General features: G+C 39.5%; 1 protein-coding gene and 1 pseudogene across 4 annotated transcripts; one reads left to right on the top strand and one right to left on the bottom strand.

Annotated features, from left to right (window-relative positions):
• Nucleotides 1-142,886: 142,886 nt before the first annotated feature.
• On the bottom strand, nt 142,887-418,944 carry LOC149256028 (uncharacterized). 4 transcript variants are annotated; one of them, XM_089457363.1, is made up of 7 exons: nt 418,650-418,944; nt 375,668-375,716; nt 334,952-335,022; nt 298,072-298,151; nt 143,627-143,694; nt 143,395-143,505; nt 142,887-143,307 (listed from the first exon to the last, which is right to left on the bottom strand). In XM_089457363.1, exons 1-7 carry the CDS (start codon nt 418,885-418,887, stop codon nt 143,160-143,162), a joined length of 765 nt encoding a protein of 254 aa, XP_089313489.1. In that variant the 5' UTR covers nt 418,888-418,944; the 3' UTR covers nt 142,887-143,159. The 4 variants fall into 4 exon arrangements, with proteins under 4 accessions (XP_089313489.1, XP_089313488.1, XP_089313490.1 ...); XM_089457362.1 differs by having other exon boundaries at nt 298,057-298,151; nt 418,650-418,942; XM_089457364.1 differs by lacking the exon at nt 334,952-335,022 and having other exon boundaries at nt 298,057-298,151; nt 418,650-418,679.
• On the top strand, nt 404,258-408,168 carry LOC149256029 (phospholipid-transporting ATPase 1 pseudogene; annotated as a pseudogene).
• Nucleotides 418,945-576,716: the final 157,772 nt, after the last annotated feature.

The raw sequence follows: 576,716 nt of genomic DNA, 5'->3' as shown, positions 1-576,716 counted from the left end.
CAAAAGAAAGGTATAGACTTTGATGAAATTTTTTCTCATGTTTTTAAAATGACTTCAATCAAAACTATTTTAAGTCTAGTGGCAGCAGAAGTTTTTCATCTTGAGCAGTTAGATGTAAAGATAGACTTTCTCCATGGGGATTTGGAAGAAGAAATATATATGTAGAAACCACACAGGTATGAGGTCAAAGGTAAGGAGAAATTAGTGTGCAAATTGAAGAAGAGTTTGTATGGCTTAAAATAAGATCCATGGCAATAGTATTTAAAATTTGATAGGTTTATGTATGAACAAGGTTATACTAGATGTCACTATAACCATTGTGTTTATCTTAAAAATAAAAATGATGGCAACTATATTATATGTAGATGACATGTTTGTTGTAGGGTCTAACATGTAGGAAATAAATGTGCTCAAAGAAAAATTAGAAAATTCATTTACAATGAAGGATTTGGTTGTTGCAAAACCTTTGGTATGCGAATAACTAGAGACAAGGAAAATCACAAATTAACATTGTCTCAAAGAGAATACATAGAAAAGGTGTTTGAAAGATTTAATATGTAGAATGAAAAACTAGTTAGTACACCTTTGGCTAGCCATTTCAAACTAAGGAAGGAGATGTGTCCCAAGACTCAAGAAGAGATAGATTATATGTGTAAAGATCCATATGCATCAGCAATTGGAAGATTAATGTATGCAATGGTATGGACAAGGCCTAATATTACACATGTTGTGGGAGTTGTAAGTAGGTATATAAAAAATCCAGGAAAAGAGCATTAGATGGTAGTGAAGTGGATTCTCAAGTATTTGAGAGGTACCACAAATCAAGCATTATGATTTGGTGGTTAAAACATTTCTCTACATGGATATGTTGTACAAATATGGCTAGTGATAGTAGATAACAGGAGGAGCACCATAAGGTATGTGTTTACTATAGGTGGAAAAACTGTCAGTTGGGTTTCAAAATTGCAAAACATTGTTGCACTTTCAACAACAAAAACAAAGCATGTTGCTACTAGAGAGGCTAGTAAATAAATGATTTGGTTACAAATATTTATGGATGAATTGAGCAAGAAGTAGGAGATGGGAAAGTTATATAGTGACAACTAGAGTGTCATTCATATTGCAAAGAACTCAGTATTTAATTCCAAGACTAAACATATAAAGCTAAATACCATTTCATATGGTCAGTGTAGAAAGATGGACAGTTGAAGTTGGAAACAATACACACTAGCCAGAATCCTGCAAATATGTTAACAAAAGTTGTAATCAGGGAAAAACTTATACCCTACTCAGTTTCAATTAGTCTTCAAGTATGATGGTGAAGATGAGAAACAACCAGGTCCAAGTGGAGTCATTTTCCAGAAAGTGAAGAAACGATGGAGTTTATATAATCAGTCTCCAAGTAAGAGATTGTTGGGTGTGGAGCATGATTATCTTCTTAATTGTTCAGAGGTTTTTTTGTTTCAGCTATGTTCGATCCATGTTCCTAACGAGGCAACAACGTGGATTATCTGATGGTGTAAGTTATGTTAATTTAGGGTTTTTTCCCTAGAAGACAATCCTCAATTTATATGAGGGAATTGTATTGCGACTGTGTATTATTATCTTGAGTGAGAAAGAGAGAGGAGGTTGTGTCAGAGTGAAAAGGAAATTACAACGGATATGGTGTAGGTTGTATCTCTTCATTTTGCTGGATAATATAAAGGGAATGACTGGTTGTTTCTCCGTGGACGTAGCACAAATTAGGTGAACCACATGGATTTGTCTCTCTCTTTTTTTACGTGTTTTTGTATTTGTGTTTCCACAATATTTTGTGTGTTTAATTGCTTCGTTAATTAATTTATAACATCTTTGTGAACATAGCAAAAATTGGGTGAACCACATATATATGTGTCTCTCTTATTTTATGTGTTTTTGTATTTTTGTTTCCGCAATATTTTGTGTTTCATTTCTCCATTAATTAATTTCTAACATTCATATCGTATCAAATTCTTAAACCATGAACACCATATTGCTTATTGGAGGTTTATAACACAACTTGATGCCATATTTACAACACACTGCTTATTAGAGATTTATAACACAACTCATTGTAGCGTATACAATACACATATGAATAAACATAAACCAAAACACATAAATCGAACTCATCTTCTCAACCAACAAATAAAAAATGAGACATAAACTACTTCTGATCATTCATCACGCAAGTATCTTCATCGGGATCAAAGTGCTTCCACTAGACTTTAACTTGCTTGATTGCTCTATCCAGGAGCAAGAGTTGTTTCCGCTGCAAAATGCATTGAGGTTCTAGCTAGAATTCTCCCTCTGGATCCAGCTACAATAAAAACCAATCAATCACATGATTTTTTCAGTCGACCACATATGTTTACAGTCGACAGTAGCCTTCTGAATCAAGGTTTTGGTTATTAGTATTGATGGGTTCATCTCTTGGATGTTGTTTAGTTGATTTTGCTAGATAATTTTGTGGTTGAGGATATGGATCATTGTACTCTCTATTTGCTAAACATTTTATGACAATATAATAAGAAGAAGAATTTGAAAGGTTTTCCCCCCTTGTGGGGTTTTTCCTTGGTTTCCGACCAATCTTGGTGTCTTTATGTATGAATGTTTTTCTTTTATTGTTGCTTTATGTTTCGTTGCAATGATGATGATGTTTTTCTTTATACATAATTGCATATGTTATTGAATAATGTTATAATGTTGTGGGGTGAATTCAATGTGTAAATTATGAAATGCAATTATCTAAAGCAAAGAACAATATAGCCCTAAGAAAAATTAACAGTAAGATCTTATTGGAAAAAAATCATGTATTTCATGACAAGTCCAAGCACATTGAGATTAGGTACCACTACATTCGAGATATGGTATAGAGAGGAGTCGTAAGACTCCATCATATATCGACAAATGAGAAGATAGCAGATATTGTCACCAAGGCTTTACCGAAAGAGAAGTTCTTGGTCTTCTAAGAGAAACTTGGATTGATGGATGTGACCCTCTCGGGTAAGGGTCCCAACTGATCAAGAACACTGAGCATAGCTCTTCCACCTTTTTTGATCTCCCAAGGAGGCAGATGAGAATTGAGGGCTCGTAGGGTTGAGGTATCTCTAGACAATAGGATTGGTGTGACCCTTATCCTCTATGCTAAGTGGATCTCACACATTGTCACCATAGGATGTGTGTGATCCTTGTCATTTATGACAAGTTGTGTACTCCCCCTATCATGATTGACAGAGTATACCTCAATATGAATCCTACCCACAACGGGGATGGTTGGGATTGCCTCACCATCTAACCAATCGATTGAGAAGACTTGAGTAGGTGTAATCTCTGCATAGTAAGTGGATCTCCCTCAAGTATAAAGGATGCAGGTGTTATACCACTTGACTCCTCGGGGTCAACTTCGGAAGATCAACAGACATTGGGATTGGTGTGCTCTCTACCCTCATTGGTAGGTTTATCTCATCCAATTGTCACTAGACATTGGGATTGGTGTGATCCATACCCTTGTTGGTAGATGAATCTCACCCTATTGTCACCAGACATTGGGATTGGTGTCATCTCTATCCTTGATGGTAGGTGGATCTCGCCAAATTGTCATTGCAAGAAAGGATTGCTGTGATATCTACCCTTCTCACTAGAAGATGGATCCTGCATATTGTCACTGGATAGAGGGTTTCATCTTAAGCTCCCCTATGATGTCAAGTTCTTCTTCTTTTAGATTCAAGAGTGTTCAATAGATGAAGTACAAATAATCAGAGATGACATTTGATTTAATGATGATGGGATATTCTTTACAGTCATAAATTTCTCCCTATTTGAGAGGGAGTGTTAATTTCGCAACTCAAGGACAAATTCCCTCCATTGGACATTATTCCTCTTTCAGAGAGACCCAAAATTGACCTTGGAAGCATTGAATTTGGATCCACATATACACAAATTGTTAAGGTCATCTTAAGGACAAATTGCCCCTCCAAAGTTGCATATAAATACAAGAGACCTCAAGCTCATTTGGACATCACAACACAAAATTTCTTCTTATCTCTCACATTTTATTAGTTCATATAGGTCTGAGGAAATCTCATTTTCACACGTGCGAAGGTCCTTTGAAATATTTTCTATGTTGATGTTTTTGTTGGAGGATTTGATATTAGTTTGACCTAGTTTGACTTCATCATTTTACTTACTTTAACTAGGATTTTTTTTATTTCATGAGGGCGAGTTGATTGGCACAAAAACCAACATGAAATGGGCTATTTGACTAGTGTTGAATTTAGGGTTGACCACAGGATTTAGCTGTAGAATTTCTCTTTTGACTAGGATTTCTTGGACTATCTTGCACTGACTTTGACTAGTATTTGAGGCTGAATTTGTGGACTGATGACTGATCTATTGGAACATTTATTTGACCATTGACTTTGACTGGTTAGGGCACAATTTGACTATTATTCACTTGGAAAAAAATTGCAGACTTTGATAGTTGACCAGAATTGACTTTGGAGGCTCATCATTGGTATTTTTGGTTTGTCTATTTTGCATAGTCAAAGGTTGAATTTGACTCATTTTTGAAATTGGATTAGTGTACTCTCTATTGAACATTTTATGAAAATGTAATAAGAATAAAAATTTGAAATGGTTTTCCCGCCTGTGGGGTTTTTTTCCCTGGTCTTTGACCAATCTTGGTGTCTCTTGTCATTGCTTTTGATTGTCTCCTATTGTTCATTGTCATTTACTGTTCTAACTACAATTATTATTGTTTATTGAAAGATTGAATTGATTTCTAATTGAAGAAGAATAACTAGGCTAAAGTAATTGTAACAACATAGAGAAGTGGAAAATTTATAGGTTTCTCCCAAAAAGAGGGAGAAGACTATGATACAAATATATTTTATATAAAAATAACATGAATATAAATAAATAAATAGTAATCATAGCTATAGTTAATTAAAGATTAGTTAATGAAGAGGAATGTCTTAATGGACATGCCCAGTCATGAAAGGGCACATGCCTAGGTATATAAGCATACCCTAATTGTAACATTCAATGTTCCTTGTACATTTATATATATTATTTAAAATACCATTGTGTATTTTATATTAAAGAACAAAAACTCTTAAGTTTTGTCGCTTCAATGGTACTAGAGCCATGCAAGTCTTTGAACATTATCCACCGCATAATATGTCATCAACTTGTCGCCTTGAATTCATTGAGCAATTTAGTAAAATTCAAGAAGCATTTCAAAAATTAGAAAAATAATGTTACATCATGTCAAAAGAAAAGTTATGGAGAAATCTGTAATAAGGAAGATGATAGCGATGGTGAAGAAATGAAACAGGGTGAAGCAAGAGAAGAAGATTTGGATCAGAATGATGATAATGAAAACGAAGAGGTATTAGATAATAATGATTATGAAAATGATATTGGCCAAGATGAGGATCTAGTAATTTCTAATGCAGAAGCAGAGTGAAGCAGATTTCAGACTCTACAATACACAATGGGCAAGCAAGGATAGTCAATGTTCTTGATGAGAAGACTATAATAGAAATGTAGATGGCTACTACAGTTGTTGTTGGAGCCACTAACACAAGTGTAAATTAGATTTTGACTTAGATGAAGGTTTTCTATGGGCGACACAAATCCTGAGAGCACCTATCAAGAAATGGAAGATAGAGGTAAAATATTGGCATCATTTTTCCTCCTACTGTGCTCCAGAAACAAAAGACTTTCTACAATCTTCGTATTCCTCCAGATAATTGGCATTGCAACTATTGGTACATATGAACAGCGGGTGGACTTTGAATGTGACCAACCCTGAAAGAGAACATATTGAAGTTTTCATTGATTGTCTCTCTAATGACCTAGTAGAATATGAGATAATGAATATGGTTGCCATATATTGGCCAAATTTGTGTCCATGTATAGTGGTGAGTTGTGTCGAGTCAAATAGATATGGGTGGGGAATTAACGCAATTCAAGTGCTTGAAATTATTGAGATTTACATGTTCGATATTGTTCTATGTAGGGTCCCAATAGGAATATTGGTTTACGAGAGATTTTTCAGCGTAAATCACAAGATCTATCATTTGTTGACACATTTCGAACCAACTAGTGTGGTTCATCGTTAGGACAAGTTGAAGAATCAGAACCAGCTTTGCATGTCAAAAAGCTTGAGCAGAGCCTCCAATGGCTAAATAGATCAACGGCTAAATTTGACTAGAGACCAGGGTCAAAAAATCAGTTATTAATAATTAAAAGGAAGATAATTAAAATAAGGGACCTTACCTCTAAATAAATAAATTATATATATAAATTAATTAAATTCAATTGGATGTTAATTTAATAGTTAGTAAAAAGGATATTAAATATCAATACATAGAAAATATAAATATAATAATAAGGCATACAACTAACTATATATAGAGTTATAACTAACTAATGAAATTATATGTATATATAAAGAATTATAAAATAGGATGTTAAGCTTAAAAAAATGAAAAAATTAAATTAAATTAAAGAATATATATATATATATATATATATATATATATATATATATATATATATATATATATATATATATATATATATCTATCTATATATATATATATATAATTAAATTAAAGCAAAAAAAAAAATATTAGAAAAAATACTATTGAGTTAAAAAAAATAATAAATAAAAATAAATAAATAAATAAATTTTAATTATCCAGATTGTGTAAATGAATATACCCGCCTTATGAAAATAAATAAATAAAATTATTATTTAAGGTAGATATAAGGGCATTATTAAAAAAAAAAATTGGGGGCAACAGAAATATTTTTAACTAATTATTATAATCATTTAATAGATTAAAAAAAAGGGAGGGGGAGGGGCGGAACGGAAGAAAGCGACTAGGAAGAGAGAGCTGGGACCCAACACCTACTGATTTTCCAGCCATCCTCTCTATTGAGATTGCTTGGCCTCTTTTCAATCTCAAGAGCTTCCCTAAATTTCCAATGATGGAACTGCGAAACTCTAGCAATGACACTAGCCTCCTCAATACAAACATGATGATTGGTTTTCTCCGCATGCTCAGCTAAAGAAGAAGACTTTGATCTCCTATGCTTAAGGTCAGTTGCGCGTTCACTAATCCTTTGATTGATGGAGTGACCCGTCCACCAATATATGGGGTCCCACAGGAACAAGGGATAATATATACCCCTTTCATATCTTTAGGGTCCATAGGATCCTTTGCTAATCTGAGGGACATACGAATGGTGTTAAGGGGCCTAAAGGTTACAGGGACACTATGCATCTTGAGAATTCTTGCAATCTTATTAGTGGTCCCTTGAACAAAAGGAAGATGGACACCTGGAATATGCTCCTTCAATTCCCTTTTAGCAAGAGAATTCTTGGTGGCTTTTAAGAAAGCCTTCTGTCCCATGTATCTACTATAACCATTCTCAACAAAGACATCAGGGAGATGGGATTTTTCTTTCTCAAAACTCTTTTTATCCGAGATCCTTAGGGCTCGAGTAGAAAGGGTATTAGTTTCCCGACTCAGAAGATGGGGGTTCTCAATAACCCTTGCTACTCAAGCCCTAAGGATCTCAGCTAAAAAGAGTTTTGAGAAAGAAAAATCCCATCTCCTTGATGTATTTGTTGAGAATGGTTATAGTAGATACATGGGACAGAAGGCTTTCCTAAAAGCCACCAAGAATTCTCTTGCTAAAAGGGAACCGAAGGAGCGTATTCCAAGTGTCCATCTTCCTTTTGTTCAAGGGACCACTGATAAGATTGCAAGAATTCTCAAGATGCGTAGTGTCCCTGTAACCTTTAGGCCCCTTAACACCATTTGTATGTCCCTCAGATCATCAAAGGATCCTATTGACCCTAAAGATATGAAAGGGGTATATATTATCCCTTGTTCTTGTGGGACCCCATATATTGGTGAGACGGGTCGCTCCATCAATCAAAGGATTAGTGAACACGCGGCTGACCTTAAGCATAGGAGATCAAAGTCTTCTTCTTTAGCTGAGCATGTGGAAAAACCAATCATCATGTTTGTATTGAGGAGGCTAGTGCCATTGCTAGAGTTTCGCAGTTCCATCATCAGAAATTTAGGGAAGCTCTTGAGATTGAAAAGAGGCCGAGCAATCTCAATAGAGAGGATGGCTGGAAAATCAGTAGGTGTTGGGTCCCAACACTCTCTTCCTAGTCGCTTTCTTCCATTCCACCCCTCCCCCTCCCTCCCTCGTTTTTAATATGTTAAATGATTATAATATTTAGTTAAAAATATTTCTGTTCCCCCCAATTTTTTTTTTTATTTTTTTTTGAATGCCCTTATATCTACCTTAAATAAAAAATTTATTTATTTATTATTATTATTATTATTATTATTATTATTATTATTATTATTATTATTATTATTTTAACTCAATAGTATTTTTTCTAATATTTATTTATTTATTTATTATTTATTTATTTTTTCTTTAATTGAATTGAATTTATATATATATATATATATATATATATATATATATATATATATATATATATATATATATATATATGCTTTAATTTAATTTAATTTAATTTAATTTTTAATTTTATTTTATTTTTAATTTTATTTTATTTTTTTAAGCTTAACATCCTATTTTATAATTCTTTATATATACATATAATTTTATTAGTTAGTTAACACTCTATATATAGTTAGTTGTATGCCTTATTATTATATTTATATTTTCTATGTATTGATATTTAATATCCTTTAACTAACTATTAAATTAACATCCAATTAAATTTAATTAATTTATACATATAATTTATTTATTTAGAGGTAAGGTCCCTTATTTTAATTATCTTCCTTTTAATTATTAATAACTGATTTTTTGACCCTGATCTCTATTCAGATTCAGCTGTTGATCTATTTAGCCGTCGGAGGCTCTGCTTAAGCTTTTTAACATGCAAATCTGGTTCTGATTCTTCAACTTGTCCTGACGATGAACCACACTAGTTGGTTCGAAACGCATCGACAAATGATAGATCTTGTGATTTACGTCGAAAAATCTCTCAGAAACCTGCTATGGATCACAAAAGCCTCAATTCAGGAATATTGGTGTTGGACTACAGTGAGATATTCTTTCGCAAACTTCGTGATGGAGTGCCATGGAACGCATTCCAGAGAATTCGTTCTCATTTCAACTGCACGGATTCTTCCAACCACCTAACTCTCACGCCATCATTGTCCTCAACCTGCACATCCCTCATTTAGAACTCTCATCGTGCCACACGCCCCAGTTTCCGCTGTAAACGTCGACTACTCCCAACAAGGATCCCTATCGTCGTTGAGTTTACCATTGTCCTATTGCTTGTTGTCAGACACCTCTTCGCCCATCGTTCTAGTGACCGTGGGTCAACAATCATATTCACAATTAAATGGTGTGACTGTTGTATCAAATTGTTCGAACTCTTTTGGAATAATAAATTTATATATATTAAAGTTACAAACTATGTACTTAATTTTATTAATTAATTTAAAATAAAAATAAAATAAAATAAAAAACTGAAGGAGAAATTGAAAAACCTTGATTCCAAAACAATATTACCAATTATTTATACATACCGAAATGAAGTGGACGAATGAAGAAATTAATAGCGAATTAAGCTTTAAGGACAAAGCTTATTGAAGAGAGAGGCAATGTTATGAATATATTTTATATAAAAGTAAAATGAATATAAATAAATAAATAGTAATCATAGTTATAGTTAAATTAAATATTAGTTAATGAAGAGGCATGTCTTAATGGACATGCCCAGTCCTGAAAGGGAACCTGCCTAGGTATATAAGCAAGCGCTCATTGTAACATTCAATCATCCTTGTACATTGATATATCATCCAATCATCCAATCTTGGTGTATCTAAGATATATTGTAAGATATGTATGATTTCATGGTGACACTGATGTTGATTGGGCTGGAAATGTTATTGAAAGGAAAAACAAATCAGGGTGATGCTTTAGTTTGGGGTTTGCGATGATATCTTGGATGAGAAGGAAAAAAAATTTGTGGCTTTAAGCATAGCCGAGGCATAGTGTATTGCTATTAGCATGGCTAGCTATGAGGTAATTTGGTTGAGAAATCTCTTTGGAGAGTCATTTGAGCAAGTTTTGAATACAACAATCATATACTGCGACAACAAAAGTGGGATCTAATTGGTATAGAATCTTGTATTTCATGACAAATCCAAGCATATTGAGATTAGGTATCACTACATTCGAGTCATGGTGCAGAGAGGAGCTATGAGACTCCATCACATTTTGACCAATGAGCAGATAACAGATATTCTTATAAAGGATTTTCCAAAAGGGAAGTTCTTAGTCTTCAAAGAGTAGCTTGTATTGATGGATGTGACCCTCCTGAGAAAGGGTCCTGGCTTATCAAGAACATTGAGTTATTCTCTTCCCCCAATTTTGAGATCCCAGGGTGAGGAATTGAGCCTTAGAGCTCTTGGGGTTGAGGGAACTCTAGATAGTATTGACAGAGTATACTCCAGTTGGTATCTAGTTTTCAACCCATCTGACCAATGGGTGTTGGTTTCTTGAGTTAAGGGTGATCTTTACCATTTATGGTAAGTCTCGTTGAAGCTAGAGATGCAAGTGTTCCAACACTGACTCTTGAGGGTCAATTTGGGAAGACCAACAAAAAATATGATATGTGTAATACATACCATTTATGGTAAATGGTATCCCTCCTATCAGCACCAAACAGTGGGATAGGCGTGAGCCTCCTATTATTTGTGGATTCTGGGTGGTAGAAGAGGCTCCCCAATTATGATGATTCTAGGTGGTAGTAGAGGCTCCCCAATTATGATGATTCTGGGTGGTAGCAAAGGCTCCCTGATGGATAGAAGGTGGTAGCTTGAGCTCCCCTATGATGTCAAATTCTTCTTTTTTAGATTCGAGAGTGTTCAGTAGAGATAAGAAAATATGAGCATAGAATAGAGATGAGTAGTGACGACATTTGATCTCATGATGACGAGATATTTGAGATGGGTCATATGTTTCGGTACATAAGTTATCCCTAACTAAGAGGGAGTGTTAATTTGGTAGCGCAGGGATGAATTCCCTCCTTTGGACAGTCTTTCTCATTAAGAAATGACCCTCCTATCCTTTGGAAGAATTTATTTTGGTTAAGTAAAAAGGTAATTTTAAGGAGGAAACCCACATGTCCACAAAAGTATAGGTCGACTTTAAGAGAAATTGGACACCTTTGGAAGAATTAAATACAAGATAAGTGAACCTAATTTGGACATCATCATCAAGAATCTTCTTCTCTATCTTCTTTGGATTGGTTCATACAAGGCTAAAATTGGTTCTTACAAGTCCGAAATTGCAAGGTTCGAGTTCACACATGCAAAGAAGATATTGTTCTAGAGTCGTAGGGTTGGTTCATGGAAATATCGGTTGCGTCTGCTCACTTGATACAATATTCCTTACCATTGAAGAGCTTCAACCATACTCATTTTCACTGGGTCTGTGCGGTTATGATGTTGACCTAAATTATGTTGACAATTGACCACAGAGTTCAAAGATTTTGAATTTGATCAGATTTGTCTACAGGGCTCATATATTGGATATTGTTTGGTTGGCTTTTGGATTGACTCTAACTCTTGATTGGTGAATTGAAACATTGTACTCTCTTTGTTGAACATTTTTTTATAATCTAATAAGAAGAAGAATTTGAAAGGATTTCCCCCGTTATGGGTTTTTCCCTAGTCTTTGACCCAATACTTATGTCTCTTATTGCTTTTGATTGTCATCTATTGTCTATTTCTTTTACTGTTGGGCGCGAGATCCCCCAAGGGAAGTTTTGGGGCTTAGAGCCCAGATTTTGGTCAAAGATTGTAATTCTGATGTAAAGACTCTGCATTTTATGGGCTCAAAACACGTAGTTTGTAAAAGAGTCATAGGGTTGTCCACCCTTAGTTTTTTTATTGTAATGTTAGCTATAGAGATCTACCCATGGTCCGCGAACCATGGGATTGTATAAATAGAGCGAGGCTCTAAGTAGTTAAGAGATCAATGGATAAGAAAACATGAACATATGATGTATGCGAGACAGATTTGGGGAGAAAAATATAGTTTTGGGTCATAGAGTAGGAGAAGGCTCCACATCTGAGTGCGCAGAGGCCTAGTAGTCTGCAACTAAGTGTGCAGACCCCTGCAGCTGAGTGTGCAGGGCAAGTCAAGTTTGTAACAATTGGAAGCATTAATAAAGAGAAGTTTCCTATCATTTCTGTGTAGTTATTTCCTGTTTTATGCATCTGTTATCTTGGGTATGAAATTCACTTCTAATACTTATATGATCTGCGAATGTGTATAATTGTATTGATTAAGTGAATGTAAGATAGAATATATGTTTACGTGAAGTTAACTAAGATCCGTTAAGAAGATAAATAAGATACACGGTGTAGTTTGTAGAAATAGTGCAGTTCACTGCCCTAACAGCACGAAAGCATCTTAGCCCCTGGGGACGGCTGCGTGAAAGACGATTATAACAGATTTTGAAGGTATTGAAGGTTGGAACAATGCGCTCAACAACTTGTTCGAAGACAAATCTAGTTGGACTAAATCGACATCTCAGACATCTCAAGGGTGTGGAAACTTGGTTCCAGCATCCCCCCATACTGCTTCGGGTGAGACTTCAGTCCGCACTCCACGGGTCGATGCTGAAAGGGTCAGTAGTGTAGGGATTTGTTTGGCTAAATTACTTTGAACCTGGGTCAAGCCCCCATAAGCCAACATTTACTGTTGTATCTACAATTTTTATTGATCATTGGAAGATTAAATTGTGTTGAAATATTTCCAATTAAATAAAAGAATTGGGCTAAAGTGATTGTAACAACGTAGAAAAGTGGAAAATTAACACAAAGGACTCTTGATGATTTCACCACTAGATCCAACATGCCCATAGGCTGGCCTTAAAACAACCTGATGGGTAAGCCATGATTCAAAGCCCAAATGAGGATGGTCTTCTTGAGAGGACTAGGGAGGGATTGTTACACTTAATGGAGCCCTAACGTTGGAGGAAGAAGGCATTGTGTTAACCATTGGAAAACCATGGTGATGATGTGGGAACACCCTATCTTGATTTGGGACCCTTTGAGTTGCTTTGAAGTTGGATTTGAGGACAACTCCTTAATTGATGAATAATCATGAAGCTTGCAGGCACCTTTAGCCTTCTCTTCACCATCACTTAGCATTTGGAGCCAAAAAAGGGAATGATGTCATCATATTATGGCATTATGGCTCACAGGTGTGGGTTTATTTTGGCATTATTTTGTGTTGAGTAGTGGGTTTGTTAGTTTTTAATTGATTTTGTAGCATTGGACAAGTGTTCTAGTCCCACTTTGTGTCGATGAGGGTAAGGAACATGGGATCTCCGAAACCTAGAAAAGGTTTCGCAAGATAAGCTTGTGAAACACCTTAATTAAATTAATTATCCACCATTTAAATATTTCCTAAGTCTAACTTAGGAAAAGTGATTAATTAAAGTGAATTGTTATGAAACCAGCTCACAAAAAGATAGAAAAGATAGATCAATGCCTTATAATTCAGCCTCTTCGAGGGCGCAACCTCCTTTACATTACACAAATGAATAATTCTTGGATGATACAAATGACAAATCCTCCTTTCTATATATAGGAGTCTAAGGGGTCACAGTATAACTAGGCCAGCCTAGCAATAATAATATAAAGGCACAAAAATAACAATAGAGGGATACTATGGGGCACAATAATAACAATATGGGGACAATAGAGGCACAACAATATTAATAAGGGATACAACAACAATAGTAATGGGGGAATCACTAGTATTATAGGGACCTAACATGCCCCTCTCCTTCAAAAAAGTGTAGTCCTCAATGCTTGAGTAGTTTTGGATGCTTCTATATAAAATTCTCATCCTCCCATGTGGAATCTTCAACAAATAAGTTCTTCCACTTGATGAGATACTCCAAAATTGTTTGATTTCATAGCTATCGAGTTCTTGTTTCTGTGATCGCTTCTGGTTCCAATATAATTTTTCCTTCTTCGTCAAGTTCTGACAATATTGTTTGAACTGGGAGATTTTCGCATATAACCTTATTTAAACATGAAACATGGAACACTAGGTGCACTCGAGAAGCTACAGGAAGCTCCAATTGTATGCCATAGTACCAATACTTTGCAACACCTTGTACAGAACATAATACTTTGGTGATAATTTATTATCCTTCTTAGCTTGCTTGAGGGACATTTGTTTATATGGTTGTAACCGTAGGAATACCCAGTCACCTACATCAAAACTTCCTTCGTTGCGATGTTGATTTTCCTGTTGTTTCATTCTATTCTGTGCCAACGTGAGGTTATCCTTTAAGAGTTGGAGAACTTGTTGTTGATGCTTGATGTGATGTTCCACTGCTTGAACCATAGAATTTTCTCTTAAATATGATGTGATGGATGGTGGTTGATATCCATAAAGTGCCATAAATGGGATCATTTTTGCTGCAGTATGGAAGGAAGTGTTATACCACCATTCAACCAGAGGCAACCATTTTACCCATTGTGTCTGTTTATCAGATACAAAGCAATGAAGATATCCTTCCAAACATTTGTTTACTATCTCAGTTTTCCCATCAGATTGAGGATGATAAGATGAGCTATGAGCTAACTAAGTACCAAGACAAGAAAATAATTATGTCCAAAAATTTCCAGTGAAAATGGGATCTCTGTCACTTACAATAATCTTTGGGTTTCCATGTAGCTTTTGAATTGTTTCCATAAATTCAGTAGAAACTGTACTAGCTTTAAATGGATGTGATAATGCACAAAAGTGTGCATACTTGGTAAATCTGTCAACTACCACCATGATGACACTCTTTCCTTCAGACTTGGGTAAACCTGTGATAAAATCCATTGAAACCTCCTCCTAATGTTGGCTTGGAATGGATAAAGGTTGTAATAGACCTGGGGTTTTAATTGTTTCAGCTTTATTTTGTTGGCAAACCAAACATTCTGCCACAAACTTTTGAATATCCGATTTAAGGCCATCCCAAAAAAATTTCTTCTTAACCCTGTGGTAAGCTTTTAAAAATCCTGAGTGCCCTCCTAAGTTATAAATGTTGTTTTCAGAATTTCTTTAGTCTTCATTCTGATTTGATGATATCCTGAATGAAGATTCAACTTGGTGAAATGAATTGATGCATGAAATTCATCCAATAATTCGTCAATGACAGGAATGGGAAATCTATCTTTAATAGTCAGCTTGTTGAGCTCCATATAACCTAGACACATGCGCTAAGATCCATCCTTCTTGTGCACCAATACTACTGGAGCAGAGAAAAAACTTTGACTAGGTTGAATTATACTAGCCTCTAGCATTTCTGCAACCATACATTCAATTTCACTCCTTTGGGCATAGGGATATCTGTATGGCCTGATGTTTGGAGAAACATTTCCTAGAATCAAATGAATAGCATGATCATGATCACGAATAGGTGGAAAACCTTTGGGAGTCTCAAATACCTTGGAATGATTGTCCAAGAATTTTTGGAGTTCTGGAGAAATAGATGATTTAGATGTGGAAACATCTAGTGAACATAATTGTGCAATTACGCCTCGTTGTTCCTTATTTAGAAGCTTTTTCATACCATTAGAGCTGATTATATTTCTTGGTTTCCCTGCAGTACCCCTTAATTCAACTTCCTTTCCTTCCGCAGAAAAATTCATGAAAAGTTCTTGAAAATTAAAAGCTATTGTACCTAAAGATTGTAGCCATTGGACTCCTAGTACAACATCAACACTACCCATTGGAATGGAAAGCATTGGGCTATTCAATACATATTCTCCCATGGATAGCTTGATATTATGGCACTTTCTAGAGAAATTTATGGTTCCTCCACTTGTAACCATCACTTGACACTGTGGTGCTGGATATAAGAAGCAATTCAATTCTTTTGCTACCTTTCAATGAATAAAATTGTGGGTACTTCCTGAATCAATCAACACTATTACCTTTTTCTTCTTGATATGTCCTTCTATATTGATAGTTTGAGGAGTGGTAACTCTAGCCAATGCATTACAAGATATAGTTGGATTCATTTCTTCTTTATCTAGGATTTGTTCCTAGAATATATCCTCTTCTTTTGAAATTTCTTGTTCCTTTTCTTCCTCCTCTTCACAATCCATGTAGAATAATTTCTTTTCAGCACACTTATGACCTTTAGTGTATTTGCTATCACAACTGTAACAAAGCCCTTTTTCTCTTTTTTCTTCCAATTTTTGTGGTGTCAACCTTTTAGGTTATGGAAGGCTAGGGGTAACAACACTTCCATCTTTATAGTTGTGAGTGGTAGGCTTCCTAGTTTCCATAATTTTGCTTTCCATTTTTATTGCTAACCTGAATGCCTTCTCCAATGAATCAGGTTACCAAAGGCAAACCTCATGTTGGATATTCGCCTTTAAAGTCCCTATGAATACATCAATCCTATGCCCCTCTGGAATATCTTTTACCCTTATGCTCATTTTTTGCAAGTCCTCAATGTGCTCCATAATTTAACCCTTTTGTTTGAGATTTATCAATTGGCTAAAAAATGTGTTGCTTTTTGTATCCTCATAATGTGTTGTCATTTCTTCCATAAAAATTGCCCAAGTGACAATTTGTTTACGAGAGCAAAGCCATCGATACCATATAAGCTGATTTGGCTCCAAATATAAAGTTGAAATACATACCTTTTGTGTGTTTTGCACATTATGGAGATCGAAAAATTGCTCCATCTGTAGTATCCATGTTCTAGGATCCTTACCATCAAAATTCCTCATATTGATATTTGGAACATGGTGGTTCTTCGATCCAACGTTAAAGTCTATGAAATCATGATTAGCATTTATTTTGTTTTCATCATGAGTTTCCTTTAATACCCTTTCGTCATTGGTAATCATTTCTTGTAGAAACTTTGTCAAATATGTCTTCAAACCTTCCATGTCTGTCTTCAAATCTATCTTCAAATCGTCCATCTTAGCTTCCACATCATTCATCTTAGCTTCTACACCTTTCTTTAAACCATCCATCTTAGCTTCCAAGCTTTTCTGTAAAACATTCATCTTAGCTTCCACGCCATACATCTTAGCTTCTACATCTTTCTTTAAGCCATCCATCTTAGATTCTATTACTTTTTGTGCGAGTTGTTGCACTTGGTCTCATAATTTTGATATATCATGTTGCATTTCTTCCTCTTCTTCATGAGTCATGCTGATCTTTCAGGTTGCTTACTACATGTTTCCATTTTATTTCTTCGGGGCATCAATTACTGATAATAATGCTTCATTGTGCCCTTTGAATTCGTTCAAACTAATATTTCAAACCAAGCTTATGCAAAAATTTAAAAAATCTACACACCTTTTTTCACTTTGTATGAGCTCGATATTTCATCTGATGTATCTCTATAATTTCGGATCTTTTAGTTCTAAAATTGCGACCTGCAGTAGCCCTCTGTGTCCTGTTTCCAATGCCACCAGTCTAATCAAATTTAGACTCTCCAAGAAAGCACACACAATCTCCCAAGATGACTTGGTTATATACCTTTTCAGAAGATCAAACTTGTATGAATTGCCATGTGTCACTGTTTTGACCTTAGGATCTGAAACATATACACAGGAAACTATAGTATGTCCTATTTTTGTAACTTCTTACGAAATTTCAATCTGATGCTCAAAACAAAATTTATGACTATTTTCTGCAGGTCACCTGTTTGGAATGTAATTCGGGAGTCTCCAAAAATGCCAACTTCCTCAGATCATATCTCTACAAATATAGCGTGAAAAGCTCTGAAATTAGGTCCCGAGGTTCAGAACAATTTCAACCCAAATGGGTGTTTTTTTAGTGTCTGAAACGTCACAGAAAAAAAAAAGGTATAGCGCAAATGCCATGATGGCCTGTTTGGAGCAGCTAAACCCTAGAATCCAAAGCTCTGATACTAAATGTTATGAAACCAGCTCACAAAAAGATAGAAAAGATAGATCAACGCCTTATAATTTAGCCTCTTTTAGGGGCAACCTCCTTTACATTACACAAATGAAGAATTATTGGATGATACAAATGACGAAACCTCCTTTCTATATATAGGAGTCTAAGGGGTCACAATATAACCAGGCCGACATAACAATAATAATATAAAGGCACAAAAATAACAATAGAGGGATTCTATGGGGCACAATAACAACAATATGAGGACAATAAAGGCACAACAATATTAATAAGGGATACAACGATAATAGTAATGGGGGAATCACTAGTATTATAGGGACCTAACATGAATTTATTAAGGAGATTGACTTATGCTCTAGAGGCTTCCAGAAAATTACTTGGATCAAGTTTGAGATAAACTTAGCCATCAATAAGGATCTAATCATGGTCGCTGAAGATCAAGCAAGAGATTATAAGAGAAAGTTGATGGGATGGAGAAAGAAAACAAGAGGTGAGCGAGTTACCTTGCAAATCAAGCTATCAAGTTGCAGTGATTCAGCAAGGAAGAGAGTTTGAGCCAGAGAAGGAGAGCATCAAGGATTTAGGGAGTAGTAGAAGAGAATTTTGGAGACTTTCTAGGCATTTTTCTAGTGGCAAAGAGGCGGGAAAATGGAACAAGAAATTATTCTATAGAGGGCATGTTACTGATCAAAATAGTATAGAGAAATAGCCCATTGTCACCTTAGCTAAATCTCCTTGACCTTTATGGACTTTCACTGATGGGAGGAGACCCAGTATGAGGGGAATAAATAGATGAGTGGATCAGTAAGATGATGAAGGGTGATTCCCAAGGCCTATTCACAAGAGACAATCAATTACATGGCTTTATTGCTTAACAAGAAAGGTGATATTATCTATAGGAAGGGACAAGAGGATTCTTAAGACTAGGGTTTTGGAATATATCTTGTTAAGAGGGTTCCTATACCGGAGAATCCTTATGGAGAATTGGCCTTTATGTGATCTTTTTGAAATTAGTGTTGTAGAGTTACAGGACCACATAGGACTAAGTGGACCCAAAATTAGGTCAAGGGTATTGAGTTGATCAATCAAGGGGCTTGATCTAATTATGGAAGAGAAGAGGATCAAAGGGAAATTTCTTTTTTTTTTAAGATTCAATGCAATGATCCAAATGAAGACACTAGCCAAGGGAATCCTAGGGCAAGATATGGTCCTTGAGCTACAGCTTGTTATATCTGGGGATTCCCACCATCAGAATTGCTTCAAATTTTGAGGGCCTCTATAGGAAACCCTAGTGCAATTATATACCAAAAATCGAGGTGTTTTAATGGCTATAATGAGATTCACTTGATACCCTAAGTGATCTATGGTGGCTAGGCCTAGAAAGAGAAAGAGGAGGCAAGAAAAATAAGTGTTTATGTGACCACAAGTTGATGGATTAGTGCCTTTCCTTTGGGTGAGATGGATTCAAGAAGAAATTGTGATTTGGAGGGAATATACCCAATCAAGAAGTCCTCTAGACAACTTTTCATGGAAATCAGGGCATGAGAGTAGTTGCTAGAAGATTTTATAAATCAATATGAAAAATTTGATGACTTGTGAAGGTGTTTTCAAAAACGATAACCTCTAAGAACATTTGTCATTCATACATAACACATGTAATGTATGCAACGCTTTAAAAGACCAAAATTTCCACCATTTCACATAAATTACAAGTAAATTTCAGACCTATATAGCGAAAATACCAACGACATTCATGTGAAATAGTAAATAATAAGAATAAGCATGAAAAATATCACTTACATGTAAAATGAGTATATCCAATCATCAAATTATGCCAATAATGAAGCTCCAAGACCAAGCAGATCGAATCCAAACATCATAATTCTTCCATGAAACCAAACTCGTCTTCCAAAAGGGAATGTGAAATTCTCCAAGTAGCTACTAATTCCAAATCCAAGTGAGAAATGAATCACCTCTCATCTATTTATACCATCTCTAATGAGTTTGATTTTCCTAATTGGCCTAATTAAGCCCCAAATAATAAAATAATGTGCAATAATAACATCCATTGGTGACAAGCCTACCAAGATAGCTCAATAACATAAAAATAAGCCTCTCAAGAGGGCAGAATGATTAATAAAATGAGTCGTTGGGCCTTTGAGGAAGCCTAATGAAGTCTGAAGTGTGCCATGGTGGTAAAATGGACTCCAAACATAGTGGACAAGGGGTTGGACCCTTGTTTTCCAAGCAAGTCATTGTGGTGCTCCCAAGTGGGTGTGGGGGCATGATGATATCCTCATGGGTATCCGAGTGGATCAATAATGTCTATAAACCATATGTAAGGGCTAGGATGATGACAAAAGCCATCCATTTGTCTCATGCAATGATACACAACCTCATCTTGAACCTGGAACATCTACCAAGAGTATGGTGCAAGTGTGGAGTCGACTTGGCATGGTGAACCAGGTGCATCATCCTCATCCAAAAGGTGGAACATGGGCAATCAATGAGCAGTGTTAGGGATCAATGATGTAAACTTTACTATGGTGGAGTCCCATGGCTCTCAACACTCACCCTATAAGTGTCAATGTGACCCTCTAGAGGCATAGGACCTCGTATAGGGATACCAATTCCAAACTGGAGACCCACCTACAATCCTACATAAGATCCAATGTATCCCCTTGCCCTCCAATACAACAAATCATTAGAATAATCAAGTAAAATAGCTTACAAGTCATGGAATCAATGGGGCACTCCATGGTGGCATGCCCTTCCATAGTGGGCTTTGACATGTACAAGCTTAATAAGAGGGTTAAACAAGGACCCTATTAGGTGGTTTCAACCTTTAAAGGGGGTGAAATATCCATGGTACATCCATCAGGTGGCAGGTGGAAAATGATATAGTGATGGAACGAGGTGGGGGTCAGGGGAATACTCCAAGCCACATGCCATGGTACAAGGATAGATATAATAAGGGAAGCCCACACCTGGGTATATGAGTATAGAAGGGAGAAAATTGTCGTACATGAGTTACCCCAACCCTTTTTTTTCCACCTTTTCATATGCCATTTTCCTCTGATTGATTTTTCTTCATAACTGCTCGGGGCTTTAGGGGATAAGAGCATGATGTGTAGGATGAAACAATAGGTACCCATTTTTGAGGTGGGGAATTTCATTTCCCACCAGGGGTTGGGACAACTATGGGTTCCTTAATGATGGAGGGGGCTCATCTAGGTCCCCATAGGAACTAGGGTGATGACCATAGTTAAGGGGTAAATCTCATGTTTGGCTTTTGCCCACATACTAAATTTGTATGTCCCAACCATCTTTTGCATTTTTTGGTACATTTCCTATTGAGAGTGGCCAAATTATTCTTTTTCTTTTCTTTTTAGTTGCATCAACCATTGGGGCATCATTCCAAGCTCGAACCAAGGTGTGGACAGGGGAAGGGGATGTTAACTCTATGTGGACCTAATGGACACATATGGATCCTTATGGGAAAAATGATGAATGGGTCAAAATTAGTGGAGGAGAGTGATGTTTATGGTGTCGGGAAGCAGGACCATACAACCAAAATCAAGATTTCCCATGTAGTGCCAACCCTAAATCCAATGGTTAGTAAAGGAGATCCTACAGGACTAGGATACAAGGCTAATCACCAAATTGGGCATACGATACAAGTTTAAGTACCTAGCCCACTCTTTCTGTCAAATCACCCCACCAATCCATGCCCAGAATTCTCCACGAAAAGTAAGGAAAACCACTCAACTATACCAATGAAAAGCCATACCTTTGGGGTCATGAGGCCCACCTTCAAACATGTGATCATAATAGATGGGCGAGAGACCACATGGCTGGATTAGATGGTGGAGATAATGGCACATCAAGCTATCTGGTGGCTGCAAGGGGTTGTTGACTACCGACTCAGGAGCACCTAGGAGAAAAAAGTTCTCCTATGCATATTATCCACATGTGATGGGTAAAAAGGCCAAGTAGCCATTGTGAGTAACTACAAACCTTTGTGTGAGTGCTAGAAAGAGGGTAGTTTCAATTGTTGAGGGTTAGGATATCACCTGGAACACAAAGAGAGTCATTTCCAGTGGCAAGGGTGTTGAAGGAAGTGTAACTATGTTCGGTCTTCATAAATGTACTTTTGATATTTGTACTTATTCAAGAAAATAAATATTATTTTCATAATATATGTCAATGAATTTCTTACTCATTGAAGTACATCTAGCACAAGACAAAGCGTTATAGGTGAGTCAAATAGTCAAGAGAAAATATTGAAGGCATTAAGGGCATGTTACACCATGGATAAATATATATTAAAGTCAATGGGAAAACCTCCAAGAAAATTCAAGTCTACTCCTATGCAATTACACCTTCAAGCATGCTACACCACCATGGAAATTATCCAAAAAATCAGCCTCCAATCTTCCCTCAAAGTCGGCCTACAAACAGTTGATTATTCAGCCTTATGGTCAGCCTAAATGGAGGGACAATCCTCTATTTATAGAGGCTTCCCACTCCAAATACAACACATCAAATCATATCTAAAATCCGCAGATGAAAGGAAGTGAAGAGGAACAAAGGAAGCTGATGTAAAGGGACTACTAGAGCAACAAAGAAAGGAGGAAGAACAACGAAGTTTGAAGGACTATTTCTAGGGGAAAATGCAGTCACACGTGTGAGAAAAGGAGGGTTTTCTATGGACAGATCAGCAACAATATAACAGTGCCATACATCTCCTTCTTTGGGCTAGTAACTAAGCCTACAAGGCCTCCTACTCCAACATGGAAGAAGGACACTCAAGCGAATTTAAAAGGGTTGTTCTAATGCCAATTACAGTCACACATGCGAGGGAAGAGGAGGTTGCCTCTCCTGTCATAACAACCCTCCCATTACAGTCATCCAATTTAGTTGATTGGTGAAAAGAAGAAAGGAACCATCATACGAAAAGGGTCTCATCAAAGGTCTCTTCTCTATAGAAAGTGCAACAAGGTTTACTAACAAGTTGAAAGAAGAATGAAGTTCCGGAAGAAGGAGAACGAAGTGCCAAGAAATGAAGTGCCGGGAGAAGTGTCGGAGTATAAGGTACAAAAAAGGAGGGAAGACTTGACTTGTGCTTGGAGGATCCTCTTGTCAGGGTTTTAGGGTTTGGCATTAATCAATAGAAGCTTCAATAAGAGAAGTTTTGGCCCTGGCAAGGAGCCAACATCTGGTCTTCTTGTTTTTATGTTTTGACAACAGTTTGATGAAGTACACACATATGCACTAAGAAGAAGAAGAAGAAGAATAATAAGCTAATAATAAAAGTAAAAATACTCCACAATGTTTTATCAAGTAACGAAGAATCACACTACACTACTTTTCCCTAGATTCTTCAAAAAGAGGGACGTTAGACAACTCAATTAGAGCTAAGTGGTAGGTTGTGTGAATTTCCTTGGCAAAGAAGTGTGAATTCTAAGCAGAGAAAGTTGCCATTGAGAGGGATCAAGCATGCCAAAGGGAGGTCGAATTGATTATAGAATGGAGAAAATTTCTCCAATTGATTTTTCCAAATTATTTCCAAAGTATTTTCATTTGGGAATCCAGTTGTATTTATTTCCAATTTGTTGCATAATAAACACATGGTTGGCTTAGGTGGTGGAGATAATGGCACATCGAGCTATCTGGTGGCTACAAGGGGTTGTTGGCTACTGACTAAGGACCATCTAGGAGAAAAAAATTCTCCTATGCATACTATCCATAGGTGATGGGTAACAAGGTCAAGTAGCCACTGTGAGCAACTAGAAACCCTGGTTTGAGTGCCAGAAAGAGGGTTGTTTCAATTGTTGAGGACTGGGAGATCACATGGAATGCAAAGAGAGTCATTTCCAAAGGCAAAGGGACGTTGGACAACTCAGTTAGAGCTAAGTAGTAGGCCGTACGAATTTCCCTTTCCAAGCAATGCGAATTCTAAGGAGAGCGAGTTGTCAATGAGAGGGATCGAGCATGCCAAAGGGAGGTCAAATTGATTATAGAATGGAGAAAATTTCTCCAATTGATTTTTCCAAATTATTTCGAGAGTATTTTCAATTAGGAATCCGGTTGCATTGATTTCAAATTTGTTGCATAATAAAATAAACTCTCATCTGTTGCACTGGCTTTCCCTTCATGGCTTTTCTAGGGAATTTAAGTCCAAAATTTATGGTGTCGATTTTTATGTGTGTGCATCTATTTATCAGTTCATGGTTTTTATTTTCTACAACTTATTTGTATGGCCAAGATTGCAATTATGAATTATTCATTAATTTTTTTAAAGGATTAAACTGCTAATAGTTAGGAGAATAATATCCAATAATTGCAATCGTGGATTTTTTACGTGGTATTAGAGCGTAGTTGATTAGATTTGAGGCTCAAAGGTGGAAGCAATTGAGATCGTGCAATTTCAAAGGGAGATATGAAGCACAATATCTAGATATGTGCATACCAAGCCAAGGGTGTGATTTGCACTGGAGCAAAAAATCAATTTCCAAATCTAGTAGGAAAAGCTTGATTTTGCTCTAGATCTGTAACAGTAGGCAGTGGTATTTTCGGGTAGTGATTCCGGTCAACAAATCAATCAGTTCGCAAAGTAGATTTAGGCGTAGAAGATTTGTAGCAAGGGTTCCAATTGCAGATCTGCACAGGGAACGAAAAAAATCACACAAGGAATTTCCAGAAATTCCTAGAGAGGGTCTCCAAATTTCCAAATCCAGGAAAGGACATTGAAATTTCTAGTAATAGAAGGTTGTATAGACTAACCAGTGTAACTAGTGCAAGTTCTAGGGTTAGAAGGGTGAGCTGCCCATAGGGAAAACATGAAGTGTGAGTTCTAGGAAGGACATCAGAGGCTAGTGCAGGATCATATTTGCTAGTGTGGGAACATATCTGTGCATTCCATGAGGAGTGTGAGTAATAGAGAAGGCCAGATTCAGTTACCAGAAAGGATATTTCCATCATATATTTCTCTAGTATTCTTAGAGACAGTCGATCTATCTGCAAAAAGAAGTCCAAAATAAGCAAATTAAATAGCCATATTAACCATTTTGCATATCTGAAGTAGTAATTTGATTTCCAGTTGTCAGATCTATTTGTCGGAAGAAGTGTGAATAGCTTCAAAGATAGTGGGAGGCAACAGATTCACTGAATCTAATTTCCATGAGCATTTTTCAGTGACCAAAGTGAATGGCAGGATCTAGTGCAGGTGCAGGATCAAGTGTGAGTTATAGGAAGATGGTGTGAGCTTGCAAAAGAAGTCGAGTTGGTTTTGTAGAGGAAACAATGAGTTTCTAGATTCATTTTCCAGTTCGAGGAGTGAAATAAAATTTCTCTTGTATTTTAGTTTCACAATTTTTTGTAATTTTTCAGAGATGTTCATATGAAATTTCCAAGAGAGGTCGTGTGAGTTAGCCAAAATGCAGATCTAGATAGAAGATGACTTCCAGTTGCTAGAGACAAGTCTTGGAGGAAGTGTGAGTTTTCTAGTGCAAGTTGCAAAGTGAAGAAGGGTCCCAACCAAGGACTAGGCTTAAAAGGAGATAGTGGGACACCAGATCCAAGAGGAAGTGGAGTATGAGACTTTTGTATGCCGGGATGGGCAGGGTCTAGTGAAAAAGCAATAAGGAGATCAATTTGTTGATACTTGTAGCTTGGTAGGTACTCCAAACCTTAGGGTTCAAGGTTGTGAAGGAATTGGCACCACAAAAATGCTTTGTGGGCTAAGAACCCAAGGTGTGGGCTTTACACCCAAAGTTGTGGGTTGAATCCACAAGGTGTTTTGATGACTTGGCACATGGAGATGAAATATTGCCCTTAAAGGAGAAAGGGGATGATTCAAGCACCATGAAAACCCTTGTTAAAGTGGAGATATTAATTTTTAAATGTTTTATGTGGGTTTGCAAATGTGTTTCATGTAGGCTCAACATGAAGCAAGCGCCCAAGGGCTAATTGTTGCACACCCTAGAAAAACATATAAATAGAAGTTCAATGGAGGCTCAAAGACATCCTCCAACGAGAAAAAATTCACATGATACATATCTAAAGTGGCCGTAGATCTAAGGAGACCTTAGCGAAGGAGAAAAGATCTTATTTTAGTGTCTTTCCATGACTGTTTGAGGATCGAGTAGACCAAGAGTGTAGGTTGAGGCTATAAAGGTAGATCTCGATTGATTTGTGTGTGGGTTTTTAGCATAAATATCTCTGATTTGTGGGCTGTAGGGTTTTTATTGGGATTGCAGGTAGGTCAAACTTCAATTGGGTTGATTCAAGAGGACTGGAAGCCCTATTTTGGTGAGTAGGAAGTTCAAATCCATAAAGTAGATAAGGCCGCAGTTGTAGGATAACTTTAGGAGAATTTGGAGAGGGCTAACTAGGCAGAAAATGCTACAACAGTGTACACCAACCCAGCTGTGTATAAGTTTTCTTATTTCTAGTGGATAGAAGGTCCAAGTTGGACAGATTATTGTTGGGCATCTTAATTTTGTTGGATTGAAACAAGTAGGTTCTCAAAGTAGCCCTAGATCAGTTGGCAAGGAGGACATTGACAATTGTAAGGAGGGTGAAGTTTCGAGAGCTCAAGTATTGACACCTTAAATGACAAAGAATAGATAAGTGAGCAAAGTGGATCAACCCAAGTTCATTGTTGGAGAAGGACATCTTCCAGTGATAGGTGGAAACCCTCGTTTACAAATTTTATCTTCATTGGAGTAGCGAATGAAGGAAATAGAGGGAATAAGTCCCAAGGATTTGAAGAGAAGCAATGGGAATTCTAGAGTTGTGAACAACTCAACAGAATTCCATGTGTGTTGATCCATTGATGGACGAATGATAAACAAGAGGGAAGACTAGAGAGCTATGTTTAGTGACCTAAAGGACCAGGACCCATTGATAGATTTAGTTTCCTTGATTGCAAGAAGAAGGACCAACATGTGTGTTCAGGGTATGATCAAGGCAGCTATGATTGTCGACTGCATAAGCTAGACAATCACTTTATCTTGGAAGTTTAGTTGTCATAGTTATTGACAATAAGCCCTAGTTTGTATTGATGTATTAGTGGATGTATGAGGGGCATTATCCATAGTACAATAGCCCTAGATAGTTGTATTACATTTTGTTAATATAACAAAGTTGGGTTATTGAAAACTATAAAAGTTGTCTATTTTGTGCACTATTTGATTTACTATTGTTTATACTTCGTTGTGCAATGTAGTTTGTTGTGGAGTTGGATTTGTAGTGTCATGGATTCTAAGATCCTAACCTAAATTCCAATGTCATGGAAAATAACATGGTATTAAAGCTACTTTGAAGGGCTAGTGAATCAAAGTGTGCACAACGAGTATAGATCAAGAGGTAGTTGGTCACATTGTTATTGAAGGACTAATAGCAATGTCGAAGATGTCGGTGGGTCTGCAGTTTGAGGAAAAGTTAGAAGGTTTTTCCAACTACAGTCCTTGGAAGGAAAGGATCAAGTTGTTTCTAATGGTGAACAAGATCTGGCACTTTACCGAGAAAGAGATCAAGAAGCTGACTAACCCTAAGGAGATGGAAGTGTATGAGGAGATAGGATACGAGGGCCAAGTTGATGATCCTAGATAGGGTCAAAGATCCTTTGATACCTCATATGTTCAGGAAGAACATTTCCCATGCGATGTGGAAATCTCTTTGGGATTTGTTCTAGAATAAGAACTAGAACGGGCAACAGGTATTAGAGGATAAGTTGAAGGCCACCAAGATGACATAGGGTGAAGGGGTGACTTTGTATCTGACGATTTTATCTCAGGTTTGAGATGATATTGCTACCATCAGGGTAACTATTACAGACTATGAGATGGTGAGGATCAATTTGAATGGGTTCACCCCAGAAGGGATCGTTCATCAAAGGGATCATTTCCAAACTGGAATAGGATGTGGGATGACATCATTCAAGAAGAGTTACGAGAAGAGGATCTTCATCCAAAGAAGAAGACTTTTTATGATAACGTGTCATTTGCAACAAGGATCAAGGGAAAGAAAAAGAAGGGCTTGAGAAAGATGAAATGTTTCATCTGTGGAAAATATGATCATTATTCTACAAAGTGTCTGAAGAAGACGCAGGGAGGTGATGAGTGCAAGGGGAAGGAGGTTGTAGATGTAACCACTTCTACCAAGATAGATGACCTCTCCAGGAGACCAAAGAGTGAGGATTTTGCTTAGATCTCTCATTTCTCTCAGGGTACCATCGATGAGGTTGAATGATACGTGGACAGTGGTTCATTGAAACACATAACAGATTCGTAGGATGTGTTCGAGACTCTAGTTGAGTTGGGCTCGAAGTCGCATATGGTGATCGATGACAAGAGTCAAAAGGAGATCAGAGGATTAAGTGTCATAACATTCAAGATGGAGTCAGGTCATTGGATGCGAGTTTAGGTCCCATGATGTACTGTTTGTACCAGAACTCATATATAACATTTTGTATGTCTCAGTGATCTAGTAAAGTGGGTTTAAGGTGTTGTTCCAGGGTGGAAAGGTGAGACTCAGGGCCAGACACTCCAAATCCATAGGTGTGGTGATTGGAGTTAGAGAGCATGGTATAAATAGTTTGATGAGAAAGCCTATAGATCATGAGAAGAAGAAGGAAGAGAAGATCCAAATTCCAAAGGTTCAGAGGGAGCCGAGTTCAAACAAAGGTTTGCAAGTTCAGAGGGAGAATGCGCAACCCAAGAAGCGCACGTGGTAAATAGAGAGAAAGGGAGCTTCTACAGCTGGAAAGAATGAATCATGGAATAACCTAAAATCATTTCAGTATAAGAAGAAGCACAAGGCTTCCAGTGGCAATGACACTTCCGAGAATGATACAGTTCATGCTTAAGGGTTTGCTAGAGTTGTGGGCACCAGGAGTTGGGCTAGTGTCACGAACAGTGATAGTGATGATGAGTTATTTCCTAGTCTTAGAAGTAGCTCCCTCGGTAAGAGGGAGTGTTGAGATCTATAGCTTCAAAGGTACTCCAAACCCTTGGATTTAGGGTTGTGGAGGAATTGAAACCACAAAAGAGTTTTGTGGGCTAAGAACCCAAGGTGTGGAATTTGCACCCAAAGTTGTGGGTGTGAATCCACAAGGAGTTTTGATGACTTTCCACATGGAGATTAAAGAGCACCATTCAAGGAGGAAGGGGCAACTTCAAGCACCATGAGAACCCTTGTCAAAGTGGAGATATTAATTTTTATATGTTTTATTTGGGTTTGAAAATGTGTTTTATGTACGGTCAACATGAAGTAAGCCCCCAAGGGCTAGTTGTCGCACACCCTAGCCAAACATATAAATAGAAGGTGGCTCAAAAGACATCATCCAAATAGAAACAATTCATGTGATACACATCTGAAGTGGTCACAGATCTAAGGAGACCTTAGTGAAGGACAATAGATTTTGTTTTAATGTCTCTTCATGATTGTTTGAGGACCAAGTAGATCAGGAGTATAGGCCAAGGCTACAAAGGTAGATCTGGGTTGATCTGGGTGTGGGCTTGTGTCATAAATATCTCTGAATTTTGGGCCGAGGTTGAGTTGGGCTAATTCAAGAGGATCGAGAGCCCTGTTTTGGTGAGCAAGAAGTTCAGATCCATAAAGGATATAAGGCTGCAACTGTAGGAGGAATTTGGGAGCATTTAGAGAGGGCTAACCAAGCAGAAGAAGCTACAATCGCATAAACTAGCCCAGATGTAAGGAAATGTATTTTTTTGATGTGTATAAGTTGTCTTGTTGTTGTTGGATAGAAGGTCCAGGTTCGACATATTGTTTTTGGGAATCTTAAGGTTGTTGGAGAAAAACAAGTAGGTGCTAAAAGTAGCTCTAGATAAATTAGAAATTGACACCTTGAAGGAAAAATGGAAACTAAGTATATTGGATCAACCCAAGTTCATTGTTGGAGAAGGACATCTTGCAGTGATAGGTGGTAGCCCTCCAACCCAACGTTTGTCTTCATCGGAGCAACACAAGAAGGAAATAAACGGAAGAAGTCCCAAAGGAGCTGAGGAGAAACCATGGGCAGTCTAGAGTTGTTCACAAATGGAATTGTGAAAAACTCAATGTGATTCCCTATGTGTTGAGACATTGATGGATGAATGATCAGCTAAATGGTAGATTGGAGAGTCGTGCTCAATGACCTAAACAACTAGGATCCATTAATAGAGGCATTGTTGCATATTGGGAGCATAAGGACCAGCAAGTGTGTTCAAGGTACAATCAAGGAAGTTGTGATTGTCGACTACAACAGCTAGATGGTTAGTGTATCTTGTTCAAGGAAGTTTGGTTGTCATAGTTGTTGAAAATAAGACCTAGCTTTTATTCTTGTATCAGTGGATGTATGAGGGATATTATCCCTAGTAAGGGAGCCTTAGATAGTTATTTGTTAATATAATGAAGTTAGGGTATTGAAAATTGTAAAAAGTTGTATATTTTGTGCACTAGTTGATTTATTGTTGTTTATATTTTGTTGTGCAAATTAGTTTGTTTTGGCATTTTGATTGGTAGAGTCAGATATTCTAAGATCGTAACCTATATTAAAATGTCGTAGAAAAATAAATCGTTTAAGATAAATTCCAGTTGTTGTAGCAAATCCATCACCTTTTCTACAGGGGGCCACAGTGTCAAAGTATCAAGGGATCAATGTTTGCTAGTTGCAGTCAGATATTTGAGGAACAATGCAAAGAAATTAGGCATGATCATATGCTCGATAGACAATGAAAAGCTAGTTGTAGTTAGTTACTTTGACAAAAATTATAGAACTTGGAACAGTTATATGCTTGAAAGGAATTTATTCATAGTCACTTACTCAGGAGGCAGTTGTATATCTCAGTGAAGTGAAAGGTCCGAGAGACAATTACAGTGGCATAGTAGATCAATCGAGATCGAGTTTCTAATTGTAGTCGCAGGCAATTCGTGTATTTGGTGGTAGAGCAAATTGGCTACTATTAGGAATTAGGGACAATTCCATCCAGAGAGAGACTCCATGAGAGAGTTTCCAACCAATGGTGGTAGTGTGAATTTCCAAGTTGCAATGCGCATGTGAAGTTCTAGAAAACACAATTCTCAGTGAAAAAATACATAGTCCAATTTCCAATGACGAAGGATAGTTTGAGTTTCCAGAAGGGAGCAGAGAGATTTCCTAGTGGGAGATCAAGACTCAAAGGGAGTCTAGCTTCAGAGGGAGCAACCCTATGGAAGATTAGTGCTTCAGGATTTGAGAAGATCATCACACAACTGTAATGGTTACAACAGCTTAGTTTAAATGCACTAGCATCAACAGTGTCAGATGAGGTCAGTAGATCAGTACACGATTGCAATGATAGTAGCAGCGCAAATGCAATACAGTGTAGTGGCAGCACAACAACAACAATGCAAAGCCTTCAACAGTGTGAGATCAGAAATTGGTTTAGCTACAGATTAGTTGAAGATGAATTAGAGTATGCGTAGTAGCATGGTAGACAATGAGAGCTAGTTGTATCACATATGTTAGACAACAGCAGCGTGGTCATTCTAGCTATAGAGAAAGATGTTGGGAAGAGAACACCTTCCTCATTGAGGGAGTGTTAGTTTTTTATTGATTTGGTAGCATCAAAAAAGTGTTCGAGTCTCAATTTGTATCTAAGAAGCTAAGGAACATGAGATCTCAAAAACCCATAAAAGTTTTTGCAAGATAATCTTGAAAAATGCATTAAATAAATTAATCGGCCATCATTTAAATATTTCCCAAGTCTAAATTAGGGAAAGTGGTTAATTAAAATGAATTAATTAAGCATATTGAATTATGCTCTAAAGACTTCCTGAACATGACTTGGATCAAGTCCGATAGGATCTTAGTCATCGACAAGGATCTAATCGTGGTCGTTGAAGCTCCAACGAGAGATTATAAGAGCAAGTCAATGGGATGGAGAAAGACAACAAAAGGGGAGAGATTTACCTTGGGAAATCAAGCTATCCAGTTGAAGTGATTGAACAAGGAGGAGAATTTGAGCCAGAGAAGGAGAGCATCAATGATTGAGGTAGAAACAGAGGAGAATTCTGGAGACTTTCCCAACATATTTCCAGTGGAAAAGAGGTAGAAAAAGGGTGGTCAAAATTATTCTGCAAAGGGGCTAAGTAGCCAATGCGAGCAGTCAAAAACCCCAGTGCAAGTGTTGAAAATAGGGTCATTTCAATTGCTAAGGATCCAGAGATCACCCGAAAGGAAAATCAAGTCATTTCCAAAGGTAGAGGCTATTAGATGACTCAGTTAGATTTGAGTAGTAGGCCATACAAATTTCCCAGGCTATGCAGTTCAAAATTCCCGGCAGAGCGAGTTTCTAATGGGAGGGTCTGAGCAGGCCAGAGGGAGGCCGAATTGATCATAGAAGGGAGAAAATTTCCCCAGTTGATTTTTCCAAATAACTTCCGAAGTATTTCCAGCTAGGCATCTAGTTGTATTAATTTCCAATTTGTTTCAAATAAAATAAACCCTCATCTATGACACCAGTTTTCCCTTCATGGTTTTTCTGGGGAATTTTAAGTCCAAAAATATTGGTGTCGATTTTTATGTGCGTGCATATATTTCTTGATTCCTGGTTTTTATTTTCTGTAGCATATTTTTATGTTGAAATTTTCAATTGTGAATTATTTGTTAATTATCATAAACAATTAAACTGCTAACAGCTAAGAGAATAATATCTAGTAATTGTAACCAAGGAATTTTCAGAGGGTTGGTTTTAAGTAAAATTTACTTGCGTTTACTCATTATCAAATTTAGTTTAGGGGATTCTTAGCTAAAATTAGGTGAGGTATGTTGACCATTAGAGTGGAACTTGAATATTTTTTCGAATATTCCATGCCCAAGGATGTACCAAAGGTTGTTTGCACCATCATATATCATCATATTACAAGAGTTTTTCAACTCTACTTCTTCTTATAATCATTTCCTGTTGCACTCAAATTCCAAAATCCCTGGAGGGAAAATGTAAAAGTGATGCTAGTATGAGGATTACAGTCATGTAATAGGCTTAGGTATATTTGGACCTTGTCTTCAAGTGATTATTACTCTGGGAGGTTTTTTCACTTGGTTAATTATCATATCCTTACGGGGACTTAATAATTAATTGAGTTTTTTCCTCCAAACATACCCCCAAAGCCAGAATACGACTTGATGATGAGGCCTTGGGTGAGCCCTAGTGTCTAAGTTCATTTATATTACCATACTATATCACACAAAAAAAAATTTGGAATTTGATTAGATCTGGGGGGTCATTTTTTAATTTTTAAAATTACTCGCAGGGCGGAAATTAGAATAAAATTTGTATATGAAATGTAATAAGTGATGTCCAAAGAAGTTGTATTGGGTATGAGTAATAAAAATTACACATCTCACCCTCAACTTTCTACTATGACACACTTTGAGGGGTTAAAAATGTGTTCTAGACCCTCAAAACCCATTCTTTCTAAGTTTAGTGGGAAATTTGGTAATAAATTAAACCATAAATAAATTAAATGGAGAGAAATAAGTTGTTCCGTGTGAAGCAATGGCATGGAAATGACTTGGAATTATCTCAATTCAAAGGAATGAGTCAAAATACAAGTTGGAGGATGATTTGGCACCCTACATCATAAAGACAAGGCCCACTCAAGGAAATCGAATTTATTAACATAAATATAGCAACTAGTGACTTGGAATATCGAGTTTCTTGGGAGTTAATGCACATGGGAGATATTGGAAATATATTGGTTGAGATATTCTTGGGAGTTGTCTCCACTTATGTTCCCTCTACTTCACACTTGGAATTCATCATGGCACTTAGAAATCTCCTGAAGGAGGGACCACGCAATTCTCCAAGGGATCTACGTTGAGCTCATTCGAAGCATCTACAAGAGGTGGCATCACATGGTTTGTTCTTGGAGTTTGACTTGAGTTATCTCCTTGATTAATTCACACTTGGATTTTCTCATGGAGCCACATATGGAATTCGATTTGCCTTGGTGTCTCTTCACTCCTCTACTTGGAATTTAATTTCCTCCCTTGGGATCTTCTCCATGGCCATTTGTCACTTGGTTTCTACATTAGGATTTTCTCCCATCCCTATATATAATAGATCCTTGAGCTCCCATAGTGTACTATTTTGTTACTATCTATTATGCTTTCGGAAGTGTTGCTACTTTGTATACTTTTCAAGAGTTCTAATAAAAAAAAATTGGGAGTCCATTCATGGGTGTCCTTCCTTTGGAGCATGGTGAATTATGAGTTATTAGTATAATCTTTTCTATGATTTGAATCATTTTATTTCCATATATTCTTGTAAAATTTCTAGTGCAAATATATCTTGTGTTAGCATTTGATTTGAGAGTAGGCTCTATATATTGAGAGTTCTAGTTTATTTTCAAATATATTTCTAGAAGTTTCAATTCACTATTTTCTTATCTAAATCTATATGGACTAATGTGTGATTTGAGTATCATAGAGGAATTTTTGTTGGATCAAGCATGAGGGAAAGTATTTGGTTAATTTTTCTAAGGGTTATATTGTTCTTTGCTTAGATAATTGTGTCTATTGATCAACACATTAAGTTCATCCCATATCATCATTACATTATTCAAATTTACATCACTATTCATCAGCATATGCAACTATGTATAAATAACATCATTATCATCAATGCAACGGAACATAAAGGAATAGAAGAAAAGCATGCACATGTAGAGACACCAGGATTTGTCTGAGACTAGGGAAAAACCCACTATGGGGAAAACCCTTGCAAATTATTCTTCTTCTTACATCGTCATCAAATGATTCAGCAAAAGAAAGTATAATGATCGATATTTTTGTCTATGCAATTAACCAGTAAAACAACTATGCATCCATGAAATGAACCTAATTATGCTTATACTCAAACCTTGATTCTGAGGATTGTCCTGCACTATCACAGACTGTAGTCAACTGCTGAAAATTGTTGTCACTAAGCAAAGTCTTCCTAAAATTTCATCTTTTAGTCTCGGACACATGGAGGAGTTGTGCAAAAGACCATGGCAGTCTTGGGCACTTCCTACTAAATTGTGTGCATGCGTCTAGGGACAAATACACTCAAATCTGCCTCAAACCCCCAGATGCACCCTTCTGGATATTGTGTGAGCGTTTAGGACTTCCCAAACGCACCCTTGACCACTCTCTGTGTGTGTTTGGGGACCAAAATGCCTGATCTGCTTCAGAAACCCTAGACGCTCCATTCATGCTTATGTGCGAGCGTTTGAGACATCCCAAATGTACCCTTGACTACTCTGTGTGTGCATCTGGGGCCAAAAATGCTTAGTTACGAGCCAACGACCGAGAAAGAGAAACCCTAGAGTCATGTGAGCTTCAACCCTATAGTTTCAGATCCTTGATCGAACTTCCTCCATTATACTTGTGCGGACCAAGACAATAAAAGAAAAGAGAAGATGGCTTGATCAATGTTTCCAAACGAGCTTGAGGTATCTTCTATTTACAGGCTTTCATGAGCGTCCACTTGATGTTGAGGTTGACCTATCCAATTGTACATATGCATAGGGTTGACCTGATCCAATATACACACTAGGAACATAAATTCAAAAACCAACTTCTACTTGTCCAAATGAGGTGACCTTTAGGTTGATTTTGGTCCTCTTGAAAAGAGGAATCTATTGCAATTATTATCTTAATCATATGAGTTGTGAAAAGTGGAATTTGACCGCAGATGCATAATTTTAACTCTCCCTCTCAAGTAGGGATAATTCCACCAATCGATATATGTCCATTGATCAATATGACATTCAAGTGTCATCACGTATTGTCACTGATTATCCCTATCATGTATTTTTCATGCCATGACCATCTCAAGTATCTCATCATCACAAATCATCAATTTACAACTTGCTCTATCCCTTGCTTATTCTTGCTTATCTCTTGATTGTTCCTTCTCATATGCTGAACATTCTCGAATATAAAAGAAGAAGAATTTGACATCGGAGGGAAGCTCAATTTAGCACCCTCTATCCATCAGGATATTAACCGAAAACTTTACCAGTGGGCTACTACTGGGGATATCGGTGGGGAGCTAAATCTGTGGTATGTATCATCATCAGAGAGCATACTATCAAGGGAGCATATGTCAAACTAGAACCACATTGGGGAGCTCAATATCAACACGGAATCTCATGCAGGATATGTACATCTACAACCCCATCTCGAGAAATAAGATATCCAAACACACAAGGGAGGACATATCGACCCTCGGATCACATTAACGAGCTTAATCTCAACTCGGAACTGCATAGGATTATCTCAACCAATATTATTTCCTATTGATCTTCCCATTGATGGCCTTGAATAGTCATGTGGTAGAACACCTGCATCATAATCAACTTGGGTTGTACACCCGAAGTACACTCTCAACTTATTGGCCAAACAAGGAGTGGTATTCTTGACAATACATGCTTGTGAGTATGATCCTAACTGGGGTATACTCTACAAAGACCAAATAGGGGAGCATCATTCTATGTCCCTATGAAGATAGGGGAGCAGCATATCCAACCCTATGAGTAACAGATAGGGGTCATACCCTATTATCCAGAGTTCCCTCCACCACAGGAGCCCTCTATCTCAATTCCTCACCCTGGGAGCTCATACAGGGAGGAAGAGCTAACTCAATGTCCTCGATCAGTGTTGCTCTCATCATACTCAAATATGGTATCTAATTGTCTCAATAGCAATTGTTTCCTATTCATATAGAACATCAAATCAAATATCATGTCAGATCATAAATAATCACACAAATAAAAAAATGATACCATACTGATCCTACCTCTCAAGGAGGTACCAACCATAAGCCTAAGCTTGTCTCGTATGACTGCATTGTCTCAATATATGAGAGTATCTCGATCCCAACTATATATATTGGATTTTCTGCCAATATGATCCCACTCTTTGTCATCACAATGTATCCATGTCATATCCATATCATGCTTAGACAACTCTCTAAGGAGCTTCTTCATCCTGCCTCATAGCTAGCCACGCTAGCAACATCATATTCAACCTTGATCATGCTATGGACCTCTCATCTAAGATATCATGGTAGATCTCATAGTAAAGAAGCATCCAAATGTGTTCATCAACAATAATATCAAATATCAACAATACATCCATGCAGTCACATATCATATAAAGAATATACTAGATCAAGAATTGATCATCTTATGCAGATATCTCAAAGGATGCTCAGTGGAAACTCAATGTGAATGAAGCAACTCAATCATGAACTCATTCAGGTTCTATGCACATCAAGTATATATATATATATATATATATATATATATATATATATATATATATATATATATATATATATATATATATATATATATATATATATATATATATATATATATATATATATATATATATATATATGGATGGATGTTCAAAGCAGAACATCAATGCTTCAATCAACTGTTGGATGCCATGTCAAGTTCAACAACATCTTGAAATTCAAATCGGAGTGTCCAAGGATTTGCATTTCCACTTTCCAATACTTCTTCAATAGCTTCGCAATATGGATTTTCTTTTCCCAATTTCAGAAATCGATTCATCATGCCTTGATCCATTATTTCGAGCTTCATAAGCCATCTCCCTCTTACTTTGATCATCATAGGCTCATTTTCTGTCAAGAGTAGATCATTAGTATATAGAACCAAAACCAAAATCAAAATCATACCTTGAAACACTTCTGAAGTAGAGGTTTGGATCAACACAACATTCTGGCTTCACCAAATAACTATCAATGCGTACATATATGGATCGTGGAGCTTGCTTCATGCAATTCTCACTGTAACCATAACATTTTACTAAACTAAGATGCTCAACCTTTCATAAATCAATATTGTGCCATCAACTAATTCAACTCATCGAAGTTTAAAAGCTAAATCAAAACTATTATCAAAGTCATCAATATCATAGTATCAATTCATTCAACCAACTGACAAGTAGAACTCATATCAAGTTTTGAATTAATTTATTATCATGCCAACAAGTTGTCATCAACCATGCAATATCAATCCAAAACTTCATCAAGTCATTCTTATGATCATAATACAAGTAATTTCTGTCACTAGATGCAAATACATACACCAAGGATAAGTCATGCAGGTTCCATTTTCATACTAAATCACAACTATAAATACTTCAACCATTGTGCTATGAACAAGAAGGCCAATACAAAACCATTTTTCCGAATGCACATATAAGTCATTGGAAGTCATTATGCTCATATATCAATATCATCAAGGAGAATCATCAGTCTTCAAATCGAATCACTAATCATCAAATCAAAACCAGATTTGTAATCCAAAACATATCTTAATCATCAAATCCAAGTTCTAAGTCATTTTCAAGCATCACGTCATAACTCCAAACATTGCTCATATATATCAGTCTAGAAAATCTAGTCAAACTCTTGTAACACAAACCATAAACATAATGACATATCTATATGTATGTCCCGATCACCTGCAAACACAAGTTCATACTTCATGTTCATATTATGGCAAAAATTCAATATTATCCTGCTTTTATATCTTTTTGTTATCTACAACACATCTGTAGTATTGACATCCTCCAGGTGAACATATGATTTCATGCACAAGACTCCATTTCTTTGTGATTTACAAGAATAGATGCACCCATAGGCCTTCCTCAGCATGACCAGTAGATTATAGTCGCACTCTTCAATATGTTATGCAAGTGATTGTGGCTTCCCAACTACCAAACCCTAGCTTAGAACTAAATCAACACCTTGGTCGCACCCATGATCTTGCATCCGTGTGGCTACAATAGCACATGTCACCTACTTCCATGCAACTAGGGCTTAAAGCAAGGGAAAACTCTATTTCCATGGATCAAAAATTTGTTTTTAAGTATGGGGGATTTTCGCAGTGCATTATATTAGATATCATTTTTGGGATTCAACTGCATTAAGTAAGTCATTCAAAGTATGACCATATCCATGAGAGGTAGTCGTAAAGTAACTAATTTCTCATGATTTTTGAATATTTCACTTAGCACCCATTGCATCGGGTGATGCTCACAGGGGTGAAGAAGTGGGATTGAAACTAGTGAAATGTGGAGAACGAATCACATAGCATCAATCATCACTTCCGGGGCTTGCACCCGGTAACCAGGACTTCCCAGGAGGTCACCCATACCAGAACTCCTCTGGCTCAAGCGCGCTTAACTGTGTAGTTTTTCCCCACAATCAAGCCCACTTAGCTTGCTACCCCATTTGCAAAACCTTAGCAAGTATTGTGCCTCATGAACCATTCAGGTAGAGATCCCTTGACTCTGTTTGAATTTAAGTATGGGGGATTTTCGCAGTGCATTATATTAGATATCATTTTTGGGATTCAACTGCGTTAAGTAAGTCATTCAAAGTATGACCATATCCATGAGAGGTAGTCGTAAAGTGACTAATTTCTCATGATTTTTGAATAGTTCACTTAGCACTCATTGCATCGGGTGATGCTCACAGGGGTGAAGAAGTGGGATTGAAACTAGTGAAATGTGGAGAACGAATCACATAGCATCAATCATCACTTCCGGGGCTTGCACCCGGTAACCAGGACTTCCCAGGAGGTCACCCATCCCAGAACTCCTCTGGCTCAAGCGCGCTTAACTATGGAGTTTTTCCCCCACAATCAAGCCCACTTAGCTTGCTACCCTATTTGCAAAACCTTAGCAAGTATTGTGCCTCATGAACCATTCAGGTAGAGATCCCTTGACTCTGTTTGAATTTAAGTATGGGGGATTTTCGCAGTGCATTATATTAGATATCATTTTTGGGATTCAACTGCGTTAAGTAAGTCATTCAAAGTATGACCATATCCATGAGAGGTAGTCGTAAAGTGACTAATTTCTCATGATTTTTGAATAGTTCAATTAGCACTCATTGCATCGGGTGATGCTCACAGGGGTGAAGAAGTGGGATTGAAACTAGTGAAATGTGGAGAATGAATCACATAGCATCAATCATCACTTCCGGGGCTTGCACCCGGTAACCAGGACTTCCCAGGAGGTCACCCATCCCAGAACTCCTCTAGCTCAAGCGCACTTAACTGTGGAGTTTTTCCCCACAATCAAGCCCACTTAGCTTGCTATCCCATTTGCAAAACCTTAGCAAGTATTGTGCCTCATGAACCATTCAGGTAGAGATCCCTTGACTCTGTTTGAATTTAAGTATGGGGGATTTTCGCAGTGCATTATATTAGATATCATTTTTGGGATTCAACTGCGTTAAGTAAGTCATTCAAAGTATGACCATATCCATGAGAGGTAGTCGTAAAGTGACTAATTTCTCATGATTTTTGAATAGTTCACTTAGCACTCATTGCATCGGGTGATGCTCACAGGGGTGAAGAAGTGGGATTGAAACTAGTGAAATGTGGAGAACGAATCATACTTCATTCAATGCCTTTCAGTCAAGTGATGAGCCAATCTATTCTTCCGCTATATGATCGGAAAAAATTTGGATCGATCAAATTTAAATATCTGTCGAAGGAACAACAGAAAAACGGATAATATTAAGTACTAAATATTTGCTCATTTATCTGATGGAAGATTATGCGAAGCTTTTGTAAAAACCCAAACTATACTATGAGAATCTAAATGTGCATATAGAATATTTTCTTCTATTTTTTTGGCTTACAAAATAAAAGAGGAGGAAAAACACCTTTTCTTCATTTTCTCTCATTAGGAACAAACCCTATCAAAAGTTTTATAGGTTTTTTTTTATGAGTGATATTGCCCCTTACTTGTCTGCTCTCCCTTCTTTAGAAATTTTCAGTATAACGTACAAAATAATCTTCAAATTACGAAGGAATTGACGAATAGGACAAGATCGGAAACCCAATTAGTTCTTCGAATAATGAAATAGGAAAATGGGATCAGAGAAAATAGGAATCTTCTCCAAGATTGCTTAGTTATTCTCCTCATCTCTCCTCCCTACGATCTATCTCTATTTTCCGGATCGTTTGGACAAGGAAAGGAGGGAATGGCATGTATATAGTACACGATATAGCATATCGGGGATCGTTCAACAAGTTGATCTGTTCCAGTGCTTATGGAGTCACTCCCTATTTCAATTTTATTCCAATTTAGATCTAAATGAACATTTTATCAAGAATATATAAGGGAGAAGAAGGATAAAAGGCTCCGAAGGGGTATTAATTTTTGAATCAATAAGTAAACTTCATGTTCAAAAATCTATGGACCTAAAGATTCATCTCGGCCAATTGAACTTTCTCAAATTGTTTCTTCTTAAGGACCAAAAATATCTGTGCCAGAATGACAGATGCTAAGAATAATAAAAGACCTTTAACACGTAATGGATCTTGAAGTACTATCTCTGCATCTCCTTGACCAAATCCACCCAAATTAGGGTTATTCGTTAATGGCTGATCGACCTTGATCAATTCGCCTTCTGAAATAAGAAGCTCTGGTCCTGGAGGTACAATGTCAACCACTTGCCCACCGTCTGATTTATTATCGATAGGTATCTCATATCCACCCTTTTCTTTACGTAAAATTTTGCTCACTCTCCCTGTTGCTGAAGCACTATAGACCGTATTGTTGCTCTTACTCCCGTCGGGATGAATTTATCCTCTTCCTCTATTACCACCCACATATATGGGATATTTCAGGAAGTGAGCTTCTTTATCAGTAGAAGGATCTGGTGAAAGGATGGGGAACACAAGTTCACTATATTTTTGACCGGGAACAGGACCTATTACAATAATGTTTTTTTTATTGGGACGATAGTTCTGAAAATAAAGATTACCCGTCTTTTGTCTAATCTCAGGGGAAATACGATCCGGAGGGGCTAATTCAAAGCCCTCGGGTAAAATTAGAACAGCTCCTACATTTAAAGCCCCTTTCTTGCCATTAGCAAGAACTTCTTTCATCTGCATATTATAGGGGATCTTAACAACTGCTTCAAATACGGTATTGGGAAGCACGGATTGTGGAACCTCAATATCCACAGGTTTTTTTGCCAAGTGACAATTGGCACATACAATACGTCCAGTGGCTTCTCGGGGATTTTCATAACCCTGCTGTGCAAAAATGGGATATGCATTCGAAATGGATGTCCGAGTTATGATATCTAATATAATGCACTGCGAAAATCCCCCATACTTAAATTCAAACAGAGTCAAGGGATCTCTACCTGGATGGTTCATGAGGCACAATACTTGCTAAGGTTTTGCAAATGGGGTAGCAAGCTAAGTGGGCTTGATTGTGGGAAAAACTCCACAGTTAAGCGCGCTTGAGCCAGAGGAGTTCTGGGATGGGTGACCTCCTAGGAAGTCCTGGTTACCGGGTGCAAGCCCCGGAAGTGATGATTGATGCTATGTGATTCGTTCTCCACATTTCACTAGTTTCAATCCCACTTCTTCACCCCTGTGAGCATCACCCGATGCAATGAGTGCTAAGTGAACTATTCAAAAATCATGAGAAATTAGTCACTTTACGACTACCTCTCATGGATATGGTCATACTTTGAATGACTTACTTAACGCAGTTGAATCCCAAAAATGATATCTAACAAAAATTTGTTGCAGATCATCAATTTCAAATATATGTCCATTCATGCCCATAAACCATATTTCAACAATACAAAATATACATATAATGCAAATGACAGTAGGAGAAGGGATATGAATTGGAATCCACTTCAATCATCTTCACTCATGCCATCAACCTGTCTAAAATGCATTACAAAGCCATTAGATCATAAATTCAAACATATACTCATCATGGTCATAACATGCTCACATCAGCTACTACATCATCACATCATGACAACAATATTTCATCAAGGGTTAGAGTCACATGATAGGGGAAATTGACAAGTGTGACATCAAACTTCAAAGATCATGAACACAATATCACTTCTATCAAGTCAATCCATCAAGTTAGGGCATTTACATTTACCATATTCCATAGTTACTAATCAAAACATAACCACGGTTAATGAAGGATCTAGAATGTCAATCTCATAGTTATACTTCTATCATCATGGTTACCATTCTTGTCATGATCAATAGGATCAATATAGTTTATTCAATAAAAATTTACCAAAACATCAAGAGTGTCGACCCTTTTTCCATACTTTCATCATGCTCATCACAAACATTACCAATACCATTGTATATAGAAATCCATGAGGTAATATTCTATTTCAGATCCATCATGTATTATGCATGTCAAGTGTCAAGAGTATCATTTATTAGAGTAAAGGTTCTAACCTTCTTTATAGGATCAAGATTTCCAATCAATGTATCAAATACCAATATTGAGTGGCTCCATAGAATGAAGAGGTTCATCATGTTTAAAATACTTGGTTCAAAATCAAGTGAACCATTTCATTATAAGAAATATGAATTTAAATCACTTTCATATGCATGGACCATTTGAAAAGGATACATTCTCATCATACCTTAGGGGCTTAATAGCTTAAACATAACATTGAAATAATACCTTGTGGTGTTCAAATAATTGTGCACCTTTTCACTAGACATAGGCATGTTGATATAGTGCCTCTTTACTTTTTCAGTTCTAGTCATCTTCCCTGCCTTTAAAATTATCCTAAAGAAGGATCCACTCATCACATATCATCAAGGAGGTTAGAAACATCCATATACTCAAATACATATGTAGGAATTATAAACAATAAAAATAATAATCAGATCCATAAGTCTAAACAAAAGTAAGAGGAATCATAAGTCAAGAAATACTTATCTTCAATGAGAGGTGATCCTCTCCCTCTTGAACCAACCTTCAAGAGCCATAAATGTCCATTGTCCACATACCAATATTGCCTTCAATTAACCAACTAGGCCTACTAGGGACTATCCCATCTAGGGCTTCATAAAATCTTTCACAAGTGCTTGAGCATCTTCACATTGACCATACTAGGTTTCATATCTCATATTTTTCCATAATCCAGGGTTTATCTCAAACCCTATCCTCATAATATCCATCAAACCCTAATACACAAATTGTCTAAGGTTTTCTTCAAACCCTAGAATTATTTTAGGTCTCCACCATCCTCTCTTGTTTCCATCAATGGTGTCATCATTGGGGTGATCTCCATGGCTTTTCTTCAGCCCACCTATGATACCTGTTAATTTTTCTAAGAGCTATATTGTTATTTGCTTAGATAATTGCATTTCTTCATTAACACATTAAGTTCACCCCATATCATCATTACATTATTCATATTTACATCATTATTCATCATCATATGCAACTATGTAGAAAGAACAACATCATTATCATCAATGCAACGGAACATAAAGTGTTGGACACCTAATCCTAAAGGGTTAGTGTGGAAGCCGAAAAGACTAAGTAGTCCAAGAGACCTTGGGATCTGAAACCCAAGAGTCACAACATTGTATTATAAATGTACATCTATTGTTAATAAAAAAATGCACTCACTGATTTATCTTTCCTATTGTCTTCTGTCCATGTGTGTTTAACATGGTATCAGAGCAGGCGTATTCCTGCCCTGCATAATTAGTTTAAGCCACTTGTTTTTTCTGTGGCCTTTTTTATGTGCATGTCAGTGCTGCTTCTCCATATAATTAGCTGCTACACTGCATGCGCTCTGTCCTTTGAATTATGCCTGCGCTCTTTACTGTTTATAAACGTTCTGTAAAAGAAGCGCTGCCCTGACATATTCTATTCCTGCTACCCGTCAGAACTGTTTTCTCTGTTTAATCCACTGAAATTCTTCTCTAAAAGGAATTCCTCTTGAAGAGCGATTTATCTAACGATTTGTGTGTTGGTCTTAGAAAACGCTTCTGCGCCACTGTGTAGTAACGCTTCTGCGCCACTGTGTATTCTCTTCGTTTTTTTTTATAACGCTCAGAAAACGCTTCTGCCATGTGCTGTGCTGCATCTGCCCTGCAATCACTGCACCCAATCCATACCACGAAATCGCCCCATCATTTTTATTCTGTTTCTCGTCTGAATAATTAGGCTGTAAGCTAGCAGTCTCTGGCTCTCTTCCCTTCACTATTTGAAGAATCTTCAAACTTATTCAGCGGCTTTTCTTTGGGTTGTTGCTCCTTCTTGACCCAAGCTTTTTTGTTCCTTTCCGGGCCTGGTTCTTGTTCTTGGCTTCACTATTTGAAGAATCTTGAAAATTCTTGTTCTTGTTCTTGCCTTCACTATTTGAAGAATCTTGAAACTTATTCAGTGGCTCTTTTTCGGGGGAAGGACTGGAATTCTTATCGAGCCATTGGTCGAGCTCTCTGCGAGCCTCTAGAAGGTAATCATAGAAATTGTCGGCATCAAAATCCCAAGGGTTTAACGCCGTGCATTATTAAATCCTCAAACTTACTGACCGGGGCTTCTCTGGGGCGCTCCTTCTTGACCCTATTTCTCGTTCGTCTGGAACCCTCGTTCTTGGCAGCATTACTTAAAGAAAAGTCACCCTCGAACTTCGTCATGTTATCATCGTTACTCTTCGCCCTTGAAGACATTGAGAGTCCCTCGCACAAGATCGATCCCTGAACCTCTAAACGTGCAGCAAGCGACACCTGATTCAATACATTTTTTGGTGTCTCGTATTCTGCTGCTACAAAGATAAAGACCTGTTTTGTGTTCCATGTAAACAATGACTGCAAATCAGCTGAGATATTCATTGTCAAACTAAAGACAGACAGCCGGAGCGGTTCCCTTTGTGTGTTGAAGACTCTGTTCGGTCGCATAAGAGGATTGAGGCATATCAGCGCATTATTTCTTGAAGACCGAGCGTCATTCGGAGGTGGAAAATTCATTAATAGAACCGACATGGAACTGGCGAGGGCCTATTAAAGTTATCAGAGACAGAGACCATTAGGCACATGATGGCCATCTCTGCAAATTCCATTGTGTCATTATGTCATTGTGTCATTTCCGGCTTTCAATGAGGCTAACGCCTACTTCAAATTCAGGCAGAGAATCATGCTCAGATTCATATTTCTTGTGCAGAAGCCTGCTTTCTTGAACTCCATTGAAGATTTAGATACTATTTTGGATTTAAATGTCGTTTCAATTTCTTTGGCCCGCAAATGTGTTGGTGCGACCTCTCCGTCATCTTGATTCTATCATTCTTACTCGATGATATGATCATATCAAAAACACTTGAATTTCCAATTGATATTTATAGTGGATAATCATTGTATTTTTTATCCAAGTCAGAGAGTTGAACAGGATGTTTTAACATACTCCGCTTGCTCCATTAGCAGCATTATGTAGTTGTTTGTCTTTTTTTATCCCGTCGTTTGAAGCGGGTCTCATCGCTCTTGGGAAGAGACGTGGGTGAAGAGCTGAACTTGAACCTGCTGGCGCCGTTATGCCATGAGGCTGAGAATAGCAGCGTAGATACTACAAGACACTAGTCAAGTTTCCAGCAGACATATGTCCACGGACATGTGACAAATTAAGGGCCCGGAACATCACAGAATAAGGGTTGGATCTTTGGTTTAGAAACGTCTCTCCTTGCAGGAACGTACAGTGGCAGACGTAGCTCAGATTTGAGATCATTACAGCCTCGGTGGAACCTAGAATTGTGCGAGCCCATAATTGTGGGTATTGTAAACTTTGGTGAAGAAGTCAGACCTTGGCCATATTGCAGAAAAATAATACCAGAAGTTTTTTGTGGCACTTCTGGTGTTCATACAACTTTTTGTCTTTTTTACCTATAGAAATCAAGAAAGGTCATCTCGTTGAACAAAACTTCATCAACTACCTCGAACTGTAGCAACTTTGTATTCGGTCTACTCGGTACAGTGTTTTGCTGGGACTGTTGTGTACTCAATTATATTTACTCATGCCCCTTTGGTGAACTTCTTGTGCATAGTATCTCCTTTGAAACACATCTAGAAGATAAGCTTGTGTGAATACTAGTGCGATAAAAATTCCGGAAGATTGCCTTGCATCCAGTAACAGAAATTAAAGGTGTAATTGATTGACAAACACCGCAGAAATTGCAGAAGTATCCATCCAAAGCGAAAGAATTCATTTTATTGAAATACTGATCAGGGAGTTGCTTATGTTGTGAATATTGTTTATTTTTACACAGCCAGTGGAGAGTGTTGTGGGAATTTCTGAAGGAAGTCCTTGGGAAGGTTCTGGTGCCCTTTTGCCTGTGTAATCAGATTGAAGAAGTTGTTTCCTCTGATCATCTTCTTTATTTCAAGCGCTGCATAAGAGTTTGGTGGGTTGTATTAAGGCAGTAATTGTTCTGGCAATTAAAAGTAGCCTTTTGTGGAGGAAAGTTTAGTCATTTGTATTGTCATAACATGTTGCATTCTATATGCTGGTCATGAGCTCGATGCTGATCATGAGTGAACTGCTGATATTGAAGTTTTGATAACCATCATTTCTGAAGGAGTACTTGAAGGTTCCAAGCAAGTTTGCAATTGCTGTTGCCCCAGTTGTTGTATTTAAAACTCATTATAGTGCATTGATTCCTTGATTCCACTGCTGCATAAAGATTTTGGTGAGCTGATTGTAATCCTTTATATTGCACACTGATCATTCGCTGACATTTATAAAGGATATTGCTGTGTACTGTGAGTAGATATTACTTTTCTGCATTGAGTAGTAGTTGTGATCAGTTTTTTAAGGTGTAAATCAGACATTGAAAGAAAAATGGCCAGAACCAGTGAAGTATTACAGTTCCTTAAAACTTTAATATTATCTACTGTTGATGACACATTACAAATCAGCAAAGGATCTCTCTCAGAAATTCAGACATGTTTACAAAATGCACAAGAAAAGATCGATTTTTTGCAGCTTGAATCACAGCTACAGCAAGAAGAGCTACATCAAAATAGACACCATTCTGAACCTGTTTTTGTTCAGAACATTGAGACAACCACCCATCAGCAGCATGTTAATAATGTTACAGATAAAGCAGCAGTTGTACATGCAGATGCAGAAACTCAATCTGCACTTCCCAAGCCCATCATCAGACCTTGGGAACAACTTGTCCACAACAAGCACAGAACTGGTCTTGGATATGACAAGGACTTGTCCTTTCATATTCCAGACTACTCAAAGCCCATTCAGTTTCAGAGTGCTGGATTCATTGATGATAGTTCACCTGCTTCTCATGACAGTTCAGCTTCAGCTGTTTCAGACTCTGCCCCTCTTCTACAGCAACAACAAAAGATCGTGAAATGCCAACACTGTGACCGAGTTGGCCATCTGAAAGATCATTGTTTTGATCTTCATCCATGTATGCACTGTCATAAAACCAGCCATTCTTCAAACAGATGCTTCAGAAACAAACGTCCTGCAAGAACAAAGATTCATCTTGGATGGATCGCTTCTTGGCAATGGGCATCAACAGCCAAGAAGATATTCCAAACACATGTCAGAACTTGTTCCAGAGTATTAAACAGTTTTGCAGTTGAGTCTTCTCCATCTTCTCACCTTGTACCTGACAGGGGGGGAAATGATGGTCATCTACAAGCTTCAAAGTCACATCAAGCGAGCCTGACCCACAACCTGCCACACCAGTTTCAGAGTTGTAGCCAGAGACAAGATGCCTGAACATGCCTTCAGTTGGCAATCTGGGACTTCCTCTAGCAGAAGACTCCAGCTTCTTGCCAGTTTTGGAAGAGTTCCAGCAGATTTGTTGGTCATCCTTAAACCATCACAGATTAAGGACACTTCCTCTAGCAGAAGACACCAGCTTCTTGCCAGTTTTGGAAGAGTTCCAGGAATTGCATTAAGCATTCCAGAGTTGTTGGTCATCCTTAAACCATCACAGATTGAGAACACTTCCTCTAGCAGAAAACTTCAGTTTCTTGCCAGTTTTGGAAGAGTTCCGGGAACTGCACTAAGCGTTCCAGTGTTGTTGGTCATCCTTAAACCACCGCCCTTTTTTACCAACATTTCATAGAGCACATTCAGCCTAGTGCTGCCATGCATTTTTGCACATTTTGGACTCATACATAACCCTTCGGATTAAGGGGGGGAATGTTGGACACCTAATCCTAAAGGGTTAGTGTGGAAGCCGAAAAGACTAAGCAGTCTAAGAGACCTTGGGATCTGAAACCCAAGAGTCACAACATTGTATTATAAATGTACATCTATTGTTAATAAAAAAAAGCACTCACTGATTTATCTTTCCTATTGTCTTCTGTCCATGTGTGTTTAACATAAAGAAATAATAGAAGAAAAGCATGCACACATAGAGACACTAGGATTGGTTTGAGACCAGGGAAAAACCCACTATGGGGAAAATCCTTGCAAATTCTTCTTCTTCCTATATCGTCATCAAATGATTTAGAAAAATAGAGTACAATGATCCATATCTTCGTCTATGCAACTAACCTGTAAAACAACTATGACATCCATGAAATGAACCTAATTATGTTTATACTCAAAACCTTGATTTTGATGACTGTAATGTATTCTCACAATTTGTAGTCAACTGCTGAACACTATTGTCACTGAGCAAAGTCTTTAGAATACTGAAATTTCATCTTTTAGTCCTGGACTCATGGAGGAGGATATGTGTGAGCAACTATGGCGGTCTTGGACGCTCCCTAATGAATTGTATGTGTGCGTCTGGGGAAGAACACACTCAGATCTGCCTCAACCCCCCAGATGTACCCTTATGGCTATTGTATGAGTGCGTAAGATGTCCTAGACATAGCCTTGGCCACTCTATGCATGTGTTTGGGGACCAAACTTCCCAATCTGCATTAGAAACCCTAGACGCTCCCTTCAGGCTTATCCATGAGCGTATGAGACATCCCAGACGCACCCTTTACCACTATGTGTGTGCGTCCAGGACCGATAACACTTAGTTACGAGCCTGCGACCAACAAACAGAAACCCTAGATTCATGTGAGCTTCAACCATGTAGTTTCAAAACCTTGAGAGAACTTCCTCCGTCAAACCTGTGTGAACCAAGACAATAGAAGAGAAGAGAAGATGGTTTGGTTAATGTGTCCAAATGAGCTTGAGGTCCCTTCTATTTATAGGCTTCCATGAGGGTCCACTTGATGTTGAGGCGAACCTGTCTAATTGTACATATGCATAGGGCTGACCTGATCCAATATACATGAGTAGGAACATAGATTCAAAAACCAACTTTTTCTTATCCAAATGAGATGATCTTCAGGTTGATTTTGGTCATCTCGAAAAGAGGAACCTGTTTCAATTATTATCTTCATCATATGAGATTTCCAAACTGGAATTTGATCAGTTGCATAAGTTTAACATCTTTGGGAAACCAACCCACTCTTGGAGCACCTTCAAAGGAAATCTCATTTTTTATTTGGATTCACTCATTTTATCTCATGAAAAGTGTCTTACAGAAATTCATTTAGGCATATCTTGTATCAAACAATCATTTTAAAATTTAAATCTTTTGAAATAGTGCTTCATTGATTTAAATTTAGCTACTTGAGAGCTTTTTTTTCTAAATTAAACCAAGTGATGGGGTTCACTCCCATCACTTGATTTGGTTTCTTATATATTATTTGTATTTTATTTAGATGTATGCATATTCTCTCTACACTAATTTGTTTCTTGATCGTGCATCCCATAGATAGTGTGTTGGTGATAAGAGCATCAAGAAAGGATCACACAAACTCTAACACTTTTCCTTATTGTGGACCAGGAGGGCTGATATTTGGAAATATCGTGGGATTTTGAGGAGGATTAGCTCCTTGTTTTATGCAACATTTCATTCACCATTGGAGGAAAGACTTTGATACATCAAGAGACACTTAACATCTTCAATCTTGAGAGATTTCTCATTGTACTTCATTCTCTGAATTTGACTTTCAAGAAGGAGATATAGAGCTTGAGAAACCTCATCATTTGGAAAGAATCATTTTTGAAGTTTTACTTGAGACCTCTTGAAGGTTCCTCATCTTGTAACATCTCAAAAAATCTTAGTTTTTCTTATGGGAGCTTGGGTTTTTACCCAAGGCATCTTTTCTCCATTTTTCAAAAGAAGGAACATGTGGGTGGTTTGATCTTGATCTTGTTTTCTTAGTTTTTCATCTTGCATGCCTTAAAATGAACAAAACCTCACTTTCACAATCTAATTTTCTGAATTTTTTTTTGCTACTTATTTTCATGCTTTGCCATTCCAAGTTTATCTTTCATGTACAACTTTAAATTATACTTTTGGAAAAAAAATATTTTATGCAAGGCATCTCAATTACATTAACAAATTTGATATATTTACTTTAACCATTTGCTTCATGTTGGCCTCACACTAGGCTCATTATTTACATGCTCATTTGTTTTAAGTTATTTGCTCATTTTTCAAGCATATAAACTTCAAGCTTCATTGCTTTAATCGGTTACTAATTTGTAAAAGCAATTATTTTGAGTAACTTACAATCTTATATGTTCATGAAGCTTATATATCTTGCATTATCTTGAGAACTATCCAAGTTATTTTTCTGAGCACATTTTCATTTACTTGAAGCAAATTATTTAGTAATCTTACTAAATTCATGTGCAAGCTAATTTCCTTTCCAATTGAATTTACATTTTGCAATTTACTTTGACCATTATTTCCATTTATTGAAAGCATTGCAAATCTCTATTTGAGAAACTTACTTTCATACCATATTAGGCATTTTAGTATAATTGCATCTTAACTTAATTTACCTCTGATCATAAGATTAGTTGAAAGATATTTCCTAAGAACCACTTTCTTTCATCAACTTGAGGGACATAGACCCTCTTATGTGGCTAACATGATGACCTTACAGTCGTTAGAGCCACAGTCTCTATAGCACCGGACGCATTGGTTTTGTTGGGTAATCCAAGGAAGGTATCATAAATATAGTCATGGTTGTATTTCTCTTGGACCCCTTCCACAACTCACATAAGACACTTGTTTCAAAACAGTTGGAAGAAAGGTCACATCTAGACTATGCATTTAAATTAAAAATAACTAATATAATTGCATCAAACTTTAGTTTAGTTGCATTTCATGCTAATACATTTTACTATTTCACTTGAAAATTATCTATGTACTTGTCATTGATGAATATGTTTTGAATTGAATACTTTATTTAGGAAAGCATCATCTCATTTATTTTTTGCAAGTAGAATTCTAATTTGTTTCCTTTGCAAGTCATTTCCATATTGCTTCCTTGCATGCTTTGAATTTATGAATGATCATATATTTTAAAAGCATCTCTTGAGAGCATATTTTATATATTGCATTAATATCATATATTGCTAACATATTTTGTTTGATTAACATAATTGCTTGTGTTTCAATTTGAAACACTTCATTTTATTTTTAGCAAGTATTATTTATTCTTAAAGCAATATTTGAAACCACTAGTTTTATATATGCGTACCATTATCTCATGTGTTTATGCTTGTTAAATTTTATTTCAATTTATATAGTTCATTTTATTTGCTCACAATATTAAGTAATACTAATTGAACATTTCCTAGAAACCTTCTAGCTTAGTTTTCCTTTTAGGGACCACCCCCCTTAGCTAACTTAAGATATAGCTTAAACGGAAAGAGTTGGGAATAGGTGACAACCCCATCCCTTTAATTTTCCACTAAAAGCACCTTGTGAGGTTAAGGGCTTTTCTCACTAACTTAAGTGTGTGAGACAGGTAGAAACATTCTTTTGGCATCGTTTTCAAAGGCAAGTCAATCAATTAACTTTTCATTTTGGCATTTTAGACTTTTAGGATTAGATTCTTGCTCAAGTGGAAACTCCACTTAATTGAAATCTTACAAAATTTTATACTATAAGGCATCTAAGTAGTCTAGTTATCCCCACTCTAGAGCCTGAAAGGGTTTTCAGAGAGAGGTTAAAGAGGCTCTCTCATAGTAGACTTCTTGCTAATCTTGGGCAAGAAGCTATTTCTGATATCCATTTGATTTTTCAAGAACAAGTAGAGCCAAGAATCATGAATGGTTTGTTTGTTCCTTGTAATTTTACTAACATAAATGGTTATCCTCACAATTTCCCTAACAAGGCTATTGAAAAGTTGTCTTCCTTTCAAGGTAACAATGCCATTAGTGCTGCATTACATGTCAAGAATTTCAATGTTTGCATTTCAAGTGGTGTAACACTGCTAACTATGAGGATGTGAAGATGAGACTTTTTTTTCTCTTTAGAAGAGAATGCTCTTGATTGGTTCATTGAGCAACCTACTAACACTTATGACTCCTTAGAAGTAATCATCAATTCTTTCATAAAAATTTGGAGAGAAGAAAGAGAATAGGTGCTTGATCAATGTTATTAGCTTTATGGCACTTGATCAATGCTATTAGCTTTATGAAGAAGAATGAAAATGAAACCATGGAGGAATTTAATAAAATATTTAATGATTTGGTGAAAAGCATGTCGACTATTTTTAAACCTCCTGACAAGTTTCTTTTGTGCTCATATTTAGATGCTTTTGGTGTTGATATTGCCTATGAGTTAAGAAGGAAATAGCCTACGAATTTTGGAGTAGCTCAATCTGAAGCCTTAAGGATGGAAAGGGATAGAAGAGAATCGAGGAAGTTTGAAACTCCCAGTTTTAATAGAGGGCCATCAAAATCTCATGATCCTAAGGGGAAAGCAAAGGAAGAAAGTGCACATAATACTATTAACAAGTTAACCCAACTCATTAAGACAATGGAATAAAATCACACTACTCAAATGAATGCCATCCAAAACAAGTTGGTGGCCATGAAGAGAAATCATGCTCGGAGATTCCAAAATCGAGGTAATGTTAGAGGGAAAATGAAATGACCTCAAAATGAGCATAAGCCACCAAATCCACTTGATTCTACTAATTTAGTTGATGATTCAATCCCATGTTGTAGACCTTGTGATGAAATGCATGATGAAACCACTTGTCCTTATGCTATAAGTATATTAGAAAGAAGAATGGTTAGAACAAGCGATCAAATTAATGTGGTTGGAAAAGAGCATCATTTGTCCATAGAAAATTGGATGGGAGTTATGGAGAATAGCCAAAAGATAAATAATAAGTCTCCATAGGGTGAAGAATTTCGAAGAAGTGGATAGGATCACTGAATTGTATGGAGAAAAGCCTTCACCAAAGTAGATGTTAGAAATGGACAAAGATAGAGAAAAGGAAGGAAATCAAAATTCCCATGAAACTTTCACTCCACCTACATCTGGTTTAAATATTGACTTGGGAGGATGGATAAACAATGCAAAGATTTTAGTACCTGTGATTGAAATCATAAATATTCCCTCCTAAAATTTTAAGTTGTTAAAAACCATTGATGCACTTCATGTGAAAGAAATGCCGAATTTTTCTAAGGATAGATATGAGGATGCCCCTATTACTTTGCAAAGTAGTGATACGTGTAGAGATAACAAAGACCATCAACCCTTTTTCATCACTATGTTCGTCAATGGTTTTCTTTTGCACAATTGTATGTTTTATTACGGGGAATCATCTTGTGTCATGATCAAGAAGGTCATGAATCAATTGAACTTGAGGATTTCTAGACCTTATCACAACATTTGTTCTATGGATTCAAAAATTATTAGAGTTTTTGGTTTGATAAAGGATCTTCAAGTCCACTTGGAAGTACATCCTAATACTATGATCACCACGGATACTGTGGTGATTGATGTGCTTGATGCTTGGGGGATGTTATTGTCTAGAAAGCGGGGAACTGATATAGGGGGTAGTTTGCAAATGGATCTAAGTTATGATACCATCCCTAATAGTGAGGGAATCATGGTTAGGTTGGATAGGGACTTGGAGAGAACATATCATGTGGAGAGCCCCAAGAAGTATTATAATGAAATTGTATGTAAATTTGACGTCTCGGTAAATTATGCTATCTTGTCTAACTCTATTGCTCCTTTGGAGAAGTGGAAGTAAGAAGGATTGGATTTTGAATATGAATTTTGATGGTTCTCATTCAAGGTTTGGTAAGGGTGTTGTAATTATCCTTACCTCCCCCCTTGGTCATATATTCAAGTTTTCCTATAGATTGGAATTTGATGCAACTAACAATGTAGAAGAATATGAAGCTTTATTATTAGGTCTGGAGTTGACAAAGGACTTGAAAATTAAAATGCTTAGTATCAAGGGGGGTTATGTTTAATCATTCTTTAAATAAAAATTCAATTTTCATGCAAGAATGATAGATTGAAGAAGTAACGTAATTTTGCTTGGGATAATATGGAGTATTTTGATGCATTGGATCTTCAAACAATTCCAAGAGAAGGAAATAAACAAGTTGATGTGTTGGTTGTTGTTGCATCTAACTTACATCTTGGACATAACTTTATGGATGATAAGATTCAGATGGAAATTATTTTATACCATTAATTCCTAATAATATTGAGCATTGGCAAGCCTTTAATGATGAAAGCCAAGTGATTTGATTTTTAAATAATATGGAGGAATTTTCTGATTTTAAAGTTGGATACAAAGAATAAGGTTGCAAGTATGAGGAGTGTAATGTTGTGTCAAATCCAACTCCTAGGAGATCGTGTGGCCATGGAGGAAATGTTTGATAGACATGATGTTGTGAAGAGAAACGAGGATAGGAAAATTGACCCAAGGGAATTCATTGAATTAAACATTGGCACCCCTCATGATCCAAATATTATTAAAATAGGGAAGGGTACCAATGAGAAAGAAAGGAAAAAGTTAGTAAATTTACTTCAAGAATATATGGATGTTTTGTTCTTTTCATATGAGGAGTTAAAAGGGTATAGGGAGTGTTAGAGTCGGTCTAGTAGCCCTCCATCAGCGATCAAAGCTCTTTGAATTTGCATAAGCAGGTGTCCCATCAGTGTCATCTCATTGCATTCCATTAGGCATGCCATAACCCTGATGGAGGAGCTGGTGTCTTTATTCCCCTCTTGGCACTGCTGGATCAAGTTGTTTCAGTCAATAAACTCTTTCAAGGTCTCTTGTCTTGTCTTGAGGTCAAAAGTCCTAGGTATAGGGTTTAGGTCCAATTTGTCTTTGAGGTCATGTCTTTAAAAGTCAATAAATGCCCAGCAGGCAAGAGGGAGGACTATCAAAGTTTTTCTTCAAAAGATTTCATCTTGTACAGCTAATTTTTACCTTGGATTTAAAAACCCTGTTTTTAAAGACAAGGTCATTTTTTCTCATTTTTGTAAAAAGTTGTAAAAATTCAAAATTATTTTAAAGTCAACATGCAGCCCTGGTCCCCTTTGCTAAGATTCCTCAAAAGCTATCCCTGCAAAAAATTTCAAGAAAAAGCATCAGTTCAACCAATTTCAGGACAAAAGGAAACCATAAAGTCAGCAGCATTTAAATTTTGAAAAAGTGTCAAGTTAAAAACATTAGAAAGAGGGTTTGAGGGGAAATTAATTTAAATCAAGCCTATAAAGCCCCTCTCTCCCTCCATTTGATCATCATTTGCCTCTAAGCGATAGTGAAGAGCGATTTGGAGAGAAATTGAGTGAAATTGTAGACAGAGCCCGCGCGCGACCTGTCAAGACCTGCGCGCGACGTGTTGGGCCGGCGCGACGTGTCAGGGGGGTCTTACCAGTTGAGAAAATACACTGGCGCGACGTGTTGGGTGCGCGCGACCTGTCAAGACCTGCGCGCGACCTGTTGGGAATTCATCCACAAAAAATCGCCTGTAAACTCCCAAACGACCCCAAAATTCTTCAAGATTGCAGGTAGGCCTCTGATCATCAAAGTATTTTGCTTGATAAAGAAAAATGAGCATGGGAAATGTGTTTTAATGCCATCAAGTTGAAATGAGAGGTTCATGTATATTTGCTTTAAAAATGTCAAAATGCAAGTAGAGATAGGGTTTTGTTTTGCTGCTCTCAAGGTCATCCCTTTCACTCCCATTTTTTCCCCCACATCCCAACCATCTCCCTTATCATTTTTACCTAATCTCCCTACCAAAAAATATCAAAGGCCCAACACCCTACCCATATCCCTAAAATCCAATAATATAACCTTAAACCCTACTTCCCATAAAATCTTTGCAAATGATAATGGTATGATGTTGTATATGTCATGATTCCTTCCCTTAATTCCCTTTTTCATGTATTTTCCCTAATTCCCCTTAGAAGTCTCCCTTCCCTAACATCTCCCTTGTGTTATTTGTCCCCTTGAAGCAACATTTCAAACAGGGAAAAACAGCAGGTCATTTGAGCAGAAGCAGCAATACATTTCAGCCACTTTGCTCTTGAAACCATGTCAGAAACCGAAACCGACTATGAGCAAAGTGATGACCGTGAGTCAACACCAGAGGTTGAGATACAAAGGAGGCCTCACAGGGGTGGTAAGAGTGGTCACCATGTGAGAGAGGAGCCCACCTCTTTGACCTATTTGCAGGCTTGTCCACTTGCAGTCACATGTTTCCGCTACCTCTCATGTTATGAATTTTGCGAGAGGATTTCTCAAATTCAGCACCATAGGGAATTGGTCCGCTTGTTTGTTTTGCATCTGCATGATGGGCATGTAAATCTTGTAGGGGTGGATTTTATACTGTCATCTGAAATTATTGCTCAAGCAACAGGGATACCCAATGTTGGAGAAGAGTGGAACAAGCGCAAACTGTTGGACAGATTTCAGTATGAGCCCTACATTAAACCTACCTACATGAGGTACATGACTGGTATGTTTCCCTTCAGATTTTTGAGGGATGAGTATGCTCCCTTGATGAGGCTCATCATGCGCTATTCCACCTGTGAGGGCAGATTTTCATGTTTGTATTCGTACCATATTCGCTTGTTGATGCATTTCACACGGGTACGGATGATGAACATACCATTTTTCATGTGCCGGAATATTGAGAAGATGGTGCCCTTGATGCAGAGAAAGAGCCCAGCACAACAACACAGGAGCATCTATCATTATGGTTTGATCCAGCTTGTGGTCATACATCAGTTGGCTCAGCAGGGTATCCCATGGGAGGATTTTATCTCTCGAGATTTTTTCACAGCATCAGCATCATCACCCCCTGAGGTTGTTCATGAGGAGGGAGGGCCTTCACAGCAGCATGATATTCTTGAGACCAGACATGTCAGCTCCCCTCCATTGGTCACATATCAGAGAGGCCACAGGGCCTTATTTGCATCAGCTAGGCGAGTATTATCTCCACACCAGGTGGAAGGGGTCTTGCCTTCTTCATCAGCACCACGAGTGTTATCTCCACACCAGGTGGAAGGGGCCTCGTCTCCGACAGCAGCACAGGTACCAGAGAGAGGCAAGAAGCCCAAGATTGATGAGGGGCCATCAGGTGTTCCAGGAATAGAGGTTGTTGACCTTGATATCAGTTCTCCTAGCCTAGAGTCAAAGGAGATCATTCAACACCTAAGGGCTGAAAATGATTCATTGCAGCAAAGATTGGAAATGGAAAATTGGACAATCACCTACTTGGAGCAGCGCAACAAGAAACTTGAAGAGGAGCACACTCTTTATGAGTTGCGGAGGATCCATGAAGATCGCAACTTGGCGCGCAAGAGACCCGGTGACTTGGTACCCGTTGAGCGAGAGGCTATGCTTCTCCGGGTCAATGCTCATTTGGAGAGGTTGCTGGCCAAGGTTAACAAAGATAAGGACCTACTCCCGAACATGAAAAACCACTATTGGGCCCGAACGCATGTATGCAAGGCAAAAATGAAGGTGATCCAAGGGCGGTTGGCCAAAGCACTAAAACGAAGGAAAAGGCTCGATCCCCTCCACATCTTGGCTGAGGCTTCTTTGAAGGAGCATGATACTAAATGAATTAACTCCAGCACAAATTTCAAAAAAATTTGAGCATTTTTGGTCACTTGTGAATTTTTGGGCCAAAAACAGGTTTTCTCCACCAATACGTCGCGCGCTGCGCGCGACCTTTTCGATGGGCAACTCCATTTCGGGAAAACTCAGCATTTTTGGATTTTTTATGCAAATAAACACCTTCTCAGCAATTACCAAGAGATTTCACCAAGTCTTGAGCCTCCAGAAGGTCAAAAAACATGCAAAAAATGACTTTCTGCCACCTTTTTGACACACAGGAAACAGTCTTGGGAGATTTCAATTTTGGAGGGGCAAATGGCCACCAAATTCAGAAATTCCACTTGGGTTGGAAAGTAGACATCTAGAAATTTCCAACAAGCCCACTTTTGCCTCATTTGGACACTTGTAAGTGCCTCAAAAGCAGCTCCAAAGGCGCACGACATGTTCAGGATCAGGGCGCGACGTGTTGGGCAGTTTTCACAGAAATTCACCTACAGCTCAGCAAAACGCAGTTTTGACTGGATTTGACTTTTTGGAGTAGATTTTGATCCTCCTTGTTGTAAATGATGTAATTTTATGATATTTTTACACTTATTTATCTCTTCTAGAAGATTCATTCATGAGATAGGAAAAAATTTAATGAATGAATTGGTTTCCTAGCTTATAGAGGCAAGTTTTTTTGGCTGCCTAGTTTTTAGTGCTCAGTTTAGAATTGGTTGAAACAGATCCTAGGACAGTGATGTCGACCCCTAGAGGCAAGGAAATATGTTAGATTGCCTATATTATGTACTTTCTTGGTCATTTTCATGGTTGGACTCTTGAGGGAGAAGCTTCTATTGTATTACTCATTGTATCTCTGCAATTTTGGCAAAGGAAGAAAGACCAGGGTTTTGCAGTCCTTTTTGGGATTCCTGTGGTTACATGTATTGATGGTGTGTTTCTCTTTGTACTTGTAAGTTTTTTATGTGAATCATCTCCTTACTTTTCCTTCTGCAAATTAGGCAAATGAAGTGTTAAAGTAGAATTCATGACTGCCATGCTCTACTTTTAAGTTTGCTTAATATTTATGTTTTCATCTGTCTAAAGAGAACTCTTGAAGGTTTTTTGATCTCTTTAGCTCCTCACCGGTCATTCCTATCCATTCACTTAATTCAAAGGCATCAATACAGTCTCCTACCTTGCCCCAAAGAACCCCCTGCAAAAACTGTGTCCAATCCCCGCACCCAGAATTGCCTTTCCCCAATTTTCCACCAAAACCCTAAAAATCCCAAATTAAACCTTTTTATCAGTTTACTAGCCTAAAATCAGTGTTTCCTCATTAGCTATCTCGCCCGTTGAAGATCTTTACCGAGATAGACCAGAGAGAGCCCTCTCCTGCCCCGTAGGGATAGCTACGAGGCTAAGTGGTTTGATGTTGCCTTGGAGTTTACCTTTTTCAGCCTGAGGTGAAATTTCAAGCGCTAACAGGGAGGATGTTATGGAACATGCTATCCCTCTTAAGGATGATAATGCCAAACCCTTTAGGAAAATAAATCCTAAGGTAGGTGCTTTGTGCAAAAGGAATTGCAAAAGATGCTCCAATATGGAATCATAGCTCACACTAAGCATTCCACATGGTGTTCAAACTTGGTTATTGTGAGAAAGAAAAATAGATCAATCAGGCTATGTGTATTTTAGAATATTAATTTAGCTTTTAAAAAGGATAATTACCCTTTACCTAACATGGAGACTTTATTATTGTTGAAAAATGTAACTAGGTTCGGTCTTCATAAATGTATTTGAGTCACAATGAAATGTATTTATCAAAAAAATGAAGAATATATTATTATGACTTATTAAAGCATGGGTTTCATGCTTAGGTCACCATGTTTTAGGTCAAATTCCCCATTGAGGACTTCTAGGATTTATTCTAAGTTATTAGAGTCATTGTCAATTTAAAGATACCCTTCTCGAGCTTTTGAATTATGTAAAAAGAATGAATATTGAGTCAAATAATCTTGATGTCACCTCCACACCAAGTTGGCCTCAAGAAGATCAAGTTAGCCTCAAACTAGGTCATTTGATCTCACCAGAACCTTATATATTGAAGCAATTTGATTTCATTTGGAGCATTCTCTCTTTCACACAGAAGTTTGATATCCAGAAGAAAGAGTTGGAAAAGTGTGAAGGAAGAAACGAAGGAAAAAGAAGTGTGAAGTTGGAGAATGTTAGAAAATTATATATTTCAGAGAAATGGAACACATAAAATATTGTAGAAATATAAACATAGAAAATGCATAAAACAAGAGAGACACAGATATACGTGGTTCACCCATTTTGGGCTACATCCACGAAGAAACAACCAGTCCTTCCTTTTAATTATCTAGCAAACTGAAAAGATACAACCTACAACAGATCTGCTATAATTCCCTTTTCGCTCTCAATCTCCTCACTCTTACTCACTTAGAATACAAATATACATAGATGCAATACAATTGTCTCATATATAGCGAGGGGTTTCCTTCTAAGGAAAAAAAACCTAAATTAAATATAACTTCTACCATCAGATCTGTGCCTAATGAATGGCCCAGATTGACTACAAAATTACAACATTTTACAAGGTAATTTTACATCTATTTTTAGCTTCGGGGGCACTGCCCCCGATCCCCTGCTGGGGGGGGGATCCCTAAAGTCACAGCCACCCCCCACCCCCCTGCCTATGTAGCGTATATTCTACAGGCAGCATTGCCGCCCCATTACGAACTAGAGTCTAATGCAATGATACCTTTGAATATAAAAGATAATCAAGCCCCACACCCAACAATATCCCACTTGGAGACTGATTATAGCAACTCCATCGCTACTTCATTTGTTGGACAATGACTCCACTTTGGACCTGGTTGTTTCTCATCTTCTTCATCATACTTGAATACCAATTGAAACTGAGCAGACTTTCAGTTTCTCCTTGGTTACAACTTTTGTTAATATATTTGCAGGATTCTGGCTAGTGTGTATCTTTTCCATCTTCAACTGTCCATCTTCCAATGCTGGACATATGAAATGGTACTTGAGCTATATATGTTTAGTATTGGAATGAAATGCAGAGTTCTTTGCAAGATGTATGGCACTCTGGCTGCCACTGTATAACCTACCCAACCCCTTCTTCTTACCTAATTCATCCAGAAGAATTTGTAACCAAATCATTTCTTTACTAGCCTCTGTAGCAGCAACATACTCTTCTTATGTTGTTGAGAGTGCAACAACACTTTGCAGTTTTGAGACCCAACTGACAATTGTTCCACCTACAATAAACACATACCCTGTGGTGCTCCTCATGTTATCTATCACACGCCATATTTGCATCAACATATCCCTGTAGGGTAATGTTTGAACAACCAAAGCATAATGCTTGATTTGTGGTACCTCTCAAATACATGAGAATCCACTTTATTTCCATCCAATGTTCTTTTCCTGGATCGTTCATGTACCTACTTACAGCTCCCACTGCATGTGCAATATCATGCCTTGTGCAGACCATTGCATACATTAAGCTTCCAACTGCTGATGCATATGGAATTTTAGACATATCAGCCATTTCTTCCTGACTCTTTGGACACAATTCCTTACTTAGTTTGAAATGGCTAGCCAAAGGTATACTAATTGGTTTTGCATTATGCATATTAAACCTTTTCAACACCTTTTGTATGTACTCACTCTGAGACAATGTTAATTTGTGATTCTTCTTGTCTCTAGTTATTCTCATACCAAGGATTTGTTTTGCAGCACCCAAATCCTTCATTGCAAACGAGTTTGCCAATTTTCTTTTGAGCACATTTATTTCCTGCATGTTAGAACCTGCAACAAGCATGTCATCTACATACAATAACAATATAATATAGATGACACCATTTTGTCTTTTGAGATAAACACAATGATCAGAGTGACATCTAGTATAACCTTGTTCAGACATAAACCTGTCAAATTTTAAATACCACTACCTTGGAACCTGTTTTAAGCCATACAAGCTCTTCTCCAACCTACACACTAGTTTATGCTTCCCCTTTACCTCATATCCTTGTGGCTGCTACATACATATCTCTTCCTCCAAATCCCCATGGAGAAAAGTTGTCTTTGCATCTAACTGCTCAAGATGCAAATCTTCAACTGCTACTAGACTTAAAATAGTTCTGATTTAAGTCATTTTAACAACAGGAGAAAATATCTCATCAAAGTCTATACCTTTTTACTATGCAAACCCCTTCACCACAAGTCTAGATTTATACCTTTGTGTACCTCCATCTTCTTCCTGCAACCTGTATACCCATTTATTCTGAAATGTTGTTTTACCTGCAGGCAACCTGACTAAGTCCCAAGTTTGGTTATGTGCTAAGGAGTCCATCTCTTCTTTCATGGCTTTCTCCCACTTCTTCCTAGTTTCTACCTACACTGCTTCTTCATAACATTCTGGTTCACCAGAATCAGTCAACAATACATAATATAATGAAGGAGGTATCTTTCAGGGGGTCTACTTATCCTCGTAGATCTTCTAACACCACTTTTAGGGGTTTGAGGTGCTTGTTGCTATTGTGGTTGTTGTTCTAGCTGTTGTTCATTATGATTTTCAGACACCATCATTTTTTCTGTGATCTCTTCAAGCACTGTGTATTCTCTATTTTCTTTTTCTTGTTTCTTTTCCTGTAGCTGATCCTTATACAAAACCTTTTCATTGAATATGACATTTCTTCTCCTAATGATTTTGTGTTTTTCATAATCATAAAAGCGATAACCAAAATCATTAACACCATATCCAATAAAGGTTCATTTACTTGATTTTGCCTTAAGTTTTGTTCTATTTTCTTTATTAATGTGGACAAAGGCTTCGCGGCCAAAAGTCTTTAAAAAAGAGTAGTTTACTTTTTTACCTATCAATGCCTCCTCTGGAATACCACCATCCAAGGAACTTGAAGGCCCTTTGTTTATTAGATAAACAATAGTATCTACAACGTCTACCCAAAATTGTAAAGGAAATCCTGCATGCAATCTCATGCACCTTGCACACTCCATGATTTTCCCATTCATCCTTTTTGACACACCATTTTGTTTTGGTGTTCCTGGAACTGTCTTCTCTCTACTAATTCCATTTTTTTAGCAGTACCTATCAAACTCTTTGCTGCAATATTCACATCCATTGTATGATCTGAGACACTTCAACCTTTTTCCTGCCTCATTTTCAACCAAAGCTTTCCATTTCTTGAAAGTATAAAATACATTAGATTTATTTAGAATACAATAAATATAGGTTTTTCTGGTTGCATCATCAATAAAAGTAACATAATAACGAGAGCCACTGGGAGATGATATCTGAGCAAGTCCCCATACATATGTATGCACAAGCTCTAATTTTTCATGCTTCTTTTCTTTCCCAACTTTGAGAAATCTAACGCTTTTCTATTTTCCATAAACACAATTTTAACAAAATTCCAAATCAACATGCTTCAAACTTGGCAACGAATTTCTTGAGTGAAGGATTTGCATCCCCTTCTCACTCATGTTCCCAATCCTATGATGCCATAATGCCATATCTTCTCCTGTAGAGATTAAAGCATTAACATAATTAGAAATACCATTGCATAAATACAATGTACCAACCTTTTCTCATTTTGTTATTAGCAGGGCTCCTTTAGTGACCTTCCAGGTTTTATTTGTGAAAGTAGTTACACAGCCTTCACCTCCCAATTTCTCTGTTGAAATCAAAATTTTCCTCAGTATGGAACATGCCTTACCTTTTTCAATAGCCATTGATTTCCATTTTTTTGTTTTATGAAAACCTTACCCATTCCAATGACTTTACACGAGTTATCATCACCCAATCGAACCTGTCCAAAATATCCTTGAACATAATGATGAAAATGTTTCCTATCAGGTGTGGCATGGAATGAGGCCCCTAAATCTACTACCCAGGCATCAATAATATTTTCTAATGAAATAATCAAAGCATCTTGCAACACATCACCTGTCACATTCACTTCATGATTGTTTTCTTGTTGCGCGTCTCCTTCTTTTCCCTTCCAAGACTTGCAATCTTTCTTCAGGTGTCCTTTCTTCCTGCATTTCTAGCACACTATCCCCGATCTGGACTTGGATCTGTCTTTTCTTGACTTACTGCAATATCCAAGGCCCTTTCCTCTTTCCATTTTTTTTTCCCACTACAGTCAAAGCCTTACCTGATGTCTCACCGGAGCTTTTCCATCGCTTTTCCTCACTAAGGATTGCACCGACAACATCATCAAACTTTAAAGTACTAGATATAGAGACAGAGTTACTAATGGCCATAACCAAACCATTCCAACTTTTCTGGAAATGAGCATAGAAATAATAGAGCCCTAACTTCATCATCAAAAGTTACCCGTACAGAACTTAACTTACTGGTAACTATATTAAATTAATTTAAATGATCAGTAACAAATCCACCTTCTGACATCTTCATATTAAATAAATGCTTCATAAGAAATACCTTATTTGAGGTCGAGGGTTTTTCATATAGTTTAGCCAATGTCTACATTAAACCCTTTGTTGTCATTTCCTTCAGAATATTAAATGCTACCGACGCCGGCAGGCACAGCCATATTGTTCCAAGTGCTTTTTTGTTGAGAATATCCCATTTTGTGTCTATCATACTTGTCAGCTTCTTTTCCTTTCCGCTCAATGGTTGGTATAGATCTCTTTGGTACAAATAATCTTCCATCTTCATCTTCCACAGCTGGTAGTTTTGGCCGTTAAATTTTTCGACCCTAAACTTACCATCTTCTTCCATTTCTCCCACTCGAACTAGGAACCCTTCTCTCCTATGAGTTTATCATCCAAATAGACCTTTGGCTCTAATACCAGTTGTTATAAAATTATATATTACAGAGCAATGGAACACATAAAATGTTTCATAAATATAAACACAAAAAACACATAAAACAAGAGATACACAGATATGCGTGGTTCACCCATTTTGGGCTACATCCATGAAGAAGCAGCCAGTCCTTCCTTTTATATTATCCAGCAAACTAAAGAGATACAACCTATAATAGATCCGATGTAATTCCCTTTTCTCTCTCAATCTCCTCACTCTTCCCCACTCAAATTACAGATATACATAGACGCAATACAATTCCCTCATATATAGCGAGGGGTTTCCTTCTAGGGAAAGAAACCCTAAATAAAACATAACTTCTACCATCATATCTTCGCCTAATGAATGGACCAAATTGACTACGAAATTACAACATTTTACAAGGAAATGTTACATCTATTTTTAGCTTCAGGGGCGTTGCCCCCGATCCCCTGCTAGGGGGGCTCCCAAAGGTCTCAGCCGACCCCCCCTACAACGTATATTTTACGAGCAGCTTTGGTGCCCCATTACAAACTGGGGTCCAATGCGGTGATACCTTTGAATACAAAAGATAATCAGGCTCCACATTTGGGATCTCTCTCTCTCTCTCTCTCTCTCTCTCTCTCTCTCTCTCTCGTGGATTCCTCTAGGAGATCTAAGTCTTTCTTGTTTTTTGCTGCTACTAGTTGTTTGGTCAAAGTTGCTACTGCGAGTTGTTGTTGCTAGGTCAAAGTTGCTGGTGGAGGATTTTCATCTGCAAAATGAAGGAAGGGTTGACTTGGTGTGGAGGAAGTATCTGTCTAGGTCAAGAGTCTTGGATTATCTTGTGAAACTATTGAAGGAAGAATTGTTGACTAGGTTTTCCCCTTGATATGGGTTTTGCCTTGGTTGTCCGCCTATATCTAGTGTCTATGATCTTTGTGCTATTGTTTTGGTAATTTTTGGATGAACTAACAGATATAAGAATAACATAATGTTAATTTTTGGTATGTTCTATGCGTACAATAGTTTACTTCATTTTTTATTATTAGCCACTATTTAGCAATCACATAAACATAAATTAAAGTGCAGATATAACATCAATAGATCAACAAAAAACAAGCCAATACAAGGGACACCAGATGTGGCAGCTAGCCATGGACAAACCCCAATGCGGGGAAACCCTTTGATCAATTCTTCTTTAATCTTCAATAGTTCATCAGAGAGAGAAATAGTACAATAGTATAGATCTGTAATTTTTATGACAGCGGCAAAAGATGCCCTAACCAACACTTGCAAAGTGGATCAAATGATTCAAAAATAGCCTAGATTCAACCTTAGTTAACTCAACCTTCAACAGAAATGAAGGACAACATGAAACAACCCAAAAAATATGGTCAAAACTGGTCAATGTCTAGGCAGCCCTGCGATCAACCCTAACTAGTCAACGTTGATAACTTTGTGGGTCAAATCAGCTCCACAAACAGCAAATCAAATTGCGTCTTGCTTGAGGGAGACTCCCCACACTAGGCCACAATCAAAGAGGCTCCTTCACTGGTCAATGCAATCCTCCTTAGCTTGTTGCACCCTAGGTCAACGCAGAATAGACCTGCATCCTCCTCCTTGTTGCATCCTTCTCCTTGTTGCATCCTCCTCCTTGCCTTCTAGCTATGTCCTTATTCTCCCACGTTAACTACTCCTTTGTTAACTAAAACAAGAAAGGAGAGTGAGATAGAAGAAGACAAGACAAGATGAGATGCTATAATGACTCAACCTCTCTTATATTTATATGAAACACTAGGCATGTGCGCCACACACTTAGTTGTTGGCCAACCTTGACAATTTGTCAAGTAATTAGAAATAAATTCATATCTCCATAAATACTTGTCGGAATCGAATGATCTTTAGATAAATCCTACGCCTCTCGACAAGTGTAATCAAAGTAAAATATCAACTGCCATAAATAAGATGATCCACATGGAGTTTGGCTCTAGTTACCAATTTTAACACTTCCTCTCAACTAGGGAGAACTCCATCTGCTAATCCATCTGACCGTCGATACTATCTCTGCCATCAAATGCACTGCCCTGCATTACTCGAGTCTGCTTTGCTCTGCCAAACTATAAAGAAGAAGAAATGATCGAGGATGTATCATACCATCCTCCACTAACCTGAAGTCAATCTCAGAGTGTGTCATACCACTCTCACTGATCCCAAATCAGTATCATTGATCCCAAATCAATGGAGGTCATCTTAGCATAGGGATTATGGTAGATACAATGATGTGTCCATCGATAGTACTACTAATGGTCCCTAACCCCATTTTCCTACTCATTGATCAAATGAGAGGTACTTCCCATGAGTCCTAGATTGCATGGGTATGATGCATCGACAAGAGGCCATACTCATAGCAATGTACTCTACCTATGTGGTGCTCAAATCCAGACCACCTCACAAGAGGTCATACTCGCAACAATGTACTCTACTTCAGTGGTGCTCAAAGCCATCGAATTCTGCTTCCTACTCATCCAGGATATCGAGGCAGATCCCAAAGAGAAACAGCACCCAGAAGTGTTCTTTCAGTCCACCACACTGCCTAGCCAATCAACATTGGTATATCCATGTACTCTCACATCTCTAGCAGTGTATCTCAATCCATGAGTAATTGTGCCATGAAGGTATCTCAACAGATTCTTGGCACCAATCCAATGTGTGTGGTGAGGCTAAACCATATGTTGATTCAATGTGTTGACTTCAAAACATATATCTAGACAAGAGTGTGATGCAGGAAAGTTTTCCCTCTGCGGACAGAGGCAACCCCTCTATCCCTAGAGTGGGTATAGTCACAAACAAGGACAAATCAGCAACAATTTTCCTTAAATAGTTCAAGTTAGAGGCCTACCTCAACCGGTGGTCAATCAAGTTCCGTTGCACTGCTCTAGCTTCTGCTTCCTTCTCTTAATGAGTGATCAACCTGAAACAAAGCAAAGGAAATACAACAAAGCACGTAACCGGATACAACAAAGAACTATTTACTCATAAAGTCAAGAAGTCATGAGCTATCTAGTACATTGTATACAAGACATAGGAAAACATCATTGATTGCATTAAATATGAAATAGAGTAAGCTTATAACCCAGGTCTTGACGTCACAAGCTTTCTCAGGAGGGTCCAGCTAGTATATTCCTCAAGCATTCACTCTTAGAGATGGATCTCCCAAATTACAAGTCTCTCTCACACACAAGTTTCATACAAGATCAAAGGCACTTCGAAACCTTCCTCAAGCTCTTAAACAATCCCACACTTGTCACACACACACCAGCTATCTAACAAGCTCACAATACTATTAGCAACACTCCAAAGACTAAGAATTCCAAACTAGCAGCCCATAGAAATGGTGAGAGCTTAAATAGGAGAAGGAGTCCCCATGAATGGTGGGAGGATGAGCTTATCTCCAAGGAAGGTAGCACAAATGACGAAACAGCCACGCTAGAGAAAGGAGGGTGACATAAACAAGGCCAACAACCAGGTCTAGAGTCATCTGGAAGGCCGACTATTGGAACAAACTCGCCCAAACTGAATCATCGCGGGCACATAACTGGTCTGCCGCTCTGACATCGCTATTTCATAACGGAGATAGTCATGTCATTGCGGGAAAATACAAGCAACAGTTGCGCTGGCGCATGAAATTCGACCATCGCGGGAATCACGTGTACTTCCGCGCTGGCAGCGCTTCTGGACTGTTTTGGAGCGCCCTTCAGCGCGTTTATTTGGCAAACAGATGCGATGAGGCAGAAACATTTGGAAAAGTGGGTCATTTGGCAACATCAGAGAGCATGAGCACGAATGATTTTGGACTCATGACACAGTAGGAATACTGAGAGGAAAGTAGTGACAAATTACTGTGTAACAGATGCCCCCTAAAGTATGAAGCCCGAGAGAGAGGGAGGAGTGAAATGCTTTATGAAACTGACTGAACTGGAACACCATCTGGAAGAACCTACACACAAGTACAACTGATATCTCTGATAATGAAGTACATGTAGTCTAGGCATGGGCGCAACCATCCAAAAGACATACGAAATAGGTCTGTGGTATGGACGCAACCACCCAGCTAATGAGACCATGATGATAATAAAGGTATGGTCGCAGCCATCCATGAAGACTCAGGTATGGTCGCAGTCATCCATCAATGAGTCATGTAATCATAAAACCAATCCACATAGCCCAAACATGTGTGATCTGAGTTCGGGTTCTTAAACTCGTCCAATCATAGTACAAATCCTAACATGCGAATAGATGTGCTGAGGTTGAGCATGATAAGACATCACTTAATTATCGGTCAATGATGAAAACCATTAACAAGCACGAGAGAAACCACCAATAATGCCAATGGCTCTCAAGGTACTGTCTAGCACAATCCACGAAGTGTGAAAAAGGATCTAAATTCGAACAGTCGTGGAATCACCCAATCGACGACCAATGATGAAATTCGACCGTCAGGTGCGAAGAACTTGCCATTGAGGCATGCAAGCTCTAAGGTACCAAAGGGGATCTCTAGGTCAATCTCCTGAATAATGAGCTGAAGCCGACCGGAGACGACCCGTCGTAGGAGGGCCATAATGTTTCCCCCATCAACGACACGAGACAAGGAACAAGTGGTAGATGGTGAAACAGAGTACCAGAGGAGAAGGCCAGGGTGTAAACTGTAGAAGGATTATACTCTTGAACACGTCGGCGACACAACTCCAGAGGGGGTGTGGCATCATTCAGGCATCAATAGATCAGAGGCTCGAAGGAGATGGCATGAATCGAATGGAATGAGGCTAGAATGACAACCCAAACCCACGAAAGGCCAAATGACGATGTATGGATGTCCCAACCTGACAAGAAGCAAAAGTGTCGATGTTCAAGAGTGACTAGCTGCCATAGACAATCAATGATAAACATGTTGTTGAATCCAACCTAGTAATAGTTTAACGAGCCCTAGGAAGGAGAAGATCGAGTCTTGCCATGGTGACAATTCCAATGTCGTCAGGGTTTAACCAGTCCGACATAGGTGAAACTTGGAGTCTTTTTCATGTTTAGAGAGTTTGAAAAAGACACAGAAAAGAAAACTCCAAGGGGGTCCTTTTTCATAGAGTTGTGTCTCTCGAGCTCGAAAAAGTATAAAACGATACTCGAGAGAACCACCCGACCATTATGATCGAGGAGTACTTTTCGTACGTAGTAAATTCAACCCAAAAAAGTAAAAAAGCGGTCAGAAGCACGTCATTTCGTAAACAATAACAAGCCTGAAACGACAAAAGCCTGGCGATATTTTTTATGTTTAAACGGTCGAAAAGAGAGCTTAAAGGCGATCACCTTTCGTTTCTTTTAACGATTCAAGAGGGAAACTCGACCATATTTTCATGTTTCAAGTCGGAAAAGAAATTAAAGACGACGTTTCGGGATCAAGTGTCTTACCGCTGTCATCCCAATGCTCTCCAGCAGGCAGCTGCATGTCAGGATCTCCGTGGAAGTCCATGCCGACATATGGTCAATCCTCCACGAAGATCATCCGTCACTTCAGCCACTCTCGAAGAATGTCCCCCACGCCACTGGTCGTCCACCACCTCCTCGTGGCATGACGTGAGCCCATCCCGTGGCCCTCGTTTCACGTGGCCTGGGTAAGTCCAAATCCATGTCTTGCAACTGCAGCGCTGGCACCCGCTCCAGCATAAGCGGAACTAGGATGGATCCATAACCAAACTGCTTCATCTCTCCTCGACGACAGTTGGTGAGTTGCCTCTTCATGTTTGCCACTACTGCCTCTGCCCAGTTAAACATGGTAGGATTGAGACACTCAATGACTAGCCGGAGATGGGTCTTCGAAGCCTCATGTTGGGCTTGGGAGCCCACTACCCATGTCACCATGAAAAGCATAGAATGAAGGATTACGTCCTCCACTATTGGGATTTCCACCTTCCCACTCTTTGACTTGCGTGCCTATGGGCACACTTGAGCCATCAACATATCTAAGGTATCACCCCCGGGTCGTTGCCCCTCCAGAATGGGCCTCTCACCTCGATGGGACAACCCAGTCAAAAAATATATGTGTGTAGAGTCAAACTCGATATCTCGGCCTCGAATGATAAATTTCCCATCTGTGGGATTCCAGGCCTTGATCAGTAGCTCCAGCAAGTCAGGTTGTGCCCACAGGTGTGGAGTTAGGAAGAATTTGAGCAATCCGCATGCCCGTAATGCATTTCGGCATCCCGCATTGGCGAAAGCTTCTATATCATTGTTATCGTGTGCGCGTTCTTGCCAGACGAATGCCATTATAACCCTACATGACGAAAAATTCCATTAGCGCCTTGGTTGCAAAAATTTAAACGTAAATTTTATTAAAAAATGGTCGCGCAACATTGGTCGCCAATTTGTGATGCAGGAAAGTGTTCCCTCTGTGGACAGAGGCAACCCCTCTAGCCCTAGAGTGGGTCTAGTCACAAACAAGGACAAATCGACAACAATTTTCCTTAAATAGTTCAAGTTAGAGGCCTGCCTCAACCGGTGGTTGATGGAGTTCCGTTGCGCTGCTCCAGCTTCCGCTTCCTTCTCCTAATGAGTGATCAACCTGAAACAAAGCAAAGGAAATACAACAAAGTACGTAACCGGATACAACAAAGAACTATTTACTCATAAAGTCAAGAAGTCATGAGCTATCTAGTACATTGTATACAAGACATAGGAAAACATCATTGATTGCATTAAATATGAAATAGAGTAAGCTTATAACCTAGGTCTTGACGTCACAAGCCTTCTCAGGAGGGTCTAGCCAGCATGTTCCTCAAGCATTCACTCTTAGAGATGGATCTCCCAAATTACAAGTCTCTCTCACACACAAGTTTCACACAAGATCAAAGGCACTTCACAACCTTCCTCAAGCTCTTAAACAATCCCACACTTGTCACACTCACACCCGCTATCTAACAAGCTCACAATACTATCAGCAACACTCCAAAGACTAAGAATTCCAAACTAGCAGCCCATAGCAATGGTGAGAGCTTAAATAGGAGAAGGCATCCCCATGAATGGTGGGAGGATGAGCTTATCTCCAAGGAAGGTAGCACAAATTACGGAACAGCCACGCCAAAGAAAGGAGGGCGACATAAACAAGGCCAACAACCAGGTCTAGAGTCATCTGGAAGGCCAATTGTTGGAACAAACTCGTCCAAACTAGATCATCGCGGGCACATAACTGGTCTGCCACGTTGACATCACTATTTCATAACGGAGCTAGTCATGTCATCGCGGGAAAATACAAGCAAGCGCATGAAATTCGACCATCGTGGAAATCACGTGTACTTCCGCACTGGTAGCACTTATGGGCTATTTTGGAGCGCCCTTCAGTGCGTTTATTTGGAAAATAGATGCGATGAGGCAGAAACCTTCAGAAACGTGGGTCATTTGGCAACATCAGAGAGAATGAGCACGAATGATTTTGGACTCATGACACAGTAGGAAGACTAGGAGGAAGGCAGTGACAAATTACCGTGTAACAGGGAGTTCACCAAGAACATCAATGCTCCAATGAGTTGACAATACTCGGTAGCATTTTGTAAAGTAGGTATGGAAGCACTACCACTTAACTTCTTAAATTCAAGCTCCATCGAAGTAGTCACAGGCTTGCAGTGCACCATACCAAATCTCTCCAATATCTTCACCACATATTTTCCTTGAGATAGGAAAAATCTCCCCTAGCTTCTGCCAGACTTCCAGTCCTAGGAAATAGTGCATCAGTCCCAGGTCCTTCATCTCAAACTCAAAAGCCAACTCCATCTTACATTTGTGAATGAGAGGGTCTGCAATTGTCAGAATGAGGTTGTCAATGTACAACACCAGTATGAGAGGTTTTTCATCTTCAACCTTAAAGTAAAGGTTAGGGTCAGCTTCACTCCTAGTGAATCCCAACTTCATCAAGTAGCTATCGATCCTCTCATACCACGCTCAAGGTGCTTGCTTCAGCCCATAGAGATATTTCTTCAACCTGCACAGTGATATTCCCGATCATGAATCTCAAACCCTTGAGGTTGTTCCACATAGACTTCCTCTTTGATCGAACCATGCAAGAATGTGGTCTTGACATCCATTTGATGTAGGTTCCATCCTTGCGAAGCAGGAAGGGCTATGATCGAGTGGATGGTGGTGTATTGGGCAACAGGTGCAAATATCTCATCATAGTCTATGCCTTCCTTCTAAGAGAAGCCATGAGCGACAAAACGAGCCTTATACTTTTCAACACTTCCATCAGCTCCCTGCTTTATCTTGTAAAGCCATTTTGAATTGACAACTACTTTGTCCTAGGGTCTGGGGATCACATCCCAAACATCGTTGTTCATGATGGACTCATATTCCTCAGTCATAGCATCCTTCCATACTTGATGCTTGATAGCTTCTACGAACAACGAAGGCTCATTTTAAATTATCGTTCTCGTGATGGTCAAGTATCCCTAACACCTGGCCAACTTCTTACTTTCTCGGAAAGCCCCTCTAGTTGCAATGTGTCCTTCGGCATCATCAAGTGTCCCCCTAAGCCATGAAGGTGTCTTCCTAGAAGAGGATGGCTCTTGAGGAGGGGGATCCATAGGATCCATAGGTTCTTCCACATCGGGCATCGTCTCATCTTCCTTTTCCTCTGGTTTCCTAGTGTCGGCTTCTTTAGATTCCCTTAGAGTAGGAAGATTGTCAACTTTGCTAAGAGCCATATCTTCGTCAAAGCTGACATCATGGCTAATCTCGACTTCCCTTTGACCAACCACATATATTCTATAGCCCTTAGTATTTTCGCTATAGCCCATGAATATTCCCTTCTTTCTAGACGCGCCCAATTTATTCCTTTTCTCTTTCACCACATGAAAATATACAGGACTTCCAAAAATTCTGAAATGAGATACATCAGGTTTCTCACCAGTGAACATCTCTTCGATGTCTTGGAACCCAATGCTTGATGAGGGCATCGGTTTTGAACATATATGGCAGTATTCGCAGCTTCGGCCCATAGAAACTTCAGAAGACTTTGATCATGGAGCATAGCACGGAAAACTTCCACAATTGTATGATTCTTCCTTTTTGCCACACCATTCTGCTTAGGAGTATATGGTGTTGTAATCTCCCCCTTAATGCCAACCTCTTTGAAAAAGTCATGGAACTCATTGGATTCATACTCAATCCCATTATTAGTCCTTAAGATCTTGATCTTCCTTTCGATTTGATTCTCGATCAAGGCTTTGAAGTGACAAAACCAGGAGAACACTTCATCCTTCTTTTTCAAGAAGTATATCCAAGTCTTGCCAAAATAATCATCAGTAAAAGTGAGGTAATATAAATATCCTCCCAAGGAGTTCATAGGCATCATACCATATATGTCTGAGTGAGCTAACTACAATATATAAGAGGTCTTGTTATGGCTTGAGGGTAATGGTCCCCTTTTGAGCTTTCCTTCGGCACATCCCAAACATAAACCTTCTTGGTCTACTTTGAACTCAGGCATCCTTGTCACCATTGTCTCACTTCAGGTAGAGCTTTATAATGAAGGTGAGAAAACCTCCGATGCCATAGTTCGGACTGAACAGATGTGTTATAAGACATGACACCCAACAAACTTCCTTTGACCTGATATAATGAATCAACTCGAAACCCAAGAGTGAAAGCATCTTTAAAATTCTTTTTCCATACACATACCTTGCCATCAATGAATGCCACTTTGTAGACTTTGTCTTCCATTTCCGAAATGGACACTAGGTTCTTTTTTAGATTAGGTACATATAGGACTTCTTGCAAATGAATTGTATTACCCTGATTCAATTGAAGAGTGACATTCCCTACACCTTCATGGGATATTTGGAGTTGTCCCCAATAACAATTTCTAGGTTGGTCTCCTTCTCTATTAGATTAGAGAGAGCTTCTTTGTAACCAATGAAGTTCTTTGAGGCACCACTATCAATAAGCCAATTTCCCAGTGAGTCCGAGGGAGCAGTAGTAGAGAGGGCCACTGGTAGATAATATTCATCTTGCTTATTGTTAACAATGTTAGATTCATACCTGGAATTTCTTTCCTTTTTGAAGGGTTGACATCTTCCTTGATTTCCGTCATTTCCTTTTCCATTGAACCTACCATTCCTTTGATTTCCATGAGAGTGATTTTGATCATCATCATGTTGTGAGTCCCTTTTATTAGGGCACTCCCTCACATAGTGGCCCATTTTGTTGCAATTGTAACATTGTCCTTTTCTTCCACACTTCGGTCTGGCCTTTCCTTTGGATTTAGCCCTGAAATAGTTTCTCCTTTTAGATTGAGAGGGGAAAGTAGAGGGATTGCCTCTAACTGCAGGCATTTCCTGCTCTTCCATCCTTATTTCTTCTTGAATGCATCTCACCATCAATTCTTCAAATCCAGGAATAACATTATTGTTGAGAAGAGTGGTTCTGAATATATACCATTCAGATGGGAGCCCTCTGAGAGTCGTGATAGTCATTTCCCTATCAGGAACTACTTCCCCAATTGATAGGAGGTCATTCTGGATCTTGGTGATCCTTAATAAATATGCTTGCATACTCTCATCTTTTCCCTTCTTAATTTCCTTCAGCTTATTTCTAAGGGAAAAAACTTGATTCACATCATTATCTTTAAATAAACTCACCAGTTTGTCGTAGATTTCCTTGGAGTATGTTAGCTCGGAAACATAGGCCACCAGACACTTGTCGATAGAGTCCCGGATGATCTTCTTTGCTTTGACTTCTCCCCTGGTCCACTTGTTCCTTGCATCAGTGGATGCATTTGATGGAGGCTCAACAATTCTACCTCTCACATAGTCCAACACTTCCTGCTCTTCTAATGTCAGATCGAGAGACATCTTCCATCTGTGATAGTCAGACTTCTCACGGAGCTTGTCTTCAACTGGGAAGTGTGATGAGGACCCCATGAAGTCTTTGAGATTGGTTCAACAGCCTTCAGTGATTTCTCTTGCTCTTGCTCTTGCTCTTGCTTGAGCTTTTTCTTCACCTCAGCTCTGATACCATGTTAATTTATGGAATTTTCTATGCTTAGAGAAGTTTACTTCAATTTTTCTTATTAGCCACTATTTAGAAATCAAATAAGCATAAAGTAAAGTGCAAATAGAACATTAATAGATTGATAGAAAACAAGCCAAGACAAGAGACACCAGATGTGGCGGCTAGCTAGGGACAAACCCCAATGCGGGGAAACCCTTTGATCAATTCCTCTTTAATCTTCAATAGTTCAATAGAGAGAGAAATAGTATAATAGTATAGATCTGTAATTTTTATGACAACAATAAAATATGCCCTAACCAGCACTTGCAAAGTGGATCAAATGATTCAAAAATATCCTAGAGTCCACCTTAGTCAACTCAACATTCAACAACAATGAAGGACATCTTGAAACAACCCAAAGAATATGGTCAAAATTGGTTAACATCTAGGCAGCCCTGTGGTCAGCCCTAACTAGTTAGCGCTGGTCACTTCATGGGTCAAATTAGCTCCACAAACATCAGATCAGATTTCGGCTTGCTTGAGGGAGACTCCCCATACTAATCCGCAGTCAAATAGGCTCCTTCACTAGTCAACCAATCCTCCTTATCTTGTTGCACCCTAGGTCAACGCAGAACAGACCTGCGTCCTCCTCCTTGTTGCGTCCTCCTCCTTGCCTTCTAACTACATCCTTCTTCTGCCACGTCAACAGCTCCTTTGTTAACCCAAACAAGAAAGGAGAGTGAGAGAGAAGAAGAGAATATGAGATGAGATGATATAATGACTAAAACTCTCTTCTATTTATATGAAACGTTGGGCATATGTGCCACACACTTCGCTGATGGCCGACCTTGACAATTTGTCAAGTAATTAGAAATAAATTCATATCTCCATAAATACTTGTTAGAATCGGATGATCTTTAGATCAATCCTACATCTCTCGACGAGAGGAATCAAGGAAAAATATCAGTTGCCATAAATAATATGACCCACATGGAGTTTGGCTCTACTTTCCAATTTCAACACATTAAGATAAGAAAGTCACAAGAAATTATCTATGTAAAGAAAATATTTATGTCTTTCTAATTTTCTAACAATTACAAAGGGTAATGAGATCTGGAATGATGTCTTTATTAGATGAATTTTCAAGTTATAACCATGTCATGATGAATAAGGAAGAAAGATACAAGACAATATTCGCCGCAACATGGGGTACTTTTGAATATTTGAGGATGCCTTTTGTACTAACAAATTTTGGAGCAACTTTTCAAAGGGCTATGGACTATGCTTTCAAGGGTCTTATTGGGAAATTCATTGAGATTCATCAAGATGACTTAACTGTCTTTTCTAAAGATGGAATTTCTCATGTAGGCCATCTAAGGAAAAAATTTTATAGGTGTAGAGAATATGGGATATCCTTAAATCCTACTAAGTCTATTTTTGGAGTGACTGAAGGGAAGTTTTTGGGTCACATCATTTCAAAGGAACAGATCAAGATTGACCCTGAGAGAGTTGAGGAAATTCAAAATATTCCTTTGCCTCACAGTGTTAAGTCCCTTCAATCCTTCCTAGGAAAGATCAACTTCCTTAGAAGGTTCATTCCAAATTATGTTGAAATTTTTAAACCCATTCAAACCCTTTTAAAAAAGATGTTAAGTTTGTTTGGGGAAATGAGGGAAGAAAAGGTTTTCAAGAAATTGAGGATTCTATTGTTAAAGCACCTGTTCTTGTGAGCCCTAATTATTCAGATTTTTTGATTTTCTCTTTTGCATTTGAAGATACTATTGTTGGAGTGTTGCTTCAAAGGAACAATGAAGGGCATGAGAAACCTATTTCCTTTATGAGTAGGTCCATTCAAGGGTCTAGTGGAAGTATTAGCACCATAGAAAAGCAGGTTTATGCTTTAGTCAAGTATTTTATGTAATTTAGAGTTTAGTTGGAATATTCTAGAATAATTGCATTTGTTCCCCACTCCATTGTGAAAGATATTTTAACTGAAACTAATTTCTTAGGAACCAGGGCTAGATTGGTCTCAAATATTCAAGAATATGATTTAGATATTTTACCTACCAACTTGGTAAAGGGCCAAGGGTTGTCCAAAATATTGACCGAGGGGAATGAGAGGGCATTCAGAATGATTTGTCAAAATGATTTGGAATCAACTTCATCAGAACTTCAAAGATTAAGCCAACTTGAATCGTATAAAGAAATTATTTATTACTTGCAAAAATTTTCATGTCCTAACCATTTAGTTGGCCATAAAAGAAGAGCATTAAGGCTTAGAGAAACTAAGTATTGTATTATGAAGGATGGTCTTGTTGAAGAATGTAACTAGGTTTAGTCTTTATAAATGTATTTAAGTCACAATAAAATGTATTTGTCAAAATAAAGAAAATGAAATTTTATTATTATTAAAATTGACTTATTAAAGAATGGGTTTCATGCTTGGGTCAATTATTTTTAGGTCAAAGCCTCTATTGCAAGCTTTATTGGTTTGTTTCAAGTGTCCTTATCAATGTCATAATGTAAACAACCCTTCTTGGGAATTATTTGTTAAGAAAGAAATTTATTTTATATTTAAATTAGTCTTCTAGGCCTTCTCCACCAAGTCGGCCTCAAAAATGGATAAGTCGGCCTAAAACTGGGTAGCATAATCACTATATAAAGGCAACAACTTGACCTCATTTATCAGTCATTCACAACATATTCGATCTACGGTTTCCGGGCTGAGAAAAAGTACAAATTTCAAGGAAGAAGGATAAGAAGGACAATGAAGAAGAAGAAGGTATCTCTCAAGCATAAAAGGTTGAAATTTTCTCTTTCTTTCCCACGTGTGAAGTTGTGCAACTACTGGAAGGGGGATTAAATTCTGCATTAACTGGGAGGTCAAAATTCTATTGTTGGGGGACGAAATTATGCAACATGAAGTAAAATAACTGGATTGAAGCTACTAGATAAGAAGAAACTAATATGTCATCTTAGAAGGTTGACTTGGTGGAGGAGGAAGTTCTATTGTTCTAGGGCCTTGGTCCATCTCAATTCAAATTTCTAAAGGAAGAGTTCTTGATTGATTTTTCCCCTATATAGGGGTTTTAGCCCTGGCTGAGTGCCTATATCTGGTGTCCCTGATCTTTGTGTTTTTGTTTTGGTAATTGCTTGATGAGCTAAAATAAAAAGGAACATAAGAAAAATAAGAAGAATTCAAAGACATCACAAGTAACTATCACCTACATAAAATCTTTCTGCCTTTCTAATTTTCTAACATGGAGTCAAAGCTAAGGTGAAGAAGGAAGAAAAAGGCATAATAAAGGATTTATTGAGGAAAAATGATCAAGAAAAGGCACATTAAAAGGGGGATCACATAAGAAGAGAAGCATACTATTTACAAGAACAATGACAAACTCAATGAAGGGAGAAAACAAATTAGAAGGGGCCTCCAACTACAAGGCCTGGAAAAAGAGAATATATCTCATTCCCGAAAAGAACAAAGTTTTAAATCTTGTTCAAGGAAAAATCAAGAAGCCTACTGATGAATCAAGTAATCTACAGAAAGTGAAGTTTAGAGAACTTGAAATCATGACTATGAATATAATAGTGGATGGATTTAAGGATAACTTAATTCCATACATATCTAACATAAATTCTGCTCAGGAAATCTATCGGTCTCTCTCCAAGTTATTCACAATCAAGAACATTGGTCAAATAGCAAGCCTTCTGAATGAACTAAGAACTATTAAGATGACAAATGATGATATTGTTTCATCATACTTTATAAGGATATCTAGAATTAGATATGAACTCCAAGCAATAGATGAATTTTTCCTAGTAAAGAAGCTCATAATCATTGCCCTTCTAGGACTACCTAAATTTTGGAATTCTTTTGCATCAGGACTTAATAGTTGGAATGATACTCCAACATTTGAACAAATGTGGAATGCATGTAGTTAAGAAGAAGCCAAAATATCGATGCTAAACAAAAAGAAGGAGAATGAAGAAGAAAACACTTTGAATCCTTATTTTGCTCATCACAAGAAGAAGGTAACCTTCAAGAAGTTCAAGGGGCCAAAGAAGAAAATGGACCTATCCAAGGTTGGATGTTACGATTGCCACAAGATGGGAAATTACAAAATTCATTTTCCTAAGAATCCAAGAAATAAGAAGAGAAATATGGATCAAGAAAATGTCATTAATGAAGCTCCATCTAAGAAAAACAAGGCTAAATAAGAATCGGAAGTCAAGGATTTATACTACTAATTCCTCCCTTTCACATATCCTCCCTTGGTCTTCTATTCAAATTTTTGAATTTCCTTTATAAAAGTTGTAGGTCTAACATATCGTGTTAAGACATTTTTAAATTATTTGTATAAGTTGTAGGTATCCCTCAAAGATTGGATTAAGAGGGAGCCTCCATCATTTACCGAAAGATAAGTATTTTATTCCTTGTCTCCTCTTTTGTGCTTTTGTAAAAGTATGGTTGTATTGTATGATAGTAACATTTCTCTTTATATTTTTCTTGGTTAGGAAAGCTTGTTGTTTTCCCAAGGATTATGGAGGAGAATTCAAAGGGTAGACTTGAAGCATGAAATAATTTTTATTTAAGCTCGTCAAGATTTGATGTCCTGCAAGGTTTGTTAAGGAAGAACTCAAAGGTATGCCTTAGACTATAAACTTTGTTATAAATTTCTCTTCATAAGAGGTAAATTCATTCTATTTCCAATTTGCTTACATTATTGACATCGTTATGTCTAGAATTTTGAATCACAAAGACTCTTGTTAGGTTGATTAAGCATTAGATTGAATCTACCTTCATTATATTATCATTCTTGTGGAACCCTAAAAAGGTTCACTATAAAACCCTAACCTAAGGGTATGTCGATGCTAATATTGAAACCCTAGTCTACTTGGGGTTGTTGATCAAATCTAGAATTTCTATTCTTTTGATGTTTTGGCATTGTTCTGATAAAATCCTAGCCCTTTAGGGTTTGCTGTTAATGTCTATACTATGTATTGAAACCTTAGATATTTATGGTTTGGTGAATTAGGGTTTGTGAACAAATTCCTTGTAAGTAATATTCTAAGAATGAAACCATATGTGTATATTAGTCTAATCGAAACCCTAGTCTTAATGAAATTGTTGTATACCTAATTTTGATGTATTGATGTTTGTGTCTTGGGTTTACCTAGTAGATATTGTTGTGATATGCTAGTACATGATTATGAAATCCTAGATATGTATATGTGAGTATGCTAACCGAATTATTGATGCTCATAGTTTGTGAATTCTAGGATTTGTAACAAAATTTTAGTAGAAGATTGATATTCTAGGATATAATTATATTGTTTCCAATATGATTAGTTTTCTTTGATAAAATTTAGGGTTTTCAACAAACCCTAGTAGAGTCTAACATATAAATTCTAAAAATTGTTGATCCCTTAAATGCATTGTAGAACTGATATCTAAGGCTTTATGTCTCGAAGATGGATTCTAGGGTTTGCAATATATCATAAAAGAGGTTGTCATATATCTCTGAAAGTAATATTGAGGCCCTAGATATAATGAGACTGATATCTTGATTAAGTTGCTCGAAGATGAAGTCTAGGGTTTATGACAAAACCCTAGCAAGAAGTTGATGTCTAGCATATGTGTCTCGTAACTAGGTTCCAGTATTTGATGTCAAAAGTTTGAATGTTTTGATGCTTCCATTATATTGACATAATTAACTTCATGCTTCTATATATTTGTATTTGGTTGTACTTGCTATTAAAGTTTTGCAGGTACATAATCTTCAAGATGATGAAGATGCTCGGATGATATTAATAAGCATGATGAAGGAAGTTATATAAATCTTGATGTTGTAAGAAGCGATGGAGCCATGAAAGGTTCTTTGATGTTATAGATGAAGGAAGCAATTAATCTCCCTATGTTGAGAGGGAGCCAGGATAGAAGAAAAGGTATATCTCCCTAGTTAAGAGGGAGGGCATATTATGATTGAATACCTTGAAGTAAGAAAAGTACTAATGGTGAACATGAAGACTTGAGAAGATCTGAGGATGTATTTGGTGTTGCTGAAGAAATGAAAGAAGAAGAAAGCTTTCGAAGGTTTGTATATTTATTTGAATTTTTATTGCTAATTGGGGTTTGTACAAGGAAATATCTCCATGAAGAAGGATGAACACTTAGGAAGCATGCTTGGAAAAATGGATTTATCTAGTTTATTAGGGAGAGTTGAAGCATTTAATGGCGGATGCTTAGGATAACATTTGGTCGACCTATGCGTTGATGTCTAGATCCCAAAGAGGGAGAGTGGCATTGGTCTTGGAGCTCTGACTTAGGATACGTACCTAGATCCCTAGGTTGATGGCTAGTTAGTAAGTGTGATGGTACCTAGATTGGCTGAAAGATTTAGTCCATCTTAGTCCCACCCGAATAGATAACCCTCATTAGGTATCTTGTCCATGGCACTGAGTGTGCCGGAAATCTTCATAGTTCATCTTGAAGATCTTCCATGTACCTATATATAGTTGTAATTATGAATACCTCCCTAATTGAGAGGGAGTGTTGAAGAATGTAACTGGGTTCGACATTCATAAATGTATTTAAGTCACAATATAATGTATTTGTCAAAAAGAAAATGAAATTTTATTATTATTAAAATTGACTTATTAAAGCATGGGTTTCATGCTTGGGTTAATTATTTTTAGGTCAAAGCCTCCACTAAAGTCTTCTAGGGTTTGTATCAAGTGTCCTTGTCCATGTCATAATGTAAAGAACCCTTCTTGGGAATTATTTGTCAAGAAAGAAATTTATTTTATATTAAAATTAGTCTTCGAGGCCTCCTCCACCAAGTCATCCTCAAAACTGGACAAGTCGGCCTAAAAATGGGTAGAAAAATCACTATATAAAGGCAGCAACTCGACCTCATTTGTCACTCACAACAAGTTCGATCTGCAGTTTTTGGGCTGAGAAAAAGTGTGAATTTCAAGGAAGAAGGAGAAGAAGGATAACAAAGAAGAAGAAGGTATCTCTCAAGCATAAAAGGTTAAAATTTTCTCTCTTTCCCACGTGTGTGAAGTTATGCAACTACTGGAAGGGGGCCAAAATTCTACAATAACTAGGCGGTTGAAATTCTCCTACTGGAGGTCAAAATTCTGCAACTAGAAGTTGAATTAATGGATTGAATTTGTTGGATAAGAAGAAACTACTATATCATCTTAGAAGGTTGACTTGGTGGAGGAGGAAGGTCTATTGGTCTAGGGTCTTGGTCCATCTCAATTTGAATTACTAAAGGAAGAGTTATTGACTGGGTTTTCCCCTATATAGGGGTTTTAGCCCTAGTTAAGTGCCTATATATGGTGTCCCTGATCTTTGTGTTTTGGTTTTGGTAATTTCTTGATGAAATACGATAAAAAGGAACATAAGAAAAATATTAAGAATTCAAAGATATCACAAGTGACTATCAACTAGAGAAAATATTTCTGCCTTTCTTATTTTCTAATAGGTTTGGGCTGGAGGAATCTAGAGGGGGTGATACTTATATGTGTTGATGAAGTTGAAACCAAGAAGCTTATCACTGAGTTTCATTCAGGATTTTGTGGAGGGAATTGTTACCCACCATTTTGTGGCTGATATCCCTAGGGGAATTTCTTTTCTCCATGATGGTCCTCAGTCAGCAACCCCTTACAGTCACCAACTAGCTCGTTGTGCCATTTCTCCACCACCTAAGCCAACCATATGGTCCCTCATCCATTTTTCATGATCATATAAGTATGCCTTGTCATTTGGTAATTGAGTATTTTAATTTACTTATCATGGAAACTCTCGGGCATGGGTTAATGGGGGGATTCGGTGGAAATAATGGGATAGGTTTGTGCTCTTGTCCCCTAGACCTCTTTTTCAATGTTAACCTTCGATTCTAGTCTAGTGGGATCTCTTTTACTGACCATTTGGATTTATGGATGGTAGTTCATGGGAAACTCTGCTTTTGGTTGCGTGGTATCTCTCCCTCATCCACATATATTTCCCCCTCTCCACTCGTTATAACCCCATTCATCATTTCTCCCACCTGGGTTCACATTCCTCCATTGGGTCCACATAGGGTTATCTTTCCTCTTCCCCTTGCCCACACATTAAGTCAGGCCTGGAATTATGCCCAGAGGTTGATGCAGCTAAAAAGAAAAGAAAAAGCATAATTAGCCACATTCAACAAGAAAATGAACCAAAAAATGAAAAAGATGGTTGGGACAAACACATTTGCAACGTGGGCAAAATCCAATACATGAGATCTACCTCATCATCATGGCCATCACCCTGGTTCATACAGGCCCTAGATGAGCCTCCTATATTGTTTAGGAATTCATGATTGTCCCAACCCCTGGTGGGAAATGAACCAATCTACCTTAAAAGGGGTATCCACTGCTACATCTCACACATCATGCTCTTACCCCTTGATCCTCGAGCAGTTAATTAAAGAAAAATCATAAAAGAAAAAGGTATATAAATAAGGGTGGAAAAATCAAGGTTGGGGCACCTCATGTACCATGATGGCTCCCTCCTATACATTATATACCCAAGTGTGTGCTTCCCTTTTACTAGCTACCCTTGTACACCAACGTGTGGCCCAGGGATGCCCCTTTTCACTCCCTACTCCATTCATTTTTTTTATCACATTCCACCACCTTTTAAAGGATGTACCTTGGACATATTATCCCCTTTAGAAGTAAAAAACATTTGATGTGATACTTGGTTAACCCCATTTGGAGCTTGGAGACATTAGCAGATGTTAAAGCCCATTATGGAAGGGCATGCCATTATGAATTCCCCACATGTTGTTCATAGTTTGTAAGTTATTTTACTCTATTTCTTTGATGACTTGTATTTGAAGGCTAGGGGACGCATTGGATCTTATGCAGGATTACAGGTGGTCTCCATATTGGGTTTGGTCTCCCTATACGAGGTCCTAACCCTCCAAATGGATACATTAGAACATGTAGGGTGTGTGTTGAGAGCCATGGGCCTCCACAATAGTAGAAAACACTCCATGGATCCATATAGATGTTCAGAGATTGCTCAAGATTCACCTATTGGACGAGAAAGATGCACTTGGTTCACCTTTGCCTAGCCAACCCCACAGTTGTACCATGCACTTGGTAGATGACCCAGGACTTGTATGTTGATGTGGCATCACTTACACCATCATCTGAGCCCTTACAAATGGTCTACAGGCATCTTTGACTTACTTGGAGACCCATGACGTCACTTGTGTGCCCTCACAACCATTGGGAGCACCACAGGTTTATTATGTGGAGAACAAGGGGCCAACCCCTTTTCCATTTCTTTTGGAAGTCTAATTCATCATTTTGGCACTTATGGACTTCATCAGGCCTCTTAGAGAGCCCAATGACATGCATTATTTATTATTCAACCTCTTGGGAAGCTTATTATGTTGTTCATGAGGGCTTGTCACCAAAAGATAGTTATGTGCACATTATTTTAGTTGATGGGCTAATGTAGGCTCAAATTAGGTAATTTGAACTCCTAATGAGTGTATAAATAAGAGAGACATGAATTCATTTTGTATCATCACTTGGATTGGATCATATATTCTTTTGATATTTTCACTATCTTTGAAGGATGAGACTTTTTAGATGAATGGATGAATTTCGATATTTGGTTATTCTTATTTATCTTGGAGCTTCTATGATTGGCATATATTGTTGATTGGATATACTCTTCTTACATTTAAGTATTATTTTAATGCTAGTTTGATTCTTTATTTTTCGGCATTCATGACATTGGTATTTTCGCTATTCTAGGGTTAACTGTTTGCTTTTCTTGGAACAAAATTGTGTAAATTAAATCTCTAAATAGTGTTGTATCATGATTGGGCCATGTTTGCATGAATGAATGTTCCTATAGATATCCTTGTCTTGAAAATTCACTAAATATTGTTGAACGAAGTATAAATGACCTTGAAGCTACTTCCATTAAGCCCTAATGCCAACGAAGTTGTCTTTTAGGACTCCTTGACAAGTGGAAATCAATTCAAACTCTAAATTGTCCATGACTCCATCTATCCCAAAGGAAAAAGCATCAATCCTCCTCCGTTGATCACTTTAAATCTTATTTCTTTCACCTTCCCATCTTTTTCTAGGCGTAGTGTACATAGGTCACCTAGGGCGTCAATTATCTCACAATCTAGCCATCCAAATACTTCATTTTTTGGTCCAAAACTGCGTTGGTGTGTCCTCAAGAATCCCTCCAAATTTCATGAGATTCTGATGGTGGGATCTTGAGATATCGCAAGCCCTAGCTCGAAGACCAATTCTTTCCCTTGGTTTCCCTTAGGCTACAAACCTCACTGCGATCCTTGCATTTTTTTAATTGACAATCCATTCCTTAATCCCTTCCCCCTCCTTAATTAGGTCAAGTATATCATTGGTTTCTAAATTCTATCCTCTTGACCTAACCTCGAGTCCACTTGGTCCTATGTGGTCCCATGCATTATCAAGGTTAATTCTTCAAAGATCATCTAGAACCAAAGTTTCCACAATAATTCTAGGGATTGTAAATCTTCTTTATAAGACACATACTCAAAACATAACCCTTTAAATTCTCCGAAAGCCCTTCCTAGAGAGTCTTCCATCTTGTCTTCCAAGACAAGCAAGCCACAATATTGAGCCTCTCTTGTGAATAGGATTCTAGGATCACCCCTCATTCTATCTTTGGTCTATTCATCTTTGTGATCCTTATCATACCGAGTCTCCTCCCATCGGCGAAAGTTCGTAAAGAGTAGGGAGCTTTAGCTGAGATCACAGTGGATTATTGCTCCATTGTTGTCATTGACCTAACAATTTTCCCTTTAGGATTCCCTCCTAGGACCCCTGCTAGTTTGAGAGGTAACATCATGGAAACTTTTAGGGGCGAATTTTTGCCCTTGGCTAAATTAAGGGGTTTTATATTTTTATTGGGCGAATATTTTGTATCATAGTACATTGTTACAAATCACCTAAAATTTATTTTATAAAAAAATTAGGTGTGGAGATTAGCCCACCTTATTTTAAGGGAGAGGGCAAAAAAAATAAATTTAGCCCTTGAAATTAGGAGTTACAATCTTCCATTCGCCCTCATTTTCAAGAAAATGTATTTATGATAATTATAAATATAAATATAAAGACAATGGAGGTATGGTAAATAAATAAAACATTTTTTTGTATTTACTCCATATGTCACCTTATATTTATGAACACTCAAGTGTGTAAATAAATAAAAATAAAAATAAAGTGGAGGTATGGTAAATAAATAAAACCTCTTTTTATACTTCAAAGATATGGTAAATAAATAAAAATATAAATAAACTATAGATATGGTAAATAAATAAAACCTCTTTCTATATTTAGTCCATAACCCTATTTCTATCTAAGAAGGCTCAAAAAAGAAGTTTTATTCAATTGAATCTTATGGGTCAAATACCATATTTATAAAAAAATGTATGGTAAATTAATAAAACTATAAATGAACGAGCGATATGGTAAATAAATAAAGCATTTTTTATATTTACTCCATAATCCACCTTATATTTACGAACACTCAAAAAATATGTTATATTTAGGTGAAGCCTATGGGCCAAATTATTATTAATACCATGCAAAAAAAATTATTAACCCTAATATGAGTATTAATAAAAATAAAGATGGCACATGGTATTTACCCATGGTATTCACATGGAATACAACCTATTTAAAGGGGGAAATTAAACTAACATAGATCCATCTTTACTCTAGATCAAATATTGTGATATGCAAACTAACATAGAGTGAAAAAATATTTGATCCCTCTCGGGGCTTGGTAGATCAAGAGTAAAAATGGATCCTGTAATTTAATGTCACTTAAACATTTTAACTTGGTTAAAATAAATAAATAAATATATATATATATATATATATATATATATATATTTTATTAATTTTTATAAATTACTAATAGTAGTTCTTAAGCTCCAAGTTTATGATAACCCATGGTATTGACCCATGGTAATACAATGGTATTCATGTGAGCATAGACTATTTAAAGGGGAAATTCTATCAGCTTAGATCCATCTTAATTTTGGGTCTACCAAGTGCTGGGAGGGATAAATAGATTTCATCCATCTAAGAGTGGTAGATGTGGTGTTAAGATGGATATAGGTTGGTTTTTATGATAATGAAGATATTAAATAGACTTAGAAAATTATATTGTAAAAAAAATCTTAACAAAAATACCGATATCTCTATTAATATTGGTTTTTTTTATTTAACAAAAAAAATTCAAAACAATGAAATCTTAACTCTTTCCGCATCACCCTTACAAAAGAGAGATAGTCACTGCCCAGATTTCCCACCATGTTTCAAACATTCTCAATATGATATCTTCATGAAAAAGTTAAGGCATTGATCTTGGATTAGTTGTTTGAAAAATATGTTGGGTTGTACAATCTTTCATCTTCTCTGCTATTCTTAGTTTGTCGTATTGATCTGTAGGGGTTGGCTGCACCATATTGTCCTAAAAGGCGGAGATTGTGCACCAAAAAGGAAATTAATCCACATGTTACAACACTGTTAGCAATGGTATGAAGGTAGTGAATTATGCTAATAAGAAATTTAGATTGGGAGAGACGTAATTAAATTTTATTATATAATTGAAGATTTCCAATTAAAATAATAATAAATCTACATTTATATATTTATATATTGATTGGAAGGCTTATGACAACGATCACTTCTTTCTATTAGATCCCCTTCAGGTCTTTGGGATACCTACTACTTCATTATATTATATAGTTGGGACTTGTTACTTGTTGGCGTGTTGGGGTAAACAAACTTGATGTGTTTTTTTTATCTCGCAGTTGGAGTCTATGGAATAAGAAAGAAATTTGATAGCTTGGAAAAATTGGTAGCTTGATAAAAGTGGTAGAGAAAACATTAATCTCTCCTACCATGACAAACATGGCCACTAAAACTTGCAACACTGTTTGTAGGAGGTGAAAATTATGGTTCTTTTTTCCAAACATGTATGTTAGTATATTACAGTTTAATGAATATGTTTTATTATTCAGTGAAAGATTTTCCAAGATCTTACAAGATTTTATAATTCATGAAATATTCGCCATGACTTTACGAGATAATATAATCTGGTGAGAGATTCATTGAATATATATATATATATATATATATATATATATAGTGATAAAATCGCCTCCCATTTTTGCTATGTATCATGGGGATTCGCCCACTTATTATACATATAAATTTAGGGTGGTTCTTAAAATTTTCCCTGGGTAACATACATTATGTTGCTAAGACTACTACCCACAAAATCTTGAGAGATGGTTATTTTTTCCTTCCATTTTTGCTGATGTGCACAAGTATGTTAGAGGTTTCCAAGCTTGTCAACTTTTCACTCAAAAGCAAAAGTTAGCTTCTTTGCCTCTTTAGCCTGTGGTCGTGGAAGCTCTCTTTCAAGATTGGGGGCTTGATTTTATAGGCAAACAATTAAGGCTACTCATGGATTTTGAACACTACTGATTATTTTACTAAATGGATAGAATCCATCCCTACAAGACACGCCACCGACAAAATAGTGATGGATTTTCTTGAAGATATGATTATCACTCGTTTTGGTGTCCCTGCCAAGATCACAACTGGTAATGCCAAGGCTTTTGGCTCCACCAAATTTTCATCATTTTTCTTTAAGTATGGTATTGTCTTATCCCATTCTTCAAACTATTATCCTCAGAGTAATGGCCTAACTGAGTCTAACAACAAAACTTTGATCACCATCATCAAGAATATGGTAGGGGATAACAAAAGGGCATGGGATAGAAAAATTAAATATGTTTTGTGGGTTGATTGGATTACAAATAAGAGTTTAACAAGATTCCCTTTGAGTTTTTTTTTTTCTGGTTTGGATGTCACCCTACTCGTGCACTCGAGACTACCAGCTTACCAACCTCTACAAATATTTACATCTTAAAAAGATGTGCAAAATAGAATTGACCAAATTGTAGAGTTAGATGAAACCATGAGAAAAGCCTTTGAAATTTGTTGTATAAATCAATCCAAGGTAAAAATAAATTTTGACAAAACATTGAGGAATAGAAATTTCTCTAATAGTGATATGGTTTTGTTATGGGATTGTTTGGTCTAAAATGCGGATGCAAATTAGAGTTTCATTACTATCAATCCGGGTAAGTAACCTTCAAGGATCATCCAATATATATGGACTTAGAGATAAACTAAACTAACCTAGGTGAAGAAATGCCAAAGCTCCCTTACAGGAGGTCTTTCATTAGAATCTCCAACACCTATTTAGTCATTTAATAAAATGAAATCTAAAGACATTGTGACAAGTGTAAGAAATATTAAATCTCCCTTACAGGAGACTGTTCATTAATATTTCTAATCATCTTAATCAACAAACTATTTAAACTAATGAAATTAAAACACTTAAATCTAATTCTGATTGATTGCATGAAATATTAAAGCTCTCTTACAAGAGACTATTCATTTATATCTCAAGCATATGAATCAGTAATTTAATCTAATTAAATTCACAAACAAACATAAAATTAAAGTTTACCAAAACAAAACGAGCATGCAAGTGAGGCAACGGGGGCCCTCCATAGCTCCACAAGCACACCTAGAAAGAAGTCAAATGTAGAAGAAAATCCAATCCACTTTATTTATCATCAATTGCAAATTGCAATTACAAGCTCCAAGTTCTACATTCCAAAAGGTTCTAAATCTCCATTACAATGATCCTAAAATATAAAATTACAAATGCAGGACTAAGTTTCTAAATTCTAAAAATTAAGATTACAAATGAAGGAGATAACACTCTTATTTATACAACAAGATGGGATAAAAAACTCATAATGATGATCCACTATTCCCTCTTCAAATCCACATATCTCTCAACCAATGGTGACACATAACCCTATCCTCCATGATCTTCTCCATGAGGTCCATGATATTATCCATGAAGTCCATGATCTCCTCAAATTCGAATTTGAACATAGAGTGCCACATAAATATGCCTTGGAATCTTCCTTTGTATCTACACATGTCAACAAACTCATTCTAATTATCAGGTATAAGTATAAGAATATTATTTTCTAAAGTTTAACCATAAATCCACTTAAAAATGTTAAGAATTAATAAACTTTGGAAAAGCATAGTTATAACCCAATGATGAGGTAAATGTAATGATGTGGAGGTGGAATGGAAGTGACATGAAGGTAATATGGAAGTAATGTGAAGGTAATGGTGAATAATGGAGTGAGAATAGGGACTATTTTGAGGCCCAACAGGGATCACACGAATGAAAATACAAGTAATCATGTAAGTTTGACAGTTTGTGGCTTGGACCATACATTATCATAGAAGCAGTTGGACAAAATTCCTACCATTTGAGCACCTTGGACTGAGAGTCACATGAGCTACTTGTTAATGACCAACTACCCAAATTGTTCTACAAAGAGAATATCTTATGTCATGGGGCATCTTCTGTATATTGCATTTCTAACCTTATCCCTTCTCATTTTCGGTTAAGTAGTTTCATTTCATGAATAAAATTTTCATTTATGTTTTTAGAATAAATTTTCATTTCTTCACTTTTGTACTTGATTTCATATGATGATATTTTGAATGGATACTGCTGATATATGTCTTTTGTTGGTGGACACAGATTTCAAGTTCTTGCATACTATCATTTCCTATCTAGCATGCATCCCCAGGTGGAGCCAAATGTTGACCACCAAGTGGCACTTGAATATTTTTTTGAAGACTCTATGCCCAAGGATGTACCAAAGGCTGATTGTACCATCAGAGATCAACATATTACCATATTTTTTCAACTCTACTTCTTCTTCTTATCATTTTCGGTTGTACTCAAATTCCACAATCCCTGTGGGGACAATGTAAAAGTGATGCTAGTATGAGGAGTCGAGTCATGTAATAGACCTGGGTAGCCTGGGACCTTGTCATCAAGTGAGTATTACTCTGGGATGTTTTTTTTCACTTAGTTTATTATCATATCCTGATGACGACTTAATAATTAATTCAGCTTTTTCCTCCGAGCATACCCCCAAAGTCGGAGTACGACTTGATGGTGAGACCTTGGGTGATTCCTAGTGTCTAGGGTCATGGTATATTACCATACTAGATCACACAAAAATATTTGTGGAATTTGATTAGGTCTAGGGGGTCATTTTTTATTTTTAAAATTTCCCGCATGGTGTAAATTAGAATAAAATTTGTATATGAAATGTAATAAGCGATGTCTAGAAAAGTTTATGGGGTATGAGTAATAAAAAATACACCTCCCACCCTCAAATTTCTACTATGACACACTTTGAGGGAGTTAAAAATGTGTTCTAGACTCTTAAAACCCACTTTTTCTAAGTTTAGTGGGAAATCTAGTAATAAATTAAACCATAAGTCAATTAAATTGAGAGAAATAATTTGTTCCATGTGACAAAATGACTTGGAAATTATCTCAATTCAAAGGAATGATGCAAAGGATAGGTTCGATGATGATTTGGCACCTTGAATCATAAATACATGGCTCACTCAAGGAAATCAAATTTCTTGACATTAATGCAGTGGCTGGTGACTTGGAAAATTGAGTTTTTTGGGAGTTAATACACATGAGAGATATTGGAAAGATATTGTTTGATATATTCTTGGGAGTTTGTCTCCACTTATGTTTCCTCTACTCCACACTTGGCATTCATCATGGCACATCGAAATCTCCTCAAAGAGGGACCACACGATTCTCCAAGGGATCTACGATCAGCTCATTGGAAGCATCTAAAAGAGGTGGAATCACATGGCTTTCTCTTGGAGTTTGACTTGAGTTAGCTCCTTGATTACTTCGCACTTGAATTTGCTCATGGCACATCGACATATCCTCAAAGAGGGACCACACAATTCTCCAAGGGATCTACGATCAGCTCATTGGAAGCATCTACGAGAGGTGGAATCACATGGTTTTCTCTTGGAGTTTGACTTGAGTTAGCTCCTTGATTACTTCACACTTGGATTTGCTCATGGATCCACATATGGAATTTGATTTGCACTGGCGTCTCTTCACTCCTCCACTTGGAATTCGATTTCCTCCCTTGGGAACTTTTCCATGGCCATTTATCACTTGCTTGCTACATTTGGATTTGCTCCCACCTCTCTATATAATAGAGCCTTGAGCTCTCATATTGTAATCTTTTGTTACTAGCTATTGTGTTTGCGGAAGTGTTGTTATTTTGTATATTTTTCAAGATCTTTAATAAAAAATACTTTGAGGGTCCATTCATGGGTGTTATTCCTTTGGAGCACGGTGCATTATGAGCTATTGGTATAATTTTTTCTATGCTTTGAATTATTTTATTTCCACATATTCTTGTAAACTTGTTGTGCAAAGCTATCTCGAGTTAGCATTTAATTTTAAAGTAGACTCTAGATATTGAAAGTTCTAATTTATTTTCAAATAAATTTCTAGAAGTTTCAATTCATTGTTAGCTTATCTAAATTTATATGGACTAATGTGTGATTTGAGTATTGTAGAAGAATTTTTTTGTATCAAATGTGAGAAATTCTTTGGGACACCAACCCACTCTTAGAGCACCTTCAAAGGAACTTTTATTTGTTATTTGGATTCACGTAGTTTATCGTATGAAAAATTTCTTGTAAGGATTGTTTTAAGCATAGCTTGTATCAAACAATTATTTTAAAATTTAAATCTCTTGAAATAGTGCTTCATTGATTTAAATGTAACTGCTTGAGAGATTTTTTCTAAACTAAACCAAATGATAGGGTTCACTATCGTTATTTGATTTGGTTTCTTAAATATTATTTGTATTTTATTTAAATATTTTCATGTTCTCGCTACACTAATTTGTTTCTTGATCTTGCAATCCATAGGTAGAGTGTTGATGATAAGAAAATCAAGGAAGGATCACACAAACTCTAACATTTTTCCTTGTAGGACCTCTCAACCCTTTAAAAGGTAACCTTTTAAAGAGGTCATGGACCAAGAGGAGGGTTGTTATGTTGGAAAATAAAAAAGGCATAAATATTTTCTTTATTTGATAATTACTTGTGATATATTTGATTTTTTTGTATCTTTCTTATGTTCTTCTTTTATCTTAGTTCATTAAGCAATTATCAAAAAAAAAATATGAAGATCAGGGACACAAGATGTAGGCAGAAAACCAGCGCTAAAACCCCTATATAGGGGAAAACCCAGTCAAGAACTCTTCTTTCAGTTATTCAATTTGAGATGGATTAAGACCCTAGACCAACAAAATTTTATCCTCCACCAAGTTAGCCTTCCAAGATGATATAGTATTATCTCCTTATGCAACAACTCCAGCCTAACACAAATCCATAAATTTGACTTCTCAGTTGCAAAGTTTCGACCCCCAGCAGCAGAATTTCATCCTCCCAGTTACTACAAACTTTCGTCCCCCTTCCAACAGCTGCACAACTTCAAAGGTATGGGAAAGAGAGAAAATTTTGATTTTTTATGCTTGAAAGAGTCTTCCTTCTTGGTTATCCTTCTTGTCCTTCTTCCTTGAATTTTGTACTTTTCCTTGACCTAGTTACTACAGATCAAACTTGATTTGAGTGAGTGACAAATGAGATCGAGTCGTTGTCCTTATATAGTGATTCTACTGTCCAGTTTTAGGCTGACTTGTCCAATTTTGAGGCCAACTTGGTGGAGGAGGCTTAGAAGACTAATTTTCATATAAAATAAATTTCTTTCTTGACAAATAATTCCCAATAAGGGTTCTTTACATTATGAAATGGACAATGACACTTGACACAAACCCTAGAAGCTTACAATGGAGGCTTTGACCCAAAAATAATTAATCCAAGCATGAAACTCATGATTTTTTAATATGTCAATTTTATCAATAATAAAAAATAATTTTCCTTCTTTTGACAAATACATTATATTGTGACTTAAACACATTTATGAAGATCGAACCTAGTTACATTCTTCAACATGTTATTTTGGAAAGGTTTTTGACTTTTGAGGATTAAATTCTTGTTTTGTGCAAAATTTCATTCACCATTGGAGGCAAGGCTTTGATACATCAAGAGACACTTAACTTCTTCAATCTTGAGAGATTTCTCATTGTACTTGCTTCATTTTCTAAATTTGATTTTCGAAAAAGAGATCTAAAGCTTGAGAAGCCTCATCAATTGTAAAGATTTATCTTGAAGTTTTACTTGAGACCTCTTGAAGGTTATGCATAATAAACGCTTAGTTTTTTTTTGTGGGAGTTTGGATTTTCACCCAAGACATCATTTTCTCCTTTTTTCAAAAGGACGAATATGTGGTTGGTTTGTTCTTAAGCTTGTTTTCCTAATTTTTCATCTTGCATGCCTTAAAATTAATACAACTTCACCTTCACAATCTAATTTTCTGAATTTGCTTTTGTTACTGATTTTCATGCTTTGCCACTTCAAGTTTAGCTTTCAAGTACAACTTTAAATTTTACTTGTGAAAGCAATTTATTTATGCAAGGCATCTCATTTCAAGCAGCAAAGCTGATTTAGCTATTTTAGCCATTTGCTTCATGTTGGGCTCACAATAAGCTCATTGTTTACATGTTCATTTATTTTAAGTTATTTGCTCATTTTTCAAGAATATAAATTTCAAGCTCCATTGCTTTAATTGGTTATTGATTTGTCAAAACAATTATTTTGAGTAACTTAGAATCCTATACATTCATGAAGCTTTTGTATATTGCATTATCTTAAGCAACTATCCAAGTTATCTTTTTTAGCACATTTCCATTTCTTTGAAGCAAAGTATTTAGTAATATTACTTAATTCATGTGCAAACTAATTTCCTTTCCAATTGAGTTTGCATTTTGCAATTTACTTTAAACATTATTTCCATTATATTAATAGAATTGTAAATCTCTATTTAGGAAAATTATTTGCATACCTGTTGATACCTCGACAATCATTGCATCAACATCGGGGAAAACCACCCAATCCAGACCTTAAAGGCAGTTCCTTTTCCATTTGGTGTGGTGGCTCCCACTGGATATAATGGAACCAGATTCTCAATGATTTATAAATGGGATGGATAAGTAATTGATTTTCTAATATCTAATGGTAATGATGGATGATTTATTCTAAAATGCAACAATATGAATAACTAATCTATCCCGAGAAGTCTTTCTCTTTAATGTAATTCTTGATGATTCTTATTGACAAGTAGGCATATAGATGACTCTACTTATAAACAAAAACATTTATTCATATGATAATTACTTTGTTCAAGTAGTTGAGCAAAGTAATAATTAAAACATTATTATACTATTTTGTATATATCATTGACGTAAATATGAATGAAAAATAACAACTCTTAAACATTCAATAGTGATAAGCCAAATAATTGTTGTGAAAGCACATACATATATCAATAATAGCAAAATAAATGAATGTTGATCCACATAAAAGCATGAAGCAAAAACATAGATAGTAGTATCATATGTGTTTGAGTCCTCTCCAATATAAATCGCATTTAGATCCCGCCTTTCAACTTGGAAATAATTTTACAAGAAGCAATAGTGCATATCACATAAAAGTACTCTTCATTAAAACTCAGAATTTAAGTCCAGTTTTTATATAACAAATATATATCGGAAGCACAGTAGTGCAACTTCCGATCTAAGTCTTAATACAAAATTTGAGGACCCTTTTTAAAAACATGAAAGGGTCTATAAATACTATCTAGACTAACTAAGTATGAAATAAAAATGTTGTGTGCTGGTATAACCAAATCACAAATATATGAAAATCTTCCCAAAATAGGCATGCTTGTAGTCAGTCAAAATGGTTCATTGTTTCGGTTGACTATCTTGTGGCTTGAACTAGCAAATGGTGAGCATCAGTTGCATTTCTGGAGGATGACTCATGCGCAAATGTAACTGGGTAGTATATGTGGCATCAGTAATTTCGGAAATCATGTAACCAATTGCATCGGTGAGACATTTTATCTTTGTTCGCTAACTATATGGTTGAAAAAGAAAGAACCAAAAGGTTTCCCATGTTAAAGTTTGAATGACTGTGATTAATCTTTCCCTCTTCTCCAGCTCTTGTTTCCATGTCTGTTCTAATGCTTTCACCAATGGCAGTTTCCCTAGAGAACATTCGGAGATTAAATTTGATAAATAAAGAGTATCATTAATTAACTCAATCAGATTACTAGTCATCGGTCTGCATCTTGATGTTGCCCTTTACGCCTTCATCAGTTGAATTTTTCATTCAAGGAACAGGATTTCCGTATGTGATTCCAGAATTTGGGGTAGATTTGCAGCTTTTTCTTCCTTGGTTTCTTGCCAAGAGAGAAACTCTGTTAATTTCTCATCTTCTTGCTCCAATTTTTGTCTCGCATCAACTGACTTATCAATCATAAATGATGAAATTTCACATAGGGGAAGAGCGAGAAAGATATTATGAAATAATAAGCTCAATTGATTAGATAGTGCTTTAGTAATTTGGAGAGCCTCTGATTTGAATTCTCCCACATGGGGATATCCTTTGAATCTTTCTATTTGTAGTGACAGTTGAGCGATCTATTGTTCTTTTGATTTGCTCAACTGTTTATTTAATAATCGTAGCTTGCTCAATGATTGAGATAGTTCCTGTTGCTTCTGAATTGCATGTTGATCAATCCTCTATTTTTCTTTGAGCAATTGCTCGTCTAATTGATCATTTGACTGCTTTTGGGCTGGTAACTGTTGTTCTAACTGCTCTATCCTCTGTTGCTTCTCTTGTACCTGTGCCTCTAACAAGATAATTTCTTGATCCTTTTCTTTGAGCAAATTGCTGACTTTTGATGCCTTGTCCATAGTAGCTGTTGTGTATGCTCTAGCATACTGAGAGAGTTTAGTAAGATCTTCGGAAGGATTGACTTCTTCTCTCCATACCACATTAGTTATCTCCATTTGTGACGGTAAAAGAGAAGATTGATCAAGTTTTCTATTTTTCCTTTGTCTCTTTATTACAGGCCTATGCTTAGGGTTGTAGAAGACATCCAAGGGTGGTATTTCTTCTACATGCAGAACAATTTCATCGGATAGATTCTCTGGAATTATTTCTATATCCTTTTGATTCATGGGTGGGTTGCTAGTTCCTTTAGTCGGAATTGTATTAGTTGCTATCTTTTGACTAGTTGTCACCTCAAGTGTGTTAAATCTTGTAGACTCTCAGTATTACTGATAATTGAGTCAAATTGTTGCCATTCTTTGAGCAGTTTGGGATCAATATGAATGTTTGAATCAATAAATTCACTGGTCTTTCCTCGTTCCTGCTCTTGCTTTGGCAATTTTTCTTTCTCAAGAACTTTTTCCACTGCAAGAATTTTGTTGGCAGTTTCCTGTTCAGTTTCACTTGGCTAGACTGTCGGGGTTGTGGCTAATAGGTCCAAAGGCAAAGTTTGCAACCTCTGGTCTTTGAATCTATTGAATGTTTCTAACCCTTCATCTTCATACTTGATCCTGGACAATCCTTTAACCTGAAATAATGATTCAGATGAAGCAAATAAATCATCGAAGTCATCTGCTTCATGATCGAATTTGACAAGTTTGGCTTGAGATGTGACGTTATAAGCAACTTTTCTTGGATCATATTGCCTGTTCGAAATTGTGGAAAGATTCAGCATTTGAATATTTTTTACCTCTTTCTCTACATGCTTGTAGTCATGTAAAGTGAAAATTCCACATTGTAAGGGAAATATAGGCCACATGTGTTTCTTTGAATCCCAAGGGTTCTGGATGTTCCTTCCACTGTTATCTGATAAGCCAATTCCCGAGCTAACAATTTATCAGAAACATACAAGGGGAGAACATGGGATTTAATAAGGCTACCAAAAAGCCTTACATAGGTAAATTTTTCCTCCTCGCACCAATTACCTATTGCTGTTAAGTTAGTCTCTGCTTCTTGGGATATCTTGGGAGCAGGCTTATTGAAAATAGAATAATATACAAGTAAAATAAAACCATTGCAAATTCTATATGTAGTGTGCTTTCCACAACTGCTTATGATAAATATGAATTGGGTTTGGAACTTGTGCAGCCCACTTCCATCCGAGTACCGGATATTCATAATTAAAGCAAATAGTATCCATAATATATGCACTGTAGTAGAAAGGGGGAATGGTCTAAGAAGTTTTATATGCATTTGTTCTATACTCTAATATCGTTGTGGCTAATCTATCAGACAAAATATTTGCCCAATCCATAACATAACCATTGATTACAGTGTCCATTAGGGGGACCATCTCTATAGTGAATTTGGCAGAATGATGCTATCCCCACAATCTACACATCATAGCTCCAGCATAGCAATAAGGGGAAGCTAATGACTCAGCAGGGTACTTACCCGATGAATCATGCTTGTGTTTCTCTGAGAAATGCCTCCATTGCTTTATCGGGGCTGACTTCGAGTCGTTTTCCTTTGCAAATGCTTCTAGGAATGCCTTGTCGTATTGCTTCTCGGGTGGCGGCAGATGATACATTTGCGTGAGATCTTCAAGCTTGAATGAGCCGAATATCCTTCCATCTACCGTTGAAAATGTTTTACCTGACACTGGAATTTTATCTACTACCCATCTTACCACATCAGTATATGGCAGGATTTTAGCTCGCACTGATATCCTATGCAGATAAGAACAAGCCAATTCTTTAAGAGTTCCCTCTGATTTGTTGATTGAATCAGCTGTGGCTTTCTCTGATAATTCTTCGGGCTCCTCTACTTCTATCAGATTATAAATGCTTTCCTAGCCAGTATTTTCCAGACCAAGACATGTTATAACTTAGATTAATCCTTTCTTGCTTGGTTCTAGTTCTTTGGCTGCAGAAGTTTTTGTAGACTTCTTTGATTTCTTCCCCATTTTCTCTGGATTTATAAGTTTGAAGGGATTCTGCACAAATAGTTGCAAATCATAATACATAGATAGTGATGTTGCAAGCCAATATGACAATGAATAGAATTACGTTGATTGGCATATGATAAATGAAATATAGTTAAGGATTACCTCGGATAAAATATTTTAAAGGATCTATCCTTAACTGTAATATTAAATAGCCATCCGAACTACCAATCGTGGTAAATAATTCTATAAATGCCCATCTCTTCGATCGTATACCGAATGATTATTTCAAGCGTGCTTTAGATTTCATTGATCGACGATCGGCGATAAATCGCAAATCGGCAATCGGAAGTGTCAAAGGGAAGGGCTTTAGCAATTGCAATGAATATCTCTGTTTTCTGAATGGTAATATTATAATATATTGGAGCGGGGTATTATGCTTGCAAACCGTTTTTCCACGTATGTTTACCTTTTGAGATGTGTGTCCAATTAATTGATCACAGTCGGGATTTGGCTCATGCTTTATCCCTTTGTCATATGACTCCGCCAATTACCGATTGCGATTTCCTTTATCGCATCAGGAGACTTGATTATGCCTTTATGTATGTCCCTGTATCATTAACATGGCCGATTGCCAATTGCGATTACTTTAATCGGATCAGAGGAGTTGAGGAGGCTTTGTTTCGTGTACCTTTGGCATTTGATTTCCCCGATTGCCGATTGTGATTTTTTTTTATTTTTTTTCAGATCGGGGAATTAAGTGAGGTCTTGTTTTTATGTGTGTCCCCTTTATTATTGCGATATGCGATCTCCAATTGCTTTATCGCAAATATGGAAGTATTTACAATATTTCTTTTTTAAAAGGAACACTTTGTTTTCTATCAAAAGGCTTTATAAAATGATTTATTCACTCAGAGATTTTAATAAAGATTTTTCTTGTGATGAGGTAAATACCATTTTATTTACACATCTAATTAAGTTTATTTAAAAGGGACCCATTTCATATTAAGATTTTGTATAAAAATTTTATAGAAATGAGGGGTTGTTGTACAACACAACAATTGGCGATTTAATGGGAGAAACAATTATCTCTGAGAAAGTAATATAATATTTTAACTTTCTTAATCTGAAAACCTTAATTGATAGAGAAAATCTAATATAACTAGTTAATCATAAATTCTGAATATAGTGAAAACTATTTTTGCTATCTCCTTCTCATTTCAAAATTAAATACATTCTAAGTTTTAAGTAAACCTTAATTGGCTAATAATGATAAAACAAGAGACCTCTCCAACTTAGATTGAATAATGACTCCTTTGTCACAGGTAGAGCCACCGTTGCCAACAAACGTCCATAGTCTCTGCAGGGTTACCTTTTAACCATTAACCATTCATTGTTCCATCCATTTCAAAGTACAACTTAAAAGAATGAATTCAAAAGATATGTTTCCACATTTTTTGTATTGCATTTTCTTTTTTCCTTATTTCTTTATTTTGTAAGATAAAAAGCCATTGTCCTGGTTTGGTGGTTAGTTATTGACAATGTCATTCATTGGTTGTAATTTAACTGAACAAGCTGGCTCGTGATGAGACCCCTTGTCTTATAATTATAAGCCATTACCCTATTTTGGTATGCAGTGTTGGTAATGTCAGTTGAACTAGTCCCCTATGAACATGGTAAGCAGGCTTATGATAAGACCTCTTATCTTTTATATCAAATATATTTTAGAATTACACTCTGAAAAATCATAAACTTTGATGGATGGGGTGAATAATTTTCTCTTTAAGAAAACATGGATGACAATTTTGAGAGTTGAAGATGCTAAGATTGAATGAGTCTCTGCTTTGTATTGATAACCTTTTTAGGGCTTCTAAAACTTTGAATGATTTACATTATTTTCAAGTTTTGAGAAGATTTCACAGAAATGAAAAGGGTTTTCAAAATTTAATTATACCTAATTTCCTAGAGTTTTCATTTTCCTTCAAGGCTTCCATCTATCAAAAGTAAATATTAAGACTATTTTCTTTTGAGTGAATTTTTCAATATAGTAAAGACCAATAGAAGGCTATTTACAACTTTATTTCTTAAGACTGAAAATAACTAATTATCCACACAAATATAGTTGAAAATTGAATATTTACAAAGTGAGAAGGGGTTACCTCCTCGATTGATTTTTTTTTTAAAATAAGCCCATTGACAGAAGAGAATCTCTTTCCTAATAGATCTTGTAATATGAATATAGATGGGCCTATCTTCTCACTGATTTGGAATGGTCCAAGCCACATTTTCTGAAACTTAGTGTGTTTTCCTTTATCCTCATGGGCTTTGTCCCATTTCAAAACTAGATCACCAGCTTGTAAATGTTTTGAGCCGGTTGAAGTTGTATCAAAAGAAGATTTAATAATGTTTTGATGCTTTGCATGTGTAATTCGGGCTTTCTCCCTTTCTTCTTCTAGTTTCAGGATCTGATCATGTCTTAATTGAATAGAAGATAAGGGATTTTCTTCAATAAACTGCACTAAGGCTAGTGATGGAAGTACTAAGTTTGATGGTATGATAGCCTCCTTTCCATGCACTATATTAAATGGAGAAATCCCTATTGAGGCCTTCTGTGTTATACGGTCTGACCATAGTGCAAATATCAAAGACTTATGCCAGTTCTTATGATTCTAATCAATAGTTCTCTTAATGATTTTGATAAGATTTTTATTGGTGGATTATGCTAAACCATTACCCTGAGGGTAGTAGTTTGCGAAATATTTCACTTTGAATCCTCTTTTGATAGAAAATTCAAGTATGGAATTACCATAGAAATAAGATGCATTATCAAAAATAAGAGCGTTTGGGACACCAAACCTGATAATGATGAACTGATTTATGAATTCAATGATTTCCTCAGAGTTTGTTGTCTTTAAATGAATTGCTTCCACTCACTTAGTAAAGTAATCGGTAGTTGTAAGGATATACTTATGCTGTTTGGATGAATGTGGAATAATTTCTCCAATGATATCCAATCCCCATTGTTCAAATGGCTATTCAATGTTAACTGGTTGCAAAGGAAAACTGGCTTCTTTTGTCTTCCACTCGTAGTTTGACATGTTTGGCATTTCCTTACATATTCATGAGTATATTTAAATCAGGTGGGCCAGTAATACCCAACATGAATAATTTTGTGGGCTATTGTACCAGCTCCAAAATGTCCTCCTGCCGGACCATCATGTAGTTCCTGCAAGACCTTTTGCGTTTCAAGTTTTTTTAAGCATTTTAACAAAATTAAATCATAATTCCACCTAAACAACACATTATCAACAATCATGAAGTTTTTTGCCTTCATTCTTATGGCACGTTTATTTTATAGGAAAAATTAGAATGAGCATATCCATTTTTCAAATAGAATATCAAATCTTCATATTGGGATTCAGGATTAATGGTACTTATCTTGTTGATTTCTTCAATATTGTTTGTACCTTCATGTTTCTGAATATTAGAAGCTCCTGCTAACTGTCTTATTGCTGAAAAAGGAACTATAACTTTTGTGTGAGCCTTTAAGAGAAAGGGTCTAAAGTGTTTAATGGCTTTATATACAACAAAGGCTTGCTTTTCAACTTCGGAGTAATTAAGTTTAGCACCTTGAAGGTTTTAACTATAAAATGAAATTGGTGCTTCCAAGTTTTGATCATTGATTTGTGTTAGCACTACTGCGTAAAATGAATCAAATGCAAGAGTATATAAAATGAAAAGATTCAAAAAATCAGGAGTGTTTAATGCAGGAGTGTTTATGATTTCTTGCTTGATTGAATCAAAAGCTTCCTTTTCTATATGCCCCCATTTAAACACTGGGTTTTTCTTGATCATGGTTTGTAATGGTAAAAAAAATTGTGAAAAATCTGGAAGAAATCTTTTTACAAAATTAATTTGACCTAAAAATGATTGCATTGTTTTTTTATTATGTAGAAATGGAATATCAGAAATCTCTTTGATTCGATCTGGATCAATATAAATATCATCCTTTGAAACAATGAAACCCAAGAGCTTACCTTAGTCAAGAGCAAAAAAGGACTTCTTAGGATTGAGTGAAATGCCATACCTTTTGAAGCGTTCAAAGATTTGTTTCAAGTCATGTAAATGATTTGATCTTTTATTAGAGAAAACAATAATGTCATCCAAATAAACAATTATTGATTTATTGATTAGACCCTTGAATGCAATGTCCATTGCTATTTGAAATGTGGCTCCAACATTGATTAATCCGAAAGGCATTTTTTTGGGTCCCTATAATACTAGTGATTACCCCATTACTATTGTAATTGTACCCCTTATTAATATTGTTGTGTCCCCATTATCCCCATATTATTATTATTGTGCCCCATAGAATCCCTATATTGTTATTTTTGTGGCTTTATATTACTATTGCTAGGTCGGTTGGGTTATATTGTGACTCCTTAGACTCCTATATATAGAAAGGAGGTTTTGTCATTTGTATCATCCAAGAATTGTTCATTTATGTAATGTAAAGGAGATTGCCCCCTCGAAGAGGCTGAATTTTAAGCGTTGATCTATCTTTTCTATCTTTTTCTTGAGCTGGTTTCATAACATTTGGTATCAGAGGTATAAGTGATCTTTGTACCATAACAAATCATTTTGCCAGCTAAATGTATCAGACATACTAGAATCTTGTTGTAACTTTCGAATAAGTGCCCACACTTTTTCGTCATTCTTCCATTCCTCCCTTGCTTCATCTCTCAAGCAAGTTAAGAAGGATAATAAATTATCACCAAAGTATTATGGTCCATACAAGGTGTTGCAAAATATTGGTACCATGGCATACAAATTGGAGCTTCATGCAGCTTCTCGATTGCACCCAGTTTTCCATGTTTCATGTTTAAAGAAGGTTATAGGCGACAAGCTCCCAGTTCAAACAATATTGCCAGAACTTGACGAGGAAGGAAAAATTATACTGGAACCGGAAGCAGTCACAGAAACAAGAACTCGACAGCTACGAAATTGATCAATTTCGGAGTATCTTATCAAGAGGAAGAACTTATCCGCTGAAGATTTCACATGGGAGGATGAGAATTTTATACAAAAGTATTCAGAACTACTCAAGCGTTGAGGACAACACTTTTTTGAAAGAGAGGGGCATGTTGGGTCCCTATAATACTAGTGATTACCCCATTACTATTGTAATTGTACCCCTTATTAATATTGTTGTGCCCCCATTATCCCCATATTATTATTACTGTGCCCCATAGAATCCCTCTATTGTTATTTTTGTGGTTTTATATTACTATTGTTAGGTCGGCTGGGTTATATTGTGACTCCTTAGACTCCTATATATAGAAAGGAGGTTTTGTCATTTGTATCATCCAAGAATTGTTCATTTATGTAATGTAAAGGAGGTTGCCCCCTCGAAGAGGTTGAATTTTAAGGCGTTGATCTATCTTTTCTATCTTTTTCTTGAGTTGGTTTCATAACACATTTTTTGATAGGCATAAGTTCCCCATTTGATTCTGAAAGTAGTCATAAGTCTGTCATTGGGGTGCACCAAAATTTGGTTATACCTTGAAAAACCATCTAATAAGGACATTAATTCAGATCCAACTACTGAATGGAGAGTCTGCTCCATGGTTGGTAAAGGGAAGTTATCCTTTTGACTCGCTTTATTAAGATTTCAGAAATCAATACAAATCCTAATATCACCATTTTTCTTCCTTACTGGCACCATGTTGAACACCCAATTTGAATGTCTAACAGGAAAAATTATCTTAGCTTTCAAGAGTTTATCTAGTTCAACTTTTATTTGATTCTAGGTTAGGATAAATCTTCCTTAATTTCTGTTGTATTGGTTTTTCTTCAGATAGCATTGGAATTATATGTTGTATGATAGATGTATCATACGTTTTCAAATCGTCATATTTCCAAGCGAAGATATTTTTATATCTATGCAATAGTCTGATAAATGAAATTTTTTCTTCTAAAGTAAGTCCTAATCCCAAATTGATGTTTTGTGGATTGTCCTCAGTACCAAGGTTTATTAATTCAAATCTTAGAGTAGAACTTTGAAGCTTTGAATTGGTAGCATGTTTAAACTTATCTTTGATGTCATAAAGGTCTTCAAGTTTGACCACTGGTTTGGGTATTGAGTTTTCTTCAAGTTCTTCTTTCATTTGAAGATCATGCTCACTTTCAACAACAATTTGATCATCATAGAACTTATCAGAAGTTAAGAAATTTAAAATGTTATCATCATGATTGAATACTCGCCAGTTAGTGACATTATCGGGAATGGATGGTCTGAAAATTAATTCTATTGAAAATCTATCGAGATTGTAATCTTCAGATGGAAGGAGCTTAGAAGCAACATTGGCCAGTAGATCCACTGTTGCATTCTGAGACCTAGGAATGGGAGAAATATTAAATGCTAGGAAATGAGATACAAGGTCTTGTACCAAGGATTGATAATATTTAAGGTGACTAGAAAGGCAATGTATAGTATTTCTGACTTGTCTTATAACAATTTCAGAGTCACCAAACACTTTCAAATATTGTACCTTAAGACTGATTTCTTTGTAAATTCCTTGAATCAAGGCTTCATATTCAGCAGTATTGTTTGTGCACTCAAATTCTAATCTGCATGATAACATGGTCGTTTCTCCCTCAGTACTAACTAAAATACATCCTGCTCCTGCACCTTCATTAGCTTTAGACACATCAAAATATAATGACCAAAACAAAGGTTTATCTACAGTTTTATTTATAGTTTCTTCAGCAATTTTAACACACCTTGATATATCTGTTTGGGAAAAAATTTCAATTTGAGATGTGAATTATTAACTGAGAAAGGTGATGATTGAGCAGTAAAATTGCCAAAGAATGATTCGGATGAGTAGTTACCCAGAATGTTGTTGTTGAATGCTATTAGCTGATTTTCTTGTTCAAACTCTATTACAGTATGAGTCATATGCTTCTCCAATCAGTCTTTATCTGATTTGGCTTTCCTTTATAGGGCAACCACATATGAGACCAATCGGTGGAAATGTAACCATGAAGTTTCTCAGACCAGCCTCTACTTAAAATCAAACCATAGAACTCAGGAATATCAGCGATTAAAATTTCAATTCTCTGTACCACTCTTGGATCAGCTGATAACCGAATGGTAATTGAGTTGATTTCTCCTAATACCTGGACTTTAGTTCTATCCAACTAGACAATATGGATTGCAAACTTTTGGGGTTCAATATTCAGTTTAGAACAAACTGAAGCTGACATTATATTCGAAGAAGCCCCTGAGTCTATCAAGCAATTGTGTAGATTTATATTATAAATCTCGTAGGTCAAGAGAAAAGGAGGAGTGTGGGAATTTGATCTATCTCCGATTAGAACATCATCAGTAGCTTCTACTCTACCAGGAGGTTGTTTACCTATCTCATTAGCAGCTTTGGATAATACAGCATTTGGAAAAGGAGAAGAAGGTACTACATCTAACTCCTTAAGTAGCAATTTTTCTTGATGTTTGAGTTTACTAAGTTCAAACATAATAATAGATGTTGGAGGTGGATTTGAAGCTGATGGCTGATTTTGAGAAGGTGTGGCTGTAGACTTCTTTGTGGGAGTTTTTCTTTAGTAGTGGTACTTATGTTCTTTTTCTTCTGAGTTATTTGAACAGGTTTTGGAGTGCCTTTACTCCTTGTACTTATTGAGAAAGCTTCCTGTTCATTTTATGTATCAGAATTGGGCAAAATGAAATCCCACATCCCATGACATCCTACAGTTACCTCTTCTTCAGTTTCTTCAGATGATAAGACTATATCTTCTTCTTCATCCTCCTCAAGGTCAGACTCTGCATTAGATATAGCATTAAGAGGTTTTGATTCTAGTTTCTTAAAGTTTCTAAATGGCTTTTTGGTTGAAGTTTCAGCGACTTGTTTTTTTATTTCTATCATTTCATTTGACATAGTCTTGAGAACTTTTTGAAGACCTTCCATATCATATGGATCTTTAGCCATTTTCTTTTTCGAATCATCTTTGAAGGAGACCTTTTTAGATTTTCTATCTTTAAGAACAACTTTCTTTTCTAAAGTGATGATATGTTTTTCCACAGCAATTGCCTCTTTCATATTTTCAGCTAGAGTAGTTTTTGCGGCTCTATCTACAAAGATAGCTATGCTTGAAGGTAAAGCTATTATATACCATTCACTTATAACTTGTTCACTAGGTTTAGAAACAGTCAGAATCTTATGTAAGAGTTTATTAAATCGTGAATTGAACTCTTTTATAGGTTCTTTAGATTCTGTTCTAAGATTTGAAAGATCATTGATTAATGTTGCTACAGATCTGTCATCACCGTATTTAGTCAAGAACTGTTCTTGAAAAATATTCCAACTAGTAATGGATCCTGATGGTAAGGAAAAGTACCAAGACTTAGCTGATCCTTATAGGGTATAAGGCAAAAGTCTGACAACCAAATCTTTCTTAGTAACTCCTTTTAAGTTGACTGACCACATAAAGTTGTTAATGTGTTCATCTGCATGTATGCCTGCATCTGGATTGAATTTTGGCAACCATTTTTCAAGATGAGCTGGCAATGGGTTCAAAGGTGCAAGCATTGTGACCGCACCGGGATTATTCCATGGATTTTGTGCCATTGTTGAGCTACTAATGGATGATAACGCCGATGAAGTTCCAGATGGTTAGTAAGGAGAAAATATTAAGGTTTGAGAAGGTTGAGAATCGGATATTGAAGTTCTAGTTCCCTGTTGAATGAAAATCTGGAGTGGAGGAGTCGATGGTTGACTTTGCAATGGAGAAGATGAAATGGATGATGATGATGATGAGAAGGTTTCACTATCAGATCCTTCAGTTGTCTTCCTTGCCTTTTTCTTTTTAGACAAAGATAACTCAATAGGTTCAATACCAAGCTTTTCACTCTGAAGTCTAGTGAGGGGGTGAGAAGGAATGAATTGCGAAGTCACACTGCCTTGAGATAGCTCAGATTTCTGTGGTGATATTGAAAATTCTTGAAGTTTGTGGATGAGAGACTGTACTTTAGGAGATTCTGGAGTTAATTTATCTGAGATATTTTGGGGTTGAGCAGTGGTAGTTGTCTCCTCTACCTCTCACTTGAAAACTGGAGTTCCAACATGCGAGGGAGAAATCGGAGGTGAGGTGGAGGGAGATTTACTCTCAGAATGGACTGTAGATTTGGGTTTGCTCTCCATTCATAGTTCATGCCCTCCTTCTAGCGCCAAAAATGTTGATGCCTCGAAAATTGTTACATCAACATCGAGGAGAACCACCCGGTCCGGACCTTAAAGGTAGCTCTTTTTCCGTTTGGTATGGTGGCTCCGACTAGATATAATGGGGCCGGTTTCCCAATGATTATAAATGGGATGGATAAGTAATTGATTTTCTAATATCTAATGGTAATTATGGATGATTTATTCTAAAATGCAACAATATAAATAACTAATCTATCTCGGGAAGTATTTCTCTTTAGTGTAATTCTTGATGATTCTTATTGACATGTAGGCATATAGATGACTCTACTTATAAACAAAAACATTTATTCATATGATAATTACTTTGTTCAAGTAGTTGAACAAAGTAATAATTAAAAAATTATTACACTATTCTTTATATATCATTGACATAAATATGAATGAAAAATAATAACTCTTAAACATTCAGTAGTGATAAACCAAAGAATTGCTATGAAAGCACATACATATATCATTAATAGCAAAATAAATGAATGTTGATCCATATAAAAGCATGAAGCAAAAACATAGATAGTATTACCATATGTGTTTAAGTCTTCTCCAATATAAATCACATTTAAATCTCGCCTTTCAACTTGGAAATACTTTTACAATAAGCAATAGTGCATATCACATAAAAGTACTCTTCATTAAAACTCAGAATTCAGGTCCAGTTTTTATAAAAAAAATATATATCGGAAGCACAATAGTGCAACTTCCGATCCAAGTCTTAATACAAAATTTTAGGACCCTTTCTAAAAACATGAAAGGGTCTATAAATACTATCTAGACTAACTAACTATGAAATAAAAATGTTGTGTGCTGGTATAGCCAAATCACAAATATATGAAAATCTTCCTGAAATAGGCATGCTTGCAGTTGGTCAGAATGGTTCATTGTTTCGACTAACTATCTTGTGGCTTGATCTAGCAAATGGCGAGCATCGGTTACAGTTCTGGAGGATGACTTATGTGTGAATGTAACTGGGCAGTATTTCGGGAATCATACAACTGATTGCATCGGTGAGGCATGTTATCGTTGTTCGCTGATTATATGGTTTAACAAGAAAGAACCAAAAAGTTTCCCATGTTAAAGTTTGAATGCCTGCGATTAATCTTTCCCTCTTCTCCAGCTCCTGTTTCCATGTCTGTTCTAATGCTTTCACCGATGGCAGTTTCCCTGGAGAACATTCTGAAATTAAATTTGACAAATAAAGAGTATCATTAATTAACTCAATCAGATTACTAGTCGCCGATCTGCATCTTGATGTTGCCCTTTCTTCCTTCATCAGTTGAGTTTGCCATTCAAGGAACATGATTTCCTTATGCGATTCCAGAATTTGGGGTAGATTTGCAGCTTGTCCTTCCTTGGTTTCTTGCCAAGAGAGAAACTCTGTTAATTTCTCATCTGCTTGCTCCAATTTCTGTCTCGCATCAACTGATTTATCAATCATAGATGATGAAATTTCACATAGGGGAAGAGCGAGAGAGATATTATGACATAATAAGCTCAACTGATTAGATAGTGCTTTAGTAATTTGGAGAGCCTCTGATTTGAATTCTCCCACTTGAGGATATCCTTTGAATCTTTCTATTTGCAGTGACAGTTGAGCAATTTGTTCTTCTTTTGATTTGCTCAACTGTTCATTTAATAATCGCAACTTGCTCAATGATTGAGATAGTTCTTGTTGCTTATGAATTGCATGTTGATCAATCCTCTATTTTTCTTTGAGAAATTGCTCGTTTAATTGATCATTTCACTGTTTTTGGGCTGGTAACTGTTGTTCTAACTGCTCTATCCTCTGCTGCTTCTCTTGTACCTATGCCTCTAACAAGATAATTTCTTGATCCTTTTCTTTGAGAAAATTGCTGACTTCCGATGCCTTGTCCATAGTAGTTGTTGTGTATGCTCCAGCATACTGAGAGAGTTTAGTAAGATCTTCGAAAGGATTGACTTCTTCTCTCCATACCACATTAGTTATCTCCATTTGTGAAGGTAAAAGAGAAGATTGATCAAGTTTTCTATTTTTCCTTTGTCTCTTTATTACAGCCCTATGCTTAGGGTTGTAGAAGACATCCAAGGGTGGTATTTCTTCTACATGCAGAACAATTTCATCGGATGGATTCTCTGGAATTATTTCTACATCCTTTTGATTCATGGGTGGGCCACTAGTTCCTTCAGTTAGAACTATATTAGTTGTTATCTTATGACTAATTGTCAACTCAGGTGCGTTAAATCCTTGTAGACTCTCAGTATTACTGATGATTGAGTCAAATTGTTGCCATTCTTTGAGTAGTTTGGGATCAATATGAATGTCTGAATCAATGAGTTCATTGTTTTTTCCTCGTTCCTACTCCTGCTCTGGCAATTTTTATTTCTCAGGAACATTTTCCACTGCAGGAGTTTTATCGGCAGTTTCCTATTCAGTTTCACTTGGCTGGACTGTCGGGGTTGTAGCTAATAGGTCCAAAGGCAGAGTTTACAACCTCTAGTCTCTAAGTCTATTGAATGTTTCTAACCTTTCATCTTCATACTTGATCCTGGCTAATCCTTTAACCTAAAATAATGATTCAGCTGAAGCAAATAAATCATCAAAGTCATCCGCTTCATGATCGAATTTGGCAAGTTTGGCTTGAGATGTGATGTTATAAGCAACTTCTCTTGGATCATATTGCCTGTTCAGAATCGTGGCAAGATTCAACATTTGAATCTTTTCTGCCTTTTTCTTTGCATGCTTGTAGCCATGTAAAGTGAAAATGCAACATCGTAACGGAAATATAGGCCACATGTGTTCTTTGAATCCTTAAGGGTTCTGGATGTTCCTTCCACTGTTATCTGATAAGCCAATTCCCGAGCTAACAATTTATCAGAAACATACAGGGGGAGAACATGGGGTTTAGTGAGGCTACCAAAAAGCCTTACATAGATAAATCGTTCCTCCCCGAACCAATTACCTACTATTGTTAAGTCAGTCTCTGCTTCCTGGGATATCGTGGGAGCAGGCTTATTGAAAATAAAATGATATACATATAAAATAAAACCATTGCAAATTCTATATAGGTGATTTTTGTAGTGTGCCTTCCACAACTGCTTATGATAAATATGAATTGGGTTCAGATCTTGTGCAGTCCACTTCCATCCGAGTACCAAATATTCAGAATTAAAGAAAATATTATCCATAATATATGCATTGTAGTAGAAAGGGGGAATGGTCCGAGAAGTTTTATATGCATTTGTTCTATACTCTAATATCGATGTGGCTAGTCTATCAGACAAATTATTTGCCCAATCCATAACATAACCATTGATTGCAGCTTCCATTAGGGGGACCATCTCTAGAGTGAATTTGGAAGAATCATGTTGTCCCCACAATCTACACATCATAGCTCCAGCATAGCAATAAGGGGAAGCTAATGAGTCAACAAAGTACTTACTCGATGACTCGTGCTTGTGTTTCTCCGGGAAATGCCTCCATTGCTTTATCGGGGCTGACTCCGAGTCGTTTTCCTTTGCAAACACTTCTAGGAATGCCTTGTTGTATTGCTTCTCGGGTGGCGGCAGATGATACATTTGCGTGAGATCTTCAGGCTTGAATGAGCCGAATATCCTTCCATCTATAGTTGAAAATTTTCTATCTGACACTAGAATTTTCTCTACTATCCATCTTACGACATCAGTATATGGCAGGATTTTAGCTCGCGCTGCTATCCTATGAAGATAAGAACAAGCCAATTCTTTAAGAGTTCCCTCTGATTTGTTGGTTGAATCGGCTGTGGCTTCCTCTGATAATTATTTGGGTTCCTCTGCTTCTATCAGATTATAAATTCTTTCCCAGCTAGTATTTCCCAGACCAAGACACGTTGTATCTAAGATTAATCATTTCTTGCTTGGTTCTGTGATCCGGATTTAAACGGGAACGCAATAAAATACAGAGATAACCATAAATATAGATATGCAGCGGAAATAATACTTCATTTCATTACTGTGAAATACTGAAATATGCTTACAAACAGAAAATTGAAATAAACCAGCTAGGGCGATGGTAGCTTATCTCTGAGAAGAGATGTGGCGGCTACATGACTTTGAACTGTTCTAAAACTGTGTTACAATGAGGCTCGAAATCCTTTTTATTGTTGAGAAACAATGGAAAATCTTGCACATTCCAAAACCTAACCCTAGAAGATGAAACACCAAATTGTGGGCCCCGTTTTTGGTAAGTTGGTACATCAACTTCCCGGGGTCGCAAATTGGTCGTATTATCTCCGTTTGACGCGCATGATAACCCGTTGGAAAGATCTCTCCAAGGAATACGACGAAAAAGACAATTTTTTGGAAAAAAAATCTTTGGCGGGTAGATTTCCCAAAAAACGTCGTTTAGGGCCTCAAAACGGCTTCGGAAGTTTAGGACCCGAAAAACTGCTAAAAATAGTAAACTGCGCTATAATTAAGGAAACTGAAAAACGGAAAGGGACAGTTATGGGGGTCCAGATGGGATAGGTGGGTGGCCACCAACATCCACCTCGATCATTCCTCCCCCCTTAGGAAGCAATGGTCCCCATTGCTTGAGTTCCTCCCTGAGATGAGGAAGCTTCTGCTGAGCTGGGTCTCTGGTGAGCTGTTCTGCAATCTTTGATGTGTCCAGAAATGGTGGGAAGCATGGTCGACGACGGTCCACATTGAACACTCGGTGCAAGCGAAGGAATGGAGGAATGTTGTGCTTCCAAGCATTGTTTCCCATAGCCTTGGTACTAGTGTAAGAACCATGTCGAAGTGGTCTGAGTTTCTGATGGGTTCTGGTAAGGCATTCTTTCTGCAGATGTAACCAAACTTTGTTGCCCACCTGAAACTTGTGTGGTACCCCTGTGGGTGAGGAGAAGTTGTTCCTGTGTTCTGTCATGACCGTATCCCTTTGCTGCTGCTGCTGTGTGGAGGAATCCTTTGCGGGGGTCATGGATGTAGCAACGATCTTCCCCTTACTTTGGGAGCAAACCAGACAGAAAATAAATTTCCTAGTATGTGAGATGAACTTGCTACCTTTCTTAGCAGTGATCAAAAAGGTGGCGGTAGGTGGGGCTACCTTCGGTATCCTGTATAATGAATTATCCAAAGAAATAATGACAGTGCGAGGCCTTGACTCATACACAGCATGTCGCCTCCACAAGTATGGCTGGCCTAATAGTACATCGCAAACATCCATAGGTGTAACATCACACAATACCTCGTCTGTGAAGGGCTTGATGCTTTAGGGAAGGCGGCACTGTTCGCGAACTTTGAGATCTCGTCCTTCATGAAGCCACCTGACACTGTACGACTGTGGGTGTGGTGTAGTCGGTAGGCCCAACCGCTTTACGACCTCTGCTGAAATAAGGTTCTTTTGGTTGCCACTGTCGACAATGAATTGCAGTGGCGAACCCTTCACCCACATTTGTGAGTGGAAAAGGCGCTCCCCCTCCTCTGGGTCTTCTGGCTCATTCTTCTGGATCTTGGTGGTGGCAACAGTGGCGCTGGGCTCTGCATTAATGATCTGCTTCCCTTTTCCATTCCCCTTGTCGGGTTCTGGCTCTGGGACGTAATATGCATCTGATTCGGAATCCTTCAACTCGGCCACCAGCAACTGCTTGGTCCGACACTCACTTGTGTTATGAGTGGGACTCTTGTGGAACTCACACCACTTTCCTGTGTCCTTCTTTGGCTTTGTGGTGTTTTTCTTTTCTTGCGGCTTCGACGGGTTGTCTTGGGTCACCCTGCCTTGGCTTTGTCCTTTGAGCTTCGGATTTACAAATCCAAAGTCTCGCTTCTTCTGTTTGAACTTTTGCTCGATTTTGACAGCATATCGGTATCCTGTGCCGAGTGAGGAGATGTTCAAGAACTCCATCTCTTCTTGGATGTATCTGTGTAGGCAGCCGCGGTATTTGAGTACCAGATGCAGCTCAGAATCTTTGATACCCAACTGTGTGCGAAGGGTATGGAAAATGTTTCTGAACTCTAGCACATCTTGGTCTCGTCCCTGCCGTAGTGTGTTCCATTTGATGTATTTGTCCTCATAGCTTTTGACAGGGTAGTACTGCTCCTTGATGGCATCCCGAAAGTCATTCCAGGTGGGTGCGGCTGAAAATAGTGAGCCTGTACTTTCATCCTTCTGCTCGCAGTAGGTTTCCCCCCAGTCCTTGACATGGGGGGCTGCTTTGAGAAGAGCGAAAACAATCTTTTCCCGACTTGAAAATTCATGAACAGAAAAATACACATCTAGCAGATTTAACCATTTATCTACGACATCTACATCTATTTGACCCTCGAAGATGGGGATTTCAAAATTAACTTGTACCTTAAAGGGTGTGGCATTTCCATAGTAGTTGTTGGAAGCCGATGCGTCGCCTCTGGGTAGCCGCTGAAGGATCTGGGCAAATTTGTCCATCATCGCATTCCTTTGTCGCTCGAGGGCTTCTTCGAGCAAGATTTTGATAGGATCTCCTTCCCCCTCGTTTTTCTTCTCATACACCATGGGAGGTCGTCAAGATTTGCGAGGCTGGTCTTGCAAAGGTTCGACCAGTTCAAGCCCTAACTCCTTATATCCCGACCTCGTTGTAGACATGCAAAGAAAAACACAGAAAAAGCAGACCGCTCTGATACCACTGATCCAGATTTAAACAAGAACGCAATAAAATACATAGATAACCATAAAGATAGATATGCAGCGGAAATAATACTTCATTTCATTACTATGAAATACTGAAATATGCTTACAAATAGAAAATTGAAATAGACCAGCTAGGGCGATGGTAGCTTATCTCTGAGAAGAGATGTGGCGGCTACATGCCTCTGAACTGTTCTAAAACTGTGTTTCAATGAGGCTCGAAGGCCTTTTTATTGTTGAGAAACAAAGAAAAACCCTTCACATTCCAAAACCTAACCCGAGAAGATGAAACGCCAAATTGTGGGCCTCGTTTTTGGGTAAGTTGGTATATCAACTTCCCGAGGTTGCGAATTGGTCGTATTATCTCCGTTTGACGCGCATGATAGCCCGTTGAAAAGATCTCTCCGAGGAATACGACGGAAAAGACAATTTTTTAACAAAAAAATTGCTAGCTGTAGATTTCAGATTTCCCAAAAAACGTCATTTAGGGCCTCAAAACGGCTCCGGAAGTTTACAACCCGAAAAACTGCTAAAAATAGTAAATTGCGTTATAATTAAGGAAACTGAAAAACAGAAAGGGACAGTTGTGGGGGTCCAGATGGGATAGGTGGGTGGCCACCAACATCCACCTGGATCATTCTGGTTCTTTGGCTGCAGGAGTTGTTGTAGATTTATTTGATTTCTTCCCCATTTTCTCTGAATTTCTCGGTTTAGAGGGATTCTGCACAAACAGTTGCAAATCGTAATACAGAGATAGTGTTGCTGCAAGCCAATATGACAATGAATAGAATTACGTTGATTGGCATATGATAAATGAAATACAGTTAAGGATTACCACAGATAAAATCTTTTAAAGGATCTATCCTTAACTGTAATATTAAATAGCTGTCTGAACTACCAATCGTGGTAAATAATACCATAAATGCCCATCTCGTCGATCATATACCGAATTATTATTTCAAGTGTGCTTTAGATTTCATTGATCAACGATCGGCGATAAATCGCAAATCGGTAATCGAGAGTGTCAAATGGAAGGGCTTTAGCAATTGTAATAAATAACTATGTTTGTCGAATGGTAATATTATAATATAATGGAGCGGGGTATTATGCATGCAAACAATTTTTCCACATATATTTACCTTTTGAGATGCGCGCCCAATTAATTGATCGCAGTCGAAATTTGGCTCATGCTTTATCCCTTTGTCATATGACTCCGCTAATTGTTGATTGTGATTTCCTTTATCGCATCGGGAGATTTGATTAGGCCTTTATGTATGTCCCTATATCATCGACATGGCCGATTGCTGATTGCGATTACTTTAATCAGATCAGAGGAGTTGAGGAGGCGTTTTTTCGTGTACCTTTGGCATTTGATTTCCCCGATTGCCAATTGCAGTTTTCTTTTCAGATCAGAGAATTAAGTGAGGTCTTGTTTTTATGTGTGTCCCCTTTGTTATTGCAATATGCGATCTCCAATCACTTTATCGCAAATATGGAATTATTTACAATATTTCCTTTTTAAAAAGAACACTTTGTTTTCTATCAAAAGGCTTTATAAAATGATTTATTCACATCGGGCCTTTTAATAAGGATTTTTCTTGTGACGAGGTAAATACCATTTTATTCACACATCTAACTAAGTTTATTTAAAAGGGACCTATTTCATATTAATATTTTGTATAATTTTTTTATAGAAATTGGGGGTTGTTGTACAACACAACAATACCATATTAGGCATTTTAGTATAGTTGCATCTTTCATCACCATGAGGGACATAAACCTCTTATGTGATTAATATGGTGACCTTGCAGTCATTAGAGCCACAGTCTCTGCAGCACTGAAGGCATAGGTGTGTTGTCTAATCCAATGAAGGTATCGTTAATATAGTTGTAGTTGTCTTTCTCTTAGACTCATTCCAAACCTCACATAAGAGAATTGTTTAAAAACAGTTGGAAAAAAGGTCACATCTAGACTCGGGATTTAGATTAAAAGTATAACCAAGATAATCGCATCAAACTTCAGTTTAGTTGCATTTCATACTAATACATTTTACTATTTGACTTGCAAATTATCTGTGTACTTGTCATTGATGAATATGTTTTGAATTGAATACTTTATTTAGGCAAGTATCATCTCATTTATTTTTTGCAAGTACAGTTCTAACTTGTTTCCTTTGCAAGTCATTTGCATACTACTTCCTTGCATGCTTTGAATTTGTGAATGATCATATATTTTAAAAGAGTTTCTTGAAAGCATATTTTATATCTTGCATTAATATCATATTTTTCTAACATTTTTTGTTTGATTGACAAGATTGTTTGTGTTTCAATTTGAAACACTTCATTTTATTTTGAGTAGGTATTATTTATTATTAAAGCAATATGTGAAAACATTGATTTTACATATGCTTATCATTATCTCATGTATTGATGGTTATTAAAGTCTATTTCATTTATACTACTCTTCTTATTTGCTCACAACCTCAAATAATCATAATTGAACATCTCCTAGAAACCTTCTAACTTAGTTTTCCTTTTAGGGACCACCCCCCTTAGCTAACCTAGGAGATAGCTTAAACGAAGAGAATTGGGACTAGGTGACAGCCCCATCTCTTTAATTTTCCACCAACCCCACCTTGTGGGGTTAAGGGATTTTTCACTAACTTAGGTGTGTGTGTGATAAGCGGCAACAAGGTAGAACTTGTTAGCGCTTGAAATTTCACCTCAGGCTGAAAAAGGTAAACTCCAAGGAAAAATCAAACCACTTAGCCTCGTAGCTAGCCCTACGGGGCAGGAGAGGGCTCTCTCTGGTCTATCTCGGTAAAGATCTTCAACGGGCGAGATAGCCAATGAGGAAACACTGATTTTAGGCTAGTAAACTGATAAAAAGGTTTAATTTGGGATTTTTAGGGTTTTGGTGGAAAATTGGGGAAAGACAATTCTGGGTGCGGGGATTGGACACAGTTTTTGCAGGGGGTTCTTTGGGGCAAGGTAGGAGATTGTACTGATGCCTTTGAATTAAGTGAATGGATAGGAATGACCGGTGAGGAGCTAAAGAGAGCAAGAAACCTTCAAGGGTTCTCTTTAGACAGATGAAAACATAAATATTAAGCAAACTTAAAAGCAGAGCATGGCAGTCATGAATTCTACTTTAACACTTCATTTGCCTAATTTGCAGAAGGAAAAGTAAGGAGATGATTTACATAACAAACTTACAAGTACAAAGAGAAACACACCATCAATACATGTAACCACAGCAATCCCAAAAAGGACTGCAAAACCCTGGTCTTTCTTCCTTTGCCAAAATTGCAGAGATACAATGAGTAATACAATAGAAGCTTCTCCCTCAAGAGTCCAACCATGAAAATGACCAAGAAAGTACATAATATAGGAAATCTAACATCTTTCCTTGCCTCTAGGGGTCGAGCTCACTATCCTAGGAGCTGTTTCAACCAATTCTAAACTGAGCACTAAAAATTAGGCAGTCAAAACAACTTGCCTCTATAAGCTAGGAAACCAATTCATTCATTAAATTTTTGCCTATCTCATGAATGAATCTTCTAGAAGAGATAAATAAGTGTCAAAATATCATAAAATTAAATCATTTACAACAAGGAGGATCAAAATCTACTCCAAAAAGTCAAATCCAGTCAAAACTGCGCTTTGCTGAGCTGTAGGTGAATTTCTGTGAAAACTACCCAACACGTCGCGCCCTGGTCCTGAACACGTCGCGCGCCTTTGGAGCTGCTTTTGAGGCACTTCCAGGTGTCCAAATGAGGCCAAAGTGGGCTTGTTGGAAAGGTCTGGATGTCTACTTTCCAACCCAAGTGGAATTTCTGAATTTGGTGTCCATTTTCCCCTCCAAAATTGCAATCTCCCAAGACTGCTTCCTGTGTGTCAAAAAGGTGGCGAAAGTCATTTTTTGCATGTTTTTTTACCTTCTGGAGGCTCAAAACTTGGTGAAATCTCTTGGTAATTGCTGAGAGGGTGTATCTTTGCATAAAAAATCCAAAAATGCTGAGTTTTCCCGAAATGGAGTTGCCCATCGAAAAGGTCGCGCGCGGCGCGCGACGTGTTGGTTGAGAAAACCTGTTTTTTGCCCAAAAATTCACAAGTGACCAAAAATGCTCAATTTTTTTTGAAATTTGTGCTGGAGTTAAGTCATTTAGTATCATGCTCCTTCAAAGAAGCCTCAGCCAAGATGTGGAGGGGATCGGGCCTTTTCCTTCGTTTTAGTGCTTTGGCCAACCGCCCTTGGATCACCTTCATTTTTGCCTTGCATACGTGCATTCGGGCCCAATAGTGGTTTTTCATGTTCTGGAGCAGGTCCTTATCTTTGTTAGCCTTGGCCAGCAACCTCTCCAAATGAGCATTGACCTGGAGAAGAATAGCCTCTCGCTCAACGGGTACCAAGTCACCGGGTCTCTTGCGCGCCAAGTTACGATCTTCATGGATCCTCCGCAACTCATCAAGAGTGTGCTCCTCTTCAAGTTGCTTGTTGTGCTGCTCCAAGTAGGTGATTGTCCAATTTGCCATTTCCAATCTTTGCTGCAATGAATCATTTTCAGCCCTTAGGTGCTGAATGATCTCCTTTGACTCTAGGCTAGGAGAACTGATATCAAGGTCAACAACCTCTATGCCTGGAACACCTGATGGCCCCTCATCAATCTTGGGCTGCTTGCCTCTCTCTGGTACCTGTGCTGCTGTCGGAGACGAGGCCCCTTCCACCTGGTGTGGAGATAACACTCGTGGTGCTGATGAAGAAGGCGAGACCCCTTCCACCTGGTGTGGAGATAATACTTGCCTAGCTGATGCAAATAAGGCCCTGTGGCCTCTCTGATATGTGACCAATGGAGGGGAGCTGACATGTCTGGTCTCAGGAATATCATGCTGCTGTGAAGGCCCTCCCTCCTCATGAACAACCTCAGGGGGTGATGATGCTGATGCTGTGAAAAAATCTCGAGAGATAAAATCCTCCCATGGGATACCCTGCTGAGCCAACTGATGTATGACCACAAGATGGATCAAACCATAATGATAGATGCTCCTGTGTTGTTGTGTTGGGCTCTTTCTCTGCATCAAGGGCACCATCTTCTCAATATTCCGGCACATGAAAAATGGTATGTTCATCATCCGTACCCGTGTGAAATGCATCAACAAGCGAATATGGTACGAATACAAACATGAAAATCTGCCCTCACAGGTGAAATAGCGCATGATGAGCCTCATCAAGGGAGCATACTCATCCCTCAAAAATCTGAAGGGAAACATACCAGTCATGTACCTCATGTAGGCAGGTTTAATGTAGGGCTCATACTGAAATCTGTCCAACAGTTTGCGCTTGTTCCACTCTTCTCCCACATTGGGTATCCCTGTTGCTTGAGCAATAATTTCAGATGACAGTTTAAAATCCACCCCTGCAAGATTTACATGCCCATCATGCAGATGCAAAAAAAACAAGCGGACCAATTCCCTATGGTGCTGAATTTGAGAAATCCTCTCGCAAAATTCATAACATGAGAGGTAGCGGAAACATGTGACTGCAAGTGGACAAGCCTGCAAATAGGTCAAAGAGGTGGGCTCCTCTCTCACATAGTGACCACTCTTACCACCCCTGTGAGGCCTCCTTTGTATCTCAACCTCTGGCGTTGACTCACGGTCATCACTTTGCTCATAGTCGGTTTCTGTTTCTGACATGGTTTCAAGAGCAAAGTGGCTGAAATGTACTGCTGCTTCTGCTCAAATGACCTGCTGTTTTTCCCTATTTGAAATGCTGCTTCAAGGGGACAAATAACACAAGGGAGATGTTAGGGAAGGGAGACTTCTAAGGGGAATTAGGGAAAATACATGAAAAAGGGAATTAAGGGAAGGAATCATGACATATACAACATCATACCATATCATTTGCAAAGATTTTATGGGAAATAGGGTTTAAGGTTATATTATTGGATTTTAGGGATATGGGTATGGTGTTGGGCCTTTGATAATTTTTGGTAGGGAGATTAGGTAACAATGATTAGGGAAATGGTTAGGATGTGGGGGAAAAATGGGAGTGAAAGGGATAACCTTGAGAGCAGCAAAACAAAACCCTATCTCTACTTGCATTTTGACATTTTTAAAGCAAATATACATGAACCTCTCATTTCAACTGATGGCATTAAAACACATTCCCCATGCTCATTTTTCTTTATCAAGCAAAATACTTTGATGATTAGAGGCCTACCTGCAATCTTGAATAATTTTGGGGTCGTTTGGGAGTTTACAGGCGATTTTTTGTGGATGAATTCCCAACAAGTCGCGCGCAGGTCTTGACAGGTCGCGCGCACCCAACACGTCGCGCCAGTGTATTTTCTCAACTGGTAAGACCCCCCTGACACGTCGTGTCGGCCCAACACATCGCGCGCAGGTCTTGACAGGTCGCGCGTGGGCTCTGTCTACAATTTCACTCAATTTCTCTCCAAATCGCTCTTCACTATCACTTAGAGGTAAATGATGATCAAATGGAGGGAGAGAGGGGCTTTATAGGCTTGATTTAAATTAATTTCCCCTCAAACCCTCTTTCTAATGTTTTTAACTTGACACTTTTTCAAAATTTAAATGCTGCTGACTTTATGGTTTCCTTTTGTCCTGAAATTGGTTGAACTGATGCTTTTTCTTGAAAATTTTTGCAGGGATAGCTTCTGAGGAATCTTAGCAAAGGGGACCAGGGCTGCATGCTGACTTTCAAAGAATTTTGAATTTTTACAACTTTTTACAAAAATGAGAAAAAATGACCTTGTCTTTAAAAACAGGGTTTTTAAATCCAAGGTAAAAATTAGCTGTACAAGATGAAATCTTTTGAAGAAAAACTTTGATAGTCCTCCCTCTGGCCTGCTGGGCATTTATTGACTTTTAAAGACATGACCTCAAAGACAAATTGGACCTAAACCCTAGACCTAGGACTTTTGACCTCAAGACAAGACAAGAGACCTTGAAAGAGTTTATTGACTGAAACAACTTGATCCAACAGTGCCAAGAGGGGAATAAAGACACCAGCTCCTCCATCAGGGTTATGGCATGCCTAATGGAATGCAATGAGATGACACTGATGAGACACCTACTTATGCAAATGCAAAGAGCTTTGATTGTTGATGGAGGGCTACTAGACCAACTCTAACAAAACTCATATAAATAAAAGGTCACCTCACTCTTCTTTGCATCATCACTTGTAGACTATTTCGACCACTTAGCAGATTTTAGCTTAGCTCTTGTAACTTGCTACTCTTGTGGATATGTGATATTTATGGATATTTTTGTTGTTGGAGACTAGTCCTTGTTGTGGAGACATCATTTTGGGATAATGAAAGATTGTTCATTAATATCTTGTGAGTATTTTTATTGTTGAATATCTTTTACAGTATTGTATGCAATGTATTTTGTTAGAATTTTTATATTCCATGTCTAAATGCATATCTTTATATGAAACTTTTGGTGAAATGTTCCATGCTTTAATTAAGAATCTTGAACACCCCTTGAAAACCTCCTAGGGAACTTTTCTCTTGCTTTTATCCCTACAAGAAAGATGCAAAAATGCTCAGGATGGGGGTTAGCACTTTGATCCCTACCCTCTCCATTCTAGTTGTCTCCCTACATGAAGTTATGGAGAGTAGTCCATATGAAATGTGAAGATGGGAGATTTATTACTAACCAACAAATTCGGGAGACAACTAAATGGCCTAGCAACTTGGTTGAACTAGCAAGTTAAATAATTTGATTAGATTATTGTGGGAGACTAGTGCCTTAAATGGAGTTAATTACTTGCTAAAGACAAATTATTTACCAAGTTACCATATGAACATTTGTTGCTTAAGGATGCTTCATTATCTTAAATGAGATGCAAATCCTACAATCTGTGAAAATTCCTTAACCGAAATTCGTACTGCAGCAACCGATTATATTACTCCTATTTGTTAAATTCCTTTACACAAATTACTTATTGTTTCCTACAACAAATATCGTAATACATACACTACAGCCTTCACTTAATTAAATATAATGTGGAAACAAGAGATTGAGCAAGAAAGAAAATACAACACAATAGACACTATTATTTTTGGACAAATGTCCTCAGAAAAACCCAATGTGGGAAAACCGGTGCAGCAGATCTGAGGTTTTATTAATATTAAGTAGTAGAAAATTCTAAATACATCTTTGAATACCTCTCTAGTTGTTCAGTTATAGAGAGAAATACTCGCAGAAAGATTTGTGAGATTACCTCACATAATCACTGAGAAAAATCTCTACTGATTCAGACACTGGATGGAGTGCCTCTAGCAGACCTTATGTTGCCTATGTGCAGTCCTACGCAGTCAACCTCTCTAGGCACTGCATCACCCAATTTGCTAATTGATTTATTGCCCAGAGTCTTTGCTCTCGGCCTCTTGATCTCACACCCCAGATCCTGGCTTCCGAAACTAACTCTCCCTAGCAAAATCTTGAACTCTCTCTCACCCTCTGTGTTGCCTCTGCATGGCCCTTCATGGCCCTATATCAGCCTCTGTGTCTGCGCTACTAGATCACTCTCTGCCTCTCTCTGCTAATGATTCTCCGACTAAGAAAATCTCTCTCCATATGTTATCGCTGCCCAGGAACTGTAGGACATCTCCTCGATTAGAACTTCCTCCTGAGAACTTCTCACTTCAGAAATTCAATCTCTTGATCTCTTGGTGTGTTTTCCAAATGACCTTCAAGCTCCCTTAAATAATCTTCTCATTAATATTCAACGACCTAGATTAAAAGCTAATCAATGGCTAAGATCATTTTAGCTTGATCCTCGTCTTCTTTTAGAATTTACACCCACAATTAGATTAATACCCATTGATATTTTTAGTTTCCTAAGTTTAGACTTAAGGTCCCATTAAAAAATATTAATTATTTTAATAAAATTGTCTCTGGGTGGAATTTCCCAAAATGCTTTATGGGTTCTTTGGAATACATGTGTCCAAGACTCTCTGCAAAATTTGAGGCCTAAAGCACATCTAATGCTACCCCAAATCAATACTCCCTCTTAGCTAGGAATGTGCTCTACCAATATACATTGTTGCATACTGCTCTGACTCTGAAGCATCATCTTCTATGTTGTTGATGTCTGACATGTTGTCCACCAACTACTGTGTTGCTACTGTAACTGTACCACTGTTGACACTGCCACTGTCAACATTGCATCCGTACTACAACTCCCTCTCAAGTGTTGCATCTGTGTTGTTGCTAGCACTGCCACTGCAAATTGTTGTTGCTGACAACGGAAAAACATCCAAAATTACTGAACTAACTATGTTTAATATGATACCACACGAATGATAAAGTCTGACTATTGCTATTCTCTACACTGACCCTCTAAATCTACTTTGTTGTTGTTGATCTATAATATGTACCATTTTCACTGCGGTCAACTCTGCTCTATGTTGTTCAGTCTCTAGCACTTCTAGCAACTGTAATTGTCCTCCCGGCACTCCTTGGCACCATCCGACACTAGTCCATCCTGCTACTACTAATCTGGGCTCTCGTAGCAAGGTATTGATCCAAGAGGTGGACTCCTCAAGGATCCTGCCCATTTGTAGCTCTTTCGAACTATAGCTCCAAATCAGCCCACCTCGCTCCTGGAGGCATCTCGGCTGTCATGGCGAAATCCTCTTCGATATTTGCAAGCATAACCTTTGGATCATGTTTCTCATTCTTTTCCTTCTTCTTGAGAGGACATTAAGTAGCGTAGTGACCCATCTCACCACAACTGAAACACTTGATCTTCGAGACGTCTTTCTTACGTCTTCGATGCTACTATTGTCCCTTCGATGCAAGGGTTGCATTATCCTCCTCCTCCTTGGGCTTCTACCCATTGCTACTACTGCTTCCGTCAAGTTTGGCCTTGACTAATTCTCTCCTCAGCTCCTCTTGTTTTAGAGCTGCCTACATCTCATCCCAATTCAGCGATGCTGCTCTTCCTAAGATACTCTGGACAAAGACTTGCCACTCATCTAAGACAGAATTGAGGGTTAGTCTAACCAACTTTGCATCCTCGGATGTATGCCCCGCAACAAAAAACTCATCACTGGTTTCCTTCAACTTCATGAGGAATGGATGCACACGCTCTCCCTTCTGCATCTGAGCAGATCTCAACTTCTACTCCAAGTACATCTTTTCGCTGCTTGAAAAATCTATGATATAACATGGCCAAGGCATCCCGCATCTCCTTAGTAGTCCCTTTGTTAGCAACATGACAAGCCATGATCCTTGACTACATCTAGAATCATCCTCTTGGCTTTCACCATCTCTTCCTTGTACTTCTTTAGCGCATTTGAATCTGCTGGTTCATCCACCACGATATCGACGTGTGTCTTGAGGACATGCCCATGTAGAAGGAATGGCATTCTAGCCTTCCAAATGACATAGTTGGATGCTCCGTCCAACCTGTCATGATCCCTCAAGCCACTGGTTGCCATATCTGCCAAAAATAGAAAGTCAAATGACCTCCTCTCTCCTTTGTGTTGTTGTTGGGCTAGCCTACACACTCCTTGCAGGAGCTAGTAAAATCATTGCCCCTTATTGTTGTTAAGCTCTAGAGAATTTGAATTCCTTAGGCTAGGAATTCTATAAGGAAGAAATTCCCTCAACCATGCATCTCCTCTTTCTTCTGACAATTTTTTGCCCAACAAAATTCCTGCTGAAAAATCTGCATCTCACCGGCTCTCCTCACGCCAAGGCTTCAGCGTTGCTCCCTCTGCCCTGGCAAAAATTCGAACTGGAAGTCATTCTCTTCGTCGACTCACTCGGAGAGAGACTACCTCGAAATTTTAGCCTTGCGGCCAAGAATTGGGCAAACCCTCTGGGGTTTCAAACTGTTGCCTCCCACAACGTTTCGATCTCCCTTTTCTGCTCAGCATTGGGATCTCTGGCACTGCTCTTCTTGCTTCACCTACAGATCTGATACCATGTGAAAATTCCTCAACCAGAATCCCTACTGTAACAACTGATGATATTATTCCTATTTGTTAAATTCCTTTACACAAATTACTTGTTTCCTACGAAAAATATCATAATACATACACTACAGACTTCACTTAATTAAATATAATGCAGAAACAAAAGACTGAGCAAGAAAAAAAATATAACACAATAGACACCGTTATTTTTAGACAAATGTCCCTGGAAAAACCCAATGGGGGAAAACCAGTGCAACAAACCTGAGAGTTTATTATTATCAAGCAATAGCAAATTCTGAATACATCTCTGGTTATTCAGTTACAGAGAGAAATACTAGAAAAAATATTTGTAAGATTACATCACACAATCACTAAGAAAATCTCAGCTAATCCGGACACTGGATGGAGTGCCTCTAGTAGGCCCTATGTTGCCTCTACATAGTCCTCACGCAGTCCCTATGTTAACCTCTCTAGGCACCGCATCACCCAGTTTGTTGATCGATTTGTTACCCGGAGTCTCTGCTCTCAGCCTCCCGGTCTCACACCCTGGCTCCCGGCTTCTGAAACTGACTCTCCCCAGCAAAATCTCAGACTCTCTCTCACCCTCTATGCTGCCTCTGCGTGACCCTCTGTCAGCCTCTATGTCTAGGCTATTGGATCACTCTCTACCTCTCTTTGTTGATGATTCTCCGGCTGAGAAAAACTCTCTCTAGATGCTATCACCACCCCTCAACTACAAGAAATCTCCTTGATCAAAACTTCCTCTTGAAAACTTTTCATTTCAAAAATTTGATGTCTTGATCTCTCGGTGTGTTTTCCAAATGACCCTCAAACTCCCTTAAATAATCTTCTTGTTGACATTCAACGACTCATATTAAAAGTTAATCAATGGCTAAGATCATTTTAGCTTGATCCTCATCTTCTTCTAGAAGTTACATCCACAATTAGATTAATGCCCATTCATATTTTTAATTTTTTAACTCTAGACTTAGAGTCCCATTAAAAAATATTAATTATTTTAATAAAATTGTCTCTAGGTAGAATTTCCCAAAACACTTTTTGGTTTCTTTGAAATACATGTGCCCAAGCCTCCCTGCAAAATTTGAGGCCTAGAGGACATTCAATGCTAACCAAATCAACATAATCTACTTGATATGCAAAATCCTAGTTTATTTTAAGTTATATGTCAATCTAAGTGTATCTTTCCTCTTAACTATTTTGAAACTAGTCTCTAGAGTGGATTGTGCGAGAGAAGCCAAGGGGAAGCAAGCTAGAGCTTGATTAACAATCCCTCCCTTTGGTTTCTAACCACCTGATCCCTATGGTGCAACAGAGATTGTGGCTCTAACAACTACAAAGTCACCGTGTTAACCACTAAAGAGTTTCTAAACTCATCAAACTAGATGAAGAAGGTGAGCCTATCTCTCTATCGACCAAGCTTACGCTTGGAAGTTAATTAATTAATACAAGAGACTAGCCCTAAGATGCAAATGGACAATGTGAGTGATTACTCTTAAGGTGAGATTATTAAGTTTCTTAAGTACTTAATTACAATGATATTAAATTAGGAACAATAAACCACTTAAACAATAAATGAATGATAATCTTCACCACAAGAGAAAGTGCACAAATCAAACATGCCAAAAAATGTTGACGATAATACCAATAGACAATTGTTCAAGAGATAAACAAGACAAGATCAATGCTCCTTAACACAATTAGCAGTCTTTAAGATTATAACAATATGTCAATTAGATACACAAAAGAGTATTAGACTTCTTATGGATGCACAACTATGATTGAACTTGATTATGTGCTTTAAGAGTGAACATAGATTCACAAAGTCCACAAGAGATAATGAGCAATGTATCGAATTATCCAACAATAGCAATGAGAAACAAGAGCATCAATCATAATGTTACTTGGAGCAATCAATCAATTTCATTAAACACTTATCAAATCAATTAGAGCACTTATGTATGTTAATGCAAGAGTGCAAATAGATATCAATGATGCAGAAATGCAAAATGGATCATCCATAAACATATGATTGTAGCAATAAGAAAATCATGCAATTACTTAGTTAAACACTTATCCAGGACCCACAAGATGTAAGAAACAAGAAAGCAGTGAGATTGGATGGCCTTCAACACTTCTTTTACCACTAATTTTTATATCAGATCTTATGCAATAATTTTCAAACCTTAGATTATTATTACAACGTTTAAAAATGATCAATTATGCCAAGAAAGATAAGTCCAATATGTGCAAGTGACAATATAATGATGAAATATGATTACCAATGAGTTATTATGCCACTGCTATGAAATTTAATCACTGTTGTAATTGTTTTTATGTGGTTGTAGGAAACATATCATATCTGAAATAAACCAAACAATCCACAAGAAGCTCACTTATATGCACTTAAAATGACTTAGGCTTACTTCTCAATGCAATAGGTGAAATATTAGTGAATTTAGGCTTTATTAAAAATGTGTTGGGCCATTGAATATGTTGTCATAAAATACTTCAGAATCTAAATTTAGGACAGTGATGGAATTAGACGGTTAGAGGGCAAACCAAGAGACCCTGTGGCCTTGTAGATGGCTAGTAAGGCCTCCAATGGGCTTGATAACCTGCAACCACCCAGTTAGCTCAAAAAAAATGTTGCAAAACCAAATGTTAGAGAAAAAAATCAAATTAATGATTGAATAATGGTTGAATGAGGGGCTAGGGTTTAGGGAAAAACCCAAAACCAGGGCTAGAGGAGGAAAACAAGTGCATAAAAGAGGGAGAAGAGGCCCAAGAAGGCCACGACAAGGAAGAGGAATCCCCTTAGGGCTGACGTCAAACCCCAAGAGGTTGACAATGAGGTAGAGGAGGCCTTAAAAGGGTTGACGACAAGGGAAAAAACCCTTTTAGGGTTGCGACCAAGGGAACAAGGGGGGTCAAGGACCTGGGAGGCTCCTAGGCCTCACTACAAGGCCAAGCAAGGGAGGTTAAGGCCTTTTTAGGCCTGCAGCTAGCCAAGCCAAGGGGCCCAAGGGGAAAAAGGGAGCCTAGAAGGGCTAACGATTAGGGAAAAGAACCACCAAGGGCCATGACCAACACTTAAGGGCTTGCGCCTAAGGAAAAAGGAGGGTTGGGAGATCTAGGAGGCCCCTAAGCCTCATGACTAGGGTAGAAAAGGAGGACAGCTAGGCCTTAGGCCCCTAAAAAACTTTAAAACCCTACAAACACAAAATTCCTCCACAAAATCACTACAAGACAACTTCCCTTCTTAGGCTGGACATTGAGCTTGGACGATTATTTGGAAGCTAGATCTTGCCTTCCTAGGCCTAGATCTACCTCAAAACCCCAACAGAATTTTCTTGAGCAAATTTGAAATCCACCTGCACAAATGAATTAAAAAATATCAAACCTCATATATATATATATATCGAACTGCTACAACACAAATGGGTTAGAAATAATTTACAAATTATTTGCAAATGTACAATATTTACAAAAAATAAAATAAAAAAAATGAGAAATATTATGAATAAATAACAATGGATGAATTAATTTTGAAAAATAGATATTTATTGTTTGCCAAACCCATCGATTACCAAAATGAAATCAAGAGCCCAAACATAGTCAGTTCTTCCTCACTGTCTGTGAACTTGGAGCCCAAGGGCTAACGTACCTGTAAATCTCTTTAATATTCTCAAGTAAAATTGTTAGATCATATGGTGAATCAGTTCACCTAAGATAGCATATACCAATAGAATGTTCTTATCATCAACAAATGAAATAACAATTATTGAGCAATATTAAACACAATATAGAATCACACATAAATAACTCATACCATAGAAAGAAGAACACCATGAACTAAACCCAAGTCTTTATATTATGATAAACAATGTTCACAGCAGCTCAACACTAATGTTTAAGAATTATATCATCCAAAGATACGAACTAGAAGCACAATAGATTTTTTATATAGAGAAACCCCTACAAGTGGAAAATAACTGCTAGTTGGTTTGATCCTAGTCAAAATAATCTCAACCGTTGAAAATAATTTGATCACTTTTTAATTTTCACCATCAAATTTTTATTTTTGAGAAAAAATTCGAATTTTTCTTAAAACTCGTTTTTAATTAATTCAAAAATTTATATTTTATATTAATTTCCTCAAAAATTTGACTTTGACTTAACCACCAAGATCCAAGGGTTCAAATTTTTTTAACATATCCAATTTTCCCTTAGTGGGGGACCTCCAAAAATTGACTTCTTTTTTACCAATGAATTTTAGATTATTTTCCACTTGGAGAGAAATGAATTTCTCTATAATTATTTTGACTCAAAATCATTATATTATGATAAACAATGTTCACAACAACTCAACACTAACATTTAAGAATTATATTATCCAAAGATACGAAATGGAAGTGCAATAGCTTTTTTATATAGAGAAACCCCTCCAAGTGGAAAATAACTGCTAGTTGGTTTGATCCTCGTCAAAATAATCTCAATTGTCGAAAATTATTTGATCACTTTTTAATTTTCAACGTCGAATTTTTATTTTTGAGAAGAAATTCAAATTTTTCTTAAAACTCATTTTTAATTAATCCAAAAATTAATATTTTTGATTAATTTCCTCAAAAATTTGACTTTGACTTAACCACCAAGGTCAAAGTGTTCAAATTTTCTTAACATATCCATTTTTCCCTTGGTGGGGGACCTCCAAAAATTGACTTCTTTTTTGCCCATGAATTTTAGATTATTTTCCACTTGAAGAGATTAATTTCTTTGTAATTATTTTGACTCAAAATTATTTTCTTTGGCTTAAGATTTTTATTTAATTTTGTCAGAAAAACTAATTAATTGACACAAAGAGATTCAATAATTTTTTTACCCTTAAATATTTTAGCCATGGTGTCTAACTATGAGTAATCATGCACTAAATATTTTTTACATCAAATTATTACAATAACCCTTAAAAGAGGAAAACACCTTTAGACTCATACCCTCAACAATTTACCTAATTTTGTGACACAATATGATCTATGGTGTCTAGGTATGAGTAATCATGCACTAAAATATTTTTTACATCAAATTATTACAATAACAACCCTTAAAAGAGGAAAACAATCCTCAACAATTTACCTAATTTTATGACACAATACGATCTAGTATAAACCAAGTGCGTTTGTAATAAAATAATTTAGTGAAATGTGTTTAAATTATTCTCAAACACACTTTTACAAAGACTTGATATAACACGAACTCACCTAAAACCTTGTCAACGAATTTCACCCTAGCTTTGAGGTTTAAGCAGGAAGAAAAACTTTGTCGATTATCCATGTTTAGAAACACACATAATTCGGCGAGGTTAAAAAACTTCTTAAGATGAAATCCTTTGCCAAAATCAAAGGTTTGATTTGGGGTAGCATCGGATGTGCTCTAGCTACGAAAATTTGTGGAAAGTCTAAAGCACATGAGATCTCCAATACCCAGAAATGGTTTGGGCAGATTCTAAACAGTTTGGGAGATATTAAAATAAATAATATTTTAATGGAGTCCAAGTCTAAACTTAGGGAAAATAAAATATTAATGTGAATTAATATAAAACTGTGTTAGAATAATCCAAAAGTCATGGATCGAGCCAGATCTAATCTTAGCCGTTGATTAGGGACTTAATCTCGACCGTTGATTTGTTAATGAGAAAAGTATAAGAAGAGGCATGAGAGTCACTTGGAGAACACACCAAGTTGATCAAAATTTTGATTTTCTAGGGCAGGGTTTGCTGAGGAAGTCAAAAGGGTGATCTGAATTGCAGCTGAGGCGCAGTGAATATAGAAGCAAAGAGGCAAAGATAGTACCAGGAGGATTAGCGAAGAATTCGGGAGAGAGGGACACAGAGCCAGCCAAGGCTCACAGAGAGGCAGCTAGGAGTTGCGCAGTGCCTTAGAGAGCCAACGTGGGTGACGCAGAGGCTTTAAGGGTTAACGCAGTGCCTCCAGAGGCTGACATAGGGCGAGTTAGGGTGACGTTGGGCAGACTCTGGTCTAGAAAGGGCTGATGCAGTCCCTAGAGGTTGACGTTGGGGTTTTCGTGGGGCAGATTGGAGCTAGGAGCTGTCGGAGTGTTTATCCGGGGTTTCAGCTGGAATATCTGCTTCCAAGTAGAGAGGTACTATTACCGAGATTATTCTCTGTTGGGTGAGTCGGTTTTGGCACCCAAATTGTATTCAGAAACTACATAATAATAAAACCCTCAGATAGTTGCATCAGTTTTCCCGCATTGGGTTTTTTCGAGGACATTGGTCCAAAAACAAGGGTCACCTGTGTGTCTGTTTTGGTTCCTTTAGTTGATGATCTATAATGTGTTGAGCATGTACTTGTATTTATTTTCATTATTTACATGGTAAATAATTTGTTAATTAATCAGAACAAGTAGGCATAATTAAATTAAAAAGTACATGAAAGGTTTCTAACGGGTTAGACTTAAAAATTCCAACAATTAAATGGTCATACTAGCATCATTTACAATACAACATGCAGAAATTGGGTTTACAATGATCAAATTGTGTTGGCTGATGACTTTGGACTTTGAAAAAAAATATCATATCTTTGCATTCTGCTTCCTTGGACTTTTGACAGAGTGGTCAATAATCCCCATATTGAATTATTAAAAGAGGAAACTTAGGCTTTCCTCCTTTATGCATATCAAGGGTTTGATATCTCCTTAGTAATTTTCCCTTAGACTCCATCACCCAAGTAATGTGATATTCCCAATTTTTGTGCATGCAAAAAAAATCGCTTAAGGGTTTGCAAAATTTTGGAAAGTATTAAAAAGGGGAAATATTGTTTTGCGAGAGAAGGTAGAAATTATTATTTTAATGGGATGGCGGCAAAAGAATATTTTATTGGAGGAGAAAAGAAAATTATTATGTTATTGGAGATTGGTAGCAAAATAATGTTTTATTGATAAAAGAGGCAAAGTATTATTTTATTCAAAATGGCAACAAAAGTCTCCTAGTAGAAAATGGGCTCCACCAATAAAATAGTAGGGAAAAAGGAGAATCTAGACGCTAGAAGGAGGCTCAAGGGAAAATTATAAATGGAGGATGAACTAATTTGAGAATCATTCTATCTTACCATTTCTATTTGACATTTGAGAAGAAGCTTAAGCGAGTTTCAAAGAGTTTCAAGCGAAATTCAAAGTTAGCTCTTTGGGAAGTTTGTGTTAGTTTTTGGTAACATCAGATATGCTCTAGCAATGAAAATTGGTGGAGAGCCTAAGACACATGAGTTCTAAAGAACCCAAAAACTGTTTGGTGAAATTCCACCCGGCTTGTATTTTATTAAAATAATAAATATTTTTAATGAGGTTCCTAAATCTAAACTTACGAGAATTAAAGTGTTAATGGGTATTAATTAAAATATGGGTGAGAATGTTCCAGAAAGCGGATCAAGTCAAGATATAACCTTAGCCATTGATTAGAGACTTAATCTAAGTCATTGAAGTCTCAACGAGAAAAAGTATAAGAGGCCTGGGGTTCATTTGATACACGCAGAGAGTTGATCAGTCAGTGCGATTTTCCTAGGGCGGGGTTTGCTAAGGAATTTGAACAGTGATCAAGCAGTGAGAATCAGAAGAAGTACTGGAAGGAAGTAATTTCCAGTTCTAGTGAATATACGTCAGAGAAGACAATGAAGGATAATAGAGTCCATGTTGTGCCAAGGAGGGACAACGCAACAACTAGGGGAGATTGACGCAAAGGGACAACGTATAAACTGGAGGAGGTTAATGCAGAAGCGTTGGGGGATAACAGAGATCAATGATAGGAATGCCCGTGGGTGATTGGCAATAGAAATCTTGATTTCTCAGCAGCAACAGACAAGGTTGACGCAGTCAGAGGGAGTCTCCATGCAGAAGTAACCCAGTCGCTGCGTAGGCTCGAGCAAAGACCACGTAGTGGGTCATCCAGGAGTTGGGGACGAGATAAAATCTCCAGAATCCGTGTGAACGAAATCTCAATTATCTTCTCTGAGTGGATTGCCATTTTCTCTGGGGCATCCAGATTATATTCAGAAATTTACTGCCAATAATAGAAACCTCAAATCTGTTGCACCAGTTTTCCCACATTGGGCTTTTTCGGGGACAATTGTCCAAAAACAAGTGTCAATGTGATTGTTCAGATGCTGATGTTTCTCTTTCCTTTTAATTTTCAGTTCTTAACTTGTGAAGTCTGCAACTGGCTTTATTTTGATATTTACTGAAGCATTGGTGAATAACTTATTGTAAATAAGTAGGAGAAATAAATCAATTATTGTAGCAAAATTCTCACATGGTATCAGAGCAAGGTCCAAGTAAGATGGAAGCAAAGAAAAAGAGCATGGAGAATAATAGGGATCAGAAAATTTCCAAATTAGCTTCCAGGCTGAAAGAGGAATTCGCTAGATTATCAAGTTCCGCATCAGCCAAGGATTGGTACAATGATAGCATGGATTCAGTGCATATGACTGGAGAACAAGAATATGTCTCGAGCTATCAGGAGGAACAGATGAAATTCCAAATCACAATGGTTAACAAGACGAAATGCACCCCAGTAGGAAAGGGAAATGTTATATTCCAGGCAGCAGCAGGAGATAGGCTTCGGGCCACGAACGTACTACATGTGCCAGGTATGGGAATGAATTTGATTTATGTATCTCAATTACAAGATAAGGGATATTATGTGTACTTCATCGGTAATAGAGTATATGTCAAGCATCCTAAGTGGAAAAAGAGGGCCCAGATTGGAACTCGAAGCAACAGGTTATACAAGTTGCAACTCGAGTCTCCAATGGCACTGATAAGCAATAATTTCAATGGAGAAAAAGACTTAAATGAACTCTGGCATAGAAGAATGGGACACTTACATCATGGGGTATTAAGGATGCTCAAGGAAACTGTTATGGGGGTTCCAATGCTTACTACTAAGCATGATGATACATGCAAAGGCTGTGTACTAGGCAAGTACAACAAAGCAGCTTATTCCAAAAGCAACAATAGAGCTAAGAGTGTGTTAGGTTTAATACACTCAAATATCTGTCGTCCAATGTCCTATTAGTGGTGCTAAGTATTTTGTCACCTTCATATATGACCAGTCCAAGAAAACTTGGATTTTTTTTTAAGAACCAGGGATGAGGTCTTTGATCAGTTTAAGGAGTTTAAGGCTCTAGTGGAAAACCTGATAGGAAGGAAGATCATATATTGCGCTCAGACAATGGCAGATAATACACAGATAAGGACTTCACAGATTTCTACGCAAGAGAAGGGATCCAAAGAGAATGGACAACACCATGTCTACAAGAGCTATTAGTGGTATTGAGTATTTTGTCACCTTCATAGATGACCATTCCAGGAAAACTTGGATTTACTTTTTAAGAACCAAGGATGAGGTCTTTGATCGGAGTAAGGAGTTTAAGGCTCTAGTGGAAAACCTGACAAGAAGGAAGATCAAATATTGCGCCCAGACAATGGCAGAGAATACATGAATAAGGACATCACAGATTTCTGCGCAAGAGAAGGGATCCGAAGAGAATGGACAACACCTTATAATCCAGAGCAGAATGGAGTCGTAGAAAGGAAGAACATAACTATTGTTGGAGCAACAAAAGTGATGTTATATGATCAGAAACTCCCCAATTTTTTATGGGCAGAAGCATGCATCATGGTTGTATAGATTCAAAACAAGACTCCTCACAGGGATTTAGGAAAGAACACACCAGAGGGTGTTTCCACGGAAAAGAAACTAGAAGTAAGTCACCTCAGGATATTTGAAAGTGTGGCTTATTGCCATATTCCAGAAGAGAAGCAGAGAAAGTTAGAGTAGACTATTGAAGCTGGGTATCTCGTGGGTTATAGTGAGACTTAAAGGCCTACCAAATCTACATTCCGAGTAGTAGGAAGATTGTAGTAAGGCAGGATGCAAAGTTCATGGAAGATAGAGCTTTCAGAAAATCTCAAGAGATGTCATTTGAAGAATAGGTTGAGGATGCTCCTCTAGTCCAGCAATAGGGCTTAGATCTGGCAAGAAGACAGGTATCTGGTTCGAGCACTGTAACCAGTATTAGCATCTCCTCAAGAGAAGAGGAGCCAGGAGTGTCACAACAGGTACAACAACAGGAAGAGGAACAGAGGGAACCTCCCACCATTAGTGGAAGGACTAGCCGAGAAGTACAATAGACTCTGAGGGACGTAGAGGAATTCGTTGGAGCTCTTAGAGCCGAGAAAAGGCAGTGTAGACAACCTGATAGGTACCAAGAATTGATAGCTCAGGACGAAGAACCTTCTAGTTTTTGAGAAGTCGTACAACACTAGATATGGGTGGATGCCATGGTAGAAGAGTACAGTTCCATCATGACAAATGATGTCTGGGAAATTGTACCAAGATCAAAGAACAGATCAGTTGTGGGTTCGAGATGGACCTACAAGATCAAGTATGTTGCAGATGGCAGCATGGACAAATACAAGGCTAGGTTCATCGCAAAAGATATGCTTAAAAGGAAGGAATAGACTATGAGGAAACCTTTGCCCCAGTAGCTTAGTATACCTCTATCAGATCCATTATATCCCTTGCAGCACATATGAGATGGGAGATTCACCAAATGGATGTCAAGACAATGTTCTTGAATGGGGTGATAAAAAATACGTATATTGAACAACCAGAAGGTTTCGAAACACATGAAAAGAAAACCCATGTGTAGGTTGAAGAGAACCTTGTATGGGATGAAACAAGCACCCAGAGCTTGGTATGGTCGAATTGGCAGCTACTTACAACAGTTGGGATTCATCGAGAGTGATGTTGATCCCAATCTTTATTATCTGTTGGTAGAAGGTGAGTCGTTAATTCTGGTATTGCATGTGGATGATCTATTTTCGACAGGATCATCCAGAATCATAGAGGATTGCAAGAAGAACCTGGAAACAAAATTTGACATGAAGGATTTGGGGCTAATGCACTACTTTCCGGGATTCGAAGTTTGGCAGCAGGATGATGATATCTTCCTTCGCCAAGGTAGATATGCATCAAAATTTTTGAAAAGACTCAGAATGCAGGATTATCAACCTATGGTTGCGCCTATGATTACCAATTGGAAGAAAATAGATGCTTTTGGAGACTAGTGGACCCCACATTATACAGACAACTCATTGGGTCGCTTATGTATCCGGTTAACAATAGGCTAGACATATGTTATGTTGTCAACACCCTTAGTCAGTTCATGGTGGAACCAAAAAGGGTGCACTAGGCAACAACAGAACACATTCTCAGGTATGTGCGAGGAACAATCAATTTTGGATTAAGATACACCAAGGGCGATGATATCGAATTGAGTGGATTCACTGATGTAGATTGGGCAGGAAGTTTAGTAGACAGAAAAAGTACCACTGGGTATTTCTTCAGTATTGGATCTAGGATGACCTCCTAGTGCAGTAAGAATCAAAAGTCTGTACCACTAAGCTCTGTTGAAGTTGCGTATATGGTAGCTAGCAAAGCAACATGTGAAGCTATATGGCTCAATAAACTGCTTGTAAATCTATTCAGGAAAAGGATGGAAGCGACAAAAATCTTCTATGATAATTAGATTTGTATCAAGCTCTCTTAAAATCTAGTGTTTCATGATCGCTCCAAACACATTGAGATTCGGTGGCACTTATCAGGGACAATGTTTAGCGTGGGGCAGTACAGTTGGCGTATACTCCCAGAGGAAATCAAGTAGGAGATGTACTCACCAAGGCTCTAGGAAGAACAAAGTTTGTTCAATTTCGGGAACAGATGGGTATGTTGGAAAATCCCTTTCAATAGCATGATGTAGCATTTGAGTGGGAGTTTTAGTACAGATGCAGCAGCCACAATGGCAGTGTCATGGGCAGTAGTACAGTAACAGCAGCATCACAGTGTTGGTGGAAGCAACAGTGCGGAAAGGGAATGCTTCAAAGACAAAGAAGCATGCAGTTAGACATTGTTGCTAGAGCACTTTCCTCGCTAAGAGGGAATGTTAGTTTTTGGTAGCATCAGATGTGCTCTAGCCATGAAAATTGGTGGAGAGGCTAAGGCATCTGAGTTCTAAAGAACCCAGAAACCATTTGATGAAATTCCACCCGGATTGTATTTTATTAAAATAATTGATATTTTTAATGGGGTTCCTAAGTCTAAACTTAGGAAAATTAATGTATTAATGGGTATTAATTAAAATATGGGTAAGAATGTTCTAGAAAGTGGATCAAGTCAAGATTTAATCTTAGCCATTGATTAGAGACTTAATCTCGGTCGTTGAAGTCTCAACAAGAAAAGTATGGGGTTCATTTGATACACACACAATTGATCAGTCAATTCGATTTTCCAAGGGCAAGGTTTGCTAAGGAATTTGAACCAGTAATCAAGCAATGAGAATCAGAGGCAGTACTAGAAGGAAGTAATTTTCAGTTCCAGTGAATATACGTCAGAAAAGACAATGAAGGACAATAGAGCTAGCGTTGTGCCAAGGAGGGACAATGCAAAAACTGGAGGAGATTGACGTAGAGGGACAACACAGAAACTGGAGGAGGTTGACGCAGAAGTGTTGGGGGGTAGCAGAGATCAGTGCCAAGAATCACTGTGGGTGATTGGCAGGAGAAATATCGATTTCTCGGCAGCAGCCAAGGTTGACGCATTCAGATGGAGGCTCCACGCAGAAGTCACACAGTGGTTGTGTAGGCTCACGCAAAGACTGCTTAGTGGGTCATCTAGGGGTTGGGGACATGATAAAATCTCCAGAATCAGTGTGAGAGAATTCTCAATTATCTTCTCTGAGTGGATTGTCATTTTCTCTGGGGCATCCAGATTGTATTCAGAAATTTACTGCCAATAATAGAAACCCTCAGCTCTGCTGCACCAGTTTTCCCACATTGGGTTTCTCCGAGGACGATTGTCCAAAAACAAGTGTGTCAATGTGATTGTTCATATGCTGATGTTTTTGTTGCCTTTTAATTTTCAGTTCTTAATTTATGAAGTCTGCAGCTGAATTTATTTTGATATTTACTGAAGCATTGGTGAATAACTTATTGTAAATAAGTAGGAGAAATAAATCAATTACTGCAGCAAAATTTTCACAGATTATTCCAAATCTTCCATTGTTTTTATGGCATAAATCAAAATGTCAGTGTTTGCAAGAAGCCCAGTATTGTGGTTATAATTTGGTTGCAGGATTATTTGATCTCCAAGGATCTAACTCTTCTCCTACCAAGGGTTTGAATTTTGAAGCATCCACCAAGGCCGAGTTGCTCAAATCAATAGAGGAGATCTTGTTGCCAATTTCCATATCTAATCACACCAAGAGATCAGAAGGTGCCTAGAAAGAACTCACACTTCTCTTATGACCAGTACCATAGATTGAATGCATCAAGTTTATAGAAGGACCGAAATTGTGTCTATGTGAAGGCCGAAGTGTTCAGCTAATTCCCATCCATCATTTCGGATCCGAGTCTGAAGCAGAGATAAATAGAAAATTTCCAGATTGCCTTTTGCAGGGTTTAATGATAAGCAATAGAGGCTGAATTTTATTCTCAAGGAAGGGCGTGATATTTCTCTGCCTGCTGGTCGCATTGCACCAAAATATCATCATCATTTGAGGCCAAATTGAGGGTCTTGTTGCTAGCCACCTTTCCCACAGAACTGAGTCCAAGCCATAGTCTTGTTTGCTGAACATGTTGATCAATTACAGAGATAGAAGATAAAGGTTCCAAGGAGAAGGGAGAAATATCAGATTTCTGTGTATACATTTCAGCCTCCAGGAAAGTTCTGGAGCTTATTCTGGCTGTAACAAAGGGTCAAAACAAATTTAGAGGAGGGATAAAGTTGAACTATTATCTCTGCTGATATACGTATTTCCAAGACTGAATTCTGAACTGAAGTTTTTATCCAATATTTAACATCAGGTTCCTCTATTAAACTCATTTCATATGCACCAGATTTGAAGTATTTTGCTCTATTCCTATAGCAAACTGCCTATCCCATGGTTGGATCATTATTTTTGTAGCACATACAATCACCTCATTCCACTTCTCAACAGAAGGAGCTCATTCCAGGTGTTTTATTTCCTATGGCACTGTAATTTCATACATCTGCTCTCAAATAAAATAAAATAAAATTAAGTTTTGCCTCAGAAATTTCTTTTCCAGTTTGTATACAAATTGTTAAGATCCCTGTGTTATCTATTGAATGAATTTCTAAGTTGCATTAGAAATTGTTTGAAAGAGGGTGTCAAGGGAATCTGGTATAAATTTTGGGTATAAATTCTGAGTTTTAATTAAAGAATATGTGCTGGACTGGGTGTACTTGCATGAGCTCAAATTGATGGGATGTTGTGCAATCAAATCAAATTTAAGAAGAACACCTACAACGATTTACTTATAAACCATTGGACAAATTAGCTCATTGTAAACCCTCATTCAACTTAGAAAAGTAACGGTGACTGAGGCCATTCTCCAAAAAGGAATATTACAAGTTAGTAGGCACCGGCATCCACGTAGATGGTCAAAACCATAGAATTTTCATTTTTCTCTTTCCTATCACCCAAGTTGGTCCTTCAAGGGAAGCCACTATGGCTAGGGCATAGAACTGAATTCAACTAGGGTTGAAGGTTGGCTTGTTTTGAGGTTGTTCTTGTTGATTGGACCTTATCATATCTAAATCTTCCATTTTGCATGGTTGGAATAGCCTCTATAGGGCTGACATCATAAACCCAAGCCAATTCTAGACTAGGAAACCCTAAACTAACATTAAGGCTTCAACTTAGGGCTTGTTGAAGGCTTGTTGCTCCTCCTTGTTGATCATATCTTTCTTGCAAGCCTTTTCTTGGTCTTATGTGCCTAAGTGTGCCATTTGTGTAGCATATTATCCAAACCCTAGGCTATAAACCCTCCTTGTAGGTTCTTTAAAGGGTACGCTATTCCTTATCTCATTGGATTGAGCCTTGTTCTTAGTCTAAGTTCCCCATCTAAGCCTATTAAAATTGTCACCTTTGAGCTATTGACATAAAATATATGTTAGGTGACTATACCAAGAAATCTTCCTTGTGGTGAAATTCCACTAAAGATCAAGAGGTGGAGTGTTGAGGTGACAGTGGCCTCCACCCCACTGTTGTATCTTGGTCTAGCCCTTGTCTTGCAAGACCTCTCACAAGACCTGCTAGATTTTGAGGCAATAGGGGTTTCCCCGGAGTGTATATATATATATATATATATATATATGACTCTCGTCTTAATTTTTGGAAATGGCATCCAATGATAGACATAAAGATGTAATAAAAGAAAGAGAAGTCCAATGGCCATAGATGCACCCTCAAGGTCCTTGGTCACAGGCTGTTTTCAGTAACTGCAATCAAACTCTAAATAGCAGATGACTAGTAGAATTTAAAAATAACGCAATTCCTGTAAGTTTTCTTTTGAAGAACTTCATTAGGAATTACAGCTGCAATGGAGTTAAGTTCAAAAAGAACATGATCATTGTGTTCCTAATGGATGCAACTTGAATTTAAAAAATTAAAATCTACAAAACCCTGATATTATAGACCACTTAAATGATAAAAATGAAAAGCACTATGATTGTCCAATCCTTCTTACGATGTAAAAGGAAATGAAAGTAACAGATATTAATACAAAATCTCTGAAACAAAAATTTGGTTTCAGAAGATCTTTTCTAGGAGCTTAATATCAGAATTTGAGTCTTTACTGCCACCCTCTTCTGGCATGGCGAGTTCAGTTGATTCCCTGTACGCATCAGCAATGACCTTCCCCTTGTCCAACACTGGGGATGGCACAGTTTGCAAAAGCCTACACCAAAGCAATCACTCCGTTCAGTGACAAGCAGCTTTTAATTAGAAATCACATATCAGGGTTCTGTATTTTATTTTTTCACACCTATCTAATGCAGCAACTGCCATCTGGACCTTGCTTTTCATGGTCACGATTGAGGCTTTTGAGTCATTTCTGGATGCACGGAATAGCAAAGAGTCCAATTCTTCCAAGGCACTGATTATCACCAAGAAGAAAATTTACCAACGCAATAAGCTTACCCAGATGCCTCTTATGGAACTTGTAGACATCACAAGACAACTAGAGCAACTGCAACCAAATCTCAAGAGCAAAATACCTTACGCATTGATCAACTGCATCTGAGGCTACTTTTCCATTCCCTGCTTCTGATGCATATTGTGCGATCTGCAACCAGCCAAATAATCAGCTAGGCATGCCAATGCAAAGCAAAGTCAAACAACCCTAGCATTTCCAAGTTATATTTTTTTTCCATGCTTATGCATTCACTCGTTACTGCTTTCATAAACGTACAAGCGTCCTGAGAAAGAATTATGAGCCTTCTAAAGCAGTATGTAAAAAGTTAAAACGAGTATATCTAAATCCTGGAACGATCCCACTGCCCCTGGTTTTACATGATATTATTGACCAGCTGAATGACAATCTATTTTCTCAATAATTTTGATGTATGTACCAATAGCTAGAGTATAAATTTTGTAATTATTTGGGCTACGGTAAATAACAAATTTTAATACCTCCCGTAGCAAAATGTTTACACTGCAAAGGGTGGTTAGAATTTTGCATTATTTTAATATATTTGGGATGGCCTGAAGCGGCCAAATTCCTGTATCTAAAGGACCCTCAAGTTTCCTGTTGAGGCAGGAAGGTAATGCAAGCAATCTCTTCCTGATATTTGTCTTGCTCTCCTTTCAGCATTCATATTCATCATTATTTTAATCCAAATCTAATTTCAGTCAATCTGCAGCAACATATGCTTCTACACGAGATTTTTTCATCGATGTGGAATGCATAGGAATCTTCTGCTACGCTTCCCATTGAAACATCTCGAGCTTCCTTTCTAGAATCACTTGTGTATTATGTTAAGGGTGTTATAATAAGTATGGATACCAAATCACATTTATATTATTTTAATCTCCAGACAATAACTTGATTGTCAAGACAGTAATAAACAAACGTGGAGAAACAGGAATAATGAAAAAGCAATGGAAGAAAATCAAGCCAAGAGCAGACAGCTAAGACATGAAAATCAATATAAGATATCAAATAAGAACTAGATAATTAAAAGAGACATAAAAGTCACTGCAAGCAAACAATTCAAAAGACCGATTTTATATAATGCATGGTATCACATAAAAGAATACCATCAAGATTATATATGTTAATCATGTCAATAGCAGACCAGTGTAAAACGAACAAAGTTTGTACATACACAAGTTAAATACTCCAAAACACTTGGAATATGAAGACATCTATTGAGGATACAAATAAAAATAAGTATATATAAAATGTATGAATGAAGAATATGATTTGGTTACAACTTAAGGTCCCATATATATACCTAGGTGGATACCCCTTCATGAAGAGTCACGTATTTTGAGACATGCCTCGACAGTACAGTAATCATTATTAACTATTAATTATTAATTATTTATATTCATAACATTGCCTTCCCTTTTAGAAAAACTTTGTCCTCAAAGCTTATTGATGGGAATGCTTGATATCCTTTTATGTTTCATCATGTCTTCTCATCTTCTCAATTCTCATAACTGACATCTTTGACGATACAAGACGATATGAGCTTTTGAGTGTGGTACAAAATTCTCATACTGTAATATGATTTAACCATCCCATATTAATCTTTTGTGAAATCTTGTGATTACTAGAAACTAGGAATGAATTGCAATCATAAGACTGAATTGCGCTGACATCAGTAGTCTTTGGAACATAAGTCAGTTGTTTCTGCCCTGAGTGGCATGGGTACATTGACTGGTTAATGTACCTGCTCTTGTGATTAGGATGTCGATAAGGTGTCTTCGTAGTGCTTCATTGATTTGCTTCCCGAGTTTTATTTTCTTTATGCATTAATGTTGCATTATTAATTGTTAAACTTTTGTTAATAAGTACACTTGAAATTTCTGTCATTTGTACTCCAATAACAGAAATATTGAGTCGATCGGTATTCATTCCTTCTGCCCTGAGTGACATGGGTACATTGACTGGTTAATGCACCTGCCCTTGTCATTAGGATGTCGATAAGGTGTCTTCATAGTGTTTCATTGATTTGCCTCCAGAGTTTTATTTTCTTTATGCATTAATGTTGCATTATTTATTGCTAAATTTTTGTTAATGAGTATGCTCGAAAATTTTGTCATTTGTACTCCAACAACAGAAATATTGACTCGATCGGTATTCATTCATTTTTCCTCAACTTGCATTTTTACATCTAAAGATTTTGATGCTTCCCTCTCAATATGTTGTTCACTTTGGTTTCCAACGACTTCTTATCCTTCTTAAGCTTCTTAATCTGTGTGAGTAATTTTTCACTATGATCCTTAAGTCAAGAAATTTCTTCATTTTTGTCAGTGATAATTTTGTAAATTTCCTTTTTCGTATTTTGCACCGACTTTTGACTTTCTTGAAAAATTACTTCTGAGATATCTTGTATGTTCCTGCATTCAAGCTTCTGTGATCCATAATGAATTAAACAAAATCTTTTGGTAGAAATCACATGAGAGAGTTTTTTGGCCGACGCGTTTCGAACCAACAAGTGTGGTTCATCATCAGGACCAGATGAAGAGGCAAACCATAGCAAAGGCTTAAATAGGGAGCAAGGTAGAGACATAATTTCAAGTAACGGTTATATTTGAACAATAGTGTTTAAATTATAATATTAATTTATTAATATACTAAAAGCAAATATTATTAAGTAACAGCTATATTAAATGGCTAGCTTTTGAAAAAAATATATTTAAATAATGATATTATTTCATTAATTTATTAAAAATATTAATTTAAATTAATGAAATAATATCATTATTTAAATATTTTTTTCAAAAACTAGCCGTTTAATATAGCCGTTACTTAATAATATTTGCTTTTAGTATATTAATAAATTAATATTATAATTTAAACACTATTGTTCAAATATAACCGTTACTTGAAATTATGTCTCTACATTGCTCCCTATTTAAGCCTTTGTGATGGTCTGCCTCTTCATCTGGTCCTGATGATGAACCACACTTGTTGATTCGAAACGCGTAAGCCAAAAAATTCTCTCATGTGATTTCTACCGAAAGACTTTATTTAATATCTTGTATGTCTTATGGCGTTACTGAATCTAACTTCAATGTAAGGTCCTATATTGTTATTTTTTCTTCTAGTAAAAAAACGTTAAAAACATCTTTTTATTTAGGATGAAGGACCCTAGTGTTTCCATCCAGGGAGTGTTGATTTTTCAAGGACTTCTAAACTGATAATTACTTCTAAAGATTCCTTAATTAAATTCTCTTTTTATTCACATTCATCATTAAGCAATTACATAGAAGATCTCCATAGTAGAACAAATAATGACAGTAGGATCATAAAGAGACAGCCAAACAAGAGACACAAATATTTACCCTGGGAAAACCCTCTTATAGGGAAAAACCCAACAACCTTTTCTTAGAGAAATTAATTCATTTCAACAAGAGATACAATCTGATATCCAATTAGAAACAAGGTCGAACTTACCATAATTAAACTCGGGTCAAACCTAGTTAAACATAGATAAGTAGCCAAAATTTCGGTCACTATGCCACAGATAATTCCGTCCTTCAAAGATATCAATCTGCCTCAAAAGAACTTGGTCTGCCCAGAAGATTTTGATTTTCCCATAAAACTCGATCTGCTATCACTCCTTCGAAATGAATAGAAGATATCTTGTGTTTGTGTGATCCAAATTGGTGGTTGGATGAGAAAGTCAATATTCCTTTATATAGTGAATTGATAAGTCTGAATGCGTGTGACAAGAGGGCAGGTCGACTTGATCTTTTGGTACCAAAATTTTTAATTTGGAAAATTTGAATTTCCCTCTTTTGAAGTCGACTTGATTATATTTAACATTTCAAATATATTTGGAGGGCTAAAATAAAAAAAATTATGAAGATCGACCATAACTACAAAATTCAACAAGGAGAACTTGCCATAATCTCACCTTGATCGCTCCATAGGGATCGAACTAAGAATTGCGATATAAACATAAAATCCCAAATGTTTAATTGTAAATTGGTTATGTCATATTGTTTTTTATCAAAACAATCTAATTTTTTTATTATATTTGACTCAGCAATCATAAATTGGTTTGTGATCTTAGGTTTTCTATAATTTTTATCTTTGGAAGGCGAGATAGAAATAGTAACATCCTTTCTTGCAAGAGTTCCCTTATTTGTAAATAGCACTGAAGCATAGTTATATGAAGTTTCTGAAAATCTTCCTTTCTCTTCAGTTATAGACTCCATTCGCTTCTCGTTAGTTCCTTCCATCGAAGTTACCATAATATCTTACTTAAAAACTTCAAATTTTTTATTCGCTTTTCCATCATAACTTGGTACTTATAACTTAATACTTTAATGACAAAAAATTTAATAATAATCACTTAGCCTCTTCTTCTAGTTTGAATTGAAACTCAAGCAACCTTGAATGACTTAAACATTTTTTTTAAATATCCCTTTTCATTTTAATATTTTTAATAATCCCCCCATTTTTTGTGGATATTATGGTGTAGTGGTCCATTCCTAGTGGGTTTAAGCAACACCACTGCATGTAGCCTATGCTAGCACCCCCTTATTGAATATCAAGCTAATACTAGTGACCTCCATTGGCAGATTCTTTAGTAGTCCAATACAATCTTGTTCTTCACTGAGGAAATGCAAAAAAAATCAAGTTCAAGTCAATCCACAAGAGGATGAGGTTGAAGCCTTAGGCCGTCAGCTGGTTGAGCTTCAACGTAAGAGGAACAATGATGATCAGGGCAGCACAGAGGACAATTCTCTTGGAGGCCAGAGTGACAACAAGTCTATTGATGCCCCCCTAACTTATGTTCTTATTTTCTAAAGTTGTATTTTGTCTGGGCAATTTTCTTGAGTTTATAATTGTCGCATAGTTGGTAAATTGTATGTCATCAGTCGCCTACTAGATGATAATTTTGGCTTTCGTTTTTTGTTTTCACTCGAAGAACTGACAACTTGGATTACAATGTAACTTTTCCCGAGTTTTTTGTTGCATTTGGGCGCATATTTAATAGCAAATTTCTTCTTTATTGTCAATAATAATAATAATAATAACAATACTTTCAAAACTTTAATAGTGATTCTTTTTAAAACTCGTAATAATTAATTAATGGTCGCAACAACCACAAAAGAGTCGTGACATTTAGATTGCTTCAATGTTTAGTGTGTTTAGTTGATTATCCTGTCGCGAAACAATTCAGTGTTCAGTCGAACAGATAAGCGACGAACAGTCGAACGGAGTGGCTTCGTGGCTGTGATGGCAGGGTAGATGGTAGTCGGTTGTGGTTGGTCGAGGCAATCAAAAAGGCGAAAAGACACTAGACAATAGTGGCTCTATTTGGCTGCATGTCTCTTGGTGGCGGAAACAACAACAAGAAACGATACTGGCGGTGGTGTGTTGGGGACCAATGTGTTGAAGTTTCTATGTCTAACAGTTAGAAACCCTCCATGCACTTTACTGATTTATTCCTACCTACTTGTTCTATTAATTAACAAGTTATTTACCATGTAAATATTGAAAATAAATACAAGTGCATGCTCAACACATTACAGATCATCAACTGAAGGAAATAGAAACAAGCACACAAATGACATCGTTATTTTTGGACTAATGTCCCCAGAAAAACCCAATGTGAGAAAACCGGTGCAGCTATCTGAGGGATTTATTATTAAGCAATTCTTTTCTAAGTACACTTGGTGCCAAACTGGCTAACCCAACAGAGATAAAAAATTTGGCAACAATACCTCTCTTCGGAAACAGGTATTCGGAAATCCTGCTCAACAAAATCCCTCTCCAGCACAATCTAAAGCTCAGCGTCACCCCTGCTAGCCTCTGCATCAGCCTGAAACCCTCTGTGTCAGCCTACTGAGGCTCTGCATAGCCTCTCTGGCTCTCTGCATCACTCCTGCAACCTCTACATGGATGACGCAGGCCCTTCTGGCTCTGCATAGTCTTTGTTGCCTCTATGTGCCTCCCTCTGGCTCTGCGTCTTCCTCTCTCTGCTTCTGCATCGGTCTCTCGGCACTATCCCTGCCTCTCTACCTCGTACTCACTGCCCCTCACTGCAACTGAGTACTGATTCTATCTCTCTTAGCAAACCCTGCTCTAGAGAATAGAATCACTGATCACTCTAGTGTATTCTCCAAGTGACTCTCAAGCCTCCTCTTATACTTTTCTCGTTGACAAATCAACGGCCGAGATTAAGTCCCTAATCAACGGCTAAGATTAGATCTAGCTTGATCCATGTCTTTTGGACCATTCTAACATAGTTTTATATTAATTCACATTAATATTTTAATTTCCCTAAGTCTATGGTCCAACAAAGTTTTATATTAATTCACATTAATATTTTAATTTCCCTAAGTTTAGACTTAGGGACACCATTAAAAATATTAATAATTTTAATATCTCCCAAACTGTTTAGAATCTACTCAAACCCTTTCTGGGTATTGGAGAGCTCATGTGCCCTAACCTCTCCACCAAATTTCGTGGCTAAAGCACATCCGATGCTACCCCAAATCAACACTCCCTCTTAGCAAGGATTGTGAAAATTCTATCACTGCAGCGAATGATTTACTTTTCCTACTTATTTCATCATAAGTTATTCATGAAATTACTTCAATAAACACTACAATAAATATTGTTGCAGATATCACACTTTAATACAGAAACAAACATATGCACACATTAACACAGTTATTTTGGACTAATGTCCACAGAAAAACCCAATGTGGGAAAACCGGTGCAGTAAGGGAGGATTTTATTATTTAGCAATTTTCTAGTACAACAGGGTGCCAAACTGGCTTACACACACATAGACAAATTTCTAGCACTTCTTCTAAACCCAGCGTAGGCCCTACTGACCTCTACGTCAGCCCAAAACCCTCTGCGTCACCCTGAAAACCCTCTGCATCAGCCTACTGAGGCTCTACGCAACCTCTCTGGCCTTCTGTGTCACTCCTGCAACCTTTGTGTGGATGACGTAGGCCTTGTTGGCTCTGCGCAGTCTCTGTTGCCTCTGCATGGCTTCCTCTAGCCCTGTGTCTGCCTCTTCTGCCTCTACATTGATCTCTTGTCTCTCTGTTACGTACTTGCTACCTCTTGACTGCTCTCCAGACCACTAGTTCAATTTCTCAACAAACCTCGCTACAAAAATTGAACTGACTAGTCTCCCTCAGTGTGTTCTCCAAGTGACCCTCAAGTCCCTAATCAATGGCTAAGATTAGATCTGGCTTGATCCATGTCTTTTGGACCATTCTAACACAATTTCATATTAATACACATTAATAGTTTATTTTCCCTAAGTTTAGACTTAGGGACGCCATTAAAAATATTAATTATTTTAATATCTCCTGAACTATTTAGAATCTGCCCAAACCATTTCTGGGTATTGGAGATCTCATGTGCCCCAACCTCTCCACCAAATTTCGTGGTTAGTGCACATTTGATGCTACCCCAAATCAACACTCCCTCTTAGCGAGGACTATGCTCTAGTAATACTCCTCGTTGAGTATCACTCTGATCATCTGGCATCGGCCCCTGTGCTGATGCTAAACCTCCTTGCTCAACATCCTTTGCACTGTTGCATCCTGTACTGCTACCAATGACTCTGCTACTACAACTGTTGCTTTTGAACAATAGCTCCCCTGCATCCATGTTGTTGCTGGTCCTTCTCCCAAGACTGCATCTATGCTATTATTGGTCCTTTCTCCCAACACTACATCTGCACTGCAACTCCCTCTTCATTCGTGCTGCTAACACACTACTTCTAAAAGTGGTTCTTTACCATCCCCATATTTTCCCTGAAGTAGTCAAATTTTGACTTTCCAAGGGTGATGATATCTGCCACTTGTTCTTCAATCTGCATACATGAGACTTCTTCTCATGAGTTTCAAAGCCCTCTAGTTGTTCAATGTATACCTCTTCTTCTATTACCCCGTTTAGAAATGTCGTCCTGACATCCATCTGATGGATCTCCCATCCCATTTGAGCTGCAAGAGATATCACGGTCCTAATAGATGTATACCTAGCTACCAGGGTGAAGGTTTCCTCATAGTCAATCCCTTCCTTTTGAGCATACCCCTTAGCCACAAACCTGGCCTTGTATTTTTCAACACTACCGTCCGCAGCATATTTGATCTTGTTGATCCATCTTGAACATACCACCAATCTGTCTTGAGGCATTGACACCACCTCCCAGACATCGTTCACCATTATGGAGTTTACTCCACCATCGCATCTAGCCAAACCTGATGCTGAGCTGCCTCCTTGAAACTAGCAGGCTCCCCATCTTGAGCTACTAACACCTAATACCTGTCTGGTTGTTTTCACTCCCTCTTACTGTTCCTTGGCTCTCCGATGAAGTTCTCTGCATCACGTAGAATCTGACGAAGTTCCCTACAGGTTCTTCCTCTGCCAGCAGGTGCTTCTGTTCGCTCCTCCTCCTCATCCTGAGAATCTTCCTGACCTGAGGAAGAATTCTTCACTTCTGTTGGTTGAAGAGGCATGACCAATGGATCCTCTTTCGACTGCTCCTCGGAAGGCATTTCACGAGATCTTCTGAAAGCTCTGTCCTCCATGAACTTTACATCTCGTCGTACTACTACCTTCCTGCTCCCTGGAAGATAGATTTTGTATGCCTTAGTGTTCTCGCTATATCCCACCAGATACCCCTTTTCTGCAGTCTGATCCAACTTCTTCCTCTTTTCTTTGGGTATGCGGCAATATGCTAAACTCCCAAAAATCCTGAAATCACTGACTTCAGGCATCTTCCCAGTGTAAGACTTTCTCTAGAGTAATCTTGCACAATGCCCGATGAGGAGTCTTGTTCTAAACGTAGACAGTTGTGTTGCATGCTTCTGCCCACAAGAATTTTGGCATGTCCTGATCATACAGCATGGCCCTTGCTGCTTCTACAATAGTCCCATTTTTCCTTTCTGCCACCCCATTCTGCTCCAGATTGTAGGGAATTCTCCACTCTCTTCTGATGCCCTCCTTAGTGCAATAATCAGTGAAGTCCTTATCGACATACTCTCCACCATTATCTAAGCGCAAGACTTTTATTGTCTTACCAGTCAGATTCTCCATTAGAGCCTTGAACTCCTTGAATCGACAAAAAACCTCATCCTTGGTTTTCGGAAAATAAATCCAAGTTTTGCTGGAGTGGTCATCAATGAAGGTAAGGAAATACTCGGCACCGTTGAGAGCTTTGATGAACATAGGTCCACAGATATTTGAGTGTATCAATCCTGGTACACTCTTGGCCCTGTGTTTGCTCCTAAGAAATGCCTCCTTGGCATACTTTCTTAGAGCGCATCCCTTGCATACATCATCTCGTACTGTACTCAGATCCGGAACTCCTATTACAGTGCTCCTGAGAATTCTCAAAGCTCCATGGTGCAAGTGACCCATCCTTCTGTGCCATAGTTCGTTCAAGTCCTTATCCCCATGACTACCTATTAGTGCCATTGGAGATTCTAGTTGTAATCTATACAACCGATTACTTTTGATCCTGATCTGAACTTTCTTTTTCCAGCTCGAGTGTTTGACGTATACCTTTTCCTTGATGAAGTAGACGTCATAACCCTTACCTTGTAGTTGTGACACAGAAAGTAAGTTCATCCCCAATCCTGGTACATGCAGCACATTTGTGGCACAAAACCGCTCTCCTGATTCTGTTTGAAAAACTATGGTACCCTTTCCTACTGGAGTACACTTTACCTTGTTCCCCATGGTGATCTGAAAGTTCATCTCCTCCTCTCGATATTCTGAGAAACACGCCCTGATTCCCGTCATATGCCACGAGGCTCCACTATCTATATACCATACGTATGATGATGCAACACTAGTCATGCACACCACTTCTTCTTCCAAGCTGGAAGCCAACATAGAGAAATCAAAATCTCTCTTTTGTGCAATCTTCTGAAAATCTACATGAGTCCCCTGAGGTGGATGCTTCTGCATTGTGGTCTCGACCCATAACTGATTTTCCTTTTCTGTCTCTAATTACTTCCTCTGATACCATGTGAAAATTCTATCACTGCAGCAACTGATTTACTTTTCCTACTTATTTCATCATAAGTTATTCATGAAATTACTTCAATAAACATTAAAATAAATACTGTTGCAGATATCACACGGTAATATAGAAACAAACATATGCACACATTGACAGTTATTTTGGACTAATGTCCCCGAAAAACCCAATGTGGGAAAACTGGTGCAGCAAGGGAGGATTTATTCAGCAATTTTCTAGTACAACAGGGTGCCAAACTGGCCTACCCACAGATAGACAAATTTCTAATACTTCTTCTCAACCCAACATAGGCCCTACTAACCTTTGCGTCAACCTGAAAACCCTCTGCGTCAGCTTATTGAGGCTTTGTGCAGCCTCTCTGGCCTTCTGCGTCACTCCTGCAACCTCTGTGTGGATGACGCAGGCCTTGCTGGCTCTGCGCAGTCTCTGTTACCTCTGCGTGGCTTCCTCTAGCCCTGCGTCTGCCTCTTCTGCCTCTGCGCTGATCTCCTGTCTCTCTGTTCCATACTTGTTGCCTCCTGACTGCTCTCCAGACCACCGATTCAAATTCTCAGCAAACCCCACTCCAAAAATTGAACTGACTGGTTTCCCTTAGTGTGTTCTCCAAGTGACCCTTAAGACTCCTCTTATACTTTTCTCGTTGACAAATCAACGACCGAGATTAAGTTCCTAATCAATGGCTAAGATTAGATCTAGCTTGATCCAGGTCTTTTGGACCATTCTAACATGGTTTCATATTAATACACATTAATATTTTATTTTCCCTAAGTTTAGACATAGGGACTCCATTAAAAATATTAATTATTTTAATATCTCCTAAACTATTCAGAATCTGCCCAAACCCTTTCTGGGTATTGGAGATCTCATGTACCCCAACCTCTCCACCAAATTTCGTGGTTAGAGCACATCCGATGCTACCCCAAATCAACAAGGATTGTGCTCTAGTAATACTCCTCTCTAGGTATCACCCTGATCATTTGGCATCGGTCCCTGTGCTAATGCTAGGCCTGCTGCCCATCATCCTTTGCATTGCTACATCCTATACTGCTGCCCATAGCTCTGCCACTGCCATTGTTGCATCTGTACGACAGCCCCCTCAGCATCCGTTCTGCTGCGCATGGCCCTGCCACCGCCACTGCTACGTTTGCACTACATCTCCTTTCATCATGTTGCATCGTGTTTCCCATAGCACTACCACTGCTAACTGCTGCATTGCAACTCTGTTACTGAGAAGTAAATAACTGATCTCCCAACTCTGACCTCTCTGTCAGGCTAGAGTACCCCTGATGCTAAAGCTCCCTCTGTTGCTGACAAGTGCTCTCTCTCAGACCTCTATGTTGTTGCAACAACTCCCTGCATCTTGCACCATTGCACACCTCTCTGTGCCATCCTGCACTGGTGCAACACTCCCGTGCCTCTTGCACTGTTGCAGCCTGCTAGCCTTGCGCTGTCGTGGGAATTCTGCATTGTAGCTCTCTCTACCACTTCATCCGCATCCTTCTCTACCCACATTTGCCAGTCTTGCTACTCCTCTTCAGGGCTCCTGTAGCATGGTCTAATCCAAGAGGTCGGGTACTTCGAGGATCCTACCCCTCATTGCCTATAGTCCGTCTAACTATAGCTCGATGTCTCCCACTTCCTCTCAAGTGGTGTGTGTGCACTCATGGTATAATCATCGTCTGTCTCCACTTCCTTCTCTGCCCTCATTGGGGCTGCCTTGGTCTCGGAGGCCTCTCCCTTACTCTTTTTCCTTGGACACTGGGTTGCATAATGACCCAGCTCCCCACAACGGAAGCATTTGACCTTGGTGAGGTCCTTCTTCTTCCGTTTCTCTTGCTTTCCCTCGGATGCTAGGGCAACATCCTCCTCCTCCTTTTTGACTCTGATCCCCTTGCCGCTGCTTCCCGCGTTGCTTAGCCTTCTGATCTCTTCTTGGTGAAGAGCCACCCACATTTCCTCCCAATGTGGAAGGGTCGCTCTGCCCAGTATTCTCAGGACAAATACCTCCCAGTCTTCTGAGACTGCGTTCAGGGTTGTTCTCACCATCAATTCCTAATCTAGCGTGGCCCCTTGGAAGTCAACTGATCGCGGATCTCATTCAGTCGACCGAGGAAGGTGTCGATCCGTCCTCCCTTCTTCATCTAGTATGACCGCAACTGATTTTCTAGTAACATCCTTCTTTGCACAGAAGTATGCTGGTACAATTTCTTTAGGGCCTCCCACATCTTATTTGATGTTTCCTTCTCAACAATGTGTGGTACTACATGGTCCTTGACCCTGTCAAGGATGATGCTCCTGGTCCTTGCCATTGCCTCCTCGTACTTGTCGTTATCAGTTGGGTCAACTGGGATTGCTATCGTCCTCAAGGCGAAGTGCTTGACACGATTTCTATCAAGTACGGATAAGATTTTGGCCTTCCAGACTGCGAAGTTTGACCCTTCGTCCAGTCTGTCTGGTCTCTTACTCCATGTAGTGCCATGCCGCTCTTCTACTTCCCTCCTGGAAGTTCTCGATGTGACTCCCTCTGAGCCTTGATTTCCCTACTGGAAACCCTTCTGCCAATGTCGAGATGCCCCCTACTCTGATCGTCTGTGCAACTTCACCACTAATCCAAATTTCTCGGCTAGAAACCCTCGGTAGCAACTCCCTCCTCCTTGGCCTTGCCTTGTTAAGTATTGTTCTGACTATAGTACCCCACCAGCTCCACTTTGCAACTTACCCACAACCTCCTAAACCCCAGCAACCTGAAGGTGAGAACTCCTAGGCTCTGTGCAGTCCTGACACCAGCAAACTGGCTCCCTTAGCCAACTGCGTCAGCCTTGCTGGCCTTTGTGAGAGCCTATCTTTGCCCCCTTCAACCTATGCACAACCTCTTCTTGGCTTGAACTTGATGACGCAGGCACTGCGTTACCCCTTCCTTGCTGCTTTGTTGCTAGGAATAGCTTCTGTCACTCGGGACAACTGTTTTCTTCTGTTGTTGCTGCTCTGCTCTATTGATGCTGTCAGTTCTCCTGTGATCTGCAACCACGCTCTGATACCATGTTGAAGTTTCTACGTCTAACAGTAAGAAAACCTCCATGCACTTTACTGATTTACTCCTACCTACTTGTTCTGTTAATTAACAAGTTATTTACCATGTAAATATTGAAAATAAATACAAGTGCATGCTCAACACATTACAGGTCATCAAGTGAAGGAAACAGAAACAAGCACACAAATGAAACCATTATTTTTGGACTAATGTCCCTGGAAAAACCTAATGTGGGAAAACCGGTGCAGCTATCTGAGGGTTTTATTATTAAGCAGTTCTTTTCTGAGTACACTGGGTGCCAAACTGGCTAACTCGACAGAGATAAAAAATCTGGCAGCAATACCTCTCTTCGGAAATAGGTATTCGGAAAGCCTGCTCCACGAAATCCCTCTCCAACACAATCTGAAGCTCCGCACCAGCCCTACTGGCCTCTGCGTCAGCTGAAACCCTCTGTGTCAGCCTACTGAGGCTCTGCATAGCCTCTCTGGCTCTCTACGTCACTCCTGTAGCCTCTGCGTGGATGATGCGGGCCCTTCTGGCTCTGTACGATCTCTGCTGCCTCTGCGTGGCTCCCTCTGGCTCTGTGTCTGCCTCTCTCTGCTTCTGCGCTGGTCTCTCGGCACTGTCCCTGCCTCTCTACCTCGTACTCACTGCCCCTCACTGCAACTGATCACTGATTCTATCTCTCTTAGCAAACCCCGCTCTAGAGAATAGAATGACTAATCACTCTGGTGTATTCTCCAAGTGACCCTCAAGCCTCCTCTTATACTTTTCTCGTTGACAAATCAACGGTCGAGATTAAGTCCCTAATCGACGGCTAAGATTAGATCTGGCTTGATCCATGTCTTTTGGACCATTCTAACACAATTTTATATTAATTCACATTAATATTTTAATTTCCCTAAGTTTAGACTTAGGGACTCCATTAAAAATATTAATTATTTGAATAACTCCGAAACTGTTTAGAATCTGTCCAAACCCTTTCTGGGTATTGGAGATCTCATGTGCCCTAACCTCTCCACAAAATTTCGTGGCTAGAGAACATCCGATGCTACCCCAAATCAACACAATGACAAATGACGGTGGCTACAATGTAGCAGGGTGGTCGACAAGATGGAGGAGGCAGCGACCGCTACAGCATACAGTGATGTGACTAATTTTGTTATCTTGTTTTTTTTTTATTTTTGCTTTTAATATAACTTTTTTTCTTTGACTTTATTTTTTTATATTTTATTTTTTTCTTTTTTTTTTATATTTTGAAAAAAAGGTCAAAATATTAAAAAAGGAAGAAAAAAATTAAATCTAAAAAAATAATGTCAAAGAAAAAATTTAAAAAAAATTATATATATATATATATATAGATTCCACACAGACATTTTTTTTTTCTTTATTTTTTTTAAATGGCCAAAGGCCTAACAACAAAATGGAGAACCTCCGAAAGCTTCTTGTGGCTAAAAGCCTCAATCGTAACGACAACGAACTTGATGAAAAGTTGATGGGAAAAGGTCGAATCAAACTGGTTCTATGCAACAGTTGAGCAGCTAGAGGTGTTAGTTTTTGTTGGATATGATAGCCTTGGACAAGTATTTTAGTCTCTATGGTGTTAGAGAGGCTAAGGAACACGAAATATCCAAAACCCATAAAAAGTTTCGAGCTATGAAACCCAATTCGTCCAAAACAGGGCACGTGTCTGAATCCCACGAATTTGACACAATTCGATGCGAATTCAAATCCAAAAATGGGACACCACGTGTCCTAACGGGACACCATCGAATCCCGATCGTGTCCTGTTAGGACACATCGTGTCCCGATTTTGGGATTTGAATCCCAAAAAAGTGAGGGTTTATGAGGTTGGTTTTATGAGGTTTATGAGGGAGAGTTTATGAGGTTTGTGAGGGTTTATGAGGTTTGGTAGGGTTTATGAGGTTTAGGAGTGTTTATGAGGTTTGTGAGGGTTTATGCAGATATTTAAATTTTGTATGTACTATGCATGCTATAATGTTACTTACTTACTTTGTAAATAGTAAAACTAACATTTAGATGAAGATCTATGTTTGAATCAATGAATTTGTATCATTAATGAGAATTTGTGTAAGAAATATCTATTTTTAATATATATATATAAAAATAATATATAACGAATCCTACGTGTCATGTTCCGGGGGGTCAACGTGTCTGAATCCGACACTCGAATCCCTGTATCCTACAAATCTTGAATCCCCGTGTCAGGTGACTTAGGTTTCGAGAGAAAACACTTAGAAACCTCTCAATTAAATTAATTGATTAATAATTAAAAAAATTCTAACTTAAGAAAAGCGATTAATTTATGGGTATTAATTGAGAAAATCAGTTTTGCTCTAGAGACTTCCAAAACAATAATTTAACGAAGTCTAAGATGATCTGAGCCATCAATCATGATCAGATCTTGGTCATTGATGCTCCAGCAAGAGATTATAAGAGTGGGTCAAAGGGATTGGAGAAGAAATACATAGAGTTTACTTCTTGTGAGCAAGGCAGTTCAAATTCTCCAGTTCGCAGTTTTCTGTGAGGGTACAGTTCGAGTTAGGGAAGAGCATCAGAGAGAGGGAGCAACAGAGATTTGGGAGCAAATAGTCGGAGGTGATCTTTTCCTCAGCTTTCCAGTGTCTAGGAGGTATGAAAGGAGGACGCCAAATTGTCTGCAGAGGAGGCCGATTTGTGCAGCGTGCATTAGCCAAAACCCCACTGCGAGTTGTCAGTAGAGGTTTGTTTCAGTTGTCGAAGGCCAGATCAGTGTTCTGAAGGAAGAGCAATTCATTTCCAAAGGTAGAGGGAGACAATATGAGTCACTTGGAAGGGTTCCAAGGGTTGTGTGAGTTATCTAGAACCACCAATGCATATTCTGTGCAAAGGTGCAAATAGCCTGTAGGAGGTGCGAGTAGTTAGAGAGAGGCCAGCGTGATTGCAGAGAGAGACAAAGTGTCTCCAACACATTTTGCCAGTATATTGTCAGAGATTTTCCAGTTGGGCAACCAATTGTAATTATTTTCTCAAATTGTTGCATAATAAATAAAACCCTCGATGCATTGGTTTTTGTTAAGTTTAGGTAACAATGGTATGTTCTATGCTTAAGAGTAATTTTACTTCAATTTCTTTATTAGCCCAATATCAATATCTAGTTTAGAAATCACATCAACATGATAGTAAAATGCATATAGAACATAAACATAAACAGTAGAAGACAAGCCAAGACAAGAGGACACAAGATGTGGCACCAGCCAAGGACAAACCCCAATGTGGGGAAACCCTTGATCAATTTTTCTTATATCCTTCAATAGTTTAGCAAAGAGAGAGATAGTACAAGTTACAAATCTGATAATTTATGACTACAGCAGACAGAAAAGTCAGCGTTGGTCAAACGGGGCAGAATTCTTCCTCTAATCAACTCAGTCAAACCCAGTCAGCTTCGGCCTTCAACAGCAAGCTCAATCAGCCCAAAACTAGTCCGAAAAAGTCCAGTCAAAAACTCGTTAACGAAAGTCAAACTGCGGCCAGCCATAGGGTAGTCAACGCTGGTCAAATGAGAGGTCAGATTGTCTCGATTTCAATGCCCAAATCTGTGGCCTTCTAAGACAGAGACACCTCACCCAAACCGCAGTCAAAACAAGTCAGCGCTAGAGGTCAATGCAGTCAAACAACAATCCTACAGCTCGGTCAACGTCGGTCAACACAGTCAAAAAAATCCATCCTTCCTTCGCACGCATGAGAGACAACTGCGATATGTGTAACTAATCAGATGAGGAGAAAGAGATGTGTGAAGATGAGATGATGATAAAATGACTTGAGGTCTCCTTTTTATATGCAACGTTGAGGATGAGTTAGGGGTTTGAATACTTGTTTGCTTGCTGGCCGACCTTGACAATTTGTCCATAATATAAATAAATTCATATCTTCATTTGTACATGTCGGAATCGGATAATCTTTAGATCAATAATACACCTCTCGGAGAGAGGAATCCAAGAAAAATATCAGTTGTCATAAATAAGATGATCCATGTAGAGTTTGGCCCCAGTTTCCAATTTTAACACTCCCCTCAACTAGGGAGAACTCCATCGGCTAATCCATCTGCCAATCTGTACTATCTCTGCCATCAATGCACTGCTCTGCTCTGCTGAACTATGAAGAAGAAAAAGTGATCGAGAATGTATCATACCATTCTCTACTGACCCGAAGTCAATCCTAGATAAAAGAGAGTATCTCATACCACTCTTACTGACCCGAAGTCAGTTCCAATCAAGAGAGAGTGTCTCATACCACTCTGACTGACCCAAAGTCAGTTCCAATTGATCCCATCAATATCGGTCATCCTAGCATAGGGAGTACCGTAGTACACAAAGCGTCCATCGGTAGTACTATGGTCCCTATCCTCATTTCCCTACTCATTGGCCAGATGAGAGGTACTTCCCATGAGTCCCAGACTGCATGGGTAGGATGTCTCAACAACAGAAGGATGAACCACTCATCCTGCCTACATGTCATCAAGGGGTATCACAGGGGAAGGCTGAACCACTCACCCTGTACACAACAAACCACTAGGGGAAGGTTGAACCACTCACCCTATGGTTGCTCATCGCTCCAAGAAGTACCCCAAGCCCCCCGGAGCTCCCAAAGCTCAATGTCCATATCATACAAGACCCTCATAAGAGGGTCTCTCCACGACTCCAAGTTGTTTTCGGAAGGCCAAGAACTTGACCTTCCCCAGGGGCTTTGTCAGAATATCGGCGGCTTGCTTATCAGTCCCAATGTGATGGAGCCTTATTGCTCCTCGTTGTACCATATCCCGGATAAAGTGGTACCTGATATCTATATGCTTGGAGCAATCATGAAACACGAGATTCTCTGATAATTAGATCCCACTCTGGTTGTCGCAGAGGATCATGGTGGTATCTAGCACATGTCCAAAAAACTCACTAAGGAGCTTCCTCAACTAGACAGCTTCACAGGAGGCCATACTAGCAGCTATGTATTTAGCCTCAACGGTTCTCAAGGCAACCGATTTTTGCTTCCTTCTAATCCAAGATATCGAAGCAAAACCCAAAGAAAAACAACACCCAGAAGTGCTCCTGTGATCCACCACACTGTTGACCCAATCAGCATCAGAATAACCATGCAGCCTCACATCTCCGGCAGTGTATCTCAGTCCATGATTGATTGTACCCCGAAGATATCTCAGAAGATTCTTGGCACCAATCCAATGTATATGATGAGGCTCAACCATACATTGGCTCAACGTGTTAAATGCAAAGCATATGTCCGGACAAGAGTTCACCAAGAACATCAGTGTTCCAGTGAGTTGACAATACTCAGAAGCATTTCCCAATTCAGGTCCGGCAACACTACCACATAACTTCTTAAAGTTAAGTTCCATCGGGGTAGTCACAGGCTTGCAGTCCACCATCCCAAATCTTTCCAATATCTTCACAACATATTTTCCTTAAGATAGGAAAATTTCTCCTGGCTTTTGCTAGATGTCCAACCCTAGGAAGTAGTGCATCAGTCCTAGGTCCTTCATCTCAAATTCAGAAGCTAACTCCCTCTTACATTTGTGAATGAGAGGGTCTGCACCTATCAGAAAGAGGTCGTCCACATAAAGTATCAGTATGAAAGATTTATCATCTTCAACCTTAAAGTAAAGGCTCGGATCAGCTTCACTTCTAGTGAATCTCAGCTTCATCAGATAGCTATCAATCCTCTCATACCAAGCCCGAGGTGCTTGCTTTAAGCCATAGAGAGCTTTCTTCAACCTGCACACATGAGATTCCTGGTCATGAACCTCAAACCCCTTGGGTTGTTCCACAGAGACTTCCTCTTTCATCGAACCATGCAAGAAAGCGGTCTTGACATCCATCTGATGTAGGTTCCATCCTTGCGAGGAAGCAAGGTCTATGATCGAGTGGATGGTGGTGTATCGGGCAACAGGTGCAAACATCTCATCGTACTCTACACCTTCCTTTTGAGAGAAGCCTCGAGCAACAAAGCGAGCCTTGTACTTTTCTACACTTCCATCAGCACCATGCTTGATTTTGTAGAGCCACTTAGAGGTGACAACCGATTTGTCTTGGGCTCTAAGAACCACATCCCATACATCGTTCTTCATAATTGACTCGTATTCTTCATTCTTAGCATCCTTCCCTACTTGTTGCTTCACGACTTCTTCAAATTATGAAGGCTCATTTTGAATGATAGTGCTCATGACGGTCAAGTATCCTTGATACTTGTTTGGCTTCTTGCTTTCACGGAAAGTCCCCCTTGGTACAATATGTCTCTCGACATCTTCGAGAGTCTCCCTAAGCCATGAGGGTCTCCTCTTGGAGGAGGAAGGCTCATGAGGAGGAGGATCTATAAGATCCATAGGTTCATCAACATCAGGCATTGTTTTGTCCTCTTTTTTTCACTCTGTTTTCCAGTGTCAACTTCTTTGTCCCTCCTTGGGATAGGAAGGTTGTTGATCTTGCTGAGAGCCATATCTTCGTCAAAGGTGACATCATAATTTATCTCAACTTCCCTTTGACTAGCCACATAAATTCTATAACCCTTAGAATTTATACTATAGCCCACAAAGATTCCTTTCTTCCCTGATGCACCCAATTTGCTACTTTTCTCTTTCAGCACATGAAAATATTCGGGACTTCCAAAAATTCTAAAATGAGAGACATCGGGTTTCTTACCAGTGAACATTTCTTCAGGATTCTTGGAGTCCAATTCTTGATGGGGGCATCGATTTTGAACGTACATGGCGGTATTTGCAGCTTCAGCCCATAGGAACTTCGGAAGCCCTTGATCATGAAGCATGGCACGAATAGCTTTTACAATAGTACAATTCTTCCTTCCAACCACACCATTCTACTCAGGAGTGTATGGTGTTGTAGTCTCCCTCTTAATGCCAACTTCTCTGCAATAATCATGGAATTCATTTGATTCGTACCCAGTCCCATTATCAGTCCTCAATATCTTGATTCTCTTCTCGGGTTGATTTTCTATCATGGCTTTGAAATGACAGAACTAGGTGAACATTTCATCTTTCTTTTACAAGAAATAGATCCAGGTCTTGCAAGAATAGTCATCCGTAAAGGTGAGATAATATAAGTATCCTCCCAAAGAGTTTACAGGCATCGTACCAGATATGTCGGAGTGGATCAATTGCAATATATCTGTGGTCTTGCTATTACTTGAGGGGAATGGTCCCCTTGTAAGATTTCCTTCGGTACATCCTGGACATACACCTTCATGCTCTACTTTGAACTCGGGCATACCTGTCACCATCTATCTCACATCGGGTAGAGCCTTATAATGAAGATGGGAAAACCTTCGGTGCCATAGTTGAGATTGTAGAGATGTGTCGCAAGACATGGCTCCAAACGGACTTCCTCCAACTTTATACAAAGCAGTGTTGATAATATCGGTATCGGGAAAATATCGGCGAGGGTCCAGAAAATATCTTATCGGCAATATTGGCGAAAATATCGACAAATATTGGCAAGCATAAAAAATGCATAATATATTCATTTTTTTTCAGATTTTTAAACATATAAAGCAATAACAACATGAAATAAACACATTGGCACATAAATATGAAGAAAACACTGATATCATGTCAAATAGAAATGATACATCAAAGGCAATACCAAATCCTGCTGATCCCTGATAATTGTCCATTCAAGGACTCAAATGTGGAGAACCAATACAAAATAACATCACATATATAAAAGTATCTCATCATCATGAGTTATATGTAGCACAACAAATAAAACTAGCAGCTATCTATCTGAAATCACTGTCGTCTCCCCCTTTTACGGGAAAACATGATGGGCTGTTTGCCAGGCCTGCCCCTAGTAGTAGGAGGCCCTGACCCTGCCTCTGCACCTAATGTCAAATAATGAGTGCTAGGTATGGGGCTATGTTCTCCTATATCTATAGCAGATGGTGTTGATCCTGATGCTCCCGCAGTGTCCTCCTCCTCCTCCTCCTGCTCCTCCTCTGAGTGTTGCTGCTCCTCTGACTCCGAGTCCTCCTCTTGCTGCCCCTGCTCTAATGGATCATCTGCCACTGGCTCTAACCATGAAGGTGACTCCTCCAAGAGGGGCTCCTCAGACTCCACCCTCCACGGAGATAATACATCAATATTGTTTAAGCTAAGTCACATGACACGAGGACACGAGACATGGAGGACACGTAAATACGAGTATTCAATACGAAACACAACGACCTGGAAACAAGACACGGGGGACACGTTTTATATATATATATATATATATATATATATATATATATACCAAAATATAGTTTTTTATCCATATTAAATTGCACGTTGCAACTTATCTAATCAAATTAAAATATAATTACTTCTCAAAGTTCATAGTTCACTTTAAAAAAATAAATAGAATCAAAATTTACTATTTAGAAATTAGAATGTGATATGCTTGGTCTTCATTCTTGAATATTCAATGTTCATTGTTCATGTACAACTTACAAGCACATAAGAAAATAACTAAAGTCTAATCCTATTGATTTCCTCTGCCCCTCTTGCGAGAAAATGCCACAGCTTTCCCTTCCCCTCTAGATGTAGATGTTGGTGCTGGTGGAGTTGGCAGTGGAGTTTGCTATGCTCTAGAAGCTAAAGAACTAGAAGTAGGAACTACAGGAGGTAGACCACGTCCTCTACTGGTGGCACGGGTAGCCCGGGCAGGTGGTGTCACCTGGAAACATTACAATCTCCCAATCCTGAAATCCTAAAAAACTGATAAGTCTGCTGCATTTTGAATGAAATCTAAAATTCTACTTTCTCCATATGAAATGCAATGAGGCCGGAACCACTCTCAAACATCCTGAGTCATTTCATGGTAATGTTAAAAATTTAAGTAAAAGGATGAAAATGAAGATTAAGGAGAATGTCACTTTTACTTTAAGAATTTAACATTACCATGAATAGCATATCAATACTAGGGCCTAGAACGCTCAAACCCTCCTTGGCAGCAACCACATAGCTCTCCCCTTCCTTCTCCAGCAATCAGAAATGAAAATGATATGAAAAAAACCAAAATCGGATTTTTATAGACCGTGTAGAAATTTTTTAGTCACCGGGCGATATTTTCGATTGTCGCGCGATATTTTCCAAAATATCGGCGATATTTCGAAAATCGCGCGATATTTTCAAAAGCTGAAAATATCGCGATACTTTGTCGGCGATATATCGGCTCGCCGAAAATATCGCGATATTTCTGAATATCGTCGATATCTCAGCGATATTATCAACACTGATACAAAGTGTCAACCCTGAAACCAAGAGTAAAAGCATCTTTAAAATTCATTTTCCAAACACGTACCTTTCCATCGATGAATGCCACCTTGTATCCTTTGTCTTCCATTGTCGAAATGGACACCAGGTTCTTCTTAAGATCAGGTACATATAGAACTTCTTGTAAATGAATCGTGTTACCTTAATTCAATTGAAGGGTAACATTCCCTACTCCCTTCACGGGATAGGTGGCATCATCTCCAAGGATAATCTCCAAGTTTGTCTCCTTCTCTATCAGATTAGAGAGAGCTTCCTTGTATCTGGTGAAGTGCCTTGAGGCACCACTATCAATTAGCCAATTCCCCAAAGTGTCTGGTGGAGAGGTAGTGGAGAGGGCCGATATAAGATAGTACTCCTTTTGCTTATTGTTAACAACATTTGATTCTTCATACCTGGAGTTCCTTGCTTTCTTGGAGGGTTGACCATTTCCTTGATGTCCCGCATTCCTTTTTCCTTTGCCATTGTACCTGCCATTCCTTTGATTGTTGTGGTTGAAGTTGCCCCTAGAATGATTGTGATCATCATCATGTGATGTGTCCCTTCTATTTGGACACTCCCTTGCATAGTGGCCAAAATTATTGCAAACAAAGCACATGCCCTTCCTTCCTCCCTTAGATCTAAGATTTCCATTGAAATGACCTTTAGACCCTACATTATTTCTCCTTTTGGAATGAGCAGAGAAAGAAATGGGGTTGCTTCTATTAGAAGGCATTTCTTGCTCCACCATTCTTGTTTCTTCTTGAATGGATCTCGACATCAATTCTTCAAACCCTGGAATTCGATCATTATTGAGAATAGTGGTTCTGAATATATACCATTCGAGTAGGAGTCCTCCAAGGGTAGTGAAAGTAAGTTCCCTGTCAGGAATGACCTCTCCAATCGAAAGTAGATCATTCTTGATCTCAGTGATCCTTAAGAAGTAGGATTGAATATCCTCATCCTTACCTTCTTAATATCCTTCAACTTATTTTTGAGAAATAAAATTTGATTAGCATCACTAACCTTGAACATGCTAACCAATTTGTCGTAGATCTCCTTGGAGGTGTTCAAATCGGAGATGTAGGGCACCAGACACTTGTCAATGGAATCTCTGATAATATTCTTCGATTTGACTTCAGCCCTATTGTACTTGGTCTTCGCAACAGCGGGTGCATTAGAAGGAGGCTAAGAGATTTTACCCTTCACATAATCCAACACTTCTTGTTCTTCCAAGGTCAAATCAAGAGACATCTTCCATCCATGATAGTCAAATTTTTCATGGAGCTTGTCTTCAGCCGAGAAGTGGGATGAGGAACCCATTGAGCCTTTTGTCCTTGTCCAACTATCTTTGGTGATTGTTCTTTCACTCTCGCTTGGGCTTTGTCTTCACCTTAGCTTTGATACCATGCTAATTTTAGGTAACAATAATATGTTCTATTCTTAAGAGCAATTTTACTTCAATTTCTTTGCTAGCCCAATATCAATATTCAGTTTAGCAATCACATCAGCATGATAGTAAAATGTAGATAGAACATAAACATAAACAATAGAAGACAAGCAAAGACAAGAGGACACAAGATGTGGCACCAGCCAGGGAGAAACCCCAATGTGGGGAAACCCTTGATCAATTCTTCTTATATTCTTCAATAGTTCAACACAGAGACAGAGTACAATTTACAAATCTGATCATTTATGACAACAACAGAAAAGTCAACGCTGCTCAAATGGGGCAGAATTCTTCCTCTAATCGGCTCGGTCAAAGCCAGTCAACTTCAGCCTCCAACAGTAAGCTCAATCAGTCCAAAATAGTTTGAAAAAGTCCAATAAAAAATTGGTCAACAAAAGTCAAACTGCAACTAGCCCTAGGGTAGTCAACACTGGTCAAATGAGAGGTCAAATTTCCTCGATTTTAGTGCCCAGATCTGCGGCCTGCTAGGATAGAGACACCTCACCCAAACCGCAATCAAACCAAGTCAACGCAGTCAAACAACAATCTTGCAGCTCAGTCAACGTTGGTCAAAGCAATCAACAAAATTTATCCTTCTTCCCTTGCACGTGTGAGAGACAGCTGCCCAGATATGCGTAGCCAATCAGATGAGGAGAGAGATATGTGTGAAGATGAGATGATGATAAAATGACTTGAGGTCTCCTCTTATATGCAACGTTGAGGATAAGTTGGGGGTTTGAATGCCTGTTTGCTTGCTGGTCGATCTTGACAATTTGTCCATAATATAAATAAATTCATATCTTCATTTGTACATGTCAGAATCGGATGATCTTTAAACCAATCCTACACCTCTCTGAGAGAGGAATCTAAGAAAGTATCAGTTGTCATAAATAAGATGACCCATGTGGAGTGTGGCCCTACTTGCTAATTTTAATAGTTTTCCCTTTGGGGCTTTTCCGAGGACATTTGTCCAAAAACAACAACGTCATTTTCATTATGTGTGCATCTATTTCTTAGTTCTTGCTTTTATTTTCAAAGTGTATTTTTTATTGGTGAAGAATTGCAGTGTGAATTCTTCACTATTTGTCATTAATAATTTAACAGAAGCCAAATAAACCTTTTAATTAATGGAGGAAGATCCACAGATTGAAGAGTTTCAGTCAACGTTTCAGAACCACAAACTAGTGTTGATTTTTGGATAGCATCAGATGTGCTCTAGCTCCGAAATTTTGTGGAACGGCTAGAATACGAGATCTCCAAGACCCAGAAATCATTTGGAGAAATTCCACCCAAAGTGCATGTTATTCAAATAATTAATTATTTTTAATGGTGCCTGTTGTCGCGCAAAGTGTCTAGGCACCGCGACAATGCTTAAAGTAAGGGTCGTCACTCTTGATCCTTACTCTGTTTAGACTCTCTCCTAAGCAAGTCAAGGGGGGTAGTCCCTAGGTAAATGGATGAAGATAGCCTATGAAAAACAGACTCTAGGAGATTTTCTTGATGGACAACTTGATGAATCTAAACGATTAAATCAGATTGATAGATTTAACGTTAATGTAAACAATACAAGACCACAAGATAGAAACAATTATAGACTAGTGCCTTCGATATTTGAATTATCCATCAATAAAACAAGCTATCCAGAACGATTTTCAATATGTGATGAAAAGTGACAATCATAAATAATCCACAAAAAAACCCAACACTGTATCACGCAAGATATTCCAAATTTAAGACGATTATCGTTGATGACCAAGATCTAGATTCCATTAGTTTTCTTCAATAATCAATATAAATTTTAAGCCACTAGTCAGACTTTGACCATAGAAAAATCATGAAAATGCATTTAACCACCAGATAACATCAAGGAATTTTAGATTAGCGATTCAATTATTCCCTAGGCAAAATATAAAGAAGTAAAACAAATCAATGGGTTAATAAATCGAATTTTTAATGGGTCGTAGGACACGTCGAAAAAAATTTAATGTTAAAGCACAATTCCTTTGATTTATATGAACTCCTCAGTCACAAAATTCAAAATTTTTGGAATTTTTTAATGTTTAAAAAAAAATTATATTTTTTTTAGATGTTTTTGGATTTTTCAAACTTTTTCAATGTTTTTTAAGACTTCTATAATTTTATATTTTTTAGATTTAAAATTTTTTAATGTTTAGGATTTTTTATGATTTTGAAAATGTTTTTTTTTAAGGTTTTTAATATAAAATTGAAATCATAAAAAAATATATAAAAAAAAAAGAATGGAACAAAAAACTAAATCGAAATGAAACCTAACCTAAGTCTAAATGAAATCTAACGTAAGTTAAAATTTAATGAAATAAAAAAAAAAAATATACACCCTAACTATCAAATGCATATCTCACAATTAAAAAAAAAAAAAAGGACTAGTTTTGAGTTTGTGTTGCATTTGCAGGTTTTGACGGCGGAAAGGAGGAGATGCAAGGATGGAATGCGGATGCAGGTTTGGAAGCAGTGATGGGGAAGAGCTAGGGACAGGCAGCATGCAGGCAAGTAGGAATGCGTGGAGGAGATGATTGCGAAAGAGGGAGAGCTAGGCTGCGTAGGGAAGGGTGCAGAATGGCCAGCCTAGAGCAACAAAGATGGAAGGAAATGTTGGTTGCGTGTAGCTGGAATGGAGCTACGTGAGGGGTGATGGGGGATGGATGCAAGCAGAGTAGACTGAGGGATGTGAAATTTTCGCAGCGACCATGCATGTAGATCGTGCGAAAGGAGGGCTGACAGAGCTGCGGACCGTGGCCTGCGAAGGTTAAGGAGAGGGTTATATATGGTGAGTGTAAGGGTTTCGAGAAGATGTAGCTAGGACGTAGAGGATAAAAGAGTCGCTTTTTGTGATGCGTTTTTTGTAGTTGGAGTAGCGATTGAGGGAGGTTACAGCAACAAAAAAAATTCCGAAATCTGCCAGAATAAGAAAAACGCAGCCAAAGGGAAATAGACCCAAGGCAACAAAAAAAAGATTTTGAAACCCTCAGAAAAACATCCCAAACTCCAGAAAACGAATTTCACACTTGTACTTCAGATTTATCAATGAAACCCTCACGAAAATTTCCAGATCTGAAAATAAATTTAAACCCTTGGACTATGAAATCTAGATATGATCCCTGTCAAAACGATGCTAATGGACCATCAAAGATTCGGATCTTACCCTTCAGGGCCTAGATCGACCCTGCACAACTTTCAGCTTTAGATCAGCAGCTACAAAACAACAAGGAACACCCAAATGATATATACAATGACCCAAAAAACATTAAAACCCTAAAAACCAAAGTCAGAAACTAAAATTAATTACAGATCTATGTACACAAATGGTAGATCTAGGAAGTGTGAGTCCGACTCGGCTCCCAGATATGATGATCTGAGTCTCTCAACAGCCAGATCTAACGATTTAGGACAAAAAAAATTTAAAATTTTTTGAATTTTAGAAGAGGTACTAAGCTCAAAACCTTTCATGCATCACCCAATAAAAAAAAAATCTTATGATAAGCCCAAGATTAAATTTAAGCTAGGCTCTTCAGAAAACATAGATCGGGAATTGATTGGTTCAGCCGATAACTTCCCCGAACGCTCGATGATCTAATAATCAAGGATTTTCCTACAAAACTCAATTCAGCCATCAACATAGAGCGAGAGAACAATAATAAAATTCAAATCTAATAGAGATACTTGCTATTATATTCAAAACTTAAATTATCATTCAAACCCCAGCGACATAACAAGATACCTGTACTCAAATCACTCTTCAGAAGCTATTATTAATGGAAAAAAAGAAATTACGCACGAAAATAATCCATCTTACAACATTTCCATGAAGAGTAACACTAGCAGAAATTTAACCCCAAAGTCTTTCTTTATTTCTCATAAAAAGATTACAAGAAGAGCTTTTCGCTTAGTACACGATCAAAAGATCAGATGAACTAACTGACAAATGACCTCCTATTTAAAGATAAATCCTCCAATGGCTAGTTCGAGTGATCTTCGTCAAAGTAATCTCAACCATTGATGAGGATTAAAATTTCTTTTAATCTCATTCGTCGAAATTTTAAATTATTGAGGAAATTCGAAATTTTCAATTAATTGAATTTTAATTAATTCAAAAATTAAATTTTTGAATTAATTTCCTCAAAATTTTAACTTTGACTTAACCCCAGGGACCAAAGGCCTAAAATTTAGCAAAATAATCAATTACCTTAGTCCCTGGACCTTTTAAAATTTGAATTTTAAAGACCCACGAATTTTGCCTTTGGAAAATTTAAATTTACCTAGGACTTATAATTAATTAAATTTCTGACTTAGGATTTTAATTAATTTTCGCCAGAAAATTTAATTAATTAACCTATGAGGAGATAAATTATTTTTCTAACCCTCAAGACACTTTACATCATGATTTTTACAGTTTTTACATATCAAAAGGGAAAACCCATTTGCAAAAGACCCTCACAGACTACCCATTCCTGCGACACAAATATAGTCCAACAGACCAAGCGATTTGTAATAAAATAACCTAACCAAATAGTTAGGATTATTCCCAAATTACTTTTACATAGACTCAATCTAGAACACTAGGACTCGCCTAAGATCCTGGTGACAAAATCTCTTCCGGCTTTAGGGTAACGCTAAAGGAAAACTCTGTCGATCATCCGATAATGGATCGGTAAAACAAAAAACCTCCTAGAATGTAGATCCACACCAGAAAAGTAGGGTTACCTAGGTAATTACATACACGACACAGATCTGCTGAGATTATTTACATTATACACATGCAGAATGGCTTTACATTATAACATGATCCTCAGGCTAACGATGATAGTTGGATGGCAGGAACACATCGATCAAGCACTATCCCTTTTGCAGAAAAGGGGGTGTACTGCTATGGGTCATTGACACGTGGTGGTCAACATCTGGCTCTACTTGGGGACACATTGTTGCACTAGAGGAATGTGAGAATCCAGAATCTGCATCCACGCAACACACAACAAAACATAAGTAGCGTTCATCCAAAAAATCATCATATAACGTTAAGCACAGGAAAGATACAAGCTCTTCATTTATTAACTATAACATGAAAAATAAATCTAATCCTAAAACAAAAATGAAATGCTGAAATAACAGGGTATAAAGTTAGAAATACAATACAAAGATGCCCCATGGCATCACATGTGTTCAATATAGTGCATACTGAGCATTTGCCTGCTTTCAGGCAAATCTGTCCGCTGTTTCTCAAATGTGCCATGTCCAATCCTGCATACGGTAGGACTTTTTCTCATCTGAAAATCAAGTTGATCGCGACCATTTGATGCATCAAATCACTTTTTCATTCTCTTTCTCTTGCGCTTATTCTTTGTGGCAAGTTGTATCACTAATGATATGGAACATTTTGCTTCAAAACTCTCAAATGAAGTATGTAAGATATGCAAGACATGTCTCTCTTCATTCTGCATCTGCTTTGTCAAGAATGATGGATCAGTCTCACAAGTGTCATGAGTTATAATTTGATCTTCTATGACTGGTGGATTAACCATGTGAGCGTCAACCTGATTCTTATCAATTTCAATTTTATCCGGGTCACCTTCAATTAACCACTTTTTAATGGAACAAATGACCTCCTCGTAATAAGATGGAGCTTGCTGCAATAGATCAGGATGCTTCTGATCTGTTGACGTCTCCTTGTTTCTTTCATCCTCTGACCGATGTTGAAGTTTCTATCCCTATATGGTTATGGCATCCATCTAGCTAGAGTGTTCAACCTTCATAGCACTGACTTCCTTGACATGGTTTTCCTCCATGGTCAATAACTTATTCTGAAGACATGTCTAACCAGCTTCCACATCTTTTATTACTTTTTCATTCTTTGCTTTCATGACCATGAAACGGTTTTGCACATAGTTTATCTCTTTCTTATGATTTTCTTGCATGGTAGCCAACTGATTATTATAATCGAATCTCATGATGGTCATTTCTTCATCCATAGTTAATAACTTGTTGCGCATAGAATTAATTTCTCTTCCATGATTAGCTTTCATGGTTTCCATTTCCTTTTGCATGTCGGTCCTCATATCCTCCATATTCTGAGCACACTTTTGTACTATGATGGTTACGTGATCAGAGTGTTTGTTTTTCATGATTTCCATCTCCTCATCACGTTTTTCCAGTTGAGCGTATAAAATTCTCATATCCTTGACATGATTAGTTACAAATTTTCTTGATTAAGCTCCATATTTTTTACTAGCTGCGTTTGACTGAACTGCATGTCTTTAACCAACCGCTTTAGTTCTTCTATAATTTGCTTATCATTTTCCCTTTCATTGTTGACACTAATTTGATAACTTGTCCTTGTTTTTCCACTGTCATGGATTTGACTTGCAACGGTACAAGTGGATGGCACATTCTGATATAGAGAATTGTCTTGAAATCTTTCATTGACAGCTGGATCATTAACAAGATCACTTTCATTCTGTTGCATAATTTTAGGGGCACAGGGTGAGCTACCTTGTTAACCATATCTATTTGTAAAAGCATTGACGATGTCTTGTAAAGAAGCGAAAGAATCTTCAGGACAACTATTAAACCAATTCAAAGCATCACCCTCTAAAGAAAAAGCAAATAGATGCATTTTGACATCTTCATGATCATACTAGGGAGAACTACAATATCTGAGTATTGTATGAGTAAACCTGCACAGATGCTTTCTAACAGAGACTGAATCACCACTCAAGAACAAAGACAATTTATGAATGGCCACTTCCGGAATATCATGGAGAACGTCAATAAAATGACACGGGGTAAATGAATCATCCACGATGACTTGCCTAAAGGAATAATGAGGGACCAAATAGATGCTAGAGAGAGACCTCTGCTCAAGAAAATCAAGAGATCCACTAGAAGCGAGCTTCTAGTAGAAATTCTTGTAAGAAATGAAACCAGTGGAGTCACCACTTGAACATGAATCCAACTCTAGGATCCAAAAGACAACAAAAAACCGGATATAAGGGAGGGCTTCTTATCTGAGAAATAATAAATGGAAGAAGTGGAGTCACCACCCAAACAAGAAACGAACCGAAATGTCCAAGTGCTAAAGGTGCAGATGAAACGATTAATGAGATGACAAAAGATAGGGCGATGAAAAGATCAAATGATGCCAGGAAATGTTGTGCCGCTTGACAGGCTAATGAATGGCGGAAAAGATGAGATGATTAAAACAATGTCGAAGAAACCAAGGACATAAAAAACTCTATCCCCAGTGGCAATGCCAAGGAGTGTTGACTTTTCCGGCTCAAATGAGAGATGAGAAGGATGAAATATGAATGACAAAGAGCCAAGGCCCAATAAATCGATCCTCAGCAGCAGTGCCAAAAAATGTTGTTGTTGCCGGCCTAAATGAAAAGTCATTGAAACGCTGAGAATAAAATATCCCCGGCAACGGCGCCAAAAATGTTGTCACGCAAAGTGTCTAGGTACCGCGACAACACTCAAAGTAAGGGGTGTCACTCTTGATCCTTACTCACTCCGTTTAGACTCTCTCCTAGGCAAGTCAAGAGGGGTAGTCCCTAGGTAAATGGATGAAAATAGGCTATGAAAAACAGACTCTAAGAGATTTTCTTGATGGAAAACTTGATGAATCTATACGATTAAATCAGATTGATAGATTTCACACCAATGTAAACAAAACACAACCACAAGATAGAAACAATTATAGACCAGTGCCTTCGATATTTGAATTATCCGTCAATAAAACAAGATATCCATAATGATTTTCAATATGTGATGAAAAGTGACAGTCATAAATAATCCACAAAAGCACCCAACATTGTATCACGCAAGATATTCCAGATTTAAGACGATTATCATTGATGACCAAGATCTAAATTCAATTAGTTTTCTTCAATAGTCAATATAAATTTTAAACCACTAGTCAGATTTTGACCATAGAAAAATCATGAAAATGCATTTAACCACCAGATAACATCAAGGAATTTTAGATTAGCGATTCAATTATTCCTTAGGCAAAATATAAAGAAGTAAAACAAATCAATGGGTTAATAATCGAATTTTTAATGGGTCATAGGCCACGTTAATTTTTTTTAATGTTAAAGCGCAATTCCTTTGATTTATTTTAACTCCTTAGTCACAAAATTTAAAATTTTTAGAATTTTTTAATGTTTAAAAAAAAATATATACATATATATATTTTTTAAATGTTTTTGGATTTTTCAAACTTTTTAATGTTTTTTAAGACTTTTATAATTTTATATTTTTTAGATTTAAAATTTTTTAATGTTTATGATTTTTTATGATTTTGAAAATGTTTTTAAATTGCGTTTTTTTTTTGGTTTTTAATATAAAATTGAAATCATAAAAAATATATATATAAAAAAAAAGAATGGAACAAAAAACTAAATCGAAATGAAACCTAACCTAAGTCTAAATGAAATCTAATGTAAGTTAAAATTAAAAAAAAAAAAAAATACACCCTAACTATCAAACGCATATCTCACAATATAAAACCAAAAAAAAAATCGAATAGTTTTGAGTTTGTGTTGTATTTGCAGGTTCTGACGGCAGAAAGGAGGAGACACAAGGATGGAATGCGGATGCGGGTTTGAAAGCAACAATGGGGAACAGTTGGGGACAGGCAGGAATGCGTGCAGGAGATGACTGCAGAAAGAGGGAGAGATAGGCTACATAGGGAAGGGTGCGGAATGGCCAGCGTGGAGCAGCGAAGATGGAAGGAAATGTTGGTTGCGTGTAGCTGGAATGGAGCTGCATGAGGGGTGAAGGAGGATGGATGCAAGCAGAGTAGACTGAGGGATGTGAATTTTGGCAGCGATGATGCATGCAAATCGAGGGAAAGGAGGGCTGACGAAGTTGCGGTCCAATGGAGGGTTTGGCCACAGTTTGAGAGGCTACGAAGGTTAAGGAGAGGGTTATATATGGTGAGTAAGGGTTTCGAGAAGATATAGCTGGGACGTATAACATAAAAGAGCCACTTTTTCTGATGCGTTTTTTGCAGTTGGAGCAGCGATTGAGGGAGGTTACAGCAACAAACAAAAAATTCCAAAATCTGCCAGAATAACAAAAACACAGCCAGAAGGAAATAGACCCAAGGCAACAAAAACGATTTTGAAACCCTCAGAAAAACATCCCAAACTTCAGAAAACGAATTTCACACTTATACTTCAAATTTATCAATGCAACCCTCATGAAAATTTCCAAATTTGAAAATAAATTTAGACCCTTGGACTCTGAAATCTGGATATGATCTCTGCCAAAACGATGCTGATGGACCCTCAGAGATCTGGATCTTACCGTTCAGGGCCTAGATTTGGACTCTGCACAACTTTCAGCTTCAGATCTGCAGCTACAGGACAACAAGGAACACCCAAACGATATATACAATGAACCAACCCTGAAAACCAAAGTCAGAAAACTAAAATTAATTAGAGATCTATGTACACAAATGGCAAATCTATCAGATCTAGGGAGTGTGAGTCCGACTCGGCTCCCAGATCTGATGATCTGAGGCTCTCAACAGCCAGATCTAACGATTTTTAGCACACAAAAAAAATATATATATTTGAATTTTAGAGGAGGTACTAAACTCAAAAACTTTCATGCATCACTCAATTAAAAAAATAAAAATAAAAATAAATCTTATGATAAGCCCATGATTAAATTAAGTTGGGCTCTTTAGAAAACACAGATCAGAAGTTTGTTGGTTCAGCCGATAACTTCCCTGAATGCCCGATGATCTAGTAAACAAGGATTTTCCTGCAAAACCCAATTCAGCCATCAACATAGAGCAAGAGAACAATAATAAAATCCAGATCTAATAGAGATACCTGCTATTATATTCAAAACTTAAATTATCATTCAAACCCCAGCGACTGAGCAAAATACTTGTACTCAAATCGCTCTTTAGAAGCTATTATTAATGACAAAAAAGAAATTACGCACGAAAATAATACATCTTACAGCATTTGCATGAAGAATAACACCAGCAGATATTTAACCCCAAAGTCTTTCTTTATTGCTCATAAAAAGGTTACAAGAGAGCTTTTCGCTTAGTACACGATCAAAAGATCAGATGAACTGACGAAAAATGACCTCCTATTTAAAGATAACTCCTCCAATGGCTAGTTCGAGTGATCCTCATCAAAGTAATCTCGACCATTGATGAGGATTAAAATTTCTTTTAATCTCATCCGTCAAAATTTTAAATTATTGAGGAAATTCGAAATTTTCAATTAATTGAATTTTAATTAATTCAAAAATTAAATTTTTGAATTAATTTCCTCAAATTTTGGACTTTGACTTAACCCCAGGGACCAAAGACCTAAAATTTAGCAAAATAATCAATTTACCTTACTCCCTGGACCTTTTAAAATTTGAATTTTAAGGACCCACGAATTTTGCCTTTGAAAAATTTAAATTTACCTAAGACCTATAATTAATTCAATTTTTGGCTTAGGATTTTAATTAATTTTGGCCAGAAAATTTAATTAATTAACCTATGAAGGGATAAATTATTTTTCTAACCCTCAAAACACTTTACATCATGATTTTTACATTTTTTACATCTCAAGGGGGAAAACCCATTTGCAAAAGACCCTCACAGACTACCCATTTCTGCGACGCAAATATAATCTAGCAGACCAAACAATTTGTAATAAAATAACCTAACCAAATAGCTAGGACTATTCCCAAATTACTTTTACATAGACTCGATCTAGAACACTAGGACTTGTCTAAGATCCCAGTGACAAAATCCCTTCCGGATTTGGAGTAAGGCTGAAGGAAAACTCTGCCGACCATCCGAAAATGGATCGGTGAGACAAAAAACCTCCCGAAATTTAGATCGTCGCCAGAAAAGTAGGTTTACCTAGGTAATTACATACATGACATGGATCTGCTGAGATTATTTACATTATACACATGCAAAATGGCTTTATATTATAACATGATCCTCAGGCTGACGATGATAGCTGGATGGCAAGAACACATCGATCAGGCGTTATCCCTTTCATGAAAAAGGGGGTGTACTGCTATGGGTCGTTGACATGTGGTGGTCAACAGTGCGTAAGTTAAAACTTAGGAAATTAAAATAATTAAAGTGAATTAATGTAAATATGGGTGAGAAGCTTCTAAGAGGCGAGGATCAAGTCTAATTTAATCTTAGCCGTTGATTAGAGATTAGATCACGACCATTGATATCTCAACAGGAAAAGTAAAAATGAAGACTTGAGAGTCATTTGGAGACACACTGAACAAATACTCAACAACCCGAGGGAAGTTGATTCTCCAGAAGTAAGAGTTCGATTTCAGAGGAGAGTTGCAAGGTGAAGGAAGAGTGTATCTACTATCAGCATCAGTCGGAGACTAAGGAGGGGACGCAGTACATCAAAGGGACAATGTGGAGGGACAGCTCAAAGAAGCAACGCAGCAAAGGACGCAGTCCTCATGCAGAAGATGACACAGAGGTGACAGAGTGGAGGCTGGAGGGTCTCTTAAGTGTCAGAATTTCTCCAGTGATTGGAAGAAAATTATCTCAGGCGTTTTCAAAAAGGTTTCTACATGTTTTGCAAATCATTCCATGTAAAGAGATTGTTGTTGAAGAATATTAAATAAACCCTCATTTGTTGCACTAGTTTTCCCGCATTGGGTTTTTCTAGGGACTATTGTCCAAAAACAACCGTGTTGATGTGATTGATTTTTGTGCTTGTATTTCGCTGTTCTTTTCTCTATGCTATTATTTGACAACTGCAGTAGAATTTACTTTGATGTTTACTGTAGGGTTTTGTAAATAACTTATTGTGGAAAATAAGTAGGAGAAATAAATTAGTTGCTGCAACAGAATTTCAAGTTAGAAATTTTCACAACCAAGACCATCTTCAAGACTTCATGAAATTTTTAACTATTGCAGCAACTAGAAATTATTCTTCTAACTGTAAATTAATTTAGCAGTTTATTTGCTACGACAAAAAATGAATAATTCACAACTGCAATTTTCACCAAAATAAATATTGCGGAAAATAAACTAGAAACTAAGAAAATACTGGCGCACACAAAAATTTAACACTGGTTTTTTCTTTTTTACAAAAGTCCCTAAAAAAACCCATTGTGGTAAAATTGGTGCAATAGATAAGGGTTTTTATTATTAAGCAACAGTGAGAAATTTTGAGTACAACTAGATGTTGGAATTTGGCAATCCTACAGAGAAAAATATTGGAAAAAATATTATCAGGAATTTTCCTCACCCCACAACCAATCTGGACTCTGACTACCAGCTCCAAGTGAGCCATCCAAATTGGTCTGCGCAAACCCTGTGTCACCTTGGTGCAGCTTGCTAAACGCACTGCCTAGAACAACTGTGACTCAAGCTATTCTGTCTACTACTGATTAAGAAACTATCTCTCTGGCACTCTGGAAAAACTTCATGGCCTCTAGAAGTGAAAACAAGCTTCTCTCCAGCAAGATCAAATTGCCCTTTAGAGGTTACTCCGCAGCCATTCCGTCAGGCTCTCTAGTGCTATCTCTGCCTCTCTGCAAGCTACTCTCATGAACTAGAAGACTTCCTCTGGACTCACTATCTCTGCCCCTCTGTCTCTGCTTCCCCTTTCTAGTCGAACTCTTCTAGCAAAATGTTGTTGCTCTCTGCAAAATCGAACTACCCAAGGAAATCGATCTCAAGTATATTTTTCCATCTACCCATCGACTTCTTCTTATAATCTCCATTTGGGACTCCAACAACCTTGATTAAAACTTAATCAATGGTTGAGATCATTTCCTAGTCCATCTATGTGAGTTTCTAGAGAAATCTCACCTTCCTCAATTAATTGTTGTTAATTAATCATTTTCCCTAAGTTAGACTTAGGAAAAAATTAATTAACTTAATTAAGGCATTTCTAAGTGGATTTTCCTGAAACCTTTTCTAGGTTCTGGAGTCCTAGTGTTTCTTAGCCTCTTTGAGAACTATCGAGACTACAACACCATTCGATGCTACAAAAACTAACACTCCCTCTTAGCGAGGAAGGTATCATACTGCTACAACACCCTATCTTTGCATCATCCTCTATATACGCTGCTAATGCATGGCCACTGTGACTGCCTGCCACTACCCACCAACCACTACACAACTATGATACTACATCTGTGTTGTTGTTGACACTGCTATACTGTTGCCAACATTTCATCTGCATTGCAACTCCCTCTCAACTGTTGTTGTTGCTACTGCAACTGAGAAGCATCCAAAATATTGAATCAATTGTGTCTCTATGTTACATCTGTCTCGTGAGCATCTAACTACTACTAGCCTCTACACTTCCACTGAGGAATATGCACTATTGTTGACTCCACTACTGGGCTTACTGCTCTGCTATCAACATTGCTTTGTGCTCCTCAACACCTGACTACAACTAGTCTATAACTATCACTCTAGAATCTGACTACATCCACTGACATTGATCCTCCTGCTACTGAATATTGTGGGCCCCTATAGCAAGGTAATGATCCATGAGAAAACACCAACAGATGTTCACCACAATGGACCCTGCTCAAACCACTACGCAACTCTATGACTATAGCTCCATATCGCCCCACCTCACTCCTAGAGATATAGCTGCAAACATGGCAAAATCTTCCTCCAGCCTAGAGGACAACTTGTCTATCTCTACAGATGTTGTCCCCTGGTCCTACTTCTCTTGCTTGTCCTTCTTCCTTTGAGGACACTGAGTATTGTAGTAGCCAAATTTGCCACACCTGAAGCACTTGACCTTAGATAGGTCCTTTTACTTCTTCTCCCCTTCTGAACCCTATCCCTAACTGGGGCCCTTTGATGCAAGGGCCACATTATCCTCCTCCTTATCACCTTTCGAACCCTTACTATTTGTTGCCGCTGACGAAGGTTTTCACAAGTGCACGCCTCATCTCCTCCTGTTGCAATTTTGACCACATCCTGTCCCACCTACGTAGAGTATCTCATCCCAAGATGCCTTGGAAAAAGATCCCCCAACCCTCTAAGACACTGTTCAGTGCCAAACAAACCAGCTTTGTATCTTGAGTCACTTTTCCTACGACAGCAAGTTGATCCCGAATTTCCTGAATTCTATTGAGAAAGGATCGATGTCTTCACCCTTATGCATCTTGATGTTCCTCAGCTTCTCTTTCAAAAACATCTTCTGCTGATCAGAAGGATTCTGGTATAGTTGTGCAAGAGCATCCCACATCTCCTTGGCCGTGTTCTTGGCTGATATATGCGAGACTATATGGTCCCAAACTCCATCTAGGATCATATGCTTCCCCTTAACCATCTCCTTCTTGAATTAATTCAACTGATCTGCATCAGTAGGTTCTACCACCACGTTCTCTATATAGGCCTTCAAGCCAAATTCATCTAGCAAGAATAACATCCTAGCCTTCCAAATGATGTAGTTAGAGGCTCCTTCCAACCTATCTTGATATATAAGCCCAGATGTGGCCATCTCTATGAAAAAAATGAACCTAGAAAAGAAATCTCCCTCTTTCTCTTGCTCAAGCACTAATTCTGCGATTCACACCCGCTTTTGGAATGAGAAAATATGTTTGCAGCTACTACCGACTGCCACGGAAATTTGGATTTCTAAACTAGAGACCCTCTGTGAGAAATCTCCCGCTGTGTGTGCACTTTCTTGTCCACCCGACACAGTTTCTGCTTTAGCACATTGCTACAAAACCCTCCTGAACCAAAATAAGAAATCTTCTTAGCAAAAAAATTGATCTGCTCTAGCGGAATTGCTTCTCGACTTTAACACTGCGTGCTGGAATTTCTACTGCGTTCTATGAATTTTTTTCTACCACCTGCATTGGAAAAATCAAACCCTCTACCCAGCAGTTCAAATTACCAAGCCAGCCTCTACACAAATCTAGAAATCGAATTGCCAAATGATCTGAAATGGGGGTTTGATAAATTGTTATGCTTACAAGAACCTCCCACTCAATTAAACAAATAAATGATCTAGCTTATATATGACATTTGCGGAATTAAATACTTGAAACAGGTGTGTGTTTTCTTTTAATTGTCTGAGTGCTTTAAGTCCATTTGTCTCTGCTAATATTAAACACATATAACAGCCATATAATGCAGCAAATAAACAACCACACATAACAGCAAATTCAATCTAGGAGTTCACCCGAATATCATGGGCTACGTCTCCTTGAGCCTTTGTCATCTTGACTTAGCTCTTTGGGATTATGCCAAAGTTCCTTTTACAAGTTCCACACTTAACTCCAAAGGTTACTGAACTGAACTAATGGGCTTAGAATACCATCTATATCCCTGTCATGGTTGTCATCAGTCTACAAATAGATCTAAGCTTCCTTAGACTTGATTCCTTCAATCAGTGCTCTGAGCTACCCTGAGCTTCTTGATGGAACTAACTCCTTCAGAATTCTTTAACTGTTAGTGAAACTTCACTTCCTATCTTCAGCACATATCAGATTCTGAAAATAGACTGATCATTTGCTCAAAATGAGCCTTGCATCCCCAAACTAGGCCTTCCTCCATGGTTGGCACTGGGCTTCCTGAAACTTCCTTGTAGAAGTCTCTAAACGCTTCTACAAATCCATGCAATGGATTCAGAAGGCTTATTACAGTCAAGTATGATTGTTGATTCACTGAGAACGAGTACTAATAGCTCCTACAACTGCCTCCAACTCCTGGTGGCCCTAAGCTCCAAAATCTCCCTGGATGAAAATCTCCATGAAGATGACTTCTTCAGCTTCTTTGGACTATTCCATTGGCTTCAACAGGCTCCAATTAGCCTAGCTAGCCTCTTGTTTCACTCTCTCTGGTCCTAGTAGAAAACTGCTCCTGGAGTGTATTTAAGCAATATCCCTAGGGATACTCCACCAAACTTGGTGAACTGCACCTAACTCCAGTTAAACTTAGCATATCCAAACTAAGTTTAGTCACTCCACCAGGCTAATCGTCAGAGGTAGCCGTTAACATAATCGTAACTGTTGGGTGCGCATATGTGGCAGTATAAACCCCAGCGGTTGGGAGAATCCCGTGTAGATCTGGCGATCGAGTAACATGTAGCCGCGTGTGACTACATTTCAAGCGTTTGCAAACGACGGTTACGTATCCTGCTCGATCCTTCTTTAACTTTCCCTTTTATCAAGCGCTTCAATCTGTGCCATTGATCTCACTTCTCCAGATCCAATGGATATCGTGTCACCCACTCGCCAACTAGCTTGGCCAATCTCCACCATTGATCTATCTCGTCAAATCGGATGGCTATCGCGCAATCTTGCATGAAATCTTGCACGACAGATATCAGATCGAGGCGCGCGAGAAAAGTGGTTTTCCCGTGCTACATGTCAACCGTTAAGGGTAATCACGTGAATTTTAGAAATACCATTTCCAGCCTTTAGGGCGCGTGAGAAACTGCTTCCACTTTCCGAATACTGCCCACATGCTTAATTCACACTTTTAAGTAAAATGCTTAAGGAAAGGTTTAGCGCTTAAATCACATTAATCTTGGTCAAATGTACATAAATTGCAGTTCACTGGACTTTTTCAAATCGTGATAACTTCTTCATTCAGTGTCAGTTTTTCAAACCGTTCGCGGTACCGAATCAGGAAGACGAGATCTAACAGGTCGCTCAGGTTCGACACTCTTTCGAACACTTTGAAATCTGAGCTATCATTAAGGTCCTGGATCAATATTTGGTCACTCCTCCCCATTAGGAATCTTTTTGACCCCAAAACATTGATATACTAATCTGTACAGTAGATGAGAGTACAACAACCTCTTCTTTCAGCCTCCATACATTTTCCTTGCATGGCTAGTGCCTTTGAACCAAAACTTGAAGGTAGTCGACACTTCCCTTCCTGGATGCACTTGTCCTCCTATTAAGAATTGTCTTCCTTGAACTCATTCAAAATTTCTGTTGAGAAGTTTACAGAAGGTAGTTGAACATCGTTTCCTTGATCGTTGACCCAAGGTGGCTCAAACAAATGTGAGATTACCTCACAAATATATGCATATTACCAATGAAAGTATGTTTTACTGTGTCAAGAAGTCCAACCACTTCTTACCAAGCCACTTCTATGGCGACTTTTGCTGCTGCAAATCTTCTTCTGACATCTTGTCAAAAACAACATAATGGAAAAGAAAACAACTTGTTGACATAAATTCACATCATGTGAATCGTCGTCATGTCTCTTACATCTTGTGTACAAATGTTTGACAAAATCACAAGCCGACAAAACATACCTTTTTAAACAACTGACTCTCCAAGTCAAGCATGTACAAAAAGAACTTGATGACTCTTTTTCAATGTAGAAAGAATTCCACCTCTTGTGAAACACTTCATCATTATCTTCTTTTTCAATCTTGGAGACAAAATCAACTTTTCCTAGTCGATAGGACATTGCATGCATGTTTAAACAAATCAATCGACCATCAAGTCAATTACACATACATGTTCAAATACAATGAAATCATGAACATTCTTTGTTCATACATACCATTCTCATGTCTGTATTCCGTTCTTCAACTTTCTCTTAAGCACAGTCATAAGTACAAGATCCTCGATCATATGTACATATGTCATATACTTACAAAGCTTAAATGAATATAATTTTGCTACAATAAAGCGAGTCTCATACTCAACTTTTCCATTCACCTTTTTGGTAAAACCCTGCAACTTGCATTCCATTGACAAAGAAATGTATCAAATCAAAAGAGATGCAACCTTAATTGGATAAGAACTCTAACCATTTATTACCAATCCACATCAAAGGTGCTTCCTTTAACTGCATATTGACATCAACATGTGAATCATCCTGAAACACATCAATTATGGAAACTTCCTTTCCATTCTTGCCATTTTCTTTTTCCACCTTCTTTAAATTTCGTGGAAGCACTGTTGGATTCAAAGTCCAACACTTTTCAGCAATATGTTCTTGCTTATTGCAATAAGTGCAACATATGTTCATCCTCTTTACAGCATAATTTGCCTTGTCCAATGGACCTTTGGCTTCTTGCCTCCTTTTCTTCAAAAGTTTCTTGTATGTAGCCATATTCTTCCAACATCTAGAAACACTATGGTTAACCAAACCACAAAAGGAACATGCAATTTTGTTCCAATGCTTATGTGGAAATTTACCATGCTTTACATAATCAAAAGAAGTGATTAAAATCAGATTTATACATTTCTCTTTCACCTTTGTTTCCTTCATGAGAAGGTGAATCGAATGAAGAAGTGGCTCCCTTCGGAACACCATCAATCTCTTCAATGATTTTAGAGCTTTCACAACTCTCTTGTTCGAGTGCATGCTTATGAACACCTTCTTCTTGCAAAGTATGTTTCAAAATATTGCATTCCCCATGAATACAATTTTTACAAACTTGAGGTAGAGAACCTATGATGAAACTCCTTCTAGGAATTGTTTCAATTGCCTTCTTGGCTGCTTTGGAACTTTCTCCATAAGATCGTCCGTAGCCAAAACCTAAATACTTAGGCCTTTCCTCAACCATTATTGGCTCAACTATGCCTTGTGTATGTTTGCCCAGTCCTTTTCTTTATAGCCCATTTTTGACATCAACTTGGACCCTATACCTCTTGTATGTTTTTCAAAAGAACCCACTGATCCAAAATGGATCTAACATAGACTTCTAAGTCTAAAAATCTTCGTCACAGAGGAAAATGAAAGTCAAAGGATGCTCTTGGGAATAGTCTCATTGCGTAGATCTTTTCAATCTGAATCTACTGCAATTTGAATGGACCAAAATGGATTTCGGATGAAGGAGTTATTGTAGAAAGAAGTTGGCCCATTGTCCTTTGAAAATGAGGCAATTTCTTATTAAATGGGACTTAGGGGAAAATGTGTTTTTAAACATAAAATCCCTTAAAGTCATCGTATCGCGTTCCTTCATTGAATCGCATATATGTTATAATGGAGCATTATTGTCGCATCGGAGTAAGTCAAGCGGAGTGTTTAAAAGACTCGTGACCATGTGACTTACTGACATGCGATGGCGCCAATAAGCGAAAGCGCTGATTGATCGGAGATCGGCGATCGGGGAACCACAATGCAAAGGGGTCATGTGATGCCGATAATGCGATATGCTATTGCAATCGGCGATCGGCGGATCCCCGGTACAAAGGGTCGTTGCAATTGTGATATGCGATGCGCCGATATCAGCGATCGCAACCACATAAAGGGTCGTTGACACATGCTTGTTGCGGTTACGACTTGCGATCAAGGCGCGGGCCCGATAGGTTATGAATGCGATTTCATAATATTTGAAATCCGAGTTTTCGGATTTTCAATGTTTTCCTATGTAAATCCGAATACTTTTGTGTATTGGAAATATGGTCGTTTTCAGGATTTGGTCAGAAGAAAGGCCGTTGATTCCTTTGTAAACTGTCCCTGTTCTTGAATCATTTGTGCCACGCTGTAAGCAGGCGTTTTGTAACAATGATGCGTTGTAACAGGAATGCGTTATACGCAGAGAGCCACAGAGCCAGATGGCCGGTCCCAGAGCCATAGGGCCAGTCGAAGAGACAGAGGAATGATTACACAGAGAAATGGACAGGAAGCTGCAGAGCCGGAGGGATGCCTCACAAAAGCCAAAGAGCACAATTGAAAGAGGAAGTTTTGGAGTCGCTTGGAGGTCGAGTGAAACCAAAAGCTCGTGAAAGCCGAGAAGCCACTAGAGGTTGGGGCAATGGCAAAGGGGTGATTTCCCAGAGAGCCGAGTGCAGCAGAATTGCAGAGCACAGAAGACCAGAGAGCCGTAGATTCGCAGATTGCCACCAGAGGTTGGGAGGACAGCGAAAGAGCCACCAGAGGTTGGAGGCTTGACAAAGAGCCAAAGCTGAGAGCCAGGAGCCGAGAGCCAGAGTCAAGAGCCAGAGCCAAGAGCCAGAGCCAGAGCCGAGAGCCAGAGAACAACAAAGAGATCAAATGATCAAGCTATTGCTGATGTCCGATGTGTGTTGAAGACAGAAGGAGTTCCAGAGACAATTAACAGAATTCTGAGGGAGTTGGAGCAAGCTAGAGCTCAAGATAGCTCAGAGAACTAATTGAAGGAGTCTAGTCCAGAGAAGCCTAGATCTATCTGCAGAGTATGGACAACCAGCGAGATAATATGGTATTCTGAACCCATAGGTTCAGTTGTAAACCAATGGAGTTGAGTGTGGAACTTGTAAAAGAACTTAAGCCATAATCCCAAAGAGCCTAGTTGAGTTGACTAGAGCTCACGGAGACGTAGCCCAAGAGGTTTGGGTGAACTCCTAATTATATTGTTGTTATGTGTATGACGTTTATTTGTCGCACTGTTTCACTATTATATTATGCATATCAGTTTAAGCAGATAAACTTAAGGCAATTAAGCAGTTAAAGGCAAACACAAGCATACACCTATTTCCAGTTCTTTTAATTCCGCAAATTATCAATCATAAGCATAAACCTTGGGAATATATCAGCTTTGGAGTGAGAGAGGTTCTTGTAAGCATGACAAGAAGCCTTTAGTGCTCCATTTCAGATCACCAACACAAACATTCTTAGAGGAATCTGAAGACAAGCTAGAATTGTTTACCTCTTCTTCAAATTGATGCTTAAGTAAGGCTTCTTTGGCAACAAGGAGCTGTGTCTCCAACTCATGCATCCTTTCTAGGTTCATATTTGCAATATGAAGTTGGCTCTCCATTTCCTGCAATTTGTCAAAAAGCAACTTCTTCTCTTCCTTCATGGAATTCAACTACTCTCGAAGTTTGGTGCTCTTCCTTTCATCTTCATACATTTGTTTCACCATATCCATCATGATGAACAAGTCTCGCTTCATGTCTTCATCAAAGAATCTTGTGAAGGAGGAGGATTTTGAAAACTCACTTGTAGAAGTTGTCATTATAGAAATGAACAAAAGAACTTCAACAAAATTCACAAATCAAAAAACTAATGGTTGTAGAGTCAAACTCTTATTCAAGTAGCTTTTTGCAAACAAACCCTCTTGTGCTTCAAGGGTTGCCTTGAGGTCCTTTGGGTAAGGAGAATGCCTTGAGCCCTTCTTCCTTCTTGTCCTTTCCTGGACTTAGCTATCAATAGCTTTCCCTTCACCTTTGCAAACTCAAACAGCAGTCAGTTTACAAACAGTCAAACAGTCAAATCCTTTGTACTGTTTAAACACCTTTCAAGTCAAACAAGCAACCTACTTCTCTGTCAATCAAGCAACTTATTGCTCTGTCAATCAAGCAACTTGCTCTGATACCACCTGATCTAAAATGGGGGTTTGATAGCTTGTTATTCTTACAAGAACCTCCCACTCAATTAAACAAATAAATGATTTAGCTTATATATGAGATTTGTGGAATTATATACTTGAAACAGGTGTGTGTTTTCTTTTGACTGTTTAAGTGCTTTAAGTCCATTTGTTTCTGCTGATATTAAACACATATAACAGCCATACAATGCAACAAATAAACAACCACACATAACAATAAATTTAATCTAGGAGCTCACCCGAATATCATGGGCTACGTCTCCTTGAGCTTTTGCCATCTTGACTTGGTTCTTTGGGATTATGGCAAAGTTCCTTTTACAAGTTCCACACTTAACTCCAAAGGTTACTAAACTGAACCGATGGGCTTAGAATACCATCTATATCCCTGTCATGGTTGTCATCACTCTGCAAACAGATCTAAGCTTCCTTAGACTTGATTCCTTCAATCAGTGCTCTGAGCTACCCTGAGCTTCTTGATGGAACTAACTCCTTCAGAATTCTTTAACTGTTAGTGAAACTTCACTTCCTATCTCCAGCACATATCAGATTCTGAAAATAGACTGATCATTTGCTCAAAATGAGCCTTGCATCCCCAAACTAGGCCTTCCTCCATGGTTGGCACTGGGCTTCCTGAAACTTCCTTGTAGAAGTCTCTAAACGCTTCTACAAATCCATGCAATGGATTCAGAAGGCTTATTACAGTCAAGTATGATTGTTGATTCACTGAGAACGAGTACTAATAGCTCCTACAACTGCCTCCAACTCCTGGTGGCCCTAAGCTCCAAAATATTCCTGGATGAAAATCTCCATGAAGATGACTTCTTCAGCTTCTCTGGACTATTCCATTGGCTTCAGCAGGCTCCAATTAGCCTAGCTAGCCTCTTGTTTCATTCTCTCTGGTCCTGGTAGAAAACTGCTCCTAGAGTGTATTTAAGCAATATCCCTTAGGGATACACCACCAAACTTGGTGAACTACACCTAACTCCAGTTAAACTTAGCATATCCAAACTAAGTTTAGCCGCTCCGCCAGGCTGACCGTCAGAGGTAGCCATTAACATATTCGTAACTGTTGGGCGCACATATGTGGCGGTATAAACCCCGACGATTAGGGAGAATCACGCGTAGATCTGGCAGTCAGGTAACATGCAACCGCATGTGACTAGGTTTCAAGCGTTTGCAACCGACGATTACATAGCCCGCTCGATCCTTCTTTGACTTTCCCTTTTATCAAGCGCTTCAATCTACGCCATTGATCTCACTTCTCCAAATCCAACGGATATCGTGTCACCCGCTTGCCAACTAGCTTGGTTGATCTCCACCGTCGATCTGTCTCGTCCAATCGAACAGCTACCGCGCAATCTCGCGTGAAATCTTGCACAACCGATATCAGATCGAGAGCGCACGAGAAAAATGGTTTTCTCGTGCTACGTGCCAACCGCTAAGGGTAATCGCGTGAATTTTAGAAATACCATTTCCAGCCTTTAGGGCACGCGAGAAACCGCTTCCCACTTTCCGAATACTGCCCACGTGCTTAATTCACACTTTTAAGTAAAACGCTTAAGGAAATGTTTAGAACTTAAATCAAATTAATCTTGGTCAAATGTCCATAAATTGTGGTTTACTAGAATTTTTCATATTGCGATAACTTCTTCATACGGTGTCGGTTTTTCGAACCATTCACAGCGCCAAAATTAGGAATACAAGATCTATTCAGTCGCTTAGGTTCGACACTCTTTTGAACACTTTGAAATCTAAGCTATCATTAAGGTCCTGGATCAACATCTGATCACCAAACTCACTTTGAATCTAGATGATTTCTTCCTTCTTCTTCTGAGCTTCCTGTCTGATCAAACTCACTCTGATACCATGTGAAATTTTTAACTATCACAACAACTATAAATTATTCTTGTAATCGTAAATTAATTTAGCAGTTTATTTGCTACGACAAACAAAGAATAATTCACAACTGCAATTTTCACCAAAATAAATATTATGGAATATAAACTGGAAACTAAGAAAATACTGGCGCGCACACAAAAATTTAGCATTGTTGTTTTTGGACAAAAGTCCCCAGAAAAACCCAATGTGGGAAAATCAATGCAACAACTGAGGGTTTTTATTATTAAGCAATACAGAGAAATTATGAGTACAAATGGATGCCAAAATATGACAATCCTACAGAGAAAAATACTGGCAAAAATATTATGAGGAATTTTCCTCACCCCACAAGCAATCCGGGCTCTGATTTCCAACTCCAAGTGAACCATCCAAACTGGCCTACCCAGACCTTGCATCACCTTTGCGCAGCCTGTTAAACTCACTGCCTGGAATCGCTACTACTCAAGCTGTCCTATTTGTTGCTGACAGAGAAATTGTCTCTCTAGCACTCTGGAAAAACTTCTTGGCCTCTAGAACTGAAATCGAGCTTCTCTTCAGCAAGATCGAATTTCCCTTTCGAGTCTACGACACAACCCTTGCGCTAGCCTCTCTACGGCTATATCTGCCTCTCTACAAGCTACTCTTTGAAACTAGAAGACTTCCTTCAAACTCACTATCTCTGCCCCTCTTTGTCTCTGCTTCCCCTTTATGGATCGAACTCTTCTGGTAGAATTTTGTTGCTCTCTAGAAAATCAAACTGCCCAAGGAAAACGATCTGAAGTATAATTTTCCATCTACCCATCGACTTCTTCTTATAAACTCTAGTTGGGACTCCAACGGCCAAGATTAAAACTTAAACAATGGTTGAGATGATTTCCCAGTCGATCTATGTGAGTTTCTAAGAAATCTCACCTTCCTCAATTAATTGTTGTTAATTAATCATTTTCCATGAGTTAGACTTACGAAAAATTTAATTACTGATTAATTAATTTAAATAAGGCATTTCTAGGTGGATTTTCCTGAAACCTTTTTTGGGTTCTAGAGTCCAAATGTTTCTTAGCCTATCTAACCTGTCGAGACTAGAACACCATCTGATGCTACAAAAACTAATAGACTTGAGAAGATATGAAGACCATGAGAAGGAATAAATAGTGGATGGTTGCGCTTATTCTAACCTTCATAGCCAACCTGAAAACTAGTAAATAATATAAATTTTGTAACAGTGTATATTTAGTAGTAAACAATAGTATATTATAATTAGTATATACAAGTAATAGCATATATATAATATATAACCTAATTGTAGTATATATATCTATATATACAAATATTTTTTTTTCCTAAATTAGACTAATTCTATTAATGTAACAAAAGTAGTACAAGGAAGCACCGGCCTCTGCAGAGCAAGCCCCAAATTATGCCATGTTTAAAAACAAAAGACTGGAAAGAGACTACCCACACCGGGGAAACCAGTCCAAAACTATAAAAGTTTGCTGCCCACGCAGGGGTAACAGCCTGTAGTGCCAGAGTGGAACAGTTTTTTGAATAATCATCAAAATTAACAACATTGCATAAAGAAAAAAACACCAGAATAGACCCATAGTATTGGGATTCAGGAACGCAGAACTTGAAAAACATTGACTAGCTAGGTGTCGTTAGGAGGAGGAGGTTCTTCCACTATCAGACACCTGTATGCCTCCATGTCATCTTCTACATCTTGTTTATCTCTCAGAGTTTCTTCCATGTTCTTGAAGCGGCCTGGATTGGTGCATCCCTGAGCTGCTTCGCTGCTTCTGTGCATCCCTGAGCTGCTTCCAGGGGCTTTTCTCTTGCTGGTGGTGTTCCACGCCTGAGTATTGCGGGCTGGGTCTTCAGAGTTTTGTGGCTCCTCTCTAAATGCCATCGAGATAGTCGCTATTATGCAGGGACATTCCAACGTGCAGCAAAATTGAAATTGTGCAGAATGATTGGGCTGCAGAGATGATACAGAGGTAGCAGGAGGCTGGGGAGTAGCGTCAACAAGCCGAGGACTTGCACTCTGAGCCCACCCCCGACCGCTGCGAGTGGTTGGGTAGCGTCCAGAGAAATGAGCCATCAAAGGAGAGGATGAGTCAGAGAGGGACAAGGAGGGGGGCGATCTTCCTCTGCTACTGCCCCTCCTGCAATGCATTCGATGACACAGACGAGGCATGCTCACCTGGGAAAATTTGAGCAGACGAGGACGAGAAGAAGCACTGCCAAAGAATGAGTGATCAATGGGAACAGAAGGACCCGTAATCAGCGGTTCAGAGCAGAGATTCAAGACCGAAGAACCAGTCTGTAGGCAGCATAGAAGACTCAAAGAGAAATGTGCACCATCCACCATCTCAATGCAGCATAGAACTTGGCAGCGTCTCCCCGTTGTCGTGCGTGAGCTCGGCTCTGCAGCAGCATGGGGAGAATTGTAGTTCAGAAGAGGCGGAGCGAGGGGAAAACGGTCTGAAGAGGCCATCTTAAAAACCAAATTGATGAAGCCTTAACCCATGTAGTTCATTAATGTGCCATTAATATCGACAGTGGCTTTCTGTATATGCTTCTGAGTGGAAGCGTGGGTGGCCAGGTGGCCTCGCCACTTGCCAACCCAAGGTCGCTGCATAGTATCTGGTGATTGTTCGTCTCCTTAAGCTAGTCTTCACCTCAGCTCTGATTCCATGTTAATTTTCTAGTGTTCTATGCTATAACAATCACTTAATCAATTTCTTCTTTTCAATAGCAATCATTTTGTCCAATGATTTCAATCTTCCAATAACAGTAAGCAATTGTAGATAGAACAATAAATCAAATGCACAATAGAAGATAGCCTAGAATAATAGAAGCACGGAGATTTGATCAAAGACTAAGGAAAAAACCCACAAGGGGGAAAACCCTTTCCAAATTCTTCTTCTATTAGATTGTCATCAATTGTTCAGCAGAGAACTACATCATCCAAGTACATCAACAATATTGTCAAGGGTAAAAGCCTTGACCAATCAAGTAAATTATCCAATATCCAATCAAATGAGAGCAATATGGTCAAATTTACAATATTTTGTCAAAGTCAATAGCAGTCAACATTGCCCTAACCAATCAACTGTCAACGGTCAAAGAAACCTCAAAAGGTTTGGTCAACCTATCATGGTATGTGGCCTCCTTTTCTCAGTCAAACCTAGTCAAAACAACCCTTAAATTCTACCCACAAATTCTGTCAAAGTCAAAGTTTAACCTGTGAAAACCCTAGTCGTAGTTATATAGTCAATGCTAGTCAAAAAGCTCAAAAATCTTCGGTCAAAGTCCAAGTCAATTGGGTCTCCCAAAATAGATCCAAAAACAAGTCAAACAAAGTCAAATCTCCTCAAGTCAACACAGGTCAAACCATCCCAAAACAAAAGTCAGCATTGGCCAACAAAAAGAACTATCTCTACTTCGCATGTGCGAACGCGGACCCTGCAATTCTAGACTTGTACAAACCAATCAAGTGAAGAGAGAAGATGTGATGTGATGCCTCCAAGTGATGTCCCATTAGGTGTATTTATATTTAGTTGATGAGGTCAAATTTCCTTGCCCAAGCTGACTTGTATTTTTTGTGTCGTCATGGCTCCATATTAAAAATAATATTTTTCCTTGGGTAAGTTAAATTCTTCCAAGGGCTAGAAGGATCTCCCTAGGTAGAGAAGGGCTTCCCTAAGGAGAGAATTTCTCCCTGAACTGCTAAATTTCATCATTCAGAGGATGAAACAATCCCTAAGATAGCCCTTGGAACACCATTAGAGCCATCCCATGAGGCTACAAAAATTGAAGAAGAGAAGAGACAACGAGGAACTTCAATTAGCACAGTGGAAAGGAGGTAGAAAGGGCCATGGTTGGCAAGGAGACACGTGAGGCACCCATCAACTCACATGATCATGAGGAGTATCATGGCTTGGATCTACACCATGAGCACTCTCAACTTCCACCTTTGGAGAGCCCTCTCAAGGCTCAAGAGATAAAGATGGTTAAGACGAGTGAGCATTCATCCTTGGGACCAGGCTACCAGCTATTGATGAAATGCAAGTGGGTATTGTTTTGCAACAGATTAGTGAACCAGAAGGCCTCAAAGCATTATGTGTCGAGTCAACAGTCAGGGTATCTAGCGTTGAAGAATGATTAAAGTCAAGAGCAAAGTAGCAAGGAGAGCATATGTTGGGACTTCAGTGTTGAAGTTTCTAAGTTTACTTAGTTTAGAAACCCTTCATGCGCTTTTTCTCATTTATTCCTAACTACTTGTTATTTTTCTTTAACAAGTTATTTACAAAGTAAATACTGAAAATAAACACTAGTGCATGCTCAACATATTACAGATCAGCAACTAAAAGAAACAAGAACAAACACACCACATGACACCATTATTTTTTGACCAATGTCCCCGGAAAAACCCAATGAGGGAAAACCAGTGCAGCTATGTGAGGGTTTTCTTATTAAGCAATATCATAGTACAATCTAGGTGCCGAAATTAACCTACCCAACACAGAATTTCCTTAGCAACTATACCTCACAGTTTGAGAGAAATCTCCTGGTTGAAACCCCGGAAAATCCTTCCGCAGCTCCTCAACACAAAAATGCTCTGCAACGCCAGCGTCTACCCAATCTGGACTGCGTCAGCCCCTCTCTATTTCACGCTAGCCCTGCGTCAGCCTTTCTTAGCCTACGTCAACCCCAGGAGACCCTACGTCAGCCTTTCTTAGCCTGCGTCAACCCTAGGAGACCCTGTGTCAACTTTCTGGGCCTTTGCATCAAACACTGTGGCCTCTCTGGTGCTCTGCGCAACACTTGGCTGCCTCTGCGTCACACTCCTTGGCTGCTGCGTTGCTCTACTGGCACAATCTCTACCTTCTTTGTTTCTCTGTACTCAATGCCCCTCAGTTGCTCTCCCGATCACTGATTCTATCTCTCTTAGCAAACCCAGCTCTAGAAAATAAAATGACTGATCACTCTGGTGTGTCCTCCAAGTGACCCTCAAGCCTCCTCTTATACTTTTCCTATTGACATCTCAAAGACCGAGATTAAGTCCCTAATCAACGACTAAGATTAGATCTAGCTTGATCCATGTCTTTTGGACCATTCTAACACAGATTCATATTAATACACATTAATATTTTATTTTCCCTAAGTTTAGGCTTAGGGACTCCATTAAAGATATTAATTATTTTAATATCTCCTGATATGTTTAGAATCTGCCCAAACCCTTTCTGGGTATTGGAGATCTCATGTGCCCCAACCTCTCCACCAAATTTCGTGGCTGGAGCACATCCGATGCTACCCCAAATCAACACTCCCTCTTAGCGAGGACTGTGCTCTAGCAATACTCTTCACTGAGTATTACTCTGATCATCCGGCATTGGTACCTGTGCTGATGTTAGGCCTTCCTGCCCAACATCCTCTAAACTGATGCCTCCTATACTGCTACCCATGGTTCTGCCACTGCCACTGCTACATTTGTACGACAACTCCCTCTTCATTCGTGCTGCTGCTGGTCCTTTCTCCCAGCACTGCATCCGCATTGCACCTCCTCTCATCATGTTGCATCGTGCTTCCCACTGCTGCACTGCAACTCAGTTACTGAGAAGTAAGTAATTGATCTCCCAACTGACCTCCCTGTTGGGCTAGAAACACCCTCTGATGCTGAAGCTCCCTCTGCCACTGACAAGTGCTCCCTCTCTGACCTCTGCGTTGCTGCAACAACTCCCTGCATCTCACACCGTTGCACACCTCTATTGCCTTTCTGCACTGTTGCAACACTCCTGTGCCTCTCGCATTGCTACAACCTACTAGCTCTGCGTTGTCTCGGGACTCCTGCACTGTAGCTCTCTCTGTCGCTCCATCTGCATCCGTCTCTACCCACTCAACTAGTCCTGCTACTCCTCGTCAGGGCTCCCATAGCAAGGTCTAATCCAAGAGGCTGGGTACCTCAAGGATCCTGCCCCTCATCGCCTATAGTCCGCCTGACTACAGCTCGATGTCTCCCCACTTCCGCTCAAGTGGCTTGTGTGCACTCATGGCACAGTCATCGTCTGTCAAAACTTCCTTCTCTGCCCGTGTTGGAGCTGCCTTAGTCTCGGAAGACTCTCCCTTACTCTTCTTCCTTGGGCACTAGGTCGCATAATGACCTATCTCCCAACAGTGGAAGCACTTGATCTTGGAGAGATCTTTCTTCTTCGGCTTCTCCTGCTTTCCCTCAGATGCTAGGGCCACATCCTCTTCCTCCTACTTGACCTTGATCCCTTTGTTGCTGCTACCTATCTTCGATTGTCGTCTAATCTCTTCCTGGCAAAGAGCTGCCCACATCTCATCCCAAAGTGGGAGAGTCCCTCTGCCCAAGATACTCTGGACAAACACTTCCCAATCTTCTGAGACAGCATTCAGGGTTGTCCTCACCATAAGCTCCTGATCCGATGTTGCTCCTATAGCAGTCAACTGGTCTCGGATCTCATTCAGTCCTCTGAGGAAGGTGTCAACCGATTGACCCTTCTTCATCTGATACGACCTCATTTGGTTCTCGGACAGCATTCTTCTCTGCACAGAAGTATGCTGGTACAGGTTCTTGAGAGCCTCCCACATCTCAATTGTCGTTTCCTTCTCGGCTATATGTGGTACCACATGATCCTTGACCCCATCAAGGATAATGCACTCGGCCCTCGCCATCGCCTCTTTGTACTTGTCGTTATCATTGGGGTCAACTGGGATAGCTATAACCTTTAAGGCGAAGTTCTTGACACGATTCCTGTCAAGTACTGATAAGATTCTGGCCTTCCAGACTGTGAAGTTCGATGCTCCATCTAGTCTATCCTGGTCTCTTACCCCATGTAGTGCCATGACGCTCCTCTACTTCCCTCCTAGAAGTTCTCTGTTCGACTCCTCTGAGTCTCTACTTCCCGTCTGGAAGTTCTCTTCTGGACTCCCTCTAGGTCCTGATTTCCCTCCTGGAAATCCTTCTGCCGCTTATCGATATGCCCCCTACTCTGATCGTCTTCTGCAATTGCACTGCTGATCAAGGTTCCTTGGCTAGAAACCCTCAGTAACAACTCCTCTGGCCTTGCTCTGTCAGGTACTGTTCGGACTACAGTACCTCACCAGCTCCACCCTGCAGTATTTCTGTAGCCTTCTAGACTCCAGCAACTGCCTCTCTGTGAACTCTGTCAGCCCCTCTCTTCCTCATGTTGGCTCTACATCACCCCAGATGGGTCTGCGTCAGCCCTGGGATGCCTTGCGTCAGCACTCTAGCCCTCTGCGTCAGCAACACCGGCCTCTCTAAGGCTCTGCGTAGCTCCCAGCTTCTTCTACGTGGCTCTAGCTGGCTCTGCATCACATTTCTTGGCCTATGCGCTACTAGAAACAGCATCTGTCACCTTGGGACAGCTATTTTCTGCTGCTATTGCTCTGCTCGACTGATGTCTTTTTGTCCTCCTGTGATCTGCAATCACGCTCTGATACCATGTTGAAGTTTCAAAGATTACTTAGTTTAGAAACCCTTCATGCATTTTTTCTGATTTATTCCTACCTACTTGTTATTTTTCTTTAACAAGTTATTTACAAAGTAAATACTGAAAATAAACACAAGTGCATGCTCAACATATTACAGATCAGCAACTAAAAGAATCAAGAACAAACACACCACATGACACCATTATTTTTGGACCAATGTCCACGAAAAAACCCAATGCAGGAAAACCGGTGCAGCTATTTGACGGTTTTCTTATTAAACAATATCAAAGTACAATCTGGGTGTCGAAACTGGCCTACCCAACAGAGAATTTCCTTAGCAGCTATACCTCACAGTTTGAGAGAAATCTACTGGCTAAAACCCTGGAAAATCCTTCCGGCAGCTCCTCAGCACAAAACTGCTCAGCAACGCCAGCGTCTACCCAATCTGGATTGCGTCAGCCCCTCTCTATCTCACGCTGGCCATGCGTCAGCCTTTCTTGGCCTGCATCAACCCCAGGAGACACTGCGTCAGACACACTGGCCTCTCAATTGCTCTACGCAGCACTTGGCTGCCTCTGCGTGGCCCTGCATGAGCCCTTGCTGGCTCTATGTCACTTTCCTTAGCTGTTGCGCTGCTCTCCCAGCACAATCTTTGCCTTCTCTGTTTCTTTGTACTCAATGCCCCTCAGTTGCTTTCCCGGTCATTGATTCTATCTTTCTTAGCAAACCCTGCTCCAGAGAATAGAATGACTGATCACTCTGGTGTGTCCTCCAAGTGACCCTCAAGCCTCCTCTTATACTTTTCCTATTGACATCTCAACGGCCGAGATTAAGTCCCTAATCAACGGCTAAGATTAGATATGGCTTGATCCATGTCTTTTGGACCATTCTAACACGGATTCATATTAATACACATTAATATTTTATTTTCCCTAAGTTTAGATTTAGGGACTCCATTAAAAATATTAATTATTTTAATATCTCCTGATTTGTTCAGAATCTTCTCAAACCCTTTCTGCGTATTGGAGATCTCATGTGCTCCAACCTCTCCACCAAATTTCATGGCTGGAGCACATCCGATGCTACCCCAAATCAACATTCAGCACAATTCACTTCAAACATTTTGATGAGGCTTATAACATTATTAGCCCAACTCTATGCATTGGACAAAGAGAGGCAGAGTTACCTACACAAATCATGTGGGATATCTTGGTCAAGAAGATAGAGCAATTTGAGCTAAGTATGGCACAACATCAGCATGGAGAGCTTGTTCCGTACACAGGAGTTTGCCCATTTGATCCCTTCCTTAAGCCTTTGGGATTGGATGGCAGGAGATCTTAAGTTCATAGACAATGGAGTGGGCTACACTTGTGGCGATGGATGTAGTCCGCGGAATAGCCCAGCAGGAGCCTTCAGACATCGAGAATGTTGGAAGCCCAAGTTGGCATTGGGATCCAGGTGGGGCTCTCCATCATTTAACAGGCATGCAGGATGACTATGGCATTGACAGGATGATTGACCCAACAACTTGTTAATTTGGCAAGTCAGTGACAAATTCCAACCATGGGACTAGATTCCTCTTTTCAAGAGGACCAATTTTGACTAATTAAGGGCTAAATTTGGACAAGCGAAAGTGTACTTATGAAGAAAAGCCCACATATGCACATTTGGACACGTCGGCCCTAACAAGAAATTGGTCACCATTGGAAGTCTATAAATACAAGTGACCTCAAGCCTAAGTTGCAGGAAATGTAGGGTAGGAGGCCGTTTCCGTACGGAAATAGAAACGAAACCATGAAACGCGTGTGTTACGGGCGTGAAACGCGTTTCCGGCCGTACATGCAGAAACGTGGCCAGTACGGCTGGAAACACGTTTCACGACCATACGACACATGTTTCAGCTTGCAACTTGTGTTTTTTTTTTTATTTTTTTTCTAATTTATTATTAGGTTTTCTTAATGCCTTCTAGTTGCTTCTAGATGCCTGTCTAAAGTTATAAAAGTGAACTTTTGCCCTAGTGTTGATATGCAGTTCATTAGGAAGTTTGAGGCATATGCAGTTCATGGTAATGTTTTTACTTAAATTTTTAACATTACCATAAAATGACTCAGGATGTTTGAGAGTGGTTTCACCCTCATTGGATTTCATATGGAGAAAGTAGAATTTTAAATCTCACTCAAAATCCAACAAACTTATCTGTTTTTCAGGATTTCAGGATTGGGGGGATTGCAATGTTTCCATTGGATTTTATCATGTACTAGCGTATGGAGCTTGTATTTAATCAAGAGAACCAAGCCCTCTATGCAGGGGAGACTCCCAATAACCAAGACCATGTAGGGTACTAGGGTATGAAACTTGTATTTAATCAAGAGCACTAAGGTCGTTTGACTATGTAGGAGGAGACTCTCAATCATGCATGAGACAAGAAATTAGAAATGTCTCGTGGCTGATTTTGGATATTTCTATTTTCATTATGTGATCATTCATGAGTAAATGTAATGTAAATTTAGAGACTTATAGTTTATGCATTGACAATTGACAATTTTATCATAATGTATCATATATGCTTTATGATTGCACATATTTCTTAAATGTCCTTATATATATATATATATATATATATATATATATATATATATATATATCGCACTTCCCCATTTCCAAAATTTGGGGAGGTCGCGTTTCATATCGCTTCCCCTTTCAGAAACTCGTACCCGTTTCCCCGTTTCGTGCAACCTTGCCTCAAGCTCATTTGGACATCACCAAGCATCTTCTTCTTCTCTTCTTCATTGATTAGTTCGGATATGTTTGAGTCAGGGTCGAGGATATTGGTTCGCATAGGTCCAAGATTATATGGTCCGAAGCTCGCACGTGTTTCTAGGCTTTGGGTCACAGTCACAAGCTTGTCAAAGGAAATTTTCGACAGTAGTTGCGGGCTTGCAGGCTCAAGGTAGTGACTGGAAGCTCTTAGTTGCAAGCATGTCACTTCCTCCATGCGACTGGAAACTAGGGAAAAAATTTGACGTTTGACCATAATTGATCGCACACAAGAAAAGTTGTCTTTGATCTGGATTGATGCTAGAAACATATTTATGAATGTTGTTGGGTTAATTTTGCTGGATGATTTCGTATTGGGCTCATTGTACTCTCCATTGAACATTTTATGGAAATCTAATAAGAAGAATAATTTCAAAGAGTTTTCCCCCTTGTGGGGTTTTTCCTAGTCTTTGACCAAACTTGGTGTCTCTTGTTGATGTGTTGATTGTCTCCTTTATCATTGCATTTACTATTCTATCTTTGATTACTATTGATGATTGGAAAGATTAATTGATATTGAAAAGATTGCTAATTGAAGTATTGAATTGGGCTAAAAGTAATTGAAACAATGTAGAGCAGTGTGAAAATTAACACAACCAAGCCCTCATATTCTTTCACACTCATCAGAGTATTGGTCAGCACTAGTGGGGAATTGGGCTAACAGAGGAGTGTGCCGACTTCAGGAGATGACTTGGCACATAGTTCATTTATGGGGTTGCAAGGTGGTCAACATGCCCTATCAAGAGTTATCCAGATGCATTTGTATGCCACCAGACAGGACCATGTATGGAGATAATGATTCCCCTCGAATATTTGGGGTATAGGGGGCACTGAGGAGTAGCACCATAGTGACACCACCATTGACACATAGGGAGATTGGCCTCTCACATCTCTTAGGGAGGATTAGGAGGGGAGGTCCACACATCAAGGGTAGTGGTAGTGAGATAGTGGAGACAGTGATACAAACAGGATGCGGGCCGGTGCATACTGATGTAGTTTTGGACTGTGGCATCCACTGGTGTATAGGGATATGCAGTGATGAGCAATGGTATGCAAAGGAGCACAGAGGTGCATGGCGGGGTGGAGCATTTTACGAAGTAGCACAACTGACTAAGGGAGTGTTGCTACCAGGGAGATTCCTTGACGAGGATGTCAAGTACACCATTAGGGTGGGCATACCCAATTTAGAGAGCAGGTCAGACACAGGGTTGGTCGTGAGCGTCCATACAGGTTCTTGGACATACCCATCGGGGCCCACACATCTATCACTCTTCGGCACCATGCATAGTCACAAAGGTTTTGGATATTGTCTCTTGATGCTCTCATCACGAGCAACAAGACACGGAAGATTCATCTGAGACAATTCGACATAGCACAGGGCATTAGGAGGCAGACTTCCCAGTCGAGGCATATGGTCGAGGTGAGAGTTAACGACAGAGATAACATATAATCTACCCTTGAGTTTACACTTAGGAAGGTGGATGATACACTTTTGGCAAGACATTCCAGGCCATTATGTGAGCAAGAGGTACAACGGATGATACTCCAGATAATATCTTGGAACGACAGCAAGAGACAAGATAGCAAATTTTGTTGTGCGGTATGGCAAGCACAAGGTTGTCTAGCATGCACAGGATTGATTCACGATATATGGAACCTATATATTGATTGCATGCAGGGATCAAGGACAAGGCATAGATGGATTCCAACAATAATCAGAGCTATGCCGCAACATATTTTGCTAAGGGATCATGTGTTGAGTGCCATATGATTATTATTTTATATGTTGTGTTGTTATATGAGCATTTACATGGACCTGGGAAATTAATTTTAATGAGCAAACAAGAAAAATATATTGTTTTGAAGTGTTTTCTAGGAGGCATACATGATGGTCATATATATTTATTTCAACGAAACAAGAAGAGCTATACATACAGTTGTTTTTCACCAAGTGTTTGACCAAATACCTCACTGAAAGACTCATTGAAGCTCAGTTAAAACTCAAAAATTTGCAAATTTAGAACATTTCAGTTGGGAACATTACAGTGGTATCAGGGCGTACTCCTGGCCAGCTATGGGGAAGCCAACAAGGTCATGGACGAGATTCTCAAGAATAATGAGAATATAATGGAAAGGTCAACCCAGTTGAATAGCAGTAAGATGACAGATCAGAATCGGAACGCAGAAGGTAACAAGGGACAAATGCTTCCAGGACAGTTGTAGCAAGGAAAACAATTCACAGAAGTGCTCTAAAATTTTGAATATCTTAGCAAACATTTTGTAAAGATGACAGAGCAAATGGAAGCATGGCTAATATACAAGAAAGAAAAGAAAATTGCAAACCTAAGACTCAAGACCCTAAAGAAGAAAATGAAAAGGCAGTTAAAGTACAAGACTCAAAGGATGAAACAAGCCGTAAGACAACTTTTGGAACACCATTAGAGCCATCACATGAGGCTACAAAAATTGAAGAAGAGAAAGAGATAGCGAGGAACTCCAATCAGCAATGTGGAAAGTAGGTAAAAGGGGCCATGGTTGGCAAGGAGACACGTGAGGCAACCATTGACTCACATGATCATGAGGAGTATCGTGGCTTATATCTACACCATGAGGACCATTAGCTTCCACATTTGAAGATCCCTCTCAAGGCTCAAGAGATAGAGATGGTGAAGACGAGTGAGCATTCATCCTTGGGACCAGCCATCAATGAAGTGCAAGTAGGTATTATTTTGCAACATATTAGTGAACTAGAAGACCTCAGAGCATTATGTGTCGAGAGAATAGTCAGGGTGTTGTAACCCCTCTGTATTTTCCTAAAATTGTTGTATTGTAGAGGATTTTGGTTCATGAGTTCAAAGGGTATCTACAACTCTAGGTGAAAATGGAGGAGAAAGAAAAGGCAGGAAAAAACGTAAGAGACAATGGAATATGGGCCTCCCGCTGGTTTTAATTTCAAATGGTTAAATAGCGGTTACTTACTAGACGAATCCCCATTCATCCCGGAGCGGCCTCATCCTTAAGAAGCTCCAGCGGGGTAACAAGCGCGATAGCTAAGCCAACACTTGCTCCCGGAAAGTCAGAGTCAACAAGGCGTGCTTAGTAGATAGGTCAACAGCTATGATGGAATCTGGGGGGTGGAGCCTTGTCTCCAAGCCCGCTCAAGCACCCCACCTGAGGAAGATAGATGGGCCCGCCACTTGTCAAACCAGCATGAGTGTTGACTACGTCAACAGTCGGGACCACCATTAAGCGAGCGTGGCAGGCAAGCATGAAACCATTTGATGCATCACCCTCCTCCCTTGCTTTCCACCCAATCCAACTCTGCCACGTGTCTCCTCCACATCACCTCTTCCTTTTCCCGCCTATAAACCCCCATAAATCGATTGTTACAACTCAAATTTGTATATTTCAAATTGTTTTGTGTCTTGCTACTCTACCTATTCACAACTTCATTCGCACGATTATCAACCATTTGTCTGTGTTTATGCCCATGAGGATTTTTTCTTTGGAGTTCATCAAGCAGAGCCTAAACACAGACCAAATTCATTTTGTCCCTGCTGAAAAGGGTTATATTTTCAAGCCTCCCATGACTTTAGGTCCCTTTGTTGTGAACTCCAAACAAGCTTTCCAACAGGTTGAAATTATGTTAAAGGAATTGAACTTTGAAATAGGAGAGGTGTGGCATTATGATCCCCATGGTAAGGAAAGGGATTAATGCCTCTGCCTATGAACATGAATATACACCAAAACTAGAAAGGAAGGCTAATCTTGATTCATGGCCCATCAATACAAAGATGGAAGTCAAGACACCAAGCACAAATGAAAAATCTCAAAAGAGGAGTATTGATGAGGCAAGAGATACCGTGATCGAGGATGCATCCTCGACTAAGAAAGAAAAATTCTAAGAGAGATTGAGGTCAAATTGACCAAGAAGAACCTAGACCACCCAGGATTCCAAGTTCAATTAGAGGATCCACAACAAACTTCCGCCTCCAGTTCAACTGAGGTAACAATCATGGGTTCAATTGGAAGCACATCAACAACAGGCCCCAAATGTGGGAGGAAGGGAAAATAACAGAGAGGAACAAGAAATTCAGGGATGAAATGTTATCTTAGCTGGCCTCCCACTCAGTGCCATATAAAACCAGGGTCTTGGCTTCCATTGACCTGCAAAGAAATCAGATGAAGTTTTCCCTATATCACCCTTCAGTGCAGTCCCTCCCCTCTGGGCCATAGTTCAGAACAATGGACTTGTCTCTAGATATGACTAGTGTCCTATTACAGGACAAAATCAATTTGCGCAAGAAAGCAAAGGGAGATGATTTATAGTGAATTAAACGAGGGAGCTTTGACCATTAGCAAGGCCGAGAAGTTGTTGGAGAAGGCAGCAACTAAAATAAAGCAAAAGAAGGCCAACTCAAGAGCCCTCCATCTCTAAAATGAAGGCTACAAGGAGCTAATTATCAAACTGGGGTTGGATCCAAACGATAAAGCTACCATAGATGCTATCATTAAAGGCTCACAATCAGAGATCCAATGATTGAAGCAACAACTTAAAATCTTTGTTGTTGAACATGTACAAACCAAAGAGTTGGCTCATGTTGAAAATGAGAAGGAAATCCTAGCCAATGAATTGATAGAAAGGAATAACGAGGTGGTAGCCCTCAAACATAAAGTATCAGAGCTACAACAAAAGATTGATTCTCACATTTGTGTTGTGGTTGTGCCAGACAACCCACAAAACCCCACTAATCAGTTAACCAAGGCTCTCATAGATCTACAATTATCAAAGAGAGAGCTTAAGAAGATTCAAATTGACTTGGACAACACCAAGTACATGCTGGAAAACAAGGAGAAACAGCTCAAGTCCACCCAGGAATGTGTGGAACAAATTAACAAGAAGTATTCGGTGGCACAAGATGAGATCAAATGACTGAAGAACAGGTTGAAAGGCAACATGTCCCTCATTGAAGCTAAATAGTGTTGTCGCACAGAATGTCTAGGTAGCATGACAATGGCTCAGATCGGGGGCTATCACCCTGATCCCCAATCTCTTCGTTCAAGTTGTCTCCCATAGCAGGCTAAGGGGGGTAGACCCTATGGAAAAGTGGAATGAAGAAGAACTGGTTGGGAACCAACCAATTCGAGAAACACAGTGAAGCTATCAAGTACTTGATTAAGATTTAGCAACACTTATAGAATTTGATTAGATTTTAGATTTTAAACGATGATACCAGTGCCTTATGGAGTCAACGATCTTGCTAGGGAAATGAAAACCAAGTAATTGATTAGCAACTGCTGCTTAGGAAAATGACTATCTTATATGAAATGGACTAAATGATGGGATGATTTTAGACTCGAGAAAAGGAAAACACTTGTTTTGCTAAAGCCCTCAATTACCCAAATGAGATGTTCGCTTTATTAGATGAAGACTTAAAAGATAAGCTCTTGAAGATGTTACAATTAAATCACCAGCTTATTTCAAATCTTCTTGATACAATTTAACTCAAAGAGAACAAAAACTACTTTGCAATTCGATATCAATGTCAACAGATTTTCACAAATATTCAGTTTAGGAAACAGAGGTATGCGATCTATTATAGTTCCACGACGGGATTCTTTAAAAATCACTTGAAGACATTTGCAAAATCTCTAGCATGTAATGAGCATTAAATGATCGGAGCAATGACGATAGATAGATGCCAGATATTCAATAGATGCACAATGTTCTAGCAATTAAATTTCTAGAGATCCAAATACTTTAAACAACCATGAAATTTAAATGCTAATCAATTCGATCCTAGAATTAAAAGATTTATGCTTCTTGACCCAAATATAGGAAAATTTACCACTTCCTATAGTTAATCTTTAGATATAAAAATTCAAGCACATTTAACTATAGAGAAAAAGAAAAATACTAACACCACAAAATTTCACCTTTACATTTTATCCTTAGCACAAAAGACACCGAGAAGGAATTAAAAATTGGCAAATTTAATTAGTCCTTTAGGAAATCTTTTTTTCCATGTGCTAAGTAAGACTTAATCAAGATTTTCTCTTTTAATGTGACCCAAGTAAATCAAAAGATAAAATATATTTTAAAATTTTTTAATGGGCCAGAGGCCACATAAAAAATTTAAAATCTTTTAACGCTAAAAATTTACTTTTGATTTAAAAAAAAAATTAGGATGTCTCTAAGTCACATAAAATTAATTTGAAGCCCCTTTTAGCTTTTTTCTTTAGTTTTTATTTAAATTTTTTAGGGTTTTTAGATTATTTATATTTTTCAAGATTTTTTTTCTTTATGTCTAAATATAAATAAAACAATAAAAAAAATCAAAATAAAACCAAAATCTAACCCTTTTTGATTTTTTATGTTTTTAGATTTATTTTCTCAAAAAACAGAGAAAGAAAGAAAAGAAAATCGAATTGGAATAAAAACAAAACAAATAACAAAAGAAACTAAACTTAAAACGCACTAAATCAAAATCAAATTTAAACAAAATATGCATATGCTAAACCTAACCAATACAATCGAATAATAAAAAGAATGAAAAGTGTGAAGGTTTTTTAATGATTTTTTTTTTTTTGTTCTGCTGTTTTGTTTGCAGGTCTGACGGACTCGACGGCGGCGGAGGAGATTGCTGAGGATGCAAGAAGGGCCTGGAGACTGCAGAAGTGTGGAGAGCAACGGTGGATAAAACCATGGGAAAGAACACCTGGGAAAAATTTCAATAGCCACGTTCAAGGAGGAAAATGCTTACAGAATGAATAGGAAAATCTGCAGTTGGTAGATAGAAACCCAGAAAGGAATTTTAACATTGAATTTGTAAGTCCCAAAATCGAATCTAGAAATTGCTCAAATAATTTCACTCAAACCTTGTGGATATTTTTGCTTTCAGAATTGTGCTCACAGCTGAGGAGAAACCACACAAATATACTCACAGCCAACTTCTAAATTGATAGGATTTTGAGTTTTAATAAAAAAAAATTAAGGAAATATTATTAAGTTTCTATGCTTGAAGCCTTCAGAAACTGTGTGAAACCGTTAAGACAATTTCAGGCCTCAAAAAACCTCAAAACACCTGATGAATACCAACCAAAAGCTACAATAATACAATTTCCTCCAAGCAATAATGAAAATGTTCCTTCAAAAAATAAATGTGGCTTAGGCAAAAGAAAGGAAATGCAGCGAGATGGAGAGCAAATGGGAGTTACGATGCAGCTGCGCAAATGACAGCGATGAAGAAGGGACAACGCATGGAGGCAGCAGCGAACGCAGTGGAGGTTTGGTGAGGAAAACGCAAAGAGAAATGGCAACAAAGGTAGGGTTTGTGGCTTCGAAGAGAATGTAGGCAGCAACAAAAAGCTGTGAGCCTAAAAAAAAAATCGAAATTTCTTCAGCAAGATTGCAAAACAAAAACCCCAGGAAGCAGAGAGAAAAAAAATTGGTGCCCAATAAAACCCAAAAGTTTCCAGATCTGAAACTAAATTTAAACCTTTGGACTGCAAAAAACTGGACATAATCCCTGCCATGATTAGCTTTCATGGTTTCCATTTTCTTAGCATGTTGACTTTGCATGTCGGTGTATAAAGTTCTCATATCCCTGACGTAATCGGTTAGAAATTTTTCTTGATTAAGATCCATATTTTTTACCAGTTGTGTTTGATTGAACTGCATGTCTCTAACCAACTACTTTAGTTCTTCTATAATTTGCTTATCATTTTCCCTTTCATTGTCAACGCTGATTTGACAACTTGTCCCTGTTTTCCCACTATCATGGATTTGATCTGCAATGGTACAAGTGGATGGCACATTCTGATATGGAGAATTGTCTTGAAATCTTTCATCGATAGCTGGATCCTTCACAAGATCACTTTCATTCTGTTGCATAATTTTAGGGGCACAAGGCGAGCTATCTTGATAACCATATCTATCTTTAAAAGCATTGACGATGTCTTGTAAAGAAGCAAAAGAATCTTCAGGACAATTATTAAACCAATTCAAAGCATCACCCTCTAAAGAAAAGGCAAATAGACGCATTTTGACATCTTCATGATCATATTGGGGAGATCGACAATATCTGAGTATTGTATGAGTAAACCTGCATAGATGCTTTCTAACAGCGACTGAATCACCACCCGAGAACAAAGACAATTTATGAATGGCCACTTCCAGAATATCATGGAGAACATTAGTAAAATGACACGGGGTAAATGAATCATCCATGATGACTTGCCTGAAGGAATAATGAGGGACCAAATGGATGCTAGAGAGAGTCCTCTGCTCAAGAAAATCAAGAGATCCACTAGAAGCGAGCTTCTAGTAGAAATTCTTGTAAGAAATGAAAGAAGTGGAGTCGCCACTTGAACATGAATCTAACTCTAGGATCCAAAAGGCAACAAACAACCAGATATAAGGGAGGGCTTCTTTTCTTAGAAATAATAAATGGAAGAAGTGGAGTCGCCACCCAAACAAGAAACGAACCGAAATGTCCAAGTGCTAAAGGTGTAGATGAAACAATTAATGAGATGATGAAAGATAGGGCGATGAAAAGATCAAATGATGCCAGGAAATGTTGTCGCTTGACAGGCTAATGAATGGCAGAAAAGATGTCATTGATAACTTATTGTTTTCATTGTCATATTGTTGCTATCATAAAGTTTTTCTTACTGCTGTCCTAAAAATTAATTTCTGAAAATTAAGTACTCTGTCATCGAATTGTGATAAAATGCATATCCTTTGTTTCATAAACTAAGTATTTTTTTTAGCATCTGTTGACATTGATATTGAATTGCAAAGTTGTTTTTGTTCTCTTTGAGCTAAATTGTATCAAGAAGATTTGAAATAAGCTGGTGTTTTAACTATAGTATCTTCAAGAGTTTATTTTCTAAGTCTTCATCTAAAAAAAGGTGAGCATTTCATTTGGGTAATTGAGGGTTTTTGCGGCATAAGTGTTTTCCCATTCTCGAGTCTAACTTCATCTCATCTTCCGGTGCATTTGCATATAAGTTAACTTTGCATAGATAAAATTTACTTCCAAGCATAAGCTTGGTCGATAGACAGATAGATCTCCATCTGTCTTTTCTTGAGAAGCCTGTTTTAATAGTACTTAAAACGGTGACCTTGCAATTGTCATAGTCACAGTTCTCTCCAGGGCCAGAGGCACTAGGTATGTTAGAATTTCAGAAGAGGTATCGTTAATCACACCTTAGTGTGCTTCTCCTGATCTTCTCTCTGGCAATTACTACGAAATCAAGCTCAACACAGAAATGATTGAAGGGTTCACATTTAAATAGACATTTAACTAAAATTAACCAAGATTCTTGCATCTCACATTAGTTTTAGGATCTACATTTCATATAAAATAGTCATTCATCTAAGCAGTAGTTGTTAATCGATCACTTGGTCTTAATATCCCTAGAAAGATTGTTGACTCCATAAGGCACTGGTATCAATCGTTTAAAATCTAAAATCTAAATCAAATTCTATAAGTCTTGTTAAATCTTAATCAAGTAATTAATAGCTTCATTGTGTCTCCCGAACTAGTTGGTTCCCAACCAGTTCTTCTTCATTCCACTTTTCCATAGGGTCTACCCCCCTTAGCCTGCTATAGGGAGACAGCTTAAACAGAGAGATTGGGGATCAGGGTGACAGCCCCTGATCTAAGCCATTGTCGTGGTGCCTAGACATTCTGTGCGAAAACAAGGAGCTAATCTGGGATGATATCATCTATGAAATAAAGAAGATATGGGAACACCTGAAATTACTTACAAAACAAAAAGTTGCAGTAAAGACTATTGAATTCTCTATCTTGTCGTCCAAGATGGAGGATGCTAAGAATGCTAGCACAGCTGAGAAATTTATCAAGCATCTCAATGAGAAGTTAGTTGATGAGTTGAGGGCAATGGACATCATTGACAAGACAGGTCTGATCATGTAAGTTGCCAAAATGATCCAGAAGAAGGAAGCAAGGGATAAGGCTGAGGAATGCATGAATGGGCTGGCAAAGTTAGTTGCAGCATCCAACTCTAATTTTGACCAGAGAACTAAAGCAAGATTTCCTAGTTGTTAGGATTTCCAAGAACATCTGCTACCATGGGAGCAGTATGAGCAATTATTATTTGAGCCAAGAGCAAGATGGACTCATCACGTGAAAAGGCTGCCACTCTCAAGAGCAGGACCATAGTAAATTATCTACAGAGAGATTCTCAGTTGTTGTGTCTTGTGAAGACCTTGTTTGTGCCCAGGCCAAATTACACTAAGCTCACAAGTTTAAGGATGGCCTACAATGCTCTTATTCACACTCCCACACCAGATCCAGTTCTATGGCAAAGATGTGATCAACTTGTTAACCCACCATGAGTCTGGATAGTGGAGCATGGGTCCACTTCGAGAGATCAGGCAAGCCAACAATGAAGACTTCTCTAATTTGGAAATCATGACATATCACTATCAATTTTGTAATACTGTAAATATTTTATTTTCAAGAAGGAATCAAGTATGTCATATAATAATTAGGACAACTAGACTAGTTGCACACTTGGACAGCTGATTAGTTTAGATAGATGTAGCATTTCCAGATTTATTTATTTTTTGTATGTTGTTCTTATTTTGATTCTCCCTATAAAAGGGATGAAGAACTCATTAGTAAGGGTTCGATTTTCTATTCTAGAGGTTGTAGTTTTCTGCAAGTTTGCAAGTTTTGAAGCTTATGAGATTGTTGACGTTGTTGGACCCGCCAACATTCAGGGGATCTCCCCGTTATGAAGTCCCAACTAGACCTCACATCATTTGGTGTAGGATTCCCATCCAATATGATGGCCCGGTTGCCATTATCTTAAATATATGCCTTAGCTCTCTCTTGTCAGCACATTAGAGTGGTATACTTAGTCTTCAAACAACGAGTTTCGTGTGCCTAGTGAGTGCTTAGTGTCGCTTGTGTCAAAGTTCTTTCACTGCAGAGGGGAAGAGTGAGAGTGAGTCTCAAGTCGAAAGGGAGTAGTCCCAACTCAGGTAGAGATACACCACACAACAAGATCTGCATAGCTTCCGAGGGAGCAGTCCACAAGGATGCGGCAGCCACATAGACAAAGGTGAACAGATAGCACGCACAACACCCAACAGAGTAGTCCACACGAGTGCGACGGTCATTATAACAAGTTTACAAGAATGAATCTATCCAGTGTCCGGTGGAGTAGTCCACATGGGTGAGATAGCAATAACAACTAATACAACACATTTCCAACAGCATATGCACTAAAACAACTAAAATAGTTCAACTTAGTACAGGTTAAAGCAACATCCATTACAAGCGTCGAAAGAATAGTCTTACAAACGAATACAATACATGTGTGAAAATGTACTGGCCTGTGACAAGCTTCTGAATTAAGCGAAAGTTCCAAGACACATTCGTACACCATACATCACTAACCCAATAGTGGAGCATTGGAGCCATTGCTCGCTCCTCAAAGAAAAGATTACAGACTCTCAAGGCTATGTGGGAGGAGCCAAGGTGAAAAGTCCTTTGCTGTACAAATGAGGAGTTATATATAGCCAAGGGTGAAACTGGCCCTTGTGACATTTCGACTTCCCTCATAATTGTTTGACTTACATGACTCTTTAACTTCATCCGTGGGTCTCTTCGACTTCCACATTACATTACATTGATTACACAAGTATGACCCAAAGTGGTGATGTGGCCAAGGGGACTCATGACACAACTGGACATGACACTGTTGGTATGTACATGTTGGTTGTGTTGTTTGTGTCGAGTTGTTGTGCTGTTGAGTGATGAGTGTACTCGTGGTGTACCATAGCTTCACCTCCGCACAACAAAATGCGCGGAGTCTTCAATGGTCTTGGTGTTCGCTTGGTGGTTCATGCATGTGCATGTGTCTCCTTCACTTGCTACTTAGTATGCTTCGTGTGTTTGTCCAACAATGAGCAAGTCTTCTAGCATGTGCTCTTTGTTCATCCAGTTCGTCGTCGTGCCATGTCTCATCCATGTACTTGTTTCTGCAATCACTCATGACAAGACGACATCAAATCCAGAAATCCCCTAATCTACCATGATGCATTGTCTTTCGTTTCCGGGTGCAGGTGACCGGGAGAAAGGACAAGGCTCTAAAACAGCGTAGAGCACATGTCAGGCTGGGATGCGAGGCTCCGGGACACTGTCGGGAAAAACTGCGCAGAGGTCACTGGGAGGCTGGGATGAGCAATTTGGGACAGCAGTGACATCTGCGAGATATGGCTCAGCTAGGAGGCAAAATTGCGCAATTTTTCCGGGGAAGGCAGTGCGGGCAGCAAAGAGCACTGGCAGTGAAAACTGCATAGTTTTCCATAGGAGGCTAGGATCGGGCTGCGGGAGCTTGCTGGTCAAAACTGCATAGTTCTGGGAGGTAGTCCAACAAGACATGACTGCGTAGTTTCTGAGCTGAGCGGGATGTCGGGCAGCAGGTGGATTGTGAATGAAAACTATGCAGTTTTCAGGAGGAGTGGACAACAGACCAGTAGGGGGACTGCCTGGAAGAAATACGCAATTTCCCAGGACAGTGGAGTGACAGGCAGCTGGTGCCTGTCCCTCATGTTTGCACAGTTTCTTCAAGCAGTGCAGGTTAGCAAGTTAGACAACCACTACACAGCTTTGCAGATGGGTGCAACCTTGGGTCACAGCTCAAGTCAAATTCTCCCGCTGACCAATGGGAGGTTTGATGGATAGGCTTGCGGGGAGCGTAGACTGAGATGGCTTCTTAGGCAACTTTTGCATTGTTCTGGGTGACAGTCAGCCAAGTTGATTCTAGAATTGTGCAGTGCAGGTTGCCTGGAGGGCAGCCTCAAGCTCTGCGGAATTCTAGGCAACAGTGCTTGGTAACTAAGAGCTGAGACAGCGCAAAGCAGCTTAGTGGAGGTCCCGCTGATGGAGGGTGGTCCGATCGACAGATTTTCAAAAAAATGGTTGTGTGTGAGTGAGCGAACTCGTGTATACATGACCTTGCGAACACGCACTCAACATGACTCGACAACAAGACACCTCAAACCAACAAGACAACATGTCTCAGTGTGACTGTCTAAAGGTTGAGAGCGACAAGTGTGACACTTGAACTAGATCATCGAATGACCGTGACGACACTTGTGCGACATTGTTTACAACTTCTTGTGTGAGTGCAATAGATGTTTACATAGCGAATACAACTCATACACAAAGACAACCTTCAACATCACCAGAACAAGGCCGCAAGCATGACATAGCAATCAACATGCTGAAGACAACAATTGGTCAAACAACCGAAAAGGAAACAAGACATGTAGAGGAAACACATGAAATGACTTTTTGTGTTTGCACCCATGCGCATGTTACTGAAGACAAGATGATATGACTATGAAAAGCATTCTTGCAAACTCAACTAAGAGTTGTACTTCGAAAGGTGTTCTTTACTTATCATACTTACCCTCGAGATGATCATGCATCCGACGGAGTTCGAATGTGGTCCTAATCTTTTTCCATCGCTTGGTCTCTTGGTCCTTCTCCTCAACTCCTTGGGAGTGATCTCAGCATGTCATCTTTTCATGTAGTCACTGAGAGATAGATCAGCGCAGTTTCAGGGGGCAATGATTGTTGCCAGGATGAAGCCCTAGGAGGCCCATCTGCTTGGTTTCTGAATGCAAGACAGATAGGGAAAATTGGACAACACTGCACAGTTTTGAGGCACAGGAGATTGCGGCGGGATGGGGTCCTGGGAGGACACCTCTGCTTAGTTTCTGAGTGCAGTGCAGCCTGGGCAGCTGAGAGGCAATATTGCGCAGTTTCTAGATGCAAGGCACTGCTGCAAGATGGATTCTGGGAGGACACATCTGCGTAGTTTCAGGTTGCAAGGCAAACTGAGCAGCTGAGGGACAATACTGCGCAATTTCTGAAGACAACAAGTTCCAGATGGGGGAAAGACACTAGAGGAAACCATTGTGCGGCTTTGGATGCCAAGGGAGGTTGGGGTCTCTGTGCATTGCGCATTTCCAGCAGGCAAGGGAGAAAGTTTGAGGGTTGCAAAAGCAAAGTGCAGAGTTCCAGGGAGCTGGATGAGGCTAGGTTGCTCAAGAAATGGCTAAGTGTGAGATCAGTGACACAAATGTATGCCAGATTTACCTATGCTATGTTATGACAAATGGTACCTGTAATATGTGAGATTGAAGGCCTTAAAATGCGCTCCATGGTTTTTGATCTCGTTCCCTTTGTCTCTTCATAATTCTACTGGAATTTAGTGCATAGGATTCTATCACTAGCCCTATGCATTAGATTTCTCTCTTGCATTTTTTCTTTCACCTATACTGCAACAATTAAAGAAACTCCACTCTTTGTGTGTAGGCCACCATAATTGAACATTAAGTCTTTGGAATGAAATATTATCAATGTATAAAATGTGATTTGCCTCTAAGTAAGGTAATTGAACCAGATTTAAATCATTTTATATTTAACTCTTGAGCAACACCGATTTATCTTCAAGAGACACTAAGATATCCTAGGCACTGACCTTCTTCTCAACCCGAAGGTTGTCTCTAGAAGCTACAACATCTTTTGGTGTCATTGTCAGGGAACGAATCAAAACATATTTCACTGGGTTGAAATTTGTGCATTCCTTTGTATGGTGGGAGAAGGAAGTGTGGGTTGAGATCTCTCACATAACAGAGTCTTTAGACTATAACCCTGGCTTTTAGGATGCCTCATACTCGATCTGATATCTCACAGCGGAGGACTCCTCTTGTCTCTGACCCAGAAAGAATCATCTCCAAAAGAATCTGGAAAGAAAGAACCCTAGAACTCCAGATCCAGTTGTCTTTGCCCCTAAAAGTTCAACTTCTAGTTCTCAAAAAGTTGAGATAAATTCATGGTTTCGACCTTTCACAACCCAAGTCTGAAGTGCTCTCTATCAGTTCTGATCCTTTTACATTTCATACTTTCCTAGAAGTTGAAGAAGTTAAAGATATTCTCATTACTAGTCCATCTCAAACCCCCATAGTTATTTCACACCAAATCTTATCTAGTGTTATTCATCCAACCCCTCACCCAAGCCCTGTAGCAAATCTTTTTCAACCTCCTTTATAAAATATTATTTTGTTGTCCCTGGATTTTGACTCAACGTATATGCTCCTCTCAATCTACAGCAGGCTATGAATGCAATGCCCCAAGACTATCTCAAACTCCTACCTAGATTCACTGGGGAAGATGATGTCATAGCCCAAAAACATATTGAGATCTTTTGTGCATTTGCAAAAAACTTGAATGTAGAACATCTAGATGTAGTCTTGAGGCTATTTGTTCAATCTTTAGATGGGGAGGCTAGAAAATGGTTCAAGACTTTGCCAAACAACTCAATCAACACTTGGGAGGAATTGGAGAACACCTTTATGCAGAAATGGGGGTAGAAGAATGATCATGGATATTTCTTGATTTAAATTAATACAATAAAGAAAAGGCACAATGATGATGTTACCGAATTTATAAAGAGATTTAATAAATTGTATAATAGCTTGCCTACTGAGATTAAACGTCCACAGGCAATAGCTAAGGTGGTGCTTGTTGGAGCCTTTGAATCAAATTTTGGGTTTATCCTCAAAGAGAGGAAATCCCTCACACTAGACTAGATCCAAACTGATGCTCTAGAAGTAGAAGCAAACTTTACATCTGCAGGGAAGTTGAAGGGAAAGGGATAGCATAGTAATAGGAGAAGGGGAAAAGAGGAAGCAAGCTCCTTTAGTCAAGCAAGGGATACTCATGAGCAGAAGTTGGATGAGATGAATAAGTTGATTAGAAACCTCTCAAACAAGTTGGTGAAGTTAGAGTTGGAGAACAAAAACCCTCCTCGATAGATACAAGAAGGCCCCAACAAAAACTTCAACCCCTAATATAGGAGACCTCCTTTGAAACTACTGCAAAGAGAAAGAAAGGACCAGCAAGACCAAATACAACCTCCCTTGTATATAGAAGATGATCTTGAGGAAGGCATTGAAGATGCTCTCGAGGTTCAAAAGAATCAGTATTCAACTCTCTCAGAAGAAGAACATGAAATAGAACCGCTGGGACGAGAGGAAGATGATCCAAAGGTTCCCTTGGACAAAGAAGAAATAGATGCTTAATGCAAGCAGAACTGCATAAGAGATATGACTTGAGGTCCAGGAAAAGATCTCAGACACAAGATCAAAACGAGGAACTTGTCCAACCATCCATCTCCAAACAAAATGATAAGGAGAAAAAGCTTGCCAGCTCTGATCTGCCAACCAAAGGAGAAACCTCCCACCCCATTCATTTAAGTCTAAATACGAAAATGCAAACCAAATACCTATACAAACCAAGCTAGTGCATCAAGAAAATAAAGAGCCAATTGAGCCAATGAAGGTGGATAGGAATACCTCTGCTTTCAATTTACAAAAGGAGTTAGAGAAGGTGAAGATATATGTTCCCTTGACTGAATTGTTGAAATAGTTTGTCTATAAAAGACAAATCTCTAGTTTCATGGATGGATCTCATGTTGCCTCATCACAAGACAGTTTAAATTTGCAAGAAGAAAGGCTTGTGGTCATGTTTGGCCCACATGTGGAGGAGCAAGACCCTTCCACACCTCCATTCTATGTTACATTAGTGATTCATGATTTATTGTTGCATAACTGTATGCTTGATTCAAGGGCTTCTCATAATCTTATGCCTTTGTCTATCGTGGAACAATTAGGCCTACAAATAACAAAGACACATAAGAACTTGTATTCCTTTGATTCCAAAAGAGTGAAATGCCTTGGGATGATCAAGGATTTAGTGGTTAATAGAGCTCAAATCCAAGGAGTGTAGTAATGGATATCATGGTTGTAGAGACTCCTGCAAGATTTGGTATGCTCCTCCAGATCATGGGGAATGAAGCTTAGAAGGTCCATGAAAATCGACCTCACATATGCCACTATTCCAGTATTTGGTGGAGAAGAAAGCAGGTTGTACAGAGAATCCTGATTTGTAAAAATTGGCATTAGGGCAAATAATTCAAACAATGCTCCAATATATGGCCAAGAAAAAGACCTTTCATGCTTTCTGTTGGAAATCGGTGATCAAATTATAGAGGACACCCAAGTGGAAATTCTCTCACAAGCCAATCAGCAGCAAATGAAAGCTGACTGCATTTGGAAGTTATACTTCAATGGGGCCTTCTACAAGGAAGGAAATGGACAGTAGTATTGCTGATATCCCCTGAAGGTAACCTCATCCCTCTCTCATATAAGTTAGAATTTGAGACACAAATAATATTGTTTAACTATTATTATGAAGCATTCGTGTTGGGCTTACAAGCTGCCAAAAATCTGAAAATTGAATGCTTAAGAGTTTTTGGAGATTCTGAGCTTATTGTAAAACAGATTAAGAATCAGTGTCAAACCAAGCATCCCATGATAAAATCTTATAGGAATGAAGTGTGGAGTTTGGTTGAAAACTTCTTATTGGCATTCAATATTCAATTTCTGCCCAGGGAGAAAAACAAAATGGTTGATTCCTTAGCAACAACAGCTAGCACCTATAAGCCTCCACAAAGTCCCCTGCTCAGGTATGAAGTTTAGGTTAGGAACAGACCCTCAATGCCGAAAAATGTAAAACATTGGTAGGTGTTTGAGGATCAAGGTCAGATTAAAAGGTTTATGGAGGTGATAGGAGAGTTTTCCAACTCTGTAATAAACCAAAAGGGTGAAGATGTAGAGGAAATTGAAGGGGCTGAACAACATGTGCCTTGGGAGGAATCTATGTCCGAGCAAAAAAATTTGCAGTTGAAGGGAAACATAATCCCAAAGGGGTTGGTTCCATTGGAAATGTTGTTCAATGTTAATGATGTGGCAATCAAACCAGCCAAGGAGTGTGAGGAGGATACAAAAGACTGTAACATTTGCACAGAACAACAACTCAAACTAATTAAGTTGGCCAAGGGGATCCGAAAGGGATACAAGCATAAGTATCTTCGTCTGTTTAGAAAGTATGTTGATATTTTTGCTTGGTCTTATGATGACTTGAATGGTAGTAGTATCATTCAACATAAGATTCCTTTGAAGTCTAGAATTAAACCTCACAAACAAAAGCTTAGGAAAATAAATCCCCTGCTTCTCCCCTTGATAGAAAAAGAAATCAGAAAAATGCTCCAAGCTAAAATAATCGTACCCTTGAGATATTCAAATTAGGTGGCTAATATGGTCCATGTCAGGAAGAAAAATGGAGAGATCAGGTTGTGTGTGGACTTCAAAAACTTGAACAGGGCTTCCCTAAAAGATAATTACCCTCTGCCCAAGATGGATTATATTTTGCAAAAGGTGGTGGGGTCATCAATATTGTCCATGATCAATGGGTTCTCTGGATACAACCAGATTGTTGTGCATCCTGAGGATCAGAAAAAGACAACCTTCACCACACCTTGGGGAACATTCATGTATGCCAGAATGCCTTTTGGTCTCATGAACGTCGGTGCCACCTTTCAAAGGGCAATGGATATAGCTTTTGTTGGGGAGAAGGATAAATTTGTGGTTATTTACCTAGATGACATAATAGTGTTCTCAAAGTCTGATGAAGAAAATTTACAACATTTGCAGCACACATTCGAGAAAGGCAGGAAGTATGGTTTGACATCGAACCCAAAGAAGTCTCAATTTTCCCTCAAGGAAGGCAAATTGTTGGGGCATAGAGTCTTAAGAGAAGGAGTGAAAATTGACCCCAAAAGGGTAGAAGCAATTAGTACCATCGCTTTGCCAAGAAACAAAAAGGAGATAAGGTCTTCTTAGGGAGGATAAACTTCTTGAGGAGGTTTGTGCCCAATTACGTTGAGATTGTAAGGGATATTACATACATGCTGAAAAAGGACAAAGAGGTCAAATGGATTGCAGAGGCAAGAGAATCATTTGTCATAATTAAAAGGACCTTTGGAGAGGCACTAGTCGTGGCTAGCCCCAATTATCAAAAGTCATTTCTTATCTTTTCTTTTGCATCCCCTAACATTGTTGCAGTTGTCTTATTGCAGAAAAATGAAGAAGAGAAAGAACAGCCAATTGCATTTTTCAACCAAGTACTAAGGGACGTGGAATTGAAATATGACATCTTGGAAAAACAGGCTTATGCTCTGGTCAAGGCCTTGAAGGCTTTCCGGACTTATATTTTGCAGTATTGAATAATTGCCTACGTCCTTACAACAGTTGTTAAGGACACTCTCACACAAGGAGACAGTGAGGGTAAGACATGCAAGTGGATAAACAAAATCCAAGAATATGACATGGACATCAAGCCCACAAAGTTGGTAAAAGGTCAGGGATTGGCTAAGATTTTGTCAGAGGCAAATTGTCAAGCATTAGGTATAAACCTGCTAGCTGAAAATTCAGAAACAAAGAGGCTAGACAAGCAAGAGAGTGCTAGGAGAGAAATATAGAAAATTGCAATGAAATATTTGATTTTTGATTGGTACAAGTCTATTGTCCATTATTTGTTGTTTCTGGAATGCCCACCTAAGATTGGCAGGACTAGGTATAGAGCACTAAGGCTGCAAGCACAAAAGATTGTCATTTCTAATGGCCAACTATACTAGAAAGACCATGTTGGAGTCCTACTACTTTGTTTGGTTGAAGAGGAGGTTTCCAAGGTAGTAGACGAATTCCATGGATGTATTTGTGGAAGGCACTACTGCTAGAAAACAATAGCTCATAAGATTTTGAAGGTTGGCTTCTATTGGACTATAAGTTATTTGGTGATATGCATGACCGAGTGAAAGCTTGCAAAGAGTGCCAAACCTTTGCTGAAAAACAAAGATCGACACCCCTGCCTTTAATTCATGTTTATGTGGAAGAGCCATTTAGACAATGGGAGCTACATTTCATTTGGGGAAATTCATCCACCAACCAGTGGACAGTATAAGTGGATTCTTACAGCAACGGACTACTTCACTAAGTGGGTAGAGGTTGTCCCTGGCAAGAATGCAACTGATACAGTGGTCATCAAAATCATGGAGGAAAACATTCTAGCGAGGTTTGGTTGTCTGAGGAAAATAATCACTAGCAATGCTCAAGTCTTTTTAAGTCTTCCAAGTATTTTTAGCTTTTGTTAGGACTATAATATCATCCTAGAACATTTCACCACTTATTACTCACAGGGGAATAGACTTTGGTCAGAATTCTTAAGAAGACCATGGCACAAAGTCAAAGGAATTGGGACTCTCAACTTAACTTTGAATTGTAGGCTTATAGAGTAACCACTAAGTGATCAACTGGAAAGTCTCCATTTGAATTGGTGTATGGAGTTGCAACACTTTTCCTACCCAATTGGCTATGCCTGTGGCAAAATACATCCAAGATGCAGAAGAGGAGCCTAATCCTTTGACCAGGAGGATAAACCAGTTGGTTGAATGGTAGGAGAGCAGAGAACAGGTGACCCAAAATATGATCAAGTACCAAGACAAGATGAAGGCTTTGTTTGATAAAAAGGCCAAGGATAAAATTTTCCAGCCAGGTGATCTTGTACTTAGATGGGATGTCAGGAGAGAAAAAAAAGGCAAACATGGAAAATTTGATCATTTGTGGTTTGGACCCTTCAAAACTGTTGAAGGCAAAGGAAACAATACATTCTTCCTAGAAAATCTGGATGGTGAAGTGCTTGAACTACCTATAAATGGGTAGTACCTCAAGCACTACTTTCTACATTGAAGACATCTAACCACCTCCATTGTAAATACCAGTGTGTTTTGTTTGATTTCTAGTTTTGAGTAAATGTACATTCATAGTTTGAATCTGTTAGCACTTGAAATTTCACCTAGGCTGAGATAGACAAATCTCAAGGCTACATCAAACCATTCAGCCTCGTAGCTAGCCCTACGAGGCAGGAAAAGGCTCTCTCCGGTCAAACTCGGTGGATTTTTCAATAGGATGAGCTGACCAATTAGAAACACTGATATTAGGCTAGTAAACTGATAAGGAGGGTTGATTTAAAGTTTTTGGGGTTTTTGGTGGCAATTGGAGGGAATGCAATTCAGGGTGCGGGGATTGAGCTCAGGTTTTGCAGGTGGGTCTTTGGGGCAAGGTAGGAGTTTGTGCTGATCCCTTTAGCTGAGATGGATGATCAAGGAAGAAAAAAGAGAAGCTAACGAGGGCAAACAATGACTTTGAATCCTCTCTAGACAGTGGAAAACATAAACATTAAACAAATTTGAAAGTTGAGCATGGCAAGCATGAATTCAAACTTTATCACTTCATTTGTTTAATAAGCTGCAGTAAAGAAAGAGATGGAACACATAAACACACTTACAATTACAATAAGAGAACACACCATCAACACAAGAGTCCACATGAATCCCAATGATGTCTGCAAAACCCTGGTCTTCCTTTTCCTCAAATTGCAGAGATACAAGTAAAATATACAATAGGAGCTTCTCCCTCAAAAGTCCAACCATGAAAATGAGCAAGAGAAGGCATAATATAGATGATCTAACTCATTTCCCCACCTCTAGGGGTCGAGCTCAGCTTCCTAGGAGCTGTTTTAACTAATTCTAAACTGAGCAATAGATAATAGGCAGTCAAAACAACTTGCCTCTAAAACTTAGGAAACCTATCCATGCATTAAATTTTTACCATTTACATTCAAGAATCTTCTAGAAGTGATCAAAGAGAGTAAAAGCATCATAGAGCCATGAAAATTACACAAAAATCCATCATTTACATGCCCAAAACATTAAACCAAGTGAAAACAGTGTTTTTCTGGCCGAACTGGTCAAAACAAGCAAAATTCCCTGACGGGTCGCGCACATGTGCCTGACGGGTCGCGCACATTGAGAGGCCTGTTTGGAGGCCTTCCCGGTGTCCAAATCAGGTGCAAGATAGCTCATTGGAAAGGTCTGCGAGTATACTTTCCAACCCCACCGGAATTTTTGAATTTGGAGTTGATTTGAACCCTCAAAACTCAATTCTCCCAAGACAGCTTTCTGCAACTCAAAATAGGGGCAGAAAGTCAAAATTTGCATGTGTTTTGACCTTTTGGAGGCCCAAATCTCCATAAAAACTGAAGTCCATCCACAGGTAAGTGTAACTTTGCATGACAATTCCAAAAATGCTGAGTTTTTCCCGTTCTGAGTTTCCCCCATGTAGGGTCGCGCGCGGGGTGAGACCTGTTAAAAGGCCAAAACCTGTCAATGTCCCAAAAATGCCAAAAATGCCAAAAATGCCTCAAAACTTTCAAAATTTCTTGTGCTAGCTGCTAGGAAGAGGCTAATGAGTATCATGGTGAGTGAGAGAAGCCTCGGCCAAGATACGGAGTGGGTTGGTCTTCTTCTTCCTCTTGCGGGCCTCGGACAACCTTCTTTGGAACATTTTCATCTTCGCCTTGCAAACATGCATCCTCGCCCAATAATGATTCTTCATGTTCCTTAGCAGCCTCTTGTCCTGGTTGGCCTTCTCCAACAGCCTCTCCAAGCGAGCATTCTCCTGAATGAGCAAAGACTCCCGGTCAGCAGGCAACAGGTCACCGGGCCTCCTACGGTTCTAAGTTCGATCACTGCGGATCCTCCATAGCTCATCAAGTTCTTTTTCCTATTCTAATTTTTTGCTGCGCTGCTCCAGATAAGTGATGGTCCATTGAGCCATTTGGAGCTTTTGCTGCAACACGAGGTTCTCCTCCTCTCTCTGTCTGATAATCTCATAAAAATCTGAAGAAGGAGAGCGGGCATCAAGGTCAATGAAATCATCATGTGTATCACCGGCTCTCTCATCCTCAACCATGGGCTGCTTGCCCTCCCGCACTGCCTCTGCTGATGAAGAATGCGAGGCCCCTTCCACCTGGTGTGGAGATAACACTCGCTGCCCTGAAGATGATGATGAGACCCCTTCCACCTGCTGTGGAGAAAGTACTCGTCGAGCTGCTGCAAACAAGGCCCTGTGGCCTCTCTGGTAGGTGACCTGAGGTGAGGAAGCAACATGTCTCGGAACAATGATCTCGGGCTGGTGAGATGGACCTCCCTCCTCATAAATGACCTCTGGCTCCGGCTGTGGCTGTGGTGGCGCTGTGAAGAACTCATGGGAGATGAACTCTTCCCATGGAATGCCCTGCTGACTCAACTGATGGGAAACAATGAGCTGGATGAGACCATAGTGACATAAACTCCTAAACTGCTGGGCTGGGGTCTTCCTTTGTAACATAGGCACCATCCTCTGAATATTCTGGAAGAAGAAAACCGGGATGTTCATCATCCTCACTCGGGTAAAGTGCATCAACAGGCGGATGTGATAAGAGTACACCTGTGAAAACCTGCCCTCACATGTAAAGTAATGCATGATGAGTTTCAAGATCGGAGCATACTCCCTCCGGAGAAATCTGAAAGGAAAGACCCCCGACAAGTGTCTCATGAAGGCTGGCATGACATATGGCTCAAAATGAACAAAATCCAACACTTTGCGCTTGGGCCACACCTCACCCACATTTGGTATCCCGGTAGCCTCTGAAATCACTTCCGGAGACAACACAAAGTTCAGTCCTGCCAGAGTGACCTGCCCATCATGAAGGTGCAAAACAAATAAGCGGGCCAACTCCCTGTGGTGCTGGATCTGAGCAAGCCTCTCGCAAAACTGAAAACATGACATATACCGAAAGCAATTCACTGCCAAAGGACAGGCCTGCAATTCTGCCAATGAGGTGGGCTCCTCTCTCTTATGATGACCACCTTTGCCCCCCCTACGAGGCCTCCGTTGTACCTCAACCTCTGTAGAAGAAGACTGGTCATCACCTTGCTCATAGGTCTCGGTGGTTGACATGGTGCTTTTGAGCAAAGTGGAGAAAATAGACAAAGTAAACTGCTGCCCTTGCCTGCAAAAACGCTGAGTTGTATGCTGTTTTCAAGGGGAAAAAATCATGAAGGAAATGTTAGGGGAGGGGATTTTTTAATAAGGAAAGGGAAACATATGAAAACAGGGAATTTTCAAGGGACAATTCACAAACTGTCAAGCATATAATCTCATCTTAATCAGCGGGAAATCATTTGCAAAGAAATGTTTTTATTAGGGAAACATGGATAATAATAACCAAGGGAAATGACATGTATGCTCAACAGGGGGATGGGACAGCATAGATAACTTGCTCATTTGATTTCTGCCTTTCAATGTACATCATAAGGCACACTCTGTTTTTTCAAAGGGGTTCATGTACATTTGATGCTACGGGAAAGGGCTTCATTGACATTTTGTCAAAAGGGAAAAGGGGTTTCATTGACAAAGATATTAGGGGATAGAAGGGAAAACATGGTTTTTTCTTTTTAGGACCACAGCAACATTACTTTTGATCAAATATACATAGCAATATTTCCTTTGCTTTTGTAACTTGTTTATATACACAGCCACATTTTCTTTATTTCTTGTTTTGGCATTTTATCATTATATTGCTTTCTTTTTTGCATAATCATTTTGTTTTTCTTTCATAGCATTTTGTTCTTTTTGATGTGTGTGTTTTTATATCACAATGGAGGGTATTAGGGTTTTGGGAATGTGTTTAGGGAGGGATAGGGTTTGATACTTGGAAGGAGGAAAATTTCATATTCTTTGCAAATAAGATAAGATAGAGACATATGATGACAATTGTGAAATCAATGGGAAAACATGGAGGGAACATAAATGGGAATTAAAACTTTGAAAAAAAAACACCAAACCCTAGCATTATGCCTACATTGACAAGCAATCACCAAAATCTATTTTCTTTGCATTCTTAGTGATAAAAACATATAAATGAAAGCTCACCATTCACCATTCATCAATTCATCAAGTGTATAGACCCTACCTCGATCGATTTTGCAACTTAGAGGGCGATTGGACAAAATTTGGGGCGGTTTTGGTGTCAACATCTTGACGGGTCGCGCAGGGCACCCAACGGGTCGCGCAGGGCACCCAACGGGTCGCGCACAGCCCGACGGGTCGCGCCCGTTACAAATTAACACTGCTGGGAGGCGCCTGACGGGTCGCGCACCGCCCAACAGGTCGCGCACAACCTCTGACGTGTCGCGCACCTGAAACTGGTTCAATTTCTCTGCACTTTGCCTCCTTTCGCCTCTTCGCCCTATCACTTCTTCTTGCAAGCTCTTTGGATGCACAATGAGGGTATTGAGAGGGAATTTGACTCTTTATAAGCTCAATTTAAAAAAATTTACTTACCAAACCCACTTTCTAATGTTTTGCCTTGACACTTTCTTTTAACACTGTTTTGAGTTTTCTTTTGTTCTGAATTTGACTTTTTGGGTGCTTTAGCTCCGTTCTTTTTGCAGGTAGACCATCTGATGGACTCTGGTGAGGAGACCAGGGTTATTGCCGACATTTTAAAGAATTTTTGAAATTTCCTTATTGTTTTACAAAATTGACATGACCTTGGGTTTAAAAACAGGGTTTTTAAATCCAAGGTATAAATACGCTATACATGATGAAAAATATCAATGAAACATATTTACATACCTCCTTCTGGCTTGTTGGGGACTCATAGACCTCTGACTCATGATCTTGCAATGACATTTGACTGAAACCCTAGACCTAAGACTTTGGACTTCAAGACAAAACAAAACAAGTGTGACACAAGCTCATTAACTGATATGACCTGATCCAGCAAAGCCAAGAAGGGAACAAGGACCAGCTCCTCCATCAGTTTTATGGCATGCCTAATGGGATGCAAAACTGACATTGATGAGACACCTACTTATACATATGCAAAGAGTTTTTTGATCACTGATGGAGGGCATCATGACCGACACTAACATTGGCTCCAATGGGGATGGTAGCTCCTTGGAGGTGCCAAGAACCTTAGACCTCTGGGAGAGCAGACCAGTGCCTTATTTATTGGGCAATGGAGTCAACTTGTACACACGTGACCAAACTTGAAATGACTATATTGGACTTGACTATGAACTGAAATTTTCAAAGGACTTCGACACAAACAAACTAACTTTTGCAGAAAATAAACAATCTGAAAACTTCACACCAACTAATCACCATCCTTAGAATTATAGCCTTCATCGCGGGCCCCAAACTAAGGATGAGAGATCAGTTCACACTTGCTGTAATATGAAAGGAAACCGGTAATTACAATGAGGCTGATTGGAGCAGAAACTGCTCAAGCATGATACCTTTTCAGAAGCCGGCCATTCACCGACCCACCGGGACATTCATCACCATTCATCTCTTTGAGAAAGAAAACATTGGGACCACGATATGCAGCAATCTTATAAGGACCTTTCCACAAATTATCAAATTTACCGTGCTTACCTTTGTCCTCATTTCGGGCATCCCATCTCAAAACGACATCTTCCAGCTGAAAGTTTTCCGACTTTGCCTTCTTGTCATAGATTTTCTTGATGCGCTCTTGCAACCTCAAAGAATTTTGGAGAACCTCTTCCCTTGTTTGCTGCAAGTGAATCATTTGATTGATTCGCCTTTGCATTGGATCCGGATCTTCACCCGCCTCTTGAAGCAATCTCGCGACCGGTACACTAAGTGATGTTGGAAAAATTGCATCAATTCCATAAACGATTTCAAATGGCGACATGCCAATTGACTTCTTTTGACTTACCCGATCAGCCCACAATGCATTTACCAACTTCTTGTGCCAACTTTTCTTGTTAATTTCCAGCATCTTCTTGATAATGTTCACTAGTGACTTATTTGACGATTCGGCCAGCCCATTACCTTGCGGATGATAAGCCGTGGAGTGCCCCAAGCTGATGTTATACTTATAGCAAAAATCAACCATCTTCTTGGACTTAAATGCCACTGCATTATCTGTGATCAATTTGAATGGACAGCCAAAACGTGACAAGATATTATTCTCAAGAAAAGAAATGATTACCGAATCCGTGGCCTGCCGAGTGGGAATTGCCTCTATCCACTTTGTGAAGTAATCGGTGGCAGTTAAGATCCATCGATGCTGCCCGGATGATGCTGGGTGGATTTCGCCAATAAAGTCTAAGCCCCGCTGCTGAAATGGTGTGCTGATTTCCACCGGTTTGAGAGGCAATGGCTGCAACCTTTGCTTCTCTTGGAATATTTGGCACTCATGGCAGCTTTTCACCGCTTTGTACACATCAGAAAATAGAGAAGGCCAATAGAAACCAGCCCGCAAGATCTTATTGGCTGTAGTTTTCCAAAACAAATGACCTCCACAGTCACCTTTATGGAAATCCTCTATTGTTGCCTTTGCTTCCTCTTCAACCAAACAATTCAGCAAGATGCCACCGGGATCTTTCCAATAAAGTGCAGATTTCATAATGCAAAACTTAGCAGCCTTTAGCTTCAGTGTTCTTGCTTTGTTTCTTGACATTCCAGGAGGTGCGGATACATTTTGAAGCACATAAACTATATCAGCATACCAAGGAGAAGTAATAAAAATATCCGATATCTGAACCGCTAAATTTTCTTCATCACCATTGGATAAGGCAGCAATCAAGTTGATGTCAAGGGCATGAAGGTTTGTTTCAGCCATCAACTTTGCGAGACCTTGGCCTTTAATCAGCTTGGTAGGCTTGATTTCAACATCATATTCCAAAAGAGCAGCAATCCACTTACCCCTCCTACCTTCCGGCTCCGTTTGTACCAAGACATCTTTTACGGCCGCACTAGGAACATATGCCAATACATGAGAGTTGAGTATGTATACCCGGAAATCTTTCAAAGCCTTAATCAGTGCCAACGCTTGCTTCTTAATGATATTATAATTCAGCGCCCCGTCTCTTATGATTCGGCTGAAAAATGCAATTGGCCTCTCAACTCCTTCTCTCTTTTGCATCAATACGGCTGCCAATGTATGCTCAGAAGCGAAAGAAAACAAAATGAAATCCTGAGTATAATCGGGGCTGATCAAGGTTGGGGCTGAAGACAAGATTACCTTGATTAAATTGAAAGATTTGACCGCCTCCTCGGTCCATTTGATCTCGCTGTCCTTCCGTAGCATATTGGTTATCTCTCTAAGGTGCTCTGCAAGGTTAGGAATGAAGCGGCGCAGAAAATTTAATTTGCCATTAAAAGATTGTATTTCCTTCTTGTTTCGGGGCTACTCTAGTTGTTGAATTGCCTCCACCCGTGCAGGATCAATTCGAATACCATCTTTGGAAATGATATGTCCCAGCAACTTGCCTTCACTCATGGCAAAAAGACTCTTTTTCGGATTCAAGGAAATGCCATATTTTCTGCATTTTTGGAACACTTTAGTCAAATGAAACAAATGCTCTTCATCTGATTTGGAAAACACGGTTAGATCATCAAGATAAACAACTAAGAATATATCCTTTTCATTGGCAAAGGCCATATCCATAGCTCGCTGAAATGTGGCACCCGCGTTCTTCAACCCAAATGGCATTTTGGCATAGTGAAATGTTCCCCAAGGTGTAGTGAAGGCTGTCTTATCACGATCATCTTCGTGCACTAAAATCTGATTGTAGCCGGAGTATCCATCTAGCAATGACATCCTTGAAGCGCCCACTACCCGCTGCAATATGTGGTCCATTTTGGGCAGCGGATAGTTGTCCTTGAGAGATACTTTGTTCAAATTTCTGAAGTCTATGCACAAGCGTATTTCACCGGTCTTCTTTCTCACAGGCACTAGATTGGAGATCCAATCAGAAAAGCGAATAGGGACTATAATTCCAGACTTGTAGAGCCTATTTACTTCCTTCTCGATCAAAGGCAGCAACTTGGGATTGATCCTCCACAACTTTTGCCGAAAAGGCTTTTGATTTGGCTTTATGAGAATAGTGTGTTGAATAATGCTTATATCATAGGTCCTTAAATCTGAATAATCCCAAGCAAACACATTAGAAAACGATGACAATAATCTAATGTATTGATTCTTTACCTTGGGCGGCAATGCTTTTGATAACTTCACCATCTTTGGATTCTCGGCTGTCCCAAGGTTCACATCTTCCACACCTTCGTCTGTTGGCATCAAAGTTGGCTTGCGGGCCACATCATCTTGATCAAAAAGTTCTTCTAAAGGAATCAGCCCTTTAGGAATATAATTGTCTTTCAGCTGCAAAACATCCATTTGATTCACTCCTTCAGGCTCCAGATCTATTGAGATTTCTTCAAATTTACCTTCTCCATGCAAGAAGTCTTTGATCTCTTCGTCATCTTGGAAGACTTGCCAACACCTTTGATTATCCGGGATTGTAGGACGATGCTTCACATAGATTTCGAACTTGTTGCTTGAATTCATTGGTATTTTCAAATTACTTGCTGCCTTTGCCAATGCATCCGCAACACCATTTTGAATCCGGGGCACACATGTCAAGGTATGTTCTGAAAACCGCTTCAAAATGTCTAGAACAGCATTGCGATAAGCCCGCATACGTGGGTGTTTGGCTTGAAATTCCCCCTTCACTTGTTTGATAACTAATTCGGAGTCGCCATAAACCGCTATCTTCTTTGCTTTCAACTTTCGAAGGATTTTCAAACCAGCAATAAGGGCCTCATATTCTGCTTCATTATTCGAACAATCAAAAGCCAATTTGTAAGAACACACCCGTACCTTGCTTGGAACTTGGTTAGGGACTGAAAATGGACTACGAATCCACACACCTATACCAGCTCCATCGCTGCCCACTGCACCATCAAAATCCATGGTCCAAAGACCATCCTCATCATCTTCCAAGGGCTGCACTTGTGATGTTGTTGAAGTCATGATTTGCTGCCCATTTGTTTCAGCGATTGACCTTATGACAGCAGTCCTTTCTTCACTTTCTGTTCTCAATACTTCTCTGAAATTTTCTGCAATGCCTGGGATATCTTCTACCTGAACTAACTGACTATCTACCTCATTAAAATTATCAGCAAATAAAACATAAGATTCTAAATCTGTTTGTACATAATTTACAGGATAATTTACTGGCTTTTCCTTGCTAGTAATCATATACTTCATCTTTTGCTCTCGATACACTTTCCTCATCTGTCCAAACACCGGAATAGTAGCATATGAAAAATCCAGCTGAAGAGTACCTTTGAGATTGGATCCCCATGACCTTGAAAGCAGCATGCCAAATCGTGGAGGAATGTCCGCCACTACCACGTCTATCAATAGGTTCTTTGCTGGAATTTGATCCAGACTAACAACCAAATCTTTAATCAAGCCAATGCATCTAACCCGGCTGGAATCAAATGAATATAAATCATGGTACTTTCGAGTAATATCAAGCCCCAACTTCTCCATAATTGCCTTGGGCATTAAATTATGTGACGCTCCCGAATCAAACATGGCATTATGAAGCACATAATCATGTATTCTCAAACTGATATAGAATGGAGGAACATCATTCTCGGGAGACTCACCATTTAGAGCTGGCCCAAAGATCAGTTCTGGCTGATCGTCTTCTACGTTCACCGCATCTAACATTGGATCAATGTTGAACATCTTGGAAATTTGTGCTCGATATGTACTGTTCTTCATGACCTCTGTCAATGGAATGGACAATTTCAATTTTGCAACTTCATTCTCAATGCTGAATGCTTGACTCTTTTCACCTTCCTTTGCCGGATTGTCTCTTTTTTCTGCTCTATCTTTGGGTACATTTGATGGCTGATCCATCTTGTGTGCTGGAACTGATTGAGTTGATGAAGGATCCATGATTTCTTTACCTTTTCTCTGTGGAACAGCAGCACCATTCTTTGCCAAGTTTTCTGCTCTCTTTTGAATCGGATTTATGGGAATTGTCCGGTTTCTCAATTGCCTTTGCTGGCCTTGCTGAGCTGATAAAGCGTGTAAGTAACCTCTTTGATACTCTTCAGACTCATCTTGAAGTACAACATCATTAGATAAAATGTAATGCTCATCTTGAGGTGTATATGCATTACCTATCAGCTCTTCTTCCTCCGTGATGTATGTGGGCAGATCATCGGGAGTGAAGAAGTGATTTTCTTCACCAACACCTTCACCTTCATCCTCTAATTCTTGAGTGACATAATTTTGCTGAAGTGGAGGTTGGATTGGCTGCTGCACGGCCGCCTCTTGTGCTCGTGTTTCCCGCTGTTTGATTCTATATTGGGGCTGCTGTTGTTGACCTCTGAAATTTGGGTTTCGAACTTGAGGTTCTGGTTTGCCAAGACTAAGATTTTGGAGGGTCCTTTTCACCTCCTCAACTGTACGAAGAACCTGAGAAGTGGATGCTGCCTCTTCTTTAATTGTGACCTTCTTCTCCGCCTTCATTCTTGCCCTTTTGTCATTCAAATTAGCCTCCACACTGACTGCAATTTTCTGCATTTCCTCCAATGTAGGAGGATCTCGGTCCCGCAGTGAGTAGGCCATCTCCGGATCAAAACCATCCGGGAACTTAAGCAATGCGGACTTTCTTGATGGCTTCAAATCATCGGGGATAGTATTATAAACTGAATTAAATCTGATTATATAGTCCTGAACCGACTCACCCAGATTTCGCTTGAGGTTATTGTATTCGGCATTGATTTGCAGCGGGTCTTTTCTTATTTCCCATCAGTCCAAGAATTGCCTTTCAAGTGCTTCCAAGGAGACGATACTACCAGCTGCCAGCCCTCTGAACCATTTCCGAACTTCTCCTCCAAATGTCTGAACGAATAACCTCATTGTAACATCTTCCTCGTCTAGCTCATATAGATCAAAAAAGGTAGTCATCCGGTCTATATGCTGCTGCGCTGAAACACTTTGAGGAGTGCCATCAAACATGGGTATTTTGCTTTGATAGTCAGCTGGCATGTCATGAAGATTTTGGGGAAGAACAAGGGGAGCAAACCGGGCAGCCATTGCTCTAGGCAGAGAAGGCGGGGGAGTAGGATGTGTTTGAGGAGGGGGAGGTGGGAGTATGATAACAGGGGCTGTAACAATGGGGAGAGAAGTTTGTGGAGTTGAAGGGGTGGGAGGAGTGTGAGGTGTATGGGATGAAGGGGAACCAGCAGGGGTTTCGGGATGAGTTACTATAGGTGAAATGGAAATAAAAGGAGGGAAAGATTCCTGGTGAGCCGTAAGAGAAGATCCAATATTATCAGAGAGATTAAGAGCAGATCCAATATTATCAGAGATATTCTCAAGAAAATCAACAAGGGTAGTGGTTTGAATGTCTGTCTGGAGATGTCTCAATATGAAATTTTCAATCACCTTGTTGTGTCTCTCGTAATCAATGGAAGCTGCAAAATTAGGATCAAGGACTAAAGAGTCGAGTGCACTGTCAGACTTAGTTTTAAACAAAGACAATTCAAAACCTTCGTCAAAATCAAGATCTTCAAAATATTTAATAACAGCAGGCGATGAATTAGATCTAACAATTGGTCTTGGATCAGTAGCCAGCTTGTTTTCGCGAATGGACTAGGAAAGGAAAAACCGCTCAGCCGTATGAAAACTCTTAGCCTATCATCCAAAGCTTAGAGTCCATAATGATACTGGGATAAAAATGTCAATGAAGTGAGGGTTTCAAAAGCTCACGGAGATCGACTGAAGCAGCGTTTATCTACTAACGCTGATGTAAAACAAGAGCGTGTTCGAAGGCTACCTGGCGTATCTTCAGACTCCGTCTAAGACTTAAGAAATCACACCACAATGAGCAAATTACAAATTTGTTCTCCCCAGTATGGTCGCCAATATGTTAGCACTTGAAATTTCACCTAGGCTGAGATAGACAAATCTCAAGGCTACATCAAACCATTCAGCCTCGTAGCTAGCCCTACGAGGCAGGAGAAGGCTCTCTCCGGTCAAACTCGGTGGATTTTTCAATAGGATGAGCTGACCAATTAGAAACACTGATATTAGGCTAGTAAACTGATAAGGAGGGTTGATTTAAAGTTTTTGGGGTTTTTGGTGGCAATTGGAGGGAGTGCAATTCAGGGTGCGGGGATTGAGCTCAGGTTTTGCAGGTGGGTCTTTGGGGCAAGGTAAGAGTTTGTGCTGATGCCTTTAGCTGAGATGGATGATCAAGGAAGAAAAAAGAGAAGCTAAAGAGGGCAAACAATGACTTTGAATCCTCTCTAGACAGTGGAAAACATAAACATTAAACAAATTTGAAAGCTGAGCATGGCAAGCATGAATTCAAACTTTATCACTTCATTTGTTTAATAAGCTGTAGTAAAAAAAGAGATGGAACACATAAACACACTTACAATTACAATAAGAGAACACACCATCAACACAAGAGTCCACAAGAATCCCAATGATGTCTGCAAAACCATGGTCTTCATTTTCCTCAAATTGCAGAGATACAAGTAAAATATACAATAGGAGCTTCTCCCTCAAAAGTCCAACCATGAAAATGAGCAAGAGAAGGCATAATATAGATGATCTAACTCCTGTCCCCACCTCTAGGGGTCAAGCTCAACTTCCTAGGAGCTGTTTTAACTAATTCTAAACTGAGCACTAGATAATAGGCAGTCAAAACAACTTGCCTCTAAAACTTAGGAAACCTATCCATGCATTAAATTTTTACCATTTACATTCAAGAATCTTCTAGAAGTGATCAAGGAGAGTAAAAGCATCATAGAGCCATGAAAATTACACAAAAATCCATCATTTACATGCCCAAAACATTAAACCAAGTGAAAACAGTGTTTTTCTGGCCGAACTGGTCAAAATAGGCAAAATTACCTGACGGGTCGCGCACATGTGCCTGACGGGTCGCGCACATTGAGAGGCCTGTTTGGGGGCCTTCCCGGTGTCCAAATCAGGTGCAAGATAGCTCATTGGAAAGGTCTGCGAGTCTACTTTCTAACCCCACCGGAATTTTTGAATTTGGAGTTGATTTGACCCCTCAAAACTCAATTCTCCCAAGACAGCTTTCTGCAACTCAAAATAGGGGCAGAAAGTCAAAATTTGCATGTGTTTTGACCTTTTGGAGGCCCAAATCTCCATAAAAACTAAAGTCCATCCATAGGTAGGTGTAACTTTGCATGACAATTCCAAAAATGCTGAGTTTTTCCCGTTCTGAGTTGCCCCCATGTAGGGTCGCGCGCGGGGTGAGACCCGTTAAATGGCCAAAACCTGTCAATGTCCCAAAAATGCCAAAAATGCCTCAAAACTTTCAAAATTTCTTGTGCTAGCTGCTAGGAAGAGGTTAATGAGTATCATGGTGAGTGAGAGAAGCCTCGGCCAAGATACGGAGTGGGTTGGTCTTCTTCTTCCTCTTGCGGGCCTCGGACAACCTTCTTTGGAACATTTTCATCTTCACCTTGCAAACATGCATCCTCGCCCAATAATGATTCTTCATGTTCCTTAGCAGCCTCTTGTCCTGGTTGGCCTTCTCCAACAGCCTCTCCAAGCGAGCATTCTCCTGAATGAGCAAAGACTCCCGGTCAGCAGGCAACGGGTCACTGGGCCTCCTACGGTTCTAAGTTCGATCACTACGGATCCTCCATAGCTCATCAAGTTCTTTTTCCTCTTCTAATTGTTTGTTGCGTTGCTCTAGATAAGTGATGGTCCATTGAGCCATTTGGAGCTTTTGCTGCAACACGAGGTTCTCCTCCTCTCTCTGTCTGATAATCTCATAAAAAACTGAAGGAGGAGAGCGGGCATCAAGGTCAATGAAATCATCATGTGTATCACCGGCTCTCTCATCCTCAACCATGGGCTGCTTGCCCTCCCGCACTGCCTCTGCTGATGAAGAATGCGAGGCCCCTTCCACCTGGTGTGGAGATAACACTCGCTGCCATGAAGATGATGACGAGACCCCTTCCACCTGCTGTGGAGAAAGTACTCGTCGAGCTGCTGCAAACAAGGCCCTGTGGCCTCTCTGGTAGGTGACCTGAGATGAGGAAGCAACATGTCTCGGAACAATGATCTCGGGCTGGTGAGATGGACCTCCCTCCTCATAAATGACCTCTGGCTCCGGCTGTGGCTGTGGTGGCGCTGTGAAGAACTCATGGGAGATGAACTCTTCCCATGGAATGCCCTGCTGACTCAACTAATGGGAAACAATGAGCTGGATGAGACCATAGTGACATAAACTCCTAAACTGCTGGGCTGGGGTCTTCCTCTGTAACATAGGCACCATCCTCTGAATATTCTGGAAGAAGAAAACCGGGATGTTCATCATCCTCACTCGGGTAAAGTGCATCAACAGGCGGATGTGATAAGAGTACACCTGTGAAAACCTGCCCTCACATGTAAAGTAATGCATGATAAGTTTCAAGATCGGAGCATACTCCCTCCGGAGAAATCTGAAAGGAAAGACCCCCGACAAGTGTCTCATGAAGGCTGGCATGACATATGGCTCAAAATGAACAAAATCCAACACTTTGCGCTTGGGCCACACCTCACCCACATTTGGTATCCCGGTAGCCTCTGAAATCACTTCCGGAGACAACACAAAGTTCACTCCTGCCAGAGTGACCTGCCCATCATGAAGGTGCAAAACAAATAAGCGGGCCAACTCCCTGTGGTGCTGGATCTGAGCAAGCCTCTCGCAAAACTGAAAACATGACATATACCGAAAGCAATTCACTGCCAAAGGACAGGCCTGCAATTCTGCCAATGAGGTGGGCTCCTCTCTCTTATGATGACCACCTTTGCCCCCCCTACGAGGCCTCCGCTGTACCTCAACCTCTGTAGAAGAAGACTGGTCATCACCTTGCTCATAGGTCTCGGTGGTTGACATGTTGCTTTTGAGCAAAGTGGAGAAAATAGACAAAGTAAACTGCTGCCCTTGCCTGCAAAAATGCTGAGTTGTATGCTGTTTTCAAGGGGAAAAAATCATGAAGGAAATGTTAGGGGAGGGGATTTTTTAATAAGGAAAGGGAAACATATGAAAACAGGGAATTTTCAAGGGACAATTCACAAACTGTCAAACATATAATCTCATCTTAATCAACGGGAAATCATTTGCAAAGAAATGTTTTTATTAGGGAAACATGGATAATAATAACCAAGGGAAATGACATGTATGCTCAACAGGGGGATGGGACAGCGTAGATAACTTGCTCATTTGATTTCTGCCTTTCAATGTACATCATAAGGCACACTCTGTTTTTTCAAAGGGGTTCATGTACATTTGATGCTAGGGGAAAGGGCTTCATTGACATTTTGTCAAAAGGGAAAAGGGGTTTCATTGACAAAGATATTAGGGGATAGAAGGGAAAACATGGTTTTTGCTTTTTAGGACCACAGCAACATTACTTTTGATCAAATATACATAGCAATATTTCCTTTGCTTTTGTTTATATACACAGCCACATTTTCTTTATTTCTTGTTTTGGCATTTTATCATCATATTGCTTTCTTTTTTGCATAATCATTTTGTTTTTCTTTCATAGCATTTTGTTCTTTTTGCTGTGTGTGTTTTTATATCACAATGGAGGGTATTAGGGTTTTGGGAATGTGTTTAGGGAGGGATAGGGTTTGATACTTGGAAGGAGGAAAATTTCATATTCTTTGCAAATAAGATAAGATAGAGACATATGATGACAATTGTGAAATCAATGGGGAAACATGGAGGGAACATAAATGGGAATTAAAACCTTGAAAAAAAACACCAAACCCTAGCATTATGCCTACATTGACAAGCAATCACCAAAATCTATTTTCTTTGCATTCTTAGTTATAAAAACATATAAATGAAAGCTCATCATTCACCATTCATCAATTCATCAAGTTTATAGACCCTACCTCAGTCGATTTTGCAACTTAGAGGGCGATTGGACAAAATTTGGGGCGGTTTTGGTGTCAACAGCTTGACGGGTCGCGCAGGGCACCCAACGGGTCGCGCCCGTTACAAATTAACACTGCTGGGAGGCGCCTGACGGGTCGCGCACCGCCCAACAGGTCGCGCACAACCTCTGACGTGTCGCGCACCTGAAACTGGTTCAATTTCTCTGCACTTTGCCTCCTTTCGCCTCTTCGCCCTATCACTTCTTCTTGCAAGCTCTTTGGATGCACAATGAGGGTATTGAGAGGGAATTTGACTCTTTATAAGCTCAATTTAAAAAAATTTACTTACCAAACCCACTTTCTAATGTTTTGCCTTGACACTTTCTTTTAACACTGTTTTGAGTTTTCTTTTGTTCTGAATTTGACTTTTTGGGTGCTTTAGCTCCGTTCTTTTTGCAGGTAGACCATCTGATGGACTCTGGCGAGGAGACCAGGGTTATTGCCGGCATTTTAAAGAATTTTTAAAATTTCCTTATTGTTTTACAAAATTGACATGACCTTGGGTTTAAAAACAGGTTTTTTAAATCCAAGGTATAAATAAGCTGTACATGATGAAAAATATCAATGAAACATATTTACATACCTCCTTCTGGCTTGCTGGGGACTCATGGACCTCTGACTCATGATCTTGCAATGACATTTGACTGAAACCCTAGACCTAAGACTTTGGACTTCAAGACAAAACAAAACAAGTGTGACACAAGCTCATTAACTGATATGACCTGATCCAGCAAAGCCAAGAAGGGAACAAGGACCAACTCCTCCATCAGTTTTATGGCATGCCTAATGGGATGCAAAACTGACATTGATGAGACACCTACTTATGCATATGCAAAGAGTTTTTTGATCACTGATGGAGGGCATCATGACCGACACTAACAGAATCAATGCCCAAGTTGAAGGCAAAAATATGCAGGTTTTCAGTGCCCTGCCAGCAAGGCACCTGTCCCTAGTAGGAGTCGATGTTGTATCCCTGCTATTTTTCCTAAAATTGTTGTGTTATAGAGGATTTGGGTTATTGAGTTCAAAGGGTATCTACAATTCTAGGTGAAAATGGAGGACAAAGAAAAAGAAGGAAAAAACATAAGAGATAATGGAATGTGGGCCTCCCCCAGGTTTTAATTTCAAATGGTTAAATGACGGTTACTTACTTGGCAGATCCCCATCAATCCTCGAATGGCCTCATCCAAGAGAAGCTCTGGCGGGGTAACAAGCACAGCAGTTAAGCTAGCACGTGCCCCCGAAAAGTCAGAGTCAACAAGGCATGCTTCGTAGATCAACGGCTACGATGGACTCCGGGGGAGTTGAACCTTGTCTCCAAGCCACCCAAGCACCCCGTCAGAGGAAGATAGATGGGCCCACCACTTGTCGAACTACCGTGGTGACTACGTCAGCAGTTGGGAGCACCGCCAAGCGAGCATGGCAGGCGAGCATGAAACCATTTGATGCATCATCCTCCTCCCTTGCTTTCCACCCAATCTGACTCTGCCACATGTCTCCTCCATGTCACCTCTTCCTTTTCCTACCTATAAACCCTCGTAAATCGACTGTTGCAACTCAAATTTGTATATTTCAAATTGTTTTGTGTCTTGTTGCAACGCCTGTTCACAACTTCATTGGCCCCTTTATCAACCAACGTAGGACCTTCGTGTTGATTTGGGGTAGCAGCGGATGTGCTCTAGCCATGAAAATTGGTGGAGAGGCTAGAGCACATGAGATCTCCAAAACCCAGAAATCGTTTTGGAAAAATCCATTTGTATGAAGAGTTATTAAAATAATTAATATTTTTAATGAGTTCCTAAGTCTAAACTTCGGGAAATAAAAATATTAATGGGTATTAATAAAGATAAGGATGAGAAGCTTCCAAAAGATAAAGATCAAGTCCACTTTAATCTTAGCCATTGATTAGGGACTTAATCTCGGTCGTTGATTCATCAACAGGAAAAGTATAAAAGGGGACTGGAGGGTCAGTTGGAGATACACTAAGGGAGACCAGTCAGTTCGATTTCTAGAGCAGGGTTAGCTGAGAAATTCGAACTAGAGGTCTGGAGCACAGCAAGAGGTAGCAGGTATGGAACAGAGAATCAGGAACAGCACCAGAAGATCATCGCAAAGGTTAGAGAGGCAAACGTAGAGCCTCTCAGGCAGACGCAGAGGCAACAGGATTGCGCAGTCACTAGAGGGCCTGCGTGGGTGACGCAGAGAGGCCCAGTGCTAATGCAGAGAGGCAGACGCTGACGCAAAAGGTCTGGGAGCTACGCAGAGGCCAGCAAGCCTGACGCTAAGTCTGGGAGAAGTGCTAGAGAATTTATCAATATTGGGTAAGCCAGTTTGGCACCCAGTTGTACTGAAGAATCGCTGATTAATAAAATCCTCCTCTGCTGCATCGATTTTCCTGCATTGTGTTTTTCCAGTGACAATTGTCCAAAATATCTGTGTTGATGTGTTTGATTCTTGTGCATGTATTTGTTTCTGTATTATGGTGTGATATCTGCAGCAGAATTTATTTTAATGTTTACTAAAGGGTTTTTGTAAATAACTTATTGGGAAATAAGTAGGTGAAACAAATCAGTTGTTGCAGTGATAGAATTTTCACATGGTATCAGAGGAAGTAATCAGAGACAGGAACGTAAAATCAATTATGGGTCAAGACCATGATGCAGAGGCATCTACGTAAGGAGACTCGCACAAATTTTCAGAAAATTGCACAAGAGAAAATAATTTTGATTTCTCGATGTTGGCTTCCAAATTGGAAGAAGAAGTTGCTTGTGTGACTAGCTCTGCATCATCAGAGGTATAGTATATAAACAGTGGAGCCTCTTGGCATATGACGGGAATCTGGGAATGTTCTCAGATTATCAGGAGGAAAGGATGAATTTTCAGATCACCATGGGGAATAAGGCAAATTGTACTCGAGTAGGGAAGGGTACAATAGTTTTTCAAACAGAAACAAGAGAGCAGTTTCATGCTACCAATTTGCTGCATGTACTAGGATTAGGGATGAACTTACTTTCCGTGTCGCAACTTCAAGGTAAGGGCTATGACGTTTTCTTCGTCAAGGAGAAAGTATACGTCAAACACCCGAGCTATAAAAAGAAAGTGCAGATTGGGATTAGAAGTAACAGGTTGTACATACTACAACTAGAATCACCAATGGCACTGGTAAGCGATCACGGAGACAAGGATTTGAACGAACTATGGCACAAAAGAATGGGACATTTGCACCATGGGGCTCTGATAATTCTCAGGAAAACTATAACAAGAGTTTCGGATCTTAGTACAAAACAAGATGATGTATGCAGAGGATGTGCTCTGGGAAAGTATGTCAAAGCAACGTTTCCTAGAAGTAAAAACAGGGCCAAGAGTGTACTAGGATTCATACACTCAGATATCTGGGGACCTATGTCCACTAAAGCTCTTACTGGTGCCGAGTACTTCGCCACCTTCATTGATGACCACTCAAAGAAAACTTGGATTTATTTTCTAAAACCCAAGGACGAGATTTTCTATCAATTCAAAGAGTTCAAGGCTCTGGTGAAGAATCTGACAAGGAAGAAAATAAAAGTTTTGTACTCAGATAATGGTGGAGAGTATGTCGATAAATACTTCACTGATTTTTGCGCTAAGGAGGGCATCAGAAGAGAGTGGACAACTCCTTACAATCCGGAGCAGAATGGAGTAGCAGAAAGAAAGAACAGGACTATCGTAGAAGCAGCTAGGGCCATGATGTATAATCAGGACATGCCAAAGTTCCTGTGGGAAAAAGCATACAACACAGAGTCTATATTTAGAATAGAACTCCTCATTGGGCATTAGGCAAGATTACTCCAGAGAAAGTCTTCAGGAAAGACACCTAAATTCAATCATTTCAAGATATTTGGGAGCTTACCATATTGCCGCATACTCGAGTAAAAGAGGAAGAAAATGGATTAAACTGCAGAGAAAAGATATCTAGTGGGATATAGCGAGAACGCTGAGACATACAAAATCTATCTTCCAGGGAGAAAGAAGGTATTAGTTCGACGAGATGTGAAGTTCATGGAGGACAAGGCTTTCAAAAAATCTCGAGAAATGCCTTCCGAGGAGCAGTCAAAAGATGAGTAGTTGGCCAAACCTCTTCAACAACCGGAAGTAAAGAATTCTTCCTCGGATCACGAAGAATCACAGGAGGAGGAGAAGATAACAAAAGCACCTACTACCAAAGGAAGAATGAGCACGGAACTTCGTCGGAGCCTGCCAGTTTTCAGGAGGCTGCTCAACATCAAGTTTGGTTGGATGCAATGGTGGAGGAATACAACTCCATAATGGTGAACGATGTCTAGGAGGTAGTGCCAAGGCCTCAAGACAGATCGGTGGTAGGTTTGAGATGGATCAACAAGATTAAATACACTGCAGATGGCAGTGTGGAAAAATACAAAGTCGGGTTTGTGGCGAACGGGTATGCTCAGAAGGAAGGAATTGACTACGAAGAGACCTCCGCCCCAGTAGCCAGGTATACATCTATTAGAACCGTGATATCTCTTGCAACACAAATGGGATGGAAGATTCATCATATGTATGTCAAAACGGCATTTCTGAACAGGGTGATAGAAGAAGAGGTATACATTGAACAACCAGAAGGCTTTGAGACACATGAGAAGAAGTCTCATGTCTGCAGATTGAAGAAAGCCTTGTATGGGCTGAAACAGGCACCTAGAGCATGGTATTGTCGGCTTAATGGCTACTTGCAGAAGATGGGATTTGTCAAGAGTGACGCAAATCCAAATCTCTACTATCTGGTTCTAGAGAATAAGCCTCTAATCCTAGTATTATATGTGGATGATCTCTTTCTAACAGGATCATCCAGGCTCATCGAGGACTGCAAGAAGAATCTAGCCACAGAATTTGACATGAAGGATTTGGAACAAATGCATTATTTCCTGGGGTTGGAAGTTTGCAAGCAGAAGGGGGAGATCTTCCTTGGGCAACGGAGATATGCTACAGAAATTCTGAAGATATTCAGGATAGAGGATTGTAGATCCATGGCTACTCCAATGATCACCAACTGGAAGAAAATTGATGCATCAGAATACAAGGATGTTGATCCCACCTTATACAGGCAAGTCATAGCGTCCCTGATGTATATAGTCAATACCAGGCCAGACATTTGTTATGTTGTCAACACCCTCAGTCAGTTCATGGCGGAATCGAAAAGGGCACATTGGGCAGCAGCTAAACATGTTCTCAGATATATACAGGCAACAGTCGATTATGGACTCTTGTACACTAGCAGTAAAGATATCAGATTGAGTGGATTTACTGATGCAAATTGGGCTAGAAGTTCAGTGGATCGGAAAAGTACCTCTGGGTACTATTTCAATATTGGATCAGGAATGACCTCCTAGTGCAATAGGAAACAGAAATTCATTTCTCTGAGCTCAGCTGAAGCAGAATATATGGATGCAAGCATAGCTTCGTGCGAAGCGATATGGCTTAGAAAACTGCTTGTGAACTTATTCGAAAGAAAAATGGAGGCGACCAAGATCATGTGTGATAAACAGAGTTGCATCAAGCTCTCTGAGAATCCAGTATTTCACGATCAGTCAAAGCATATTGATATTCGGTGTCACTTTGTCAGAGACTGTGTCCAATGAGGAGCTGTACAGTTGAGCTACACTCCTACAGGAGAACAGGTGGCAGACATCCTCACCAAGCCACTTGGAAGAATCAAGTTTGATTATTTCAGGGAGAAAATGGGGATGATAAGGAATCCATTTCAGTTGCAGAAATGGGTATGATGTTGCAGTGCAGTAGCAATTCGCAGTAGCACGATGCAGCATAATGAGAAGGGCTTGCAGTGCAGATGCAGTGTTGGGAAAAACGACCAACAGCAGCACGGATGTAGAGGGAGTTGCAGTGCAGATGCAGTGTTGGGAAGAAGGGCCAACAGCAGCACGAATGTAGAGGGAGCTGCAATACAGATGTAGGAGTGGCAGTGATAGTGCCATGGGCAGCAGTACAAGATGCAGCAATGCAAAGGATGTTGAGCGGGGAGGCTTAGCATCATCACAGGTACTGGTGTCGTATAATCGAAGTGATGCTCAGTGTGGAGTATTACTAGAGCACAATCCTCGCTAAGAGGGAGTGTTTGGGTGAAGTCAGTTACTTACTTCTCAGTAACTAAGTTGTTGTGCAGCAATTAGCAGTGGCAGTGTTATAGGCAGCATGTTGAGAGGGAGTTGCAGTACAGATGTAGTAGTGGTAGTGGCACGGTCATGCCACATGGGCAGCAGTACAGGAAGCAGCAGTGCAAGGGATGTGGGGCAGCAGGCCAAGCATCATCACAGAGGACTAATGCAGAGGATCATTGTAATGCTTCTATGGGGAAGTATTTCTAGAGTACATTCCTCATGAAGAAGGAGTGTTGATTTTGGGTAGTTTTGTCATACAAAGTGTCTAGGCACCGCGACAACGCTCAGAGTAAGGGTTGTCACTCTAATCCTTACTCCGTTTAGACTCTCTCTTAGACATGTTAAGGTGGGTAGTCCCTGGGGTGAATAAATGAAGATAGCCTATGAAACACAGGGACTAGGAGACTTAAAGATGGACAACTTGACGAATGTAAATGAGTCCTGGTTAACTGAGATGGATAGATCTAATAAAATAAGACACAACCACAAGATAAAAATGATTTTAGACTAGTGCCTTATATTCAATTAACCATAAACTAGATAAAAACAAGTTACCCAGAGCAATTTATAAATGTGGCGAAAGTGACGATCATGATGATTAAATGTAAATGCCCAAAACTGCAATATATTCTAGCAATTAAATCCCATGAAGAATTATGAAAATTAACTGCTAAGCAATGATTCTAGATTAAAAATGATTTTCTTCTATAACCGAGATCTAGAATTTATCTTTCTCCTATAATCAATGATTTTAAAACATTAATCGCACTTGACAATAGAGAAATCACTACCAAAAAATTTAAAATTTTACACTTAACACAAAAGGCACCAAGGAAATTTAAATTAGAATTCAATTATCCCTTAGCAAAGTTTAATATGGCAATTAAATTTTTGAATGTGACCAAACAAAAAAAATCAAAATTACTTAATTAAATTTAAATTTTTATGGGCCATAAGCCACAATTATTAATTAAAAAAAATTGAAAATTGAAATTTTTTTAGATTTTTAATGTTTTTTAAATATTTTTTGAATGAAATAAAAAATCAAAATAAAAAAACCAAAACACAAAGTCATAAAAATGAAAAAAAACAAAATCAGAACCCAAATATACAAAAATAAATAAAACCCCAGAAACCCAAGTCAGAAAACCAAAAAAATTACAGATTTATGCACAAAAATGGAAAAATCGTAGATCTATCAGATTTGAAGAGTATGAGTTCAACTTCGATCCCAAATATGATAATTTAAGGCTCTCAATACCCAGATCTATCAATTTTCCACACAAAAAACTTAAATTTTTAAATTTTAAAGGAGGTGCAAACTCAAAACCCTTTGTGAAAATTTCCAGATTTAAAACTTTTTAAACCCTTGAACTGCAAATTTTTTTGAATAATATCCCTGAAAATTTATTTTTATAAACCCCAGAGATTTAAATCTTCCCCTCCAAGGCCTAGATCTGGACTCTACAAAAATTTCTTCCTTAGATCTATACTTGTACGACAACAAGAAAACACCCAAATGATATACACAATGATAAAATCTAAAACCTAGAAAAACCCACGTTAGAAAAATAATTACAAAATTTACAAACTGCAGGCTCTAATCAGCCAGATTTGTCATTATGCCACACAGAAAATTAAAGTTTTAAATTTTAAGGAGGTGCTAACTCGAAACTCTTCGTGCATCACCAACAAAAAATCTTATGATAAGCCCGAGATTAATTTTACGGGCCTCTTCAGAAAACACGAATCAAGAGTTGGCTGGTCCAACTGAAAACTTCCCCTAACGTCCGAGGATATAAAAATCAAGATTTCCTTGCAAAACTCGATCCAGCCATTAAAAATAGAGTAAGAAAAATAATAATAAAACTCAGACAAATAGAGAAACCCGCTATTACATTCAAAATTTAGATTATTATTCAAGCCCTATCAACTGAGCAAAATACATGTACTCAAATCACTTTTTAGAGGCTATCATCAACGGCTTTAGAAAAAATTATGCATGAAAACAACACATCTTACAGTATTCCCATGAAGAGTAACACCAGCAAAACTTAACCCCAAAGTCTTTCTTTATTATCCAGAAAAATATTACACAAGAGCTTCTTGCTAAGCACACGACTCAAAGGTCAAATCTATCCACTTACAAATGACTAACTGTTTAAAGATAAATCCTCCAACGGCTAGTTCGAGTGATCCTTGTCAAAGCAATCTCGACCGTTGATGAAGATTAAAATTTATTTTAATCTCATCTGTCAAAATATTTAAATATTTGGCGAAATTTGAATTTTTAATTAAATGCATTTTAATTAACTCAAAAATAAAAAATTTGAGTTAATTTCCCCAAAAATTTGGCTTTGACTTAACCCCCAGGGATCAAAGGGTTGAAATTTGGCAAAATAATTAATTTACCTTAGTATCGGGATCTTTTAAAATTTAATTTTTAAGGACCGATGAATTTTGCCTTTGGAGAATTTAAATTTAGCTAGGACCTAGAATTAATTAAATTTCTGGCTTAGGATTTTAATTAATTTTTGGCCAAAAAATTTAATTAATTAAGCTATGAGGGGATAAATTATTTTTCCAACCATCAAAACACTTTACATTATGATTTTCATATTTTTACATCATAAAGGGGAAAACCCATTTGTAATAGACCCTCACAAACTACCCATTTCTGCGACACAAACATAATCCAACAAACCAAACAATTTGTAATAAAATAACTTAACTTAATAGTTAGGATTATTCCCAAATTACTTTTACATAGACTCGATATAGAACACTAGGATTCACCTAAGATCCTAGCGACAAAATCCATTCCAGCTTTGGGGTAGAGCTGGAGGAAAACTATGTCGACCATCTGAGAATGGATCAGTGAAACAAAAATCCTCTCCGAATGGAGATCGTCATTAGAAAAGTAGGTTTACCTAGGTCGTTACATACATGACAAGGATCTGCTGAGATTATTTACATTATACACATGCAGAAAGGGTTTACATAACGTCTTGGAAGTCAAGCTGATGATGGTAGTTGTACGACACAAACACATCGATCAGGTGCTATCCCTTTTGCGAAAAAGGGGTGTACTGTTATGTAATGTTGACACATAGTGGTCAACAGATAGCATCAGATGTTCTCTGGCCATGAAATTTGGTGGAGAGGCTAAGGCACATGAGATCTCCAACACCCAAAAATCATTTAGAGAAATTCCACCTGGATGAAGAGATATTAAAATAATTAATATTTTTAACGGGTTCCTAGGTCTAAACTTAGGAAAATAAAAATATTGATATGTATTAATATAAAATGGGTGAGAAAGTTCTAAGTGACGAGGAACGAGCCAGTTCTAATCTTAGCCATTGATTAGGGACTTAATCTCGGCTGTTGAATCGTCAACAGGAAAAGTATAAGAGGAGGCTTGAGGTTCAGTTGGAGACACACCAAGAGAGATCGAGAATTCGGTTTTCTGGGGCTGGGTTTACTAAGGAAATCGAGTTAGTGATCAGTTGCAGTGAGGGGCAAGTCAGCAAGGGATTTCGATCCAAGGTTGAAGAATACATAGCAAAGAGGCAGTGAAGTGTCAGGAGAGGCAGTGAAGTGTCGAGAGAGGCAGCGCAGGCCCTAAAAGGGCTGATGCAGAGGCCAAAGGAGCCAGCGCAGAGGACGCAAAAGGCCGTAGAGGCTGATGCAGAAGTAGTAGACGCTGACGCAAAGGACGCAGAGGGCTTCAGAGGTAGCACTGGGAGATTTTGTGGGGTAGACTAGGAGCTGATCAGCAAATCCTGAGCCGAGAGAGGGTGACAATTCCAGAGAGGGTTACGCAATTCCAGAGCAATGCTTGGAGCAGCTTTCGCTGTCCAGCACAAGGAACAATCAGAGTCACTGTGGGGTTGATCATCCGGTCGCTGATTTGCCAGAATATCTGTCTTCGGAGAGAGATACTACTGCCAAGGATTTTCTATGAAGAGTGAGTCATTTCTGGCACCCTAGTTGTATTTAGAAATCTGCTTAATAATACAAACCCTTTATATGTTGCACCGGTTTTCCCACATTGGGTTTTTCCGAGGACGATTATCCAAAAATAACAGTGTCCCTTGTGTTATTGTTTCTTTTTACTTCAGTGTATGATCTGTATATCTATGAAGGATGCATTTGTGTTTACTTCGATGTTTATGAAATTAAAAAACTTGTTAATGTAAAGAACAAGTAGGAGATAGTAGACCAAAAATTGCAGTAGGGGTTTTTGATGTGTTAGATTCAAGAATTTTCACAATTTGCGCATTAGAATTAACATCATACGATATTTCTCATTGTATATAGATGCATATTTGCATATTTTTATTTTATGTTGATTTTATGGCCCAACATATAGTATGTGCGATCATGGGACGCCACGAAAGCATTGTTGCCCCCTGGTTTTCATCTACCATTTGTGTAGGTGACAGGTCTATGGTAACTGTTACCCACCACTTGGTGGGTGATATCCCCAGGAGAAATTTTTTCTCCATGATGAGCCTCAGTCGGCAGCCCCTTGATGCCCCTTGATGTTTTCTCATTTGGGATCAACCAGCTCGTTGTGCCATTTCTCTGCCACCTGAACCAGCCATGTGGTCCCTCACCCACTTGTATTGATCGTATGTTTGAAGGTGGGCCTCCCGAATCTAAAGGTATGTCTTGTCATTTGGTAATTGAGTATTGGCTTTACTTATCATGGATACTTCTGGATATGGATTGATGGGGGAATTTGGCAAAAAGAGTGAGCTTAGTCTGTGCTCTTGTCCCCTTGATCTCTTTTGGTTGTTACCTTTGGATCTTAGTCCCGTGGGATCTCCTTTATTGACCACTTCGTTCTAGGGTGGTACTACTTGGGAAACCCCAACTTTGGGTGCGTGGTCCTGCTCCTTTACCCACACATACTACTCCCTTTCCACTCACTATAACCCCCATTCATCATTTCTCCCACCTAGGTCCACATTCTCATTCTGGGTCCACATAGGGATAGCCTCCATATCCCCTTTGTCCCCACCTTCAGTTAGGCCTAGAATGATGCCCCGAAGGTTGAAGCAACTAAAAAAAGAAGAAAAAAACATAATTGGCCACATTTAGCAAGAAATTGTACCACAAAATGCAAAAGATAGTCGAGACAAAAATAATTAACACGTGGGCAAAAGCCAACACATGAGCTCTACCCCATCCAAGGTCATCACCCTAGTTCCTTGGGCCCTAGATGAGCCTCCTTTATCATTGAGAAACCTGTTGATTTGGGGTAGCATCATATGTGCTGTAACCACGAAATTTGGCGGAGAGGTTGGGCCTCATGAGATCTCCAATACCCAGAAAGGGTTTGGGCTGTTTCTAAACAGATCAGGAAATATTAAAATAATTAATATTTTTAAGTCTAAACTTAGGGAAAATAAAATATTAGTGTATTAATATGAATCTATGTTAGAATGGTCCAAAATACATGGATCAAGCCAGATCTAATCTTATCCCGTTGATTAGGGACTTAATCTCGGCCGTCGAGATGTCAAAATGAAAAGTATAAGAGGAGGCTTGAGGGGCACTTGGAGTATATACTGAAGGAGATCAGTTAGTTCAATTTCTGGAGCGGGGTTTGCTAAGAAATTGAACCAATGGTCTAGATAGCAATGAGGAGGCAGCAAGTACGGAACAGAGAGACGGGAGATTAGCACAGAGACAGAAGAGGCAGACGCGGAGCCAGAGGAAGCCACGTAGAGGCACCAAAGACTGCGCAAAGCCAAAAGGGCCTGCGTCATCCACGCAAAGGCTGCAAGAGTGACACAGAAGGCCAGAGAGGCTGCGCAGAGCCTCAAAAGGCTTACGCAGAGGGTTTTAAGCTGACACAGAGGTAAATGGGGCCTACACAGGATTCAGAAGAACTGTTGAAAATTTGTCTATTTGTGGGTAAGCCAGTTTGGCACCCTGTTGTATTAGAAAATCGCTAAATAATAAAATCCTCCCTTGCTGCACCGGTTTTCCCACGTTGGGTTTTTCCAAGGACATTAGTCCAAAATAGCTGTGTCAATGTGTGCATATGTTTGTTTCTGTATTACAGTGTCATATCTGCAACAGTATTTATTTTAATGTTTGTTGAAGTAATTTCATGAATAACTTATGATGAAATAAGTAAGAAAAGTAAATTAGTTGTTGCAGTGATAGAATTTTCACATGGTATTAGAGGAGGTAATCAGAGACAGAAAGGGAAAATCAGTTATGGGTCGAGACCACGATGCAGAGGCATCCACCTCAGAAGACTCACAGATTTTCAGAAGATTGTACAAGAGAGAGATTTCGATTTCTCTATGTTGACTTCCAGGTTGGAAGAAGAAGTGGCGTGCATGACTAGTGTTGCATCATCAGAAGTATGGTATATAGACAATGGAGCTTCGTGGCATTTGACAGGAATCAGACACTTTTTCTCCGAATATCGAGAAGAGAAGATGAACTTTCAGATCACCATGGGGAATAAGGCAAAGTGTACTAGAGTAGGAAAAGGTACCATAGTTTTTCAGACAGAACTGGGAGAATGGTTCTGTGCCACAAATGTACTGCATGTACCAGGATTGGGGATGAACTTACTTTTCATGTCACAACTACAAAGGCAAGGGCTATGACGTCTACTTCATCAAGGAAAAGGTATATGTCAAAAATCCGAGCTGGAAAAAGAAAGTGCAGATCAGGATCAAAAGTAATCGGTTGTATAGACTACAACTAGAATCTCCAATGGCACTAATAGGCAGTCATGGGGACAAAGGCCTGAACGAACTATGGCACAGAAGGATGGGTCACTTGCACCATGGAGCTCTGAGAATTCTTAGGAGCACTGTTACAGGAGTTCTGGATCTGAGTACAGAATGAGATGATGTATGCAGGGGATGCGCTCTAGGAAAGTATGCCAAGGCGGCATTTCCTAGGAGCAACCACAGGGCCAAGAGTATACTAGGATTGATACACTCAGATATCTGCGAACCTACGTTCGTCAAAGCTCTCAGCAGTGTCGAGTATTTCCTTATCTTCATTGATCACCACTCAAGGAAAACTTGGATCTATTTTTTGTAAACCAAGAATGAGGTTTTCTGTCAATGCAAAGAGTTCAAGGCTCTAGTGGAGAATCTGACAAGTAAGAAAATAAAAGTCTTGTGCTCAGATAATGGTGGAGAGTATGCCGATAAGGACTTCACCAATTATTGCGCTAAGGAGGACATCAAAAGAGAGTGGACAGCTCCCTACAATCCGGAGCAAAATGGGGTGGCATAAAGGAAAAACATGACTATTGTAGAAGCAACTAGAGCCATGTTGTATGATCAGAATATGCCAAAATTCTTGTGGGCGGAAGCATGCAACACAGCTATCTACCGTTCAGAATAGGACTCCTCATCGGGCATTGGGCAAGATTACTCCAGAGAAATTCTTCACTGGGAAGACACCTGAAGTCAGTCATTTCAGGATATTTGGGAGTTTGGCATATTGTCACATACCCAAAGAAAAGAGCAAGACGTTGGATCAAAGTACATAAAAGGGGTATCTGGCAAGATATAGCGAGAACGCTAAGGCATACAGGATATATCTTCCAGGGAGCAGAAAGGTAGTAGTACGACGAGATGAAAAGTTCATGGAGGACAGAGCTTTCAAAACATCTCGCGAAATGCCTTCCAAGGAGCAGTCGAAAGAGGATTCGTTGGTCATGCCTCTTCAACCAACAAAAGTGAAGAATTCTTCCTCAGATCAGGAAGATTCTCAGGATGAGGAAGAGGAGCGTACAGAAGCACCTGTTGACAGAGGAAGAACCAACAACGAACTTCGTCAGATTCGCGTGATCCAGAAAACTTCATTGGAGTGCCAAGGAATAGTAAAAGGGAGCAAAAACAGCCAGACAGGTATCTGGCATTAGTAGCTCAGGATGGAGAGCCTGCCAGCTTCAAGGAGGCAGCTCAACATCAGGTCTGGCTAGATGCGATGGTGGAACAGTATAACTCCATAATGGTAAACGATGTCTGGGAGGTGGTGTCAAGGCCTCAAGACAAATCTGTGTTAGGTTCAAGATGGATCTACAAGATCAGATATGTTGCGGACAACAATGTTGAAAAATACAAGGCCATGTTTGTAGCTAAGGGGTATGCTCAAAAGGAAGGGATTGACTATGAGGAAACCTTCGCCCCGATAGCCAGGTATACATCTATTAAAACCGTGATATCTCTTGCAGCCCAGATGGGATGGAGATCCATCAGATGGATGTCAAGACGACATTTCTAAACGGGGTAATAGAAGAAGAAGTATACATTGAACAACCAAAGGGTTCTGAAACTCATGAGAAGAAGTCTCATGTATGCAGACTGAAGAAAGCCTTGTATGGGTTGAAGCAGGCACCAAGAACGTGGTATGGTCGAATAGCTGGCTACTTGCAAAAGATGGGGTTTGTCAAGAGTGACATGGATCTGAATCTCTACTATCTGGTCATAGAGAGAAAACCACTCATCTTAGTATTATATGTGGATGATCTCTTCCTGATAGGATCATCCAGACTCATTGAAGACTGCAAGAAGAATCTAGCCACAGAGTTCGACATGAAGGGCCTGGGACGAATGCACTATTTCCTAGGGTTGGAGGTTTGGTAGCAGAAAGGAGAAATCTTCCTTGGGCAAGGAAGGTATGTTACAAAAATCCTGAAAAGGTTCAGGATGGGAGACTGTAGACCTATGGCTATGCCAATGATCACCAACTGGAAGAAGATTGATACATCAGAAGACAAGGATGTCGATCCCACCCTATACCGACAACTCATAAGGTCCCTAATGTATCTAGTCAATATTAGGCCAGATATTTCTACGTTGTCAACACCCTCAGTCAGTTCATGGTGGAACCAAAGAGGGCTCATTGGGTAGCAGCCAAGCACGTTCTCAGGTATTTACAGGGAACGGTTGATTATGGGCTCTTGTACAACAAGGGGAAGGATATCAGTTTGAGTGGATTTACTGATGCAAATTGGGCAGGAAGTTCAGTGGACCGGAAAAGTACCTCTGGGTATTGTTTCAACATTGGATCAGGAATGACCTCCTGGTGTAGTAGGAAACAAAAGTTCGTGGCTCTGAGCTTGTCTAAGGCAGAATATATGGCAGCAAGCAAAGCTTCGTGTGAGGCCATATGGCTTAGAAAACTGTTGGTAAGCCTATTTAGAAGAAATATGGAGGCAACCAAGATCATGTGTGATAATCAGAGTTGCATCAAACTCTTTGAGAATCTAGTATTCCATGATAGGTCGAAGCATATTGATATCCGGTGTCACTTTGTTAGAGATTGTGTCCAACGAGGAGCAGTACAGTTGAGCTACACTCCTATAGGGGAACAAGTGGCAGATATCCTCACCAAGGCCCTTGGAAAGCCAAAATTTGACCACTTTAGGGAAAAGATGGGGATGGTAAAGAACCCCTTTCAGAAGTAGTGTGTTAGCAACATGAACAAAGAGGGAGTTGCAGTGTAGATACAGCGTTGGGAGAAAGGACCAGCAACAGCACGGATGCAGAGGGAGTTGTCGAACAGATGCACCAGTGGCAATAGCAGAGTCATGGGCAGCAGTACAAGAGGCAGCAGTGCAGAGGATGTTGGGCAGGAAGGCCTAGCATCAACAAAGGTACCGATGCCGAATGATCAGAGTAATACTCAGTGAGGAGGATTGCTAGAGCACAGTCCTCGCTAAGAGGGAGTGTTGAATTGGGGTAGAATCATATGTGCTCTAACCACGAAATTTGGTGGAGAGGTTGGGGCTCATGAGATCTCCTATATCCAGAAAGGGTTTGGGCAATTTCTAAACAGATCAGGAGATATTAAAATAGTTAATATTTTTAATGGATTCCCTAAGTCTAAACTTAGGCAAAATAAAATATTAATGTGTATTAATATGAATCTGTGTTAGAATGGTCCAAAAGACATGGATCAAGCCAGATCTAATCTTAGTTGTTGATTAGGGACTTAATCTCAGCCGTTGAGATGCCAACAGGAAAAGTATAAGAGGAGGCTTGAGGGGCACTTGGAGTCTATACTGAGGGAGACCAGTCAATTCAATTTCTAGAGCGGGGTTTGCTGAGAAATTGAACCAGTGGTCTAGAGAGTAGTGAGGAGGCAACAAATACGGAACAGAGAGACAGGAGATCAGCACAGAGGCAGAAGAGGCAGACGCAAAGCCAGAGGAACCACGCAGAGGCAGCAGAGATTGCGCAGAGCCAAAAGGGCCTGTGTCATCCACGCAGAGGCTGCAGGAGTGACGCAGAAGGCCAGAGAGGCTACGCAGAGCCTCAGTAGGCTGACGCAGAGGGTTTCAGGCTGACGCAGAAGTCAGTGGGGCCTATGCAGGATTCAGAAGAACAGTTGAAAATTTGTCTCTTTGTGGGTAAGCCAGTTTGGCACCCTGTTGTACTAGAAAATTGTTGAATAATTAAATCCTCCTTGTTGCACCCGTTTTCGCACATTGGGTTTTTCTGGGGACATTAGTCCAAAATAATTGTGTCAATGTGTGCATATGTATGTTTTTGTATTACAGTGTGATATCTGCAACAATTTTTATTTTAATGTTTGTTGAAGTAATTTCATGAATAACTTATGATGAAATAAGTAGGAAAAGTAAATCAATTGTTGCAGTAATATAATTTTCACAGAACCCATGATTGTCCCAACCCCTAGAGGGCAATGAACTGCCCTACCTCAAAAGGGGTAATCACTGTTATATTATACACATCATGCTCTTGTCCTTTGAGCCCCAAGCAATTAATTAAAGAAAATTCATATAAGGCAAAAGGCATATAAAGAAGGGTGGAAAAATCAAGACCGGGGCACCTCATGTACCACGATTGCTCCCTCCTATACATTACATACCCAAGTGTGTGCTTCCCATTATCCAGCTACCCCTATGCCCCATTATGTGGGCTAGGGATGCCCCTTTCATTCCCGATTCCATCTCACCTATTTGTCACTTGCCACCCCCATTAGAAGGATGTACCTTGGACATACTATCATGTCTAAGGGTTGAAACCACCTAATAAGGTACTTGGCTAACCCCCTTTGGAGCTTGGAGACACTAGCACATGCCAAAGCCCACTACGAAAGGGCATGCCATTATGAAGTGCCCACTTTATTATCCATGGCTTGTAAGCTCTTTTACTCGATTATTCTAATGATTGATTGTACTAGAAGCCTAGGGGACGCATTGGATCTTATGCAGGATTGCAGGTGGTTTCCATTTGGGTTTAGCTTCCCTATATGGGATCCTGACCCGCAGAGATCCACATTGGCACATGTAGGGTGTGCATAGAGAGCCATGGGCCTCCACAGCAACAGACAGCACTCCACGGATCTTCATGGATGTTCAGAGACGACTAGCGATCCACTTTTGGGACGATGGTGACATGATTGGTACACTATGCCCAACAAGCCCCCACAGGAGCCCAACACTCTTGGCAGGTGTCCTAGCACTTGTACGATGTTATGGCAGCATTCATTTCACCACTTGGAACATTGCAGAGGATCTACAGGCATCTCAAATTCATATGGAGACCCATGGGACCATTGATGTGCCCTCAAACCCGTTGGGAGAACCACAGGTCTACTACTTGGAAAACAAGGGGCCACCCCCTTGTCCATCATATTCTAAGGAATTTATTCCTCAATATGGCACTTCAGGATGTTATTGAGCCTTTGGAGGGCCCTACGACATGAGCACATTATTATTTGGCCCCTTGTGAGGGCTTATTTTTATATTTATGAGCTAGTTTGGTGGGCTTGTCACCAATAGGGTTATTATTTGCACATTATTTTATCTTTAGGGGCCCATAGGCTAATTTGAATTCCTTAGGAGGCTATATATTGATGTTAGATACATTCATTTGCCTCATCACTCGACATGCAATCAAAGAACTTTGCATTTTTTTTCCTTGGTGGATTATTTTGGAGGATGGATGAATTTTGATGTATGGATTTGGGCTATTTCTATCTTGGAGCTTCTTATTTGCAAACAAAAAGCTGGTTGAATATATTCTATAACGTTGTAAGTAAATTTTGACGTGGTTATTCTTGTTGCTGCATACTGCTAAAATTAGGGCTAGTTGTTGCATAATTGAAATGTGGAATTAAGCATGTTTTAGCTAATTTAATGTATGGACCAATGTTATATAAATGAAATGTCCCAGAGATTCATTTGTCTCGGTAAGCTTGCATCATTTTCTTTGAAGTATAAATGCTTGAAGGTCACTTTTCTTTTCTTTCTCTCAACATTGGACAAAGTTGACTTTTTGGGCCTCCTTGATCAAGAATCCAAGTTCTCACTCAGCAATATCCTTGACTCCATATCCCCAAGTGAACTAGGCACTGATCCCACAAAAGGGAGATCATGCCAACCCCCCTTTAAAACCATTTTCCCCTTCTTCCCCAAGTCTATCCCCATTAGGTCACCTAGGGCATCCATTTCTCGATAATTGGCCCATGGAAAAAATTCAATCTCCTCTAGGCTATTGCATTGATGGGTCCCCTCTGTCTACTCCAAATTTGAGGCCATTCTCACACTGGAATCGTCGGGAATCCCAAGCCCTAGCTCTAGGACCGAATCTTGCCAAGGCATCCCCAAGGCTAGACACTAATAGGATCAATTCAACCTTTTAAAGTGAATTTTTTTGTTTGGTCCTTTCCCCTAACCTTGTCCAGGATAGGAACATCATTGGTTGTTACATTCCATCTCCAAACCTCGATCGGGGCCACTTGGACCCGTGTGGTCCCACTTCTCAATAAAAACTCTTTGTCAAAGACCATTTGGGAGTCCAAGTTTCCAAGGATTATAGGGATTGAGAAACTCCTTTATAAGCCTATTCTTTCTCCCTCAACCCTCCAATCCTCACCCCTTACCCCTAGTGGACCAGGTCCCTTGCTCAAAGAGTAAGCAAGCTCCATTTTTTCATTCCATCCTTCGGAAAGGGTTTTTAGGGTCACTTCATACCTAATCATTGACATCTACTTTACAAAGTGATCCCTACACTACCAGGACCCCTCCCATCGATGAAAATCGTAAAGAGAAGGGAGACTTAGCTGTGGTGACAGTGGGCTAAGCCTCCACCATTGCCCTTGACCTAGAAGTTTCCCTCTTAGGAACCCCCCTTTAGGTCCCCTGCTAGTTTGACTGGTAATAGTAACCAAGAGATTGTTGGAGTTCTCATGACCTCCCATTCCAATAGCTTCGCCCACTTCTTCGAGAGATCACGTCCCAGATGGAGCCAGATGTTACCCACCATTTTGTGGGTGATATCCGTAGGAGAATTTTGTTTCTCCAAGATGGTCCTCAGTCGGCAGTGTTGTCGCGCGGATTGACACGACAACGCTCAGACCGGGGGCTGTCACTCTGATCCCCAATCCCTCCGTTTAAGCCTGTCTCCCGCGACTAAGGGGGGTAGTCCCTGTGAGATGATGAGACCAACTGTCGACCAGTTGGTTGGGAGACACGAGATACGCTATAAAAAGGACGCGATGGATTTGATTAATTGAGCAGACCAGTGCCTTAAGAGATTGATGTAGAAACGATTACTTGTTAAATGATATAGGAACATGGACCATGGACAGCAACCATCTATCATCAGCTAAATCACATGACCAAAACGATATCCAGCGATTAAAAAAAAAACTTCGAAAAGATGAATGTGCTAAAATGAAACCAAAAAAAAAAACCCTAAACCCTAATAAAAAAATTGCATAAAGCAAAAATTAAAACCCTAGATCAGCTAATTAATTTACAAATTTGGCCCCTTAACAGCCAGATTCAGCAATAAGCATGGAAAACATTTTAAAGAACAGAAATTTCAGATCGTCACTATGAAGAACTTCAGAAAATCTCTCATGCAAACTTAGAAAAATAAACCGAATGATAGACCCAGGATCAAGTCCAACTGGGCTCAGCAAAAAAAATGCTTGCGGGAGTTGGCTGGTTCAGCTGAGAACTTCCCCGAACGCCCACAAATTTCCTTCAGAAAATGTTTTCTGCACAGCTCAAAACAACTGTCAACCAAGAGGGCAAAAATGCTGCTAGATCTCAAACAGTAATGGAGATACCTGCCATTACTTCAGAAACCCTAACAGCACCCAAACCCCAGCAAGTGAACAAGATACCTGTGCTCACAATACTCTACGAAAAGCTATTATTAATGGCTGAAAATAACATATGCAGAAAATGAAATGATCTCACAGCATTCCAAGAGAGTAACACCAGCAAGATATGGACCCCAAAGTCTTCCTTTATTAACCATAAACAAATTTACAAGAGAGCTTCTTCAGTATCTGACTCACAGATCCAATGAATCTGAAATGACCACCTAAGACCCTATATAAAGGAAATGATCCCAACGGCTAGTTTGAATGATCCATGTAGAAATGATCTCGACCGTTGATGAAGATCAAGACATCTCTTGATCTCATCCGTCGATTTATTCAATTAATTTTTTATTATTATTTTTAAAATTTCTTATTATTTATTATTTTATTATTATTTTTTAAATTTTAAAATTTTTTTTTTATTATTTTTATTTATTTCATTTTTTTTAATTTTTAAATTTTTTAAATTTTTTTTTATTATTTTTTATTTTTTTCATTTTTTAAAATTTTTTTATTATTTATTATTTTATTATTATTTTTTAAATTTTTAATTTTTAATTTTTATTATTTTTTATTTATTTCATTTTTTAAAATTTTTAAATTTTTTATTAAAATTTTTTTTTATTATTTTTTATTTATTTCATTTTTTTTAATTTTTAAATTTTTTATTTATTTTATTATTTTATTTCATTTTTTAGATGGATCATCGAACTAAACCTTTGGAAACATCACCCAGGACCTAGGACTTAGGACTCACGAGGGGATTTAAAACATTTTTCGACCCTCAAGACACATTACATCATGACTTTTACAACTTACATCTCAAGGGGACAAGCCCACTTAACATAGACCCTCATAAATCACCCAGTTCTGCGACACAACTATAATCTAGCATATTAACACACTAGGATTCTCCTAAAGTTCTAATGACAAAATCCATCCCGGCTTTGGGGTCAGGTTTGAAAGAAAACTCTGCCGATCCATGGATCGGTGAGACGAAAAACCTTCCGGGACATAGATTATCATAGAAAGTTAGGTCCACCTAGGCAATTTTACATACATGACTCTGATCTGCTTAGATTATTTACAATTCATACATGCAGACTGGGTTTACAATTGAAATGATCAAGTTGCTGATGACTGTAGGCTGGCACGGACACGTCGTTCAGGTGCTACCCCTTTCTGCCAAGAAAAGAGGGTGTACTGCATGGGAAGTTGACCAGTAGAGGTCAACATCTGGCTCTACTTGGGGACACGTTGCTGCTTGCAGGAATGTGAGAATCCAGAATCTGCATCCATACAACACAAAAATAAGTAGCGTCCATCCAAAATCATCATATACATTAAGCACAATAAAGATACAAGCTCTTCATTTATTAACTATCTAAAGCAGAAACGAAAATGCGGAAAAAACAAGGAGTAGGGTTAGAAATACGATACAAAGGATGCCCTACGGCATCAGATGTGTTCAATATAGTGCATACTAAGCATTTGCCTGCTTTCAGGCAAATCTGTCGGCTGCTTGTCGGATGTGCCATGTCCCATTTTGCATATGGTAGGACTCTTTCCTATCCGAAAATCAAGCTGCTTGCGGCCGTCTGATGCGTCAAATCTTCTTCTCATTTTCTTTCTCTTGCGCTTTTTCTTTCTGGCTGGTTGAATTACTGATGACCTGATACTTTCTGTTTCAAAGCTATCAGATGAAGTATGTAAGATATGTGTGCTATGTCTTTCTTCATCTTGCATCTGATCTTTATCATTCTTAAGTCTGTCTGGATCACCCTCAATCAACCATCTTTCAATCGAATCAACAACCTCCCAATAATAAGATGAATCTTGTTGCAGCAAATGAGAAGACTCCTGATCTGTTGATGTTTGCTGGTTTCTCTTATCTTCCAATTGTTGAATCCTTTGAACCTGTATTCTAATGGCATTTATCTGTCTAGAGCATTCATCCCTTATAGCACTGATTTGTATGGCATGGTGCTCTTGCATGTGTTTTATTACTTTATCATTCTTTTCTTTTATGTCCATCAAGCAATGTTGCATGAAATTTATTTCTTCTTCATGATTCGCTTGCATGTCAGCCAACTGATTGTTATGATTGAACGTTATGATAGTCATTTCCTTATCCATAGTTAATAAATTGTTTTGCATAGAGTCAATTTCCCTATCATGATCAGCTTTAATGGTCACCATATTCTCTTCTAAGACTGACATCTTGCTATGCATGTTTCCAATTTCTATTTCATATTTAGTTTTCATGGCCTCAATTTCTCTAGCATGGTGACTTTGCGTGACCTCAATCTCCCTATTACGTTTTTCCAGGTGGGCGCATAAAGTTTTCACATCATTGACATAATTAGTTTGGTTGATTTCCATATTCCTTACCAGCTGATCCAGGTGGATATTGGTGGCCACCTGCCAGGTCCACCTGGACCCCCACCATTGTCTTTCTCAGCATTTTCAGTTTCCTTAATTGTAGCACAGTTTACTATTTTTAGCAGTTTTTCGGGTCCTGAACTTCCGGAGCCGTTTTGAGGCCCTAAACGACGTTTTTTTGGAATTCTGGGGCGACCGAGCCCTATGTTGCCCCCCAAAGTGGTAGTACTCGGATAGATCTTTCTAACGAGCTATCGTACGCGTCAAACGGAGATCGTATGCCAAAGTTACGACCCCGGGAAATTGATGTACCAATTTACCCAAACGGGGCCCACAATTTGGCGTTTCATCTTCTAGGGTTAGGTTTCGGTATGTGAAGGGTTTTCCATTGTTTCTCAACAATAAATAGGCCTTCGAGCCTCATTGTAATACAGTTCGGAACAGTTCAGAGGCATGTAGCCGCCACATCTCTTCTCAAAGATAAGCTACCATCGCCCTAGCTGGTTTCTTTCCATTTCTGTTTGTAAGCATATTTCAATATTTTACAGTAATGAAATGAAGTATTATTTCCGCTGCATCTCTATTTTTATGGTTATCGCATCTCTGTATTTATGGTTATCTCTGTAATTTGTTGCGTTCCTGTTTAAAATCCGGATCAGTGGTATCAGAGCGGTCTGCTTTTTCTCTGTTTTTCTTTGCATGTCCCCAACGAGGTCGGGATATAAGGAGTTAGGGCTTGAACTGGTCTAACCTTTGCAAGACCGGCCTCGAAAATCCCGACGGCCTCCCATGGCGGATGAGAAGAAAGACGAGGGGGCAGGAGATCCTATCAAAATCTTGCTCGAAGAAGCCCTCGAGCGACAACGGAACGCGATGATGGATAGCTTTGCGCAGATCCTTCAGCGGCTACCCAGAGGCGACGCATCGGCTTCCAACAGCGACTCTGGAAATGCCACACCCTTCAAGGTACAAGTTAATTTTGAAATCCCCATATTCGAGGGTCAAATAGACGCAGATGCCGTAGATAAATGGTTAAATCTGCTAGATGGGTATTTTTCTGTTCATGAATTTTCAAGTCGGGAAAAGATTGTTTTTGCTCTTCTCAAAGCAGCCCCCCACGTCAAGGACTGGTGGGAAGCCTACTGCGAGCAGAAGGATGAAAATACAGGCTCACTATTTTCAGCCGCACCCACTTGGAATGACTTCCGGGATGCCATCAAAGAGCAGTACTACCCTGTCGGAAGCTATGAGGACAAATACATCAAATGGACCACACTGCGACAGGGACGAGACCAAGATGTGCCGGAGTTCACAAACATTTTTCATACCCTTCGCACACAGTTGGGTATCAAAGATTCTGAGCTGCATCTGGTACTCAAATACCGCGGCTGCCTGCACAAATACATCCAAGAAGAGATGGTGTTCTTGAACATCTCCTCACTCGGCACAGCATACCGATACGCTGTCAAAATCGAGCAAAAGTTCAAACAGAGGAAGCGAGACTTTGGATCTACAAATCCGAAGCCCAAAGGACAAAGCCAAGGCGGGGTGACCCAAGATAACCCGTCGAAGCCACAAGAAAAGAACAACACCACGAAACCGAAGAAGGACACAGGAAAGTGGTGTGAGTTCCACAAGAGTCCCACTCATAACACAAGTGAGTGTCGGACCAAGCAGTCGTTGGTGGCCGAGTTGAAGGCTTCCGAATCAGATGCATATTCTGACCCTGAGCCAGAACCCGACAAGGGGAATGGCAAAGGGAAGCAGATCATTGATGCGGATCCCAGCGCCACTGTTGCCACTGCCAAGATCAAGAAAAATGAGCCCGAAGATCCAGAGGAGGGGGAGCGTCTTTTCCACTCACAGATGTGGGTGAAGGGTTCTCCGCTGCAATTCATTGTCGACAGTGGTAGCCAAAAGAACCTGGTTTCAGCAGAGGTCGTGAAGCGGTTGGGCCTACCGACTACACCACACCCACAACCATACAGTATCGGGTGGCTTCATGAAGGACGAGATCTGAAAGTTCGCCAGCAGTGCCGCCTTCCCTACAGCATCAAACCCTTCACAGACGAGGTATTGTGTGATGTTACACCTCTGGATGTTTGTGATGTACTATTAGGCCAGCCATACTTATGGAGGCGACATGCTGTGTATGAGTCAAGGCCTCGTGCTGTCATTATTTCTTTGAATAATTCATTATACAGGATACCAGAGGTAGCCCCACCTACTGCCACATCCTTGATCACTACCAAGAAAGGCAGCAAGCTCATATCACAGACCAGGAAATTCATCTGTCTGGTTCACTCCCAAAATAAGGGGAAGATCGTTGCCACATCCATGACCCCTGCAAAGGGTTCCTCCACGCAGTAGCAGCAGAAAAGGGATACGGTCATGACAGAACACAGGAACAACTTCTCCTCACCCAAAGGGGTACCACACAAGTTTCAGGTGGGCAACAATGTCTGGTGGCATCGACAGAAAGAACGCCTTACCAGAGCCCATCAGAAGCTCAGACCACACCGACATGGTCCTTACAGCAGTACCAAGGCTATGGGGAACAATGCTTTGGAGCACATCATTCCTCCATTCCTTCGCCTGCACCAAATGTTCAATGTGGACCATCGTCGACCATGCTTCCCACCATCACTGGACCCATCAGAGATTGCAGGACAAGTTCAGCAGATGGAGGAACTCAACGCAATGGAGACCATTGCTTCCTAAGGAGGGAGGAATGATCTAGGTGGATATTGGTGGCCACCTGCCAGGTCCACCTGGACCCCCACCATTGTCTTTCTCAGCATTTTCAGTTTCCTTAATTGTAGCACAGTTTACTATTTTTAGCAGTTTTTCGGGTCCTGAACTTCCGGAGCCGTTTTGAGGCCCTAAACGACGTTTTTTTGGAATTCTGGGGCGACCGAGCCCTATGTTACCCCCGAAAGTGGTAGTACTCGGATAGATCTTTCTAACGAGCTATCGTACGCGTCAAACGGAGATCGTATGCCAAAGTTACGACCCCGGGAAATTGATGTACCAATTTACCCAAACGGGGCCCACAATTTGGCGTTTCATCTTCTAGGGTTAGGTTTCGGTATGTGAAGGGTTTTCCATTGTTTCTCAACAATAAATAGGCCTTCGAGCCTCATTGTAATACAGTTCGGAACAGTTCAGAGGCATGTAGCCGCCACATCTCTTCTCAGAGATAAGCTACCATCGCCCTAGCTGGTTTCTTTCAATTTCTGTTTGTAAGCATATTTCAATATTTTACAGTAATGAAATGAAGTATTATTTCCGCTGCATCTCTATTTTTATGGTTATCGCATCTCTGTATTTATGGTTATCTCTGTAATTTGTTGCGTTCCTGTTTAAAATCCGGATCACCAGCATCATTAGATTTCGTAAAATTTGTTTTTACTCTTCCCTTTCATTGTCATTTGTCCCTGATTTTTCACTATCATGAACTTGATCTGCAATATTTCCGGTGGATGGCACATTCTGACATGATGAATCGTCTTGGGATCTTTCAGCTGGACCACTTATCAAATTACTTACATTCTGTTGCACAATTTTAGACGCAGAAGGCAAGCTGTTTGGACTATCATATCTATCTTTAAAAGCATTGAGAATGTCTTGTAAAGAAGTGAAAAATTCATTAGGAAAATTATTAAACCAATTCAAGGCATCACCCTCTAAAGAATGGACAAATAGACGCATCTTGAAATCTTCATGATTATATTGAGGAAATCTACAATATAAGATCATTACACAAGTAAACCTGTTTAAATGTTGTCCAACAGTGACCGAATCACCACCCGAGAACTTAAATAATTTACCAATGGCCTCTTTCGGAAGATCATGGAGATTATCAGTAAAATGACATGGTTTAAATGAATAATCCATGATGAACAATAAGGGATCAACTGGATGATAGAAAAAGATTTCTGCTCAAGAAAATTAAGAGATGAGAGAAGTGGAGTCGCCACTTGAACAATGAATCTGATTCTAGGATCCAAAAAGTAACCACAAGCAGATATGAGGAAAGCTTCTTGTCTGGGAAAAATGAGAAAGTGGAGTCGCCACCCAAACAAGAAACAAACCCAGGAGATGTTGCTGATATGGGATGAAAAGATGCCAAAAATATTGAATCTGCCAGCTCAACTGAGAGATAAGAGATGAGAAGATGAATGTCGATGAAACTCCAGGAACAGGAAAACTCTGTCCCCGGCAACGGCGACAAAAAATGTTGGCGTTGCCGGCTCAAATGAAAGATAAAAAGATGAATGATGAAAAGTCGTTGAAACACCAAGGACAGAAAAACTCTATCCCCGGCAACGGCGCCAAAAAATGTTGGCGTTGCCGGGCCAGATGAAAAGATAAAAATGAGAAGGATGATTTTTCGTTTGAAACGCCGAGAAAACAATCTCCCCGGCAACGGCGCCAAAAAATGTTGTCGCGCGGATTGACACGACAACGCTCAGACCAGGGGCTGTCACTCTGATCCCCGATCCCTACGTTTAAGCCTGTCTCCCGCGACTAAGGGGGGTAGTCCCTGTGAAGTGATGAGACCAACTGTCGACCAATTGGTTGGGAGACACGAGATACGCTATAAAAAGGACGCGATGGATTTGATTAATTGAGCAGACCAGTGCCTTAAGAGATTGATGTAGAAACGATTACTTGTTAAATGATATAGGAACATGGACCATGGACAGCAACCATCTATCATCAGCTAAATCACATGACCAAAACGATATCCAGCGATTAAAAAAAAAACTTCGAAAAGATGAATGTGCTAAAATGAAACCAAAAAAAAAAACCCTAAACCCTAATAAAAAAACTGCATAAAGCAAAAATTAAAACCCTAGATCAGCTAATTAATTTACAGATTTGGCCCCTTAACAGCCAGATTCAGCAATAAGCATGGAAAACATTTTAAAGAACAGAAATTTCAGATCGTCACTATGAAGAACTTCAGAAAATCTCTCATGCAAACTTAGAAAAATAAACCGAATGATAGACCCAGGATCAAGTCCAACTGGGCTCAGCAAAAAAAATGCTTGCGGGAGTTGGCTGGTTCAGCCGAAAACTTCCCCGAACGCCCACAAATTTCCTTCAGAAAATGTTTTCTGCACAGCTCAAAACAACTGTCAACCAAGAGGGCAAAAATGCTGCTAGATCTCAAACAGTAATGGAAATACCTGCCATTACTTCAGAAACCCTAACAGCACCCAAACCCCAGCAAGTGAACAAGATACCTGTGCTCACAATACTCTACGAAAAGCTATTATTAATGGCTGAAAATAACATATGCAGAAAATAAAATGATCTCACAGCATTCCAAGAGAGTAACACCAGCAAGATATGGACCCCAAAGTCTTCCTTTATTAACCAGAAACAGATTTACAAGAGAGCTTCTTCAGTATCTGACTCACAGATCCAATGAATCTGAAATGACCACCTAAGACCCTATATAAAGGAAATGATCCCAACGGCTAGTTCGAATGATCCATGTAGAAATGATCTCGACCGTTGATGAAGATCAAGACATCTCTAGATCTCATCCGTCGATTTATTCAATTAATTTTTTATTATTATTTTTTAAATTTTTTAAATTTCTTATTATTTATTATTTTTAAAATTTTAAAATTTTAAAATTTTTTTTTTATTATTTTTTATTTATTTCATTTTTTTAAATTTTAAAATTTTAAAATTTTTTAAATTTTTTTTTATTATTTTTTATTTATTTCATTTTTTAAAATTTTAAAATTTTTTAATTTTTTTATTATTTTTTATTTATTTCATTTTTTAAAATTTTTAAATTTTTTATTTATTTTATTATTTTATTTCATTTTTTAGATGGATCATCGAACTAAACCTTTGGAAACATCACCCAGGACCTAGGACTTAGGACTCACGAGGGGATTTAAAACATTTTTCGACCCACAAGACACATTACATCATGACTTTTACAACTTACATCTCAAGGGGACAAGCCCACTTAACATAGACCCTCATAAATCACCCAGTTCTGCGACACAACTATAATCTAGCATATTAACACACTAGGATTCTCCTAAAGTTCTAATGACAAAATCCATCCCGGCTTTGGGGTCAAGTTTGAAGGAAAACTCTGCCGATCCATGGATCGGTGAGACGAAAAACCTTCCGGGACATAGATTATCATAGAAAGTTAGGTCCACCTAGGCAATTTTACATACATGACTCTGATCTGCTTAGATTATTTACAATTCATACATGCAGACTGGGTTTACAATTGAAATGATCAAGCTGCTGATGATTGTAGGCTGGCACGGACACGTCGTTCAGGTGCTACCCCTTTCTGCCAAGAAAAGAGGGTGTATTGCATGGGAAGTTGACCAGTAGAGGTCAACAGGCAGCCACCATCTAGCTCATTGTGCCATTTCTTCACAACCTCTCGCCCATCTGCCATAATCGTATGTTTGAAGGTGGACCTCCCAAACCTAAAGTTATGCCTTGTCATTTGCTAATTGAGTATTGTAGTTTGCTTATCATGGACACTTTTGGGCATGAATTAATGGGGGGATTCGGTGGAAAGAACTGGTTAGGTCTGTGCCCTTGTCCCCTACACCCTTTTTGGATATTAACCTTGCATTCTAGCCCCGTGGGATCTCTTTTACTAACCATTTGGCTCTAGGGATGGTATTTCATGGGAAACCCTGATTTTGGTTGTGTGGTCCCGCTCCCTTATCTGCCTATATTACCCTCTTTCCACTCATTATTACCCCATTCATCATTTCTCCCACCTGGGTCCACATTCCTCCACTAGATCCACATAGGGTCAGTTTGCCCCTTCTCCTTGCCCACACCTTGGGTCATGACCTGGAATGAAGTTTGGAGGTTGATGCAGCTAAAAAGAAAGATAAAAGCATATTTGGCCACACTCCACGAGAAAATGTACCACAAAATGCAGAAGATGGTAGGGACAAACACATTTAGCACATGTGCAAAAGACAATACATGAGCTCTACCCCATCATCATGGCCATCACCCTTGTTCCTACAGGTTCTATGAGCCTCCTTCATCAGATAGGAACCCATGATTGTCCCAACCTCAAGTGGGCAATGAACCGCCCTACCTTAAAAGAGGGTATTCACTGCTATATCTTATGCATCATGCTCTTACCCCTTGAGCCCCGAATAGTTAATCAAAGAAAATCATAAAAAAGCAAGAGGCATATAAAAAAGGCTGAAAAAATCAAGGTCAAGGCACCTCATGTACCACGATTGCTCCCTCCTATACACTATAAACCCAAGTGAGGGCTTCCCTTTTATTAGCTACCCTTGTAACCCAGCATGTGGCCAAGGGCTGCCCCTTCTCATCCCTACTTTAACCTATTTGTCACATGCCACCACCTTTTGAACGATGTAGCTTGAACATATTATCCCCTTTAGAAGTAGAAGCCACCTAATAGGATACTTGGTGAACCCCATTTGGATATAGGAGACATTGGCACATCCTTTAGCCCATTATGGAAGGGCAGACGATTATGAAGCCCCCACCTGTGGTCCATGGTTGGTAAGCTCATTTACACGATTTCTCTAATGACTTTTTGTACTGGAAGGCTAGGGAAAGCATTGGATCTTATGCATGATTGTAGATGGTCTCCATCTTGGGTTTGGTCTCCTATACAGGATCCAAATCCTCCAGAGGGCTACATTGGCACATGTAGGGTGTGTGTTAACAGCCATAGGCCTCCACAACAGTAGACAACACTCCATGGATCCCCGAGGATAGTCAAAGGTGTTCACAATACTCCCATTGGACGAGGAAGATGCACCTGGTTCACCTTTTCCTAGCTAGCCCCACAGATGTACCATGCACTTGGAATCTGACCCAAGACTTGTAGGATGATGTGGCATCTCCTACACCATCATCAGAGCCCTTGCAGAGATCTACAGGCATCTTCGACTCATTTGGGCCACCGCACCCATTGGGAGCACCATGGGTTTAGTGTTTGGAGAACAAGGGGCCAACCCCTTGTCCATCACTTTTGAGGGTCCTACTCTTCATTATGGCACCCATGGACCTCGGCAGGCCTCTTAGAGGGCTATACGACATGTATTATTCATCAATTGACCTCTTAAGAGGCATATTATTTCATTTGTGAGCTAGTTGGGTGGGTTTGTCACCAAAAGTTAGAATATTAGCACATTATTTTATTTTTGGGGCTTATGTAGGCCAAGGAAGCTAATTCGAACTCCTCATTAGTGTATAAATACAAATGAGATGAGTTCATTTTCTCATCATCACTTTGGATTGGAAATTTTATCTCTTGAGAATCTCACACTTTTTCTAGAGGATGAATTAGAGCTTGATGGATGAATTTTGATGTGTGGATATTAGTCTATCTTATCTTGGAGCTTCTCTTTTGCCAATTGTGGATGGTTGGATATATTTTGTTACATGTAAGTACATTCTTTTAATGTTATTCTTGTTTTACTTTGTCATATACATTGGACTGGGATTTTCGCTATTTTTGAGGCTAATTGTTGCATGCATTTACTGCTTAAATTGTGGAATTTTGTCTCTATTATAGTGTCTCTCAATGTGCGAGACATGTAATGTGAACGAAATCTCCTAGGGGTAATTCTATCAACGAATTGACCTTGGTAGGCCATCCCCTTTGTACATCGAAGTATAAAAGCTGCAAGATTGCTTCTCTTTGACCTAGAAGGCTAACGAAGTAGTCTTGATGCCTCCCAACAACCAAATGCCCTCACTCATATTCATCATAGACTCCATTCTCCCAAGACTAAGGCACTGATCTACCAAGAGGTGGTCACCTAAAATCACATCTTTTTCACCTTTTCCCAAGTCTAGCTAAGTTGGGTCACTTATGGCATCATTTTCCCAACAAACTACCCATCCAAAAAGTTTGATCTCTTAGGGTCTCCTGCGTTGGTGCTTCCTCAAGACCTCCTCTAAATTTGAGGCCATTTTGATAGTGGGGTTGTGAGAAAAGCCAAGCCCTAGCTTAGGGATCAAACTTTGCCCTAGCATGCCCAAAGGCCAGTACCTTATTGGATCATTTCAAACCTTTAAGTGGATATTCTAACTTTGATCCATTTCCATACCTTGTCCAGGTTAGAGATAATCATTGGTTTCCATACTCTTCTCCCCTACCCTAGACTGGGTCCACTTGGTCCCGTGTGGTCCCGTTCCTTTGAAAAGACAATTCTTCAAGAACCATCCAGGATACCAATTTCAATAAGGATTTTAGGGATTGGGAAATTCCTTCATAAGTCATATCCCATAAACCTAACCCTCAAATCCTCCCTTCCTTTCCCTAGAAGATATTGTACCTTGCTTAGAAAGCAAGCAAGCTCTATATTTCTAACTCTTTCGAGAAAGGGATTATTTGGGTCACTCTGCATCCTTTCCTTGACTTATCCTTCATCGTTGACTCCATAACATACCGAGTCTCTTCCCATTGGTGGAAGTTCGTAAATAGAAGGGAGTCTTAGTTGAGATGACAGTGGGCTAAGTCTCCATTTGTTGCCCTTGGTCTAGCATTTGGCCCTTTAGAAATCCCCCTTGTAAAAATTTGTTGCAATAATTGATTTATTTCTCTTACCAAAATAAATTCAATTGCAAACTTCAAAAATTAGAACTGAAAATTAAATGGCAAGAGAAACATCAGCATATAAACAATCACATTGACACACTTGTTTTTGGACAATTGTCCTCGAAAAACCCAATGTGGAAAAACCGGTGTAGCAGATCCGAGGATTCTTATTATTGGTAGTAAATATCTAAATCCAATCTAGGATGCTCATCTAGCAATCCTTTACAAAGAAAATACTAGGGGAAAATCTGAGTGAGATTTACCTCACTTCACCCGGCAGAATTCCGGCTGATCCAGCACAAGACTGGCTAACCCCAGCTATTTCTATGTTGGCTCTGCATCAGCCCTACGTCACCTTCTCTGCTCTCTGCGTCAGCTCTCCCGACTGTTCCCAGAGTTCCGACAGTTCCCGACAATTCCGGCAACTCCGGCAGCTCTGGCAGTTCCTGGCAGTTACGGCTGTTCTAGCAGATTTGGCTTCTGCGTGAGAGAAAGTTTTTTTGCTTTGCACTGGCCCTTTTGGCTCTGTGTTAGGACTGCGTGGGCACAGACTGGCCCAGCGTCAGCTCTCCAGCTACTGCGCTGCTTATCTGTAAGCTCTCTTTGCCTCTTTGTTTTGTATTTTCCAGAAAGTCCTTCTCCCAGATTCTCTCTACCCCTCAGCTGCAAGATCTCTCCAATCGATTTTCTTCCTGAGAACTTCTCACCTCAGAAAATCGATTTCCTCAATCTCTTGTGTGTTTTCAAATGAACCCCAAACCTCCATTTTATACTTTTCCTGTTGAGTCTTCAACGGCCAAGATTAAGTCTCTAATCAATGGCTAAGATTAAAACATGACTTGATCCGCCTTCTAGATCATTCTCACCCATATTTTGATTAATACCCATTAATATTTTAATTTCCCTAAGTAGACTTAGGAACTCCATTAAAAATATTAATTATTTTAATAAAATACAATCTGGGTAGAATTTCACCAAACGGTTTTTGGGTTCTTTAGAACTCATGTGCCTTAACCTCTCCACCAATTTTCAAGGCTAGAGCACTTCCTATGATACCAAAAACTAACACTCCCTCTTAGCGATGAAATTGCTCTAACAACAATGTCCACCTTCATGCTACTCTGAATCTAAAGCATCTCCGTTCTGTACTGCTGCTGCCACCAACACTGTGCTACTGCTAGTACTGTACTGCAGCCCATGACACTGCCTTAGCCTCTCCACCAATTTCCAAGGCTAGAGTACTTTCGATGCTACCAAAACCTAACACTCCCTCTTAGCAAGGAAAATGCTCTAGCAACAATGTCCACCTTCATGCTGCTTTGTTTCTGAAGCATCTCCCTTCTACACTGTTATTGCCACCAACATTGTGCTACTACTGCTATTGTACTGTTGCCCATGACACCGCCACTGCCACTGCGGCATCTGTACTATAGCTCCCTCTCAAACGCTGCATCATTCTATTGAAAGGGATTTTCCAACATACCCATCTGTTCCTGAAATTGAACAAACTTGGCTCTTCCTAGAGCCTTGGTGAGTATGTCTGCCACCTGATTTCCTGTGGGAGTGTACTCCAACTATACCGCTCCACGCTGAACATAGTCTCTGATAAAGTGACACCGAATATCGATGTGTTTGGAGCGATCATGAAATACTGGATTTTCAGAGAGCTTGATACAACTTTGATTATCACAAAAGATCTTTTTCACTTCCATCCTTCTCCTGAATAGATTTACAAGCAGTCTCCTAAGCCATATAGCTTCACATGTTTCTTTGCTAGATGCCATATACTCAGCTTCAGTAGAGCTCAGAGCTACAGACTTTTGCTTCTTACTGCACCAGGAGGTCATCCCAGATCCAATATTGAAGCAATATCCAGTGGTACTTTTCCTATCTACTGAACTTCCTGCCCAATCTACATCAGTGAATCTACTCAATTCGATATCATTGCCCTTGGTGTACCTTAATCCAAAATTTACTATTCCACGCACATACCTGAGAATGTGCTTTGTTGCTGCCTAGTGCGCCCTTTTTGGTTCCACCATGAACTGACTAAGGGTGTTGACAGCATAACACAAGTCTGGCCTAGTGTTGACCAAATACATAAGTGATCCAATGAGTTGTCTATATAAGGTGGGATCCACTTCCTTGTCTCCCGAAGCATCTATTTTCTTCCAATTGGTAATCATACGCATAACCATAGGTTGATAATCCTGCATTCTGAATCTTTTCAAAATTTCTGATGCATATATCCTTGGCCAAGGAAGATCTCACCATCCTGCTGCCAAACTTCCAATCCCAGAAAATAGTGCATTAGCCCCAAATCCTTCTTATCAAACTCAGTTTCCAGATTCTTACAATCCTCTATGAGTCTGGATGATCCTGTCAAAAAATAGATCATCCACATACAATACCAGAATCAACGACTCACCTTCTACCAACAGATAATAAAGATTGGGAGCAGCATCGCTCTTGATAAATCCCAATTGCTGTAAGTAGTTGTCAATTCGACCATACAAAGCTTTGGGTGCTTGTTTTAGCCCGTACAAGGCTCTCTTCAACCTACACACAAGATTTCTCTTTTCACCTCTTTGATATATACCACTTCTTCTATCACCCCATTCAAGAACATTGTCTTAACATCCATTTGGTGAATCTCCCATCCCATCTGTGCTGCAAGGGATATAATGGATCTGATAGAGGTATATCGAGCTACTGGGGCAAAGGTTTCATCATAGTCTATTCCTTCCTTTTGCGCATATCCTTTTGCGACAAACCTAGCCTTGTACTTATCTACACTGCCATCTACAGCATACTTGATCTTGTAGATCCATCCCGAACCTACAATTGATTTGTTCTCTGGTCTTGGTACAATTTCCCAGACATCATTTGTCATGATAGAACTGTATTCTTCTACCATGGCATCCACCCATACCTGGTGTTGTACGGCTTCTTGAAAACTAGAGGGTTCTTCGACCTAAGCTACCAATGCTTGGTACTTGTCAGGTTGTCTACATTGCCTTTTCTCGGCTCTAGGAGATCCAACGAATTCCTCTGCATCACTCAGAGGTTCCATCTGTTCCTCTTCCTGTACCTGTTGTGACACTCCTAGCTCCTCTTCTCTTGCGGAGATGTTAGTTCTGGCTACAGTGCTTGAACCAGATGCTTGTCTTCCTGCCAGATCTGATCCCCGTTACTAGACTAGAGGAGCATCCTTGTCCTGTTCTTCAAATGGCATCTCACGAGATTTCCTAAAGGCTCTATCTTCCATGAACTTCGCATCCCACCTTACTACAATCTTTCTACGGCTTGGAATGTAGATCTGATACGCCTTTGAAGTCTCACTGTAACCTAATAGATACCCAACTTCGGCAGTCTGCTCTAACTTGCTCCACTTCTATTTTGGAATATGGCAATAAGCTAAACTTTCGAATATCCTGAGGTGACTTACTTCTAGCTTCTTTCCCGTGAAAACTCCCTCTGGTGTCTTATTTCCTAAAGCCCTATGAGGAGGCCTGTTCTGAATGTGTACAGTTGTGTTGCATGCTTCTGCCCATAAAAAATTGGGTAGATTTTGATCATATAACATCGCCTTTGTTTCTCCAACAATAGTTTTGTTCTTCCTTTCTGCAACTCCATTCTGCTCTGGATTATCGGGTGCTACCCATTCTCTTTGGATCCCTTCTCTTGCACAGAAACCAATGGAGTTCTTATTTGTGTATTCTCTGCCAATGTCTGAGCGCAATATCTTGATCTTCCTTGCTGTCAGGTTTTCCACTAGAGCCTTAAACTCTTTAAACTGATCAAAGACCTTATCGTTGGTTCTCAAAAAATAGATCCAAGTTTTCCTGGAATGGTCATCTATGAAGGTAACAAAATACACTCTTAGCTTTATTGTTGCTTCTGGAATATGTTGTTTTGGCATACTTACCTAGAACGCAGCCTTTGCATGTATCATCACGCTTGGTAGTAAGCACTGGAACCCCTGTAACAATTTCCTTGAGCATCCGTAATGCCCCATGATGTAAGTGTCCCATCTTCCGATGCCATAGCTCATTTAATTCTTTTTCTCCATCAACATTATTGCTTGTCAGTGCCATTGGAGACTCGAGTTGCAACTTGTATAATCTGTTGCTTCAAGTTCCAATCTGGGCCCTATTTTTCCACCTTGGATGCTTGACATATACTCTATTACCAATGAAGTATACATCATATCCCTTATCTTGTAATTGAGAGACAAAAATCAAATTCATTCCCATACCTGGCACATGCAGTACATTCGTGGCCCGAAGACTATCTCTTGCTGCTGTTTGGAATATAACGGTTCCTTTTCCTATTGGGGTGCACTTCGTCCTATTACCCATTGTGATTTGAAAGTTCATCTGTTCCTCCTGATAGCTCGAGAAATATTCTCGTTCTCTAGTCATATGAGCTGAAGCCCCGCTATCAATGTACCAATCCTTGATTGACGCAAAACTTGATAGGCAAGCAAACTCCTCTTCCATCCTGGAAGCTAATTCGAAAATATTTTGATCCCTACTATTCTTCATGCCCTTTTTCTTTGCTTCCATCTTGCCTAAACCTTGCTCTAATACCATATGAAAATTTGCTGCAATAATTGATTTATTTATCCTACTTATTTATGATAAGTTATTTACCAATACTTCAGTAAATACCAAAATAAATTCAGTTGCAGACTTCACAAACTAGAATTGAAAATTAAACGACAAGAGAAACATCAACACATTAACACACCTGTTTTTGGACAATTGTCCCCGAAAAACCCCAATGTGGGAAAACTGGTGCAACAAATCTGAGGATTCTTATTATTGGCAGTAAATATCTGAATACAATCTAGGATGCTCAGTTAGCAATCCTTTACAGAGAAAATATTGGCGGAAAATCTGAGTGAGTTTTACCTCACTTCACCCGGAAAAATTCCGGCTGATCTGGCACAAGACTGGCTAACCCCGGTATTTCTGCGTTGGCTCTGCATCAACCCTATGTCACCTTCTTTGCCCTCTGCGTCAGCTCTCCTGGTTGTTCCGACAGTTCCGGCAGTTCCCGGTAGTTCTAGCAGTTCCCAACAGTTCTACCTGTTTCGACAGTTCTGGATTCTGCGTGATAGACAGCTTTTCTGCTCTGGACTGGCCTTTCTGGCTCTCCGTCGAGACTATGTGGGCCCAGACTGGCCCAGCATCAGCTCTCCCGGCTACTGCATTGCTTCTCTGCAAGCTCTCTCCACCTCTCTGTTCTGTATTTTCCAGAAAGTCCACCCAGATTCTCTCTACCGCTCAGATGCAAGATCTCCCCAACTGATTTTCCTCCTGAGAACTTCTCACCTTAGAAAATCTATTTCCTCAATCTCTCGTGTGTTTTCAAATGAACCCCAGGCCTCCATTTCATACTTTTTATGTTGAGTCTTCAACGACCGAGATTAAGTCTCTAATCAACGGCTAATATTAAAACATGACTTTCTCTGCCTTCTAGATCATTCTCACCCATATTTTGATTAATAACCATTAATATTTTAATTTCTCTAAGTTTAGACTTAGGAACTCCATTAAAAATATTAATTATTTTAATAAAATACAATCTGGGTGGAATTTCACCAAACGGTATTTTAGCCTCTCCATCAATTTTCAGGGCTAGAGCACTTCCGATGCTACCAAAAACTAACACCCCTTAGGTCCCATGCTAATTTGAGGGGTAATATTTTGGCGTCATTGTCGGGGATGCGAAACGTGTGTTTTGTTCCCCATATGACATATTGAAATATCATTATTTGCGAGTTCCATTGGAAGAACAAAGCCCTAGTTCTTCATTGAACTTTAAGGTCGATTCTTGTAGGGTGAAGCAAGCATTTTTCTAAGCATCTTTAATTTAACCCTGGCGACTCCTACATATTTTTCATTTGTACCTCAAACAAGTTGTCTGTCTTTGATAAATTTCCCACTTTGGACATTGCTAGCATCCCTGGGCATCCTAATCATGTCGCGGGAAGGATGGTACATAGGGTGCCCATGTTTGATGGTGATCCACTATCCGCAATTGACTACGTAGGAAGATTTAATGCACATGCTTCAAGAGAGAAGATTGTTCACCAAGTTGTCCTTATATTATGGTTCATGGGATCTCTCGGTGGTCATAACTCATGGTTGCATGATCATGAACCTAGGAGTATCTCATCTATTGAAGAGTTCGTTGATGGCTTTCTTAGACATTTTCAAGTACACCCTGCATTAAGCATCCAAGAGGAAGCCTTCATCGAGCACCATCAAGACATTAAAAATCTAGGTAATGAGCAAGAAGATGAGTCCTCCTTGGGTCCACATGATGAAAATGATGATTTTGAGGACACATGTGCTAGGAAGGATGAGTTTATAGAAATTGAGACCAACCTTACCTTTCTCAAGGATATTACTCTTGATGAATCCTATTTTGAAAACCTTAAGAAAGATGATCCCATTAGCCCCTTGGAAGCTGACAATGAAGATTATTTCCACATTGAAAAGGAGAAATGGGAAATTATTGGTCCTTAGTTTGATTGTGCTACCATTTACGACACCAACAAGGAGGGTGAGGATGAGATTGGTCTTCCCTTCCCCTCAGGCACTATTCATGATGACATAACCATTGATACCCTTGGGAAGGAGAACTTTCATTCTCCTTTGCGTAAAGAGAGAGTTGGAAGTGATCAATTTTCCTTTTAAGAGAGACCCAATCTTTGATACTAAGGAAATTGATAAGGCTCCCGCTTCTCCTGAGTATGATTCTATGTTCAAATCACTTGAGCCTTTATATTATGATTTCGGGAAAGCAAAACTCGTTGAATACAATACTTATTTCTCCCTTTTTCCTGTTGGTCATCATCTTGGGTCTTCATCAAGTGATTCCCTCACCCCTAGTAATATGTTATCTAGTAATATGTCATCTCAAGTAATAGTGAGCCCTTCCCCCCCCACCCCAACCCCCACCAAGTATAGTGTCAAGGAAAAGCCCATCATTGATTATACTTTCGTCCTTAGACACACCCTCAAGGTTTTGATCGCTGCATAGTCTCCCCTCTCCAGTGTAATCATCATGTGCAACCTACTTGTGTTTCTCCATCTCGTTGACCACTCTTTCCTGCTAATGATAGCCCAGTGAAGACCATAAGCCATGATGTAAATAATAAGGACAATGATGGAAGTGATATGCCGAAGGTCGCTATCCATCGAAAGTTTATGAGCTTGGTTGTTAACATCTTATTTTGGTTGTAAGAGAAGATCTCATGGACTAGATTACATCCTTTTCTTACCTCTTCTCACATAATCATCCATATGCGGTCATCATATTTTCCCAACTCCCGCCCACAGCATCCTCCATGTGTTAGGTTTGCATTCGCTTTTGGACTTGTTGCATGAGTAATCATATAGGCAAGCATATTTATATTGACTTGATGATATGTTGGTTGCACTGGCTTTATGATTACACTTAATAATAGCTTTGGCATATGCGTGTTAGGGTAGAATGCATTGCATGCTCATTTCCGCATTAGAATTAACATCATATGATATTTCTCATGGTAGATATATGCATATTTGCATATTTTATTTTCTGTTGATTTTATGGCCTAACAGATAGCATGTATGATCATGAGACGCCACAAAATCATGTTTCCACCTGTTTTTCATCTATCATATGTGCAGGTGACAGGTCTATGGTAACCACTAGATTGTTGGATTTCTCGTGACCTCCCGTTCGAGTAGCTTCGCGCACTTCTTTGAGAGATCACATCCCAGTTGGAGCCAAATGTTACCCACCATTTTGTGGGTGCCCTAGGAGAAATTTTTTTCTCCAAGATGGTCCTCAGTCGACAATCAGCAGCCCCTTGCAGCCACTAGCCAGCTCATTGTGCCATTTCTCTGCCACCTGAGTCAACCATGTGGTCCCTCATCCATCTACCATGATCGTATGTTTGAAGGTGGGCCTCCCGAACCTAAAGGTATGCCTTGTCATTTGGTAATTGAGTATTGTAGTTTGTTTATCATGGACACGTCTCGGCATGGATTAATGGGGGGGTTCAGAGGAAAGAATGGGTTAGGTTTGTGCCCTTGTCCTCTACACCCCTTTTAGATATTAAGCTCGCATTCTAGTCCTATGGGATCTCTTGTACTGACCATTTGTCTCTAGGGATGGTATTTCATGGGAAACCCCGATTTTGGTTGCATGGTCCTGCTCCCTTATCCACTTATATTACCCTCTTTCCACTCATTATTACCCCATTCATCATTTCTCCCAACTGGGTCCACATTCCTCCATGGAGTAGTCTTCTGTCGTGCTATACCACACTTCTTACAAAACTCTTCAAATTCTTTCTTGCAAAACTCTCTGCCATTATCTATCCGCAACACCTTAATCTTCTTCTTTGTCTAATTTTCAACTAGAGCCTTAAATTCTTTAAACCTATCAAAGACTTTAGATTTCTTCCTAAGGATATATATCCATGTATTCCTTGAGAAGTCATCTACAAATGAGACATAGCACACAGACTTACCCAATGATGGAACCGACACAGGTCCAAACACATCACTGTGCACAAGCTCTAATATCCCTGTTGACCACTACCGGTCAACTACCCATGCAGTACACCCCCTTTTTCTTTGCAAAAAGGGGTAGCACCTGATCGACGTGTCCGTGCCATCCTGTAGTCATCAGCAGCTTGATCATTTTAATTGTAAACCCAGTCTGCATGTATGAATTGTAAATAATCTTAGCAGATATGAGTCGTGTATGTAAATTGCCTAGGTGGACCTAACTTTCTAATGGTAATCTACGTCCCGGAAGGTTTTTCGTCTCACCGATCCATGATCGGCAGAGTTTTCCTTCAGCCTGACCCCAAAGCCGGGATGGATTTTGTCATTCGAATTTTAGGAGAATCCTAGTGTGTTAATCTGCTAGATTATAGTTGTGTCGCAGAACTGGGTGGTTTATGAGGGTCTATGTTAAATGGGTTTTTCCCCTTAAGATGTAAAATTGTAAAAGTCATGATGTAAAGTGTCTTGAGGGTTGGAAAATGTTTTAATCCCCTTCATGAGTCCTAAGTCCTAGGTCCTAGGGAATTTTTTCCAAAGGCTAAGTTCGAGGATCCATTTAGAAAATGATTTAAAAAATAAAAAATAAATAAATAAATAACTGAAAAATAAAAATAATAAAAAATAAAAAAATTATAAAATAAAGCAAAAACCCTAAAAAATAAAATAATAATATTTTGAGTAAATACATGCAAAATTTCATTTTTTTTAATGAATTAATAATTTCGATGGATGAGATTAAGAGATGTCTTGATCCTCATCGACGGTCGAGATCATTTCGACATGGATCACTCGAACTAGCCGTTGGGATCATTTCCTTTAAGTAGGGTGCTAGGGGTCATTTCAATATCATTCGATCTGTGAGTCTGGTACTGAAGAAGCTCTCTTGTAATCTGTTTCTGGTTAATAAAAGAAGACTTTGGGGTCCAAATCTAGCTGGTGTTACTCTCTGGAAGTGCTGTGAGCTGTTTTATTTTCTGCATATTTTATTTTTCAGCCACTAGTAATAGCTTATTGTAGAGTATTGTGAGCACAGGTATCTTGTTCACTTGCTAGGGCTTGAGTGGTGTTAGGGTTTCTGAAGTAATGGCAGGTATCTCCATTACTTTTTGAGATCTAGCAACATTTTGCCCTCTTTACTGATGGTTGCTTTGAGCTGTGTAGAAAACCCTTACTGAAGAAAATTGGTGGGCGTTTGAGGAAGTTCTCGGCTGAACCAGCCAACTCCCGCAAGCATTTTTTGCTGAGCCCAGTTGGATTTGATCCTGGGTCTATCATTCAGTTTATTTTTCCTAATTTGCATGAGAGATTTTCTGAAGTTTTTCATAGTGAAAACCTGAAATTTTTTTAAAATATTTCTGTTCTTATTGCTGAATCTGGCTGTTAAAGGGGCCAAAATCAGTAAATTAATCAAGCTAATCTGGGGTTTCAAATTTTTGCTTTATACAGTTTTAATTAGGTTTTTCAGTTTTGGTTTTAGGCATATATCATTCCTTGGGTGATCTTGTCCATTGCAGGTACAAGATTATCTTTTCGGTAGCAAGGGTTTTGCAGAGGCTGCAAAGCATACATTGAAAATCCTGGGCGAATTTTTTGGGACGTCAATAGTGGGAGCTTTGGGCTAACAAGTCAGCGATACACCATACGCCTCTCATGCTGTCACCGCCAGAAAAATCCAGTTCTTGTGAACGTGCGTTGGATTTTTTGCGTGTGGGCATCAAGTGAATGAAGCAACGACTGAAACCTTTCACGTGAGCCGCTTTTTTCCCGAACACCAGGTATCAAAATCTAAATCCGATCTAAACACGCCGTCGAGGGTATCCGCAGACAGGTAAGAGACGCAGTGTTCGACAGCATCGGACGTGATCCGTCATTTTCGATCAGGCAACAAACCTAGTCTCAAATCGATTCAGCAATCCGTCTGTCGACTTCACCATCGGGCCAGTTTCTCATGCAAATCGTTCATGCCATCGTTTGAAAGCAATATGCGGCCATAAGTGTAACTCAATTCCACTGTGCGTTCATACGTGGGAGCTTTCAGTAAACGTCCAGGTTATCTGCCATATTCAACGTCGGCCCAGCATCAAAAAACTGTTACATCAACCTCAAACTCAGAAATCCGCTTCCACGCCGTCACTTGCAGAAAATCATTTACGGGCCAGGTAAAATCTTGGGTGAGCTGTTCCTTTCAGCGTAAGTGCGATTAAAGAGTTTCAGATTTCGTTTCTTTTTTAGGTTCAAGTCGCAGTTCAGGATCAGCGTGGTCAAGATCGTATTTTGAAATACGCCTGGGATAGGGTTTTTACATTCTGATTTAGTCATTAGAATTATTCGATTTAGGACTTATTTTTTTTATATATAATTTCATTTTTGGTTATTAGTATAGTGTTGTATGTAGTTTTGAATTTTGTTTATTTAGTTTTTTTTTAGTTGGCACATTTAAAATTTTAAATAAAAAGAGTTTATTTTTTTACTTTATAAAAAAAAAAAAATCATAAAAATTTTATAAAAAAATATAAAAAGGTTCCTTTTATTTTAGATTAGATTTTGTAAATTTTTGTTTTAAGTTTTAATTTAGATTTTGATTTAGTTTTAGATTTAATGTCATTTAGATTATTTTTAGATTTTTCTTTTTAGGTTGATGTGGAATAAATGTTTATCGTTTTATGCGAGTCTGCACATGAATGATCATTTTGAGGATTAGCTGCATGAATGTGATATCTGGTTAATGTTCATAATTGCGTGGTCATTTAAAGTATTTATCTTTCGAAATTTTTAATCGCTGGATATCGTTATTGAGCTCTAATCATTATAAGAACATTGTGGTTTTACTGGATATTTTGCATCTTTCAAGTTATTTGATGATAAATGATTGTTGTACATGGTTTACATCTCTGCGACATCTAGTAAATAATCGTTTAAACATCAAACCCACAAGGCACTGGTCTTTTAACTTCTAAATCCATTTAGCGCTTTTCATATCGTGTCTCCCAACCAACTGGTCGACAGTTGGTCATCGTCATATCATAGGGTCTACCCCCCTTAGCCGCGGGAGACAGGCTTAAAAGGAGAGATCGGGGATCAGAGTGACAGCCCCTGGTCTGATCCTTGTCGTGTCAATCTGTGCGACAACATTTTTTGGCGTCGTTGTCGGGGACAGAGTTTTTCTGTTCCTGGAGTTTCATCGACATTCATTTTCTCATCTTTCTCATCTCTCATTTTGAGCTGGCAGATTCAACCTTTGGGGTTATCATTTGGATCTTTTATTGCCTTATTTTTCGCCATATCAGTAGCATCTCTTCGGTTTGTTTCTTGTTTGGGTGGCGACTCCATTTTCTCATTTTTCCCAGACAAGAAGCTTTCCTCATATCTGCTTGTGGTTACTTTTTGGATCCTAGAATCAGATTCATTGTTCAAGTGGCGACTCCACTCCTTTCATCTATTGATTTTCTTGAGCAGAGATCTCGTTCTATCATCCATCTGATCCCTTATTATTCATCATGGATTATTCATTTAAACCATATCATTTTACTGACCGTCTCCATGATTTTCCGGAGGAGGCCATTTTTAAATTACCTATATTCTCGGGTGGTGATTCAATCGCTGTTAAAAGGCATCTAGGCTTGTTGGCTCGTATAATGATCATATATTGTAGACCCCCTCAGTTTAATCATGAAGATATCAAAATGCGTCTTTTTGTCTTTTCTTTAGAGGGTGATGCCTTGAATTGGTTTAATAATTTTCCTAAGGATTTTTTCACTTCTTTACAAGACATTGTCAATGCTTTTAAAGATAGATATGATAGTCCAAACAGCTTGCCTTCTGCCCCTAAAATTGTGCAACAGAATGAAAGTAATTTGATAAAAGGTCTAGCTGTCGGTGAAAGATTCCAAGACTATTCTTCATATCAGAATGTGTCATCCACCTGTACTATTGCAGATCAAATTCATGATAATGGAAAAGCAGGGATAAGTGACAACGAAAAGGAAGATCAGAAGCAAATTATACAAGAACTAATGATGCTGGTAAAAAATATGGAGATTAACCAAACTAATTACGTCAATGATGTGAGAACTTTATGCACCCACCTGGAAAAGCGTAATAGGGAGATGGAGATTATGCAAAGTTAGCATGCTAAGGAAATTGAGGCCATGAAGACTAAATATGGCACAGAAATTAGTTTCATGCAAAGCAAAATGTCAAACTTAGAGGAAAATATGGCGACCATGAAAGCTGATCATGATAGGGAAATTAATTCTATGCAAAACAAGTTATTAACTATGGATGAAGAAATGACTATCATGACGTTCGATCATAATAATCAGTTGGCCACCATGCAAGCAAATCATAAAGAAGAAATAAACTCCATGCAGCATTGCTTGATGAACATAAAGGAAAAGAACGATAAAGTAATAAAAGATATGGAAGAACATCATGCCAGGCAAATCAGTGCTATAAAGATTGAACACTCTTGTCAGATGGATGCCATTAAAATACAGGTTCAAAAGTTCCAACAATGGTCAGAGGATAAGAGAAACCAGGGGACATCAACAGATCAGGAGCCTTCTCATTTGTCACAACAAGTTCCATCTTATTATGAGGAGGTCCTTGGTTCGATTGAAAGATGGTTAATTGAAGGAGATCCAAATAGACTTGAAAATGATAAAGATCAGATGCAGGATAAAGAAAGACATGTCACGCATATCTTACATACTTCATCTAATAGCTTTGAAACAGAAAGTTACATGTCATCAGTAATACAACCTGCCACAAAGAAAAAACGCAAGAGAAAGAAAATGAGAAGAAGATTTGATGCATCAAACGGCCGTGAGCAGCTTGATTTTCGGATAGGAAAAAGTCCTACCATATGCAGAATTGGACATGGCACATCCGACAAGCAGCCGACAGATTTGCCTGAAAGCAGCCAAATGCTCAGTATACACTATATTGAACACATCTGATGCCACGGGGCATCCTTTGTATTGTATTTCTATCCCTACTCATTGTCTTTTCAGCATTTCATTTATGTTTTAGGATTAGATTCACTTTTCATGTTACTAGATAGTTAATAAATGAAGAGCTTTTATCTTTCCTGTGCTTAATGTATATGATGATTTTTGGGATGGACGCTACTTATATTTTATTGTGTGTTGCGTGGATGCAGATTCTGGATTCTCACATTCCTACAGTGCAGCAACGTGTCCCCAAGTAGAGCCAGATGTTGACCACTACCGGTCAACTACCCATGCAGTACACCCCCTTTTTCTTTGCAAAAAGGGGTAGCACCTGATCGATGTGTCCATGCCATCCTGTAGTCATCAGCAGCTTGATCATTTTAATTGTAAACCCAGTCTGCATGTATGAATTGTAAATAATCTTAGCAAATATGAGTCGTGTATGTAAATTGCCTAGGTGGACCTAACTTTCTAATGGTAATCTACGTCTCGGAAGGTTTTTCGTCTCACCGATCCATGATCGGCAGAGTTTTCCTTCAGCCTGACCCCAAAGCCGGGATGGATTTTGTCATTCGAATTTTAGGAGAATCCTAGTGTGTTAATCTGCTAGATTATAGTTGTGTCACAGAACTGGGTGGTTTATGAGGGTCTATGTTAAATGGGTTTTTCCCCTTAAGATGTAAAATTGTAAAAGTCATGATGTAAAGTGTCTTGAGGGTTGGAAAATGTTTTAATCCCCCTCATGAGTCCTAAGTCCTAGGTCCTAGGGAATTTTTTCCAAAGGCTAAGTTCGAGGATCCATTTAGAAAATGATTTAAAAATTAAAAAATAAATAAATAACTTAAAAATAAAAATAATAATAAATAATAAATAATTATAAAATAAAGCAAAATCCCTAAAAAATAAAATAATAATATTTTGAGTAAATACATGCAAAATTTCATTTTTTTTAATGAATTAATAATTTTGACGGATGAGATTAAGAGATGTCTTGATCCTCATCGACGGTCGAGATCATTTCGACATGGATCACTCGAACTAACCGTTGGGATCATTTCCTTTAAGTAGGGTGCTAGGGGTCATTTCAATATCATTCGATCTGTGAGTCTGGTACTGAAGAAGCTCTCTTGTAATCTGTTTCTGGTTAATAAAAGAAGACTTTGGGGTCCAAATCTAGCTGGTGTTACTCTTTGGAAGTGCTGTGAGCTGTTTTATTTTCTACATATTTTATTTTTCAGCCATTAATAATAGCTTATTGTAGAGTATTGTGAGCACAGGTATCTTGTTCACTTGCTAGGGTTTGAGTGGTGTTAGGGTTTCTGAAGTAATGGCAGGTATTTCCATTACTTTTTGAGATCTAGCAGCATTTTGCCCTCTTTACTGATGGTTGTTTTGAGCTGTGTAGAAAACCCTTACTGAAGAAAATTGGTGGGCGTTTGGGGAAGTTCTCGACTGAACCAACCAACTCCCGCAAGCATTTTTTGCTGAGCCCAGTTGGATTTGATCCTGGGTCTATCATTCAGTTTATTTTTCCTAATTTTCATGAGAGATTTTCTGAAGTTATTCATAGTGAAAACCTGAAATTTTTTTAAAATATTTCTGTTCTTATTGCTGAATCTGGCTGTTAAAGGGGCCAAAATCTGTAAATTAATCAAGCTGATCTGGGGTTTCAAATTTTTGCTTTATACAGTTTTAATTAGGGTTTTCAGTTTTGGTTTTAGGCATATATCATTCCTTGGGTGATCTTGTCCATTGCAGGTACAGGATTATCTTTTCAGTAGCAAGGGTTTTGCAGAGGTTGCAAAGCATACATTGAAAAGTCCTGGGCGAATTTTTTGGGCCGTCAACAGTGGGAGCTTTGGGCTAACAAGTCAGCAATACACCATACGCCTCTCACACTGTCACCGCCAGAAAAATCCAGTTCTTGTGAACGTGCGTTGGATTTTCTGCGTGTGGGCATCAAGTGAATGAAGCAACGACTGAAACCTTTCACGTGAGCCGCTTTTTTCCCAAACACCGGGTATCAAAATCTAAATCCGACCTAAACACGCCGCCGAGGGTATCCGCAGACAGGTAAGAGACGCAATGTTTGAAAGCATCGGACGTGATCCGTCATTTTTGATCAGGCAGCAAACCTAGTCTCAAATCGATTAACCAATCCATCTGTCGACTTCACCATCGGGCCAATTTCTCATGCAAATCGTTCATGCAATCGTTTGAAAGCAATATGCGGCCATAAGTGTAAATCAATTCCACTGTGCGTTTATACGTGGGAGCTTTTAGTAAACGTCCAGGTTATCTACCATATTCAACGTCGGCCCAGCATCAAAAAACTGTTACATCAACCTCAAACTCAGAAATCTGCTTCCACGTCGTCACTTGCAGAAAATCATTTACGGGCCAGGTAAAATCTTGGGTGAGTTGTTCCTTTCAGCGTAAGTGCGATTAAAGAGTTTCAGATTTCGTTTCTTTTTTAGGTTCAAGTCGCAGTTCAGGATCAGCGCGGTCAAGATCGTATTTTGAAATACGCCTGGGATAGGGTTTTACATTCTGATTTAGTCATTAGAATTATTCGATTTAGGACTTATTTTTATTTTATATATAATTTCATTTTTGGTTATTAGTATAGTGTTGTATGTAGTTTTGAATTTTGTTTATTTAGTTTTTTTTTAGTTGGCACATTTAAAATTTTAAATAAAAAGAGTTTATTTTTTTTTACTTTATAAAAAAAAAAAAAATTAAAATCATAAAAATTTTATAAAAAAATATAAAAAGGTTCCTTTTATTTTAGATTAGATTTTGTAAATTTTTGTTTTAAGTTTTAATTTAGATTTAGATTTAATGTCATTTAGATTATTTTTAGATTTTTCTTTTTAGGTTCATTCAACGCTAATTTTTTAATTTTTTATCTAAAAAAAAAATAAAAATAAAAAATTGGAAATATTTTGCCAGATTCAGTCTTGGCTCAGGGATTTTATCACATTTTATCTTTCCTGCTAAGGCTAAAATTTTTGATGTGGAATAAATGTTTATCGTTTTATGCGAGTCTGCACATGAATGATCATTTTGAGGATTAGCTGCATGAATGTGATATCTGGTTAATGTTCATAATTGCGTGGTCGTTTAAAGTATTTATCTTTCGAAATTTTTAATCGCTGGATATCGTTATTGAGCTCTAATCATTATAAGAACATTGTGGTTTTACTGGATATCTTGCATCTTTCAAGTTATTTGATGATAAATGATTGCTGTACATGGTTTACATCTCTGCGACATCTAGTAAATAATCGTTTAAACATCAAACCCACAAGGCACTGGTCTTTTAACTTCTAAATCCATTCAGCACTTTTCATATCGTGTCTCCCAACCAACTGGTCGACAATTGGTCATCGTCATATCATAGGGTCTACCCCCCTTAGCCACGGGAGACAGGCTTAAACGAAGAGATCGGGGATCAGAGTGACAGCCCCAGGTCTGATCGTTGTCGTGTCAATCTGTGCGACAACAATCCCTTTTGCCCTCATATCACCAAAGGGGAAAGTCACCTGATTTTGCTTCTCATATACACAATGTTCACAAAAATCGAAATCCAGAGAGAAATTAGACATACCTTCTACCATACCATTACCATGCAGTATTGAAAGGCCCTCCTCTCCAATATGTCAAAGCCTTTGATGCCATAGCATGGTCTTTTCTCTAGAGGCCACTAGGTTTTCTTCTCCACTTTCACGAACCACAGAAATGTTGCACCCATCAATAATAGTGCTACCCGGAAGCTTGTACAGAGTTACAATCCGAACTCCCTGCGTTAATACCAGTGCTCCCCGAACCATCTTGCGGGTATCTTTCTTAACACTGTTTTTACACCTACATCATCCATCTTGCTTAGAGAAATCAGATTTCTGGCAAATGCAGGAATATGCAAAACACCAAGGAGTGTTCTATTCCTTTCACCTTGCAACTTCAGCTTGAATTTTCTGCGTTCGATGATTCTGGCCTTCCTATCACCCCCAACAAGACATCACCACCATCATATTTCTCGTACTCGCAGAACGAATCCCTATGGGGAGTGAAGTGAAAGGATGCGCCTGAGTCAATCAACCATGCTTCATGATCTACATGCGTACTTGAAGAAGAAGCCAAGTACACATCCCCACCTTCATCTGAGCTGGTTTTCACCTCTGCAGAAGGAGAATCATCAAATCCCTTTCCTTTCTCAAGAGCTTTAGATCTACAGTCCTTTTTGTAGTGCTCTTCCTTTCCGCATTTCCAGCACACCTTTATAAGTTTTCCTGGAGATTTAGATCTCCGTCTAGATTTAGATCTCCCACTCGAGGACTTAATTTTGTTTATGTTTTGGGACCGTCCTCGTACAGACAAGGCATCTCCATTCTAGCTATCCATGTATTTCCATCTCATCTCCTTTGACAACAAGGATGAGACTATTTCATCAAAATTCAAGGTAGTTGTATTGCTACCTATTGCAACAACTAGACTATCCCACGAATATGGTAGAGAACATAGCAAATTGATGCACTTATCTTCGTCTAAAATTTTTATATAAACAGATAACAACTGGCTTACCACAATATTAAAGGCGTTCAGATGCTCTGTCACCGAGTCTCCATCCTTCATCTTCAAGTTATACATCTTTTTTTGCAGAAACAGTTTGTTCACCAGAGACTTAGATTGGTACAAAGTCCCTAACTTGTCCCACAAAGCCTTCATCGTAGCCTCCCCTGATACATTCAACAATATTGAATCTGAGATACACAATCGTATTGTGCTCTTTGCCTTCTAATCCAACTTCGCCCAGTGTTCTGCTGACATTGTCGTTGGTTTAGTACCTGGATCTACCGCGATCCACTGATCTTTATCCACCAACAAATCCTCCATCTTGAGCTTCTGCAACTCAAAACTTTGTCCATTGAATTCCTCGATCTCTATCTTTTCACTGTTCGCCATCTTCTTTCACCACAAGAATTGATCCCGCAGATCTCCCACTGTAACAGGGTCTACCACAAGCCCAAGCAAAACCCCTCAGCAGCAAAGGTGTCCCCTTGAAGCCAAAACAACTCTAACACCAAATATAGGTTTTAACCCTGTTCAGAAATTACTTGCAAATGAATTCTTGAAACAAAAAAATAAACAATGGCAAGAACATAAAACAAATATACACATAGATTTTCCCTTAGATCCCAAAACCAGGACTGCTAGATTGATTTTTAATTATGTTCCTTTCAATGTTACAATACATATATATATACATGTTGAAGCATTCATAAACCCCAATCCATTAACCCTAACCCTGGATTAGAACATAATCATAGTTCCCTTGACCGGATCTACAAAATACCATAGGCAGAAAACCATCAATACCAAAACCATGTGCAAAACCCATGCACAAAACCATGGGTAGGTCCGCCCACCATCTTTGGGTCCACCCTCCATCCTTGGGTCCACCCAACTATTATTGGGTCCGCATAAGAAAGAAATTCCTTGAGAGGGGGGTTGCGCCCCCCATAGTTCCCTTGACTGGATCTACAAAAATACCATGGGCATAAAACCATCATGCCCAAAACCATGTGCAAAACCCATGCACAAAACCATGGGTTGGTCCACCCACCATCTTTGGGTCCACCCCCCCATCCTTGGGTCTGCCCAACTATTATTGGGTCCGCATTAAAAAGAAATTCCTTGAGAGGGGGAGTTGTCGCCCCCCTGTAGATCATTCAGATCTTCCATTGGGTTTTAGTGATTCGTTGAAGACATGGGGAACTTGACCAGTATGGCAATGATGATCAGTAGGAGGAGATCAGGGGGAGTTCATTCAGGCGAGTATTCATCTCCACAAGGGTTGGATTGTATCTTCCAGAGTCTACTCTTGAAGTGCATGAGATTGATTACTCTATAGGCCAGCTTCTCAAGGAGTTGATCAGGGCTTTACATTACTATGTTTCTCTACTTACTCGCGAGATGCAAAGGCCTTCTGGTGACTATATCTTATTGGATAGCGAGTGGAGTGGAGGGGGTTTCACATGGATTAGGATGGTTTGGGACCCTCGTATCATGCGATTTGTTCATGTTGAGGTGGCATTAGCTGGATCAGATTGAGGAGTAGTAGCATATAGTGAAATTGCTTTAAGACAAACAATTTTTGGTGGGGAGGACTGTAATATCCCCAATTTTTTTAGCATGGGAATCACTAAGGAGTTTTGCCCAATTTTGGTAATATTAAATAAAAGGGGGAGGGAAAATATTAGTGTTTGAGAAAGGCGACCAATATTATTTTATTAGAGAATGGCAACAAGTATTATTTTATTGGAAAATGGCTGCAAATATTATTTTATTGGAGAATGGCGGCAAAAAGTGACTTAGTGGAAAGTGGCCACCACCAATAAAATAATATTTAAAAAAGGGGAATCTAGAAGCTTGGAGAGACTCGATGAGAAATTATAAAAGGAAGGTGGACTCATTTGCTATTCATTCTATTCTAGCTGATCATTTCTCATTGTTATTGAAGAGAAACTCAAGCAAGTTTTAAATCGAGGGCTTCAAGTGAAATCCTCACCCTAGCTTCGGAGGATCTCATTGCCACCCCAGTTAGTTTTCCTTCAATTTCAGTGGATGCTCTCTTGCCACCCTATTGGATCCTTTTTCCAGAGATTATATGAAGATCTAATTGTGTCTAATTTGCTGACAATCTTCAGCACCTTGGCCAATTTGCAGGGGTTTGAGTTTCATATTTTTCCAAGGTTGAGTTTGTCTAAAGAGAGGGTCGAATCTCCTCAAATATGAAGCAATGCAAAAAAACTGGGGTTTGAAATCTTCATTATTCAGTTGTGCTAATAGAAGAAGAGGCTGAATTACACCATTGAAGAGGGTATGCACTTGGTCAAAAACTTCCTGGGTCGAAATGGTCATATCTGGGCTCACTATGACTGAGTTTTCTTGCTAAATAGAGGGTCGAACTCCTTCATTGCTGCCCAGGTCAAGTCTGCTTCATGAAGAGACGAGTTTCCTTGGTTCTGGAGGTCAAAAATCATCCATACATTTATTGTTGGACGTGCTGACTTGTGGTGGCCAAGTTCAGGGTGTTGAAGAGTCATTTTCCTTAACAAAACAGAGGTTGTGGTCTTTCCTTGTTTGTTGATGTATTGAACCAGAGTTACATCTTTTTTGAGGCCGAGTTTGAGATCTCTCGCTGGTTGCTTACCCACAGAGCTGAAGTTGGGTCATATTAATGGCCGCTGGTCAAATTAGTCCACTCCTGGGGTCAATGACAGAGTTTCCATAAGACACAGTCATATCATGTACATTCATATCAGTCTCTAAAGAAAGTCCTATAGCGTACTTTGGTTGTAGCTAAGTGTTAACTCAGAGAAAAGAAGGGGCTGAAGTTGTTCAGTCATCTCTGTTGATATATATGTCAAAGACCAAGTCTTGAATTGTTATGTCAATAAGAAATAATGCAATGAGTGCCATATGGTTATTCTTCTATATGTTGTGTTGTTATATGAGCATTTGCATGGACCTGGGAAATTACTTTTGATGAACAAACAAGAAAAATATATTGTTCTGTTTCTTGGAAGCACACATGCTGGCCATATATATATATATATATATATATGTCAACGAAACAGGAAGAGGTATACCTACAGCAGTTGTTGACCAAGTGTTTGACCAAATACCTCACCGAAAGACTCATTGAAACTCAGTTAAAACTTTGATATTCTGAATGCGAATTTGGAACAATTCAGTTGGGAACATTACATTTCCTAAGATATTATGTAAACACCCTAAGCCTTGGCCCACTGTTATTTCCTTTGTGCTTTTGTCTAAGAAAGGGGGTTTGCAGTATTGGCTCTGTTGATTTTTGGGGTCCCATTGGCAGCAGTTTTTTGTGCAAGATTTTTCTTCTTGTAGCCCAGTTAGCAACACCACGTCAACGTGGGCAGGTGAGAAGGGGAGTTGGTGAGAGAGGGCAATGTGATGGCCACATTCTGGGTGACCTTGGCTACGGTGAGGTTGTTGACCCCATCCCAGCTTATCCACCTGTCATTGAGACACAACCACCCTCTCTGGAGACTCTTGACAGCCAGCTTCGACACATAGCTCTTCTATTGGAGCAGCTCTGACCAGAACACGGCCATTAGCTTCATGAATGATATCCAACGAAATCAGTGGCATATGCAAGACTGTTTGGCCAGAATGCTGAGGGGGTGTTGTCGCGCAGATTGGCACGACAACGCTCGGACCGGGGGCTGTCACTCTGATCCCCGATCCCTCCGTTTAAGCCTGTCTCCCGCGGCTAAGGGGGGTAGACCCTGTGAGGTGATGAGACCAACTGTCGACCAGTTGGTTGGGAGACACGAGATACGATAATAAAAAGCACTTGAAAGATTTGATTAATTTAACAGACCAGTGCCTTAAGAGATTATTATTTGATCGATTACTTATTAGATGATATAGAAACATGAACTGTGAACATCAATCATTAATCATCAACTAAATCACAATGCTCAAAACGATATCCAGCAACTGAAAGTTTCGAAAAGATAAATGCTTTAAACCACCACGAATCATAAACCATCAACCAGATATCAATTTCGCATCTCGGCTTTAAAATTCAGCATGAAAGATGTAACAGGAAAACAACTGAATCTCGCAAAAATAATTTTCCACAATTTTTTTTTTTTATTTTTTTTTTTTTAAAGTAAAATAAAAAGAAATCTAAAAAAAACTAAACTATATTTAAAAAAAAAAAAAAATAAAGCTAAAGCTAAAATCTAAACAATTTTTACAAATGAATCCCTTTTTATATTTTTTTATTTCTCATTTTTTATATTATAAAAATCCTAAAATAATAAAAAAAATCTAAAACTAAAGTCTAAAACATTAGAATACAAATCTAAAAATAAAAATTTTAAAATCATTAAATCTAAAAAATAAAATAAAAAAAACTAACATAAAATTTATTTAAATAACTTTTTGATTTTTCATAAATTTAATTCTAACTAGAACTATTTTAAATATAAAACAAAACCTAAAAAAATTTACATCTAAAGCATAAACTAGTCTAAAGAAAAACCCCAAAATATACCTATGCTATCAAAACGCATCAAATTTTTTTTTTGTAAATGAATCTTTTTACATTTTATTAAAACTATATGAAAGCCCAAATAAAATAAATAAAAAGCAATCTAAAAAAAACTGAACGTATTCAAAAAAATGAAACCTACGGCAAACGAGAAGAGACCCACGCAGAGAATTTAGGGAAGCAATCGACTTACGATATTACCTGAGCTGCCGAGAAAGAAAAACGTAACCCAGCCTCAGAACCAGAAGAAATTCGATGCGCTGAGACCATAGACCATTGAAAAGATGAATGCTGAGCGTTTATCCTTGGAACGGTTTTGACTGAGAAATTCTGCAGCAAATAATTTCGTTTTGAATCGGATCTGCCGCTTGATCAAAATGACGAATCACGTCAAAGGCTCATGAACCCTGCAGCTTCCACGTTGAATAGCCACACTTGGACGCAGAAAGGAAATTGTTGAACGCTTTTAGAAATCCTTATTTCTGCGATGAAAGACTGCAGCTTGAAGAATGCCGAATGGGATCGATTAAATCAGATAATGATACCGCGAAAATACCCTCTTGATCCTTTCGGCATTCTAAAAGAAAAAAAAAAACAATGCAGAGCTTGCAAACACAATGAAGCTGACGGCTGTAGATGGAAACGGTTTACTCAGTCACGCCTTCGCCAAAATAGAAACCGAGACCCTAAATATTTGAATTGAAGTGCAGGTTGCTGGCGTTAAAAAATCTTAAATCGATTCCACGCATGTGTGTTTGTTTGTCTGCGTAAATGAAAACGACGGCAGCCACGCTCTATGCCTTTGATTTGCCCTTTATACAATGGCAATGAATGCGATTTGGAGCTGCACGCTATTATCTTCTCATGGTTTTGATACCCAGGCCCACGTTTTTGCAGTTTCCGGCACTAGATAGAGGCGTTTAGGCAAATCATCTGAGTTGTTTGCAGGTATGCGGGCTGGATCAGAATGCAGACATGCTGGGTTCCGAAATTCGATCAATCCCTTTATGATTTCGAGAGTCTCTTTCTGAAAATTTGATCTTGCTGAAAACCCTGTACAAGAAAACAAAACTCAAATGAAAAACTAAATAAAACAAAAATTTGAAAACCCTAGATCAGCTAATTTAATGTACAGATTTGGCCCCTTAGCAACCAGATTTAGCAGTAAACACAGAAAATTTTTAAAGATAAGAAATTTCAGATTGTCACTGTAAAAAAAAGCTTCAGAAATTTTCTCATGCAGATCAGAAAGATAAAACCGAATGATAAACCCAGGATCAAATCCACTGGGCTCAGCAGAAAATGCTTGCGGGAGTTGGCTGGTTCAGCCGAGAACTTCCCCGAACGCCCACAAATTCCTTCGGAAAATGTTATTCTGCACAGCTCAAAACAATCGTCAATAAAGAGGGCAAAATGCTGCTAGATCTCAAACAGTAATGGAGATACCTGCCATTACTCCTGAAACCCTAGCGGCACCCAAACCCTAGCAAGTGAGCAAGATACCTGTACCCACAATACTCTAGAAAAGCTATTATTAACAGCTGAAAATAACATATGCAGAAAATGAAATGATCTCACAGCATTCCAAGAGAGTAACACCAGCAAGATATGGACCCCAAAGTCTTCCTTTATTAACCAGAAACAGATTTACAAGAGAGCTTCTTTAGCCTTAGACTCACAGATCCAATGACTTGAAATGACCCACTAAGACCCTATATAAAGGAAATGATCCTAACGGCTAGTTCAGTGATCCATGTAGAAATGATCTCGACCGTTGATGAGGATCAAGACATCTCTTGATCTCATCCGTCGATTTATTAACTTAAAATATTATTATTTTATTAGTTAGGGTTTTTGCTTCATTTTTTAATTTTTTATTATTTTTCATTATTTTATTATTTTTATTCATTTTTTAATTTTTTAAATCATTTTAAAATGGATCACTGAACTAAGCCTTCGGAAACATCACCTAGGACCTAGGACCTAGGACTCATGAGGGGATTTAAAACATTTCTCGACCCTCAGGACACATTACATCATGATTTTTACAAAATTACACCTTAAGGGACAAACCCATTTAATACAGACCCTCATAAACCACCCAGTTCTGCGACACCACGATAATCTAGCAGATCAACACACTAGGATTCTCCTAAAGTTCTAATGACAAAATCAATCCCGGCTTTGGGGTCAGGTTTGAAGGAAAACTCTGCCGATCCGTGGATCGGTGAGACAAAAAACCTTCCGGGACGTAGATTATCATCAGAAAGTTAGGTCCACCTAGGCAAATTACATACATGACTTCATGTCTGCTAAGATTATTTACAATTAATACATGCAGACTGGGTTTACAATCAGAAAGATCAAACTGCTGATGATGGCATGGCACGGACATGCTGATCAGGTGCTGCTTCTTCTTGTCAAGAAAAGACGGGGTGCACTGCATGGGAAGTTGACCAGTAGGGGTCAACAGGGGGCAATGGCAAATACAAGAGAACATGAGCACATTGAAGGAAGGCTGGCCCATATGGCAAAGCATGTCCACTATCACTTCAGACCTCCTCCATCACCTGGCTTCGGTCAGGACCATCCTGCTTCGGTCAACTCTGACTTTTAATGGTCGATGGTTGTATTCTGATTTTGAAGGTCTTCTAGTATCACCTACCTTTCAGGTTTTGGTTACTAAGGTTGTTTTGGCAACTAGCTATTTGTCCTGGAATTCACCTACTGGCCAATAAATCTGGTAAAAGTGAGTCCAATAGGATTTTGAGAACATGTAATCAAAAATGTAATCTTTTGGCATAATAGAAACTTATCAAATTACGAAAAAAAAAAAAAAAAAAAATTAAAAAAAAAAATAAAAAAAAAATTAAAGGATTGAAATAAATAATTCTAAGCGATAGATTAAAGATAGAAATTGATAGAATAGATCTGAGCTAATACAAGGAAAAATTAAGAACGAACTTGATTTATAGTCTTGTTTAATACTTCATTAGTGAAATCAACAATCTAGAAATTTATAACAATAATCTGTAGTTGCATACACACATAAAACTAGATATATCAGTGTAAAATATGCAAAATAATTCAAGGAAACCAAATATACCTATCCCTTGGGTAAGATTTTAAACAATGTATTTTTTCTCCAAGGATTTACTAGCTAAAGGATATGAAAATTAAAACAAGCTAGTAAAATAGAACAAAAAATATAAATTTAAAAGAAATGTTGTTTTAGAATTCTTATGAATAGGTGGTTGAGAAGGAAAACTTGTCTTTTCTCACCAATTTGCATAATTACGATCACAACCCTATTTTTCTCAGCATTCAAGTACTAAGAGTGGATGAGGAGTTAGGTGTGAAGCTATCCCACTCAAATGTTGAAGTTTCTAAGTTTACCTAGTTAGAAACCCTCCATGCACTTTATCTGATTTATTCCTACCTACTTGTTATTTTCCTTAACAAGTTATTTACAATGTAAATACTGAAAATAAACACTAGTGCATGCTCAACATATTACAGATCAACAACTAAAAGAAACAAAAACAAACATACCATATGACACCGTTATTTTTGGACTAATGTCCCTAGAAAAACCCAATGTGGGAAAACCGGTGCAGCTATCTGAGGGTTTCCTTATTAAGCAATATCAGAGTACAATCTGGGTGCCGAAACTGGCCTACCCAACAGAGAATTTCCTTAGCAGTAATACCTCTTCGTTTCTGACAAATCTACTGGCTGAAACCCCAGATAATCCTTTTGGCAGCTACTCAGCACCAATTTGCTCCAGAAACCCCAGTGTCTGCCCAATCTAGACAGCATCAGCCTCTCCTAGCTCAGTGTTGGCCCGGCATCAGCTCTCTGAGCCTCTACGTCAGCTACGCTAGCCTCTCTGGTGCTCTACGCAGCACTTAGCTGCCTCTGCGTGGCCCTGCGTGAGCACTGGTTGCTCCTACGTCACTCTCTCTGGTTGCTCTGCTACTTTCCCGGCACTATCTCTGCCTCTTTGTCTCTCTGTACTCAATGCCCCTCAGCGGCTCTTTGATCACTGATCCTATCTCTCTTAGCAATCCCCGCTCTAGAAAATAGAATGACTAATCACTCTGGTGTATTCTCCAAGTGACCCTCAAGCCTCCTCTTATACTTTTCTTGTTGACATCTCAATTGTCGAGATTAAGTCCCTAATCAACGACTAAGATTAGATCTAGCTTGATCCATATCTTTTGAACCATTCTAACACGGATTCATATTAATAAACATTAATAGTTTATGTTCCTTGAGTTTAGACTTAGGGACTCCATTAAAAATATTAATTATTTTAATATCTCATGATCTGTTTAGAATCTGCCCAAACCCTTTCTGGGTATTGGAGATCTCATGTGCCCCAACCTCTCCACCAAATTTTGAGGCTAGAGCACATCCAATGCTACCCCAAATCAACATCAAACTAGTCTAGAATATCCTGTAAAGAAAATCAAATCCCACTAGGAGGGTTTACTCCTTCAATATGCCCCAATTATTACAGCAACAGTGCCACCGATGCCCCACAAATTTGGTTGAAAATTCTCCCTAGAGGGATTTTCCAATAATTAGATTTGTATCTTCTCGATGACAGCTAAGGGTGAGATGAGAATTGCCCATCCCACGAGACCATTTGTCGCTCAATGGATAACTACAAAAATTTTGTGATAATCAAACCTATACCTGCAAGTTAGTCTATTAAGCATAAATTAAAATTTAAGGCTAAGAAAAGAAAGCATAGAAAAATCAATCCAATACACAAGACGGCATTTTGCAAAATGTGGTTTCTTATTCCATAGCATAAATGATCTCGTAGTCAACGACAATTGCTATAAGAGAGGCTGGCCTTTCATAAAACATTTTTTAACGACGAGATAATGACTAGCTAATATTGACTTTTCCAGCTATATTGACTTTTCCAACAGTTATTTTTTATTTGACTTGACTTTTTTATGCATTTCCATACCAAATTTCCACCTCATCAAGATCTCTAACACCCTAACCCACTTGGCCAAGCATTCCACATTATTCTACTACTATTTCCCACCTAGTGCCATGTCAAACGCTGAATTACCCAAAAGGTCCAAGGCATTGCCACATAAGCTTAGTCAAACCCTTGAAAACTTGGTCAAATCTTGGATCTTCAACACCCTTGAGGATAAAATTTTATAATGTCATACACCTCACTTGGATTATGGTTGGAATAGGGGAGTGACAGCATACACTTGACCCCTCCATAATTGACTTTCATATCAATGAATTGTTATTCATTGCATTGGAAGCTTATTGAACTAAACTAGAAATGCAAGGCCAATATGGATTCACAAATAAGAAAAGTTGAATGTAGAATCAACATGGGAACATCAACTACCCTTTCCTGGAAAAAGTCAAAATTTGTCCGACTATGAGGATTAATAATGGTTACCAGAGCTTTTTGAAGAATATAGATTTTGCTTTTAAATGGTTGAATATTGTGACTAGATTGTTCATTTTGCCATGTGTATGGTCAAAGGAAGAGTATAGACATTTCGTGTTCTACTAACGAAAATAAAATTTCTTTTTCTAAACTAGAGAGAAAAAGAGTTTACCGCCCGAATATTTACACGAAGAGATGCTGCTGGTCCAGAACGCAACAAAGATCTACTATCTGCATACTTCGGCTTATCAGATTGTAGTTCTTGTTCTGCATCAAATATAGAAAAAGAGTACCATTAAAAACATGCTTTGACTAATTGAACAACTCAATCGAACCCCAAGAGATGACAAATTGAAATAAATCACAATTATTCTTCTGCACAAATTCTTTTTACCAAATTTGCGTAGTGTTGGCGAGGACAATGTAATTAAAATTGCTAAATGGGTATTGACATTAAAAAAAAATGCATTCTAAAACTTCTTCAGAATACAATCACTTTTTAGGCCACAGCCCATGGATACATCCAGTTAATAGCATCAAAAACATCTATAGAAAGCATAGCTGGTTTCTTTTTGTATTTTTGACTCACATGATATACTGTTGAAAATTTGGTCAATCAAGAGATGTCAATCATACTTGATGATTTTAAAGGAAATGTTGATTTTTCTAGGGTGGACTTAGAATTAAAAAATTTCCTTCTCAATGATAACTATTTTCAATGATCAGTTAGCATACATAACATTCATTTGAAATCATTAAGCAGTCATATAGAAGAAAATATCAACCATTAAACCATGAATGAGCAGTAAAAAAATAATCATGAAACCATGAGACAAGAGACACAGAAATTAGGTTTGAGGCCAGGGGAAAACCCATAAATTCTTCCTTATGAGAGAGAGAATTCATAGATCACTACATATAGGAGAAACAGAAAATTTGTTTGTTCATCTGAAACTAGAGGGCCATGCCCTGACCTGGTTAGAAAGCCACATGAAAACCTTGAGGCTGGAGGGAGATCCTCTAGTGACAAAGTGGGAGGGTTCTACTCTATCGTGTATGTAGAGGACTAATGGATCTGATGGCATTACTTCAGGTAGAGACAAGGGCAGAGTGTACAGAAGTATACCTTCAAATTTAGGAAGAAGGAAATAATGTTAACCCAAACATACTTCTCAATTATCTAGGGGGTCTACATAGCCATCTTCAGAAGCAAGTGATGTTGTTTAAACCCAAAATGGTGGATGAGGTTTGTGTACAGGTGTAGTACCCGAAGAACATAGGCCAAAAGAAAGGGAAATCAAGTGGGTCAAAGGAAAAGGAACACCAGGAAGCTTCCAAGGAGGGGAAGAAGTAAAAATGGGGAAAGGACAAAAAGACAATAGCTACAACACACCAGTGCAAATATCTCAGCAACCACTGTAACATTGATGGTCATACAAAGGAGAAGTGTTGGAAGTTGCATCCAAAGCTCAACATGGAAAACCGAAGTAAATATGCTAAGAAGAAAAATCTCATGGCCATAGATCAAGTAATCAAATGGAAAGCAGCTCAGACATGGATGAGAAGATTGTTTCTACATTAGTGCAAAAGGGAGTGAATCTGAGTAGCCTTCAGTTGTTGATTTTTTTTGAGGCAATAGGAGGTATTCCTGCATGCCAAGGAGGTCTCCAAGTCGGCCTAAGAAAATTAAAATAACAAACTGGTCAAATTGGTCAAAATTTAGCTTGTGTCTCCTGCGGTCAACCTATGGTTGACTGCAGTCAAACTCAATGCTTTCACAACTCGGACAACCTTAGTCAAACAAAATCAATCAAAGAGAGAAACAACTTGGTAAAAAATAGTCAATTCGTCCTCCTTTTCTCCTCAAGTGCGGTTGTCCAAGAGACCTCATAAATGAAGAAACTTGTTTGCTTGACAGCAAAAATGAAATGTCACATCATGTATTTATACTTATCAAATGGGCTAAAATAAGCCAAGGGACACACTCCTTCACTTGAATGGGTCGACTTGATTTCCTGGATAGGAGTGTGTCCCTTGGTTTATTTTAGCCCATTCGACAAGTATAAATACATGATGTGACATTTCATTTTTATCATCAATCAAACAAGTTTCTTCATTTATGAGGTCTCTTGGACAACCGCACTTGAGGAGAAAAGGAGGACGAATTGACTATTTTTCACCGAGTTGTTTCTCTCTCTGATTGATTGAGTTTGACTAGGGTTGACCAAGTTGTGAAAGTGTTGAGTTTGACTGCAGTCAACCATAGGTTGACCACAGGAGCCATAGGCTAAATTTTGACTAATTTGACCATAGGTTGACTGCAAGAGCCATAGGTCAAAGTTTGACCAATTTGATCATAGGTAACCATAGGTTTGACCACAAGAGCTGCAAGCCGAAGTTTGAATAGTTTGATTGAAGTCAACCACAGATTGACTGCAAGAGCCGCAAGGCCGATTTCGACCAAAGTTGACTAGTTTGACTGATTTTGACCAGTGTTATCTAGTCGTTGATTTTGACGAGGCTTGATTGGTATTTTTGAATTGGACATTGGCATAGATTTCTATACAAATTGAATTTGTAAACCTTGTTGAAGAATAATTGATCCTAAAAGAAAATTTGTTGGGCTTTCTTTCAAGGTTGGGTTTCCCAGGGTAAAATTATTGTCTTTATTGTGCACGGTTGTCTTTCTATGATCTTTACTATTTCTGCTGCATTTACTATTGAGATTTTATGTTTATAATTGCTCAATGATATCTGTGGCATGAGATTGTTTGAAGATCATTAGATAGTAATTATCAAATCAAAAAATTGGTTTCTACTATGCATCTTGTAGAAAATTCAACATGGAATCAAATCCTTGTTGTTGAAAGTGCATCCATTGAAATCAACCTAAGAGACAAGTGTTTTGTAGCTTGACTAGATTTTTTTGATCTCTTGTGGAACCAATTTTAGGAGTTGAAGACAGGTTAGATGATGCCATCAACTTGACTGGTGCCATCACTATAGATGGGATTTGATTGTTTGGGTTGACATTCTGCAGCAGGACAGTTTGACTTTGTTTGACCGAGTTCCTCTCCTTTGTTTGACTTTGTATGTAGTACCCTACTTTCTTATTACAGCAACCAGAGAAATAACCATAAAATTCAAAGAAAAACAGTAATGCATAGAACTGAAATCTGCACCTACCTGTATTGCTGGCTGACCTCCGATGCTGCTGCTGAACTGGCAATTCTGAACTGCTGGCTGATTTGATCCAATTTCGGGATGGCCAAAACCACCCTACCAGACAGAGCAACCTGGTTGCTCAATCCAGAGAAGCTCTCCACAGAGGCTCTCTGTCCCTCCGTGCCCAGAACTCAGATCACTCAAGGCTCTTCCACTGCAAGATTACTTCTCCTGGTTTCTGCTGATCAATCCACAATTCTCTGGTTATTTTCCCCCCTTCTTCAGGTCCAGACCTCCACTATTTATTCCCGGGCATGGCGGTGGCCGCCCTCCCACTTGCAGCCACCGCCTCCCACGCATTGATGGCTCTCTCATCTTCTTACTGTCCTCGGCGCTCTGCAATAACTACTTAGCTGGTTCCACCCACTTTATTAAAGAACTGGTATACATATATAGATTCTTTTCTTAGGGTAGTTGATATTTACGCTCATGACATTTCCTTTATATGTTATAACATTTTATAACTGATACTTTTATATGTTATAACATTTTATAACTGATACCTTTTATATGTTATAACATTATAATGCTATAAAGTTTTATGTGATATACTTTATAACCTTTAAATTATATATGATATAAAGTCAATTAATATATTTTATAAATTCATATTATAAGGTCTAACCATATACTTTATAAAATTTAATACATAGATATATATTATAAAGTTTAAGTTCTAAAATTTTATTAACGGGTTGTTACATTGTATGACAACCAAAAGTTTGATCTTGGAGGGCCGAGTTGTTGGGCACAAAAATCAAGGAAATTTGTGCAGGTTGACCTACATTGATCGCAATCCTGTGTTGACTAATTTGACCACAAGGTTGACTTTTTGTTTGACCGAGTTTAACTGCTCCTTTGTTGATTGTTTTTGCTGCTAGTTAATCTTCAAGGAAGGTCGAGTCAGCTTGACCTTGACTGAGCTCAACGAGGACACTTTTACTGCTACGTTGACCACTGTTGACTTCCTGGTTGGGGTTGTTTGACTGTTGTTGACTTAGAGCAGAATTGCAGATTTTGATTGGGCTATTTATTTGTCTAAGGTTAGTGGTATTGGATCATCTATTTGGCAAGTCAACTTTGACTGACTTTGTATCATTGTACTCCATTGGATATTCTCTCTGCTGAACATATTTGATAATAAGAAGGATTGATCAAAGGTTTTCCCCATCTTGGGGATTTTCTCTGGCTTGAGCCAATTCTTGTGTTCTCTTGTCTTGTTAGATGTATGATCCAAGGTACATAAATTAATATATAATTATTAAAAGTTTTCTTAGATTAATTATTTAGAGTCTTCTTAGAATATCTATTTGTTATAAAAGATATGACATCTAGAAAGGTGTCGTTTCTTAGGAACTAATTTAGGAAAATAGTTAGGAGTGTTGTTACAAGTGCATTAAATGTAAATGGACACTTGTAAATGAAATAAGTGATCCATAACAAAATTAGTTTAGGACACCAGCTTATTTAAAGCTTGTTTCTCTCCATTTGCAAAAGCAAGTGATCGTGTGTAAGCTCTTGTAGATTTTATGTAATTTTTCTTTTCCTTATTAATAAAATTTGTGTCTGAGGACACTTCTGCTATTATTGTGGTATCAAAGCTACAGTTATGCAGATGGTATGAAGAGGAGATTCGAGCTCTACAGGCTCTTGGAAATCTCTATCGAATTGTTTAGTGGTTGAATGGTATGAAAAGTTCCCAGTTTTATTAAGGAAAAGAAATTTGGTTTCATAATTTTTAAATCTGGAAATATATTTTATTATCAATATTTTTTATTTGAATATCCCCCTAAGTCAAAAAGGCACAGCCGAGTGTGAAAGCGTTGTTGAGAGATTGATAACTGTTTCTTTGTGTGAGTCTGATTGCTAGAAAATTCATGGAATATGAGAGAGATCACTATTGGTTTGGAGCCCGAATAGTTGAAGAGCATATTCATTTTTGGATGCAATATGTTCTCTATACTCGTGCCAATGGAGTCGAGGTCTTTAGCAGATCTCATCAATGTTTGAAGGTCAGCGCCAAGTTTTAGATATAAATAGACCTTCATAAATAGACCTCACAGTTACAGCCAAGAAGACATTACTAGACGTGATATTGATGAGAATGTAGCTAAACAGCGGCGTTCAGCGTGAAGGAAGTGTAACCGGCTTTGAAGACCTACGTGGAAGATCCCAACATTGAGCCAATGTGCAGCCAGGGCAAAACCATTTGCGTACAACCTCCCCACAAACAGTAGATTTATGGTTTGAAAAGGAGCCAACATCATAGAGGAACTAGCGGAAAAGGAAGAGCCAGTGTTTGCCAGGGGAAAACCTGTGTGAACTATGTTGAAAGGTTGTGGTGCGTAATTTATTTCTCCAACGAAGTAATTCGTTTCTCCAACTAAATACATATGTATGGTTTTCTATTCTTATATGTGATGAGGCTCATCAATAGGTATATCACAAGGGTCATAATGCCATCCTCCATCTTTAGAATTATCTCTTTCTCACATTTATTTACAATTTTTGTTATATTATACTTAGTGAGGAGGATAAAAGATGTGTTGCTATGTCATGTGGCCTAACATGGTTTAAATGCAGGAATTGGGACAATTTTGAGATAATTTCAATGTAGGAGCTTGGAGTAGACAGCAGGGAGAGATTCTAGGAGGTTGTCTACCTCCTTAACTCCTTCAATCAGCCAAGATCACCACTTTGTCTCTCATCAACTCGGATTCATTGGCAACCAAGCAAGACGAGGTCATTGGCAGCCAAGCCAGTGCAGTTCAAGGAAGATCTAGATCTACCTTTCTCGAGTTTTGGGAGACAAACATCTCTATTTTCTAGGGAGTTGTTGGTAGCTACCCTTTTGTATAAATAAACATGCCAAGGAACTCATTAGGATTCGAATTTTTGTTGCAGCTAAGAAGTTATTGAGCTCAAGCACTTGTGATTGCTATTTTTTACTTATTATGTGATGTATTTGACATTTCTGCAATGATAATGAGAAGTTTCTTATTGATCCATCACTAAGTTAGTTCAGAGGGTTGAGGCTCTTGGGTTTGGGCCCAACCCCAGTAGCTTAGGTCCCTCTTGTGTATTGATATTCTTCTTTAGCTTAGAATGTTTATTAGTTGTTGCATTTTAGTAGAATATAATTCCTCAAAAAGCCTGTGATTGTGCCTCTATCTCATCTCTCTCATGGGAGCTTGACTAGAGGAATCCACAATCACAGCCCAAAAACATTATGTGATGATTTCTTGGAAAAAGATCTACATTAGTTATCTTGTTTCACATATGATTGTTGTAGCTTAGAAGTTAATTCATTGCATAGATCAGAGTTTTTAGCATCAGTTAGATAGTTTCCAAATTCAACTCATCTTTTCCACCATTGGTTATAATATTTTGCAAATGAAAAGAAGAACAGGTGCATGTGATGTTGCAAGATTGTTGGACTTGCAAGCAAGGGACCTTTTCACCATCTCCATCTAGGACTTCTCCACTCTCTTTTGATGAATCCCAACCATTGTCTTGATCTTTGTTTTTTGGTCACCATGAGCAACCCTCTTAGTCCAAAGTTGGCCTTCCTGAAGTGTTGAGCTTGGCTAGGGGTGTTGGTCACCTTCCATCCATCCACCACAACCTTCATCCATCTTGCCATCACTTTATCCCATCATCCTTACCCTCCAAACCCTCTCAGCAAACTTCCTGTAGCATTTCAAGACTTCCTGTAGCAATACAGGAATCTTGTAGCAGCTTCCTATAGCATGCCTGTAGCAGCCTGTTTTGCCCTTGTTTTGACCTGTAATGCCAGTGTAGCTTAGTTTAGGAGTAGGTTGACCCCCCAGCTTGGACTCCATGATCAGAGGTACCACCTAGGCCATTCCCTCCATTCCTTTTCCTTCACTGCAAGAGAAAATAGCATTAGTTTCTTCATCATAGATTTGGCAAATAGGACATTACTTAATATGCAAGTGTGAATTAGATAAATGATGCATGAAATCTTGAGTTGTGAGTTGGTAGAATAATCTTTTGTTTTCAAGTGAATTTGATAGCTAGATGGTTGATTGCAATTAGTGTAGTTTCCTTTCTACAGGTAGCATAACTCTTGTGTTTTTTTCATGAATTGATTCAGTAGCATTTACAAGTGGATAGCTTTTACAAGTTGGATTTGAGAAGCATTTACTTTTTCTACACTAGGGCTAGCTTTTGAATTGCACTTTCAGTAGTTAATTCCCCCTAATTCAGTAGAAGAATGGTCTTGGAACCCTAATGATCAAATGACCTAGTTGAGGGTGGCATGAGTAGAATTCCATCTACTGTGTATACAACATTGTCACCTCGAAGTTTGTACGAACCCTGAGTTGATAAATGGAGTTGAGGAGCCTCTGGGAGTTGTAGCACTCTTGTGCAATACCAAGGCTCACCAATATGCTTAAAGTTTAAAGCTTGAAATGTTAATTCACTTTTTAAAAGTGATTTCATAAAGGTTAATTCACTTTTTAAAAGTGATTTCATAAAGGTTAATTCACTTTTTAAAGTGACTTCATTTAAAAAAATTAATGGAACTCTAAAAAGGGATGATTATTAAAGATTTTTAATGGAGAGATAACATGTGGAGAAATAAGATGTGGTTTTTAATTTTTTATTTTGTTGTGATTTTCATATTGAAATTTGTAATTTATTGGAGTAATAAGGTGTAATTTAAAAAAAAAATGGAGTGATAAGGTGTGATTTTTTTTAATTTAGAGTGATAAGGTGTAATTTGTAAGTTTGGAGCAATAAGTTGTAATCTTTTATTTTTTTGAGGGAAACAAATTGTAACTCAAAGTAACTTTTACATTGAGTGGGGCCTAGAGTCAAAGAAGTCAAATTGCAAGAGCATTGTAAAAAATCAAATTTTGAAAGTTTTATTGCAACATTTCAGAGAAGTTGTCTAGAGCCAGGTGCAAAGCTTAGTCACTTTTCTCCTCAAACGAGTATACTATTGAGAAATGTAGGGCATCAATAGTCAGGTGATTTCTCTTGATTAGTAACTACTTGTGAATATCTTTTACTTCATTAGATTAGGATCTTCTCTTTGCTTAACTTATTAGTGTTCTTCTTCATCAAACAGCTACCAATGCATGAACATAAATAGACAAGAGACACAAGATGTAGGCTATCAGCCAAAGCCAAAACCTCTCACTTTTTGAGAGGAAAACCCGCAACAAATCTTCTTATAGAGATTCCAATTGACAAATACCAAAACCAAGACCCTTGACCTATTAGCCACTCCAAGACCAAGACACTAGTTCTATGTTCTTCTTCTTGACTCCTCTTCCTCTTCGACCTTCCTCACACTGAGATCATCTCTTCAACGAACTGTAGATATACTAGCCATGACATCGAAACATGTCAAAGTAATGTCACCAAAATGTGACCTCTGCAGCAGCACTAAAACACAATGATACAACACTAAACAATAGTGTTGAAGAAAAGTGTAACTAGGTTCAGTATTTGTCAATGTAATTTTGATCTTTGTACTTGTCAAGAAAAAAAATATTATTTTTATAAATTATATGAATGAGTTTCTTTCTCATTCCATAGGTCTAGGAAGTCAAAGAGTCAAAATAATGTTAAAGAGCTCTTCTTGAGCATTTATGTAATGTACATGTGTCAACCTAGTGTCAAGTAGCCCTCCAAGACAAGCACTGTCCTCCAAAGAAGAAGTTTGCCTGCAAAAACAATGAGAAAGACAGCCAAGTCGGCCTATAAATGACAACTCGGCTCAGAGAATAAGGCACAACGATTCACCATGACATGTCGGCTTAAATAGGTGGGTCAAACCACTATAAATAGGCATGTGAACTCAGAGTCAAAACCAAGGAAAAATTTGGATACATCTCTGAAACTTCGGATGGCACAATGGGTACAGGTATCTCGCATGAAGACAAGGTTATAGGGTTTCGATTGAAGAAGAACTCGATGATATTCGATGGGTATTACAGTAGCATATACTCTTGACATGAAGATGATCTCACTACAATCTCAGCACTCTGTCTCGGTGAAGGAGGAAATACTTTGTCTCGACATCCTTATGCAAACACTGTCTCGGCATTCATGTCTTAACGCAATCACTGTCTCAGTCTCTTCATGATTATAGTATTCAACACAGTCACTGTGAGATATGTTTTTGACATACTCGTGGATGAAAAGATACTGTGAGACATATTCTCGAAATATAAAACGCAGTCATATATTCTCAGCATACAGACGCAGTCATTGGGAGATATATTCTCAACATACTTGCAGATGCAGTCAATCATTATCTCTACATAGTGACAATGATGATAATCATGATTCTGAAGAAGATAAGGTGAAGATCTCAGTAATAAAGCAGCAATCATGATCTAGATGAAGATTTCATTGAAGGAACAGCAGTGTGACAGCAGTAATGGAGATCTCAGTGGCACAGTAGAGATAGCTTCAGTAGTACAGCAATGATGATGACCTCAGCAATGTCAAAGAAGAGGATTGGTGTCTTGGTCATGGAGTAGCTGAATAGGTCAAGGGTCGTGGTCTTGGTGTTCGTCAATGAGAATCTCTATAAGAAGAATTTTGTTCGGGTTTTCCTCTCCAAGAGGGGGAGGTGTTGACCCTGGCAGAATGCCAATTTCTCGTGTTCTTGTCTCTTTGTTCTAATAGCTATTTGATAAATTAAGAACTACGCACACTAATGATATCAAGAAAATATTGTGTTAATGATCTAAAGATAAAATAACTCACAAATAGTTATCATGTAACAAAGAATCTCATTAACTCCCTGCCTTAGATTCTTCAACAAATAACTACTTCACTAGACAAAACTTTGTTGTCCCTTCATCACTCCTCGCTGACCCATCCGCATTGTTCTCCTTTTCTGTGATCTGAATCTCAGAGGGATCCAAATTCCCTTGACTGTGAGACAACACCGTACAGTAGTTTCCATCTTGCTACTACCCATCTAAAATTACAGAGATGTATCCGAACTTCACTCTACCTCTGTCCACCCGAATTCAGAGATCCAAACTTCAGAGATAGATATCCGAATCACTATACTATGTAAATGCAAAGAATCTGCCCACGTATTTATAGTGGTTTGTCCCATAAATAATCCGACCTATGTTTTGTGAAAATTCGAGAATCCCACCCAAATCTACTACTGCAAAAACTGATTAAACTTCTCCTATTTGTTAATTACTGAAACAAATTATTTACTGCTTCCTACAGCAAATATCGAAGCTAATACAACTGCAAGCTTCACTTAATTAATTAATTTTCACAAAACAAGAATAGAAAAATAGAGAAAGATACACACAAGTGACACTGTATTTTCTAGACAAATGTCCCTGGAAAAACCCAATGCGGGAAAACCGATGCAACAGCTCTGAGGGTTTTTATTATTATGCAGTAATTCTTTTAATACAACTCTGGATGCCCTCCCGACAATCAAGTTATAGAGAAATACAACTGGCAGAAGAAATTTGTGACATTACCTCACTCTACCCGGCAAGTCCCGACTGATCCGACAACGAACCTGCAAGTTCCCCGACTACTTCTGCATTGCCCCTGCATGGGCCCTGCGTCAGCTCAACTGGGGATCGATTTGCCTTTGGAGCAATTTCCAGCCCTCCCAGTTCAGAAATGTCAGCTCCCTCAGCACATTCAGACTTTTGCTTGGACACTGCACTACTTTTGCATGAGCCCTTCTGGCTCAGCATCAATCCCTCCTGGGTCCTACGCTGCCTCCTTCTGGTGTCTCTCTCTGCCTCTCTATTAGGTATCCTGGCTTAGGAGAAGACTCTCCAACCAAATTATCCCTGCTCCTCACTGCACAAGCTCACTATCGATATTCTCCCAGCAGCTGCTCTGCTTTAGAAAATCGAACTTCTGAACTCTCTCTCTCTCTGTTCCAAGTGACCCTTAAGCCTCCTTAAATTATCTTCTCGTTGATATTCAACGAACCAGATTAGAAGCTAATCAATGGCTAAGATCATTTCTGCTTGATCCTCGTCTTCTTCTAGAAGTTACACCCACAGATTATATTAATACCCTTTAATTATTTTATTTTCCTAAGTTAAGACTTACGGTCCCTTTAAAAATAATTAATTATTTTAATACAATGATTTCTAGGTGGAATTTCCCAAAACACCTTCTAGGTTCTTTGGAATACATGTGCCTAAGCCTCTCTGCAAAATTTGAGACTTAGATCACATCCGATGCTACCAGAAATCAACACTCCCTCTTAGCGAGGAATGTGCTCTAGCAATGCCTTCAATCTGAAACATCTCACTGACTTCATAACATCGTCCTCTATGTTGTTGATGTCTGACATATTGTCCATCAACTGTTGCGCAAATGTTGCATCTGTACTGTTGTTGACCCTGCCATTGTCAACACTGCAACCGTACTGCAACTCCCAAACTGGCACTACCATTGCACTGCAAACTGTTACTACTACTTCATCAGCAACGGAAAAACATCCCAAATTACTGAATTAATTGTGTTTACTATGATACCATGTGAATGTTGGAGCCTGATTGCTACTAGTCTTTATGTTGACCCTCTGAATCTACCACACTGCTGCTAACCTCTGATCTATGCCATTTGCACTGCTGCCAACTCTGTTCTGCGTTGTTCAGTATCTGGAGCTCCAATCCACTGCAATTGTCTCTCTAACACTCCTCAGCACCATTTGACACTAGTCCATCCTGCTACTTCTGATTTGGGGTCCGATAACAAGGAATTGATCCAAGAGGTGAGCTCCTCAAGGATCCTGCCCATCTGTAGCTCTTTTGAACTACAGCTCCAAATCAGCCCACCTCCCTCTTGGAGGTATCTCAGTTGTCATGGCGAACTCCTCCTCCTCGATCTTCGTGGGCGCAACCTTCGGATCGTGCTTCTCATCTTTTTCCTTCTTCCTGAGAGGACACTGAGTTGCATAGTGACCCATCTCACCACACCTAGAGCACTTTATCTTCGAGATGTCCTTATTCCGCCTCCACTGCTCCTGCTGTCCCTTACATGCAAGGGTTGCATTATCCTCCTCCTCCTTGGGCTTCGACCCACTGTTATTGCTTCTGTCAAGTTTACACTTGACCAAGTCTCTCCTCAGCTCCTCTTGCTTGGGAGTTTCCCACATCTCATCCCAATTCGGCAAAGTCACCTTGCCCAAGATACTCTAGACAAAGACTTACCACTCATCTGTGTTGAAGTTTCTAAGTTTACTTAGTTTAGAAACCCTTCATGCACTTTTTCTAATTTATTCCTACCTACTTGTTTTTTTTTTTTTAACAAGTTATTTACAAAGTAAATACTGAAAATAAACACCAGTGCATGCTCAACACATTACAAATCAGCAACTAAAAGAAACAAGAACAAACACACCACATGACACCATTATTTTTGGACCAATGTCCCCGGAAAAACCCAATGCGAGAAAACTAGTGCAACTATCTGAGGGTTTTCTTATTAAGCAATATCAGAGTACAATTTGGGTGCCGAAACTGACCTACCTAACAGAGAATTTCCTTAGCAACTATACCTCACAGTTTGAGAGGATTCTCCTGGCTGAAACCCCAGAAAATCCTTCCGGCAGCGCCTCAACACAAAACTGCTCTGCAACCCCGGCATCTACCCAATCTGGACTGCGTCAACCCCTCTCTGTCTCATGCTGGCCCTACGTCAGCCTTTATTGGTCTGCATTAGCTCCAGGAGGCCCTGCGTCAACTTTCTGGGCCTCTGCGTCAGACACGTTGGCCTCTCTGGTGCTCTGCACGGCACTTGGCTGCCTCTACATGGCCCTGCGTGAGCCCTTGCTGGCTCTGCATCACTCTCCTTGGCTGTTGCGCTGCTCTCCCGGCACAATCTCTGCCTTCTCTGTTTCTCTGTACTCAATGCCCCTCAGCTGCTCTCTCGATCATTGATTCTATCTCTCTTAGCAAACCCCGCTCTAGAGAATAGAATGACTGATCACTCTAGTGTCTTCTCCAAGTGACCCTCAAGCCTCCTCTTATACTTTTCCTGTTGACATCTCAACGACCGAGATTAAGTCCCTAATCAATGGCTAAGATTAGATTTGGCTTGATCCATGTCTTTTGGACCATTCTAACACATATTCATATTAATACACATTAATATTTTATTTTCCCTAAGTTTAGACTTAGGGAATCCATTGAAAATATTAATTATTTTAATATCTCCTGATCTGTTTAGAATCTGCTCAAACCCTTTCTGAGTATTGGAGATCTCATGTGCCCCAACCTCTCCACCAAATTTTGTGGCTAGAGCACATCTAATGATACCCCAAATCAACACTCCCTCTTAGCGAGGACTGTGCTCTAGCAATACTCCTCGCTGAGTATTACTCTGATCATTCAGCATCGGTACCTGTGTTGATGATAGGCCTTCCTGCCCAACATACTTTGCATTGTTGCCCATGGTTCTGCCACTGCCACTGCTGCATTTGTACAACAGCTCCCTCTGCATCCATGTTGCTGCTAGTCCTTCCTCCCAGCACTGCATCTGCACTGCACCTCCTCTCATCATGTTGCATCGTGCTGCCCACTACTGCACTGCAACTCAGTTACTGAGAAGTAAGTAATTGATCTCCCAACTGACCTCTCTGTTGGGCTAGAAACACCCACTGATGTTGAAGCTCCCTCTGCCGCTGACAAGTGCTCCCTCTCTCTGACCTCTACGCTACTGCAACAACACCCTACATCTCGCACCGTTGCACACCTCGCTGTGCCTTCCTGCACTGGTGCAACACTCCTGCGCCTCTCGCACTGTTGTAACCTGCTAGCTCTGCGATGTCTTAGGACTCCTGCACTGTAGCTCTCTCTGCCGCTCCATCTGCATCTGTCTCTAACCACCCAGCTAGTCCTGTTACACATCTTCGAGGCTCCCGTAGCAAGTTCTAATCCAAGAGGTTGGGTACCTCGAGGATCCTGCCCCTCATTGCCTGTAATCCATCTGACTACAACTCGATGTCTCCCCACTTCCGCTCAAGTGGTGCGTGTGCACTCATGGCACAGTCATCATTTGTCAAAACTTCCTTCTCTGCTCGTGTTGGCGCTGCCTTGGTCTCGAAAGACTCTCCCTTACTCTTCTTCCTTGGGCACTGGGTCACATAATGACCCATCTCCCTGGAAGCACTTGATCTTGGAGAGATCTTTCTTCTTCCGCTTCTCTTGCTTTCCCTCAAGATGTTAGGGCCACATCCTCCTCCTCTTGCTTGACCTTGATCCCTTTGTTGCTGCTACCTATCTTTGGCTGTTGGCTGATCTCTTCCTGGCAAAGAGTTGCCCACATCTCGTCCCAAGGTGGGACAGTCCCTCTACCCAGGATACTCTGGACAAACACTTCCCAATCTTCTAAGATAGCATTCAGGTTTGTCCTCAACATAAACTCCTAATCCGGTGTTGCTCCTATAGCAGTCAACTGGTCTCGGATCTCATTCAATCCTCCGAGGAAGGTGTCAATCGATTGACCCTTCTTCATCTGATACGACCTCATATGGTTCTCGAGCGCCATTCTTCTCTGCACAAAAGTATGCTGGTACAGGTTCTTGAGAGCCTTCCACATCTCAATTGTCGTATCCTTCTCGGTTATATGTGGTACCACATGATCCTTGACCCCATCAAGGATAATGCACTTGGCCCTCGCCATCGCCTCTTCGTATTGTTGTTATCATTGGGGTCGACTAGGATAGCTATAACCTTCAAGGCGAAGTTCTTGACACGATTCTTGTCAAGCACTGATAAGATTCTGGCCTTCCAGATTGTGAAGTTCGATGCTTTGTCCAGTCTATCCTGGTCTCTTACCCAGTGTAGTGCCATGACGCTCCTCTACTTCCCTCCTGGAAGTTCTATGTTCGACTCCTATGAGTCTCTACTTCCCATCTGGAAGTTCTCTTATGGACTCCCTCTGAGTCCTGATTTCCCTCCTGGAAATTCGTCTACCGCTTGTCGAGATGCCCCCTGCTCTGATCGTCTTGTGCAACTGCACTGTTGATCTAGGTTCCTCGGCTAGAAACCCTCAATAACAACTCCTCTAGCCCTGCTCTGTCAAGTATTGTTCTGACTACAATACCTCACCAGCTCCACTCTACAATATTTCTGCAGCCTTCCAGGCTCCAACAACTGCCTCTCTGTGGACTGCATCGGGCCCTCTCTGCCTCACGCTGGCTCTGCGTCAGCCCAGATGGGTATGCGTCAGCCCTTGGATGCCCTGCGGCAACCCTCTGGCCCTCTGCGTCAGCAATGCTGGCCTCTCTGAGGCTCTGCGCAGCTCCTGACTTCTTCTGCGTGGCTCTGGCTGGCTCTGCGTCACACTTCTTGGCTTCTGCGCTAATAGAAACAGCTTTTGTCACCTCGGGACAGTTGTTTTCTGTTGTTATTGCTCCACTCGGCTGATGTCTTTTAGTCCTCCTGTGATCTGCATTCACCCTCTGATACCATGTTGAAATTTCTAAGTTTAATTAGTTTAGAAACCCTTCATGCAATTTTTTTGATTTATTCCTACCTACTTGTTATTTTATTTTTTAACAAGTTATTTATAAAGTAAATACTGAAAATAAACAGTAGTGCATGCTCAACATATTACAGATCAGCAACTAAAAGAAACAAGAACAAAGTTACAAACACACCACATGACACCATTATTTTTGGACCAATGTCCCCAGAAAAACCCAATGCGGGAAAATCGATGCAGCGATCCGAGGGTTTTCTTATTAAGCAATATTAGAGTACAATCTAGATGCCGAAACTGGCCTACCCAACAGAGAATTTCCTTAGCAGCTATACCTCACAGTTTGAGAAAAATCTCCTGGTTGAAACCCCGGAAAATCCTTCTGGTAGCTCCTCAGCACAAAACTGCTCTGCAACCCCCGCGTCTACCCAATCTAGACTGCGTCATGCCCTCTCTGTCTCACGTTGGCCCTGCGTCAGCCTTTCTTGGCTTGTGTTAGCCCCAGGAGGCCCTGCGTTAGCTTTCTGGGCCTCTGCGTTAGACAAGCTGGCCTCTCTGATGCTCTACACAGCACTTGGCTGCCTCTGCATGGCCCTGTGTGAGCCCTTGCACCAAATTTCGACCAAATTTCGTGGCTAGAGCACATCTGATGCTACCCCAAATCAACAATCTGAGATAGATTTGAGGGCTAGTATAACCAACTTTGAGTCTTGAGGTGTAGACCCCATAGCAGATAACTCATCACGGGTCTCCTGAAGCTTCGTGAGGAATGGATCCACACACTCCCCCTTTGGATCTGAATGGATCTCAGTTTCTGCTCAAGGTACATCTTCCGCTGCTCGGAAGATCCCTGATACAGCGTAGGCAACGCATCCCACATCTCCTTAGTAGTCCCTCTGCTAGCGATGTGACAGACAACATGATCCTTCACTCCGTCAAGGATCATTCTTTTTGCCTTCGCCATCATGGCCTTGTATTTCTTCAATAGATCCGCATCTGTAGGCACAGCCACCACGTTGTCGACATATGTCTTGAGGGAATGCTCATCTAGAAGGAATAACATCCTTGCCTTCCAGATGACATATTTGGATGCTCCGTCCAATCTATCCTGATCCCCAAACCACTGGTTCTCATCTCTGCCACGAAAATTGTCGAATGACCTCCTCTCTCCTCTGCACAACACTAGACTGGCCTACGCACTCCCTGCTAGAGCTTGTAGATCTGCCCCTCTCCGCTGCTGCTCAGCAAGTGAGAATTCGAACTCCTTTGTTGGAAGTCCTCTGAGAAAGAAATTCCCTCAAACGTGCTTATTCCTTCTCTTTTGATGTCTTTCTGTGCATCAAAACAGCCTGCAGAAAAGACTATGTCCCACCAACTTCTCCTTACGTTGAGGCTTCAGTGCTGCTCTCTCTACCACGACAAGATTTCGATCTGGAAGCCCTTCTCTCTATTGACTCACTCAAAGAGAGACAACCTCGAAATTCAGCCCTCCGGCTAGGATGGCGCAAACCCCTCTGGGGATTCGAACTGCTACCTCCTGTAACTTTTTTGATCTCCCTCTTCTACTCAACACTGAGTTCTCTGGCACTATTCTTCTTGCATCACCTACGTTGCTCTGATACCATGTGAAAATTCGAGGATACTATTGATTTCGGGTAGCATCGAATGTACTCTAAGTCTCAAATTTTGCAAAAAGGCTTAGGCACATGTATTCCAAAGAACCTAGAAAGCATTTTGGGAAATTCCACCCAGAAACAGTGGTATTAAAATAATTAATTCTTTTTAAAGGGAACCTAACTCTAAACATAGAAAAATAAAATAATTAAAGGGTATTAATATAAATTGTGGGTGTAACTTCGAGAAGAATATGAGGATCAAGCAGAAATGATCTTAGCCATTGATTAGCTTCTAATCTGGGTCGTTGAATATCAACAAAGAGATTATTTAAGGAGGATTGAGGGTCACTTGGAACACACACATAGAGGATCAAGCAGAAATGATCTTAGCCATTGATTAGCTTCTAATCTGGGTCGTTGAATATCAACAAAGAGATTATTTAAGGAGGATTGAGGGTCACTTGGAACACACACATAGAGTTCAGAAGTTCGAATTTTTGAAGCAGAGCAACTGCTAGGAGAGTAACGATAGTGAGCTTATGCAGTGAAGGGCAAGGATAATTTGGTTGGAAAGTCTTCTCCTGAGTCAGGATACGTAGCAGAGAGGTAGAGAGACACCAGAAGGAGGCAGCGCAAGACTCAGGACGGGTTGATGTTGAGCCAGAAGGGCTCACGCAGAGGTTGACGCTGAACTAGAAGGGCTCACGCAGAAGCAGCGCAATGTCACTTGGAACACACACATAGAGTTCAGAAGTTCGAATTTTTGAAGCAGAGCAACTGCTAGGAGAGTAACGATAGTGAGCTTATGCAGTGAAGGGCAAGGATAATTTGGTTGGAAAGTCTTCTCCTGAGCCAGGATACGTAGTAGAGAGGTAGAGAGACACCAGAAGGAGGCAGCGCAAGACTCGGGACGGGTTGACGTTGAGCCAGAAGGGCTCACGCAGAGGTTGGCGCTGAGCTAGAAGGGCTCACGCAGAAGCAGCGCAGTGTCCAAGCAGAAGTTTGAATTTGCTGAGGGCGCTGACATTTCTGAGACAGGAGGACTAAACACTGCTCCAGAAGGCAAATTTATTTATTTATTCTTTTTCTTTATTATTTCTATTTATTTATTTTATTTTATTTTTATTTGTATTTATATTTTTCGAGTGTTATTTTAATTTTAGTGTGATTTCTATTTATTGTTTTCTCCTTTCTTTCTATTTCTTCTGATATTTTAAGGCCCTCTTATTTTGAGGTCCCTCTTATAACTAATTTTGTTCCTTATATGTTTAACTAATAGGGTCCTTTTTGACCTTTTTGTATTCATGATACTTATAAATAATATTATTTTATTTATTCTTTATATTCTATTGAGGCAATTACCTTTTTCATAAGGTCATTTTCCTATTAACTTATGGTTATTAACTTTGATTTCTAACTTAATTTCCTTTGATTTATTAATGATATTTAAATAAAATTATTATTTTCATATTAATAAAATGTAAATAAAATTATTATTTTAGGTCATTTATTTAGCAAACTGCCCTTTAAATTATTAATCAACTTATAATTTTTAATGATTCTTTTAATTATACATTCTATTGAGGCTTTTACCTTTTTCATAGGGTCATGTATTTAACTAATTTTCCCCTAACTTATGATAATTAACTTTGATTTTCTAACTTAATTACCTTTTATCTATTAATAAAAATTTAAATAAAATTATTATTATTTTTATTAATAAAATTTAAATAAAATTATTACTTTCTATATTACTTTTTAGGTATTCTATTATTTTAAGGCCATTTATTCAACTAACTTTCCTTTAAATTATTAATTAACCTATAATTTTTTATAATTAAACGATTATAATAATTTTGACCCCTGTCCTTGAGTCAAACTAGCCGTTAGAAAGGATAGTTGTTGGAGGCTCCGCTTAGTCTATTTAACATGATGAGCTTGATCTGTTTCTTCAACTTGTCCTGACGATGAACCACACTGGTTGGTTCGAAACGCGTCGACAAATGATATTCCATGTGATTTTCGCCGAAGAATCTTTCTTAAGTTGATATGGATCACACAAGCCTAAACTCTATTATTGATCTATAAATCTGATAATATGGGTAACACTGATGTCTGAATAGTTGAAAGGGTGAATTATCTATAGATCTGTACACAGGTTCGACACATCAGAGGCGCGTATACACGCTAGTTTAGTAAATCAAAACAACGTATACGCTGGTTGGCCTTAATACAGAAGCGTATGCACGCAGGTTTCTGCATATTGAAGTAGCGTACGTCTCTTGAAATATGTTTTAGCTACTTTTGTTTATTGCTGCAGTGTTCTGGGTTCAAAATTGGTGTTTGGTTACTGTTACTATTTTCTGGGTACAACATTCAGAGAAGTGACTATTTGATTCAGTTTGTTTGGTGCAAAGGAGATTGGTTGATACAGATATACTTGATGCTTGATCGATGTTATTCATGGATCCAGTCTGAAAAATTATGAAATGTGGTCCCTGGAAGAAAAGAGAAGGTTGTAGCCTTCTATAGGTCAGCACCTATGTACTAGTACCTCAGCGAGTACAAGAGCTAAAGGGGTCATAGCTCCCTTCCAGGAGAAGCTGGAGAACGAGAGAAGGTTGTAGCCTTCTGCAGGTAGCAGCCTGCATACTGGTATAAGACTGCACCAGTACAAAATCATTGTAAAAAGAAGTTTCCAATTAAAAGAAGATAGAGACGAATTGCAACAGGTGGTTTTCACCCACATTGGGTTTCCACCTTATATCTGTGTGTCCATGTGTGTGATCATCTGTTTTGTTTTACTGCTCCTGTTTGCTGCTCTTATGATTAATGAAGTCCTGATGCACTGATTAAAGATCAACAATTAATGAATCTTAAGTTTTCTGGTATACGTTGGTTTCTTTAGACACAGTAGCATATATACGCAATTTCCCATAGCTGAAGTAGCGTATACAAATCTGATTGTGAAATGAAAAATAATTGATTTAATAATATTGATTCACCCTCCCTCTCAGTATTATTTCCAATAATTGGTATCAGAACAGGTCCTTCAGAAAAAGCTTGATCGCTTGAAGGAAGATCTATCATCATGAGCAACTATGAGAAAGAAGCATCGATCAGGCCACCAATTTTTGATGGGAGCAACTGTTAAAATTGGCAACCAGGGCAAAACTTCCTGTGGGTCATCTTATTCATGGCTAATAATATTTTTATTAGATTCCTCTCATCGAGAGGTGTAGGATTGATATAAAGATCATCCAATTCCGATAAGTATTCATGGAGATATGAATTTATTTTGATTATGGAATTATTATCAAGCTGACCTACAACTCATGTAGGCTCAGAAGCCCAATAGTCGCATCTATTCACCCACCAACGTTGTGTATAAATATAAGAGGACTTTTCCTCATTCGGACTCACTCATCTCATCACATCTCTCTCTCTCTCTACTGCGCAGATATGAGTCTCTTCTCTACAGCGCTGAAATGGGTCTCTCTCTCTCACACATATGAAGCCGGAAGCTGTTGAATTTGAAGCTGCAACTGCAGAAGTAAAGATTGACTTGCGTGGCCTAGAAGATCTCCTCTTTGGAACTGCGTTGTAGGTTCATCTGAACCTCCTTTGAAAGCCGCAACTTTTGGTGGTGGAATGAAGTCAATCCGACGAACGGTTTGCAAGATATCGACTGCCCTAGTTTGAAGCCGGAAACTGCTGAAACTGAAGCTGCAACTGCAGAAGTAAAGATTGACTTGCGTGGCCTAGAAGATCTCCTCATCTGAACAGGGTTGTAGGTTCATCTGAACCTCCTCTGGAAGCCGAAACTTTTGGTGGTGGAATGAAGTCAATCCGACTGTCGGTTTGTGAGATATGGTCTGCCCTAGTTTGATAATGAAGCCGCTAATGCTGATGCTATTGATCTAGGGTTTGCTACTACTGATATGAATCAGATTTATTGTACTATTTCTCTTTGCTGAATTATTGAAGATAAAAGAAGATTTGATCAAAGGGTTTCTCCACACAGTGTGGGGTTTGTCCTTGGCTAGCCGCCACATCTTGTGTCTCTTGTCTTGGCTTGTTTTCTGTCGATCGTTTAATGTTCTATCTGCACTTTACTTTATGTACATGTGATTGCTAATCGGTGGAATATAATAAGAAAAAGAAGTAATCTGTTATAAGCATAGAACATACCATAACTTAACATGGTATCAGAGCCAAGGTGAAGACAAAGCCCGAGCAAGAGCAAGAGCAATCATTGAAGAGAAGATTGGCAAGGCTATCCTAAAAGAACTATGGGGTCCTCAACACTCTTTCCTGCCGAAGACAAGCTCCATGAGAAAGCTAACTATCACGGATGGAAGATGTCTATCAATCTAACCCTTGAAGATCAAGGAGTGTTGGACCATGTAAGAGGCAATATTGTTGAGCCTTCATCAAATGCATCTGCTGCTGCCTGGAACAAATGGAAAAATGGAGAAGTCAAAACAAAGAAGATCATCTGGGACTCTATCGACAAGCGTTTGGTGGCCTACATCTTTGATCTAGACACCTCCAAGGAAATCTACGACAGACTGGTGAGTTTATTTAAAGTTAATGATGCAAATCAAGTTTTGTTTCTTAGAAATAAGTTGAGGGAAATCAAGAAGGGTAAAGATGAAAGTATGCAAGCATACTTCTTAAGAATCACCGAGATCAAGAACGATCTCCTATCTATTGGGGAAACCATTACTAACAGAGAAATGGCACTCACAACTCTCGGAGGATTACCATCTGAATGGTATGTGTTCAGGACTACTCTTTTGAACAATAATGTAATTCCTAGTTTCGAGGAATTAATGGCTAGATGCATTCAAGAACAAACAAGGGTAGAAGAGCAGGAAATGCCCTTGCCTAAAGGTCCTCCTGCTGCTTTTTCTTCTCATGCTAAGAAAAGAAATAATTTGGGTCTAAATCGAAAAGAAAGGCTGGATTTAAGGGTGGAAGAAAAGGACAATGTTTCATTTGCAATAAAGCAGGTCACTATGCAAGGGAATGCCCTGATAGAAAGGACTCTCACCGTGACGATGATCAAAATACCTCTCATGGTAATCGAAGGAATGGAAAATTCAACAACAAAGGAAAAAGGAATGCGGGAAATCAAGGAAGAAGGCAACCATTCAAGAAGGCTAGAAATTCCAGGTATGAATCTAACACTGTTGACGATAAGCAGGCTGAATATTATCTACCAGCTGCTTTATCTACCTCCGCTCCTTCGGACTCAATGGGAATTTGGCTCATTGATAGTGGTGCCTCAAGACACTTCACTGGTTACAAAGAAGTACTCTATAATCTGGTAGAGAAAGAAACTAACCTGGAAATTGTCCTTGGAGATGACATAAAAGGTGTAGGCAATGTTTCTCTTAAACTGAATCAAGGTAATACGATTCACTTACAAGATGTATTATATGTACCTGATCTCAAAAAGAACCTGGTATCCATCTCGGCAATAGAAGACAAAGTCTATAAGGTAACCTTCAGCGATGGTAAGGTACGCATATGGAAAAATAATGTTAAAGATGCTTTCACTCTTGGGTTTCGAGTTGATTCTTTATATCAAGTCGGTGGAAGTCCGCTAGGTGTCATGTCTTGTGATAGAACGCTTCAGTCCGAACTTTGGCATCAGAGGTTTGTCCACCTTCATTACAAAGCTCTACCCGATGTAAGACAGATGGTAACAGGGATGCCTGAATTCCAAGTAGAGAAAGAAGGTGTATGTCCGGGATGTGCCGAAGGAAAGCTCAAAAGGGGACCATTCCCTTCAAGTCAAAGCAAGACCTCCGATATATTACAACTAGTTCACTCAGACATATCAGGTATGATGCCTGTGAACTCCTTGGGAGGATACTCATATTATCTCACTTTTACAGATGACCATTCTCGAAAGACCTAGATAAACCTCTTGAAAAAGAAGGATGAAGTGTTCCCTTGGTTCCGACACTTCAAAACCCTAATCGAGAATCAAACCGAAAAGAAGATCAAGATCTTAAGAACTGACAATGGGACGGAATATGAATCTAATGAGTTCCATGATTTTTGTAAAGAGGCTGGCATCAAGAGGGAGACTACTACACCATATACTCCTGAACAAAATGGTGTGGCAAAAAGGAAGAACCGCACAATTATGGAAGCTATCCAGGCCATGCTACATGATCAAAGTCTTCCTAAGTTTCTACGGGCTGAAGCTGCAAACACTGTCGTATATGTACAAAATCGATGTCCTCATCAAGCATTGGGTTCCAAGACTCCTGAAGAAAAATTCACCGGTAAGAAACCTGATGTTTCTCATTTTAAAATTTTTGGAAGCCCTGTATACTTTCATGTGCCGAAAGAGAAAAGAAATAAATTGGGAGCATCTGGAAAGAAGGGAATTTTCGTGGGCTATGGTGAAAATACTAAAGGCTATAGAATCTATGTAGCCGGTCAAAGGGAAGTCATAATTAGTCATGATGTCACCTTTGACGAAGATATGGCTCTCAGCAAGGTGATCAATCTTCCGACTTTGAGGAGCTCTCAAGAAGCCGACACCAGGGATCCGAAGAAAAGGATGATGAATCAATGCCTGATGTAGAAGAACCCATGGATCTGATTGATCCTCCTCCATATGAGCCTTCCTCTTCTAGGAAGAGGCCTTCATGGCTTAAGGGGTTACTTGATGATGCTGAAGGACATGCTGCACCCCGAGGAACCTTTCGTGAAAGTAAGAAACCTAATAGGTATCAAGGATACCTGACCATCATGAGCACGATCATACAAAATGAGCCTTCGTCATTCTCAGATGCCATCAAGCATCAAGTATGGAAGGATGCTATGACCGAAGAATATGAGTCTATCATAAAGAATGATGTTTGGGAAGTAGTTCCCAAACCCCAGGAAAAGACTGTTGTTACTTCCAAATGGCTTTACAAGATAAAGCATGCAGCAGATGGAAGTACGGAAAAGTATAAGGCTCGTTTTGTTGCTCGAGGTTTCTCCCAAAAGGAAGGTATAGACTATGATGAGATATTTGCACATGTTGCCAGATATACGACCATCCGCTCGATCATAGCCCTTGTCGCTTCACGAGGATGGAACCTACATCAGATGGATGTCAAGACTGCATTCTTGCATGGCTCGATCAAAGAAGAGGTCTACGTGGAGCAACCCGAAGGATTTGAGATTTATGATCGAAAATCTCATGTATGCAAGTTGAAGAAAGCTCTCTATGGGCTGAAGCAAGCACCCCGAGCATGGTATGAGAGGATCGATAGCTACTTGATGAAGCTAGGATTCACTAGGAGTGAAGCCGATCCTAACCTTTACTTTAAGGTTGAAGATGACAAGCCTCTCATACTGGTGTTGTATGTGGATGACCTCTTTCTAACAGGTGCAGACCCTCTCATTCACAAATGTAAGAGGGAGCTGGCCTCTGAATTTGAAATGAAAGACCTAGGACTGATGCACTACTTCCTAGGACTTGAAGTGTGGCAAAAGCCAGGAGAAATTTTCCTATCTCAAGGAAAATATGTGGTGAAGATATTGGAAAGATTCAGAATGGTGGACTGCAAGCCTGTAACTACTCTGATGGAGCTTGACTTCAAGAAGTTAAGCGGTAGTGCTGCTGGACCTGTTTTACGAAATGCTACCGAGTATCGGCAACTCGTCGGAGCATTAATGTTCTTAGTGAACTCCCGTCCAGATATATGCTTTGCAGTCAACACGTTGAGCCAGCATATGGTTGAACCCCACCACATACACTGGATTGGTGCCAAGAATCTGCTGAGATATCTTCGTGGCACTATCACTTATGGGTTAAGATACATTGCCAGAGATGTGAGACTATTTGGATACACAGATGCAGACTGGGCAGGCAATGTGGAGGACCGTAAGAGCACTTTCGGGTGTTGTTTCTCCTTGGGATCTGCTTTGATATCCTGGATGAGCAGGAAACAAAAGTCGGTGGCTTTGAGCACCGCCGAAGCAGAGTATATTGCTGCTAACATGGCTTCTTGTGAGGCAGTTTGGTTGCGAAAGCTCTTCAGTGAGTTGTTTGGATTCACATTGGATACCACTGTGATCCTTTGTGACAACCAAAGTGGGATTCGTTTGTCAGAGAATCCCGTATTCCATGATCGCTCCAAGCATATTGATATCAGATACCATTATATTCGAGATATGGTGCAACAGGGAGCTATAAGGCTCCATCATATCGGTACAGATGAACAGGTCGCCGACATTCTGATAAAACCCTTGGGAAAGTAAAATTTCTGACTTTTCGTGAACAACTTGGAGTTGTTCAAAGACCCTCCAATGAGGGTCATGTATGATGCATTGAGCTCTGAGAGCTCCAGGGGGGTGCGGGGTGCTTCTTGGAGCAGCATATGACCATAGGATTATTCACTATCCCCTGGTGGTATACATGTACACCCGTGGCGACATTGTAGCAGGATTGATGTGTTCTCCTGTGAGGCCTGGATTGATGTGTTCTCCATGGCAGCCTGGATTGATGTGTTCTCCATGGCAATTGTAGCAGGATTGATGTGCTCTCCTGTGAGGCCTGGATTGATGTGTTCTCCATGGCAATTGTAGCAGGATTGATGTGTTCTCCTGTGAGGACAGGATTGATTAATTCTCCTGTCGAGGCATCCTACCCATGCAGTCTGGGACTCATGGGAAGTACCTCTCATCTGATCAATGAGCAGGGAAATGAAGTTAGGGACCATAGTAGTACCGATGGACGCATCGTTGTAATTACCGTACTCCCTACGCTAGGATGACCTCCATTGATCTGGGATCAATGATACTGGTCTGGGACCAGTGGTAGGAGTTGTACCATACTATGACGCTGACTTCGGGTCGGTTGAGACTGGTCTAGGATCAGTGGTACATACTCTGAGACTGACTTTGAGTCAGTGGAGGATGATATTGGTCTGGGACCATTGGAGTTGTACTCACTATGACGCTGACTTTGGGTTGGTTGAGACTGGTCTGGGACCAGTGGTACATACTCTGAAACTGACTTTGAGTCAGTATGATACATCCTCGATCATTTCTTCTTCTTCATAATTCGGACAAAACCAGAGTAGAACAGAACAATGCAAGAGCAGAGCAGAACATAACAAAATAGTACAGATCAGTGCAGGGCAGAACAAGACAAAGCAGAACAGGTAAAATAGAGCAGAGCAGGGCAAGGGTTAGGCTGTACAAGGCAGTGCATTTGATGGATGAATAGTAACGACCGATAGACAGATTGCAGATGAAGTTCTCCATGGTTGAGAGGGAGTGTTAAAATTGGAAACCAGGGAAAAACTTCATGTGGGTCATCTTATTCATGGCTAATAATATTTTTATTAGATTCCTCTTGTCGAGAGGTGTAGGATTGATATAAAGATCATCCAATTCCGATAAGTATTCATGGAGATATGAATTTATTTTGATTATGGAATTATTATCAAGCCGACCTACAACTCATGTAGGCTCAGAAGCCCAACAGTCGCATCTATTCACCCACCAACGTTGTGTATAAATATAAGAGGACTTTTCCTCAATTGGACTCACTCATCTCATCACATCTCTCTCTCTACTGCGCAGATATGAGTCTCTTCTCTACTGCGCTGAAATGGGTCTCTCTCTCTCACACATGTGAAGCCGGAAGCTGTTGAATTTGAAGCTGCAACTGCAGAAGTAAAGATTGACTTGCGTGGCCTAGAAGATCTCCTCTTTGGAACTGCGTTGTAGGTTCATCTGAACCTCCTTTGAAAGCCGCAAATTTTGGTGGTGGAATGAAGTCAATGCGACGAACGGTTTGCAAGATATCGACTGCCCTAGTTTGAAGCCGAAAACTGCTGAAACTGAAGCTGCAACTGCAGAAGTAAAGATTGACTTGCGTGGCCTAGAAGATCTCCTCATCTGAAATGCGTTGTAGGTTCATCTGAACCTCCTCTGGAAGCCGAAACTTTTGGTGGTGGAATGAAGTCAATCCGACTATCGGTTTGTGAGATATGGTCTGCCCTAGTTTGATAATGAAGTCGCTAATGCTGATGCTATTGATCTAGGGTTTGCTACTGCTGATATGAATCAGATTTATTGTACTATTTCTCTCTGCTGAATTACTGAAGATAAAAGAAAAATTGATCAAAGGGTTTCCCCACACAGTGTGGGGTTTGTCCCTGGCTAGCCGCCACATCTTGTGTCTCTTGTCTTGGCTTGTTTTCTGTCGATCGTTTAATGTTCTATCTGCACTTTACTTTATGTACATGTGATTGCTAATCGGTGGAATATAATAGAAAAAAGAAGTAATCTATTATAAGCATAGAACATACCATAACTTAACAGCAACTTCGTCTATTGGAAGGTAAGAATCACAGCATATCTTCAATCTCTTGGTACAAAAGTCTGGGATATCGTGGAAACAGGATACACATTTCCATCAGCAACTCCTACAGATACAGTTGGTAAGAAGCAGTATGAAACAAATGCAAACGCTGTCAATACTCTATTAGGGAGTCTATCTCAATCAGAATTCGTCAAGGTCATGCAGCTCAAAACGGCAAAAGAAATATGGGACAAGATCGTTCTGAGCTATGAAGGAGATGATCAGGTAAAACGAGCAAAACTACAAACTCTCAGAATTCAATATGAAAATCTCAGAATGCACAATGATGAAAGTGTGGCTAATTATTTCCTACGTATAGATGAGATTGTTAATTGTATGAAAAAATTGGGTGAAGAAATAAAAGAAGTTGTTTTGGTTGAAAAGGTTCTAAGATCTTTGTCTTCTAAGTTTGAATCAAAAGTTTTTGCCATAGAAAAAAAACATAATCTACAGAGCATTACCATGTCATAGCTACACGAAATCCTAACCGCTTATGAAATGAGAAAAGAGGGACCATTAGACAAGAGAGAAGCCACATTCAAAGCCTCAGGAAAAGGAGATTACAATGACTCAGGACATATGTCAGAAGAAGAGGAAGAATCAAATTTTGTCAAGAACCTTCAACGGGGTTCTGGAAGATTCAGAGGTAAGCTACCTTTCAAATGTTTTGCTTGTGGAAGAGTCGGTCACTATGCTGCCAAGTGTCCTCATAAAGATAAGCTTGACAAAGGTAAGGAACCAGTTAGATGGAACAGAAAACAAAATGTAAGTAAGAAGAGCTACTACACACATGAAGACAATGATGGATTTTCAAATAGTGATAAAGATGAACAAGGTAATGATTATAGACTTTTGATGGCTTTTGAAGATTATGATTTCTTGGATGCTATAGATGAAGAAGGTATTTATGAAGAATTTTCTAAACTCAAAATGTGTTTAGAAGAAAAGAATATGATTATAGATACTTTGACATTCCAACTTGCTGAAAGGGAAAAACACAATGAAAAGTTAGAATGTGAAATTGTGGGACTTAGAAAGGACATTGAAAAAACAAAAGCTCTTAATCTTATATTTGCTAAAGGATCTAAAACTTTAGATGAGATTATCAAAGTGCAGCGTTCTCCTCTAATCAAGACAGGTCTTGGGTATACTGAAGAAACATCTGAAGCACAGAAGCCATCTACCTCCAAAAGTTATCTTGAAGCAGCAAGGAGAAGTGAACAGGTTGACAATCGACAGCAAAGGCACAATGAAGATCATCAGGGAAATCAGGGACAATTTACTTCAAGAATGAACAAAGATCACCAAGTAAATCGAGGGCAATCTACTTCAAGGATGAATAGAAGCTACAACCAACCACAGGTAAATCATTCTCAATTTTCCTCAAGAAGGAATGGCTATTACAATCGCCTAGACGGAAGATTTGATGATCGCAGGAACTTCTTCAATGGCCAATGTTTCTCTTGTCACAACTTTGGACATAAAGCAGCTCAATGTGTTGCCTACAAGACCATCATGACCAAAGAAGCACGAAATCAAAGGAGTATGACTGGAATTGTGAAAAGAACCTACAATAACTTTTTTGCTCTTGAAAATAAAATAGAATGTTCTATTTGTAACAACTTTGGTCATAAAGATTCTGAATGTAGGAGTAGGTTTCGGCAAACAACTCAGAAGGAGCAAGCTTCATTGAGCCCCAAAACATGGAGGAAGAAAGAACCGCAACCAGAAAGATACGGTATAGCTTTATGCGGAAGGGCAGGAAAACCAATGGTACATCGATAGTGGATGCTCGAAACATATGACAGGTGATAAAGAAAAACTTCAATCATATAGTACTTTAGAAAAGGAAAAGAAGGTCTCATTTGGAAATGACACTCCTGCATTCATAAAAGGTAAAGGTTCTGTTCTTTTGAAAGAAAAGGTCAAAGTTGAGAATGTTATGTATGTTGATGGCTTAAAGCATAATCTATTAAGTGCCAGTCAAATGTGTGATCAAAGAAATGAGGTAATATTTCGATCAAATGGATGTATTGTTCGTGAGCTTGATACAGGAGAAATAGTGATCAAAGGCATAAGAACACCAAATAATTTATACATACTCAAGGGAGGACAACAACAATGCTATCTAAGCAAGAATGATGAACATTGGCCATGGCACATAAGATTGGGGCATCTAAGCTTCTCTCAAATAAGGAAAGCATGCAAATATCAGGCGGTTCGTGATCTCCCTGACATCAGAATTCGAGACAATACAATATGCAAATCATGTTAGTTTGGGAAGCAAACCAGAACTAATTTCCCTGAGAAGGAACGATCAGCTAGTAAGCCACTTGAACTTGTCCATACTGATGTATGTGGTCCATCTAGGAAAAAGTCACCTCGAGGAGAATAATACTTTATATTGTTCATTGACGACTTTTCTAAGATGTAATGGATAGGACTTATGAAGCATAAAGACGAAGCTTTCGAAAAGTTCAAAACATTCAAAGCCTTGGTTGAAAACGAATCAGATCGCAGAATCAAATGTCTCAGGTCTGATAGAGGTGGGGAATTTACCTCGGATGAATTTTTCGATTTTTGTGAAGAACATGGAATTAGAAGGGAATTCTCTACGGAAAGGACTCCTCAGCAAAATGTAGTGGAAAGGATGAACAAAATGGTTCAATAAATGGCTCGTGCTATGCTTGATGAGTCTGGAACTCCCAAAACCTTCTGGGGTGAAGCCGCATTTGCTGCAGTTACTATTCTCAACAAGACAAACATCCGAGTAAATAGCATTCAAACTCCTCATGAACTTTGGTATGGTAAGACTCCCACAGTAAAGTACTTCAAAAATTTTGGAAGCAAATGTTACATCAAAAAGACTGATGAAAACCTTGGTAAGTTTGAACCTAGAGCAGATGAAGGTATTCTTCTTGGTTACTCTCCCCACAGCAAAGCATATAAGTGTTACAATAAAAGTCTTGGAAAAATTGTTGAAAGTATTGATGTAGTGGTTGATGAAGAAGGAAACATTCCTAGGCAAGTAAAATCTGAAGATTTCAAAGATGATGAGGACTATCCTTCAACATCAAATCAGAATTATGATGAAGAAGAAACCCATGAGGCACCAGAAGAGCAAATAAGGATAGAAGAAAAGACTCCATCCAGATTCGTTCAAAAGAATCATCCATAAACTCAAATTTTGGGGCAGAAAGAGGCAGGTGTACAAATAAGAAGAACTATTTCAGAAGCTTCAAGCTATCTAGCATTGCTCTCCTCCACTGAACCACAAAATGTAAGTGAAGCATGCAAAGATGAATGCTAGGTCAAGGCCATGAATGAAGAACTTGAGCAAATTGAAAAGAATAACACTTGGGAGTTGGTTCCTAGACCAAACGATAAGAATGTCATAGGGACAAAGTGGATATTCAAAAACAAGCTGAATGAAAATGGAGATGTTATTAGAAACAAGGCCAGACTTGTTTGTAAAGGGTATGCTCAACAAGAAGGTATAGACTTTGAATAAACTTTTGCACCAGTTGCTAGACTTGAAGCCATAAGAATGTTCCTTGCTCTTTCTAGCTTTCAAAAATTCAAATTTTTACAAATGGATGTGAAATCTGCCAATGGAGACTTGGAAGAAGAAGTGTATATTGAGCAACCAGATGGATTCATCCTTGGAAGTGATCCAAAACTTGTATGCAGACTTAAAAAGGCACTCTATGGTCTTAAACAGGCTCCAAGGGCTTGGTATTATCGCTTGGGCAAATACCTCCATCAACAAGGTTTTTCAAAAGGATCAGCAGATAGCAATCTATATGTAAAAATTGATAATGATAAATTGCTAATACTTGTCGTATATGTTGATGATATCATCTTTGGTAGCAATGAAAAAGCCATGAGTCAAAACTTTGCATTGGTGATGCAGAAAGAATTTGAAATGTCCTTGCTTGGTGAGCTGACATATTTTCTTGGTTTACAAGTCCAACAAAATAAAGACGATATCTTTTTATCACAAACCAAGTACCTCATGGAGATCTTGAAGAAATATGGCATGGAAGATTCGAAACTAGTATGTACTCCTATGGTAACAAGATGCAGCCTCAGCGCAAATGATGATTCAACAGTAGTACATCAACCAACCTATAGATCCATGATTGGTAATCTGCTCAATCTGACAGGTACCCGATCGGACATCATGCATGCAGTGGGAATAGTTGGAAGATTCCAGGCAAATCCGAAAGAAACACACCTTCAGGCAGTTAAAAGAATCTTCAAATATCTTCAAGGGACACAAAACTATGGCTTATGGTATCCTAGAGATACAAATCTCACACTTCATGCATATACAGATGCAGATTGGGCAGGAAGCGTGGATGACAGAAAAAACACTAGTGGTGGTGCATTCTTTATGGGTTCTAGATTAGTCTCTTGGTTCAGCAAGAAGCAAAGTTCAATTGCTTTATCTACAGCTGAAGCGGAATATGTGGCTGTTGCATCTTGCTGCACACAACTCCTTTGGATGATGCAAATTTTACAAGATTTTCAAATCACTTGTACTCCACCTATCTCTATTTTATGTGATAATACAAGTGCAATCAGCATTTCAAAAAATTCAGTCATGCATTCAAAGACCAAGCACATACCTATCAAATATCATTTTCTCCGAGAACAGGTGCTTGAAAAAAAGGTCAAATTGGAGTTTATTCCCTCCAAGGAAAATATCGTTGATATACTCACCAAACCACTACCCAGGGAGACATTTGAATACCTCAGACAAAAGCTCGGAGTAGTTGATGCATCATCTTGCTGTTGAAACTTGTCTGTTTCAGAGAAAAGTGGTTGTACGCGAGTTTAATGAGGAGAATCCGCGTACATACGCCGGTTTATGTGGTTACAGTCGCGTATATGTTGGTTTGAAGACAAACAGTGGGCCAGGCTCAGGATGAAAAGAGTCTGATATGGGTCTGATAGAGACCATCTGGCACAGGTTCAGGGGGAGCATATATATTCTTCTAATAATGCATTTTTGGCATTATCCTAGAAGATCTTGGTTCAAGATCACAGTGTTTTGATTTCAGGGGGAACAGGTGCAGAAGGAGAACATGGTTGTTGGTCTGAATGATGATTGACAGATGCTGCTAATGATAGTTGTTGATAACTATCATAGTCTGGTTGTAGATATTTCGTCTCTATGTCATGTATTTCTTTTCTTATCAAGGTCATGTAACGGCCTACTTTGGTTTCCCCACTATGCCTGGGATGGATGATGTAATGTTCTTGTTTTATCTTGTGTAAACTTTTGGTGTATCCCCACTTGGTTGGGTGGATGAGTCAATATTGGTATATCCCCACTTGGTTGGGAGATGTATGTATGTATGAGTCTTTGGTGATAGGAAGGTCGCTTATGATGTATAGAGTCATGGTCTTTCTTATAGATCATTTTTCTGCAGACCTTGCCTACAGTCAGGGGGAGCATGGACAGCACAGCAAAGCAGAGATTTCAGCATGTACTCAGGGGGAGCATAACCCTTTGCCCTTGATGTCAAAGGGGGAGAATGACTTTGAATGATTTGGGGTTGCCATCAAGTCCAAAGGGGGAGATTGTTGGCATTATGACACAGGTTTGGCACTATGGCACAGGTGTTGTCCTTGATGGCAACTCACTCAGATGGCAGATCACAGTTCAAGCTCTCAAAATGGAAGAAAAATACATATACGTAGGTTCCTCTTGACCAGATCGCATATACACGCAGGATTGATGATCAAAAGTCGTGTATGCGCATGCATGCACTTTCATGCACGGAAAAGCACGTACATGTGGGAAATCTTATTTTTGGGTCCATGGTATTTGGACCTATGGTTTTGGACCTTGGTATTGCGTCCGAAGTATTGAACCCAAGTATTTGGTTCCTAGTATTGGTTCTCTATGGTTTTGGACCATGGTTTGAGTAAGGCCTTAGACTATAAAATGGAGGAGATCATTTGGCAAAGGCATCGACTCAAGTATTGAACATCTTATGAAGAGCGAGATCTGGAATTCTGGTGATTGGTTTATGGTGCATAGATGAATCTGAATCAAGGAGGAACCTGAGCGCAAGAAGATGGATAAGTTCTATTGATGGGTCAAAACTCAAGTCTTGAATAGTAGTATCTTTGTGATTTTGATCTGTTATATTTGGCGCATGACTTGATCTATAAATCTAATAATCTGGGTATAACTGATGTCTGAATAGTTGAAAGGGTGAATTATCTTTTATAGATCTGTACGCAGGTTCGACACATCAGAGGCACGTATACACGCTGGTTTAGTAAATCAAAACAGCGTATACGTTGGTTGGCCTTAATACACTGGTTGAAATATGTTTAGCTACTTGTGTTTATTGTTGCAGTGTTCTAGGTTCAAACTTGGTGTCTGGTTACTGTTACTATTTTCTGGGTATAGCATTCAGAGAAGTAACCATTTGATTCAGTTTGTTTGGTGCAAAGGAGATTAGTTGATACAGATATACTTGATGCTTGATTGATGTTATTCATGGATCCAGTGTGAAAATTTATGAAACGTGGTCCCTGGAAGAAAAGAGAAGGTTGTAGCCTTCTATAGGTCAGCACCTACGTACTAGTACCTCAGCTAGTACAAGAGCTAAGGGGTTGTAGCTCCCTTCCAGGAGAAGCTAGAGAACGAGAGAAGGTTGTAGCCTTCTGCAGGTAGCAGCCTGTGTACTGGTATAAGACTGCACCAGTACAAAATCATTGTAAAAAGAAGTTTCTAATTAAAAGAAGATAGAGACGAATTGCAACAGGTGGTTTTCACCCACATTGGGTTTCCACCTTATATCTATGTGTCCATGTGTGTGATGATCTGTTCTGCTTTATTGCTCCTGTTTATTGTTCTTATGATTGATGAAGTCCTGATGCACTGATTAAAGATCAACAATTAATGAATCTTAAGTTTTCTGGTATACGCTGGTTTCTTTAGACACTGTAGCATATATACGCAGTTTCCCATAGCTGAAGTAGCGTATAAAAATCTGATTGTGAAATGAAAAATAATTAATTTAATAATACTGATTCACCCCTCCCTCAATATTATTTCCAACACTTGAATGATGTATTTCATGTTTCATGTCTCAACAAATGTTTAGATTCCACCAAAGACCCCCACTCCAACTTTTCAACCCTATATATGCTCCTCTAACTCCAACGCACAAGAACTCATGGATGTATAAGTAGTAACATGGTTTATTTAGATGTAGTTTAACAAAATACTACATAAGCAAGCATTTGAAAATGGATGCTTTGATTCCTTGCATGCAAGGAGGCTATACACTACCCCTTGCTTAGAAGTATAGGGTTTCCTGGTATTTGTGCAAAAGGGGGCACTTTTATGTTTTGATGCCTAGTTTCAAATATGAAGATTCAGAGATGAATCGGGTATTGAGTCCACAGTGTTATGAAGGACATGGATCAAGCACTTTCAAAATGTTTGACGTGGTCAAGAATGGACTTTAGTTGAGAACATTTGTTTGCACTTCAATACAAATATTCCACCAAATGTGCTTTGAAAATTATTAGTTTTTGTAGCATCGGATGTGTTCTAGTCACGAAACTTGGTAGAGAGACTAGAATACATGAAATCTCCATAACCCACAAATCGTTTCTGGAAATTCCACCTAGAGATGGCTTTATTAGATTATTAACCTATTTTTTTAATGTTTCCTAAGTCTAAACTTAGGAAAACTGGTTAATTAATCAGAATTAATTAAGTCAAGGTGAGAATTATCTAGAAACTCGCATGGATTGATCCAGAAATGATCTGAGCCATCGATTAAGATCTAATCTTGGTTGTTGGAGTCCTAATATGAAGATATAAGGGATCGATGTGGTGATGGAGAGGAGACACTGGAGCAACAATTCTTGTGCAGACGAACTAGCAGCACTAGAGTTTGAGCAAAGAGGGATGCAGTATCAGTGAGGGGCAGGGATAGTGATCCGGAGAGGCAGTAGCAAGAGGTTTCCCAGTGCAGGAACGCAAGTGCAGGAATGTGCGAGTGTGGGAATGCACGAGTGAGGAACGCGCGAGTGTAGACAGCGTGAGTGTTGGGGTTGCTTAGGGAATATCTTTGCCAGATTTTCTTTTTATGGATTGTCAGTTTCGGCATCCAGATTATACTCAGAGTTTCACTGCTACATAATAATAAAAACCCTCACTGTTGCACAGGTTTTCCCACACTGGGTTTTCCCGGGACATTTTTCCAAAAATAATTGTGTAAAATTTATGTTGTGTGTGTGTTAGATTTTCTTGGTTTCCAGCACTATTTTCTTCCGCAATTTATTTGTAAAAATCACAGTGTGAATTATTTGATATTTGCCATAGCAGACAACAAATAAATTGCTAAATAAATTAACAATTAGAAAAATAATTTCCAATTGTTGTGATAAATGATTTCACAAAAATATAAGTTCATTCCACATATTTGCAAATGTATTCCATTTGTTGGAAATATTGTTACGTTGTGTTAACATTTGGAGGTTGTGTTTACCATTACGATAACAATGCGTTTGGTGTTTCTTTAAATGAGGATTGAAGGGTTTTACATTGTGTTAATAAACCTTTGTATGTTTTTATATCATGGAATGCAACAACTTGTTGATGATGGAGTTTTTAACCTGGTTGAGGCTTTCTCCATTCTAGTCCCAACACCATCCTCCTTCATTGATGTTGTTTGTTGTGTATGTGTTGTTTACTCTTATGCCATTAATTTCTGCAATATTCATACGCATTTACATTTTCAAACAGAAAGTATCCATTCATATTTATGCTATATTACCCAGGTTACACAGCTATGATATAGATATAAAGTCTTTTATATATACCTCCTCTTCATCACTGAGAATGAAAAAGGACACCAAAAACCCTAGACAAACAAATTAAAGTAAATCACCCTACTATATTCCTTAACAAGTAAACCATAGTTATTTACAAAATAGTTTATTATGCCATGTCATAAGATCACACACGCACAATGAGATCTTGAAGGTATAACAATTACAGAGTAATATTAATAAATTGATAAATGACTTGAAAAAGGAAAATTCTTACCAAAAGTGGTAAAAGGATACAATAAACTAAAACAAGAAAATTTATACGAATTTGTTTGGCCATTTTTTCTCATATTCTGCATATGACTTTTATATACTCTTATATGTGAGCCTATTTGATCTCCATTTCTATTTTTCACTTCTGCTTTCTTATACATCTAATAGATATAGGGGAAAGATTGGCTAATGGTGAATACAACCAAAATTTATTAGGGATTTTTTAAAAATTGGGAGAAGATACAAATAAAATTACTGTAGCAGCATCAAGATCTTACCTATGTCTTCAAATTGATCTTGGCTCAACAATATAGCAGGCACATAGGTTTCAAGTGGATCCAACTTTTTCCTAGCACCAACCAAAACAATAAAATTATTGAAAACAATTAAGAAATAAGTAAAATAGGTTCAACGCAATGTCAAAACAAAGTCAATATCATTCATATGCCTCAAATAAGCATCAGTTAGATTGGAGAAAAATCATCAATTATACTTACCTAATTATTATGTAGTAATTTTCCTATTTTATCTATTCCTTTCTTTGGAAACGTTAAAAAGAACTCCAAACTGGAACTCTTTAAATTATTTTAAAGCATGGAAATTACTATAAGCTCATGCAGATCACAATAAATACAAGCATCCAGTCAAGACAGCTCTCTATATTTGGCTAGTAAATAATAACGACAATTACTACTATTTCATGGCATCTTTTTCCATAACTATTTGAAATTATAACAGCTATTTGTTTCGAAAAGTGCTTAAGGGCATGAAAATAAGTGTGTCAGGCCATAAAATCATTGACGGAAGAAGTTATATTTTGAGACCATGCTTTAACCCTAAAAATGTGGAAAAGGATAGGGTGATGTAGTGGAAGACAAAAAAATGAATAATAAAAAGCATGTTAACAAATGACCAAAACAACGGGTGGCATGAGCAGAAGGGGTTATCTCTAACCATGATGGAAATCAAGAATCTGTCTATGTTTGTGGGCTTGGAATTGCAACAAACAACCAAGCGGAAGCATACACTCTATTTCAAGGCTTAGCTATCACAATTAGCTTGGGAATAAAATAAATGGTCATTGGAGACTCCTGATAGTCATAAAGTCTTTCACTTAGCAAAAACCTCCAAGTGACTCCTAACTAGCCACAATATTCTCCAAAATTGCAAAGCTCACTCAGAGATTAGTCAAAATCTCGCTCTGTCATGTCCTAAGAGAGCTCAATTGCAAGGTGGATGATTTAGCTAAAGGAAGCCTCTGGTTCTCCTCCAGGAATTATGACGAAAAATGGGGTCATGTATACTTCCTCAATTCCCTAAATCCACCCCTCAAGATTGTTGATTTTTGTGTAGCATCGGGAGGTATTCCCACATGCCAAGAGGTCACCTAAGTCGGCCTAGAAGAATTGCGAAAATTAAAATCAAAAAATATATATTTTTTTGAGCATCATGTAGGCCCAAAAAGGACAAGTCAGCCCCACCACGAAAGGGTGTGTCCCTTGTTCAAAATTTAAGCCATCTGACTTGTATATATACATGATGTGACACATCATTTTGACCATTCATTATCACATCATCTCTCTTCTAGAGCAGTAGCACGTGTGACAAAAGGAGGTCGAATTGACATAAATTTGACAGAGTTGAAAGAGGGAAGGTTGACCACATTTGATCGAGCTGTAGAAGCCGAGTTTGATCCCAGTTGCCCGAACTGCAAAGGTTCAGTTTGACCGCAATTGACCGAGCTGCAAGAGCCATAATTGATCCCTGGAGCTGCAGGGTCGTGTTGTCGCATAAGATGTACACCCAAACGTGGGAAAAGTTTCCAACCCCACAAGGTATAGTCTTTATGGCGCAACACTCAAAGTAGGGGTTGTCACCTATTCCCTACTCACTTTGTTTAAGCTCTCTCCTAGGCAAGCTACGGAGCATAGTCCCTTAAAGATAGAAAAACTAAGGAAAAACTTGTTGAAACAACAAGTCTAGGAGCGTAGTCCCTAAAGATAGAAAAACTAAGGAAAAACTTGTTGAAACAAGAAGTCTAGGAGATCTAAGGGAAAGGCAATCACTTCTCTTAGTAAATTGAATTAAGATTAGATGGCAAGCGAGATTTATAACACTTAAGATGAAGTAGTGAAAGAACAGTGCCTTAGTAAGTATAAGAAATCAATAGATCAAGATAGTCAAATATATGAGCATTAGCAATAAACTTTAGAGAACACTTGCAAAAAAAAGAGACTTGTGCTTTCAAGTAAAGATGATATTCAAAGGACAATAAACTTGAAATGGCAATTATAACAATGTAAAACTTGCAAGTGCAAATTGAGCTCACAATTCCAATTACAATGATTAATGATGGTGGATGAATGCAAGATCTATCTAATGTGAACTGCAAGATCTTGGTTAATTTTAATTATATGCCTATCCTGAGGGTGAAGGCCTTCTCCTCAATTATCGAAGCAAGTCTTAAACAAGGTTGTAGAAAGAACTATTGGGAAAGGACGCTAAGGCCTCATTAACGGTAACTACTTAGGAGTTCTAATGACCCAAGTGCCTTTGTTCCTACAAGGGATTGCCCACAAGAGAATTGCAAGGTCACTTGTTTTAACCGTTGAGTAAGGGTCAAGCTTCTCAAATCGGATATGAAGGTGGTCCTAACTTTCTATACAACCAAGCTTATGCTTGGAGATAATTTTTATAATGCAAGTCTGGATCTTCAGATGATAATGTAGATGGCAATGACAATGAGATGAAATTGTTTCAATGAGACAAGATGCTTCAATGTAAGAAACGTTAGATTACTTATAACCAAGATTATAGAATATCACTTAAAACACAAGATTATAAGATTTCAATAGTGAACAAATGAAGCACCTTAAAGATTTACTCAATGACAACAATTCAAATGCCTTTAGTTATAATGCTTATTAAGATGTTCTTCACTTATATGATATAACAATTGAAACAAGTGAGAATTAAATGATGCAAGCACAAGTAAATAATGGCAAATGAGATTGCTAACAAGATAAAACAAGATAATGCAACTCAAAGACTAGATCTAACTTATGATATCAATGAAATTCTAATCTAATCAAATGAGAGCAATAGAAAAGATTAGTATCTAAATCTAAAACTAGAACAAAGAGAAACTAACTAAGAAGATGAAGGCTCCTCCCTTTTAATAAGGAGGGGGATACCATGGGATTGAATCCCAAGCTCCCTTCAAGCAAGAAAATCAATTTTATTATTAACTTCACAATGAAGAAGAAGCCTTTAGGATAATGAGAAAGGCTATTCCAACACCTTGAGGAGATTACAAAGATTATTGCTAAGTTGCAGGAAACGTGGGGGGAGGGGTCGTTTCAGGCACGAAACGGAAACGAAACTGGGAAACGCGTACGGTACGGCCTGGAAAGGCGTTTCCGGCCGTACTGCCACGTTTCCCGAAACGGAAACGTGGCAGTACGGCCGGAAATGCGTTTCCAGGCCGTACAAGCCACGTTTCCCAGTTTTAATGTGTTTTTTTTTAAAAAAAAAAATTATTTGTTTTTAAATTTTTTTTAGGTTTCCGGTAAAAAAAATTTAGGTTTTTAGCATTGTGCTGCTTCTAATTTTGATGAGGATTGTTATGATGAGGATTAGTCTTTTGTGACTTGTCTCTATAGTTCTTGCAGCCTTATAGTCTTTATTGTACTTGCAGCCTCATATACTAATATAAATAAAGGCTGATTTTGGATTTTCCTATATTTTTATTTTCATTATGTGATCATTCATGACTCATGAGTAAATGTGATGTAAATTTAATCTTAATGTTTAAATGTAATAAATTATAATCATATAATGTAAATGTATCATTAATGCTTTATGATTGCACATATATATAATAATAATTTTTAAATATTTTTAATATATATATATATATATATATATATATATATTCGCGTTTCCCCGTTTCCAAAATTTGGGGAGGTCGCATTTCGTTTCGCTTCCCGTTTCGGAAACTCGTTTCCATTTCCCCGTTTCGTGCAACTTAGGATTATTGCCACTTCTACAACAAACAATCACTCCTCAAGTCACCAAATGTCAAAGATGAGGGCACAATCCAATAGATAACGAGCTTCAATGAGAGCCGACTTGTTCCAAACCCTCACCAAGCTCACAACCTTGATGAAGATGACCTCAAAGCCCACGCCTAGCAAAGAAAAGGCTAGAAAAGAATTTTAATAAAATTATGCGATAAGTTATAAGTGTTTTCAAGCCTTAAACTCTTGAAGTTAAATGTCAAAACTATCCAAATAAAATCACTTTTAGATCAGAAGGGTATGTGTCCCTCCTTTAAGCTCACGGCTAGGAGGAACGAGGCCTCAAAGGCCTTGTGGCTAGTCTCCAAAAATAGTCTTCAATAATCAGTTTCAAGAGTCTAGTCCTAAGCTCAAAAATGAGAGATAAAACCCCTTTATTGTATGAATATAAGCCTACAAGAATCCAAGGGTTAGTCCTTAGATCAAATGACAAGATGAGAAACCTTAGGAGGCTTGTGGCTAGAAGTAACAAGCTCCAATAGGCATGCGTCTAGGTTAGAAATAGATCAAAAGGCTAGCAGCTAGCCAAAGGAAGATGTATGGTTAAGAATTGAGCCACAAAAATGTCTATAAGCCTACAAAATCGAAACCCAAGTCAAAATTTCAATGAAAATATGGAGAATATATATATATATATATAGATACATATATATATGAAATTTTAAATTAAAAATCCTTGTCGAAAATCAATTTCCAATGTGAGAAAGGGCTTCAAACCCTTGCGGCTCCCTTAAAAAAAATTCGTTGATGAGGTAAGGCCACAAAAAAATTTGAATCGATCCCTTTGAGATGCCTAAAAGAGGCCTAGAAGCATGCAGCCCTAAAGAGAGAAGATGATAGGCTAGACGACCCTTAAAAGATGAAGCGTTGAGCTAGAAACCCTAGTTGTCTAGGCTAGGTGAGGGTTAGAACCTTCACAAATCAATTTCTCTTTGATCCTTGAGATAGATCCACCTGCAAACAAAAATCAAAAGAGAAACTCTAGATGTCTCCTCAAATCTGCAAAAGAAAACCCCAAATCGATATATACAAGATATACAAATTTATACAAGGGTTACAAATTATATACAAGAAATTTGTTTACAAAAATTACAAAGGCTAGATCAAAGAATGAGGGTTCCTTGATTAGAAAAATAATAGCTCTTATCAACAGATTCATTTAGTTAATGCACAAAGAAATAAGGATAGATGATTGAAATAAGATTAATAGATGAGCAATATAGAAGAATCTCTGCAAAACAAATTGTCAGATAAGTCTTTGAAATTTAACAAAATTGGCTCTTAAGCTTTCTTGTCATGGGAGTTGGCTAGTCCAACCAAAGACTTCCTGTCACGCACAAGATCTGAATATCAATGAGATCTCTACACACTTAAGATCAAGATCAACAAAGGTTAGATAACACAATAAATATCAAGATCTAGAGATACCTCCTCGATCAATCGAATTAAAATGCTTCTCTAAACCCAATAATTAATGCAAGATGCCTGTGCAAATATTTAATCCAACAATTGGCTAATGAAATAACAACTAATAAAATTTAATTCAGTAGAGCATTAAGAACATAATTCAAAAAATCATTACCCACAAGAAGTAGAAGAGGAACACCACCATGAATAAACCCCAAAGACTTCTTTATTATTTCCATAAAAGTATTACAAACCAGCAGAGCTTGACTAAGAGCTCAAAGATGATTTTCTCATGATACAATGAGGAGCAATAGCTTCCTTATATAAAAAAAATGAGAGCACGAAGCCCCTCCAAGTGGAAAAACAGCTACTTGACTTGATCCATGGCTTGATCCTCTTCAAAAAAAAAATTGAACCTTTGATTACTGTTGCACATATCTCCAGAAAAAATTGTCTTCCTTGATGGGTGTGTTGGACGGACCAATCTTTGACTTCTAGATGGTTTTGGACCACTGGAAAATCATTAAAAATAATTTTCTTGGAATTCCCTCATTCGAAATAACCACCTGGACCAAAAAAAATTGATTTTCCTTGAGAATTATTTTTCTTCTAGCCCAATGAATTTTGTGGGTCTTTTTTGCTTTGGAAATGCGACCTTTCTCAGTTTTTTGACTTGATTCCTTTTTGGGGAAGGTCCTCATCAATTTCTAATAATTTTTCCACTTGGAGAGAATTTTATCTTCACTCATTTTAATTTTTTTTTACAAATTTCTGGCTAATTATTTTGCCATTTTTTGTCGAAAAATAAAATAAATGACTCTAGAGGGGTTGACATAAATTTTCCACCCTCCAAGTGTGTCTAGATAGAAAGTTTAGGAATTGAGGTGTTAAATCAAGTACTCATACCCCTTATAACTTCTATAGAGAACACATTTTTTTTACATCAAAATTTACATAGACATCCCATCGAAAGGGAAAATTTGACAAATAAAAAAATATAACTTCTAGACATAACCAAATTCTGCGACATTTGACAGATGACCTAGTATGATAATATACATAAACGTGATAACACTAGGACTCACCTAAGACCTTACCATCGAGCCCCACTCTAGCATTGGGGTATGTGCAAGAGAAAACTCTACTAATTATTTGCAGTTGAAAAACACAAATAATTAGTGAAGGAAAAAAACTCCCTAGAGTGAAACTCTTTGCTAAAAATCATAGCTTTACCTAGATGTTTTACATGGCTTCATAAACATAGAATCATTTTACAACAATGTTGGAATTTCTAAGTCTATCTGACAGAAATTCTTCCTGTACTATCTGATTTATTTCTTCCTACTTGTTCATTTACATAAGTTATTTACCATGTAAATGCTGAAAATAAATACAAGTACAATATCAACACATACAGATCATCAATTGAAAGAAACAAGAACACAAGTGACATAGTTATTTTTGGAATAATGTCCCCGGAAAAAACCAATGCGGGAAAATCGGTGCAGCTATCAGAGGGTTTTATTATTAAACAGTTTCATAATACAATTTGGGTGCCAGAAATGGCTCAACCAATAGAGGATGCCCTGGGCAGTAGTACCTCTCAGTCGAAGACAAATATCAGCCCCAATTTGCCCCACGAAATCTCCCAACATCAACCTCTAGTGTCTGCGTCAGCCTCTCTGGCCTTGCGTCAGCCTCTCGGGGCTTTGCGTCATCCTCTGGAGCCTCTGCGTCTCCCACGCTGGCGCTCCTCAAGCTCTGTGCAGCTCCTAGCTGCCTCTATGTGGCCTCTGGCTACCTCCGTGTGGCCTCTAGCTGGCTCTGCGTCAACCCTATCCCAGCTTCTGCATTGATGCTCCCGGTACTCTCTCTGCCTCTCTGCTACTGTATTCACTGCCCCTCAGCTACAACTCTGATCACTCCTTCGATTTCCTCAGCAAGCCCTGCCCCAGAAAATCGAATTCTTGATCAACTCAATGTGTTCTCCAACTGACCCTCAAGCCTCTTCTTATACTTTTCTCGTTGACAATTCAACGGTCGAGATTAAGTCCCTAATCAACAGCTAAGATTAGATATGGCTTGATCCATGACTTTTGGACCATTCTAACTCAATTTTATATTAATTCACATTAATATTTTATTTTCCCTAAGTTTAGACTTAGGGACTCCATTAAAAATATTAATTATTTTAATATCTCCCAAACTGGTTAGATTCTGCCCAAACCATTTCTGGGTCTTGGAGATCTCATGTGCTTTAGCCTCTCCACCAATTTTCAAGGCTAAAGCACATCCGATGCTACCCCAAATCAACAAACAAAGGCCCATAGGGCTGCAAAATTTGGGATTACAATGAAAATCTAGAAGTTGTATGATGATGATATTTTGAAAAAAATCATTTGTTCTGCCATGTACATTACATCTTGGGATGGTTGACAAGTGTGGTCAACAGGTCGAGTTTGACCGCAGAGCTAACTATAGGTCCGAGTTTGACTGAACTAGTTTGACAATGGATTTTGGTCAATTTGACCAACATTGACTTTTGATTATTTTGGATAGGTTGAACGGCCTTGACTTGTTGGAGTTTGACCAGATTTATCTGGTATTTTAACTTGGGCATTGGCAAAGATTTCTAGAAAAATTATTGATTTGTAAACCTTGTTGAAGAATAATTTCTCCTAAAGAGAAGTTGATGGGTTTTCTCCCAAGGTAAAATTTGTTGTCTCTATTGTGCATAGTTGTCTCTTTATGATCTTTATTGTTTCCACTGCATTTACTGTTGATATTTTATGTGTATAATTGCTCAATGATATCAATGACACAAGATAAATTGATTGAAGATCATTAAGTTAGTAATTATCAGATCAGAATATTGGTTTCTACTATGCATCTTTGATTTGTTTGGAGACCCATGAGGACACTTGTGTGCCCCCACATGTCATTTGGAGCACCACAGGTTATTACAAGGGGCCAACCCCTTGTCCACTGCTTTTGAGGGTCCTATTCTTCATTGTGGCACCCATGGACCTCATTAGGCCTCCTAGAGGGCCCTACGACATGCATAGATTATTTTTGACCTCTTGAGAGGCATACCTTCTTATTTATGAGCTAGTTTGGTGGGCTTGTCACCAAAAGTTGAATTATTAGAACATTATTTTATTTTTGGGCTTATGTAGGCCAAGGAGGCTAATTCGAACTCCTAAGTTATGTATAAATACAAGTGAGATGAGCTCATTTGCTCATCATCACTTTGGTTTGTATCATTTCTCTCTCTTGAGATTTTCGCACTTTTTCTAGAGGATGAATTGGAGCTTTATGGATGAATTTTGATGTGTGGATATTGGTTTATCTTCTCTTAGAGCTTCTCTCTTGTCAATTATGAATGGTTGGATATACTATGTTACAAGTAAGTACCCGCGTTTTAATGTTATTCTTGTTTGCTTTTGTCATATACGTTGGCTGGGATTTTCATTGTTCTAGGGCTAATTGCTGCATGCATTTATTACTTAAAAATTGTGGAATTTGTCTCAATTATAACATCTCTCAATGTATGGGCTATGTAGTATGAGCGAAATCTCCTAGAGTTAATTCTATTAAAAAATTTGACCTTGATAAGCCATTCCCTTTGCACAATCGAAGTATAAAAGCTACAAGGTTGCTTCTTCTTGACCTAGAAGGCTAACGAAGTGATCTTGAGACCTCCTTGACTGGAAACCAAGAAATCCTACTCATATTCATCATAGACCCCATTCTCCCAAAGATTAAGGCACTGATCTACCAAGGGTGGTCACTAAAACTCATATTCTTTCACCTCCTTCCAGATCTATCCAAGTTGGGGTACCTAAGGCATCAATTTCCTAACAAGCTAACCATCAAAAAAATTCGATCTCCTAGGGTCTCCTGCATTGGCCTTTACTCAAGCTCTACTCCAATTTTGAGGCCATTCCAATGGTGGAGTTGGGAGAAAAGCCAAGCCCTAGCTCTAGAATCAAAACTTGCCCTACCATCCCCAAGGCTAGTACTTCATAGGGTCAAAACATCTTGAAGTGAAAATACTTTCTTTGATCCTTTCCCCACCTTGTCTAGGGTAAGAATATCATTGGTTGCTACACTCTTTCCTCATACCCTAGATTGGGTCCTCTTGGCCCCGTGTTGTCCCCGCTCGTTTGAAAGATCATTCTTCAAGAACCATTCGGGATACCAATTCTAATAAGGATTTTAGGGATCGAGGAACTCCTTCATGAGTCTTATCCCATAAACCTAACCTTTAAATCCTCTCTTCCTTTTCCTAGAATACATAGTACCTTGATTAAAAAGCAAGCAAGCTCCATCCTTCAAACTCATCTAGGAAAGGGTTCCTTTGGGTCACTCATATCCATTGACTTATCCTTCATTAGTGACCCCATAAATATCGAGTCTCCTCCCATCTGTGAAAGTCTGTAAATAGCAGGGAACCTTAGCCGAGGTGACAGTGGGCTAAGTCTCTGTTTGTTGCCCTTGGCCTAACATTTGCCCTTTAGGGATCCAACTTAGGTCCCCTGCTAGTTTGAGCAGTAACAGGTAACAGATAGGGGCAATACCCTATTGTCTAGAGATCCCTCAACCCCAGGAGCCCTCCATCTCAATTCCTCACCCTGAGAGCTCAGACAAGGGGGCAGAGTTGGCTCAGTGTTCTCGATCAATGATGCCCCTTGTCAAGAGGGGTCACATCCATCAGTCCAAGTTGTTCTCTGAAAACCAAGAACTCCCTTTTAGTAAAGCCTTGGTGAGAATATATGCAATCTGCTCATCTGTCGATATATGATGGAGTCTACCGACTCCTCTCTGCACCATATCTCGAATGTAATCATATCGGATCTCTAAGTGCTTGGACTTGTCAAGAAATACGGGATTATCTGCTTGTAATGTTCCAAATTGGAATTTTAACATTGATAAGTAAGCAAGAACACAATGCAACATAGATAATTCAAACAACAATTAACACCCATAAAATTTACACCAGAAATGCGCCAAACTTAGCCATTTTATTATCAAGAGGAGAGTACAAATATATGTAATATGTGCACCTGGGCTTGCCAAAGCAAGCTAAACAACCTTGGGTGGTAAAATATGTAGCCCAGATGTAAGAAAATGTTTTCTCTTCAAGTTCTGCGCTGCCCCTGGAATTCTACAAATGTTGGCTAGAAAGAACCCTTGTTTGAGCCCCCTAGAATGCTCTGAAAATTCTGCCAAATTAATCTTAGGCTCTCCTCCACAAACCCATAAAAACCCATAAAGGGTTTCGGCAAATTCTACCGACCACCCAGGACCCAAAATTTCAGATCACTCCTCCCCACCGTCTACCAAATAATTCTATTGTTTGGGGCAACAAAACTCCCCCAAAAATTCTGCAAAATTAGGAGCCAACTTGCTGACCCCTGACTAACAAAACACAGAAATGTTTTGGGCTAATTCTGACCTACCGGAATTACCCAAAATTGGTGCTATGCCCTCCTTCGCAGAAACTGTGTCCCCCACAACCACAACTAGTAAATATGGCACTTATCCCTCCTCAATCCGTTGTAGAACCGCCCTAAAAATTTACCCGGAAAAAGTGAGAGGATTTCCTTCCAAAATCCAGCACAAGAGAAATGAATCCAGCCCCACGAACACTGCCCAGTGACACTTCTGCGCAATCCCTAGAATGGCAAAATTTGGCTCTCTCAAGAGCAGCAACTTCCAGCCTTGAAATTCTCCACAATTGTTGGTCCACCCTTCTTAAAATTTCTCCTAAATCCTCCGGCCAAAATACCCCTTGAAACTCCCTCAACTCAGTGGTACGATTTCTGCTACTACATCCTCCTGTAAACTCAAATTTGTTGAAGCAAGAGCTGATATGACCCACGAACTCCAGCAAACCTCTTCCCACTAAGTCCTGAAATTCTCTCCTAGGTGGGCACTCTAAGTCCACCAAAGAAAGAGTTGAGATTTCTGCCCGCAAATCTCCTTGTGCTAAGCAGCACTGGTAGTCTTGGCTAAGCAGCTCAAGAGTACTCTAATTCATAAATTCAAATTGTCAAAAAGCCCCCAAAATGATCCCTCTTCTTTCTAATTATCTTTGTTTCCCTCTTTCTCTCCTTGTGGACCCCACCAATTCGACCTCCTTCTCCCTAGCTCGATTTTCCTAAGGGGTTCAAATTCCCCTTTTTGGGTGGCCCCCACATCCCACTACGAATTTAACTTTTCCTTTTCTCTAATGTTGGTGGCCTCCATCTCTCCAAAAATTAAGTGGAGACGCCCTCCACCCACTTTTCCTAAGTTTACCTGCCAAAATATCTCCCAACACCCAATGGCAAAAATGGAATTTATTCTTAGCAAAATTAATTTAATTGGGGACATTACAATCCTCCCCATCAAAAATTGCTTGTCCTCGAGCAATGCCTGAACAAGAACCCTCTCATTTCGCTGAACCCAACAATCTCTGCACACAATACCGGGGTACCAAATGTACCACCCATCCATCCCTGATCTCTGCCCCTGTCCTGCCAAGATCCCAAGCCATCCTGATCAACATGAGGTATCCCTTGCTTCACTTGTTGTCCAGCTCATCATAGGCACCAGACACCCTTTGCATACTACCACTAAGGAGAGCATTGTGGTAGTATAAGATCCTGATCATCTCCTCGTGAAACTGCTCTACCAAATAGTCCCTCTCGTGTGCTTCAGGAGTGGACTCCTAAAGATGCAATCCAATCTTGGTGGGATTGAACCCTCGTCTTCCTGAGCTTCCCCTAATCTCCTCTTGCTAATCACCCTGCCACACCGATGAAGTTCCCCACACCGTCAACGAATCACTAAAACCCAATGGAATATTTGGATGACCTTCCCCTGTAGAAACCAACTCACCTCTACAAGTAGTTGAACTGCTAAGCCTGTTATGCCAAAATCCCCTGCCCGTCACAGAAGGAACCCATCCTGCTGACACCGTGACACCCCGATAATGCCCAACTGCTCAACATGCTCGTACCAGATCCTCCACTCCAGTAATGCTCAACCACTATATCTATCTCGATCAGCGCTAGGACCAACCTGCCAAGGCAACTTTGCAATGCTCGAGTCCACCACTCCATGTCTAGCCTCGATCCTGAGCAGCGACCTGACTCGCCATATAACGAAGGTCTCAGTGACTCCCCATGTCTCAACCTAGGAAAGCATTGGATCACCCTCCATCGTAACCCTATCCATCAAGAGGTGGAGTGGTCCACTCGCCAACCAGATCCTTGGATCCCCCAATCGTACTAGGAGCTCACAACTCCCACTCCTCATGGGTTGCTGCTGCGTAGCACTGCTACTTGCTAGAACCCACTTGGCCTTCATCTCTGACCCCGTATGTATCCCATAAGTGGACCCTAAGTATCAGGACTCTGTCCCACGCATGCCAATCTACCCTGCCCTTGCCAAACCTCACATTGAAATCTGTTACCCCAACTCCTAATGGTGCACCCAAACGTTGTTGGGAGTCTAGACACCCTCCTGTAGATGAGGTCTACCATCCACTGTCCCTCATGCATATGTAGCACCTCAGACTACCTCGCCAAAAGTGTATCATGCAGCTCCCTAGCAATCACCTCCCAAAGTGTGAGCCCAAGGGTGGAACATATGCTCCCTCGTAAGTAGACCACGCTATCCTTAAGCCGGTATCCATCAACTCGTGCACCCACCAAATGCCTCAACTGAAGCATCTCCCTCCTGCCCATGAAACATTATGTCTCATCCAACTGTCTAAGGTGAGCCTCCCATGTCCTGTTATCAGTACTGACGGCATCATGGGGTAGCAACCCAACCCTCAGCAACTATAATCGATGCTAGAGAGCGATAGGTATGTAAGTCCCCACGAGTATGACCAAGATCCGCATGGACACCGAAAGGTAATCCCATTGATGCCCCTCTCTGTCCTGGTCCTGCTGATAACTCCATCGAAGACCTGACTCTGTTGAGCAGGATGTCCCCAGATGCTCAACAGCACCCCCATCCATACGGGGTGAGCTGCATCCAATGGTATGCCTCCTCTCACTCCATGTTGTAAGCTCGCGCACCACAACACACCGCCATGCATTTGCGTGCTCGCTAGCAAACCACTGTTGAATGCTACATGCTCCTACATGCCACTGAATGTCAGGATCTAAAACTGAGATAGTACACATCAGTCGCACCCTACCGATGTTGCCTCCTCCACTGTCGTATCACCATACCCTCTGATGCATGGGCCTCGCCTCCAAATCCTCCCTGAGAGACACAAGAGGAGAATCCCCGTATGTACTAGTGGTGATGCCACCACTGTGCTGCTCCTCAGTGACTGTTGAGTCCCAACTAACTACAGAGAGTCCCTGGCCCCAACAAGGTACTATCTGGTGGCTTGCCAATGCCACCTCCAACAAACTCCTGCTAGAGTATGTTGATCATCCTGTGATCCCATGTACGACCATCATACCAAAACAACCTAGGGAGTCCCCTCACAAACTGACCAGCCACTGTCGTTGATTGAGACTCCCTTAACGAATGCTTGTGCTCAATCGCTGGGTCAAATATACCACCAATGTTGTAGTCAATCTACATATCTAGTAAGTGGTAGGTAGTCCCACTTAGATCACAATGCCAACCTAGGTCTCCAGTATCCACGATGCCTGAATGCGCCTACTGATTCTCACCCTGACCTATGACCAACTCCATACACCTAGCCCACTGCATAGAGCACCAACTCAAAATCTCTCGCCATCCAACCCCAAGGGAAGGATCAAGAGCATGAACTCCCATACACGGAACTAACCCTCCATCCTACAAAGGTTGCACCCTGTGCAGCTCATGTCGCCTCATCTCACCATCCTGGTCAACACATACAATCTATCAAGGTGACTCCGCCTCTCCCTCTCCAATGTGCAGTGGCAACCTACTAGTGCTACCAACATCATCTATGTATGTCTGAGTAGGGCTACCCTATCGCTCCAATGTGCACTCCAGTTGAACCATGAGGGAACCCAACCATTCCCCAACGCGAGACAGTTTGGCCGTTGACTCGGCACAAACTGCTCTCGTGCCCTCCAGCTCCTCATTCTACTGCACAATGGCCTCTCGCACTATCGTGGCCTTCTTTCTCAACGCTAGAAGGTCGGCCTAAAACTAATGAAATTGGGGAGGGCAGTTATCATCTGTAAACCCGGTCACTGCTTTGGGCCCCTCCATCTCTTCTGATACCTTGTCAACGACGTGTATGCCTCCAGGCACCTCATCAACTTGTTGTGGGCGACTATCACCTAGAACCTCGGTCATAGCACTGGGTACCTCATCAATCGTCGGCATCTCATCAATAGATGGCCCTCCTAGTGTATGCTCTACTCCCTCAACCAAGGTGTTAGCTGGAACTACCAAAGATGTTTCCAACAATGGTGACTCCTGCGCCACACTGGGTATATCGATGTGCCCCTCACCATCCTGCATGCCCTCTTGCTCAACCTCCTCCTCAAGCTCCTGACATCTAAATCCCAATCTCCACCAACAGAAATGCCCCTTGGTCTCACCCTCTAACTGCCCTCCTCTACAAGATGATCTCGTCCTTGACTTATGCTTCTCCTTCTCTGGCTCATCCAGAAAATGAGGCATGGTAGGACAGCCAAATTGGCCATACGTATGGGTGTTGTACTGTTGGGTTGTGTGTGCTTGGCTTCTTTGCTAGTTTTGTACCATTTGCTACATCCCCTCTAAGACCTGTTGGTTTTGCCTCCTCAACTTTCGATTTTGCCTCATCAACTCCTCCATGATCTCCTATGTACTTTTCCCTTACTGTGTCATTGGAGTGCCCATAAATTCACTAGTCAATATGCATGCATGGCCAAAACCTTCATGATCTTGCTAGCTTCCCAACAGTTGGCCAAGATCATGCTCTGATACCACTGTAATGTTTCAAATTGGAATCTTAACAATGATATTTAAGCAAGAACACAATGCAACACAGAAAACTCAAACAACAATTAACACCCATAAAATTTACACCAGAAACGCGCCAAACTAAGCCATTTTATTATCAAGAGGAGAGTTTTCCAAAGCAAGCTAAACAACCCCAGGTGGGAAAATATGTTGCCTGGATGTAAGAAAATGTTTTCTCCTCAAGTTCTGCATTGGCCCTGGATTTCTGCGACTGTTGGTTGGAAAGAACCCCTATTTGAGCCCCCTAGAATGCTTAGAAAATTCTACCAAATTAATCTTAGGCTCTCCCCCACAAACCCATAAAAGCCCAGAAAGGGTTTTGGCAAATTCTACCAACCACCTAGGACCCAAAATTTCAACTCACTTCTCCCCACTGTCTGCCAAATATTTGTTGTTTGGGGCACCAAAACTCCCCCAAAAATTCTGCAAAATTAGGAGCCAACTCCTTAACCCCTGACTGACAAAACCCATAAATGTTTTGGGCTAATTCTGACCTCCCGGAATTACCCAAAAATGGTGCTACGCCCTCCTTGGCAGAAACTGTGTCCTTCACAACCACAACTGCTAAATATGGCACTTATCCTTCCTCAATCCGTTGTAGAACTGCCCTAAAAATTTACCTGGAAGAAGTGAGAATTTCCTTCCAAAATTCGGCACAAGAGAGATGAATCCAGCCCCACGAATTTTGCCCAGTGACACTTCTGCGCAGGCCCTAGAATGGCAAATTTGGCTCTCTCAAGAGCAGCAACTTCCAGCCTTGAAATTCTCCACAATTGTTGGTCCACCCTTAGTGAAATTTCTCCTAAATCCTCTAGCCAAAATACCCCTTGAAACTCCCTCAACTCAGTGGTACGATTTATGCTACTGCATCCTCCTGTAAGCTCAAATTTGCTGAAGCAAGAGCTGATATGACCCACAAACTCCAGCAAATCTCTTCCCACTAAGTCCTAAAATTCTCTTCTAGGGCGGCACTCTACGTCCACCAAATAAAGAGCTGAGATTTTTGCCTGGAAATTGCCTTGTGCTAAGCAACAATGGTAGTCTTGGCTAAACAGCTCAAGAGTACTCTAATTCATAAATTCAAATTGTCAAAAAGCCCCCAAAATGATGCCTCTTCCTCATATTTATCTTTGCTTCCCCCTTTCTCTCCTTGTGGGCCCTACCAATTCGACCTCCTTCTCCCTAGCTCGATATTCCTAAGGGGTTTGAATTCCCCTTTTTGGGCGGCCCCTACATCCCACTACTAATTTAATTTTTCCTTTTCTCTAATGTTGGTGGCCTCCATCTATCCAAAAATTAAGTGGAGACTCCCTCCACCTACTTTTCCTAAGTTTACCTGCCAAAATATTTCCCAACACCCAATGGAAAAAATGGAAATTCTTCTTAGCAAAATTAATTTAATTGGGGACATTACACTGCCAATTGAATCCCAATCTTCTTGTCGCAATATATCACTATAGTGTCTAAGACCTGCTCGAATAGCTCTCCAAAGAGCTTCCTCAACCAAACTGCTTCGCAGCTAGCCATGTTGGTGGCAATGTACTCTGCCTTAGCAATAGTCAGTGCTACGGACTTCTGCTTGTTGCTCATCCAAGATATCGCGACAAATTCAAGGCTAAAACAACATCCAGACATATTCTTCTTGTCAACAACGTTTCTTGCCCAGTCAACATCGATATATCCATGAAGTTGAACATCTCTAGCAAAATATCTCAAACCAAGGGTGATCATCCCATGCAAATATCTCAAAATGTGTTTGGCAGCAACCCAATGTGCATGGAGAGGCTCGGTCATGAATTGACTCAACATGTTCACTGCATAGCATATGTCCGGATGGGTGTTTACTAGGAACATCAGAGCACAATCAACTGTCTATATTCAGATGGATTCACCAAATCAAGTCCTACTGGTTCTCCTTATAGCTTCTTGAAATTCATTTCCATCGGTCTGGGTAGGGACTTGCATTCTGTCATTCCAAATCTCTCCAACAATTTCACGACATATTTTCCTTATGAAAGGAAAATATCATCAGGCCTCTGCCACACCTCGAGGCCTAGAAAGTAGTGCATGAGTCCAAGGACCTTCATCTTGAATTTAGAGGCTAACTCCCTCTTACACTCGATCATCAAGGGCTCACTACCGATCAAGAATAGATCGTGAACTTATAAAACCAAAATCAACAGCATACCTTGGACTACCTTGAAGTAGAGGCTGGGATCGGCATTTCTTCTTGTGAATCCCAGCTTCACCAAGTAATTGACTATGCGGGCGTACCATGCTCTAGGGGCTTGCTTCAAACCATACAATGCCTTCTTCAACCTACAAACATGTGTCTTTCGGTCCTCTACTTCAAATCCATGTGGTTGTTCAACGTAGACTTCTTCCTGTAACATGTCATGAAGGAATGTTGCCTTCACATCTATCTGATGAAGGGTCCATCCTTGACTTGTAGCATGAGCAACTATCGAACGAATGGTTGTATATCGAGCCATAGGTACAAATATATCGTCATAATCTTCTCCCTCTTTCTAGGAGACACCTCTGGCCACGAACCTTGCCTTACATTTCCCAATGCTTCCATCAACACCATGTTTAATCTTGAATAGCCATTTGGAAGTCACCGCAGATTTCCCCTTCGGTCTCGGCATAACATCCCATACGTCAATCTTCATAATTTATTCATATTCTTCAGTGGTGGCATCCTTCCAAACTTGTTCTTTCACGGCTTCTTCAAAGGTGGGAGGTTCGGCTTGAATCATAATGCTCATAGTTGCAACTTATCCCTAGTACCTGCATGGCTTCTTACTTTCTCTAAATGATCTTCTAACGAGAATGCATCTCTTGTCATCCTGTAATGTGTCACGAAGCCAAAGTGGCCTCTTCCTAGCAAGATGATCAATGTCTCTCTCGGATTTAGGCATGGAAGGACCATCTAAAATATTTATATCATCATTCTTCTTCTCAGGAGGAGGAGGTGGAGGAAGGTCCCTTACTTTCCCAAGGGCAACATCTTCGTTAAACATTACATCCCTGTTAATTTCAACCTTCCTTTAACTAGGAATATATATTTGTTTTAGAATCTTCACAATATCCAACAAACTTATCTTTTCTTCCCATGACTTCCAACTTGTTTATTTTGTCCTTCGGCACATGGAAATATATGGGGCTACCAAAGATATGAAGATGACCAACATTGGGCTTGATACCTGTGAATACTTCTTCAGGGGTCTTGTTGTCCAATGCTTGATGAGGCACCCTGTTTTGAACATATACAACAGCATTTGTTGCTTCTCCCCAAAGGAACTTTGGTAACTTTTGATCATGGAGCATGGAACGAGCGGCTTCTATAATAGACCTAATATTTCTTTCAGCCACTCCATTTTGTTCGGGATTATAGGGCAGAATTCTCTTTCTTGATACCTTCCTTCATACAAAAATCAATGAACTCATTCGAAATGTACTCTTCACAGTGGTCGAACCTAAAGATCTTAATTTTCTTCCCTGTTTGATTTTCAACCAAAGCTTTGAACTCCTTGAACATTTCGAAGACTTCATCCTTGTGCTTCAAATAATATATCCACGTCTTTTTTGAGAAGTCATCAATGAAGGTGATGTAGTAGAGATGACCACCAATAGAATGTATGGCCATCGGTCCACATATGTCAGAATGAATGAGTTGGAGGATGTCATTCGTATTATTCTTGCTAGATGTGAAAATTTTTGAATCTAACACATCAGAAACCCCTACTGCATTTTCTGGTTTATTATCTCCTACTTGTTCTTTACATTAACAAGTTATTTAAATGCACAAATATCGAAGTAAACACAAATGCAGCGTTCACAAATATGCAGATCAACAATTGAAATAAACTGAGACAACATAAGGGGCACCATTATTTTTGTACAATCGTCCCCGAAAAAACCCAATGCGGGAAAACCGGTGCAGCATGTAGAGGGTTTTATTATTAAGCAGATTCTGAATACAACTAAGGTGCTAGAAATGGCTCACCCTTCAAAGAATATCCTTGGCAGCAATACCTCTATCCAGAGATAGATATTCCAGCAAATCAGCAGCCGGATGAACAATCCTCCAGTGATTGCGGTTGTTCCTTGTGTTGGACAGTGAAAGCTGCTCCACACACTCCTCTGGAACTGCGTCACCCTCTTCAAAACTGCGACACCCTCTCCCAACTAATCTGCTCTTAGTCTGCTCCACAAACTTCCTCAGCACAGCCTCTGAAGCTCTTTGTGTCAATTGCATCATCCTCTATGGCCTATGTGTCAATTTCTTTAGCCCTCTGCGTCCTCTACGTTGACCTCCTTAGCCTCTGCGTCAACCCTTGTTGCCTCTGTGTCAGCCTTCTTAGGCTCTGCGTTGCCTCTTCCAGCACTATGTTGCCTCTTTGGTATGTATTCTTCGGCTTCCTGCCAAACTGCTCCTCATTGCAACTGATCAATTGTTCAATTTCCTCAGCAAACCTCGCCCCAAAAAATCAAATTGACTGATCTCTCTTGGTGTCTTGGTGTGTCTCCAACAGACCCTCAAGCCTCCTCTTATATTTTTCCCATTGACAATTCAACAGCCGAGATTAACTCCCTAATCAATGGCTAAGATTAGATCTGGCTTGATCCTCGTTATTTAGAGCTTTCTCACCCATATTATATAATACACATTAATATTTTAATTTCCTAAGTTTAGACTTAGGAACCCCATTAAAAATATTAATTATTTTAATATCTCTTCATCTGGGTGGAATTTCTCCAAACGATTTATAGGTCTTGGAGATCTCATGTGCCTTAGCCTCTCCACCAATTTTCATGGCTAGAGCACATCCGATGCTACCAAAAATCAACACTCCTTCTTAGCGAGGAATGTGCTCTAGTAATGCTTCACCATAGAAACATCACACTGATCCTTCGCATCAGTACCTGTGTTGATGCTCGGCCTGTTGCCTCACACCCCTGCACTGCTACTTCCTGTACTACCGCCCATGACACTGCCACTGCCACTGCTACATCTATACTATAGTTCCCTCTCAAAATGTTGCCCCATGCTGCCCATAGCACTGCCACTACTAATTGTTGCACTGCAACTCAGTTACCGAGAAGTAAGTAACTGACTTCAACCAAACACTGACATCTTGGTCAATCTGGAAGCCCCGTGATGTTGAAGCTACCTCAGCTGCTATCGTGTGCTCCCCTGCTGCCACTACGTTGTTGTAAACACCTATGTGCCTCTCGCACTACTACAACCTCCACTGCGCTGCATCAGATTTTGGCACTCTAGCACTGTTATTGTTGCTTCATCACACCTTGCTCCACCTGACACCTGTCATCATGCTATTGTCTTTAAGGGCTCCCGTAGCCGAATATGATCCAAGAGTTTGAGCACCTCAAGGATCCTGCCCCTAGTATGTAGTCCTCTTGAATATAACTCGATGTCTCCCACCTCTTCTCTAGAGGTGCATGAGCACTCATGGCACGGTCGTAATCAGTCTCAACCTCTTTCTCCACCTTAGCTGGAGCTACCTTCGAATCGGAAGCCTCTCCCTAGTTTTTCTTCCTGGGACACTGGGATGCATAATGTCCCAGCTCCCCACAGTGGAAGCACTTCACCTTGGAGATGTCCTTCTTCTTCCTTTTCCCTTGATGTCCCGCAGATGCTAGAGCCGCATCCTCCTCCTCCTCTTTCTTGACTCGAACTCCCTTACCTCTACTCCCCGCCTTGGTCAACCTCCTGATCTCTTCCTATTGAAGAGCTGCCCACATCTCTTCCCAACTAGGGAGAGTTGCTCTGCCCAAAATGCTTTGAACAAACATCTCCCAGTCCTCGAAGACTGCATTCAGAACAATCATGACCATAAACTCTGGATCCGGTGTAGATCCTACGGAAGTAAGTTGGTCGCAAATTCCTTGCAACCTGAGGAGGAAGTAATCTATCTCCTCTCCTTTCTGCATCTGATATGACAGCTAATTTTCCAATAGCATCTTTCGTTGCACGACAGAGCCCTGGTATAACGTGGTCAGCGCCTCCCACATCTCCCTTGTTGTGTTCTTCTCAGCAATATGTGGTATGACATGATCTTTGACCTCGTCTAAGATCATGCATTTCGCCTTCGCCATGGCCTCCTCATACTTCTCATTTGCATTCGGGTCAACTAGGACAGCTACGGTTTTCAAGGCATAGTCCTTGATGCAATGTTTATCCAAGATTGCCAGGATCATGGCCTTCCAAATGACAAAATTGGAAACCCCATCCAATCTGTCATGATCCCTCAATCTGTTTACTGTCATCTTTGCTCCTCTTCTAGACTCCCTCCGAGTCTCGACTTCCCTCCTGGAAATCCTCTTTCCAACTATCAAATCACTCCTCTCCAATCCCCCTTTGCTGCTACAACTCAGATTTGGATTTCTTGGCTAGAAATTCGTCGAGGTAGTGCTTCCCTCTACCTTGGCTTTGTCTCCTTAGACATTGTTCTGCTCAGACAGAAACATCGTCCCACCAGCTCCTCAAATCACAATTTGCACAGCTCCCTTAGCCCCGACAACTGAAGAATCTGAGCCCTTCTAGCTCTGCGCAATCACAGTGAGAGTTGGATCAGCGCCTCCTGGCCTCAGCGTCAATCCTTCCTGACTGAGAAAGATGATTGGGCACTGCATAGGCCTAATATGCCCCTCCTCTGCCTCTGCACTGGCTCTCCTCCTAGCTCAGAATGCTGACGCAGGCTCTGCGTGAGCCTCTGCATCACCCTCTTAGCACTGCGTCACTCCTCTTGCCTCTTCAGCTCTGGAACAACGCTCTCTCGGGACAACTGCTTCACTACTACAAATCCTCAGATTTCTCCTGTTGGTGTCTAGAGCCCTCCTTGATCTACAATCGCTCTGATACCATGTGAAAAATTTTGAATCTAACACATCAAAAACCCCAACTGCATTTTCTGGTTTACTATCTCCTACTTGTTCTTTACATTAACAAGTTATTTAAATGCATAAATATCGAAGCAAACACAAATGCAGCCTGCACAAATATACAGGTCAACAACTAAAATAAATTGAGACAACACAAAGAACACCATTATTTTTGGACAATTGTTTTTCCAAAAATCAAATGCAGGAAAACCGATGCATCATGTAGAGGGTTTTATTATTAAGCAGATTTTGAATACAACTAGGGTGCCAGAAATGGCTCACCCTTCAGAGAATATCCTTGGCAGCAATACCTTTATCCCGAGCCAGATATTCTGGCAAATCGGCAGCCAGATGAACAATCCTCCAGTGATTGCAGTTGTTCCTTGTGCTAGACAGCGAAAGCTACTCCACGCACTCCTCTGGAACTGCGTCACCCTCTCCCGGCTAATCTGCTCTCAGTCTACCCCATAGACTTCCTCAGCGCAGCCTCTGAAGCTCTCTGCGTCAGCCACTATGGCCTCTACATCAGCTTCTTTGGCCCTTTGCGTCCTCTGTGTTGGCCTCCTTAGCCTTTGCGTCAACCCTTGTTGCCTCTGTGTCAGCCTTCTTAGGCTATGTGCTGCCTCTTCCAACACTCTGTTGCCTCTCTGATATGTATTCTTCGGCCTCCCGCCGAACTGCCCCTCACTACAACTGATCACTTGTTCGATTTCCTCAGCAAACCTCGCCCCAGAAAATCGAACTGACTAATCACTCTTGGTGTCTTGGTGTCTTGGTGTCTTGGTCTGTCTCCAACTAACCCTCAAGCCTCCTCTTATACTTTTCCTGTTGACAATTCAAAAGCCGAGATTAAGTCCCTAATCAACGGCTAAGATTAGATTTGGCTTGATCCTCGTTATTTAGACTTTCTCACCCATATTATATTAATACACATTAATATTTAATTTTCCTAAGTTTAGACTTAGGAACCCCATTAAAAATATTAATTATTTTAATATCTCTTCATCCTGGTGGAATTTCTCCAAACAATTTTTGGGTCTTGGAGATCTCATGTGCCTTATCCTCTCCACCAATTTTCATGGCTAGAGCACATTCGATGCTACCAAAAATCAACACTAGAGGGGAATGGTCCCCTTGTCTTCTTTCCACTGGCACAAACTGGACATACTCCATCATGATGGGCTTGAACATCATGAATTCTAGAGACCAATTTCTTCAATTTCAAGAGAGCATCATCATGAAGATTGGCCAATCTTTGGTGCCATATCTTGCTTAGATGATTAGTATCATGGACCAATGCTAGAAGATGTCTACTAGTGACTCTATAGAGTCCTTCAAATCTCGATCCCAATGTGAATGCATCTCTCATAAAGGATCCAGCAAGCCAAGTAAGAACATTTCCCTTGATGAAGGCAACCCTCATCCTTGTCTTCCAAAGCAGATATTGATACCAAATTCTTCTTAAACCCTGGTACATACATTACATCATGGAGCAAAACAAATTCCCCATAATCCAAATGAAATTTGACAGACCCAAAACCTTTAATGGGATGAGTGGAGTTGTCTCCAAGAATAATTTTCAAATTTGACTCCCTCTCTACCAAATTAGAGAGAACTTCCTTATACCTAGAGAAATGATGAGTGGCCCCAATATCAACCAACCAACTACCCCACAAATCCAGAGGAGAGGAGCTAGTGAGAGTAGAAATAATGATATATTCAGATTGATTAGCAACCTTACTTTCATACCTGGAATATCTTGACTTCTTTTGAGGACGATGATATTCTTCATGATCACTTTGAGCATCTCTTCTTCTTCTTTCATCTCTTCCATTGCAATCATTCCTTTGATAATCTCTTCTTCAATCATTGAACCTGTTATTGTTGCTTCTAGTGTTGTAGCGTAGCCCATGTTCTTCTCAGGGCAATCTAGAAAATAGTGACCTTTCTTGTGAAAATTGTAGCATTCATTGTGCGATGATTCTCTTTCATTCCTTCTTTTTGAATTTCGAGGAGGAGACTTCCTTGAATTTGATGAACCTCCTTTTCCTTTCTTCTTCTTGTTATGAGTGACGAATGCAACAGGTTCTCCTTCTTCATGCTTTTGTAGCTTGCCTCTTGATATCATCCTTGATTCTTCTTGAGTGAGTTTTCCAACAATCTCATCAAATGACGGGAAACTATTGTTGTTGTTGATAGTGTTGACCTCTACTGGTCAACTACCCATGCAGTACCCCCCCTTTCTTTGCGAAAAGGGGCAGCACCTGATCGACATATCCGTGCCATCCTGCAGTCATCAGCAGCTTGATCAATCTAATTGTAAACCCAGTCTGCATGTATTAATTGTAAATAATCTTAGCAGACATGAGTCGTGTATGTGAATTGCCTAGGTGGACCTAACTTTCTAGTGGTAATCTACGTCCCAGAAGGTTTTTCGTCTCACCGATCCATGGATCGGCAGAGTTTTCCTTCAAACCTGACCCCAAAGCCGGGATGGATTTTGTCATTGGAATTTTAGGAGAATCCTAGTGTGTTGATCTGCTAGATTATAGTTGTGTCACAGAACTGGGTGATTTGTGACGGTCTATGTTAAAGGGGTTTTTCTCTCTTAAGATGTAAATTGTAAAAGTCATGATGTAATGTGTCCTGAGGGTCGAAAAATGTTTTAAATCCCCTCATGAGTCCTAAGTCCTAGGTCCTAGGTGATGTTTCCGAAGGCTTAGTTCGATGATCCATTTTAAAATGAATTAAAAAATGAATAAAAATAATAAAATAAATAAAAATTAAAAAATGAAATAAATTAAAAATTAAAAAAATAAAGCAAAAACCTAACTAATAAAATAATAATTTTTAAGAGAATAAATCGACAGATGAGATCAAGAGATGTCTTGATCCTCATCAACGGTCGAGATCATTTCTACATGGATCACTCGAACTAGCCGTTGGAGTCATTTCCTTTAAGTAGGGTGCTAGGGGTCAGTTCAGATCATTCGATCTGTGAGTCTAAGACTAAAGAAGCTCTCTTGTAAATCTGTTCCTGGTTAATAAAAGAAGACTTTGGGGTCCATATCTTGCTGGTGTTACTCTCTTAAAATGCTGAGATTGTTTCATTTTCTGCATATGTTATTTTACGCCGTTAATAATAGCTTTTTGTAGAGTATTGTGAGCACAGGTATCTTGTTCACTTGCTGGGGTTTGGGTGCTGTTAGGGTTTCTGAAGTAATGGCAGGTATCTCCATTACTTCCTGAGATCTAGCAGCATTTTTTCCCTCTTTATTGACAGTTGTTTTGAGCTGTGCAGAAAACATCATTGAAGGAAATTTTGTGGGCGTTCGGGGAAGTTCTCGGCTGAACCAGCCAACTCCCGCAAGCATTTTTTGTTGAGCCCAGTTGGATTTGATCCTGGGTCTATCATTCGGTTTTATTTTTCTGATCTGCATGAGAAAATTTCTGAAGTTTTTTCACAGTGACAATCTGAAATTTCTTTTCTTTAAATATTTTGTGCTTACTGCTAAATCTGGCTGCTAAGGGGCTAAATCTGTAAATTAACCAGCTGTCTTAGGGTTTCAATTTTCTCTGATCTAGGGTTTCAAATTCTTGCTTTTTGCAGTTTTCATTAGGGTTTTGTTTTTTTTTTGTGTTTGAGGCTACAGGATTTTCATCAAGAAGCATTTTTTTTGAAGGAGTTAAAGGCTGCCCAGCAAGACGGCTGCAAGCACTTTTGGTGTAGTTTTTTTTGTTTTTATCAAAGAAACAAAAACAGAAATCTGTGACCCTACAGCATACCCATGCTGCTGCTACAAGTCAAGAAACCTGTTCATTCGAAAACGCATCAGGCTTTTCAGTGCCAGCGACCAATGAGAATTTTGATTCCAAGTTTTTGAGGGTCAGCGCAGTTTTGGAATTTGCCTGGGGTTTCACTGGGAAATGAAGTTCTAAATGGCATCTCGACTGTTCATCACCATCGACTGAGGCAAGGCTTCGGCTCATCGTATGGGCAAATCGCTTCATATACCAGTGTGTCGGCTGGGTAATTTCTTCTTCAAAGTTATCAACAGTAAAAAAAAAAAAAATTCTCTGCGACGGCTTTCCAAGCGTGACTGCGATTCTCCTTACGATTTGCTGCGTATTGGGTATGGTAAGGGTTCGGTAGTGTTCATAAACGCTCAGTTCATTCAGCGTCGGCATCGTAGCAGGTTCCATCCACGTTAATCCGATAGCAGCACCGTCGACTGTCGAGATTCAACGTTGGCTATCCGTCGAAGACTTTAAACCGTCACGCAGGTGAATAGAAATCCATCACGCAGGTAAAAATCGCTTCATTGCCGCAGGTATCATTGCATTCAAAGGCGTACTTCAGCATATCGTTGTCGATTTATTTACACGTTTACGTTTGCAGCTAGGGCCTTTTTTTTTATGCGTTTCGATCCTTTCTTTATTTCATGTTATGAATTTTATAAATAGCTGTTAGTTTAGTTTTTGTTTCGTTTAATTTTTTAGATTTTAAATTCTAACTTTAATTTGTTTAGCGTAGGTCCTTTTGGGGCTTTATAAAAATTAAAATCAAATTTTCATTTTTTTTTTTAGGTGTTATCGTTTTCCTTTATTAGTTTTGGGGTTTCTCATGTGTATAAATGGATAGGCTAGCGTAGATTTTTTTGGATTTTAATTTGTTTTATTTTAGTTATGTATTTTAATTTTTAGATTTTAATTTTTTTATAGTTTCGTTTTTTTTATATAGATTCATAAAAAATCAAAAATTAAAATGTTTAGGTTTGATTCATATTAGTTTAGATTTTAATTATTAAATTTTTTTTAATGTTTTAGATTTTAGTTAGAATTACATTTTAAGTTTTTTGTGAAGTTTTATAAATTTAAAAAAAAAAAAAAAAAAAATCTTTTAAACTTTTGAAAAGTATAAAAAGTTTTGTGGAAATTTTCTTTGCCAGATCCAGTTATTTTTTCGAGAAATTATCATGTTATATCTTTCATGTTGAGATCTAAGTCAGGATACAAATACGATGTCTAGTTAATAATTCATGATTCTCGTGGTGACTTAAGGCATTTATCTCTTCAAAATTTTCAGTTGCCGGATATCGTTTTGGTCATGTGATTTAGCTGATGACAAATGATTGTTGTTCACGGTTTATGTTTTCCACATCGTCTAACAAGTAATCATTGTAATAACAATCTCTCAAGGCACTGGTCTGCTAACTAATCAAATCATTTTAGTGCTTATCTTAATCGTGTCTCGTGTCTCCCAACCAACTGTTTGGCAGTTGGTCTTCATCATCTCGCAGGGTCTACCCCCCTTAGCCGCGGGAGACAGGCTTAAACGGAGGGATCGGGGATCAGAGTGACAGCCCCCGGTCTGAGCGTTGTCGTGTCAATCCGCGCGACAACATTTTTTGGCGTCGTTGCCGGGGAAATTGTTTTCTCGGCGTTTCAAACGAAAAATCATCCTTCTCATTTCTATCTTTTCATCTGGCCCGGCAACGCCAACATTTTTTGGCGCCGTTGCCGGGGTTACTTTGTTCTTGGTGTTTCAAACGACAATCATTCATCTCTCATTCAGGCTGGCATATTCAACTTTTGGGTTATCATTTGGATCTTTCATTGCCTTATCAGCATCTTTTGGATTTATTTCTTGTTTGGGTGGCGACTCCACTTTCTCATTTTTTCCAGACAAGAAGCTTCCCTCATATTTGCTTGTGGTTACCTTTTTGGATCTTAGAATCAGATTCATTGTTCAAGTGGTGGCTCCACTTCTTTCATTTTTTGATTTTCTTGAGCAAAGAGCTAGTTCTATCATCCATCTGATCCCTTATTGTTCATCATGGATTATTCATTTAAACCATGTCGTTTTACTCACCGTCTCCATGATTTGCCGGAGGAGGCCATTCCTGAATTACCTATTTTTTCAGATGGTGATCCAATCGCTGCTAAAAGGCATATAGACTTGTTTATTCGCATCATGATCATATATTGCAGATCCCCTCAGTTTAGGCATGATGATATCAAAATGCGTCTATTTGTCCTTTCTTTAGAAGATGATGCTTTGAATTGGTTTAACAATTTTCCTAAGGATTCTTTTACTTCTTTAAATGACATTGTAAATGCTTTTGAAGATAGATATGGTTATCTAAACAGCTTGCCTTCTGCCTCTAAAATTGTGCAACAGAATAAAAATAGTTTAATAAGAGGTCCAACTGATGGTGAAAGATCCCAAGACGACTCTTCATATCAGAATGTGTCATCCACCGAAAATATTGCAGATCAAGTTCATAACAATGAAAAGGAGGAGCAAAAGCAAATAATACAAGATTTAATGATGCTGGTGAAAAATATGGAAAGCAATCAAACTAATAACGTCAATGATGTCAAAACTTTATGCACACATCTGGAAAAACGTAATAGGGAGATTGAGGTCACGCAAAATCAGCATGCTAAGGAAATTGAGGCCATAAAAACTAATTATGAAACAGAAATTAGAATCATGCAAATCAGGTTGTCAGGATTAGAGGAAAATATGGTGACCATGAAAGCTGATCATGATAGGGAAATTGACTCTATGCAAAACAAGTTATTAACTATGGATGAGGAAATGACTATCATGACGTTCAATCATAATAATCAATTGGCTGACATGCAAGCGAATCATAAAGAAGAAATAAATTTCATGCAGCATTACTTGATGGACATAAAGGAAAAGAACAATAAAGTGATAAAAGACATGGAAGAACATCATGCCAGACAAATCGGTGATATAAAGGTTGAACACTCTAGACAGATGGATGCCATTAGAATACAGGTTCAAAGGTTTCAGCAATTGGAAGATGAAAGAAACCAGGTGACATCAATAGATCAGGAGCCTTCTCATGTGCTGCAACAAGCTCCATCTTATTATGAGGAGGTTATTGATTCGATTGAAAGATGGTTAATTGAAGGTGATCCGGATAGACTTAAGAATGATAAAGATCAGATGCGGGATAAAGAAAGACATATCACGCATACTTCATCTGATAGTTTTGAAACAGAAAGTTCCAGGTCATCAGTAATTAAACCAGCCAGAAAGAAAAAGCGCAAGAAAAAGAAAATGAGAAGAAGATTTGACGCATCAGACGGCCGTGAGCAGCTTGATTTTCGGATAGGAAAAAGTCCTACCATATGCAAAATTGGACACGGCACATCCGACAAGCAGCCGACAGATTTGCCTGAAAGCAGGCAAATGCTCAGTATGCACTATATTGAACACATCTGATGCCATGGGGCATCTTTTGTATCGTATTTCTAACCCTACTCCTTGTTTTTTCCGCATTTCTATTTCTGTTTTAGGATTAGATTTGCTTTCCTAGATTAGTTAATAAATGAAGAGTTTTTATCTTTCTTGTGCTTAATGTATATGATGATTTTTGGATGGACGCTACTTATTTTTGTGTTGTATGGATGCAGATTCTGGATTCTCACATTCCTGCAAGCAGCAAAGTGTCCCCAAGTAGAGCCAGATGTTGACCTCTACTGGTAAACTACCCATGCAGTACCCCCCCTTCTTTTTCTTTGTAAAAAGGGGCAGCACCTGATCGACATATCCGTTCCATCCTGCAGTCATCAGCAGCTTGATCAATCTAATTGTAAACCCAGTCTGCATGTATTAATTGTAAATAATCTTAGCAGACATGAGTCGTGTATGTGAATTGCCTAGGTGGACCTAACTTTCTAGTGGTAATCTACGTCCCGGAAGGTTTTTCGTCTCACCGATCCATGGATCGGCAGAGTTTTCCTTCAAACCTGACCCCAAAGCCGGGATGGATTTTGTCATTGGAATTTTAGGAGAATCCTAGTGTGTTGATCTGCTAGATTATAGTTGTGTCGCAGAACTGGGTGATTTGTGAGGGTCTATGTTAAAGGGGTTTTTCTCCCTTAAGATGTAAATTGTAAAAGTCATGATGTAATGTGTCCTGAGGGTCGAAAAATGTTTTAAATCCCCTCATGAGTCCTAAGTCCTAGGTCCTAGGTGATGTTTCCGAAGGCTTAGTTCGATGATCCATTTTAAAATGAATTAAAAAATGAATAAAAATAATAAAATAAATAAAAATTAAATAAATAAAAAATTAAAAAAATAAAGCAAAAACCCTAACTACTAAATAATAATTTTTAAGTGAATAAATCGACAGATGAGATCAAGAGATGTCTTGATCCTCATCAACGGTCGAGATCATTTCTACATGGATCACTCGAACTAGCCGTTGGAGTCATTTCATTTAAGTAGGGTGCTAGGGGTCAGTTTAGATCATTCGATCTGTGAGTCTAAGACTAAAGAAGCTCTCTTGTAAATCTGTTCCTGGTTAATAAAAGAAGACTTTGGGGTCCATATCTTGCTGGTGTTACTCTCTTAAAATGTTGTGAGATTGTTTCATTTTCTGCATATGTTATTTTACGCCGTTAATAATAGCTTTTTGTAGAGTATTGTGAGCACAGGTATCTTGTTCACTTGCTGGGGTTTGGGTGCTGTTAGGGTTTCTGAAGTAATGGCAGGTATCTCCATTACTTCCTAAGATCTAGCAGCATTTTTGCCCTCTTTATTGACAGTTGTTTTGAGCTGTGCAGAAAACATCATTGAAGGAAATTTTGTGGGCGTTCGGGGAAGTTCTCGGCTGAACCAGCCAACTCCCGCAAGCATTTTTTGCTGAGCCCAGTTGGATTTGATCCTGGGTCTATCATTCGGTTTTATTTTTCTGATCTGCATGAGAAAATTTCTGAAGTTTTTTCACAGTGACAATCTGAAATTTCTTTTCTTTAAAATATTTTGTGCTTACTGCTAAATCTGGCTGCTAAGGGGCTAAATCTGTAAATTAACCAGCTGTCTTAGGGTTTCAATTTTCTCTGATCTAGGGTTTCAAATTCTTGCTTTTTGCAGTTTTCATTAGGGTTTTGGTTTTTTTTTGTGTTTGAGGCTACAGGATTTTCATCAAGAAGCATTTTTTTTGAAGGAGTTAAAGGTTGCCCAGCAAGACGGCTGCAAGCACTTTTGGTGTAGTTTTTTTTGTTTTTATCAAAGAAACAAAAACAGAAATCTGTGACCCTACAGCATACCCATGCTGCTACTACAAGTCAAGAAACCTGTTCATTCGAAAACGCATCAGGCTTTTCAGTGCCAGCGACCAATGAGAATTTTGATTTCAAGTTTTTGAGGGTCAGCGCAGTTTTGGAATTTGCCTGGGGTTTCACTGGGAAATGAAGTTCTAAATGGCATCTCGACTGTTCATCACCATCGACTGAGGCAAGGCTTCGGCTCATCGTATGGGCAAATCGCTTCATATACCAGTGTGTCGGCTGGGTAATTTCCTCTTCAAAGTTATCAACAGATCTCTGCGACGGCTTTCCAAGCGTGACTGCGATGTCTCCTTACGATTTGCTGCGTAGTGGGTATGGTAAGGGTTCGGTAGTGTTCATAAACAGGGCGAATCTCATGAACCAAGTGTCAGTTTGGAAGCTTCCTGGGCAGTTGACACCTTGCAGGATGACTGTGCCACTTGGCCAATCTCGCCCAGCGCAGGTAGCCTTCATTAATCTTGACTTCCAGCGCAGGTACAGAGTAGGACAGCTGCATTCTAGCGCAGAAGCTCAGTGGAGCAGCTGACATGATCCAAAATAAGCCTGTTTTGAAGTGTTTTCAGGTGGAGAACTGATTGGAAGTGCTGTTGGTTGATGACCTTGTTCTTTTAGGGGTAAGAACAACATGTTTAGGGACTGAGGATCCCTGTAATTATTGACATTCCATGCTCCTTGACGCGAGGAACAAAAATGTCTATAACAGTTGCCCCCTAAAGTGTGAGGCCGTTTATCGGGTGAAATGCTTTAGCTAGAGGGTCCGAAGTTCGTTCCAGTGCTGAGGAGAGTGCCCTGTAATACAATACAATACAATACATTATCTTTCATTCAATTTTCATGGTCTAGCTGAGGCGGGCATTCCCATGCTCAGCTTTTATAAATACATTTTGGTACATATGACAGATGATCGTCTGATGACAGACTGATAATCTTCTGCTGAAATTATCATCCTTTGATAGGATGATCATCTGCTGCAATGATGTACATGGCAAATGTTTTTATATTTCCTGAATATATATCGCAGCCCGGATGGATGAAACTAGATCCGGGGTCTTCAAACTCGTTCGATCTTCACTCTAAGTACAAGTCAATCCATGTGAGAATTGTGCTGAAGTCGAACATGGAAAGACATCGCTTGATTACCGGTCAATAATGAAAACCGTTAACAAGCGCGAGAGGAATCACCAATAATGTCAATGACCCTCAAGGTACTGCAGTACAATTCACGTGGCGTGAATAAAGGACTTGGCGTCGAACGCCACGCAAAATCTTCTGGTCGAAGGTCATTGATGTATACCTGTCGCCGGAAGTGAGAAACTTGCCATTGAGGCATGCAAGCTTCAAAGTACTGATGGGGGTGTTCCTAGATCAACTTCTTGGATAATGAGCTGATGTCGACAAGAAGCGATCCGTCAAAGGAGGGCCTTAATGAATCCCACATCAATGACACGGAACGGAGCTAATGATTTAGTGGAGGTAAAAACAAACTGTGACATATGATTCAGGGTGGCGATCACGAATGGATGAAGGATAATGTATGGCAGTGGATGGGACACGGTTGACACTTTCAGAATGACCCCTCTTGAACATATAACGACACTGATGCGATGGATCGGTAGCATTACCCCAAATGTGGATGGTGTGGCGAGGACCATGGTGATGAGACCGGTGAATGAAACAACCCAACCCGATGTGGTACGGAGGAAAAGTGTCATGTTCAAGAGTGACTTGCTACCTTTAAACTTTGATGTTCTCCCAATTTTTCCCCAGTCATTTCTGACCAGTACCTCTTTATTTTTGTCAAGCTTGAGGAGGATAACATATGCTTGTTCTATAACCTGCCCTTCGGGCAAGCCCATCGCTAAGATTTAACGAGCCTAGCGATAGGGAAACTCGTTCTCGTCTAAAGACAAGTTTGTCGCTATTTAATCATTTTAGCGAGTCTAACGACAAAGAAAACTCGGTCCTTTTCATTTTTAGAGAGTCTGAAAAGGTACAGAAAGTCAACTCCATAATTCCTTTTTCGTCAGCATATCCCTTAAGTCCGAAAAAGTATAAAACAATACAGAAGGGATGGCTGTTCGGTACTTTTAACGAGCCGAACAAGACAAGCGCTCGATCCTTTTGTGCAATAATCCCTCAGGTCCAAAAAGATTAAAATTTAGAGGAGGGATAGCGTTTCGGTTCTTTAACGAGCTGGAAGGCCAAAACTCGGCAAACTTTTCATATTTTACGAGTCAGTGAAAAGAGCTGAAAGAAGACTCGTCTTTTGAGGAACGAGTGATAAACAGGGATAGCTACAGATTCCAGGTACAGGTTGGAATTTTCCAATCACGGCAGTGTCACAAGGATGGCTAGGTGAAATCACTCTTCGCAGCTGTTTCTCAAAAGAGGTAAACACACAAATGGAAGTGAATGATCGGCCAAAATGAATGATGGAGGTGATGGATGACAACACGATCAAGGTTTTTATGGCTGATGAATTTACGATCTCAAAAGGTTATTTACCGGTTCATTTTTTCCATGAGCTTGAACTCTGGGGGAAACTTTTGCTCGCACTTTTCTATTTTTTAACGAGCATAGATTCAGGCCTAAAACTGCTCGGATTTGTGTTTATTTTTTAACGAGCATGAACTATATGCTAAAACTGCTCGATTCTTGCGTTTATTTTTTAACGAGCATGAACTATGTGCTAAAACTGCTCAATGATTTGCATGCCCCCAGCATCATAATGACGCATGTCAAAGCATGCCCCCAGCATCATGATGACGCATGTCAAAGGAGGGTGCCCCCCAAGCTTCATTGCATTCAACTTGGTGATTGGAATGAAGGTTTACCTTTGAATTTTGAAAAAGGGGACTTGTTTCATTTTTTAACGAGGTTGAATTGATCCAGTTGGATGAAAACCGTCGTGACGCCGCTTTGGCGAACGAGGCTCATAAGAAACGAGTCAAAGCGCAGTTCGACAAGAATGTCAAACCTCGCGTCTTCTCTGAAGGTGACTTGGTTTTGCTTTACGACCAAGAATCCGATAAATTAGGAGCAGGGAAATTTCAGTCCTTATGGATGGGTCCTTATATTGTTAAAAGGGTGTTAGCAAAAGGAGCCTACGAGTTAATGGATTATGACGGAATACCACTGGCGCAACCCCGTAACGGGTTGTACCTCAAGCGTTACTATGCCTGAATAGTAACCTGAGTGCTTTTGTTGTATTTTGTTTTCGCTAAAATGTTTGTTTCGGTTAAGTAATCCACCCTTCTCGTTTGTTGCAGATGTCGAATTATTCTGAAACATATGTGGGATATGCCGACGGTGCGAGTCGTAGTACGCGGGGTTTGTCCTCCGCAGCCTGGGCCATTTTTGATCCAAGCGGCGAGTTAGTGAGTTTCAGAGGTGTGTGTATTGGTCGATCAACAAACAATATCGCTGAGTATAGTGCGTTGATTGAACTCCTCTCTGATACCATTGCCCATGGTATACGCCAACTAATTGTTAGGCTAGACTCACAACTTGTGATACTACAACTCAGTGGTATATATTCAGTCCGCAATCCAGCTATTTATCGAATGTTTCTAAGGGTTAAGATTTTGGAAAGAGAGTTTGATTCAATCCAATACCAACATATTTCCAGAAACTTGAACACATTAACAGATTCATTAGCAAACTATGTATTAGATAGACATCTACGACATATATAAAAGAGATGCATCGGTGCTATGCAAGTGGATCACAAATAAACCAAAATAAACTCCGAAAATCAAAATATATATAAAGCTGTTTATAGTTCATACATAATGTGCTGAAGTCAAAACAAAATTGGTCATATGACCTAGAACTCAAAAAGATGCTAGGGGGCACCCTAGCCTAGTGGTGCTCATGAAAGTACGTCACGGTCTGTGCAATCATGCGCAAGAGACGAGTCCATCGTCTAGGCACACCGATGGTGTGTCGCTGCAACTGTAAAGGTAACTCGTCAATCTGTACATCCGGAAGACCACGAGTAAGGCTCTCAACCTGCTCCTGCACAGCTGCAAGTATCTCAGTATCACCAAGGTCGCGAATAACAACTCTCCTAGCAGGCTCTGCTGCTGGGGCAGCAACTGGCGATCGTGGACGAGCTACTGGACGAACAGGACCGACATCTGCATGCACCCAAGAGTTTGATCAGTTTTGAACAGTAACATCATGAATAAAAACAATAAACAGTGATATGGTCAGAGATTTTACCTATAGCGCCCCATTGCTCGCCATCCGGAAGCACCAAGTCCGGATCACCTCGGTAGTCCATACCCACATATGGATACTCAGAAAATGCCATCTCCTGACGCTCGAACCACCTAAAGAAGGACTCAGTGAGAGTAATATGAGGTTGACCAGCATGCCGGGACATATGGTCAACCCACCTCTGCATGCGTGGCTCGGTCGGAGAAGGAAAATCAAGCATGATGTACTGAGGTTGCATCAATGGGACTTTCTCCAAGACAAAGGCAGTCAAGATAGAACCAAATCCAAAGTTCTTCAGCCCCCCGTCCTTTACCTTGGTCAATTGACTTTTCATCTGAACAAGTACTACATTTGAAAAGAGAAAAGCTAGTAAAAGTAAAAATTAAATTTGACCATGAATCGAGCAGTTTTACCACGGAATTTATGCTCGTTAAAAAATAGAAAAGTGTGAGCAGAGTTTCCAGCAGAGTCCAAGCTCATTAAAAAATGAACCTATCCCGGTAAACAACCATTGCGATCGTAAAGCTATTAGCCTTTAAAAACCCTGGTCGTGTTTTCATCCATCACCTCCACTGTCATTTGGCCGATCGTTCACCCCCATATGTGTGTTTACCCCTTTTGAGGAACATCTGCAAAGAGTGATTTCACCTAGCCATCCTTGTGACATTACCGTGATTGGAAAATTCCAATTTGTACCTGGAATCTGTAGCTATCCCTGTTTATCACTCGTTCCTCAAAAGACGAGTCTTCTTTGAGCTCTTTTCACTGACTCGTAAAATATGAAAAGTTTGCCGAGTTTTGGCCTTCCAGCTCGTTAAAAGACCGGAACGCTATCCCCCTTCTAGATTTTAATCTTTTTGGACCTGAGGGATTATTGCACAAAAAGATCGAGCGCTTGTCTTGTTCAGCTCGTAAAAGCACCGAACAGCCATCCCTTCTGTATTGTTTTATACTTTTTCGGACTTAAGGGATTAGATGACGAAAAAGGAACTATAGAGTTAACTTTCTGTACCTTTTCAGACTCTCTAAAAATGAAAAGGACCGAGTTTTCTTTGTCGTTAGACTCGTTAAAATGATTAAATAGCGACAAACTTGTCTTTAGACGAGAACGAGTTTCCCTATCGCTAGGCTCGTTAAATCTTAGCGATGGGCTTGCCCGAAGGGCAGGTTATAGAACAAGCATATGTTATCCTCCTCAAGCTTGACAAAAATAAAGAGGTACTGGTCAGAAATGACTGGGGAAAAATTGGGAGAACATCAAAGTTTAAAGGTAGCAAGTCACTCTTGAACATGACACTTTTCCTCCGTACCACATCGGGTTGGGTTGTTTCATTCACCGGTCTCATCACCATGGTCCTCGCCACACCATCCACATTTGGGGTAATGCTACCGATCCATCGCATCAGTGTCGTTATATGTTCAAGAGGGGTCATTCTGAAAGTGTCAACCGTGTCCCATCCACTGCCATACATTATCCTTCATCCATTCGTGATCGCCACCCCAGTCCATTCAGCGTTGGCATCATAGCAGGTTCCATCCACGTTAATCCGATAGCAGCGTCGTCGACTGTTGAGATTCAACGTTGGCTATCCGTCGAAGACTTTAAACCGTCACGCAAGTAAATAGAAATCCATCACGCAGGTAAAAATCGCTTCATTGCCGCAGGTATCATTGCATTCAAAGGCGTACTTCAGCATATCGTTGTCGATTTATTTACACGTTTACGTTTGCAGCTAGGGCCTTTTTTTTTATGCGTTTCGATCCTTTCTTTATTTCATGTTATGAATTTTATAAATAGCTGTTAGTTTAGTTTTTGTTTCGTTTAATTTTTTAGATTTTAAATTCTAACTTTAATTTGTTTAGCGTAGGTCCTTTTGGGGCTTTATAAAAATTAAAATCAAATTTTCATTTTTTTTTTTTAGGTGTTATCGTTTTCCTTTATTAGTTTTGGGGTTTCTCATGTGTATAAATGGATAGGTTAGCGTAGATTTTTTTTGGGATTTTAATTTGTTTTATTTTAGTTATGTATTTTAATTTTTAGATTTTAATTTTTTTATAGTTTCGTTTTTTTATATAGATTCATAAAAAAATAAAAAATAAAACAAAAATTAAAATGTTTAGGTTTGATCCATATTAGTTTAGATTTTAATTATTAAATTTTTTTTAATGTTTTAGATTTTAGTTAGAATTACATTTTAAGTTTTTTGTGAAGTTTTATAAATTAAAAAAAAAAAAAAAAAAAAAAAAAAAAAAAAAAAAAAAATTCTTTTAAATTTTTGAAAAGTATAAAAAGTTTTGTGGAAATTTTCTTTGCCAGATCCAGTTATTTTTTCGAGAAATTATCATGTTATATCTTTCATGCTGAGATCTAAGTCGGGATACGAATACGATATCTAGTTAATAATTCATGATTCTCGTGGTGACTTAAGGCATTTATCTCTTCAAAATTTTCAGTTGTCGGATATCGTTTTGGTCATGTGATTTAGCTGATGACAAATGATTGTTGTTCATGGTTTATGTTTTCCACATCGTCTAACAAGTAATCATTGTAATAAAAATCTCTCAAGGCACTGGTTTGCTAACTAATCAAATCATTTTAGTGCTTATCTTAATCGTGTCTCGTGTCTCCCAACCAACTGTTTGGCAGTTGGTCTTCATCATCTCGCAGGGTCTACCCCCCTTAGCCGCGGGAGACAGGCTTAAACGGAGGGATCGGGGATCAGAGTGACAGCCCCCGGTCTGAGCGTTGTCGTGTCAATCCGCGCGACAACAGATAGCAGTAATGAAGTTTGCCCAAATAGGAGGGAGACCTCTAAGGGTTACAATCACCAATTCCCTGTCAGACATAGTTTCCCCAACTCTCTGCAATTGATCTTTAAGACGAGATATCCTCATAATGTAGGATTGCATAGATTCTCCTTTATTCATCTTCATATCTTTGAGTTGATATTTCAAAGAGAGGATTTCATTCAAATTGTGGACTTCATACATGCCAGCTAGCTTATCGCACATGTCCTTAGACTTCTTCAAATTCCCAACATAAGCAAGTAAATTATCTTATAAACCATCAGCTAAAATTTGCTTTGCTTTTAACTCACCTTTCTTGTACTTATTCTTGGCAACAACAGAAGCATTCTCTGAAGGCTCGGGTACCTTTCCTTGAATGTATTCCAAAACATCATTGTTATCAACTATGATCTCCAACTTGATCTTCCAAGCAGCAAAGTTAGATGAGTCACCCAACTTCTCATTTTCCTTGAAGAAAGAGGAAGACATCTTGACTTGATTAGATAGGCTCCTTCAACTTTCCAAAGATGATTGCTTCAATTCTTGTCTCCTTTTGGGCTTGTCCTTCACCTTAGCTCTAATACCATGTTAAATTTCACACTGCTCTATGTTGATTCAATTACTTTAGCCCAATTCAATTCTTCAATTAGTAATCTTTCAACAATAATTAATATTTCCAATCATCAACAGTAATTGAAGATAGAACAGTAAATGCAATGACAAAGGAGACAATTAACACATCAACAAGAGACACCAGATTTTCATTCAATGACCAAGGAAAAACCCACTATGGGGAAAACCCTTTGAAATTCTTATTCTATTAGATTGTCATAAAATGTTCAACAGAGAGTACAATGAGCCAATACAAAATCATCTAGCAAAATTAACCCAACAACATTCAGAAATATGTTCCCAACATCAATATTTATCAGAGACAACTTTTCTTGCTTGCGGTCAAATGTCAAATTGTAACCCTAGATCCCAACCGCGTGGAGGAGGAGATATGCATGCGGTTGAGAGCTTCCAACCACACGGATGAGCTTGTGTGCCTACGATTGTAACCAAAATTTGTCTGTGTCAAGCCTACGGTTGGAAATTCAAACCCTAAACACACATGTGAGCTTCAAACCCTACAATTTCGGACTTGTACGAACTAATCTTCGCGACCCAACCTCATACTTGTGCAAACCGATCAATGAAGAAGAGAAGAAAAAGATGTTTGGTGATGGCCAAATGAGCTTGAGGTCACTTGTATTTATAGGCTTACAAGGGTGTCCATTTCCCTATTAGCGCCGACCTGTCCTTCTGTCACTTGTATTTATAGGCTTATGCTAGGGTTTCATAAATGTATACAAGGACTTGCTGACTTCTAGGGCTTGCCATTATCAATGACACAAAGGACTAGCTTCAACAATGCTAATGACATCATATTGACATCAATGGCAACCTTATCCAATCCTACTCGTGCCCCTCCTAGATAAGGAAAGAAAAGCCCAAGGATAATTACATTTGAATAAAAGGAACTGATGACCACCAAAGTGAAATAAAGTAACAAGCATAACTTCCAACATCATGATTCATTCTCTGACTTCAACCCATAATCCTTACTTAAATGCCTAATACATTAAATGTAAACACTTGGTATGAGACAATGACTAATGTACCTCATGTGTGTTAAACCACCATCATCGGATGAGTATGTTGATCAGGTGAATGAGCTGAGCATATGAAGAATAAGAGGCATCTCAGGAGCTGCTGTATGTGGAGAATGCTGGTCATCATCTCTACAATGATATTTTCTGTCAAGAATATGTGTAGCTGCTAGCTAGAAATCTGTATCATTCTCCTGAGGTTACCCATGTATATGGATGGGTAACATGGCTTTGTTTTGTATTGTTCCCTTCTAGTTATATTATCTAATTTTCTGACCATTGACACTAACAGGAGTGACAGTAGTTGGAAATGATTGGAAAACATTGATTAAGGCACTTATCTGATAACAGAAACAGATGCCTCATAATTATATCAAAAAGTCCTCTATGTAAAGATGATCTTAGCTACAGCCCATCCACTGACAGTCCTGGGACCTTTCCTCCACCACCTTCTACCACTGAAGGAACTGGTTGCTAGATTTGCTTTTTTATTACTATCATAAATACAGAGGAATGAAACAACAGAAACCTGCACAGTTTTTTTGTTGGATGCATAAAAGATATCTAAAATACATCATCCAACAGCTCTCTTTTAGTACAACTTACTATGGTAACATATGACATGAATTTAGCCCCGAGCGCTAGCTCAATTGGGCAAGTTCCCATCACTAAAGCACCTCGCTAATGGAGGTCATGGGATCAAATCTCCTCGACGTGCTCGGGGTTAGGCTCTGCTATTAAGCCGGTGGAATGTGAACCCTTCAGGTGGATCTGCCCAGATATTTCCTTGGAAAAAAAACATATGACATGAATTTTGAGATATAGTAATACTTCAGATAAAAGGAAGCATATTGTCATTCCTTACCTCTTGACATATTTGTCCAAGGCCTTGGGCAACTCAGTAGCTTTGACATCTGAGAAAAGAAGACAAGTGAGAAAGCACTTTCTTACAACAAATACTAGAAAATAATAGTTGTGAAATTCAAGCAACAGTCTATGTGTTTTAACCTTATGCAAACTCTGAAGTTAAGGAAAAATATGCTTAAATTACTCTTATTAAACTACAATCAAAATACAGCATATTACAAAATGTCGGGTTACAAATGGACCATCACCATGATGCCAAAATAGGGGTAACATTATAAATCCCCTGTTCATAAATGCCTAGTCCCAAATGGGATGTCAACAAAACCAACCATTGGCCCAAATTTCAGCACAACTGTAAAATAATATGAAGTCTGAAATCAAAGTCCCAAAGGGTGAGGCAAATCAACATCATGTGTTAGAAAAACGTGCTCTAATACTATGTTAGAAAACAAAGAGAGGAAAGCTCAACAATCGTTTAATCTCCTATAAGCATGCATCATTAAGATAAGAAAATCAAGAGAATAAATTACAAGAGACAAGCACCAGTACTGATAGAGGTAAAATCCCTACAATGTGTAGAGGCAGCATCCACTATCAAAGATGAATCACTTCATTAATATCCAAATGCTGTTCCAATAAAATTCCATGATTCCTCGACCATAGTGATCCATAAAATGTCACAGGCATCCCGATGTACATTTTGTCACCTTAGATCTTAATACTTTCAATCAACTTCTTTGGCTTACGACAAGATTTTCCTTCATTCTGTGCATTTTAATTTCAATTTTGTCATCTTATGTCAACAGATATTACTGCAGTACTCTAGCCAGAGTTGTGCTCTATTCACTTAATGCTATTGTGTACTCTAATCAAAGAACTTGTTGCAACAAATTCACCAATCACATACAAAATAGAAGTTAGGACCAATGTTGCAAATATCATTTTGGTGAATATGTCATTGAAGGTGTAGAAAGAACATCTCAAAAATATTAATAAAATATCAAAAATTATCAGAAAAAATCGATAACAATAAGCTTAGACCTACAGAACTCTTAAAATGTCAGACAAATCAGAAACCTGAAAAATTTGGGAGAAATTGGAGAAATTTGCAACACTGATTAGAACATAGACAATTTACCCTATGAGAAAACTCCAACAACAAATAAGAGGCTTGCTCAACTCTTTATTAATTTTCCAAAAATGTAAGTTAGAAAGAGATCTATTGCCCCCTCGAGGGTAACTACTTCCAGAGCCACCCTTTCATGGAGTGTGGTATTGTTGCTTGCATCAGCTCTCTTGCTTATCTCCTCTGGACCTCAGACTTGTTCTTTCAGTTTTCTCCTTCAAATATATGATGATTTTATCTCACTCCTCCATAGTTTTTCAAATAACTCAGATATGGTATATCAGCTCCTTTCTTCTCTTAAACCTCAAGTGACACGTGCACTTACACATGGTGCACTGTGCTTTCATTGCACATGATCATGCTACTTTGGTTTAGTTTGTTCACTTTAGTTGTTGTGCTACGGCCTCATGTGTGGTTTCCGGCTTAGATATGGTGTGATGGCTTCTTATCTAGTTGTGAACATGGCAAACATTTAGTAACACTTCATAAACTAGCAATTTTATTAGTTGTCTCATTGTACCATGGGAGACATAATTTTCCTTTAGATAAGCATTGTCACATCTTAAGTCAAGTCATACCACTAGAGATTCGATGCAATGGCACCAATGCTATCATGAGTGGATACCTAGATTCAATGGCACTAACGCTATCACTACTGAAAAGCACATACATGATTTCTATTGGGCAGTGAGTGCTAGGCTTATAATGGAAGAAGATATTGTCATGATGCTATTTTCCCTCACATTTGATGGGAATGCTCGAGATTGGTATCTTAGTTTGCCTCAAGGTAGCATTCCTAATTGGGATACCTTTCATGATGCATTCAAGAAGAGATGGGCTTCGGCATTAGATGGAGGTCTTATCCTTGAGAGATTCCTTGTAGCCACAAAAACTAAGAAAGAAACTATGAAGGAATTCACTCAAAGATTTGATAACCTCCTTAGAGAGATCCCTAATAGATTTAGACCTTCTGATGATGCTATTCTTGATAGATATATTAGATCTCTCCATGGACATCTGACATATGCCCTTAGGGACAAGAACCCCAAGGACTTAGTAGAGGCTAAGAAGATCATTGTTGAAGTTGAGCAGAATTTGAATGCTTCAAGAATTGAACTATTTAACTATCCTAGGGTTAGGATTGATCCTAAGACCAAATCTAGCTCTTAAGTTGATCCAGTCATACAAGCATTTTCTCAAAAGTTTGATAAGCTCACTAATGAGTTGATCCAAGGTCAAAAGACACTAATGAACAAAATGTCCATGATAGAGGGAAAAGGGATCTCAGCCTAGTTTTCCTCCTAAAGCTCAATTCAATAAGGACAAGTCCTTCAATAGAAAGACTACTGAGGGAGACCATGCCACTCAACAAAGTGTTCCAAACACCCTTGCCCCAACCAGCCTAGTTGGACAAGGAGAGTTCCCTTAGTGCCAACCTTCTGAGGAGCCTCAATCCCAAGAAGATAGTCTTTATAATCAAGAAGAGGAGGTAAAAAAGCCTTAGCACTTGAATAAAGTAAATGATATTGCTCCCTTCAATATATTGCTTAGGGACACCTACTTCCACCCAGAGCCCAACCAAGACGATAATGCTACCAATAGTAATCAAGCTAAACCTGTGCTAGCAATTGAAAATGGTGGAAGATTTAAAGGTATCCAATATTCTAGAAGGAATAATGATCAAGCCCAAGCAAGTGCTAGTTCAAGTAATCCATCTCAAGGGAAGGACAATTCCCAAGTGCAGCCTCAAAATAAACCGAAGCCAAAACCCAGGAATAATGATATTGCACTAGATGTTGACATGAGTAATGTTTTGGCCAAGGTGAATGTTCAAGTCCCCCCAATGGAGATGGCAAAACTTCCTCCCCAAAGGAAGCAAATTAGGAAGGCTTTGGTTTTGAAGATGAGCCTAATGACCCTCCTGTTATTTTACAAAATATGTCCTTTAACAAGAAAAATGGAGGTCATGAGCCCTTCTTATTGTCCCTAGTGATTAATAACCTTATACTTCATAATTGCATGCTTGATTCAGGTGCCTTTGCTAATGTCATGCCATTGAAGGTCATGCATCAGTTGGAAATGAACATCACTAGGCCATATAAGAATGTGTGTGGTTTTGACTCCAAGTCTATTCCTGTGCATGATCTCATTAAAAATGTGAAGGTATCTCTAGCAGCTAATAAGGACATTGTCATATTAATGGATAATGTAGTCATTCATGTGTCGGATACCTGGGGCATGTTATTATCAAGAAAACGGCATGCTTCAATAGGTGGACAATTACAAATGGATCTATCATATGCCACTATTCCCAATTCTTAAAGGACACCATTTGTGCTCTATAGGGAACCTCAGTTGCCTGATCATGTTGAAGAAATTGAACCATTCCCTTTTCCCACTCCTATTAGCAGTGAGATCAATGTCATCAAAAAGCCAAATGTTGTGAGTCAAAAGCCTCCTAGTAGCTCCTCAAAATCAATAAAGCCTCCTGCTTCTCAAGAGGTCTGCCATATCAAGGAATCTAACTCAAGGTCAACCATTTCTAAGAAGCAATGAATCGAAAACCCAAAAGGGAATACCAAGTAGGTGATCTCGCTTTGGTGGATAAGGACCTTTGTTAGAATCCATGGGAAAGTAAGTATGGGATACTTTTACATTTCCAAACTGGATGGTGAACTTTTTCCTTCTCTGTTGAAAGGGAGCCACCATACTTTCTTTGATGGAAACTGACACATATTTATCAAGCATAGTAGTTAGTTGCATTGCATATTGTTTGAGCATTCTAACATCATTCATATCATGTTTCATGCTAGAATAGTTTGCACTTAGAATATATTTTATTTGTTGTATGGGTTTTATTATCTTCATATAAAACAATACCCTACACCCAATGCACATACTCCCAAACAAGTTGATTGCAATGTGCAGGTTACAAGTCTACAAGCCCAGGGATTGTTGGAGTTTTTATGAACTCCCCGTTCGAGCATATGAATCATGCACTCTACAATGAACTCATGTCCCCGAGTTGGAGCCAGATGTTACCCACCAAAATGGGTAACCCCATAGGATAAAACTTTTCTCCTATTCTTGACAGCCAACCAGTCAGCCATGCAGCCAAAAGCCCTTGACAACCACCACTAGCTGATAATATTCCATGTATCTCTACCAGTTGCATTAGCGATCTACTCCTCATCCATCCGGCATGAGCACATGGACAAAGGTGGGCTTCCTCTCAAAATGTACTTTGATTATTTTGCAATCAAGTGATTATGCTTGTTTGTCGTTGGGAATTTGATAATGATTATGGGGTGATCTGGAAGAAGGATGGGCTTTGGTCGTGATCTTGTTCTCTCACCTTAAATAGGGGATTAATATACGATCCTAATCCAGTGGGACCTCCCTTAATGACCCAAACGGTATAGGAGGGGCACTACTCGGGAAACCCTGGTTGAGATAGTGTAGTTCCATTCCCCCATATATCATACTTAACACTTTCCATCTTACATGGCAAGTCCATATCTCACCTCCATTCTTCAGGTTCAACATGTCACAAGTTATTTGGACTTTGGCACCCATATGTCCACATACCAAGGTAGGGCCTAGAAACTTTTCCCTAGGAGGTTGATGCAACTAAAATAAATAGAAAGATCATATAATGGCCATAGCAAAACTAAAAGAAAGAAAATCAAAATGGAAAATATGGTCAGGGACATACAAATTAATGTGGGCAAAAGCCTAGCATGAGCTCTACCTCACTCATATGGCCATCACCCGATTCATGGGTACATGTTGCTCCATTACATCAAAAGGAGGAACCCTTGCATGTCCCAACCTCGATGAGCAATGAACCAACTCATCATTAAGGGGCTGCTATATCATTCAAAGCAAGCTCTAACCCTTGAGCTATGAGCAGTACTACAAAGAAAAATCAAGAAACAGTAAAAGGCACATGAAAGGGGTGGAAAAACAAAGGCCAAGTTTGCAACTCATGCATCGACGAATGCTCCCTCCTCACATCTATACACTCAAGATGTGGATACCCCCATCATTTAGTCCCTTTGACCTTGGCACTTGGCCATGAAGCCTTATCCCCTCTGTTACCATCATTATTATTCACTAACACCTATCAATGAAGGGTGAACTAAGGAAATGTTGCTTCCCCTTAGGGGTTGGAAACATTTAATAGGATTGTCCTTTAGCCACTCCTACCTAGGGTGAAAACACCATTGCGAGTTCAAGGCCTTGATTTTTGAAGGGCATCCTTATCTGAAGTATTAAATAGTCCATGACATTCAAGTTTGGCCACTTAGATACAGTAATGATCTTTGTCCCTAACGAATGGTTGTTTTCACTAGAATTTGTGTTTTGATTGTTAGGTGGTTCACCACCCCATGTCTTGGGCACCTTGTCCATAGGTACCCAGGCCATTAGATAAGTATACCGGCACAAACAAGTAAGCGTTGAGACTTTAGGTCCTCCTAGCAGTAGTAACTTATGACACATGTTCCAGAGCACCTCCTGCACCCACAACATTGGATGCCCTTGCATCGGATTTGATGATTCTTCAAGATGACACACTTGGACCCAGCATGCCTCTAGGCCAGTCTTAGCACCAATTGATGGATGGTACCTAATTCAGAGCCCAAATGAGGATGGTCTCACCTTCAGAGACTAGGGAGGTCTAGTTGCAGTTGAGAAGCCCTCAACGTTGGACCAAGGAAGGCCACTTTGAGCAGTTGGAGACCCATGGAGACCACTTTGCGGTGCCCCAAATTGATCTTGGGACCATATAGGCGCCATTAAGGTGAATTTGAGGGCCAACCCTCAAATCTTGATTTTTACATGCTTCTACATCATCTTGGACACCTCATATCACTTGGACATGGCATTTGGAGTTCATTCTTATCATGACATCAACCCTAGAGAGCTAGCAGCTCACACGTGTGGCCTAATTAGGGCATTTAATGTTGAAGCTAGTGGGTTGGTTTGTAACCCAAGGTTGTGTTGTAATCACACTTGTTTTCTAGGGGCTTTTAGGCTAATTAGCTCTTGTCCTCGTATAAATAGAAGAGAGGATCATTCATTTATTTTCAATATCACTTTCCAGTCGTGACATAATTCAACCTCCTCGAGAATTTCGGTCCTTTTGTGTCTTAGAGAGATGTGATTCTATGGAGAACTTTGTTTGTTGAAGTTATTTTCTTGGCACTGGAGAAATTATCTTGGATCAATAGTGGATTATACATGCATTTTATCTTGTAAATGAACATTGTTCTTGATAAATTCTTGATCTTGTATCTAATGTATGGAATGCATTGATTATCTAGGGTTTTTCTATTGCACTATTTGTTATTGAAGATCAATTGTATAGAATTTAGATATCATCGTTGTATGCATTTCTCACGAATGAAATGTGAATGGTAATCCCCTTGGTGAAACTTTTTAATAGCTCTCCAAAGTGATATTAATCCCTCACAAAGATATTAGTTAGGGTTTTGTACTTGGACATCATACTCCTTTGCAAGATTTAGCCAATTTATCACACCCACAAACTACATCATCCCAAGGACTAGGCATTGGCCTTGTCAATTTGGTGATCAAACCTCTTTTTATCCATAAACTCTCTCTCTCTCTCTCTCTCTCTCTCTCTCTCTCTCTCAATTTCAATTTCAACCCTCTTAAGGATAAGCAACCGATCTAGGGCTTGGTGTGAATTAGCGAATTAGCCTAGAAGGTAGATTTTAGGTTGTGGAAGGATTCAACATTAAGGGAAGAATAGGTTGCCTCAAAATCAACCTCCCTTAGTGGCCATTCTTTCCATTTCAAGCTCTAATACTCTTGCCCGAGGATAACCCTAGTTTTGTTAAGCTTCAACTTGAGGACTTTTTGATGGTTTCTTATGCCATTGGCTTATTAATATGCATTTTTGGGAAACCTTTTCTTGGCATATTGACCTTAGGATACTCCATTTTGCTTGTTATTTTTCAATCCCTAGGTCTAGTGTGCCCTAATTTGGCCTTTCTAAAGGATGTGTATTACCTCATTTTCCTTGGTTGAACCTAATACTTAAGAAGAGCCATCCTCTAGTAGCCTCTAGTGTCACCTTAACCGTTAAAACCTAGAATATCTCTAATAGGTGACCCAATAATGAGAAGCCTCCCACTGGTGAAAATTCATAAAGAGCAAGGGGTAGTGGTTGTGGTGACAGTGGGCCACACCTCATTGTTGTCACTTAGTCTAGTGCTTGTCTTGTAGGGTACCCCTCTACAAGACCTGCTAGATGTTGATGAAAGTCCACATCTACAATAAATTTGTATTTTATCCTTTTTATATATTTATAGCTTGTATCTAACTTGCCTCATTATAACTATTTTGTAGGGAAGCTCACTCACCTAACTTTGTACTTTTTATTAGGAACCCTATGATACCTAGTCAAAGATGATCACTTGCCATAATTTTTGTAATATCTATGTGTGTGGACACACACACATCATCAATTGGGTTTACCCAAGTGATTGGGGAACAATGTTATCCTCCCTGTTAGTGTCCTATATTATAGTAGTAAAAGAAACAAGTTTAGTCTTTTAAATTTATTTTGGTAAATGTGTAAAGGTTTTTCTATGATCTCTTAAAGATCAAGCTACTAGTCTATGTAAAGAATGTAAGATTTGATTATTGATGTAATTATGCTAGAGTGTGTGAGTGATAATGCTAAGATAGTCATTGTTTCCCTAAAATATTGATTTAAATGAGTGTAGGGTCAATGTCTCATACAAAATCATGAGTGAGGTCATAGTTGTGAAAATTTGAGAATCACACCCGAATCTACTACTGCAGCAACTGATTAAACTTCTATTTGTTAATTATTGAAACAGATTATTTACTGCTTCCTACAACAAATATTGAAGCTATTACAACTGCAGCCTTCACTTAATTAATTAATTTACCCAAAATAAGAACAGAACAATAGAGAAAGATACACATAAGTGACAGTATTTTTTGGACAAATGTCCTCCGAAAAGCCCAATGCGGGAAAACCGGTGCAACAAATCTGAGGGTTTTTATTATTATGCAAAAGTATTCTGAATACAACTCTAGATGCCCTCCCGGCAATCCAGTTACAGAGAAAATCACTTGGCAAGAAAGACTAGTGAGATTACCTCACTCAACACTTATGATCTCGGCTGATCCGACAGCTGAACTGCAAGTTCCCCAGCTACTTCTACGCTACCCCTACGTGGGCCCTACGTCAGCCTTTAAGTCACTGCATCAGCCCAACTAAGAATCGATTTGCCTTCAGGGGCCTTTTCCAGCTCTCCCGGCTCAGAAACGACAGCTCCTTAGCAAATTCGAACCTTTGCTCTGCTCTGCGTGAGCCCTACCTAGCTTTGTGTCACCCACTCTGCCCTCTGCACTGCCTCCTCTGTTTGCCTTTCTGCCTCTCTACTGAGTATTCTTGGCTCCAGAGATGATCCTCCAGCCAAAACTCTCTTTGCCCCTCTCTACAACAGCTCACTATCGAAATTCACCCAGCAGTTACTCTGCTCCAGAAAATCAAACTTTTGAACTCTCTATGTGTATATTTCCAAGTGACCCTCAAGCCTCTTTAAATAATCTCCTCGTTGACATTCAATGGCCCAAATTAGAAGCTAATCAATGGCTAAGATCATTTCTTCTTGATCCTCGTCTTCTTCTAGAAGTTACACCTGCAGTTTATATTAATATACTTTAATTATTTTATTTTCCTAAGTTTAGACTTAGGGTCCCTTTAAAAATAATTAATTATTTTAATACAACGGTTTCTGGGTGGAATTTCCCAAAACACTTTCTGGGTTCTTTGGAATACCTATGCCCAAGCCTCCTTGCAAAATTTGAGACCTAGAGCACATTCGATGCTACCAGAAATCAACACTCCCTCTTAGCGAGGAATGTGCTCTAGCAATGCAACATGTTGAAGCATCACTCTGTTATGTAACATCTCCCTCTATGTTGTTGATGTCTGACATGCTATCCAACAACCATTGCGCAAATGTTGCATCTGCATTGTTGCTAACCCTGCCACTGTCAACACTGCATTTGTACTGCAACTCCCTCTGAATTTCTGCATCTGTGCTGCTGCTGGCACTAGCACTGCCAACTGCCTCTACACTGCAAATTGTTGTTGCTACTCCATCAACAACGGAAAAACATCCCAAAATACTGAACTAACTGTGCTTAGTTTGATACCATGTGAATGTTGTAGCCTAGTTGTTGCTAGTCTCTGCGCTGACCCTCTGAATCTACTGTGTTGTTGCTGACCTCTGCTTTGTGTCATCTGCACTGCTACCAAATCTGCTCTACGCTATTCAGTCTCTGGCGCTCCTAGCCACTCAACTATATCTCTAAGACTCCTCAGCACCATCCGACACTAGTCCATCCTGCTATCACAAAACTAGCTCTCATAGCAAGGTAATGATCCAAGAGGTGGGCTCCTCAAGGATCATGCCCATCTGTAGTGTGAAAATTCCTGATCCTCAAGGAACCCCCACTGCAGCAAATATGAATCTACTTCACCTACTTTATTTTAATATACATTCATCAAGTTATTCTCTGAATACTGAAGCAAATTACTTCTGCAACCTACACTACTTAAAATTTGATTACATGAAATAGAAAACTGAGCAAAGAACAAGATACGTAGGACACAGTTATTTTTGGACAAAATAGTCCCCGGAAAAACCCAATGCGGGAAAACCAGTGCAGCAGCTCTGAAGATTTTCTATTATTAAGCAATAATTTTGAATAAAAATGTTGGTAGCCCTCCCGGCAAACTAGTGACAGAGAAATACAATGGCGGAAAAATTGAGTGAGTTTTAAGTTTTACCTCACTTCACCCGGCAAATTCCAGCTGATCCGACAACAAAACTGGCTAACCCCGACTACTTCTGCACTGGCCCTGCGTAGGCCCTACGTCAGCCCTACAGGCTCTGCATCAACTCTGCGTTGTCTTTTATGCCCACTACGTCAATTTTCCCAACAGTTCCAGCTTTCTGCGAGGAGGGCAGCGTCAGCTTCTACACTGGCCCTTTTGGCTCTGCATCAGGCCTGCGTGGGCCCAGATTGGCCCAGCGTCAGTCCTCTTAGTTGTTGCGCTGCCTCCAGTAGCTTCTCTCTGCCTCTCTGTCAGTACTCCCGAACTATCCCTACCCCTTTGTTGCAGAATGATCACCTAGTTCGAATTCTCAGCTTCCTAGCCCCAGAAATCGAACTCCAGATCAATTCGTTCTCTCCGTGTACGTTTCTAAATGAGCCCCAAGTCTCCTTCTTATACTTTTCTCGTTGAGACTTCAACGGCCAAGATTAAGTCTCTAATCAACAGCTAAGATTAAAACTTGACTTGATCCACCTTCTAGATCATTCTCACCCATATTTTGATTAATACCCATTAATATTTTAATTTTCCTAAATTTAGACTTAGGAACCCCATTAAAAATATTAATTATTTTAATAAAATACAAGCCAGGGGGAATTTCACCAAATGGTTTCTGGGTTCTTTAGAACTCATGTGCTTTAATCTCTCCACCAATTTTCATGGCTAGAGCACATCCGATGCTACTAAAAACTAACACTCCCCCTTAGCGAGGAATGTGCTCTAGCAACAATGTCCAATTGCATGTTGCTCTGTTTCTGAAGCATCTCCTTTCCGCAGTGTTGTCGCCACCAACATTGTGTTGTTGCTGCTACTGTACTACTACCCATGACACTGCCACTGCTACATCTGTACTATAGTTGCCTCTCAAATGCTACATCTGCTATGTTGCTAGCACTACCACTGCTAACATTGCATTCATACTGCAACTCATTTGCTGAAAGAAGCAACTTAAAAACATCCAAAATTAATGAACTTAACTGTGTTCAGCATAATAACATGAATGATGGAATCTGACTGCTACTAGTCTCTGACCCCCTGAATCTTCTGTGTTGTTGTTGACTTCTGCACTGCTGCCAACCTTACTCTGTGTTGATCAAACTCTGGTCTCAGACTATTGCATCTGTCTCTCCAACCAATCCACTGCATCATCTAACACTAGTCCATCTCGTTATTGTTGAATCTTGGGCTCCCGTAGCAAAGAATTGAGGTGGACTCCTCGTTATGAAACCAGCTCACAAAAAGATAGAAAAGATAGATCAACACTTTAAAAATAAGCCTCTTTGAGGGGGCAACCTCCTTTACATAACACAAATGAACAATTATTAGATGATTCAAATGACAAAACCTCCTTTCTATATATAGGAGTCTAAGGGGTCACAATATAACCAAAGCTGACCTAACAATAATAATATAAAGGCACTAAAATTCTCATCCTCCTATGTGGAATCTTCAACGGGTAAGTTCTTCTACTTGATGAGATACTCTGAAATTGATAGATTTCGTAGTTGTCGAGTTCTTGTTTCTTTGACTGCTTCAGGTTCCAATATGATTTTTCCTTCCTCATCAAGTTCTGGCAATATTGTTTGAACTGGAAGCTTGCCACCTACAACCTTCTTTAAGCATGAAACATGGAAAACTGGGTGCACTCGGGAAGCTGCAGGAAGCTCCAATTTGTATATCATGGTACCTAGCTTTTGCAACACCTTGTACAGATCATAATACTTTGGTGATAATTTATTATCCTTCTTAGCTTGCTTGAGTGGCATTTGTTTATATGGTTGTAGCCGTAGAAATACCCAATCACCTACATCAAAACTTCTTTCGTTGCGATGTTGATATACCTGCTGTTTCATTTTATTCTGCGCCAAGGTGAGGATATCCTTTAAGAGTTGAAAAACTTGTTGCTGACGCTCAATGTGATCTTCCATTGCTTGAACCTTAGAATTTTCTCTTAAATATGATGTGATGGATGGTGGATGATATCCATAAAGTGCCATAAATGGGGTCATTTTTGTTGCAGTATGGAAGGAAGTGTTATACCACCATTCAGCCAGATGCAACCATTTGACCCATTGTGTCTGTTTATCAAATACAAAGCAATGAAGATATCCTTCCAAACATTTGTTTACTATCTCAGTTTGCCCATCAGATTGAGGATGATAAGATGAGCTATGAGCTAACTGAGTACCAAGACAAGAAAATAATTTTGTCCAAAAATTTCCAGTGAAAATGGGATCTTTGTCGCTTACAATAATCTTTGGGTTTCCATGTAGCTTTTGAATTGTTTCCATAATGCAGTAGAAATTGCACTCGCTTTAAATGGATGAGATAATGCACAAAAGTGTGCATACTTGGTAAGTCTATCAACTACCACCATGATAACACTCTTTCCTTCGAACTTGGGTAAACCTGTGATAAAATCCATTGAAACCTCCTCCCAACGTTGGCTTGGAATGGATAAAGGTTGTAATAGTCTTGGGGTCTTAATTGTTTCAACTTTATTTTGTTGGAAAACCAAACATTCCGCCACAAACTTTTGAATATCTGATTTAACGCCATCCCAAATAAAAACCTTCTTAACCCTATGGTAGGTTTTTAGGAATCCTGAGTGCCCTCCTAAGGGAGAGGTGTGCAATTCCCTAAGAATCTTTTGTTTGAGTTGGGAATTCTTGCATAGGTATAACCAATCCTTGTACCATAACGAATCATTTTTCAATCTAAGGTATCAGATGTACTCGGATCTTGTTGTATCTTTTGAATGAGTGCCCACACTTCCTCGTCATTCTTCCATTCATCCCTTGCTTTGTTTATCCAATCTGGTTGGACAATAGAAATGGCGCAAAAAAATGCCTCCACACCATCATCCTTTCTTGAGAATGCATCTACCACAACATTTTGCTTCCCTTTTTTGTAGATGATTTCAAAATCATAACCCCACATCTTTGTGACCCATTTTTGCTGCTCTTCTGAAAATAATCTTTGTTCTAAAAAGTATTTAAGACTATCATGATCTGTTTTTACCTTGAAGTGTCTTCCCATTAGGTAGGGTCGCCATTTCTTAAGTGCATGTAGGATTGCCAACATTTCCTTCTCATAAATAGCTTTGTGTAAATACTTTCCTTTGATTGGATGACCTTCAAAAGCAAGGGGTCTTTCTTCTTGCATTAAAACAGCACCAATTCCATTTCTTGAGGTATCACATTCCACAATAAAGGTTTTTGTGAAGTCCTGTGTAGCTAAGATTGGTGCTTGGCACATTGCCTCTTTAAGATATTCAAAGGCCTTCGTTGCTTCTGGAGTCCATGAAAATGCATCTTTCTTCAATAATGTTGTTAGAGGTGCTACTATTCTCCCATAATTCTTAACAAACTTGTGATAATACCCTGTCAACCTGAGAAATCCTCGTAGATGCTTTATGGATATGGGGATTTTCCATTCCTTAATGGTTTTAATTTTGCTAAGGTCTACCTTAACACCTTCATGAGATACAATATGACCCAAATATTCCACCTCTTGTACTCCAAAGAAACATTTGGAGATTTTTGCATATAATTGTTTCTCCACCAATAGTTTGAGCACCATGTCAACATGTTGGACATGATCCTTCCAAGAGTTGTTGTAGATTAGTATATCATCAAAAAATACTAAAACAAATTTTCTAAGGAAGGATTTGAAATGGAATTCATCAAACCTTGAAATGTAGAAGGTGCATTAGTAAGGCCAAAAGGCATGACCAAAAATTCATAATGACCCTCATGAGTTCTAAATGTTGTTTTTGGAATGTCTTCAGTCTTCATTCTGATTTGATGATATCCTGATCCAACTTGGTGAAGTGAATTGATCCATGCAATTCATCAATAATTCATTAATGACAAGAATGGGAAATTTATCTTTAATAGTGAGCTTGTTGAGCTTCCTATAATCTGGACACATGCGCCATGATCCATCCTTCTTGTGAACCAATACTACTAGAGCAGAGAAAGAACTTTCACTAGGTTGAATTATACCAGCCTCTAGCATTTCTGCAACCATATGTTCAATTTCACTCTTTTGGACATAGGGATATATGTAAGGCCTGATGTTTGGAGGAACACTTCCTGGAATCAAATTAATAGCATGATCATGATCACGAATAGGTGGGAGGCCTTTGGGAGTCTCAAATACCTTGGAATGATTGTCCAATACTTTTTGGAGATCTAGAGAAATGGATGATTTCGATGTGGGAACCTCTAGTGAACATAATTGTGCAATTATGCCTCGTTGTTCTTTCTTTAGAAGCTTTGTCATTCCGTTAGAACTGATTATCTTTCCCAGTTTGCCTGCAATACCCCCTAATTCAACTTCATTTCTTTCTAAAGAGAATTGCATGAAAAGTTCTTGAAAATTAAAAGCTATTGTACCCAAGGATTGTAGCCATTGAACTCCTAGTACAACATCAGCACCACCCATTGGAATGGAAATCATTGGGCTATTCAATACATATTCTCCCATGGATAGCTTGATATTATGGTACTTTCCTGAGCAATTTATGGTTCCTCCACTTGCAACCATCACATGACACTCTGGTGCTGGATATAGGAAGCAATTCAATTCCTTGGCTATCTTACGATGAATAAAATTATGGGTACTTCCCGAATCAATCAACACTATTACCTTTTTCTTCTTGATATGCCCTTCTATCTTGATAGTTTGAGGAGTGGTAATTCCAACCAATGCATTACAAGATATGGTTGGATTCATTTCTTCTTTTTCTAGGGTGTGTTCCTGGTGTATATCCTCCTATTTTGATGTTTCTTGTTCCTTTTCTTCCTCCTCTTCACAATCTATGTAAAATAGTTTCTTCTCGACACACTTATGACTTTTAGTGTACTTACTATCACAACTATAACAAAGCCTTTATGCTCTTTTTTCTTCCAATTGTTGTGGTGTCAACCTTGTAGGTTGTGGATGGCTAGGGGCAGCAACACTTCCATCTTTATGATTGTGAGTGGTAGGCTTCCTTGTTGCCATAATTTTGCTTTCCGTTTTTCTTGCCAACCTAAATGCCTTCTCCAATGAATCTAGTTCCCAAAGGCGAACCTCATGTTGGATGTTATCTTTTAAAGTCCCTATGAACACATCAATCCATGCTCCTCTAGAATATCTTTTACCCTTATATTCAATTTTTGGAAGTCCTCAATGTGCTCCATCATTGAACCCTTTTGTTTGAGATTTATCAATTGGCTAAAAAAAGTGTTGCTTTTTGTATCCTCATAATGTGCTATCATTTCATCTGTAAAAATAGCCCAAGTGACAATTTGTTTATGAGAGCAAAGCCATCGATACCATACAAACTGATTTGGTTCCAAATATAAAGTTGCAATGCATACCTTTTGTGTGTTTTGCATATTATGGAGATCAAAAAATTGCTCCATCTATAGTATCCATGTTCCAGGATCCTTGCCATCAAACTTCCTCATATCGATCTTTGGAACATGGTGGTTCTTCGATCCAACGTTAGAGTCTATGAAATCATGATTAACATTTATTTTGTTCTCATCATGAGTTTCCTTTACTACCCTTTCGCCATTAGTAAGCATTTCTTGTAAAAACTTTGTCAAATCTGTCTTCAAATCTTCCATGCCTTTCGTTAAATCATCCATCTTAGCTTCTGTTACTTTTTGTGCAAAAAAAAATTGTTGCACTTGGTCTCGTAATTTTGATATATCATGTGCATTTCTTCCTCTTCTTCATGAGTCATGCTAGAGCTTTCGGGTTGCTTACTAGGTGTTTCCATTTCTTTCTTTGGGGCATCAATTACCGATAATAATGCTTCATTATGTCCTTTGAATTCCTTCAAACTAATTTTTCAAACCAAGCTTATGCAAAAATTAAAAAAAAAACTACACATCTTTTTTTCACTTTGTAGGAGCTCGATATTGAATCTAATGTATCTCTGTAATTTTGGATCTCGAAGGTCTAAAATTTCTTCCTGCAGTAACCCTCTGAGTAGTATTTTTAACCCCACAAGTCTGATCAAGATTAGATTCTCCAATGAAGAGTTATGTCAAATCTCCCACGATGACCTGAGTATAGACTGGTTCAGTATAGCGAACTTGTACAACGTGCCGCGAGTCTCTGTTTCAACCTTAGTTCTAAAAATGATACCAAAAAAACTACAGTCCGTCCTCTTTCTGTAACTTCTTACGAAAATTCAATCTGATGCTCAGAGCGAAAGTTATGACGATTTTCCCAAGGTCACCTGTTTGGAATGTAATTCAGGGGTCTGCAAAAACCCTAACTTCCTCAGATTATATCTTCGAAAATATAGCAAGACAAGATCTGAAATTTGGGCCCAAGGTTCAGACCGATTCCATCTCAAATGGGTTTTTTTTAGCTTCTGAAACTTTGTAGCGAAAAAGTTATAGCAAAAATGCCACGATGCCCTGTTTGGAGCAGCGAAACCCTAGAATCCAAAGCTCTAATACCAAATGTTATGAAACCAGCTCACAAAAAGATAGAAAAGATAGATCAACGCCTTAGAAATAAGCCTCTTCGAGGGGGCAACCTCCTTTACATTACACAAATGAACAATTCTTAGATGATTCAAATGACAAAACCTCCTTTCTATATATAGGAGTCTAAGGGGTCACAATATAACCAAAGCCAACCTAACAATAATAATATAAAGGCACAAAAATAACAATAGTGGGATTCTATGGGGCACAATAATAACAATATGGGGACAATAGGGGCACAACAATAACAATAAGGGATACAACTACCCTCCAAAAAGCAGTGTGATAAAGCATAAGAATCATCCTGATTCATTCAAGCAAGATTGAAGGAATTTAGTTTATGAAGGAGAAAGAGCTTCGGGTCAGTGGAACTACACCCTATCCATCCTTTAGACAAAGGAGCTACCACTTAGACGACTCATTATTTCGGGGGCAGAAAACAGTCTTACCGAAGGGAGCATACTTAGCTCCACTCAGACATCCGGCTACATACAATAGGGACACTGCGAATCTCTACACGTGCAATTCCTCCATAATTCGAGGAGCTCTTTATATGCGTTCGTGCATAGTTTTCAATCTCTGTAGAATACCACTTTTGGGTATTCTAAGAATCGCATCAGGACAAGGTATTATTCTTTTTTCCCATTCTTTATCACACATTCCGATGCTACTACCGTACTATCGAGAGGATTAGCTGCGAAGGGTATCTATCCAGCAGTGGATCCTTTAGATTCAACATCGACTATGCTCCAACCTTGGATCGTAGGCGAAGAACATTACGAAACTGCACAAGGGGTCAAAATCAATTGCTTCCACTGCTTGCATTGGCCGTTTTGACGTAAGGGATGAGTAGAAAAGCAGTAGAAACATAAACTCCATCACCCAGTGATGGAAGATCGGCATATCTCTGAGCGGGCAACCAACCTGATACCTTGATGAATTGGCGTCTTAATTCTGGCGACAATAGTAATGGGGGAATCACTAGTATTATAGGGACCTAACACTCCTCAAGGATCCTTCCCACATGTAGTTCTCCCGAATATAGCTCAATATCACCCCATTTCCCTCCTGGAGATGCGTGAGCACTCATGGAAAACTCATCTTCGTCAATCTTTGTTGGAGCAGCCTTACGATCATGTTTCTCATGCTTATCCTTTTGCTTCAAAGGACATTGGGATGCAAAGTGGTCCATCTCGCCACATCTGAAACATTTCACCTTCGAAATGTCCTTCTTCTGCTTTTTCTTTTGTTGTCCCTTTGATGCTAGAGCTGTGTTCTCCTCCTCCTCCTTAGTCTTTGTGCCACTCCCACTGCTGCCATTGAGGTTGACCATTACTAGGTCCCTCCGTAATTCCTCCTGTTGAAGGGTTGCCCACATCTCCTCCCATGAAAGTAGTCTTTCCCTACCCAATATACTTTGGACAAAGACTTTCCATTCATTTGAAACTCCATTCAGGGTTGTCCTTACCATCGCAGTAGACTGAGGAGTAGACCCCACTGCAGCAAGTTGGTCTTTGGTGTCTTGAAGATGTTGAAGATAGGAGTTAACTCCTTGTCCCTTCTGCATCAATGTCCGCTGCAAATTTTGTTCTAGGTACATCTTTCGTTGCTCGGAAGAGCCTTCATACAGTGAAGACAAAGCTTCCCACATCTGTCGTGCTGTAACTTTGCCCTGCAAGTGTGAAACCACGTGATCTCGAACTCCATCGAGTATGAACCTCTTTGCCTTCCCATGCTCGGCCTTGTACTTCTTCTTTTGATAATTGTCAATGGGAACAGCCACAACACTCTTGACGTAGGCTTCAAAATCGTATTCCTCTAGAACAGCTAAGATTTTGGTCTTCCATATGACATAGTTGGAAGCTCCTTCCAACCTGTCCTGATCTTTGAGCCCATGTGATGCCATCTCACCCAAGCTATCGAACTGACTCCTCTAGTCACTGCTCGGCACTGCTGCCTAGCAAGTGAGAAATTCGAACTTTTGGCGAGAAAAGTTCTCTAAGGAGAAAATTCCCCTTCTATGTGTCTTTGTTCTTTTCCAACGGATTTCTGCCCCGGAAGAAATTGCGCCCTTCAAGCATTGCACTGAGGCTCTACGTCACTCCCTCTGCCTCTGCAAACTCACGAACTGGAAATCGTACCTCTATCAACTCTCTCAGAGAGAGATTTCCTCGAAATCGTTGCTTCCTGGCATGGATCGTGCAGTCCTTTCAAGGGGATTTGAATTGTTGCCAAATGCAGTTGTTGGCCTCTCTGCTCAGCGCTGGATCTGCTCTTCTTGTTTCAAAATCAATCCTCTAATACCATGTGAAAATTCCTAATCCTCGAGTGTTAAGTTATGGTATGTTCTATGCAGCAACTCTGAGGGTTTTCTATTATTAAGCAGTAATTATGAATACAAATGTTGGTAGCCCTCTCGGCAAACTAGTGAGAGAGAAATACAATGGCGGAAAAACTGAGTGAGCTTTACCTCACTTCACCCAGCATATTTCGGCTGATCCGGCAACAAAACTGGCTAACCCTGGCTACTTCTGCGCCGACCCTACCTAGGCCCTGCGTCAGCCCTACAAGCTCTGATTCAGCTCTACGCTGTCTCTTCTACCCATTGTGTCAGCTTTCTCGATTGTTCCAGATTTCTACGTGGAGGGAAGCTTCAGCTTCTGCGCTGACCCTTCTAGCTTTGCGTCAGCCCTGCATGGGCTCAGATTGGCCCAGCGTCAGTCCTCTTAGCTGCTGCACTGCCTCTAGTAGCTCCTCTCCGCCTCTCTATCAATACTCCTGAACTATCCCTGCCCCTCGCTTGTAGAATGATCACCTAGTTCGAATTCTCAGCTTCCTAACCCCAAAAATCGAACTCCAGAGCAATTCGTTCTCTACGTGTATGTTTCTAAATGAACCCCAAGCCACCTTCTTACACTTTTCTCGTTGAAACTTCAATGGAAAAGATTAAGTCTCTAATCAACGGCTAAGATTAAAACTTAACTTGATCCGCCTTCTAGATCATTCTCACCCATATTTTGATTAGTACCTATTAATATTTTAATTATCCTAAGTTTAGACTTAAGAACCCCATAAAAAATATTAATTATTTTAATAAAATACAACCCGGGTGGAATTTCACCAAACGGTTTATGGGTTCTTTAGAACTCATGTGCCTTAGCCTCTCCACCAATTTTCATGGCTAGAGCACATCCGATGATACCAAAAACTAACATGTAGCTCCTTCGAACTATAGCGCCAAATCAACCCACCTCCATCCTGGAGGTATCTCGGTTGTCATGGCAAACTCCTCTTCCTCAATCTTCGTAGACACAGCCTTTAGATCATGCTTCTCATCTTTGTCCTTCTTCTTGAGAGGACATTGAGTTGCGTAGTGACCCATCTCACCACACCTGAAGCACTTTATCTTTGAGACGTCCTTCTTACATCTTCGTTGCTCCTATTGCCCCTTCGATGCAAGGGCTACATTATCCTCCTCCTCCTTGGGCTTCGACCCACTGCTGCTGCTTCCGTCAAGCTTACACTTGACCAAGTCTCTCCTCAACTCCTCTTGCTTGAGAGCTGCCCACATCTCATCCCAATTTGGCAAATTCGCCCTACCCAAGATACTCTGGAAAAAGAATTGCCACTCATCTGAGACAGAATTGAGGGCCAGTCTAACCAACTCTGAGTCTTGAGATGTAGATCCCACAGCAAATAACTCATCACGGGTCTCCTGAAGCTTCGTGAGGAATGGATCCACACGCTCCACCTTCTGCATCTGAGCAGATCTCAACTTCTGCTCCAAGTACATCTCCCGCTGCTCAGAAGATCCTTGATACAACGTAGATAATGTGTCCCACATCTCCTTAGCAATCCCTCTGCTAGTGATGTGACAAACAACATGATCCTTCACTCCGTCGAGGATCATTCCTTTTTCCTTCGCCATCTCAACTCAATACTTCTTCAACGGATTTGCATCTGCAGGCACAACCACCACGTTGTTGACATATGTCTTAAGAGCATGCTCATCTAGAAGGAATGACATCCTTGCCTCCCAGATGACATAGTTGTATGCTCCGTCCAACCTATCCTGATCCCTCAATCCACTGGTTGCCATCTCTGCCACAAATGTCGAAAATTTCCTCTCTGGTTCTTACTGTTGTTGCTCAGCCAATAAGAAAATGGACTTCTTGGTAGGAAGTCTTCTGAGGAAAAGTTCCCTCCCTACGCTTCTTTTCTCTTCTGACATCTTTCTACCCAGCAAAACGACCTGTAGAAAATACTGCGTCCTACCAGCTTTTCTTCACGATGAGGCTTCAACGCTACTCCCTCTGCCCCAACAAATTTTCAAACTGGGAGTCCTTCCTCTCTGTCAACTCACTCAGAGAGAGACTGCCTCAAAAATCAGACTCCGGCTAGGACTGCGCAAACCCTCTAGGGTTTTGAACTGTTGCCTCATGCAGCTTTTTCGACCTCCTTTCTTGCACAGTGCTGGTTCTCTGGCACTATTCTTCTTACTTCACCTGCACTCCCTCTGATACCATGTGAAAATTCGAGAATCCCACCCGAATCTACTACTACAGCAATTGATTAAACTTCTCCTATTTGTTATTTATTGAAACAAGTTATTTATTGCTTCCTACAGCAAATATTGAAGCTAATACAACTGCAGCTTTCACTTAATTAATTAATTTTCCCAAAACAAGAACTGAACAATAGAGAAAGATACACACAAGTGACACAGTATTTTTTGGACAAATGTCCCCAGAAAATTCCAATGCGAGGAAACCGGTGCAGCCAATCTGAGGGTTTTTTTATTATGCAAAAGTATCCTGAATACGACTCTGGATGCCCTCCTGGCAATCCAGTTATAGAGAAAATCACTTGGCAAGAAAGACTGGTGAGATTACCTCACTCAATACTGATGATCTTGGCTGATCCAGCAGCTGAACTGCGAGTTCCCCAGCTACTTCTGCGCTGCCCCTGCGTGGGCTCTGCGTCAACCCAACTGAGAATCGATTTGCCTTTAGGGGCCTTTTCTAGCCCTTCCGACTCAGAAACGACAGCTCCTTCAGCAAATTCGAACCTCTGCGCTGGAAGCTACTACACTACTCTACGTGGGGCCTGCGTGAGCCTTTCCTGCTTTGCGTCACCCTCTCTGCCCTTTGCGCTGCCTCCTCTGTTTGCCTTTTTACCTCTCTGCTAAGTATTCTTGGCTCCAGAGAAGATCCTCCAGCCAAAACTCTCTTTGCCCTTCTCTGCAACAGCTCACTATCGAAATTCACCCGGCAGTTGCTCTGCTTCAGAAAATCAAATTTCTAAACTCTCTGTGTGTATATTTCCAAGTGACCCTCAAGCCTCCTTAAATAATCTCCTCGTTGACATTCAATGGCCCAGATTAGAAGCTAATCAATAGCTAAGATCATTTTTCCTTGACCCTCATCTTCTTCTAGAAGTTACACCCACAGTTTATATTAATACCCTTTAATTATTTTATTTTCCTAAGTTTAGACTTAGGGTCCCTTCAAAAATAGTTAATTATTTTAATACAACTATTTCTGGGTGGAATTTCCCAAAACGCTTTCTGTGTTCTTTAGAATACATATGCCCAAGCCTCCCTACAAAACTTGAGAAGTAAAGCACATCCGATGCTACCAAAACTCAACAATAGTGAGTCTTGTTTCCTCATCATTGGGACAAAGTAGTAGGATCAGTTCAGTCAGTTAGGTTGTCAAATCAATTGTGCTATGACATCACCTCCAGTACAATGGTTATGAGACATGTTGCGCATCTTTCATTTGCTGCATTTTCATGATTAAACCTCCAAATCGCAATGAGTGTTCATGAAGGTGGGTTTGGTCATCCTGGGAGTTCAAAATTTTGTTTTAGCATCCAAGAAACACGAGATCTATTTTTTATTCCATCGAAAGCATTCTGGACATCATTTGGAGTTCGTTGCGCTAAGTCTGCAGGGGAGGAGTTGCACTCAAGGACAATCGTTGCACTTCCTCAAGTCAAGAGGTTATCACCACTTCCAAGTTTCAAATCCTCATTTTCTTGAATTATTCATCTTGCATGTTGTCCAATTTTCCATTACCTGTCGAGGAAAACGCTTAGATGACCTTGCAAACTTAAAACTCTTAGCTCATTGTGTTTTCCTTGTTGTGCCTGAAGAACTCATTGTGCTTTCACACAGTCATTGTTTTGTTTTTGTTTTACTTGTGCCAAACATTCAAAACTTTACTTGCCACCTATATCCTGTGTTGAGAAATCTGAAGGCTTGATATATTAATGATTTCTCTTTCTTAGATAACGGCTTGTGAAGTGTTTTATCATTTCATTCATTCAAACAAGAATTATCATATATGTATGTGTGTCAACTTCATCAACCAGCTATCATGCATAATAAACAAAAGAACAATAACACAAGATATAGGCAGCAACCAGGGCAAAAACCTCTCCAAACCTAAGAGGAAAACCCACGGTAATTCTTCTTATAGAATCTTCTCTTTACAAAATTTCCAAGATCAATACAAAGACCCTTTGACTAAGTTGACTCCAAGAACAAGGCTAGAATCTTCTCTTACTGTTGTCCTCTGATTTGCTGCAACATGGATCAGATCTGGACTTGTGGATCAGCTTCTTCCTCCCTTCCTCCTTTCTTCAAACTTCACTTGCCCAAAGTAATACACTAGCCCAGCTGATTTTCATCAATGCTAGACTTGAAACAAAGTGATCTACTTCATAGACATGGACTAATCAATAACTCTTACAGTAGATCTGAAGAAGTCTCTATCCTTCCACGTGGGTGTGATCTTCTTGGTCTAGTAATCTCCTCCTTGCTTCACTATGCTAGAAGCTTCCTTCTAGGCCCACAACCGAATCCTTTAGGCCTCAAATCAACCTCAAGCAAGAAGATGACATAGGACTGTAACACAGCCCTAATGGTGACATGTACCTTCGCACGTGTGGGAGGTTTAGGGCTCTTCTAGCCCTCCTAAACCTTCGCCTTCTTCGCACAGATCTGCCTTTAGAATAGACCCAAGACCGAATGTTTTCCTTGACAATGAGGGCAGATAGAATGATGCCCTAGCCTCGCACGTGTGGAAGAGCTTCCTGCGGTTATGGGTGACAGAACAGACTTCTCTACGGCTCCTTGATCTTCTCCTTTACCTCGCACCCTTAGACAGACTTCTTCGCATGGATTGAGACCGAATTGATCTTGTGATTGTGTCCTAATGAGAGAGGAGAGACCCATATTTATAGTCTCCTTAACGTTGCTCATTAGGCCGACATAACTTGAGTTTAGGCCGACTTACATAATGATATCTAGCCGACATGAATGGATATATATAAATATATTTAGGCCGAAAATATATTGCTTCTTTTATCTTCGCTTGGAGGAGTCTTTCACTAGCCATTTGATCTTGAACTTGAAGGAGTTTTTCCACGTGATTCTGCCCTTGACCTTGGAGTCATACATTATACATTTTCAAGTGTAAACATTTACATCAATGGCACACACCTATCACCTAGCCTAGAGCTCATGAGGAGAGCTACTAAAACAAATACATTTTGAGCATGAAACCCATGACTCAAACTTACAAAAATTTGCTAGATAAAAATTACATCATTTTCATTGGCATGTGTCATTACGAAGACCGAATGTAGTTACACTTTCTTCAACACTCCCTCTTAACTAGGGAGGTATTCATACATACATGATCATTGGACAATTTTTCAAGTTCACAAAAGAATTCTCATAAGAAGATTGGATTTGCAATCCATCTGTTATAGCATCATTTCAACCAAAATTGTTTTCACATAGCAAGGCCTTGACTAATAGCTCTATCTCTCACTTAGGTCAGAGCACAATGTTGGCGAGACCAATGACTAATAGACACACATCATCATTGTCTCTCTTAGGGTCATACCCACTCGGGTGTTCTTCGAATATGCCCTACTAGGACTATTCTCATCTTGGGTTCCCATCCCTCAAGAATATCGGTCCTCTTGCCCACTCTTATCTTGGATGCCCTACCACATCATCAAAGAGTGTTGGATGCCAAATGATTCCACAATCCTCCATTCTTTCTTCCAAACTGAAGACAATAATGTCATGTCTAACTCTCCCTCTTAAACCAGGGATGAGTTCCAAGTTTCTCTTTACTCAGAAACTTACTCATTTTCCTTTTCTCATAGGAACCTTCCAGAGCTCCCTCTTAAATAGGGACTCTATCATCAATACTTTATAGGGTCTTCTAGTTGACTGATGATCCAACACCTTGATGTCATCAATTTCTTCATATGTAGGGTTCAGCCATCCATCACTTTCCTTCATCATGTCATTCCTTCTTTCTTGGAAAGTATCCTCCTTGGATCTGCATCTAGGGCTTCCTTCATAGGGCCATCTAGCTCCACCTTTCTTTCAGCGGTGATTGCTCTATATCACGAGGTACATAGTTGTGACATCCTTCACAACTCTTCTTACCAAGGCCCTGCACACATACCCAGACTTATCCAAAAAGTCAGAAACCAAAAACAAATCACATATTACCTTTTTGGTGATGGCCTTTTTCCAGTGACATCTCCTTGTAGGTATCAACACCCTACATACATGTTGACACATCTCCCAAAGATATATGTTGTCAAGGGTCTTCATCTTTTCAGACTTCTATCAGAGTCTCCATATCTTTCTAGGAGATTTCCTTGTCAAATCTTCTTGGTTCTCTGGATGTTGACTGCCTTCATCATGGTTGCTTATTTCATGATCTCTACCATCCTCACACCCTTCATTCCCAGGGGCTTCCAATCAGAGTTCCTTAATTGTAGTCAACTACCTCATACTCCATATGAGGACATATTATGTTGATTTCATCTTTAAACCTTTCAGAGGATGAGATCCTGTTTCTCTAGATCATGCTTGATCCAAGCTACCTGCAACCATGTGACATGATATTATAATATTAAACAAAAGTATACATACCTCATTTGTCTTGAATCATACTATGATTCTTGCAGCAGACTTCTTGGGAGATCTTTGACCTGCAACGGAGTTGACTGGATCCTTACAGGTTCTCTTGGTACCATCATTCTGACCTGGATTCTTTATAGAGGATATTTGCCTGTAGAAATTCTTCAAAGATTCGGAGAACCAAGATGTTCTCATCTTAGAATTTCCTACACATAACAATTTCATTTCTACCTAGAATCCTTACATAAAGAAATACAATATACATTAATCATAACCATTAACAGTATTTCCAGAGGATTCAACATATCCTCATTCATCAAATGTTCATCAATTGTTCATCCATGGATGTTACTGAATCCATAGTCAGTTCATTCTTTAAAAGAGTTACTTAAACAACACATAAGAATGTTCATGAATCACAACATGCTATGCTAACTAAGACCTATGAAAGAAAACAGGAGGTGATCTTTTAATCATAGTAAAGATCCTGAGGCTCCTCCTTCTTCGGCTTCTTTTCATTGTCTTGAATTTCCTGAGCGACATGAGCTGCTTCATGTTTCCTCTTGCCATTCTTCTTTCGCTTGGGACAATCTCTTTGGTAGTGTCCATATTCGTGACATTCAAAGCATTAAATCTTTGACATGTCTTTCTTGGGATGTTGCTGATGACTAGATCTCTCAAACTTTCCAAACTTCCCTTTTCTCTTAAACTTGGCAGCAAATGCTTGCTCTTTGGATCCAACTGCAATATCTTCCTTGGCCTTTAATTGGGCTTCTTCCACTTTGCATATTTCCCATAGATCATTGAGTGAGGATGCCTCCTTCTTAGCCCATATGCTAGCTGTAAAGTTTCCCCATTCCTCAGGTAGTGCATTCAGCACTATCATAGTCATCTCTTGATCAGACATGATTTCTCCTCGTTCCTACAACTGATCTCTTATTTCAGAGACCCTCATGAAATATGAAGCTATACCCTCTTCTTTGTTGATCTTCATCTTGTATAACTCATTCCTTAGAGAGATTCCTTCTCCAGCAGTGCTGACAGAGAATAAATCTATCAATTTGTCATAGATTTCCTTGGCTGTTTCAAGCTTGGCTACATAAGGAATCAGAGAGTCCTTGATAGATTCTATGAGAATCTTTTGAGCTCTCACTTCATTCTTGTTATGCTTAGCCAATTCTTGACTATCAGAAGGAGCAGCAATTTTCTTTTGTACATAATTGTAACAACCCATCTCAAATCACGAACAACATAGCAATATTAGCATGCATGTGAGGCATACATATGATAGCTACATATGCATGCATCATATACATTGCACTAGTATGTATATAAATATATATATACATCGACTATATATCGACTATTCATGGAGAATGTCTAAATATAAGATAAATGAATTAATTATCAAAGGTGTAAATTAAATACCTAATTCTCGTAAATAGAAGAAATATACACTCAGTAAGAAATATAGTTGAGTTTATTCATATGTTTACATATATAACCCAAAATGTGTACTAATAAACTAAACCCATAAACCTTATGATTAAACTTGATATTTTATAAAACATAAAATAAATATGTAATATTTAAAATCATCATGGTCTTATACTATTTAAATTAAAGTACCAACTGTCATGATTAAAATGACACCATTCGATGTTGTGAAGATCTGATTCAATTAAAGGCAAATATCATGACAAAGCAGTCACCGCCTAACAAAATCTTATCCTTTCATAAAGGCGGTGAACAGTTGCGTAGAGGGGGAGGAACCTCTGCTATTTAAAGGGAGGGAGGAGGATTTCAAAGGGGGCTGTTGTTCTTTGCCTGTGGATGGGGAAGGTTGTATTTACTGTGAGTGGAAAAACTGAGCCGGGTGCTGTTGAAGGAAGAAGGAGAGTGTTGTTGAAGGAAGGAGAGGAAATTTATCCATACTGCTTATAATTCGGAACTATTGAGCCTTACTTGTTTTGAAGTCTCTGGGCACGGGGGAACGGTATGCATCGGTTGAGAAGCATACTGGATTGAGTATCTAGGTATACTCGGTTTGGCTGGGTGGTTTTGGTCATTCGGTAACGGGAGCGCTGGAGAAGTTCTGCAGCATCCTCATCGCAACAGCCGTAGCAGATCAGGTAAGTACTTCGTCAAATCTATTAATACCATTTCAGACAGTTTCAGCAATCTTTATAGTTTCACAGTTCAGTAATGGCTCTTAATTTAGTACGGCCACTACATATGGTATCAGAGCCCGTCGTTCAAACCCTGCGACCTCACAGGCCCTACGGTCGTGTAGATTTTGTGGTTAAAATCTGCTGGGTAAAATTGGCCATTGTGAAGCTTGATTTTGTGAAATTTCTAACCTATTTGGTACTGGTATTGCTCCCGTGATGCAATTTCAAACCCCTGCCCTTGTGACCAGGGAAATTTTATTAAATAAGCATAATGGTTTAGTAATCGAAGCCTCTCGAAGGCTAAACATGCTGTAAAATGCAGAGCTTTGAGGAATTTATGAAACGCAGGCAGAAGGAATTGCAGCGTAGTGTGGTTCTTTGACAGTTACTGTGCTTTATTTGAAGAAAATTAGTATTATTTTTGAAGTTTTATAAACCTAGGGTCCGGAAAATGGCCGCAGAGGAAGTTTGCTGCAACGCAAAGTTCTGGATTTATATTCTCATAATTCTGCTGCTGGTTCTTTTCGCGGGTATGATGTCCGGCTTGACTCTAGGTCTCATAGCGAGATGATAATAATGAGGTCGAAAGCTTTTGGCTATTACATGAAGGAAATGAGCCAACGATGCGACAAAAACCAGAGTAGGTATGGCCTAGGGGCGGCGCCATCGGTAAGATAAAAAGGAGTTGGAGAAGGTCGGCGAGAATGTACGGGACGATCATAAGCTGAGAATTCTATGAATTAAAGCGAAATAGGGGCTTTGGAGTCCGCGTAACCAGGGAAAGGGAAGGGAATGAGATGTGTGGGAGATAGATCGGAGAGCCGAGGAGCGACATATGGCGTTTGAAGTGAAATGTTGAATGATTTGTCATTGTGCTGATCTCCTGCTGCCAAATTTCGGCCTTTCCACCGATTCTCAGATCTGTGGATGTCGTTGCCATTGCCGGAAGGTGTCCTAAACGCACGACGTCTGACGCTCCTTCAACGGTCCGGACTGAGAGCCGCAACGTCACGTGTTCGAAACGCGCTCCGTCGCGTCCCGAGGGGCCTGCCGGCCGGTCAAATGCCGCGGCCGTTTCGTGGATGCTGTTAGGGAGCAGCGTTGCGCAGGCGAAATCATGAGGTGAGGGTGCGAACGTCCCGACCTCGGCGGCTGCGGAAGGCGAAGGCGACGACGGCTACGGCTGTCGAATCCCGACGGTGCCTTCCTTTTGTGGTTTGTATTATTCTCGAGGTGTTTTATGAGCTTAGCGGAAGGAAGCGCAGCACCGACATCTCAGAATTCGGGCTCTTTTAGCATGTATTCGGTCGGGCCGTCTGATTCACCGAGCGACCTTTTCAGCCCAACAGATTTCAAGTCTAGCTCCACGGCGGTCCTCCAGGGTTATCGAATCGAGGCACATTTGAAATTTCCAGCACAACAAACATTCCTTCTCCCCAGAAAACCGAGGCCACGCGACGGCAAGCAGATTTAGCAAAGGGGCACCACGGATCAAAACCTTCAAGGACAGAAAATTCTACTACAGGTGATGCAAATGAGAGGGTGATTCATATCAATGATCCGGAGTTGACAAACGACAAATATGAGTTCACAGGAAATGAGATCCGGACTAGCAAGTACACTGTCATAACATTTTTGCCAAAGAATTTATTTGTTCAGTTTCATCGTGTGCATATATCTACTTTCTGGTAATTGTTGCTTTGAATTAGCTTCCTTGGCTTGCAGTTTTTGGGAGGACTGTATCACTTTTCCCTCTTCTGTTTGTTTTATGTGTGACGGCCATCAAAGATGGGTATGAGGATTGGCGCAGGCATCGTTCTGATAGGAAAGAAAATAACAGGAACAAGTGACCCGAGTGGAATTGCATATGTTCAGACCATTAATCTCGATGGGGAGTCAAATCTGAAAACCAGATATGCGAGGCAAGAGACTGCATCGAAGAAGCCTGAAACGGAACCTCCTTCGGGCATCATTCGTTGTGAACAACCAAACAGAAACATATATGGTTTTGTTGCGAACATGGAAGTTGAAGTTGGCGGGAGAAGCATTCCTCTTGTACCGTCCAATATTCTTCTCCGGGGTTGTCAGCTGAAAAATACTGATTGGGCAGTGGGGGGGGCTGTTTATGCTGGCCAAGAAACAAAAGCAATGCTGAATAGCTCAGGGACACCCTCGAAGAGAAGCAGATTGGAAGCATACATGAACAGAGAGACATTGTGGTTGTCTGTCTTTCTATTCATTATGTGTGGAGTTGTTGCAATAGGAATGGGTCAGTGGCTAGAACGCCACAGGGACCAACTTGATACTTCCCCATATTTTAGGAAGAAGTATTTTACTAGCGGTGATGACAATGGAGAGAAATGCAATTATTTTGGTGTACTCATGGAAATCCTTATCTCATTTCTGAGTTCTGTGATAGTTTTTCAGATAATGATTCCAATATCCCTATATATATCCATGGAATTGGTCCGTTTGGGGCAGTCGTATTTCATGATTGGGGATACAAGGATGTATGACAGCAATTCAAATTCAAGGTTCCAGTGTCGTTCATTAAATATAGATGAAGACTTAGGTCAAATAAAATATGTATTTTCTGATAAGACGGGTACTCTGACAGAAAACAAGATGGAATTTCGTAATGCAAGTATATATGGGGTGAATTACTGCAATGGGAAAGTTACGATGGACTCTGTGGGCCAAGAATCAACTGGCAGGCATGAAGAGAAGGAAAGCATCGCAGAGGCACTACAGAAGTACTGGATAGACAGGTTTGGAGGCCAAAGATTGAGGTAAAAGTGGATGCTGAGCTTGTTCGGTTGTTAGGTAAAAGTTTTTCTACACAGGAGAGAAAGGTTGCACATGAATACTTCCTCACTATGGCAGCTTGCAATACAATAGTCCCTACCATAATAGAAGGTGAAAGATCGATTGATTATCAGGGGGAGTCTCCCGATGAACAGGCTCTGGTATCGGCTGCTGCTGCTTATGGATACGCCCTTATTGAGCGAACTTCTGGACACATTGTGATTGATATATTGGGTGTAAGACAAAGATTGGATGTGTTGGGATTGCATGAGTTTGACAGTGTGCGCAAAAGAATGTCAGTAGTAGTTCGATGTCCTGACAATACTGTGAAAGTTTTGGTAAAAGGGGCAGATAGTTCAATGCTTAATATTGTGTCCAAAACTCCTAATAACAATCAAGTAACATATATGGAAGCAACAGAGAACCATCTGCATGAATATGCATCACAGGGTTTACGAACACTTGTTGTGGGAGCAAAAAAAAAAAAACCTTAGTGATGAAGAGCTTGAAGAATGGCAGCATTCTTATCAGGAAGCCAGTACAGCATTAATTGATAGGACAACATTGCTTAGGGAAGCTGCAAGTCTAATTGAATGCAATCTCAACCTACTAGGGGCCACAGGGATTGAAGATAAATTGCAAGATGGGGTCCCAGAAACAATAGAATCATTGAGAGAAGCGGGGATTAAGGTTTGGGTTCTGACTGGAGATAAGCCAGAAACTGCAATTTCTATTGGTCTTTCATGTAAGCTTCTTACTCATAATATGCAGCAGGTTATTATCAATGGCACCTCTAAAGATGCTTGCAAGAAACTTTTAGAAGAGGCAAAAGCTACATACAGAATAAGTCGAGTAGAGACAAGAAAAAGCTTTTCAAAAAGGCAGAAAAGTATTGATATTGCTCAGGCTGAGGGTATACAAGAAACTGAGGGTATACAGGCCTTTCCTGAGTCCAGGTCACATGTTATCAGACAGATTACAGATATCAATGATATCCCTAAGGACCATGGTACGGTAGGTGCAGCAGAGAGGCATCCACCCTTGGCACTTATAATTGATGGCACCAGCCTTGTCTACATATTGGAAAGTGACTTGGAGCAAGAGCTCTTTGATTTGGCAATATCATGTAGAGTAGTTCTTTGCTGTCGAGTTGCTCCTTTGCAAAAAGCTGGTGTTGTTGACCTCATAAAGAGCAGGACAAATGACATGACACTGGCCATTGGTGATGGAGCAAATGACGTTTCTATGATTCAGATGGCAGATGTTGGAGTAGCCTTTTCTACAACATCTGCCTTAACTGATTGGAGCAGTGTGTTCTATTCTGTCATCTATACGTCAGTGCCGACAATTATAGTTGGCATTCTTGATAAAGATTTGAGTCACAAAACTCTGCTTCGCTATCCTAAACTTTATGGGTCTGGACACAGGCAGGAAAGTTACAACTTGGAACTTTTTTTGGCTGACGATGGCCGATACGCTATGGCAAAGTCTTGTTCTTTTCTATGTACCTTACTTATCATACGAGAACAGTACAATTGACATTTGGAGCATGGGGAGTTTGTGGACGATTGCAGTTGTTGTGTTAGTTAATGTTCATTTGTCAATGGATATTCAACGTTGGGCATTAATCACTCATGTTGCTGTATGGGGCTCGATTATTGTTACATATGCCTGTCTTCTTGTCTTGGATTCACTGCCTGGACTTCCAAACTACTGGACAATATATCAAATAGCAAAGTCATCATCTTATTGGCTAAATATTATCCTTATAACTTTTTTAGCACTGCTCCCTCGCTTTCTTTTGAAAGTTTTGAAGCAAAGGTTCTGGCCTTCTGATATTCAGATAGCTCGAGAAGCAGAAATACTGAGAAAAACGCCTGGCCATTTGTCTGTGAAGCTGACTGAAACTAAAGATTTACCTGGGCACTAGATTTTATTGAGGATGGGGTTCGTTTGTCCTGCCCAAGTAGCACTATATCAGCTAATAGCTTCTTTATCGAACGAAAATGTAGTGTGATAATTCAAGTGCGATTGCAAAGAAAGCAAGAACAAATTTGATTGGGAAACTATATCGAAGAATACAAATGTAGAAGATTGTAGATTAAAAAGAGAAAGGGACTCAAATACCAAGGATGCTGTGAATTGGGATGCAGTCAGATATGCTGATCTTGAAGATACTGCAGATGCCATCAAGGAACGAGGGATGAACACTGTTCTTGCAGGGAGAATAAAACGGTTTCTTGAGATGCTTCACACAGACATTGGCAGCATTGACCTAGAGTGGTTGAAGGATATTCCACCTGATGATGCAAACTGGCCTTTCCTGCCGATGATGATATGGACTCCTTGATGCTGTGAATTCCTTGATGATATGGACTTCCTGATGATGATAATATGGACGAGATTAACTCCTTGAAGAGTTGAACGAAAAGGAGTTGACGTATTCTCTAGAGATAAGTACTTTCTTGAATATTTTGATATTATGCTTTTAATTATTATTAGTCTCTTGTAATTGTAAATTTTGCTTGGATGGATTCGTTTTTACTATTATTTATGCTCCAGTAACAAACAAGTGGTAATGATGTTTATATTCTTACAAACTTCTAGATATTCATTTTGTTTAGTCATCCTCCTTTATAATTACTAGGGGACTCACTCCTCAACCTGTCTTCTTCTATCTTGCATAGAAACCACAAGTTGTTGAATGGTTAGAATCTGCTCTTGCCTTTTATAATCAATGGTGCTCTGTAATGATATATTCTTCACTGTTGGATTGATGCAATTTAGGAACATCTTTAACAATTGTTTGAAGGCTAGTTCTGTTGTTACATGCCTACCTCATACATGAACAGAACCATCACATAAACCTTAAACCTCACACATTCTACTGCTGGTGCATTTGATTACAGTTAATACAGTCTTTTGTTATTGGCTCCTGTAGTTAATGTTCGGGACATTTCAATCTCTAAGATATTTTGCTGAGATGTGATGATAATTCTACTCTACTACAACCACGTAGATATTTCCCCTTGATAATTGAGTTTGTATAAAGTTCCTCTATGAGACCTTTCTTCAAGTTCGTATGAAAACTTCTGTAGGTGTTTTCTTAATAGTTTTTACTTCAGAAAATATATATATACTGTGGACAAATAACATTCAATGAGGCCTCTAAAGAGTCACATATAATATCTTCCTTACTCAAAATTACCCCAGCTGTTATACATAATTTAGCCATATTATTATCACAATACCACAGTAAAAGATGTAGAATTCCCTCCTGTATATTCTCTTAGTTTCTAATAAATTTCTGAGTTTTGTGTGAAGGTTACAGTGATCCCTTTTGCACATCAGTTGTTATCTGTTAGCTGTAGGTAAACAGTTTTCCACTATACTTCCAGTTAAATGATAACAGAACCAGCCAATTGAGCTCAAGCGGTTATATATACCATTCACAATTATTCAACAAGGAATACACTGCTATTAAACACCATGTGATGAGGAACTAACTCAGAATTGCAAACAGCCATTAACTCATTCATATAGAGGCATAAAAAAATAACTGGTATAATGCATAGAACTTAAGTTCAGACCCTGGAATGTGCGCTGGCAAAAGATCTGGAAACAGTAGTTCACTTGGCATGAATATCAACTCCTTGGTAGTGAATCAGTCAATAGGATCGGATACTACGCAACATTCAGACCTAATTTAGCAATAAGATAAGTGATGAATACAACCTGAGCAAAGGTTCCATGAGCATAAATTCAACCCATAGGGCCAAGGTATTGAAAGAGTACTACCATTTAAACATAAAGCAATGTTTGGTGTATTATTGTTAAAGGAAATGTTGAGTTCAAAATATGTTCCCCAAATGTGTTAAATACCATACTTTGAGCTAGGTATTTCAATCAATTTATATATGAAAGAACACAACAAATAACAGTATTGTTAAGAAGAAGGAATTGAGATTTGTCTTTGCTAATGACTGTCCATATGATGCATTTTGTTACCAAGTAAGACAATAACCCAGTTAGTTGTTACTGGAGCAAACACATACAGATCAATGAAAGTTTGGAACATAACGATATGTGCTCGTAAGATCAAATATCAAGTGTTAGTTAGCAATTTAAAGTCATGAGTTTTATGCACAAACAATACACGAAAGAATGATTATATTGTAAATATGAAAGCTAATGACATGAATAGATTATGGCAAGGTATGTTATACTTTAGATGACATGTATGAAATATACATAAGCTATGTGTTTTTGAAAATATTAATGCACATGTTATAAATGCATGGACAAGTGTTTATGATTGCAGATAAAATCCGTTACCAAAATGACCACGTGATGACAGAAACTTCAGAACAATTAAGGCTCAAAGAGATTCCATGATAGGGTATTAACCCTGATTCTACTGGGAGGGGTGGAGGTGTTGCCCACCGTTTATCCTCTAAAACCTGGGGTCATGGGAGGATTGTGCGAGTCACGCTCCCCTAGATGTGTGATGATGATTGCCGGATGCCTACTAGGAAATCAGGTCGATATAGTCGACGCTGCCATCCTTAGAGTTTATGCATGGTTAGGTCAGTATAGCTGACGCCATGGCATACTCTAGTAGAGGACGGATGGGATGGGAGCGGAAGAGATTAGGAAGGATAGGATGATTTTTAGAATAGCTTGGGAACCTGGTTTGGGCAAGGCAGGACCATTAAAATTAGAAATCTATCAGCGTTCAAAATCACAAATTTTAAAGTGTCCTCACGATCATAAATGAAAATTCAATCACATAATATAATCCTTACATACCCTAAAGGAATTATCAATATACTTTATAAACCCTTAACTTCGGGACGAAGTTCTTTTGAAGGAGGGGTGTATGTAACAACCCATCTCAAATCACGAACAATATAGCAATATTAGCATGCATGTGAGGCATACATATGATAGCTACATATGCATGCATCATATACATTGCACTAGTATGTATATAAATATATATATACATCGACTATATATCGACTATTCATGGAGAATGTCTAAATATAAGATAAATGAATTAATTATCAAAGGTGTAAATTAAATACCTAATTCTCGTAAATAGAAGAAATATACACTCAGTAAGAAATATAGTTGAGTTTATTCATATGTTTACATATATAACCCAAAATGTGTACTAATAAACTAAACCCATAAACCTTATGATTAAACTTGATATTTTATAAAACATAAAATAATATGTAATATTTAAAATCATCATGGTCTTATACTATTTAAATTAAAGTACCAACTGTCATGATTAAAATGACACCATTCGATGTTGTGAAGATCTGATTCAATTAAAGGCAGATATCATGACAAAGCAGTCACCGCCTAACAAAATCTTATCCTTTCATAAAGGCGGTGAACAGTTGCGTAGAGGGGGAGGAACCTCTGCTATTTAAAGGGAGGGAGGAGGATTTCAAAGGGGGCTGTTGTTCTTTGCCTGTGGATGGGGAAGGTTGTATTTACTGTGAGTGGAAAAACTAAGCCGGGTGCTGTTGAAGGAAGAAGGAGAGTGTTGTTGAAGGAAGGAGGGGAAATTTATCCATACGGCTTATAATTCGGAACTATTGAGCCTTACTTGTTTTGAAGTCTCTGGGCACGGGGGAACGGTATGCATCGGTTGAGAAGCATACTGGATTGAGTATCTAGGTATACTCGGTTTGGCTGGGTGGTTTTGGTCATTCGGTAACGGGAGCGCTGGAGAAGTTCTGCAGCATCCTCATCGCAACAGCCGTAGCAGATCAGGTAAGTACTTCGTCAAATCTATTTATACCATTTCAGACAGTTTCAGCAATCTTTATAGTTTCACAGTTCAGTAATGGCTCTTAATTTAGTACGGCCAATACAATAATCAATAACTTCTTGTTCTTTCAAATTAAGGTCAGTTCTCTTCTTCCAAGCAAGGAAGTTGGCAACTCCAACTAACTTATTGCTTTCCTTGCAAGAAGACATCCTTTTCAAAATTAGTCTTGCTCAAATGAATAAGATACTTACTTGATGTGATGATTCTTGAAGCTTGATTTTAGATGGCTGCCTTGAATGAGCTTGAGGAAGCTTGACTGTCCTTGAATGTTAGTGAACCTGAGATCTGCTTGACTTATCCTTGAGGATCTGCTCTTCAACTGAAGTGAGATGTAGATCTGCCCGAATGATAGATCTTTGACAGATCTTGGAGTTTCAGAATGTGGATCTGAATCTAGCTTTCCCTTCAACTTCAACTGCCTTGCCTCTTCTTTAATGTTCTTTATCAGCCTTTCCTTGATGTGCTACCAACCCTTTTATACCATGTTGAGAAATCTGAAGGCTTGATATATTAATGATTTCTCTTTCTTAGATAATTGCTTGTGAAGTACTTTATCCTTTCATTCATTCAAACAAGAATTATCATACATGTATGTGTGTTAACTTCATCAACCAGCTATCATGCATAATAAACAAAAGAACAATAACACAAGATATAGGCAGCAGCCAGGGCAAAAACCTCTCCAAACCTGAGAGGAAAACCCACGGTAATTCTTCTTATAGAATCTTCTCTTGACAAAATTTCCAAGATCAATACAAAGACCCTTTGACTAAGTTGACTCCAAGATCAAGGCTAGAATCTTCTCTTACTGCTGTCCTCTGATTTGCTGCAACATGGATCAGATCTGGAACTTGTGGATCAACTTCCTTCTCCCTTCCTCCTTTCTTCAAACTTCACTTGCCCAAAGTAATACACTAGCCCAGCTGATTGTCATCAATGCTAGACTTGAAACAAAGTGATCTGCTTCATAGACATGGACTGATCAATAACCCTTACAGAAGATCTGAAGATGTCTCTATCTTTCCACGTGGGAGTGATCTTCTTGGTCTAGTAATCTCCTCCTTGCTTCACTATGATATAAGCTTCCTTCTAGGCCTACAATCGAATCCTTTAGGCCTCAAATCAACTTCAGGCAATGAGATGACATAGGACTATAACACAGCCCTAATGGTGACCAGTACCCTCACATGAGTTGGAAGTTCAGGGCTCTTCTAGCCCTCCTAAACCTTCGCTCCACTAGTCAATCTTCTTTGCACAGATCTGCCTTTAGAATAGACCCAAGACCGAATGTTTTCCTTGACAATGAGGGCAGATAGAATGATGCCTTAGCTTCACACGTGTGGAAGAGATTCCTGCAGTTATGGGTGACAGAACAGACTTCTCTGCAGCTCCTTCATCTTCTCCTTTACCTGGCACCCTTAGACAGACTTCTTCGCATGGATTGAGAATGAATTGATCTTGTGATTGTGTCTCAATGAGAGAGGAGAGACCCATATATAGTCTTCTTAACATTGTCCATTAAGCCGACATAACTTGAGTTTAGGCCGACTTACATAATGATATCTAGCCGACATGAATGGATATATATAAATATATTTAGGCTGAAAATATATTGCTTCTTTTATCTTCACTTGGAGGAGTCTTTCACTAGCCATTTGATCTTGAACTTGGAGGAGTTTTTCCACGTGATTCTGCCCTTGATCTTGGAGTCATACATTATACATTTTCAAGTGTAAACATTTACATCAATGACACAAACCTATCACCTAGCCTAGAGCTCATGATGAGAGCTACTAAAACAAATACATTTTGAGCATGAAACCCATGACTCAAATTTACAAAAATTTGCTAGATACAAATTACATCATTTTCATTTGCATGTGTCATTATGAAGACCGAACCTAGTTACACTTTCTTCAACATCCTGGAGTCTGACAATTCAATATAAATGGTCTGGAGTCTCACAGCCTTGTTGTTGTTGCCTTAGAGCATCAAGAAACTTTTTCCCTCATGCATTGTGCTTTTTCGCTGCGCCCGTGAATTTGAATTTCCAACTGTAGGTAAAAACAACAAGTTGTTGCATTTGAGTCTAAGAATTCAGTTTTTCTATTTGAATTTGTTAATATAGGTATTTCATTAAGATTTAGCCATAAAGCTCTCATATAAAGCCCTAATTCCATAGCTGCTACACTACTTGTTGTGCTAATTGTCAAACACTGAAATTGCATTGAAAAGCCCAAGAATTCATCTTTTGTTGTGAGTCATGACAACTCCAAATAGAAAGAAGCACAAAAGAGGAGACATAGTCAAGTTTGAGCCTCAAGACCTTGCCTTGATAAACTCAAATCCGGCAATTAGAGTTGCATTTGAACACGCTAGCTGTATCAAGTTTTGTGAGAAGATCTAGGGTTATAGTGTTTAGTTGACTAAAGATTTTGCCTTAAACTTCACTGGGTTAGATGTTAAGGTTGGAGAATTAAGTTTTCCAGTGTCAGATGTTACCATTTCAGCTACTACAGAAATCCCTCTACAAGGAGAACAGTGGTTCAAGGGCATGCCTCTAGACATAGTCAACTACAAGGATTTCCTAAAGCCAAAGTATAAAAACAAGGAATATGGAGCTATTGTGCCAAGGGAATATCTGCTTGAACCCTACAGCAAACTTCTTAAGGTCATCCAGAGATATTTCACTTGTGAAGGCAGATTTGGGAGAATTTATCAGTATCATTTTAGGCTATTAATGCATTTCACAGGAAAAATCCCTTTGAATCTGCCTTTCTATTTGTTCAGAAGCCTTGGTAAGATGGCAGATAAGGTTCAAGGTAAGCAAAGTCAAGTAGAGCCTAGTCTCTTTCATTTCTCTTTGACTAAATTGTTAGTGGTGGAAGAATTGAAAAAGAAAAATCAGACATGGCAGGCATTCATAGATTCATCCAGTTTGGCAGCTGAGTTTCCAACTAACCCCTGGAGTAAAAAGGATACACCTTCATCTATGGCAAGGGATGTACAATCACCAGTCGAGAGCTCAATAAGAAGGCCATCAACTTTAGTTGACTCACCAGACAAGAAAAAGGGTAAGAAGCTTCATTTCTCTCTTGAGGTATTGGAAGTTCCCAAGAAGCCACTCACAAGAGTTGCTGCAAAGAAATTGCCCATGGAACAAACACCTGAATAGCCAACTGAAGTTCTAGATACCATACTAGAGGATATTGTTTTAGAAGATAAGGATAAAGAAATCTTAGAACTACAGGAACAGTTGGAAAAAGGGTCACTTAGTCATTGCCCAACTACAGCATGACAATAGGGAGTTGAAGAAGACTGCTTTGGAAAAGACACCTAAGATTGGTGAAACAGAACCAGTGATGAAGACAACTCCATCCATCACTAAGTCCAAAGGTAAAGAGAAGGTAGTGACGAAGAATATTCAAGAGTTAGAGGCCTCATCGATAAGAATTCTTGTTACTAGGTCTTCAGCTAGGAAGTTGCAGTGGAAAAAGGAAGAGTCAGCACAAGAAGAGAAGAAGGCTGAAATGGATGAAGGGCAGCATACTTTCCATAGGCTGAGGAAGCAATTGAAGAAAGCTCAAAATGAGATCACTAGTAACTACACTTAAGAAACAAGATGAAAGGGCCAGATAGAAGATACATGATCATTTGAACATCTATGAGCCAGCATTGTTAAATGCTAAGTATATGTTAAAAAAAAACTCTGCCCTTACACAGGCAGCTCAAGAACATCTGCAGACAAAACCTCACCTTGAAGAAGAAGCTAAGGGCTACTAAACAACAGTTGCAAGAGGCATTACATGAAATACAAGAGAAAGGTAGAGGAAAGCTTGATCCACTAGCTAAGGTAGCTATAGTCTGAGTCTTGAACAGGTAATTAAAACAGTTTTGTTTTTTGTCTTTTTGCCTGAGTATACTAGTTGAATGAAGTTGGATAAGGAGGTTGAGAGGTTTATATTTTGCATGAAGTCCTTTTGGGAGCACAATCAGTCAGATTTCTGAAACTTATGAAACTTTTTGCAAAAGGAGCAGCTCACACAGTAATGTTGCACTATTGACAAAGCATTAGGGTTTGATAGAAATGTGAGGTTTTGCATCTTTTTTGTGTGTGGGAACTTGAAAAGGGTTTACAAGACTGTCAGCATCACCAACAAGTTGTTTGCTTTATTCAAAGACCCCAGTACTAGTCAAAATTGTGAAGGTAAACTTTTGTTGCACTTTCACACAAGCGTTGCGCTTTTACTGAAGGTGGTGTTTTTGCAGGATGGAAGATTTACAGTATAAAAAGAGGCTTTTCAAGGGGAATTTAATGATATCTAGGTTATTTTTTATATGTATGACTCAGTCAGAAGCTCAAAAAGTGATCAGTAGTAGACAAACCATCAACTCGTTGCACTTCTATTGTTGTGTTTCTACTAAAGAAGCAAGTGCTTCGCTTCCACATAGTCAACAATTTGACTTTGCATTTCGAGTCTAAACTTCACCAAACCAATTTTTGCGGTCGTGGCAAATGTCTTGAGGTACATTGGAAGTTTGAGCTCCATCTTTGTGCAGGGATTTAATGTAATTTGTTGAAGATTCTTTTGGTCAAAACAACTTCCTTGTTTCTATAAATTAGTTCTATTTTCGTTGCTATAGGGAGAAACTGAAATATTTTTTGGGAATTCGGTTCCTAAAGGAAGGAACTAATTGTCTTTGATGTATATATGATGTAATTTTGATGAAGTAAAGGGTTGGTCAGGGTTAGATAAAGAAAGCATTGTGCATTGTACTTTTCATTTCAAAAAGCTTTTTCAGTGAATGAACAAGACCGAGGTCTGCTTTTACAAGGATTCATGCGTCAATTTCTAATGGTGATGTGCTCTCCTGTATTGTAAGTTGTCTCTCCTGTTATCATCATGCTTGAATGTTATGTCTTCATGTTTAGTTTAGCAAGGATTTATTTTAGAATTCATTGTTAAAGTGCTTTGTCATAGCTTACTGAACATTTAATGTTTTCCTTCCATTATGACATTTAGAATTCATCCTCAATCAGATGCTTTAGATGTCATTATTCCACCATTCCTCTGCTTGCCCCTCTACAACGAAATTGATTAAAAACACCAAAAAGATTGCCTACCTTGCTCAGTCATCTAGGTGACTGAAAATTCATATAGAGAGAGCCCTCTCTCAAGCTGGAAGGGCTAGATTCCAATTTCAAAGTGGTTTGTGGTTACCTTTGGGTTCCTCTCTTCAGCCAGGAGAAATTACAGAGTGCTAACACTCCCCACCCAAGTTTTATTCTCATAAGTGACATGTTAAGCTCATAATGAGTATATTGTCGAAACATCTTTCAGCCCTATTGTTGGCATGGCCTTTGTGCCCTAAAAAATCTAGGGTTTACCCTAGGTACCATCCTCAAAATGAGGAGAAGTGCTCAGGTATTTCCCCAAGATATATTGCCTAGAAAAGAAAATGTGTGAGTGTGTTTGTATTTATGTGTGTGTGTGTGTGTACACACACATATAGAGAGAGAGAGAGATTGGAGCATGTACATTTGCAACAATCTCCTCTAAATACTTGCATACTTCTTGTGTGTTTTGTGTTGATGATGCATCTTTTATAGTAATAAAGGGCTTTATATAGCTTGTAAGAAGGTTGTGGTACATCTAAAGTCACTTGCCTCCTAGAAAGACATGTCCTTCAATTTAAATAGGTCTCACATGACTAAATATTAGGTCAAGATTCAACAGCTAATTAGGTACATTTAAAGATGATTGAGGCTTAATTAAGAGGAATCAAACACTAATTAGATCTATTTAGGCTTCTATAAGGGCATTATCAAACCTTGTTAGGGTGAATAAAGCCCTCTTATCAAGACGTTATATAGGTTATGGATCTTGATACATATAGCACCAATAGTTTCATAGCCACACAAAATAATAATTATGTTGCGCTTCGAGATGAGTATAGTTAAATAATGGGATTTGAAGTTCAAATCCCTATAATTATTTCCACAATTGAGTGATGATGATGATTACCTTAAGGGAATTGATAAGCAATTAATTAATAGGTTTTAACACTTTGTATCTATGATCAAAAAAATTGGAGACAAACTTTTCTAGCTCTCAAAGGTTTTCATGAGTTACCAACTTATTAAGCTTAATAGTCTTACAGATATTGTGACATTTCGAAACCAAGTAAATGTCCTAGCAACATTGTCACATACAAAGCATCCAAGACCAGGTGAAAGTCCTAGCAGCATTGAGAACACACAGATGCAACTCACTTCAACTAACAATACCAAGTGCAAGTAATTGGTGAATTTGGCAATAACCCGATAACATGGCATCTAAGCCAAAGCTAGAATCCTGTGGGGTGATTTACCAGAGGGGGTTCAAAAAAAAAACAACTTATGTCAAAGGTTGAATTTGCCAATCAGCAAGAAAATTATGGAAGATAAGACTATTCTCAACAAAAGGCATCCAAGATGTAACTAAATCAGACTCAGAACAGTTGAATTCACAATCATTCGTCGGTAATTGAGAAGTTACACTTAGATTAGGTGGGGAGGACAAGTTACAGCAAATATAAACAAAGCAGTCGATGTATACATTTATATATACACAAACTCGATCCTTGTTGACGATAAAACTAATAGAAGGCCAGAAATAGAAATACCTGCAGGCAAGGCATTCGCATAAAATTGGTGAAGTATGAACAGCGTGGTGGTTGAGAGCTGCCTCCTTCCGCATGATAATGCTGATGATAAGCTGCATCTCAATCGCCCTTTATGTGTTCTGCACAGAGAGTGAGTGTGGGGAGGACATCGAGTAGGAGACAATGGCAGCGATGCCAATAATCTATTAGGAACACATCCCTCTAACGTGGCCATGAAGCTCGCGACGCCGGTTTGCATATGTGTGAAGGGGACGATAACGTTCAGTTATTTGTTGAAACGATAACGCAAAAGTTAATTAAAGGGGATCATGTGAATTGAGGGCCAATAATAATTAAATAAACAAGGAGAGCACAGTGGTTAATCTATAGATTTGATTTTTTTGGTCTAAGTAGATTTATATTAAAATGAATTTTAGTTTGTTTAATTATTAACTATAAATATAATTATTAATTTTATATTTTATATTTTTTTTACTAAATTAAAATGTTGAAAATTACATTATAATATTTCTTTTATAATTTCATTTTATTTTTATTTTTTTTAATTTTAGATTATTTTTATTTTGTTTTGTTTTATTTTAATATAGTCAAAATGTTTAATAGACATGACAATATCTTTACCATATTAAGTTGGAGGATGCAAACACATTCTAATAAGAACTTTAATTTGTGACAATGGTGTTTAGATACCTACATTATATGATTTTGTTAATTTAAAGTTCATATTTATATCTTTGTATTCTATGTTATTGTTAACTTTTAATAACTTAGTGTTAAGTTAAAGGTGATATAATCTTTTCCATATTAAAATATATCTTGTTTTAAGGGTTGGTTTTGTCTTGTAATTTATGTTTGTGTAATGGATTAAAAGTTATTACTAGAATGACTTGTTTTTATCGTGCAAATATTTTCCAAGTTAATAATTATTCTACATAATTTGAAATTTACAACATTACAAGTTTAGCTCTTAAAGAGATACACGTGGTCTTCAAAATGATGACATATATTTCTTAGTCAATTGATCTCGAATAGAGCTAACCTTTAATAAGTTTTTGCATGTGATTGAATTCAGCCCTTTAACTTACTATTTTTCTTTCCTACCTAATTGGCATGCATTGGCCCATCAATGCTTTCCAAGCGACCTTTCAAAGCCTTTAATGGCTTCCTAAGGCCCAAAATCACATGATTTAATCATTTTTCTATTGTAATTTAGCAATAGCATCTATTCTCATAATTGCAAGCACAATGGTTCTACCCAAAGGTGATTTGAGAGTTCATTTCAAAAGGTACTTTGAAGCCATACCAATTTCCCTAAAGAAATCCCCATTGATATTATGGTTTATGAATATGACGATGTCAACAATTTGTATAGAAAGCATGTGTTTCTTCTGTACTTTATCAGTCATTCACCTATAAATGTCATGATGAGGGGTTGGGGTTGATGAGATATAGGAACCATGTGGATGTCATTACATTGGTACTCAAGTGCCTGAATAAAAACTTTTTTCCATGTTTCCTATATAGACAAATTGCATTATGTTACCTGTTAGGAGAGGAATTTTGGATTGTGAAAATTTCAACTCTAAAATCCTATTGCAGCAATTGGGATTATTTCTTCTAATTGTCAAATGGAATTTGTAGGATCAAAGTAAGGGGTTTTTGAACCAATCATCATAATGGGAGACATGTTTCACATGCGTAATGTCTTATATGGGAGGCTGGTGACTATTAGATGGAATATCCATCGATGTTGAGATCAAAGCGACCTCAAAAATAGAAGGGGTTTCTAAAGGTTCATATTCAAATGCTTTGGAAGAGTCTAAAGGTGTCAATCCCATGGATGATAGGAGATAAAGGATGGGTATGGCATTCTCTGTGATCTCTATATCAAGAGGAACAATCACAATAGTGGGATGATTGGTCTCCTACCTTGACATTGGAGAGGTGTCAAGGGCCCAAAGTAGAGGATAATAATGGGTACTACGAGGGACATCAAGATCGCGAAGAACAATAAGAGTATTGCGAAAATTAGGGAGATGAGGGCAACAATACTAATAATGACCATACATTTTTCACAAAGCACATGGGTAATTTGTGTGTAAGCCTTTGTTCTTCTTGGATGATTCAAGCAAAGTGACTTGCACTTCAGGAACATTTGGGTCTGGTTGAAGTTCATCCAAGGAAATGAATTCTTTCAATCAGAGCAAAGTAGGGAAATTATTGGTGGCATGGCCATGTAGATCACACAAAGCACATGGATGAGTAGGCTTATGTGTTGATGGATGAGTGGCTACAACTTGGGTTGCCTTATCTTTGCCCCCTTTTTCTTGGCTTTCCCCCCTCATTAGTTTCTTTGGTAGTAGGAGCGGGCTCCTATTGAGGTTGCACTGGAATTGAAGCAGTGGGAGGGGCAGTGGGAACTGATTGTATTGAGATCAAAACCACATAAGGTTTAAGATGATTAGGAGGTTTTTGGGAGGATGATCAATGTACCTTACTAGGATCCCCAAGGTAGAATTTGGCAAACTCAACATAGCCATCATAGGTGTGTTGACTATTCTTGGGAGTTGAAACAGGAAAGGTATTTGAGCTAATGAATTACGCTTAGGAGGAACCCCTCCTGAGGCACTAGATAAGTTTGGAGTAGCAAATTTTTTATGAGTTGGCTGCTGAGAAGAGGTATTAGGTTGTTGAACAACTCGTGATCCTTAGAGCGTGTAAACATTAGAAGTGTTAGGCTCAACCTTAACACATAGTGGGACATAATATGCCCCAAGCAATGAGGAATCTCTATAGACTCCTGGATTGATTTCAATGAAGGAAGGCACCATATCATTGCTCGCCATTGAGGAAATTAAATTCCTAGGAGATGCCTGAAGTTGAGGATCATAGTATGTTAGTTGATCAATGGTGACGATCTTCTAGTTACGAGGGAAGCTCATAGTACGATAGACAAAATAAGCGACTACCTTCATGGTGTACATTAAGCTACGTCCTAGCAGGAGATTATAGTATAAAGGGGCGTCAATAACCTCCACGTCGATAAATATTCCTTTCAAGTTGTTATCACTCAGAAATTTTCCCTAGAAGTTATCAAAAGAAGGAAAAGACCGAGGTAACCCCAAACCAATCTTTTAAGTATAGGCTCTAGCCAACCTATGCCTCAAAGAGGGATCTCTCTATATGATTTAGCTTTTCTTGCTGGGATTTTAGGCTAGTTCTTAAATTTTAGGGGGTTTTGATTTGTATTGAAGGTTGGATGGTGGAATCCTTAAAATAGATGGATAGAATGATGTCACTAGACTATTGGGCTATGGAGTCAAAGAAGGGTAGCAGAACTGGAATTAACTCATTAAAGGGAGTGTTCAAAGGGCAAGCTAGCAGAGCAAAGTTCAGGTCTGTGGGCCAGATGGATGGAATGAATCTTAACCAAGGTGGGAGAGCACTTAAGAATTCTCAAACCGGGATTAAAATGAGGAACAAAGGTTAATCACGAGCAAATGGCAATTAAGAATCCTTTACTATAGATCATAGGGTGACTACCTAGACTAAGGAGCAATTAAGAATTCCTTAATTTAGATAATTTGCATAAAACACTAAAATGCATAATAGTTAAAACATAGTGAAATGAAGCAAATTCTGAGATATCATTCCATAATATAGCATTCAGATTTAAGATACATTAATGATTATGGAAAAACTTTTAAAGAAAGATAACAACACAAGAGAAAATACTTGTATGTACTTCACACTACACATGAATCCAGTGAAATGTCTTGACTTTGTTCATTAACCCATCTTGCTGGTCCAAACAGTGATACAATAGCTTACAGTCTTTTGATCGAAAAAGTCTATAGAAATGTCTAAGAATCCACCCTACATACTTCGAATGGTGAAGTATTTATACAAAAACTATTACAAAATATCTCAAAACAAACTTGAGATTTATTCTAGGAAATACAAGTATCTTCTTGCAAGAAGATAGAGACAGTTATTGAATTGTTTCATGTTGTCCCTTTTATTGTGGTACTGCTGGCTTTTATGGTTGGATTTGTAGCCCTTTATGCTGGCTTGCAGTTGTGGTCTTTTCATGATGGAATCTTCTTCAATTTTGATCTTTCACCTAATACTCTTTGACCGGGTTGTCCTGTTTTCATCTATTTTACCTGGCTATTCTATTTTTACTATGCAGTAACTTTTTGTTGTAAATTTCTCTTAGTAAATCAGTCATTGTTTCCCACCATTTTGCATAATTTGACATTCATCATCCTCCTATATATCTCATCGGCCTCTGTATACTTGGCAAAATTGGGCTTTGTGATGAATAAGTGTTTAATCTCATGCTAGAGAAAAAACAAGCTCTCAAAGGTGTTATACACAACTTTGCTTGTTGACATTGCTTTTATAGATGAAGTGCTAGTTTTTTCCTTAGCCAACTGCCTTAATATGTTATCATAGTTCAGTTGTGTCATAAGTTTATCATTGATGACCAATGGACTAGGCAATCCTTTCTCCCTTAAAATCAGGAATTTGGCCATGAATCTATCAATGGCCACCTGCATGTTAGGGCACTTTTCTTCTAGGTTCAGCATCAGGTTTCTTTTGGAAAGGACCTTCCTTATCTCCAAAATGGTTTCAGTCTTTTCTTCTATATTGAGCTCCTGAAGCTCATATCTGTTTTTGTTGTTAAGGAAATGGATGAGTCTATTGGCATCCTCTGGCTTATCCCCCAATTCCTCTTTGACTTTATGAATAGCTACTATAGCTATCTTTATCAGTTATGTTTGCTAAAAAATAACTTGAATAGATGGCCAAATATCCTTGACGGAGTCAATGATATTGGCCCATAACAATTCCTTGGCTTGCCCAAGGGGTTTCTATAATGTCAACTCTTTCTCCAAGGCTTTGACCCTTTCACTCATTTTGTTGGCCTTCTGAGTTTCTTATTTTTTCAAGTTTATAGTCAGTCTCTAAACTTGCCAACTTTTCCTTTAGTATTTTCATTTATGTAGCCTAAATTGACATCTCTTCCATGGCTTTAACTAATTCTGCACCCTTTTCTCCTGATACATCTGTTGTTGTGGTATATTTTGTTGTTACTGGCAATGTTGTAGCAAGTGGAGCTGTTGGTGCAAGTGAAGCTACCAGTGTAGAAGGGACTGTTGTAGACACAGTAGGGATGACACTTGCAGAAGTTGATGCAATGTCAGTCTGTTTCAATTGGATCAAGCTATCCAATTCTTTTTTTGTCTCCTTGAGTTGCTCATTGAGCTTTAAGACCAAGTCCATCAACTCTTCATGTTTGGTTTGGTTCTCTATGACTTCCAGTGTTTGAGGATGTTGTAGTTGGGGAATTTTCAATTGCTTCTTCAGTGCAACAATATCATCATTCTTCTACTTTATCAGCTGCTCAGTAGCTTTAATATCCTTGGGATCGTGTCCGAATTCAATAATTAAGTTTTCCAAAGACTTAATCCTCGTATCCTTGGCCTGTGAGGAGGCTTTCTCCAACTGAAACTGCGCTGAGATGTTGTTTACTGAATTTTGTAGATGATGGGCAACTATGGCTTTACCTGTTAGGGTGGAGTATATCATCTCTCCATCCTGTTTGTGTAGTTCTATTTGGTATATGGGATGAATATCCCATGTTAATACTTCAATGTCAACCCTCTTATATCTGATGATGTTTTGGGCTGCTGAGTTGTAGGTTTGATAAAGGACATCTGTAGCTTTCCCTCCTTGATGTCAAACGCAGACATTAGCCTTGTTTGATTTTTGGGAGTGAGCTTTAGGTATTGGGCATATGCTTGGGCTTTAAGCCTCTCATTCTTCATTTTGATTTCCTTATACATGTCCTTTATATCCTGGTCTTTGTCAGCAGGCCTACTAAAGGAAGACACTTCCACACTAAGTTGCCTTTCCAACATCTAAGTCTGTGATGTGGAAGGCTCTCGTATGTCTTCAGATGGAGTAGTGGGCCTACTTCTTTCTACCTTTGTACCTCTGTGTTGGTAACCTGTGCTTATCCTTATGTGTATTCCTGTTCAGAGGCCGGATTGAGCCTTTACCTCTTGTTGTGACTTATTTCTTGTTGCAAATTAGAGGTGTCCATTCCTGAAGTGGAAGCTCCCTCTCTATTTCTCTTTGGATTTTTCTCCTCATTCTGAGGAGTTTGTGTGACTGGAGGGGTGCTCATGGCTCTTTCTTGCTCTTCTGGTACCTACTGTTAGTTCCAGTCTTCGTAGCCTGTCACCAGGGATCAACATGAGCTCTTACTATGTCTGGTTTTGTTAGATGTTTTTCACATGTTGTTCAACACAAAACATGTCAAAAGTGTGTCCATCAGAAGAAGCTCGGAAAAATATTTCCAACGGTATATCACACTCCCGTAACCAGTTCCTGGATTAGAAGAAATGAATGAGTGATTCTTGGTTATGCATGTTTTGAAGTCAGTTGCTGCACACAATGCAAGTTTAGTACAAAATCAATTTCTGAAATAATAGTAAGGAATTTTTCAAAAGTGAAAGACATTTTTGTTCATCACATACTAAATAACAAACACCTCCTTCATTTTATGCACATGTGCTACTATGTGGGAGATATACATTGATATTTGGAGCCTACATTAAAACAAAGCAAATTTTTCATATTTTTTACTGTTTTAGTCATTTTAGTGCGGGACCATTTTATATCAGATGGAAAGTAATTTTGCAAAACCCAAGGAGGTTTTTGTTAAAAATGAGGCATATAACAAAAACCCCTTTCAGTTTATTCACAGGTGTCATGGATTGGGATATGTGACTAGATCTTTACAGCTCATTTTCACAGAATTAAATTTTTAATGATTTTATGTTTTAGAGATGATTTTGTGGAACAGATTACGAGCTACTGGAAACGAATTTCCCAAATTTGAGAGAGGTTTTTCTCTATAACGACCTTATCTACAAAAAACTCTTTCAGGTTTGTAACAGGTGTTATGGTTTAGGAGATACAAGTTCATCTTCAGCACCTATTTTCAGAAATTCAACCCAAGTTTAATGTAACTAATTCTATTTTGAAGAAAATGGTTGAGCTCAATCCCTTAGTACAAGGATGAGAAAATGTATATATTTTATGAATTTCATAGTGTAGGGGTTGGATTTTTGTAGAAGGTTGGACACTTGGGATTGCTTAGTACTTCATTGTACATTTCATTTCTGCAATTTTGGCAAAGGAAAGACCAGGGTTTTGCAACACTTGTTGGGATCCATGTGGCTTTATGTTTTGATGGTGTGTTACTCTATGTATTTGTAAGTTCATTAATGTTATTGTGTATCATTTTCCCTTCTCTTGTCTTCTGCAATTAAACAAAAGAGTGATTAAGGTAGAATTCATGGACTGTTATGCTCTGCCTGGATATTTTGTTTAATTCTTCATGTTTTCATATGTTTGAGGAGGACTCTTAAGACCTTCTTGCCCTCCTTGGCTCCTCACCGGTCTGATCCACCCATTCATTCAATTCAAAGCATCAAGACGATTGCCTTCCTTTCCCCAATCAGAACTCTGCAAAAATCTGGCCTCATCCCCGAACCCAAATTTGCCTTTCCCTTTTTTCCAACAAAACCCCAAAAATAAAATCTAATCCTAGCCTAAGATCAGTTGTTAAATCAGTCATCTCAAGCCCCATCGATTATCTTTTGCTGAGATTGACCCAGAGAGAGCCCTCTCTTGTCCTCGTAGGGCTAGCTACGAGGCTGAGCGTGGTTTGATGTGGACCTAGAACCTTGCCTTTTCAGCCTGAGGCAAATCTAGGCTCTAACATAGTGGCGACCGTACTGGGGAAGAAAATTTTATTTGTTTGTTAGTGTTCTTTGTTTTATAGACTACAGATGGAGCCTGAAGTTAGCCAGGTAGCCTTCGAAACGCTCTTGCTTTGCATTAGCGAAAGTAGATAAAAGTTGCTTCAGTCAATCTCCGGTCTAGTCTTATAAACGGAATATCTAACTTGCAAATTGCCCCAGTACATGTATCAAGTTAGATCTGATTGTTGATGGTGGACAACAGTCAGATACATATGAAGGTTGAAACATTCACCTGGCGACTCCAACTCAATCCAGAGATTCCAGCGCTCACTGATCCGTTCATGCACTAAAATAAAATGGTAGGGTATGTGGCAGACCCTGTGTTTTGTGAAGCTTTCAAAGAAGTTAGAGATCAGTTAGTGGATATTGAAATTAATGAAGCATTTTTCATTGTTGTTCTTCAATGTTTGAGATCTCCGAAGTTTCCTCCTAAAGTTAAAGCTGGTTTCTTTGAGTTAGTTGTTGAAAAATTTGAGAAGGAGATTCAGTATTTAAATGATAAGATCCAATCATATGAATTCTGAGATCCCAAAAAGTTCTTGGAAACTCTCCCTCCTTCAAAACAAGAAACAATAGAGCTGCCCGTAGATGTTTGCATTGACAGTTTGCAGTTGGAGGTCTGTGTTGAGGAATTAGGGCAGCAAAAAGAGTCTGGTTTCTTTGATCCTATTGCAACATACATGGAAATTTTTTTCAGTTTGAATGATAGATCAAATTGTCTTTTACACAACCAAACTCATTATGTGCATGTATGGCTGTCAGCATTTACATCTGTGTCCTGGTTTGAGCACTTCTAAGCAGCATCCTTGTCACAGTTATTTGATTGGTTGATCTGGCATTACAACGTTACTTGATCTATCAATTTTGCAGCAAAGTGGGTTAGATTTGTACATAAATAAGCTGGCCAAGGCAACATTTCAATTTTCGGTATTTGTTTATGTACAAGTTGCAGTATGTATATGTTTTTGGATTAGTATGAGTTGTTTTGGGTTTGCAGTTGTTTGACCATCCATGCCCAATGGAAGAGGCACTGTCTAATTTCGAGAGATATGTAGTTCTTGGCACCTCCAAGGAGCTACCATCCCCATTGGATCCGATGTTAGTTCCAGTCTTCGCAGCCTGTCACCAGGGATCAACATGAGCTCTTACTATGTCTGGTTTTGTTAGATGTTTTGCACATGATGTTTAGCACAAAACATGTCAAAAGTGTTTCCATCAGAAGAAGCTCGGAAAAATCTTTCCAACGGTATATCACACTCCCGTAACTGGTTCCTCGATTAGAAGAAATGAATGAGTGATTCTTGGTTATGCATGTTTTGAAGTCAGTTGCTGCACACAATGACAAGTTTAGTACAAAATCAGTTTCTGAAATAATGGTAAGAAATTTTTCAAAAGTGAAAGAGGTTTTTGTTCATCACATACTAAATAACAAAACCTCCTTCATTTTATGCACAGGTGCTACTATGTGGGAGATATACAGTGATATTTGGAGCCTACATTAAAACAAAGCAAATTTTTCATATTTTTTACTGTTTTAGTCATTTTAGTGTGAGACCATTTTACATCAAATGGAAAGTAATTTTGTAAAACGCAAGGAGGTTTTTGTTAAGCACGAGCCATATAACAAAAAAATATTTCAGTTTATTCGCAGGTGTCATGGATTGGGATATGTGACTAGATATTTACAACTCATTTTCACAGAATTAAATTTTTAATGATTTTCTGTTTTAGAGATGATTTTGTGGAACAGATTGTGAGCTACTGGAAACGAATTTCCCAAATTTGAGAGATTTTTTCTCTAGAATGACCTTATCTACAAAAACCTCTTTCATTTTTGTAACAATTGTTATGGTTTAGGAGATACGAGTTCATCTTCAACACCTATTTTCAGAAATTCGGCCCAAGTTTAATGTAACTAATTCTATTTTGAAGAAAATGGTTGAGCTCAATCCCTTAGTACAAGGATGAGAAAATGTATATATTTTATGAATTTCATAGTGTAGGGGTTGGATTTTGGTAGAAGGTTGGACACTTGGGATTGCTTAGCACTTCATTGTACATTTCATTTCTGCAATTTTGGCAAAGGAAAGACCAGGGTTTTGCAGCACTTGTTGGGATCCATGTGGCTTTATGTTTTGATGGTGTGTTACTCTATGTATTTGTAAGTTCATTGATGTTATTGTGTATCATTTTCCCTTCTCTTGTCTTCTGCAATTAAACAAATGAGTACTTAAGGTGGAATTCATAAACTGATATGCTCTGCCTTTGACCTTTGTTTAGTTTTATATGTTTTCTTCAGTTTGTAGAGGATCCCTGATATAATCTTGCCCTCTTCAGCTTCTCAGAAATCCTTTCTATCCATTCATTCAATTTAAGGCATCCAAACCATTGCTTTCCTCACCCCAACTTGAACTCTGCAAGAACTGGTCCTCATCCCCGGACCCAAAATTTGCTTGTCCCTTTTTCCAACAAAAATATTCCAAAACTCAAATCAATCCTTGCACTTCATACCTAGCCTAAGATTAGTTGTTAAATTGGTCATCTTAAGCCCCATCTGATTATCCTTTGCTGAGATTGACCCGGAGAGAGCCCTCTCCTGTCCTCGTAGGGCTAGCTACGAGGCTGAGCGTGGTTTGATGTGGACCTAGAACCTTGTCTTTTCAGCCTGAGGCAAATCTAGGCTCTAACACCTACAAGAAAGTGCTCTCATCAAGCTGCTTTTCCAAATCAATCAAAGCATTTTCTACATCTACCCTTGTACTGTCACTGTCTACTAGGGTATTTTCCATCCATTCTGTTTGATTTGCATATGCCTCTATCTCTGCTATGGGGTGGTGGATAAAAGGTCCTAGCTTGACCTTTTGCATTTTCTTGGAAATGAACTCTAAAGGGTCATATCTCCATACGAAACTTCTTTGGAATTTCAGGCTTTGCACAATTAGGTCTACCTCTTTCCCTACCTCTATGGAATTACATATGAAGGGACCTAACTAATCTTTGATTTTGAAATGGGCCTTCTTCTTGGCATTGACAAAGTTGACCTCATATGCATTAATGATCTGTCTATAATATTATATGGCAAACAACCTCATGGGGAGGTATCTTGGCAACTTGTATGGTGCAAGTAGGCAACCATATATTCTGATTTCTATGTGGTTTTGGTAAAGGTACCAATCACCCACTTTGGTTTGCTTGGAAAGCTGGAGGACTCTCTTTATCTCTGGGCTTATCCTAGGTGGAGGATTCCTAGTGAGCATAGTCATGATTGGATGCACAAAAGAGTCTATGAAGTCAGAGTATGTATAAGGTGATCTAAACTCATGGAAAAGTGGGGTCCAAAAGATGACAGATCTGGGCTGGCCCCTGGTGTCAAGCTTTTGGAGAGTAAAGGGAAACTTATCTGATTGATAATACAAAAATAGATGGTACAAAACATAGGAGTATTTGAATACTCTCTCATTTCCCATTCTTGTGAACTTCTCATGCATCCTATCAGCTATGAAATTGGCAAAGTCATATATGATTGTAGGAGGCTGCCCTGGGGTATAGATGGACATGAAAGCAAGAATAAGTTCATCAATGTATTCACTGGTAGAGTAACCCAAAACACAGGATATCATGGTTACAATGTTCTGGCCCCATTGAGAGAAAATAGTTGCTATGTATGGAGGGGGGTCCTTAGGGATATGCTTTTCTTCTCTGATGAAGGTCTGAAACAACTGGGCCAATCTTGATGGGCTTAGCTTAGGATACTGGTCCAACAGGTCTCCAATTGAGAGTGGGGTGAGGTTTGACCCTGGTTGAAATTGCAGCATTTCATTAATTGACTCAGCTGTGATAGTGAATAGAACCTTCTGGTCATGAGACATTATGGCTCTATGGCTTGGGACATAGCATGCATAGCACATATGGATGATTTCTGGAAAGATGTGAACTTGGGGGAACTGGTATCTAGGTAAATTGGACTCCCAGAGGCCAATATCATCTATATGGTTTAGGTATATGTCTTTGCTTAAGCAATGGATTTTAAGTAGGAGTTCTATTGCAGTTGTGTCCTTGATTTGGAAATCCCTGTCAGCCAAGGGAAGGTGTCTAGGTCTAAATGTGGAGTAGTAATGGGTCTAACATCCATAGAAAGAGGGTCAGCCATAATTCAGTTCTTATGGATTTGAATTATGCTCTCGGGGGGTTTATTAGAGGTTTTAGGCGAGTAATTTCTTTAATTGACAATATTTTTACTCAATTTCTTAATTCAAAATACTGCAAAGGCTAAAGGTTTTGAAGTTTTGCAGGGGTAAGAGGTATTTCGTGGTGAAATACCTGGCATTAGGTGATTTGGCTCTAAAATTGCTGGTTCATGGCAGCTGCAGTGGTTGGCGTAATACTGGTACGGTCTAAAAAGGTTGGCCAGCTGTCTACAACATCTTCTGGAGCGGAATTGGAAGTCTGTGGATAAATTAGGCATTTGCAGTGGTTGGAAATGGTTTTTAGAATTTACACAGAGAATGCGTGAAAAAGGGAAAAAGAAGGCTTCGTGGTCTTTTATAGAGAAAACAGTTAACTTTTGGCAGGTTCACTTTCAGATGAATAGTGACGGTTTTTCAGTTAAGTTGGGGAAGCAGTTTTGGAGGGCCATCGCACCGCTTTCATGGTGCGGGCAGTATTCAGGAGGGGTTGCCCGTGCCATACATCGTCTGACACATAACATCGGGGACTGGGAGGAAAACCACTTTATTGGGTGGTTATTGTTCATCCATCGGGCGCGACCGATATGATTGTGCGTCATTGGACGTGGTGGGAGGGAAGATCAATGACAGCCGGGAGGCAAAGCTGCGCGGGGGAAAATGACGGGGTTGATGGGGGGCCTAGGGATTTAGTTATGGTCGTTTGAGATTAGTTTAGGGACTAATCAAGGGTTAAGTGATCGGGTCGGGCTTTAATGAGGGATTAGGGAGTCGGGTGAAGCCGATGCGGGATTAACTTAAATTTCACCGGGGTTAGGTAAATTAAGTGAGATTATATCGGGATAAGGGGTAATTTATATTAGTTTTTATTTAAAACTAAGGGGTTGGGATATTCTATATAGGGTTTTAATTATTTACGGGAAAAGGGTTATAATGGGTTTCTATAATAGAGTTAGTTAATTAATATGAAAGTGATGGCGGAGTGGGTTTTCCTAAAAAAAAGGGGTAAAGTATATGCAATTGCGTGTTTAGATTTATACTTAGGATAAAAACTTTTGGTGGGTTTTTTGTGTGAAAGGGTTTTACAAGGGGGTTCCCACTTTTCCTAGGTAAATGATGTCAACCATAGGAAAGTGTGATTTTATTAGGGAAATGAGGGGAAATGAAGGGGGAATGTGTTTTTATGAAGGGGGTTCTAGTACTTGTCCCCTAAGTCATTAAGCCGAGGGTTCGGTCCCTCCAAAAGTCAGAGAAATGCTCTGAGCCTTTTTGACTTGTAGGATTTAAGTACTAGAACTTATTTATGGGAAATTAGTGAAGTAAAGGGGTGAAATGAATGAGGGGATGTTAAATAAACCATATTGTGAACCATTGTCTTTGCTTTGTTTACTGCTTATGCTCATTTGAAAGATGCATTTAAAACCATGGCATAAATGCTTTTGTGTAATCACTTGATATTTCTGCAACCTTTCTACTACTTACCCATTTACTCATCCTACCATTTTTTCTTCATTTTATTTGGGTGCATTTAGGCTACCAAACCCTTATCAATCTTTTTCTTTTCTTTTACAAAGTAAACCATCTAATTCTAACCTTATCACATCCAAGGGCTCAGATTAAACTGATGAGCTGCTTTCATTTACTCTACCTATCTAATGATCTGCCAATATTACATTGTTTGGTCATATTTTATTCACTAACTATAAACATAAAATTCAAAGCATGGTATAATCAAGATTAAACAATTTGATTACCATGGATTGTGGCATGAGTAACAAGCTGCACACAATCATTATTATGCATAAAAGTAAATAGCAATGGCATTTTGACTTGCACACTTTCATGGTCTCTTTTTGTCTTTTGGGGTTCATATATCTTTCTTTTTTGACCTTTTATTATTCTTTTTGTCCTTTGATTATTCTTTTAGTACATACCCTCTTTACATTTTTTAATTTTTTAATATGGAAAACATTTATAGAAAGCAAAGGTATGTACAATATTACAAGGTTTCACCTTAGTCATTCAAAATTATGACTCCTATTGATATAGGAACCTAACAGTGGTTCCACTTGGGGATGGCATTTTCTATTGAAATGTCAAGAACTTTCTAGATCAGTAGCCTTTGAATTTTTGTTGATGTTTCCTTGAAAAATTTTCCTCTATGCCTCCACATTATTGATACTTATGATAGTAGATATTTTAAAGCTTAGGGCCTTCTCTTCGAGCTTCAACTTCAAAAATCACCATCCAATCCAAACTAGACTTTTGAAAATAGAATATGTACAAATGGGAAATGAAAAATTAGTAACTAGGCTCAAAATAATGTTTTAGCATTCGACCATTCACTGGCCCACCTTCTGCTTCTGTACCATCTAGCTGTCTCAGGAAGAAAGCATTATTACCTCTGAAAGCATAAATGACATATGGGCCTTTCCATAGGAAATCAAATTTCCCATGTTTACCTTTGTCTTCCCTCCTTGAATCCCACTTGAGCACCTTGTCACCAAGGTAGAAATCTTTAGCCTTGGTTCTTTTATCAAAAATATTTTTAACCCTTTCCTGCACAACTTGAGACCTGATATAAACTTCTTCCCTGGTTTGTTGAAGATGAATTGTTTGGTTGATTCTTCTATGGATACTATTTGATTCAACCTGCATTTCTTGAAGCAATTTCATCACTGGTGTTCCCAAGGAAGATGGAAAAACAACTTCCATCCCATAAAATAGTTGATAGGGAGAAGTACCAATTGATTTCTTAGTGGTTAGTCAGTCTGCCCATAGGGCATTGACTAGCTTCTTGTTCCATGTTTTCTTATTTTCCTCTAGCAACTTTTGATGATGTTTACTAGGATTTTGTTTGAGGATTCTGCCAATCCATTTCCTTGAGGATAATAGGTCGTGGAATGGCCCAGGGTAATATGATACTTGTTTTAGAAATCTATCATTCTTTTGGATTTAAAGGCTGCTACATTATCAATAATGAACTTAGTTGGACATCCAAATCTTGATAGAATATTGGTTTCAAGGAAGGTTATGATAACAATGTCTGTGGCTTGCCTTGAAGGTATGGCCTCTATCCATTTTGTGAAATAGTCTGTGGCTATGAGGATCCATTTGTGTTGGGCAGAGGAGGGTGGGTGAATTTCACCAATGAAGTCTAAACCCCATTGTTGAAAAGGTATTTCGGCAGAGATTGGCTTGAGGGGTAAAGGTAAAAGCTTTTTCTTTTCCTCAAAAAATTGGCATTTGTGACAGGAGGTCACATATTTCTTAACATCAAACAACAAGTTAGGCCAGTAGAAACCAGCTCTAAGGATCTTATCTACAGTGGTCTTCCAGTAAATGTGTCCTCCACAATTACTTGCATGAAACTCTTGCAAAAATTTGTCAGATTCATCTTTTAATAAGCAATTGAGAATAATGCCTTCATGATCTCTCCAAAACAAAGCATTGTCTAATATACAAAATTTTAAGGATTTCATCTTTAAAAACCTACTTTTAGTTCTAGATAATTTGGGAGGAGCTTGTAAGTTTTGTAAAACATAAATAATATCAGCATACCAAGGTGATTCAATAAAGGCCTGACTGATTAGTGGAGTCACCATCTCCTCTCCATCATCTATTGCTGCAATAAAGTTTATATCCAAGGCCTGATAGTTCGATTCAGCCATGAGTTTGGCTAAACCTTGGCCCTTGATTAACTTAGTTGGTTTGATTTCTATATCATACTCTAAAATAGTAGCAATCCACTTTCCCCTCTTTCCATCTGGACCTTCTTGAGTTAGGATGTCTTTGACTACTGAATTTGGAACGTAGGCCACTATATGAGAATATAAAATGTATAGCCTGAAATCCTTAATGACTTTGACTAAAGCCAATGCTTGTTTTTCCATTATATTGTATTTTAAGGGGGCATCTCTCAGGGCTTTGCTAAAGAAAGAAATAGGTTGTTCATAGCCCTAGTCATTTTTTGCAATAGAACTGCAACTATTGTATGCTCAGAAGCAAAGGAAAATAAGATGAAATCTCTATCAAATTTTGGACTGATTAACGCAAGTGTTTTGGTTAAGGCCAGTTTAATGTCTTCAAAAGATTTTTTAGCCTCAACAGTCCATTTTATGGTCGAATCCTTCTTCAACATATTGTTAAGTGATATAATTAATTCTGCCAGATTAGATATAAATCTTCTAAGAAAGTTATTTTTTCCTAAAAAAACTTGTAATTCTCTAATGTTCCTTGGGTGTTGTATTTGCAAGATGGCTTCTATTCTCGCAGGGTCTATTCTTATGCCATCTTTTGAGATTATGTGACCTAACAACTTTCCTTCTTCTAACCCAAACAAATATTTCTTGGGGTTTAAGGAGATTCCATATTTCCTGCATTTAATAAAAACTTGCCTTAGATGATCCAAATGTTGATTGTCAATTTTTGAAAAAATAGTAATGTCATCTAGGTATATCACAAGGAAATCATGAATTTATTTTGCAAAGGCTATATCCATAGCCCTCTGGAAAGTTGCTCCTGCATTCATTAGCCCAAAAGGCATTTTCACATACATAAATGTGCCCCAAGGAGTAGTGAAGGCAGTCTTGGGTTGGTCATCTGGATGAACCAAAATTAGATTGTAACCAGAAAACCCATCCAATAATGAGATTCTGGTTGATCCAACTACCCTTTGTAAAATGTGATCCATCTTGTGGGGAGGGTTATTGTATTTTAGTGACATTTTGTTGAGGTTTCTGAGATCCACACAAAGTCTGATCTCACCAGTTTTCGTCCTGGTTGGCACCAATTTTGAGACCTAATCAAACAAATCGATTGGTGCAATTATTTTGGCATCAAACATCCTCTGAATTTCTTTTTCAATTGAAGGTAATAAGATAGAATTGATCCTTCTAAGTTTTTGTCTGAAAGGCTTTTGATTTTCTTTAATAGGGATTGTGTGTTGGATGATGTTGGTGTCATAGGATTTGAGGTCCTCATAACTCCAAGCAAAAACATCCCAAAATTCTTTCAACAACTCAATGTATTTTACTTTTTCAGTGGGAGATAATGATTTTGAAAGTTTGATCAGTCTAGGATTTTCACTAGTGCCTATATTACATTCCTCTATATCAGACCTTATTGGTTCCATTTTATGTTTCCTAGGAACATCATTTGAATCAAATAAATCTTCCAGAGGGGTTAATCCATTTGGTAAGAAGTTATCCTTGAGATTAATTAATTCGGTTTCTTCACTTATTATTTCATCAATCTGAATTCGCTCTAAGTTATCTACATATGATTTAGTAAATTTAGTTGGGTTAAATCTATCTAGTTCATCACCTTCTATCCCATTAGTTTCTAACTCATCCTTAGAGTCAGGATCCATGGATGTATCAATATCTATGTTGTGATTTGCAAATTCTTCTTCTAAATTTAAAAAGTTATTTATTTGTTTATCATTAGAAATACTTGCCAATTCTTCAAATTATCTGGAATTGCTGGTCTATGCCTAACTTCAGCAGTATACTGATGGTTAGGTTGGAAGGGTAACTTGCAAGTGCTGGTAAACATTACTAAACTATGGGCTTGCATATTGTGTTTTCTGGGGATTACTGCAAGCTTGGTTTCTAAGAAAGTATTAAGTATTTCTACAATAGTTCCTCTATAACAACTTAATCTAGGGTCCTTTGTCATATATGCATCATCAATCTGATTTATAACTAGTTCAGAGTTTCCCATGATAGAAACTCTTTTAGCTCCAAGATTCCTAACTAATTTAAGACCTAAAATTAATGCTTCATACTCGGCCATATTGTTAGTACATTTAAAATTCAATCTGCATGCATGGCCTTATGAGTGATTATTCTCCAAATTATATATCCACACACCTACTCCTGCTCCAAACTTATTGACTAACCCATCAAATTCAAGATGCCATAATATCTCATGCTCATAATTTTCACTATCTGGTGCAACAAACTTTTCATCACTTACAACAATTTGGCCACTTTGTTCATTGAAAAATTATGAAGTTTGGTTAGTTTCAATTTGTGTAGAAACTGCAATTTCTTTTGGTTCTGTATTAATACTGTCTAAAATTTCTTGTGTGTGATCAACATTATACAAAATAAAAGAATCAATGTCTGAATGTACGGAGTAGATGGGAAAGTTTTGAGGCCGATCCTGGCTACTTACCATGTATTTCATTAAGGTTTCTCGGTATAGTTTCTTAGGTTGTCCAAAAACAGAAATTATTGCATATGACATATCTAGTTGTAAGGATCCCTGAAGTTTGGCTCCCCATGATCTGGACAACAACATGCCATACTTTGGTGGGATGTCAGCCACTACAATATCCATAAGGATGCTTTTGGTAGGATATTGGACTAAAGTAACACACAAATCTTTAATCAATCCTAGACACTTTACTTGACTCGAGTCAAATGAGAATAAGCCCTTGTAAGGTCTTGTAATGTCTAGGTTTAATTTCTCCATTACTGATTTGGGCATTAAGTTGTGAGAGGCCCCAGGATCCAACATTGCATTGTGTAGAATTTTATCATGGATACCAAGGCTGATGTAAAAAGGTGGTACTCCTCCTTCTAGTGGTTTTCCATTAACATCTGGACCAAATATGAGTTTTGGTTGGTCATCAAACAGGTTAACAGAATCCTCATTTTCAGCAATGTTTAAGGTTTGGTTTATCTGTGATTTGTAAGTTTCATTCTCGATTAGTTCTGTTAAAGGGACTGAAATCTTTAGCTTAGCCACCTCTGCTCCCAGATTGAATGGCAAAGGGGCTTTTTCTGTTTGAGGGTTTTGAATTTTCACAGCAGGGATTTGAGTAGGATGGTCTTCTTTTCCTTTATTGGGGACCTCTTTTTGTGGGTTTTCAAATTTGGTGTTTTGAGGTTTGTCCATTGGTTCTTTAGGGGGAATTGAAGTGGATGGCTGATCATTAGAAGGTTGATTAGGGGTTGTATCTACAATGGTGGGGCCAGAAGGATTCTGGTTCTGTCTGGGGAGAATTTGGAGGATTTTAGAAACCGGGGTGTCGTGGCGGAAAAAGTCATTTGGGCTGACACAACTGACCTCCCTAGGAGTTTACACTCTCTAGCGACAAACAAGACAAAATGGAGTGATCTTTCTCTAAATATACCTTTTACAACATGAAAAGTACAAGTGTTTAGGCTTACCTTATTCCAAAACGCTGTTGTTGTAGTTCGTCCTTGCCAATCCGGATGAGCTCCTCCTTCAAGTCAATTCCTGCAACCACAAACAATCAAACAATTACCGAGCACTTGTATTTCATATAATAAAACATACATTCAACATGCAGACCAAGGAACACATGAAATAACTCATTAACACAAGCTATTGAGAAAAATAAACCAGTTTGTATTAATAACGAAACAAAGAAACTCTTACAACCTGGCCTTGGTGTTGTGCAAGTTCCTCCCAGGGTCCATCAAGTGTTTTCCTCTACTTTGACAAAGCTCACCCTCTTCCAAGTAGAATCATGTAAAGATAATCTCTCCTCACAAAGGTTCTAATGGAAGACCTAAATCCTACAACATTTACCCAAAGAAAATGTATAGCTCCAACCTCCCCTCCTTCTGGCTCAATGCCTTCATTTATAGTGCTGTAAAGAGGTTATTCAGGTCCACTATCAATGGGATCATCCCCCTCTATGGGTGGGATAGCTCCCTTATTGATGGGATAAGCTCCCTCTTAATAGAGATACATGAACCAACTGGAGGCGCATCCATTTCATCAAACCGACCTCTAGAATGTTCTAGAAGTAACCACAAGTAACTTTCTCAAGATAAAACTTGCGCATTTTGCCTTTTACAGGAGGACGCACCTGTCCTTTAACATACAGAGCGTCCATGGACGCAGCTTTTGTGAACATTGCCTGCGTCCCCGCAGGTAAGGCTAGAGAGAACCTGCGACCCCAGAGATAAACATAGTTTTTACAAGACTTTCTCTCTTCTTTGAGTTTGAGATGGATAACAGAGGCATAAAGACTTGCCTAAGAGGGTAGCATGACTGTTGATTTGAGTCATACTAACTGTAAGTAGTCAAGGTGACATTTTTTAGTGTAACAGATTGCCCCCTAAAGTGCGAAGCCTGGAATAGATTGGTGTTTTATAATTCTAGGAAGGGTGAAGCGCTTTATCATTTCAAGGATTGACTTGTGGATGACCTGGTTGGAACCTGCAATTTTCAACACAAAATACATGTATAAGATTATATCATCACTGAGGTAGGCATTCCCATACTCAGATTCAAAACTTTAACTAATGGACTAACTATTCTGATACATGAATGATCTTGCAGTACATCATTTTTATAGACTTTTGTAGACACAGTATGGACGCAACCATCTGTTTATGATTAGTCTACATAGACAATGAATACAAAACTCCTCGCAGCCTGGATGGTAGAAACTAGATCCAGGGTCTTCACTTCTACTTCCTGAATTGGTACGATTCTAAACATGTGATTAAATGATTCGATGTCGAACATGTTAGAAACCACTTGATTACCAGTCGATGATGTAAACTGTTAACAAGCGTGAGAGAGACCACCAGTAATGTCAATGGTTCTCAAAGTACCAAGCACAGCCCGTGAAATGTGAATAGATGTTTTGATGTCGAACACTCCACGGAATCCTTTGATCGAAAGTCAATGATGTAAACTGTCGTCAAAGGCGAGAAACCTACCATTGATGCATGCAGACTTCAAGGTACTATCGATTCCTAAGTCATCTTTCTAGATAATGTGTCGATGTCGATAGAAAGCGACTCGTTGCAGGCAAGCCTACAACACGAAATCATTGTTCAAGTTGAAGAAATGTTGCTGTAAGGACTGACTCAGGGATGGTCAAATGGATGATAAGTATTTTGTAGATGAAAGTTTTGCTTGCAGACCTCTTGAACACATAACGACACAACAGATGGTTTGGTAACGAATAACTCAAAGTTAATCCCTGAACCCGGTTAAAGATTTTCAAAGTGATTTAGTCAACTGTGAGGTAAAAGATTTCCCAACCCAGGTGAAATGCAAAAGTGTCGTGTTCAAGAGTGGTAATAAAGTTTCGTTTGAGACAAAAGGTGACAAATAGGTTCATTCTTCTCTCTTTTCCCCCACCATTTCTGGCAAGTACCTCTTTATTTTTAACAAGCTTGAGGAGGATAACATATGCTTGGTTATAAGCTCATCCTTCGGACGAGTCCAACCTAGTTTAAATTCGAACCCTAGGAAGGAGTGGTTCGTTCCCGTTTGTAATTGAACAGGTCCTTTACTGTAAAAGTTTAACGAGCCCAGTATAGGAGAAACTCGGCGTTTTTCAATTTTAGAGAGTCTGAAAAACTTAAGGAAACTCCACGTTGAACTTTTTCGTAAGTTTGTGTCCCTCAAGCCCGAAAAAGTATAAAATAATACCTGGGGGAACCGCTTGATCTTGCGACCAAGGAGTACTTTCATAATAGTGTCGTTGACCTGAAAAGTAAAAAGCGATCAAAGACACGTCGTTTTAGTTCCTTATCGAGTTTGAAACGATAAAAACCCGGCAATCTTTTCCTGATTTCACGGTCAGAAAAGAGATAAAAGGGGACCCTCTTTTAATTCCGTTTTAACGAGTGAAAAAAGAGACACTCGGCGATCTTTTCATGTTTTAGGAGTCAGAAAAGGGCTTAAAAGATGACTCTGATATTTTTATTTGTGAAAATTACAACTTCCCTCGAAATCCCTTTGTCCTGCACAAAAGCGACACATTACTCATACCTGTTTAAAATAGGCAAAAATACGTCGAAAAACATCTTTTCATGGTAAAAAATGAACTCATTCACCCAAAAAACCTATAAAAAGACCTTTTACCATGTCATTTTTACCGTTTGACTTTGGAGGTTGAAAAAGGAGCTTTTGACAAGAAACTTCCCGTGGTCGCTGCGGAAAATCTGACCGTCGGAATCGAACGCCGCTTCACCCAGGTATTTTACACATCCTACTCTGCATTTCTATCCGTTTAGAATTTAGTTTTTGGTCTCTGTTTCATTTTTTGGGGGGGTTTTGGGTTTAAAATGCGCCTCTCGGCGGACGCAGGTGCCCTTCGGGTGACCTGCGTCCCCCGACTTTTTCTCACACGGGAAAATGGTCGGGGGACGCAGCCCGCCTTCAGGCAAGCTGCGTCCGGACGCCCTGTGCTACAAAGCCGGGGTGCGTCCTCCGAGTAATGCGCATTTGAAAACCCCAACTCTCTCAAAAAACCACCAAATTTCTTCAAATTAATTTCTAACTGTCTTTTTTGATATGCAGGGCATTAATCATGTTAGACTGGAGAGAGAGAGAGCACGTAGAAGAGGATGAAGCTGCAATAAACCACCAGCCTTCTCTGGATGCCTTAAGAACATGCGGGTTGTATAAATATTGGACCATACCGGGCATGAGGGGCCAGGTAAGATTTTTGGAATGGCTGGTTGAGCGATGGAACGTTCAAGATCAATGCTTTTACATAGGAGGGCACCAGCTCGAGATAGAGCCCTCGGATGTATACTTTCTTACTGGCTTGCCAAACAGAGGTGAGCAACTCAATCTTGCGGGGACCAGGCCGGGTGGCCAATCCCTTGATGATCTCCGCGAGGAGTGGTGCAGACCCGGGACTCGCCATAAAAAAGGCGTAGAGATAAAACACATCGCTCTACCGGAACTCAGAGTTATTGCGTTCACGGTTACCAGAATTTGCGGCGCGGCCGCTTTACACATTGCTTCCGGATCCCAAATGCGGATGGCAGTTGACTGTTACCAAGGCACCATCTTCAACTGGTGTGAAGCTGTGTTGGCTCATATGAAGAGCCAACTGACCAAGGCAAAGAACGGACGACTAAAGACTTTTGGATATGGGCCTATAGTCGTGAGCTTTGCCTTGGAGAGAGTTCCAATGCTGATCCCTCAGCAACTCACTGTTGATGATTTGGGTCCTCAGCAGCCAAAGCTGATTCGATGGGTTGCGGTGATGGCCCGGCATCCTGACGAGGGCGCGGCAGTGGTTCGATTCTCAGACAGTTACTTTGACTGGTTAGAGGGCCAGCTTTTTGTGATACAAGACTTTCCATATGCCGGAATGGATTTCAGAGGTGATCCGGACATGGTTCTTCCACAGGGAGAACAATGGGATGACAGAGGTACTTTCATTTTCACAAGTTTTCTAGTTATGTATTTTTTATTTTTCATATATATCGTCTCAAACTAACAGTAAAATTTTAAAAATGCAGATGTTGGTCCACAGCGTCCAGCCAATCTCCGGCCTTATGATAGACGACATCCAGCTGCACCGGCACCGGCCCCACAGGACGCAGCTGCAGACGTATTAGCTGAATTGGAGCATGACCTAGATCGTCTCACGGTAGACATACCTGAGACTACTATGGACGACATTCCTATCAGGCTTCAACGTTTTGTAGTTGCAGTCCCTGGACCATTTAGGAGATTTCTGCGTAAGGTAGCCCGCGCAGTGGTGTCGTACAGAGAGCACCACCAGTGATTGACTAGTCACTTTTGTAGTCACATGTGACATTTTTGACTTTTTGTACTATCATTTTGCCGATCATAAGGTGTGTTAAACCTATGATCGAAGACGATGTATATATTTTTGGACACACTTCTATCTATATCTATATATCACTATTACCGGCTTATCTTGTTTAACATGTATGATGAAATGTCTTTAAATTTACTTGCATGATTATTATAAATGTCTGTCCAACACTCGAGAAGCAATTGCATCTGCTAATGTATTCAGGGACCTTGGAATATGTTGATATTCAATGTAATCAAATTCACGTTCCAAGAGACGCACTCTCAAAAACAACCTTAACAACACAGGATTTCTAATGGCATAAACTCTATTAAGCTGTAATACAACAAGTTCAGAATCTAACCTCACAATCAAACGTCGAATTCCAAATGAAATAGATTCGGATAATAATTCAACCACTGCACTGTATTCTGCAATGTTATTCGTTGTTTGACCGAGGCTTACCCCATGCATAGAAACTAACTCGTCAGAGGGTGAATAGATAACCCAAGCTGCGGAAGAGATATTCCGTGTACTACGACAAGCACCATCAGCAAATCCAATGTATGTTTGGAGAGGCGTCGACATCTACAATATCAAGAGTAAAACCAAGATAAGCCAGAATAATGACGAAAACCACACTCGCTAAACTAAGCACACTGACTAAACTAACACACTTGCTAGCTAGAAAGGAAATCTAACCTATCTAAAAATTTCTCCATCCATCATTTTAAGCATAATACCTCTTTAGGTAAAGTCCATTTCTGGGTTTGCCCAAAGAGTCCCCATCAAAATCAACTAACTCATAAGCCCCTTTTGCTAGCTTTCGCTTTACAATGTAGGGCCCATGCCACATGGGAACGAATTTTCCGGCACCTAGCTTATCGTTAGCTTGATCATATAATAGTACTAGGTCTCCTTCCGAAAAACTTCGAGGAGTTACATTTTTATCGTACTGGGCTTTCATTCGTTTTACGTGAGTCTCGATAGCTAAAGTAGCGTCACGTCGAGTCTCATCTAATTTAGCCAAGTATAACAACCGTTTCTCCTCTTCGGAAGTAGCTGGAAGTAATTCGACAGCCATTTGAAGTGATGGGATTTCGCATTCAATAGGTAACACAGCTTCTAAGCCATAAACTAGCTGGAAAGGGGTGAAACCTGTTGAATTTTTCACTGAAGTTCGATATGCCCATAGCGCCGAAAATAACATGTTATGCCAATTCGTTCGATGGATACCAATGATCCGTCGAATCATGATGACTAGAACTTTGTTGATTGACTCAACCAAACCGTTGGCTTGCGGATAATAAGGTGTAGAGCTATCGTGGCGCAAACCAAGCTGGCTTGTAAGTTCAGTCATCATGACATTTCGAAAATGGCTCCCATGGTCAGTAATGATTGCTTGTGGGACACCAAACCTAGTTATGATATGATTGAATACGAAAAGTGCAGCTGTCTTGCCGCTTGCGTCGAATGTAGGCATCGCCTCGGCCCACTTAGTAAAATAATCAACCGCGAGGATGATATACGCATGCCCCCCGGCCGAGTGAGGGTTACAAGTAATAAAGTCAATGCCCCATTTGGCGAATGGACCAGCGGCAATTATAGGGTGGAGAGGAGCAGGTGGAGCGCGCATCTTTCGATCAAACACTTGACAGTTGTGGCATTTTCTGACGGCAAGGATACAATCTTTAAACATAGACGGCCAGAAATAGCCAGCGCGCAACACCTTCTGAGCTGTGGCATACCCAGACATATGACCGCCACATGCTCCAGAGTGACAATCATTCAAAACTCTCTCAGCCTCATCGTGAGTTAAACAACGTCGAAAAACTAAGTCTGCCCCCAGGCGATAAAGTGTATCTCCAATAATTCTGTATTGCTGGGATTGAAACCGAATTTTTCGACGGTCTTCCTTGGAAGCTTCAGGCCGAAAGGTTTGGGTTTGGAGATAGATGATTATATCCCCATACCACGGATCTACAGTGCTAATAAGAAACAAAGATTCGTCCGCAATGGACTCCTCTGCCACAGTCTCTGTGTCAGCACTTGGGAAATCACACATCAATTCCGCGAAGACTAAAGATTTCTTAGACTTGGATTTCTCAAACTCCAAGTCGAACTCTTGCAGGATGACAATCCATTTAGAGTACTTGCCCCCTAGCAGTTGTTTTGTCAAGATATAAATCATAGGGTTGCAATCCGAAATAACAGTAGTTTTGCGGAGAAGAATGTAGTGACGAAAACGCTGGACAGCTTGAACGGCTGCCAGGGCCAATTTCTCCACATGCGAATATTTTAACTCAGTTGGATTTAAGGTTCTGCTAAGATAATATATCACATGCTCTGCCTTGAATTCATCTTCTTGAACTAACACCATTCCAATGGTGGAATGCGAAGCTGCGAGGTATAAGAAGTAGTCCTGGTTGTAGTTGGGAGGATGCAATAACGGTGCATGGGTCAACGCGTGTTTCAGTGCATCAAAAGATTGTTGGGCAATCTCGTCCCAAAAGAATTGTACGTTCTGTTTCAACAACCGTGTAAAACCTTTAGTGACCTCGGCGTAGTTAGGGATGAATCGGCGTAAAAAGTTCGCTTTCCCTTGCAAACTTTGGAGTTGGCGCAAACTCGAAGGAGGAGGCAATTGAATGATAGCCTCGACTTTCGAGGGATCGACGCGAATGCCGGCTTTTGAAACAACAAATCCCAGCAATCGACCTGTTTCTATACAGAAAACACACTTGTGGGGATTCAACCGAATTCGATAATGCCTACACCTCATAAAGATTGCTCGTAAATGGACAAGGTGATCAGCTCGGTGTAAAGAATGAGCAGGCAAATCATCGAGATAGGGTTGCACAATGTGCTTGATGTCATGAAACGCATAAGACATAGCCCGTTGAAAAGTAGCGCCAGCATTCTTAAGCCCAAAAGGTAATTTGCAATAAGCAAATGTCCCCCATGGACAAATGAATGCCGTTTTTGGTTGATCGGCAGGTAGAATATTGATTTGATTATAACCTGAGAAACCATCCATGAAGGAAAACATCTCACTTCCGGCACAATCATCAATTATTTGATCGATATAAGGCGTAGGATAGTTGTCTTTTGGACAAGCTCGATTGATATCCCTATAATCGATACAGATTCTTATTGTTCCTTGTTTTTTATTGACGGGAACAATATTCGATACCCAATCCGTTAACGGGATCGGATAAATGAAACCTGCTTTCAACAGCTTTTCGACTTCTGCTTTGATTGCAGCTGCTTTTCGAGGGTGAATCTGACGCAACCGTTGCCGAATGGGTTTAGCATCCGGGTAGGTTTTGATTTCATGAACAACAATGGCAGGATCGATTCCTGGCATTTCCTCGTAGGACCAGGCAAACACGTCGCGGAATTCTTGGAATAGGGCCTTGTAAGTTTGGATTTCTTCTTCAGTACATGCGGCACCTATATGAATGTTCTCCTCAATTCCGGGCTTCACTGATATATCAATGGGAACAGTACGAGAAATATTCCCTAAATTCAGCTCTGAATCAGAATGTTTCGTTGGATCCTGAGCGTCTTTGACATAGTCAGCGGTAAAGATAGATGAAAAATCATTTTCAAATGCATCACCCTTAGGTAAAAACGAAGATCTGTGATGGAGATCTTCCCATGGTAGATCATCTACACTTAGGATTTCGCGAAGTCGTTCGTCAGATGACACTTCTTCGGGAAACGTTATCCGTTCTAAAGGTGAGGTGAAAAGTGACTCTTCACTGACCACATTCATTTGGTCGGGTTCGGTTGAATGAAAATCAGTAAAAGACATAAGAGCTTCATAAGCAATTTCATACGGACTCAACGGCATAACATCACCGAGTGAATCTAGCTCAGAGTCAGAGGGAACATACCAAGGATCATCGTGAATAATGTTTTCTGACGTGATCATATGAATCGTTGCAAATGAAGGATCTACATTGAGTGGAGGAAGAGGAAAAGTTCCCAGTAAACCGGAATCCTTAACTAAACCTACACCAATGTCCTTGTAAGGGATTGTCGTTTTACCAACATGTTGGATAGTTTCTGAAGAGGATGGGTCGGATGAAAAGTATGTCAGCTGATCAATAGTCACGATCTTACCGTTATGTGGAAATTTAATGACTCTGAAGACCGATGAAACGACCGCTGTCATAGCATATGACCAACTTCGACCCAAAAGAAGGTTGTAGTCTAGAGGGGCATCAACCACTTCCACATCCAGACTAACGGTTTTACCTTCGACCCCTATAGGCAATTCTTGTAGAATACCAAACGGACGGAACCCACGGCCATCAAAGGCCTTAAGGATGGTGGGGGATTGGTTCAACGAAGGAGAACCAAGCGATCTCCAACATTGAATCGACATAATACACGTAGAAGCTCCCTCATCAATCACAGTCCGATGAATAGGCCTGTTTTTGACTATCACTGGGATTTGGAAAGCCATTTGATGGGGGAGACGTGGTGTACTATTTTCTAGATCAAAGATCATTAGGTTCGGGTCCTGAACATCGACAGCTCCAATAGCCGACAAAAGCAATTTTCGTTGCGCTGGACATGATTGCAGCACTTCGAGTGCCGACATTGCTGAAGGTGAAACAGCTAAGTCTTCAACAATGTTGTAATTCTGGGCTGCTCTCGCATGTGGGTTGAAAGCAGACCTTCGAAGTACACCCTTGGCGGGCGGCTTAATCACTAAGTCTGGGTTAGGTTTCTCGATCTGTAGTGGATCGGAACCAGGAGTTGAGGTTGATGGGTTAGAGTGAGAAGATTCTGCTTCTTTACCATCAACAGGAGCCTTACTACCATAATCTTGCGATCGAGTCGCAATCCTGACATGAGACATCATCAAAATGGGTTCTTCACTGGCATTCGAAGAAGAACCTATCATCTTATTCTCCTGCTCTGGAAATGGATTTTTTAACACAGCAGGAGTGGCGGAACCTTTAACTATTTTCACTACCTCGGCCCGATGAGGGCAGTCTCTCGTAAAATGATCTTCTTCACAAATGAGACAAGGATAACGAGGTTTGCGCTTTTCGTCATTGGTTTCCGACTTTTCTACTTTCTCCTTTGGAGCCTTGTCTGCTTTGGTCTTCTTCTTTCCTTTCTTCTTTCCACCGTTTTTTGGTTTGGCCGTAGATGACTCTACGGCGTGAATGTCGGCGGTGAGTTCAGGAGAAGACTCTCCTGTCGGAGAATCAGGCAAAGTGATAATTGGAGTAGTTGAAGCTTTGGAAGACTTCTTCTTGCTCTTCGTAGTCACGATACCAATCATACCATCAGCGGCATGAGATCCCGAAGGAGCAGCAGCGATTTGGTTTGACTTGGGAAGATCCGGAATTTTCTCATGTAACGTACCCGACTGAGTATAAACTAAGTCAAGGTACTGTGCTTGAGCAATGACTTGCTCCTCAGTAACTACTCCGGCCTTAGCTACATCTTCAGTAATTCGTGGTAATAATGATTTGACAAACCATTCAGCTAAGATTTGGTCCGGGATAAAAACTTTCACTAATCTTCTTCGACGTCTCCACTCATGGATGTGATCAGAAATGTACGTGGATGTCGATTGTTTTAGCGAAGTTAATAATTCTGTAACATTATCATATCTGACTGGTAACTGAAAATGAGTTAAGAACGAGGTAGCTAACTGGCTAAAGTTGTAAAAAGAGGCCCGTGGCAACTCAATGTACCACTTGGCTGCGAGACCAATGAGTGTACGCTGGAAAAGACGTAAGCGGATGGAATCATCTGAGATGGAATTTGATGCACACTAGAGGTGGTAAGTCATCACGTGATTGGATGGATCCTCTCCAGACTTACCTTCAAACTTAGGTATATCGCTGGGCAACTTATTTGGCATTGGCGGCCAGAACTGTTGATATTGAATTGGATCGTTTGTTAGGCGCGTCAAGTCGGGTAAATCTAAAGTTGCAATAAACGGTAACTGACGGTTAGGATCTCGAAAATTCTGAGTCACAAGACCAGCCCCAGGAGGAGGATATCCAGGATAACTAGGAACAGGAATCGCATTGGGGATATTATATCCTCCTGGAAAACCAGGATTAACCGGACCATACTGGGGTTGTTGAGGTTGATGATAAGTGTACCCAGGATACGGTTGATACTGGTAAGCCGGTTGTTGGGCAGCTTGCCCAGGTTGATACGGTCCCTGGTACGGAGGTTGAACAAATTGAGGTTGAGTAGTAACAACCGTACTTGTACCAGGCGGTCCTACAGGCATCTGGACTGTGGTTTGGACTGTAGGTCCAGACAACGGAACAGATGTCTGAGGAGTGGTTACAGGGACGGTAGAAATCGGAGCTGCCGATACTCCAGAAGTAAGCATGGTAGATGAAGCGGTAGTTGCTGCAGCCGTGTGAGGTGGAGTACCGGGTGCAATTGGCGGCTGAGTAATTACCGAAGTTACAGGGGTCTGAACACTTGACTGGACAGGTTGCGGTTGCTGGGGTGGACCAGGAACTACAGGTTGTCCTGCTTGAGGTGCCGACTGTATACTTGGCTGCAACATCTGTTGACCCTGTGACGGATCCCATGTTAACAATCCAGGGTACTGACTCGTAACAGGTTGAGGATACTGAGATCCATAGCCATATTGAGGATAGGGTTGATAACTGTAAGGTGCAGTCCCATATGATTGCCCTTGAGGTGGTTGATAACTTTGACCAGGGTATTGACCCGTAGGTTGATAACCTTGAGGTAAATACGAATACTGGGGTTGACCTTGACCTTGAGGTTGGTATCCTTGAGGTTGATATCCTTGGGGTTGATACCCTTGAGGTTGCCATCCTTGAGGTTGCCATCCTTGAGGTGGATATTGATACTGAGGTTGACTTTGGGGTACATATTGAGGCTGGGGTTGATACCCTTTGGGTTGATACCCTTGAGGTTGCCCCCCAGACGCGAATGAAGTACCTTGAGGTTGCCCCCCAGGCATTAACGAAGGTTGCCCCCCAGGCGGTAATTGGCCACCTTGAGGTTGGTTAACGGGAGTTGAACCTGACATCATATAAACATCACCTATACTCAATGGTACATTACCACTGTTTCCAACTAATAACCCAAGTTCAACGGGTTGACGAGATGCTCCCGCAAAGGTACCAGAAAGTGATTGATACCCAGCAGGAACAGAAGGACCACCATGTAAAAATGATTCAGGACTTTGCGTAAACACAGATGACGGACCAGACATATTTACAGGATTATGAATTCCTCCGGGTGGAAAAGGAGTACGAGGTGTGGAAAAAGCTACTGAGTTGTCTAAAAAATTGGTTAAAGAAAGGTACCAAGGTTCACTTCTAGGAGGACTGTAAAAGATAGACTCACGCTCCCTTAGATCAAGGGTAATTATATCTTCAGAATCAGAAACACCTAGTTCTTCCTCTGGAACAAGTTCTTCTATAGCAATTAACCCAACAGGAAGATTTTCGGTGATAATTCTTTCTATTCTTGGTGAATCAGGAACACTAGGAGTTGGAGTAACAGGTTCGGAAATTTCAGGTTCTTCGCCTGTTTCACTGGCAGATGAAAAACTACCAGCAAGCTCGGAAACTGTAACAGCTTCGGGATTGTAACCTGTTTCTAAACTTTGGTAATCTGGATGGACTACCAAGGAAGATTCTCCTTCTTCAGGTGAACCTACTCTACTGCCACTAGGAGGAGTTACAAGGACCTTTAAACCCTCTAAATTACCCGGACTGTCTTCAGAAGATTCACCCCGCGATTGACGGAGTTTTCTTAATAAATCTAATCCGGTGACAATTTCAGGAGACTGGCCCCCAATTCGACGGGACCGTCTCGGTAATTCCGCCACAATTAATGATTTTAACTACAACACACGAAAACAAAATAAAAAATTTCAAATCAAACCACCTAAGTCTTCTAAAGAACCAAACAAATTTGAAGCATACGCCTAAATAATCTAGAGTGTCAAAGCACACACAAACAGTATCTTCCGGACCAAAAGCGCTAGTTGGTGATTAGGCCCAACCTCGCAGGATTCAGTACAGAAATGGCGGGTGGAACAGTTACGCCGACAACCTGCTTAATGAATAGACTGGACCAAGTACCTCCACTTTAACCGTCTCGAAGTGAAGCGTACCCCCCAGAAAATCCAAGTGAGTATAGCCGACGTCTGCTCCAGGTACAGTGGGACCTTCCCTCCACCGTCACCTTGGGTAGAATCCTAGATATTATGGCCACTAAGGTTACCAATCACAACAATTACACCTGGGGGAACAGTCTAAACTCCGACAGCACGCAAGGGCAGAGTAACAAGCTCCAATCCCCTTACCGGCTCCTTGACAGTAATCCAAGGTTTACCGATAAGTGACCCCTGGCTCCTCGACAATGGTTAATCCGAGGTTTACCGTTTTTAATACGTACTGCCTGGCGTCGTTCCCAACGAGGGAGGAATGATCCCCTCACTGGTTCGGACACGAGCTCGTGCTTCTCCTTTAAGAGGAGCTTTCCCAGAATGTAACTGAACCAATTGGATTTGTTCTACTCAAGATAGACTAACTGTTTGGTTTTGTAGTCTTGGAGAGTTAAGTACTCACCTACTCCAAGACCCTAGCCTAAGCTATGTTGGTGCTTCAGAACCCTAGAAAATAAAAGTTACTAGATCAATTTTAATTTAAGCGTTACTTTTAAGGTTGTTCTTTAAGTCAAAAGGTGATGGAAGTGAAACTAGTGGTGTGTTGACTCGACTCGAAACCACTACAAAATGCACCTAGGATGATTTATCCACTACTTTTGCTTTTTCGATGAATTGTTTTAACTAAAAAGTTGAGAGAATGCAATCTTTATAAAAGCAACTTCTTAATTGAAGACAATCAAAGAAACAATTCGATTTTCTTTTCCAAGCATAAAAACATAACTTCTCTTTACATGCACGAAAAAACTCTTTTCTTCTTTGAAAAACAAAAAGCTACTTGAAACAAGACTTTTAAAGAAGATGTTTTTGTATTTTTCTTTTAACAAAGCAAATAAAACTAATATAACCAAAAAGCAATCTTTAACAACTATCAAAATCTATGAAAATCCACTCATAAGCAAACTAAAGGCAAATTTATTCTAAGCAATTCTAACAAGGTCAAAACTAACAATGATTATTCTAAGGTGTTTTACTTGATCACAATCAAATCAAGGACTAGCTTATTGCAGAACCAAAAACTAGTCAAAACAAAATTCTAATCTTTTTGTTCTTTTTGTAAAATGGAAATCAACACTTTATAAACAAGCAATTCGAAATTTGACCCAAAACAACTCAAATGGCAAGTTGCTCAAACAAGGAGACTTTACGACAGGCCCGACTTCTAAGAAGGTTGACTAACCAGAGGTATCTAAGGCTGGACAACTTTCTAAGCTCAAAGTCACTACAGAACCTATTCAAAAATCAAACCCTAGGTCTAAACTTCGTTGAAATCCACTAAAACACTCAAAGCTCACAAAACCAGTTCAGGTGAGAATTCTTGACAGGGTACTAAAGGATCTGGGCAGAAAACACTAAGGAAAAACAAAATCTAAAAGCAATTTAAAGCAAAAATGGAATTTTCTTAACTTTTACAGGAAGACGCAGGCCACCCGTTGTCACAGGTGCGGGCCCGCACTGTGCAGTCGACAACAGCGCGTCCAAGGACGCACTGTGCAACACACAGAGAGTGCGTCCTTCTGGAAAAAGAAAGAAAAACCAAAGCTAACTAAATCTAAAGCTAAGCCACCCAAATACTATTTCTCACAGTCAAAAACCAGAAAATAAAAATGATTTTCACAAAGCAAAGTTCATATAAAGGAAAAGACTCATTCATTAATGGATTCCCCAGTGGAGTCGCCAATTTGTCGTGGCGGAAAAAGTCATTTGGGCTGACACAACTGACCTCCCTAGGAGTTTACACTCTCTAGCGACAAACAAGACAAAATGGAGTGATCTTTCTCTAAATATACCTTTTACAACATGAAAAGTACAAGTGTTTAGGCTTACCTTATTCCAAAACGCTGTTGTTGTAGTTCGTCCTTGCCAATCCAGATGAGCTCCTCCTTCAAGTCAATTCCTGCAACCACAAACAATCAAACAATTACCGAGCACTTGTATTTCATATAATAAAACATACATTCAACATGCAGACCAAGGAACACATGAAATAACTCATTAACACAAGCTATTGAGAAAAATAAACCAGTTTGTATTAATAACGAAACAAAGAAACTCTTACAACCTGGCCTTGGTGTTGTGCAAGTTCCTCCCAGGGTCCATCAAGTGTTTTCCTCTACTTTGACAAAGCTCACCCTCTTCCAAGTAGAATCATGTAAAGACAATCTCTCCTCACAAAGGTTCTAATGGAAGACCTAAATCCTGCAGCATTTACCCAAAGAAAATGTATAGCTCCAACCTCCCCTCCTTCTGGCTCAATGCCTTCATTTATAGTGCTGTAAAGAGGTTATTCAGGTCCACTATCAATGGGATCATCCCCCTCTATGGGTGGGATAGCTCCCTTATTGATGGGATAAGCTCCCTCTTAATAGAGATACATGAACCAACTGGAGGCGCATCCATTTCATCAAACCGACCTCTAGAATGTTCTAGAAGTAACCACAAGTAACTTTCTCAAGATAAAACTTGCGCATTTTGCCTTTTATAGGAGGACGCACCTGTCCTTTAACATACAGAGCGTCCATGGACGCAGCTTTTGTGAACATTGCCTGCGTCCCCGCAGGTAAGGCTAGAGAGAACCTGCGACCCCAGAGATAAACATAGTTTTTACAAGACTTTCTCTCTTCTTTGAGTTTGAGATGGATAACAGAGGCATAAAGACTTGCCTAAGAGGGTAGCATGACTGTTGATTTGAGTCATACTAACTGTAAGTAGTCAAGGTGACATTTTTTAGTGTAACACGGGGCTTCTTTGATTTTCTTAGGTTGATTTTGCACTGTTTTCTTGGTTTGGTCAGGAACATCAGTGTTCTTTCTACTTCTTAGATTACATTGTTTATGCACTTCAAAGATGGCAGAATCATAACCTTGTTTATAATCAAATAACTCTCCAAACTGGATTTGCAATTGCTGCAGCATATGCAATTCCTTCTCATCTTGGGTTAAAAAAACAGTATCCTCATCATCTAATCCCATTAAATTGATCTGTGTGTCTTGTTCTGGGTCTTTAGGATGGGATGTTTCTGCATAATTTTCTTGAAAAGGAGGCCTAATGTTCTGATCCAATCCATTTTTCCCAATGTTTTGATTTTGTTTTTTCGTAAAGTTTGGGTTTCTAACTGGAGGTGCTTGTTAGTTATCCCATTGGGGTTTCCTTTCTATGTTATCTATTCTATCCATTAGTCTTTCCATACTTTTGGCTAAACTATCTATTTTGATGTCAAATGGTGAAGCTTCATCTTTAGCAGTTCCTCTCTTTTCATTTCTAACTCTAGCTCTTTTAGCTAACAAATTAGCTTCAACACTAACAACTACACTTTGCATTTCTTCTAATGTTGGGGGGTTTCTTTCCCTAAGTTGGAATGCCATATCTATGTCAAAACCATCAGGGAACTTTATTAAGGCTAAGTCAGGTGGGGGTTTAATATTAACTGGGATTGCGTTATATATATTGTTGAATCTAGTGTAGTAATCTTGAACAGTTTCATTAGGTCCCCTTCTAATATTTTCATACTCTGAAAGGATCGTAGGGGATTTTTATTCTTTTCCCATCTGTTCAAAAATTGCTGATGAAATGCTTCTAAACTATCATTACTATTATCAGGCAATGCTCTAAACCATTTCCTAACATCACCAGCTAAAGTCTGAGCAAATAGTCTCATTTGAACATCACAATATCAATTTCATGTAGTTCAATGTAATCTGTCATCTTATTGACATGGTGCTATGCAGTGTGGTGTCCTGTGCCATCAAATTGAACAATGTTTTCCCGGTAGTCTGCTAGCATAGCACCAAGTGGGGTAGGTAAAATAAGAGGAGCATATCTTTTTGCCATGGTTGTAGGCTGGGAGGGGTTAAGATGTGGATGAAGAATGGATGAAGAACCAGGACTAGTAGGTGGTGAATGGGATATGATAGGTTGGTGAGGAAGAGTAGGTACAAATGGTGGTGAAGAATGGACTTTGGAAGGTATTATTGATGAAGTTGATGGAAACAATGGTGAACTTAAAGTGATGGAAGATTGTTCAGAAAGCTCAGGGGTTGTGGAAGTATTAACAGATGATTGTGGAGATTTCAGAATGTACTCATCAATGGATTTGTTGGCCTGTTGAACTTCAAGGTCTACAACGAATTCAGGATCTAGAATAGTTTCACTGAGTGCACTTTCATATTTTGTTCTAAATAACGAAAGATCAAATGACTCATCAAATTCAAGTTCTTCTAGAAATAACCATTCATGAGGGCATGAATTAGCTTTAATTAAAGGTGTATGATTAACTAAACTTTCTTCTTTTTTGATTTTCTTGAAATCAGGTTGGAATTATCAAATATTGGGGTAGGATTTGGGTCTGGATTAGCCCTAGTAAAATGAGTCTTCCTGGAAGCCAGAATTTCAAACTTTTTAATTGTTTTTGTGAGATTTTTTTGAAAGAACTTCTAAAAAATGACTTTAGAAGACTTAAAATAAAAATTTAGGATTTTCTTAAAGCTTTATTAAGATTGAGGATTCAAATTCCCTAGTATGGTCGCCACCACTATGTTATCACTCAGAAATTTTCCCTAGAAGTTATTAGAAGAAGGAAAAGACCGAGGTAACCACAAACCAATATTTTAAGTATAGACTCTAGCCAGCCTATGACTCAGAGAGGGCTCTCTCTATATGATTTAGCTTTGCTTGTTGGGATTTTAGGTTAGTCCTTAAATTTCAGGGGGTTTTGATTTGTATTGAAGGTTGGATGGTGGAATCCTTAAAACAGATGGATAGAATGATGTCTCAGGACTATTGGGCTATGGAGTCAAAGAAGGGCAGCAAAACTAGAATTAACTCATTAAAGGGAGTGTTCAAAGGGCAAGCTAGTAGAGTAAAGTGCAGGTCTTGGGCCAGAAGGATGGAATGAATCTTAACTAAGGTGGATGAGCACTTAAGAATTCTCAGACCGGGATTAAAATAAGAACAAAGGTTAATCACGAGCATAGGGCAATTAAGAATCCTTTACTATAGATCAGAGGGTGACTACCTAGACTAAGGAGCAACTAAGAATTCCTTAATTTAGATAATTTGTAGAAAACATTAAAATGCATAATAGTTAAAACAGAGTGCAATGAAGCAAATTTTGAGATATCATTCCATATTATAGCATTCAGATTTTAGATACATTAAAGATTATGGAAAAACTTTTAAAGAAAGATAACAACACAAGAGAAAATACTTGTTTGTACTTCGCACTACACTTGAATCCAGTGAAATTTCTTGACTTTATTCATTAATCCAGCTTGCTAGTCCAAACAGTGATACAATAGCTTACAGTATTTTGATCGAGAAATTCTATAGAAATGTCTAAGAATCCACCCTACATACTTCGAATGTTGAAGTATTTATACAAAAATATTACAAAATATCTCAAAACAAACTTGAGATTTATTCTAGGAAATACAAGTATCTTCTTGCAAGAAGATAGAGACGGCTATTGAATTGTTTCATGTTGTCCCTTTTATTGTGGTACTGCTGGCTTTTATGGTTGGATTTGTAGCCCTTTATGTTGGCTTGCAGTTGTGGTCTTTTCACGCTGGAATATTCTTCAATTTTGATCTTTCACCTGATACTCTTTGACCCTGCTGTCCTGTTTTCATCTATTTTACCTGGCTGTTCTATTTTTACTGTGCAGTAACTTTTTGCTGTAAATTTCTCACAGTAAATCAGTCATTGTCTCCCACCATTCTGCATCAGGTAATTTGACATTCATCATCCTCCTATATATCTCATCAGCCTCGGTATACTTGGAAAAATTAGGCTTTGTGATGAATAAGTGTTTAATCTCATGTTGGAGAAAAAACAAGTTCTCAAAGGTGTTATACAAAACTTTGCCTGTTGGCATTGCTTTTATAGATGAAGTGCTAGTTTGTTCCTTAGCCAACTGCCTTAATCTGTTATCATAGTCCAATTGTGTCATAAGTTTATCATTGATGACCAATGGACTAGGCAATCCTTTCTCCCTCAAAATTTGGAATTTGGCCATGAATCTATCAATGGCCACCTGCATGTTATGACACTTTTCTTCTAAGTCAAGCATCGGGTTTCTTTTGGAAAGGACCTTCCTTATTTCCAAAATGGTTTCAGTCATGTCTTCTATATTGAGGTCTTGAAGCTCATATATGTTTTTGCTGTTAAGGAAATGGATGAGTCTATTGGCATCCTCTGGCTTATCCCCCAATTCCTCTTTGACTTTCTGAATAGCTACTATAGCTATCTTTATCAGTTCTGTTTGCTCAAAAATAACTTGAATAGATGGCCAAATATCCTTGACAGAGTCAATGATATTGGCCCATAACAGTTCCTTGGCTTGCCCAAGGGGTTTCTCTAATGTCAAGTCTTTCTCCAAGGCTTTGACCCTTTCACTCATTATGTTGGCCTTCTGAGTTTCTTCTTTTTGCATAATTTGTGCAAGTTTATAATCAGTCTCTAAACTTGCCACCTTTTCCTTTAGTCTTTTCATTTCTGTAGCCTAAATTGACATCTCTTCCATGGCTTTAACTAATTCTACAACCCTTTCTCCTGATACATCTGTTGCTGTGGTAGATTCTATTGTTACTGGCAATGTTGTAGCAGGTGGATCTATTGGTGCAAGTGAAGCTGCCAATGTAGAAGGGACTGTTGTAGACACAATAGGGATGACACTTGCAGAAGTTGATGCAATGTCAGTCTGTTTAAATTGGATCAAGCTATCCAATTCTTTTTCTATCTCCTTGAGTTGATCATTGAGCTTTAGGACCAAGTCCATCAACTCTTAATGTTTGGTTTGGTTCTATATGACTTCCAATCTTTGAGGATGTTGCAGCGGGGGAATTTTCAATTGCTTTCTCAGTGCAGCAATATCATCATTCTTTTTCTTTATCAATTGCTCAATAGCTTTAATATCCTTGGGATCATGTCCCAATTCAATAATTAAGTTTTCAAAAGACTTAATCCTCATATCCTTGGCCTGTGAGGAGGCCTTCTCCAACTGAAATTGGGCTGAGATGTCGTTTACTAAATTTTGCAGCTGATGGGTAGCTATGGCTTTACCTGTTAGAGTGGAGTATATCATCTATCCATCCTGTTTGTGCAGTTCTATTTGGTCTATGGGATGAATATCCCTTGCCAACACTTCAAAGTCAACCCTCTTGTAATCTGATGATGTTTTGGGCTACTGAGTTGTAGGTTTGATAAAGGACATATGCAACTTTCCCTCCTTGATGTCAAAGGCAGACATTAGCCTTGTTTGATTTGTGGGAGTGAGCTTTAGGTATTGGGCATATGTTTGGGCTTTAAGCCTCTCATTCCTCATTTTGATTTCCTTATACCTCTCCTTTATATCCTAGTCTTTGTTAGCAGGCCTACTGAAGGAAGACACTTCCACATTAAGTTTCCTTTCCAACAACTAAGTCTGTGATATGGAAGGCTCTTGTATGTCTTCAGATGGAGTAGTGGGCCTACTTCTTTCTACCTCTGTGTTGGTAACCTATGTTGATCCTTCTATGTATTCCTGTTCAGAGGCTGAAGTGAGCCTTTGCCTCTTGTTGTGACTTGTTTCCTATTGCAAATAAGAGGTGTCCATTCCTGAAGTGGAATCTCCCTCTCTGTTTCTTTCTGGATTTTTCTCCTCATTCTGAGGAGTCTGTGTGACTGAAGGGGTGCTCATGGCTCTTTCTTTCTCTTTTGGTACTTGTAGGAAAGTTCTCTCATCAAGCTGCTTTTCCAAATCAATCAGAGCATTTTCTACATCTACCCTTGTACTGTCACTATTTACTAGGGTATTTTTCACCCATTCTGTTTGATTTGCATATGCCTCTATCTCTGGTATGGGGTGGTGGATAAAAGGTCCTAGCTTGACCTTTTGCCTTTTCTTGGTAATGAACTCTAAAGGGTCATATCTCCATATGAAACTTCTTTGGAATTTCAGGCTTTGCAGGATTAGGTCTGCCTCTTTCCCTGCCTCTCTGGAATTGCATATGAAGGGACCTAACTGATCTTTGATTTTGAAATTGGCCTTCTTCTTGGCATTGACAAAGTTGACCTCATCTGCATTGATGATCTATCTGTAATATTCTAAGGCAAACAACCTCATGGGGAGGTATCTTGGCAACTTATATGGTGCAAGTAGGCAACCATATATTCTGATTTCTGTGTGGTTTTGGTAAAGGTACCAATCACCCACTTTGGTTTGCTTGGAAAGCTGGAGGACTCTCTTTATCTCTGGGCTTATCCTAGGTGGAGGATTCCCAGTGAGCATAGTCATGATTGGATGCACAAAAGAGTCTATGAAGTCAGAGTATGTATAAGGTGATCTAAACTCATGGAAAAGTGGGGTCCAAAAGATGACAGATCTGGGCTGGCCCCTGGCGTCAAGATTTTACAGAGTAAAGGGAAACTTATTTGATTCATAATACAAAAATATATGGTACAGAACAAAGGAGTATTTGAATACTCTCTCATTTCCCATTCTTGTGAATTGCTCATGCATCCTATCAGCTATGAAACTGGCAAAGTCATATATGATTGTAGGAGGCTGCTCTGGGGTATAGATGGACATGAAAGAAAGAATAAGTTCATCAATGTATTCATTGGTAGAGTAACCCAAAACACGGGATATCATGGTTACAATGTTATGGCCCCATTGATAGAAAATAGTTGCTACGTATGGAGGGGGTCCTTAGTGATATGATTTTCTTCTTTGATGAAGGTCTGAAACAACTGGGCCAATCTTGATGGGCTTAGCTTAGGATACTAGTCCAACAAGTCTCCAATTGAGAGTGGGGTTAGGTTTGACCCTGGTTGAAACTGCAACATTTCATTAATTGACTTAGTTGTGATAGTGAATATAACCTTCTGGTCATGAGACATTATGGCTCCATGGCTTGGGAAATAGCATGCATAACACATATGGATGATTTCGGGAAAGATGTGAACTTGGGGGAACTGGTATTTGGGTAAATTGGACTCCCAGAGGCGAATATCATCTGTATGGTTCAGGTATATGTCTTTGCTTAAGCAATGGATTTTAAGTAGGAGCTCTATTGTAGTTGTGTCCTTGATTTGGAAATCCTTGTCAGCCAATGGAAGGTGGTCCAGGTCTAAATGTGGAGTAGTAATGGGTCTAACATCCATAGAAACAGGGGCAGCCATAATTCAGTTCTTGTGGATTTGAATTATGCTCTTGGGGGTTTATTAGAGGTTTTAGGCAAGTAATTTATTTAATTGACAGTATTTTTACTCAATTTCTTAATTCAAAATACTACACAGGCCAAAGGTTTTGAAATTTTGCAGGGGTAAGAGGTATTTCGTGGTGAAATACCTGGAATTAGGTGATTTGGCTCTGAAATTTCTGGTTCACGGCAGCTGCAATGGTTGGCATAGTCTTGGTACTGTCTGAAAAGGTTGGTTGGCTGTCTGTAGCATCTTCTGGAGAGGAATTGGAAGTTTGTGGGTAAATTAGGCGTTTGTAATGGTTGGCAATGGTTTTTAGAATTTACACATGGAATGCACGAAAAAGGGCAAAAAAAGGCTTTGCGGTCTTTCATAGAGAAAATGGTTAATTTTTGGTAGGTTCACTTTCGGATGAATAGTGACGGTTTTTCGGTTAAGTGGGGAAGCGGTTTTGGAGGGCCATTACACCACTTTCATGGTGCGGGCAGTATTCGAGAGGGGTCACCCGATGCCATACATCATTTGACACGTAGCATCGGGGACTGGGAGGAAAACCACTTTATCGGGCGATTGTTATTCATCCATCGGGCGCAACCGATATGATTTTGCGCCATTGGATTTGGGGGAGGGAAGATCAATGACAGTCAGGAGGTGAAGCTGCGCGGGGTAAAGTGACGGGGGTTGATGGGGGGCCTAGGGATTTAGTTATGGTGGTTCAGGATTAGTTTAGGGACTAATCCAGGGTTAAGTGATCGAGTTGGGCTTTAATGAGGGATTAGGGAGTCGAGTGAGGTCAATGCGGGATTAACTTAAATTTTACTGGGGTTAGGTAAATTAAGTGAGATTATATCGGGATAAGGGGTAATTTATATTACTTTTTATTTAAAACTAAGGGGTTGGGATATTCTATATAGGGTTTTAATTATTTATGGGAAAAGGGTTATAATGGGTTTATATAATAGAGTTAGTTAATTAATATGAAAGTGATGGCGGAGTGGGTTTTCCTAAAAAAGGGGTAAAGTATATGCGATTGCGTGTTTAGATTTATACTTAGGACAAAAACTTTTGGTGGGTTTTTTTGTGAAAGAGTTTTACAAGGGGGTTCCCACTATTCCTAGGTAAATGATGTCAACCATAGGAAAGTGTGATTTTATTAGGGAAATGAGGGGAAATGAAGGGGGAATGTGTTTTTATGAAGGGGGTTCTAGTACTTGTCCCCCTAAGTCATTAAGCTGAGGGTTTGGTCCCTCCAAAAGTCAGATAAATTCTCTGAGCCTTTTTGACTTGTAGGATTTAAGTACTAGAACTTATTTATGGGAATTTAGTGAAGTAAAGGGGTGAAATGAATGAGGGGATTTTAAATAAACCATATTGTGAACCATTGTCTTTGCTTTGTTTACTGCTTATGCTCATTTGAAATATGCATTTAAAACCATGACGTAAATGCTTTTGTGTAATCACATGATATTTTTGCAACCTTTCTACTACTTACCCATTTACTCATCCTACCATTTTTTCTTCATTTTATTCGGGTGCATTTAGGCTAGCAAACCCTTATCAATCTTTTTATTTTCTTTTACAAAGTAAACCATCTAATTCTAACCTTATCACATCCAAGGGCTCAGATTAAACTGATGAGCTCCTTTCATTTACTCTACCTATCTAATGATCTGCCAAGATTACACTGTTTGGTCAGATTTTATTCACTAACTATAAACATAAAATTCAAAGCATGGTATAATCAAGATTAAACATTTTGATTACCATGGATTGTGGCATGAGTAACAAGTTGCACACAATCATTATTATGCATAAAAGTAAATAGCAGTGGCATTTTGACTTGCACACTTTCATGGTCTCTTTTTGTCTTTTGGGGTTCATATATCTTTCTTTTTTGACCTTTTCTTATTCTTTTGTCCTTTGATTATTCTTTTAGGACATACCCTCTTTACATTTTTTAATTTTTTAATATGGAAAACATTTGCAGAAAGCAAAGGTATGTACAATATTACAAGGTTTCACCTTAGTCATTCAAAATTATGACTCCTATTGATATAGGAACCTAACACAAGCCAACCTGATTGGGTAATTATGGTACAAAACTACAGGCCGTGAAGGGTGATCATCATATACATGAAGGGTGATGGTAGATGGTGAAAGTTTAGGAGAACTAAGTTGCTTCTAGACTTAGGCATACATAACACTAGTTGATGTGCCTTCATTGATGATACATCACTAAAATATGGCATTCATGATGGAGACTGGGATTTGGTAGGTAACATTGGGGTAGATGAGGATGATTTGACTTGTCAATATCAAAGATAAACATGCGATCGTCTGAAGGGTCCACAATTCCCAAAGCAGATAGTAGAGCCTTTCGTTGTGATGGGCATGTCTGGAGAACTTCTAGCATTGACATGGAAATAGGAGATTGTGTTAGTTCACCTATTATGTTATAGGTATGGGCAGGCCAAGAGTTGGCACTATTTCAATGTAATGGTTCTTTGATGATTTCAGGAGTAACCTCTACCTTAGGTGGAGGAATTTGTAAGGTACCATTAGTGACGAAATAGGCTTTACGATCACTTTCAATTGCACCTCAAGAGGTGGATCATATTGACGTGTTGAGTTTGAAGGTTGAGTTTTTCGAAATCCATTATGAAGATTTGGTAAGATCCATTCTCGGTTGGATTGGGGGGGAGTGGGAGGATTTTGACCATCCTTGGTGGCCTCATATCCTTGGTTGGGAAAAGGATTCTTAAGCACTACTGGCTTCGTGAAGGGAGGGGCGTATGAAGGTATAGGCTACTTCCCTCTAGAGGTAGCTTCTTAGTCTTCCCCTACTATCCGCGTCTAAGGGAGAAGGGGGTAGTCATGTGTGTAATGACCATAAATATTGCAAAATGCACAAGGCTTATTTGTGTGAAGGGCCTTGTTTTGCTTAGGTTGAGTGCCCTGTTGTTGCTTTGCAGTATTAGACTAATCACCCATATTGGCATTAGGTTGACGACCTTGGTTGCTTGGGTTTCCATGAGATTGTCTGGTTACCCTTCCCTTTATTCCTTTTCTTCAGATTTGGTGGATGAGCAACATTTTGTTGAGTGTACACCTACCCCTACAGAGGCAATGGTTGTTGCAAGAAAGGGGTTGAGCCATGGGAGGCTGAGATGTCAATGCCATTTGGGTTGGATCATTAGGCAATGCATAAGGATAATATGGGTTTTCAATCATATTCTGGTAACTAGGCTTAGTACTAGCTTTCCCTGGCATCGACTGATGGTAGTGGGGAAATGTGTAAGAAGTACTTGTGCCTTGGTATGAGTGAACATGAGAACATGGGGAGGATAAGTGTATGTGGTATTAGGCCCCCATTAAGGTTGGTCATATCCCATTAATCCTTGCAGATATGGGGAGGGATGTTGGTGAGAGATCGATCCAATCACATTGTTTACGATATGAGATGCCCCTAGTGTAGAAGAAGCATCAGGTCGAGGAAGGTCGAGAAGAACTGTGTAAACATAACCTGATTGGGCATAGATTAGATCGAATTGCAAAGTCTTTTGTATGGCTTCTTCTTTGGTTTGAGGGAAAGTGGATGCAACATATTTTCGAATGGGCACAAGGGGGGATATGAGGAACCAATCCAGAAAGAAATGGTCTTCGAACTATAAAGTATTACACAAGATCTACCTTATGCACCATTCCTAAACATGATCGAAAAGATGAGTTGCAGAGGTTTGTCAAAAAGTGATCAAAAGTTTAGCGTCGGTATCTTAACAAACAAGTAACTAAAACTGTGCTAAAAACACACTCGCAATAGTTACAAACACTTCGTGTGACGCATGGGGTTGGTCTACATACCACTTCGCGGTAGAGTCGATGAGGGTGCATTGAAAGAGGCACAGACAAATGGAATCCTCCGTTATGGAATTGGAGGAACACCACATATGGAAATACCTAATTTGATTAGTGTGATCAAACCCAGAGTTCCCTTTGAATTTGGGGATGTCATATAGGAGCTTGGTTTGAATGGGTGGCTAATTAGGATCATGTTGATGAGGATCATGATGATATGCTTAAAATTAGCAAGGTTTAAACCAACCATGTGGTGAAGGAAGGGTTGTGAATCTTCTTATGTTACCTCCATGAGGGGGACCATGAGTATTACCAACATTTCCAACAATATTTCCTCCACTATTGGTGTCCGCACTATGGCCGGAGTTATTGAGAAATCAATGCTAGTAACAATTAGGGTTTTTGTTCCTCTTCTTTATAATTACTTGTGAATAATGTTTCCTTCTTTTACTTATTTATTAAATTATGTTTCATCAATAAGTATCAAATTATAAGTGTATGAATATCATAAGAACAAGAGACATAAGATGTAGGCTGACAACTAGGGAAAAACCTCTATGAGGGGTGTTACACAGTAATTTGTCACCATTGGTCACCGTCCCTGTTGCCCCTTTCCCGCACCTTGGAAGACTCATTTCGGGACCTGTGAGCAGTGACATAACTTAAAAACACTTGCATTATGTTCCCCTAAGTATGGACTTCATGTGCCTTGAAGACATCTCCTGCAAAATATCCCTGAAAAGTGCCCTTTTTCCATTAGTGTGGGTCCACAATGTACTACCCGCGCCAATGAAGGAAATCCTCAAAAGAAGGCGCGCCAGTTGGTGCTCTGTCTTAGAGTTACACCCGCGCCAACCGAGTTTGGAAAATATTTTTAACAAATGCACGCCCGGATGTTTTTTCCCTTCAAATCATGAAGTTTTTGAGGATAATGCTAATCTCTTGGATGTCGAGATTCATCATCTATCCCTTACATCTATCCACAATGGCTTTTGGGGATAATGCCAATCCATAATGGGTGTATTGATTCATTGTATCTTCTTCGCCTCCTCCATCTATAAAAGCCTGTCCTCATGCATTTGACAAGCTAGTGATAGTGCTAGTTTTTGAGTGATAGTAAGAGTTTTGGAGCATAGGGAGATTATACTGTCAGAAGTTTGAGCTTTGCATTCATAATCAAAGAGAGGGAAAGGCTTGTTGCAAGACATATGTAGCTGTTCGCCCAGCCAGAGGAGGGATTCAACGTCAGAACCTTGGTTGTACTTTTCTCTGTTGATTACCATTAATAATAATAAAGAGTAAAAAGACAAATTTCACTCAATGAAAATACAATCAAGTCCGTAAATACCAAGGCAGTCCTTCAGAACCAAGAGAAGATCTCAAAGACCTCAATGGGCCATGTAATCTAAGCCCAAAACGAAGCCAAGCGAAATCCAAGCGAAAAGAAGAGAATCACTCGAATAACGCAATAAAAAGTTTAACAACCACTAAACGAGTGCAATGGAGTAATCAAAAAGTCGACTGGACTGATAGAAGACCAAAAACTCAACATGCAAAGCCACTAGATATCATAGGGCTAAAATGTGAAATTGATAGAAAATGGCAAACACCCAAAGTATGCAAATGTAATCTATGCACACTTTTCATTCATATCCTGAAAATGAGAATTCTAATTATGCAAGTGTGATCTATGCAAGAGAATTCTCAAACACACGATGATTCTAATGTAATCTAAGAACCAATCAAGTGCAAATCAAGGAAAACGGGTGAGAGTTCCAAAGATCATAAACTAAAAACACTCAAAGGCGATTAACACTCATACAAAATTTAGCCCCCCCCCGGCGAATGAGGGGGGATTTTTTTTTGCAAAAACAAAAGCAAAAAGATGCAAAATTGTGAAAAGATCGAGACAAACCTCCAAGTAATGATAAAAGGAAATCAAATTAATAATTTGCCAAAAAAAAAAAAACTCAAAACCAGTCAAACAAGACTCTGACACACTCCAGTGATTGAAAAAGGTGTAGCTAGTCACAAAACCCAAGCTTGGAAGGCTGCAAACAAGCAAACTGGAAAAATTCACAGGCCTGGTGCGACTGTCAGGCGGAAAATTGCACTAATTAAGGATTGGCGCGAGCTGTACACTGGCAAATGGCGCCAATTGGCGTGACTGTCATGAAAAAAAGGGCGCCAATCAAGTTTGCTAGCTTAAAAATAAAAACAAGCAGTCCAGGGTCTGATCGACAGTATCCAGACAGAACAGGTAGCAAGAAACAACTTAAAAATCCAACCCAGAAAGCTTATCTAAGCAAGCAAACAAGAGAAAACCAAAGTGCAAGACAAACTCCAAGCTGTTCGGTTCGTAAACCAAACCGGAGATTGACTGAAGTGGTGTTGATCTACTTCGCTAATGCAGAGCAATAGCGTTTCGAAGGCTACCTGGCCGTACTTCAGGCTCCGTCCAAAGTTTACGAATCAAACAACAAATAGCTTCCCCAGTGGAGTCGCCAAATTGTTGGAGAGGTAAATCCCCTCTGCGGGCAGAGGCGATCCCACTAGTTATTAGATCCATAGTTATTAGATACGTCTATTATTGTTCATAGTTATTAGATCCATTATTATGAAGTTATTAGATCCATTATGTAATAATCCATTATCTATTATGTACTCTGTTATGGATGGCTGCGACCATACCACATATATCATGTACTTGAGCTATCAATTGTATCTCTCTGTGCAGATTCTCCGGCGGCAGCTGCATGTGTTCTTGTAAAGCATTTCACCCCTCTCTCTCTCTCGGGCCTCATGCTTTAGGGGGCATCTGTTACACAGTAATATGTCACCATTTGTCACCGTCCCTGTTACCCCTTTCCCGCATCTTGGAGGACTCATTACGGGACCTGTGAGCAGTGACATAACTTAAAAACACTTGCATTATGTTCCCCTAAGTATGGACTTCATGTGCCTTGAAGACATCTCCTGCAAAATATCCCTGAAAAGTGCCCTTTTTCCATTAGCGCGGGTCCACAATGTACTACCCGCGCCAATGAAGGAAATCCTCAAAAGAAGGCGCGCCAGTTGGCGCTCTGTCTTAGAGTTACACCCGCGCCAACCGAGTTTGGAAAAGATTTTTAACAAACGCGCGCCCGAATGTTTTTTCCCTTCAAATCATGAAGTTTTTGAGGATAATGCTAATCTCTTGGATGTCGAGATTCATCATCTATCCCTTACATCTATCCACAATGGCTTTTTGGGGATAATGCCAATCCATAATGGGTGTCTTGATTCATTGTATCTTCTTCCCCTCCTCCATCTATAAAAGCCTGTCCTCATGCATTTGACAAACTAGTGATAGTGCTAGTTTTTGAGTGATAGTAAGAGTTTTGGAGCATAGGGAGATTATACTGTCAGAAGTCTGAGCTTTGCATTCATAATCAAAGAGAGAGAAAGGCTTGTTGCAAGATATATGTAGCTGTTCCCCCAGCCAGAGGAGGGATTCAGCGTCAAAACCTTCGTTGTACTTTTCTCTCTTGATTACCATTAATAAACGACTATCATTATGGTTCCGATCTTATTGTTCATTATGATAATGCTTGATCTATATCTTTTCTGACTGATATATGGTTGTATTTAGTGGATTTTATGCTTGTATTCACTTCATTCTTTGCATGTGCAAGTATCCATTCGCGGAGATCGTGGGGATCGTGACCTACTGGAGCAAGGGAATGGGAGTATCAACTCTTCCACGACACTAGCGTTGGACTTCAGGTTGGTTCTCATAATCCACTTTCAATTTGCAACTAGGAATTTGCATGGTAGCGTTGATTGATTGTTGCTAGACCCATTTTGGGCTAGTGGGATCGCCTCTGTCCGCAGAGGGGATTTACCTCTCCAACAATTTGGCGACTCCACTGGGGACAACTATTTGTTGTTTGATTCATAAACCTTGGACGGAGCCTGAAGTACGGCCAGGCAGCCTTTGAAACGCTATTTCTTTGCATTAGCGGAGTAGATCAACGCCACTTCAGTCAATCTCTGGGTTGGTTTACGAACCAAACAGCTTGGAGTTTGTCATGCACCTTGATCTCTCTTGTTTGCTTGCTTAGATGAGTTTTCTGAGCTGGATTTTTATGCTTGGTCTGCCTGTCTGTATATTTGATCTGTCTGGTTTCTGTTAGTCAAGCCGTGGACTGTTGGTCAAGCCGTGAACTGTTGGTTTTTATTTTTTTAGTCGGCAAATTTGATTAGCGCGTTTTTAGGCTGAACAGTCGCGCCAGTTGGCGCAGGTTGCACATTGACAGACCGCGCCAATCCTTAATTAGCGCAGTTTTCTTCCTGACAGTCGTGCCAACCCTGTGAACTTGTTCATTTTGCTTGTTTACAGCCTCCCAAGCTTGGGTTTCATGTTTTGTTCAATCATATGAATGTATCAGAGTCTTTTTTGACTGGTTTTGATTCTTTTTTTGGCAAATTATTAATTTGATTTCCTTTGATCATTACTTGGAGGTTTGTCTCGATCTTTTGATCATTACTTGGAGGATTTTATGCTTGTATTCGCTTCGTTCTTTGCATGTGCAGGTATCCATTAGCGGAGATCGTGGGGATCGTGACCTGCTGGAGAAATGGAATGGGAGTATCAACTCTTCCACGACACTAGCATTGGATTTCAGGTTGGTTCTCATAATCCACTTTCAATTTGCAACTAGGAACTTGCATGGTAGCGTTGATTGATTGTTGCTAGACCCATTTTGGGCTAGTGGGATCGCCTCTGTCCGCAGAGGGGATTTGTCACCATTGGTCACCGTCCCTGTTATCCCTTTCCCGCACTTTGGAGGACTCATTCCGGGACCTGTGAGCAGTGACATAACTTAAAAACACTTGCATTATGTTCCCCTAAGTATGGACTTCATGTGCCTTGAAGACATCTCCTGCAAAATATCCCTGAAAAGTGCCTTTTTCCATTAGCGCAGGTCCACAATGTACTACCCGCGCCAATGAAGGAAATCCTCAAAAGAGGGTGCACCAGTTGGCGCTCTGTCTTAGAGTTACACCCGCACCAACCGAGTTTGGAAAATATTTTAAAAAAACGCGCGCCCGGATGTTTTTTCCCTTCAAATCATGAAGTTTTTGAGGATAATGCTAATCTCTTGGATGTCGAGATTCATCATCTATCCCTTACATCTATCCACAATGGCTTTTTGGGGATAATGCCAATCCATAATGGGTGTCTTGATTCATTGTATCTTCTTCCCCTCCTCTATCTATAAAAGCTTGTCCTCATGCATTTGACAAGCTAGTGATAACGCTAGTTTTGAGTGAAAGTAAGAGTCTTGGAGCATAGGGAGATTATACTATCAGAAGTCTGAGCTCTGCATTCATAATCAAAGAGAGAGAAAGGTTTATTGCAAGACATATGTAGCTGTTCGCCCAGCCAGAGGAGGGATTTAACGTCAGAACCTTGGTTGTACTTTTCTCTGTTGATTACTCATTAATAAACGACTATCATTATGGTTCCGATCTTATTGTTCATTATGATAATGCTTGATCTATATCTTTTTCGACCGATATATGGTTGTATTTAGTGGATTTTATGCTTGTATTCGCTTCGTTCTTTGCATGTGCAGGTATCCATTCGCGGAGATCGTGGGGATCGTGACCTACTGGAGCAAGGGAATGGGAGTATCAACTCTTCCACGACACTAGCGTTGGACTTCAGGTTGGTTCTCATAATCCACTTTCAATTTGCAACTAGGAACTTGCATGGTAGCGTTGATTGATTGTTGCTAGACCCATTTTGGGCTAGTGGGATCGCCTCTGTCCGCAGAGGGGATTTACCTCTCCAACAATTTGGCAACTCCACTGGGGAAGCTATTTGTTGTTTGATTCGTAAACTTTGGACGGAGCCTGAAGTACGGCCAGGTAGCCTTCGAAACGCTATTGCTCTGCATTAGCGAAGTAGATCAACGCCACTTCAGTCAATCTCCGGTTTGGTTTATGAACCGAACAGCTTGGAGTTTGTCTTGCACTTTGGTTTTCTCTTGTTTGCTTGCTTAGATAAGTTTTCTGGGTTGGATTTTTAAGTTGTTTCTTGCTGCCTGGTCTGTCTGGATACAGTCGATTAGACCCTGGACTGCTTGTTTTTATTTTTAAGCTAGAAAACTTGATTGGCACCATTTTTTTCATGACAGTCGTGCCAATTGGCGCCATTTGCCAGTGTACAGCTCGCGCCAATCCTTAATTAGCGCAATTTTCTGCCTGACAGTCGCGCCAGGCCTGTGAATTTTTCCAGTTTGCTTGTTTGCAGCCTTCCAAGCTTGGGTTTTGTGACTAGCTACACCTTTTTCAATCACTGGAGTGTGTCAGAGTTTTGTTTGACTGGTTTTGAGTTTTTTTTTTTTTGGCAAATTATTAATTTGATTTCCTTTGATCATTACTTGGAGGTTTGTCTCGATCTTTTCACAATTTTGCATCTTTTTGCTTTTGATTTTGCAAAAAAAAATTCCCCCTCATTCGCCGGGGGGGGGGGGGGGGGGGCTAAATTTTGCATGAGTGTTAATCGCCTTTGAGTGTTTTTAGTTTATGATCTTTGGAACTCTCGCCCGTTTTCCTTGATTTGCACTTGATTGGTTCTTAGATTACATTAGAATCATCGTGTGTTTGAGAATTCTCTTGCATAGATCACACTTGCATAATTAGAATTCTCATTTTCAGGATATGAATGAAAAGTGTGCATAGATTACATTTGCATACTTTGGGTGTTTGCCATTTTCTATCAATTTCACATTTTAGCCCTATGATATCTAGTGGCTTTGCATGTTTATTTTTTGGTCTTCTATCAGTCCAGTCGACTTTTTGATTACTCCATTTCACTCGTTTAGTGGTTGTTAAACTTTTTATTGCGTTATTCGAGTGATTCTCTTCTTTTCGATTGGATTTCGCTTGGCTTCGTTTTGGGCTTAGATTACATGGCCCATTGAGGTCTTTGAGATCTTCTCTTGGTTCTGAAGGACTGCCTTGGTATTTACGAACTTGATTGTATTTTCATTGAGTGAAATTTGTCTTTTTACTCTTTGTTATTATTTCTCAAAATTTGTTTAATGCATTTTGCCATTGAAAAAGAAACGAACAATCTCTTTTGCTTTGCATTAGTTAATGGAAATTAGAGCTTTTCGTTGTTATTAGCGATTAGTAACTTTAGAGAAAAGTTTTGTTAATTGCCATTAGCTGCATTAGATTTATTGTTTATTGTTTTATGGTCATTTTGTTTGATTGAAAGCTCTCAACTCTCTCGTAGCTAGCGTTCATCGAATGAAATGATATATTTTGGCATATAGTTTGCATTTAGGAAATTGTGAGAAATTACATACGGTAAGGCCTAAAAATCGAAACCTAATCCAAGATCAACCATAAAATGAACTGAAAGAATCTAACAACGCATTGGAACATAACGCACACATTTAGAGGTCTAGGCTACAGACGTGTTCCGGCGTCGTTAAACCTAGTCACTGTTGTTTTAGATTATGGTTGGGTGATTCCTCCTTTTGTGACTCGATAGTGGTCTAGCACGGATTTGTGCTCCCACGTACCGTCGAGTATATGTGGAGACCCCACTAGGTTATCATCCTTTATCCACAGGAAGCCGTGTCTGCCGCCTTACAAGCCGTAATGCACTGAACACAACATTTGGGAAGATTGACTGTCGTACGGGAAGTACTTGGTTTTCATCTAATTGCCAAGGTGTATAAGTAGTTTTACGGATTGTTTGGTAAACCTTTTGCCTAGTTCTCCAGAGTAGTCACTTTTGACCCTTTTCGGACTGCCTAAAAGAAAAGGTTCACTTGAGCATTTATCACTTCGGGCTCACTAAATATTCGAAGGAGACTAGAGTCATCTTTTTGTCCTTTTCTCGACTCTTAAAAAATGAAAAGGTCAAGTTATGTCCTCGCGTCTTAAAATTTATTCGGCCACGATTCACATTTACCCAGTTAGATCTTGTTTGCGTTAGCTTGAGTAGGGTTCTTTCTCGTTTTCAATGGCAACCTCCCCCGAGTCTACCGGCCAAGGTGTTCCCCCGGATGGAAACCCTGGTCCATTTCCTTCTTTTGGAAATGCTAGTGCTCCGTATATGGCAACGTTGTCCCTCCCAGGGTTAACTGTTGGGTTGCATGTTTGGTTGTTTTCAACCTCTTTGGTCCCTACCGTATCGACTGCTAGTCCCTCCACTTGAACAACATCATGTTGATTCTAAGGTGGACCTCTCCCCTTCTTCGACTGCTTCTACGTCCTCATCTTCTACTTCGCCTAGTGAAAGTCTTGATTCGAGTAACCAGGTGGCTAAGAAGAAGAAGAAGAAAACGAAGAAGAAGAAGTCTCCTAAGGGAGAGGCTAAAAGTGCCGCTACTCCTCCGGGTCCACCTCAAGTCGGGCCACCTTCTGCTCCTCCGCGGAAGGTCAAGTTTCCTTGTAGATTATTCAAGGATGACCACCTTCTTCGCGATTGTCCTGGCATTCCTAGGGTCTTAGAAGTATGGTCTCGTGATCCGGCCCGCCCCTCATCATCCTCTGAAGTTCACGGCGATGCTACCCTATCAGCTGGAAATGGTAATGGAAAAGGGAAGATTCGAATCCCCTGTAGACTTTGTGAAGGCAATCATCCCCTTCACCTTTGTCCGCTCATGGATAAAGCCTCTGTTGTCTTGGAAAGTCTTACAGCTTCCTCACCCCAACTTCCTGTTGGTTATCAACGTCTCTCTGCATATGCAGATCATCCCCTTGTTGACAAAGAGATTGACTTAGATTATTCTCTTGTCCAGGATCCTCTTCCTGAACCTGGCTTTGCCAAGCCTGTTCCAGACCAACCATTGGTCGGAAAGAGTGTCGACTCGAGTTCACCACCCGTTGACCACTCTATTTCGGAAGAGCATCTTTCCCATGTTCTTCTCGTCTCCTCAGATTCTCCTGAGTCCAAAAATGACTCTCCTATCCGAGCTGCTCTCGAGAGTCCTACTTCGGTCCCTTTAGAGCAGGGGGGCAATCATACGATTCCCCCACCAAGTAGTTCAGTTGTTTCCTTCGACTGGAGTCGTTTGACCACCTCCCGCCTTCTATCCCATGTGCCTTTCTGGGTTACGGTACACGCCTATAATAAGGAGATACCTGGCATTATTTTGGATGAGGGTGCATCTGTCAGTCTTATGCCTGCCACTACTTGGCAAGCGTTGGGTTCCCCACAGCTTGTGCCAGTCGCACCGAATCTGATGGCTTTTGACGGAGGAACTAGCCAACCATTAGGGATCCTTCCAAAGTTCCCTATTACTTTGGGAGGCAAAACCGTCTATATAGACGTATCGGTTACCCAAGGTGCTTTAGATTTCAGTCTTCTCCTTGGCTGTGACTATGTTTATGCCATGGGGGCCCTTGTCTCTTCACTTTTCCATGTGGTTTGCTTTCCACACGATGGAAGAATTGTGACTATCGATCAATTATCGTTCATTCGTCCACGGGTCCCTCCTGCGCAGTCGTCATCCCCTCCTGGTTTTCATCCACCAGTTGCATCTGCCCCACCACATATCAACTACGTGGCCACCTATCCCATGCCTGTATCCAACGATGTCGCCGTCGTGCACAGTGTCCTGGGGGCATTAGGTCCTGACTTCTGAGATGTTGTCCTTCCTCCGGGAGTGGCACTCTTGGAAGCCCTGACTTCCTGTTCATTATGATGAAGTTTGGTCAGAGCATAGTTCCTTTCCTATGTCAAGCTCCTTAAAAAATGAAACTGGTACTGGTCGGAGCATAGTTCCTTTCTTGTGTCACGCTCCTTAAAAAAATGAAACTGGTACTAGTCGGAGCATAGTTCGTTTTCCTATGTCAAGCTCCTTAAAAAATGAAACTAGGTCTAGCCGAGGATAGTTTTGATCTTGTGGCGACCTCGTTTAAAAATGAAACAAAGGTTATGAGGATAGTTCTTTTCCTCTGTCAACCTCATTAAAAAATGAAACAACTCCCTTTCCAAATCGAGTCTTTTGATTAAGATCTCGTAAAATACAAAGTCGAGTCTTTCATAGATCTCGAGAGTGAACCTTCATTCCATCCACTTTGTTGAATGCAATGAAGCTTGGGGGGCATGTACCTGGATTTGCGTTATTATGCTGGGGGCATGCGAACTTATAACAAGCATAGTTTTCGTTTCAAGCTTGTGTAAACATGAAACCGAATCCAAGCAGAGTTCTCCATGGTTCAAGCTTGTGTAAAAATGAACCCATAACCGATTTACATCTCGTGATTGCCGCCTAATCGCTAAATTTTGTTAGATGAGCCTTGGTTGTTTCATTCCATCGCCACCATCTCTTTGGCCGATCATATGCTTTCACTTGGTTGTTTATCCTTTCCTGAGGAACCGCAGTGATGAGTGGTTTTATTAGCCAGCCTCTTGACCATTATATGTTTTGAGTAGTTCCACCATTACCGAAATCAGTTGCTACCCTTTATACCACTCGTTCCTCCAGGACGAGTCTCCTTTTAAGCTCTTTTCTGACTCGTAAAAAATGAAAAGATTGCCAAGTATTTTTCCCTTTTTGACTCGTTAAAGAGAATAAAAATGGAGGTCTGCTTTCAGCTCTTTTCTGACCGTTTAAAGATGAAAAGATTGCTGAGTTATCCCTCTTGACTCGTTAAACATAAATAAGAGGCGGTCATATTTAAACTCTTTTCCGACTGTGTAAAAATGAAAAGATCGTCTGACCTTTGTCATTTCAGGTTCGTTAACGGTTTCGAAACGACGTGGTTTCGATCGCTTTTTTACTTTTTCGGGTCGAAATCACTACTTATGAAAAGTACTCCTCGATCGTAATGGTCGGGCGGTTCTTTCGAGCATTGTTTTATACTTTTTCGGGCTCGAGAGACACAACTTTACGAAAAAGGACACCCTTGGAGTTTTCTTTTCCGCAGTCTTTTCAAACTCTCTAAACATGAAAAGACGCCGAGTTTTTCCTTTTTCAGACTTGTTAAAACTTGATGACATTGGAGTCCGTCAAGATGACGTTACAAGCATATGCTATCCCCATCAAGCTTGTAAATAAAAATAATTGGGGTACTCGCCAGAAATGGTAGGGAAAATGGAACCATAAGTATTGTCGTGTCGGCAGTATGTCGCTCTTGAACATGGCACCTGTCTGCTTTCGTGTCTGGGTGGGGATATCTCATCTGATTTTTCGCTTGCCTCCGTGGATTTGGGTAATCCTGTTTGACCTCTCATCTGCTCATTGCCTCGTCACCATGACCTCTGATCCATTGACGTAAAATACTGCCAATTCCACTGTCGTGCCGCCGATATGTTCAAGAGAAGTTGACCTCTGCAGAGTAACAACCTCTTTCTGATAGCTCACACAATTTTGATCCACCACAATATTCTTTCTCTGTCTCGTGTCGATGATGTGGGAAACACTATGGCCCACCTTCGATCAAGGTCACTTCCTGTCGACTTCAGCTCATTATCCAGGAAGCTGATCTAGAGACTCCCTTCCGGTGCCTTGGAGCCTGCATGCCTCAATGGAAGGTTCTTCGTGTTCGACGTGAGGTTTTCATCATTGGCCTCCGATCAAATGATTCTACGGGTGTTCGACGCCAGCTCACTAATTCGCACGCCGTAGATTGTACCTATAGTACCTTGAGGGCCATTGTCATTATTGGTGGTACCTCTTGCGTCTGTTAACAGTTTTCATTAGCGACTGGTAATCAGACGATGTTCATGCATGTTCGACTTCAGCTCATGTATTCGCATGCTTGAACTTGTACTTTTGTTCGGGTCGAGATGGAGCGCAAGGCCCTGGATTTTGTCTGTTGGAATCCAGGCTGTGATTTTGTGGATTCTTGTTACATGACTCATTCACTGGATGGCTGCGACCATACCTGAGTCTATTCATCGATCCTAACCAGATGGCTGCGCCCATACTACAGATCTAGATTATTATGTACTATGTTATGGATGGCTGCGACCATACCACATATATCATGTACTTGAGCTATCAGTTGTATCTCTCTGTGCAGATTCTCCGGCGGCAGCTGCATGTGTTCTTGTAAAGCATTTCACCCCTCTCTCTCTCTAGGGCCTCATGCTTTAGGGGGCATCTGTTACACAGTAATTTGTCACCATTGGTCACCGTCCCTGTTACCCCTTTCCCACACTTTGGAGGACTCATTCCGGGACCTGTGAGCAGTGACATAACTTAAAAACACTTGCATTATGTTCCCCTAAGTATGGACTTCATGTGCCTTGAAGACATCTCCTGCAAAATATCCCTGAAAAGTGACCTTTTTCCATTAGCGCGGGTCCACAATGTACTACCCGCGCCAATGAAGGAAATCCTCAAAAGAGGGTGTGCCAGTTGGTGCTCTGTCTTAGAGTTACACCCGCACCAACCGAGTTTGGAAACGATTTTTAACAAACACGCGCCCGGATGTTTTTTCCCTTCAAATCATGAAGTTTTTGAGGATAATGCTAATCTCTTGGATGTCGAGATTCATCATCTATCCCTTACATCTATCCACAATGGCTTTTTGGGGATAATGCCAATCCATAATGGGTGTCTTGATTCATTGTATCTTCTTCCCCTCCTCTATCTATAAAAGCCTGTCCTCATGCATTTGACAAGCTAGTGATAACGCTAGTTTTGAGTGAAAGTAAGAGTCTTGGAGCATAGGGAGATTATACTGTCAGAAGTCTGAGCTCTGCATTCATAATCAAAGAGAGAGAAAGGTTTATTGCAAGACATATGTAGCTGTTCGCCTAGCCAGAGGAGGGATTCAACGTCAGAACCTTGGTTGTACTTTTCTCTGTTGATTACTCATTAATAAACGACTATCATTATGGTTCCGATCTTATTGTTCATTATGATAATGCTTGATCTATATCTTTTCTGACCGATATATGGTTGTATTTAGTGGATTTTATGCTTGTATTCGCTTCGTTCTTTGCATGTGCAGGTATCCATTCGCGAATATCGTGGGGATCGTGACCTGCTGGAGCAAGGGAACGGGAGTATCAACTCTTCCACGACACTAGTAAATCAAGCATTATCATAATACAGGGACTATATTACCATAACTAATAATTATAATTATTATAATAATAATCTATTATGGGACGTATTATGGAAGGGATCATTATCATAAGCATTACTAGTAATGGGTATGGATTTTATAGTTATTAAGACTTGTAAATATCTCTAATTACAAGACTCTTACTTTGGAAGGATCCCTAATGGTTGACTAGTTCCTCCGTCAAAAGCCGTCAGATTCGGCGCGATTGGCACAAGCTGTGGGGAACCCAAAGCTTGCCAAGTAGTGGCAGGCATAAGACTGACAGATGCACCCTCATCCAAAATAGTGCCAGGTATTGCCCTATTATAGGCATGTACCGTGACCCAGAAAGGCACATGGGATGGAAGGCGAGAGGTGGTCAAACGACTCCAGTCGAAGGAAACGACTGAACTACTTGGTGGGGGAATCGTATGATTTCCCCCCTGCTCTAAAGGGACCGAAGCACGACTCTCGGGAGCAGTTGGGATAGGAGAGTCATTTCCGGACTTAGGAGAATCTGAGGAGACGAGAAGAACATGGGAAGGATGCTCTTCCGAAACAGAGTGGTCGATGGGTGGTGAACTCGAGTCGACACTCTTTCCGACCAATGGTTGGTCTGGAATAGGCTGGGCACAGCGAGGTTCGGGAAGAGGGGCCTGGACAAGAGAAGAATGTGAATAAATCTCTTGGTCAATAGGGGGACGATCTGCGGCTACAGAGAGACGTTGATAACCAACGACAAGTTGGGGTGAAGGAGCTGTAAGACTTTCCAAGACAACAGAGGCTTTATCCATGAGTGGACAAAGGTGAAGGGGATGATTACCTTCACAAAGTTTACAAGGGATTCGAATCTTCCCTTTTCCCTTACCATTTCCAGCTAATAGAGTAGCATCGCCGTGAGCTTCAGAGGATGATGAGGGGCGGGCTGGATCATGAGACCATACTTCTAAGACCTTGGGAATGCCAGGACAATCACGAAGAAGATGGTCCTCCTTGCACAACCTACAAGGAAATTTGACCTTCCGCAGAGGAGCAGAAAGTGGATCGACTTGAGTTGTACGTTTAACCTCTCGCTTAGGAGTCTTCTTCTTCTTCTTCTTAGCCACCTGGTTACTTGAATCCAGACTTTCGCCAGGCGAAGTAGAAGATGAGGACGCAGAAACAAGCGAAGAAGGGGAGAGGTCCACCTTGGAATCAACATGATGTTGTTCGGGTGGAGGAGACGGTGGAACAGGAGTCATCACACTCGGGACCACCGAGGTTGAAAACAACCATACGGGCAAACCGATGGTTAACCCAGGCAAAGACAAAGTTGCCATATACGGAGCACCAACATTTCCAAAAGAAGGAAATGGACTAGGGTTTCCATCCGGGGGAACACCTTGGCCGGTAGACTCGGGGAAGGTTTCCATTGAAAATGAGAAAGAACCCTACTCAAGCTAATGCAAACAAGATCTAACCGGGTAAATGTGAATCATGGCCGAATAAATTTTAAGACGCGAGGACATAACTTGACCTTTTCATGTTTTAAGAGTCGAGAAAAGGACAAAAATATGACTCTAGTCTCCTTCGAATATTTAGTGAGCCCGAAGTGACAAAATGCTCAGTTGAACCTTTTCTTTTAGGGAGTCCGTAAAGGGTCAAAAGTGACTACTCTGGAGAACTATGCAAAAGGTTTACCAAACAATCCGTAAAACTGCATATACACCTTGGCAATCATATGAAAACCAAGGACTTCCCGTACGGCAATCAATCTTCCCGAATGCTGTGTTCAGTGCATTACGGCTTGTAAGGCGGCAGACACGGCTTCCTATGGATAAAGGATGATAACCTAGTGGGGTCTCCCCATATACTCGACGGTACGTGGGAGCTCAAATCTGTGCTAGACCACTATTGCGTCATGAAAGGAGGAATCACCCAACCTTGAGTGAAACAAAAGTGACTAGGTTTAACGACGCCGGAGCACGTCTCTAACCTAGACCTCTAAATGTGTGCGTTAAGTTCCAATGCGTTGTTAGATTCATTCAGTTCATTTTATGGTTGATCTTTGATTAGGTTTCGATTTTCAGGCCTTACCGTATGTAATATCTCAAAATTTCCTAGATGCAAACTATATGCCAAAATGGTAAGGCAAAAGGGAAGATTCGAATCCCTTGTAGACTTTGTGAAGGCAATCATCCCCTTCACCTTTGTTCGCTCATGGATAAAGCCTCTGTTGTCTTGGAAAGTCTTATAGCTCCTTCACCCCAACTTGCCGTTGGTTATCAACGTCTCTCTGCAGTCGCAGATCGTCCCCCTGCTGACCAAGAGATTGATTCACATTCTTTGTCCAGACCCCTCTTCTCGAACCTGGCTGTGCCCAGCCTGTTCCAGACTAACCATTGGTCGGAAAGAGTGTCGACTCGAGTTCACCACCCATCGACCACTCTGTTTTGGAAGAGCATCCTTCCCGTGTTCTTCTCGTCTCCTCAGATTATCCTAAGTCCGGAAATGACTCTCCTATCCCAGCTGCTCCCAAGAGTCCTGCTTCGATCCCTTTAGAGCAGGGGGGCAATCATACGATTCCCCCACCAATTAGTTCAGTCGTTTCCTTCGACTGGAGTCGTTTGACCACTTCCCGCCTTCCATCCCATGTGCCTTTCTGGGTCACGGTACACGCCTATAATAGGGAAATACCTGGCACTATTTTTGATGAGGGTGCATCTGTCAGTATTATGCTTGCCACTACTTGGCAAGCTTTGGGTTCCCCACAACTTGTGCTAGTCGCGCCGAATCTGACGGCTTTTGACAGAGGAACTAGTCAACCATTAGGGATTCTTCCAAAGTTCCCTATTACTTTGGGAGGAAAAACCGTCTATATAGACGTATCGGTTACCCAAGGTGCTTTAGATTTCAGTCTTCTCCTTGGCCGTGACTATGTTTACGCCATGGGGGCCCTTGTCTCTTCACTTTTCTGTGTGGTTTGCTTTCCACACGATGGAAGAATTGTGACTATCGATCAATTATTGTTCGTTCGTCCACGGGTCCCTCCTGCGCAGTCGTCATCCCCTCCTGGTTTTCATCCACCAGTTGCATCTGCCCCACCACAGATCAACTACGTGGCCACCTATCCCGTGCCTGTATCCAGCGCTGCCACCGTCGTGCACAGTGTCCTGGGGGTATTGGGTCCTGACTTCTGAGATGTTTTCCTTCCTCCGGGAGTGGTACTCTTGGAAGCCCCGACTTCCTGTTCATTGTGATGAAGTTTGGTCGGAGCATAGTTCCTTTCCTGTGTCAAGCTCCTTAAAAAATGAAACTGGTACTGGTCGGAGCATAGTTACTTTCCTGTGTCACGCTCCTTAAAAAAATGAAACTGGTACTAGTAGGAGCATAGTTCGTTTTCCTATGTCAAGCTCCTTAAAAAATGAAACTAGGTCTGGCCGAGGAGAGTTTTGATCTTGTGGCGACCTCGTTTAAAAATGAAACAAAGGTTATGAGGATAGTTCTTTTCCTCTGTCAACCTCATTAAAAAATGAAACAACTCCCTTTCCAAATCGAGTCTTTTGATTAAGATCTCGTAAAATACAAAGTCGAGTCTTTCATAGATCTCGAGAGTGAACCTTCATTCCATCCACTTTGTTGAATGCAATGAAGCTTGGGGGGCATGTACCTCGATTTGCGTTATTATGCTGGGGGCATGCGAACTTATAACAAGCATAGTTTTTCATTTTTACACAAGGGGAAAACCCAGTCATAACTCTTCCTTCAGTAGATTCAAAGACAAGATGAGATAATCCAAGACTCTTTGACCTAGACATAGACTTCCTCCAATCACCAAGTCAACCCTTCCTTCTTCTCCAAGTGATAACTTCCCAGCAGTATCTTCGACCTTATAGCAACAAAATTTAATCCTCCTTGCAACAAAACTTCGACCTGCAATAGAATTCAGATTTTTGACCCGTGAAAATGCCCAGTAACTTCGCATGTGTGAGAGATACATGGCCCAAAACTTTGATTTTGTCTTTCCCTGCAATCTTCTTTCTTCTCTAGCAACTTCACACTTTTTTTGCCTCTCTTTCTTGTGTATTGAACTTGTTGAGTGATTGATGCAAATGGTTTGAACTGTGTTTCTATATATAGCCTCTTATGTGGGTATAATTGCCCTAATGTAGGTCGACTTCATCAGGATAGGGACGACTTGGTGTGGAGGTGTCAAATGACCTATTTGACTAAAAAATAATTATTTTTACATAATACAAAAGCCCAAGAAGGGTCTAATAAAATTGACAAGGAATTTATTGACTCAATATAAAACCTAAAAGCCTACAATGGAGGATTTTTCCTAAAAAATGATGATCCAAGCATGAAACCCATGCTTTAATAAGTCATTTTTATTAATAATAAAATTTATTCTGACAAATAAATTATATTATACAATTATGAAGACCGAATATAGTTACATTCTTCAATACTCCCTCTTAACTAAGGAGGTATTCATACATATATATACAAGTACATGGAAGATTTCAAAAACACATGAATTATGAAGAGTTCATGCACACTCAGTGCCACAAACTAGATACCAGACCAAGTTTATCTATCCGGGTGGGACTAAGATGGCCTAAAGCTTTCAACCAGTCTAGGTACCATCAGGCTTACTAACTAACCATCGACCCAGGGATCTAGGTGCATATCCAAGGTCAGAGCTCCAACACCAACGCCATCCTCCCTCTTCCGAATCAGGACATCAAACACACATAGGTCAGCCAATTTTCCTCCCAAGCATCCGCCATTATATGCTTCATCTCTCCTTATCAACTAAATATGCAATGTCAACCAATCCAATCATGCTTCTAAAATATTCAAACTTCTTATTCGAAAGAGACTTCGTCAGCACATCAAATACTTGTTCATCTGTCCAAATATATTGTAGCTTTATGACCCCCTCTTGTACCAAACTCCTAATGTAGTTGTACATGCTATTTATATGCTTCGTCCTTGCACGAAATATAAGGTCTTTAAACATATTGATGCCGCTTTGATTATCACAATTTATTATAGTAGGATCCGGAGGCTTTCCAAATAAAACCGACAAGAGTTTTCTTAACCAAACAACTTCCTTTCCTACTTCACATGTAGCAACATATTCGGATTCAACACTACTTAATGCAACATGATCTTGCTTTCTACTCATCCACGAAATCATTGCAGACCCTAAACTGAAACATCCACTGATAGTGCTTCTTCAATCAGTTTCACGGGCACCACAAACTTAATCTATAAAACATATTAACTTAACTTCCTTTCCATCATATTTTAGGGAGTGATGTATAGTGCCACAAAGATATATAAGAATATGCTTAGCATATATCCAATATTTTTGACGAGGCTCCAACTGAAATTGACTAAGAATATTTACAGCAAAACATGTATCAGGTCTTGTATTTACCAGGTACATCAAAGATCCCACCAACTTACAATAGCTAGTGGGATCGACGAGACTGGAGTCAAAGCTTCTCAACTTATTGAGATTAGTGCTCATGGGAGTAGTCATAGGCTTGGAATCCGTCATACTAAATCTTTGTAAAATCTCAATTATGTATTTACCTTGACCCAGATATATTTCTCTAGGTTTCTGCCAGACTTTCAAACCCAAGTAATAGTTCATAAGTCCCAAATATTTCATTTCGAATTCAGCTGCCAACATATTATTTCATTCTTGTATTTTGCGCTTCATACCTATAATAAACAAATAATCTACATAAAGTAGTATAATGACTGGTTCATTGTTCACTACCTTGATGTAGAGATTTGGATTTCCAGAACTTTTGACGAACCCAATTCTGAAGAGATATGCATCCATCCTTGCATACCATGCCCTAGGAGCTTGCTTTAAGCCATGTATATCTTTCTTAAGTCTACAAACGTGTGTGCCTTGATATTTATTTCAAAGACCTCGGGTTTTTCATTGTATACTTCTTCATAAATGGTCCCATTCAAAAATGTTGTTTTTATGTCCATTTGATGAATATTCCATCCCATTGTAGCAACTAGAAAAACTAACGATCTTATAGTATTGTATATAGCAGTAGGTGCAAATGTTTCTTCATAGTCTATACCTTCCTTTTGAGAGAAGCCCCTTGCAACAAATATAGATTTGTATTTATCTATACTTCCATCAATAGTATGTTTGAATTTTTAAATCCATTTTGAAGTGACAATTGATTTGTCACTTGGCCTAGGAATGATTTCCCATACTCCATTATTCACGATGGATTAATATTATTCTTGCATCGCCTTCTTCCATTCTTCTTGATGAGAAACTCATTCAAATGTAGTCAGTTCAATTTCTATCAATTTTGTCATGTATGTTGCATATCCTGAATATATTTTTGGTATTTTTCTTTCTCTAAAAGTTCCTTTAGCAGCTCCATGTCCTTCGACATCTTCAAGGGTATCTTTCAACCAATTTGGCCTCCTACTTGTTTAAGGTATGATCATAGGTTGAATCAGCTCACTTGGTCCTTCATCTTCTTCTTCTTGGGTTGTATTTTTATTATTATGGTGTTCTTCTTATTCAAATAGTGGTGTATCTTCGTCATCAGAATCAATTGGAATATCCTTGGATCTTTGGTAGGATTGATTCTCATCGAATATAACATCCTTGCTTACTTCAATTTGTCCTCCTTCTTTAATGTAGATTCTATATGCCTTTCAAGAAAGATTGTAGCAAACTAAGATCCCTTTAATGTTGTCGAATCTAGTTTCTTTCGCTTGTCCTTTGGAACATGGATGTACGCGATGCACCCAAATATTCGAAGATGGTCCACACATGGCTTCTTCCCCATGAATTCTTCTTAAGGTGTCATATTCTCAAGGATTCTATGAGGACTTCTATTTTGTATATATATATATATTGTTGTCATAGTTGCTTCACGCCACATAAACTTTGGAAGATCTTGATCAAATATCATAGTTCATATACATTCTTCAATTGTTCTATTTTTCCTTTTTGCAACTCCATTTTGTTCGGGATTGTAGGGAACAATGAGCTCCCTCTTAGTACCTGCTTCATTACAATAAGAAACCAATTCTTTTAAAGTGTATTCCTGACCATTATCGGATCTCAAGGTCTTTATCTTTCTTTTGGTTAATGTCTCCACTTCAGATCTAAACTCCTTGAAATTTTCAAATACTTCAACCTTTCTCTTGAGAAGGTAGAGCCATGTATTTCTAGAGTGATCATAAATGAAGGTCACATAATAAATATGGCCTCCAAGTGATTTGTTAGACATAGGCCCACACACATTGGAATGAATGAGGTCTAATATTTCTTTAGACCTTGTATCGTTGCTTGTAAAAGGATTCCTTGTATTCTTTCCCAAAGTGCATCCCTTACATACTCCTTCACGATCTTCCTTGATGTTAGGGATGCCATTTACCATTTGATTGAGAGAGGGAATGATCTTGTAGTGTATATGCCCATATCTTCTATGCCATAGTTCGATAGGATTGATTTCCATGTGAACTAGGGCTTGAGGAGATGGTGTTATAATTCTATATAGTGTTCCTTCATGAACTCCAATAACTTTCACCTTTTCAATGCTTGAATCCTTTCCCCAAACCAAGAATTTACCATCCACAGAGGTAACCATATGTCCTTTATCTTATAAACAAGAAATTGAAAGTAAATTCTTTTTCAAACATGGAACATAGAGTATATTGTTGAGGTGTAGCTTTGCTCTGTTTTCCAGCTTTAAAGATGTAGATCCAATCCAAGGCCCTTGATGGCATAATTGTTGTTGTCTCCTAGCTCCACTGCATGAGATGATTGTTCCTTTGATAGAGTATGAATTTGTCTGCTTTCACCAATCATATGTCTTAATGCTCCACTATCAATGATCCATGCATTTCCATCATCAAGGTACCTGTAAGTGCAACCAAGAACCCTTCGCTTTTGAGTTTCTTAGATAAGTTGCAGATGATCCTTCCAATCTAGTTTCCTGCAATTCTTATGATATTGAACCCCATATTCAAGTAACTTGTCATGGAGGGAGTAGCCTTCCTTTTCAAACCAACAAAGTGATATCCAACCTTTTTTGACATTAGCTCTGATACCATGTTGAGAAATCAATGCTCATAAGAAATAGGATTTTGATTCCTCTTCTTGATAATTGCTTGTGAATAATGTTGGCTTCTATTACTTATTTTTTAAATTATGTTTCATCAAGCAATTATAAAATTATATGTGTATAAATATCACAAGAACAAGAGACACAAGATGTAGGTAGACACAAACTTCCTCCAATCACCAAGTCAATCATTCCTTCTTCTCCAAGTGATAACTTCCCAGCAACAACTTTGACCTTGTAGCAGTAGAATTTCATCCTCCTTGCAACATAACTTCGACGTGTAGTAAAATTCATATTTTCAACCCCTGCAAAAGCACAGTAACTTTGCACGTGTGAGAGATAGATGGCCCAAAACTTCGATTTTGCCTTTCCTTGCAATCTTCTTCCTTCTCTAGAAATTTTACACTTTTTTTGCCTCTCTTTCTTGTCTATTGAACTTGTTGAGTGATTGATGCAAATGGATCAAACTACCTTTCTATATATAGCCTCTTATGTGGGTAGAACTACCCTAATGTAGGCCGACTTCATCAATATAGGGTCGACTTTGTGTGGAGGTTTCAAATGACCTATTTGACTAAAAAATAATTGTTATTACATGATACAAAAGCCCAAGAAGGGTCTAATAAAATTGGCAATGACTCTGTTGACTCATCATAAAACCTAGAAGCCTACAATGGAGGCTTTGTTCTAAAAAATGATGACCCAAGCATGAAATCCATGCTTTAATAAGTCTTTTTTATTAATAATAAAATTTCTTTTGACAAATAAATTACATTATACAATTATGAAGACCGAACCTAGTTACATTCTTCAACAAATGTTTCTACTAACATTGACACTAGACATGGTAACGACTTGGGATTGAGAGGTTTCAGAATCTGAGGAATAATTGGATGACTTTGAAGAACTATAATATGAAGGAAAACTAGGGGACCACACCCTAACTTGTCTAGCAGGTGTAAGCGAATGTCCTAACATAAGCTAAAGATGAATATCATGGAGTATATAGAGTGACGCCTAGGGGGCACAATGGTGTTCAGACAATAATGGATCTAAAAGGATAGAGGAAAAGGATGATAAAATAAAATAACAGAGAGAAAGCAGAACACTAAGTGCAGTGGTGCAAATTGAGTCTATGATCTATTTTTATTATAAATCAAGCAAATTCATCCTATCAAAGGAAAATGATTCCTAGCCTAAAGGATAACTACACCTCAAACAAATCATAGTCTATGTTTTGATGGCCTTCCAAAAATTTTCTTACTTGCAGGGTTTGGGTCGTAAGCAAAGCATATAATGAAAGATAGGGTAAAGGTATGGTTTCTTCTTAGAACCAAGACCTATAGGGTGCATGAGCCTAATGGCAGGAAATTATCATTACCTCTGTCCAATGGAAGCGACCAAACCTCAACTTCTAGGTGTTAGTTGTAGACCCAGATTGTTGACCAAGAAGTGGGAGCTTCAAGGGGAACCATCGGAATCCTTGACCTAGGCCTTATCCCCTATAATGGGTTTTTTCTTATCATTGAATTTGGACCATTCGATTATGGACGATTTCAAGCAACCTAAGAGGACAACTACTATGTCTCAAATATAGAGTGATTGGTGGGCATTATGGGATGCCTACCCTACCAACCCTAACTTAAGTATTTTAATTTTTTTCCTAGTGCCCAAGTGGGCTTAAATCTATGTTGGTTAGATTAAGTGATTAATTTTATTGTCTTGTCTTAGCGGTTTGAAATAATCTCACGTTCACTTTAGGTGTGAAGTGTGTGCAAATGTGTATAGTGATATTGGTTTGCATAAAATGTAAATATGTGTTGTTGAAAAGTAAAATACTAAATTGAAAACTTAACTAAAATAAAATAGAAAGTGAATAGATTTGAACGATACTCTACTTCCCACCCAAGAAGGCTAAAAAGAACTCAAAAATGGCAAAGAGAGCAACAAAATTAAGACAAGAAGATCGAGAACCAGAGGAGTTGGGATCTATGGTCAAGATGCCTACTTTATGCAGAGAATAACAACAAAGAACAAGTGGATTCCTAGCTAAAATAACAACAAAAAAGCCAATTTATGATGATGCAACTAAAAAGAAATTTGAATGATAATGCAACAAAGGGCCTAAATGGGGCCTAATTAAAGTTTGAAAGTCTAAAAAGAGGATAAATCAAAATGTTTAATTCATTGGAATAACAGTGTTATGCAGCTCTAAACACTAGACTACCAAATTAGAAAAACCCCTCTTTATTTGGTGGAGGTGAATTTTAAACCCTATAAGGGATTTTTTTCCTTCTATAAGTGGGAAAACCAAAGAGATTAAGGCCTAATTCTTACTGAAGAGAAGAGTACAAAAACTCCCTATCAAACACCTAGAACTGAAACTAAGCAAAAAGTTGAAAAACTGCAAATCTTTGGATAGTTCGGAAATCTTACCTTTTCTTGCGTTACTATGCAGGATGTGGACTATTTCCTGCATTAGGCCATCACTTGTAAATCCAAAGAAGTTGTGTCAGGGCTCCTGTTATCCTGATTTGAGGGTTTGATTAGATCCTCTCGTCTCCTATGTGGTTGGTACTTGTAACCTGCGAAACCCATACATAAATGTAGAAATAAAAGTTTTTGTTCAAAAAACCATTAAAAAATAAAATTAAAAATCAGAAAGAGAAGAAATGTGGGAAAACAATGAAGTCACCGGGGATCTTGAGTTTAGCACAATGGTGTCGTCATTTGTTAGGAGAGAAATTATGGTTGAATGTGTCAAAAAATCTAGTTTTAATGTTGGTGACTAAACAACCTAAAACTAAGAAAATTGTAAAATAAACTCGAAAACCCTGCAATACTCAACAATTGTCTTCATATCTGCATAAAATATTAGTGGAAAAACTGAAAAAACTCATAGAACCTTAAAACAAATGCTAAACATTACATAGATAAAACCTAATAGAAAGACAAAGCTTTTATTTTATCAATGAAAAAATAACACCTGTGGAGAATTGTTTACTAACGTGGGTTTGTAAAGTCCCTCTCCATGGGAGGGTTCTTTTATGTCCCTATGTTGCAAGTGGTTGCTTGTCTTTCCTCTGTTTGCAAGTGGGCAATGGAATTATGAGTGAGGATATGGGTGAAGTCAAGATGGAGAGATCGAATGTTGAAAGATCAAGATGATGACGATGATAGTGATCATGTGTCCATGATGTGGGAAAAACCTCTTTATTTATAATAAAATGCTAGATTAGACTATATCTTGTTAGATAATAAAATATTTGGTTGACAAGATCAAATTGTAATGAGTATTTTATTATTTTTGGGAGAGAAAATTATTAGAGAAATGGCCAATAATCTTTATTTAGTTAACTAACTCAAATAATAAAAAGTAATAGAGTTGAATAAGAAAAATGGTTGAAATAATTAATTGTAATAGCCCTAGTGAAAATTCCATGTAATAAAAGTTTAAAAAAGGAAAAATAATAATCAGGGTTGATGGGACACTTATTCCAAGCTGAATATTGGGCAAGACATCCTAGCGTGGGTGTTCATTTGGTTATTAATGGCTAAGGAAATTGGCAAAGGCAATGACTAAGGCTTTGGAAAGGCAAAATGACATTTTTGGCACATTTATTTATGAAAATAATGAAAATTAGGAGAAAAGGGAGGTGAAAGGTCTCAAGTTTCACGTGAGAAGGAAAATAATGGAAAATTAAGAAAATAGAGGCCTCATTCATAAAAAATCTTCTGAGGATCAGTCGATAACTTTTTCCAGTTCACTTTTGGAGCTATCTCATTATTCTTTCTCTCTCATACTCTTGGATACTTAGAGTTTTCTTGGAGCGCTCTTGGAGGGTGTGGCATACTTGGATTTTTGGAGTAATAAGGCAAAGGAAGAGCAGGAAAGTGCAAGGGGACATCGGGATCAACATCTACAGTGGGATTTGCTTGTAGGTACTGAGTTGCATGTATGTTTTCCTCACTAGTTTTGGCATGCATGGCATATGCATGTGGATTTTTGGTCATGATATGTCACTAGCATGGAGGATCGTTTGGATTGAAAATGGATTTCCTGTCCTTGCCATTTCCTAGATAGACATGGAGATTGTGGGTTTATTTCATTGTTTTGTTTTGGTTGGTTCTCATGTTTCCTTAGCTTAGGTTGAGTTATTAGTTCTTGAAGCCTTGGTTGTGTTGTTCCTTAAGAAACCAATTTCACGGCTGTAGGGAAATTGTGCTTAAGACATTAATAAAGATTATTTACTGTCACTTATTGTTTATTATATTCCCAAATGAAGGACTTAGAAAACTTGGCCTTAGACTCTTAATACATGTATGACCAGAACATCTCAGAATGCCATTTGTTGCTAAATATAAATAATGAATGAGGAAAGTTTGAAGGGGAAGTTAAAGACAATATGTTGATCTCTCATAGGAACTATTATCTATAACTTAGAGGAATTATGATCATGAGAAATAAATCATAGACAATATGTTGGTCTTTCACAAAAACTACTATTTATAACTTGGAAAGGAAGTGAGGATTTTAAGTATAGGAGCGCTCTTTAAGGGATTTTACCCTGCAGCTTCATTACTACACTTAAAAAGAACATTGCATGACACATGATAGTGAAACTTACAAATTTATATGTAACAACTCCTGGAAACTTATGGTTGTTTCATTAATCAATGATGTTATCAGGAATACAGTGGCCTGGTTCTCCAAAATTCCAACCACCAACCCTTTCTCTGTAAATTTTCCTCCCTTTATACTTTTGTGAAACAATTGCTGATCTCTGCAACTGTCAAAATACTAAACTGTTCCCTAACTATCTGAATTAAAAACCTATTACAGAATTTTACAGAGGTTTAAAGACACCTCAAAGAACATAAAATAATAGAAAACAACTGATTTTAAAAGAAGACAATAATTGTTGACTTGCTCTATTAATCCGCTACTAAGTTTCTCTGTATATGCCTTAATCTGCTTTAATTATAATAAACTGTGTTTAACTTGTGCAAAACCAGAGCTTACGCATGTGTTAGATTCGACCAACTGCCTTTTTCTTCAATTCTGGCCATATCACTGATCTTCCATTTATATAATGAAAATAATGCAAACCTTTAGTTTACCATGAAACTCAAAAGGTATTAAATCTATTTCATAAATCCATCAGATCCGAACTCCCATCACATATCACAATCGAAATTTTCCATATATATCAACATTTCCATATATATCAATGTAATGTTGGACTCACACATAAATCCTTATAAACTGCGCTTTTTCCATTATATACTTTTATAACAAAAATATACCATAAAATGTGCTTTTTCATCGCAATCGGCACAGGAACCATATGTATATAAATGTTATGCAATGACGATGGACCCGACGGAACTATAAATCATAATACATATGATATCGGGTCCGGCCTACAATCGCAAATTGGCAGAAACAACCACTATATGGCTTTGCGGACCCAAAGGAATTATAGATCGGAGCGTAATCCATATCGGGTCCGCCCTGCCGTTATCGCAGACACGCCAAAATTATAAACGCAACACATAATTTTTTGGGTCCGGCCTACCCATATCACTATTGGAATAGTTATATGTGTATGTATTAAGAATTATGCGATAACGCGGACTTTCCAGCTTATAAAATATAACATATATGTGTTTCGGGTCCGCCATCGCGATTCACAATCAGCGGATCCCAACGTTCATGGCTCTGTGTAAGGGTGGACCCGACGTGACTTTAAACCACGATATGTTTACCTTTTGGGTCCGACCCTTCAATACTTTAACGCTGGTTTCTTTATAAATCAAATATATTACATATATATGTATATATCGGTCATGGCTCCATTTTATGTTGCGATTTAACTTTATTACATGGGCCAAGTCCTTTATACTTATTCCTTTTGCGATTTTGATATATTATAAATACCTCATTTTCTTTAGTCTTTGCAGAGTGGAAAATATAAAAGATTTTAACGAGGTTGAACCCCCTTTAATGATTTTAGGTAACACATTATGATAAAATTTATAAATAAGGCTTAAATCACAATATAAGCTACAACATCTGGCTCCACCTGGGGATAGTGCTTTTTCCCCAGAAGCACTAAGAACCGCAGATCAGTGCTTTATCCTTTGGGCATGGAGTCACATATTGCTTTTCCAAGCTTAATTGTGTGAAAATCTGTACAGTGATTAGATGCTTGCGCTCTGATAACAAAATATTGAGAATCATAGATCATTAGCCTTAGTTGGGCATGGAGTACCAAAACTGTAAAAATCCTGAAATCTGGCAACTGAAACCTGACAATCTTGAAGTCTGACACCTCTGCAAACCAGTTTCCAACTATGAAAGTCACCCTTATTCATCAACTAGTGATTAAACTGAAGAACTGCAACTGGAAACCAAATGCTCAACACATGAGCTTATTTATGTACAAGTTCCTATATATGAACATGATTGACCTCAATCAGGTGAAGTCAATCTTCCAATGATACCAGATTAGCATTTGAGTGCTTAATCCAGAACCACTTTGCTAGTGAATCTTTAAAATGCCATTCATCCTAAACAAAAAATAAATTATGCATAATCTTTAAGAAAATAATCTATGTCACTTCCATGTTTCCACTCTTCATCTCTAAGCTTTGACTAAAAATAACTTGTAATTGTAACCTCAGGAAGAAAAAGGAATTTTTTCACGTTACTATATGACATACAATCAAGTTCAAATAGATTGTTTACCTCTGATCCATGAGCATCATTGTGTTCTTCAATGCAATGATATACAATCTCTTTATCAACTTCCTTTTTACATGAGATAGCTTCTTTTGCTATGATAAATGGCTCAATATATTGTTGTCCAACATATTCCACTTGCTGGTTTCTTCTTGTAGGTGCAACATCTCACTGATGAACTTGAAGGGCTTTGTCCTATTCCTCATTTAAATCATTTTGATTATAAATAGGAGGATCATCAAACTCGTCAAAATAATATCCCTGGGGATTTATTTGCAACTTAATTGTTTCTTCCTTTTCTTGACTACTGAGCAGAGATTCTTGATGCATGTTTGAACTTTCCTCCATCTGAATACTCTCTTGATTTGCTTGAAACAGAGTCAACTGATTCTCTGCTTGGGAGATTATTGAAGAAAACTGTTCTATAACCCTCTCCACATCATTTTGAGAAAGTGATAATTCCTCGCTTTCAGAGACCTACTCATAACTCTGAATGCTCAATATACTATCAACAAAATCATTAGTTTCATTGACAAGATTATCTTGAACCTTTAAAGTTTCTTTAGCATTATAATATTCACAACAACCTTAAAAAATAAACTTGTGTGGATAATAAGTTTTACAAGAAGAATTAAACACTGAATGGAAATCTTTCAAAGATGAAATGCTTGAAAGAGGCAGAGACCTGAACCAAGTCCTAGCTTCTTGATCCAAAGAAAACATAAACAGTTTCATCTTAACATCTTCATGAATGATGCCCTGCTGCTCCATGCATTCATGAAGCTCTTGGAGGTGCTAAGTTGGATCTTCATATTCCTTTCTATTGAATCTTGGAAGAAACTCATTCCACACAGAAAATGTAGGCATATCATGGGGATAGCCAGTGATCCCAGTAAAATCAAATGGATCAAATTTATGGACTAAGAATGCAGGGAGAGCCATCAAAAAAAAAAAAAAAACTTCAAAATACACTGGAGTCGCCAATCAATATTGTAAGTGAAAAGCACAGGTGTGAATGTATGACCAACTACTGAAACTTGTCACTCTCAAGAATCAGCTTCAAACTTAATAAATTCAAGAAAAAGTGTTCTTATTCTATTTCTTTGCAGACTGTGGTCTTTGTTACAATGGAGTCTCCTTTTATTTCTTTTATTCGAAATAGGCAAGTATTTCCTCCTTACTGAACAACCAGAGGAAAATATTGAAACCCAGGGAAAAATCTTCTTGTCTTCTCTCCTCGGAAATGATGCCAATTAATGTTGTTCCTTAAGAAACCAATTTCCTGGCTATAGGGAAATTGTGCTTAAGACATTAATAAAGATTATTTACTGTCACTTATTGTTTATTATATTCCCAAATGAAGGACTTGGAAAACTTGGCCTTAGACTCTTAATACATGTATGACCAGAACATCTCAGAATGCCATTTGTTGCTAAATATAAATGATGAATGAGGAAAGTTTGAAGGGGAAGTTAAAGACAATATGCTGATCTCTCACAGGAACTATTATCTGTAACTTAGAGGAATTATGATCATGAGAAATAAATCATAGACAATATGCTGGTCTTTCACAAAAACTACTATCTATAACTTGGAAAGGAAGTGAGGACTTTAAGTATAGGAGCACTCTTTAAGGGATTTTACCCTGCAGCTTCATTACTACACTTAAAAAGAAGAAAACATTGCATGACACATGATAGTGAAACTTACAAATTATATGTAACAACTCTTGGAAACTTCTGGTTGTTTCATTAATCAATGATGTTATCAGGAATACAGTGGATTGGTTCTCCAAAATTCCAACCACCAACCCTTTCTTTGTAAATTTTCCTCCCTTTATACATTTGTGAAACAGTTGTTGATCTCTGCAACTGTCAAACTACTAAACTGTTCCCTAACTATCTGAATTAAAAACCTATTAAAGAATTTTACAGAGGTTTAAAGACACCTCAAAGAACATAAAATAACATAAAACAATTGATTTTAAAAGAAGACAATAATCGCTAACTTGCTTTGTTAATCCGCTGATAAGTTTCTCTGTATATGCCCTAATCTGCTTTAATTATAATAAACTGTGTTTAACTTGTGCAAAACTTGGGTTTACGCATGTGTCAGATTCGACCAACTGCCTTTTTCTTTAATTCTGGCCATATCACTGATCTTCCCTTTATATAATGAAAATAATGCAAACCTTTAGTTTACCGTGAAACTCAAAAGGTATTAAATCTGTTTCATAAATCCATCAGATCCAAACTCCCATCGCATATTGCAATCAACATTTTCCATATATATCAACGTTTCCATATATATCAACGCGCTTTTTCCATTATATACTTTTATAACGAAAATATACCATAAAATGTGCTTTTTCATCGCAATCGACACAGGAACCATATATATATATATAGATATGTGCTTTTTCATCGCAATCGACACAGGAACCATATATATATATATATATATATAAATGCTATGCAATGACCACGAACCTGACGGAACTATAAATCATAATACATATGATATCAGGTCCGGCCTGCAATCGCAAATCAACAGAAACAACCACTATATGGCTTTGTGGACCCAATTATAGATCAGAGCATAATCGATATCGGGTCCGACCTGCCGTTACTGCGGACACGCCGAAATTATAAACACAACACATAATTTTTCGGGTTCGGCCTACCCATATCGCTATCGACATAGTTATATGTGTATGTATTAAGAATTATGCGATAATGCGGACCCGCCGGCTTATAAAATATAACATATATGTGTTTCGGATCCGCCATTGCGAGTCGCAATCAGCGGATCCCAATGTTCATGGCTCTGTGTAAGGGCGGACCTGACGGGACTTTAAACCACGATATATTTACCTTTCGGGTCCGGACCTTCAATACTTTAACACTTGTTTCTTTATAAATCCGATATATTACATATATATGTATATATCGGTTATGGCTCCATTTTACGTTGCGATTTAACTTTATTACATGGGCCAATTCCTTTATACTTATTCCTTTTGCGATTTTGATATATTATAAATACCTCAATATCTTTAGTCTTTATGAAGTGGAAAATATAGAGGATTTTAATGAGGTTGAACCCCCTTTAATGATTTTAGGCCATACATTATGATAAAATTTATAAATAAGGCTTAAATCACAATATAAGCTACAACAGGTTGGAAAAATGCTGTGGAAGCCCTGTAATAGCTTGGGTTGAGTTACTAATCGTGGAAGCCTTGGTTGGAAAAATGCTCTGGAAGCCCTTGGTGGGTTGAGTTACTGGTCCTGCAAGCCTTGGTTGGAAAAATTCTCTGGAAGCCCGACGATAGCTGTTGAGTCTCAAAATTATCATCCATATTTCCATCATTTCATAACCATTTATCCCTCATTTCATAACTAGCTAGCCTAAAACCCTACATCAAGCGACCATCTTCATGATTATATGGGTTAGGATCCTTGTTTTCCAAAGTTAGTTATTTTATGTATTTAAAGTGAATTTATGATTACAAACTAGGAAATTAACATGGTTTCATATATCTATATATGTGTTATGAGTTTTGTGACATGTGTAGGCTTATTTGGAGGTTCTAGAAGGGTCTTACTTGGCCTCCCGAGATCAAATTCGAATTTCAACTCAAGAGGTGGACCATATTCTAAGGAGAAGGATCTTGAAGATATTGATGTGTCATAAGATTTGTATCTAGCATTTAGGGATAAGTTGCGACAAGTATGGATCTAGTATATATTTAAGGGATCTACATTTATTGAGTAGATATCCCTAATTCATGTATAAATAGGAGGAGCGTCCTTCAAAGGAAGCTAACAGTTGTCAGATAATCATTAACATCAGATTTATGATTGTTCATTCAACATGAATAATATCATTTTCTCCAAATCATGAGTTATGAGTGTTGTTTGATTCTTAGGATGTGATAGCTGTTCAAGTGTGCTCGTTAAGGAATGGAGGCCCCCCATACCAATCCAAGTAAACTTTTTTGTATGATTTTTATATTTGTGCATATTCTAGTTTAGTTCTTCATGTTTATTATATTCATTTGTTGTAAATATTTGTAAATATATTTAATGTGCATTCATTTTATGTCCATGTGTTAATTTAGATGTGTGAAGATTTCTTATGCTTACTGGATGATTCTTAGTTTAATTCTAATATTCATATGAAGGGACAAACAAGGGTTTAAGTTAAATTCTCCTTCTATCTGATCACGAACAATAACTAAAATTCATTGTCTTTTCCTTGTTTGAGTTATTTCTGAATCTTTAGTTTTAATGCAATGGTAACAATGATGGAATAGAATTGTAAGGAAGGACAACATGGATCTCCTAAGTTAGGAGCCTCTTCCCTTGCTATCTACACATCATCAACCATTGCACTTTAGTTTCTTTTCTTGGGGACAATGCTGAGAGGAAGGATAACCAAGACCTCCTAAGTTAAGAGCCTCTTCTCTTGCTTGCTGCATCTTGAACTAGAAACTTTTTAGTTTTAGAAGTTATTTGTAATATGCATTTCCGTTCATTCTTTCCATCCTAAACAAACCTTCTACAATAGTTGCATCTGAGGTCCCATATATTTTAGTTTGCTTCTAAGTTTACGAAACCCTTGAGTTGACATATTAAAATAACAAGGGATTTAACATACCATTAAATCACCCAATAACAACTGTGGGTTGAGTTACTAGTCTTGGAAGCCTTGGTTGGAACAAACGCTCTGGAAGCCCTAGAAGGCTTGGATGGAGACCAATCTGATGAAGGTTTTTGTGATGTCCGACCGTGAGGTGGAATCACTGTTTGATGGGTTGAGGTGGATGGCCTCTGGAAGCCTTGGATGGTTTTGGATTGATGTATTCTATGAGATCCCACGTTCATGCTTGGAACATGGCACAAGGGTGAATTGCTGAAGAGAGATTTGGCTCAACCATTCTACGACTTGGTGGAATGTGGAAGTCCCATCCCCGATTTGGATTTTGCATCATCAATAAGAGGTTATTTCTCCTTGTATTTCTATGAGTATTATAATGGTTTTTATGTGAATCATATGGTTGTGATTTAATTGGTGTTTCTATTGCTATTATGTTGGTTATATATATGTTTTATGACAAAAGCTATGTTTGACTCTCATCATTTTTTTACTGGTAAATGAATGAACAATGTATCTATGACCTAATGGATGAAATGGTAGTTGATGTGTTGAGCCATCAATGCCTCATAGCGAATCTCAGCTAAGTATGAGACCCCTATGCTCGGATATGCTATTTACACCTGTATATTACATATTCATGATATGTTTGATGAAATGCATGTCATGGATAATAGGGGTCTAGTAAAGGTATTATTCAAGTAATTTCTTTTGCATTGTCATTTCCCTGTTATCTTATTGTTCTGAAGATGTCATTCTATCCTGGGCAGTGACATGGACTATGGGCTTGAAAAAGGTGCTCAAATCCCAGGGACGCTGGTACAACATTATGCAAACAAGTACTTAGATGCTGGCTTGCAGGCCCGTGAGAGCGTCCAGAGGTCCCTGGTGTTGGCATGACCATGTCATGAGAGCGTCCAAAGGTCAAGTGGTCTAAAATCTCAGTGGGACCTAGGGGATAGTTGGCAGAAAGGTTGGATTGGTTCCTCAGGGTCCTAATGCTGATGTTGAATGTTTGTATGGTGTGTTTCCATCAGTTCCACTTCCTTAACATGATTTAGGAGGTCAAATTATATCATAGTGGCCTCTCATCAGATGTTTACCCCAGCTGGCCGGTTGCTTGGGTAGATGTGGGAGGAGGGTGTGATAGAGTGGTATCAGAGCTAGGTTCACCCCTTGGACTGGATGGGTTGTGTGTTGGTCATGCATGCATGTCAGTTGCATGTGTGTCTCTTACACTTGCATTCCATGTGCTTGTTGCATTTGCATAATGTTGATCATGGTTGTAGTGATGTCGCCATGTGGAAGTTGATGTTGTTATTGCGGGATACATCGTCGTGGGTATATGACTGGTTACATATTGTTATATGTTGTTTACATGTAAAATTTTGCATGCTTGGTTACATTCTTGTATGTTTGTTTACATTCTTGTATGCTTGGTTACATGTATCATTCTTGTAGGTTGGTTACAAGTATTGTTTGTTTATGCTTGATTACATGTGTTTATGCATGTGTGTGGTTGGTTACGCATTGCTTATGCATGTTAGTGTTTGTATTAGGTCAAGTGTACAATGATGTAGTGGTTGTTTTCATGCATGAGGTTGTGGTGTGTGTTATTGTTAAGGTCATGCATTGATGGTTGGACCCTAGCTAGAATGATGGTTGCATCGTTATATGCTTATGTACTATGTTTCTATATGCTATCATGATTATATTATACATGTATCACACCGATTTGTTGATCTTGCAGACAAGGTATCCTCCATGAGCTATACTAAGGTACGTTGGTTTATTGGGATTTGGTTTAGCTAACATAATATACCTTGCAGGAAGAAATATCAAATGGCTAGCAAGATGGTAGAATACAAAGACTCCCCCTATGAATTAGAAGAACCGTATGGTGTTGGGAACTCTTTGGATTTGGCAGATACATTGAGAAGCTTATAGGAAAAAACAAGGAATTGTAAGGAAGATAATGACATAATCATGCGGGAACATGAGAAACAAGCAGAGGTAAATGCAGTGATACTTCAGAGTTTGTCAGATTTGCAGCGACAAGGATCATGTCGGATCAGCTATGAGTAGGAGGACAAAACTAATGGGGCATATGGTAGTAGGTTGCATGGTGGCACATGTCAGATAGATATGACACAACTAGAGATGGCAGGTTGTTGGATACTCCAGAGAGGAGAAGGGATAGACACAAGTATTATTCTAGTTTTGATTCAGATAGGCACTATGATCGTCATCGTTATCATCCTTATAGGAGGAGTGATAGGGGATACTTGCTAGATGAATTTAAGAAAGCAAAGCTACCTACTTTCGATGGAGATATGAAGAAACCAGAGGATGCGGAGGCATTTTTGCTTGGCATGAGGAAGTTCTCCAGGTTACATGATTATTTAGAGAACAAGAAAGCTAGAGTAGATACATTCAACCTCAAAGGTAAAGTAGACATTTGGTGGGAAGATGTGAAGAATGTTAGGTGTATTCACGAGGAAGACTTGACTTGGAGTGAGTTTGATTGGCTATTCAAGAAGAAGTATCTATCAAAGAGGTACTTTGATGATAGGGAAAAAAAATTATATGAGCTAAAGATGGGATCAATGATGAGGAGTACACTAGCAGGTTCTTGGAGTTATTGAGGTATGTGCCTTATCTCGCGGAGGAGAAGGCCAAGATTTAGAGGTTCATTATTGGATTATCGGTTGCATTCAAAGACATGATTGAGTTTGTTGAGCCTAGATCATTGGAGAAGGACATTCAAAAGTTAAGGCATTTTTATGAACAATCGAAGCGCATATTTGAGACTAAGCCAGACTAGAAAGTTAATGCAAAGAAAAGAGGAAAATGGGACAGAAAGCAAGAAATACCTCAGGGTACAGATAATAAAGAGAATGTTGCACCATCTAAGAAGTTCAATGCATCAAATAGAGGACAGGGACATCGATATGAGGAGTAGAACAAGGATGTTGGTCGTAAGCCTATAGAGTGTTCGAATTGTGGGAAGAATCATCGGAAGAGAGATTGTCCACATAATCAGGGTGGTAGGCCTCAGATATATAGTGAATAAGATGCACAGAATGTTGGGGATGTTGGTCAGAGCATCCCTTATATTTATGAAACATTGGATAACGAACATGCAGGCCATCGGGTATCTATCATTGAGATAGACGATAAGCTTTGTGATCAAGTTATTTCTATTTTGATTGACCTTGTCTAATTATAGCTATGTTAGTCCTAAATTGGTGGATAAGTGTGGTTTGAGTAAGGAATTATATGCAAAATATTGGTTAGTGCAGTTGGCTACAGGTATAAAGAAGTGAGTTCATCATTGGGTAAGAGCTTGTGCATTTGATTTGAATGGTATTCCTACCACTGCCCATCATATGGCATTTTACTCGTATTTGATGTTTAAAAATTTTTATGCCCATTTTTCCTAATGTGCTTGGCATTATGGAAAATGTATTTTTGACTGTTAATAATTTTTTGAAAACATCATTAATGCTTATTTATTTTCTCTTTATTTTCCAATAACTGGGGAAGCTCTATGGCCAAGGGGTTATTGCAAACTTAGCATAAATTCTCAAATTCCAGTGGCGCAAGGACAATCAACAACTATAAGACGTGCTGTGATACTAAGTATAGGATAGGCTTAGGCTAGGCAATTTTACTGGTGATGAAGATTTTGGTAAATGTAATTAATGCCAACATTAGTTAACTTAAACAGAGATAGAGGGATGAAATTGAACAACCATGGACATGTTTTGATAATATGCAATCCAAATGTAGCTCGTGCTACGAATGTTGCGTGTTGTGATGTACCCTACGGTTGCAACATTTAGTTCCAGAGTAGCAAGTCCGCCTTCTTCAATTTGGAAATATGGAAGAATATCAATACCAGTAGCATTGTACAAAATTCATATTGGGTGCGGAAAATTTGTCATTCCACATTTTGGGGGAGAATATCAATTAGAGTAGCCAATGAACAACTTCCAAAATAGGATCCACATTTTGGGGGAGAATATCAATTAGAGTTTCCAGTAGACAAATTCCAAAATAGGATCCTTCCAAATGCACAAATCACATGTTTCTCGTTAGAGATCACGGGTTCACAGTGTAAACAACCAAATTAATTTTTACCTTTAATGTATTCAAAGTAATTTTCTTTGCTAAAGTTCAGAAGATGTTTTAGATTTATTCAAATGAAAGTATTGTTTATAAACATGAATCATGACACCTTGTAAACAAATCTCAAATGTAGAAAAGAAGAATCCCGTGAATTAAGTAAATAGAAGAAACTTTAGGTTTTAGTGTAAGTGCATGCTGAAATTCATAACTTAGGTTATTACAAAACCATATAAAAGTTGTGAAGATGTTATTAAAAAGGCTCAGCTACTACTCAGGAAAGGCCAACATATATACAAACAGAAGATAAATATACATGAAGATACAAATATCTGGTAATTATTACATTTCATAAATATCCTAGATATAGCCCATTAAGATGTAGAATAAAAAATATAATCCTAGGCTAGGAAATTTCTCACTGAAGAAACTGAGGTTGTATATAGAGTATTCAACCCTCCTTTGATTAACATTAAGGAAATGTCATTTGAGAAGTTGAAAAACATCCTTGATAAGTATCCACCATTAGCTCCTAATGCCATTTTTGAGCCAAGCATGTAAGATAAATGGCATAAAAGTATTTTTGAAAGCATGAAGTCATGGATTCGAGTGGTAGAGTGTCACCATTATAGTTGCCAATTGCATGTCTTGGGATGTTTTTCAATGACTTGATAAACATTAGAGAGACTAAATAATAGTCTCGACTAGTGGTGATGACTCTACTACTCTAGTTGGACCAATACTTTAGTGTCTTTATTAGTATTTCATGTGGCTCTCTACATATTCATGCACCCCCTAACATACTTCAGGAATGGTAAACCGCATGCAAAAGGAAATGGCAACATACTTAATTTTCATAAGGACATGTGTATTAGCAGGAGCCCAATAGGATATTTGTTTAATTTAACATATCAAAGGCAAAAGAAAAGAAAAATATATGTATCAATCTTGCATTCATAAAGAGCAGAAGAATGTGCAAAAGGTATTGAACAGAAATAAAAATTTCATGATGCATCACACTAGAAAGCAAAGCAGACAAATAGGTAGAAATAGATTTTGGAAGGAATGGATGAATATGCTTGATAGAAATCCCAATATTCAAATAAAAAACAACATTTCGTAAGGAAAACAAAAGCATTGAAGGAATTTGATCCATCCATGATGACGATGGACTCTCAATAAGCAAACAAACTGGCAATCATAGATTACATGGTTGGAGAAAAAAATTAGAAAACATCTAAAAAGTTTTGTACCAAAACTAGAAAACTGAAACCATTAAATTGAACAGGCATTCATGGATTGAGCTATTATTTAGAATCACTTTTTTGAGAAGTGATACATTTTCATTTCCAAGAAACCAACTTCTTCTAAAAATCTATTTGACTTCTTCAGCATTGTATCATGCCCCTCTTTTTCACTGACAGGTTGGTTCTCTTTTCCCTGCAATTGTTGAACTTTCCTTTTCATGGAAAATTGTTGTCTAGTGCATCTGTTGTGCTAAATATATTGTCAATGTTATTGGAATTAGCAATGTTGTCAATAGCTTTCAGAGGTCGATGCGATCAGGGGTTAGAAGATCAAACCCTAACGGCGCCGTCGGCTCTGTACAGCAGGCGCATCAGGCAAGCAAACACAGTGCTGCAGCGTGACAGAGCTGCAGGATCTTAGCCAGGGCAATGGAAAAGCCCCAGGGGGGGGCGTCAGAGCCCTCCCCCACACATCGCCCATCTGAATCGACAGTCATCTTTGGCTCAGTGAGTCAGGAAATTTTGAACAGAGGGAAACAACAGTACACGAAGGACAATGAGAAGGATCACCAGACAAATGAGGACAGTCACGAACCAGAAGGAAATGATATTCCGGATCAAAGACAAAAAGTCTTCTCTTCCACATGTCGACCTGTCGCCAAGGAAAAGCCGAGAATAGAGTTGCCAGGAGAAATAATAGATGAAAGAATAGAGTATATGACAGAGCATGCCCTCATAGGGAAATTCATTGGTTTCTGGCCAACCGAACGGGCCTTATATGGGTGGATAGCGGCAAAGTGGAAACCCAAAGGGGACGTTACCCTTCAGTTGGGGCCAAAGGGTTTCTTCACTGCTATCTTTGTATGTCTAGAGGACAAATATAGAATCCTGGAAGGAGGGCCTTACTTCTTCAATGCAGCAGGACTTTATCTCAGGGATTGGATCCCTAGATTCAACCCAGACAAAGAAGATCTGAATCACGCCCCGGTCTGGATCCGACTTTATTCCCTGCCGGATGAATACTGGGACGAAAGAATCTTCAAAAGCATTGGAGATAGAGTGGGAGAATACATCAAAACAGCTGAAGAAACCAAAATGCGTAAGTACATATCCTATGCACGAATTTGTGTTTTCATTCGATTGAATGAAGCTCTACCAGAATCAATCACACTCTCCCATAGAGATGAAGAATGGTCCCAGCCGCTGGATTACGAGCATGTCCCCTTCAGATGCAGAAGATGCCATGCTTTAGGACATCTCTTCAGGGACTGCCCTCTCAATGTCAATGACTCTACCCATGCACCCCCTGAAAACCAATCTCAGGATGGTTTCACCAAAGTCACTCACAGAAAACGCATGCATAAGAAGCCTCAGAATGGTCCTAAACCTAAGCCCAACCAGCCCTTCAATGCAGCATCCAAGAATAGCTTTGACATTCTCGCCCAGACCTCTGAGGACCAACCCCTCACCTCGGATCCCTTCCCCTCGCGCCCATCTTCTTCATCCCATCCCCCTCCCACCGATCCGCCCACCAAATCCTCCGCCCCTACCGCTCCCTCAACCGTCCTCAGCACTAACCCTGAGCAGCCAAACAAGAATATGGAGGTGGATGGAAAGGAGGATGTCTACCAAGACTCAGAGCATCACAAGGATGAGGATGAATCAGTGCAGCAAATGGATGAGGGAACGGAAGGTATGGATCTCAACGGTCTAGATATTCAGGAGCTAGAAACAGCATGCAGGAAAAGGGCTTACGAATCTATCTCAGAGCTACAACTCGACAAGCTCGAAATGGTTATCTCCAAAGCCTTTCAGCAACACCAACTTGGGATACAACCAGGCAGTCACTGGGACAGCCACCTAAAGCCAAAAGACTTCAAGAAAAGAGGACGGAAGACATATCTTCAGCGAACCATCGAAGTTGGAAAGATCCTGGTTGATTCAGGTAGATATGCAAAGCTAACGAAGTACTACAGTCCCTCCACAAGTAGTTGATAAATGAAGCTCACATCATGGAATCTAAGAGGGCTTAATAGCCCCGGAAAATTACGGATGCTGAAGAATATGATAAAAATGGAAAAGCCTCAGATGTGCTTTCTCCAGGAAACAAAATGCAACAGTACCACCCTAGAAGAGATACTTTCCAAGGCTTGGCCAGGATGTAGATCTGTATCTGTTGATGCTATAGGGGCCTCAGGGGGGCTAGCTATAGTCTGGAATTCCCAAGCGGTTGCACTCAAAGACTTTCACGCCTCTCATCATTTCATTCAAGCAGCCTTCCACATCCTGGGTACCAACATTCATGGCAACCTAACCAACGTCTACTTTCCGCAAGACACAGGCAGCAAAATCAGGCTCCTCGACACAATCGAAGCCCTCAGCCACAACAGAAGCCACCCATTATGGATAATGGCAGGGGATTTTAATATGATTACTAAAAGTGAGGAAAAGCTGGGCGGAAGACACAGACTGGAGCCGGATGCAGCACACTTCAAAGACTTCATCCAAGCAACTTCCCTCATCGACATGCCATTCTACAATGGAACCTTTACTTGGAGCAACCGCAGAGCTGGTAACTCCCGTATTGCCTCCAAACTGGACCGATTTCTTATTTCTGATAACTCAGTGCACCTTGGCGGCGACTTCTCAGCGGAAATTCTCGCCCACTCGGGATCGGATCATTGGCCCATAGCTCTGCAATGGAGAAGACCCGGAGATCAGACAAAAAGACCATTTCGATTCGAAAGCTTCTGGCTAACTCATCCTGCATTCAAGGACTTCGTCAAAACAACCTGGACCTCATTTGTCCCACCGGAAGGCGCTAGGATGTATCAATTTCAACAGAAATTGCGATTCCTCAAAAATCAACTCAAAAGGTGGAATCGGGAAATCTTTGGAAATATCTTCACGGCGCAGCAAGAGCTACAACAAGAACTGAAAAATCTCCAACAAAAAATAATTACAGAGGGACATTCGGAGACCACCCTGGAGCAAGAACGACTCATCAACAGTCAAATGGAAACTAGGAGGAAACAGGAGGAAATTTACTGGAGACAAAAATCCAGGGTAAGGTGGCTGAAAGAAGGGGAGCGCAACACAAAGTTTTTCCACAGAACCACGGTGCAAAGAAGAACACACAACTCCATCCCCTTCATCCAAAAACCGACAGGGGAAAAAGTAGAATCGCATGAAGAAATTGAAGAAGCACTCCTGAGTCATTTCCAGCTTGTCCATAAGGAGCCAGCAAATGATAGGCAGCCGGCAATTGAAAAGATAATCAGCAATGTGCCTAAACTCATAACGGAGGATCACAACCAACTTCTCATGAGTCCCATTCTTCCCCAGGAGGTTGACGAAGCAATGAAGCAGCTCAAAGAGGGAAAAGCCCCAGGCCCGGACGGATTTACCTCCACTTTCTTCCATGCTTTCTGGGACCTGATCAAACAAGAGGTGTGGCAAATTGTTGAGGAATCCAGAACTACAAGATGGCTCCTCCCCTCCCTCAACTCCACTTTCATCGCCCTCATCCCCAAAGAGGAGAACTCCATCACACCTGACAAGTTTAGACCCATTGCCCTATGCAATGTCATTTACAAAGTCATAACCAAAGTCATTGCCAACAGATTGAAGCCCCTGCTTCCTATGCTAATCTCGCCGGAACAGTCAGGGTATGTGGAAGGGCGTCAAATAATGGATGGCATCCTCCTCACGCATGAGATCATCCATTCCCTCAAGCACTCAAAGCAAGCAGGTATGATTCTCAAACTGGATCTCTCAAAAGCCTTTGATAAGCTTAGTTGGTCTTACATTCAGCAGATGTTAAAAGCCTTTGGATTTGACACTTTGTGGATCCGTTGGATCATGAACCTCATAACCTCCTCGCACTTTTCCATCCTGATTAATGGTATCCCTTCCCGCCCCTTCAAGCCTTCGCGTGGTATAAGGCAAGGGGATCCCTTATCCCCCTTCCTCTTTGTGCTGATGGCGGAGGGTCTTGGCAGACACATAAAGCATGCTCTCCACACGCATAAGCTCAAGGGCATCTCGATCCATCAAACCCCTGCCTCTTCTCATCAACAATTTGTTGATGACACTATGCTCTATGGCTATCCCTCTGCCCAGGAAGCAGCTCAATTCAAATCCCTCCTTAACGATTTTGCTGAGGCTTCTGGCACCCATGTCAATGCTTCCAAATCGCAGATTTTTTTCTTTCACACCCCGCCTCAAGTCAAATCTGCCATCACTCGCATTCTGGGCATCCCTGCAGCAACGCTTCCCTCCAAATATCTTGGCGCTCCCCTCACTGCCTCTGCCTTAAAACAGCCAGCTTGGAACATCCTTCTTGAAAAGCTTGACGCCCGCCTCAATCACTGGACCTTCAGATCTCTCAACCTAGCCAGCAGGGTAGTGCTTATTAAATCCGTCCTTCAATCCATGCCGCTCTATCTTTTTTCAGTTCTTGCAGCTCCTAAGTGGGTCATCAAAAGAATCAGAAACCTACAGCGCGCATTTCTCTGGGGCAGCTCAGCCACAAACCGCAAATGGGCTCTGGTTAAATGGTCCACTGCTTGCCAGCCCAAAGGCAATGGTGGCATTGGCCTACGGGATCCAGAACTCAGTAATGCTATCATGAATGCCAAGATCTGGTGGCAATGGATGACGAACCAGGAAAAGCCTTGGGTCAAAATCTGGACGGCCAAGTATGCCAACCACAGGCCTCCAGAAGAACTCATCAGGTTCACGCCCACGGAGAAAGGGTCCTCAATTTGGAATGCTGCCAAGCAGCACTATCAATTAATCCAACAGCATAGCTTCTGGGAGATCAGGAATGGGAAATTCGCAAGATTTTGGTCTGATGCATGGAATCAAATGCCCAGGCTAACCAGCACTCTCACGCCAACTCTAATTCCAACAAGACAGGAGCAGCTAAGGGAAAATATTCATCTCTTCTGGACACAGGAAGGGGAGCAGGGATACAGGACTTGGAAACAAGGTAATCAAATTCTCACTCACGCCAACAGCAGAGACGTAGAGGACCTTGAGGAAGTATTAAGGAAACGAAGAATTCGTTATCATGAGGGCCTTGACATTCTCAGATGGGGGTATAAACCCAAAGGAACCTACACCGCAGCAGAAGCCTACAAGCTGATCAGTAACCCTCCTCCTACTACTGATCCTCTATGGAGCAATCTATGGAATATAGGAGCTTGGCCCAAAATCTCCCACTTCCTCTGGCTAGTAGGGCACAGGAAAATTCTCACTTGGGACAAACTCAGACGAAGAGGCTTTCAAGGCCCTTCCCTATGTCATAACTGCTTTCAACATGAAGAAAACCTCCAGCACCTTCTAGCTTCCTGCCCTCTAGCCAACAAGATATGGGAAAAAATAAGTTTCAGATGTCAAAAAAGATGCAATGCAGATGACGACATCATCAACACTCTCAGGCTGTGGCCAAAAAGTCCTTACAACTGTGAGCTCCTCAACCACTTATGGAGAATTATCCCAGGCATAGCCCTTTGGAACATCTGGAAGGAAAGGAATAAGCGCATCTTCAAAAATGCAAGCTCCCGCTTTGAGGAAATCTGGCACAGAATTCAGGCAAATCTTCAGGAAACCATAATGCTCAGAAATTGGTCGAAGGAAGATTACCCCTCTGCTGACAATGAACGAAACATCCTCAACAATTGGCAGTTACAATTACCTCATATAGACAACAGGCAGCAATCTTCCAGAGGCACCAGTGCAGAGGATAGCTGCTGGAACCCCCCCCCCAACAACTCCTTCAAACTCAACTTTGATGGCGCGTCCAAAGGAAATCCGGGGGAGGCAGGATTTGGAGGAATCTTAAGAAACCATACAGGCACTACCTTGCAAATCTACTTTGGATACATGGGGTGGGACACCAATAATTCGGCCGAGCTAGAGGGCTTATGGCAAGGTCTCCTATTACTGGACCAGCTCAATCTCTAGCCCCTGATCGTGGAAGGGGATTCCCAACTTCTCATCAACATTGCTACTCACCTACAGAATGGATCCCAAGCCAGAAAAATCGCCCCAAGTTGGAGACTAGAAGCCAGGCTACAGATCATGGAGCAATTTCTCAGAAATAACAAGGCCATTTCTTTCACTCACACACGGAGAGAAGGCAATAAGATTGCAGATTTATTAGCCAATGTTGGGGTTGAAAACAACCAGATCATCTGCTCAGGATCTTTGGCCATCATTCAAAACCAACAACAAGCAAAGGATCTCATTGGCCTCATCCAGAAAGATGCAGGCCACCCGGATGCGGGTGAAAGGACTGAAAGCACGGTAAGGCCACATGGCCAGCAAGAGCTGCCACGAGCCAGCCCGTGGAGGGACGAGGCACATCAGGCCGAGGGCATAAATGAGGGAGCCTCTGCTCCAGATCTTAATGAGCATTAATGCTGGCAGAAGGTGAGAGAGAAGCGCATTCATGGCGCTCAGGTTCCAAGAGAGGGCTGCGGATTTTAAAGCTGGAGCAAGGATGTTGCAGCGACATTCTTGGCAAGTTCAGTTTCAAGTGCAATCGAGCAGGAACATTCTCTGCTCGCGGAAGACTCTGGAGATTGGGAATTCGATTCGTGAGGCGGGCATTCTGGGTAGTTTCTCTGTTCGTATGGCAAGAACAAGAGAAAGACAGCCATGTCGAAGAGGGCCTGGTCGTGGGGCTCCTTCTCGCCCTCCTGCAGTGGCAGAAGAGCATCACCACTGTTGTTGCTCCTATTGTTTTCGTAGAATTGGAATTCCCCACCTGCAAGTATCTCAGTTCATGGACACCTCCAACCCGAATGAGGGACCGCCAAGGCAGCCTGCGCTTCCAGCGTTCGGCACAGCAGTCTTTAAGCTGGGCAATCTTAATGCCCATGTTTCAATCCTTTTTGTCAGAGACGCAGAGGAGGACCTCGAGGGAGCACGCAACAGCGAATTACCCTCTGCGAATCCGCTGGACAAAGTCGAAGATCAAGCAGTTGATGCAAAAGGGAAGACGCCCATCCAGGCGGCGTCATCGTCCAAAGCGGGAGCGACATCGTCCAGCGCGGAAGCGAAAGAGGTCCAGGAAGACCCCTTCGAAGGCTTTGGGTACCCGATCGTGGAGATGGACCCGAAAGATTTGGAGCCAGAAGAATAGCACCATCATCCTCCCTCCTTTCAGGTCCTGTTTTGTTGTCTTCTGTCTTGGTCTCTTGGTCCTGTTTTGCGGTCCTCTGTCTTGGTCGCATATTATGAATGGGTCTGGTAATCTTAGTATAGGTCCTGCTCTGTTTTCAATTACGTCCCCTAGTTTATTATGGAAGTCTGCTAATATACAGGGTCGCCCCTGCGTGGGTAGTGTTTTTGAGTCTCAGCCCCTGCTTGGGCATTGTCAAAGTTAAAACAGTGACTTTCTGTTAAGGTTTTGGGGCATCCAGCGCTCAATGCAAGCAACTGTCAGCTGCCACACCACAGTGCCATCGATGGCCTTGGAAAACTTGTTTCACTGCATGTAATTTCTCTCTGTATATAATATAATTTCCTAGAGTAGTCTTACTGAGAAAAAAAAAATAGCTTTCAGAGGTCTTTATTTGGGGAAACTAATGGAGTAGCCACATTCAATAACTGTGATTTGATATGTCATTTCATCTAGAGAATAATTAATAGTGTTTAGGTTTGATGAATTAATGGAGTTATCTTTGATAGAAGTAATGGGAATTGTTGCTCCCGAATCAGGAGGCAAAGGGAGATCCCTTCTTGATCATGTTCTCTCGATTTCCACAATTTTTTCAGAAGCATCCTTCTTGCTGGGATATGATTTGACCTTTTTCTTCATATCATAGGGGACTTTTGGTTTCCTACTATAGCTCCTCCTCTTGGAAGGAATTTTTGATATGAGAGAAGGTAAATATTGGATGTTTGAGGCAACGTACTACTTAAGCAACAACGGAATATTGTAAGTGACATGAGATGAATCAAAATATAATGACCTTCTAAGGAAACAAACTAGTTTCCTTGGAGATGCAACATGTTTAGAGCACTTGCTTTTGAAGGGGGAAGAGAACCTGGGAAATTTAGAGGGTGAGGCACATTTAGGAATTTTGTTTTTTAAAGGAGAAAATAACTTTATGTATTTGGGGGATAAGGCATTCTTAGGAGTTTTTTTTCTCAAGGGAGAAAATATTTGGAGAATTTGGAGGATGTAACATCTTTCAGACTCTTTTTTCTAGAGGAGATAAGAACTTGCAGAATTTAAAGTATTTTTGACTTGTAGTAGAGCATGGGGTATTTCTAGAAGGATTGGAAGCAACACAAATTTTAACCCCAGCAGAATGTCGAATTGTCCTAACCAGTTTTCTAATTGCCACTTTCGACGAAGGGGAACGTTTCTTTATATTTGGGGCATTTAGGTTGAATGGAGACTCAAGAGTATCTATGTTTTGAGGAACTCATTTGTTTCACCTACATAGAGGAGAAGACCATCTCAATTTTGGTGTATTGAATACATTTAGAGAAGGCAATGATTTCCTTGTTTCCATTGAGGTAGCGGTAGAACAGGTTGTGCATCTGGTCCTTTGTTAAGGTCTTGTGGAATTATTTTGGCAATCAGAAGGTGAGGGAATAAAAGTTCGATTGGGAAACATGATTGCCTTATTGGACCTATGATGTATAATTCGTGGTGTGTGCTGGTGTAATTTGGTCAACTTTTACCAAAATGTTGTGGGGAAAAGTATCCGATGCGGATGACCCTAACCCTTTCTAGATGTGACAGTATCTAGCAACAACTGAATGATAAAGTTTTCATGTTCTTCTTTATGAGTATACAGATAGAATGGAAAGAGGGTCAACCAACCTGGTGTCTTGCGCTTGATTGATCCTTATCCTTCTTCCTTTGTATCCAGCTCCCAGCTCTTTGCTCTCCAAGCCGATCCAGCTACACACAAGACCTGCACAACAAGAGAGAGCAAACTAACAGATACAAGCACTCATAATCAAATCATGGATTAGATTGCATCAAATACACATGTAAACACAAAGCATCTATGTAAAACAAGTGAATAGGAGAACATGCAAACTTTATTGATAGAAAGTAACAGGGTTCCAGAGGAAGTTACAACCAATGATGTTGGCTCCAATCCAGCAGCACCTCCTCGGCAGCAAGAACTCTCTTCTTGACCTCTAGTAAAACAATCACCCAATAATCCTGGCGGTATACCAACAACACCTCCTTGCTTATACAAAATTTCAGCCTCCCTAGCTCTCATAGAAGAGCTCTATATATAGGGTAGAAGAGGAACAGATGAGTCAGCTTGAGACTGACATGAAGCTGCCTTGTGTCCTCTCCATCTTCAGTTAATCTTCAGTTCCTGTGTCCACTTGGAGATCCTTGGTTACACATGGTGATCAAGTACCTCTTACTCATCACAGGGCGAATCTTATGACCCAAGTGTCAGTTTGGAAGCTTCCTGGGCAATTGACACCTTGCAGGATGACTGTGCCACTTGGCCAATCTCGCCCAGCGCAGGTAGCCTTCATAGTTTTTGACTTCCAGCGCAGGTACAGAGTGGGACAGTTGCAATACAGCGCAGAAGCTCAGTTTAGCAGCTGACATGATCCAAAATAAGCCTGTTCTGAAGTGTTTTCAGGTGGAGAACTGATTGGAAGTGCTGTTGGTTGATGACCTTGTTCTTTTAGGGGTAAGAACAACATGTTTAGGGACTGAGGATCCCTGTAATTATCGACATTCCTTGCTCCTTGACGCGAGGCACAAAAATGTCTATAACAGTTGCCCCCTAAAGTATGAGGCCGTTAATCGGGTGAAATGCTTTAGCTAGAGGGTCCGAAGTTCGTTCCAGTACCGGAGGAGAGTGCCCTGTAATACAATACAATACAATACATTATCTTTCATTCAATTTCATGGTCTGGCTGAGGCGGGCATTCCCATGCTCAGCTTTTATAAATACATTTTGATACATATGACAGACGATCGTCTGTGGACAGACTGATAATCTTCTGCTGAAATTATCATCCTTTGATAGGATGATCATCTGCTGCAATGATGTACATGGCAAATGTTTTTATATTTCCTGAATATATATCGTAGCCCGGATGGATGAAACTAGATCCGGGGTCTTCAAACTCGTTTGATCTTCACTCTAAGTACAAGTCGATCCATGTGAGAATTGCGTCGAAGTCGAACATGGAAAGACATCGCTTGATTACCAGCCAATAATGAAAACCGTTAACAAGCGCGAGAGGAATCACCAATAATGACAATGACCCTCAAGGTACTGTAGTACAATTCACGTGGCGTGAATAAAGGACTTGGCGTCGAACGCCACGCAAAATCTTCTGGTCGAAGGTCATTGAGGTATACCTGTCGCCGGAAGTGAGAAACTTGCCATTGAGGCATGCAAGCTTCAAAGTACTGATGGGGGTGTTCCTAGATCAACTTCTTGGATAATGAGCTGATGTCGACAAGAAGCGATCCGTCAAAGGAGGGCCTTAATGAATCCCACATCAATGACACGGAGCGGAGCTAATGATTTAGTGGAGGTGGAAACAAACTGTGATATATGAATCAGGGTGGCGATCATGAAAATGGATGAAGGATGATGTATGGTAGTGGATGGGACATGGTTGACATTTTCTGAATGACCCCTCTTGAACATATAACGACACTGATGCGATGGATCGGTAGCATTACCCCAAATGGATGGTGTGGCGAGGACCATGGTGACGAGACCGGTGAATGAGACAACCCAACCCGATGTGATACGGAGGAAAAGTGTCATGTTCAAGAGTGACTTGCTACCTCTAAACTTTGATGTTCTCCCAATTTTTCCCCAGTCATTTCTGACCAGTACCTCTTTATTTTTGTCAAGTTTGAGGAGGATAACATATGCTTGTTCTATAACCTGCCCTTCGAGCAAGCCCATCGCTAAGATTTAACGAGCCTAGCGATAGGGAAACTCGTTCTCGTCTAAAGACAAGTTTGTCGCTATTTAATCATTTTAACGAGTCTAACGACAAAGAAAACTCGGTCCTTTTCATTTTTAGAGAGTCTAAAAAGGTACAGAAAGCTAACTCCATTGTTCCTTTTTCGTCAACATATCCCTTAAATCCGAAAAAGTATAAAACAATACAGAAGGGATGGCTGTTCGATACTTTTACGAGCTGAACAAGACAAGCGCTCGATCCTTTTGTGTAATAATCCCTCAGGTCCAAAAAGATTAAAATTTAGAGGAGGGATAGCGTTCCGGTCCTTTAACGAGCTGGAAGGCCAAAACTCGGCAAACTTTTCATATTTTACGAGTCAGTGAAAAGAGCTGAAAGAAGACTCGTCTTTTGAGAAACGAGTGATGAACAGGGATAGCTACAGATTCCAGGTACAGTTTGGAATTTCCAATCACGGCAGTGTCACAAGGATGGCTAGGTGAAATCACTCTTCGCAGCTGTTTCTCAAAAGAGGTAAACACACAAATGGAAGTGAATGCTCGGCCAAATGAACGATGGAGGTGGTGGATGAAAACACGATCAAGGTTCTTATGGCTAATGAATTTACGATCTCAAAAGGTTATTTACCGGTTCATTTTTTCCATGAGCTTGAACTCTGGGGGAAACTTTTGCTCACCCTCTTCTATTTTTTAACGAGCATGGATTCAGGCCTAAAACTGCTCGAATTTGCGTTTATTTTTTAACGAGCATGAACTATACGCTAAAACTGCTCGATATACCAGTCATAAGAACGCCTCCTATAAGGACCAATTTTTATAGAGCTTATGCCTTACTACAGCTATGCTCTTATTTTGGCAAATTTTACTTTTGCCCCACAGGCTTTCTTTGTGCAAGTTCGGAAACGGCTAATCCTACGAGTTTAAAGGGTTAGACCTACAGGTTTAAAGGGAGGACCTAAAAATTTAAAAAATCAATAGTCGTCCCTTGCTTGCATTCCAAAAGGTTGCATGCCCCCAGGTATAGGATAGAATTTCGAGGTTGCCCCTCCTCTCTTCTACTTTTGTTTTTCTTTGGGTGTTCACAGTTACTTGTCATCTTGCCAATCTAATGTTAACGATACTAGTCTTCTCGTTATTTTAAGGGGTCTTACGCAGTACTCAGACTTCCTGTCGGCCCACTTTTAACAAACAGCTATTGTGACAATAGAAGAACACTACTCAAAGATAAAACATAGGTATTATCGAGGGAGGCTTGCCTCTTTCTTATTATCCGAAGAGGGTTCGTTTTGCTGCCGCAAATCAATCCCTTCCTTCGGCGATGTTTATCATTGGGTTGTCCTAAGATGGTTACCTTCTGTCAAAACAAAATAGTCCCCTTCCTTGTAAGCTGCCCCTGCTTATCCTTCAAAACAGATGTTTTGATGGGCGAGGCTGGAATTCAAGGATGTTTACTATTTGTTGCAATAAGGAAAATCCCACTTGGGCATTGCCCACTTTTTTAAACAAAGGGGAATGACTCTTTTGCCAAACACATAACTTTAACAAAAGATTATTATTCCAGAACAACCCCACTTCCTTCCACGGACGGGGTACGGACTAGTCATATTCTTTTGCGGAAATTCTTCCTTATACCCGGAGTTTCTTCTGCCCGAAGCAGACCAGGGTGCATGCCCCCTGGGTCCTAGTCTTTCTTTCCGAATCACTCGCATTCATCGGGAAGGAGGACTGGGGGCGGAGGCGAATCTTGAGCGAACAGACCATTTAGGATTGGTATTTGACTATTTGCGATGTGAGATCTCGGAAATGAAAGTTGGTCTATGAGCTTGACCATTCTTCCTTCGTGTGGAAAACACATTACTCTAAAGAGTGAGGAGACTATCGCTCCCATGCAATAAATATAGTCGCGTCCAAGGAGTAGGTTATAATCCAAGGGTCCTTGAACTACCAACACGTTCATCCTGACGGTCTTCCCCTTCAATGTAACAGGTACATCGGGGAGGATTCCTAATGGTCGACTGGTTCCTTTATCAAAACCTGAGAGATTTCTTAACTCAGGTAAAAGCGCTGGGGAACCCAGTGCTTTCCAAGCAATAGAGGAAAGGATACTCACAGATGCCCCTTCATCAATGATAGTACCAGCCATGATCATTCTATAGATCTGGACAATGATTCTGAATGGTATACTGGCTGGTAACCGGGGTCTGCCTAGTTGATTCCAATCAAAGGATACAACCAGGTTGCTTGGTGGTGGGACCGAATATACGGCCGGATACGACTCTGATGATGTTCCTTCCTGCGATAAAGGAATGGGCGCATTGCCCAGATGCTCGTCGGAGTCGGTGCTGATAAAGAGAACCTGGATGGTGTCATCCTTGTTCTCATCAGTGAGAGTGCCACATGAAGATGACTCTTCGGTGACGGTGTCATTTGAAGACGGGTCTTCAACGACGGGGTCATTGGACGATAGAACCTCTGAAGGAAGAACCGGGTCAACTGCCGTTTCGACCTTTAGACTTTCGTCTGGTCTAGATTCTGTAGGTTCATTGTCGATGACCGACACATCAGCTGACCACTTAAGAGGGCCAACTGGATTTACAACTGTCGAGGGATTAGGCGCGAGTTTTTTATATCCAGGCGGAAGTCGCAACGGTGACACCGGGTGATCTTCCAAAACTCTCTTGGCCTCATCTAAGAATGGACATTTGTGGATGGCATGACTACCTTCACACAATAGACAGGGTGATCTTGGTCCCCTTCTTCGTCCTTCACTCTCGCTAGTTGACGGAATGCAATCAACTTGACAACCAGAGGTTGATGCTACCGGATTGTGCAACCTTGGGGACCAGTCCTTCAGTATCCGGGGAATACAAGGACAATCACGATGGAAATGGATCCCTTTGCAAATGACACATGGCGATTTAGGCCCGGTCGGTGCAGTGTGTGGGTTTTTGTCAGTTTTCTTCTGCTTGCCCCCAGTCGCCTTCGCCAGAGGCTCCTTCTGCTTCTTTCCTCTCTTCTTCTTCTCCTTCTTCTCCTTGGGAGGCTGACTTTTGCCGGCTCTACCCTGTGAAGATGAAGGATCAGAGGAAGTATCATAAGAAGTGGAAGGTTGGTGGGTAGTTCTAGATGGTTCTGACTGTTGATTCGATTGCTCAGGATTGGTGGCGATTTGGACTACATTAGTTGAAAAGAGCCAAACAGGAAGGCCAATTGTCAATCCTGGAAGCGACAATGTAGCCATATGAGGCGCACCAACATCTCCCCAAGAGGAGAAGGGATTTGGACTTCCGCCAAGGTTACTTCCTTGGTTGGTGGGCTCCATACTTTTCAACTGAAAGATCAACGTGGGAATAACAGGTGATTATGTTCCACTTTAAGATAAATTTTATTTACGACGCTTTTAGACACAAACTTGCTTTTTCATGTTTTAAGAGTCGAGAAAAAGCTAAAGATGACTCTAGTCGCCTTCGATGTATTAACGAGCCCGAAGTGACAAATGCTCGGTTGGACTTTTTCAGTTATAGAGTTTGAAAAAGGCCAAAAGAAACTGCTCTGGAGATCTAGGCAGAGGGAGTGCCAAACTTTTCGCGAAACCACAGAATACGTTTTACGGTACGGGTGGTCGATCTTCGTGAATGCTGTGTTCACTGCATCGCGATCAGTAGGGCGGTCGACACGGCTTCCTAAGGATAAAAGGATAAAAGCCTATAGGGGTCTCCCAATATACTCGACGGTACGCGGGAGCTCAAATCCGTGTTAGTGCCACCGACTCTCAGGAGGAATCACCCACCTTCGTAGAGATCGACAGTCACTATGTTTAACGACGCCGGAACACGTCTCTACCTAGACCTCTAGATGTTTGCGTTAAATTCCAAAGCGTTGTTATGTAAATTGAATTTATTTTAATGTTGATCTTTCTTAGTAGTTTGCCTTTCAGGTTCGCCACGAGATGTATATATACAACTTCCTATATGCAATCTAAGAATGAGAAGCAAAATCTTTTCAGTCTTTCAACTTTGAAAACCTTAATCTACTTGAGGAAAGAGTAAGACACAACTTTTCCACAGATCAAAGAACACACACTATAATGCACATTTCCCTAAATCATCATATATACAGTCAAATGCAAAATGCACAATGCATGTATTTCTTTTCGTTTTCCTTAATGTTGATGCTTAACAAAAGGAAAATGTTGTATGATTTTTGAATCAACTTTTCAAATATGAATAAACAAGCTTGTCCACAATCAGAAGAACACCTTATGAAAGACTTGTTTAAAATACAAGAAAAATACAGATTCAAACCATAAAGTGAAAGCAAATCAATCCAAAACAGCTATGAACAGCAATAACACTAACTCATAAGATCGCAATCTAAGAGGTCAAGGCTGTAGGCTTGCTTTTCACTATGGGAAATTGTAACTGAAACAAGAAATACTGAAAGAACGTTTACAATTTCATCACACAACTGAGGCAAAATGAAGTCAAGGAGATGAGGTATACAACAAATACATTAACCAGCAATCAATCAGCCAAAAACAAGTGCAAACAGGGCCAAGACACAGAGGAAGAGTTAAGCTAGCCTAAGGCCAACTGGACCAGCGCAGGTACTGCTCTGCCAGTTTCACTCTCAGCGCAGTTCCCGAAGGGGCTACCTGCGCTGTAATGCAGACTGCCTGTGGACAGCCTGCACTGACTTACGAGAGTTACGTCTGCTAACAATTCCGGGTCATAAAAAGCTCAAAAATGTACTGTTTTGACTGAAACAAAATGCTATGGGTTAAGTACAGGTAGAGGGATGATCAAGAGGACTAAGATCTATCACAAAGAGTAAAGATCTACCTGTAGATTAGCTCTTTAAATCTTGAAGTTGCTCAGCAAAGGAGCAAGAGTAGCAAACCCTCTACTTCGCTTTTGATATAGTCAAAAGCTTTTCGATTCGGTACTCGGTTCTTCAAGATAGAAATAGCAAAATACTACAAATAACAACAACAAGATACTAGGATCTCCCCAGCGGAGTCGCCAGTTTGTTGTGGGGAAAAGTATCCGATGCGGATGACCCTAACCCTTTCTAGATGTGACAGTATCTAGCAACAACTGAATGATAAAGTTTTCATGTTCTTCTTTATGAGTATACAGATAGAATGGAAAGAGGGTCAACCAACCTGGTGTCTTGCGCTTGATTGATCCTTATCCTTCTTCCTTTGTATCCAGCTCCCAGCTCTTTGCTCTCCAAGCCGATCCAGCTACACACAAGACCTGAACAACAAGAGAGAGCAAACTAACAGATACAAGCACTCATAATCAAAGCATGGATTAGATTGCATCAAATACACATGTAAACACAAAGCATCTATGTAAAACAAGTGAATAGGAGAACATGCAAACTTTATTGATAGAAAGTAACAGGGTTCCAGAGGAAGTTACAACCAATGATGTTGGCTCCAATCCAGCAGCACCTCCTCGGCAGCAAGAACTCTCTTCTTGACCTCTAGTAAAACAATCACCCAATAATCCTGGCGGTATACCAACATCACCTCCTTGCTTATACAAAATTTCAGCCTCCCTAGCTCTCATAGAAGAGCTCTATATATAGGGTAGAAGAGGAACAGATGAGTCAGCTTGAGACTGACATGAAGCTGCCTTGTGTCCTCTCCATCTTCAGTTAATCTTCAGTTCCTGTGTCCACTTGGAGATCCTTGGTTACACATGGTGATCAAGTACCTCTTACTCATCACAGGGCGAATCTTATGACCCAAGTGTCAGTTTGGAAGCTTCCTGGGCAATTGACACCTTGCAGGATGACTGTGCCACTTGGCCAATCTCGCCCAGCGCAGGTAGCCTTCATAGTTTTTGACTTCCAGCGCAGGTACAGAGTGGGACAGTTGCAATACAGCGCAGAAGCTCAGTTTAGCAGCTGACATGATCCAAAATAAGCCTGTTCTGAAGTGTTTTCAGGTGGAGAACTGATTGGAAGTGCTGTTGGTTGATGACCTTGTTCTTTTAGGGGTAAGAACAACATGTTTAGGGACTGAGGATCCCTGTAATTATCGACATTCCTTGCTCCTTGACGCGAGGCACAAAAATGTCTATAACACAAAAGCTTTGGAGTAGCACCTATTTTTTCTTCTATACTCCTTGTAGGGGAAGTGCAACAATGAACAAATGCTTATGTAGCAATAATTATGTTATTGAAGGGTAATTTTTAATCATTTTTTTATCAGCGAAGGGTTAATTTATTATGAGAACATCATTCTTGAAGGCGTTGTCATTCTATATTTTTGAGGTTGAGGGAGTAAACACATTGGACAACATCAAAACCACTTTGGAAGCTGGGATCTAGCCTTGCCAGCTTCAGAGAAGGATCTCTCTATTTAATTTAGCTTTGTTTTCTATGTGAATTTTAGGCTAGTTATGATTGTGCTTGTTTGTTTATTTGTTTAAAAGGTTTGGTTGATTTGAGTATTATAATTCCATTGGGATATGGACTCTATAAACTAAATTGGAGTTTTGCATCAATTTTTAGAGGAGTTCTCACAGGGCCAGATAGGTTGCAGTAAATGGATCTTTTTAGAATTTGAATGGATGGTGGAAAAGCAGAAGTGTAAGGTTCAATAGAGACCAAAGAGCAATTAAGAATTCTTTGACTTGACTTTAGTGGAAAACATTAAAATTAACAACAGCCAAAATAGGGCATTCTTGATAACGAACCCTATTTATCACAATTTATGTTGATTAATTCAGATATTTAGAATAACAGAGGAAAGAAATAACAACGTTTAAACAAATAAAGACAAGAAACACATCACCATTTAACACACCACATGAATCCTATGAAAGGTCCCTGTATTATTGATGCTCCAGTACTTCAAAATTACAATATGCAGCAGAAATTACATTCAGAAATCAACACTAATACTTCAAATAGTGAAGTATTTATAATAAAAATTACAATAATGCTTTACAAAATCGATATCAAACCAACAATGTATTATTAGCCTAATTACAAACTAATAACATCTAATCTTGGCAAAAGAATAGGCCACGTAGGCTATTGAGGAAAACGGTGGCCCTATTTGGGTGGTTTCTATTGTTGATTCATCCAAAACAGAATGTGATGCTGAACTGAATCTTGCGCTGGCTGCTGTGCTGGCAGAAACTTTTACTGCTCTTGACTTATTCCTAGTCTAGTAAATCAAGTAAATCTTCCCATCTCTTTTCATCTGACACTGTTAACTTTGTCACCCTGCGGTAGATTTCATCTACCTTTGTATATTTAGCAAAAGTTGGTTTCACGGTAAAAATATGTTTTACCTATTCTGCACATGGAAGTTGTTTGACATCACCATTTAACACACCAGATGAATCTTGTGAAAGGTCCCTATATTATTGATGCTCCAGTACTTCAAAATTACAATATGCAACAGAAATTACATTCGGAAATCAACACTAATACTTCAAACAATGAAGTATTTATAATAAAAATTACAATAATGCTTTACAAAATCGATGTCAAACCGACAGTGTATTATTAGCCTAATTACAAACTAATAACATCTAATCTTGGAAAAAGAATAGGCCACGTAGATTATTGAGGAAAACAATGGCCCTATTTGGGTGGTTTTTGTTGTTGATTCATCCAAAACAGAATGTGACGTTGAACTGAACCTTGTGCTGGCTGTTGTGCTAGCAAAAACTTTTACTGCTCTTGAGTTATTCCTTAGTCCAGTAAATCAAGTAACTCTTCCCATCTCTTTTCATCTAGCACTGTTAACTTTGTCACCCTGCGGTAGATTTCATCTACCTCTGTATATTTAGAAAAAGTTGGTTTCACGGTAAAAATATGTTTTACCTCATTATGCACATGGAAGTCGTTTGACATGGTCTCTAGAAATGCCTTTGCTGTCATACTCCCTTTGATTCCACTGAACTTAATGCTGATTTTGGCTACCTCTTTCATCTTTAGGATATAGTCCTCCTGAGTGATCAGCTTGTCATTGATGACATAGATACTGGGTAGTCCCTTCTGCATTAAGGCTTCAATCTTGTTTGTAAATATGTTCACATGCAACTCCAAGGTTTCACACCTTTCCTCCAACTGGTCAATCAGATTTCTCTTAGTCAAGACTTTCTTGACTTCCAGAATGGTGGTAGTTCTATCACTGACTCCCACTTCCTCGAGCTCATATTTGGACTTTGAATTTAAGAACTTGATAATATTGGTAGCTTCAATTGGAATTTCTCCATGTTTTTCCCTTCCTTGCACAATGGTCTCAGTGGCCTTCTCTATTAATTCTTTTTGTTCAAATATAATTTGGATAGAAGGCCAAATCACATTCATTGAGTCAAGTATGTTAATCCAAATTGTTTTGTCTTGGGCCAAGGTCTGGCCAATTAAAGTGTCTCTATCTACCTGGAGCAGTTTTTCCAAAAGTCTTTGAGATTTGTCCAATTCAGCAGTTCGAGCAGCTTCATCTTTGGCCTTTTGGACTTCCAAAGCTTTGAGTTGGCCTTGCAAGGTCTCAATTTCCTTTGACTACAATGACATGTTTTGCAGTGTCTGTGCTACTTGTTCAACACTAGGTGTCTGAGTTGAAGTGGTAGGTGCAACAAAGAGGTACAACATCGAAGGTAACAATGGCGATTTTCAAGCTACCTTCCTTCTCCTTTATCAGTCTTTCCAACTCTGCTTCCATCTGCCTGATCTGTATGTTTTGGTCAATAATCAGTTTCATCATGTCTGCTTTCTGAGCTTCCCCTTCTTCAATGTCCTTGGTCATTGGATCTTCTGTAGCTGGCAGCTTTAGTTGTTTCCTCAATGTTGTAATGTCCAAGTTCTTTTTCCTGATGATCTCCTCAGCAACATTGACATCTTTAGGGTCATACCCTATTTTGATCACCAAGTCTTCCAAAGACTTGATCCTGTTATCTTTGGCCAAGGAGGAGACCTTATCCATCTTTAACTGTGACTGTACATTTGCAAAAGAAACCTGCAATTTGGATAAGGACATAACAATATTAGTCAGAGTGGAGGATATCATCTCACTAGTTTGTTTGTGCATCTCCAATTGATCAATGGGATGTATGCCCTTTGTACTGAACTCAAAGGTGGTTCTCTTGTAGTTAGTTGTTGATTTGGGTTGTGAAGTCTAGGCCTCAAGAAAGGCCATTTGCATTCTACCATGCTCAGTATCAAACACTGATAGAAGTCTACTTTGTGAACTGGAAGTCTGCTTCCAGAATTGGCTGTAAGTGTTGTTCTTCAAGATTTCATTCCTGAGCTTTATTTTTTTGTACCTATCAAACATTGTCTTCTCTTTTTCTGTCTAGACAGTGTGTGATTCTAACTCAATCTCCTTATGACCCTGTGAAGATGAAGGTTCAAAAGGAGATGTAGTAAACTTGGTGGTTTCTGGTGGTGAATCTGTGATGATGATTGTTCACTGTTCTTCAATCTCTTTGTCTACTTTTAGTTTTTGAGTCACCTTGGTCCTCTTTCTATAAGTGATTCTAAATTCTTTGGCTTCACTTCCGGTTGTAGATGATGACCCTTCCTCCCTCTGCCTTTTGTTGTATTTTTCTTGAGGAACAAGAGTCTGCAAACTGGAAGTGGACACAATCTACTACTCAGCTTCTTGCAGGTTATTTTCTGCCCATTCCAACTGATTGGCATATCGTTCTATGTCTTGCCTAGAAGTATGAATATAGCAAGTGTTCTTATTCTCTACTCTGAGTTTTAAAATGGTGCCACAGGGGTCATAAGACCATGTGAAGCTCAAGCTAAATTTCATTTTCTTCAGTATCTTATCTACCTCCTCACCTACTATTCTTGTGTTGCACACAAATTGGCCCATCTGTGGTTTAATTCTGAATTGTGCCTTCTTCTTGGCCACTACAAAGTGTATATCATCTGAGTTCAACATCTGCCTGATATACTCCAGTGCAAAGATCCTCATTGGGAGGTACTTGGGGAGTTTATAAGGGGCCAATTCACATCCATAGACTCTAATCTCTGTGTAGTTTTGGTACAGGTACCAATCTCCGGTCTTTGCTTGGTCTAATAGATGTAAAATTCTTTTGATCTCCTCATTGATCTTGGGCTGCACTGTACTATGGAGAATGTTCATAGCTAGATGAACAAAGTCTTCTACAAATTGCTTGTAGGTGAACTCCTATTGTTCTTTCATGACCAATGAGGTCCAAAAGATCACTGGTTGTTGGTTCCTTGCATCATCCAATTTCTGCAATGCAAAACTAAACTTTTTTGCTTGATAATATATGAACATGTAAATTAAAACAGAGGTGTAACTGAACACTTGCTCTGTAGGAAACTTGATGAACTGCTCATGGATATTGTTAGCCAAGAATTGATTAAAATTGAAAATTGTAGAGGGCTTGCTGTCTATGGAAAATGTGGAAAGGAATCCTAAAATGGGCTCATCTACCCACTGATCAGAATGATAGCCTAGAATGTGATAAAGAATGGAAATAATATGATTGGCCCGATCAGGGAAAATGGAAGAAGGATAAAGAATTGGGCATTCTTTGGCATGAAAATCTCAAAAATTCTAGCTCTGGTGGCAAAATCCAACTTTTAATAAAGCTGGGCGAGGGATTCTAAGGAGAAATGGGCAACATTTTCCACATAAGGAGCCATCATCATTTGGTCAATAGATTTGGTTGTAATGGTGAATAAAATGTCACCTGTAGGGGCAATTATGGCTCTTTGGGCAGGGACATAACAAGCTTGGCATCTTCTGGTAAATTCTGGGGCTTGAAATGTCAAAGGAAAGATATAGTGAGGGAGGTTTGACTCCCAGAGTCCTATCTCATTAGTTTTATCAGTGTGTTTATCCTCTAACCAACAATATAACTCTAGGAAATCATAGTCAGAGAGAGTTTCAGTTATCTTGTAATCCCTGTCTACTAATGGGATGTGATCTAGGTCTATAGAAGGCAGAATTAATGGATTAATGGCTTGGTCCTAGGTCTTAGTTTTAGGAGGCATGGCTGTAGCAGTGTTTGAACAAAATGAATACACAAAGGAGGCTTATCGGGCTCAGAAATGATAACAGTTTATCAAGGCGAAAAAGAACAGGCAGGTCAGTGAATGTCAGAATCCTGGTGGCGAAGAAGCTCTGATGAGATTGCTGCAAGAAATTATGAATATCAAAAGAAAATGAGAAGTGAAAGATTGGAAATGATAGGCTCTAGATTTATTTAAACATTTTTTGAGAGAGTCCCATTGAAAATGGCGCAGGACCGTTACTGAATGGTTACCAGGAAAATTAAATGAGAAACAAGTATTAAGCTGGAAGGCATTTGATTGGAGAAATGATCTAGATAGGTGGCAGGCGGAGAGTGGTGGAGGAGGAGTGGTGGGGGCACGGTAGGAACAGATAGGGGATAGACAGTTTCTGGAGGGGGTGATGGGCAGTAAGCGCTATCGACAGTTGGGGGGGTATGAAATCACGGCAATGCGCCATGCAGGGGGTAGGGCTCAGCGGGAGAAAACACCTTCCGGACCTCCCCGGTAAAGGGAGAATGGGAAGCGGGGGATAAAAAGGAAAAGGGGCGTGGATGGAGTATGGGATCAAATCCTAAGGCGCTCAAAGTTGCTGACCTTTAACCATAAACGACAAGCATTTTTTTGTCCTTATGCCCTTTTTGATATTAGCTATGTAGACTTAGGATAAGGACGAGTAATGAAAAAGGGAAATTTTTTATCCATAGTGCACTTTGAGTTTTCATACTTTGGATAAGGTAAATATAATTTTGAAATACATTACCCATAGTATGTACATTTCCCTTTTTGCTATATCCTCAGACTTAGGGTAAAATTTTCATAGGCAATTATTTACTCAATTACCTAATCTACCTACCCTCAAGTAGACTAGAATTTTTTATTTTTGTCTCCACGGTGCACTTATACTAGCAAATCAATTTTTATTCTTCTATGCAGAAAGAAAACTATGTGACCTATCCCTTATTTCTCCTATTGCCCCAAATTAAACAGTTGGGTCAATGTCATTTTCTACCTAAATAATGATTTACTCAAATTGAACTATTGGATAAACCTTTATTCTCTATCTAATTCACTAAAATTTAAAGAAGTCTAATCATGATTAAGCAATATGATTAAACTAAAGCTAATGATTATGGAATTTTGAACAAGCTGCACACAACTCGTTTTATAGACATGAAGAAAAAACTATGTATGAGTAGTGGCATTTAGACTTGCAACACTTTCAGTATTATTCCCTTTTTTATTTTCTTTCTTTTGGTGGGGTTCAATCTTTTCCTCTTTTTCAATATTTTTGTTTTTCTCTTTATTTTTCTTCCTTATAACCTCTTTTCATTTTTTATTCTATTTTTATTTTATTTTATTTGGAAATCATTGGCAGATTGACAAGTATTTACAAAATAGGAGTCCTGAGATATAATACTCAATTACCTAGAGATCCTATAAATTATAGGACCTTAACAGAAGGGAAATTTTTTGAACATAACGTTTCTTGACGGGAAGCATAAAGACCCAAAACGTCAAAAAAAAGTTGTATGATGGGTAAAGGAAAATCTAAATTCCAACCCTACCTACCGCAACACATTTGAATGTATTACTGTTGGGATCATACAATATGTTGTTGGGCATGGATTGGTTGTATCTTCATAGAACCAAGGTAGATTGTTATGACAAGGAAATTGAGTGCTTGGATGACAATGGAGAACAAAGAGTCTTACAAGGTAAGAAGAAAGCCACATTAGTTAGGATGGTAACAACTATGCATGCAAAGCGCAGTTGCAGGAAAGGGTGCGTGTTATTTGCAGTGCACATTTCTAGTGACAAAGGTAAGGAAGTTGAGGATGCAGATGTGTTGAGCAAATACCCAATTTTACAATAGTTCAAGGATGTATTTCCTGAGGATATTTTAGAGTTTCCACCTCACAGGGAAGTAGACTTTTCTATTGAGTTAGTGCTAGGGGCAGCTCCAACATCAAAAGCACCTTACAGGATGAGCACACCTGAGTTGGTTGAGTTGAAGCTACAGTTGAAGGAAATGTTGGACAAGGGATACATTAGGCCAAGTGTATCACCTTGGGGCACACCAGTATTGTTTATGAAGAAGAAATATGGTACTCTCAGATTATGCATTGACTACATGCAGTTGAACAAAGTGACCATCAAGAACAGGTATCTGTTGCTGAGGATTAATGACTTGTTCGATTAGTTGAAGGGATCAATAGTGTTCTCGAAGATTGATTTGAGATCTAGATATCATCAAGTACACATCAAAGAGGAGGACATTTACAAGATGACTTTCTGGACTAGGTTTGGGTATTATGAGTTTGTTGTAGTTCCATTTGGCTTAACCAATGCTCTGGTTAAATTTATGTGCTTGACGAATAGTGTGTTGCATCCATATTTGGATAAGTTTGTTATTATGTTCATTGATGACATATTGGTATATTTTAAAAATGATAAAGAGCATGTCGATAATTTAGCAGCAATGTTGAGTTTGTTGAGAGAGCATCACTTATATGCTAAGCTCAACTAGTTTCTTTCTGACTGAGGTACATTACTTGGGACATGTTGTCTCGAAGGATGGAATTGTAGTAGATCTAGAAAAGACAAGGGCCATTATGGAATGGGTGTAGGTTTTAACCTCGTACAAAAATTACTTACATACGAATTCTAAAAAACAGAAAATAAACAATGGCGAGAGCATAAAACATAAAACATATATACATAGAGACTTTCCCCTAGATCCCAAAATCGGGACTACTAGATTGATTTTTCATTATATTCCTTTCAATGTTACAATACATATATATACATGCTGAAGCATCCATAAATCCCAATCCATCAACCTTGGATTAGAACATAACTGTATTTCCCTTGATCAGATCTACAAAATACCATGGAGAGAAAACCATCATGCCCAAAACCATAGGTAGGTATGCCCACCTAATATAGGGTCCAATTTATATACATACATACATACATACATACATACATACATACATACATACATACATACATACATATATATATTTATTTATTTTATCTTATTTTATTTTTTATTATTTATTTATTTGTTTTTATTTTTTATTTTATTATTATTTTATTTTTATTTTTATTTTTATTTATTTATTTATTTTTTTCGTGGTGCCGCCCCGGACTTGCTGCACCTGGGGTAACATACAAAAATGGCTTCCGCCGCCCCTGTGACCGTGCCGTGCATGGGGTAGTCATGGAAAGAATGTAAAACACACCCAACAATGGGTAGCTCCCGATAACGTAAATGAGGTGAGATCTTTCGTGGGGTTGGAAGGCTATTATAGGAGGTTCATCGAGAACTTCTCACAAATTTCTTAACTTATCACATCATTGCAGAGGAAAGGTAAGAAGTTTGAATGTATAGAGGAGTGTGAGGTTAGTTTTGAGAATCTTAAGCAGTTATTGACATATGCACAAGTGTTAAAGATTGCAGATCCGAACAAAGAGTTTGTAGGATGCACAAATTCTTGCAAGAAAGGACTTGGTGGAGTCCTTATGCAGGATGGATAGGTGGTATGCTATGAGTCGTGAAAAATGAATAAGTACGAGAATAACTACCCCACACATGATCTTGAGTTGGCAACAATTATACATGCGTTGAAGATGTGGAGACACTATCTTCTGGTAGGAGGTTTGTGTTTATGAGTGATCACAGTGGTTTGCGGTATCTATTTGACCAATCGAATCTGAATGGAAAGCAGGTTCAGTGGTTGGCCATGATCAGTGAATTCGATTTTGAGATCTAAATATCAAGGGTAAATAGAACATAGTGGTAGATTCTCTTAGCAATCGGATACAGGTAAATCACTTAGCAACTATGATCTCCTTGTTGAAAATGCAACAAGATGATGGAGCTTAGTGAAAAGAAGTCGCCTTCACTAAGTGGGACCGCAGGCTATTTTTGGTGCAAAGTCTATTTTTAGACATATGGATCATGGTCTATGAGTTGCAGGATGCTATTTGTGGATGATTGGTCATGTTGGTAAAAATAGATGGACTTCTATTTTTAGACATATGGGCGGAGTCTATTTTTAGACTACCAGGCTAAAAATAGAACAGTCGAATATTATTAGCTCTTAATAATATTTGGACTATAAACATTATCTTATCCTCTTGGAGCACTTCAGTTCGAGCTACGGATGTGGCACATGTAGCTGTCAGAAGGAAATACATTTTTCTTATGGGTCAGTTGAGCTATTGCATGATGGACTTCAGTTAGAACTCAAGTGATTGAGTTTGGTGGAGTTGATTGAGGAGTTGATGGAGTTGTGTTCAGTTTGACTTAGTTGAACTAGTTGTATTTAGTCTAACTGCAGAATACACTAGTGATGAGTGATGTGAATTAATTGTTAATTAATTCACTAATTATTAACTCATAAAGCAACTAAAGAATACATCAGTTAACTCAGTGCATGGACAGTTCAGTGGAGATAAGTGTTAGAGGTGAGTGAAAGGGCAAGACAGTTGTTAGTTGTGACTATAGTAGTGCATGAGATTTGCACAATCAGTGGATTGAGTACTGCCAATGAGGATTGTGTGGTTTAGCCAAGGGAAATACGAGTTTAGATCAGCCATTCTCATCTATTCTCATGCAGGATTGCGCAGTGGAGGCAGGCAAGCAGCGGAGGAGATTTGAACCTGTGATTGATTCAGATCTGAGCTAGTTTGTGTGTAGCAGGTGGAGATAGTACTGAGTACTTGTGAGGAGTATTTTACTATGTATTGTTACATGTTCTCAATCAATATAATATACAGATAGTTGGGGGTTTTCAGCTGTATGCTTTCCCCGTGATATACTGTGTTGATATGTGTGATTGATGCTTCAATGAGCGCATGCGATTGTTTCTGAATATTGCAAATTGATGATCAATAGTAGAGGAGGTTATGTATTATGCATGCATTCCACAAATAGTGTATAATCAGGATAATCTCTGTGAATAAGTGTCATATTATTCAAAATTTCTACACTCCTATGTGACAGACTTACAGGATAGGATCTTGTAGGCAGGTCAAGAGGATGTCATATATATGGAGATTGTGCATAGGTTGAAGTAGAGTACTGGTACATGTACATGTGATAGTATAGGTATAGGTACAGGTACAGGTGCAGAGGATGTTGACTATTTCCTTACAGTAGATGGATTGGTTAGATTCAGAGATAGGATACATGTGCCAGATAGCAGTGAGATCAAGAAGGTGATATTGAGAGAGTTTCATGCGAAACCATATTCGGGTCACCCAGGTTATCAAACAACACTGACAGTAGTGAAGAGATTTTATTATTGGCCGAACTTGAAGAGGGATGTAGCAGAGTTTTTGGCTAGGTGTTTTGATTATCAGCGTGTGAAGGCACAATGTAGGCACCCAGGAGGAATGATACAGTTGATTGCGATTTCAGAATGGAAATGGGAGGTCATTTCCATGGACTTTATCATAGGTTTGTCGAGGATAGTGAAACAACTTGATTCCATCATGGTTATTGTGGACAATTTGACAAAGGTTGCGCACTTCATTCCAGTGAAGTCTACATTCTCAACCAGCGATGTGGCATAGGTATTCATTAGAGATGTGGTCAGATTGCATAGTGTTCTGAAGAATAATGTATCAGACATGGATGCTAATTTCACTTCCAAGTTTTGGAAGGAGTTATTTGCAGTTTTGAGCACAAAGTTGGCCTTCAGTACAAATTATCATCCACAGATAGATGGGCAGACAAAGAGGGTCAACAGGATATTGGAGGACATGTTGAGGATGTATGTGACCCAAATTTAAACAAGAATGCAATAAATTATAGATATAGCCATAAATACAAAGATGAAAAAAAATAATACTTCACTTCATTAATATCAAATATTGAAATATGCTTACAAACAAAATGGAAATAAGACTAGCTCTGGCGATGGTAGCTTATCTCTTAGAAGAGATGTGGTGGCTACATGCCTTTGAACTATGTTACAATGAGGATCAAAGGCCTATTTATTATTGTGAAACAATGGAAAACCCTAAACATCGAAAAACCTAACCCTAGGAGATGAAGCGCCAAACTATGGGGCCTGTTTAGGTAAATTGGTACATCAACTTCTCGGGATCGTAACTTTGGCATACGATCTTCGTTTGATGCGCACAATACCTCGTTAGAAAATATATCTGAGGAATACAAATGTAGGGTGGCCAACACCAATATAATTGCCATGCTGGCCACAGTTTTCCCAAAAGACATCATTTAGGGCCTCAAAACGGCTCCAGATGTTCAAGACCCGAAAAAATGCCAAAAATAGTAAATTTTGATACAAATAATGAAACAGAAAAAATGAAAGAGACAATGGTGGGGGTCCAAGTGGAATAGGAAAGTGGCCACCAAAATCCACCCAAATCAGTCCTCTCCCCTTAGGAAATAATTGTCCCCATTGCGTTGAGCGCCTCCATGAGGTGGGGAAACTTCTGCTGAACTTGGTCCTGGGTGAGCCACTTGGCTTGGTACAGGAATTGGCTAGTTTTGACAACCTGATATAGTTGGATCTTTTTCTGGCAAGTGTTCTTGACTTGTGTGTCCATAATCCGATCAGTTGCAACATGTTCCATGCAGTTTGGGTTTAACTCAGTTGGTGTGAGATGTTCTGCAATGTCTGATGTGTTCAATAATGGTGGGAAGTGTGGTCGAAGGAGGTCCACATTGAACACTGGGTGTAGGCCAAGGAATGGGGGAATGCTGAGTGCAAAAGCATTGTCTCCCACAAACTTGGTAATGGTGTAAGGACCATATGAGAGTGGTCTGAGCTTGTGATGGGGTCTGGTCATGCCTTCTTTCTGCAAATGCAACCAAAATTTATCACCCACCTTAAACTTGTGTGGCACCCGATGTTGATCATGTTGCTGCTTGTACTTTGCATTTGACTTCTCTAGGATGTCGTGAAATTACTGGTGGATGTGTTGGATGCGTTCAACAAATCTGGTCACTTTATCAGCCTCAGAAAAAACACGTGTGGATTATGTCTGTGTAGTTGCGTGCGACATTGCAACATCAATGAGACACAATGGTTGAAATCCTAGACCCACTTGAAAGGGACTGCGACCAGTCGAGCTATGGAGAGCTCTATTATAACTATGCTGCACATATGGAAGACTCCCATCACAGGTTCGAGGATTTTTGGAGTTGTACATGCGGAGTATGTGCATTATCATCCTATTAACGATCTACGCCTGGTCATCAGTCTCGGGATGGAAGGCAGTTGACTTGGTGATCTTGGTGTCCAATAGTGTCCAGAGGCTTGACCAGAATGTGCTCAGGAACCTACTATCCTGATATGATATAATGGTCTGCAGGATCCCAAAATTTACCCATACTCGTTCAAAGAATAGTTTGGCAGTGTCCTCTGCGGTGATACTCTTCTTGCAGGATGCCAATATAACCATCTTAGAAAATCTATCCATGACTACAAATACACAGTCTTTGCCATGCTTGGTAGAAGCGAGGCCAGACATATAGTACATGGAGATGGATTCCCACATCTGGCTGGGAGTAGGCAGAGGAGTGTACAGGCCTTGCTTCTTGATGGATGGCTTAGCAATGGCGGAGGCAGTGCAGGATCTGATATATTTCCCAACATCCAATCGGATTTTGTTCAATAGAAGTAATTTTGTAGTACAACAACAATTTTCTCCACCCCAAAGTGTCCTGCGATCCAACTGTAGTGTGCCTCCCAAATCAGTTTGGCACACTCGGTTGAAGGAACACAAATGTAGCCTAGGTAGCATAATAATGCATCTTGGAGGTGGAAATCAGGAACTTTCTTCCCATTTACTGGCATCTGGTATGTGGAGGAGAACTATAGATCATTTTTGTATAGTTGTGGCCATCTAGATGTCTCATGACCATAAGAGTTGAGAACAGTAGTCAATGATGCAACTAGGGGCCGACTAAGGTAGTCTGCAACATGATTGGTGCTGCCCTTTTGTATTTAATGTTCAAGTGGAATTGTTGCAGATATGTACACCACTTCCGATGGTGATCATTTTGCAACTTCCCCTATGTCTATATAAACTGAAGAGGTCGGTGATTAGTGTGGATTACCGTCTCCTTCCGCATAATGTAGTGCTTCCATTGTCAGCAAGCCTGCATGATGGAATACATTTCTTTATCATAGGTGGGGTACTTCTGAATTGTATCAGAAAGTGTCTCACTATGATAGGCCAATGGATTCCCGTTTTGGGTGAGGATTGCACCAATAGCATAGTCTGAGGCATCTGTCTCGATTTCAAATGGTTGCTGCAGGTCTGGTAGTGTTAATACCATTACAGAGAAGAGGTGACACTTCAACTGAATGAACACCTTATGTTGGGAATCAGACCAAGAAAACTTTTCTTTCACCCCACCCTTAGTAATCTGACTCAAAGGCCAAGTGATATGGGAGAAACTCAACACGAGCCTCTGATAACAATTTTCAAGGACCAAAAAGTTGCGAATCTCCATTAGAGTGGTTGGGGCTGGCCAATCACGAATCACTTGGATCTTGGTCGGGTCCACATGCATGCCACACTTATCTATGATGTACACCAAGTATTGGACCTGGCTCATGCCAAAGGTGAATTTCTCCAAGATGGCACATATTTTGTGCTACCAAAGGGTTTGAAGGACCTACTGAATGTGTTGGAAGTTTTCTTCCCAACTCTTGTTCAAGGTGGGGATGTCATCCAGATAAACTACCACGAATGAGTTGGTGAAGGGCTACAAGATATCATCCATTAGCCTCATAAAAGTAGCGGGGAAATTTTTCAACCCAAAGGGCATAACCAACCATTCATAAAGCCCTTCCTTGGATTTAAAGGTAGTCTTCCATACATCTCTGGGCTCTATTGGAACCTGGTGATAACCGGACTTTAGATCAATCTTGCTAAAATACTTGGCCCCTTTGAGTTGGTCCAACAGGTCATCAATCTGTGGCATTGGATACATGTTCCTAACAATGATTTTGTTTAATGCCCGAGAATCAATGTAGAGCTTGTAGTTTCTTTCCATCTTCTGTATGATTAGGATCGGGCTCCCACAAGGCGAGGAACTTGGTCGGATGTGCCCTTTTTGCAACAACTCTTGGATTTTCTGCTTGATCTCTCCATTCTCCAGAATGGAGCGACGATATATCGGCTCATCGGGAAAAGGTGCTCCAGGAGTTAGATCGATTGAATGCTTGACCTAACAATGCAAGGGTACCCCTGTGGGTGAGGAGAAGATGTCCCTGTATTCTTCCATGACCGCATCCACCTGCTTCTGCTGCTTGGAGGAACAATTCCCTAGGGACATGGACGTGGCTACGACCTTCCCCTTACTTTGATATTGAATCAGAAAGAAAACAAATTTCCCAGTCTAGGATATGACCTTATTGCATTTCCTAACAGAGATCAAAGAGATGGCGGTAGGTGGGTACACCTTCGATATCCTGTATGACTTAGCATCCAAACAAATAATAACAGAGCAAGGTCTAGACTCATATACAACATGTCACTTCCATAAGTATGGTTGTCCTAATAATACATCAAAAATTTCAATAGGAGAAACATCACACAGTACCTCATCCGTGAAGGGCTTGATGTTGTAGGGAAGGCGAGACTACTGGTTGACGCAAAGATCTCGTCCTTGGAGAATCCACCCAATGGTGTACTACTGTGGATGTGTTGTAGTCGGTAGACCCAACCACTTCAGGACCTCTGCTAAAATGCGGTTCTTTTGGCTCCCGTTGCTGACAATGAGCTGCAGTGGAGAACCCTGCACCCACATCTATGAGTGGAATAGGCGCTCCCCCTCTTATGGATATTCAGGCTCAATATTTTGTATCTTGGTGGTGGCCACCATGGCACTGTGCTCCACGTCAATGTTCTGCTTCCCTTTGTCATTCCCCTTGTCAGGTTCTGACTCAGAGTCGGAACATGCGTCGAACTCAGAAGCCGTCAGCTCATAGTACATTTCCCACCAGTCCTTGACATGAGGGGCGGATTTGGGAAGAGAAAAAAGTAATCTTTTTCGGGCTGGAAAAATCATGAACAGAAAAATATCCTTCGAGTAGATTTAACCATTTATCTACGACGTCCGCATCTATCTGACCCTCAAATATGGGAATGTCAAAGTTAACTTGTACCTTAAAGGGTGTGGTGCTTCTAGAGTAGCTGCTAGAAGTAGATGTGTCACCCCTTGGTAGTCGATCAAGAACCTGGGCAAAGTTGTCCATCATCATGTTCCTTTATCGCTCGAGGGTTTCTTCGAGCAAGATTTTGATAGGATCTCCTACCCGTTCATATTTCTTTTCTTCTACCATGGGATGTTATCGGGATTTGCAATACATGTCTTGAAAAGGTTCGACCAGTCCAAGCCCTAACTCCTTATATCCCAACCTCGTTGGGGACATGCAAAGAAATACAAAGAAAGAGAAGATCGCTCTGAAACCACTGATTCGAATTTAAACAACAACCAACAAATTACAGATATAACCATAAATACAAATATGTAAGAAAAATAACACTTCATTTCATTAATATCAAATACTGAAATATGCTTACAAACAGAATGGAAATAAGACTAGCTCGGGTGATGGTAGCTTATCTCTGAGAAGAGATGCGGTGGCTACATGCCTTTGAAATGTGTTACAATGAGGCTCAAAGGCCTATTTATTATTTATAAACAATGGAAAACCCTAAACATCCAAAAACCTAACCCTAGGAGATGAAGCGCCAAACTATGGGCCCCGTTTAGGTAAATTCGCACATCAACTTCCCGGGGACGTAACTTTGGCATACAATCTTTTTTTGACGCTTACAATACCTTGTTAGAAATATATATCCAAGGAATATAAATTTCAGGTGGCCAACAATCGTGCGGGTGCCATGTTACCCCAATTTTCCAAAAAAACGTTGTTTAGGGCCTCAAAATGGCTCCAGAAGTTGAAGACCCGAAAAACTGCCAAAAATAGTAAATTGTGCTACAAATAAGGAAACTAGAAAACTGAAAGAGACTGTGGTGGGGGTCAAAGTGGAATAGGCATCTTGCCACCAATAGCCACTTGGATTAGTCCTCCCACCTTAGGAAGTAATGGTCCCCATTGTGTTGAGTGCCTCCATGAGGTGGGGAAACTTCTGTTGAACTTGGTCCTTGGGGAGCCACTTGCTTTGGTGCAGGAGGTGGCCACCTTTGACAACCCGATATATTTGGATCTTCTCCTAGTGAATATTCTTGACCTGTGTGTCCATAATTCGATCAATTATGGCTTGTTCCATGCAGTATGGTTTTAACTCTGTTGGTGTGAGTTGCTCTGTTGTGTCTAGTAATGGTGGGAAGTATGGTTGAAGGGGGTCCACATTGAGAACTGGTTGCAAGCCAATGAGTGGGGGAATTCTGAGCTCAAAATAATTGTCTCCCACAACCTTGGTAATGGTGTAAGGACCATATCAGAGTGGTCTGAGCTTCTTATGGGGTCCTGTAAGACGTTCTTTCTACAAATGCAACCAAACTTTGTCGCCCACCTAAAACTTGTGTGGCACCCAATGTTGATCATGTCACTACTTGTACTTTTCATTTGAATTCTCTAGGATGCCGTGAACCTATTGTCGAATGTGTTGGATGTGTTCAATAAATCTAGTCACTTTATCAACCTTGGACAATACATGTGTGGATTATGTCTATGTAGTCGCGTGCTACATGACAACATCAATCAGACACAATGGTTGAAATCCTATACCCACTTGAAAGGGACTGCGACCAGTTGAGCTATGGAGAGCTCTATTATAACTGCGTTGCACACATGGAAGACTCTCATCCCAGGTTCAAGGATGCTTGGAGTTGTACATGTGGAGTATGTGCACTATCATCCTATTGATGACCTTCGTTTGGTCATCAGTCTCGGGATGAAAGGCAGTCGACTTGGTGAGCTTGGTGTTCAATAGTGTCAAGAGGCTTGAACAAAATGTGCTCAAGAACCTGCTATCCCAATCTGATATAATGGTTTGTGGGATCCCAAAATGTATGCATACTTGTTCAAAGAAGACTTTGGTACTGTCCTCTACGGTGATACTCTTCTTGCAGGCCGCTAATATAGCCATCTTAGAAAATTTGTCCATGACCAGAAATACACTGTCATTACCATGTTTGGTAGAAGGGAGTTCAGACATAGAATCCATGGAGATGGATTCCCATGGCTGGTTGGGAGTAGGCAGAGGAGTGTACAGGCCTTGCTTCTTGATGGATGGCTTGGGGATGGCATAGGCAGTGCAGGATCTGATATATTTCCCAACATCCAGTCGGAGTTTGGGCCAATAGAAGTACTTTTGTAGTACAACCACAATTTTCTCCACCCCAAAGTGTCTTGCGATCCGACTGTAGTGCACCTCCCAAATAAGTTTGGCACACTCACTTGAAGGAACATAAATGTGGCCCAACTAGCATACTAATGCATCCTCGAGGGGGAAATCAGGAACTTGCTTCCCATCTACTAGCATCCGGTATGTGGAGGCGAACTTTGGATAATTTTTCTATATTTGCAGCCATCCAGAGGTCTTGCAACCACAAGAGTTGAGAAGAATAGTCAGTGCTGCAACTGGGGGTCGGTTAAGGCAGTCTGCAACATGATTGGTGCTGCCCTTTTTTGTATTTAATTTTCAAGTGGAATTGTTGTATATATGTAGACCACTTCTGATGGTGATTGTTTTGCAACTTCTTGTGTGTCTGTATAAACTAAAGAGGTATTTGATTGATGTGGATGGCTATCTCCTTCCCCAGAATGTAGTGCTTCCACTATCAGCAAGCTTGCACGATGGAATACATTTCTTTATCATAGGGGGGGTAATTTTGAATTGTATTAGAAATTGTATCACTATGATAGGCCCTTGGATTCCTGTGCTAGGTGAGGACTACACCAATATCATACACTGAGGTGTCTGTCTTGATTTCAAATGGCCACAATAGGTTTGGAAGTGTGAGTAATGGTGCAAAGCAGAGGTGATGATTCAACTCAACGAACGCCTTCTGTTGGGACTCGGACTAGGAAAACTTTGCTTTCGCCCCACCCTTATTAATCTGACTCAAAGGCCGAGTGATATGGGAGAATCCCAAGATGAACCTCCGATAAAAATTTGTCAGGACCAAAAAGTTACGAAGCTCTGTTAGAGTGGTCGGTGCTGGCCAATCCCGAGTGACTTGGATCTTAGTCGAGTCCACATGCACGCCACGCTCATCTATGATGAACCCCAAGTATTGGACCTAGCTCATGCCAAAGGTGCATTTCTCCAAGTTGGCACATAGTTTGTGTTGTTAAAGGGTTTGAAGGACCTGTCAAATGTGTTACAAGTGTTCTTCCCAACTCTCGCTGAAGATGAGGATGTCGTCTAGATAACCACAATGAACGAGTGAAGGGCCGCAATATGTCATCCATTAGCCTCATAAACTAGTAGGGGAATTTGTCAACCCGAAGGGCATAAACAACCATTCAAAAAGCCATTCCTTAGATTTAAAGGCAATCTTCCATACATTTATGGGTTCTATTGGAGCCTGGTGATAACCAGACTTCCGATCGATGTTTCTGAAATACTTGGCCCCCTTGAGTTGGTCCAGTAGGTTGTCAATCCATGGGATTCGATACCTATTCCTAATAATGATTTTTTTTAATGCCCGATAATCAATGTAGAGCCTTCAAGTTTCGTCCTTCTTCTATACCAGTACAATCAAGGTCCCACAAGGCGAGGAACTTGGTCGGATGTGTCCTTTTTGCAGCAACTCCTGGATTTGGCACTTGATATCTTCATTCTATAGAATGGAATGACGATGTATCGGCCCTTTGGGCAGAGGTGCTCCGAGAGTCAGATCAATTGAATGCTTGACCTGACAATGCAAGGGTACCTCTGTGGGTGAGGAGAAGATGTCCCTGTATTCTTCCACGACCGCATCCACTTGCTTCTACTGCTTGGAGGAACCCTTCCCGGGGGCCATGGACGTGGCTACGACCTTCCCCTTACTTTGAGAGCGAATTAGAAAGAAAACGAATTTCCGAGTATGGGAGATGACCCTACTGCATTGCTCAACAAAGATCAAAGAGATGGCGGTAGGTGATGCCACCTTCGGTATCCCGTATAACTTAGCACCCAAAGAAATAATAACAAAGATAGGTCTAGACTCATATACAACATGTCTCTTCCACAAGTATGGTCATACTAATAATACATCACAAACTTCTAGAGGAGCAACACCATATAATACCTCGTTTGTGAAGGGCTTGATGTTGTAGGGAAGGCGACACTGCTGGCTGACACAGAGATCTCGTCTTTGGTGAAGCCACTCGATGGTGTACGACTACAGATGTGTTGTAGTCGGTAGGCCCAACCGCTTCATGACCTCTATTGAAATGAGGTTCTTTTGGCTCCCACTGTCGACAATGAACTGTAGTGGAGAACCCTTCATCCACATCTAAGAGTGGAATAGGAGCTCCCCTTCTTCTGGAACTTTAGGCTCAATCTTCTGGATCTTAGTGGTGCCACCATGGCACTAGGCTCCGTGTCAATGATATGTTTCCCTTTGTCATTCCCCTTGTTGGGTTTTGACTTAGAGTCAGAACATATGTCGGACTCAGAAGCCTTCAGCTCAGAGTAGGTTTCCCACTAGTCCTTGATGTGGGTGGCGGATTTGAGAACAACAAAAGTAATCTTTTCTCGCCTGGAAAAATAATGAACATAAAAATATCCTACTAGTAGATTTAACCATTTATTTCCAATGTTTGCATCTATCTGACCCTCAAATATGGGAATGCCAAAGTTAACTTGTACCTTAAAGGGTGTGGTTGTTGTCACCAAAAAATTGATCATCTAGCCTAATTTACTAGATGGATCGAAGTACACCATGTAAAGCCAATTTTACCATAGTAAATTTGCTTTCACTGTGAGAAATTACTTAATAAACCACCTTTGTTAAGTAATTTATAAATAAACGCATGAAAAAGAATTAAATAAATCACTATTTATTTGATTTTCTTGTAGGAATAATTAATTAAACCATTGTTTAATTATTATTCCTTGTCGTATTTGACGCAATCATGAAAAATAAACACATAAATAATTAATTATCTTATTTTTCTCCAATAATAAATAATTAAACACTAATTAATCATTATTCTTTGCTAAATTTGACTAAATCCCTTAGGAATAATTAAACAAATCCTTGTTTATTTATAATTTTCCTTAACTAATTCCTTGAGATGATAAATAAATCATTTATTTATTTACTATTTCTAAATAAAAGTTTAAATATTTTTTCCCTCCTAAACAAATATTATAAAATATTCCAAGTGGTTATTCCAAGAATGGGATCGATAATATTTTATTATTGCTCATCATTCGAGGATAACTCAATATTTTGTTATAAATAGAAGGATTTTCCATTCATTATTCACTTTTGATTATTTTCATTGTTGCACCCAGTGTTGTAACTCTGATTATTTTCATTGTCGCACTCCATATTTTTGTTGGGTTTACACATTATAGAGGAGAGAGACTCTAACAAGCTGAAGATGTTTGAGATAGCCAAGAACCCATCCCATAGAGGGGGACTGGTAACGTCTATTTTTCCCTTCATAGTTGTTATAATAAAATTATTCTTTACATATATGGTTGGATGATTGGAGTTATTACTCTTTCTTTTGGATGTTTAACTATGATTGTGGCATATATCCAGACTTTGGTAGGTTTTGTTTCTATCAGTTGTTGCAGATCTACAATGTTTAGCAACCATTTATATTGTTGAGATTGCTTGTCATCCACAATCTTAAGTGGGTTCTTTTTGTACATCTTTGAGAAGAAAACACTACAACAATGGTACTTCCAGAGTAGTTGTTGTAAGTATATGTGTCGCCCTTGGGTAGTTGTTGAAGGATCTGGGAAAAATTGTCCATCATTGTGTTCCTTTGTCGCTCGAGGGCTTCTTCAAGCAAGATTTTGATAAGATCTCCTACCCCCTCATATTTTTTTTTCTTCCGCCATGGGGAGCTGTCGGGATTTGCAAGGATGGTCTTGCAAAGGTTCAACCAGTTCAAGCCCTAACCCCTTATATCCCAACCTCGCTGCGGACATGAAAATAAAAACAGAGAGAGCAAATTGCTTTGATACCATTGATCCAAATTTAAACAACAATGCAACAAATTACAGATATAACCATAAATACAAAGATGCAGCAGAAATAACACTTCATTTCATTAATATCAAATACTGAAATATGCTTACAAATAGAATGGAAATAAGACTAGATTAGGCGATGGTAGCTTATCTTTGAGAAGAGATGTGGTGGCTACATGCCTCTGAACTGTGTTACAATGAGGCTCAAAGGACTATTTATTATTGAGAAACAATGGAAAACCTTAAACAACCAACAACCTAACCCTAGGAGATGAAGCGCCAAACTATGGGCCCCGTTTGGGTAAATTGGTACATCAACTTCCTAGGTTTGTAACTTTGGCATATGATCTCCATTTGACGTGCAAAATACCTCGTTAGAAAGATCTATCCGAGGAATACAAATTTTGAGTGGATTCCCAAAAAACATCATTTAGGGCCTCAAAATGGCTCCGAAAGTTCAGGACCCAAAAAACTAGCGAAAATAGTAAATTGTGCTACAAATAAGGAAACTGCAAAACTGAAAGTTACAATGGTGGGGGTCCAAGTGGAATAGCTAGGTGGCCACAAACATCCACCCGAATCAATCCTCCCCCTTAGGAAGCAATGGTCCCCATTGCATTGAGCGCCTCCATGAGGTGGGAAACTTCTGCTGAACTTGGTCCCTTGTGAGCCACTTGCCTTGGTGCGGGAGTTGGCCAACTTTGACAACCCGTTATAGTTGGACCTTCTGTTGGTGAGTGTTCATGACTTGTTTGTCCATAATGTGATCAGTTGTGGCATGTTCCATATTGTCTAGGTTTAACTATGTTGGTGTGATTTGTTCTACAATCTTTGATGTGTCTAGTAATGGTGGGAAGTATGGTTGAAGGCGGTCCACATTGAACACTGGGTGTAGGCCAAGGAATGGGGGAATGCTGAGCTCATAATAATTGTCTCCCACAGTTGTGGTAATGATGTAAGGACCATATCGAAGTGGTTTGAGCTTTAGATGGGGTCTAGTAAGGTGTTCTTTCTGCAAATACAACCAAACTTTGTCACCCACTTGAAACTTGTGTGGCACTCGATGTTGATCATGTCGTTGCTTGTACTTTGCATTTGAATTCTCCAAGATGTCATGAACCTGCTAGTGGATGTGTTGGATGCGTTCAATAAATCTTGTCACTTTATCAACCTTAGACAATACATGTGTGGATTCTGTATGTGTAGTTGTGTGCGCTTGACAACATCAACGAGACACAATGGTTGAAATCCTAAAGCCACTCGAAAGGAACTGCAACCAGTCAACTATGGAGAGCTCTATTATAACTGTGATGCACATATGGAAGACTCTCATCCTAGTTTCAAGGATGTTTGGAGTTGTACATGCAGAGTATCTGCACTATCATCCTATTGATGACCTCTGTCTGGCCAGCAGTCTAGAGATGGAAGGCAGTCAACCTGGTGAGCTTGGTGTCCAATAATGTCCATAGGATTGACGAAAATGTGCTCAGGAACCTACTATCCCGATCTACTATAATGGTCTGAAGGATCAAAAAATATACCCATAGTAGTTCAAAGAAGAGTTTGGCAGCGTCCTCTACGCTGATACTCTACTTGCAGGTTGCCAATATAGCCATCTTAGAAAATCTGTCGATGACCACAAATACACTGTCATTACCATGTTTGGTAGAAGGGAGGCCAAACATATAGTCCATGGAGATGGATTCCCATGGCTAGTTGGGAGTAGGCAGAGGAGTGTATAGGCCTTGATTCTTGATGGATTGCTTGGCGATGGTGCATGCAATGCAGGATCTGATATATTTCCCAACATCTAGTCAGATTTTGGGACAATAGAAGTACTTTTGTAGTACAACCACAATTTTCTCCACCCCAAAGTGTCCTGCGAGCCAACTATAGTGCGCCTCTGTGGTGAAGTAAAATTATAAATGTGGACATAAACAAATTCCTCTAGCCCGATAATGGGTCTAGCCACAACAGATACATTCTATGGAAGATTTCCTTAGGTTGGAACCAATTAAGAGGGCCTACCTCTTAGTACATTTATCCCGTTTGATGATGTCCTTGCTTGCTTGCTCCAGCTATCTCTCGCTTCCTTCTTCAAACACTTGAAACAAGTAAACAACATCAAACAACAACCGTGATAATAGACAAATTGTAATTCAACCTACTTAACAAGTCAAGAAACATTAAGCCATCAGTATGTAAGATGGAAAATCATGTAGGAAATCAATCGATAGTTGAATATATTAATATCAAAGAGAGATTACAACCATTGCCTTGATGTTGCAGTCCTCCTTTGACAAGACCAGGTTCCCACACTCTTCCGCTAGCATTCCATGGTGGAATCAATCCACAAGAGTTTTAAGGCTCTTACCTTTAGGCTTCACTCATGATCCAGATTTAAATAGGAACACAACAAATTACAAATATAACCATAAACACAGAGATGTAGTGGAAATAATACTTCATTTCATTAATGTAAAATACTGAAATATGCTTACAAACATAAATGGAAATAAAACCAGCTAGGGCGATGGTAGCTTATCTCTGAGAAGAGATGTGGAGGCTACATGCCTCTGAACTGCCTTACAATGAGGCTCAATGGCCTTTTTATTATTGAATAATAAGAGAAAACCCTAAACAACCAAAACCCTAACCCAAGGAGACGTAACACCAAGAGTTTATGGGCCCCATTGGGGTGAGTTGGACATCCAACTTCCTGGGGTTGCGACTTGGTCATATTATCTCTGTTTGATGCGCATGATAACCCGTTGTAACGATCTCTCCGAGGACTATGACATAAAATATTATTTTAGATAGTAAATTGCTAGCGGTAGATTTCCGAAAAAACGTTCTTTAGGGCCTCAAAACGACGTCGGAAGTTTAGGACCCTAAAGACTGCTAAAAATAGTAAACTGTGTTGAAAAACTGAAAGAAGCAATGGTGGGGTTCCAAGTGGAACTGGCGGGTGGCCACCAATATCCACCTAGATCATTCCTCCCCCCTTAGGAAGCAATGGTCCCCATTGCATTGAGTTCCTCCATGAGATGAGGAAAATTCTGCTGAACTTGGTCCCTAGTGAGCCACTTGCCCTGGTGAAGGAGTTGGCTTACTTTGACAACTCGATATAGTTGGATATTCTGTTGGCAAGTGTGCTTGATATGTGTGTTCATGATCCGATCTATTGCAGCTTGTTCCATGCAATCTAGATTTAACTCTGTGGTTGTGAGCTGTTCTGCAATGTCGGATGTGTCTAGTAATGGTGGAAAGTATGGCTGAAGGTGGTCCAAATTGAACACTGGGTGCAGGCCAAGGAATATTGTGCTCAAATGCATTATCTACCACAACCTTGGTAATGGTGTAAGGACCATATCAGAGTGGTCTGAGTTTCCGATAAGCTCCGGTAAGGCGTTCCTTTGGCAAATGCAACCAGACTTTGTCGCCCACCTGAAACTTGTGTGGCACCTGATGTTGATCATGTCACTGTTTTCACTTTGCATTTGATTTCTCCAGAATGTCATTGGCCTAATGGTGAATATGTTGGAAGTGCTCAATGAAGTTGTTTTCCTTATCTGTTTCAGAATGGACATGAGCCGAATCTGCTTGAGTAGCTGCAAATGGCATGGCCACATTAATGGGACATAGTGGCTGGAATCCCAAGCCCACCTGAAAAGGGCTGTGTCTAGTCGAGTTGTGGAGAGCCCGGTTGTAGCTATACTAAACATAGGGGAGGCTCTCGCCCCATGTGCGTGGATGTTTTGAGTTGTACATGCGCATAATGTGTACGATCATCCTATTGACAACCTCCATTTGGTCATCAGTTTGAGGATGGAAGGCTGTGGAATGAGTGAGTTTGGTGTCCAACATCGACCAGACACTGGACCAAAATGTACTAAGGAACCTGTTGTCCCGATCTAATATGATAGACTGTGGGATCCTAAAGTGTACACACATTCGTTCAAAGAAGAGTTTAGCAGTGGCTTCTGCTGTGATATTCTTCTTGCAGGTTGCCATAATGGCCATCTTCGAGAAACTATTGACGACCACAAAAAAACATTCGTTTCCATGCTTAGTGGAAGGAAGGCATGACATGTAATCCATAGAGATGGATTCCTAAGGTTGACTAGGGGTAGGCAGCGGGGTATATAGGCCTTGCTTCTTGATGGTCGGTTTGGCAATGGTGCAAGCAATGCATGATCTGATGTACTTTCCGACATCCTGTCGAAGATTTGGCCAATAGAAATACTCCTACAATACTGCCACTGTTTTCTCGACCCCGAAATGCCCAACAGCACGACTATAGTGTGCTTCCCAAATCATCTTGGCACGCTCGCTTGAAGGAACACAAAGGTGACCCAGGTGGCATAACAGGGCATCCTGGAGGTGAAAATATGGAACATGCTGACCCTCTAAGAGTGTCTGGTATGTGTGGCCAAATTCTGGGTTTCTTTTGTAGAGAAGTGGCCAATTAGAAGTCTCGTGCCCACAAGAGTTGAGCATGGTGGTTAATGCCATGATCGGTGGTTGCCTAAGGCAATCTGCAACATTATTGGTGCTTCCCTTCTTATACTTGATATTCAAATGGAACTGTTGCAGGGATGTGGACCACTTCTGATGGCAATCATTCTGCAATTTCCCTTGGGTCTGTATGAAATGCAGGGGTCGGTGGTTTGTGTGGATAACCGTTTCCTTCCCCAAAATGTAATGCCTCCATTCTCGACAAGCCTGCAAAATGGAATACATTTCTTTGTCATAAGTGGGATACTTCTAGACTGTGTCTGAAAGTGTCTCATTGTGATATGCCACTGGGTGCCCGTGTTGAGTAAGGATTGCCCCAATAGCATAGTTAGAGGCATCTGTCTCGACTTCAAATGGTTGTTGCAAGTTTGGTAATGTGAGCACTGGTGCCGAGTAGAGGCGATCTTTCAACTCTATGAATGCCTTTTGTTGAGATTCAGACCAAAAGAATTTTGCTTTCGCTCCTCCCTTGGTGACTTGACTCAAGGGCCAAGTGATATGACAAAATCCCAACACGAACCTGCGATAGAAGTTGGCAAGACCTAGAAAGCTGTGAAGCTCTGTCAGAGTGGTTGGAGATGGCCAATCCCGAATGACTTGGATCTTGGATGGATCCACATGTACCCCCTGTTCATCAATAATGTATCCCAAATACTGAACCTGGCTCATGCCATAAGTGCATTTCTCCAAATTGGCACATAACTTGTGTTGCCGTAGTGTTTGGTGAACTTGTCGGATGTGGTGGAGGTAACTATTATGAATAGTGATCTTGTTCAGCGCTTGATAGTCAATACAGAGTCTCCAAGTCCCATCCTTCTTTTCTACCAACACGATCAAGATCCCACAGGGCTATGAACTCGGACAGATGTGACCTTTCTACAGCAGCTCCTGAATTTTTCTCTTGATTTCATCGTTCTCCAGAACGGAGCACCGATAGATTGGTCCATTGGGCAGCGGCGCACCTGGGGTCAGATCGATGGAGTGCTTGACCTGACAGTGTAGAGGAACCCCTGCGGGGGAGGTGAAGATGTCCTCGTACTCCTCCATGACCTTGTCTATCTGTAGTTGTCGTGCGGAGGGGCCCTACCTGGAGGTCGTGGCCACTGTATTCTTCTTTCCTTGAGCGCGTATCATCAGGAAAACAAATTTCCTGGTTTTGGAAATGAGCTTACTGCATTGTTTTGTAGTAACCAAAGAGATGGCGGTAGGCGGTGCTACCTCCGGTATCCTGTACAACTTATTTCCGAAGGTAATAATAACAACACGGGGCCTTGATTCATACACAACATGTTGCTTCCACATGTATGGTTGTCCTAATAATACATCACAAACATCAAGGGGAGCAATGTCACACAATACCTCATCCGTGAAGGGCTTGATGTTGTATGGAAGGCGACACTACTGGCTCACGCAAAGATCTCGTCCTTGGTGAAGCCACCCGATGGTGTATGATTGTGGACGTGTTGTGGTCGGTAAGCCCAGTCGCTTCATGACCTCTACTGAAATGAGTTTCTTTTGGCTCCCGCTGTCGACAATGAACTGTAGCAGGGAACCCTTTACCCACATCTGGTAGTGGAAGAGATGCTCCTCCTCCTCTAGATATTCGGGTTCCTCCTTCTGGATCTTCTTGGTGGGAATGGTGGCGTTGGGCTCTGCATTGATAATTTGCTTCCCTTTGTCATTCCCCTTGTCGGGTTTTGATCCAGAGTCGAAACATGCATCTGATTCTGAAACCTTTAGTTCGACCACTAGTGTTTGCTTGGCCCGAAACTCACTTGTGTTGTGAGTGGAGCTCTTATGGAACTCACACCACTTTCCTGTGTCCTTTTTCGGCTTCGCGACACTTTTCTTTTCTTGCAGCTTTGGCGGGTTGTCTTTGGTTGCCCCGCCTTGGCTTTGTCCTTTGTTCTTTGGTTTGGGGGCACCTTTCCCTTGCTTCAGATTCACAGATCCAAAGTCTCGCTTCTTCTATTTAAACTTTTGCTCGACCTTGACGGCATATCAGTATGTCGTGCCGAGCGAGGAGATGTTCAGGAATTCGATTTCTTCCTGGATGTACTTATGAAGGCAGCCATGGTATTTGAGTACCAAATGCTGCTCCAAATCCTTGATACCCAACTTTGTGCGAAGGGTATGGAAAATATTGGTAAACTTCGGCACATCTTGGTCCCTTCCCTGCCACAACATGGTCCACTTTATGTATTGATCCTTATAGCTTCTGACAGGGTAGTACTACTCCTTGATGGCATCTTGGAATGAATTCCAAGTGGGTGCAGCTGAAAATAGTGAGCCTGTACTTTCATCCTTCTGCTCTTAGTAGGTTTCCCACCAGTCCTTGACGTGGGGGGATACTTTGAGAAGAGTGAAAATAATCCTTTCTCGACTGGACAAATCATGAACAGAAAAATAAACCTCTAGTAGATTTAACCATTTATCAACGACATCCACATCTATCTGACCCTCAAATATGGGGATTTCAAAATTAACTTGTACCTTAAAAAGTGTGGCGTTTCTAGAGTAGCTGTTGGAAGCTGATGCGACGCCCCTGGGCAGCCGCTGAAGGATCTAGGCAAAGCTATCCATCATCGCGTTCCTTTGTCACTCAAGGGATTTTTCGAGCAAGATTTTTATAGGATCTCCTACCCTCTCATCTTTCTTTTCATTCGCCATGGGAGGCCGTCGGGATTTGCGAGGCTGGTCTTGCAAAGGTTCGACCAGTTCAAGTCCTGGCTCCTTATATCTCGACCTCGTTGGTGATGTTAGTGTCGGTCTTGAAAGCCCTCCATCAGTGATCAAAGCTCTTTGCATTTACATTGGTAGGTGTCTCATCAGTGTCAAAATTTGCATCCCGTTAGGCATGTCATAACCCTGTTGGAGGAGCTGGTCTATTCATATCCCTTTTGGCTTTGCTGGATCAGGTCATATCAGGTCATTGAGTTTGTCAAAATGCTCTTGTTTGGTCTTAATGTCAAAATTCTAGGTCTAGGGTTTTGGTCAGTTGTCTTAGCAAGGTTAGCAAGGTCATGTTTATGAGAGTCCTTGAGTGACCAGCAAGCCAAAGGGAGGATGGTAAACATGTTCCTTTGAAATTTTCATCATGTATAGCTCATTTTTAACCTTGGATTTAAAAACCCTGTTTTTAAAGCCAAGGTCATGATAATTTCTGTAAAAAGAATAAGTGTCCAAGAAATCTTCAGAAAGGCAGCAACAACCCTGGTCCCCTTGCCACAGTCCTTCAGATGATTTCCCTGCAAAAAGAATCAGGTCAAAGCACTCAAAAAATCAACTTCAGGATAAAGGAAACCAAGAAAATCAGTGTTTTTAAAAAGTGACCAAATAGACTTTATAAAGTGGGTTTTGGATGAATTTTTTTTTAAAAGTGAGATTATAAAAGGTAATTCTCCCTCCTTTAAGTCTCATTGTGAATTTCGAGCTTCTAAGAGTGATTTTGAGAGCGTGCAAGGAGAAGAAGGCGAAAATATAAGGGTTTCGGGCAGTTTACAGGTGTGCGACCCGTCCAGGCTCGTGCGCGACCTGTTGGGCGGTGCGCGACCCATCCAGCAGCCTCCGGCAGTGAAAAAACACAACGGGCACGACCCGTTGAGCTGTGCACGACCCGTCCAGGGGTGTGCGCGACCCGTCCAGGGGTGTGCGCGACCCGTCCAGGGGTGTGCGCGACCCGTTCATCTGCCAGCTTCCAAAACTGCAAACAAATTCCCTCATTCCTCTTCAAACTTGCTTGATCGGTCGAGGTAGGCTCCTAATCCATGGTTGATGGTATGGATGATGAAAATAATGATGTATGCTATGGTTTTATCTTTTAAATTTGCAAATGAATGGATTAGGTTGTTGCTAATGTTTGTAAAATGCTAGGGTTTTGTGACTGTTTCAAGTGTTTTTTGTCCCATTGATCCCTTCCTTTTTTCCCTCTTTCATTCATAGTCATGCTTGCATCTCTGTCCCATTTCATTTGCACATAAAATGTTGCCTTTTTCCCCCATCCCTAAGTTATAAACCCTACCCCTCTCACAAGCACTCAAACCCTAATTCCCTCTACCATACACATGCAAAACTAAAACAGAAAAAAGAAAAGATACATTTGAAAATAAAGAAAAGAGTCATGTGAAATTAAAATGTTGTTGTATATCAAAAGGCATGTACATAACTCCTATATATCCTTGACATCCCCTTGTACATGAAACACTTTCCCTTGATGTGAAAATGATGAGTATGTACCCCTTAATGTGCATGCACTCCTTAAGAACAGAAAAAGAGCAAAATTTGCCTTATGCCACACATGAACTCCTGCAAGCAAATTTGTGTATGGTGTCCCTATGTCCCTATTGATTCATGTATGCCTCTTCATATTCATTATCATACATGTTTTGTCCCATATGAGATGTTCTTTGCAAATGATTTCCCAATGTTAAAATTGTTCCTATATGCATGACAATTTGTAAAATTTCCCTTGAAAAATTCCCTGTTATTATCATATATTCCCATTCCTTGTTAAGAAGTTCCCTCCCCTAACATTCCCCTCATGTTTTTCCCCTTGAAACAACATAGAGTTCAGTACTTTTGCAGGCAGAGGCAACAGTTCAATTTGTCCTTCAGTTTGCCCACCTTGCTCCAAAACCATGTCAGATACTGAGACTTATGAGCAAGGTGATGACCATTCATCATCTACAGAGATTGAGGAACAGAGGAGGCCTCGTAGAGGGGGTAAAGGAGGTCACTATAAGAGGGAGGAGCCCACTTCATTGGCAGATTTACAGGCTTGTCCTTTGGCACTGAGTTGTTTCCAGTACATGTCATGCTATCAGTTTTGTGAGAGGCTCTCTCAAATTCAGCATCATAGAGAGTTGGCCCACTTATTTGTCTTACACCTCCATGATGGACATGTCACTCTTGCAGGGGTGAATTTCATATTGACACCCGAGGTGATCTCAGAGGCTACAGGTATACCGAATGTGGGAGAGGTGTGGTCTAAGCGCAGACTACTTGATTTTGTTCACTTTGAGCCCTATGTCCGGCCATCAGTTGTGAAACTGTTGGCAGGTGTTTTCCCATTCAGATTCCTTCGGAGTGAGTATGCCCCCCTCATGAGACTCATCATGCATTACTTCACATGTGAGGGTAGATTTTCACAGGTGTATTCATATCACATTCGCCTGTTGATGCATTTCACCCGGGTGAGGATGATGAACCTCCGAGTCTTTCTGTTTCAGAACATTCAGAGGATGGTACCTATGTTGCAGAGGAAGACCCTGGCCCAGCAGTACAGGAGTCTTTGTCACTATGGTTTGATTCAGCTCATTGTTTTGCATCAGTTGACTCAGCAGGGCATCTCATGGGAGGAGTTCATCTCCCGTGAGTTTTTCACAGTTCCACCTCAGCCACATCAGGAGGCTATTCATGAGGAGGGAGGACCATCATAGCAGCCCGATGCTCCCATCACCCGACATGTCAGCTCTACTCCTATGGTCACCTACCAGAAAGGCCCAAGGGCCTTATTTGCAGCAGTTAGGCGAGTACTATCTCCACAGCAGGTGGAAGGGGTCTCGCCTTCATCGTCAGAGCAGCGAGTGTTATCTCCACAGCATGTGGAAGGGGCCTCGCTTTCTTCACCAGCAGATGTATTGCAGAGGGGCAAAGAGCCCATGGTTCATGAGGATCCAGTGATCGATCTTGAGGTCAGTTCTCCTAGCCAGGAGGCAAAGGAGATCATTTAGCAGCTCAGGGCCGAGAATGAGACTTTGCAGCGGAGACTTGAGGGTGCTCAGTGGACCATCACATATTTAGAGCAGCGGAACACTCAGCTGGAGGAGGAGAAGTCCATTGATGAGATTTGGAGGATTCGAAGTGATCGAGTCCTCAACCGTAGGAGGCCCGGTGATCCATTGCCTGTTGACCGGGAGTCTTTGCTTATTCAGGAGAATTCCCACTTGGAGAGGCTGTTGGCTAAGGCCAACCAAGACAAAAGGCTGCTAAGGAACATGAAAAACCATTATTGGGCTAGGATGCACGTTTGTAAAGCAAAGATGAAAATGTTCCAAAGAAGGTTGACCGAGGCTCTCAAGAGGAAGAAGAAGGCCAACCCACTCCGCATCTTGGCCAAGGCTTCTCTCACTCATCATGACACTCACTAGCCTCTTCACAGAATCAAGCACAAAAGTTTTTGGAAGTTTTGGCTCATTTTTGGCATTTTTGGACAATTTACAGGTTTTGGCTTCTCAACGGGTCTCACCCCCGGTGAGACCCTTTGTCATCGTAGCTCCGTTTTGCGGAAACTCAGCATTGGTGGATTTTTCATGCAAAGTTACATATTCCCATCCATTACCTTGAGTTTTCATGGAGTTTTGGGCCTCCAAAAGGTCAAAATACAGTCAAATTTTGACTTTCTGCCCCTTTTTTGAGCTGCAGAAGTAATCTTGGGATAATTGACTTTTGACTGGGAAAATGACCTCCAAATCAAAAAATTCTGGTTTGGTTGGAAATTAGACTTAGAGACCTTTCCAACGAGCTATCTTGCACCTCATTCTGACACCGGGAAGGCCTCCAAACAGGGCTTCAAAGTGCACAACCCGTTGAGGAGTATGTGCGCGACCCGTTGAGCAGATTTGGCCAGTTCAGCCCAGAATTTGCAGATTAGCACCAGTTTGACTTGCTGAGGTCGATGATGATCCTTTTGACTGTACTTGTGGCACTTTTTGGGTACTTTTACTCTTGTTTTACTCTTCTAGAAGTTTCTCTCATGTAAAAGGGTAAAATTGACTATATGAACTCGTTTCCAAGTTTTTAGAGGCAAGTTGTTTTGACTGCCTATTTTGTAGTGCTTAGTTTAGGAGTTGTTCAAACAGCTCCTAGGATAGTGAGCTCGACCCCTAGAGGTGGGGAAAGATGTTAGATCATCTATATTATGTACTTTCATGCTCATTTTCATGGTTGGACTCTTGAGGGAGGAACTATCATTGTATATTTTGCTTGTATCTCTGCAATTTTTGGCTAAGGAAGACCAGGGTTTTGCAGTCATCATTGGGATTCTTGTGGACTCATTGTGTTGATGGTGTGTCTCTTCATGTTATTGTAAGCTTTGTTATGTGATTCATTTCCTTTCTATACTGCTGCATATTAAACAAATGAAGTGATAAAGTTAGAACTCATGCTTGCATGCTCTGCTTTCAAATTTGTTTAATTTCTATGTTTTCTACTGTCTAAAGAGAATTCAAATCCATTGTTTGCTCTCTTTAGCCTTCTTATCTTTCTTCCAGATCACCCACTTCAGCTAAAGACATCTACACAAGCTCCTACCTTGCCCCAAAGACCCCCCTGCAGAAACTGTGTCCAATCCCCGCACCCTAAATTGCAGATCCTCAATTTGCCACCAAAAACCCCAAAAACCCCCAAATCAACCTTTTAATCAGTTTACTAGCCTAATATCAGTGTTACCTTTGATTGGTCATCTCATTTCATTGAAAATTTTCCGAGATTGACCGGAGAGAGCCTTCTCCTGCCCCGTAGGGCTAGCTACGAGGCTGAATGGTTTGATGTAGCTTTGAGATTTGCCTTTTCAGCCTGAGGTGAAATTTCAAACGCTAACAGGTGACATGCAAAGAAAAATGGAGAAAAAAAGCAGACCACTCTGATACCACTGATCCAGATTTAAACAGGAACGCAACAAACTATAGAGATAACCATAAAACAGAGATGCAGCGGAAATAATACTTCATTTCATTAATGTAAAATACTGAAATATGCTTACAAACATAAATGGAAATAAAACCAGCTAGGGCGATGGTAACTTATCTCTAAGAAGAGATGTGGCGGCTACATGCCTCTAAACTGCCTTACAATGAAGCTCAAGGGCCTTTTTATTATTGAACAATAAGAGAAAACCCTAAACAACCAAAACCCTAACCCAAGGAGATGTAACACCAAGAGTTTATGGGCCCCGTTGGGGTGAGTTGGACAGCCAACTTCCCGGGGTCGCGACTTGGTCATATTATCTCTGTTTGACACACATGATAACCCGTTGGAAAGATCTCTCCGTGGAATACAACAGAAAAGATGATTGTAGATACCAAATTTCTGGTGGTAGATTTCCGAAAAAACATCGTTTAGGGCCTCAAAACAGCTCCGGAAGTGTAGGACCTGAAAAACTGCTAAAAATAGTAAACTATGCTGAAAAACTAAAAGAAGAAATGGTGGGGGTTCAAGTGGAATTGGCGGGTGGCCATCAATATCCACCTGGATCAACTCCAAACCAAATCACACTTCTCCCTCACACAACTAGATAGCTACAACTAGGAATAGCTTGTTGTTTACTCCAAACCAAAATAGCACTAGCACACCAACATTAACACTAGCTTGTGCTTGGGAAGAAGGGAGGTTTATATAGCATGAATGGATGGGAGATGGGTCCTCTTCTCATGGGAGAAGGTCTTATCTCTTGAGGTAGTTCCATCCTTATAGGGTAAAGGAGCCCAAACTGACATCCTCAACCCCATCCGGCCAAACCATTTACCAGACTTCCGTTATAAAGCTTCTAGAGCTGGAAGCTTCGACTCCTAATTTAAAAAAATTTCCATAATAGGACCAGCGTGATCGGAACATAGCTCAGTCACTCCTGTCAGCGCTAGGGATAGTGCTAATCTCTACACCTCGACGTGGGGGAGACAAAGGCCATTAGCGTCGATCTTGTAAACTGGGCAAAACAAAAGTTTCAGGGGAAATGGTGCAAAACGGAATTGATATGCTCATGAAGAGGGACACAATGGGAGTTTCTTCATGAAGGCAAAGCATGTAGGGTTCGCTGTAGAAGTCCTCCAGGATTAAGGAATGTGGAGTAAAGGGACAGTAACAAAATTCTATGTAACAGATGCCCCCTAAAGCGTGAAGGCCAAGCTAGAGTGAGGGATGAAATGCTTTATGAATTAGTGCGGGGAACCATAGCCCATCGTCTGAAAACTTGCAAGCAAGTACATATACATATACATAACTGAGAACTTTGTCAAATGATACATGAATCGTGGTATGGATGCAGCCATCTAGAGAATGATCATGTAAATGGATCCAGGTATGGGCACAACCATCCGTCAAAGGGGATCATAATGAAACTGAAGCATGGTCGCAGCCATCCAATAATGAGAAGGATCACATCCGATAACTCATGGTTTGGTCACAGCCATCCATCTGAAAGAGACATGCATATCAACATAACCATGTCACATCATTTCACAACCTGGACTTTTGTGATCTGAGTCCAGGGTCTTGCACTCCAACATGACCCGATCAAAGTACAGATTCTAACATGTGAATAGATGTGTTGACGTCGAACATGCTAGAAAGTTGCTTGATTACTAGTCAATGATGTAAATTGTTAACAAGCGTGAGAGAAACGACCAATAATGACAATGGTGCTCAAGGTACTATCAAAACAATCCATAGAATCTGAATAGAGGAATTGAATATGAACACCCATGAAATCACTCGATCGAAAGCCAATGATGTGAACTTATCATCGAGTTCGAAGAACTTGCCCTTAGGGCATGCAAGCTCTAAGGTACTGGAAGGGAGTCTCTCTGTCAACTTCTCGGATAATGAGTTGAAGTTGACAGGAAATGACCGTGTCGAAGGAGGGCCATAATGTTTCCCACATCATTGACATGAGATGAAAGGATGCAAAATGATTTTGGATGATACAGAGAATCAAAGGTAAGTGTAACTGCAAAAGGACAACTCTTGAACATATCGGTGACACAACTGGAAGTTTGGTAGCTTTTGGATCCATGGGATCAGTGGTCATGATGACGTGGCAGATATAAAATGGAAGGAAAAAATGAACAACCCAAAACCAGGAATGTCAACGATAAAAAGGAGGATATCCCGACCCGATACGAAGCAAAAAGTGTCATGTTCAAGAGTGAGCTTCCGAAACAACTGATAGATTTCCAAATTTTCCCCCACCATTTCTTGTAGGTACCCCAATTATTTTTTAATCGCAAGCTTGAAGGGGATAGCATATGCTTGCAGTGTAAGTTCATCCTTCGGACAAATCCGACCTAGTAAGTTTAACGAGCCCTAGGAAGGAGAAGCTCATGTTCGTCATGGTGACGAGTCCGATTTCGTTTAATAGTTTAACGAGTCTGAAAAAGGTGTATCTTGGTATCTTTTTCATGTTTAGAGAGTTTGAAAAAGACATGGAAAATAAAACTCCACATGGTCCCTTTTTGTACATTTGTGTCTCTCAAGCCCAAAAAGGTAGAAAACAATACTTGAGAGAACCGCTTGACCATTTCAGTCAAGGAGTACCTTTTTCATAAATATGCATCCCAACCTTAAAAATGGGTAAACTTATATTAGGCACATGACGTTTCACATCCTTTAACGAGTTCGAAATGATAAGGGATCGACTATCTTTTCATTTTTAAAGGGTCGGAAAAGAGCTTGAAAGCAGACCCCCCATTTTATTCTCTTTTACGAGTCAAAAGGGAAAAATACTCGACAATCATTTCATTTTTTACGAGTCATAAAAGTGCTTAAATGTGACTTGTCTTGGAGGAACGAGTGGTATAAAGGGTAGTAACTAGTTTCGACAATGAAGGAACATCTAAAAACATGTAATGGTCAAGAGGCTTTCTAACAAAACCACTCATCACTGTGGTTCCTCAGGAAATGAAAACAACCAAGTGAAACCATATGGTTGGCCAAAGAGATGGTGGCGATGGAATAAAGCAACCAAGGCTCATCTAACAGAAATCAGTTGATAGAAACAACAACCACGAGATGTAAATGGGTTCATTTTTACACAAGCTTGAACCATGGAGAACTCTACTTGGATTTGGTTTCATGTTTACACAAGCTTGAAACGAAAAACAATGCTTGCTATAAGTTTGCATTCCCCCGACATAATGACTCAATTCAAGGTACATGCCCCCAAGCTTCATTTCAGTCAACTAGGTGGACGGAATGAAGGTTCACTTTCGAGATCTTGGAAATACTCGACTGGGATTTTACAAGATATTAATCAAAGACTCGATTTGGAAAAGGGAGTTGCTTCATTTTTTAATGAGGTTGACATAGTAAAAGAACTATCCTCGAGACCCTTGTTTCATTTTTTAACGAGGTTGACATAAGACTAGGAACTATCCTCACATGCTATTTCATTTTTTAACAAGATTGACACATGAACAAACTATCCTCGGAATTTGATCATGGACCATATGAGAACATGGCTCCCAAGAGTTCTTCAATAGACAGAAGAACCATGCTATGGGAGGAATACATGTCAATTGGTACCATAGACAGATCGGGGTCCAATGCCCCCAGTACATAATGTACTATACCATTTGTGTGATCATCAACAGATGTTGAGACGGAATAGGTAGCCACATAATTGAATTGTGGAAGGGAAGGTACTCTTTTCAAAAAATTGCCAATAGGGGATGATGGTTTTAAAGGAGGCGTCTGGTGACCAATGAATGACAGTTGATCAATAGTCACAATTCTCCCTTCGTGCGGAAAACAAACCACATCAAAAAGTGAAGAAATAAGAGCTCCCATGACATAAACATAGTCGTGTCCAAGGAGAAGATTGAAATCTAAGGGACTTTGGACTACCATCATGTCTATATAGATAGTATTTCCTCCCAAAGTAATGGGGAACTTGAGAAGGACCCCCAAGGGTTGACTGGTTCCTCTGTTGAAAGCCAACAGATTCTGAGTGACAGGCAGAAGTTGTGGGGAGCCCAAAGCTTGCCAAGTAGTAGAAGACATGATGCTAACAGATGTACCTTCATCTAATATAGTGCCATTTACTACCATATTATAGGCTTGTACTGTGATCTAGAAAGACACATAAGATGGGAGGCGGAAGCAGTAAATGGACCCCAATCGAAAGAGACGACAAAACTACTTGGTGGGGGTATCGTATGATTGCCCCCATGCTATACAAGAATAGGAGAAGGACTCTCCTGAACAACTGAGATGGGAGGGTCACTCTTTGATTCGTGGGAATTTGAGGAGACGAGAAGAACATGAGTAGTATGATCACTACTCTCTTCGTGAACAGAGTGAACAATTGAAGGCGGAGCCAAGTCGACACTCTTTTCGACCAATGGTTGGTTGGGAATAGACGCAAGAGAGTCACACTCAAGAAGAGCAGGACCGGAAAGAGATGAATTCAATTCAATCTCTTTACCAATCGGGAGAGGGTAAAAGGAAAGCCTATGATAACCAACAAGAAGTTGGGGTTGAGGAGCTGCAAAATTTTTCCAAAAGTTTGGAAGCTTTATCCATAAGAGGAAAAAGGTGAAGAAGATGCTCTCCTTCACATAACCTAAAAAGGAATCTAATCTTTCCCTTCTTCTTACCATCATTAGTTGAAGGCGTAGCATTGACATGATCTTCAGAGGTCGATAGGGATGGTCGATCCAGATTTTGACACCATACCTCTAAGATTCTGGGAATGCCAGGACAGTCTCGAAGGAGATGGTCACCCTTACATAGCTTGCAAGGGAATTTGACCTTTCGTGGAGGATCAGAAGGTTTGTCTACGAGAGGTGTATTTGGAGTAACAGCTGCACGGGTGGCCTCTCGCTTATATGACTTCTTCTTCTTTGTCTTCTTCTTCTTATTCTTAGCCTCCTGGTTACTGGATTTCAAACTTTCACTAGGCGAAGTAGAAGAGGAGGGTGAAGAAATGGGAGAAGAAGGCAAGGGGTCAACCTTAGAATCATCGTGATGTGATTAAAATGAAGGACATGGCAGGGCAATAGTTGGGACACTTGGGACCACCGAGGTCGAAAATAACCAGATAGGTAAACCAATGGTTAACCCAGGGAGGGACAACGTTGCCATATAAGGAGCACCAACATTTCCAAAAGAAGGAAAAGGACCAGGATTCCCATCTGAGGGGAACCCTTGACTGGTGGACTCTGGAAATGTTGCCATTGAAATCGACCTTAAATAATTACTAAGGAAGATAAATTTTACTAGGAATATTTCATGGGAAGTTAATTTTAGAATACTCAAGCAAAAATTTACCTTTTCACATTTTAAGAGTCGAGAAAAGGACGAAAGATGACTCTAGTCACTTTCGGAGTTAAAGAGCTTGAAAGGACAAGTGCTCGAATGATCTTTTAATTTTAATGAGTCAAAAAGATCAAATTCTTGCTCTGGATGATCTAGGTAAAAAGGATTACCAAGCAATCGTGAACTGCAAAATACCTCCCAACGAACCAAGAAGTATAGGCAGACAATCTCCCAAAATGCTATGTTCGGTGTATCACGTTTGCAAGGCAGCTGACTCGGATTCCTATGGATAAAGGATTGCAGCCTAGAGGGGTCTCCTGTTATATACTCGATGGTACGGGGAGCACAAATCCATACTAGTGCTGTCTAATGCCGAAGCTAATGATGTTAGGTTTCAAGACTCCGGAACACATCTCTAGCCTAGACCTTCTAGATGTGAGTGTTAATTTTCTATGCTTCCTTAAGTTAATCCAATAAATTTTAATGGTTGATCATGAATGAGGTTTCAATTACAAGGCCCTACCATTGTCATCTGACAAAACTCCTACATGCAGCTATATGAGAAAAGAGATCTTGGTCTTCGATGAAAGTTAACACTAATTGAGAGATAGGGAACACAAAATCAATGCAACAATCAAAGAATGAAATCTTTCTCTAATACATGTCCTAAATGCACTTAATCTTCCCTTAACAACAAAAGAAGTTTCATTTAATTTCCAATGCTTATGATGATGCAATTCTAGCTTCTCAATAATGCTACTAATGCAAGATTTTCACTAAGTAAACTAGAATGATGTTCTTCTTTTCTTAAAATGCAAAATGAATCTTTCACATAAAGCACTTTAATGAAAATTTTCACAATTCTAAACAAACAAGCATTAATCAAATCCAAAGCATTATAAATGAAACTAAAAGGAACTTAGTCCCTGAATCGAACCAACCAAACACATAAATGCTTCAATCAAGAAACCAAGCATTGTAATCTATTCTTGGAAAGAGAAAAGAGACACTCAAAATAAGAGAACAAATGAGACTCTTTCACTCATTCTATTGAAAATGAAGCAAACAAAGCATCCTAGTCACTTCTGGGAGGAAGAAGAGAGTTTGAGGGTTAAGACACACTCACATTGGAATGGGAGAAATTCTGATTTTTCTTAACTCAGAGAATGAAGCGACTTTTGGGTCAAAAGTAGCGCTGGTCGGCACGACCGGCATGACTTTCAGGCTAAACTAGCACTGATAAGCCTGATCGGCGCATCTGTTTGGCCAAAAATAGCCCTGATCGAGGGATTTAAAGAAAAAACAAAAAAGAACTTCACACAGGGCCAGACTTAACACATCATAGGGTGGGCTAAACCAAGAAAGCACACAAACCAAGCTAAATGCAGCTCTCTAGTCAGAGAGAAAATGCTCTAAAAGGCTTATGGGGTCAAAATCACAAGAGCAGAACACATTGGCCAAGATTAGGGTCAGGCCCTAATATTCACTTACAAGCATCGACGCGATTGCCTAATTGACAACAAGCTCTAGAGGCTGGTCGGCACGACTGTTTCCCAAAAACTCACGCTGATCGGCGTGATTGTCTGCGAATTAAGCGCGCTGATCGAGGGAGCTAAGGAAAAAATATTTTTTTTTGAAATAGGGACCAAATCTACTACTATGAATTTTAGACTCAGGCCAGTAAGTAGGAGAAAAGAAACAAAACCAAAGGGAAAAAGTGGAACTAGAAAAGTTCTCACGAAATCATGAAATCCAAGACAAACAAAAGGATTGGGATCCCCAGTGGAGTCGCCAATTTTTGGTGAAGTAAAATTATAAGTGCGCACACAAAAAAATTCCTCTAGATCGATAATGGGTCTAGCTACAACAGATACATTCTATGGAAGATTTCCTTAGGTTAGAACCAATTAAGAGGGCCTACCTCTTAGCCTGCTTATCCCGTTTGATGATGTCCTTGCTTGCTTGCTCCAGCTATCTCTCGCTTCCTTCTTCAAACACCTGAAACAAGTAAACAATAGCAAAAAACAACCGTGATAATAGACAAATTGTAATTCAACCTATTTAACAAGTCAAGAAACATTAAGCCATGAATATGTAAGATGACAAATCATGTAGGAAATCAATTTATAGTTGCATATATTAATATCAAAGAGAGATTACAACCATTGTCTTGACATTGCATTCCTCCTCTGACAAGATTAGGTTCCCACACTCTTCTGCTAGCATTCCATGATGGCTTCAACCCACAATAGTTTTAAGGCTCTTCACTTTAGGCTTCACTCCAAACCAAATCACACTTCTCCCTCACACAACTAGATATCTACAACTAGGAATAGCTTGATGTTTACTCCAAACCAAAATAGCACTAGCACACCAATATTAACATTAGCTTGTGCTTGGGAAGAAGGGAGGTTTATATAGCATGAATGGATGGGAGATGGATCCTCTTCTCATGGGAGAAGGTCTTATCTCATGAGGTAGTTCCATCCTTATAGGAGAAAGGAGCCGAAACTGACATCCTTGACTCCATCTGGCCAAACCATTTACCAGACTTCTGTTACGAAGCTTCTAGAGCTGGAAGCTTCGGCTCCTAATTTAAAAAACTTTCCATAACAGGACCGACATGACTGGAACACATCTCAGTCGCTCCGATTGGCACTAGGGATAGTGCTAATCTCTACGCCTCAGTGTGGGGGAGACAAAGGCCATTAGCACCGGTCTTGTAAACTGGGAAAAATAGAAGTTTCAGGGGAAATGGTGCAAAAGGGAATTGATCTTCTCATGAAGAGGGACACAATGGGAGTTTATTCATGAAGGAAAAGCATGTGGGGTTCACTGTAGAATTCCTCTAGGATCAAGGAACGGGGAGTATAGGGACAATGACAAAATGCTGTGTAACAACCTCCCAAATCAGTTTGGCTCGCTCGCTTGAAGGAACAAAAATGTTGTCAAGGTAGCATAATAATGCGTCCTAGAGGTGGAAATTAGGAACTTGCTTCCCATCTACTATAATCTGGTATGTGGAGGTGAACTTTGGATCATTTTTGTATAGTTGTGGTCATCCAAAGCTCTCGTGACCACAAGAGTTAAGAATTGCAGTTAGTGCTTCAATTGGGGGCCGGCTGACGCAGTCTGCAACATGATTGGTGCTTCCCTTTTTGTATTTAATGTTCAACTGGAATTGCTGAAGATATGTATACCACTTATGATGGCGGTAGTTCTGCAACTTCCCTTGTGTTTGTATAAACTGAAGAGGTCGGTGATCGGTGTGGATGACTGTCTCCTTCCCCAGAATGTAGTGTTTGCACTGTCGGCAAGCCTGCACGATGGAATACATTTCTTTATCATAAGTGGGGTACTTCCAAATTGTATCGAAAAGTGTCTCACTATGATAGGCCACTAGATGCACGTGTTGGGTGAGGACTACACCAATATCATAGTCTGAGGTGTCTGTCTCGATTTCAAATGGGTGCTCCAGGTCTAGTAGTATGAGTACCGGTGCGAAGCAGAGGTGGCGCTTCAACTGAACGAACGACTTCTGTTAGGACTCAGACCATGAAAAATTTACTTTCACCCTGCCCTTAGTAATTTGACTCAAAGGCCAAGTGATATGGAAGAATCCCAACACAAACCTTCGATAAAAAATTATAAGGCTTAAAAAGTTGTGAAGCTTCGTTAGAGTGGTCGAGGCTGGCCAATCCTGAATGACTTGGATATTGGTCAAGTCCACATGCATGCCACACTCATCTATGATGTACCCCAAGTATTGGATTCGACTAATGCCAAAGGTGCATTTCTCAAAGTTGGCACAGAGTTTGTGCTGCTAAAGGGTTTGAAGGACCTACCGAATGTGTTGCAAGTGTTCTTCTCAACTCTTGCTAAATATGAGGACGTCGTCTAGATAAACCACCACAAACGAGTTGGTGAAGTGCCGCAATATGTCATCCATTAGCCTCATAAAATTAGCGGGGGCATTTATCAACCCAAAGGGCATAACGAACCATTTAAAAATCCCTTCCTTAGATTTAAAGGCAATCTTCCATACATTTGTACTTGGCCCCCTTTAGTTGATCCAATAGGTCATCAATCCATGGGATTGGATACCTATTCCTAACAGTGATTTTGTTTAATGCCCGATAATCAATGCAAAGCCTCAAAGTTCTCTCCTTCTTCTGTACAAGTAAAATCGGGCTCCTACAGGGCAAGGAACTTGGTCAGATATGCCCTTTTTGCAGCAACTCCTAGATTTGCCACTTGATCTCCTCATTCATTAGAATGGAGCGACGATATATCATCTCATTGGGAAGAGGTGCTCCGAGAATCAGATTGGTTGAATGCTTGACCTGACAATGCAAGGGTACCCCTGTGGGTGAGGAGAAGATGTCCCTGTATTCTTCCACGACCGCATCCACCTTCTTTTGCTGCTTGGAGGAACCCTTCTTAAGGTCCATGGACATGGCTATAACATTCCCCTTACTTTGAGAGCGAATCAGAAAGAAAATAATTTCCTAGTCTAGGAGATGACCTTACTGCATTACTTAGCAGAGATCAAAGAGATGGCGATAGGTGGGGCCACCTCCGATATCCTGTATAACTTAGCACCCAAAGAAATAATAACAGAGTGAGGTCTAGACTCATATACAACATGCCGCTTCCATGAGTATGGTTGTCATAATAATACATCACAAAATTCAAGAGGATAAAAATCACACAATACCTCATCCGTGAAAGGTTTGATGCTGTAGGGAAGGCGACACTGCTAGCTGACGCGGAGATCTCGTCCTTGGTGAAGCCAAGCGATGGTGTATGACTGTGGATGTGTTGTAGTGGGTAGGCCCAACCACTTCATGACCTCTACTGAAATGAGGTTCTTTTGGCTCTTTCTGTCGATAATTAACTATAGCGGAGAACCCTTCACCCACATCTATGAGTGGAATAAGCGATCCCCCTCTTATGGATGTTCAGGCTCCATCTTCTGGATCTTGGTGGTGGCCACCTGACAATAGGCTCCATGTCAATGATCTATTTCCCTTTGTCATTCCCCTTGTTAGGTTCTGACTCGGAGTCAAAAAATGCATCAGATTCCAAAGCCTTTAGCTCGCAGTAGGTTTCCCACCAATCCTTGACGTGGGGGGTGGCTTTGAGAAGAGAAAAAGTAATATTTTCCTGGATGGAAAAAAATGAATAGAAAAATATCCTTCTATCAGATTTAACCGTTTATCTATAATGTCTGCATATGTCTGACCCTCAAATATGGGAATGTCAAAGTTAACTTGTACCTTAAAGGGTGTGGTGCTTCCAGACTAGTTGTTGGAAGTAGATGCGTCGCCCCTGGTTATCCGCTGAAGGATCTGGGAAAAGTTGTCCATCATTGTGTTCCTTTGTCATAGAGGGATTCTTTGAGCAAGATTTTGATAGGATCTCCTGCCCCCTCGTCTTTCTTTTCTTCCACCATGGGAGGCCGTCGGGATTTGCGAGGCTAGTCTTGCAAAGGTTCGACCAGTTTAAGCCCTAACTCCTTATATCCTGACCTCGTTGGGGACATGCAAAGAAAAATAGAGAAAGAGTAGACTGCTCTGATAACACTGATCTGAATTTAAATAGGAACACAAAAAATTACAAATATAATCATAAATATAAATATGCAACATAATTAACACTTCATTTCATTAATATCAAATACTGAAATATGCTTACAAACAAAATAGAAATAAGACTAGCTCGGGCGATGGTGGCTTGTCTTTGAGAAGAGATGTGGAAGCTACATGCCTTTGAACTGTGTTACAATGAGGCTCAAATTCCTATTTATTATTGAGAAATAGTGGAAAACCCTAAACATCCAAAAACCTAACCCTAGATATGAAGTGCCAAACTATGGGCCTCGTTTGGGTAAATTGGTACATTAACTTCCCAGGGTCATAACTTTGGCATACGATCTTCGTTTGATGCACAAAATACCTTGTTAGAAAGATCTATCGAAGGACTACAACTTTCGAGTGTCCAACATCAATTAACCACCTATGTTGGCCCTGAGTTTCCCAAAAAACATCGATTAGGGCCTCAAAACGGCTTCGGAAGTTCAAGACCCGAAAAAATGCCAAAAATACTAAATTGTGCTACAAATAAGGAAACTAACAACTAAAAGTGATAGTTGTGGGTATCCAAGTGGAATAGGTAGGTGGCCACCAAACCCCACCTAGATTAGTATGTGATGCATCATTAGTGAAAGTGGGAAGAGTACCTTCGACTGGTAGAGTTCGCTTACAACAACGGGTATCGGCAATCTTTGAGGATGGGTCTGTTTGAGGCATTGTATTGGTGAAGTTGAAATACTCTTGTCACTTGGAGTGATCCAGCTAACAAGGTGTTGATTGAACCAGACATGTTGGCAGACATGGAACAGGAAATCTAGGTGATTAAGAAGAATCTATAGGTAGAATAGGATAGAGAGGAGCTATGAAGACCATAACAGGTTGTTCAAGGAGTTCCAGGTTGGGGAACATGTGTACTTGCGCATCAAACCGAAGAAGAGATCCTTACGGATTGTATCATGTTCATGTTGAGTGCGGAGCTTGATTATCTTCTTTATTTAGAGGTATCACCACATTGGACCCCATTTCGTAATGTGGCGGCTATGCTGCCTGTAAAATGTATGCTGCAAGGGGGGTCCCGGGGGGGGGGGGCAACTGCCTTGTAAAATGTTGTAGTTTCGTAGTTAATCTGGGCCGTTCATTAGGTGGAGATATGATGGTAGAAGTGATTTTTAATTTAGGTATTTTTTCCTTAGAAGGCAACCCCTATCTATATATGAGGGAATTGTATTGCATCTATGTAGATTTGTATTCTGAGTGAGAAAGAGAGAGGGGATTGTGTGAGAGCGAAGAGGGTATTACAGCGGATATGCTGTAGGTTGTATCTATTCAATTTGCTGGATAATATGAAAGGAAGGACTAGCTGTTTCTCCATGGACATAGCCCAAACTGGGTGAACCACGTACATATGTTTCTCTCTTGTTTTATGTGTTTATATTTCTGCAATATTTTATGTGTTCCATTGCTCTGTAATATATAATTTTCTAACAACTGGTATCAGATCTGAAGGTCTATTTGGCTGATAAACTCGTAGGAGAGAAGGGTTCCTGGTGCAGATGGAAGATTATTTGTATTATAAAGATCTATACCTACCATTAAGTAGAAAGATAAAGAAGCCGATGAGTATAATAGACACAGAATGGGATGTTCTCGACAGAAAGGCACTTGGAACAATATGGCTATGCATAACGGCATTGGTAGCCTTTAATAAAAGGAAACGACAACAGAGGGTTTAATGTCGGCATTGGCCAAACTATATAAAATACCCTCGACCTCAAATAAGGTATTTCTTATGAAGCGTTTATTTAATATGAAAATGTGAGAAGGCGGATCCGTTGCTGATCATTTAAATGAATTTAATACAGTTACCAGTCAGTTAAGTTCTGTAGGAGTAACTTTTGATGATGAAGTTAGGGCTCTGTTATTTTTGTGCTCATTGCCAGAAAGTTGGAATGGTTTAGTTATGGCCATTAGTAACTTTGTCTCTGGATCTAGTACTTTAAAGTTTGATGATGTTGTCGGTGCAATCCTTAGCGAGGAAATGCGACGGAAAAGCTCCGTGAGACATCAGGTAATGCTTTGACTGCAAAGACTAAGGGAAGAAAAATGGAAAGAGGAAAGAGCCTAGGATATCACAGTAAGTCAAGGAAAGGCAGATCCAAGTCCAGATCGGGGATAGTGTGCTGGAAATGTGGGAAGAAAGGACACTTGAAGAAAGACTACAAGTCTCGGAAGGGAAAAGAAGGAGACGCACAATAAGAAAACAATCAGGAGGCGAATGCGACAGGTGATGTGTTGCAAGATGCTTTGATTCTTTCATTAATAAATATTATTGATGCCTGGGTGGTAGATTCAGGGGCCTCATTCCATGCCACACCTGATAGGAAACATTTTCATGATTATGTTCAAGGAGATTTTGGACAGGTTCGATTAGGTGATGATAAACCTTGTAAAATCATTGGAATGGGTACAATTTTCATAAAACAGCAGAACAGAAATCAATGGTTGTTGAAGGAGGTAAGGCATGTTCGAGATCTGAAGAAAAATATGATTTCAATAGGGCAGTTGGGAGGTGAAGGTTGTGTAACAAATTTTATAGATAAAACCTAGAAGGTCCCTAAAGGAGCCCTGGTAATAGCAAAAGGAGAAAAGGTTGGTACATTGTATTTACGAAATGGTATTTCTAATTCTGTTAATGCTTTAACCTATACATGAGTAGATACAACATTATGGAATCATAGGCTCAGACACATGAGTGAGAAGGGGATGCATATTCTTCACTCCAAAAATTTGTTATCAGGTTTTAAGCATGTTGATGTAAAATTTTGTGAGAATTGTGTTTATGGAAAACAGAAGAGAGTCAGATTCCTCAGAGTTGGGAAAGAAAAGAAGAGCGAAAAATTAGAGCTTGTGCATACAGATGTATGGGGACTTGCTCAGGTATCATCTCTCGGCCGCTCTCATTATTATGTTACTTTTATGGATGATGCAACCAGAAAAACCTGGATTTATTGTATTTAAAATAAATCTGATGTATTTGATACTTTTGAGAAATGGAAAGCTTTGGTTGAAAATGAGACAGGAAAAAGGTTAAGTGTCTCAGATCAGACAATGGAGGTGAATATTGCAGCAAAGAGTTTGATAGGTACTGTTCAGAGAATGGAATTCGCAGAGATAATACAGTTCCAGGAACACCAGAAGGAAATGGTGTGTTAGAAAGGATGAACAAGACAATCATGGAGCATGCAAGGTGCATGAGATTGTATGCAAGATTTCCTTTACAAGTTTGGGTAGATGCTGTAGATACTGTCGTTTATCTAATAAACAGAGGGCCTTCAAGTTCCTAGGATGGTGGTATTCCAGAGGAGGCATGAACATGCAAAAAGGTAAACTACCCATTTTTAAAGACTTTTGGTTGTGAAGCCTTTGTCCACATTAATAAAGAAAATAGAACAGAGCTTGAGGCAAAATCAAAGAAATGTACCTTTATTGGATATGGTGTTAATGATTTTGGTTATCGCTTTTATTATTATGAAACTCACAAAATCATTAGAAGCAAAGATGTCATATTCAATGAAAAGGTTTTGTATAAGGATCAGATGTACGAAAATAAACAGGAAAAAGAAAACAAAGAATACACAGTGCTTGATGAGATCATAGAAAAAGTGAAGGTGCTTGAAAATCATAATGATCAACATCCAGGACAACAACAAAAACCACAACAACAACAAGCACCTCAAACACCTGAAAGTGGTGTTAGAAGATCTACCAGGATAAGTATACCCCTTGAAAAATACTCTCCTTCATTATATTATGTATTATTGACTGATTCTGGTGAACGAGAGTGTTATGAAGAAGAAATGCAGGTGGCAACCAGGAAGAAGTGGGAGCAAGCCATGAAAGAAGAGATGGACTCCTTAGCACATAACTAGACTTTGGACTTAGTCAAGTTGCCTGCAGGTAAAACAACATTGTAGAATAAATGGGTTTATAGGTTGAAGGAAGAAGATGGAGGTAGAAAAAGGTATAAAGCTAGACTTGTGGTGAAAGGCTTTGCACAGAAAAAGGGTATAGACTTTGATGAGATATTTTCTCCTGTTGTTAAAATGGCTACAATCAGAACTATTTTAATTCTAGTAGCAGCTGAAGAATTGCATCTTGAGCAGTGAGATGTAAAGACAACCTTTCTCCATGGGGATTTGGAGGAAGAGATATATATGCAACAACCATAAGGATATGAGGTAAAAGGGAAGGAGAAACTAGTGTGCAGGTTGAAGAAGAGCTTGTAAACAGGCTCCAAGGCAGTGGTATCTAAAATTTGACAAGTTTATGTCTGAACAAGGTTATACTAGATGTCACTCCGATCATTTTGTTTATCTCAAAAGGAAAAATGATGGCAGCTATATTATATTGTTATTGTATGTAGATGACATGCTTGTTGCAGGTTCTAACATGCAAGAAATAAATGTGCTCAAAAGAGAATTGGCAAACTCATTTGCAATGAAGGATTTGGGTTCTACAAAACAAATCCTTGGTATGAGAATAACTAGAGACAGGAAGAATCACAAATTAACATTGTCTCAGAGTGAGTACATATAAAAGTTGTTGAAAAGGTTTAATATGTAGAATGCAAAACTAGTTAGTATACCTTTGGCTAGCCATTTCAAACTAAGTAAGGAAATGTGTCCAAAGACTCAGGAAGAAATGGATTATATGTCTAAAGTTCCATATGCATCAGCAGTTGGAAGCTTAATGTATGCAATGATCTGCACAAGGCCTGATATTGCACATGTAGTGGGAATTGTAAGCAAGTACATGAACAATCTAAGAAAAAAACATTGGATGGTAGTAAAGTGGATTCTCAGGTATTTGAGAGGTACCACAAATCAATCATTATGCTTTGGTGGTTCAAATATTTCTCTACAGGTATATGTTGATGCAGATATGGCGGGTGATAGAGATAACAGGAGGAGCACCATAGGGTATGGGTTTACTGTAAGTGGAACAACTGCCAGTTGGGTTTCAAAACTGCAAAGTATTATTGCACTCTCAACAATGGAAGTAGAGTATGTTGCTGCTATAGAGGCTAGTAAAGAAATGATTTGTTTGCAAAGGTTTATGGATGAATTGGGTAAGATGCAGGAGTTGGGTAGGTTATACAGTGACATACATCTCGCAAAGAACTCTACATATCATTCCAAGACTAAACATATACAGCTCAAGTACCATTTCATACGGCCAACATTGGAAGATGGAAAGTTGAAGCTGGAAAAGATACACACTAGCCAAAGTCTTGCAGATATGCTAACAAAAGTTGTAACCAGGGAGAAATTGAGATTATGCTCAGTTTCAATTAGTCTTCAAGTATGATGAAGAAGATGAGAAACAACTAGGTCTAAAGTGGAGTCATTGTCCAACAAATGAAGCAACGGTGGAGTCACTATAATCAGTCTCCAAGTGGGAGATTGTTGGGTGGAGCCTGATTATCTTCTTTATTTAGAGGTATCGCCACATTGGACACCATTTCGCAATGTGGCGGCAACGCCACCTATAAAATGTACGTTGTAAGGGGGGTCCAGGGGGGTGAATGCTAAAAATTAATATAAAATTGCCTTGTAAAATGTTGTAATTTCGTAGTCAACCCGTGTTGTTCATTAGGCGGAGATCTGACAGTAGAAGTTATGTTTAATTTAGGGTTTTTTGCCCTAGAAGGCAACCCCTCGCTATATATGAGGATATTGTATTGCGTCTATGTAGATCTGTATTCTGAGTGAGAAAGAGAGAGGAGATTGTGTGAGAGCGAAGAGGGTATTACACCGGATCTGCTTCAGGTTGTATCTATTTAGTTTGCTGGATAATATAAAAGGAAGGACTGGCTGTTTCTCCGTGGATGTAGCCCAAACTGGGTGAACCACGTACATCTCTATCTCTCTTGTTTTCTGTGTTTATATTTCTACAATATTTTATGTGTTCCATTGCTCTGTAATATATAATTTTCTAACAGTTCGAAGATGGCACCACGGTTTTGTGGGCCCTTCAATATTGTTGATAGGATTGAGTGAGTAGCCTATCGACTTGCACTGCCTCCGATAGTGAAAGTCCATGATGTTTTCCATTTGTCATTGCTTAAGAAGTATGTTAAATACGTTGATCATGTGATTGAATGGTCTGTATTGCAGGTGGAACCAGATGGATAATTCCAGCCGTAGACTCATTGTGTATTGCAGAAAAAGGTGCTCATGCTCTAGAACCAAGCAATCGAGCAGGTTAAGGTGTAATGGAAGCACTTTGGGCCCGATGAAGCTATATGGAAGATGGTAGATAAGATGCGGGCTATGTATCCTTGCTTGTTTGTCGGTTGAGGCAAAGCAATTTTGATATGGTGTTTTAGTATATGTGTTGGTATATGTTTTGGTGATGTTTAGTATATGTACATATGTATATGGATGTAAATAGTGCCATGAGATATGTTATAAATCTCCAATAAGTGGTATGGGTGTCATGTCATTATGATGTTATGTTGTTATGTTTTCATGTTGGTTTGCTTCTCAATAGGATGATAATTGTAAATACTGCATCGAGTTAAGTTATAAAGCTCCATTGACAATATATTTTGCTTATAACAGTTTTGTGGTTATAGGTGTTGTTGAACACCGAGGATGGTGTTCCCCCAAGGGGGAGGATTTTGTAACAACCCTGGTGAAAATTTGATGTAATAAAAGTTAAAAAAGGAAAAATAATAACCATGGTTGATGGGACACTTATTCCAAACTGAATGTTGGGCAAGACATCCTAGTGTGGGTGTTCATTTGATCATTAATGGCTAAGGAAATTGGCAAAGGCAATCGCTAAGGCTTTGGAAAGGAAAAATGACATTTTTGGCACATTTATTTATGAAAATAATGGAAATTAGGAGAAAAGGGAGGTGAAAGGTCATAGGTTGCATGTGAGGAAAATGAAGGAAAATAATGGAAAATGAAGAAAATAAAGGCCTCATTCATAAAAAGGCTCATGAGGATTAGCTTTAAACCTTTTGTTAGTTCAGTTTTGGTTCTCTCATTATCCTCTCTCTCTCTCTCTCTCACATATGCTTGGATACTTAGAGTTTTCCTGGAGCACTCTTGGAGGGTGTGGCATACTTGGATTTTTGGAGCAAGAAGGCAAGGGAAGAGAAGGAAAGTGAAAGGGGACATCAGGATCAACAACTACAATGAGATTTTCTTGCAGGTACTAAGTTAGATGTATTTTTTCCTCACTAGATTTGGCATTCATGTGGATTTTTGGTCATGATCTATCACTAGTATGGAGGATTGCCTAGATTGGTAGTGGATTTCCTAGCCTTACCATTTCCTAAATAGCCATGGAGATTGTGGGTTTATTTCATTTTTTTGTTTTGGATGGTTCTTATGTTTCATTAGATTGGGTTGAGTTATTAGTTCTTGTAAGCCCTGGTTGGACAAACGCTCTGGAAGCCCTGTAACAAATTAGGTTGAGTTACTAGTCCTGGAAGCCTTGGTTGGACAAATGCTCTGGATGACCTTGGTGGGTTGAGTTACTAGTACTAGATGCCTTCGTTGGAAAACTCTCAGGAAGGCTGATGAAAGTTGTGGGTTGAGTTACTAGTATCGGAAGCCTTGGTTGGAAAAAACGCTCTAGAAGCCTTGGAAGGCTTGGATGGAGACCAATCTGATGAAGGTTTTTGTGATGGCCGACCATGAGGTGGAATCATTGTTTGATGGGTTGAGGTGGATGGCCTCTAGAAGCCTTGGATGGTTTTGGATTGATGTGTTCTATGAGATCCCACATCCATGCTTGGAATATGGCACGGGGGTGAATGACCAAAGAGAGATTTGGCTGAGCCATTCTACGGTCAGGTGGAATGTGGAAGTCCCATCCCAGGTTTGGATTTTGATTCATCAATAAGAGGTTATTTCTCCGTGGATTTTTATGAGTATTATAATGGTTTATATGTGGATCACATGACTGTGAATCTTTGGAGTGAAAGTTTTTTGGGTTTCCCTAGAGAGAATTTGCAGCGCTTTGGTTGCAGGAGCTCCCACTGTTTTCCTGGTCTGAGTTTGGATAGTTTTATTAGTAGGGGTTTCTGTGTTTTTCTTACTCCTAAGGTTATATTGCCTATGAACTTCATTAATAGAAAATTCATAACCTTGTTTATAATCAAATGACTTTCCAGATTGTAATTGTAATTTTTGTAACATGCATAATTCCTGTTCTTCTTGGGTAAGAAAAATAATATTACCATCTGTTGAGTCCCAAACTTGTATCTTTCCTATACACCTTTCTAGACTTTTTCCATTTACCTGGACCTCCTAAGCTATCAACATCATTGCATATTAGTTTAAAAGAGCATATAAATTGGTTTCTTAACTATGTTTTGTGTCTGCTGTTTGAATTAGATTTTTGCTCATTGAGCTGCGGAATCTTGTCACTTTCTGCAGCGAGTTCAACTTTCTGCAGCCTTTTTGTTAAAGTCTATATTGCAGGTGTCTTCAGGCAAATCGAGCCACATGGGCAAGTTGGAAATGATGTGGACATGGATCGAGTCCTATTGGCTCAGTCGAATTCACCAAAGAAGGCCGTGGTCAAAGGTAGTCAAGCGGTGGTCAACATAAGAGTCCTACTGTGACAGAACTCCGTTTTTCACCACGTGAAGACTTGCGTGGCCGTTCCTAGATCTCAGGGGACATATCAACACCTGTGGACTGCTCCATAAGGCGAATCCAACAGCCACCCTCAATAGATTTAATCACCACGGCAGCCATAATGCTAGATCCCTGGACGTCGATGTTCACGTGTCCTCTATCAGCGCTGTTTTTAGGAAATTAGTTATGTCATCTTCTGTTATAAATAATGCATTCCCATACGCATAATAGCTAGCCTTGGTAATGTAATTTTGTTGTGAAGAAATCCCCCTGTGCTGTGACATTATTCTTTGTTATGACTGCATTTTGAATACATGAGAAGACTCTGTTCATAAGCATAATTCGTGGTTGATAGTTGATTGCCTGAGGTTGTGCAGAGGGCCCCTGTACACACCGAGGTTTTGTTTCATACTGCTGTACATTTCACGCTGTGTTTCTTTACGTTCATGATGCCATAATTATTCACTTGTATATATTGCATTTCTTATGGTATTAACATGTTATTTCTGTCCATAATTTTACATGCTTTTATACTGCTGTTAACTGATCAGTGTCTTTGTTCCAGATTACAGTAGGCAGCCTGGGCATTTGCACATAGTTTTACAATGACTAATGACATGGAATCAGTCTTGTCCTTCTGCTGATTTATTTTTCTTAGTTTTTAATTCCAGCACTGTTTTATTTATTTCAGTTTTGTTCATTTGCTTTATTAGTTAGATTAGATATTGAATTGCTCATGTCATTTTCAGTTACCTCTGAAAGCCATAGCGAGACTAATGGTGAGGGATTGAAGTATGAGTGTGTAGTTTGATATTAGTTTATTTTTCTACAAGTTAGTTATTGAATTGCTCATGTCATTTTCAGTTACCTCTGAAAGCCATAGCGAGACTAATGGTGAGGGATTGAAGTATGAGTGTGTAGTTTGATATTAGTTTATTTTTCTGCAAGTTAGATATTAAATTGCTCATCTCATTATCAGTTACCTCCGAAAGCTATAGCGAGACTAATGGTGATGGATTGAAGTATGAGTGTGTAGTTTGATATTATATTATTTTTCTGCAAATTAGATATCAGATTGCTCAAGTTGTTTATGATTACCTCCGAAAGCCATAGCGAGACTAATGGTGAGGGGTCAGAATATGAGTTGATGTAATTTGATTTTAGCTTTACTTTGCTTGCAATTTTTGGATTTCTTTGAGTTCAGTTTCTCTTGTATTTAGACAACAACAAGGATAATGGGTTTCATGACCAATAGTTCACTAATTCTTTAAATTAGAATAGTGGCACATTTTCATTTTCTTTTAGGAATTAATTTCATCATTGCATGTTTTAAAATCTTTTTGAAAAGTTTGAAGTTTTGGAAATCATTTTAAAGGACATCATTGCCTTGAACATTTATATCCATACTTGTCTTTTAGAATTTCCATCTCACATTAGGAAATCAACAAAGATAAACCCAAAAACGACATAAAAATAAAAAACGCCAAAAAGTAAGAAATAGGTTATCTTGCACATATAGTGCGCCGCACTTCGACAATTTACGACTCCCGGATTGACAATTGATATAGAAATTTAGGACACTTTAAATTGACCAAACATTTTGGTGCCGTTGCCGGGGAAGTGTAACTAGGTAGCCAATTTCTTAAAAAAAAATATTCAAGGAAGGTAAAAATTGATAACTTCTCAAAGTATGCTCTCCTCTTGCACCTAGTGTGATCTAGAGGATGAGAAAAGAGAGTTATTGGTTCAATAATTTCTTGAGTATGCTCTCTTATTACACCTAGAGTGATCTGGAAGATCAAAAAGAGAATTATTAGCCCGACTTGAAGATAAAACTAAAAAATGACACGCATAGAGCAAGAGATTCTAGGGGAGGGTTTATAGCTAGGGCCAAGAGTTCGATTTTTACAACTCCATATACTTCAAGGCATAGACAAGATACACCTCCATCATCTCCAACTCACACTCCTAGCCTTAGGATTCCTAGAATTCAAAGGGCAACAGTTGAATTAGGAGACTCTCCCACACTATCCCCCAAATATGACTTAGGAAAAGAACCTTTCTTGACTTTTATAGGGGAACATATTGTAATCAAATAAGTAGAATCACCTGAAGAAGAAGAGGGAGAAATTCCTCCTCGTTCGCCATTAATAGAAGAACCAGAGGACTCTGAAATCTCTGAGGAAACTATCATGACAGAGGAAATAGTAAATGGATTAGGAGGTGGAGGTAGAGGAGGAGGAAACAATGGAGGAGGTAGAGGTAACAATGGGGAAAATAGGGATGGAGATAACTCATTTGGATTTCCTATAGTTGATGAGGAATCTAATATAACAATGAAAAACATCTCACCATCTGTCCTCCCAAACTTTTATGGGTTGCGAAGTGAGGATCCTGAAACATTTCTATTTGAATTTGAAGTCGTGTGCCGAACTTATGATTATATGGAAGACTCTCAAAAACTCAAATTGTTTCCTTCAACATTGAAGGAATCTGCTTTGAAATGGTTCATGGGATTAGTCACTCAATCTATTAGGACTTGGAATGATATGACACAAACATTTTTGGATAGATACTTGGACTATTTCATGCCCACAAACCATAAGGATGAGGTATTCAAAATGGTGCAAAAATAAGATGAAAACTTGGAGGATTTACTTGAAAGATTTCAATACAACCAGAAAAGAGAAAAAATGAGTAACTTAGATGAGGAAACCTTGAAAGCCCTTCTATTAAAATCCATTAGAGATGAATGGATAGATATTTTAAACATGATGGGAAAGGGAGATATTTCTCAACTTCCACTTCATGACATAGCAGAACTATGTGTCCATCTCTCAAGGGGAAAATCTAAAACTGGAAAAGGGCCTAGAGATCCTTCTCTTATTAGAGCAAACAAATCTGCAACTGGATCAGTAAGTAGGGCATAGATTGGAAATATGCTTGATGAGTTTAAAACTGATATTTTAGGGAGCCTTAGTGAGCAACTAGACACCCTTAAAATAAAAAACAAGCAGAAAGCAGAAGCTGAAGCTTTGGCCATATTTTGTCCAAAATGTAGGAAGAAACATGCTCTAAGGGAATGCCCCTTGGATGTAAAAGTTGTACAAACATGTATGATTTGCTCAGAAAGCTATGAGATGAAGGATTGTCCTTCAATTCCTGGGCTCAAAGCTGTCTTTCAAGAAGATCCAAATTCAATTGAGTCTTTCTGATTTGTTTCAAGGAGACCTTGGCATGGGCAACAAAATCAAAGGTTTAACAACCCCATGAAATTTCAACCCCCACCAAATTGGAATCCTTGGAAACAACCTTGGTCCCAACCACAAAATCCATATCAATCATGGGTACAAGGTATGCAAAATCCTTATGGGGGATTTGCTCAATTTTATCAATATCCTCCATCTTTTCAAAATCAACAAGCTCCACAACTTCCAAATCAAAATCCACAACTTTCATTGCCATTTCCACAACAACAACAACCTTCTCAACAAAATCCAAATTCTCAACTCTTGCTTCCATTCCAACAAAAGACAAATCAACTACAATCCCAGCCATTGCCAAATCCCAATAATAAAAATCCTCAGAATGCTTACATGGTAGAAGGACAACAATTTCCTACCTATATGATTGTTCCTGTCAATGATGTACAACTCAGATCTGGTAGAGTTTTAGAAAAGCCTTCTATAGATGCTCAAAAGCAAAGTATTTCTGAGGAAGATTCCCTTGAAGCCAATAAAAGTTCTGAAGCATCTCTTCAAAACCCAAACACTCAAAAAGAAAAAGGAAAAGAGTCAACTCCCACAACTCCTATAGTTGAGCAACCTGCATCTTCATCCACACCTCCTTTCCCTGAAAGATTACAAATTGACAAAGGAGTGGAAAAACAAATCTTGTTGTCTGACTATGATTTCCTAGGTGAATTAAAGAATGTTTGTACCAAGATTCCCTTGCTACAAGACATTAGAGAGATTCCTGTTCTAGCAAAAACAATAAAAGAGTTGAGTCTCAAAAGACCAGGAAGGAAACCAAGAGATACAAGAAGAATCCACCTGGTAGGAAAAATTGCAGATATCATGATGGGAAAAATTACCATGCAGAAGTATGTAGATCCCGGTAGTCCAATTGCCAAGACACATATAAATGTGGTAGAAATTCTAAATACTTTGATTGACTTAGGGGCTGCTATCAACATTATGAGTAGACGGACTATGGAACAGCTAAAACTTCTTAATCTTCTTTTTACACCTACTTTACTGCAACTTGCAGATCGATCAATTATCAAACCAGATGGTGTATTAGAAGATATTTTAGTCTCCTTAGATTCTTGGGAATATCCAGTAGATTTCATGATTTTGACTCCCAAGAGTAATTTAGGAGGTCACCCACTCATTTTAGGAAGACCTTGGCTAGCCACAGCTGATGCTTTCATTAGTTGTAGATATGGAGATATGTACATTTCTGATGGTAGTTCGATAAAGAAATTCAATTTGTATCCTCCAGCAAAAGAAATTACAGAAGTAGGAGATAATGAATGGGTCGATGATGAGGACACTATACAACCTGTCTTTACCATTTCTGAAATCAGTGAAGATAGTCAAATTCTGAACACATTAGAAAATTTTGAAACATCTTCAGAATATGACCACACACAATTTCAGATAGATTCTGACATTGAGTATCTATCATCTAGACAAATGTCTCTTTACTCTATGGAAGAGTTCGGTAGTTCCGCCATTGAGATTCTTCCAGGTAAAACATTGAATATCAACAAAAACTTGGAAAAATCACAACTGAAAGAGCTAGCTGAAATCTTGCAAAAACATTCTACTGCATTTGCATGGGAGTATACTGATATGAAAGGTATTGACCCTAAGACTTGCATTCATCACATCTACATCGAGGAAAACAATAGACCAATCAGACAACCTTAGAGAAGGATGAATCCAAACCTTAGGGAGATAGTGAAAGAAGAGCTCCAAAAACTACTCAATGTAAACTTCATTTATCCAATTTCAGATAGCCGATGGGTTTCTCCTTTGGTTATAGTACCTAAAAACAATGGTAAATGGAGAGTATGCATTGATTACAGGGAATTGAATAAAGCAACTTTGAAGGATCACTTTCCTTTGCCCTTTATCGATCAGGTATTAGATACACTAGCAGGAAAAAATTACTTTTCATTCTTGGATGGTTTTAGTGGATATAATCAAATTCAGGTAGCACTTGAAGATCAAGATAAGACCACATTTACCTGTCCATGGGGAACTTTTGCTTACCGAGTGCTTCCTTTTGGATTATGTAATGCACCCACAACATTCCA

This window comes from Pinus tabuliformis, chromosome 7 (assembly GCF_031772625.1).
Source record: "Pinus tabuliformis cultivar Carrire ecotype Pingquan chromosome 7, CPIR1, whole genome shotgun sequence".
In the NCBI taxonomy this organism is placed as follows: domain Eukaryota; kingdom Viridiplantae; phylum Streptophyta; class Pinopsida; order Pinales; family Pinaceae; genus Pinus; species Pinus tabuliformis.
Note: the sequence above shows the minus strand (reverse complement) of the source record. Positions and strands in the feature narration are given on the sequence as shown.

Coding starts and splice junctions, on each gene's coding strand:
- LOC149256028 (XM_089457362.1), bottom strand. CDS start 418,887: ATGCAAACCGGCGTCGCGAGCTTCATGGCCACGTTAGAGGGATGTGTT. Junction 143,695..298,056: donor TTCGTGTAAATATTCGGGCG/GTAAACTCTTTT, acceptor GGCTGGTTGCAG/ATCGCACAATATGCATCAGA. Junction 143,506..143,626: donor GCAGTTGATCAATGCGTAAG/GTATTTTGCTCT, acceptor GGTGATAATCAG/TGCCTTGGAAGAATTGGACT.